At 41.9% G+C, this 533606-nt stretch overlaps 2 protein-coding genes, 1 long non-coding RNA gene, 1 other non-coding gene and 1 pseudogene across 17 annotated transcripts; 2 read left to right on the top strand and 3 right to left on the bottom strand.

Annotated features, from left to right (window-relative positions):
• Positions 1-37489: 37489 nt before the first annotated feature.
• TRNAS-GGA lies at positions 37490-37561 on the bottom strand. The gene has a single exon. It is a non-coding gene; the product is annotated as a tRNA-Ser (tRNA).
• Positions 37562-105820: 68259 nt separating this feature from the next.
• On the top strand, positions 105821-450605 carry CHN2 (chimerin 2). 2 transcript variants are annotated; one of them, XM_006055669.4, is made up of 13 exons: positions 105821-105936; positions 270039-270077; positions 279505-279560; positions 312188-312219; positions 316588-316701; positions 320347-320632; positions 404084-404161; positions 422345-422429; positions 427311-427484; positions 432006-432083; positions 434883-435020; positions 442106-442211; positions 448797-450605. In XM_006055669.4, the coding sequence occupies exons 1-13, from the start codon at positions 105888-105890 to the stop codon at positions 448966-448968; spliced, it is 1407 nt and encodes a 468-aa protein (XP_006055731.1). In that variant the 5' UTR covers positions 105821-105887; the 3' UTR covers positions 448969-450605. The 2 variants fall into 2 exon arrangements, with proteins under 2 accessions (XP_006055731.1, XP_044802635.1); XM_044946700.2 differs by lacking the exon at positions 105821-105936 and adding an exon at positions 205173-205194.
• Positions 450606-450910: 305 nt separating this feature from the next.
• On the bottom strand, positions 450911-459328 carry LOC123334742 (annotated as a pseudogene).
• Positions 459329-463297: 3969 nt separating this feature from the next.
• Positions 463298-472000, bottom strand: LOC112586503. Of its 10 annotated transcripts, none has more exons than XR_006552830.2 (6): positions 470830-472000; positions 470060-470702; positions 469247-469468; positions 467038-467125; positions 464799-464884; positions 463298-463774 (listed from the first exon to the last, which is right to left on the bottom strand). It is a non-coding gene; the product is annotated as an uncharacterized LOC112586503 (long non-coding RNA). The 10 variants fall into 10 exon arrangements; XR_006552832.2 differs by having other exon boundaries at positions 470545-470702; XR_006552826.2 differs by having other exon boundaries at positions 469247-470702.
• Positions 472001-472012: 12 nt separating this feature from the next.
• Positions 472013-475332, top strand: PRR15 (proline rich 15). Of its 4 annotated transcripts, none has more exons than XM_006055667.4 (2): positions 472013-472503; positions 474212-475332. In XM_006055667.4, the coding sequence occupies exon 2, from the start codon at positions 474350-474352 to the stop codon at positions 474728-474730; it is 381 nt and encodes a 126-aa protein (XP_006055729.1). In that variant the 5' UTR covers positions 472013-472503; positions 474212-474349; the 3' UTR covers positions 474731-475332. The 4 variants fall into 4 exon arrangements, with proteins under 4 accessions (XP_006055729.1, XP_006055728.1, XP_044802638.1 ...); XM_006055666.4 differs by having other exon boundaries at positions 472013-472511; XM_044946703.2 differs by lacking the exon at positions 472013-472503 and adding an exon at positions 473094-473203.
• Positions 475333-533606: the final 58274 nt, after the last annotated feature.

Raw genomic sequence — 533606 nt, 5'->3', positions numbered from 1 at the left:
GATCATGGCATCCCGCCCCATCAATTCATGGCAATTACATGGGGAAACAGTGACTTTACTTTGGGGGGCTCCAAAATCACTGCAGATGGTGACTGCAGCCATGAAATTAAAAGACACTTACTCCTTGGAAGGAAAGTTATGACCAACCTAGACAGCATATGAATAAACAGAGACATTACTTTGTCAACAAAGGTCCGTCTAGTCAAGGCTATGGTTTTTCCAGTAGTCGTGTATGGATGTTAGAGTTGAATTATAAAGAAAGCTGAGCGCTGAAGAATTCATGCTTTTTAACTGTGGTCCTGGAGAGCACTCTTGAGAGTCCCTTGGACTGCAAGGAGATACAACCAGTCCATCCTAAAGGAGATCAGTCCTGGGTGTTCATTGGAAGGACTGATGTTAAAGCTGAAACTCCAATACTTTGGCCCCCTGATGCCAAGAGCTGACTCATTTGAAAAGACCCTGATGCTGGGAAAGATTGAAGGCAGGAGGAGAAGGGGACGACAGAGGATGAGATGGTTGGATGGCATCACCGCCTCAATGAACATGACTTTGGGTAAACTCCAGGAGTTGGTGATGGACAGGGAGGCCTGGTGTGCTGTGGTTCATTGGGTCGCACAGAGTCAGACACAACTGAGCGACTGAACTGAACTGAACTGAATTGATACCCAGCATACTGCCCAGTGGTGGTGGTGGTGGTTTAGTCACTAAGTCGTGTCTAACTCTTTCCGACCCTCTGGACTGTAGGCTGCCAGGTTCTTCTGTCGATGGGGATTCTCCAGGCAAGAATAATGGAGTGGGTTGCCATTTTCTTCTCCAGGGAATCTTCCTGACCCAGGCATCAAGTCTGCATCTCTTGCATTTCCTGGCTTGGCAGGCAGATTCTTTACCACTGAGCCACCTGGGAAGCCCTGGGCCATATGGCCAAGGGCATAGTTTTGTATATATATTTAGGGCTTCCCTGGTGTCTCAAGCAGTAAAGAATCCGCCTGCAACGTGGGAGGCCTGGGTTCAATCCGTGGGTTGGGCAGATCCCCTGGAAAAGGAAATGGCAACCCACTCCAGTATTCTTGTCTAAGGAATCCCCATGGACATAGGAGCCTGACAAGCTACAGTTTATGGGGTCGCAAAGAGTCGACTTAGCACAGCACAGTGTACATACATTTAAGCTCTTTAAGCCTTCTGGGGACTCTTCCATTTGACCAAATATTCCCAAAGAGTCATAACAAAGAATCCACCCTCCTCAGTGACAATCAGCTCCCTTCACCGAGAGTCCGAACTGACTTTCTAATTTTATTTACAGAGAAGGTGTTCACTAACTTCATTCATTCGATGAACTGAGAAGCAGCAGGCAGGACCTGAGTCATATAGTCCATGCAAATGATAGCAACAAAACCCCAGAGAAGGTGCAGATTTATTTAAGAGATATGGCCAATGTAAATAAGGAAAGGCCACTGGCAGGGTGGGATGCTGGCAATGAGTTACTGGCAGTGGTCAACACCACCACCCTCAGTGACAGAGGTGTCTTTACTTCTTTCACTCAGCACTTTGTAGGGGTTGGCACTATGCTAAGAGAAGATCCTGGCAGAGCAGTGAGTGAAAAAGACAACTCCTTGCCCTCCTGAAGCTTACATTTCATGAAAAATACAGACAGTAAGTAAGTGAATAAACATAATGATTAAAGAGTGTGGAGATGAAATAGTGTTAGTATTAGTCACTCAGTTGTGTCTCACACTCTTTGTGACTGCATGGATTATAGCCTCCCAGGCTCCTCTGTCCATGGAATTCTCCAAACGAGAATACTGGAGCAGGCTGCCATTCCCTTCGCCAGGGGATCTTCCTGACCCACAGATCGAACCCGGTTCTCCTGCATTGCAGGCAGATTCTTTACTATCTAAGCCATCAAGAAGAGGAAATAAGGGTGATATCAAGACAGTGAGTGAGGGCTGACAAAGAGGTACTTCCTTTGGACACACAATCAGGGAAGTTCTCAGTGAGATCCTAAGAGCACAGCTGAGACTTGGGAGCCAAGAAGGATTCAGCCCCAAGGAGAGCCAGGAAATGATGCTGTAGATGGAAGAAAATGATAGAGAAGTCTTCAAGCCAAAGAAGAACCAAGTGGGAGAGCAGTGAGTATAGATGGCCTGGCCCTACATGAATCCTCGGGAGCAGTCTGAAAGAAGGCCCACTTGGTCTCCACAAGGCCAAGGCAGGATGTGACTGTGAGCCCTCACGTGATGTCATGGCTCATTTGATGTGTGATCAGTCATGTTTGGCCAGAAAGGATCCTACTGCTTCAGCCCAGAATGAAATCCTGCAACTCCTTCCTTAGCCCAGTCACACGGAGACATGTCACTTTTGCATTAGGAGTGGACTGGCGCATCTACCTGGATGATGTGAGAAGGCGGTAGGCAGAAGGCAAGAGAAACTCAAGGGGAGGGTGATCTGTGACCCACAGCCAAGAACCTGGAAGAAGAGCTGAGCTTGCAGGGTTCTAACCATGAGGAGAGCGGGGACAGAGAAATTTCAAAATCTACAGAGTCTTTGGGAGCTTTGGGAAGAGGCCAAGGGAGCAGGGATGGTCAGAACAGCCATGGGCTGGAGAGGAGCCTCCCTCGGAGGGGCCACCTGGGACCGAGTCTCCAGCGTTAAGGCATTAAATGAGATAACATTTACCAAGCCCTTGCAGCAAAACCTAATGCATGATAAAAGGACATTAAGCACGAATGATTAGTAAGGAAACAGGTAGAAAAGGTAGGAGCCCAGAGGCAAACTGGGCACTCGGGTCAGCAGGGCTGTAGTTCTAAGAGTCAGCAGAGTGTAACAGATAAAGTCTGTGAGCTCTTCTCTCAAACTGGATTCCAATCTGGGCTTTACTATCCACTAGCTGGGTGACTTTAGGTATGTTGGCTAAGCTCCTTGGGCCTCAGTTTCCCCACCTATGAAATGGGGATCAATCATGGTACGTATGCCACGTGGTGGCTGGGAGGACTAAATCCATTAATTTTCACAACGCCTAGTAAGTGGCATATAGTACATGTTCTTCAATGTTAGCTACTGCTGTAAGAAAGAAATACCAGGAATTTATAAGACAGTTTTCATGTAAACCATTTATTAATGGGAGAATAAGAAAAGTGGATTGCTTGCTGTTGTTTGCTCCTTTGGCCATCTTACCTGGTAAGTTTTTCACTAGTTAGTTCTCTTGACTAAAGTGTTGAAAATGTCCATAGAGAATTCAAGAGCAGCAGAAACTTATAAGCTAAAGCAAAAACAAATTAAAATCAAAGCCGGCCTTGTAAAACCACTGCGGGAGAGCAGTGTGGCCCAGGAATGGGTAGCCAAACAGGTGCTGGTTCTACTTGGCCACGTAATAGCTGTGTAATCCTGCCCTCAAATTCTTCCAGCCCTCTGCTTCCTCATCCATCAGAAGGTGATAATGCCCACCTCACAGGCTTGCCTGAGGACCCTGATGAGAAGATGTATCACAAAATGATATTGTCAACTCTGCTGTGCTGAATAAATGTAACTAGCTCTGCCCTAGCCTGCCTGGCCCCAACTGTGTGTTTTGTTTGAATAAGCGATTTTTTTTTTTTAATTTCCCCTCCAGTCCTCTATGGGATTAGCTAGTAGCTCAGATGGTAAAGAATCTGCCTGCAGTGCAGGAGGCCCTGGCTCCATCCCTGGGTCAGGAATATCCCCTGGAGAAGGGAATGGCAACCCATTCCAGTATTCTTACCTGGAGAATACCATGGACAGAGGAGCCTGGTGGGCTACAGTCCATGGGGGTCACAAAACACGACTTCTGATCCTCTAACTTGCTACTTAATACCACTCCCCAGGACCACCTTCAGCTTGTATTCACTCAGCAGTAGGAGAGTACAAGGAGTGGAGAGAGGATGGAATCTACATGGAAGTGGTTCCAGCCTCCAGTGTGTAAAATACTGTGAGTCCACCCATTCCTGTAGGCCTCCAGTCCCTCACTTCCTTCCTAATATGCATGCGTTTCTAGAAGCCCTGAAGAGCTACACACGAGCCAGTGGTTCTCAATCTTGACCACTCATTTAAAAAAAAACCAAAAAATATGGAAAGCTGTTTTTTTTTTTAAAAAAACTACTGCTTAGGCTCAAATCCCAAAGATTCCAATTCAACTGGTCCGGAGTGAGACAGGCATCTGTTTGTTTTAAAAGCTCCCAGGTGGTTAAATGTGCAGGCAGGGCTGAGAAGCTGTGAGGGTGATGGAGAGTTTTGCCCTCTCGGATGCCCTGGGCCCTCTACTCTCCACTCCACCCTCCCCTGCTTTTCATGTCTCTTCCTGTGACCTGGCATAGTGATGGGACCTCCAGGCTCTCAGAAAAATAGGCTGACCCTGAGAGGCCACACTACAAAGTCAAGTCTGGTACCTCGGTGCCAAACATCTTAATTATGCAACTTTGAAGCACAGGACACTGCATTCTTGGAATGCTTAAATAATAAGAGATCTGCATACACACCTCCAACCTCAGCTGACCCTGCTCCTCAAATTTACTTTCCTGAAGGAGGTGAATGAGCTCAACAATCTTTGAAGAAGCTCATTTTTTTAAAAAAGAAAATTCTACGCAAACATTGTCTTACTCTGATGTGCCAACCAAACTGTGAAGTAAATATTGCCCTTATCTGGAATGAAAGGCAAAAATCAGATGCTAGAAAAGAAAGGTTCATGTGTTCAATGCAAAAAGTCCAAGAGTCAGTTATCCCACAGCTTTCAGACTTTTTTACTATGATATGACATCACAAGGCTCCCCAGGTGGCTCAGTGGTAAAAAATCCAACTGCAATGCAGGAGATGTCAGAGAGGTGGGTTCAGTCCCTGGGTCAGGAAGATCCCTTGCAGGAGGGCATGGCAACTCACTCCAGTATTCTTGCCTGGAGAATCCTATGGACAGAGGAACCTGGTGGGCTACAGTCCATGAGGTTGCAAACAGTCAGACACGACTGAAGTGACTGAACACGCACACACACATGCATGACATCACATCATGACATACACAGTAATTATGTCAGTAATAATGACATAAAGTTATGCCATAGACATTATTATTATTATTATGTTCAAGAAGACACTGAGACACAGAGATGTTAAGTAATTTGCCCAAGGCCACACAGCTATAAAATAGCATAATTAGAATTCAGACCCTGGCAGTCTAACTCCTTAGGTGATATATTTAGCTCTCAATTGTGGGAACGAAGCCCTTCTCCCACCCCCTACCCCCATTTAGGAAAGAATAAAAGTAAATGATCTTAGTTTTCTGAATGTTGAGCTTTAAGCCAACTTTTTCACTCTCCTCTTGAGTGAACTCCGGGAGTTGGTGATAGACAGGGAGGCCTGGCGTGCTGCAGTTCATGGGGTCACAAAGAGTCGGACATGACTGAGCGACTGAACTGAACTGAACTGAACTGAAAAGTAAATGAAGACACCCTGAATAAAACTGCAAAACTCAGACTCGAATGAAGAAAGAAGCAACTGTTTTACTCCATTTATAGATTTAGGAAATGAAGGACTTTTAAAGTACTTATTATTCTGAAACTATAAAGAATGTATGAAACTAGAGAGTGTGTTTATTTTTGTCAAAAATTTAAAAAATTTTACTTAAAGTTTTTCATATCATAAAGAAAATACTTATTCTTACTTTTTTTCAAAGAGGGTATAAAAAATCCCCCTTGCCCCACCAATCCTATTCCCTACAGATGATCATTGGAGTATTTAGTCTTTCAGATTTTTCTCTATACCATTCCCCACCTCCTCACACATACATATGCACGTATCTCATAGATGTTACATGTTATGTACATAAGTACCTTTTTTCCCCCCAAAACTAGTCTTACATGACTTAGCAACTGAACAAAAACAGCAATATATAATATTCTATATTTGCTGCATTCACTTAACAGCATGTTGTGGAAATCTCTTCATATATCAGTACATATCATCATCTGGCTGAATAGTCTGACACCCTGAATTTGCCATGAAGTATTAATTCATTTAACATAGAACATCAACAGGTATTATTCTAGGGCTGGGGATGCAGGCCAGCTCCCACTCATGGACAGGAAGGATAGTTAATGAAGAACATGGACTGTGGCACCAGACTGCCAGGGTCTGAGTTCTAATTATGCTATTATATAGCTGTGTGACCTTGGGCAAGTTACTTAACTTCTCTGTGTCTCAGTGTCTTCTGCTTGAACATAAGCAGAACATAATAATAATATAAGCTTGAACATAATAATAAGCAAGGTCTATTGTACAGGACTGTTGTGCAGATTCGGAGTTAATATATGCCCAGCACTTGAACAGTACCTAGAGTATCTACTTAAGTGTTAGCTCTGGCTACTTTTCTGGTAAAGTGGGAAGACAGGTAATAAATAAGTAATTAAAGAAATGGGTAATATAAAAGGACAACAGGAAGATGTTAGACTGAATACTTAAAGGCAGCCTCTGGTGATGGGCTAACATTTGAAATGTGAATAATACCTTACAAAAAAGCATTTATATATTTAATTAAAAAGAAAAATATCTACCAATGACATATAGATCAGAGTAGTGTAGCAAGAACTGACGATCAAAAATAAGGGACAAGGAAATTTTAAATAAAAAAGAAGGGACAAAAGAATCCTAAATATTTACGTGAGAAGTCTCTTTAACAATAGAATCACAAATTGCCCTCTTCTTCGTGAACAGGAAATTATGGCTTTGCCTCAGAAGCCCTTTCAATTCTTCTGGTGACCCCTGGTGGCCAATTCATGAACTTGGACACTCTTTCCTCAGGGTTTGTTGCTAAAGGAAGAGCCCAGGAGGTAGTTCAGCAATTAATTTTTAGATCTCTACTGAAGAAAATTTCACAATCTCTCACATTAGCGCATTCAATTATTCATTCACTATGATGGTGAAAAAATACCCTAGGTCTTAACAGATTGTCATTTGAAGTATTAAAACTCATTTATTTAACATTCTGTACCTAAAGAGATTCTTCAAAAATACCCTGCTTCTTCCTCCTTGCTTCTAAGTGAGCATCAGTTCAGTTCAGTTCAGTCGCTCAGTTGTGTCCAACTCTTTGCAACCCCATGAATCGCAGCATGCCAGGCCCCTCTGTCCATCACCAACTTCCAGAGTCCACCCAAACCCATGTCCAACGAGTCGGTGATGCCATCCAACCATCTCATCCTCTGTCGTCCCCTTCTCCTCCTGCCCTCAATCTTTCCCAGCATCAGGGTCTTTTCAAGTGAGTCAGCTCTTCACATCAGGGGGCCAAAGTATTGGAGTTTCAGCTTCAACATCAGTCCTTCCAATGAACACCCAGGACTGATCTCCTTTAGGATGGAGTGATTGGATCTCCTTGCAGTCCAAGGGACTCTCAAGAGTCTTCTCCAACACCATAGTTCAAAAGCATAAATTCTTCAGCGCTTAGCTTTCTTCACAGTCCAACTCTCAAAGTGAGCATAGAGGACTCTATATGGAAACACTAATGAAATGAAACCCTCCTGCCCTACTGCTTCCCACATGAGTAGCATCCTCTTATACTTCGAGTCTTCCTTTTAACCCTGTTCCCCAACAAACCATACCCATCTTTCACTCCATCCTCCCGGGCCCTCCTCTACATCATGTGGTAGATAACCTTCTAAACTTACAAATTATTGAAGCAGTACGTTCATACATTGGGGCCGGGGATGCAGTAAACACTTGCAGATTTCAGTACTATATTGTAGACAGAGGACTCATTGGAGTAACCCTAGGGAATCTTAGGTACCCAATAAGTATTGGAGCAATCTGCCAATGCCGAGGCCTGGGGACATACTCTAGGCACTCCCTCTCTCCAGCCCCACAAAGGAACACCACACTCTGTAAGAGAAAACAGCAACCTAACCACTATAGACCCAAACCAATGGTACCGCTTAAAATAGGAAGTACAATTAGTAAATTAATTAAGGCTCCCTTCACACTTCTACATGCAGAGGCTGATCATTTGCTTGGTTTAAGTAATGTGTTCTGTTGTAATTGAAATCATTAGTACCCCATGTAACTGTCTTCAAAATTCCCCCAAGTAGGTTTGAATGGACTCCCATTTTGCCACACAGGTCCCAGTTCAGCTGATATTTCAGCTGCAACACTAATGATACTAATGAAGGCAGAGGTTTTTTATTTAAAGCAATTGGTTTTGTGACTAGAACTGTTAACTAGATACTTAATAACATTTTAATTATACACACATATTCCCAACACATAAAACAACTTACTTAAGACATTCAGTGCTTTTCAGGGGAATTTTACTCACAGTGGTTCATTTTGAACACTCTCTAAAAACTTCCTATACTATGATAGTTGCCACTGTACCATCATATGGACAATTAACTTTTTATAACTTTTTTCCATTCTGAAGCCTCCTCATATCACTTCCAAGTTCCCACTGACTCGCATCAAGCTTTGAATTGTCTCATTCATTTGAGCCAACTCACACCCACTACAATCTTTTTTACTTTTCTCCTTCCTAACCTTTCTACCTGGCTGTTATTTCTTCATGAGAAAGTTCTGGCTTCTCTGTTCATGCCTTCTTCCAAAATGCTGGACGTTAGAAGAATGGGGGAAGGGTGTTGGAGAAAAGGACTGACTTTCCTTTCTTGATGCACAGAAAAAAACAGCTGAAAAAGTTTACTTGTTTTTCCAATTAAAATTTCATTTCTCAAAGGCAATGAGGCATATCAAGGTTTCTGCAGAGCCTAAGCATACCTATGGATGGGATGTTCCATAATTTATCATTTTTAGCTACTTTCTTTTTGATTTGTCTCACTCACCTACCTTCTATTTTCCCAGATCCCTGATGCTACCAGTACATAGCCAAGAGAAGATAAACAGTGAATGTTTAAAGAAGACAAATGTCTGTGACCTCCACATCTTTACTGTATTATCGGTGTATTTGTAGCCATCAGTGGTAGACATATTTTAAGAGATTTGTCCAAATCACATCCCCTTCTCTAAGTCCATTCACCAACGGAAGCAGCCCATTAGCCATGTTAATTACCACATGACCCAGCACCTTCAGTCTTAGCTCATAGGACCAAGAAAGAAAACCTGACCCAAACTGGGCCAATCACACTCTGCCCCCAGGAGAAGTGCTAGTTAATCTCTGTTTACTGCATGGTCCAAGGACAGATAAACTAGGAAACTGTAGGGTAGCCATCTTCTATTAAATGCCTGTAGAAGCAAAGCAAGCTGATCTGCAATGAAGCATAAATGAGTAATTCACTGGTCTTAGCCGAATAAGATTGAGACAGAAATACCAGCTGCTGTGGATCCTGACAACTTTTCCATAACCACATAGTAAATTTTAACTCTTAAATTTTTCTGTTTTTCAAATATTTTTTTTTTTAACTTGAAAACACTGACCTTCAATACCGTTACAAGTCCTAGTGTTTGCTCCGGCCTCCATTAGCCATGTTCATCCAGTGCAGGACAAGTGTGGGGATATAATACCAGAGGGTCCTCTTCCCCACTGAGCCACTTCCTTGGTGTTGGCCAAATGCCAGCGTGTTGAGTAGGCTTCCTGTGTCCATATTTTAATGTAAACGGATATTCATTATAATGGAAGGATAAATATGTAAAGAGAACCATAAATATGTAAAGAGAACTCTAAAGGGTATCTGGGCTGAGGGACGAACTCATAAGGTGAGGTGTGGCCCTTCCAAGGCCACGGTCCAGATCTTGTTGGAGAAGCTATGGTTCCAGCCCTTTAAGGGGCTGAGAAATTCACTGAGGTGCCCAGGCAAAGCAGGCCAACAACTCCTGGGCAAGTCGGAAAGGCCTGCAGAACAGCAGGCTGTGGCTGGCAGGGGCCAGGAATGCAGAGGAAGTCAGGATGTTGGGAGGCTGTTTGCTTGAAGGGCACGGACAACCAGAAGTGCATGGTGTCCCTGCCAGGAAGGCTGCTGGAAGTGACCCTCTGGGAGGCAGGTGGTCCAGGCTGATGAGAGGATGCCAGAGAAAGTAAAAAGCCTAGGCTGTAGGAAGCCTGCTCACTGGTGAGACCTGTCTGTGAGGGCCACAGACAGGTGGTCACTGGGATGGAGTCCAGTCTATAAACTTGCTGAGGGTCTTCGTGGTCTGGGTGCCCAGCTAAGGCAGAGCACCACTGATTGTCCCTCCACATACACTGCTGACAGACTGGGCAGCAGGGCCAAGAGAAAGCAAAACGCAGAACAAGGGACCAAGAAGAGAAGTCAACTTCCTCCTGCAATGTCCCTCCAGCACCCTCTACTGACAAAGCTAAAAATCATGTTCGCTGAAAATTCAATACTTGTTAAGTTGGTCAGATATCATTTGAGCACAGGGAGTATGAGAAAATATGTCTGGAGATTACACTAGAGAAAGTACCCTGACCTTTAGTTCTCTCTTTCCAAATTCAAGTGAACTGACTGGCTGCACTGGAATCACTGTGGAACTTGTTAGAAACACTGATCCCTGGGCCCTCTCCAGACCAAACAAATCAGATCTCTGCTGGGAGGCGTCACATACTGAGCTGGAGGATCTGTCATATTTGTAAAGCTCCCAAGTTATGTCTGATGCGCAGTCGCAAGTTTGGCAGCTACTGCTCTGTGCCACTCTGTTACTGAAGCAGTCTAAACATCCAGAGGAGGAAGTGAACTGAGTGTATGCGAAGGCCCTGTGTCTGCACTCCCAGGGTCGGCTGTCTGCTGGCTTCCAGGGACCTTTGGGGACCTGCTCTCCTGCTGCCAGAGAGAATGTCTTTTGCTTTGGCCACAAGCATCAGAGTGGCTCATTGCCTCTGAACTGCAATGTGGATGCGTGGACCGTGTTCACCTAATCCCCCCCACTTGTGCTTTTCCTGGCATCCGGGTAAGCAGGGTCAGCACCTGCGGGACCCTGAGAGGGAGGGAGCATCTCAAATGTTGCCTCCAGGCACCTCCCATGCCTCACCCTATCCCAGCCTTGCTGACTCCTCAATATGATACTGACCTTTCTCCATCACCAGATAGTCAGATTCCAGGAACCCCAGTTATTCTTCTTGGCCTGAGGAACGAGGTAGGGACCCAAGTAAAGGGTGCTTAGCATGTATGTGCGCTCAGTCACTAATTCATGTCTGACTCTTTGCAATCCCATGGACTATAGGCCTCTGTCCACGGGATTCTCCAGACAAGAATACTGGAGTGGGTTTCCATTTCCTACTCCAGGGGACCTTCCCAACCCAGGGATTGAACCCGTGTGTCCTGCCTTTCCTACAGTGCAGGTGGATTCTTCATTGCTGAGCCACTGGGGCAGCCCAAAGGGGCTTAGACCCAACTCTAAACATCTCAGATGTTGACTCTATGGCAGGTGAATAATCTACAGGTTTTAGATAAATGCATCCCACAAATTACTCCTATATCTATAAGAAAAACTTAAATGCTGAATACTTTTTCTAATGAAAAGGATGCTAATTTCAAAAAATAATATATGATTTTTTACCTTCTTAAACATGAAAAATCCCAATTTCACTTTGCAGTTTCCTTTCCCAGTAACAATTAATCCACATTCTTGGCTGGCATCCGACTTCTTCCAATTTGGAATTGCTCCTTATCTCCTGCCTTCTTTAACCTCCCAAATTATGTCTGGTTTTGTTCTGTAGAGTATTTGTGTTAATACTAGGAAAAACTAGTAATGACAGTGATGATACTGATAATGAAATAATAATAGCAACTCTACTTATTAGATATCAAACACCATTCTGAGACTTTATCATATTATCTCATTTTCTCAAAACCATTGTTCAGCAGGTATTTTGAGCCTCATTTTAAAATAAGGAAACCAATGCTCAGAGAAGTTAAGAACATGCCTAAGGTCACATTTGGCATAAGGAGTGGAGCCAAGGTTTTATCCAAACCTGACTCAAGAGCCATACTTTTAACAATTGTAATTTATTGCCCTCCATGATTTGTTTTCTCACAATCAACCTGGGATGATCAACAGCAAATATTTCTCCAACAGAGATTTTCTTTTAAAATCTAATTCTGCCCAATTCTAGTTGGGAAACTTGGAGCTAATTATCTAATCTCTGCAATTCTCTTCCAACTGTAAAATGAAGATAGTAATTCCTTCCTCATGTGGTTTTCGTAAGGATTAAAGAAAAACGCACAATACTTATTAGCACATAGTCAACGTTCAATTAAGAGCAGCTATTATAATTGTTACATCTTTACTGGTTTCATTGTACTTTTTATTCTATGAAAAATGACTGTTCATTTCTCATTTTGATTGTGTCCCCCAACTGCACACCAATTTCAAGTTCTGGAACCCATTATTCATTGATTTGTATATAATCAGAGGGGAGACTCACAGAAATAACAGGAAACACAATTAATTTGAGAAACAGCAGTCCAAAAAATTACCCAGGGGCTATTACAAGTGTGCCATCCTTCCTGGGTCTCTTATTTTCTCTACCTTCAATTTTCGTAAGGGGTCATTTCTCTCCTCATGATCACATCAGCTGTTCCCCTGTGACAGGCAACAAACTATTATTTCTGCCAAATGAAAGGAACTCTCTCCCATCTCAGTGACCACTGCTTCTCCTTGTCGCATGCTTTATCTCCTTCACCCAAAATGGCCTGGTCCATAATGTGTAGCCTGACTGCTTCGACAGGAAAGGTTGCTTTGGGGCCTTGGAGACCTGGCTGTGTGTGTGGGCTCCCCTGAAGGAGGTCTTGGAACTATCTATCCCAGCTGCCATGTGGTGATAACCTGTCAACAGAACTGTCTTTTCATCTCTGTGCCTCTCTCCTGAAGCACAGTCTATCACTTCCAATAGAACACCATGTTCTTAAGCATCTTTCATGCTGCAGTGGCCTCAGTTTCAAGTCTTCTGGGATCATCTTAGAATCTGTTTAGGGCTACAATTCTGGGCCCCCAGAGAACATAATCTGGGGGTGCATAGGCAGGTCTTCTTTAACTAAAGGGGGGCCCCAACAGTCCAGTTATTTTACTGCAAGAGGTTTCAGTCCGGCAACTAGGAGTGAGTATAAACCCTAAGCCCTTTTCCCTGACCAGCTTTACAGTCCCAGAGCATCACCAGTCTCCTTGATAAAGCTGTCCACCTGCTTAGAGGCAACCTAAAGAGGAAAAGACTGAGTCTTCGTTTTGTTTTTGTTTGATCATGTCCCTGTTTTCACAAATCTGGATCATTACCAAAAAAAATGATGTCATGCAGAAATCAATGAGGAGCTCACTGGTATCATAACCAGCCACCAAAGCAGAAGAGAGAGTAAGAATCGGGTTTGGCAGGACTAGGGTGAGGGTGGAGAGACAGAGTGTATTGGATTTGGAGACCTGGCAGTGGCAGGATTAGGAGAGCTGACCCCAAAAGCTGCACTCACCTCCTCAGTCCCCCATTCTAGCCTTCATCCTAGGTAAGTGCATGGGATAACAGAACCATGTCCATCGAGGTTTGCCTGCTCTGGCTGTTTCTTTCTGGCAAAAGAAGTGTGGGTCACTTTGGGGTCAGGAACACTGAATCCAGGATAGTAGCCTGTAGGCTGAAACAATGATTTCTGAAGCATGGTCCACCTGCTAATCCTACAACTTGCTAGCCTCTCCTAGTTTATGAGTCAGAATCTCTGGGGAATTTGAAGATCATTCTTAAGTACAATAAAATAAAAGAACATATTGTGACTCACTAATCCAGGTACATTTTTCAAGTATCCATTTTGCACAGAATAATGGCCTTCAAAGATGTACACATCCAAATCCCTAGAACATGTGAATATGTTAATTCTTAAGAAGAATAAGGTTGTAGATGGAATTAAGGTTGTCATTCAACTGACATTAAAATAGGGAGATATATCCTGGATTATCCAGGTGGGTCCAAAGTTATCCCAGGGTCCTTATATGAAGAGAGAGGCAAAATACAAGAGTAGGGAAGGTGATGAATAAGGAGTTGGCCAAAGTGATGCAATGTTCAAAGTATTCAGCTCACTGATACGGGCTGTAAAGACAGGAAAAGGAGCCATCGATTCAAAGAATGCCAGCAGCTCTAGAAACTGCAAAAGACAAGGAAACCGATTCTCCCCTGTAGCCTCCAGAGGGACCGCAGCCCTGCCAACAACTTGACTTTAGGCCAGTGAGACCTGTATTGGACTTCTGATCTCTAGATCTGTGAAATAATAAATCTGTGTTGTTTTAGTGACTAAATTTGTACAATGGCAATTGAAAACTCATACAACTGCTATTCATGATAATGCCTGCATTTGCATATTATACAGATAGATATGATATCACAAACCATACAGTATGGTTTCTGAAAGGCATAAAGTTTAAGAGACTTCTAAGAACACAAGGAAATTTCCCACCTGTCAAAAATAGGTCATCTTTCTAAGCTTAATTTATACCAACTCCTCAATATCATTGTGCTGGATATTTGGATATTTTCTTGACCACTTCTGAAAATCCAGGCTCCACTTGGCTCCATGACATGGTAGGCAGACCTCAATGGGCCAGACTCCCTTGCCCTCTGGTTTTCAGTTGGGTTCCCCCAAGAGGGGTTCCAGCAGGAGTCTAGAGGACAGTCAAGTGCCAGCCTTGCACGTGTACACCCATGAGTTCAGTTTAATTCAGTCTCTCAGTCATGTCCAAATCTTTGTGACCCCATGGACTGCAGCACGCCAGGCTTCCCTTTCCATCACCAGCTCCTGGAACTTGCTCAAACTCATGTCCATCAAGTCAGTGATGCCATCCAACCATCTCATCCTCTGCCATCCCCTTCTCCTCCTGCCTTCAATCTTTCCCAGCATCAGGGTCTTTTCCAGTGAGTCAGTTCTTCACATCAGGTAGCCAAAGTATTTGAGCTTCAGCTTCAGCATCAGTCCTTCCAGTGAATATTTAGGACTGATTTCCTTTATGATTGACTGATTTGATCTCCTTGCAGTCCAAGAGACTCTCAAGAGTCTTTTCCAACACCACAGTTCAAAAGCATCAATTCTTAGGGGCTCACCCATGAAAGTGAGTCCTTAAATTTTGTGCTTTAGGAACCTTACTTGCCTCACCCTAGAGTACAATGAGGAAGAAATAAGAGGTCCAGGAGAGGCCTCCCAGAGTGGTGACAGCCTAAAAACTACTATGAGCCCCAGCCACGAAGAACCTGGAATTCCTCACCATTTCTTACATGCCTTCTCCACACCCCCCACACACCCACCTGATGAACAATCAGAGGCCATGGCTGAGAAAGCAGAAATGAAAAGTCAAGAAAACACAACCCCACAGTACCAAGAGAAGAAACTGTGTTTAAGCAATTTACGCAGTCATTACATATACAGTGCTGTTACATGCATATAATTTGCAAATTTTATGCAAAAATAAACACTACCCTCCACAGCGATAACTTTTTCTTTGTTTTCTCTGGCTTCTGAAGCAAACCCAATTTGGAAAATAAAAATAGAAAATTACCCTGTGGTGGGATAAGATTTATGTATTCATCTCAGTACCTCTTACAATAACCCCCAATAGTATCCATAAGCCTAAAGGGATTTGTCCATGCTGAAGCGCTGTGTGACCTTGAGTTGAGCTAAATACAGCTGGTAAAGTACAAGGATATATGTCTGCATGAATGTGAGGTGAAGATACCCCTCCTTGGAAGCCATCCTGGGTCACCAGTCCTTCCCAGCCCTCCCCTAATGTCCCACAGAGTGAGTTCAGTTCTCTCTCCTTTGTGTCCCCACAAAGTTCTACACAGTAAGTGGGTACTGGATTCACAAAGGAGTATAAGAACAATAATCAGTACAGTAAAATCCATAGACAGAGCAGTAAAGGCCTGACTAAATGCAGACAGGCTTAGACATGCATTACCTGTGAACTTCAGGAATCTCCCCACTCCCTGTCCTTCCTTGCTCCCCACCACCCATCCCTGCCCCCAAATATTTTTAGAATAAAGCAACAAAAAGATAGGAAGAAGATCGTGGCAGGAAGAGGATAGCAGCACCGATACTGTGAATAAGGTTGCAAGGAATTTAAAAGTTGGACCTCCCCCAGTAACATTTGTTTCCTGCACATAAACAGGAAGACTACATGGAATCACTGGCACTTATTTTTAGGAAAAAAAAATCTAAAAGATTAAAAATAAAACAAAAACACCCTTGGGTTGATTGTAGACCGACGTTTCCACCCGGAGCACACAGTCAGCTCTTGAGCACCAGGGTCCTGTGCGGGCACTGCTGCGGGCCTACCTTTGCCGGAAAGAACCAGAAGAAAATGTTGCTGTTGTAAGTCTTATTCACGGTGATGTAGCCGGAATAGCTCGTCAAATTCCATCCTGGGAAAGGAGGTACCAAACTCAACTGTCTCCCTAGTGGGGGAAAAATGTATAAGGATTAGACAAAAAGTAAACGTAGCACTGGCCATCTCCATCTTGGCCAGACTTCTCCCAGGGGCCAGGTCTGGAATCAGTGATCAGAAGGGCTACAGGGATTGCCATAAAGGTGCTTACTGCCCTGGCCAGGTCCACATATTCAACATTCACCTTTTAGCCAAGAAGAAAGTCAGCTATCCTCAACTCCACTCTAAAGTTAAATCAAGGTGTCACATTGGGCCACCTGGAAGCCAGGGCAGGATAAAGTCACCTAATTCCAAACGGTGGGGGTGAGGGGTGCAAGAGAAATAACATAGTGAATCATCTCTGAGCCTAGGACAGGCCTGAGTTCTCCATACTCTTCTGATGGTGAGAGCAAAGGGCCTGACACTTCCACTAAGGGAAATGAAGTGAGGCGTGTGGGGAGTGGGGATAACTAGGCACGGCTAGGGAGGGTGGGGAGAGGCAGGCAGTGGGACTGGGGGTGATCGTGAGGCTACCCAGAGGGAGCCAAACAGGGCAGGGGAGAGATGTGAAAGGCACAGGTCCCGGTTTTCTTATGGCAGCAAAAGGACAGGGAGGGAGAAAGAGGTAACACTCACATAGCTGAGGCTGCCCAGGAGTAAACAAAACTGATAGCACTAATACTGCGAAGGCCGATATAACAAGGGTTTTATATTATGTGGTATAATTATTACCTCCACTTTACAGATGAGAAAGCTAAAAGCATGGAGGGGTTAAGTAACTTGCCCAAGGTCACACAGCTAGTAAAAGAGGGCTAAACCCAGCACTCAGGCTGCAGAGATAGCTCCTGCCCCTACCCTGCTACAAGGCATCTCAGCTAGAGAGTCAGTCAGAAGGTGTAGGCAGCAGGGAGTGGAGGGGGAAGCAGTGAGTAAGAAAGGAGTGGAGAAGGGACAGTAAACAGGTAGGAAGCAGCGGGTGGTGGCAAAGTCTGGGTGAAGAGGAGACCTTTAGGGGGAACAAAGCAAGTGTCCCTGCTAAAAATGGATCATTCAAGAATAGCTACTTAAGTCTGGGACTTACTAAGTTGGAGACTGGTTAGTAGAGAGTAGATAAGGAAGCTCGATCCTATACACGTGCTACCAACTAGAGGTGCCTCCAGTGGGTTGCTGGAGCCCATGGGCCCTGGAATGCCGATTGACAGTGTCTCTTCCCAACTTGGTATTCAGTGACATCACTGTTAGCGTGTGTTAAGCCATGGTGTAAATGTGGATATTGATCTGCCCACCCTGGACTTCATATGAGGATCAAATGAAAGCATGCATGTGACCCCTGAGCACAGAGATGCACATAAAATTAGGGCTCGGGCAAAGAAAGGGGTGATTCTCATAAGCCCGTGGGCCACCCCAAGAATAGTCTAGAAGACTTTGCCTTTTTTGGACTCAGTGCAGTTGCCCCGGGAAAGATTAATTCAACCTCTTGATTCATAGAAGTTTGCAGACATGTTGGGCGTGGGGCATATGCTTAGTTGCCACTGGGTTTAGCGTTAGGTAGTGATTATAGATGGAGAAGGCAATGGCACCCCACTCCAGTACTCTTGCCAGGAAAATCCCATGGACGGAGGAGCCTGGTGGGCTGATGTTTATGGAGTCGCACAGAGTTGGACATGACTGAGCGACTTCACTTTCACTTTCTCTACCTCTTCCCCATTTTCTTCCCCATGAGATATATCCCTCCCAATCAAAAAAAAAGGCAAAGACAAAAGAAAGATATTACAGAAAAGGGAGATGTTAGGGGAAAATAATGTGTACCTGCCCATTCCCATTCCCCCACCATTCCCTCTTCCTGTCTTTGCTTCCACTCTCATGTAGCCCAAAGAAAAATCAACTCTTTAAAACAATTCTTTTGGCCATTTTTTTGGAGATATAATTGACATACAACATGATACTGGTTTCAGATGTACAACATGATTGAATATTCATACACTACATGTTCTGTAAAGATCACCACAGTAAGTCTAGTTAACATCCATCACCCCCTACAGCTACAATTTTTATTCTTGTGATGAGACTTTTAAGATTTACTCTCTTAGCAACTTTCAAATATGCAAGACAGTTTATTAACTCTTCTTACTATGACGTACATCCACAGCCCACATCCTATCTTTTGAAGTTGGAAGTTTGTACCTAAAACCCTTTTGAAATATTTTTCACAAAACTATTAACCTTCTCAAAATCCAACAGAGACCCTTCCAAAAAAAGGAGAGTAGAGAACTGAAGACTGAGGGGTTGGGAATGAGTGAGAAGTGAATCCCAGAGGAGTAAATGGGCATTCAAGAAAGACAGAGAAAAATGAGAAAGGTCAGAGCAGAATGAGAAGAAGAGAAAACATAATAGAAAGGAGCAGGAGGGAATGGACTTCGGGAGATGGGTGATTGAATCAATTTATCTCTCTTGAGACCAGCCCTACACGAGGTCCGCTGGCCTGCTCTGAAGATGACTCACATGCTTACTCAGTCCTCTCTTTCTGACCCTTTCTGAGCATCTTAAAGTTCTATCTCTGTTGCCTTGAACTGACGGGGGTATATTTTCTACCTTCCTTTCTAGATCAGGGGCTATTGGAAAGCAGGGAATTTGCCTTGCTTACCTTTGTACCCCCAGGGACACAGCATGCTGGTTGAAACACTTAAGACATCCAATACATATTTGTTAATGAATAAATGTGAATTAACGAACTGAAACATGACACACTGGCAATGCACTCGGACACACTCATTTCTACAAAAACCTCCAAAGGCAGGCGGGCCTTATTAAGATCTTAGGAAATTCAGAAAGACTTTTCTCTGGCCCACAAAGAAGTGTTTCGCCTTGTTTTGAATTTTAAATTTCCTCTAACTATACCACTGCTGCTGCTAAGTCGCTTCAGTCGTGTCCGACTCTGTGCGACCCCATAGACGGCAGCCCACCAGGCTCCCCCATCCCTGGGATTCTCCAGGCAAGAACACTGCCACAGTAAAATGATTAAAAGTTCTTTCAAATAAATTGATTTTTTTTTTTTTTTTGCATTTTCAAATGTCCCATTCATCCTTTCAGAATCTGTTAATAGAATGTGGAAAATAAACTCCCAAGATGTAGGAGTTTCTTTCTTCCTGGAACCATGACTCATAATACAAATGTTTGAAACAGTTGAAAAAAGGAAAAAGGTTTTCTTTGAAGCAGCTTCACTTCCTACATCTTACTGCGGTGACTGGTGCTTGTGATAATAACACTTCCAATCCAAAAAGATTGGACCACGACCAAAGAAGGGCTTGAACCAGCTAATCAGGCACTCCATATTTGCAAAGACTTGCAACATCATCTGGATGGACAGGATACTACCAGGCCATAATTTTTAATAAATTAAGGCCCAATAGCAAAATATTCTTTAAAGTTTATGAAAAGGCAGCCTTTGGAAATACACTAAAATTGCCCCCCATATTAATTTTATTCATTTTGTTTCAGAGAGTGACAGTTTATTCTAGCTGCAGAGAAAGCAAACACACAATTACAACTACGTAAAACTAAGCTAGTTAACTGGGAATTTAAAAGAAATTAAAATTTTCTGTGTCTTTTTGTGAACTACTGTTAATCTCAGAAATGTTTTGTTGTGATATTAAGACTCACGTCCCTAAGATTTCAACAGACTTGATGCACAAAAGGGATTCAGGGGAGTGAGCTGACCATCTGTCCAGAGCTTCCTGAACTTTCAGTAAAGCGAATAAATAAAATTTTATTTAATTATGTAGTCAGGGCTACATCTGAATACCCAGATGTACCAGATTTTGGATCAGCCATTTCAAATTCCATTCAAAGATTTCTGACTGTGTAACAGAACTTTAGAAAGTGGTATTACACCGGATTTAATATTTTAAATGTTGTCATTTATCAGATGGTGATCTAACAGGATTGGCACAAAAGGATAGAAGATAAAACTATTTCCCTTGAAATCTTTCCTTACTACCGTTAACATCCATAAGAGGGAAATGCTCATAGGCAAGAAATCCAGGAATGGGTGGGATGTGGATCTCGGGCAGATCTCTCTATATTCTCTGTACTTGGTTCTACCTGATGTACAATTCAAAGACACTTTCCCTTAATGCTGTTTAAGCTGTCTCCCTCTCTCAGGATGTGCAGGCTCTTTCTTACTTGTCCAAATCTTACCCTATATTTTCAAGTCTGGCCACATAGCACAGTGGTTCCTGCCTTGTGTTGTGGGTCAGCAGTGTGTGTGTGTGTGTGTACGCGCAGGTGTGCGTGCACGCGCAGGTGTGCGTGCACACGTGTGCACATGCTCAGTTGTGTCTGACTTTTTGCAACTCCATGGGCTATAGCCTGCCAGGCTCATCTGCCCACAGAATTTTCCAGGCAAGAATACTGAAGTAGATTGCCATTTCCTATTCCAGGGGAACTTCCTGACCCAGGAATCATGAGTCAGCAGAGATAGGTTTTAACGTCAGATCTGCCACTTACTAGCTTTACATAGCCCTGGGCAAGATACTTAATTTCTCTAGGCCTCAGTTTTCTCATCTATAAAATGGGAAAAATAACTATTCATTCTTCACTAGGGTTGCTCTAAGGATTAAAAGAGATAATGTGTGTAAAGCATAATTTCTGGAATATAGTTAGGTCTCAAATTCAAATTCTAAAAGTATTTATTGAGTGCCTATTACATACAGGCACTGTGACAGGAACAGGGGATATAATTACTACTAAATGTTAGCTATTTATTTCTTGCTACCACTGTTACTACTACTACTATTTTATACCTGGATTATGCCAACCAACAGGGATAGCTTTCTTCTAAAAATTTACAGCATATCTACCTCAAATGTAATCCTTTAGCACTTCAGCGTGCATTGCCTGATTCCTTCTTTCATGTGTGTGCATCTGGTTACTCCAGAAGAGGACAAGTTTTTTAAACAAAGGAAAATAAATTATAGTAGGCAAATTACAGAGCAGAAGGCAGAAAATTTGGATCTTGATCCCATCTCTGCTACTATTACCTGTGTCCTCTTGGGCAGTCATGTAAAATATTTGAGTCTCAAGCTCCTCATCTATGGATTGATAGGGTTTGGTGATGAGTATTTAACTCTGCTATGTGAATGAACATAATCTCAGTCAGCAGTACCCACTTATTAAAGAAGCTAAAAGCAATGCATATGACTCAATTGGGTAGATTTATATTAATGATAATTTGCCTCTTCATTTATGTCAAGTGACATCAGCCTATACCACTGGGCTGCCATATTTTCATGACTTTTCTACATCAAGCAAAATTGAGTCTTTTGAAAAAAGACTGCATTGCCTCATTATATTATCATTGACTATATTATCAAAGTTTTTCATTTTTTCTTACAAAAAAACATGATGAAACACAGAATCAATGCATATTTCAGGCAAAGATACATGAACAGAACCCAAATGCACCCATAAGAAGGGAAAATGTTTTGGCTTTAAATTTAAAAAAAAATGACAGTCTATTGACTATGAAATCTCTTTAAATGAAGAAAAGTTGCTTTATTTTAAACTTCCATACCCCACTCCAGTACTCTTGCCTGGAAAATCCCATGGACGGAGGAGCCTGGTAGGCTGCAGTCCATGGGGTCGCTAAGAGTCAGACACGACTGAGCGACTTTCCATTCACTTTTCACTTTCATGCATTGGAGAAGGAAATGGCAACCCACTCCAGTGTTCTTGCCTGGAGAATCCCAAGGACAGGGGAGCCTGGTGGGCTTCCGTCTATGGGGTCACACAGAGTCGGACACGACTGAAGTGACTTAGCAGTAGCAATACATAGTATATGCATTTATTTTTTATCTTTAAAATGATCATTTCCCTAAAATTTCTAGTTTCAGTTCCACATGTCCACGAAATCTACCAGCATATCAGCTTCACAAGCATTAAGTCTACCTTCCTACATGTGACTAGGGATAAAATCCAAAGCAAACACCAAGACCTCCATCTATGGATGCTCATCTCCAAGATATGCTCCACCAAGAGATGTCCCATCCCATCACCTTTCCCCTCTCTACTGGATCACTTTTGTTATTATCTCCTACCTTCTTAATGACCCTTCCTGACTCCATAACTCTCCTCAGCCACCACCCCATTTCTCTGCTTCCTTTCACACACAGCTCTTCAGGATAGCTGTCTATATACTATTTTATAGTTTAGGAGCATTGTGAGGTCCAGAAAGATTACATCATTTATCTTATACAGTGATTTCCCTAAGCATGAAGAAGCATTAAGAGTACAGGCAGGTCATAAATTTTAGACTCTGATGACACCAAATGACACTTTTTGTACTAGTATTAGGACAATCTCTAAATAAAAGCCACCAGCGAATACAGGTATATAGAGAACAACATACAGGTTACAATGAGTTTTCACATACATTTTTTAATGTGATATTTTTAACATCTCTGTGACTTGGGTGAATTGTTTTATCTCCATCTAATTAATGAGGAAAATGAGTCCTAAGACTCAGATAACTTCTCAGGCAAAGGGGCCAAGCACAATGTCTGTGAGCTTAGACTCTGGAATGAAGCTGTCTGGATGTAACCCTTGCATCTACCAGCTGGTGTCTGCATGACTGGCAAGTAACTTTATTTCTTTCTGCTTTAGTTATCTTCTGTGTAAAGAAGCTTAAATAGGTTGTTGAGATGCTTAAATGCTTTTATATCCAATGCTTGGAAGCAATAACTGACACAGAGTAAGTTCTAAGGTTATTATTAGCCCTATTAAATGACCAGGCTTCCCTGGTGGCTCAGAGGTTAAAGCGTCTGCCCGCAATGCAGGAGACCTGGGTTCGATCCCTGGGTTGGGAAGATCCCCTGGAGAAGGAAATGGCAACCCACTCCAGTATTCTTGCCTGGAGAATCCCATGGACGGAGGAGCCTGGTGGGCTACAGTCCACGGGGTCGCAAAGAGTCAGACATGACTAAGCGACTTCACTTTCACTTTCATGTAATATGAAAGTGACAGGTAATATACTAGTTTTATAAATAGATATGTGGAGACTCAACTACTAGTTAATCTGACCCTGATGAACTTTATTTTTAGCTCAAAACTCTGATACTATATGATATCAAATTGTTAATATATGAAATAAAACAATTGAGTAAAATATCATATTGTCTTTTGGATCCTATGAGACATCTGCTAAAGCAACAACTGTTGAAAGTATACAGTTTCAGTGGTTTCAGATTTAAGCTTACCTTTTTCAAGTTTCCCAGTTTCAATATAAGGAGTCAGAAATAACCGCTGTCCTGGGTCTCCTTTACGTGGACTGGAAACATGGCCTTTTCTGTACAAGGAGCGAAACAGCCCATCAGCACCAGGGCTGAGCACCAAGAAGACCAGCAAAAAAAGTGCCTTCCACATGGCACCAACCGTTCCCTCTGGGCCTAGAATGAAAACAATAACTTTCCACAAATGAATCCAAAGAGTAAATATTGACCAAACCCCTTTATGTTTTGCACCCCTAAATGAGTGCAAAACACTCATTTAGTCACTCAAAAAATACATGTAAAGCTCTTTGCTAAGTACCTTGCTGCTGCTGCTGCTAAGTTGATTCAGTCGTGTCCGACCCTGTGCGACCCCATAGACGGCAGCCCACCAGGCTCCCCCGTCCCTGGGATTCTCCAGGCAAGAACACTGGAGTGGGTTGCCATTTCCTTCTCCAATGCATGAAAGTGAAAAGTGAAAATGAAGTCGCTCAGTTGTGTCCGACTCTTCATAACCCCACGGACTGCAGCCTACCAGGCTCCTCCGTCCATGGGATTTTCCAGGCAAGAGTACTGGAGTGTGGTGCCATTGCCTTCTCTGGCTAAGTACCTTAGATAAAGCCTAAATCAGGTCAACCCAGCCCTTGCTCATCCTGAAATTAACAGTCTAATGGAATGCTATTTAAGTGATTGGCAATATAACTAGAGCAACAACTTCTATTTCTAAAACTGTGGTCTGGAAAATAAATTCTATGAAGGGTTACAGGAAGCATGAAGACAAAAGGGAGTTTAAACAAATCACAAAGTGAGTGGGAGGGACAGTCATCCACTCCAGGTAGAGGACTCAGAACATATTTCAGGACAGGAGAACCTAGGAAGGAAGGCCTTACCAAGGTAGAAGGTGAGTAAAAGGTGGGTGGAACTCAGTTAGGCAGGAGAAATGGGGTGGAAGTGCAAAGCTTGAGAAAAGGTAAGACCTGACTTGTCCATGGGTGTTTTGCAGGGAAATTTAAAATAATCAGAATAGATTTCTGGCCAGCTTTTTATCTCTTACAAATTACTAAACTTTGCATTCAAAAACAAAAAAGAAAGAAAAAAGAGACAGAAGATCCTACAACCATTTACAGGCCCTTACCCCTATAGCAAGATGACCAGTGAACTCAAAAGTTAGACCTCACACTTTATTAATACAAAGTTTTTCAAGGATCTTCTAACCTGATGTTTGCTTGATAATAATAACATAAAAATGTGTGGTGAATTCCCTAAACTTGTAAACATGTAAATTGTATTTACAATGGGTTTTTCCAATGTATTTTTAGCTGATCTGAACTTCCTGATAACTCAACCAGGAAAACAAGGGTTATCATCATCAATCTTAGACACGGAAAATTTGACTCAAAGGAGTACCTTATCTACAGACATCAAAGCAGAGAAATCAGAACTAGTACGCAGTCAGGGCTGGGCTGAGGGTAAGGTGAGTCTGATGTAGATGTAAAGTGGGACCTTATACTTTTTTTTAATTTTGAAATTTTGTCCATCAAGAATTTCTTTAAGTTAATTTTGATTTTTTTCATGTATTGCATTAAATATTACTTATCTTGATTACTGAGTTTTTTGGCAATCTTAGATTTTACATCCAAGGCAGGCGCCTCAATTGCTTCTGTTAATCCTGACTCTATTTAGTAATATGATTCTTGCACCAGTGCTATTAAATGACTCTGTACTACTGCCAGTCAAATACTCTGCTCACTCAAATTCTGGATGCAAGAGAAATATACAATATAGGCAAATACAATGCTTGCCCTGATGGTTCAGTGCCTTAATATACCAAGTCATTGAAATACCTTAAAAACATACAAGGTGTTGTAATCTATTAACCACATGCTAATCACAATCCAATTTAGCATAATAGGAAAATATTGGTTCTAGCAAGTTTAGAAAGGTTTTCAGCCACATTTCTCCAATAAGATAAAAGTTTATAATTATAATTTGATTGAATACATAACCTTTGTCAAGTCTTTCATGGTTAACTTAATAGAATTCCTCAGACATAATGTAAACAAACCCAACCAAATAGACCATGTACTTAAGAGTGGTTTTGTCTATTTACTATAATAAAGAACAAAATGACTTTAGAAACTGAAATTAGGTTCCCAAGAAGCCCAAGTATTATGACCACTATGGCACTGACAAAAGATTTTTTTTGAATTATAAGAACTTGTTATGCTAATGTTTTAATAAAAGCTACTTTCAAGGAATGCTTGAAGTCAACAATCTTACGCTCTAACTGGTTCATGGGGAAAAAAAAAATCTGTGGTATTAAAAACATATTGGAAGGAGCTCTTTCATTAAGAGGCTTTTTCCTGCAGGCAGAAACAAGGAACTAATCATACCATCTAATTTCTCATACCATCTAATTTCTCAATCATTCTGCTGTAAACATCCAGCTCCCTTTAATGGAAATCATTAATATTTAAATAACCAGGGTAGTTACAACTTCTTTTGTCAGCAAATGTTGACTCAAAGATGTTAAAGAAAGAAAGGTGAAATTGGTCTTGTTTTAACTGACATAAATCTAACACACAAAAGAAAGAGTTGGGTCAACTTAGGAGCCCTCATTAACATTTAATCAAAGAACTATTAGAGTCATGGTTTCCCATGTAGGTGAATTAAAAAAACAACATACTTCATTTCACTGTTTCATTTAATGGTCAGAGTTCCTGGACTGTGCTTAGCTGTCATCTCTCCTGATGAAAATGAAAGCCATATCATGAATGGAGTATTTTTTTCCTTCACATCTTTCACTAATGTATTTTGCCTATCCTAAATTAGCCAAAATCTTTTCATTTATTGAACTTTTATTGAGTCCTTTCTAAACTAATAAACTCTGTATTGGAAGTTATTGCCTGCAGAGTGAAAATTATTAACCCTACACTGTATTATGTATCTACTTGAAGTGATATGAAAACATTCGTGCTATTTCCAGTTAAAATACATCTTACTGAAGGATACAGGCAAACCGCTCCTCTTAATAAATGTTTGGAAACAGAATAAAATATATGCAAGTACAAAACAATATTGGCAGAATCAAATATGCTAAAGGTCAAAATCTGTGATTCACTACAATGGTCTTACTGCGTGTATGTGCTAAGTCACTTCAGTCGTGTTCGACTCTATGTGACCCTATGAACTATAGCCTGCCAGGCTCCTCTGTCCACGGGGATTCTCTAGGCAAGAATACTGACATGGGTTGCCATGCCCTCCTCCAGAAGATCTTCCCGACCCAGGGACCGAACCCACATCTCTTATGTTTCCTGCACTGGCAGGCAAGTTCTTTACCACTAGCGCCACCTGTGAAGCCCAAAACCTTCTTACTAAAAACCTTAAATATTACAACTGGAAATCATATGTATAAGATACAATTTTTTTATATCAACAAAGGTATTTATCACAGTATTATTTAGAATAATAAACTGTCAATAATGTAAATAATTTAAGTTACTGTATATCAAAAAATGGAATCATATACAGCAATTAAAATGACTCTACTGAGAATGTTTTATAAAATATACTAAAATATTAGGTAAAAAAAGCAAGATATTAAATTGGGTGTATAGTATATTGTCCTTATTTAATATTCATTAACAATTTCTAAATTTTCTACAATAATTAATCTTATAATTAGAAGAAAGTCATTTTTGATTTTGCTCTTTTATCAGTGAAGCAACTGGTAGGCATGGCTTGCTCCTTATTCCTTATTACTACCTGGTTATGACCTCTTGCGTTTCCTAGGAGTAAGAGTTCTGTTTGTTCTTTTAGAATAGGTTCTGCTCTCGCTAACATTCTGTGAAGATGTGTCCTGATCTCATACTGTCATAGAACCTCAGAGACTCAAAGTTTCTCTTTGTTGAATTAAAAGGCTCTGCATTAACATGAGATGCTGTTCTAATAATAATTACTCTGATTGCACTTATATCCAGTTCTGCCTGGAGTAGAGTCCATAACAAATGTGAATATAATTGGTTCTAAGCAAATAGCTGTTGAACTGATGGGTCTAAATAATGAATAATAATATGTTAGACATACAGGAGTAGTATATGTTCATAGGTCCAATCCCTTCATCTCACAGTCTAGACAACTGGAACTAGAGAATAAAATATGTTGTAAGCTGTTGAGCAGCAAAACCAAGACTCAAAGCCAGGATTCATTTATGGCCCTAAATCTAATCAGCTTTCCACTAGCCCATCTGTGGTTGTAATTATATATATTCAAATATTTTGACTCTTATTGTCTCAATAGATAGTAATGGTCTGCTACAGTCTAAATTCCTTTCATTAAATCTTTAAAGCATGTAGTACAAATAAATAAATAAAGAAATGAATAAACAGATACATGAACAAGTAAGTCTTTCCAGAGAAATTTGGGTTTTAGAAATGACTTGTACCAATCCAGGTTCTAACATGACTCATTCACTGAACCTTGGGTAGGACAATGACTTTTCTGGGTCCCAGTTAATATGTTAAAACCAATGGTTAGATCTCCAGGAACTGTGAGAGTCAGCTGTTCAATGCAGCTATTGTTCAAAATTAGAGTATAAAAGCTTTACCATTAAATGTTATATTAAAACATAAGTGATAAATACTCAAAACTCATCACTACTTAACTATTTTACCATGTTTACTATGTTTTCTATCATCTATGCTCTGGAGCTATATTTTTCATATTTATCTAGTTGAAAGATTATATAATGGTTTGCTACTGTGCATTTCTTTCCACCTTGGTGTTGAGTAACATCTCGTAGCTTGAAATCAGCCATGAAGGGAGTATTTATACCATAAAAACCAGCAAACAGCACAAATCAAGGCTTCCTTGGCCACCCTATCCCAGAGAACTCTGATATTCAACATTTATTACCTGCTCATGTGAGTCTCATGTTTCTTACTTGAAAACTGAGCTGGAAACTACTTTCCATCAACTCACATCCCAGTTCCAATGGAAATGATCAGAAGAGACAAAACGGGAAAATCCTGCCAAGCTGTCATCTGTGTGTAGAAGCAACCAGTTAATACGCTCAGATAGGCAAGGCTTTGAGAAAAGAAATCCGAGAAAGCTACCAGAAAATGTGTGTTCTACCAGTGAAAAGAAGAATTAGAAACAAAAACTCCAGAATGAGGACAAAGAGCAAACATGTTAAGTAGCCCTATGTCTTCTTCTCTCCTTCCCATTTTTGCATTTTACATTATGGGTTATTCCAAAGGATAAAAGTCGTTCATGTAATAAATGTCATAGCTGCAATTAAAATATTTATTTGGAGTCCTCTCACATATTTAATTGGAGAAGGCAATGGCACCCCACTTCAGTACTCTTGCCTGGAAAATCCCATGGGTGGAGGAGCCTGGTAGGTTGCAGTCCATGGGGTCGCTAAGAGTCAGATACGACTGAGCGACTTCACTTTCGCTCTTCACTTTCATGCATTGAAGAAGGAAATGGCAACCCACTCCAGTGTTCTTGCCTGGAGAATCCCAGGGACGGGGGAGCCTGGTGGGCTTCCATCTATGGGTTCTCACAGAGTCGGACACGACTAAAGCAACTTAGCAGCAGCAGCAGCACATATTTAACTGCCTTGAGTACCCCCAAAACAAGAAAAACATTACCCCAGACAAACAAACAAAAAACAGGACAACTAGTAACAGATGTTTCCATGAAATTTGCAATTAAAGAAAGGTACATAAAAGTGGTCCCCCTATTAAAAAGGATTCAGTCACCTCTCAAGATTATTCAGGCATATCCAAAGCATTTGAATCTTGAAGGGCTATTATGTGACCCTGAATTAAATACCAACCCAAATCCCAAATCTAGCTATTTTTTGCTAAGGATTTCCATTAAAACAAATGGCAAAAGAAAACCTTTATTTCAAAGGATACAGTATTCGCTTTCCTTGAAGCATCATTTTAATTTCTAAAATTGATATTTGAAGCACTGTTTCCCCAGAGAGGACATAGTACCTGACATACAAGGTGATGGGCAAGCTTTTGCTGAAGGGGCCCTGAGACTTACATGCCTATCTCCTTTCCACAGGCTCCCCCTCTGGCATCAGACAGTGGTGTCTAATCTTGCTAATTGAATTAGTCATCGCTATCTCTGCCACCATATCCTTGGGCTCGCAGGAAAGGGAGACAAACTCAAGTTATGTGGCAGGTAGTGAATGAAAAGAATCAGGAAGAGGAGGAAATAAAACTATCTGACACTGTAGTAGGGAGCTTTACTTTGAAATCTCATGCTAACCAGAAGGAAAATGTGAATGGAGGTAGGAAGCGAAAGTAGCCAATGTCCCAAAACGTTAATAATAGTTTTGAAACAGGAAGGCCCTGCCATGATCCAAGGCATCTTCATGATAATGATATCAGTAAAAGTCCCCAGTAATTAAATGTACTCCATGTATCAGAACTGTGATAACTACTTTATGTTTTTATTTCTAATCTTTATCAGATAAGTACTATTATCCCATTTTACAGATGAGAAATCGATCCTCAGAGAATTTAAGTTACTTGCCCAGATTCACACAGGTAGTAAGTAGTACAGCAAAGAATTGAGGCCAGTACCAATAAATTTTCAAAGACCATTCAATAATTCCAATATTACTAAAGTTGTGTTAATTTCTTAGTTGTGTCTGACTCTGTGACCCCATGGATTATAGCCCGTCAGGCTCCTCTGTCCATGGAATCTCCAGGCAAGAATACTGGAGTGGGTTGCCATTGCCTCCTCCAGAGGATCTTCCTGACCACCCAGGGATCAAACCTGGGTCTCCTGCATTGCAGGCAGATTCTTTACCATTTGAGCCACAAGGGAAGCCCATAATACTATTAACAGCATCTCCAAAATGAGCGATGTGCACCAGGATCTTATGTCCCTATTCAGGTGAGTTTGGAAATATCGTAAGAAAATAAACGTAAGAAAATAAAATTTTTGCCAGAAGGTAAATGAGGACAAGGGAACATTCTTCCCAAAGGTTTCAGAGGTAACAGGCCCCACCAACACAATGATTTTGGACTTTAGGCTGCAGAAGTCTAAAACAAATCTGTGATGAGTTAAGCCACCCAATTTGTGGTACTTTGCTATAGCACTGCTATAAAACTAATACATGGATAGGGACGACTGTGGAAGAAGCCAAGGTGGGATGAAGGAACAAATAGTAGAACTTAAACAGTTCTACTTTAAGTTAGTATTAAGCATCTGGGTGAAAATTCTGAGAAGTCAACAATAAAATGGGAAAGGGAAGATAAATGGATTTTACATTTAAGATATGTTTGGCATTCTGGCAAGCCAGGATTTCCTACAGAATCCTCTATAGAATACTGATTCAGCAAGATATTATTGGGTTTTACAAGGATAAAACTTTAGGACAATCTGGGCCAAACAAATTAAAATGGGCTTCCTGGTTATATAATGAACATTTCAGGGCCTCTCACTTGCTCATGGACAGCATGTGTTTTATTCATTTCATTTATATCTGTGTCACTCTTCTTAGAAAGGCCTTAAGTCTCAAGGTTTATATAAGACATACTCAGATGAGGAAACTTAATCTTAGGTTGACTAGTTTTTCAAGCCCTCAACTCAACCATTAAACAGTAAAAGCTCAAATTTGAAGCCAGACCTAGATGAGTCCAAAGTCCATATACTCTTCATATTGTTGTTGTTCAGTCGCTATGTCGTGTCCAACTCTTTGCAATCCCATGGACTGCAGCATGCCAGGCTTCCCTGTCCTTTACTATCTCCCAGAGTTTGCTGAAATTCATGTCCATTGATTTGGTGATGCCATTCAACCATCTCATCCTCTATCACTCCCTTCTCCTCCTGCCCTCAATCTTTCCCAGCATCAGAATCTTTTCCAATGAGTCATCTCTTCACATCAGATGGCCAAAGTATTGGAGCTTCAGCTTCAGCATCACTCCTTCCAATGAATATTCAGTGTTGATTTCATATATATCATTATGTAAATGACATAATACAACGAAATCTGCCTCCATGCAACTTTTGACAAAAAAGCAGAATTCTGAGTTAACTGGATTATCTTGGCATGCCACTGGCAAGATTTATAGGTCCTGAAATTGTGAGTGATTTAAGGGCATGTTTATTTGCAAAAAAGTGAAACTCATGCTCAGAAATTGCTTCAAAATTAATTTCTAGCTTCCTTCCACTTGGAAAATAATTTTAGGGGGATGGCTGAAGCCCTTAATCCTTTAAGACTCATGGCAAAAGAAATGTTTTCCACTGAGAAATTCTTTTTGCTGAAGTAAATGTACTCCTATTTTTTTAGAATGAACCTCCTTTTTGCTATCTATTATGAGTAAATTTTTCATTAAAAAATCAGGATACACCATGTGGCAAATACAAGGATAAAACTGGGTATAATGGATAAGAGTATTTTGTGTGAGGCTGGTCCTGGGAAATGTCATTACCTTAAGCCATCAGTTGTCACTAAGGTGACAAGAAACTAACTCCTCCTTGATTCCAAAAGAGACAATGTTGTCATTGGGAGCAATCCCCATGCAAGCACTTAGATCATTTCAATGCTTCCCTCATCTCTTCTGCACACATTATCTCATTGGATCCTCACCATCACTCTTTAAAGGAGTTAATGCAGCTCTTCAACAGAGACTCAGGTGGATGGAGCAAATTCCCAAGGAGTGACACTCTAGTCAGTAGCAGAGCTGGGACAGACCCCAAGTTCACTGGACTGGTCATTCATTTGATAAACAAATATATGTAAGCAATGGCACCCTACTCCAGTACTCTTGACTGGGGAATCCCATGGACGGAGGAGCCTGGTAGGCTGCAGTCCATGGGGTCGCTCAGAGTCGGACACGACTGAAGCGACTTAGCAGCAGCATGCACAGGACTCCAATGCAGGCACAGAAAACAAAAGAGACAAAGTGTCTGCCTTCATGAAGCTTCCCACATAAAGGAGACAAGAAAGAGGAAAGCTATTAAGAATATCAAAGCAGAGTAAAGGGTTAGAGAGGGATGGTGGGGGAGTGGTATTTTTAGGTCTGGTGATCAGGGGAGGTCCCTCTGAGGAGGTGACACATGAGAAGATCTGAAGGTACTGGAGAGTTTCAAGTGACTATCTAGAGAGAAGAGAGTTTCAGGCTGGAGAATGCTGCTGCTGCTAAGTCGCTTTAGTCGTGTCCAACTCTGTGCGACCCTATAGACAACAGCCCACCAGGCTCCCCCATCCCTGGGATTCTCCAGGCAAGAGTACTGGAGTGGGTTGCCATTTCCTTCTCCAATGCATGCACTCATGCTAAGTCACTTCAGTCATGTCTAACTCTGTGCGACCCTGTGGACAGAAGCCCACCAGGCTCCTCTGTCCACGGGATTCTCTAGGCAAGAATACTGAAGTGGGTTGCCATTTCCTTATCCAAGGCTGGAGAATAGTGATTGCAACGACCCCTTGACTAGAGAAATCAGGATAGAAGGCAGGATGGCGGCAGTGTGAGAGTGATGGGGAGGGTGGTACAAATGGGATCAGGTATCAGATCATGCAGGGTGTTGAAGGCCAACATGTATTTGGGGGGCTCACTTCTTCCCAGCTCTGATGTTTCCATCATTGGTAAGGCTGGCCTCTTGCCACCCTCTTGTTCATTCTGAGGAGGGTAGGATGAGAGGTAGAAAGATTTATCGGATAGATAAATGTGGATAAATTGGGCATGTTGGGCTCAGCTCTCCCAGTGTTTCCCCAGGAAATAGTGCTTTCTGTCTCCACACGTGGGCTGTGCATGTCTGTGCAAGTCTTCTCTAGTCTGGGCTTTAGTCCACTTGCCTAAAAGTAACAGCACCAACCCAACCCAGTCACTTTTAGGAAGAAAGGTAATATTTTACTCTCCACCTGCCTTGCTGTTTTGTCTTCTCAATTACCCCAGACCTCAGGCAACAGCAAAAAGTTTGCTATTTGGGGAGGCTCCTTCAGAAACTCCAACAGAATGGAATTTGGGCTTTATGCTAAGGGTAATGGGCTAGAATTTTTTCCCACTACACCCCCCTGTCTCTATTATTCTGCAAACATTTCATCATATATGTGATTGAAAAAAGAAGTGGTTACTAGTATCAGCTTCACTCACATATCCAGAATTTGAAGTACCCTACAGTTTGGCTTGCCCACACCAGCCTTGGAAAGTTATGAAAATGGATGGTGAAAAATTATTTCTAAAATCAAACCATCCAAAATATCTTCACACAGATAATAAAAGGGCAACAAAGTCACAACCAGACTATTCAGCAATAACAAAAGGATGCAGTTCTGAATCATCTCATTAAATATCAAGTGTGATAGCATCCCAAGTGGAGACAACAGAAAAAGCCCATAGACTTGTTCATCTGGTTCTTGAGCCATGGAAACACCCTCTATTACTGCTTCTTTAGCAACTACTGAAAACAAAACAAAACAATTTTCATTCTCTTATTTGCTGCATTCGGACTTGTCCACATCATCCTGCCAAAGTCATTAGTGATTTCCATGCTCCCCACTTCGCAAAAAAAAAAAAGTTTTGGCCATTATCTCAATTGACTTCTTTGACACATTGACATTACCCCTTTGGTAAATTCTAGAATGTTCTCCTTCATGGTTCCCTCTTCTTCTGTCTTCCTTTAAATACTGGGTTTGTCAGGAATCTATTCTTGGTCCACAGCTTATCTCACTCCACACACTCTCTCCATGGTGGTCTCATCACTTTGAGTAGCACTTTCTATTGACACCACTCAAAATAATAGTTCCTCTTGAAAGCTGTGGGCTCATCTATTCAACTGCCTGCTGAACACTTTCACCTGATGTCCCATGGGCATATTAAACTCAGCTTGTCAAAATGGAGCCTAATTTGTCTGCTAAAACAGTGAACTGAACACATTTGTTTCTGTTCCTTCATGAAACCCTGTTAAAGTGAAAAAGATACTTTTAAAGGTATAAATCCCATGCCCGCCCAAATAGAAAAAACAAAAGGAAATACAGCACATCAAATTTTGTTGTTAGATGGAGTGTGGGACTCACATGTACTAACATGTGTGTGTGCATGCATGTGTGCTTAGTATGTCCAATTCTTTGTGACCCCATGGACTGTAGCCCACCAGGCTCCTCTGTCCAGGGCATTTTCCAGGCATGAATACTGGAGTGGGTTGCCATTTCCTCCTCCAAGGGATCTTCCCGACCCAGGGATCAAACCCATGTCTCCTGTATCTTCTCCAATGCACGCAGATTCTTTACTACTGACCCACTGGGGAAGCCCTCACACATACACATTGCTAAACTTAAAACAGATAAACAACAAGAACCTACTGTATAGCACAGGGAACTCTGCTCCCTGTAATATCCTAAATGGGAAAAGAATTCGAACGAGAATAGACACGTTTATGTATAACCGAATCACTCTGGTGTACTCCTGAAACTGATTCAATATTGTTAATCAACTATGCTCCAAGATAGAATAAAAATTTTAAAAAGTGAACAAATCATTTGCAGATAATGAAACCAGAATACAAATGAGAAACAAGCTAATTAATTCACATTACAAACACAGAAAGGTTCAAAAATCGTACTAGATACAAAGAGGATAAAAGTGAGGCATGGGGCTGAAAACAGAGGAATTGATGAAACTCTATAACAGCAGGTAGAGCTTCAGATGCCCTTCCCCACTCCATCAGGGGAAAGAAGAGACTGAGTCTATAGAAAAATTATTCTTTAGGAAATTAAACTAGAGAAATTCTTGTATTGGGAATATGAAACAGAAAAAGTTGGGAATGAGGCACTCACTTGAAAACTAAGAGAAAGTCTACCTACTGACATACCCCAAACATGTCCCTTAACACTCAGCTTTGAGAAAACTGTCTCTGAAGCTCTCCATGTCTCCATCTCTCACCCTGTGCAGGAGACTGACGGATTCTTCTCTGGAATAAGTGAAGCATCTTAGAAAAAGGACCTATACATATGGACATGTGAGGTCCTCCAGTGAAAATTCTTGGACCCACCAATCAATTTCAGGGAATTTCTGAAAAATCCCTTCAACACAATGGGGCTTCCAACCACGAACTCAATTTCTCATACTTAATATAAACCAGACTGCAAAGAGCCTCTGGACATTGGAAGAAAGCCTCTAATTTGAAAAAGAAAGAAAGAAACTAACTGAAGGAAAAAAACTCAGGAAAAAACTGTAATGCATAGAACTGAATAGCTCTTCAAAAACAAAAAACATCTTTCAGGAGATAAGAAAAGACATTGCATTCATTAAACAATAGAATGTTATATGAAGAAGGAACAAACAGCAAGAATGTGGTCCTAAAAATTAAAACTAGGCCATAGTAATTTTAAAATTTTGATAAAAGAGTGGAACAGTAAAGTTAAAGAAATCTTGCGGAAAATACATCTAAAAGAGAAAACAGGACTTTAAAAAACAGGAGGAAAAAACAGTAAGAAAATTAAGAAATTGGTTCTGGAAGACCAATCTCTGACTAATGGAAGCTCTAGAAAAATAAGGCAGATAAAATTCAGGGTATGAAATTATTAAAGAAATAATACAAAAACATTTAGCAGAGGTATAGACATGATTTCCAGATTTAAAGGAATCATCAGGTTCTTGGATCAAGGAACAAAAAGACATAGAACAAATTCCAAAAATAAAGAGACTACAGCAAACTTGAGAGAAAAAAGAGAGAGGAAAAAACAGAGATAGTGTATAAAAAGAATCAAGAACAAAAATGGCACTGGACTAAACGGCAGCAATGGCATCTAAAAGACATTGTAGAAAAATGCCTTTAAAATGCTTAGAGGAAAATTATTTTCAAACTAGAATTGTATACTCAGCCAAGCTATCAAACAAAAATGATTATAAATTAAAGAAATATTCAAGTACACATAAAGTCTCAAAAAATTGACTCATATATCACTTCTCAGAAAGCTACCAACATATGTGTTCTACCAACACAAGAAAGTGAAACCCAAAGGGGGAAAACATGGGATCCCACCAACAGGGGGACTAACAAAGGAGAGGTCCCAAGAAGACAGCTATGCCTGAAGAAAACCAATGCACTGAAGCAGTGACACAGAAGAACCCAGGGAAGATCCTTAAGAAAAAAATAAAAATCAATAGACATTGATATGGTTCCATCCCTGGGTCGGGAAGTTCCCCTGGAGAAGGAAATGGCAACCTACTCTAGTATTCTTGCCTGGAGAATCCCATGGAGAGAGAATCTGGTGGGCTCCAGACCATGGAGTAGCAAAGAGTTGGACAGGACTGCATGACTAACACTTTCTCACACACACACACACATATATAAATGTATATATATGACTGATTACTTCATGAGTTTTGTCAAAAATGATATCTAAGGATATGATTATGTTCTCTCAGCAAACAGAAGTTCTGATAGTGGCATAGAAAACTAAACAATCTGAAAAGAGGCAATTATTAACTCAATGAAGAATATCAAATCATATGAGAAAGGCATTGTAATCAGTATACACTACTTAGCTCAGTAGTGAGCAATACTTATACAATCAGTATAGTAAACAGAAGATATGGATTATGGCAACAACAAAAAATTCTGTAACACTTTGAACAGGGCAGAGGGTAGGAAAGCTGGGGTATAATGTATGTTAGAATGCTAAATTCTGACTTGGCTTAGTAGGAGTTAATAGAAAATACCTCAGACTGATAAAAAGTGTAAGTCTAAAACCAATATATCAAGAAACAGACTAAGCACATTACTTAGAAATGTGAAGTTAAAGACTAGAAAGTGAAGTGAAGTCACTCAGTCGTGTCCAACTCTTTTCAACCCCATGCACTATAGCCTACCAGGCTCCTCCATGGGATTCTCCAGGCGAGAGTACTGGAGTTGGTTGCCATTTCCTTCTCCAGGGGATCTTCCCAACCTGGGGATTGAACCCAGGTCTCCTGAATTCCAGGCAGACGCTTTAACCTCTGAGCCACCAGGGAAGTCCCTAAAGACTAGAAGAAACAGGTAAAAGAGTATAGAAGGAGACCTCAGAGATAAGGGAAGGTTGGGGAGTGGTCAGAGAACTAAAATTTTTTTAATGAAAATTTTAATAAGACTTGGATTTTTTAACTTATGTAGGTGAATTATGCTGACAAACATCAAAATCAGAAAAAGGAAGAACAAATATTAGGGCAGAAATAAATGAAATAGAGACTTAGAAAAGATCACTGAAACTAGGAGCTGGATTTTTGAAAAGATAAATAAAATTGACACTTTTAGCCTGACTCATCAAAAAAAAAAGGGGGGGGGGGTCCAAATAAATAACATTTAAAATGAGAGAGGAAGACATTGCTGTCAATATCACAGAAATACAAATAATCATAAGAGAACACTATAGATAATTATATACCAACATATTGGTCAATCTAGAAGAAATGGATTGATTCCTAGAAACATACAATCTTCCAAGACTGAGTCAGGAAGAAAGAGAAAATCTGGACAGACCAATTACTAGTAATGACATTGACCAGTAATCAAAAGCCCCCCCATAAACAAAGGTCCAGGACAGATGACTTCACAGGAGAATTATAACAAACATTTATAGAAGACTTTATACCTATCCTTCTCAAACTATTCCAAAAAGTTAAAGTTCAGTTCAGTTCAGTCGCTCAGTCGTGTCTGATACTTTGTGACCCCATGAACCGCAGCACGCCAGGCCTCCCTGTCCATCACCAACTCCCGGAGTCCACCCAAACCCATGTCCATCGAGTCAGTGATTCCATCCAACCATCTCATCCTCTGTCGTCCCCTTCTCCTCCTGCCCTCAATCTTTCCCAGCATCAGGGTCTTTTCAAATGAGTCAGCTCTTCGCATCAGGTGAAGAGGAGAGAATATTTCCAAACTCATTCTATGAGGCTAGCATTACCCTGATACCAAAACCACTCTGTCAACAGGTACATCCTTGGGCAAATCAATTCACTTCTCTCTCTAGACTTCACTTCCTTCATTTGCAAATTATGGGGATTAGATGTACTATATAATTCCCAACATGCCCTCCTGTCTTAGAATTTCTAGGATTCTAAAAAGTAGCCAAGGATAGGGATAAAACTGCTGCAGGTTCTGAGTCACAGTGATGATTCCTGCAGGCTACCTCAATGGAAGAACTTTCATGTCTGTGTTGGGTGAACTTAACATTTGAGTGTCTGCAAGGCTGGAAAACGGTGAAAGGCTATTTTCTGGTCTATGCTACAAGACGTTTACATTTACCGAGCATAGAATTTTTTAAAAACCTATCACCAAATTCCAAATTAGTGGCTTCCAGTAAGTTTAGAAACAGAAGTCTCAGACTTTCTAGATACTAACATTTAGGTGTTGGGTTACAGTGAACTGCAGAAAGAATCTTGGTTTCATAGCAAGTGCTCTCGTCTCGCAGTTCTGAAAGTGCCTATGCAATAGTACAAGGGGTTCACTCTCCTCCAAGCCAAGTTAATTCTACAAACATTCCAGTACTCAGAGGAGGAGAAAAAAAAACCAAAACAGATTATTTCCAGTTGATTTCTTGATTGCTAATAACATTCTTTGAAGGAAATGGCAACCTACTCCAGTATTCTTGCCTGGGAAATCCCAAGGACAGAGGAGCCTGGAGGGCTACAGCACATGGGGTCGCCAAAAGAATAGGACATGACTTAGGACTAAACAACAACAATAACATTCTTCATCAAGAAACTTAGGCAGAAAATATTTCATTTTCAGAACTAACTATTACTGCCTTCCCCGTGTGTCAAATATAAACTCTACAAGGCTCCAGATGGGTTCATTTTTTTTTTTTCATTTTAATTTATTCTGTGTAGTTTAAAGTGAAAGTTAAACATCACACAGACAAACCACAGACACTTTAGATATAGTGTTGACCATCATTAGAACAGTAAAGGCGAATAATCAATTTACACAGACTCTTCATCTCTAATTTTACATCTCATTATACAAAGGTTAACTTTCTACAGTGTTTGTGGCCCACCTTGGGAGCTTACCCGCTTTACCCCAGTTAGGGCTTTCCCTGCAACAATCACATTCCTGGATCCTGCAAACGGGGAGGCCTCTTCACACTCTTTCTCCATACAAAGAGTTTTCTCCTGTTTAACAGAACTCAATGCATTAGGGATTTTTCTGGGCATAAACTAAAGCATAAAATACTTTGCTAAAACTTGTGGGGGTGTCAAAGATTAAAAAGGCATAGAACTTACCTTCAGGAAATGAAGGCAGGCATGCACAAAACCCAGTATCTGCAGGAAGACTGGTCGAATTCTGCAATAAGGGACAAGAAACATCATCTTCTACGCCACTACTCGGAGAAGGCAATGGCACCCCACTCCAGTACTTTTGCCTGGAAAATCCCATGGACGGAGGAGCCTGGTGGGCTGTAGTCCATGGGGTCGCTAGAGTCGGACACGACTGAGCGACTTCACTTTCACTTTTCACTTTCCTGCATTGGAGAAGGAAATGGCAACCGACTCCAGTGTTCTTGCCTGGAGAATCCCAGGGACGGGGAAGCCTGGTGGGCTGCTGTCTATGGGGTTGCACAGAGTCGGACACGACTGACTCGACTTAGCAGCAGCAGCAGCACGCCACTACTAATAAACACAAGGCTTACTCAACTCCTCACTGGCTGATTACCTCACTCCCAATGCCAATCCTATTGCTCACTGTGCCACTGGCTACTTCCAGTTTCAAGAACAAAGGATAAAGAGAACAAATAGACACATCAGAGTCAATTACAATAAATTGCAGAGTCAATATAAATTCTGCTGTAAGCCCTGTATCCTATCCCACCCTCTCTCCAAAGCCTCGGGATGGAAGGAAAGTAAGGAAAAAGGGGAACATGACTTTAGGTATGTAAGCAAGTGGGACAATGGGAAAACCAGAACACTGATGGAGTGAAACAAGCAAGTAAACAAATAAAAAAGAGTTTTTCTCTCTTAGCACTTCCCAGGTGGTGCTAGTAGTAAAGAATCTGCCTGCCAATGCAGGAGACATACGAGACATGGGTTTGAGCCCCCGGTTGGGAAGATCCTCTGGAGTAGGGTATGGCAAACCCCTCCAGTATTCTTGCCTGGAGAATCCCATGGGCAGAGGAGCCTGGGAGCCTACAGTCCATAGGGTTGCAAAGAGCCAGACAGGACCAAAGCAACTCAGCATAGCATAGAGGACTGAAGGTGTGATCTTCAGAAGAATTAGTAAAGTGATTGTTAAACTCAATCTTAGCAGGTGTGATTTCTGAGAAGGTTTGACTCTTCCTGCAGAGTTAAAGAAGTTGGGTGACACAGACAGCGAGAACAGACTGGTAGTCGCCAATAGAGAAGTGGGGTGGGGCTGGGATGGATTCAGAGTGTGGGAAACTATTACATACAGGATGCATAAACAAGGTCCTACTGTAGAGCACAGGGAACTATATTCAATATCCTAAGATAAACCATAATGGAAAAAAGTGTGTATATATATATAACTGGATCACTCGGCTGTACAGCAGAAATCTGCACAACAATGTAAATCAACTATATTTCAATGAAATACATTTAAAAAAAAAAGTTAAGTGAAAATAAGACAGTGCCAGAGGGCAGATACCCCACTAAAAATAACCAATTTTGATTTGAGCTTTCCTCTGAATTATCTACTAAACCAGAGGGGTGATAGGAAGGAACTCACATGTTCAAACACGTGATATAATGCCTGGCACACAGTCAGTCAGCATTTGGGGAGGTGATACAGTTCAATGGGTGGAACACAAAGAATTTAGACACAACTTCAAATGCGGCTCTGCAAAACTCTGTACCATTAGACAAAACACCTGCGTACTGAGTGGACCTACCCTACCACTCGCTGTTATGATGACAATGACACGTCCATACATAAATCCATACGCAATACTGCAGAGAGATGGAAGACAGTCCCTAACCACGGAATAGATGTTAATTAAACCTAATTTCCCTCGCTTGCTGCTGCTAAGTCGCTTCAGTCGTGTCCGACTCTGTGCGACCCCATAGACGGCAACCCACCAGGCTCCCCCGTCCCTGGGATTCTCCAGGCAAGAACACTGGAGTGGGCTGCCATTTCCTTCTCCAATGCAGGAAAGTGAAAAGGGAAAGTGAAGTTGCTCAGTCGTGCCCGACTCTTAGAGACCCCATGGACTGCAGCCTACCAGGCTCCTCCATCCATGGGATTTTCCACGCAAGAGTACTGGAGTGGGGTGCCATTGCCTTCTCGTTCCCTTGCTTAGTCAGTGGTAAATTATAATAAGATGGGTTTACAGAGCTGAGCATTTATTTATTCATCACATAGAGCACATACAAAAGTACTAATATAAAAAGGGAGAGGGAAGTTTTGGTTGCTAAACATTTGGATAAAGGCTTGGTGACCAGGCATTCAGAATACGTGTCCCACCTGAGGTTTCGTCTGGAAAGTATGACCACCATCATGACAGGCTGATATGGTTCCCAGATTAAGTAGGAGCTGCTTTGTGAAAAGATAGACAAATTCATTAGATTACCTAGATGCCTGGTATTCAGAAATGGCTTACATGGATAAAGCACTGTATACTCTAAAAGTCTTAGATAAAAAAGTATTTCACTTTCTCTCTTCCCTATCTTCTGTCACTTCATTCTCCACCCTCTTTTCACAGCCTTTCTCCACACCGTGCCTCCTGCAGTGGGAATAGGAAAGACATCACTCTACTTATATAGGTATGTTCTTTAGATTGACTGTTGTAAGCTGTCAAGGAGAACAGCGGCTACAACAACACTGTAGATAAAATCATCATTAAAATATTGAATACAAACTGATCATTGAACATCTCTATGTTTTTCTGTTCTAAGAATTCATATATAGTCAGATTTTCTTCAAGGTCTTGTCCTTTTTTCCTCCATCTGTACACTCTCATTCAACCATCCCCTGGATCACTAACTGCTAGTCCAGAATTTTGTTTTGTCCTAACCTTGCTACTGGGCTCCCCACTCTCAGCAGGGGATCCTCCACATGGGTACTCAATTGGTCCCTCAAACCCATGGAGTCTTATGACAAAACATTAACATCCCTCTTGAACTCCCCCCTCCTCTGACTTCCCGATTCTTAATGACACCCCCCATTCCAGTACTCTTGCCTAGAAAATCCCATGGATGGAGGAGCCTGGAAGGTTGCAGTCCATGGGGTCACTGAAGGTCGGACACGACTGAGTGACTTCACTTTCACTTTTTACTTTTATGCATTGGAGAAGGAAATGGCAACCCACTCCAGTGTTCTTGCCTGGAGAATCCCAGGGACGGTGGAGCCTGGTGGGCTGCTGTCTATGGGGTCGCACAGAGTCGGACACGACTGAAGTGACTTAGCAGCAGCAGCAATGACATCCAAGGCTCTAAAACCAAGTCCAAATGTCAAGTCACAGGCAAAGTCCCGTCTTTCTTCCTCTTTTTCACATTTGGTGTACAAGTCAACTTTCACTTGCCCTGAGGACTTATGTCAAGCCTCCTAACTTGTCTGTAAGACTTCAGGTCCTCTCCACACCAATTCAGCCTAACACTGATGCTTAAGGGAGCTTTCTAAAGTGCAGGACATTTCTCTCTTCAAATGCCTTCACTGGTCCCTAAATGCAACCAGAATAAAGTATAAACTTCCTGCCATGAAATTCAATGTCTCCCACAATGTGATTCTGGCATAACTTTGCAGGCCAAAGTGATATGACCCCTTCATAAACTGTATGTTCCCGCCAAATCAAGCCCTTATTTGTTCCCAGCTTTACTTTGCCTTCTATGTCTTTACAGGTAAGCATAGCTCTAGGCAAATAGGAGACATTAAATCAATATCAGTTGAAAGACAATAGAATCTAGGTGGGAGTATACAATACACTGTAAAATTCTCTCAACCTTTCTGAATGTTTGAAAACTTTCATAATCAGACATTGGGAAAAATATTAGTCCATGTAAGATGAAGGAATGAATCTCCTGGGAGCTGGGTTCTCCTCTCCAGATAACCATACAGGTACAAGAAGATATGCCAAAGGGTCTTTCTGACAGATGAGTAACAAAATATGGAGTTCCAAGAGGGAAAGGAGGAAGAGCTAGCCCTGGGATGCCTAAATAATTATTTTGGCCAGTAAACAAGACTAGCAATTTAAAGACTGCTACTAACTAGAATCAGAACACAGAGAAAAAGTTAGAAGATAAGACCTAAGGATACCAGAAAGATGTGATGCTAAGAATTTGCTTTTTCAGGTTAATGCATTTAAGGACATAGTGAGTTATTCCTCCCACCCCCATCTTGCTCTCAGATTCTAGGTTAAAGCAGTAAAAGTAGAGCATGTGGTTTCATTCAAGGCAGTACCTGCAATATTTCCAAGAGAGAGGAATCTCAATACTCTGGTTTTGGTTCAGTTATACCCAGCAGCATAGGTTTTATGTAGAAAGCATCTGATCACTCTCCTGTGAACTCAGTCTATTGTTTATATCTTTGAACTTGCAACTGCATAGCATGAAAATTCAAACCTTATTACTGATTTTGACCAATAAAGTATAGTTCTTAGCCCTCTTACAGCTTACCCCTCTCCCAAATCAATATAGATATTAACAATTTGTTCTTCTAGAGGCATCTTTCTAATTATGCATAACTGTATTCTTGCTTGGAGAATTCTATGGACAGAGGAGCCTGGGGGACCACAGTCCATAGGGTCGCAAAGAGTCAGATGCAACACTTTCACACACTTCCCTACTTCAGTTCTTTTAAAATGTTCTTAGTTCAGTCCCTGAAAATCCCACATCATTAAACCCCTAGGAATGTTAAATAAACATGTTTGCTCTTTAAAATGAACTATACTTCCTATTAAGAATGGGTCAGTACCTATTCAACTTGGATATTAGGAGAAAGATATAGGGGTGTCTGATGTTATCTGGGGCAGTAACTAAGTTCTTCCTCTCTTGCTGTCTTAATTCCACGCACAACAGGGTAATATTCAACACAATTTTCCCCTCCAACAAATCAAACATTTTCCAAAACAAAAAGTCATTAACCAAATACTGTCATGGTGTTTGCATCTTGTTCCCCACCCCCCCCCCCCAAGGGGAGTGAACTGATAAACCCAGGGGATTTCCCTTAACACTCTTCTAAGTCATTTGAACTGCCTGTCAGTCAAAGCTCCCTTATTTCTCAGGCTATAAATTAAGCCTAGTAGAACTCCACTGTAAATTAGTTTATAAATGGGATTCACATATATTGTGGAGCCACTTATGCCCATCCTAAAGAACCAACTCCTGTAAAAGAAGAATAAGACTGCTTCTTGCTAAGAACACTTGCATTACATTATAAAGGGTTTCCACTGGACTTAGATTAGCCTGGAGTACAAATATAGAAAGCCTAATCAGCTAAAGGGTTTTGACAACTTTTCAGACTTACTCATATGCTAACAAAGCCAGTGCGGTTCCTTTCCCAAAAGTGTTCCAATCCCTATTTTGAACAACTTTCTTAAAAGTATTTTTTCAAGTTAATCAAAGTCCCATTGGATTTTTTTCTCCTTAAATCTCTGTTCTTACTCATCCCACAACAACAAAAAAGAAAAAGTTTTCATTGCACATTTAAGGGGAAAGGACAAGTATCTTTCAAATGGAGAGACAGAAGCTCAGTAAGCATAAATAATTTGCTCAAGGTCACCACTTAGCCAAAGGCAATGCTAGGATTCAAATCCATACATATGCCAAAGTACTTTTTTTTTTTCCCCCAGGACATCAAGGAGATGTAAAAGGTACTGGATGCTTCCATTTCACACACATCTTACATGTCCCCCTGGCTCCTATGAATTCCCCTGCAAGGACCATATGCACTTGGCAGGGAGCTCTTTCCACCTGCCCCATGGCCTTGGTTTCCTCCTAGTTCTATATTCCAGGAAAAATAGCCTTTTCGTGTGCCTTCCTTCCTTCGCTCAAGCCAAGTCTCCTTTTGTGGGACACGCACTAATCGAAGGCATTTTCCACTTTCTTCCATAAGATCCATGAAATCATAACATCCCAAAGAGACTTGCTGAAGGAGGAGGGCGTGTCCCTCCCACCCCTCTTACTGAGAATGACTGAGGACCCCACAGCTTGGAGCTTCCCTGAAGCGCGCATGGCTTGGAAGAAGCCCAGGGGCGGTGTCTTCAAATTGCATTAATATCAGGAGCCTTCGGGGAGCGTGTTCCCCGCTGAGCGCACGCAAAGCAGAATTATCCAACTTGGAAACTACGAGCCAGCCAAGATCTCCCGACCCCATCTTACCCCACCGAGCTTTCTTCGTTTTCGGTGCCAAAGGCTGATGAGACCGCCCTCCCGGAGCCTGTGAGTCCCGGGGCTAGCGACCCCCGCAGAGCCGCGCACTTACTCAGGGCAGACGGTGCCAAAGGCTGATGAGACCGCCCTCCCGGAGCCTGTGAGTCCCGGGGCTAGCGACCCCCGCAGAGCCGCGCACTTACTCAGGGCAGACCGTGCTCCTCCCGGCTTCGGAGTGCACGGAGAACCGATCTCTCAGGGTTCCCGAGTCTGGAAGAAGTAAGGCGGCCTTCTCCCTCGCCCCTAGCAGTCCCGAGTGTCCTGTAGACCGCGAGTTTTTGAGTACCCCTCTCAGGAGGAGGAGACCCACGTGTCCTAGACCTAAGGAGCCAGAGGTACGTCCCCACCCATTTCTCCTCGCGACCTGGCCGCGCCCCATCAGCGTTTTTCCATCCTGAAAGAAGCCAACAATCTCAGCGTGAGATATTAACAATGAACCGAGGAAGATTGACCGTGCGGTGCAGCTCCATTTGATTTTTTTGTCCTTTGTGCGTTTTGATTTTCTCTCCCACCTTTTTGAAGCTGCTATCTTAGAATTTCCACAGTATTTTGAAATAATTTCCCCAAGCTGGTGCTTGCATTTTGTTGTTTGCATCTGGAAGCAGAGTGGTATTTTACTCCCCCTGTTTAAATGCCCAACATACATTCCTAGATAGTTATTCCACACGGTAGTAGCACTAATGTTGGGAGCGCACTGAGAACCAGCTCTGTGTCAAGTGCATTCTCTGCAGTACTGCATCGGAGTATTAGAGCAACTGGATGTACCCTGTGTTATAACTGTCCCCACTTTGCACTCAAGAAACAGAGACTTGGAGAGGTTAAGTAGCCCATTCAGGGCCATCCCTTTTAAGGGGCCTACCTGAGTAGGTAGTTTTAACAACCATTAGGTTCAGGCCATTGAGCCGGACGCTGGGGGAAAGACAGAGGCTTGTTTAAGAAAAAGAAACAACAGACCCACCATGTTGTCACTTGTGCTAAGCTCGTGTCACCAAACCAAGACTTAATACCTAACCTAGTTGCAAGTCCAACCTTCCCTCCCTTTTAACATACTCTCAACTAATCAGTCTGGAATTCCCTGGTCAGCCCCAGTGAAATAATTCACCTGGTAGACTCTTTTGTCCCCCCAAAGTAGGCAACCTTGCCTGAAATAATTCATTTTTTCATTTATGACTTCCTGTCCCTCCCTTTCTGTGCCTTTAAGAACCTTTGCTTTTCTGCAGCTTTTTGAGACTCCTTTCTTTTTATTAGATGGGATGCTGCCCAGTTCATGAATCCTTTAGTAAAGCCAATTAGATCTTTAAATCTACTCAGTTGAATTTTATTTTCTTAAGACTAAAAAGATAAGGAGATTGCAGGAGCACGGAGATAAGAAAAAATACAGAAGTGTCATCATTCCCATGTCCCCCACATGTCCCATGGTTCAGAAATGGCAATTATGAAAGCATCTTAGCCAAGCCACCTGACTTTGAATCCTCGCTCTGCTCTAGAGCTACGAACTCTGATCCATTGTTTTTAAAGATGGCCAAAACAAGGTCACCATGCTCCTTTGCAAGGTGACTTAGCCATTCCTCCCATCAAGAGGTGAAATATCTCTTCCCTCCCCTTGAATCAGAACTGGTTTTGGCACCTGTTTTGACCATTAGAATGTGGGCAAGTGCTGGTTCCTTCCTAGGATCAAAAGGCCTTGCAGTTTCTACTCTGAGACAGCCTCCTTGGGACCACCGTGACCAGAAGCTGGTATGGCCCCTGTAGAGTGAGAGGTCAGGTGCAGGAGAACGGAGGCATTTCAGGGACAAAAGCACCAACTGGGAGCTTGGTGAGAGAAGCCACTGGGACCTTCCAGCTCAGCCCACCCTCAGCAAGAATGCAGCTGCATGCATCAGCAGTGAAACAGCCCAGCCAGCCCACCAATTGGGAAAAAATTCACTGTTATTTTAAGTCACTTCAGTTTGGGGGAATTTGTTATGCAGCTAAGGGTAACTGTAGCATTAACTTTCGGATCTGGAACAAATTTCTTAATGTCACTGAGTCTCGGTTTTCTCATAAGTACGTATTTTATTGGGTTGTGGTGGGCACTAAATGTAATGTACCAGAGTATGTACTGAGGCCATCACTATGTGCCATCTTATGCTTTCGAACTGTGGTGTTGGAGAAGACTCTTGAGAGTCCCTTGGACTGCAAGGAAATCCAACCAGTCCATCCTAAAGGAGATCAGTCCTGAGTGTTCATTGAAAGGACTGATGTTGAAGCTGAAACTCCAATACTTTGGCCACCTGATGTGAAGAACTGACTCATTGGAAAAGACCCTGATGCTGGGAAAGATTGAGGGTGGGAGGAGAAGGGGATGACAGAGGATGAGATGGTTGGATGGCATCACTGACTCAATGGACATGAGTTTGTGTAAACTCCAGGAGTTGGTGATGGACAGGGAGGCCTGGCATGCTGCAGTCCATTGGGTCTCAAAGAGTCAGACACAACTGAACGACTGAATTGAACTAACACTATGTAAGGAACTAAATTCTACACACTTATATTTTTCTGGAGAAAAATTTCATTGGTGGGAAAAAAGTTATTTGTTTAAGACCAAGATCAGACCACCTTTAACAAACTATTAAATAAAATAGATTCAACCTTCCTACCTTGACAAATATGACTTTGTCGTGACCTGAAAGACCAGATTCAAACTCCTTGATGATCTGCACCTTCATTTGGTGATTCAGGAAGAGCTGTTTACATAGAGGTGCCTCTTGTTAAATACCTGATTGCTTGCATTGTAAGTCTGGGGAGCCCACCTAAATCAGCATCTCCTGAAGTGGGTTTAACTGAAGTGACCTATTGTCAGAACTAAGAAACTGGTTCAGCGAGATAGAACAGTCTACCAAGTGAACTTTTGGACTGTGAAACTTCTTGAGGAAGTTTCAAAGGCAAAACTGTAAGGAAGCCAGATTTGCCACCCTAAACTGTGTTTCTTTGGCAAGAGGATTATTTTAGGTTGATTGTCTTTAAGAAGCAGAAGACTCGGGAGGTCTTTTAAAAAAAAAAACTCTTCCTTAACCTGCCTAAAAGAATTTAGATCAGGGACCTGATCCAGAAAGAGCACCATCACCAGAGATATCTACAAAGAATACAGGTTAGGGGTGGTATAGAAACTGAGTAGGGCCTTAAGACCAAACATTTGCATAGCAAACATTTGTTTACCAAACATTTGTTTTCTTCTCCTTGTGAATTTCCTTTCCTTGTTTTGAGATCCCAAATTCCTACTCCCTTCTCCTTCTCTCTGACGGCATGTAACTCTTAAATTACCTAACTCGTCTATTCACCTCATTTTTCTTACGGGACCTCTGTCTGTACATAATTAAATTTGACTTTCTCCTATTAATCTGTCTTATGTCAGGTTAATTCTTACCAATCAGAAGAACCTAGAATGAATTTATTTTTTTCTTTTTCCAACAGTGACATTCACAGGTTCTGGAAGTTAGGATTCAAACATCTTTGGAAGGAGTGGCATTATTCAGCCTATTGTAGTCATAATGCAAATTATATTTTTTACTAGAAGATGTGGTCAAAATAGATTGAAAGCCACTGAACTGGAAGTCTTCTGAATTTTTCAAGTAAGCTGTATCACTTATTTTTTTTTTAATCATAAGTGTAATACATGATCCTTATACAACTATGAGGCTATATTAAAAGATCAGATAAAAATCCCATTGTGACTCCCTAGAGATAACCAAATGATATATTTTTGTCTAATTTTTATCTGTACAAACATATGTTTAAAACAAAATTGAAATCATACGGAGATACGTGTTCTTCTGTAGCAGTTAGCATATTATAACCCAATTATTTTCACACACTATTAATTCAAAAATATATTAATGGCTACATAATGTTCAATTATATGAGCATACTATGATTTAATCAACCATTTTCCAACATTTGGTCATTTGGTTTGCTTCCAATTTTTCCTTGCTATTAATTCACTAAAAATAATCCCCTGCAAAAGATGAGGGGAACTTCTGTAATAAATGACCACAAACTGGGTGCTTTAAAACAACAGAAATTTATTCTCTCACATTTCTGGAGAGGTCTAAAATCAAGACGTTGGGAGGTCAGCTTTCTCCTGAAGATCTGGGGGAGGATCCTTCCTTGCCTTCTCCAGCTCCCAGAAGTCCCTCGAATTTCTTCCCTGGAACTGCATCACTCCAGTCTCTGCTCCACATTTGCGTGGCTTTTTCTCTGTGTGTCTCATGTCTTCTCTTCTTTCTATGCAGACACAAGTCATGGGATTTAGGACCCACTGTAATCCAATATGACATCGTCTTAACTTGTTCCGTCTACTGTGCTTAATTGCTAAGGCGTGTCCAACTCTTTTGTGACCCCATGGACTGTAGCCCACCAGGCTCCTCTGCCCATGGGGTTTTCCGGGCAAGAATACTGCAGTGGGTTGCCATTTCCTCCTCCAGGGGATTTTCCCAGCCCAGGGATTGAACCTGAGTCTCCTGCATTGGCAGGTGGATTTTTTACTCAGCCACGAGGGAAGCCCGTTCCATCTACAGAGACCCTATTTCCAAATAAGGTTACATTCTGAGATTCTGGGTGGATATGAATTTTAAGGTGGGGGGCATTAGTCAACACACTACAGTCCCTGTGGAAAGGAGGGTACAACTTGGAAAGATACTTAGGTACATTGAGAGGATTTGGGGATGGCTCACCATGGCATGGGCAAAAAGGATGAATCTATACATTTTCATGAAATAATAATTTCCCTGTCTTTATTAACATCCATTCTGCAGTGATCTGCGGCTTCCGAAATGACCCATTTAGAGAACCCATGAGCAAATTCTGTTTGGAAACCACATTTCAATGGAGGAGATCATCTGTAGGCTGTGCGTGCATCCAGACTGCACAGGTATAACCAGCAATTAAATGGGAGAGAATTGGTGTGTTTCTTTCTTTAAGGACAAATGTATTCCTTTTCTATACTATTCACTGACTGGCTTATTTTGGCATAGCTGGTCAAATATTTCTAGTACTTTAAAGAGTATTTCTTTACATTTCTTTCCAAATGACCATACATGTAATCAACTTAACAGCTGAAAAAATCAAAATATATGACATGCAGAGGAGGATCAAACTGCTAGAAATAATATTTTTAACCCATTCCTTGTATCAAGAGTTCTCAAAGATGGGCAAAAGAGTGGCTTTGTAGAAAGATTGGTTAAGGCTTCTTCTCTGATTGACTTTTCTTCTTTTTTGTAATATGTATTTATTTGGTTCTGCCAGGTCTTGGTTGCAGCACTTGGGATGTTTGGTCTTAGCTGCATCATGCAAACTCTTAGTTTCAGCATGTGGGATATAGTTCCCTGATCAGGGATTGAACCTGGGCCCTGTGCATTGGGAGCATGGAGTTTTAGCTACTGTACCACCATGAGGGAAATGCTTTTCTATGCATCCAGATACAGTGGAAGACACTGGGGGAGAAGACACAATTCAGTATCTTTTAGCACAATCCAGAGGGAAGTCTCTCTGATTGGCTTTTCTGAGAGCAGCTTTAAATTGGCCAGTTGTTCGGTCCAGATGACTTCAGGCTTCTCCTGAGCCCTGTATTCTCTGTACCTGAACATCCTAGGGGAGGTTCTGGTTTGTTAAGCCCTGGTGGTTCAGAGCATGAGTTGGACCCTGGTTCAAATCTAGAACCTGCCATCTGGTGACCTCAACCAAGTTATTTAATCTCAGCTTTTTCTTTCATTCATGGTAAATAATAATATTAGCTATCTCACAGTGTTGTTAAGAGGGTGAAATGAGAGAGTGTCCATAAAGTGCTTGTCATATAGAATGGGCCCAAGAAACCGTAGCTATAGCAGTAGTGATGATGATACTCTGTGCGGCTCAGTCTGTGAGATTCCAGGCCTGTGACTGTCATGCTTTGACTCACCCTAGACACTGAGTTGCGTCATCTCACCCAGTGTCTCCCACTGTATCTGGACACATAGACAAGCATGTCCCTCACTGATCTGTGACCAGAGCTTTGCAGTCTTACTTTCCAACTAAGAAGACACAGAATAGCTCATTTCCACAACTCAAGCAGATAAATACAATTCCAGACATCTTGGCTTTCACATTTGTAGCTGCTGCTACCAAGATAAGGCAGACCTAGAAGGAATATCAGAGGAATTAGCCTTGTACAGAGCCATATCCCTGTTGGAAGTGGCTTTGTCTTTCCCTTCACTTGTCATGACTTCTGCCATTGCTCCTTTTAAGTATTGTTATGTATCTTCTATGGCGCCTCACGGCTTGAGAACACAGCTCGGAGGCAGCATCAGAAACAGAAACAGTCTACCCATTGTATTGCTGTTGTTGTTCAGTTGCTCGGTTGTGTCTGACTCTTTGCGACCCCATGAACTGCAGCACATCAGGCTTCCCTGTCCTTCGCTATCTCTCAGAGTTTGCTCAAACTCATGTGCTTTGAGTTGATGATGCCATCCAACCATTTCATCCTCTGTTGCCCTCTTGTCCTCTTGCCCTGAATCTTTCCCAGCATCAGTGAGTTGGCTCTTTGCATCAGGTGGCCAAAGTATTGGAGCTTCAGCTTCAGCATCGGCCCTTCCAATGAATATTCAGGGTTGATTTCCTTTAGGATTGACTGGTTTGATATTAACTTGCTCTATAAACATGTTGCTTCAGAAAAGAAGTCAAATGTGTCACATTCACACACTTGCAAAAAAAAAAAAAGTCATTGTGCTATGAGGAGAGGAGAGCAGAATGGATCCAGTGGAAGAGCCCCCACACCTGTTCTGCCATCAGCTTTGAGGAGTAGGCCTAAGTGGTGATGACCCAGCTGTAAGGCACAAATGCATGCCCCGATAAATTGATGGAAACAGTCTCCTTACAGTTAGTAAGGAAGGGCCACCTCCTAAAAACAGCAACATACTACAGACTCAGGGAACCTGAGGATAATTACATGGTAATTATTTATAATAAGTGCTTCCACTCTCAGCACGATTATCCCTCCCTGGATTGCCTGTCTCCTTGTGCCTGGGTTATATAGGGAAATAATGTCCAAATTAATCTATATCTTTTGTAAGTGAACCTATTCTCCTCTGATGATCCAGCTCCTTTTGGCAGCAGGTGTTAAATCTTTCTTACAAAAGGCATATTTTCAACATCCCTTCAGTTATAGAGAAAGCCAGCCAAACAAGACTTTGGTGGATTAAGGATGAATTATGGGATTAATATAGATTTGGCCACTAAGGACAGCAGAGCTGGCTCTGTGTAAAACTGTGAGAAATAATCACAGTGAAGCTTTGCAAGGACTCATGGGTTGCTGAACACTTTTCGTATATATCATCTCTTTAATTTGCACGTCAGCCCTGCAAGGTATATATTGATATTATGATGAACCTGCCAGCATGATCACTAAAATATCTGATTAAGGGCACAGCCTGGCTTATAGAGAAGATGGATGGGGATTTGAATCCCAGCTCAGCTGCTTATTAGCAGTGTGACCTTTGCTGTGTTAATTAACCTCCCTAAGCCTTCACTTTCTCATATATGGAAAGAGGAGAGCCCTACAGGGCTGATTTGAGGATTTACTAACTTGCACATAGAGCTAGTATGTGCAATGCCTGACCCATAGCAAGCAAGTCATTCATTTGCTGAAGGCAAATTTTACAAATGATAATCAGAGATCAAAGAAATCAAGTCAGTGAAATGGCATGTGGTGTCGCCTCTTTTTCTTTTATTCAGGTTTTCTTTTATTTTCCTTTATTATCAATAGTGATTTGTTCAGGCTCTCCTTACTAACAAAATATTGTGCCTATGATTAATTGCATGATTCAATGCAGAGATGACCCAGGAAAGTGACTCTCTACCTTTCTGGTTCTATAACCTCTTGAAGACTTCCAGGAATTTCAGGAACTAAGTGATATTATAGCCTTTCTCTCAACCCTGGTTTCCTCATCTGAAAGCGGCTGTTGTAACAGCTCATGGACACCTTCTGCCCTCACTACTGTGCTTACCCCAGAGGGTGGTAATGGATGACTAAGTGAACTAAGGAGTAAGAATGCACTGGGCTAATCAACTGTGCAGTGCATGTCATGGATGGCACAGTGATCACCCGTGTGATGTAAACTGCCTGAGCTTAATTGGTCATCCTCCACCCGACACAGAGATCTGTCAGCAAAAATGAAAAGAAGTGATCCCTTCTCCTTCTCGGAAGAACTCAACACTATATTATTAAAATCTGGGCTTCTCTGCCCCAGAATGGTCAGAAGAGTTAATACCCCACCTTGCCTCTTTCTGTGTACCCAGTTGTTCATTTCTCTCAGGAAATTCTGGACACAGACAACCAAACAAATCAAAATATAGTCACTCTTCATTCTTTGTGGATTCCATGTTTGCAAATTCACCTCCGTGGTTTAGAGAACAGGGCTCTCAGAATTCCTTGCCCAAAGTCTACAAGTCTGATTCCAAAGTCTGCATGCTAATCTTTTCTGGTTTTATGCTCCCTTTGGGAAATGTCAAAGAGCACTTACAGATCTTACAAGTATAAGATAAGGTGTCAAGGAGCTGGACAGGCTAAAAGGCTATCATGCAGTTTACTACCAAGTTCTAACAGAGAACTGTAAGAAAGGCATCTCAGAACTCTAAATTAAAGTCTCGTTTTACAGGTTGTTGTAAAGTTATATTTCTTAAGATAAAAAATATCTCAAATCAGAGGGAACAAAAAGTACCCATCACTGAACTAAGAAAGTATCTTGAGACCGAAAAACAAGATAGGAAGTTTCACATAATCAATGGATCAATTTATTATAGCATGAATTACATACAGAGTGGAACTAGACAGACAGCAGTATCCCGGATTGTACTGTAATTCTCTGTGCAGCTAAGGGGCCTTTGGGACATTTCTATACTTAAACTAGGATATTTGGCCTTGGAGTACAGAATGAAGAAGGACAAAGGTTAATAGAGTTGTGCCAAGACAATGCAAACACCCTCATAGCAAACACCCTCTTCCAACAACACAAGAGAAGACTCAACACATGGACATCACCAGATAGTCAACACCGAAAACAGATTGATTATATTCTTTGCAGCCGAATCTGAAGAAGCTCTATACAGTCAGCAAAAACAAGACCGGGAGCTGACTGTGGCTCAGATCATGAACTCCTTATTGCCAAATTCAGATTGAAATTGAAAAAAGTAGGGAAAACCACTAGACCATTCAGGTATGACCTAACTCAAATCCCTTAAAATTATACAGTGGAAGTGACAAATAGATTCAAGGTATTAGATCTGATAGTCAGAGTGCCTGATGAACTATGGTTGGAGGTTCGTAACACTGTACAGAAGACAGGGAGCAAGACCATCCCCATGGAAAAGAAATGCAAAAAAGCCAAATGGTTGTCTGAGGAGGCCTTACAAATAGCTGTGAAAAGAAGAGAAGCGAAAAGCAAAGGAGAAAAGGAAAGATATACCCATTTGAATGCAGAGTTCCAAAGAATAGCAAGGAGAGATAAGAAAGCCTTCCTCAGCGATCAATGCCAAGAAATAGAGGAAAACAATAGAACAGGAAAGACTAGAGATCTCTTCAAGAAAATTAGAGATACCAAGGGAACATCTCATGCAAAGATGGGCTCGATAAAGGACAGAAATGGTATGGACCTAACAGAAGTAGTAGATATTAAGAAGAGGTGGTAAGAATACTCAGAAGAACTATACAAAAAAGATCTTCATGACCCAGATAATCAAGATGGTGTGATCACTCACCTAGAGCCAGACATCCTGGAATGTGAAATCAAGTGGGCCTTAGGAAGCATAACTATGAACAAAGCTAGTGGAGGTGATGGAATTCCAGTTGAGCTATTTCAAATCCTAAAAGATGATGCTGTGAAAGTGCTGCACTCAATATGCCAGCAAATTTGGAAAACTCAGCAGTGGCCACAGGACTGGAAAAGGTCAGTTTTCATTCCAATCCCAAAGAAAGGCAATACCAATGAATGCTCAAACTACCACACAATTGCACTCATCTCACATGCTAGTAAAGTAATGCTCAAAATTCTCCAAGCCAGGCTTCAGCAATACGTGAACTGTGAACTTCCTGATGTTCAAGCTGGTTTTAGAAAAGGAAGAGGAACGAGCAATCAAGTTGCCAACATCTGCTGGATCATCGAAAAAACAAGAGAGTTCCAGAAAAACATCTATTTCTGCTTTATTGACTATGCCAAAGCCTCTGACTGTGTGGATAACAATAAAGCTGTGGAAAATTCTGAAAGAAATGGGAATACCAGACCACCTGACCTGCCTCTTGAGAAACCTATATGCAGGTCAGGAAGCAACAGTTAGAACTGGACGTGGGACAACAGACTGGTTCCAAGCAGGAAAAGGAGAACGTCAAGGCCATATATTGTCACCCTGCTTATTTAACTTATATGCAGAGTACATCATGAGAAATGCTGGGCTGGAAGAAGCACAAGCTGGAATCAAGATTGCCGGGAGAAACATCAATAACCTCAGATATGCAGATGACACCACCCTTATGGCAGAAAGTGAAGAACTGAAGAGCCTGTTGATGAAAGTGAAAGAGGAGAGTGAAAAAGTTGGCTTAAAGCTCAACATTCAGAAAACCAAGATCATGGCATTCGGTCCCATCACTTCATGGCAAAGATGGAAAAACAGTGGTAACAGTGGCAGACTTTATTTTGGGGGGCTCCAAAATCACATGCAGATGGTGACTGCAGCCATGAAATAAAAAGATGCTTACTCCTTGGAAGAAAAGTTATGACCAACTTAGACAGCATATTAAAAAGCAGAGACATTACTTTGCCAACAAAGGTCCATCTAGTCAAGGCTATGGTCTTTCCAGTAGTCATGTATGGATGTGAGAGTTGAACTATAAAGAAAGCTGAGTGCCGAAGAATTAATGCGTTTAAACTGTGGTGTTGGAGAAGACTCTTGAGAGTCCCTTGGACTGCAAGGAGATCCAACCAGTCCATCCTAAAGGAAATCAGTCCTGAATGTTCATTGGAAGGATTTATGTTGAAGCTGAAACTCCAATACTTTGCCCACCTGATGCCAAGAGCTGACTCATTTGAAAAGACCCTGATGCTGGGAAAGACTGAGGGCAGGAGGAGAAGGGGACTACAGAGGATGAGTTGGATGGTATCACCAACTCAATGGATATGAGTTTGAGTAGACTCCAGGAGTTGCTGATGGACAGGGAGACCTGGCGTGCTGCAGTCCATGGAGTTGCAAGGAGTCAGACATGACTGAGCGATTGAGCTGAACTGAAACTAGGATATGAGGGTATGTGCTCAGAGACAAGGAGTGTATTCCTAGGTCACAACTGTATCTGACCTATGACGGGTGACTAGTTTTGTGGGTGCCAGAAATGTGTCAGTATCATTGTTTGGGGACTAACAGAGCATAGAGGCCACCCACAACTAAATAACACTAAAAACTATCTATTAAGGGCAAAACCCTTGACAATAGAGAAGAGATTTACTACACAGTTACAGGCCTAGGTAGGGTTGGTGGAAGGACAGGAGGAACTGAACAAGCCCAAGATGGTGTTGGTTATGCTAACAGCCATACCGGAGGATAGAACGTATTTCATTTGTTACTTTGGTTGACAAGTTTTAAATACTTAGACATATGATACTTGGACCTCCATCTGTACTTTGGGCTTAGAAAGAAATGAACCTTTGTTGACTCAAATTACTAATATTTGGGGCCATCATAGCCTGGTTTATCTGGCTATTACATCAGCCTAGTGGGTTTCTCAGTTGTAGAATCTCTGTAGGTGTAACTGATCAGGTGAAAGAATGGCAGCATGGATGCCAGTGCAGGCTAAACCCAGCAAGGAGTGCTGAGAGCTTCTGAGAATGTGACTGTGTTCTGTGGTGAGGGCTGCCCTGGGGCATCTCTGTAATCTGTCTGGGGCAGGATGTTGACACATGGAGAAGGGGCACCAGTCAGCTTTACCGAGTAACCAACAGAACAAGGGCCAGAAAGACTGAATCCGGAGGATTCTATATTCTATATATTCTAATCCTTTCCCTTCTATATACAAGGAATAGCCACTAGCATGTTCTAAGGTCTAAGTGGGAGGAGGGTAAAGGGAGATTCCTCATCCCTCTTCCCTGTCCCTATAAACCAGTCATTTTTGGACATCTCTTTGAGTTCAGCAAGGGTGAGCTCAAACTGGATTCTTTTCCAACAATATAAAGACATAGGGCATTTCTTATACTCCAGGTGTGACCAATCAGTGCACATCTGACCAATATATAAAGCGCTATTATTATCGTTTAAACTTGGTTTATACAATTTCGGAGAAAACATTTTAACAGCCTAAATAAAAAAAACAATTATCAAAAAAAAAAAAATCTCTTTTCAAAGCTAGAAGGGAAGACAAAGACCCTCTGGTCCTTGAATATTAAAAGGTATTGCGCTCTAAAAGCAAAAACAAAAACAAAAAAAGGTGTTGAACCCTAAAAAAAACAAATGATATTGAGCGCTTACTATCAGTCAAAAACAATGCTTAATATATCACCCACATTATCTCATTTAGACCTCACACTAACCTTAAAAGGTAGGCATCATATTCTTGATTCTGTAACAGAATTAACTGCAGAACAGAGATATTCAATAATTCTTCCAAGGTCAAGTGTCAGAATCAAGATTCAAATTGAGGCCTATCTGATACTGTCTTTTCACATCTATGTCTAGTAGCCTCCATTCTGAAGCTTAAATAAATAATTGGATTATTTACTTCACCTGCTCTACTTCCCTATTTCTAAATCCTGTCCCTTTAGCAAAGTCACCAGCACACAGCCCTCCCTTATCTGGGACCAGAAAGTTAGTCTGGCTGGAGGGGACCAGTTGACTTCTTTTTTTTCTTGATGTTTGTGTTATGCTTTTTTCTTGTGTTAAAATTAGATGTATTAGTCTCTTCTTCGTGGTAAATTTCTTATAAGGTACAGAGCGGCTGGAGAGGACACTTCTTAAATACCCCCTGTTTGTGTTGAGACAGTATTAGGGCATCCTGTCAGGGTCTGAGCGCCAGGCAAGAAGCCATGAGGTGATGGGTCCAGAGGAGCCCACACGCGCTCCTACTGAGTGGATCAAGCATTCAGCCTTTGGCTGTTGGTTAGCAAAGTTACTTGTACATTTAACTTTGTTTTTTCCTCTTAAATCTAAGACGGGACAGGGTAGAACAGTGAAGTGTGATAAAATGGAGGAAAGTTTACATAAAAGGTTATTCCTAGACTTCAGACAGAGGCGCTTTGAAAATCATGCATGTACTTAGAATCGACATCAAGATCTTTTCTTTCCCTTACCCTACCACACTAGTCCATTTTCCCTCTGTAAAATCTCATGTGGCATGTCACCTTCCTTGCAAATCTTTTGCAAAGTAATCATATCTCTGTGTTAGGTTTCATGTTCTAAAAATGTCAAAACAAATCCAAATGATTAAATGCCATGGACTAAGCTTGTTATTTCTCTAAAATTGATATGAAAGATATATTTTAATTAGAAAATTATAAATGTAAGCCACTGTATCAGTAAACCACCTCCAAAATATGTATAAAGCTCTAACTGAAAAAAAAGTTCAATTCTGTGTAATGACAATGATCTTGCTAAATAACTAGCCACCTCTCATTTTATTTCATTTGGGTTGAAATTTTGCCCTGAGGCATTTAGAATAAGACATCTCTTAAAAATGTCATCTAGGAAAGAATCTTTGAATTTTTTCTCTGTCTATAAACTCTAATTAAATATGCATTTATTGATATGATTTTGACCATGGAGCTTTTTATTAGTATAGAAGTAACTATTACTTCGTGGCATACTTTACCCAAGGCACTCTGCTAAATGTTCAGATTTTTCGGTTCTGCATAGCTAAAGACAATATCCAAGTAGTCAGAGCTGTCTCTCAAAACTAACGCTTGTTTTATGCACCTGAGGATCTGTGTACCCTGAATTCTCAGGGTTAAAATCCTGTCACTGCCAGTCACCAATACATCTAATTTTAACGCAAGAAAAAACGTCTCGCCACCATCAAAAAAAAAGCTACCCTTTGAGGTTAATTTTCTTTTTCACGCATTTGTCCATCCTGCTCCCTCTTGGTGTCAGCAGGAAGTAATCTCACCTACGGAAAGGAAGCCGGTATCCTAGCCTATCCTAGCCATGCTGACAAATTGTAAGCAAATAATTGCTGAATTGTATCCCTTTTTATTTCCAAAAGAAGAATAATGAAGAGCTCTCTTTTTTTCCACTTAACATCCTAATCACCCACACCTACAATTTACATGGCGGCTACCCACACCTCTGCACAGGAAAAGGAAAAAAAAAATGGAATAATGAGACGTGACACCCCTCCCCCCACCCCACCACACCCATTGAAACCTGTCTCTAGTACATCCTTAATCAATCTGAAATTGCTGTGGGGACTATACAATCCTCCCCTAGTCAATGCACAGCCCCTGCTGGTTTAGGGAGCTACACAGCTTGTGGTAAACTGCTCTCCATTATTCGTCTATATTTAGAACTTCTCTAGAGAAATGGCATTATCTCAGTCACTAAGCTGAAAGCTGCTTAAAGTTAGTTTTTCACAGTTGTTTATTCACAGTCTGTTTCCACCCTTCATTCACCTTGCTTTAAAAAAAATACTCAGATTGATGCAGATCCACAGAACTGTAAACTATTGAAATACCACCTCCCGGAAAATTGACTATGATTTGCATTTTGCTAATGTTGGAGTAGGTCAAAATGTTATTTTTCCCTCTCTTCTCAATAATATTTCATTAAAGGTAAATGCTACTCCCTTCTACCAGTGAAAAGCCACTCAATGACCTGAATAAGATCTAGTGATAGGAAACTTATTTTCAGTAATACTGAACTCATTTTTCTGCCAGAACAAATTAGTCAGTAGCTATCGTGTATGTCACAGAGGTTTTCAAGAGGCACTTAGGAGGATGCTGAAAAAAAAATCCTTCTGTGTAGATTATTAGAAATGTCATGGTGCTAATGGAAAAACGCTGTGGTAATCTTTTTGTTTTACGTTTTCCTCCTAAACTACTCTTTCTCGTTTGCAATTCTGCTCCTAAAAGAGAAGATGTCTTTTGGAAAATGGTTCCAAAGAGAAGCAGAAAGGAAATTTTATAATTTATCCTGGGAAAAGGCAAGATAGAGGGGTAATCAGATAATGGAGGCAAATACACAACAGAGCTAATCATTTCTCTGAGTTCCCATATTCAGTGAAAACTGAGTAAGAAAAGGGAAGTGGGTGGGTTTAGAGGATGCTTACCTTAGAGCAGGATATGTTAGAAATAGGAGTTTCTATTTGAATGAATGAATGAATGACTATGATCAAGAACTATCTTAATGTTCTTTGGAATTTGAAGGAAAAGCAGTTTACAGCATACATATAACCTATTGGGAACCTTAGTTTCCACCATCTTGTAATAGGGCAAACAATTATTACTTTTATGGGCTATTGAGACGATTAAATATGTACTATGATATGACTATAGCCTGTCAGGCTCCTCTGTTCATGGAATTCTCCAGGCAAGAATACTGGAGTGCTTAGCCATTCCCTTCTCTGGGGGATCTTCTTGACCCAGGGATCAAACCTGGGCCTCCTGCATTGCAGGCAGTTTCTTTACTGTTTCAACCATCAGAGAGGCCTGGTGGGATAGCTAAATCATGAAAATTCAGGCAGTAAGTCTGATTTTTCTACATGATCCACTTTCTTATATGTAGTGTTAATTGTGTATTTGTACGGACAATTTATGCATTTCCTCCAACTCTCTGTTACAATTTGAGTTATTAGAAATGATTTGAGTTAACAGTTTAACATCCAAGTGTTCCCCAGGGTTTTGTTCATTCCTTTTGGCTTCTACTCAAACTTAAAAGAGATTATTAGAAGTAATGTTTGTGATTTCACCTTGTCTTAAATGTTTACAGATGCTTAACTCTTAGATACTTTTCGTATTCCAATAGGTTTAAACTCTAAGTATAAACATTCCTTTGGGGGTTTTCACTTTGTTCTGAAAGTGAAAACTATCAAAGGAAGGTAACTGAAGCCTGATTTCCAGATGAAATATCCTCCAGCAGTCAAAATATCCTATGCTGTTACTCCACTGGATAGTACACTTTACCCCAGGGAATGTTCTATAAAAGGAAATCAGAATCTTGCTGCCCAAATTAAGTGGGCTTCCCAGGTGGTGCAGTAGTGAAAGAATCTGCCTTCCAATGCAGGAGACATGGGTTTGATCCCTGGGTAGGGAAGATCCCCTAGTGAAGGAAATGGCAACCCACTCCAGTATTCTTGCCTGGAAAATTCCTTAGACAGAGAAGCTTGATGGGCTATATATAGTCCATGGGGTCTCAAAGAGTCAGGCACAACTGAACACACATACACACACACACACACACACACACAGTCATTAGATGGCTCTTTAGTATTTGTGAGTGTTGTTCTTCCGAGCTGCAGAGAGTAAGGACATCTTCCAGAGCAGGTGAGAAGAACCTGCTGCAGATTCCTGTAAGCAGGAGTGTGATTTATTCAGCAATCACAGAATTTAGACCTGAGACGGATTTAAGTATCATCCCCTTCAGCTCCCTCAATTTGTGGAAGAGGAAACTGAACAAAGAAGAGGTTAAATGATTTTTCCAGGATCCACAGCTGTTTGATTAAGACTGGGATTTGGCTCCCAAATCTATAGCACCCTGAAATCACAGAGCCCACTAGTCCTGAATGTAGGGTGAATTTCTCTAGATGCATGCACTTTGGATGGTGGAATTTGAAGACTCTCTGAGTTGATGGCTGCATCAGAAGGAATTAAAAAAAAAAAAAAACCTATTCTTTTTAAAAGATCCTAGTCCTAAGTCCTAATCGCTCAGTCGTGTCCGACTCTTTGCGACTCCATGGACTGTAGCCTAGCAGGCTCCTCTGTCCATGGGATTTTCCAGGCAAGAGTACTGGAGTGGATTGCCATTTCCTTCTCCAGGGGATCTTCCTGACCCAGGGGTCGAACCCGGGTCTCCCACATTGTAGACAGACGCTTTACCGTAAAAGTAGAGCATTTAAAATGGGTTTTATTTTGTAACATATCATGTACTATCATTGAATTGCTCCTGAATCTCATGGTGTTGTGATACACAATTAATCTGTGTTATGTATAAACAAACTGCTAATGATCACTACCATAAGACTAACAGTCTGGAAAGCAAGCAAGATAATTGGAAATTATAAATTCAAATCTTTTGAAAATGCAGTTTTGGCCAAAATAAATGTCTCCTTCAAAGAAGCATGCATATAGGCTCAGTCAAGTCCTATTCTTTGAGACTGTATGGACTGGCCCACTAGGTTCCTCTGTCCATGGAATTTTCTAGGCAAGAATACTGGAGGGGGTTGTCATTTCCTTTGTCAGGGGATTTTCCTGATCCAGGTATGGAACCCACATCTTCTGTGTCTCCTGCATTGCATATGGATTCTTTACCACTGAGCCACCAGGGAAGCCCCTTAAAAGAAGCAGAAGGTGGGAACTGTGCATAGCTTGATGAAACGATTATTTAGAGTCAAAGGATTTGGGAGCTGGAAGGGATCACACAGATCAATCAATCCAGCTCTTTGTTTTACAGAAAAGGACCCTGAGGCCCATTGAGTTTACCTAAAAAATAGTGACACAACTGGAAAGTGTAGGACTCACTCCAAAACAAGACTGTTCTTTTTTCCTACTTAACTGGAAAATCTCACTTAGAGAATATTAGGGTAGAATCATGATAGCTTCACAAATGTTTTCTAAATTTTGGTAGAATTTATAATTTATCCAAATCTTAAATACAGTACATTTGATTCAGCTTACTTTTCTTTTTTTTTTAATTTTATTTTATTTTTAAACTTTACATAATTGAATTAGTTTTGCCAAATATCAAAATGAATCCGCCACAGGTATACATGTGTTCCCCATCCTGAACCCTCCTCCCTCCTCCCTCCCCATACCATCCCTCTGGGTCATCCCAGTGCACCAGCCCCAAGCATCCAGTATCTTGCATCGAACCTGGACGGGCAACTCGTTTCATACGTGATATTATACATGTTTCAATGCCATTCTCCCAAATCTTCCCACCCTCTCCCTCTCCCACAGAGTCCATAAGACTTTTCAAGAACTAATCACTCCCATGATGTTGTCCAGATTACTGTTCTTACAAGCAAGCATGAACTGGAAATGACATATTAATGTGATAATAACAAGCAACAATAAAATCAAGGCAATTCATCTTTACTTAAACACAAGCACTGTATTTTGGTATTAAATGTGAAATGGCAAAAGATATGAAATCCACATCAGTGCACAAAATTGAGATGGACACACAGAGTTTCTCAACTTTGTTTCAAGGAGAAGCAGTGGCTCACTTGCCTGGCAAGTTGAGATCTCTCAGGGAAGGTTTGGGAACCCCGTAGTTCTAGAAGGCTGGAGGCAGGGAAGGTGCCAGTAACAAAGTCCCTCAGCAGAGTGGAGAAATGGAGTGAAAGTGAAAAGTGAAAGTGAAGTCGCTCAGTAGTGCCCGACTCTTTGCAACCCCATGGATAGTAGCCTGCACCAAGCTCCTCTGTCCATTGGATTTTCAAGGCAAGAGTACTGGAGTGGGTTGCCATTTCCTTCTCCAGGGAATCTTCCTGACCCAGGGATTGAACCCAGGTCCCTCACATTGTAGACAGATGCTTTACCATCTGAGCCACCAGGGAAGTCCATTAAACACAGTCTTCCCACAAGTTCTCTTGGCCCTCTTTCACCTCCTTGGAGAATTTGCTCAGTTCTCTCCTTCTCAGTGAGATGTCCTTGACCACCCTGTTGAACCCTTCTCATAGTGCCCACCCCAGGATTATTGACCCCTTTGACCCTGTTCTGTTTATTTTCCATAGCACTTATCTCCTGCCATCTTAATTCCCTTTGCTAACTGTAATTCACTCCTTATTATGCTAGAATATAAGTTCAAGGGAGTAGGACATGTTTTGTTGTTTTTGTTCAATAATGTATTGCAAGTACCCAGAACAGCACCTGATGTATAATATAGTCTCAGTAAATATTGTGGAAGGAATTAATGTGCTGTCCTAGAATGGCATTCTTTGAAAGGTTCCCACCTTTTTAAAATTTTATTTATTTATTTATTTTTGGCTGTGCTGGGTCTTTGTTGCTGTGTGTGGGCTTTCTCTAGTTGTGGCAAGGGCTGGTGCTACTCTTTGCTGCAGTATGTGGGCTTCTTGTTGTGGTGGCTTCTCTTGTTTCAGAGCTTGGGCTCTAGGCACACAGGCTTCGGTAGTCGTGACTTTCAGGCTCTAGAGCACAGGCTCCGTAGTTGTAGTGCATGGCATTAATTGCCCCACAGCATGTGGAATCTTCCCAGACCAGGGATCAAACCCGTGTCTCCTGCATCAACAGGTGGATTCTTAACCACTGGACCACCAGGGGAATCCAGTGCCCACCTTTTTCTTCTTCTCATTGGCAGTTACAGTCTTCTCCCTGGATATGCCCTGTCCATCAGCAACCAGTCATGGTGAAGAGCCAGGCTTCATTATTATCTTGCCCTCTTGAAAGATAAACATTGTGGCTTTTTTGGCTTTCTGATAATGATAGCTCACTTTTTTTAATATGAGTGTGATTTTTCAGCCCTTATAAATATTTCTACATGTTTAAATTCTACTCAATTTGCCACCTTCTAGATTCAGTTAACCTAAAATGTCCTGAGCACTCATGATGTGTGCACTTGGTGCCAGACGTTCAATGCTGAGAGCAGACATGAGTAGTACATTCTGGAATTTATTAGACTCCCTTAAAGATTCTCTACTTTGGCTACCTGATGCAAAGAACTGACTCATTTGAAAAGACCCTGATGCTAGGAAGGATTGAAGGTGAGAGGAGAAGGGGACGACAGAGGATGAGATGGCTGGATGGCATCATCGACTCAATGGACATGAGTTTGAGTAAACTCTGGGAGTTGGTGATGGACAGGGAGGCCTGGTGTGCTTCAGTCTGCAAAGACTGAGAACTGAACTGAACACGACTGGACATGACTGAGCAACTGAACTGAACTGAACTGAATTCCCTGATATTCCTCTGGTCAATTCTTTTGCATTTTTCTGGGGCAGACAAGGTTACTTGCTTCTCCATCAGTCATTCTCCTTCCTGTTTGCTGTCTCAATTTAGTTAGGGCAGGGCCACAATGTGCTAGGACTTGAGTCATGTTTGACCTTAGTCAGTCATGGCAATACATAACCTCTTTGCCAGTGACTGTTCTATAAGTGGCCATCCAACCCAATCCTGGTTAGTGAATGTTTAAAGTTCCATTATTAAAATAATAATAAGCTCATTATTCTAAAACAAATGTTACCAACACCTGATCAGTCCCTCCCTGATCACATTCCTTCCTTAATCCACTCGGAGGTTATATCTATCTTGATTTTGTGTTACATTCACTTCAGTTCAGTTGCTCAGTCATGTCAGACTCTGCAACCCTATGAACCGCAGCATGCCAGTCCTCCCTGTCCATCACCAACTCCCAGAGTCCACCCATACCCATGTCCATTGAGTCGGTGATGCCATCCAACCATCTCATTCTCTGTTGTCCCCTTCTCCTCCTGCCCTCAATCTTTCCCAGCATCAGGGTCTTTTCAAATGAGTCAGCCCTTCCCATCAGGTGGCCAAAGTATTGGAGTTTCAGCTTCAATATCAGTCCTTAAGGTGTATTTATTTATTGATTGATATATCCTTATTTATATTCCTAAAACATTGTATTATTTTTGATTATTTTAAGCCTTTCCCAAAACACCACAATTCTTGACCTTTATTTTTCACTCACTATGATGCTTTTGAACTGTGGTGTTGGAGAAGACTCTTGAGAGTCCCTTGGACTGCAAGGAGATCCAACCAGTCCATTCTGAAGGAGATCAGCTCTGGGATTTCTTTGGAAGGAATGATGCTAAAGCTGAAACTCCAGTACTTTGGCCAAAAGTACTGGAAAAGACTCTGATGCTGGGAGGGATTGGGGGCAGGAGGAGAAGGGGATGACAGAGGATGAGATGGCTGGATGGCATCACCGACTTGATGGACGTGAATCTGAGTGAACTCCAGGAGTTGGTGATGGACAGGGAGGCCTGGCGTGCTTCGATTCATAGGGTCACAAAGAGTTGGACACGACTGAGCAACTGATCTGATCTGATCTGATGATGTTTTTTCGATTCAACCAAATAAAAATGTATATCTTTTGTTCATTCATTTTCTATACTAAATGGTATCTCATAAAAAAATATTCCCCAAATGATCTGTTTTACAGTTTGTGGATGTGAGAGCTAGTTCCAGTTGGCTTTTTATTTGTTTGTTTATCAACAATGCTGCTGTAACCACGTTTTGATATCTCCCTTTCTAAGCACGTAGAAGGAAGAATTACGCTTCCTGACCCCTCGTGGTTGGGTGAGTTCAGTAACTTTTACTGAGCAATGAATCGTGAAAAGATGTGTGCCTTTTCCAGGCTGGAGCAATTAATTGCTAATGCAGATACCTCCCTGATTCTCCTTCTGGAAAAGAGACCTGCAACATTCAGGAAGTGACTGCTGTGTGACCTTGGGAACATGAGTGACTATGATGGATATGTCTCCCAGTTGACCTACAATGGGTAGCTAGTGTGTGTGAGATATAAAATTTTGTTAGTATAAGATTCTTGAGTGTTGGCAGCAATAATCTAACCCAGCCTATCATGATATAGCAAATATATCATTGTGGTTTTAATTTGCATTTTCCTGCTTACATGATGAGGCTAAACATCTTCTGGTATTTTGTTGGCCATTTTTTGGCCTCATAAATGCCTATTTATGGCTTTTCTATTTTTCAATTGATTTCTTTGTCTTTCTTTTATTGATTGATAGGAGTTCTTAAAACATTTTGGATTCTCGTCTTTTTGTTGGTTTTCTTTCAAATTTATTACCACAGTTTATGGGTTTTCTTTTAATCCTATGGTTCTCTTTTTTAAAAAAAAGAGTATTTTATTTTAGAAAATTTCCAACATATACAAAAGTGGAGAAATCAGTGTAATAAACCCACATGAAGCCATAATTCAGGTTTGTTATTGACTCAAGGCCAATCTTGCTTCATCAGTAATTGCTACTCATTCCCTTCACTGGTGGATTATTCTGAAGAAAATTCCAGACATCATATAATTCCATCTGTGTATCTCTGAAGAGAAAGATCTTTTTTTCTATTTGTAGACTCAGCTTTGTGTGAACTCTGTTCCCATCTCCCAACCTGCAGAGGCTTAAGGCATTTCCTCCTTCCCCTCAGACCGAAGTGGTGGGCTTCTGAGGAGCATTTGTGTTTCAGCCAACCAGGTGGCTTTCATCATCCTTTCCATTATATTGTGCTAAAGGCACTGCTGCTGCTAAGTCACTTCAGTCATGTCCGAGTCTGTGCGACCTCATAGACGGCAGCCCACCAGGCTCCCCCGTCCCTGGGATTCTCCAGGCAAGAACACTGGAGTGGGTTGCCATTTCCTTCTCCAGTGCGTCAAAGTGAAAAGTGAAAGCGAAGTCGCTCAATCGTGTCCGACTCTTAGCGACCCCATGGACTGCAGCCTACCATGCCATTGCCTTCTCCGCTAAAGGCACTAGAACTAATTTAGTTTAGTATATGCTCATATTGCTTGCGGAGAAGGCAATGGCACCCCACTCCAGTACTCTTGCCTGGAAAATCCCATGGATGGGGGAGCCTGGTAGGCTGCAGTCCATGGGGTCGCACAGAGTCAAACACAACTGAAGCCACTTAGCAACAGCAGCAGCAGCATGTTGCTTGAATATTTACTAGTAGGTGTGTTTTATGCTTGTATGTTTTTCACATGTGTATGTGTTTACCACTGGTTTAACTTATCAGCTTCTAGAATGCCTGAACTGTTCCTATTTGCCTTGTTTAAAATAATACCCAGTCCAATGTGATTCAGAATTAAATATAGAATAAATTATATTTGGTAAAAGTAGATATCCTAGTAATTGTTAGGATATCATGAGGAAAATGAACTCAAGTAATAGCTTAATTTTCATTGATTATTCTAATAGGTATAAGAAGAAATTTATTTCATATGGAACAAAATGTGGGATTTTTCCATTCTACTCATTTCAGTTTTCTTTTTTCCACACCTATTCTAGGTAGTCTATGCATTGTATCTTCAGCACTGTTGCTTTTTTAAAGAGGTGTGTGTGTGTTTGCATACTCAATAGTGTCCGACTCTGCAACCAGGACTGTAGCCTGCCAAGCTCCTTTGTCCATGGGATTTCCCCCACTAACTTCTCCAGGGGATCTTCCTGTGGCTCCTGCCTTGCAGGCAGATTCTTAACCCGCTGTACTTAACTGAAAATATGTGGTCCTACTATGGATAAAGGCACTATACTGATATTACCATTCAAGAAGAATCTAGAGAGAGCATTCTATCATTCGAACTCTTCCAATATATTGTCTAATCAAGTTGTTTCTTCTCAGTTATTCATACACAGTGTACTTTGTCTCCAGAGTTTAACAACTCCATTTGCATACCTCTAAAAAATAATGATTTAATAGTTATTTTAGCAGCACTCCATTAGTGATTTCTGTCTATATTTTTTTTTATAAATGTCCAAATACAATGATTTTCTGTTAATGAAAAAAATAAATACAACTGTTTTATTGCTGTTATATTATCTTTCAGTGTAAAAAGGAGGAAGAGCAGATTAAGTAGCTAACAGTATATCAAAGAGTAACTGAAAAGACTAGCACAGGATCACTGACTTTTCCTGCCTTTTCTCCTTTGGTTTCTGCCAATTCGTGTCCTTTGTAGGGCCATCAGTGCAATGCTGTCTCTTTTCCTCAGGGCTTGCTTGATATCTTTGATCCAAAAATGCCCCTCCTTTCCCTCTGACCGCTGCTTGTACAGTTGGCATGCCTATGGCTCTCCTTGCTTTTATTCCATGGTCATCTGACAGGGTTAAGAATTGTGCATCCCTTTGATCCTTGTATTTGACCTTCTTGATTAACCCAGTGCTCCCAGACTTCAGGCTGAAGCCCATGGTCTGGAATTGTGCTCTAAGGAGTCTCACAGAGAAGAGGGACTTCCTTGAGCTCTGGTTCTGATGTGCTTTCTTGGCCATTTTATGTTTAGCAATTGATGGCTAATGATACTAATGAAACTTGTCCTTTGTTTTAATATCTGACAAATTTCTTTCCAATCTTCATTACTAGAGCAACTCTAGGGAACAACGAATCTTTAAATGCAAGATTTTAATATGCCTTCTGTATAGTCAGAGTTATCCCAAGAAATAGAACCAATAGGATGTGTGTGTGTGTGCGCACGCATATGTGTGTGTGTGTGTGCTGCTCTTTGGGAGAAAAGCTATGACATACCTAGACAGCGTATTAAAAAGCAGAGACATCACTTTGCTGACAAAGGTCCCTATAGTCAAAGCTATGATTTTTCCAGTAGCTATTTATGGATGTGAGAGTTGGACCGTAAAGAAGGCTGAGCGCCTAATAATTGATACTTTTGAACTGTGGTGCTAGAGAAGACTCTTGAGAGTCCCTTGGACTGCAAGGAGATCAAACTAGTCAATCCTAAAGGAAATCGACCCTGAAAGCAGGAGGAGAAGGGGATGACAGAGAATGAGATGCTTGGGTGGCATCACTGACTCAATGGATATGAGTTTGATCAAACTCCAAGAGATGGTGAAGGTCAGGGAAGGCTGGTATGCTGCAGTCCATGGGGTCTTACAGAGTAGGATAGGACTGAGCGACTGAGAAACAACTCTCTCTCTCTCTCTCTCTCTCTCTCTCTCTCTCTCTATATATATATATATATATATATACAGACAGACACACACACACACAGGGAGGAGAGAGATTTATTATGAGAATTGGATCATACCATTATGGAGGCTGAGAAGCCCCACAAGCTCCCCTCAGCAAGTTGGAGATCCCAGAAAGCTGATGGTGTAATTTAAGTCAAGTCCAAAGGCCTGGGAACCAGTGAAGCCAACTGTAAATCCCAATCCAAAGGCAGGAGGTGAGATGAGGTGCTCTAGTTCAAGCAGTGAGGCAGTAAAAAAAGGGGCAAATTCCTCCTTCCTCCACCTTTTGTTCTATTCAGACCCACAACCCATTGAATGATGCCTAATTACATTGGGGAGGGCAAGATACTTTCCTGAGTCCACCAATTCAAATGCTAATCTCATTTGGAAACACCTCACAGAGCCAGAAACAATGTGTAATCTAGGCATCCAAAGGCCCACTCAAATTGATGCATAAAATTAATCATCACACCTTGCTTCATGCCAATGTTTCTTTTATCTGCATCCCTAATAAAACATTTGTTCTATTTGATCCTAGAGGTTTGCCCTTCCTTTAAATTAACTTGGATCCTGTGTTAGTCCCCCCATCCCCCACATTGTTCATATTTTCTCCAATGGTTCATCTGATGGCTCATTTAAGTAACTTGTACCTGACCCTACTTTATAAAGGCTTTTGCATATTTAGTGAATATTTTTATTTTATTTATTTTCTTGCCTGGAGAATCCCAGGGGCAGGGGAGCCTGGTGGCTGCCATCTCTGGGGTCGCACAGAGTCGGACACGACTGAAGCGACTTAGCAGCAGCAGCAGCAGAGCAATGTAACAGTTTTATTTTAAAATGTCAACATACAATATGTCAGAAATCACATCCTTTGAACTATTTAAGATGAAAAAGTTTTAGATATTATTTTTTCTTTTTTTTTAATTTAAATGTATTTATTTTAATTGGAGGCTAATTACTTTACAATATTGTATTGGTTTTGCCATACATCAACATGAATCCACCACGGGTGTACACACGTTCCCCATCCTGAACCCCCCTCCCACCTCCCTCCCCATACCATCGCTCTAGGTCATCCCCATGCACCAGCCCCAAGCATCCTGTATCCTGCATCGAACCAGGACTGGTGATTCGTTTCTTATATGATATTATACATGTTTCAATGCCATTCTCCCAAATCATCCCACCCTCTCCCTCTCCCACAGAGTCCAAAAGACTGTTCTATACATCTATGTCTCTTTTGCTGTCTCGCGTATAGGGTTATCGTTACCATCTTTCTAAATACCATATATATGCATTAGTATACTGTATTGGTGTTTTTCTTTCTGGCTTACTTCACTCTGTATAATAGGCTCCAGTTTCATCCACCTCATTAGAACTGATTCAAATGTATTCTTTTTAATGGCTGAGTAATACTCCATTGTGTATATGTACCACTGCTTTCTTATCCATTCATCTGCTGATGGACATCTAGGTTGCTTCCATGTCCTGGCTATTATAAACAGTGCTGCGATGAACATTGGGGTACACGTGTCTCTTTCAATTCCGGTTTCCTCAGTGTGTAAGCCCAGCAGTGGGATTGCTGGATCATAAGGCAGTTCTATTTCCAGTTTTTTAAGGAATCTCCACACTGTTCTCCATAGTGGCTGGACTAGTTTGCATTCCCACCAACAGTGTAAGAGGGTTCCCTTTTCTCCACACCCTCTCCAGCATTTTATTGCTTGTAGACTTTTGGATAGTAGCCATTCTGACTGGCATGAAATGGTACCTCATTGTGGTTTTGATTTGCATTTCTCTGATAATGAGTGATGTTGAGCATCTTTTCATGTGTTTGTTAGCCATCAGTATGTCTTCTTTGGAGAAATGTCTAGTTCTTTGGCCCATTTTTTGATTGGGTCATTTATTTTTCTGGAATTGAGCTGCAGGAGTTGCTTGTATATTTTTGAGACTAGTTGTTTGTCAGTTGCTTCATTTGCTATTATTTTCTCCCATTCTGAAGGCTGTCTTTCACCTTGCTTATAGTTTCCTTTGTTGTGCAGAAGCTTTTAATTTTAATAAGGTCCCATTTGTTTATTTTTGCTTTTATTTCCAATATTCTGGGAGGTGGGTCACAGAGTATCCTGCTGTGATTTATGTCGGAGAGTGTTTTGCCTATGTTCTCCTCTAGGAGTTTTATAGTTTCTGGTCTTATGTTTAGATCTTTAATCCATTTTGAGTTTATTTTTGTGTATGGTGTTAGAAAGTGTTCTAGTTTCATTCTTTTACAAGTGGTTGACCAGATTTCCCAGCACCACTTGTTAAAGAGATTGTCTTTTCTCCATTGTATATTCTTGCCTCCTTTGTCAAAGATAACGTGTCCATAGGTGCATGGATTTATCTCTGGGCTTTCTATTTTGTTCCATTGATTTATATTTCTGTCTTTGTGCCAGTACCATACTGTCTTGATGACTGTGGCTTTGTAGTAGAGCCTGAAGTCAGGCAGGTTGATTCCTCCAGTTCCATTCTTCTTTCTCAAGATCGCTTTGGCTATTCGAGGTTTTTTGTATTTCCATACAAATTGTGAAATTATTTGTTCTAGCTCTGTGAAAAATACTGTTGGTAGCTTGATAGGGATTGCATTGAATCTGTAGATTGCTTTGGGTAGTATACTCATGTTCACTATATTGATTCTTCTGATCCATGAACATGGTATATTTCTCCATCTATTAGTGTCCTCTTTGATTTCTTTCACCAGTGTTTTATAGTTTTCTATATATAGGTCTTTAGTTTCTTTAGGTAGATATATTCCTAAGTATTTTATTCTTTTTGTTGCAATGGTGAATGGAATTGTTTCCTTAATTTCTCTATTTTCTCATTATTAGTGTATAGGAATGCAAGGGATTTCTGTGTGTTGATTTTATATCCTGCAACTTTACTATATTCATTGATTAGCTCTAGTAATTTTCTGGTGGAGTCTTTAGGGTTTTCTATGTAGAGGATCATGTCATCTGCAAACAGTGAGTTTTATTTCTTTCTTTCCAATTTGGATTCCTTTTATTTCTTTTTCTGCTCTGATTGATGTGGCCAAAACTTCCAAAACTATGTTGAATAGTAGTGGTGAAAGTGGGCACCCTTGTCTTGTTCCTGACTTTAGGGGAAATGCTTTCAGTTTTTCACCATTCAAGATACTGTTTGCTGTGGGTTTGTCATATATAGCTTTTATTATGTTGAGGTATTTTCCTTCTATTCCTGCTTTCTGGAGAGTTTTTATCATAAATGGACGTTGAATTTTGTCAAAGGCTTTCTCTGCATTTATTGAGATAATCATATGGCTTTTATTTTTCAATTTGTTAATGTGGTGTATTACACTGATTGATTTGCAGATATCAAAGAATCTTTGCATCCCTGGAATAAAGCCCACTTGGTCATGGTGTATGATCTTTTTAATGTGTTGTTGGATTCTGATTGCTAGAATTTTGTTAAGGATTTTTGCATCTATGTTCATCAGTGATATTGGCCTGTAATTTTCTTTTTTTGTGGCATCTTTGTCAGGTTTTGGTATTAGGGTGATGGTGGCCTCATAGAATGAGTTTGGAAGTTTACCTTCCTCTGCAATTTTCTGGAAGAGTTTGAGTAAGATAGGTGTTATCTCTTCTCTAAATTTTTGGTAGAATTCAGCTGTGAAGCCATCTGGACCTGGGCTTTTGTTTGCTGGAAGATTTCTGATTACAGTTTCAATTTCCGTGTTTGTGATGGGTCTGTTAAGATTTTCTATTTCTTCCTGGTTCAGTTTTAGAAAGTTGTACTTTTATAAGAATTTGTCCATGTCTTCCAAGTTGTCCACTTTATTGGCATATAATGGCTGATAGTAGTCTCTTATGATCCTTTGTATTTCTGTGTTGTCTGTTGTGATCTCTCCATTTTCATTTCTAATTTTATTGATTTGATTTTTCTCCTTTTGTTTCTTGATGAGTCTGGCTAATGATTTGTCAATTTTATTTATCCTTTCAAAGAACCAGCTTTTGGCTTTGTTGATTTTTGCTATGGTCTCTTTTGTTTCTTTTGCATTTATTTCTGCCCTAATTTTTAAGATTTCTTTCCTTCTACTAACCCTGGGGTTCTTCATTTCTTCCTTTTCTAGTTGCTTTAGGTATAGAGTTAGGTTATTTATTTGACTTTTTTCTTGTTTCTTGAGGTATGCCTGTATTGCTATGAACTTTTCCCTTAGGACTGCTTTTACAGTGTCCCACAGGTTTTGGGTTGTTGTGTTTTCATTTTCATTCATTTCTATGCATATTTTGATTTCTTTTTTGATTTCTTCTGTGATTTGTTGGTTATTCAGCAGCGTGTTGTTCAGCCTCCATATGTTGGAATTTTTAATAGTTTTTCTCCTGTAATTGAGATCTAATCTTACTGCATTGTGGTCAGAAAAGATGCTTGGAATGATTTCTACTTTTTTTGAATTTACCAAGGCTAGATTTATGGCCCAGGATGGGATCTATCCTGGAGAAGGTTCCGTGTGCGCTTGAGAAAAAGGTGAAATTCATTGTTTTGGGGTGAAATGTCCTATAGATATCAATTAGGTCTAACTGGTCTATTGTATCATTTAAAGTTTGTGTTTCCTTGTTAATTTTCTGTTTAGTTGATCTATCCATAGGTGTGAGTGGAGTATTAAAGTCTCCCACTATTATTGTGTTATTGTTAATTTCCCTTTTCATACTTGTAAGCATTTGTCTTACATATTGCAGTGCCCCTATGTTGGGTGCATATGTATTTATAATTGTTATGTCTTCTTGGATTGATCCTTTGATCATTATGTAGTGACCTTCTTTGTCTTTTTTTCACAGCCTTTGTTTTAAAGTCTATTTTATCTAATATGAGTATTGCTACTCCTACTTTCTTTTGGTCTCTATTTGCGTGGAATATCTTTTTCCAGCCCTTCACTTTCAGTCTGTATGTGTCCCCTGTTTTGAGGTGGGTCTCTTGTAGACAACATATATAGGGGTCTTGTTTTTGTATCCATTCAGCCAGACTTTGTCTTTTGGTTGGGCATTCAACCCATTTACATTTAAGGTAATTATTGATAAGTATGATCCCGTTGCCATATACTTTATTGTTTTGGGTTTGAGTTTATACACCTTTTTTGTGTTTCCTGTTTAGAGACTATCCTTTAGCATTTGTTGGAGAGCTGATTTGGTGGTGCTGAATTCTCTCAGCTTTTGCTTGTCTGAAAAGCTTTTGATTTCTCCTTCATATTTGAATGAGATCCTTGCTGGGTACAGTAATCTGGGCTGTAGGTTATTTTCTTTCATCACTTTAAGTATGTCTTGTCATTCCCTCCTGGCCTGAAGAGTTTCTATTGAAAGATCAGCTGTTATCCTTATGGGAATCCCCTTGTGTGTTATTTGTTGTTTTTCCCTTGCTGCTTTTAATATTTGTCCTTTGTGTTTGATCTTTGTTAATTTGATTAATATGTGTCTTGGGGTGTTTCACCTTGGGTTTATCCTGTTTGGGACTCTCTGGGTTTCTTGGATGTGGGTGATTATTTCCTTCTCCATTTTAGGGACTTTTCAACTATTATCTCCTCAAGTATCTTCTCATGGTTTTTGTCTTCTTCTTCTGGGACTCCTATGATTTGAATGTTGGGGCATTTAATATTGTCCTGGAGGTCTCTGAGGTTGTCCTCATTTCTTTTAATTCATTTTTCTTTTTTCCTCTCTGATTCATTTATTTCCACCATTCTATCTTTTACTTCATTAATCCTATCTTCTGCCTCCATTATTCTACTATTTGTTCCCTCCAGAGTGTTTTTTATCTCATTTATTGCATTATTCATTATATATTGACTCTTTTTTATTTCTTCTGGGTCCTTGTTAAACCTTTCTTGCATCTTCTCAATCCTTGTCTCCAGGCTATTTATCTGTGATTCCATTTTGATTTCAAGATGTTGGATCATTTTCACTATCATTATTTGGAATTCTTTATCAGGTAGATTCCCTATCTCTTCCTCTTTTGTTTGGTTTGGTGGGCATTTATCCTGTTCCTTTACCTGCTGGGTATTCCTCTGTCTCTTCATCTTGTTTATATTGCTGAGTTTGGGGTGGCCTTTCTGTATTCTGGCAGTTTGTGGATTTCTCTTTATTGTGGAGTTTCCTCACTGTGGGTGGGGTTGTACAGGTGGCTTGTCAAGGTTTCCTGGTTAGGGAAGCTTGTGTCGGTGTTCTGGTGGGTGGAGCTGGATTTCTTCTCTCTGGAGTGCAATGAAGTGCCCAGTAATGAGTTATGAGATGTCAGTGGGTTTGGAGTAACTTTGGGCAGCCTGTATATTGAAGCTCAGAGCTGTGTTCCTGTGTTGCTGGAGAATTTGTGTGGTATGTCTTGCTCTGGAACTTGTTGGCCCTTGGGTGGTGCTTGGTTTCAGTGTAGGTATGGAGGCGTTTGATGAACTCCTGTAGATTAATGTTCCCTGGAGTCAGGAGTTCTCTGGTATTCTCAGGATTTGGACTTAAGACTCCTGCTTCTGGTTTTCAGTCTTATTTTTACAGTAGTCTCAAGACTTCTCCATCTATACAGCACCGTTGATAAAACATCTAGGTTAAAGATGAAAAGTTTCTCCACAGTGAGGGACACCCAGAGAGGTTCACAGAGTTACATGGAGAAGAGAAGAGGGAGGAGGGAGTTAGAGGTGACCTGAATAAGATGAGGTGGAATCAAAAGAGGAGAGAGCAAGCTAGCCACCAATCACTTCCTTATGTGTTCTCCACAGTTTGGACTTCTCAGAGATGTTCACAGAGTTATACAGAGAAGAGAAGAGGGAGGAAGGAGACAGAGGTGGCCAGGAGGATAAAGGGGGGAATGAAAAAGAGCGAGACAGATCCAGCCAGCAATCAGTTCCCTAAGTGTTCTCCACTGTCTGGAACACACAAAGAGATTCACAGAGTTAGGTAGAGAAGAGAGGAGGGAGGGAGGAGATAGAGGCAGCCTGGTGGAGAAAAAGGAAAGTCCAAAGAGGGAGAGAACAGTCAAGCCAGTAATCTCGCTCCCAAGTAAAAATGGGTACTGAAGATTGGGTTCTTAAAGGTACAAAATTGATAACAAATACCAAAAAGCAAAGATTAAAAATCTAGAGTAGAGGTTGGATTTTAAAAAATACAATATTAAACAAAAGAAAAAAAAGTCACAAAAATTATTAAAATATATATATATATGAAGTTTGCTTTAAAAAAGGGTCTTTTTTTGCAAAGTAATAGTACATTATAAAAATGAAAATTAAAGGAGTAATAGAGGACTTAAAAATTAAAAAAATTAAAAAAAAAGAATGATCGTAAAAATAGTAAAACTATATCTAGGACTTTTTCTGGTAGTGTTGTGGGCAGTGTGGGGTCAGTTCATTTTTTGATAGTTTTTTGGTCCGGCTTATATTTCTCAAGATTTATAGGCCCTTTCCTATGTAGTCGGTACTAACTACAGGGTTTTAATCTATTGCACCTGTCACTTCCAAGGCGGTTCCCTCTGTTTTAGCTTCTTCTGTTTGCTGATCTCTTTGGTGTCTGGTTTCCGCCCTGACATAAGGCGGGCGGTGGTGGACACTTTTTTAGGCTCACTTGTTCAGTCATGCTGTGGGGAGGGAGGGACGCTGCAAACAAATAACACTGGCGTGTGCTCACAGTATCTCAGCCACAGTGGGCCTGCCCCCGCTCACGGCGCTTGTGCCCTCCCTGCCCACACTGCTCAGGCTCTATGTTGCTCCGCCTGGAACTGTCCGAGGCCAGCCCTGGGCTGCATGCACCTCCGAGTTCTAAGTCACTCAGGTTCAGGCACTCAGGAAGTCCTCAGAGGCGCAGACTCAGTTGGGCCTGCGTTTTGTGCCCTTCCCAGATCCGAGCAGCTCAGGTGATGACGTGTTTGGCGAGTGCGGTCGCTGCAACTTATCACCTCTCCCGTCCCTGCCGCTCAGTTTTCTGGGTGTACAACTGGTGCACCTTCTCAGGTGGATGTTGACTGTCCAGAACCCCAAGAAGTCTTAGTTAGCAAAGAAGCCTGCTTGAAGTTTGGTGGATAATGTCTCTCTGGGGCTGCTATTGCCCCCTTCCAGCTCTGGCCGCCTGTCACTGGAGGGGGGATGGTCTGCAGCCGACTAGCTCTGTACAGTCCTTTGTTCTGTGAGCAGGCCAGGCGGTGTCTTAGGTTAGGGCTTTTCGCGTGGTAGCTATCCCACAGTCTGGTTTGCTAGCCCAAGTTAGTTCCCTCAGATTTCCCTCAGGTCATTCAGGCCTGGTCCTTACTCTAAGCAATGCAGCCCACACCTCCCTGCCCAGCCCCCACTTGCTAGTGGCGGGTGCAGGCGTCTGCGCTGCTTCTCCGCTGGGCGAGTTACCGTTGGGCACCTAATCTGTGGGTTTTAATTATTTATTTATTTTTCCTCCCAGTTATGTTGCCTTCTGTGGTTCCAAGGCTCACCACAGACTCGGCACTGAGAGTGTTTCCTGGTGTTTGCAAACTTCTCTCTTTTTAAGACTCCCTTCCCAGGACGGAGCTCCGTCCCTACCTCTTTTGTCTCTTTTTTTGTCTTTTATATTTTTTCCTACCTCCTTTCGAAGACAATGGGCTGCTTTTCTGGGTGCCTGATGTCCTCTGCCAGCATTCAGAAGTTGTTTTGTGGAATTTACTCAGCGTTTATATGTTCTTTTGATAAATTTGTGGGGGAGAAAGTGGTCTCCCCATCTTATTCCTCTGCCATCTTAGGACCGCCCCCTTTAGTGAATATTTTTAAGAATGACTGATCATTACATGACAAATGAATGTCTTCTAGTATCTTTGTTCCCAAGCTCCATGGAATCCTTCTGACTTTCTAACCTAACCTCAGGCAAAAACAACTTACAGTGCTCTGTAACTCAGCAGATCCATTTCTCTGACAGATACAAACTCACATTTCTCTTATTAAAAGTGACTGTTTACCAGGTGTGTCAATCAAGATGAAAGGTGCTGAACATAATGAACTGCCAGTTCGGTTCCCAGTTCTGACTTGATTGCAAAGCCCTGATGCTACTTACATATCCACTGCTCTTTAACAGGAAATAACGGGCACTGACAGCACCTCATAAGCTTCCCATCATGTTCTCTCTGCCACACTCCCAGAAACGAAAAAGCCCTTAGGAGCACCCAGGGGATTCACAGGTCTGTAAGAAAAGCAACCTGTTAATTGGGCTTGGTTATTCTGTGGGGATATCATCCAAAATAATATGTAGGTAATGGAATAACTTACAGCATTAGCCAGTTCAGAGTCCTCAGGCTGAGCTTGCCAGAAAGAGCACCACACCCTGAAATGAATTTACCCAGAATTCTCTTCAATTCGATCCTGAGTTTTTTATCAGAAGTCTTCTGTATACAGAGTATAAGGTCAGAGACTTTTAATATTTCTTTTATCTGTGAGCAGGGAAGACAAGCTCTAAAATCTATTTAATCAGATTCCACAAACTAAATATCTGCCAAGAGACAAACAATTCAGAACATAGAACTTGATGCAGCCAAATCCAGGCATGTGACATAATTAAGAAAACTACCAGTGTGTCTCCAAACAATGCAGATTTGTTTTTCCATATAAGCATATGCCAAAAAGGAATGGGCCTAATCTCAAGCCGTTACCAACTTAAAATGCTAATGTTGGTGTTTAAAAGTAGCCATTCCTGGTGGCTCAGAGAGTAAAGCATCTGCCTGCAATGCAGGAGACCAGGATTTGATTCCTGGGTTAGGAAGATCCCCTGGAGACAGAAATGGCAACCCACTCCAGTACCGCTGCCTGGAAAATCCCATGGATGGAGAAGCCTGGTAGGCTACAGTCCATGGGGTCGTAAAGAGTCGGACATGACTGAGCGACTTCACTTCACTTCACTTCATTCCTTGATTTGGAAAATATAAACATGGTTCCTTCTCTTACATGGCCTTTGTCTCTAGGGTATGTAGTGTGACAAATAGGAAAACAAGGAGGTTCTACAAACAGTGCAGAGTAAAAAACCTAGCTAGAATCTTTTCCAGTGTTAGTTAAGGGTTTTTTTTTTTTTTTAATTTTAGTTTTTCAGATACAGACATAATGGAGTGATAATCTTTTCACATATAATTTAAGGAGTACCAATGAAAGGAGGGCCAGTCCAAAATGCTTTCTCCATATCTGTATCACAGTGCCTGAAATATACTATGCACGCTTGGGAGCTAGAGTACCTCCCAAATTGTAGTCTCTAATGGTTTTGATGCTGAAAACTCAGCCTCTGTGCCCTGGTACCAAACCAAATCTGAGAGACAAGAGTTTTCCATGAAGTAGTAAAGGATAGTTTTATCGTTTTTCCAAGCAAAGGAGAACACAGTGGAAACCTGTCCCTCAAAATTGTGTGTCCCAACCCAGGAGGATTTAGTGAAGAGTTTTCTAACAGTGGTTCAAGGGAGGAGTTGCAAATAAGGATCAGGGTGTGTTCAGGGCCTATAGTCCTTTAATCTGGCTTCAGGTGGTCTCCTAATGAGCTTATCTGGTTCTTAAGGGTATCAAACCATAACCTTCTCTCTGGAATGAGGAATCCTTCATCAAGTAGTTTTTCTTTGATTCCTTGGGGATTTTATTTCTATCAGTTCAGTTCAGTCACTCAGTCCAGTCTGATTCTTTGCGACCCCATGGACTGCAGCATGCCAGGCTTCCCTGTCTATCACCAACTCCTGGAGCTTCCTCAAACTCATGTCCATTGGGTCGTGATGCCATCCAACCATCTCATCCTCTGTCATCCCAGTCTCCTCCTGCCTTCAATCTTTTCAGCATCAGGATCTCTTCCAATGAGTCAGTTCTTTGCATCAGTTGGCCAAAGTATTGGAGCCTGAGCTTCATATCAGTCCTTCCAGTGAATATTCAGGACTGATTTGGCCACAGTTCAAACATATTAATTCTTTGACTCTCAGCTTTCTTTATAGTCCAGTTCTCACATCCATACATGACTACTGGAAAAACTATAGCTTTGACTAGATGGACCTTTGTAGGAAAAGTAATGTCTCTGCTTTTTGATATGCTGTCTAGGTTTGTCATAGCTTTTCTTCCAAGGAGCAAGTGTCTTTTAATTTCATGGCTGCAATTACCATCTGCAGTGATAGAAGAACTCAAAGATAGTGTTCTGTGTATATCTTGAGGCAGAACCAGGACTGTGCACCAAGGCTTCACTTTTGTTTCTTGACTGCTTTTCCCTTCTTCCCTGACTAGCAGCTGTTGCAGTCTGCCCTTTGAAACTCAAGGAAGGTCATGGAGACTGGAGTCTATTCCCTAAAAACAAGAAATGGGGGACATGGAAAGGTTTCTGCATCCAGGAGCCCCACAGGCTTCAGTTTCAGTTTCAATGAGAAAGGTTAATTCATGAGAAAAGTCATCAACATTATTATCGTGTATAAGATTTTCCATGGTTTCCATGTCTCCTTTCAGTGTCCTAAGAGTTTGAGATTGGAGATGGGAATGGGGAGGACACATCTGAAACATGAGGTTTTCCTTGGGAAGGAAACTAATGTTTTGAGGCCTATTATGTTCCAGGAATTGTGCTTGAGGCCAACATGATTGAGTACACCCAGCAATACAGGGACACCCAGACTTTTGTACTTTCATGTTCCAAGCCTCTTGTAATGGAAGGGGAACACACTCAAACTTAAAGGCTCTTTTTTTTTTAAGTTAGATAACTGAAATGAAGACCTACAAGACCTTCTAGAACTAACACCCAAAAAAAAAAAAAAAAAAAGACATCTTTTTCATCACTGGGGACTAGAATGCAAAAGAAAGAAGTCAAGAGATACCTGGAGTAACAAGCAAGTTTGGCCTTGTAGTACAAAATGAGGCAGGGCAAAGGTTAACAGATTTTTGCCAAGAGAACACACTGGTCATAGCAAACATCCTCTTCCAACAACACAAGAGACCACTCTATGCATAGACATCACGAGATGGTCAACACTGAAATCAGATTGATTATATTCTTTGCACCGGAAGATGGAGAAGCTCTATACAGTCAGCAAAAATATGACTGGGAGCTGACTGTGGCTCAGATCATGAACTCCTTACTGCAAGATTCAGACTTAAATTGAAAAAAGTAGGGAAAACCACTAGATCATTCAGATATAACCTAAATCAAATCCCTTATGAATATACAGCAGAGGTGGTGAATAGATTCAAGAGATTTTGTCTGATAGAAAGAGTACCTGAAGAACTATGGAGATGGAGGGAAATGCTGGGCTGGATGAAGCACAAGTTGGAATCAAGACTGCCAGGAGAAATGTCAATAACCTCAGATAGACAAATGACACCACCCTTGTGACAGAAAGCAAAGAGGAACTATAGAGCTTCTTGATGAAGGTGAAAGAGGACAGTGAAAAAGCTGGCTTAAAACTCAACATTCAAAATCTAAGATAATGGCATTGGTCCCATCACTTCATGGCAAATAGATGGGGAAGCAATGGAAACAGTGACAGACTTTATTTTCTTGGGCTCCAGAATCTCTATGGATGGTGGCTGCAGTCATGAGATTAAAAGATGCTTGCTCCTTGGAAGAAAAACTATGACAAACCTAGACAGCATATTAAAAAGCAGAGACACTTTGCTGACAAAGGTCCATCTAGTAAAAGCTATGGTTTTTCCTGTAGTCATGTATGGATGTGAGAGTTGGACCATAAAGAAGGATGAGCTCCAAAGAATTCATGCTTTCGAACTGTGGTGTTAGATAGAGAAGGTTGTTGAGAGTCCTTTGGACAGCAAGGAGATCACACCAGTCAATCCTAAAGGACATCAACCCTGAATATTCATTGGAAGTACTAATACCGAATCTCCAATTAGTCCAAGGACTAATACCAAGCTCATTTGGCCACTTGATGAGAAGGCCAGCTCATTGGAAAAGACCCTGATGCTGGGAAAGATTGAAGGCAGGAGGAAAAGGCGATGACAGAGGATGAGACAGTTAGATGGCATTACCAACTCAATGTAGAAGAGTTTGAACAAGCTCTGGGAGATGGTGAAAGACAGGGAAGCCTGGTATGCAGCAGTCTGTGGGATTGCAAACAGTTGGACATGACTGAATGACTGAACTGAACTGAACTTAAAATTCTAGAGGTTATTTTCTTTCAGGTATAAATAGATCTGGGTGCTTGAGCTATGCTTTCAGAATCTTGTAGCTGTGTTTTCTTTGAGTTATCCTTGTGAGATCTCCACGTTTACAGGGCCTCTATTTGGTTTGTCATCTCAAGAGGAGAAGCATACTACCTCTCCCAACAACCCTATCAATCTCAAATGGAACTTAGAAGAGACTTGATTGGCTGTGCTTAGCCCTGTGTTCACCTCTGCAGTGGGGCTACCTGGACCATTAAAACAGCCATGAAGGCTCTGGAATACATGAGTAGAGTCAGAACAGAGTAAAGGATACAGTGGGTGATGAGAGACGTGAAAACAGGAGGCTGTGTTATTTTCCTAGTGCTGCTGTAAAAAATTACCATAAATCTAGTGGCTTTAAGGAACACAAGTATATTATTTCATAATTCTGTGGATCCTAAGTCTCACCAGGCTAAAAATCAAGGTTTCTATAGGGATGCGTTCTTTCTCAAGGCTTCTGGGAAGAGTCTGTTTCCTTGTTCATACAGGTGTTGGCAGAATTCACAAGTTGTATTCATAGGCCTGAGGTCCTCATTGCCTTGCTGGCTGTTGGTCATTCTGAGTGTCTAGAGGCTGCCTAGGTTTGCTGTCTCATGGCCTCTTTCTCATCTTCAGAGTCAGCAACAGTGGATCAAGTCCCTGTCTTGCTTTCAGTTTCTCCTTGCTCTTCTTCCCTTGGATTTCTCTGACCATGGCTGGCAAACAGTCTTTAAGTACAGTGTGTTAGTCACTCAGTCATGTCCGACCCTATACAACCCCATGGGTTGTAGCCCTCCAGGCTCCCCTGTCCATGGAATTCTCTAGGCAAGAATACTGGAGTGGGTAGCCATTCCCTTCTCCAGGGGGTCTTCCCCACCTAACCTGGGTCTCCAGCATGGACTCTACCTTCTGAGCCAGTACAATAGTCCTCCCTTTATTTGCAGTTCCACTTACCATGGTTGTTACTCAAGATCAAATAACAGTGAAAAATATTAAATGGAAAATTCCAGAAATAAACAATTCATAAGTTTTAAGTTGTACACCATTCTGAGTAGCATGATACAATCTTGAGCTGTCCAGCTCTGTCCTTCCCAGGATCTGAATCATCCCTTTGTCTGTGTATCCTGAAAGTCACTTAGTAACTGCCTCAGTTATCAGATCCACTGTTGCAGTTATCAGATTGACTGTCACAGTATCTCAGAGCTTGTGTTCAAAGCACTTTTATTTTACTTAGTAATTGCCCCAAAGTGCAAGAGTAGTGATGCTGGTAATTCAGATGTGCCAAAGAGAAGCTATACAGTACTTCCTTTAAGTGAAAAAGTAAAATCTCTCAAATTAATAAGGAAAGGAAAAATTGTATGCTGAGGTTGCTGAGATCTGTGGTAAGAACGAATCTTCATCCATGAAATTATAAAGAAGAAAAAAGAAATTTCTGCTAATTTTGCTGTTGAACCTCAAACTGCAAAGTTATGGCCACAGTCATAATTGGTTTATTTTATTATTGGTTATTGTTGCTAATCTCTTGCTGTGCCTATTGTATAAATTAAATGTTATCATAAGTATGTATGTATAGGACAAAACATGTATGTATAAGGTTCAGTGCTATCTCCAGTTTCAGGCATCTACTGAGGAGTCTTAGAATGTATCCCTGTGGAGCAGGGAGGAACTATTGTCCAATTCGATTAAACTGGACCCACTTGGAATCTAGGTTGGGCTTTCCAGGTGACACTAGTGGTAAAGAAGCTGCCTGCCAATGCAGGAGACAGAGAGGCAGGTTCGATCCCTAGGTCAGGAAGATCCCCTGGAGGAGGGCGTGGCAACCCACTCCAGTATTCTTGCCTGGAGAATCCCTTGGACAGAGGAGCCTGGAAGGCTACAGTCCATAGGGTTGCAAGAGTTGGACACGACTGAAATGACTGAGCATGCACATACAAAATCTAGGTTAATTTTAATATTATCTCACATCCACAAAGTTCCTTTGGCCATGTAAAGTAACTTATTCATATGTTCTAGGGATTAGAGTGAAGACATCTTTGTGGGGCCATTATTTGGCCTGCCCAAAAGGGGGTAGAGAAATGACAAAAACTATCAAACCCACCATTTTAAAGCAATGAAGTATGGTAATGAAGCTTTCAAGTACGCCCTCACATATAGATAGATAGTGAAGTCGCTCAGTCGTGTCCAACTCTTTGCAACCCCATGAACTGTAGCCCAGCAGGCTCCTCTGTCCATGGGATTCTCCAGGCAAGAATACTGGAGTGAGTTGCCATTTCCTTCTCCAGGAGATCTTCTCGACCCAGGGTTCGAACCCGGGTCTCCGGCATTGTAGGCAGACGCTTTACGGTCTGAGCCACCAGGGAAGTCGCCCTCACATATAGTTCCTACAAATGAAACTTAAGAGCTTGTTTGGAGGGAAGCCCTCAACTTCTATATTCTTGACAGTATAGAACAATCAGTTCTATCTGAAGAGGTTGTCCTCCTCAATTTAGCACTCAGTGTGCCCAGGGGAAAACTCACTGAATAACAAAGGAGGAAGAAGACAACCATCCAGCCAGCCAGATCAGCGAAATCAGATTGTAGGGCCTGATGGATCATGTTAACATACTGGGATACCATTACCTCCTGAATGGAACCCAAGAAGCATCTGCTGCTGCTGCTAAGTCGCTTCAGTCGTGTCCGACTCTGTGCGACCCCATAGAAGGCAGCCCACCAGGCTCCCCATCCCTGGGATTCTCCAGGCAAGAACACTGGAGTGGGTTGCCACCTCCTTCTCCAATGCATGAGAGTAAAAAGTGAAAGTGAAGTTGCTCAGTTGTGTCCGACTCTCAGCGACCCCATGGACTGCAGCCTACCAGGCTCCTCCATCCATGGGATTTTCCAGGCAAGAGTACTGGAGTGGGGTGCCATTGCCTTCTCCGAAGAAAAAGCATCTAGCTTTCCTATTTGGGGAATCATGCAGTGATTCAGTCCCTGAATAAAACGTCTTACTGTAGTAGGTCATCAAAACTCCGCATTATCTTCTCTCCAGGATCCAGTCCTACAGCCCTCTTGTTAGCATAGGTGCTGTAGGCATCTAAGCTGATTTCTGTTATCTTATTTGTTGTATCTAGTTGATCAACTTTCTGACCCAAGAATCCTCTGACTTCATGTAACCATCCATTCATCATTTGTCAAATTTAAAATATATATATAAATAAACTTTTGGATTCAGGAAAATCCTCAAAATCAATTTTCTTTCTCCTGTAGTTGGAAAATGAATTTTAAATTATTCATGTTAACATCTTCTAGATAAATTGAATTTTTAGAGTATGTAAGAAAAGCTTAGTAAAGTCAATCTTTTACATTAACGGATTCCATTTTTAAAATATTAATTGCACATTCAACCATTGCTTTTTGACTTGTGCAGCCTTCTAATCAACAATTTGGAGAACCATTCATCTTAATAAGGAAAAAAAATGAATTATTAACATTTTAACATTATGAAACACTTTTTTCCAACTTCTGTTTCTATCTATAGGACTTATTGTCTGGAGGAGATTATGTTATGTGTCACTAAAAATGCTGGATAAGTTAATTTTTTTAAAAGTCATCTTTTTAAATGCATGTCTGAGCTTATAGGAAAATAAGGGAAATCCTCTCAGGCCTGCAAAATAAGACAGCAGGAACCCAGAGAGGCAGTGAGCCCTGCAACTGACATTGCCATGAAGGCCTCTGCCGGGTGCTCCTGGCTTTGAGCTTGTCCTGACCATCAGCGGCCATGTAGTGATTCATCCTCCAAACCAGAGTACTTGGGAAGTGAAAGGTAGTGCTGTTAGGGGTAGAATGGGAATTCTGCTTCTGTTGGGGGTCTGGAAAGCTGTGAGAGTTTGTCACTCCCATCCTAACAACAGGAAAATGCTGAACGGCGTACAAAATCCATCTTAGCTTTCCTGAACCCATCAGAGGGCTGAGGTCACCAGCAATCAGGAAACTGAATCTCAAAGAATGAAAAGTCCCCCTCTAGGAGAGGCAATGCAAAGAAATAGAGGAAAACAACAGAATGGGAAAGACTAGAGACTCTTCAAGAAAATTAGAGATACCAAGGGAACATTTCATGCAAAGATGGGCTCTATAAAGGACAGAAGTGGTATGGACCTAACAAAAGCAGAAGATATTAAGAAGAGGTGGCAAGAATACACAGAAGAACTGTACAAAAAAGATCTTCACAACCAAGATAATCATGATGGTGTGATCACTCACCTAGAGCCAGACATCCTGGAATGTGAAGTCAAGTGGGCCATAGAAAGCATCACTATGAACAAAGCTAGTGGAGGTGATGGAATTCCAGTTGAGCTATTTCAAATCCTAAAAGATGATGCTGTGAAAGTGCTGCACTCAATATGCCAGCAAATTTGGAAAACTCAGCAGTGGCCACAAGACTGGAAAAGGTCAGTTTTCATTCCAATCCCAAAGAAAGGCAATGCCAAAGAATGCTCAAACTACTGCACAATTGCACTCATCTCACACGCTAGGCTTCTCCAAGCCAGGCTTCAGCAATACGTAAACCGTGAACTTCCAGATGTTCAAGCTGGTTTTAGAAAAGGAAGAGGAACCAGCAATCAAATTGCTAACATTCACTGGATCATCAAAAAAGCAAGAGAATTCCAGAAAAACATCTATTTCTGTTTTATTGACTATGTCAAAGCCTTTGACTGTGTGGATCACAATAAACTGTGGAAAATTCTGAAAGAGATGGGAATACCAGACCACCTGACCTACCTCTTGAGAAACCTCTATGCAGGTCAGGAAGCAACACTTAGAACTGGACATGGAACAACAGACTGGTTCCAAATAGGAAAAGGAGTACGTCAAGGCTGTATATTGTCATTCTGCTTATTTAACTTCTATTCAGAGTACGTCATGAGAAACGCTGGGCTGGAAGAAGCACAAGCTGGAATCAAGATTGCCGGGAGAAATATCAATAACCTCAGATATGCAGATGACACCACCCTTATGGCAGAAAATGAAGAGGAGCTAAAAAGCCTCTTGATGAAAGTGAAAGAGAGTGAAAAAGTTGGCTTAAAGCTCAACATTCAGAAAACGAAGATCATGGCATCTGGTCCCATCACTTCATAGGAAATAGATGGGGAAACAGTGGAAACAGTGTCAGACTTTACTTTTGGGGGCTCCAAAATCACTGTAGATGGTGACTGTAGCCATGAAATTAAAAGACGCTTACTCCTTGGAAGGAAGGTTATGACCAACCTGGATAGCATATTGAAAAGCAGAGACATTACTTTGCCAACAAAGGTCCATCTAGTCAAGGCTATGGTTTTTCCAGTAGTCATATATGGATGTGAGAGTTGGACTGTGAAGAAAGCTGAGCACCGAAGAATGGATGCTTTTGAACTGTGGTGTTGGAGAAGACTCTTGAGAGTCCCTTGGACTGCAAGGAGATCCAACGAGTCCATTCTGAAGGAGATCAGCCCTGGGATTTCTTTGGAAGGAATGATGCTAAAGCTGAAACTCCAGTACTTTGGCTATCTCATGCGAAGCGTTGACTCATTGGAAAAGACTCTGATGCTGGGAGGGATTGGGGGCAGGAGGAGAAGGGGGACGACGGAGGATGAGATGGCTGGATGGCATCACCGACTTGATGGACGTGAGTCTGAGTGAACTCTGGGAGTTGGTGATGGACAGGGAGGCCTGGCGTGCTGGAATTCATGGGGTCGCAAAGAGTCGGACACGACTGAGCAACTGAACTAACTAACTAACTAAGGAGAGGCAGGACACGTGGATTTTTTTTTTTTTTTTTAACCTCTAACAGTGCGTGGGAGGAAGAGGTGCCTGCCATAGCATGGGGAAGAAATTTAAACATTGAAAAAAAATTCCTAAAGGCAGAATAGGTACTACTATATCAGTTTAGAATAAATGGGGATCCCAGACACGTGGGGATTTGTGCCTACTCCCAAGCTCCTCTCCATGGTCTCCGCTGGGTGCTTTTGAGAAAGTTTTTGGGTAGGAGGTCGCTGTAGCTGTGCACTGATGCCCCTCTCATGGTCCATAACTATGCCTTGGCACATAGCAGGAGCTCAGTTATTATTTGTTGAATGACTCTTTGACATTAATCAATTCCACAACTTGAGGCAAAAAATGGTTACCTCGTTTCATGTTTAAGAATCAGATAATCTGGTCGGGACCCGCATCTGCCAGAGCTAACAAGAACCTCTACCCTCTTGGTCGTTGTTAAGTAGTCTCTTGACTCTTAGGGTTACAGAGGCCCCAGGGGTATCAAAAAGTTGAGACCATTCTCTAATCTGTGCTGACGCACTTCAGCCCTCGTGGTCCCTTTGAAAGCAGTGCTTTCATTTTATTTTTGCCGAGTCTGGGCATGAGGCTTCTTTGTGTTAAGTCATGCTGGTTCTGTCCCCTCACAGAACATTGTGTGACGGGGGGTGTGGGCTGCCATCCTTGAGAATCACCAGCCCCACTCCAAGTCATGAGGAAGTTTGCTGTCTTCACTCCCTAGAAAGATCCCATCTGTGCCTTCCCCTCTCTCCGCCCCCCAGCTCCAGCTTCTCAATCAGCCTGACTGGAGAAAGGATTCCTGAAGGTTCTGCTCAGAAATCTCAGGCTTAAATTTTATTAATACCATCTAAGAGTTATTTGACCACCTTTGGGCACTGGGGGACCCAGGAACCCAGGCTCAACATAAAGGCTTCCTGCAGTGGGAAGGGAGAATTCTCACCCTGATCCCATCTCCTTCAGCAACAAGAATAAGGCATTAATATGTCAATAGTTTATATGTGTCTTTTGTCAAATAAAATTATTATGATATATGTCATATATGTCAATAAAAATTCTCCTATTCTAAGTAGAGGGACCAGAAATAATTACTATGTATTCACTTCTCAAATGACAAAATACAAAATATTTATTATCTGTTCTGTATCCTAAGAATGCAAAGTACAGTTGAGAACAGGACATTTATTGGGACTATTTAGTGTTAATTATGTTTATTTTTTTCTTATACTAGACCTTCAGTGAATTAGTGCACATGAGGATATATTTATTATTTCCAGCAAATTAGCTTAGGTATACAAACCTATCACCATCATATTTTTAAAATATTAGAATAATTTACATTGTTAAGCATTTGATTGATCTGTTATTTGTCTTATACTTTTGATTTATTATTTCCCCCTAGAGATGGTAGAAACACCACTGAGAATAAGATGACCCTTCACCAATGATGTATATTATTTGATTTGCAAATATTCACATATTGTGGTGACATGTGTTACATTCTTAGTATTCGAAAATTGGTTCTTCCTGCAGTAGCTTCTTTTTTACTTAGAAAGGAAAATATCATTTCCCATCAAGCATTTTAGTACCCGAAACAAATTTTAAGTATTTAAAACGTGACAGAGGGTTAATACCATTGTTATAGAAAGAAGTCTGGTAGGTTAACACAAAGAAAGACTGAAATCTATAGTATATCAAGTTAAGGCAAATAGTGAGCCAAGAAAAATGTATTTGCACAAATGTGACCAAATTTTATTACAATTTCTATATGAGTTGTTACAAACCAATAAGAACACTGACATAGCAACAAAGGAGCGCTATCAGTTCAGTTCAGTCGCTCAGTCGTGTCTGACTCTTTGCAACCCCATGAACCTCAGCACGCCAGGCCTCCCTGTCCATCACCAACTCCTGGAGTTCGCTCAAACTCACGTCCATCGAGTCAGTGATGCCATCCAGCCATCCATCCTCATTCGTCCCCTTCTCCTCCTGCCCCCAATCCTTCCCAGCATCAGAGTCTTTTCCAATGAGTCAACTCTTCGCATGAGGTGGCCAAAGTACTGGAGTTTCAGCTTTAGCATCATTCCTTCCAAAGAACACCCAGGGCTGATCTCCTTTAGAATGGGCTGGTTGGATCTCCTTGCAGTCCAAGGGATCTCAAGAGTCTTCTCCAACACCACAGTTCAAAAGCATTCATTCTTCGGTGCTCAGCTTTCTTCACAGTCCAACTCACATCCATACATGACCACTGGAAAAACCATAGCCTTGACTAGATGGACCTTTGTTGGCAAAGTAATGTCTCTGCTTTTGAATATGCTATCTAGGTTGGTCATAACTTTCCTTCCAAGGAGTAAGCGTCTTTTAATTTCATGGCTGGAATCACCATCTGCAGTGATTTTGGAGCCCAAAAAATAAAGTCTGACACTGTTTCCACTGTTTCCCCATCTATTTCCCATATAATCCAATGTTAGAGTCCAGACTCTGGAGTTAGAACTAGGTTCAAATTCAAGTCCTATCACTTGCTGAGGAACCCTGGGCAAGATCCTTAACTTTCATGCACCTCTTAGCATTCTAATGTGGGATACAGAATTACTAAAAGTGATTGCTTCAATGTAATTGAGAAGAGTAAATGGGGCTTCCCAAGTGGTGATGGTGGTAAAGCCCTCAGCCAATGCAGGAGATGTAAGAGACCCAGATTCAATCCCTGAGTTGGGAAGATCCCCTGGAGGGGGGGCATAACAACCCACTCCAGTATTTTTGCCTGGAGAATCCCACGGACAGAGAAGTCTGGTGGGCTACAGGCCACCGGGTCGCAAAGAGAGGGACATCCCTGGATCAACGTAGCACTCATGCAAGATCATACATGCTCAACTCTTAGTGTGATTACTGGAACTCAGTAGTTATTGTGATATTGGCATGAATAAGCAACTTGCAAAAGAAGAAATACAAGTGACTAGTAAACAAGCAAAAATTTTAATCTCACTAGTAATCAAGAGATAAAAATTTAAACAGCAATGATACATCATTTTTTCCTAGCAAATTTGAAATGGTAAAATATGTTCTCATTTTTAGTTTTGATATGTATGTGATGAGTCCTGGAATGAATATAAATTGAGACAATCTTTCCAGAAGGAAATTTGGCAGTTTTTATTAATAGCTTTAAACATTCCTATCACCTTCGATGATGCTCAGCCATTGCTCTATTCCAACAGACTCATCTCACATTGTGGTCTAAATTTGCACTATTTATATAGAACACTCTGTGTCTGGTGCCCTCTAGAGTCATGCCTCTGGAGCCCCACCATTAACATGCTCAACTTACAGCAACCAGACTTAAGAAAATAAATAAGAAAGTTACCAACAGATTTATGTGCAAGGATTTTTATGCCACTATAATTCACAAAAAGCAAAACCTGAGAAATAATCTTAATTTTAATCTATAGAGGAATGATGAATTAGGTTATTGTAAACTCATTTAATGGAATTTTAGATAGCCATTAAAAATCACATTGACTATGTAATGACATGAAGAATATTCGTACACCTTTATTCCAAAACAAAAGGAGCTTTATTATTGTTTCTGATATCAAAATAAAATACAATCATTTTGAATGACACGATATAGAAAATTAAAATAGTCATAATAATTTCAACATACAAAGAGATAGCCATTTTTGATAAATGTCCTAAAAAGCATTTTATACATGTATATTCATATTCCTACATAAACTGCAGAGAGCAGACTGCTAAACTGCTAATCCCCACAGGAAGAAAAATACAACAAAAGTATTAACATACTTATTCATGCTGTTGGGAATATGGACAATTTGTCTTTTCTTTGATCTCTTTTTTTTACTTCTAACACATCTACAGTTAGCATGATTGCTTTATAAGAAAAACATTTTAAATAACAAATGCTGTAAATGACTTGATGTTTAGCTAACTTATAACTATTTCTTTTGGTGCTTTGAATGCAGAATGTAAAAAACATAGACATACTTCTTTTACAAAATGAGAAATAATGCTCATTAATCACTTTGCCGTCTTCCTCTTAATGAAGACATGCAAATGCATATGCAAACAAGCTGAACTTCTATTATGGGGCTATGACAGGATGCTCTGCAGAAGAGAAGGTAATGATAGAGCTTGAAAAATAGGACGGCAGAGGAAGGTTAGAGGTGGTGGAAGATTTCTATTCTGAATGCCTTAAAAGAATTGTATGAGCCTATAGTATTCTGTCTAGCAATAATAAAACGAGATCACAAACTGCATTAAGAGACAAAAGCTAGTCATTATGGTATGACACACAGAGTATAGCCAAATGGGGAAATGAAGACTCAGATCAAAATGAAGATGTATAAAGTTGCAGTTTTTTTCAGATTTCTCCCTGAGTCTTGCCAGATCATCATATTCAGCTACTTGACAAGTTCAGTCAAGATTACTCACGTATCAGTCAGTTTAGTCATTCAGTCATGTCCGACTTTTTACGAACCCATGGACTGCAGCTCACCAAGGCTTCCCTGTCCATCGCCAACTCCTGGAGCTTGCTCAAACTCATGTTCATCTAGTCATGATGCCATCCAACCATCTCATCCTCTGTCATCCCCCTTCCTCCTTCCTTCAATCTTTTCTAGCATCAAGGTCTTTTCCAAGGAGTCAGTTCTTCGCATCGGGAGGCCAAAATATTGGAGTTTCAGCTTCAGCATCAGTCCTTCCAATGAATATTTAGGACTGATTTCCTTTAGATTGACTGGTTGGATCTCCTTGCAGTTCAAGGGACTCTCAAGAGTCTTCTCCAACACCACAGTTAAAAGTATCAATTCTTCATCACTCAGCTTTCTTTATAGTCCAACTCTCACATCCATACATGACTACTAGAAAAACCATAGCTTTGACTAGATGAACCTTTGTTGACAAAGTAATGTCTCTGCTTTTTAATATGCTGTTTGGTCATAGCTTTTCTTCCAAGGAGCAAGTGTCTTTTAATTTCATGGCTGTGGTCACCATCTGCAGTGATTTTGGAACCCCAAAAAATAAAGTCTGACACTGTTTCCATTGTTTCCCCATCTTGTTTCCCCATCTGTTTGTCATGAAGTGATGGGACCGGATGCCATGATCTTAGTTTTCTAAATGTTGAATTTTAAGCCAACTTTTTCACTCTCCTCTTTCACTTTCATCAAGAGGCTCTTTATTTCTTCTTCGCTTTCCACCATAAGGGTGGTGTCATCTGCATATCTACTCATGTATAATCCTAGGATATTTTTACTCAGTATTACACGTTTGGATCAAAATGGAAAAAGTCAGTTCAACCTTTGCTCATTTTGTTTATACAACTCCATACACTCACATGTCTAGAAATACAGACTGAGTAAATTCTGTATCCCCCAACATCATTAGCATTCAATAGAAAAGCCTTTAATGCCAAAAGAGGTTATGAAACATTAAGGTTCTTGGTATAACTGTCCCAAAAAGAATTAGAGCTAGGCTTATAGAAGATTAAGTTCTTTGGACGGGGCAGAAGAGAATATCAGACAGCATCCAATAATGTTCGTTTTGCTCCTGCCCTTTTGTGTGGAAAATCAGAACAGCCTGCCTCCTTTAAATGGCTTGGGAAACCAGAACAAAGATTTTCAAATCAAGTCAGTTGGATTTTACAAACATTTTTCAAATTTCCAAAGTCAGTTGGATTTTACAAACATTTTTCAAATTCTGTTATAAGAAAGGTTCTTGGATTGGGGAAGAGAGATGAAAAATGGCAAAACATCATTGCTGCCCTCCAGAATCTTTCCATCACATGAACATGCCAGGTAGAAAGAAAACTGCAAATCATGGTGGAATTTTTTTAAGGGCTGAAACAGTGTTATAAACACAGGAAGTGGAGATTAAAGGACAGTTTCCCAGAAAGGTGCTGTGATCATTATTACAGTGATCGTAGTCCTTGTCACTCAGACCAGGCTCCATAGAATAGCATCTCCCAGGAGCTTGTGAGAGATGCAGACACTCAGACCCTCCTCCCTGCCCAGACCTCCTGAATCAGAATTTCTGAGGTGGGACCCAGTTTTAACAGCTCCGCAGGTAATGTTCATAGACTCTAAAGTCTGAGAGGCAGCATTGCTCTGAAGTATAGACCCTTGTTGGCGAAGGCAATGGCCCCCCTCTCCAGTACTCTTGCCTGGAAAATCCCATGGACGGAGGAGCCTGGTAGGCTGCAGTCCATGGGGTCGCTCAGAGTCAGATACGACTGAGCGACTTCACTTTCACTTTTCACTTTTATGCACTGGAGAAGGAAATGGCAACCCACTCCAGTGTTCTTGTCTGGAGAATCCCAGGGACAGGGGAGCCTGGTGGTCTGCTGTCTATGGGGTCACACAGAGTCGGACACCACTGAAGTGACTTAGCAGCAGTAGCAGCAGCATAGACCCTTGTGATGTAAGAGGCTATAATCCTTCCTGTTGTCCATTTAATAGCCCGCAATTTAAAAATCAATGATTATACAATCTCATTATAGAAACATTTGAAAATCTGGAGAAATACAAAAGGTGGAAAAATTGCCTTTGTGAATCATTAGTCAAAGTTCTCCAGATAAACAGAATTCATAGAAAACATATGTAAATATAAATATATATTTATGCCAAGCCAATTCCTTTATATATGGGGCTTTGTAGTTCCAGATCTTCAGTGAGCACACTGGAGACCCAGGAGAGCTGATGGTTTATTTCTAGTCCAAAGACTCTCAGGCTTAAGACCCAGAAAGAGCTGAGGCTCTGGGGACAAATTCTCTGTTACTTAGAGAAGAATCAACCTTTTGTTCTATTCAGGCCTTCAACTGATTAGATGAGGCCCATCCACACTAGGGAGGACAATCTGCTTTACTCAGTCTACTGTTTTGAATGTTAATTTCATCTAAAAACAGCCTCACAGAAACACCCAGAATAATTTTTGACCAAATGTCTGGGCATTGCATGAGTCAAGTTGACATACGAAATTAACCATCATACCTCAATTAACTGTTGTAAACATTTTGGTTTACCTTGTCACCTTTTCAGTTTCAACCCTGAGAAATGGGAGTGTACCTCAGTGAGGATAAATTCTTTGGGTATAAGAGTTAGCTAAAATACTTTCTGCCTCTCTGCTGTTGCCACATAAGAAGTGGAAGTCAGGTTCATTCACCTATGATACTACCTCTTTCTGTCCAAGTGGAGGATTTCGTTTTCATATATTCATAGCACATAAGAAGTTGAGGGGTTATATTTTTACCCAAAGCAATTTTTCTCACTGTGGCGTGAAGTATTTCTCTGGCATAAACATCACCCTTCAACCCCATCTGAGCTGAAAATCCCATCTCTAATCTTCTTTCTGATTGAGAAATGATAGAGTGGATTTGCTGGCAAACATCTGCCTCCCTGACAGCTGGTGGCCCTTGTGGGAGTGGCTCTAAGGTAAGAGCATATTGTCGATGTTTATTCATTGAGAAGTATATTTTAAAAATCACATCATGAACTAAAATTTGAAGAATTGCCCCCATGTTGATTGAGGAAAATTTATCCTAATGTTAGATCATATTCTGTTTTCTTTTATCACAATTGCTGGGGTCACATGGTCTTATAAAAGGTCTTGACAAAAACTTGATTCTCTCTTCTTCCTTTGGGACCAGAGACAGTCCTCAAAGAATCATTAAAGCAATATTTGCCCTTGCCACTCCCAGCTGACTCCTTTGACAATATGATATCGTTTCTAAAAATCTCATCTTTCCCATAAGTGGCTTAGCAGTACATTGGAATCACTAAAGAGTTATAAAAAAGAGTACTGATGTTTGGTTCCCACCCACAGAGATTTACGATTTTATTTCCTGGGGTGCAAGTTGGGGATTTCTGAAGCTTTCTAGGTGACTCTGACACTCAGCTGGAGTTGCAAGCCATCACCTTAGGGTCCTGTTACTCAAGGTGTGCTGATGTACCATCTGCATCACCTGGGAGCTTGTTAGACATACAGAATCAGAGCCCACCCCATACCTGCTGAACCTGAATCTGCATTTTAATGAAACTCCCAGGTAAGCTGTAGACATCTTCAGTGTTGCACAGCCCCATCCTATGTATTGGTATTAAAATCAATTAAAATTGGTATAAAATCCCTGGGTATTAAAATCAGCTTGGGCCGGGTGGGGGGGGAGGTGGCGGTGGTAGGGGAAACTCACTCAAGTGAAAACGGTTCTGCTTTAATGTCTTAGGTCCCACAAAGGTGATTGAATTTTAATAGGTATTCACAGCACTGTTTGATTAAGTCAGATTGTGAAAGTCCTTACTTGAAGCTAACACACAATTGTAGATTAACTATATTTGAATTAACATTTTCTTATTGAAAAAAAAATTAGTAAAACTTCTAATCATGAGACTTGTAGCATCTGAAAGCTGGGATGCGATGGAGTTTCTGATCAGGAGCACTTATAGTCCCCTGAAATCCCCCCACGTGGGTGAATGCTTTTGTATCCCTGCCACTATGCCTGTCCCTGCCCAGGCCCTTGGAGTCAGATCACAAGGTCACCCTGTGAGCTGTCCAGAACCTGGCCTTTGCAAAGGCCAGGACAATGGGACTATCAAGGTTCAAATAGGGATACACGAGTGCATAAAGCAAAGAAAATGTATTTTAAAGACTTCCTTTCTTACCTATGCAAAGGCTTGAACTGGAAAATGTTTACCAAAAAAAAAAAAAAAAAAAAAAAGGCAGAAAGACTCTTCAAACAAAAACTATGTGTTTGAAAAGAATTTTCATGTATTGTGAAAAGAATCAGCCAAAGCTGGGTTCAAATTGATGCCTATACGCATGATAAATGATGTACCCTCTCTAACTTTAGGTTTTCTTAACCAGATAAAGAGGAGATGATACTACCTACTACTAGGGTCGCCATTCGTCTTGATTAAGATGTGATAGCTTTTTGGCCTCAGTTTCCCCGGATGGAAAAGGGAGCTCGGGATTTTCGCTTCAGGATTGTTGTGAATATAGAGCAACGTGTACAGCACGGTCTTGGCGCGCATAAAGGATTATTCAGTGGAAGGTGATTTTCTGCATCACCAGTGGCAGGGAGTGCTCTGAGTGGTAATAAAAGGAGCAGCACGAGCAGTAGTAATGTTAGTTTTCTCTCCTTTTTCTTATAGGGGCCAGGTTTTGTTAGGAAAGTTAAGTAATCTGCCTACATTCTTACACTGAACCCTACTTTCAAATTCTACCAGGATTCTTATCCAGAGAGGCTGTGGGAAAATTTCTCAATGTGAGGCATTGCTATCTTGTATAGGGTATGTGTGTATATGTGTGTGTGTGTGTGCATGAGACAGAGAGAGACAGAAAAAAAAACTTGAGTAAACAGTTTAATATTATACATGCCACTCTCTGAAGATTCTGAAACACTCTCCTTCCAGCAAAATCACTGTCTCCAGAAACAACTACAGGTAAATTAATATTATTGGGCACTAAAATAATGCTGCATACACTAACATCAGTGCCTTTTACATAAAAATGAGAATAAGAAGAATTAAACCCCTTGTCCAGCGTTACCACATGATACACAACAGAACCAGGATTTGAACCTGGGTTAATCTCCAAAGTCCAGGCCTCTTTCACCTGTCTTACTATAATCTCACACAGGTGATTGAACATAGGCAGAGCTGAAAATGACTTTTGCCTCAGACACTATTCTTCCAGACTGCTCTGGAGAGTCAGTACACTGTATTTTGCTCTAAGGAGCAGACACCCAGAACTCCTAACTGGACTTCTGTGTGGTAGACGCTGCGTTATTTCTGTTGTTTTGTTTGGGCTTCACAAAATTGTTCACCCCATTTTTAAAAATTAGGAGATTAAGAAGTAACTTGCTGAAGGTCTCACAGTTAATAAATGACAATTAGGACTGAAATTCAGGTTAGTCTGACTCCACAGATACACATTAAACTTTTCCAGAATCATTGCATACCTCATTTTACAAAAAACCTGGAATATTTACAAAAGGCTAAATATGTTTTTTTATATCAGAAAATTGCCAGATATTGTATCTATTAGCTTTCTTCCAATGCTGACTTACCCTCCCTCCTTTAAAAAAAAAAAAAAAAGATTGTTCCATCTGTAGCTGCCACAGGGAATGAAATGAAAATATTGATTCAGAAATTTTCTGGAAGGTGAGGGCACAGAACATTTAGAGTACAGTATTTAAAAACAAAGCACAACAAAAAAAACCTTGCCCCCGCTAAAATGTTAATGCTCCAGGGAGGAGTGGAGGCATCATACTGTAGCACACCCCAGGGCAAGAATGTAGTTTTCCTCTTATCTTTCTTCCTAGGGCCTATCATACTCCCAGACACATAGTGAGTGCTTAGTAAACATCATTGAGTAAAATAATGAACGCACAAATGAATGAACAGTTAGCAGAGAACAAATCCATAGGATACTTTTGTGAAAGCAAATTTTGACAGTGAAAGAGCATCAAGCCAAACTTACTCCAGAAGACATGAAAAACAAACTCCGTACACACGTTTACCCAGAGCAGGCTTACAATTCTTTCCAGTTTAGTTTACAATAGATTTCTCTTCCGAAAAAGGCAATGGCACCCCACTTCAGTACTCTTGCCTGGAAAATCCCATGGCTGAAGGAGCCTGGTAGGCTGTAGTCCATGGGGTCGCTAAAAGCCGGACACGACTGAGCGACTTCCTTTTCACTTTTCACTTTCATGCATTGGAGAAGGAAATGGCAACCCACTCCAGTGTTCTTGCCTGGAGAATCCCAGGGACGGGGGAGCCTGGTGGGGTTCTGTCTGTGGGGTCGCACAGAGTCGGACACGACTGAAGTGACTTAGCAGCAGCAGCAGCAGATTTCTCTTCGGACATTGAGGGTAGAAAAGATTTTTGTTATCTTAAACGTCAGGGAACAAAACCAGAGAGGTGATCTGCAGAGGAAAGCATATTCAACAAATTTTGTAACTCTATCACTGAGTTTCTGAACTCTTGATTTTTTTTTTCTTTAGATAGTAAGAAAAGTCATTTCTCAATTTCTCTCTCAGTACCTCTCTCTCTTTCTTTCTCTTTTCCTCCCTTTGTCTCTCTCTCAAGTCAAAGAGGTTGTAGCTGACAGCCGTGTCATAAGTGTGCTTGGTACTCCCAAATTATGCAGCCAACAGGGAAGCTTAGAGTGATGCTCCTGAGTCCCTCCGCATCTGAGGAGATTTAGGAACACCTGTGCTTGCGGCGTGTGGCCACTAGGGGTCTCCCGCAGCAGGCAGTGTGAATTGGGAATTGGGTAGCCGAGGCGGCCTCCTTTGTCTGCACCCCAGGTGTGGACTCCTTTTGTTCAGAGGCTGGGCTGCTACCTGCGGCGTCTGAGCTTGCTGCTCTGTCACCCAACCTTGGGCTGCCGGCGCACTTCTTTGGAGGAAATGCAGTGTTTCTCAGCGTCTGTCTCTAGTTACACTTGACATTACCCCCGAGGAGCCAGTGTTTTCTCTTTAACAGGACTACGCTCTCATCTTTGTATTAGAAATACAGTTTAAACTACAAAGGAAAATATTTCTCACTACAACAAAGAGTATCTCTATGTTGAGAAATTGATGGCAAAAGGACCCATTTCCCATGTAGAGTATTTGCCATAAAATATTTAAAGCTAGTTGACAAATAGCTCCACTGTTCTCCAGTGAATGCTGGCCACTGGATTAATCTTGAAAGTCAGGAATATTTCATTCTGGGCTTATCACAGAGAAAAGGAATGACCTTCACAAACACCCCTGAGTGCCTGAAATATGGGAGCCCAGCCCCAGCCAAGGCAGCCACATTCACCCTGTGGTGTTTTCATGTCTGCTTTTCAACTTCAAAGGAACGAACAGTAAAGCAAAAATAAACAAATTACAGTAACATAAGAGCTACTCTGTAAACAATAAATTACATGAGTTGTAACAGCTGTGATGGGAGTGGGGGTAGGGATGGCAAACATTGGATCCATCAAAATTTGTTCTTGTTTTCACCGTTTTAGTTTCTCTTGTTCACAGTAAAAGTGTGTCCTTACACGTTCATCAGGTGCGTGTGTGTGTGTGTGTGTGCGCGCGTGTGTGTGTGTGCTCCAGATGCATCACTCATCACCGTGTTACTCAGTGGTCACAGCTGCTGATGTGAAAATTAATTGGTGTCCAGGAGAACCACTTGTTCCTTGGTTTACCGCCATATTCAACAGATATCCACTGAACACCTATTGTGTGTAAAATATGGTAAAGAATGCAAAGTCTGGCCAGAAAAGAAACCTACCCCCTAGGAAGCCTTTTAATAAAGTAGGGAGATCAAATATATTCCACAGTTGTGACCAAGGCAAGACAGAGCATCTGCCATTTGAGAGGTAGAGAGAAAAGACTATAGGAATTCAACAGAAGGAGAGCTGGTTTCTGACATGAGAATCAGGGACGATTCCCTAAGAAGAAACATTCTTCTTGAACCTTCAGGGTATGTAGGACGTCCAGCAGGGAGGGATGGGAAAAGGCCGGTGCTGGCAGCCCCAAGTGGTACAGGGTGTGATGTGGGGTTGCGTTTGTGAAGGGGACAACAGGAAATGTGTTTGGAAAGGGAAAGTGGGAAGGCTTTACATGCTAAACTAAGCATGTAAGCGAAGTTAAAACAAAATGGTAATAGACCACATTATCGACAAGACTCCTTTCATCCCATACGTATTTTACAATTTGAAGAAGGTAGACATGTCTTGAAAAACTGCTTGTCAAACAGACTTAAGATCTTTGCAGCACCAATATTCCCCCTTTACCAACAAACAGGCATTACCTAGAAATAATGCCATATAGACTGAATAAAATACACAGACGAATTATTGTTTCACTTAGAGAAATGCTTTGGAAGGTTCACAAACAGGTTCCTGGGCCTATTGAGGAGGGGGTTGGAAAGTTGTTTCAGCAACCTGCTGCTAATTTATTGATATTAAACATTTTTACAAGTAGCAGCAAGCCATTGGCCTCTGAATCTGAGAAAAACAATAGTGTTCATGCCTGCCGAGTTTTCTCCGTTGGCTCTGACTTTGACAATCCAAGTTATTGATCATCTTCCAGACTTTAGTTCTATATTTAGAGCTTTCCTTTTGTTCTTCAAAATAACATACTTCAGAATTTCCATCCATCTCCTACCATCAACTAAGCCTCCCCAGTCACCCCATTTCTACCCAGCAAGCACGTGTGTTGGTCTTGTATTCGTCTGACCTCTGGACCCAGTGGACAAAGCTCTTCTCCATCTTAGACTACGTTTGTGCAGCACAGGGTGGAGCCCTGGGGTGATGCCTTCACAACGGGTGTCCTGCTCTCCCTTCACCAGTCAACTGGAAGTAATAAAAATGACCTACTTCACAGAATCATGGTTGACTTTCTCTAACTAAGGACTGTAAGGGTCTTTGAGTGTAAATACTATCCTCCAAACTGCAGAAATAGAATCTGACATCCCTTTGTGAGACTTCTGAGTCACGAAACCTGTTGCATGTTGCTCAGTGTGGGACAAGAAAGATGCAAACCTTGGGCCAAAGATGAGGATTTCCCCTGGGAGAATAAGCCACTACTGATTAGTTCCCTCAGTTATCTCCAGATGCAATGGAGAAAGTACAAGTTGTTCAAATCATACATTCCATCTTTCAAGTAAACAATTTACTATCACTTACGGAGCACAGACTATTGGCCAGGTACTGTGGCTTTACATATCTCATTTAATCTTCACAACACCCTACGTTATCAGGAGTATGGTTGCAGGTGGAGAAACTGAAGCTCAGTGAATGTGAGTCATTCGCTTGAGGTCACATAGCTAGTAAGTGGCGGAACCAGAGTTTGAGTCCAGGAGTTGTCTCCTTCCACGCCCAGAGAGAGACAACCCTACTTAGGTGACATAGCCAAGTTAGACAGTCCACCAGCTAAAGATCTGGAGGGATACACAGATCACTAGTCAGAGAGGAAGATGATGCCTTTGATCAGAAGAACTCTGGAAAAAATAACTGGAAGTTATATTCTGATAGAGTGGTCAAGGTTTTGATGGACCATATGTCCTTGAAGGGCTCCACAGTAAACTGCATCAAGGTTGCATCACACAAAAAAGAAGAAAAATGGAAGAGGGGAGGGAGAGGGGGTGCTTGGGTCTCCTTATACCAGAGAGGGATGTTTCAAGTTCCATACACATGAGGGTCAGGAAGACTTAGTCCTGTGTGACTAGAGAGTGCTCAAGAGCTGTCAACTATTCAGCAAGCTGCCTTAATGGGAATGTCACTGGGATGGTATTCTGTTAGTGTTAGTTGCTCAGTCGTGTCCGACTCTTTGCGACCCCATGGACTGTAACCTACCAGGATCCTTTGTCCATGGGATTCTCCAGGAAAGAATACTGGAGTGGGTTGTCATTTCCTTCTCCAGGGTATCTTCCCTACCCAGGGATTGAACCTGGGTCTCCCACATTGTGGGCAGATTCTTTACTGTCTGAGCCATGAGGGAAGTCCATAAGAAAAAAAAACTGAGCTCTATTGGGAACATACACTGGGATGGTATCCTGGAGGGCATTTAAAAAAAAGTTTAAATCAACTGGAAAATGTTACATGGGTGCATGTTGTGATTATTCAACATTTATTCACCGTGTGTTAGGTGCTTGGTTGGGGTGGACCCCCTAGGACTGGCTGCTGTTCCTGTGTCACTCCTGATAATTTTTAATTGACTATGTCCTTTTAACTGTGTTTTTAAAAATTGAACTACTCCAATGTGAACACTTTCCACTTTGCTACATAATGAGAGTACTTTCATTCCTTTAATGTTTGCTTTTTCCTTTGATCTAACAATTTCTGTTCAAATTTCACAGTTTTCTGTGGCTTCAGGAATGAAAGAACTGATTACCCTGCTGGGAGCGTGAAATAGACTTTAAAAAATCGGCATGATATTTCCTCCCAGTGAAATTAATTTAGGTTTAAATACAGGGGTAAGGCACACACCCTGTGCCGGAGTCTCTTTCTCTCACACACCTAAGCAGTTGCTTAGCGCACAGCTGGACCTGCTGCCAAGTCTTAGGTCTTTTGTGAGGATCCTTTGCAAGACACAGGCTGAGAACCTTTCTGTTTGACTGCTGGCTTTGTGTGGGCCTGATGACATATCTGGAACGTCTCTTTCTTTGAAGGCCCATCTCAAAAGCCCAGTGGTCCCGTCGAGCAGTCCGGTAGTTGGGGTACTTAAGTGCAGCCCGACTGGCTTGCGGAGTGTTTTGAGGGTCTTTTAGGAAACGCACCCTCTTGCAGGGCAGGGATCCTCGGCTCCAGAGCAACAAAGGACAATTTGGAGGGGAGTGGAAGGAGCGCTCCACAGCCTCTCTGGCATCCCAGGCCCCCTTCTGCCTAGCATCCTGTCCTTAGTGACCCCGCCTTCATCCTCTGCATCCCACCCGGGCTGTCTCGCTGCTCCTTAGTCTGGCCGGGGGCGCCGCGACCCACCACCTTCCCCCCACGCCTCACTCGGGGAGCCCTCAAACCCTTGGAGCAGCGCTGCGCACCGCCTCCACGCTCGCCCCGCGCCCCGCCCGAGGCCTCTCTGGCACCTCTGGGTCCGGCTCCCCGGGCCAGTGTTCCCCCCGCCCAGCAGTCCATAGCCGCCTCCTCCAGCCCCCGTCGCAGGAGCTGTCAAGCTCGCAGCGGCTGAGCCAGCCCCGGAGCTCCCGCGTCTCCTCTCCTTCCTTTGTGTGCGCGCGAGAGGAGTTGGGGCGGAGGGAGAAGGGGGAGGTCGCTCTGTCTGTCTGTCTCCCTCTGCCTTTGCCCGGGCAGCTTGAAGTGCCGCTGGAGAGGCGGGAGCCCACGGGGAGGGTGCGGGTAGCTGGTGGAGGGACTCTGGGCCGCCCGGGAGCCCGGGTCCCAGCCGCGCGCTGCAAGCGCGGACCGCAGCCGAGGCTGGGCTGGAGGCACGATTCGTCCGCTCCGGCCGCCCCTCGGCCTCCCTCCGCTCCCACCTACCCCCGACACCCGGAGAACAGCGTGCGAAGGCGCCGAGAGGGACGGAAACCACAAATAAATAGCGGCGGCAGCAGCGCGTCATCTGGCGGAGCAGGAAGTGCAGGCAGAGTCCGGAGGCTGGTGCTTTCTGCGCGTCCCCCAGACTTTGCCATGGGCTGGGGGCCGCGGAGGCTGCGAGCGTCCGGGCCAGGGCAGCGGCGGCCGCGTCCGCTCCGGGGCTGAGCGAGAAGCGTCGCGCGGGGCGCACGGAGATGGCAGCGTCCAGCAACTCCAGCCTGTCCGGCTCCTCGGTGTCCTCTGGTGAGTTTCAGCCCATCGCGAGCGGCTGCCCCGCTGGGTCTCTCACCCCCTGCCCGCGCCCCGCACTCTGGGATGGAGAGAGCCTACCTGTGGCCGTTCTGCTCGCTCTCCCGGAGTGAGGGCAGGCGGCCGCTGTGACACTTGTTTGGCTGGCCGGCACCCTTGGGCGCCCACAGCACCTTCGCGCCTGGAGTCTGACAGCACAGAGGTGGGAGAGCGGGGGCGCCCTTGGTGTGCAGAAGTGGGGTGTTTGGGGATTTGTGGAGCAGTAGGCAAGAAGCGAGGCGAGCAGGGCGGGCTCGCACTTTCTAGCGCCGCTGAACCAGGGCTGGCGGGTCGGGGAAGGTGAGGGTGCCGCTGGGCGCCCCGACCCTCTGGCTGTGCGGTGCCCATTCCACTGGATGCCCAGATTCAAGGCAAGGGGGAGCAAACCCTCGCTCTTCGCATACTTCATTTTCTTTGTTTGTTTCAGAAATTAGCTCCGTGGAGACGCACGCTTGGTGTATGGACTTGAGATAGGGATAATACAGGGATTCTGTCATTCTGGTTCTGATTGAAGTTAGGGACCGGCGGTCAAGCCCAGCCTCTGACCATTTGCCCAGTTTCAAGTGTGCGTGCGTGTGTGTGTGTGTGTGTGTGTGTGTGTGTGTGTGTGTGATTTTCCTCTGTGGCCTCTTAGAATACATTTGGTAATTTTACTTTCCAGGCATACATTTTTTTTTTTTCTTTCAAGTGTGGCTGAGCGAAGGAAGGGCATCTTTCAGCTTCTCTATGGTTGATCAGCGGGTCTAATTGAAGAGAAGAAATCGCTAATGAATCTGAAGGAGTAGGAATCAATAGAAGCAGACCCTCTGGATTCTGAGTATGACAGGTTTCTAATCAGGATGATGCATTAGGTAGAATGCTTCTACCGCTCTGGTCATTGAAAACTTTAATGACAAACCCTAAAGGGATAGCTGACAAGACATTTACTGTAGTTTACAGTATTCAGGGGTCAAGAAGGTCTTGAAGTCCTAATGGAAATGCTCAATATATCAATATTGTATTAATTTCTATTGTGTGTCCGCTTTAAATTATTACTCCAAAAATTAAACTCAGAGAAAGAAACGTTCTATTGGAGGCATTGGACAGCAAGCCAGGCATTAAGGAACCCTATCTCTAGATGTGTGACTAATTAAATCATAAATGCAAGGTGATTTGACTAAGGTGCAGTTGCGACATGGAACAAGGTGATTACTTGAAAGTCATCTATTATCTTTTTTGGCAGGTTTTAGTTCCAGTGAAATAGCACTTCCTTTCTTGATCATTACCAACTGATGAAAAGCACAGTGTTGTTATGTGAATGAGGTAGTCGAAGTTTCTGGTAGTAGCAGCCAATGGGGCAGCACAGTCATATCTTATTAAGAGCAGCAACAAGTTGACCGCCTGTGGTTTTAATTCTGAGAACTCAGCAAATGCTACAGCTTATTTTTAGTATCCTCAAACCACTGATGCTGCTTTTCAATTCATTTTGGTTGACTAACATTGAATTTAAAATACAGTGATGTTGGCTTATGGTTAGCATATGGTTACCCCTCTTTGAAAATGGCCCACAAGATGAACTGGTGGGAGAGTGGTAATGAAGGGAAAGAAGACAAGAGAAAGGACAATAAGGCAGTATTATCATATGATTTACTGGTGTATAAATTACAGGTGCTGTGGCATCCGAATTTTCAGATCTTGATGAAATATCTCCTTAAGCTTAAGGACCCTTATTGAAAAACCTAACTCAGCCTTAGGAAGAATACATGGGTTTGAAGCAGCACAGTATAAGCTTTAGATGACGTTAATTGCTTTGAACATAGGATAGAGATGCATGTGAAGGTTCTATTATATTTTTTGCTTTAGTTACCACTGTTTTAAATCCTAATGAAAACAGAGAGATAACAGGAAAGCTGAGATTCAAAAAGTGGGCAGGGATATGTCATTTAATATGAATCAACCTAGCCCATGAGCTTATATTGGCTAATTCACCACTTAATCAGGCACTTTGTCTTGAAAAATATGAGAACCAGAATTCTGTTTTTAAGCACACTTACCATCATGTGGATCATGAATAATTCAGAAAATACAAGCAATTCACACCTGTGAGAAGTGTTGGGCAGGAAAGAATAGAGCTTGTTTGTGATGGCAGCTGGGTTCTCAGGCAAAGGTCAGAGTCTGAGAAAGAGGGCACTTCATCAGTCTATTAATCACCGTTTTTTCCATAGTAGGTGGACCTACTATGTGCCAGGCCTCAGGTTGGCCTTAGTCTCAGCTTCAAGGAGGTTAAGTGAGGAAAATAATTTAAGGATTCTTTAGAGCTTCCCTGGTGGCTCAGATGGTAGAGAATCTGCCTGCCATGGAGGAGACCCAGGTTCAGTCCTTCTTCAGGAAGATCTCCTGGAGAAGGAAATGGAAACCCACTCCAGTATTCTTGCCTGGAAAATCCCAAGGACAGAAGAGCCAGGCAGATTATGATGCATGGAGTCGCAAAGATTTGGACCCTACTAAGTGACTAACACACATACCCCTCTAGCTCTGAAGCTTTGTGATATTGTCCTTGAGTTTGGCTCCACCAGTGGATAAGTTGGGGTGTGTTATTTAACTTTTCCAAGCCTCAGTTTCCTCATCTAAGGCTAACAATAGGAACTATTTCATAAGAATGTCACAGAGATTAAATGAGGTAATGTGTATAGAGCATTTAGCATAGGGTGTGGCATTTAATGTTTGCTCAGTGTGAATAAAGTTTGTTCCTTGGAGGAAGGAAAAAATAAAAGCTTTCTCTGGCTCAGACTTTAGGTACAGAAGTAAGTCCAACACATATCAAATCTGCCTCTTGCATTGCATGTTAGATTTGGTCTTGAGGTTTGAGCTCCATTAAACAAGCATTTATTAAGTTTCTTTAGGCTTCAGGCATAATCCCAAGTGTTTGGAATAGAAAGATGAATCAAGACCCTTTCCCTCCCCATCCAGCAGCAGAGATGGACAAACAACCATCTATATTCTATTTTAAGAAAATGAGTTATGGGGAGGAGAGTACAGGGAGGAGACGGATGACCTCAGTTGTGAGGGGTCAGTAGGGGTGACTTATGACTTGGGCCTTGAAGGATGAGTGGGATGTTTTCAGGAAACAGAGAGCAGGAAAGGCATTTTAGGGAGAGGGATGCTCTTAGGCAAAGGCCTGGAGATAGGGAAGTTCATAGCCTAATTTTCAGCTCCCTTCTTAGGGCTATTCATCTGTTTTTTTTGGTGGTTCCTCTTCTCTGGACAGTTATGCTTATAGGCCCATCAGCAGGCTCAATCATGGAGCTGCCAGAGCACTCAAGGCTGCTGCTGTGGGAGGATTTCTTTCTGTTCAGGTAGCAGTGGGTTTGATGGTACAGCTCTCCACACCTCAGGATATATTTGAGCAACTGAGCACTAAGAAGGGAACAGTTGATTTTGTAGTCTCCAGCATATGGAGAGGTAAACTCGAATAGAATACCATGGGTAAACTTCTCTTAGAGGAATAGCTGTGGGAGGTTTATGTTTGGATGGATTTGTGTGAAGAGTAAAAATGTAACAGTTTATTCAGTATTAAGCTTAACATTATCTGATTTTCCTGTAAATGTGTTCTTACTTGCTATTGGTGGACCACATCACCTAAGCATCTCATTTATTCTACATTACCAGCTGGGACACAACAGATGAAATAATCAGGTTAAAATTAATTTTTAAATACATTTTCTGAGAACTCTTTAGAAATTTGCTTCTGGAATATTCAATTATGTATAAAAGAAATTGCTTTGCCTTTGTTTTAATGATAACTGCTGGTAATTAAATTTCACAATCACCTAGATTGGCAGGAAGGTTTGATTACCTTTATTATTTTAAATCGGGGGCGGGGGGTGGGGGGCGGTCGGAATCCCTATCCTTAAGCTTTTAATCTAGCCTGTGGTACTTGATTATATTCTGAAATAAACAATTGTTGATTTGAAAAATACTTTTCTTAATGATCTTGAATCAGATTTGCTTTTATAATTGAAATAAGAACTTTTTGCATATTACTTATGTGATCACCAAATGGATAATTTCACAGATGAAAGAAAAAAAAAAAATCAACCTTAGGTATACATATGTCCCCTCCCTCTTGAACCTCCCTCTCATCTACATCTCCACCCCACCCCTCTAGGTTGTTACAGAGACCCTGTATGTATACCTATGGCTGATTCATGTTGATGTTTGGAAGAAACCAACAAAATTCTATAAAGTAATTATCCTTTAACTAAAAAATAAATAAATTTAAAAAAAGAAGAAGAAAAATCAACTCAAGTAAAGTAATAGATAAAGAAACTTTGAGATGCTTTTCAGTAACTGAACAAGGTAAAAAATTAAATATCAAAAGGATTCTTGGGATAAGAAGTTAAGATTTTGAGAATATAAATGAACTGGATTATAGAAATGAAATTGACAGGGACTTTTGAAATTAAAATGCAAATATTAATAGAAAAAAGTAAAACTCAGTGTTATGTACAGTCTTTGAAACTTTAATTGGGAAAAGAACATTCCTGAATGGACTGAGGGATTTATTTTTCCAGATTCTTTACAACAGTAATTCGGGCCAAGGAAATAATGCCATTTTCTGTTGTCAAACTGGTGTTGATCTTAGAAATGATAAATAGGAATTTTCATTACTTGTTACTGACGACTCACAACCAGTGGCATATACAAATCTTTCACATTCCTAGATTCAGAAGGCAAAACCGAACTGTAATCATGCTGCCAAGACCTATATACGTGTAATTAGAAACTCCATGGATCTAATACTGTAAAACAGGATATCTTTGTTGAAACAGAGAAGTTCACATTGAGAAGTCTTCTACCTTTAAACTTCAGAAATATTCAATTATGTGTAAGCCAAATATCTCTACCTTTGTTTTAGTGTTAATTGCTGGTAATTTAATCTCAATTACCTAGAATGGCAGGAGGATTTGGTCACTTTTATTTTAAATTGTGCACAAAAAATTGCAATTTCAAAAACATTGCAAATTTGACAAAATTGCAAAGCTGAGAATTAATGCCCTGAGAGAAATCATTTACTGATGAAAGCTTTTGTTTTTCTGCTGTTTTTCTGGTGACCTTTCCACGCCTCATTTTAACTTACTAGATTCTCACTGTCCTCTGTGGTACCTGAGATGAAAGTGAAAGTGAAGCTGCTCAGTCGTGTCCGACTCTTTGTGACCCCATGGACTGTAGCTTACCACACTTCTCTGTCCATGGGATTTTCCAGGCAAGAGTACTGGGGTGGGTTGGCATTTCCTTCCCTAGAGGATCTTCCCAACCCAGGGATCGAACCTGGGTCTACCACATTGTAGGCAGATGCTTTACCAGGGAAATCAACCTGAGATGAACCCAGTGATATAGAATCTGAGAGGAAAGGCAGCTCTTCCTAGGCATAACAGCTTTTTTTGCAGTGTTTGACAAGGGCCCACTGATCTGTGTACTTTTGCTAAAATGCCAGATGCCTCCCCTGCTCCCACTAATCCCATGAAGAGTTCTGAATGACCTTCTCTTTGGGGGTCAGCTTTGGGGGGATGCAAACCCCCAGTGTTTTCCAGGCCAGTCTATGCAGGGTTTCACTGGGCAGTGTCCTTTGCGCTGCCACCTGGGGCTTGGCCAAGTGTCTGTCCTGCTGAGGGCCGTCTGCTGCCCCGCAGGGTGCCTGCGTTCACACAGTGGTGAAGATAACCGGACTTTGGGGTTGGAAAACCTGTACATGAGCAGTATCATCTTGGTATGGTTTGGGGAAGAGTTTTTGGCCAGAAGATCAAGATTCCTGCCAAGATAGTTAGATATAGAGAAGGCAAAAGGAAGCTAGTGATAGACCTAAGATTAATGGCACGCAGCTGTCACTCATCCATGATTTATCTTTTATGAATGTATTCACATTTCATGGCTCCTGAAATATGTCATTGAATTTTCAAAATGAATGGCTCCTTCCCTCCCTTCCTCCCTTCTTTGTTCTCTCTTTCTCCCTTTTTCTTTTCTCATCTGTTTTTATGTTGGTCAGATTGCTATTTAGAGATGTTTCAGAAATCCTGCCTTTGGTCTACTTTCCTGTTAATGGTTCCCGAATCCTCTGGGCACCTTGCTGCTTCTCTTTCCACTTTCTCAGTGGGGAAAGGAGCTGCTGTGCTGTTTTGCACATGGATTCTGGTCACAGGGTCAAGATGGACGTGTCCATCTGTGGTGCAGCTTCAGGGCTGTGACAGAGCTCACTCCTCGTGTGTCTCAAAGTTACTAACAAAAGCAGAGGTTTGTTTAAAGTCTCCATGGTTAGAGGAAACCCAGGTAGGAAGGTGCTGGACCCACACACAATCTGCTCTGCCAGGGCACTTAGGGTCTGAGTCTGAAGATGGAATGTGTGTACTGGGGAAGAGCCATTCACCAGATGATTGTGCAAATAACCTGCCTCTTCCTTCAGTTACTAGAAGTTGAACACCTTTGTGGGGACCGGTCTTCATATATAGTCTTTACAGTGTGGTCTTTACAGTGTGGCCTTGACAGCATGGCCTTGCTTCAACGGTCACCCATGTCACCCAGCTTCAGCCCATTCACAGAATCACCTTAGCAGTTTAAAGTGTTATCTTCAATCACCCAATGTCTGAGTTCCAACAGACATTCTCTAGAAAGGTGCTCAATTACTAACCTTGTTTAAAATGTCATCATCACCACAGGTCAGAGGGGACATTGTTATATTCCTGGAATTGAGATATGTATTACTCACATACTGTGCAGGCCGCCAGTCACCCCTTGTCCTGGTGGCCTGTGGAGGAGAATGCTTTGTTGAGGAAAGAGGCTGGATGCCACTGGGCTGGCAGAACTGCTAGGTCTGGAGAAACAATCTGCTCCCTTGAGCTGGAGAGAGATGCCACCTTCTGAAATGTGCCTTCATTAGATGCTGTAGGAAGAGCCCTAAACGTGGAATCAGAAGATTCTGGACATTTAAGCCTTTAGCTGGGGCACCTACCCTCTTAACCAAGGCTTTTAAATCCTGTCAGAACTGTTAAGCTCTTTACCAGGACTCTTAAACCATTAATCAAGGCCCTTGAACCCTTTACAAAGCTCCTAAACCCTTTACATAGGCACTTTGACCAGATATTTAACCAAACCAACCAGCTAGCTATGTGGCCTTTCGTGAAGTTAGCTCCTCTGAGCCTCACATGTCTCGCTGCAAACTGCAGTTGTGACAGCCTGTTGCCTGGAGTTGAGGTGAGCATCCCCAGAGGTGATAGAGCATCCCTTCCGCAGATCTGCTCGGCATGCCTGCTTATTAGAGGCCAAGTATTTCTCTTTCCTCTCTCTTTCCCTTAACATCTCTGAGCCCCAGTTCTCTTGGCTGTAAATCAGAGATAGCAATATCTGACGAACTTATCCCACAGGGTTGTCTTTGCTGACACCGTTTGGGAAAACGCTTAGTAAACTGTAAAAGCAACTGACATGACTGAGTGGCTGCTATGCATTGTTCTGTGTACATCATCTCCCGTATTTCTCTGAGGTAGACGTTATATCCCATTTTGTAAACAGAGAAATAGGTTCGGCGAGGGCACAGGGCTTGGATTTGAGGTAATAGGATTGAAGCAAAGTCTTGATCTAAAGAGTGTGCTCTTCCCTTTTGAAACATGAGGAACTGGTTTGTTTCTCTGTTCACAAAAGTTGCTGACATTAGAGTTTAAGGTCATGGTTGACAGAGCAAATACAGTTATATTCTTATGCTTTATTTAGTTGCCCTCAGTACTTATCCAGACCGTCACCTCAGTTTGACCAAAGCTCATTCTCATGAGTAATATGAACTGGGAGATGTTACCAAGTCAGTACTCTGTAGAGTGAACACCTAGGGAACTGGGCTTGTATCTGTACTTGAGAATAGTCTTGCAAGGTGAAGGGTATATTAGGTGTTCATTGTACTATTTTTGCAACTTTTCTAAAGGTTTGAAAATTTTCTCGATGCAAAAAAAAGGGGGCAAAAAAAGGAAAAGTGCTACTTAGCATTCAGTTGGTTTTCTTCACGGGCATTACAGAAGCATTGTTTTTGTGTGAGGATATAAGTCCTGTTATCTCATGATGATAACAGATTCTGTTATCATCCCAGATTCTGAATTGTCAGGCAGCAGAATATCTATTCCTTAGTTTATATCTTAAGTGAACATATAAAGAAGCTGAAATTACAGAAGGTGTTCAGATAGACCACACACAATTTCTGCCTGAGAATTGTGTTTTTTGGTTTTTTATTTTACCCCCTGAACTGGATTGACTTAACATTTCATTGTAGGTTTGGACCAAAGACAGACCTTGGTTGTTTAGAAGATTCTGGCATTTGTATAAGGAAGAATCAGGGTCTAAGTAACTCCAGGAACTGGCTGCCCAGTGCCACTTGGCTAGTTGGTGGTAGAGCTGAACTGTAGTATGGACCCATATTTCCAGAACATTCATTCTCCATCCTTCTTACTAGCTCATCCTAAAGAGTAGTATCATCCTTAAAGAATTTCTCGCAGACATTTTTTTAATCTGACTTTGTAAGGCCATTCTATGTAATTATTTTTTCCAAAAAGGAAATCATCAAGTGCTTTGTATTTTAAATGGGCCTTAGAACTCAAGGCTGTTGTGTGCATAGAGGCAGAGACTTAAGTGGTCTGATGTCTGCTTTAACTATGTATAGTTATGCTGTCCAATATGGTAACCACTAACCACATATAACTGTTTAAATTTTTTTAAAAATTCAGTTCCTCAGTTGTCCTAGGGACATTTCAGGTGCTCAGTAGTACATATGGCTAGTGGCTACCATATTAGACCGTGCAAAAATGGAACATTTTCACTTATATAGAAGATTCTGTTGGGCAGCGGTGTCAGTAGTTCTAAGACAGGGACCTTACTAATGTAAAATTAGTTACCTAGGGATAGAAAATTTGATAAAGTCTTCTTCCATTCTTGTGTTTGCTTCTTGTGCTGCTTTGGTTGTATTTTACTAATTTTGCAAAATTTTTTAAGTAATTTTTTCATAACTTTGAAGCAAGCTGTGGAATGACAGATGGAATATGATGTTGGGGAAAGTAATTAAAATGTTTGTAAACCTTACTAGTCCTGAAGTTTGATTTAAGCTTTTTTAAAAAATTGTCTGTTGTTTCCTTAATGGCAACTCCTTTTTGAAATAAACCCACAGTGAGTTGTAATTTCATCCTCAAAGAGGAAAAAATGCCTTTATCCAGAAGAAGTTTGGATCTTATAATTGTGTTTCTTCCCCCAAATCATAAAGAAAATAGGAAAACTGTGAATGTGTGGACTGAGGTTGCTAAGTGGCATATTTAAGATATGCTATTTAAAGGAGATTTTCTACCAACCTGACCCACAGTAAACCATTTGCCTAGAAGTATTTTGCTTCTGCAGAAGGCCCATACAGGGCAAAGAAAACACACTGATTTTTAGAAAATAAAGTTAGCTTTTGGAATTTATTTTAACTGGGGGGAAATGTATGCAAATAAGATGCAGGAACACGACAGCTCCTATGGAAAGGAAACTGCCGCCCTTCTTGAACTTCTGTTACCATCTTCAAGTTCAACCAAAAAATGGAAAGGTGGAGGGTTACCTTTAAAATGTCAAACAACTGTCAAGAAAGAGGTGGATATTGAGATTCGGCCACTAGATTCAGAAACCGTACTAGCCAGAGGCAGGTGGCATGCATGGCTTATTCTTTAAGGATATAACTCAGATCACAAATTTTGGGCAGTATGAATCACAGAATCACTTGGGTAATAACCTTATGTAGTTCTTTGCTCATCAGAAGCCCAGTACCTAGATTTCATCTTGTCCCATCACTGCCCTCTGTACCCTCAGTCCTGGCTGAGCACTGTCTTCTTCAAGAAGAGCAAACCTAGCCCTTTCTAGTTATTTCACATAATGCCACTCTAATGATGTAAAGTGCTTTTTCTTAAATAATTTTGCTTCTCAAGAATAAACCCAAGTGAGATCAATTAGGGGACAGCAAGTAAGCAGGAAGCAGGGAGCATGGTTTTGAGGGTAAATCTGAGGCATCTACTAGAGGGTGAGGGCTGCAACGCTACCTCTAAGGGACTGATTCTCCACCTAGACCTGCAGGATCCAATATGGCAGCCACCTGGGCTATAACCCCTTGAAATGTGGCTAGTCTGAGATGCTCTGCAAAAAAATACACATCAGAATTGAACAGTTTACCAAACAAAGAGAAAGTATGATGTCTTATGAATAACTTTGTTATATTGATTATATGTTGAAATGATAACATTTTTGGATATTAGGTTAAAGAAAATTTATTTTAAAAAATTAATTCTACCTGTTTATTGAAAATGTTTAATGTAGCTGCCAGGATATTTAAAACTACATATGTGGCTAATATTATATTTGAACCAGATAGTACTACTGGTCTGGACAACTTCAGTGGGAATGTTCTAGCCTTTTTCACAGAATCTACCATACAAAACCTGCTTATTGACTGATCAGAGGTTCTCACAGTTGCCATCCTGTCCACTTTCCAGGCCAGAAACATACCTTGCCTCCCCTGACGTTTAGTTCAACCCTGATTCTCAACGTCCTATTTTGGTTTAGTCTCAGACATTGAAAGGTGTCCTTCATTTTGCTGGGTCTGTACAGTGATTTTTGAAATGAAATGCTATTGAGAGGGACAGGTTGAGATTTTCATCCAATTCTTGTTTATATAGGTTTTGTGCTTTATTTTTTATTTTTGGTTTTTGCTTCACTATGATTCTAGACTTTACATATTTATTTGTGAGTTTTATGTATACCCCTCTTTCCAAAGAAAGCCATCAGTGTGATAAAGCTGTGAAGTTGAAAAGAGAAACTGAGAGAACAAGGAACACATTTTGTCTTGACCTGGAGCTTCTTGCCATGAGTATACATGTGTGTCTATATACACACACATACATAATGATGTCTGTGTGTGTGTGTGTGTGTGTGTGTGTGTGTGTGTGTGTACACAGAAAGCAGAAGTAGATTGGGTTTCAAACAAAAGTTATTTTCAACCAAATATATAAGTTAATATCCATGGAAATGAAAATTCAAACCTAGCATTACCTTTAGTAATGAAACAATTCACTTGGGATTTGGCTAATGATGTGCAAATATTAATACACATCATTTGGCTGCCTAATATTGATTTAAGTTGTTCATTCAAATTCATTTTATTACAGAAAAATGAGCCATTTTGTTTTACAGTGTTTGTCCCTGCAGAGAGTGAGATCGTAAAACCATGTTTATTAGGTAAATAATGCTCTTTTGCTGACTTTCTGATGCAAAAAGAACCTTATGATGACTCCTTCAGAAAGTTCTGTGAGCGCGTAAGGTTCTGGTTGGGGGCCTGGTTAATTCAAGCCAAGTGTCCTCTGCTTATCTCCCTCGTGATCAATATCTAGGGTTGAAGGTACTGTCAGTGACCTGGGCACAGAGGGTTTTGTTTACGTGTGATGTTCATATGCCTGAGGGTTGAACTTTGTCCATGCGAGAGCCCTATGTTTGTTTTAAGCAAACTAACCCACATGCTTTTTTTTTTTTTTTTAAAAAAGATCAAGTGTGAGTTCTTCTTTGGGAGGAAAAGCATTTGACAGGGGCTTTGTCAACTCTTTTGAAATAATATCAGATTCAGATTAGGAGCATAACCACAACAAATCCTTGGGAATTATGAGCGGAAGACATGATTTGGAACTAGACGATGTAATTTGTCATAAGAACATGATAATTGCCATAGTACTTATTTGGTTCTATATTCTAACCCCAGGAATAATAGTAAGGGGTATTTTGTAAAAATGCACATCGGTCTTTCAGGGAAGAGATGCCCTGCAGATATCTTATTTTTCATAAATAGCTGAGTGTAAATCTGTCATTTAGGAATTCATGTAAACATGTTCCTGAGAGCATATGTAGTTTTAGCTTGTGCCTCTTCTTATAGTAATGAGTTCCATCCATTTTCTGTTCCCAGAGTGGACTTGTATTTCTTTCTGTTGCTTTAAATGTAACTCTCTGAGGCTTATTTCTAATGTCTATTCTTGACTTCGTGAATAAAAGTGGGTTCATGTAAATCCTGAACTTCAAGGGTGCTGTGTCTTGTATCACGTGCCGTGAAGTTGAAGATTCAGCCCAAACACTAGCACCAATGGCCAAACAATAGCACCAATTAATGCTAACTTGAATTTCCATTTTCTCATCCATAAAATGGGCTAATATTACTTGTTGTAGAATCAAAAGGGAACATGTCTGTGAAAGAAACTTGAAAACTAAAAATTTGTGAACAAAATAGAAAAATCTCTGGTCTCTTGAAGTTCCCATTCTAATAGATGCTCCATTGATTGCTTTCCTGTGTGCTAAGTGATCACCCAGAATTCACGATCATCTAATATAACTGGAAAAATCTCTTCTAAATATATTATCTTGCTCTCTTCAAAAGCCTTTCAAAAACCTTGCAGCGTAATCCCACAAGTTTAGAGTTTCTCCACTCAGTGTCAGACTCCACTGTGCCTCCCATATACCTATAGACATTGTGAATTAGCCCAGACAAATCTCTTATCCAAAGGCATGCCACTGTTTATACTTAGCAGTCCAGAGGAGTGGCTCAGATAAAATTTGATGTAATAATCAGTATATGCAAATGAGTATCTGTAACAGACATGCAAGTTACAAAGCACAACAACGGTAACTCTCATTAAAAAAACAAAAAACTACCACTCAACTTTAGGAACATTTTATTCCCTTGCATCCTTCTGGTGCTCTTCTCCCTTCCCTCCTCTGTCTTCTTTCATTCCCTCCCTCCAAACTAACCACTACTTTGAATTTCCTGCTTTTTATTCCCTTAGTTTTCTTCCTTTAAATTATCTTACTCCATATCACTAAAATACATGCTCCATGATGGCAGATATTTTTTGTCTGTTCTGTTCAATCTGTCCCCAGTGTCTAGAACAGTGTCTGGCATGCAGTAGGCTGAGCAACTGAGTACACGTGCACACACTTAGGCACTCCATAAGTAGTTATTGAGTAAATGAATATGGCAGTGTCCCACGTCTATCAAAGGGATGCTGCTATAGTCCCTCCTTTATCTCTTGTATGTAAATCAGCTCTGTAAGTGATGTAAATTTCATCATAGTTTCATATTAGCTGCATGCCTTTAATGATTTTTAGAAAATTAGTATTTTTTTAAAGTGTTCATATAGATTATTTGCATTTAGTTGCAATAGGAGATGCCCAGCAAAATTACATGGACTTTTATGAACCAGGACTTCTTTTTAAACTTGATTTGTATTTCACAAGCACTTTTCAGGGCTGAACAGTGAACACTCAAGAAACATAAGTAGTGAAGCTTGAGTTCAGCAGGGAGACCTACAAAGAAATTTTTTTAAAGAATAAAATATACATGCTACCACAAAAATGAACCTTGATAATATTATATGAAGTGAAAGAATCGAGCTACAGAAGACCACATATTGGCTTGCCTGGCAGTTCAGCAGTAAAGAATCTGCCTGCCAATATAGGAGACATAGGTTAGATCCCTGATCTGGGAAGATCCCACATGCCGAGTAGCAGCTAAGCTAAGCCCCTGCGCCACAACTATTGAGCCTGTGCTCCAGAGCCTGGGAGCTGCAAATTACTGAGCCCACATGCCGTAACTACTGAAGCCTGCATGCGAGAGTCTGTGCTCCATAACACCAACACACAATGAGAAGCCAGCACACTGCACCTAGGGAGTAGCCCCCACTTGCTGCAACTAGAGAAAAGCCTGCAGCAGCAATGAAGACCCAGCACAGCCAAAATTAAGTAAATAAAAACTTGTTTTAATCGTATGTATTGTATGATTCCACTTATATGAAATCTCCAGAATAGGCAAATCATAGAGACGGAAAGTCGATTCGTTATTTCCTTTGGCTGGGCATGGGGATTGGAGGAGAACCAGAGCGACTGCTAATGGGTATGGGTTTCTTTGCAGGGTAATGAAGTTGTTCTAAAATTGATTGTGATAATGGTTGCACCTGTGTGTGATTACACGAAAAGTCACTGAATTGTACACTTTTAAAGAGGTGGATTGTAGGGTACATGAATTATATCTCAATAAACCCATCATTTTGAAAAGGCCAGAAAATGAATAGAATAGGCAAGAGAGGGTGAAAAGACCATAAAAAAACTTAAATATCGAGTCATTCCCAGATAGGATGCTTGTAATCGGATAGGAAACGTTCACTCTGTATTTACTGGTATCTTCAACAACACACGGAGATAGCCCTTTTCCCGTTTTCATTTACACATTCATCTTTTTCTGCTTCCAGTCCTCGATCTGAAAAAGTTCCACAAAATTGTGTTCTCTTTGGCTGGTTCACAGGGTCAGCTCTGCCTGCTCCGGCAGACACCTTCTTCCTCTGTGCCCCCTGGAGACCATGGTGTCCTTTCTCCTCTGGCTGAAAAATGAGGAACAGCAGCAGGTCTCTGCTGATGCTGGACAAAGCAATTAATGCGTTTCTCATGACTAGTTAATTGGATTTTTATGCAGCTTTTCAAGCCCAGGGCACAACTCTTGTGCCCTCCAATTGAAATGCAGGTCATCGGGGAACCAAGTTTCCCACGTTGCCTCTGTGTACGTGGTGCTGCTGAGTGTTACCAGCGCGGTGATGCTGCTGTTCCTCTCTCCCATGCCCCATTAGATGGATGCCTGTGCCAGTGTTTCCAAGGGTATCGTCTGTTGGCTCTTTTGTTGTTTCTAATCAAAGAGCTGACACCCTTTGATCATGTCAGATCACAGTATTGTACTGTAAATACTGCTAGGAAGACTAAAATACTACACAGGTACAGCTGTCTCAGATCATCTCACAGTGCTTACTTTCACACTGAACAAGTAAAGGAAAAAATGCGTTTGATCCGATTCACTCTAAAATATGAATATTACAAATATGAAGTTTTCTAGAACCACATATAGTTCAATACAGCAAATCCAATCAGTGAGCATTTTAAAAAGTCCTACTGGGTTTAAGTGCCAGGTTGTTGGAGAAATCCTCCTTTTCACCCAAGTTTAGAGACTCCTAGAGCAAGATAGACTTCCCGTCAGTTAGAGGAAGATCTCATGGGAGCTTGTGGGGCTAGAGACTGGTGTCTTTGGGGAGCGGAGTCCCTGGGTGGCCACTTTCATGGGCAGGCTTCACTCTCCAAAGGCATGTATGAGTGTATAGGACAACTGGTTCTCCTTTGTGGCCTGTCCTCTTTCTTCTCCCCAAGGGACAGCTCAGATGGGTCCCCACACAAAATTCAAATAAATAGCCATTCATGAGAGTACAGAGGCAAAGCAAATCCTGAAACTAAGTCTTCCCTAGTTCTTTCTTTTAAGGTCTGATTTGCAGTATTTTCTTGGCACCCAGAGGAGGAAGTGGGTGTGGGCTATAGTGGATTTGTTATTCTGTGTCCTCCCCTCAGGGAAATTTGGCTGCCCTGGGTACCCTGCAACAATGTGGGCAACGTATGTGCCTTGTGCTGGCCTCTGCAGCTGCCCTCATGTCTCACCCCAGGTGTGCATTTATACCTTGGTCCTCCAGCTTGCTAATATCACTGGCCAAGCTTTCTCTAACAAAAGACACACTGTCCCTGGGACATGCCATGCATGTGACTCTTCTCATGCTGACACCAACATGCCTAATGCATTCACACCTCCTCACTTCCTGACTAGACCATTCCAGGGTACGAGTATTGCATGGACTAGGATGCTTCTGCTGGAGAAGGCAATGGCACCCCACTCCAGCACTCTTGCCTGGAAAATCCCATGGATGGAGGAGCCTAGTAGGCTGCAGTCCATGGGGTCGCTAAGAGTCAGACATGACTGAGCGACTTCCCTTTTACTTTTCACTTTCATGCATTGGAGAAGGAGATGGCAACCCACTCCAATGTTCTTGCCTGGAGAATCCCAAGGACGGGGGAGCCTGGTGGGCTTCTGTCTCTGGGGTCGCACAGAGTTGGACACGACTGAAGCGACTTAGCAGCAGCAGCAGCAGCAGGATGCTTCTGCAGAAAATCCCCAAAGAAGTGGGAGGTCAGCATGATATACACTGTAACATCTGACTGAGTCTGCTTCTCTGTAGTTCTGTGAGCTCTCCCTCTTGGTGGATGGGCTTTGTCCTCAGCCTCACTCTCCCTTCTGTGTCAGGATGACAGCAGCAGTCCCTGGCTTCACATTTAGAAAGAGAAAAAGGGTAACATCTTCCTACTGGTTTGATGGAAAGTAAAAACACCTGTCTCAGAAGCATCCCTCCCAACAGCAGACTTTCCCTTGTCTCATTGGTCATAGTTGTGTCATATGCTCTCATATGAGCCAATCACTTGCAAGAATAGGATTTCATGGTGCACTCAGTCCAGTCATGACCCCCACTTCCTGGAACAGCCTCTCCTGGAAAAGTGAGGACAGCTGGATGGAACAGGTTTTTGTGAAGGAGGCTGGAGGAACCCAGGGTATCTGCCATAGGTATGTCATGAATGTCCTCAGCCCTTGAAATCTCCAAAGCCACCCAGAAATACTGAGAGTCCTAAGAAACCTGGCCTTTCCCAGGCAAAGGACTTAATTATAGTCTAGTTGAGAACCCATTAGTGAATCTATCCATTCTGTAATAATATTTCTCCCCTGAAAAAACATATATCTGCTTCCCTTCCAAGTTAAGGTGGCTGACAGCTTGTACTGATGCATTGTTTCACTTGTTAGTGTTTTCTGATTTGAAACATCTTACTTTATGGTTCTGAGCCATTCATTCAAAAAATGTATAGATTCTTCAGCTCTAATGAAAAGTAGGACAGTGAGGGTGGAAGGTTTTGAATCTCGACCGACTTTAACACCTCTGAGTCTGGTGTAAGTTGGAATTGTTATATTGGAAATTCAGGGAATAATAGTAGATGATTCAACCACTCCTGGTTGCTATGGTGAGGAATTTTTAAAGCTTTGATTTGTGAGAAATAGTGATCATTAGTAGCTCTTTGTTTTTAAAACAGAGAGCCCTGCAAATGGTAAAGGCTTGAGTGGAATAAATGACTGGCACCTAATTGGAGAAAGAATCTCAGGTTATTTCCAAAGAAATGAAAAACAGGCCGGGGCTTTTGGAGAGCAGATTCTTATATTTCATTTTTATGTCAGGCCAGAGTATGCAAAAATTATTGGATAAGGAGTCATGTGACTCCCATCTATGCTAGTTCTGCCTTGGCTTTTACTTTGCATATGGCCTGGGGACAATTACATTATCATTTTGTAACTTTTTGATGCTCATCTGTTGAATTATTAGGTCAGACCAGATCATCTCTGAAGGTCTTGAAAATTTTATGATTTTGTGACTCTGCTGATTTCCTCTTGCCAATTTTCAGTACTTTGGTGGTATGCCCAAACAGCCCTCCTTCCTCCCACACATACTTCACATAGCAGTTATCATTGGCCTCATTTGCTCCTGACACCAGTCTGTAAGATATGAAGAACTACTGGGTGCCTGTCCTGCAGTCAATTTTCAGTCCTCACTCCAGGTAAGCCCAGAGACATCTCAAATGTGCTATAGGGAAGTACTATACAAACCTTTGGGAATTTCTTACATCTAGAAATACACTTTGCATCATAACTCAGCACATACTGACACCATGCTAAGTATACATAATTCAGTGTATACTTATCAAGCATTTACTATGTTCTCGGTGTTAGAAATATTACAGTAGTGAACAAAAGGGACAAAAATTCTGGTGCTTATGTAGTTTCTGAATATGGAGAAATAGTAAACCAAAGAAATTATATGCACTCTGTATATTTACAAAATATATGCATCATTATTACATATAATTTATAATTTACATAATATATTAGAAGGTGATAAGTTCTATGCAGAAAAATAAAGCAGAAAGGGAGATAGGAAATATTGGGAGTTGAGGGGGGCTCTGATTATTAAATTGTATGGTCAAGGAAGGCCTTACTGAGAAGATGACATTGATGGTGAGGAAGCCAGCATGTAGATATCTGGAGGAAGAGCATTCCAGACAGAGGGACCAGAGTTACAGATACCCACCTGTGAGCATGTGCCTGGTATGTTCCAGGACCAGGAGTAGTGTCATGGATCTGGGGTAATAAGGGGTAAATAGGACTGAGCAGAAGGGGTGGGGGTGGGGAAGATCATGGTGGGCTGTGTAGACCATTGTAGGGACTTTTGGCTTTTACACTGAGATTAATCATCCCTTGTCTAGAAGAGTAACAGAGGACCCTGGCAGGCTACAGTCAGTCCATGGGATTGCAAAGAGTTGGATACAACTGAACACACACCCACACAAGAGTGACATGATCTGACTTGGGTTTTAACCAGGAACCATCCTGGCTGTTATATTGAGAGTAGACTAAACACAAACTCTTCATGTAGGTGTAAGCTGTGCTTACCCCTTCATGTATGACATGCTGTATTTTCTTTTCTATTGCATTTTAATTCATCTAAAAACTGATCAGTGCCCACAAATTGATTTTACTATAAGGTGTCAATGTGTAGTTTGAAAAACAGATTGCAAATTGGGTTAAAACCCCAAAGAACTGAGCTTCCTTGCTCAAGGCATGGTTGTGCTATACATGGCACCCTATGGAACCTTGTATTCATACTCAGTAATAGCTTTCACGGAACTTTTGTTCATTTTTTAACTTACATCGAATTTATGCATGCTAAGTTGCTTGATCAGTTCTTTGTGACCATATGGATTATAGCCCTCCAGGCCCCTCTGCCCATGGGATTCTTCAGGTAAGAATCCTGGAGTGGGTTGCCATGCCTTCCTCTGAGGATCTTCCCTATCCAAGGATTGAACCAGCATCTCTTACATCTCCTGCATTGGCAGGCGGGTTCTTTACCACTGGCACCACCTGGGAATCTGAACTGAATAACACTGTTTTATTAAATGCTGATTTAAGAGTTTCATTTTTCCTACATATTTAGCAGGCTTTTATTACCAATTTAGATTTTAAATAACATTTTTGTTGTTGAAGTATAGTTGATTTACGATATTGTGTTACTTTCAGATGTACAGCATAGTGATTCAGTTTTTTTCTGATTATATTCTATTACAGATCATTACAAGCTATCGAATATAGTTTCCTGTGCTATATGCTAAATCCTTGTTGCTTATCTATTTTTTGTATAGTGGTATGTATCTGTTAATCTCATGCTCCTATTTGTCCCTCCCCCACTCCCTCTCTCCTTTGAAAATGACTTTTTCTATAGATTATTTTAAATATACTTAAAGAGAAAAGTATAGTGAATCAACTTCAATAATTATAAACTCATGGCCAGTGTCATCTAAACTCACCTTCCACAGTTTGAATTACTTTGAAGCAGGTCTCAGGCCTGGTATTATTTCATCTGTAAATATTTTAGTTGTTATCTTAAAAGATAAAAACTCATTGCAAAACTATGCTGCATTAGTATTCACATGCAAGTGTATGCGTGTGCCCACACACACCAGCAATAATTCGCCCTGTGTAGTCTGATCAGCAGTGTCTCTTCATCCATCTCAGGAGGGAAATGCAAGTAACTTTCACGAGATGAAGCTGTGGTCATATTTTCTTGATGCTGAAGGTGGTGTTTCTGGACACTGCCAAGCCCCTGTTGAAGAAATACTTCCTTACTGTCAAAAACGAATCACTTCAATCCTGTTCCCCTTTTATACTTTCATTTCTTCTTGAGTGGGGCCTCCTTTTCTGTGACTTTTGACCAATCAATGGTAAGAGCCTAGAGAGGCAGTCCTGGGTCTTATGACCCTCGTACCACACAGTGACTTGACATGGTTTCCCACACACAGCAGCCGTCACACTTCTGTTAATGTTTTTACTTCCTGTTCTAAATTCAGAATTGGGGGAAGCCTCTCTTGGCCCTTTGACCCATCGCTCTGTTGGCCAAATATTTCAACATCATAAAAATCTGACTTGTCTATACAGATGGCTAATAAACACATGGAAAGATGCTCAACATCACTTATTATTAGAGAAATACAAACCAAAACTAGAGTCAGGTATCACCTCACACCAGTCAGAATGACCATCAACCAAAAAAAATTTACAAATAATAAATGCTGGAGAGGATATGGAGAAAAGGGAACCCTCTTGCACTGCTGGTGGAAATGTAAATTGATACAGCCACTATGGAGAGCAGTATGGAGATTCCTTAAAAAACTAGGAATAAAACTGCCACATGACCCAATCATATGGGTAGCAGCAGTAATCTCAATACAGGGCATATACCCTGAGAAAACCATAATTGAAAGAGACACATGTACCCCAATGTTCGTTGCACACTATTTACAAACGCTAGGACATGGAAGCAGCATACCTAGATAGATGTCCATCAACAAATGAATGGATAAAGAAGTTGGCTATTAATATATGTAAACAATGGAATATTACTAAGCCATATAATATTCAGTTTAGAGTGACCGAACTGAACTGAAGCCATATAAAGAACACATTTGAATCAGTCCTGATGCAGTGGATGAACCTGGAGCCTGTTATAGAGAGTGAAATAAGTCAGAAAGAGAAAAATGTTGTATATTAATGCGATGGTACTGATGAACCTATTTACAGGGCAGCAGTGGAGATGCAGACATATAGAACAGACTTGTGGACGCAGTGGGGGAAGGAGAGGGTGGGAGGAATCGAGAGAGTGGCCTGGAAACATGTACATTACCATATGTAAACTAGACAGCCAGTGGGAAATTCGCTGTATGATGCAGGAAGCTCAAACCAGTGCTCTGTGACATCCTAGAGGGGTTGGACAGGGTGGGAGGTGGGAGGGAGGCTCAAGAAAGGGGAGGGGAACATGTGTTTACCTATGGCTGACTCATGTTGATGTATGACTGAGACCACCAAAATACTGTAAAGCAATTATCCTCCTATTACAAATAAATAAATTAAAAAAAAAATCCGACTTGTCTAAGAAGCCTCACTTCTACCAGGATGGGAAGCTTTCTGTATCAGTATTGACACTGACAGGAGCCTTCAAGTTGATCTCTACTCTTACAGAGCACTTTTTGTCCCTTCTGTTCCTTGATCTCCTTATCCTCAGTAGGATGTGATGTTTATTTTCCTCTGGTAGCTCCCCTAATATCCACTAATTCGTTAATTAATTTGATATGGGTTACATTACTGGAAACTTGGTCATTTCTGAATGTATATAATAGTAATTTCATTGACGGGTAAGTAAATATTTGTATGTTTGAGTATATGGTGTGTACTAATCCAGTGCTGAGTATCCCTTATTTACCTAATTAATTACCCAAATTTTATATCTATAAAATTGGCAAGGGAAGTGGCCGTCCTCCAAGCCTTACTCTTTTCATCCTTGCTTTCTCCAACCTTTCTGCTTCTCTTTTCCATAAAAACTGAGTGCATACTCCTGCCAACCCCCATGTGTGGCTTTGGCAACACGAAGAGATGGAAAGCAGCCTCTTCGTAACATCTTGTTCAGAGTCTGTCCCCAGTGGATTGTCACTCCATAAAGGCAGGGGCCCTCAGGTCACCAGCTACTAGCAGAGGGCCATCCTCTAATGGCTTCTTAAGAACAGTTTTGCATGAATGGCTGAATGACTGGAAATATGCACCTCATCACAGAGGAGTTTACAGCCCAAGATTTGGTCAGGAATGCAAACTTGGTGCATCTTGGTAGAACTTACAAGGCCGTTATCAGTTATACTTGCAGTTGCAGTGAAACTCTTCCCTTAAATTGCTACCCTCCTGGCCACAGTCTTCTGAGTTGCTAGTACCCTCTTAAAGATGCCAGAAGTTTGACATGGTGATTCTTACATGCGGTGGCATGGGTGTGGCCTCTGGAACGACAAGCAAGAAGAAACAGGGGGAGGGCCCCACTTTCTCCACTGTCTGCCTCTGCTGCCCGTGTAGTTGTAGGAAGTTATAGCTGGATGAGACTTTTCTTCCCTGGGTCTGCAAATCTCATAGTCTTGGGAGGCCTCCCGGATGTCCTGATTATGGGTCTCGTTTAGCCTGAAGGCAGGCCGGTAGTTATAACTCCTTACCACAAGGAAAGCATTTTTTAAAACTAGCACACAAATCTGTTTTTTTCTTCTGAGTTACAATTTTATGTTTATGCTCTGCCAGGAGACATTTACTACTGGTTAAAGAGGAATTAAAAATACTTGTTGCTGTTTTTCCAGGGCAAGGATTTACTCTGGTGGAAAGTAATGTCATGTGTATGTGTGTGTGTATGTGTGTGTGTGAGAGAGAGAGAGAGAAAAAATGTCTGCATTTATGAGTGTACCAGGGTGTGTCTGTGAGTTGCTGTACGTGTGCACATGTGTGTGTCTTTGTCTGTCTAGGTTTATATTTGTGTGTCAGTGTATGTCTTTGTGGGATGTGGGGTATACATGTATGTCTTTGCATCATAAGGCAGAATCAGCACCCAGGGGAAAGAAAACTTTCAGAGGACCACAACCCATGGGATAAGTTTTCAGCTATTGTCTTTTTTTGTGGTTTTAAATTATTTGTTCCTCCTCTTGAAGTGACTGATTCAGAATATGAAAAACTTCTTTTAAAGAATGGAAAAAAAGATCTCATTTAACATTTTCATGGTTATATATAATTAATCTTATTGTGCAAACCAATTATTTTTAATCCCCAGGTGGAGCTTGTAACTCAGCCTAAATAATTCTCCAGGTATAATGAATGACAAGCCATAGAGGCAAATGTCAGAGAAGCCGCTATTTTGGGGGACTGGATCCTTATTTTAGTTGCTGAGAGAATCCTTGTAGATTCCCCTCAAAATTAAAAAAGCAAGAGGAAGAGGAAATTACAATTAACAGTCTTAAAATTCCAATTAATCCCTCAAATAGTGATTAATTTCCAGAGACATGGAGACGCTGCAGTATATCCGAGAGAAAGGAAAAGACAATTAGGATTGGGAAAATTGGTAGAGGACACTTGGGTAGGTGGAAATCCCACCAGGATTGAAGATTGCGCTAGGACCGAGATAATTGACAAGGTTGGATGCCTGCCAAAAACTATCTAGCGTTGACTCTTCTTAATGGGACAAATGTGCCCATTTGGAATCCCACAAACCATGTTTTCTAAAACAGTCTACTGTCTCTTTAGGGAAAACTTCAAATACAATCTGTTATCAAATTAGAGTGCTTTCTATGTCACCTTTTAGCTAGGTCATCATTTGGCTGAAATGTCGGTCCCCTGCCCTTCGTTGTGTTCACTGTATTCTTGGGGCTCCCCTCTCCCTAACAATCAGCATCTCAGTGAGTTACTTCAAATCTGTGTTGGTTTAAGATAGTAGATGTTTTACGTGTCTGAGACCACTGCTCTGGCCTGGAAATCACAAAACCAACTGATGCGTCAACTTTTTCCTCTAAAAGGTAAAATAACACCATTGCAATTTTGGGGTGCACATTATTGAGGACATGATAAATTGGAACAAAGAGAAAATGAGCGTGTTCTCATAGAGCTGGCTATACTTATCTTACTTTAGCATACAACTGCTAACTAAGTTCAAGTGGATTCAGTTTTAAGTCGTTTGGAATTTATTTGTATGTATTAATACCTAAAATTTTAATTATGTGGTAATGAATATGGTGTTATATTTTCATGGTAGCATGCTTTTGATCTGTTCCTTTTTTTCAGTCTACTAACAGTTCTTATTAAAAGGAAAAACTCTCTAGAGAATGAGGAATAAACATCGGAGTCCCTTAAACTTTTAAGTACATGCAGCACTTCACAGAAATAATGTTACTTGAAGTAACCATTTGTGGTCAGCTGAAAAACGTAACTTTCAGAGGGATTTGACCAACTATACTGACCTAGAAAACTAAATAAGCAGTTTGGAAACTCTGGTTTGTATGTATAATTATTTTTATATTATCTCAGGCTGTGTCTTGCAAAGAACAGACCACAGTAGTTATCTGACCTATGGCTCTAACCTTGTCTTTTTTTCAACACAGTAATTATGTAAGACTCAGCAGGTTTTTCACTAACTATATGCATGAGGGACATTCCTCAACTTCAGCAGCCCTCTCTATCCCAAGGCGGCTTAAGTGCTCTGTAATCTCTCAGTTTGAATGAAAAAGATACCTTAAATTGGGATCCGCGGTAACTTTTATAGACTCAGATGGCCATTAGGAAAATAAAAGCATTTGGCACTTTTATTAGCTAAAAACGCCTGGAAAGTTGTGATGTCTTAGCTATTTTTAATTAAAATAGAAAATTAATCTTTAAGATCAAAGGGTCCTAACAATGCCTTTCATTTGAATATAAATATTTAGTTGGGATATAGGTTACAGGATGTCTTTAAGGCCCTAAGGTCCTTTGGGTTTACTGTTTTTAATTCTGGTTCTTCCTTTAGTTGCTTGGAGTACAGAAAAATGATTTCCTTTAGATTGTATGCATGCTTCTAAGGATATCTGAATAAAAGATACATTTCTGATAATTTGCCATCTCAGCTTTATCTCTTGGGCAGCAGGCTGGAATGCAATAACTTAACCTGAATGTAAATGAACACAAGACGGTGTGTGTCTCTTCCTGGATTTGAAGGAATTGGCATTAAAGCAGTTTAATCAGGGTACCTTGAATGGGTTATCATCTTGATTAGCTAGAGTTGCAATTAGGAGATGTTGAACTTTCATTTAAAACATGAAAGTGACTGGTGGAGTTCAGCTATTAATAAAACTAGGCTTAACCTCTAGTTTTAACCCTCTAGTGTCTGTGCTTTATAGTAGGTTCTTGCTGATTATTTTATATATACTAGTGCATATATATTAATTCCAGTTTCTTCATTTATCCCTGTCGTCTGCCCCCTTTCCCCTTTGATAACCATAAATTTGTTTTCTAAGTCTGTGAGTCTGTTTCTGGTTTGTAAATAAGTTCATTTGTATTATTTTTTTAGGTTCTTCATGTAAGTGATATGATATTTGTCTTTGACTTCACCTAGTCTGATAATCTCTGTTGCTGCTACTGCTGCTAAGTCACTTCAGTCGCGTCCGACTCTGTGTGACCCCCATAGACGGCAGCCCACCAGGCTCCCCCATCCCTGGGATTCTCCAGGCAAGAACACTGGAGTGGGTTGCCATTTCCTTCTCCAATGCATGGAAGTGAAAAGTGAAAGTGAAGTCGCTCAGTCGTCTCCGACTGATAATCTCTAGGTCCATCTATATTGCTGCAAATGGCATTATTCGTTCTTTTTATGGCTGAGTAATATTGCATTGTATATGTTTATCACATCTTCTTTATTCAGCCTTCTGCTGATGGCCATTTAGGTTGCTTCTATGTCTTAGTTGTAGTGAACAGTGCTGCATTAAACACTGGGGGCGCATTTATCTTTTTGAATTAGAATTTTCTCCAGATATATGCCCAGTAGTGGGATTGCTGGATTGTATGGTAATTCTATTTTTAGTTTTTTAAGGAACCTCCACACTGTTCTTCATAGTTATTGTACCAATTTACATTTCCACCAACAGTAGGAAGGTTTTCTTTTCTCCATACCCTCCCCAGCATTTATTGTTTATAGATTTTTTTGATGATGGCCATTCTGACTGGTGTGAGGTGACACCTTATTGTAGTTTTGATTTGCATTTCTCTTATATGCCAGCAAATTTGGAAAACTCAGCAGTGGCCACAGGACTGGAAAAGGTCAGTTTTCATTCCAATCCCTAAAAAAGGCAATGCCAAAGAATGCTCAAACTACCACACAATTGCATTCATCTCACATGCTAGCAAAGTAATGCTCAAAATTCTCCAAGCCAGCCTTCAACAGTGTGTGAACCGTGAACTTCCAGATGTTCAAGCTGGATTTAGAAAAGGCAGAGGAATCAGAGATCAAATTGCCAACATCCATTGAATCATTGAAAAAGCAAGAGAGTTCCAAAAAAATGTATACTTCTGCTTTATTGACTATTCCAAAGCCTTTGACTGTGTGGAGCACAACAAACTGTGGAAAATTCTGAAAGAGATGAAAATACCAGACCACCTGACATGCCTCCTGAGAAATCTGTATGCAGGTAAAGAAGCAACAGTTAGAACTGGACATGGAACAACAGACTGGTTCCAAATCAGGAGAGTAGTACATCAAGGCTATATTTTGTCATCCTGCTTATTTAACTTCTATGCAAAGTACATCATGAGAGACTCTGGGCTGGATGAAGCACAAGCTGGAATCAAGATTGCCAGGAGAAATATCAATAACCTCAGATATGCACATGTTGCCACACTTATGGCATAAAGTGAAGAAAAACTAAAGAGCCTCTTGATGAACGTCAAAGAGGAAAGTGAAAAGGTTGGCTTAAAACTCAACATTCAGAAAACTAAGATCATGGCCTCTGGTCCTATCACTTCATGGCAAATAGATGGGGAAACAATGGAAACAGCAGCAGACTTTATTTTTGGGGGCTCCAAAATCACTGCAGATGGTGACTGCAGCCATGAAATTAATAGACACTTGCTCCTAGGAAGAAAAGTTATGACCAACCTAGACAGCATATTAAAAAGCAGAGACATTACTTTGCCAACAAAGGTTCATGTAATCAAAGCTATGGTTTTTCCAGTAGTCATGTATGGATGTGAGAGTTGGACTATAAAGAAAGCTGAGTGCCGAAGAATTGATGCTTTTGAACTGTGGTGTTGGAGAAGACTCTTGAGAGTCCTTGGACAGCAAGGATATCCAACCAGTTCATCCTAAAGGAGATCAATCCTGAATATTCATTGGAAGGACTGAAGTTGGAGCTGAAACTCCAATACTTTGGCCACCCGATGTGAAGAACTGACTCATTTGAAAAGACTCTGATGCTGGGAAAGATTGAAGGCAGGAGGCAGAGGGGACGACAGAGGATGAGATGGTTGGATGGCATCACCGACTCAATGGACAGGAGTTGGTGATGGACAGCGAGGCCTGGTGTGCTACAGTCTATGGGGTTGAAAAGGGTCGGACACGACTGAGTCACTGAATTGAACTGAATAAGTAGCAATGTTTAGCATCTTTTCATATGCTTTTTGGCCATCTGCCAGACTTTGAAAAAATTTCTATTTAGATTTTCTGCCCATTTTTTGATTGAATTGTCTGTTTTTTGACATAGAGTTATGTGAGCTTTTTGTGTATTTTGGAGATTAATCCCTTGTTGGTTTCTTTGTTTGCAAATATTTTCCATCAGTTTAGTCTTGCCTTTTGCTTAGAGCCTTCTCATATCACCCAGGTAGATATAGTCAATCTACTCAGGCCTTCCAATGAAACACTGATTTGTTATTATTGCCATTCCCCAAGTTAACCACTATTCTGATTTCTTACCATAGATTAATTTTGTTTGTTTTTTAAATTTATTTGTATAAAATCATACAATATGTACTTATATACTATTTTATTCTCAACATTACATCTTGAGATTCATCCATATATTATGCCTACCCATGGTACATTCTTTTTCACTTCTGTAGAATATTCCAATTCCTATATGTTTATCTCTATGTACTTATGTATTCTGCTATTGATGAATTCTTTGGTTGTTTCTAATTTGAGATTACTATAAAAAAACGCTGCTATGAATATTATTGTATGTGCACCTATGTATGTTATCTATTATGTATATACCTACATGTAGAATTATTAGGCTGTGAGGTATGTATGTATGTATGTTTTACAAGACACTGCCAAATAATTTTCTAAAATGGTTTTACTAGTTTATATTTCCATCCAGCAGTGTGTGAAAATTCCGTATCTAGTCCACTTTCATATCCCATTTCTTCTTGACTTAAATTTCTTTTGGAGATAATCAATTTGACTAGACTGTTAAAACCAGTGTAGTAGCAGAAGCAGCAAACAAACGTGATGGAAGAGACAGTACTAACTGATATTCCCAAGTCAGATCATCCTAAAGCCCACTTACTGAAAGAGAAACCATTAGGTGAAATTGCTGTACCATTTCAGAAGCCACTACCACTTAATCATTAACTTAATTCTTATTGTCCCCCAGAAATGTCCCAATGATGAAAAATTATGATTCTTGATTAAGTGACCCTCCTGTGAAAACAGTAAATAGTGCTGAAAAAGATAGTTTTAGGCTTAGTCAGATGCCACAGTTTTAATTAAGTTACATGTGTAAGTAAGTAATGTTACTAAGTTATGATGAGAAGAAATCTCACAGTACAAACATTTTTTTTCCTGTTTGTTGAAGGCACAAACTGGGTGTATTTTCTAAAACCCTGCTTTTCTTAAGGAGAAATCACAGGGGAGAAAATCAGAAGCCATTTCTGCTGTTCCTAACTTGGTGATCCTAGTCACTTAATATCTTTTGTCTCAGTTTCAAGTGTCTGCAAAAACTATGGAACATTATACCTTCTCTATTTACCAAAGGATTATTGTGAGAAGCAATTGAAATGCCTATAACAGCTAATCCATATGAGGATTTAAAGTCAACAAAGCATTTTCCACATATTCTCATTTCTATATTTAAAATAACCTTATGGTGGGTAAAATGCTATTCCAATGAAAGGTATGGTTTTTTCATACGATAAATCACATTTTTTCCTATGAAAATGTTATTTGTTGTACATCTTAGGTTGTAAGCAGAGCCCAGTACAGAGCAGTCTAGCAGTGCATTTGCTCATTCTCCTTTGCCTTAGTAGAAAGAAAGGAATGGAGAAGATGATTCATAATGAGTAAAACACAGATCATCTCCTGGAGATAGAAAATAAGGATAAAGGCAGATTTCCATTCAGGAGAATTTATTTGGGCTTTGGCAGTAATTTAAAATGCCTATTCCCTCTGTTGGCAATTTGTAGCCTGCTTGAGTTGACACCTCTGTTTTCAGTCACAGCCAGATTGCTTTTAGTTGCAGGGAATTGCTAAAGCCAGAGCTCCGAAACCCTGAATCTGAGCCCTTTTCAAATTCCTTATAGATTTAGAGCACATTGGAATAAAAATAGGATCTTCTTTCATGATTGTCATCACATACTTCACAAATTATTTAAATTAATCTACAAATTATCTAAATTAAGAGAGAGAAATAGGACCCAATTATAACATTGATTTGTTATATCTGGGCATGGCAAATTTAACCCAGAAAGATATGGTAGCTCTCAAATTAGGCAAACTTAAAGTATTTGTTGTGCTTTTATATATATATGAGATCTAAAAAAGACAATATTACAGACAGTGGTTGGTTGGTTAAGGTCAGTTAAATTCCCGTATCAGTTGATCCAAACCAGTGTATGTGTGTGTGTGTGTGTGTGTGTGTGTGCGCGCGCGTGCGCACATGACTTCTGACTGTTTATCTGTATGGAGATATGGACATATCTGTTTAGAACAAAATCTCCATTGAATCCCTTTGTGATACTGAGTTAAATTCTAGAGGACATTAGTGCTATAGTGTAGCATCTCTCTTGGTATCCTATCCATATCATGGAAAATCTAGTCAAGGAGTCCAGCAAAGATGGTAATCCTTACTACCTAATAAGGCAGGAGACTGAAACTGATCACTTGCTGTGAGCTCTTTGAGACCCGTTTTGAGAAATCACCATTAATCACACTGGGAAAGGCGACTTACTTAACATGGGGAACAGTTATAATTACTGAGTGGGTGTTACAGTCATTGAGCTTTTGTGTAGTTAAAACATTATTCTGAGACATGTCCTACAAGCCATGGGATTAGACCTTTATTAATAAAACTCCCCAAATGGTATTTGCAATGTGTCATTCCACTTGAGAAGATAAATAGGACAAAATTAAACTAACAGAAAGATTACTTATCTTATAATTAAGAACACTGTACAAGAATGAATTTCGAATTTATAGCAGATCCTGGGTTGACCAGGGAGACATATTAAATAATTTTCCTTTTTTAAAAAATATCTTTTGAGACATAAATTCTCTGTGGGGAAAAAACATAGAACAATGAGCTGTCTTTTCTCAATTGATTGCCTAGTGTTCCAAATGCTTTGAAAAATGAAGGGTAATTTAACATCTTAAAATGATCTTTTAGAAATCTACTATTATGAGTGGGGAAAAATGAACTAAAGTCCTAAAGTGTTTAGACTTTTGGGAAATTTCCATGATGTAAGCTTAGGTAAATCTGAAATAGTTCAGCCCGCAAAGCATGGTGGCATAAAATGCAAACATGAGTCACTGATTTTTATAGTCATCTAGAAAAGCAGCACATTTGGTGTGATTTTTTAAAAAAGAAAAATAGACAATATTTCCTGAAGTGAAGACAACTACTATATTTGTTTCTCCTTGGAATCTTCAAAGAACTTTATCCTGTTTATTTACAACGAAGCAGTGACCATGTGTATCAGCTTGAGTCTGTATTTTAATATCTTGGCTAAAATGTCATATGTTCTTAAGCAAACCAAAGTAGAGAGTTGAGCAATCTCTACTATTAAGGTAAAAAAAATCAACCATACTGTTTATCTCTGATATGAATTTTCACGTTTTCACTTAAATTATCCTGGGAATCATAAATTGGCTTATAACTTTCTCAATGTATACCCCCAAATAATTAACACATAGAATAAACTTTTATCATAAGCACAGAAAATAGATTTTGATGACCCGGTTTTTTCCTTGTTCCTCCTAAAATGAATTTCTTAAGCTTGTCTTTACTTTTCCCATCTACAAAGTGGAGAATATAAAAGGTTCCCTGAAGCTGTGATATATGTAAGGGCATCATGTTTTCGGAAGCAAGTTGGAATGTATAATTACACACAGTTCCTGGCATTCTGTGCTTATGAAAGGAGTAATAGCAGTTCCCTGATCTCGAGTCATTAGATCTGTGGGGAGAAGTAATGTGGTGCTGCCATTTGTTAGAATATTTTAGGGCTATACTACTTCACTGTTTGGTTTAGCATTACAACAGGCCACAACTGCTTTGGCAGAGTTAATCAGACTTGTTTCCCCCTGGCTCCCACTATAAGAGCATTCCACTGGCAGCAGGGAGCTTCTTGAAGGCGATGTCTTCATGCCTTGCTGGGTACCATAGCCCACATCAGGCCATCAGCTTTTCCATTTTCATACTTTTCTGACTTGGAATGATTTTCCTAACTCAGTGATCTCCTTTCTGCCATTAGCCACCTGCACTCCATTAAATTATCTGTTCCCTAGAGACAGAAGTGTTAAGTTCTTCAATAAGGGCTGTCCACTGTCCAGCATTACTCTCCCTTCGTGAAGCAAAGCTCCCAATTTCCTTATGGGTGACCCGTTTTTCCTAACTCTCTCATTCCATAAAAGTTCAGAGTGTCTGAGGGTGGCTTTTAACTCCAGCTTCACAGAAAAGAGCTTCAAGGGTTGGGTAGGAAAGGACTCAGGAGCCATCCACCATTTGCTCTGGCTTTTGCTTGCCAGATTTAAACTGTAGTCACCTTGCGATCATCCACAAGGGACCTGAGAGACAGCAGCCACCTTGGGGCAGAGCTGAGAGATGGAGAGGTGGGCCCGGCATCAGTGTCTGAACCTGAGTCCAGGTTGGCCTTCTGGTTCCCACAGCTTTTTTTTCTTTATCTCAAACCAGTTGGAACTGGGGCTTCTATCATCTGCCACTCTCAACAGAAATAGCCTTGAGTAATCCAAACCTGGTACCCATGGTCCAAGTTCAAGAGAATTTTACCCTTTTGTTTTATCCCAGGATAAAAGGGTACTTTAAAGTACAGAAAACTTATAAGTCATTGCTTCTAATTCGCAGAGAAGCTGACTTCAAAAATGTATATATGCATATATTTACACATACACAAACACAAGTATAGATATGTGTGTTACACCTTCATAATGTCCAGGTCAACTATTTAATTAAACTTGTTAAAGAAAAAAATAAGCTCCCCATTGGGCAATATCAGGAAATAAATACACCAAGGTAGAGAATTTGTTGTGATCAAAGTCCAAGACGGTTTGGCTGCAGGCACAGTAGCAAAGGGGGGTTGTTTGTCCCTCATGACCCCAGGTTTCAAGGAGGCCAATCCACCCACATAGCTCAGGGCAGGGTGCCAGATAAATGAGCCTCTGGCACTGGAGCCCCGTTCTCCTTCCTGAACTCTCGGTTCACGCCTATTCTTCCTTTCGTTCCCACTCTGTTCCAGTTTGGCCTGGTTTCCAGGCCTAGTGACATGCTTTCCTTTCTGGCCCATGGACTCAAGGATGGAGTCACTATCCAACTTTAACCCTTAAAGCTCTCTTTAACGCTTAACACTACTCGCTTGGTCTGACCAGCTCCTGGAACTCTTGACCTCCTCCCTGGGCTGGGGGTGCTGTTTCAGTCTTCTTAGCAAGAGAAAGGTGGGGAGAGGAAGAAAGTTGGGATGAAAGAGTAGCAGATAGAAAAAGGGCAAAGGTAGTATATTCCCATATATGTCTTTACCTTGTCTAAAAATACTCCCCGCTGGCAGAAAAGATGAAACTGAACATATGGCACATGTTTCTTAGTGCACCAGCTTGTAATATTATGCACTTGGATTACAAAGTCTGGATATTACAGCCATAAACATATATAAACATTTTTATGTTTTGCTTAAAAGGAAAAAAATCACCAATAATATATTTATCCTAATGAGTTGATTAACAAAATCAATTAACGATATTCCCAGGTTCTAGGCAGAGAATCCCTTGGATAGCAAGGAGATCAAACCAGTCAGTCCTAAAGGAAATCAGCCCTGAATATTCATTCATTGGAAGGACTGATGCTGAAGCTCTAATGCTTTGGCAACTTGATGCAAAGAGCCGACTCGTTGGAAAATACCCTGATGCTGGGAAAGGTTGAGGGCAGGAGGAGAAGGGAATGACAGAGGATGAGGTGATTGGATGGCATCACCTGTTCAAAGGACATGAGTTTGAGCAAGCTCCGGGATGTAGTGAAGGACAGGGAAGCCTGGCCCAAAGAGTTGGACACGCCTTAGCAACTGAACAGCAGCAAGATAGAGAGAATGTCACCCGCTTCAGTGACATAGTGCACAGCGGCAGTAGTGACGGTGATGTTTCTCATTGGTTTGATGGTCACTGTTTGCCACAGCTGTGTTTTCTAGGATAGAATCCTAGGACTGGAAGGAACCCTTAGATGAGGGATTGCAAAACTGTAGCCCCCTGACCAAATCCAGCTCCCCTGTTGTCGAGTTTTATTGGAACCCACCCATGCCCATCCACTTAAGTGTTGTCTGTGGCTCTTTTGCTTACCCTGGCAGAGGTGAGCGCTTGTGGCAGTGACTATAAGGTTGATAAAGCCTAACGTATTTGCTTTCTGGTGTTTTACAGAGAAAATTTGCTGACTTTGCTTTAGAAGGTAATTTAAATTCATTAGCCTACTTTCTGATGGGGTTTTTGTTGTATCAGAAAAGTGCCCAGTTAGTAATGATTCCTAGGGATGAAGATTGTGTTGTCTCATTGCTATACCAACTCTTCCTAACCAAAAATTCTTTGCAAAGATAACTTAACTAAAACCTTCATGACACAAGGTAGACCCAATTCCTCTTCTTTTGTCTGTTAGTTTTTCTTTTAGCTGCTCAATGAAAACTGTTCATATATTTAAAGAAACTGCCTAATTTTTGTCTCCCCCTCTCCTCCCAAAACCCACAGGATAAAATCTATCACTTTTAACGTTTCAAAATTTTGAATTTTTTTTTTCTTGTGGTTTGTTTACAAAAGCTTTTCCATTCTCCTTGATGACTTTTCTTTATTATACTGAGAACTGGACATTTTATTTTGATAATATTTACCTGTTACAAAGTGAATTCAGGTGTATAATCAATTTGCATCTCAAAATATCTTGGGAGGTCAGCTAGGGTTTTTACTATGCCCATTTTTCAGGTAAGGGACAGTCCACTATTTAAATATTGTCACTGTGTTATGCGGCCACAGCAAGCAGTGGAGGAGAATGTGGTTAAATTAGCAAAAATCCATCACCGGCAGGAGAAAATGTGTGTGTTTCTCAGGGAGGAAGATGTTCAATGGTGTCATCTTTCTGTCCAAAGGGGAATATTATCTACTTATCTTTTCTGTGTTACTAGAGCTTCCCTGTTTTATCTGTACTGTTTGTTCTGATGTGCTAAATTTAGTAGTCCAGTTTTCCCAAATTACTTGGATTTTGGAGTTTATCTTTGAAGATATTCTCTGCTGTCCTCTTTTCTCATCATCATTTGATGTTAACATGAAACTCTTCTTTGAGTCATTAATGAAAATATTAAGCAACAGAAACAAAGTGGTATCGCCTTAATAGTTACATATCGTTCTCAACCAAGCACAAAGATCGTGTAGGGGCACTGCTGTGGAAATATGAAAAAACAATCGTTACTGTACTTTGGGCGTGGTTATTTTCCAGCTTATTTACTTTAGCCTTTTAGATGTTTCTTTGGGGACCAAATTGTAGCTCTGGTTCTATCATCAGCACTTTAGATGATCGGTTGCAGTGTTTCAGGGAGAGATGTAGGCTGCTTCTTGAACATTCTGCATTTGTAGTTCAATTTAACAGTGTTTCCTATTTTGGTTGTATGTTGCCTGTTGTTCACCTTTTATCCTGGCAAACGATCATGATTCCTATACACACAGATCATCTTACTAATTAAGTTTCTCATTGTGTGGCTTCAGGTTATTGCAGTTTAAGTACTTATTTTTATTACCAATAATATTAGTCAATCATTTGAAGGCTAAACCACTTTTCTGTACACAAACAGCAGCAACTTTTCCCTTCAGCGTATTCGTTTCTGAATCATACAGTTCCTGGTGATTGTGTTAGGAGCAGGAAGGACCCACTTGGGTTATGAGACCCCAGGCTGGAACTAAGAGATGCCAGTGAGGACATTCATCCTTGGATTTGTAAACAGATTTGTAAAACTAGGGCATTTTATGAGGACATTTTGGGGAGAGAATAGATTCAGGACCTTGCTGTCATCTTTATAGTCAGAATTAGAGTGAGATGGGACTTTAAAATAGGAATTTCTCTTTTCTTACCCTTTCTTCCAGTCTTCCTTTAAAAGCTACTTAAAAAAAAATTTCCTTTGTATTTTCCTAACCTTCTCTCTGGTTTAGTGGCCAGCTCTTATTCTCATCTCACCAGAATTTCTTCTCATCCTTTTATGTGCACAGCCAGGAAGCCTTCCTAAATCACTCTCAGCATCACAGCTGCTTTCTCCCTTTGAGAAACAATATACTCTAGCTCTTCTTTTTTTTCCCCTGTAGAGTTACATTCAACAGATACAATTTCCATGTCTAAGAAGCAGTCACCCTTGAATTCTGCAGACTTAATTCCATTCTGGTAGCTTCAAACCTGCAAACAAAACGAGTGACCTGATACATATTTCCATTCAAGAACAGAGGTGCATTATGATTTTTTTGTAGTGTTGGGGTTTGGCTGAGGCCATCACTTTCCATCTGAGCTGACCATGTGTCCTTTTGTGTGCACTCACATGTTTTAGAGTTATCGAATGTCTGTTGAATGCAAGATGCCGTTACATTTTGCAGGCTTCTAACTGTTATTTATACTCCCCGTGAAAACTTCAGTTATTTTTATGACAAGCATTATTTTAGAGGGACAAAGGTGACAGTGGCTATTCATGGATGATTTTCCTTCAGTGGTCCTCACGCATCTATAACATGTAGCAGTCTTTATAACGTTTCTTATATGACTTCATTTCCATTGTCCTGTGTGTTTTTTTTGCTGGGAGGTTTATGTTATTTCTACAATTTATATTGTTTTTATTTGCCCAACTAGTGTCCTTTTCTTTAATTTTTCTCAGTGTTATATTAAAGAGCAAACTGGTCACAGAGGTTCAGAGCTTGGGTTCCAGAGTCTGTGTGCCTGTTTTTGAAACCCATCCTGCCATCAAAATAGTTGTGTGACCTGGGCAAGATATGTTGTCTCTTTGTGCCTCAATTTCATTTTCTCTAAAATGGTGTTAATAATACTACCTAACTCCTGGGGTGGTTGAGAGACTAAATGAGTTAAGTCATAATACGTGTTTCAGAAGAAGCCTGATATACGGTAAATGCTCAACAGTGGCAGCTATTATCATATTTATTGTTCTCTCCCAAAGAGTAAAAACTATTTGAAACATTGTTTTTCTTCAAAATCCCTTGCAAAACCTCATAATAAAAATGGATACTCAAGGAACGTGTTAAGTAACTGTGGCAGGCAGAATAAGGGTCCCTCAAAATGTCTACATCCTACTCTTTGTAACCTGTGAATGTGTTTACATTACATGACAAGGAAACTTGAGGTTTTGAAGATGGAATTCAGGTTGCTGTCAGCTGACTGGGATGGGGAGATTACCTGGATCTTCCCACTGGGCCCAGTGTATCACAAGGATCCTTTAAATATGGAAGAGGTAGACAAAGGAGTCGGTGGCAGAGGAATTTGAAGTACGAAAAACTCAGTGACCTATCGCTAGCCTTGAAGATGGAAGGGACCACCAGCGAAGGACTGCTGGGCAACCTCCAGAAGCTGGAAAGGGCAAGACAGTGCATTCTCTTTTCCCTTGAGCCTCCAGGAGGAACACATCTCTGACAATGCCTTGATTTTACCCCACCGAGACTGATTTTAGGCCTGAGAACAGTCATATAATAAATATATAATATAAATGTATAAAATGTATAATACATTTATGTTAAACAATCAAGTACGTGGTAGTTTTTTAAAGAACTAATAGAAAATTAATACACTGACCACTGACTGAATAAAAAGATGAATTTTTTGAGACAATGATACCAAAAAAAGATATCAATGTAAGAATTTGTCCTGTAAGAAGACATAATGGCTAGAAACATTTTTTAAAGCAGTGGATTTTACACATTCCTTGGTCAGAATCATTCCTTTAAAAAACAGCTCACATGCAGGTAAACATAAAGTTTTGCATAAAATTTAGTAAGGCCCACAGACCACATGGAAACCCTCCATTGACCCCAGGTTATAATCCTAGATTTGTTCAGAATTTGGTAAGACTCAGCCAATGACAAGTTTTTAATGATGACCTGGGAGCATTTGCTATTGGACTGTCAGAGTTGCCTGGTACTTTGCGGTTCTTCTGAATCGCTGAAGACTCTATAAATGCTAATTAAAGCTACAAGGTAATTTAGACGTTTGGACCATCTTTTCGGTAAAGTTGAAAGTTTAGAACCTTATTCTCTGTTTCTCAGTTTACTGTAGTAACGTTATCCCCAAGTCATATGATCCTTCTGTACTCATATTCTCCATTTTTAGAAAAGATTCATCATAGCTTAAGCAATTAAACTGCTGTTTTAAAAGGTGATTTGGATGCTACAGTAACATTTGTGTGGTGGTTACCTTTGGCTGTGCTTGTGCTTGATCACTCAGTCATGTCTGACTCTTCGCAACGCCACAGACTGTAGCCCACCAGGCTCCTCTGTCCATGGGGATTCTCCAGACAAGAGTACTGGAGTGGGTTGCCAAGCCCTCCTCCATGAGGAGGAGGTGAAAATAAAGCATACCTTTAGTATACCTTATTCCAAGGTTTTGTTTGTTTTGGAGCAGTCGTGAAAACATTTTTTGTTTGTATTATAGGAAGCACTGGAATTTATAGGAGATTGTATAGGTGTTCTGTGTGCTGGTATGGTTTCATTCATTCATTCAATAAGTTTTGATTCAAGACCAACTAAATTCCAGGTATGGTACTGGGAATGAGGGATGCCAATGATAAAGAAACTACATAGACTCTGTTCTTGAGTTTACAGTCTTCTTGTGAGCTTCATTAAAAGTAAAATACTCCTTGGAGGTATGGTTTAAATGTCACAGCCATTGTGAACTTTATAGTGAGTTGAGTTTACCAGATCTTGTCTAAAAAATAAGTTTTCACTGGAGGAGGAGAAGAGGTTAGAAGTGCAGTAAGAGTCAAAGGGGGAAAAGTAAGATTTCTGTAAGGAGATAAGAAAGAATGACAAGAGCGTCATGGAGTCAGTGAATAATCATTGTTGTTGTTGTTCAGTCACCAAGTTGTGTCCAATTCTTTGCAACCCCATGGACTGCAGCATGCCAGGCCTCCCTGTCCTTCACCATCTCCCAGAGTTTGCTCAAACTCATGTCCATTGAATTGGTGATGTCATCCAAACATTTCATCCTCTGCCACCCTCTTCTCCTTCTGCCTTCAGTCTTTCCCAGCATCAGGGTTTTTTTCCAATGAGTCAGCTCTTCACATCAGGTGGCCAAAATTATTGGAGTTTCATTTTCACCATCAGTCCTTCCAGTGAGTATTCAGAGTTGATTTTCTTTAGAATTGACTGGTTTGATCTTCCTGTCCAAGAAACTCTCAAGAGTCTTCTCCAACACCACAGTTTGAAAGCATCAATTCTTTCACTAATATTGGATTTCTCTTCCAGTGGATCCAAACTGTTCTTTAAAAGTTCTGGTAAAGACTGGGAAAGTGACAGAGAGGGTGTGGGATGGACACAGGTAGCTGATGTGACCCACTCAGACCTGGCTGGAAGCCCATCTTTGTGACTCATTGAAGACACAGGTTGCATTAGCAAGTCTGGCATTTCCCACAGGCTCTCCTGGACCTTGTCATGGCTGTTTGTAAGATTGAGCCTTTAAGATGATTGAGAGCTACCACAAAAGGAGCTGTGATTTCACGAACAACTTCACTCTCTCTGCTTTAGCTTGGTTGCTAGAACCAGAGCACGTAGAACATTCTCAACCATGATTTCCTGAAGGACTGGATGAGGGAGTGAGAGAAGAGACATGTATTCGTTTCCTGTTGCTGCTGTAACAAATTACCACAAATCCGGTGGCTTAAAACAACACACATTTGGTTTCTTACAGTTAGTTCTCGAGGGTTATCATTCTCACATGGGTTAGCAGAGCTGCATTTTGAAGGTTCCAGAGGGAAATCTATTTTCTTGCTTTTTTCAGTCTCTAGAGGTTTCCCCCACTCCTTGATTCCTGGTTCCACATCACTGTGGTGTCTGCTCCAGTTCTCATGTCTCTTTCTCTCCGTCACCCTCCTGACCCCTTCTTACAAGGACTCCTGTGATTATGTTGAACCTACCCTGGTAATCTAGGATAATCATCTCATCTCAGAATCCTTAACTTAATCACCTCTGCAAAGTCCCTTTGGGCATGGAAGGTAACATTTTCACAGGTTCCAGGGATTAGAAGGTGGGCATCTTGGGGCCATTATTCTGCCTACCACACAGTGTTGAGATGTTGGCACCCAACAGCCAAAATGTTTTGCTTAAGGCCTTGAAACCAAAACCTCAGCCCCATCCAATTTTGGAGCCAGACAAGCCTTTATAACCCCATTTTCCATTTCCCATTATAATGAACGTGATATGAAATGTTTTAATGTGAATAGAATTAGCAATGTCTTATCTCACGTTTGGCTCAGTGGGGAAAGTTGGTGGAAAACGGCAGATTTCCAGGCTATTTGCCTTGCCTTTGCAGGTCTGTAAATTCCTCATCAGATTCCAGACTGTTTCAGTAAGTCCTCATCCCATTGCTTTTTAGAGTGAACTTCACACTGTTTTTTTGGACAGACATGACAGACCTTTTCAGCACATGTTTTTCTAAAGCTGTTATGAAGATTTCAACTCTCTGTTCTCATAGTTAGGTGTCATCACGAAGCTTTGCTTTTTTTCCCCCGGATAACTCCAGAAGTCTGGTAGAAAAGAGAAGGGTGGGAGGCAGGGAATGAGCATTTGACTTGAATAAAGGCTATTGCCCAAAACCTCCCTGGGTTCCTTTCTGTCTAACATCTACCCTCCAGGCGAAAGCAGTGAGAAAAGCAGGTCTGAAGGCCAGGCCTGGAGGCCAGAGATCAGCTTTGAGCCAGGAGATTAGGTAATGGACCAGCAGCCTCAGGACCTGACAGAGGCCCCAAAGCTAGACAAGCAAAAGCTGCAAATAGGAGGACAAAGGAGAGGCTGAGTAAAGGGTGGTGCAGAGTGGACAGTCTTGTGCAGGAAACATTCTCTCTATGGTATCTTTTCTATATGATTCCAGGGGGCCAGAGCAAGATCTAGAAGGAGCAGGCCTGGGCTTTGTATTGCACAGCATTTTTTTTTTTTTAACTTTACAATATTGTATTGGTTTTGCCATATATCAACATGAATCTGCCACAGGTATACACGTGTTCCCCATCCTGAACCCTCCTCCCTCCCTGTACCATCCCTCTGGGTCGTCCCAGTGCACCAGCCCCAAGCATCCAGTATCGTGCATCGAACCTGGACTGGCGACTCGTTTCATATATGATATTATACATGTTTCAATGCCATTCTCCCAAATCATCCCACCCTCTCCCTCTCCCACAGAGCCCAAAAGACTGTTCTATACATCAGTGTCTCTGTTTATATGGTGTTTTAAGTTGCTGTTACTCCATCATTTGAATCTTTGTCACTTGCACTTTGACATCTCCCCTTTTTAAAACTAAAGCTAATATTAAAGGCCTAATATGTGTATTATCCTCAAATTTAATATTGTCAGGCAAACTAGTAAATAGCTTTTTCCACTGGGAATGATCATATGTAAGTATGATCTTAAGAATATAGAATATATATATATATACACACACATTTTATTTAACAGTTATTTATTGATCGTCCAATCTTGGTTGAATTATGTGCCAAGGATTCTTCTAGGCACTGATGATACAGTATTTAACAAACCACATCAAAATCTTGTCTTTGAGATGCTTATGTTCTACCTGGGAGTGACAGACTACAAACAAAAATAGGTTCAAGTTAGTGAAGGAGAAATAGACATGGACAGGGATGTAAAGTATTGAAGAGAGTTGAATCTGAGATCAGGTGATCAGAGAGGGCTTTCCTGAGATGGAGGCGTTTCTGTAAAGTCAGAAGGAATTGAGGGTGATGGCCAGTAGATATCAGAGGAAAAGAACGAACCAGACAGGGAAACAGCGAGTACAAAGACTCTGAGGTGGGCATATGCCTGGAGCTTCAAAGAACAGCAGAATGGCCATTGTGGCTGGAATAGAGTGAGCAAGGCAAGGAGGGTCGTAAGAGATGAAGGCGGTCTGTGAGTGGAGGGTGGTTCACAGATCTTGAAGCTCCTAGCAGGAGCTATGTTCATCTCATTGGCAGGTGCTGGGCAGAGCAATCATGCAACTTGACTTTTATTTTCACAAGATTGTTCTGACCTCTGTGTTGAGAAAGAATGGCAGGGTGCATGGGCAGAATTAATGGTAACATTAATGGGGCTATTTCAGTAATCTAGGAGAGAGGCAATGGCTTGGACTAGACTGATGGCAGTGGGGCTGGTGACACAGGGTTGAATTCCTGGGATGTTTTGAAGATAGAGCTAGACAGAATTTGCTGATGGACTAGACATGGGAATGAAAGAATGTGGAGTCAGGGGGGACAGCAAAGTTTTTGCCCTGAACAACTGGAAGAATGAATGGAAAAGATGGCAGGAAGAAGAGGCTTGGGGGAGACCATCACTGGTTTAATTTGGATATTCAATTTGATATACTCATTAGACATGTCAAATAGGCAGTTGGATTTATGGGTCTGGAACTCAGAAAAGAGATTCTAGCTGGAGATATGAATTTATATTTATACATACACACATACCATAAAGCCATCAACTCAGTCCCCACCATCACACTTCCTAAAAACCATTCATTCTAGTCTACACTTGTCACTGCTCTTCACTACAATACCTTTGCCTAAGTAATGAAGATGTTATAGAAAGCTCTTGACCTCTTGGTTCTGGACTTCTTCCCACATTCTGATCTGATTCTTCCAGTTCCCATCTCCTTCCATCAGAGCTTGTATTCTCTTGCTGAGCCTAGCCCCTGAGGTTGCAAGCTTAGTTACACTCCAGAGACATACACTCCAAACTCAGTGCCCAGGAGGTTAACACAACTGAGTGAGGTGAGAGTGTGATACACCTAACTATGGACAGCAGCACGATTCAGCTCCCACAAGGCACTTCTACCAGGGAGGGGAGCCCATTGTAGCCAGTTCTAAAAATCAAGACAGAAATCTGTGATTTTAAAAATGTTTTTAAACATTGGCAGCCAACTTACACATTTTGTTCAAGACTCTGTGGGCCAAGCAGAATATATCTGGGGACCAAATCTAGTCTACAGGCCGCCTGCCCATCAGTGAGGAGCCTGTTGGACAGGCTGCCTGGTTGGGTTTGGCTCCTGGACAAAACCACTTGGATTGTCCAGCTTGGTTTCCCGCAGTGCAGGCAGAGGGCATGAACTACGCACCCTTGGGAGGTTCCCAAGGAACCCTGTTCCCTGGGCCTGGCTCCTTAAGGGCCTGCTTTTCTGGAAAGGACAAGATACTTTCCCCAGCATGTCTCTGGAGAACATTTTATGGTCTGGTTTCCCTTCATCCTGTCTCTCCTGATGTTGTATCTCATTTCAAAACCAGAATGAGTATTGATCCGATCTCATAGGTGAGACAGGTAGAGAGTATTGAATCAGTTCCTCTGTCTGAAATACTTGATGGTAAAAAAAAAAAAAAAAAAGATTGCCAAATAGTAGCTGAATGACAATCTGAGAGAGAAAGTTAGTCTGAGGGCAGGTAGAAGAAACTATATATTTTTTCAACAATTATATATTGAATACTTGCTAGGTGCCAGGTTTTTTTTTTTTTTTTTTTTTTTTTTTTCACTATGTGCTGTGTGTACCAAAAAAATAAAATGCAGTCTGCTCCTAAGAGAGTCACAGCCTAGTAGAGGAGACACATATGAAAGGAAAAAAAAAAAAAAAAAAAACTGTAGCAGAGTGAGGAGAGTGGCAGGGCAGGAATGCCGCAGAGCAAAGACCAGGGATGGAGGGAGGGTCAAAAAGGCTTTTTGGAGGTAGTGAGGGCTGGGTCAAATTTTGAAAAATGAGAAGTCTATCAGGTAGACTACTAGGGGAAGGCATTCTAGAAAAATGACTAGCACATAGAAGGTTTCAGATGTATATTATAACATGAAGTTAAATAACTGTAGTCTTTGCAACAGCTTAAAGTGTGAAGGAAAGGGCAAAGCCCAGCATGAAATAGCAGGGTGAGAGAGAGTGCTAGAGACCAAGACCTGAAAGGCTTTGTCAAAGAGGAAGAAGGAAGACTTCCCTGGTGGTCCTGTGATTAAGAATCCACCTGCCGATGCAGGAGACGAGGGTTTGATCCCTGGTCAGGGAAGATTCCACATGCCGTGGGGCAGCTAAGCCCTGGAGCCACAACTACCGAGCCCGAGCCCACATGAGTCCGTGCTCCACAACCAGAGAAGCAATTGCAATGAGAAGAGTAGTCCCTGCTCCCCGAAACTGGAGGAAGCTCTCAAGTAGCAAGGAAGACTCAGTGCAGCCAAAAATAAATTAATTAATTAAAATTATTTTAAAAAGAGGAAGCGAGAGGATTTCAGTGTGTTCCCATCTTCACTAGAGGGCTGCTATGGCAAGCATAATCTTGGTTGAGAGGCAAGCAACTGAAAATTCCCTTTCTTCCTCCAAAATGTATGCCAAGAGGAGCACCACAATCAATCTGAAGCCACTTAGAAAGTTTGATGTAACCTTCATTAATTCCCTCAAGAACTGCCATTCATATAAGACATAGAACATAATATCAAACACTCACATGGTGTTTACTCTGTAAGACATTGTCTCAAGGGCTTTATGTATAATGCATTCCTGTAACTCACTGAATTCTCAAAACCACCCTACAATGTAGTAGGTCCCTGTGTAGTTAAGTGACTTGTCCAAGGTCCTATGGCCTGTAAGTGACAAAGCAGGAGTGGAACCCCGGCAGGCTACCTCTGCAGACCTTGCCCTTGACTGTTCTTTTATAATGTTTCTGTCTGTAACCTCGTGGTCTTTCTCGTCAGAGGCATTGGAAGGCAGGTAGCAAATGTCCAGCAACCAGAAATGGGGCTGTTGTGTTTGTATAAAACCATCTCTTTGGCATTGTTGGGAGTAACAGTTATAAATGTGAAAGGTCAGAGACCCTGCCTTCATTCAAAGGCAGTGGGAGCTGCACATTTACTTGTGGCTGCCTGCTGCAAACTGCTGACTTGGATGTCACCATGTTTATAAGAAATTGAGCAGCCCATGGCAGCATCTTCTAAGGCAGTCAGCAATCTGTTGGAAACAGAACAGGTTTCTCAGTATTTTAGATAATTTTCTGCAAGAACTCTGAAAGTGAAAGTGTTAGTCACTCAGTCATGTCTGATTCTTTGTGACCCCATGGACTGCAGCCCACCAGGCTTCTCTGTCCGTGGACTTCTCCAGGCAAGAATACTGGAGTGGGTTGCCATTCCCTTCTCCAGGCAAGAACTCTGGAGGGCTGAATTCAGGTGGGTAGACTCTTTAAATAGAGTAAGTACCCATTATGTTCAGAAAGAACTGCAGTTTCTCTTTGATGCATGTCGTGTGTTAGTTAAGAGCTGTCTTGGATAAAGAAAGGTAGAAATTTAAATGCTGAAATCCTGAAATGAGAGTCTTTGATTGTTGTTTGGAGAAATCTGTTGCAGTGACTTTCCTTCTTTAAAAAAAAAAAAAAAGCAAAGAATCAGATGGTATATTTCTATGAGGAAAGCAGTAATTGTGGTTCTCAGGGTGAATGCTAGTCTTTTTATAGCATGACAACTTTTTTTGGAAATAAATTTCAAACCTTCTATACATGTTAAAAGTATTCCCAGGTGGAGGGAAACAAATCTATTTCATTAATGCCTTCATTATTTACATAATCAAAAAAACAAGCATGGAAATTAATATCACTGAGAGAGATTTGTAAAAACAGACCTGTTTTGTGTCTTCTTTGAGATGGCTTCATTTTCTTAGAATTCCATTGTAATCTAATCAGTTAACAACTACATTTTTAAAATATGGCAATGGTAGGAAATTACCTTTCAGAAAGCATACCTTTTTTTCAGTGCCATGAAGAAAACACAAAAAGCAACCAAAAAAGCAGCCTTTTAAAAAATCGCTACTTCTGTTCTTATGTCTCATTTTTCATAGAAAAAAAAATCCCATTTCTGGCATTTTCCACCAATTTGAGATCATTGTAGTTCACCTAATGTAGGTGCATTTCACTTTGGGTCACAGGCATAATCCTGAGTTATATACAGATCAGAGTTTCCTAAGTTGAACCATTCAGTACACACTCAGCTAGAAAGAGCTCCTCACTTGAAAGGGGTTCTATAGGGACACCTTTTGGGAAATGAATAAAACACTTCAGATGAAAGTATCTCAATATCCCCATTTTTAAAATTCAGATTTCAATATACCAGTTTACCATAAAGCAGGCATGCTTGCATATATAAGTGACATTGTTTTACTTTGTGTATGTTATACACATTCTGAATTTGTGGATCTTAAAATACTCCAGAAATTGGCTTGCAAAATTTGGGCAGATAGGTGTTACCACTTGTTGGGTTGGAACAAATGACAACAGGGGGCCAAGATAAATTTTGCCAAGTCTCAAGACTGTCGAGGGAAGAAAATCCTAGTTCCCACATTTGTTGTCAGTGTGCCTGCCATTATATCTTTTCCATCTAAAATTACATAATTTAAATAAGTCTGAAGTTAATTGCAGTCCACTGCTATCACACATCTATTTTTAAACACCAAAAGTGCACCCACGTTGGACTGGACTACCAGGCAGAGTCTCAGCAGGATCTGAACATTCAGTGCCTCTTTTTTAGAAAGAAGTTGCCCTGAGTAACAGCACTCTGGATTGTTCTATTGTTAATGCTAAGGAGGGAACTTCCTGATTTTGCATTTTTATTTAGTGGTTTCTAAACTAAAAAGGAAATATTGAATGGTGCTTAATTTCAAGTCTATGGGTTATATATTATTTGCTTCTCCCACACCCACTTTCCCCTTTCCCTGCCATTTCATAAGTGGTGTGTTTACTTATTTATGCTCTGGTGCTCTAAATTCCGAGGCTGGGATTTCCCCTTCTCCTTCTTGGTTGTGATTTTAATGTAGAAGAGAAACTGCTGGGGAGAGAAGGTGGCAAAGAGAGCAGGGGTAGCCGTGGTTAACCATCCTCATTGGCTGAGGGCAAAACGTCTGAAGTTATGAAGGACACAGCTAACCTCCCAAATGAAGGGATGCCCCAACCAAGGGACTCCTGTAAAGTGAGTGAATCCTCCCCAGTCATTTCCATTATTCCCTGTAAGGATTTCAAAGCAGGCATGATAGTATTAAGGCAGCAGGGTTGAGCCCATGGGTTTTGTGTCCAGGAGCAGCGCAGCCTCCTGGCAGACTGGAAGGCTGTGTTGAAAGTGGTGAGGCTGGGTCTAGACTCAGTAGGAAAAGTGCCCTGGTCGATTAGAAATGTCTGCTTTGGGTGAGGGATAAGGAGGTGTCTTGCATATGACATATGTTGTCATCTCCCTGCAGTGGGTGTTCTAGCTCTGATTAATAATTAGGAAAACAGCATGTTCATCCCAATTCTGTCTCTAATGAGCAGTGTAACTTTGGGCAAGTTAACTTCCCTTGGACTCGCTTTCCTGGCCTTTCTGAGGGGAGTAGACTATATGAACCTTCCAGGTCTTAGAGTTTGTGAACCCAGGCCAGGTCACGTGTGCTGTCCATTGTTCATGAATTTTCATCTTGGCCTCTAGGTCTCTTTTCCAGTCTGACCTTGTACTACTTTTCAGGCAGTGTCTTCAGTTTTCTACACTTATGTTCCAGGCCAGTTATCCATGTTTTCTTCAACATGCTCCATACTTTACTGTTTTGATCTCTTTCCTTCAGTAATGTTGCTAAATGTCATGCCTCTTCCTTCCCCCTCTTCTTTGATTATCAAAACCCTGCTCATTTTCTAAGACCCCGAGCCTCATAGAACATTTTTTTCTCATGGGACCTTTAATATTCAACAACTTATTCCAACTGGCTTGCCTACATATCCTGCCTGAAATTCACAGAGGGCAGGATTTGTGTTTCATTCATTCACTTTACTGTCAAATCAGGCTAACAAATTGTAGTAAACATTTCTTTAGAGAGGGAAACAAAAACTAAGGAACAAGGATAGAGATAATGTGGCAAGCAGATTCATTTAAGTTAGTACTTGTTGAATTTGAGCAAAACAGGATGGCAGGTTCCTCAGTGGGGAGAAGAGAGGGTAAGAAATAGTCTGTTTTCAAGGAACTTGTGAATCAATTATCATCACCATCACCACCATAGCTTCTATTTATTTAATGCATATACTTTACCACATCCTTTACCTTTATCCTAAATTCTTAAAACAAACGTGCAAGGTGTTATCATCTCTAGTTTACTGATGAGGAAGCCAAGACCCAGAGAGTTTAAGGGACTTGCCCAAGGCCACATAGTTGGTAAGGGTATGACTGGCTTCAGCACTTCTGCTCATTATAATATAGCCTCTCTAGTGGGGAGCATATGATAAGGAGGGACAGTCCCTGGGAATACTCTGCTTTCTCATCTTCAGGCCTTTGCTCATACTCATCAGGCCACTTGGAACACTCTCCTTTTCCATAACTCTCAGCTTGTGAAAAGGTTTTCCATGCTTCAGATGTGTCTCAGATATCTCCCTCTTAAAGTGTTGCCTGCTTCCCTTTTCCAGCCGGGGCCCTGATAACGTGTGAATCTGTAAACATGTAAAACGAATGAATGCATTCATGCCAACTTCATCTCTTTTTTCATTATGAAGTTTCTAAGAACATCTCATGCAAAGTGAGGAGAGAATTCTTTTCCCTTCAACAAACATCTACTGAGTACTTGGCAGGACTTTGATAACATACAGAGGAAGACTCCCAGCATTAAAACAACTGTTCTCTGCTTTACAGGAGAAGAGGTTAGGGTGACACCCATGATGAGATCATCGTCTGGGATTTATGTTGCATGGAGAGAATTACTTCTTGCCTCGGGCAGAAGCAGAGAGGTTCCCAGACTTCTCTTGTCCTCTTTCTGGTCCTGATCCACACAGCCCAGAGGGCTGGGGATGGGGAGGGAGATGGGCACTGGGTTGGAGTGGACAGTCTCAGAAGGAACTGATTTGCTGAGAGTTGCACAACAGAATAGGTTTCTGGAGGCATGTCAGAGCTTCTTCCCTCCATCCAGGAGTGAAGGGTCAATGTAAGGCTGCTATTGGCATAGTTTGTATTCATTGATCTTCCTGCGAGTAAGTGGTGAGGTTAGTCTCTCTGTCTTCCACAGAGGCTCAGTTTTTTGAGCCAGTGCTCACAGTGCTATGGATCCAAAGGTTAATAAGGCATAACTGCAGCTGGGAAGCAGCTCACATAACTTCAGTCTCACGCATCATGTGTGGGTCATGATGGGTGTGCACCTAATACCTTTAGAGACTGGAGGAAAGAGCGATCTGTCATGCCTAGAGAGTGTAAGAGAAGAGTCCATGAAAGTGGCGATACCTTTGCCAGAACTTGAAAGATGGATGGGATTTGACCAGTCTCACAAGAGGTAAGGGAAGGACACTTCAGGAAGGGGGACCAGCAAGTGTGAAGAGAGCAGATTGGCATAGCTGGAGTGTGGGGAGTGCAGGACTGAGGTCCAATGAGAGCCACAAATTCTGGATCTTTTGTATCAGATATTGCTGCATGTGTACATGCTAAGTTGCTTCAGTTGTGCCTGTCTCTTTGCGACCCAGTGTACGGTAGCCCACCAGGCTCCTCTGTCCATGGGATTCTCCAGGCAAGAATACTGGAGTCGATGGCCGTGCCCTCCTCCAGGGGATCTTCCCAACCCAGGGATCTAACCCATGTCTCTTTTGTCTCCTGCACTGGCAGGCAGGTTCTTTACCACTAGTGCCACCTGGGAAGCCCATCAGATATAGCTGATATTTATGCAAATAGCACAGCCACCCAAAGATGCCTCTTCTCCCTGCTGCATCGAGCACCTAGGCCTGCTGTCGGTGCCTCCTCCCCCTTCATCATTTATGAAAGTGGCTGCCCAACACCCTCCAGAGAACAAGTGCCCATTTGTCCTGTGACCGCATGCTTCCCCGGCCTTCAACCCACGACCAGCCAGCCCCACTTCCTGAGCTCAGCTTGCCAGAAGGACGCAGGCTGCTCCGCTGTGCCACTGCGGGGGGTGCCATGCAGACAGACCACCCTGGTGGCTCAGCATTGTACAGGGGCCTAGAAGGGGCCAGAACTTGTTTGCCCCGCCCCCTTACAAAGATTGCCAGCCCCTGGGTTACAGAAAACAAAACAAAACAAACAAAAGCCGTACTGCCCCTGACCATGCATCGCAAGTCCTGACCTTTTACCAGCCAGTCTTAACCTTCATCATATCACAGGCTGATCCACTGAGACAGGAGCGCTGACAGATTTCTATTGTTTCCTTGGCCAGCCTTCCCTTTTCAGGGCTTTGCTCTCCAATGAAAAACAAAACAAAGCAAAATGAAACTCTAGCAAGCCCCCAGTCCTTCCCAACTCCTAATCCTCAGGTGGTCAGCTTTATGCTGTTTTGAATTTTGGTTTTGTTCTCGGTGTTTTGCTTTGTTTTTTTTTTGTTTGTTTGTTTGTTTTTTTAGTGGAGGCATTGTTTTTTTTTATAGAAAAAGCCTTACTGCATGGGGAGCCTTGGGTTTGTTCTGCCTTGTTCAAGTTCTGTGCCTGAGGAATTGATGCACCAGCCTGGGAGAGCAGAGCTAAGACCAGGCAGCTAGTGGGGCTGTTTGACTTGGGGGTGAAGGGTACCTGGGTGCCTGGGGCTTGGAACCCAGACCCTGTCTATTGCAGCCACGCACAGCCGTTGGGACTGACTTTGTTGCAGGTGATGGCAGGACATCTGGCTGGAGGAGAGGTCTGGAGGTGAGGTGAGGTCTGGAGGGTCTGGAGAGGCGATGCCAGAGCAGGCAGTAGTGATATCAGGAAGAAGCAACACCTGACATCTGACCCCAGACCTGAGCTCTGAATTGACCACCTAGAACACTGGGCCTCACCGTCAAACCTGCCTTCAGACTACTCACCTGCCAGTTTTTAGGTCTATTCTGCCTCCAGGTCATTAGCCAAAGCTTCTCCAATTGTCTCTAGCATCCATTTCTTCCTTTCCGCTTTTGTGGCCATGACTTTTCATATAGGCCCTATATCTCCTCTAGGTTACCATTATTGACCCAGTGATGAATTCATTCCCAGCCTGGAGTCTCTCCCCATCAGGTCTGCCTTTTGGAACACCACCAGTTGTCTTTACCTGAAACATGGCTCTGGTCATGTTACTCCCCTCCCTGCAGATCTTCAGGGGGTTCCCATCGAGTAAAGCTGCTATTTCGAGGCCTCAGTCAGCCTTGCCCCTCCTGCTACTTCCTGTCTCATTCTCTGTAAGGAATATGACCACTGCTCATACCCTGAACATTTCCTGTAGCTCCTCACTCTCATCACTTTGCCCAGGGAATTAACAGGAGAGTTTATTAACGGTTAAACATAGAGTTTTTGTAGGCCCCACATTGAGGGACACACGGCAGTAAATTGGGGCCTGGAATCAATGCTTCATGTTTAGAGCTCTGGCCCTGTGGCTCTGTGGATGGGCCAGCTTGGACAGCCAGCTCCTTGGCCACACCGTTCCCGTGTGCTGGTGTGTTCTCTCCCATCACCAGAATCTTGTCTGTTTTTCAGTGTCCAGATCAGACGTTACTTCCTCCTTGAAGCACTCTCTGAGACCAGCAGTCAAAAATGATTTCTTCTTCTACCCTGTGGGCTGGGCCTGTAACCTTTGTATTCTAAGCTATTTGTCTTTCACCTACTTGATTATAAGTTCCTTGGCTGTGGGAAGGGCATTTTATTCATCCATGTGTATCCAGCTTCCAGGAAACTAACTTAAATTTAATAGCTGCTCAGACGTGAAAGATAGTATGCAATTGAATAACCATGTAAAAATGTAAGGTTATTACATTTACTTACCTGCTCTTCTACACCTACCAAAAGAGAATGATACTGGCATGAATACCTGTAATTCACTCCTTTTAAAAAAACTTTTGGAAATGTGGATTTAAGCAAGTAGCATTTTTAGTTGTTAAGCTTTGTATAAGAATTGTTTTCTTCACTGTCTTGCCTAGTAAGAGAGGGTAAAGCTTCTGAGACTATCTGTATTGCCAAGACTTTGCTGACATATAACATAATGTATATGATTTGCTGGTTTGTCTGCAACCATTTTCCCTGTTACATTTGCTTTTGTTCACCAGCACAAACACCAATTAGTTCTGTTAACAGGCATAGTTTTATGGAATTCTCTGAGATGAAAAGAGTACATCAGGAGTCAGTTGTTTATAGCTGTTACAGCAACACCTTTATTGATATGTGTGCGTATTTTTCATATCCTTTTATCTGCATTGCAAAAATGAAATTATATATCCATTACCAAAATTAGATGGGAGATATATTGGATTAGAAATGCTTTCTTCCTAATCCTTAAAAGACTAAGAGGCTCTTCTTTGATAATTCTATAAGAGTTAAATTTCCTTTTTTTATTTTCGAATGTTACAGATAGGAGATTAACCTAGTTATGCTTCGCTTGTATAAGGAGCGCATGTCCCAGGAAACCAGGCAATACCAACAGAGATTTCTGATTCAGGAATGTACGAAAGATATGAGACTTGCATGAATTATAGCATGGCTCATTAAAGGATATAAAAGTACTTTGCAAGTAATTAAATATTTTAGGCTAGGGACTCTGATTTCCTGTTAAATCTTAAGATGCTTTCTGCTATAAAGATTCTTCCCTTTTTTTGCATGGCTGGAATTTATTTACAATTTAGTAAGATTTCTAATGCATGTTAATTATAGGCAAAGAGGGCAAGATTGAAAGAAAATACTAAAATTAACAAACCAACGTTGTTATGTATTTACTCTGCAGGATACCTTGTAAAGTACTGGGACTTAAAGTACTTGCCGCTGATAAGACCACTTTTTAGGGCTGTTGTAGAGCTGAGAGGTAGTAAAGCTCCTGGCATGGTGAGTGCTGAATAAGTGCCAGGTCGTGTTTTTTAGAAAGCTGTGTAACGTGTGCGGAACTTCAGAGAGAAAGAGTTAAAGCCGTCCAGACACATTAGTAATGTTTGAATAAACAGAGATTTCACTCTTTCTCTACTCAGTGTTTTAAGCTTCATATGGGGAAAAATGTGCCAGTATGTGTCAACTATGAATGTTTGTTTTCAGCTATGAACATGAAGCCAAACTTGGAATTAGGAAGATTTTCATCATAGAAACAGAGCTAATTATGTACAATTCAAGACAATATAAGATTTGGTGCGTGACACGTAAAAATTCAAGCAATTAAAATCAGGTGACGGTGGTTTGTTTGATTAGCTTTTTGAAGGTGCTTTAAATTTTACAACTCTCTCAAGAATCTTACAAAGAAGGCAATGGTAACCCACTCCAGTACTCTTGCCTGGGAAATCCCATAGACGGAGGAGCCTGGTAGGCTGCAGTCCATGAGGTTGTGAAGAGTCAGACACGACTGAGCGACTTCACTTTCACTTTTCATTTTCATGCATTGGAGAAGGAAATGGCAACCCACTCCAGTGTTCTTGCCTGGAGAATCCCAGGGATGGGGGAGCCTGGTGGGCTGCCATCTATGGGGTTGCACAGAGTCATACACGTCTGAAGCGACTTAGCAGCAGCAGCAGCAGCAAGAATCTTATGTATTGTACTTATGGGTTTAGACATAAATGCATTATCTTTAACCTCTAAAGAGCCTCAGAAAAGTCCTGAATCAAGGCCCTGCCACTGTTGTAGGTCAAATGGTTGCACCCTGCCCCAATTCATGTCCAACTGGAACCTCAGAATGTGAATTTATTTGGAAATATGTTCTTTGCAGATGTAAGTAGTAGTAAGATGAGGTCATGCTGGATGAGCATGGTTCTTAAGTCCAAAGTGACTCATATTCTTATAAGAAGAGTGGAAGATGCAGACAGCCAACAGAAAGAAAGCCTTGTGATGATGGAGACAGACATAGGAGTGATGCTGCCACAGCCAAGTTACGCCAGGGATTGCCCTCAGCCTCCAGGAGCTGGAAGAAGCAAAGGAAGATTTTAACCTAGAGCTCTCAGAGGGAGCAGAGACCTGTTGACACCTTAATTTCAAACTTCTGTCTTTCAGAACTGTGAAAGAAAAGTTCTCCTGCTCTAAGCCAGCCGGTTTGTGGTGCTGTTACGGCAGGCCAAGGAAACTAATAGAGCTCCATATCAGAGGTGCAGCTAAGTGCCCTGAAGTGCTATTTTCTGTCCTTAAGGTGGGCCTAGGAAAACCCACCACACAAGACCACATGAAGATTACACATGATAGTGTATGTACAAGTATTTGACACATGCTTTTTGTCTTAAATTCGGTTCTTATGCAGCAAACAGCTACCCCTTGTAGAGGGTGAGATTACAGTTTAGGGAGAGGGAGAACTATTTTCTATAGGATCACACAGAAATGTAAGTGACATCTTCTGGGCAGTCAATTTCCCTTTAAGGGAAAGATTTAAGATCCAGAGTGTGGAGTATAGTATATAAGTTATAAACTACACTTCAGTCCAAGTAACAGAAACCCAATTATAGTGGCTTAATCAAATAGGGATTAGCCAACAAGGCTCTCATATAATATGATGTCCAAGATTATGCCTCTGGATTAGGACAGAAGCTCCGGGGTGCCATCAAGGACCCAAGATCCTTCTCTCTTTCTGCTCTGCCATCCTTCCTTACATGTTCTTCATCCTTGCTACCTGAAGTCGATTGCCCTGCTTCCAGCTCACACAGTCATTCCAACAGGAAGAAGACTGTGTCAAGAAGGAAAGGACAGCCCATGTTAAGAAAGCAGAACTTCCAGAAATTCTCAATACACTTTAATTCTCATTGGCTAGAACTGGGTCTCATGAACTCCCCTAAATGTGAGGGTGTATGGAAAATTTAGCATTTAGCTGGGCTTAGTGCTGCTTTGAACAAAATAAACATTCTATTTGTAAGGAGGCATGGGATCATGGGGGTCTTCCCTGGTGGCTCAGCAGTAAAGAATCCAGCAACGGTGCAGGAGACACACGTTTGATCCCTGGGTTGGGAAGATCCCCTGGAGGAGGGCATGGTAACCCACTCCAGTACTCTTGCCTGGAAAATCCCACAGACAGAGGAGCCTGGTGGGCAACAGTCCATAGGGTTGCAAAGAGTTGGACACGACTGACGTGACTGAGCATGCACATGTGGATTGGGGATAACTAATTAGCAGAGTCAGCCATAAAAGTGATTCTGGAAGAGGTAAGAGGTTAGACTAGAGGATTCTTTCCAAGTGTGAATTTCAAAGATGCAGTTAAGCGATCATTTCCTACCCTCAAGGCATTTGCAGTTTATACTGGAGGCAGATTCTGGAGTCAGCTATGTGGAGTTCTAGCCCTGACTAGATATAATGATCCTGAATGTGGGAAAGTTATTTATCATCCCTAAGCCTTAATTCCTTCATCTGTAAAATAGGAATGATAATATCTACTTTATACTGTTATTTTGAGGATTATATGAATTAAATATTTAGTGTTAATTTGCTAAATAAATGTAGCTATTATTTTTCCACTAGAGAATGAGCTCCCTGAAGACAGGAATGATATCTGACATGATCACCTGGTAACTCAGTACCTAGAATGTAGTCACTGTTTAACAAATCTTTGTTAAGTGAATGAATGGATGAGAGCACCAGTCCTAATGCTAATATGTGCTAAGTTGCTTCAGTTGTATCTGACTCTTTGTGACCCCATGGAATGTAGCCCAACCAGCTCCCTGTCTATGGGATGACTCAGGCAAGAATACTGGAGTGGGTTGCCATTTCTTTCTTTAGGGGTTCTTCCCTACCCAGGGATCAAACCTGTGTCTCCTGCATTGCAGGCGGATTCTTTGCCACTGAGCCACCAATACAGCTGACCCTTGAACAACATGATTTTGAATTGTGCTAGTCCATTTATATGTGGATGTTTTTCAGTAGTAAATACTACAATACTGTATAACCTGTGGTTGGTTGAATCCATTGACGTATTTAGTAGAACCGTTTACACAGAGGGCAGACTATAAGTTATGCTTGGATGTTTCACCTTGCAGAAGGTCAACATCCCCTAACCCCTGTGTCATTCAAGGGTCAGCTGTGTAAAGACTACTCAAAATAACTGAGATTTGTCCTTTCTCAAGTGAGGTTTTGGTGCATGTAGAACACTCTACATTTGGTGTAAGGTAGTAACGCTCTACATTAAGGGAAAAGAATGAAAGTTTAAGCATAAGAAGTTGTTTTGATGAGTATTGTTAGTTGCAGACAATAGAAGCCACTCTAACAAATTAAAGCAGATAATGACTTATCCTAGGATATTAAGAACCTTAAAGAACCAGAACTCTTCTACCAATAGCTCCCTTGCCATCACTGCTCATACTCAACTCTGGTGTTGTCAGGTAGTGAATTGAAACTCTCTGCCAAAGCTGCCCCAGACAGATCACACACATCAGATCTGTAAGAAGGGCCGATCTCCCAGTACAGCCGCTGCTCTATATCTGCTCCTTCCAAATCTCTTGTGAATGTGTCTGCTGGTCAGAGTCTAGGTCACAGGCAGACCTGTAACTGCAAAGGAGACTGGAATTGTAGTTTTTAGCTGTCACTTCTGTAGTCCAAACAGGGTTTCTAAAAGGGGATTGTAAAGGGTGCTTAGCTAGCCAATGCTCAGTGTCTAGCACCAAAGTCTCTCTGTGCAGCTGGGTGCAGTTGTCCCACTAAGACTGCCTACAGGTCACGGGAGGGTATGGCCACTGGAGGAGGCTTTGGGAGACCAGAGGAACTTATTGAAGAGTTCAGGCCCATGTAGCCCAGAAGCCTGCAAGAGGCAGCTAAGAATGCATGATAGGATGCTGATAGGGGGTACACAGAGAGTCAGGAGAGGAGGAACACTGGGAGCAGTTGTCCCTGGGAATCTGTGGGTGGAACGTATGCAGAGGGAGACCTGTGCCTGTAGGCTCATGCTGGCAAGCTCACCTCACTGCCCAGCCACCCCCATTCATCCCCAAGCAGGGCTGACAAAGAAAGAGTAGCTGTGTAATGTGGCTCCCTGACCCAAACTTTATGACCCTCTAGCCAGTCCTAAGACACAGACGGTGGAAAGGAATAGATCAGAAGGCAAGGAGGAGCAGGAGCACCCTCCACACTGAAGAACATTTTATTAGGACTTTTCAGGCATGAGATTGGAAGGAGGGAGCAGAGTGATGTCTTAAAAAAACCAAAAAACTGATTGAAGATGTGATTTTTCCAGCCTTTCTCTTCTTTCTTCTTTCCTTTTGTCTTTTCAATTTGTGTCGTGTTTTATAGACTGTGTAACAGAGGTGGTGGGACCGCTGAGTAATTAGCTGGAATTGATCTTGTAGAGAATCAATGTGGCAATCTGATAATTCAAGTTCAGAAAGAATCTTTCACAGAGAAAAAGCCCCCAAAACAGCCATGATTTATCCTCTCTCGCTTTATTTATTTTTGTAGGCCTTGTGAAGGGTTTGGCTGATTTACTGACATCTTTTCTTCCTTTGCAGGCCACATCCACATCAGTCCTCCACTCAGGTATACATTCTGTAAGGATGCAATCTATCTATGCAACTTGCAGTATGTAAAAACCAGTTTCTAGAAACTGATTCAGTTTAATGCCATTAAATGCAATCAGAAGTTACCAAGCATCTTACTGGAACTCACTTCCAAATGTAACCTAATCCAATTTACCTTTCCTTTGGTATTTAAGTTCCTGACAGCCAGTGTGGATATTTCTCAGACACAGCAGTTTGGCTTGTAAATAGGTGCCTTTTCTTGCTTGCTGCTTCTTCATTTGTTTCCTGATAGCATCTTGGTATGATGTTAGAGTGAGCATTCACCACTGGATTATGGTCGATTCTAGACACAAAGATGCTGCCGTATCCTATATGATCCCTTGATTTCAGTGTCCCGGGTGTGTCAGATATTTGTGGGTACATGAATGAGACATAGCCCTGTTATCATGCCCCAGGCAACTTCTCACTCTATTTTAGAATCACAGTCATGTGATTGTGTGAGAACACTTTATCTCTAATAAACCTGGAGTTTAATGACTCTTTCCCATGTGATTTTAGTGTTTCTTTTTCAATTGAGAATTTTCTTTTTGAAGAAGAAAAAGTTTGCACATGAACATTCAAGAGGAGGGAAAAAGCCATTTCCTATTCTCTCAACTTGAACACAATTGCAATATTTTAACTCTCACTTTGCAGTTTTGAATGTATGCCTTGAGGTGATTTAATTATCTGCTTCTGATCTCATCACAGAGAAGTGGTGGAAGCCTTGGGGGTGGGGAACTTTTCATTCCCTAATATCTTCTGCTAGAAAGCTGGTGCTCATGGATCGTTTATTCAAGAAATTATTTTAAAACTCATTTTCTATTTCACATAAGTTAAAGCTGCATCAGACTGGTCTGGCAAGGCTGCTTGCTGCTCTTCGATGATCTTGTGAGACCTGGACACGTGAGCTCTGGGTTAGGGACTTGGATAGTTCTGGAGCCAATCCTGTAACATTTAAGGAGGAGTTGACATCCCCTTGAGCCAAATCTACCTGTAAGACCCTCCATTAACCAAAGATACTCTAATAATAAGGAGTTCTGGCTGCAAATCCCTTTTTTCACTGGGGAAATTCAAAGAAGTTAGTTGTGGTACTTTCTTGGAGTCAGAGCCATCCAGTTATAGGTGTGGGTTTTCCTTAAATACATCTTGAGTAAAAGCAATAGATTTCCTTCAGACCCTTTGGAGGTAAAGACTGGGACTGTCAACTCACCTTGCCTAAAACCTACTTGCTTTCCCAGACAGTCTAACCTGAAACTTAGACTCTCAGCCTTTGTCTACTCACTTGTCTTTGACCTCATCGTCTTTGACCATACCTGAGTATCATGAGCGATGACCAACAACCTGCCCTGAGCCCATTTGCTAGAAGTCTCTTAAGTGTGGTCCAGTCTAGCCCTGGTTTCCATTTGGCTTGGTTACATCACTGTGCCCTCTTTTATATGTATATTTAAATACCAGTTCAGTGGCCTCTTATCATTTCAAATAGAGTATGCATGAAGCTAACCTCATGTGCTGTCTCACAATTCAGCTCAGTGGTCCACACACCTTCTATATGTCAGTGGCAACAACTCTGCTGTCCTTGTCACCTCTGCTCCACTATTTCGACTGTTCCCTGTGCTTCACCATTGCTTCATCTTTTTTTTTTTTCCTTTCCAGTCTTCCATATTTCCATGCTATAATTGCTAAATTGTAGCAAAAATCTTCTAGACCCAAAAGTATTAGATCTGAAAGGGCACTTTTGCAACTAAACCAATATCATCAGTTCACAAATGAAGAAATGGCAGGTCCAGAGAGGTTACACACATTACTTTGTTTCAAACTAGGAGAGTCAAGCCTAGCATCCTTCCTCCTGGTTCCATATTCTTGCCACCCTGCCTGCCGATGTCCCGGTCCCCCTACCACCAGCCTCTTTCCCTGCATCCATTCTGTGCACTCAGCATTCACATTTATTTTCCTGAAATATTTCTTTCATCATCTCTCTCTCTTGTCCACAAAATTTTGGTGGTCCCTGTTGCTAGGACTATAAAAATTATCATTCAAACTGGGACACTTGAGAGTGAAAGAAATGCTAAGACAAACATAAACCAGGACATATGGTCATATTTCATGTAGCATAAATCATAAAGATCAGAATTTTCCCTCTGGAACTTAGGGTTTTCCATATTCAGGTCCCCATTGCATTTCTTAAAGAAAAAAATTATTTATTTATTTGACCACATGGCATATGGGACCTTAGTTTCCAGACCAGGGATTGAACCTGAGCCCCCTGCACTGGAAGCTCAGAGTCTTAACCAATGAGCTGCCAGGGAAGTCCCCCCAGTTATATTTTTATGCTTTGTCCTTAATAACTCTCGCAGCACTTTGCCCCAACCAATGTGCTCATCCTTCTTGGCATACTTCATGTATATTTCTGCTTTGGAACCATAACACTTTTCTCTGCTTACTAAGCTTCTTTGTGTTCTTTAAGGGCCTAGTTGGGTCCCTTTTTTTCCATAAACTCTTCTAAGTTAGTTACATCTCCTGAGGATGTCTAGCTCCTCTTAAATCATACACTTACTGTCTGTACTTCTAATCTAACACTTGCAAGTGATGAAATGAGGTGTTTTGACTTTTTTCCTCTGTAGTGAGGATGTAGTCTCTGATCAGCCTCAGTATAAATGTGTCTGTCTTAAAAGAGAGAGACCCAAAAAAATAACAAAAGTGGACAGAAGTTTCAAAATGGATGTAAGAACTTTATTGATGAATATGGAAAACTGTACAACCTCTACGATGGAGAATGTGGCCTTATGTAACCAAAGTTTAAATACACTCCCACTTCTTCCTGCACAAGTGTAGAATAACATATGCATAAGGTTATTGCTTGTGGCACCACTGTAATCCCAAAAGGTTGGAAGCAACTCAGTACCCAGCAGTAGGGAACTAGCTGAACAGACTATGATATAGCAATAGCATGCAGTAGAAGAGCTGTGGGGAAAAAAGAAGGAAGATGTCTGTGCATGAATATGGAAAGATGCCTAGGACACAGAAAGTACAAGGTACAGAAGAGTGGATATTATGTGCTATTATATTATGTTATGTATTATTATATTACCCTTTAAGTGCCTTTAAGTACTTTTAACATATAAGTAATTTATTACATGAAATTCTTTTATAAAATAGTATTCAGTGTGATTAATTTTGCTTTCCCTCATTGGCAGTATTTTTCATGTTTGGATTTGTGGAATTCTAACTGTCCAGGGAGGGACATCAGAGTTATGCTTTAGAAAGCTCTTTCTGCCACAAGTTAAGACACATTGGTACAAGAGGGGAAACCTGGAAAAAGGGTGACCTCCAGGTGTGATCGTGGTGCCCAGAACTCCCAACCTCCAGCCTTGAATGTTGCTCTGTCAGCTGGGTTTCTTTATAAGAAGTTCAGCCATTTGCTGGCTGTTTATCTCAGCGTGTGTGCATGCTTAGTTGCTAACTCATGCCCAACTCTTTGCGACCCCCTGGACTGTAGCCCGCAGGCTCCTCTGTCCATGGGAGTCTCCAGGCAAGAATACTGGAGTGGGTTGCTGTGCCCTCCTCCAGGGGATCTTCCTGCCCCAGGTATCAAACCTGCAACCTTTGCCTTTCCTGCATTGGCAGGCAACCACTGAACCAACTGGGAAGCTCAGCATTTCAATCTTATTGCCCTTGGCCTTAATTAAAGAGTTTTGAGTGTTTTTTTTTTCAGGTGAACATTTATTCAGAGGCATGAGTTTGCAGCCTGGTAATTTTGAGCACCAGACTTGTTTTATTTGCTGATGTATGTGGTGGTTTCTCTCAATAGCAGAGGGAGGGAGGAAACAGATCCTTTGTTCCACTCATCACGTTTCATTCTGACAGTGTAATTTACAGCTCTTTAAGAATGTCATTTAGAAATAACACCCAATTAATAAACCACTTTGCAATGATATTTTCTTTTCTTTCTAACACACTTTGAATCTTATGGGCGGGGGGAAGTTAGAATATGACTTTTTAACGCAGACATCTGAAATGACCCATTCTAATAGAAACTCTGTAGGCAATAATGATTCCTCTCTCCCAACCCCCACATCCAAGCAGTTATCAATCATAATAATAGATGTTCTTGATGAAATGTCTTCAGGAACGCTCTGTACAGTTGGGTTTTAACTTTTCTTCTGTTTTATGTGTCATCTCATATTATTTTCTTATGGGGAAGGAAACTGAGGCTCAGAGAGGTTTAATAGTTTGCTCGAGGTCACACAGCCCATGTAGCGACAGGCCTGAGGTTGAACTCAGATCCTCAGGCTGTGAAGCTGGTGTTTGCTCTGCTTACTGCCTCCCTAACTTGGCCAAGCCCTGGCATGTCTGCCTTTGCTGGTGTCTTTCACTCATTTCCAAACCCACTGAGAGAAGTTATGATCACCCTCATTACCTCTCACCTGGAGTACTGTGGCTTCCTCCCACAGAGCTCAGTCTCCAGGCTTTTTCTCTTATAACCTGGAGATCCTACTTACCGTCTGGAGCTCTGTCTCCCTGAAGGGCCACGAGTATCCTTCCTCCACTCAGTACACCTGCCCAAATATATGGTGATTTTTTTTTTCTTCAAAATATCAATCCTCAAAACCTATGATTTTGTTTTTGAGTCCTTAAAAGTCTTCCATTTTCACTAAAATGAAAATTCAGTTATTTACTTGGAAACACAAACATTGTTGGAGCAGACACATGAGCTTGAAATTACCTAAAATAAATACCAGTACTGGTGCTCATAGCGGTCAGCTAATGGAATGACTTTTAAAAGGAGGCAGATTTGTACGGCTTTAGTCATTTTTTGTAGGCTCTGCCCTCACATAAGTGCACATTAGATAGCATTGTACACAGGCCTTTTCAGGTTGCTTTAAAAAGCAGTAAAGTGATTTTCACTAATTTTGTGGTGCTCATGAATTCACATCCACAGACAATCAAATAAAAACCAGTCTTGTGTTACATAAATGTGGCTTTGTGGCTGGGATAAAATTTCCAGTGACAACATCGAACACAGATTCCGAAGTGCTTTGTCTCAAACTGTGGAAATGGATGTGAAGATAGTGCACTCCAGAAATATGTTAGACAATGCAAAAAGTGACTCTAATGATAATTAAGATGCTGCTGACAAAGATGTGTGTCAAGAGGTATTAAAATTGTTTCAAAAATATGGGAATGAAAAAGAGCAACATTTCTAAATATAGCATCTTATGCTATCTGTGACTGTGAATATGTAAATGTAAATAAATAAGTACTCAGAGGTCAAAGCATCTGCCTGCAATGCGGGAGATCTGGGTTTGATCCCTGGGTCAGGAAGATCCCCTGGAGAAGGAAATGGCAACCCACTCCAGTATTCTTGCCTGGAGAATCCCATGGACAGAAGAGCCTGGTAGGCTACAGTCCACGGGGTCGCAAAGAGTCGGGCACGACTGAGCAACTTCACTTTCTATTTCATCTTTAGCCTTGAAAGGTTACATATTTAAACTAACCAAAACCCTTTCCCCCATATTTTCTCATTGTAAAAACAGTTGCTTCATTTCCAGGGTCTCCTTATGGTCATGTCTCAGTACTGTACTACTCACAGAAAATCAGATATAGACCCTGCCCTCAGGACACCTATAACCCAGAAGAGAAGAGAAGTGTAATAATAGCTACTGACACAGAACCTCTCAAATTTAGTGGTATGAAATAGCAGCCATTTTATTAGGTTCACGGAATCTGTGGATTAGAAATTCCAGAAAAGCACAGAGGGGAAAACTTTGTTCTATCCCATGACGTTTGGGGTCTTAGCAGGGAAGACTTGAAGGCTCAGCTGGAATCATTTGGGCTGTCTTTACTCACTGGCATTGGGCTTCCTCACAGGATGGTGGCCTTATATTAGTCAGATTTCTTACATGACAGCTCGGAGCTCCAAGCACAAAAATTGCACTGGACAAAGTAGAACATGCATTGCCTTTTTCTGATCTGGTCTTTTCTGATGATGACTGCTCATTTGTTAATCCAGCCACAGTCTTGGTTATAAGCAAGTCAGAATTCTGACTGAATTCAGGGGACGGACTCTAGACCCCACCTCTTGTGGGATGAGTGTCAATATCACACTGTAGGAGATTGTGTAGGATGGGAAGTGTTGTCGTGCCAACTTTTGACAAAGCACAACTTGACCTAAAGAACTTTGCCAGGCCTATATATAACAGTAAGCAGAGACAGAAAACGTAGTGTAAGTTATATGACGTCAAAGAAAAGTTATTTATGGATGATGAGGCTTGGGCAAGGGAGAAAGGGTAGAATCTGAACATATGAAAAAGTAGTTATGGAAACCAGATATGGAATTAATACGAACTAGGCAACTGAATTCTTCTCCGGTAGCTCAGATGGTAAAGAATCTGCCTGCAATGCAGTAGACCTGGGTTCAATTCCTGGGTCAGGAAGATCCCCTGGAGAAAGGCATGGCAACCCACTCCAGCATTCTTGCCCGGAGAATTCCATGGACAGAGGAGCCTGGTGGGCTACAGTGCATGGGATTGCAAAGAGTTGGACATGACTGAGTGACTAATACTTTCTACTTTATAGGCAACTGAATGAAGCCACAGAGTTAGGGAGAGAGTTGACCGGATGCTTTGGAGTCTGGATGTCAGGAGAAGGGTGTGCCTCAGTGAAAAAAAAAGGAAACAGAGACAGATAAGTATATGTAGGAAGAAGGTCCAGCAGCTTCTCAGTAGCACTTACAGTGCCTGAAATCTTGCAACCTCAGTCTACCCCTCCCCACCCTGCATTCTGGCTTCTAAATCAACACTGCCTTGATACTCCAACATAGATACCTCTTTGTGGTTAATTCTAATGGCTGCTTCCATTGGGCTTTCTGCCCTCCTGTGGCATCTCCCTCCAGGCTTGTCTTCTAGCACAGCATGCTGCTCTACTCTTAAACCATCTACCGCTCCATCATTTGACCCATTCACAGCCTTTGACTCTGCACCACTGTCTTCTCTTGAAACTCTCCAATTTCTTGGCTTTAGTTGGTTCTCCTCCCACCTCTCTGGCTGTACCATCTCAGCCCCCTGGTCTAGCTCCTTTATCTCAGGCAACTCATTATTTGTTGTTGTTCCCCAGAGTTTCCTCCTTGTCTATTGTTCCACACTCAAGATTGCAAAGTGAGTTTCTAGTGGATCATGAACCCCTAAGTTGGGTTGTAAATTTTGTGAGCATGTGTGAGTAAGTGCACATATTTCTAGGAGGTGATCCATAGATACATTGAATTCTCAAAGTTGTCTCTGATATAAGGAAAAACAAAAGGCTGAGATCCACTTCTTTCTGCATATATGGTCCATGGCTTTATCTTCCTTAACTCTAGGATCCCTTGTGTGAGTCTATGTGTGACTCTCTTTCAGTCAGTTAGTTCAGTCGCTCAGTCGTGTCCGACTCTTTGCGACCCCATGAATCGCGGCACGCCAGGCCTCCCTGTCCATCACCAACTCCCAGAGTTCACTCAAACTCATGTCCATCGAGTCAGTGATGCCATCCAGCCATCTCATCCTCTGTCCTCCCTTTCTCCTCCTGCCCCCCCATCCCTCCCGGCATCAGAGTCTTTTCCAATGAGTCAACTCTTCCCATGAGGTGGCCAAAGTATTGGAGTTTCAGCTTTAGCATCAGTCCTTCCAAAGAACACCCAGGACTGATCTCCTTTAGGATGGACCGGTTGGATCTCTTTGCAGTCCAAAGGACTCTCAAGAGTCTTCTCCAACACCACAGTTCAAAAGCATCAATTCTTCGGCAGTCAGCTTTCTTCCCAGTCCAACTCTCACATCCATACATGACCACTGGAAAAACCATAGCCTTGACTAGACGGACCTTTGTTGGCAAAGTAATGTCTCTGCTTTTGAATATGCTATCTAGTGAGTCTCTTTGGGGAAGTTTAAAAAAATACTCATGATCAGGGCTCAACCTCAGACCAGTTGAATCCTGAGACTAGGGTCCAAAGTTTAATACATTTAAAATAAAGTGTTAACCCTGCTTTGTGCCACTCGTGAAGATAACCCGCATGGTTAATACTTAAAACTATTTTCTCTTTACTAGGCTAAGTAGACTTTAATGGATGCAGTTTTCAGTTTTGCAAAATGAAGAGTTTTGTGATGGATGGTGAGGATGGTTACATAAAAACAAATATGCTAAACTCCATTTTTATACATTTAAAATGGTTAAAATGGTACACCTTATGGTATATGTATTTTACCACAATTTTTTAAAATAACTATGCACGATACTGGATGCTTGGAGCTGGTGCACTGGGACGACCCAGAGGGATGGTATGGGGAGGGAGGAGGGAGGAGGGTTCAGGATGGGGAACACATGTATACCTGTGGCGGATTCATTTTGATATTTGGCAAAACTAATACAATTATGTAAAGTTTAAAAATAAAATAATTAAAAAAAATAAAAAAAATAAAAGATTTTAAAAAGACTGTTAGCCAAAAAAGTGCAACTAGATTTGGGTGAAATAGAATCATTGGCCTTTTAAAAAGAAATTTGTTGTTTCTTAATATAAATTCAGTCCATTGAGAAATGATTGTATTTATACTTGAGAGATGATGTCAAAATTATTTCTCTCAAATCACAGTGAAATCATGAGAGTAGAAAGTAGCTATTATGGAGAATTCCACAGAGGTAAAAGTCAGAAAAATGCCTGTTTCTGTCTGATTCAGTTAATGGTAATTAGACCATAACTTTTGGGCTTCCCTGGTAGCTCAGATGGTAAAGAATCTGCCTGCAATGCAGGAGACCTGGGTTCGATCCCTGGGTTGGGAAGATCCCCTGGAGGAGAGCATGGCAACCTACTTCATTATTCTTGCCTGGAGAATCCCCATGGACAGAGGAGCCTGGCAGGATACAGTCCATGGGGTTACAAAGAGTTGGACATGACTCAGTGACTAAGCACAACACAGACCATAACTTTGTTTTTCCTCCTTCAGTGTTTATCACCTAAACACAAAATTAAAATTACATATTTGATAAAAAAACACTTACAATGTAAGGACCAGCATGATTCCTGAAGATATACTTTCAGCTGAGGTTGATATATTATTAAAAAATGATCAAGAAATTACCTAGAGGAACTTTACTCCCTATGCTTTGTGTGGTGTAGTAGTTGAATTCGCAGAATCTGGAGCCAGAATATCTGGGTTTTCTTAAAAATAACTTAAAAAATATTTATTTATTTTTGGCTGTACTGAGTCTTCATTGCCCCAAGGGCGTCTCATCACAGTGGCTTCTCCTGTTGTAGAGTATGGGCTCTAGGGATGCTTGAGCTTCACCAGTTGTGGTTCCCGGGCTCTAGAGCACAGGCTCAGTAGCTGTGGCATGGCAGGTTGAGTTGCACCGAGACATATGGAATCTTCCTAGTCCAGGGACTAAACCATGTCCCATGCATCGTCCAGTGGATTCTTAACCACTGGACCACCAGGAAGTCCCAATGCCTGGGACTTAATCCAAACCCCACTGTCAGTTATTAGTGTGAAGTTAATTTAACTGGTTATGCCTGTTTCTCCACCTGTCATATTTGCCCCAACCTCATAGAATTTCAACTCCTGGGACGGAAAGATCCACTGGAGAAGGGTTAGGCTACCCACTCCAATATTCTAGGCTTCCCTGCCGGCTCAGATGGTAAAGAATCTGCCTGCAATGCCGGAGACCTGGGTTCGATCCCTGGGTCGGGAAGATCCCCTGGAGAATGAAATGGCAACCCACTCCAGTACTCTTGCCTGGAGAATCCCATGGATGGAGGAGCCTGGTGGGCTACAGTCCACGGGGCCGCAAAGAATCGGACACGACTGAGCGACTTCACTTTTACTTTTACTTTCATCACATTGAGTTTTAGGTGTTTCTGATTCAGCAAACATTTCCTGTGTGTTGACTATACATCACTGGAGAGAGTCACAAAAAATACCTTAAAACAGACTTTCCTTTGAGAACCTCAAAGACCCTCCCCTAATCCCAGCTCTTTGTACCCCGACCCTTCTCCTAATAGGTGTCGCAAATATATATTTTATCTGCATAGTCCACGATGCAGCCCCTATGTCTTCAGCTTCTCCTAACTCCACAGAACATTCATTTATTTACTGAGCTTCAGGTTTCTTGAGGGCTCCGACTGTGGAGTCTCCCTGCTTACCTGGGCACTCTTATTCTCCCACGTGGGAGAGCCCAATCCTTGGGTTGGGAAGATCCCCTGGAGAAGGAAATGGCAACCCACTCCAGTATTCTTCCCTGGGAAATCCAATGGACAGAGGAGCCTGGTGGGCTGCAGTCCATGGGGTCACAAAGGGTTGAACATGACTAAACACAACACAAAAACAACAACAAATATGTGCTATATAGTAAGTCTTGTTGCCCATCTATTTCTATAGAGGAGTTGTGTATGTGTTAATTCCATACTTGAAATTTGTCCCTCCTCCTCCTCTTTCCCCTTTGGTAATCATAATTCATTTTCTATGTTGTTTCTGTTTTGCCAAGAAGTTAATATATATTATTTTTTGTAGATGCCACATACAAGTGATATCATATAGTTGTCTTTCTGTGTCTGATTTCACTTAGTATGATAATCTCTAGGTCCATCCATGTTGCTGCAAATAGTAATATTTCATTTTTTTATGGCTGAGTAATATTTCATTGCATGCATGTACTTCATCTTCTTTATCCATTCATCTGTTGATGACATTTAGGTTGCTTCCCTGTCTTGGCTATTGTTAAGTAGTAGTGCTGTGAACATTGGGGTACGTGTATCTTTTTGAATTAGATTTTTTTGTCTTTTCTAGATATATTCCCAGGAGAGGGATTACTGGATCATATGGTGACTTTATTTTTAGCTTTTTAAGGAACCTCCAGACCTGTTTTCCGTGGTGGCGGTACCAATTTACATTCCCAACAAGAGTGTAGGAGGGTTCAAAAAGGCTTAAGTTTTGAGTCAACTCATGAAGTCTGTTTCAAATAGTAAAACTGTGACTGCAACATGAATGAAGTATCATCTCAAAAAGGCCTGATTTAGATGTTACACATACCACTGGCTGTGCGACATATTGCCCAAAAGACAGTGAATATGTGTTTGTCTTCTACAAAGTACAGTGCTGATACACTTACAGCCTGAGATCTCCAAGCAGGGTTTCCTAGGAAACTGGGCCACTGATAGGGCTATCTCACTGAGCACTCACTAGAAGGGGGACTCATCAAATATTTCCCTTTTCCCTAACTTCTCTCTCTTCCCTTCTCTATCCTTTAAGCCCTCTCCCACATTAAAAATATCTAAAGAATAGGTGATCCAATAAGATACTAAACAGGCAATATTATTAACTTTCACATCGAAAGAATATATTTGCTAAATCACAAATTGACCTTATTGTCTATCAGAGGGACCAACAAGGCAAGAGTTCTGAAACTATGCATTTTCTGGAAAAATCCATGACCAGTGATCCCAGTCATCTGTTATTCCATTGTGGGCCAAGACGATATGAGTTGAGTCAGGTGGAATCTAGTATTTATTGCCTATTTGTGTACAAGATAATTGTGCTCCATGCTTTAAAGGCCTTCTTTAGTGCTAACGAGCGCCTTCATAGTAGGAGTTTACCCATTTCACAGTTGAGAGAAGTAAGGTTTGGGGAGGACTGTAACTTACCCAGAGTTACCAAGTGAGGAAGAGTGGAGCAGGATTTTAAGCCCAATTCTTTCCACTCGAGCACATCTTCTGTATGAATGACAAGTCGGTTTTGAGCACTGTGCTTCCTTCCTCTTCCTCTCATCCCTTCCTATCCAAACTGCTGACCACACCACCACCAAGAACCAGATCCCCTTCCATAAGCCCCCATTTCTTCCAACCTTGACATTCTTCAAATCCAGCCTAGACCTCAATGATCAGAGTTGGAAAAACAGCAAGCTGACTGTACCTTCTGTCTTTCTAAAATGAGAAGCTAAAGTCATTTTCTGTTTTAAGTCCTGCCCGTCTCTTAATGGAAGGACTCAATAATAGGTCAAGTCCTTCCTTTCCCTTTGATGCTTTCCTGTTTGTCTCATGCCCCACTCACCCCTCAGCTCCAGGGGAGCTTGAAACTTTTGTGCTCATTTAGCATTTCTCACCAAGTGCCTTCTGCCCTCACTTGCAGTTCTCCGGGGCTGTCATCAGGATACATTTCCCTGTATCCCAAAATCTTTGGTATATTAGGCAGTAAATGTGTGTCTCTCAATGGTTTATAAAAGGATACGAAAAGCAAACAACCTTTCCCCAGGGATATGGATTCTAACACCCAGAACAAAACCCTGGTTCCCCTTTGAATTTCCTCTAGTTCTCCATGACTTGGGGAGGTCAGTGTGTCCCTGTTCTGGGAACCTGGTATTTGTCACCTGCATAAGCAGTCTGTGCACATGCTAAGTTGCTTTAGCCGTGTCAAACTCTTTGCTACCCTATGGACCGTAGCCTGCCAGGCTCCTCTGTCCATGGGATTCTCCAGACAAGAATACTGGAGTGGATGGCCATGCCCTCCTCCAGGGGATCTTCCCGACCCAGGGATCAAACCCATGTCTCTTACGTCTTCTGCATTGGCAGGTGAGTTCTTAACCACTAGCGCCACCTGGGAAGCCCAAAGCAGTTTAAGCTGAGTCAGATCACAGAATCCTCGCCATACCACAGGGCAAGAAGGAGCTTCAGAGCATTCTATCGATGTGTGCCAGGATCACCCTGCTGGTATTTTGGCTTATCTGTAATTTGGATGACTCTCTTTGAAGCAGGACAGTCAAATCAGCTTCCTGCTGATAATAGTAATCAGATTTTATAGCAAGGCCCCCAGGTAGGTAGGGCAAGTAGAAAAGCAGCCCAAGTCATTGATTTGTGCCCTGAAAGGTTCTTTTCCATTGAAGGCTGAATATTGTGTACAGAAACCTTTGTTTTCTCTATACCCAGCATTTTTCTCCTATGCATTTTATGAGACAGAAATCCTTTTGAGCATCTTCTTTATTTTATTTAGTTCATTAAAACTCTGAAATTAAGGTTTGGAAAACCAATTGCCATATTTAGTGTATGCAATCAGCTCAAAAGTGTCACCTATCTTAGATAACATAGGAAATATTATTTCATAGTGTGTTAACCATTTTTGGTGATATTTTTCATGTTGTTTGTATTTCATACCATTTAAAAAATAGTTTTTCCCTGTGTACCAACATTAGCTACAGGGTATGTTTTTCCAAATAAAAATTACTAACTATGCCATGCATTTTCTACTTCTCAATCTTTGCATTTAGAAAATGCTACCTACTCTCTAGGTGGCTTTGAAGCTAATAATAGACATGAGAATGCACGGATGCTTCTATACCAATCCCAAGGAAGGCTTTTCCAGATGTGGAATGCCAATGGGGAGTTGATCTGGCTTGGATAATTGACAGCTGCCAGCCTGTAATCTTTTGTGCTAAATTGGCGGTGGGGCCACAGAAGGCAACACAGCAGCTGGGCTTCTGGGATTCAAGTCCCTGCACGTGGCGTGGCTCCCCCTTCCCCACTCCCAGCCATCTGCAGGGACCCCACCCCCCAAAGCAGGATGCACTGCTCCTGGAAGGGAAGACAGCCTGTAACTTTTACCTGGTAGATAGGAGAAAACATCTTGATTCACTCAGCTGGGGTTAGCTTGTTATTGCATTGACTTCAGTGTTTTAAATTATTCAGAGACCAGTTCTTAAGATGAGTTGTTGCTGTTTAGTCACTCAGTCGTGTCTGACTCTTTTGCGACCCCATGGACTGTAGCCCGCCAGGCTCCTCTGTCCATGAGATTCCCAGGCAAGAATCCTGGAGTGGGTGGCCATCAGGTCCTGGTTTACCAAACAGGATAATCCCACCTGGCCTACATTAGCTTCACAGGCTCAGTCTGGGGATCAGAGGAGTTAATGTCAATGCTCTGTCCCCTGTCAAACCAAGTGAAATAGAATGCACAGATGGATCAAGAAGCAGAATCTGATAGGCGTGATCTTTGTCTTTCTAATTTTCTTCCTCTTCTGAATGACGGCCTCCACTGTAAAGGCTTCCTGATAATAATAATAACAGCTATCATTTGCTAAGCAATTTTTCATGCCAGGCATTGAGCTAGGTGCTTTACGGGCCTTATTTTATTTAATCCTCAGGATAACCTTGCCGATTAGTACTCATTCCTTCAGCTCACATATGACTGGGTTCTGGATCCATCCTCCTCCTCTAGACAAGCCCATGGACTTCTTTTAATCTGTTTAATAAGTGAAGAAGTTACGTTCTTTGTTTTCAATCTTGACACTTTTTTAGATGACACTTTTTAAGATGATTAAAAACTTTTATCAATAGTTGAATCACTTTTTGAATGTTTGAATGCATCATAAGGACAGAAAGCATGGTGTGTAATTGTGGTTACTAAGCAGAGAGAGAGGGAGAGAGGAAGAGGGAGGGAGAAGAAGAAAGAGACAGTGACAGAGAGAGAAGAGAGCAGAGAGTAGAGGTAGAGGGAGGGAGAGAGAATGTATGATGGAGACAAAAAGATGTAATTTGGTGTGCGTAATAGGAATAGTGATTTTCTAATAGTTTACATGCAGATAATCTGTGAAAGCATATAATTAATTAGTTAATGGGCTTTTGATGTTCACAGAGCTGGAGATTTGAAAGTACATGATCTTGATAATCTTCACAAAAGATTAGAAGATGCTTAAAGTAAGACAGTACCCAGGATTTCAAAACTTTGGTGAATGAGAAATGATTACAGTTGTGGGGAAGGAGGAGGAAGAGACAAGAGGAGGTAGAATAAAAAGGGCGATTACGATGAAAAATGGCTTGATAAAATCCTTTTGCGAACAACACTCCTTTCCATCATCTTCTTGTTCTTCGGGAATCCAGTGCATTTTACCTTTGGCTGTGGCAGGTCACTGCCTGATGCTGACGGCAGGCAGACAAGTTTGAGGAGCTGGCTGTTGTCTGCATTAGTGAAAGCCCTCTGGTTGTTTGCTTCTGGCCATGTTAAGTAAGCAGGTAATGATTAGGTTGCCCACTGTAACATAGAACTTCGTGATTCTAGAGCCTGCTTTAAAGATGAAGCATTTTGCAATTTTAGAATGTTCCAAGTCCCCTTCCATTTCTAAGATGCCCACCTGGCTGGGAGGCTCTCTAGCTGCATGCCTCCGAAGAGCTTCATGGGTGAATCCTGCCTGGGGACTGAGGATAACCAGGCCAGACAGGAGAGTTTTCCATTTGGTCAGAAGTCAGTGTCTGTCTGTCCAGGCCAACAATTGAATTTAAAGTTAGGAAATAACATGTAGAAAAAGGAAAGAGAGAGTGGTTTCTTCTGCAGAATCAATTCTTATATTTCAGATGTTGATTATCCAGTCTTGTGAATTATTTAGGGCTTCTGTTTCTCCGTTTTCTCTAGTGGCTTTGCTTTTTCTCCATGTGCAGTGTCTAGTAAACAGGCAAGATATGAGACATGAGTTAAAAACTCAAGTCTGATCCTTTTGCTGCTGATCTGAATCTCCACCACAGGTTTGTCCTGCTCCTGTAGGGCAGGGATGGAGCGTTTCTTAAGAATCTTTGCACTTCTCCCACCAGTACTTTATACCATGTCAGGGATTGTTTTTAGGTGGATATGACTGAAGTGAGTCATTTGCAGGAGAGAGAGAGATAGGGCTTTTGAGGTCCCTGGAACCTGCAGAGAACATGGCCCTGCCTGTGGCTTTAGCATCAGTCATATGGTTTTTCACGTATAGAGGGGGCCCTTGATCTGTATGGTACTTCCTGCCCCTCACCACAGGCCTGGGGCTCCCTCCCAGTCTCTGCAGTCCAGGCTCAAAACCCCGACCTCCCGGGTCTAGATGCAGCTCCCTCCCACTGTCAACCATAGAAGTGCATCTGTCTCCCCTGCCCCCTTCTGGCTTTTGTGGGTTGACAGCCCAGGCAGAAGTGACAGTCCTCATATGCTTGTGGACACCACCTGATTGAGAGCTCAGAGACTTGCCAGGGAGGATGAACAACTGGGACCTCCCCAGACCCGTGTCGTAGGCAGAAGAAAGACAAGTCAATGGTAAGGATTTGGGAGCAAGGCAGGTAATGAGGCTATGAGGGAGACAACCTGCACCCAAGACCCCAGAAAGTGGGGAGTCTGAGCCAGAGGCAGATGATTGACTGCTGAGCAGAGAGAGAAGGACTGCTTCCCCCAAGGGGATAAAAGTTATCAGATCAGTGATCCTAAGCAGTGGTTCTCCAGCTTTTGGGGCTCAGAATCTTGTCATTCTCTCAAAAACTGAGGGGCCCAAACACTTTTCTGTGGACTATAGCAATCAATATTCACCATACTCAAAATGAAAACTAAGAAATGTACAAAATAATTTGTCAATTTATTTCAAACAATGTGCCAGATGTATGTTAACATAAATTATTTTTCATCCTTAAATATACATTTTTTCTGAAAATAATTAAGGAGAATGATATCACTGTTTGACTTTGCTGTGAATCTCTGTAGTGTCTGGCCTAGTGGAATATTGTTGGATTCTCTTATCTGCTCATACGTCCAATCCAACGCCATATTCCATGTCAAGTATCTTCTGGAAAACCCACTGTACACTTGAGAAAGCATGAGAGTGAACAAGGCAAATAATGTCTTAGTGCTTTTATGAAAGTAGTTTTGACCTCTCAGATCCCAGGTCTTAAGGATATCCACGGGTTCCCCAGCCCATCCCTCGAGAACCACTTCCCTAGGCACCAGCTCCCAGAAACACACCTCCCTCTGTGTTTAGCATGTGGCCATCTTGCATGATGACATTTCTGCATTAGCAGAAAGTGGGTAATGGTGAGCCAAGTGGAAATTCGCTTTCAAGCTTTTGTCATTTAAACAGTGTCTGTGAACATTCCACAAAGCATCCCAGAGACAAGCTAGGATAAAATTGACAGTGAATGTCCCATTGGGCAGTCTGGCTCAGTTGCTCATTGACTGGCAAAAAAAGATAATCCAGAGTATGAGACAGTCTCTCTTCCACACTTTCCAAAATGAGAACCTCAAATGCATGAGCCCCCTTAGTCTGGGAAACACACATTTTTCCTCTTTACAGTTACTGCAAGCTTTATAAGAGAAGCAGCTGCTCCACAGCCTCTCTGAGCTTTGCGTTTCAGGGCCCTGGGGCAACTGAAATCTGCTTTCCAAGTGACCAATAACCGGGCAGTTTACCGACTCATCTGGTGTTTCCTGGGCAGCACAGATTTATCTCACTTAATTGCGACTCCCTTTTTCCTGCACTAATCAAGACAGTGACAGAGCTGTGACACCAGCAACATGAGCATGGATGGAAAGTGATGATTTATAAGGACTCTGATCTTGCTTTGCTCAGACCCAGACGTGGCCCACCATGGAAGGGCAGTGGACCCAGCCAGTCTGCAACTGACCTGCAGCTCAAAGAAAGGCTGTTAAAAGACAGAACAAGACAGGTTTTTATGTTCTTCTAAAGCAGGAACATCATTTCTAATGTGGCTAGGAAAATATTCAGCTTCATTCTCTCTCCTTTGGGAAAACTACATGCATCAGTGCTCTGGCCTCTCCGAAACTGGCAGCAGGATGGTCTCTGTAGACTTGGTTGCAATCACAGAATTGTGTAGTGAGAAGGAGAGTTAGAGATCATGCAGTGGGAAGGGCAGAAGTGTGTGTGTGTGTGTGTGAGTGTGTGTATGAGTGTGTGCAGTGTGTACACAAGGGAGGGAGGTGCAGGGTAGGGACAGTGTCACTGTAGCAGAGGCTCATGGGTCTTGTCTCTCTGTGTTCTCTACCAAACCTTGCTGTGAATTCAGGCACCACTAGGGAATTGAACTTACTCAGTTCCCATGATCTCTGAGATCTTCGTCACATTAGGGGATTACTTAATCTCGGTGTCTCAGTTTCCCCATCTATACAATGGGTATAACAATAGCATCGATTTCATAATGTGATTTTGAAAATTGAAAGATTGTATACCTAGATGCTTCTTAAAACAGTGTATAATACATAGGAAGCACAGAATAAATGTTAGTCGTCATCATTGTGTGTGCGTGCTCGGTTGTTCAGTCATCTCTGACTGTTTGCGACCCTATAAACCGTAGCCCCCCAGTCTCCTCTGCCCATGGGATTCTCCAGGCAAGAATACTGGAGTGGGTTGCCATTTCCTCCTCCAGGGGATCTTCCCAACCCAGGGATCAAACCCAAGTCTACTGAGTCTCCTGCATTGCAGGCATATCCTTTACCACTGAGCCTTTGGGGCATCATCATCTTATTACTATTATTATTATTTGATATCTCTGAAACTCAGTTTTCTCATCTGCAAAATTGGGTTGGTATGGGGATTCAGTTCAGTTCAGTTGCTCAGTCGTGTCCAACTCTTTGCGACCCCATGAATCGCAGCACGCCAGGCCTCCCTGTCCATCACCAACTCCCGGAGTTCACGGAAACTCACGTCCATCGAGTCAGTGATGCCATCCAGCCATCTCATCCTCTGTCGTCCCCTTCTCCTCCTGCCCCCAATCCCTCCCAGCATCAGAGTCTTTTCCAATGAGTCAACTCTTCGCATGAGGTGGCCAAAGTACTGGAGTTTCAGCTTTAGCATCATTCCTTCCAAAGAACACCCAGGGCTGATCTCCTTCAGAATGGACTGGTTGGATCTCCTTGCAGTCCAAGGGACTCTCAAGAGTATTCTCCAACACCACAGTTCAAAAGCATCAATTCTTTGGCGCTCAGCCTTCTTCACAGTCCAACTCTCACATCCATACATGACCACAGGAAAAACCATAGCCTTGACTAGATGGGCCTTTGTTGGCAAAGTAATGTCTCTGCTTTTCAATATGCTATCTAGGTTGGACATAACTTTCCTTCCAAGGAGTAAGCGTCTTTTAATTTCATGGCTGCAGTCACCATCTGCAGTGATTCTGGAGCCCAAAAAAATAAAGTCTGACACTGTTTCCACTGTTTCCCCATCTATTTACCATGAAGTGATGGGACCAGATGCCATGATCTTCGTTTTCTGAATGTTGAGCTTTAAGCCAACTTTTTCACTCTCCACTTTCACTTTCATCAAGGGGCTTTTGAGTTCCTCTTCACTTTCTGCCATAAGGGTGGTGTCATCTGCATATCTGAGGTTATTGATATTTCTCCCACCAATGAGAATATATGATCAAGTCTTGGCAAAGCTGTCAAGTGCCATTAAAAGTAATGCAGTCTACTTGGGGGCCAAGTTAATAGAACAATTGTTGAACCTGGGTGTTTTTCCATGAGTAAGACTCCAGTCCCGGAGGAGTGACGTGTGATTTTCCGCACTGTTTTGAAAGAGTAAGGCAGTTAATTTTGGTGAAGTGAATATATAGTAACAACCAGAAGAGAAACAGCAATATAATCGCAACTGGTAATAGCAGTTGTATTTATCTTGTGCCAGCATTGAGCTGAGTACATATAATATATTGTCTCACTTCTCACCATGGCCCCTTGAAAGAGGTGCTGTTATTACTCTTGGGTTGCAGATGAGAAAAGTGGAGTTGCTAGTTCACCCAGGGCCACTGAGGATCCCAGGCAGGTGGGGTCCCTAGTCAGCACCCTTACGCAGTGCAGGAGCGGGGTCAGATGTCCAGGAGGTGCTCAGGGACACATCCGAGTTTGAGCTCAGTGGACTAGTGTTGTGTTCTGAAGGTGAATTAGATCTTTTGTCCTCTTTAAATGAAAGATATAATGCTTTATCAGAACTATTTGGGGAGAGGAGCTGGCTGCTGCTTAGGTGAGTAAATCATTGACCAGACATAACCCAGGGGTGGAGCCAAGAATCCATCCTTTGGATGAAAGGAGATCAGATGCAAGTCTCTAAGAACTCTCCAAGAAGCAGCCAAGTGAGAGAGTACAGGGAGAAACCTGAAACAGAAATCCACAAGCAGGTTCTGAAGGGATCCTGAGGGCCTAGAAAAATGGTGCATGGGAAGATCCCCTCTGCCACGGAGCAACTGAACCTGTCTGCCACGACTACTGAGTGGTGCTGCTCCACAACAAGAGAAGCCAAGCCTATGATAAGCCCATGCATCACAACTAAAGAGTAGCCCCAGCTCACTGCAACTAGAGAAAAGCACATGCAGCAATGACGACCAACACAGCCAAAATAAATTAATTAAAAGTATTTGAAAAAAATTTTAAAAATTCTCCAAGTCTTCATAGGATGATTGTAAAGAATAAATAAGAGATTGCATATAAATAAATAAATCACCAGGCACTTAGCCCCAAATAAATGGAAGAAGCCATTAGTATCCTTGTTACCATTATAATTAGATCTTCTCACTGGCTAGTTCTTGGATTTTCCAGTTGTATTGAGGGGTTGTCCCTTAACCATGGCTTGACTCCCAGCTATTTTAGATCATCATATATGATGCCTATTTTTTGGACAGGACCCATGGATAGGGGCCTGGAATGGTGTTAAGCTACCCTCCCTTACGGGGCTTCCCTGGTGGCTCAGACAGTAAAGAATCTGCCTGCAATGCAGGATACATGAGTTTGATCCTTGGGTCAGAAAGATCCCCTAGAGAATGGAATGGCAACCCACTCCAGTATTCTTGCCTGGAGAATCCCATGGGCAGAGGAGCTTGGTGGGCGACAGTCCATGGGGTTACAAAAAGCTGGCCACAACTGAGCAACTAACAATTTCACCCTTCCTTACACAAGTATTACATTCAGGATAGTATTGGTCAGGCTTTTCTGAAACTGGCCATGAAGCTTGATCTTGTTCTACCCCAGGCTTTAAACCAATATGCAGGAAGAGATGGCTTATTGCAAACAGTCATGCCCCTGGCTCAGCTGATGAAGGTCATGGTTTACTGTTTCCTGAGTTGATGGATCTCCAAACCTTGCCAGGGCTCCCACGGAATCTGGACATGCCTTTAAGGAACCTCTCATTTTTACACCAGATGGGAGAGGTTACTAACTCTGAACAAGACCCAGACCTGTCTCTGAAATGCAGGACCACTCTCCCTGCTCATCGTAGGTCATTAGCTGAGCAAGCAGTCCCAGGAATTTTGCAGCGTGCATGCCTTTCCCTTATGAATTTAATGGTCAAGGACACATATTGTTGGAATATCTTTAGGAACCAGATAGTCTGCCCAAAAGAGAAGCCTCTGTGCATAGCAGGCCTGAGTCCTCCTTGTGTTCCCTGTGTATGAGTTTGGCAGAGTGCAGCAGACTGTTTTCAGACCAGACTGGCATAGAGGCAAGGCAGAGGTGGGTGGGAAGCAGGAGTTGGCACGGCAAGTGTCAGGTGCCTACCACAGCCCAATGTGCAGTCCCAGCAGCAGGTTTCAGGTTTTGGTATTTGTGGTCTCTAAAAAAGCTGTCACCAGCAGCTACCAGAGTCTTGCAGGGAGAGTCTGCTAGCATCCAAAATGTGATCCAGGACCCAAAATGGGCAGAATTTAGCCATGGTGTCTCTCAGGCTCTCCTGGACCAGGCCCCTCGGTGCAGGCCGGGTCATCACACATGCCCATGGCTTTCCCAGTAGCATCTTCAAGATGTTGCTCAGCTTCCAACATGAACCTCTCTCTCGTGCCACCCCGTGTGACAGCCTTGAGAATTTCTCCAGACTGACTCCAGTTGGAATCAGTCTCTCAGCCCAGCTCTCGCCCGTTCCCATTTTAGCTTCCTTTTATCACGTCACCTGCCAGGCTCAATGCTGAAAGCTCTATAGGTATTCTCCCCTTTAATCTCCGTCACTCTGTGAGGTAGGTGTTGTTATTATGCCCATTTTACAGATGGAGAAACTGACACGTTGAAGGGTTGAGCTGTCTAGGTTAGATAGCTGATAAGTGGCAGAGTGAGGATGCAGATTAGTCCTCTCTTCCCTAAAGCTCAAGCTCTGAACCATCCTTCCCTGTGTCTTATCCAACTGAGGTGGAATCCTAGCCTGTGTTCAGCTGCTTCTCAGAGTTGCTTCATTAGGCGGGACCAGTGATTTGCAACCTTGGTTGCACACTGAAGTCACCTGGGAAGCTTTAAAAAGTACTGATGCCTGGTTCTTGCCACCAGAGATTCTGATTTCGGTTGGTCTGAGGGATATCCTGGGCATTTTCTGGACCAAAAGTTGGCCAACTTTTTCTTCAGAGAACCAGCTTGCACATATTTTAGGCCTGGCAGGGCCATATGGTCCATGTCACAACTACTCAATTCTGCCTTCATAGAGCAAAAACAGCCATGGACAATACATGAGCAAATGAACATGGCTGTGTTCCAGTAAAACTTTATTTACAAAAACAGGTGGCTGGCCGGAATTGGCCCATGCACCACAGCTTGCCAGGGCTTAATCAAGTCAGGCAGTTCCTTAGTAGATTCTACCCATCACCAGTGAGATTAGAATTTATTTTTCTTCTGTGGGTGAGGTATCTATCTGTGGTGTGGTGTCTTCCCCCTCCCCACCCCAGGCACCCCCGTACCCTTCAATCCACTGCTTCCTTGTGGGGTTGGTGGTATCGGCCCAGTTTCTATGATTTGCCTCTTTTTTTCAAGGACCCGACTTCCCTCCAGGTCTGAAATCCTGACAGGAACCATCCCCATTTAGTGGGGCTCCTTTCTGTCTTGCTAGCCTTTCCCCATGAGGAGTTAAAATTGTCCCCCTTTGTCTTGGCTGGCAGCCAGGTCTGCTGTAATTAGGATTCGCTGGTTCTGCAGAGCTGCCACCTGTCTGACAGGAGGACTGCCCCTGTGAGCATGTTTTGCTTTCTGCCCCAGCACTCTGCGCCCCCAACCCGTTTCCCTACAGAGCCATCTCCTAGGGAGGTCTGGCTGTCCAAGCCCTCCTCACTCAGACCCCCACTTCCTTCCCTTTCCAATCGACCTTCCACGTCTGCCCTGTGCTTGTAGTTTGAGTAATAGCATCATTTTCGCCTGAGGAATTCAGTCTATCAATTAATTTTATTTCATGGAATATTAATAGAGTATTCCTGAAATTGTGGGTTGTGATTATTTACAAAGTCAAAAGGGCAACTGGAAAATGAAGCTGCTGAATCGCTTGTGGCAATCGGAGTTATGCCCCAACCCCCTAAAAATAGCCTGCTTTCCTTATCTTCCCTCATATGTCAGCTTGTCCTTGGTAATGGGGTGTAGAGACACCACAAAAATGCCAGACTGAATGGAAACTCTTAATATAGGTGACACCTAAGATAGTAACAGTTCATATACACAAAGTCTCTTTGTAAGTTAGTTGTTTAGACATCGAAATGCATTTGTTCCGCAAACATTTATGGAGACCGTAATTTGTTCCCTGTGACACAGGGGGTACAGGATAAGGCTCCCGTCCTCACGAGAGAGCCCATCACATAAACAAATAACTCTATAACCATATCAGATGTGCCATAAGGGAGGCGTGTACACAGCTCTGTGAGAGGAAAGGCTGGACTCAGTGCCTGAGGTTACAGGGAAAGCTTCTCCCAGGGGGTGAGAGGCAATTGTTTAAATAAAGTTCCCCACCAGGAACAGGAGGAAAGGCATTCCTGGGAGAGGCCCCAGTGTGTCAAGGCAGGAATGGGATGCGGTTATGTGCCTGTAGTGTGGTTCCTGGGGGAATGGTGGGAGCTGAGACTGGAAAGGGACAGGGGATGTATAAACCATTTTTGGCAGTTCCAACTTTAATGGGCAATATGGGCCCATACAGTACTTTTAAATAGAGAGATATAATGCTGGCCAGTTTCTGTTTTAGTAAGAGCTGCTGGTAAGCAGTGGGGATCCTGAATTGGGATGAGGGGAAAGAAATGAAGGAGGGGTTTCCTATTAAGAGCTGGTGTAGAAATGAAGAGATTCTCGACTAAGAACGTGAAGCTGGGATAGGAAGGAGCAGGAGAAGGTATGATTGTGCTCAAGAGATGTGATTGGATAATGAAGATGAGTGAGAAGTTCTTTATGGTTAAAAATATAGAAGAAAGAGTGGTGCTTCAGAGGGCTGGGGAGATTAAGGAGTTGAGTTTGAGACTTGTTGAGTTTCCATTAGTCTGTAGGTCATGTGGGCTGAAACTCAGGGAGGAAGATTGGAGGCAAAAATAATGCATGGCTGTGATTAAATCCGTGGCAGTGAATAAAGTAACCAGAGTGTGTGAGAGAGAAGAGAAGGAAAGGGAAGATAAGGGATGGGAAGAGAATAGGACAGGTCTGCAGCAGAATCTCAGGGAATGCCAGTATGTAAGGAATTGAGTGAAGGATATGCCAGCAAAGCAGACCTGCTTTCTGGACCAGTTATGAATTTGGCAGTGCTGAATTGAGCAGGGGGGCCTATTGACACCTGAGACTGAACCAACATGTACCACTGGATGAGCTTCAGGATGTCTTAAATACCTTGGAATTTGCCATTACTCCTACCATTAAGGATATAAAACTCCATTCACCTGCTCCTTCATTTACTAATTGAACAAATAGTCTGTTGAGTACACGACACTGGGTATAGGGTATAGATACAGGGTATAGTACTGGGCACTGGCTATAGATGTGGTTCCTATGATCTGTTGCTTATAGCTTAGCAGAGAAGACAGACGTTCAGAATAAACTTGGAGACAGACGTTTTCATGAAAACGACCTGTCATTTTTAGTTGTGTGATTGTGAGCAAGTCACTTACCTTCCTCAGTCTCAAGGTCTTCATTCAGAAAAAGTGGATGAGGATGTGTAGAAAAAGGAACGCTCCTACACTGTTGGTGGGAATGCAAATTGGTACAGCCACTATGGAGGACAGTATGGAAGTTCCTTAAAAAACTAAAACTAGAGTTACCACTCCAATATTCTTTCCTGGAGAATTCCATGGACAGAGGAGCCTGGCAGGCTACAGTCTGTGGGGTCACAAAGAGTTGGACACAACTGAGCGACTAACACTCTCACTTTGCCTTTTTTCAGAGTTACCATATAATCCAGCAGTTCCACTCCTGGGTGTATACCCACAGAAAACTAATTCAAAAAGTACACTACCCCAGTGTTCATAACAGCACAATTTAGAATAGCCAAGACATGGAAGCAACCTAAATATGAGTAGATAAAGATGGGGTACATACATACACACAGTGGAATATTACTTAGCCATAAAAAGAACTGTACTCAATATCTTGTAATAACCTATAATGGAAAAAATATGAAAAAAAAAATATATGTATATGTAAAATTGAATCACTTTGCTGTACACCTGAAACTAACACAACATTGTAAATTAACTTTAATTTACAATTTTTTTAAAAAAGTGGGTGTTAAGAACTAGAACAATACCTAAGGCATATATAGGGCTTATGTTTATAGCACCCTTACACATTTTATCTAATAAACTGAAAACCTTGATGCTTTAAAAAATTATATATGTTGAATAAGCTATGTATTCAGATGGTACAAAATTCATGAAAGGGTAAATAGTGAGTCTCCCTTTCATCCTGTCCCCAGTTTTCAATTTCTCTTCTCAGAGGACACTGGTGTTAAGTGTTTCCTTGTGTGCCCTTACAGGAGTGTCCTCTGCATGCACAACTTATCATTGTGTATGTGTGTGTGTGTGTGTGTGTGTGTGTCTGTCTGTTATGCAGTTATCTTCTTTCCTTTTTTCTTTCGTTCAAAACTGGTAGCATGCTATTCACTATTCTCTCTCTTGCTTTTTTCACATAACAAAGTATATCCATTCTACAGCAAAATTGTTACTTAAGTAACCGCCTAGTTTTGGACATCTAGGTCATTTCCAATACTCTGCTATTATAAACAGTGCTACCTCAGTTCCACATGTGCAAATATATCTATAGCATAAATCCCTAGGAACAGGATTGCTACATCAAAGAGAATGCATATTTATAATTTTGATGATGAAGAACAAATTTCTTTCCATCACGGTTCTACCAAGTTATGCTCTTATCAGCAAGCTCTCCCTTGGTTATGAGGATTATAAAGTAATATATTTAAACACCTTTGTGAGCTGAGGAGGGGGTCTGTATTTTTACAGGGTTCTCATCCCCCACCTTCCCTACACAGTTGCTCTTTGGCCTTCTATCAACATTGTGAAAAGCGACAGTTATACGTAAGGGGGCAATTCCTTACAGTTCTGTCCATCGGTGGCCTCTAGGAGATATTTATCAGTGGGGTGTCTTGATGTGGGAGATAATCCCTGCATCTGAATCATCCTTGAAGTGCAGATGATCTTGGGGCCAGTCCTGCTCCCTGGGCATAAGCTCCTGGGACACATCCCATGCTCTGGGCGAGTGTGTTGAATATCAGGACACCAACTGACAGCTTCTGTGGCTGGCCTGGGGTGGCTGGGTTGTTAGGGATGCTCCAGACTCACTCCTGCCTTCCTACATAAGCAGCCCAGAGACAGCGTGTTGACTCCCAGCGGCATGATAGAACAGGTCAGAACGGGAGCTATGACCTCAGCCGGTTTCGGTTAGCGCTGAAGATGTAACTGATAATGCATGTCAGCTCATTTGTCCATACAAGCCGTCTGTGTGGAACTGTGTTCATTACTACTGGTTCTTCTGTTTGTTTTGAAAACTCTGTTTCACGTTGGAGTTAGGTATCGGGAAAAAGAAAGGACACTAATTAAGTGAATCCATGGTAGTCTCTTACTGACTGTTAGTATTAGTCACTCAGTCATGTCCAACTCTTTGTGAATCCATGGACTGTAGCCTGCTAGGCTCCTCTGTCCATGGAATTCTCAAGGCAAGAATACTGGAGTGGGTAGCCATTTGCTTCTTCAGAGGATCTTCCCGACCCAGGGGTGAACCCGGATCTCCAACATTGTGGGCAGACTCTTTACCATCTGAGACACCAGGCAGCTCGTCAATTCAACTCAGAAAATGTCTACTGAGTACCTACTATGTGCAGAGCACAGAGATGCAATGTATTGTATTTTGAAATACTGCTGACAGCTCCGGCTGTGCTGGCTATTTGCGTTGACTTTGGCAGACTGAAATTGCTTTGCCTTTTCCCTTTGCTAGCCTCTCATTATAATTTTCATTGGCAAACTGGTTGTAAACCAGAGCTGATTCCCTTAGTGTAATTAGGAGGGTTCCTGCAACTTATTTTTGAAAATGAATTGTTATAAAGTGAATAATGTTTTAACTGTACTGGGGGATTTTCTATTAAAAAAAGGAAATTCTAAATTCTGATGGTGAATGGTTTTGAAAGGTGAAACATTATTTTCTGATTTATCTGTTTGGTAAAGGAGAAAATTTAACCTAAAGGGGAAATAAGTCAAAATTTAATAACTTCAGGAATCTAAAACAATAGCAAACACAAAAAAATATTTTGAAGATCTGATGAGTAGTGAATAATAACAAAAAAGATGACAAGACAGAATGCTAGCTGATCTGAAGCAAAGACATAGTCTTATTTGCTGGGCTAATAATAGCAGATCTTGTTGGTGTAAAAAAAATATGAGAATATGGAGAGAAGCAACAGAGAAAGAAGAGAAAGTTTGAAGGAAAAAAACCCACACACAGGGAGAAGAGGAAGAAGAATAGCAGGTGGTAGACACCCGAAGGGGCAGGGGAAATTAAACCCAAATAGTCAGAGTGACAGCAAAGAGGAGAGCTGGCCCGTTGGAGAGGAGACAGAAGCCACCTCTCCATGAAGCTGCAGGTCTGACCCACTTTAGCAGCTCCTGCCTGAGAGCACATTGGCCATAGGCTATCTGACTGCCATTGGGTCCAGTCCTTCCTAAGGATACCAAGTATTCTGCACAACGATACCTTATAAGTTTCCTTGGGTGAACCTGATGCCAGGTTGCTATTCTAAGTGCTTTATATATGAACTCATTTAACCTTCCTAGCAACCCCATGGGGAATCATTATCCCTACTTTATAGATGAAGTAACTGGGTCGCAGAGAGAGGCTGAGCAGCTTTCCCAAGATCACAAGCCATGAGTGGAAAAGCTACGTGTGATTGGTAGAATTCTGTGATGGCCCCCAAGATTCCCTTCTGTTAGTGCATAGTCCCTGGGAGTCCTCTCTCCTTCATTGTAGACAGGATTTGTAAACATGATGGGATTTCACTCTCTTGAATGAGTTCCATTGAATAGCAGGACGGAAGGGATTTTTGAAGATATAAGTAAGGTTTCTCCTGAATAGATTTTGAATTAATCAAGTGGAAGATTTTGCTGGATGGGCCTGACTTAATCAGGCAAAGCCTTTGTAAGAGGGTCCAACCTTTTCCTAAAGCAAAAGCATCTTCTGATGATCTCAAAGAAGCACACAGCCAGGTTGTGAAAGCCTGTGGTGGAAATCCATGGCAAGAACCAGTGAGTGGCCTTAGCAGCCGAGAGTGGTCCCTGGCCAGCAACTAGCCATGAAGTGAGGAGCTCAGTCATCAGCTTCAGGGACATGAGTTCCACCAGTTTGGAAGAAGACCCTGAGCTCACAAAGGAACACAGTCCAGCTGACACCTCAGTCTCAGTCTTGTGAGACCCTGGTCAGAGGACGCAGTTAAGCCCTGCTTACACTCCTGTTCTGCAGAGAGGGTGAACTGGAAAGGGCGTGTTGTTTGTTGTTCAAAGCACCAAGTTTGTATTCATTTGTTAAACAGCAGTGGAGAATGAATGCGCTGGAATTTGAACCCTGTGATTCTAGCTGCAGGCTCGCCTGTTTCCTGACTTCTCCGTCTGCCTCTTAGGAAAAGTCATATCTCAGAAATCACTGATTGCTCAAACTTCCAAGTTAAACAGGGACCTTTGAGATCATCCAGTCCTGTGGCTTAAAGCAGCCTTTCACAGCAGAAGCCTGTTGTGTGAACAGGTCAGGGGAACTTCTGTGCCTATAATGGGGTACAGGGGCAGGAAACTTGTACCCCAGTGGAGCCCCACTACCTCAACTGCTTCTGTCTGGTCTTCCTTGAGGCAGTTCTGAGGAACACAGTTTAAGAACCACTGGTCTGACCCAACAGTGCATCTGGTCTTTATACTTCCCTCGACCACATCCTCACCCTTGTCATCTGCTGACTTCTTTCTGTTTGAATGCCTCCCTAAAATTTTCTTTCCATCTAGGGACCATTCCTTTGGAAAGCTGTCTTTCTGTTGCATTAAAACTTGTTCTTCTAAAATTCCCATCATTAATTTAGGTGCAGCCACAGGTGATGCATGGGACAAATGGACCCCTTCTTTCTCAAGACGGATGATCATATCATTAAAGACAGCTCTGCTGTTTCACATAAGCCTTCTGTTTTCCAGGCAAAACATCTCCGTGTCCTCCTAGGCACTTCCAATTCCTTCATCATAATGGTCGCTTCTCTCCTGAACTTCAGTGTGCTTATGTCTCTCTTAGAGTAAGGTCAGGAACCAAGCACCGAACTCCTGGTGTGGTCTGCTTCACAAGAGCTACAGCTCACCTCACACCAGTCACAGTAAAATGTTCTATTTTCGTCAATGAAGCATCAGACCACACAGTAGCTTCTTGGCAACCACAGTGCAGAGTTGACTCATACCATGTGTAGTGTCAACCTTTTTCACAAAAGCTCCTTTTTCACACATGTGGCTGCTAAGGTGTAATAACTGACTTGTGTGTGTATGTTTTAAACCAAACACAGGCTTAATGTGCATTGCTCTTCTGTTTCATCAGGGATCTGGAATATATCTTGCTTGATCCTGATTAGGTCATCCAACAATATTACTCTTCTTCCCAGCATCACCTCAACTCTCAATTTGATCAGTATGCCATAAATATCCTCATTGGGGTTATTGACAGAATTTTGGAACTGAACAGAGCTGAGGTCATAGTCCTACAGCATCATACTGATGGTCTGCTCCCAGTGTTTGGGAATTTTCAACAGTTACCAATCCAACTCATTGTATCACCTACTGGCAGTCCTCCAGCTCATAAAGGTACCCTCAGAAATGTAATGAAACATTTCTTGAAGTGCAGGTACAGGGTGTTGAGTCTAGTTCTCTGACCTCCCAAACCAGGAGGTCACAGGAGCTTCTAGTGAGCACTCACAAGCCCCGTATAGCGTCTTTTCCAGGTGGTGTGCCTGACCACCAAACTTCCATCTGTATTTTGGTCCTTCTGAGATAAACAACGTTTCATCCCACAACTCTGTTCTCTCCCATTCTATTTGTTTCCACTCAGACTCGCATGAGGAAAGATATGGACTCTTGAAAAGATAACGGTGGATCTTGGGATGCCTAAAAATTGAGGCAAGGTTCATCTTTATTTCAGAGTAGGAGCTGATCCTAAGTTTCCATAAGTAGGGTAGTAGCTTTGGTAGGAAGATCAGGGCAAGCCGAGATGTGTGCAGTTAGAGGCAAGGTCTGCATGTGGGGATGGGGTGATGAGAGAGATGCGGCGGTGGGTAAGATGAGTGTGGTGCTGCGGTTTCCACAGAGCAGAAGTGCAAGCGTCTGCAGCATCAACCTTTTTCTTTTTTTTGGCCTGTCCTTTTGCACTTTGTCTAGCAACCATACTGTACATGATCACAGGGCAAGGTGAGAAGCAGACCAGCCTGCTAAATTTAGGGGAGGACATGGGCCTTGGCACCACTGGGCACAGCCTCTGATCCATGTAGGATCTTAGAGAGAATGATGAGTGCTGATCTCCACCTTAAAGTGAAGATTCACTGATTTTAAAATTCATTGAGGAATCATAAAACTGATACGGATGGGTTTGGTGGAGGTAGTCCATGATTATAAAATTAACTATTATTGTCCTGTCTTGGTTCATTTTGTCCATATACCTCTCTCCTTTATAAAAATGAAAGTTGCCACATTTCTCATAGGATGACTGTGATACCCAAAGACCAAGAGCTGCTATCAGATCATTGTAAAAGAAGTATTTTAATTATTGTGGTGAAATTTTACCATGTATCGTTCACTGTTGTTTTTACTACCCAGTATTTCAGTCGCCATCTCTGACAATTGTTGCAGTGTCTCTGGGGAGGAGATCTACTTCCCTCCTCTACCTTCTATCTAGATGTTTTTGCTGGGGTGGACTCCACATTCTGCTCCATGGGGCTGTGTGACTGGGTTCGTCTGGCCAATCAAAACAGCATTCTTCTGCAGATGGTGACTGCAACATGAAATTAAAAGACCCTTGCTCCTTGGAAGAAAAGTTATGACCAATCTAGACAGCATATTAAAAAGCAGAGACATTACTTTGCCAACAAAGGTCCATCTAGTCAAAGCTATGGCTTTTCCAGTAGTCGTGTACAGATGTTGGACTATAAAGAAAGCTGAGTGCCGAACAGTTGATGCTTTTGAACTGTGGTTTTGGAGAAGACTCTTGAGAGTCCCTTGGACTGCAAGGAGATCCAACCAGTCCTGAATATTCATTGGAAGTACTGATGTTGAAGCTGAAACCCCAATACTTTGGCCACCTGATGCAAAGAACCAACTCATTTTAAAAGACACTGATGCTGGGAAAGATTGGGGCTGGTGCACTGGGACGACCCAGAGAGATGGTATGGGGAGGGAGGAGGGAGGAGGGTTCAGGATGGGGAACACATGTATACCTGTGGCGGATTCATTTTGATATTTGGCAAAACTAATACAATTATGTAAAGTTTAAAAATAAAATAAAATTAAAATAAAATAAAATAAAAGACACTGATGCTGGGAAAGATTGAAGGCAGGAGGAGAAGGTGATGGCAGAGGATGAGATGGTTGGATGGCATCACCAACTCAATGGATCTGAGTTAGAGTAAACTCTGTGAGTTGGTGATGGACAGCGAGGCCTGGCATGCTGAAGTCCATTGAGTCTCAAAGAGTCAGACATGACTGAGTAACTGAATTGAATTGAACTGATGTTTGGCTCAAGTCAGTGAGATGCAGGGAGACTTTTCCTGGGACTTTTGGAAAAGAAGTCCCAGGAAAAGTTTCCAAAGAGACTTTTTTGCTGGACTTGGAATTGTCAGGTTTTGAGACTCAAGCTATTTTGGCAGTCTGCTTCTAGGAACAGAGAATCTCTAAGAGAATGGAACCACAGGGGAGGTTGAGTTGAAAGATAGAGACTATGGTGATGTGAGGAAGTGCTCATTATGTGAGGAGACACTGATTAAAATCTAGACCCTGAGGTCAAAATGTTTACATTTGAATTCCCTGGTGGCTCAGCAGTAAAGAATCCTCCTGCAATGCAGAAGCTGCAGGAGATGCAGGATTGCAGGATCGATCCCTGGGTTGGGAAGATCCCCTGAAGGAGGGCATGGCAACCCATTCCAGTGTTCTTGCCTGGAGAATCCCATGGACAGAAGAACCTGGTGGGCAATAGTCCATAGAGTGGCAAAGAGTTGGGCAGGACTGAAGTGACTTAGCAGGCACTCCATTTACTAGCAGGGTCCTTCATGACTCAGTGCCTATTTTCCTTATTTGTAAAATGGGAACACTTACAGAGTTGTCGTGAAAATTGGGTGAGTCAAGTGAGATACTGAGAAAGTACCCTGCATTTGGTATGGACCATACAGGTGTTTGTCACTATTTGAGCTCTGTGTTCAGCCACCTGAAATCAGACCCTCCTCTCGATTTTTCAGCTCTGAGAACAATGTAGTCGCTTTTTATAACTACCCATTTGGATTTTGGTTTTGGTCACTTAATCCATAACTAGTAGATTCAATGAAATCAAATTTTTATTCAACTTCAAGTTTTGTCCTCCTTGATGGGACTAAGATAAAAATAAAGCAAAGTCAGATATTCCTTTCCAGATTGTTACCCAGTGGTGAGTATGACCTCAGTTCAGTTCAGTTGCTCAGTTGTGTCCAACTCTTTGCGACCCCATGAATCGAAGCATGCCAGGCCTCCCTGGACCTCAGAAGAGCCTAATTCCTTCGCCTTCCCATGTTCTCAATTGCATTTGTTTGAAATTCACTTTTCAGAATTTCCTTTAAAAAATACTGTATGTCATGGTTATCTAAGAAAACTCAAAATATTGTCATCAGATTTTTCACAGCAAGAGTATGCTCTACCTTCTTTATCCCCAATTCATGAAATATTTTTAAATGTTGATATAAAAGAACACTCTGAATGTGTAAGAAGGTGGTTGGCTGGGGCCATGGGTGGGAAGGAATGGAGAACAAATCAGAAAACCTGGGGATTTACCTTGTTTTTAGCACCTACCTGGCTCCGAGGTCTTGGACACATTATTCTCCTCAGCTTCCTGGCCTGTAAAATAGGCAAGGCGATGCCTGAGATTCCTTCCTTATTGATTTTGAAATGTATGAAAACTTTCTTAAGCATCTTAAATAATATATTTAATTGTCGTTGAAATGATGAAAAGGAAATGAGAAAAATAGTAAATCTTAATGAGACCCACTCTGTATTTTGTGATGGCTACCTTAGAATTGGTAGTATATAGTTTAAGGTTTATTCATCTGGATCCGAGGGGTTTTGTTTCGTCTTGTCTTGTTTTTTTCCCTAATTTCTTCTGTCTAAAAATCCATGTGGTCATTTCCCTGAGCTCTGTGCATCCGTGGTAATCAAGCAGGATCTTGGCCATTTAGGCTGAGAATTGGAGCCGAGGCCCTGGGCCTCTGGTCCGCTTTAATGAGCAGGCGGCACACAGAGAGGAACAATAAGGTACCCGGAATAGCAAACAAATAGTAAACTAGAGAAAATGGAGACCAAGACAGGCAGACAAAGCAGATGAGGAGAATTAGTGGAGGGAGCTGGGAAGAGGGAAGCCAGAACTGTGTTAGCCTTCCTTTTTCTTAGACTGTAAAGCCAGGCCTGACGTGTCACGGGCACTCGGTGGATGTTTGTGGAGGGGGGAGGCGAGTGATGAATAGATGCAAGCATTTGGCTGCATGTGGACACACTGGCTCCTGCCAACTCAGCTAGCCCAGGGACAGCAGAGGAAGGAAACAACAAAAGAAGGCTCAGGATACCGACGTACCAATGCAAAATGCGTTTTCCACCGCAGAAGGGAAAATACCGTAAGAGGAGTTGAATGAGGAACAATGAGACATTTGAGCAAGCCCCTAAGTTGCAGACTAGCTCACACCAATGCATTTGTTCTTGAAATGTGGCGCTTATTTGCGAGGATTCATTTCATGCCTCACTATTTGGCTTTTAGGTTGGACTTAATTAAAAAAGCTGTAGCATCTTTGAGTCCAATTTCCTCTTTTCACATAGCATCTGTCCCTGACAGCTTGTGTGAGGCTCGACCACTTGTTGAGGCCCGGGCTAGAGGAGGAAGTGGCAGGGGAGAGGCGAGGTGGACAGACGCCTCTTGTTGGAGGTGGCACTCTCTGATGCCACGCGGCCCCGTCACGTGCTTCTGAGGCTTCTTGGTTTCAGCTCGGCAACAGATGTCTCCGAGAGGGGGATGCTGGCAACCTCACAAAGGCCAGCATGACTGAGGGTAGGCATGAGCGCACTAACAGTAGAACAAGGCACACATGCCTGTGCCCTCTGCTCAGAACCGAAAAACAGGCCAAACTCGCATAAGAGCAAATTCTAGAACTGAGCAGTGGGGGCGGATGGCAGAGTGAAGATGCTTATTTGGAATAAACAGTATCCTGAGGGGAAAAGCTCACTATTTCCGGAGGCAGGTATGCCCCCATGCTTTCTATGTTCAAATAAACGGCACAGAAGATAAAAGTCACTCCTGGGCTTGGCTTTCCTTAGATGTGGTCCTATTTTGCTTTGCAAAGTGTAGCTACCGCTTGGTACATTTACCTGGAGGTTTGGTTTGGAGTGTGACTGAGAAAGAGAACTGAAGCTTTCTCCCGTTAGATCTGTCATTCTCATTTATCAGGACAAGCCTATCAGTAAATCCAAACAAACCTATATCTCATTTTGGAACAAGTAATTGAGTTTGTCTTAAGCAAGCTCTTACAGATGGAGCATGCACTTAATCCACTTTCTGTTTGATGTTTTTAGTGCTGCTTTTATAGCAGTTTGTTTGAAGTTCAAGATATCAGGATTTAGGTCTTTGGAGACTTCATTCTTAATTTAAAGGAATCTTTGGAAACTGCTTGGGCCGTGTACTGAATCTTGTTCCTGAAATTAGCCAGAATTTCCCTAACTGTGCTTGTGCTATTTTACAGCATGAGGTCTGTTTGACCAAATGTATGCTGGATTCTTATTTTCTTCCTGGGGCTTTGCTTGCCTCCTACCCTCCCTCCCCCATGCTCTGGCTGTATTTTGTTGCTTTGTTGCAAAGGCGACCAACACTATGACGCATCCCACTTGAAGCTTATGGTTAAAGCCTCCTTCTCTGTGGTTCTGTGGGTCTTTGCATCTCTGCTGCACTCCTCATTTTCTGGCAGTTGGTGCCTGAAGAATCCAGTCGGCTTGATTGCTGAGCAGATTGTCACAGATCCATGGAAGAAGGCCATTACCAGGCCACATTAGGGCTTAAGCACTGCCTCAACCACATGTCTAGAAACCAAGTGAGGTCAGGAGCCACAGGGGGGCCTTTGGCCAGGCAGCCTTCTTGTAAGTCTGGAGTGCCACCATGGATAATGTTTAGTCACTTCTACTGACAGGTTTCCAATTACACAAGTAACAGAAGGATACTTACGGGAAAATTAGAACAAAGCACAGATGAGCAAAAAAAAAACCTCCCTGAAAATCCTTCATTTAGAAATAATCACATAACTCTTCTGATGCTTATGCTTCTAATCTCCTTCCATATGCATATATACATGTAAAAATGTATTTTCTTTTAACAAAAATATGATCAGACCATCCATATCAATTTTATTTCAAAATCCACCATGAACATATTTCCACATCTTTAAGTACTTGAAATCATTTTTAGTGACTCTAAGAGTTCAGTTGCATGGATGGGACTTTTTGTTTTTTAACCAGTCACCTATTGTTACACCTTTAGTAACAGTTTTTCTTTCTAATAAATCATGTCCTGATGAACATCCTTGCAGCTAAATGTTATTGCATCTTTAATTGTTTATTTAGTATTAAATTCTAGAAGGTTAGTGGTAAAAACCCACCACAATTCTCTTTTTTTAAATTTTTATTGCAGTATAGTTGATTTATAATGTGTTAGTTTCTGCTGTACAACAAGTGAATCAGTTACACATATACATATATTCACTGTTTTTTAGATTCTTTCCCCATATAGGTCATTAGAGTACTGAGAACAGTTCCCTGTGCTACAGAGTAGGTCCTTATTATTATCTATTTTAAATATAGGAGTATTTATAGGTCAATCCCAACCTCCCAATTTATTATTCACCCCCATTTCCCCCCTGATAACCATAAATTTGTTTTCTACATCTGTGATTTTGCTTCAGAAACCACTGTGAGTCTTATAGGAATCTATCTTATATGCCCTTTGTTGTTGTTGCTCTTGTCTGATTTTGCAACTCTGTGGACTGCAGCATGCCAGACTTCCCTGTCCTTCACTATCTCCTGGAGTTTGCTCAAACGCATGTCCATTGAATCAGTAACGTTAGGATAGCACAGAACATCTGAGTGACAACAAAAGTTAGCAGTTAATATTTCTCAAACAAAAGCTGAGTCAAGGAAAGAAGTGAAAAGGGTTTTCTGCTCTTTACTCTCTGGAAAGTTTTATGTGTATTATTTCCTGTTACAAATTTGAAGGAAAGGGGACTGGGTTCCTCATATATTTTCATTGTTCCAAGCCCTATATTAGAGGAAATATATTTAAAATAGGCCTCTTGAATGACCAGGAGTGGATGTTTTTATAATGACACTTTCACCTTGCAATGCAAATTTGTACATTCCAACTTTATCTGTGAGATTATCTGTAGCTATAAGTGGCAGAAGAAGAAGAGAAAGGGTAGTTGTGGAGAATTACTGTAAAATGCAGACTAATAGTGTTTCAGTGGAGAATAGAAAATACTTAGTGAGAATGGAGAGCTTTGAGTAACTTCACAATCCATTTATCAAAAGAGCTTATAATGGAACTCTCGTTTCAAGGGAGGTCAAACACTAATAAATATTGAGAAAAGAAAGTTAAAAGAACATCAAGTTAATATTTTACTATCCATTCTTTGATCTTGGAAAGCCTGAAATATTTTTCCACACTAATTCTGTGATTTATTGATTCACTCTTGACAATTGGCTTATTGGAACAGACACAGATGCCTTGCTTTTAACTACAGCTTCAATTTCTATAATGCTTTACAATGCCAATGGATTTTTATGTATTTACTGGAGTCACTTATTGATAATGTTCTGGAATAGTCTTTGTGAGTTAAAAACTGGATTGTTGTCAGTAATACTGCAGCTGACATGTTACTGATTTTTGGTTTAAATGCTGTAATAACTTCTCTTGGTTTTGTTGTATTGGTTTGGGAGTTAGTTAGTGTTAGTTGCTCAGTTGTGCCCAACTCTTTGCAACCCCATGGACTGCAGCCCACCAGGCTCTTCTGTCCACGGGATTTTCCAGGCAAGGACCCTGGAGTGGGTTGCCATTTCCTTCTCCAGGGGATCTTCCTGACTCAGGGATCGAACTTGGATCTCCTGCACTGCAGGCAGATTCCTCATCATCTGAGCTACGAGGTTTGGGAGGAAAAGAGTAAAACACCCTGGAGTTCATTAACTCATCCATATCTACCTAAATTCAAATACATTCAGAATCTTATCACGTTCTCACTTCAATTGTACAGTTCAGTTCAGTCACTCAGTATTGTCCGACTCTTTGCGACCCCATGAATCGCAGCACGCCAGGCCTCCCTGTCCATCACCATCTCCCTGTCTATCACCATCTCTCTCTAGTTCACTCAGACTCACATCCATCAAGTCAGTGATGCCATCCAGCCATCTCATCCTCTGTCGTCCCCTCCCCTCCCGCCCCCAATCCCTCCCAGCATCAGAGTCTTTTCCAATGAGTCAACTCTTCGCACGAGGTGGCCAAAGTACTGGAGTTTCAGCTTTAGCATCATTCCTTCCAAAGAACATCCAGGGCTGATCTCCTTCAGAATGGACTGGTTGGATCTCCTTGCAGTCCAAGGGACTCTCAAGAGTCTTCTCCAACACCACAGTTCAAAAGCATCAATTCTTCGGTGCTCAGCTTTCTTCACAGTCCAACTCTCACATCCATACATTACCACAGGAAAAACCTTAGCCTTGACTAGACAGACCTTTGTTGGCAAAGTAATGTCTGTGCTTTTGAATATGCTATCTAAGTTGGTCATAACTTTCCTTCCAAGGAGTAAGCATCTTTTAATTTCATGGCTGCAGTCACCATCTGCAGTGATTTTGGAGCCCCCAAAAATAAAGTCTGACACTGTTTCTGTTGTACAACCCTGTTCTATTTTTAAGTTTAGGCCTCACCCCAAGGCATGTGGGACCTTAGTTCTCTGACTCAGGACCAGGGGTTGAACCGCCACCTTCTGCTTTGGAAGGCAGTGTTAACCACTGGACTGCTGGGGGGAGTCCCTGGTCTATTTTTAAAACACCCATAAATATCTCATCTCTATCCTGAATTATTTTGATAATCACCCAACTGCCTACTCCACTGCCACCTTTGCCTCCCTTTGTTCTGCTCCCAGAAGCCAGAGGAGCTCCTAAAATGTGAGTCAGATCATATTGCAGCTCCTCCTCTCTCTGAGTCAGCACCTCAGCCCCTGCATGGCTCTCCCTAGTCTTCCTCTCTGACCATAGCCCCCATCTGCCCCCCAGCTATTCCACTGAGAAAATGACGCAGCTGGCTGGAGAGGATCTGCATAAGCCCCCGGTGCTCATCTGCACCCAAACCTTGGTGCCGGGTCCTCTGCATTCTCTTCTTTTCCAGACCAGAGGTTGTGCCTGTTGCTGGCTGTCATGCTCTTATTCACTAGACCCTGTCCTCTCCCACCCATTCCCCCTGCTCCTTCTGACAAGTCTCCCTTCTCTCTTCAGCATCGCCTGTGTTTCTCTTTATGGATTCATTCCTAACAGCCTATTAACAGCCTGTTATTGCTCTCGTTTAAAAAATAGGACCAAAAAAATGATCAATCAAACAAAAACAACCTTTCTCTTTTCTTTCTCTCTCCCTCCATCCCTCTCTCTTTCTTTTCTTTCTCCCCTTCCCCACCAACTTTATTTAGCCATAATTGACAAAGAATATTGTGTAACTTTTTGGCATACCATGTGATGGTTAGATATGCATATATATCATGAAATGATGACCACAAAAATGCTAGCTGACGCATCTCTCACCCTCAAATAGTTACCTTTTTTGGTGTGTGGTGAGAACATTTAAGATCTACTCCCTTAGCAAATTTCAGGTATGCAATACAGTATTATAACTGTAGTCACCGTGCTGTACATGGAATTTGGCTCTTTTAGATTCCACATAGAAATAGCATCATGTAGTATTTTTATTTCTCTGTCTGACTTATTTCACTTAACATATCTCTTTAATGTTTCATTCACATTGTCAAGAGTGGCAGGATTTCCTTTTATGTGACTGAACAATATTGTATCATATATATATATATCACATTTTCTTTATTTGTTCATCCCTGAGGGGCTCTTCCATTGTTTCTCTCTCATGACTATTTTTTGAATAATGCAGTGAACATGGGAGTGCAGGTATCTCTTCAAGATACTGATTTCATATCCTTCAGATATATACCCAGAAGTAGGATTGCTGAATCCTCTGGTGATTTAATTTTTAACTTTTTGAGGAACATCCATACTGTTTTCCATCACGGCTATACCAGTTCACATTCCCACCAACAGTGCATAATGAGTCCTTTTTCTCCACATCCTCCCCAACACCTGTTCTTTTGTCTTTTTGATAATAGCCACTCTGACAGGTGTGAGGTGATATTTCACTGTGGCTCTGACTTGTGTTTCCCTGGTGATTAGTGATCTGGAGGACTGTTTTATTTACCTGCTAGCCATTTGCATCTCTTGTTTGGAAAAGCGTCTTCTCAGGTTCTTTGCTCCCATATTTAAATCAAATTATTTGCCTTTTTGCTATTGTGCTGTATGTGTTCTTTATTTAAATAAAAAACAACCTTTCTTTCCTTTCCTCCTCCAATGATCACTCTATTTCTGTACTCCCTTCTCAGTAACTGCTCTGTTGTCCAGTCTTTTCCTCCCACTCACCCTTGAATTCCCTGAAGTCAGGCTTTTGCCCCCATCCCTCCACCTATTACCTTCTAGTTGGGGTCACCAACAGCCTCCACAGCATTAACTTCAAGAGTCCACTCTCCGTCCTTACTTGACCCAACTGCTCAGCCACACTTGTTAATATTGATCGCTCACTTCCTGTCCCGTGAAACATGTTTCTTCTCCTGGCTCCCACAGTCCCCACTCTACTAATCACCTCCCTGCCCTGGACTACTGACGGCTCTTACTTCTCGGTGCTCACGTTACTACTGTCACTCAGCTCCAGGCACACTGGCCTGTTTATGATTCCTCAGCCACGTCAGGTGTGTTTCAGGGCCTTTGCACTTGCTATCCCTTCTGCCACAGATGCTCTGCCATACCTGCGTGAGTCTCCACTTTTCTCCTCCTTCGGGCATTGGCTCGAATGTCCCCAGTGTCCCTGGGTCCTTTGCCTGCTGGCTCCGCAGCCAGTATCATCTAGTGCACTATTTTATGTACTTGCTTCATTGATTGTCTGTCTCCGCCCACTGGACTGTAAGCTCTGTGGGGGACTGGCTGTCTGTTGTGTTCTCTACCACATTCCCAATGCCTGGGAAGTCACCTGCCTGATAGGTGCCCAAGAAATGTTTGTCGAATGAATGATTAAAAACTGTTCTTGGTAAGTTAGTAATGTACTTGGAGAAATACTTCAGTAGAACCACTTGGATCTCATAGCTTACATTAATAGGAGTTTCAGATTCCTAGTTTTCTTTAAGTTATATGGCTTGGGAAAAACAAGGGTGTTTGGGGAGATGGAATGCCTTTCTTATTTTGCCAACCTTTCTGTATACATAGAAACACTTCCTCAGAATGTTACATTCCAAGTATATTTTTAAAGTCTGTCTTGTAAACACAAGAAGGTGCCATTTGGGGGCCAAACGGAATGACAGGGGCAGAATCAGAGAGAAGCGGCTGAGAACTGGCCTTAATGAGCCTTGTTTTGCTTCAGAAGCATAGTCTAAGTGCAGGTTAAGAGACTGCCGAAAATACAGCTGCCTGCCTGTCTTTCATGCCTCCTACCTAGGTCGGGCCTTCCCATTTAGTTCCTCTTCCCTACTCACATGAGCACATGGCACATGCCTTGAACAATCCCCTCCCTCTGCCTTTTCTCAAGTATTTCTTTCTTCAAAAATCCCTTCTCCTCTATTTCTGCTTACTGAAGCTCCTTTCCTGTCAAGGCCCAGAACAAACGCAGGCTTGTCCGTGTAGCTTTTCCAGATCCTTTCCTGTCAGCACAGACTCCCCCTGTGGACTGTGTTCCTTAGAGCAGCAAGCCACAGTGTGCCTCAGTTATGCTCTAAACAGATACACAGACACACACAGACAGACACACAGACACACACACCCTCAGGCATAGATATACATGCACGTACATAGGTATAGCACACACACACACACACAGAAATACAAACCAAATATAAGCACATTGAGGGCAGGGATTATGTTTTACTTTTCTGGAGTTTCCAACACACACAAAATGCCCTGGACAATGAAAGTATTCAATATAATCAGAAATATGATAAAATAGACACAAATCCTTTTTCAAAAGATGAAAGGTCATTCTTATAAATTCCCCCTTACTGATTATTTTCCTTTTCCTCTTGTTTTGTGTCTATTTAGATGTTCTGAAGAAAAGCCCCTTTCACCCCATGAAGTCCTCCTGTTTAGGCCAGGGCTTAACTGTGCACCTCGCCCAGCACCATGGGCGTGACCCCGGGCCCTTGAATGTATCCACAGATAGAGGCTGTTCTGTTGGCAAAGGAGGAAACAGGTTAAACAACTTCCAGAAGAATGTCCTGCAAGGCAGAGCTAAATTTCAACCTCACTGCTTCTCAGAAATGCTAGTCTGGTGGTCTAAGCATGATACTACACTGACACCAGGCCAGTTCTTCAATCAGAATCGACACAAGTGCCAATCTCAGAATTCAAGGAAGGTAAAACCAGTCATGGTTATTAAGGGTTATTGAGGCTTTTCTTGGGCTTCCCTGGTGGCTCAGATGGTAAGGAATCTGCCTACAATGCAGGAGACTCGGATTTGATCCCTGAGTTGGGAAGATCCCCTGGAGGAGGGAATGGCAACCCATTCCAGTTTTCTTGCCCGAAGAATTCCGTGGACAGAGGAACCTGTAGGCTACAGTCATGGGGTTGCAAAGAGTCAGACATGACTAAGCAACTAACACACACGACACCTTTTCTAGCAATACCTTCACCTGGTGACACAAGTGAATTCCAAGGTCATTGAGCCTACTTTCCCACCTCCTTTCCTGATATTTTGTGAGTAAGACTGGAAGAAGGGAGCACCTGAAAAGCAGATCATTGAATCATGCAGACCTGGCCTCCTCCGTGGCACTACTGCCTGTGCCAGCAGAAAGAATTAGGCAAATTAGACAAGGGCTGCAAGCCAGCAGGGTCCTGTGGGAGCCTCACTGATGTCTGAGACATTGGGCATTGGGTCCCAGAGGAGGGAAGGTCAGCTTGATCTTGGCTGGGCTGTCCGTGGGCACCATGTGCTGGAAATCGTCCATGTTGAAAAAACATATGTCAGCACTGAGAAACCCACAACTAACATCACTCCAAAAAAAAAAGGAAAGAGTATTCCTATTTCATCACCTTAAAAAAATCTAGTTATATCAAGTGTATTTTATTAAGCATAAGCTAAAATACTCTATTTTAGGAGTCCGATGCTGCTGAGTAAATAACTTGAATTTTGCCAAGTGCTGTGGAGTAAAGAAATCGACAGCCAGCTGCTGGGCACTCCAGCTGGGATGAAAGGTACTTCAAGAGAGCATTTGCCTAACAGACTCTGCTAGCTCTGGCCTGCCAGTATTTGCATGCTACAGGGCTGGGTCCCTCTCCATTGTATACTTATTTAAAAGTAGTACTTATCTAATGACTTACATACCCTCCATTAAAAAAGTGAAGGACAAAAGAGATGAAGTGGTCCAAATCAGTTTAGCAATCCAAGAGGCATAGTGGAAATCAGATATTTAATGAATGTTTTATGAATTGCTTTGTAGGGGTGCAGAGTAACTTGTAACAGTAAACACTCCTGGCAACACTTTGTGACCAGCCTGATTTTGTGCCCCAAGTTACCTAATGGTAACAGGATCCTGGCTGGAGGCGAAATTTGTGCTTGGGAGCAAGGTAAATCCAGGAAATGGCCAATTACTGACCCCTCTGGATTAAGAAGGGGAGTGTGTCCTAAAGAACATTGCTTACTCTAGTGATCCGTGGTGATTTCTGTTGTCATGAGAGAGCATGACATTTCATCTGTCGTCTTGTAGATCTCTTCATTTCATCTGTCATCTTGTAGATCATGCGTGTTTGTGTTGATCCATGTAAGTCAGGACATTCCTGAGCTCATAGTTAGTGCTGTCTGGAGACCATATCAAAGGGCCCGCCGTCCACAGGTTGAACTTCATTTTTCCAAGTGCTTTATGTTTTTCTAGCACTTTCACAAATTCCTGTCCACCCAATACAGGTTTTTCCTCTTGCTGGCCCTTTGCTTCATTTTGCTCATGTGTCAGATAAAGATGGAGATGTTACCTCTTCCAAAAGTCTTGAAATAAAAGATAATGGATCTGGAAACCACAAAATATATTTAGTGTACAATTTTATTATATTGTGTATAACTCAGAACGCTAACTTTTTATAAGAGTAATGCAGTTATGAAGCAGGGTTATTGATACTGCCTTGTATCCCATGATAATTCCTGTGTTTTCATTGGTCTTTTTAGGTAAGAGGCAGAGAGGACTGAGCTATAAGCACAAATAACTGATACCTGGGACAGAAAGTGACAAGCATTTTAAGAGACAAATTAATAACTCTTCATGAGAGCACAGATGAGAGCATCAGTGTCTAAGAAGGAGAAACAGGAAAGAGAAAAAAATAGCATGAATTGACAACTCGGAGGCAAGAATACAGAGGGACCCAGTGGGAGCAGATTTCATTAGAACTCTGGGCACCAGAGGGACAAGAGCACAAGTTAGATTAGGAAAAAAGATAGGGCTCAGATTACAGAAGGTCTTCCATGTTACATGGAGGAGTATGGACTTCAGGATAGAGGCAGTGGTGAGCAGTGATGAGAGAGACTGGAAGCAATACATCAAACAAAACTTGATGATGTCTCGGACAAGGACATTTCAGAGAGAATAGAGAGGACGGTGAGGCAAGAAATACCCTGCGTGGAGAAGAGACAGGAATGGACCATGAATGAAATATGAGAAACAAAGGTGATCTGGTGAGAGGAGGTGGGGGGAGGGGTCAGGAGGTTCATTGGAACATGTGGTGTCTCCCTGGTCCTTAGGCACTGGTTTCTGAGTAGACAACCTTGAGAAAATATTGCCCTTTTACATTCTTTCTCAATTTTGTGTGATGCTATTTTCTACTTTTAAGTATGCTCAAAAATAGCCAAAGATACAGCATTGTACTTTGAGCCAACAAAATAATACGATGAGTCAAACTGGTAGAGTTAATAAAAAAGAAAGCAGTGATTCATTTTTCAGGCTTGAAGAATTTCTCCTTTTCAAAAACACCAAAACAAGAAACTCTCAAGCAGATAAATTAGCAGGTGATTATTTGAATAACAAAAAGAATCTTTTCCAAAAGCTTTCCTTCAAGGATTCTTTAAATAGTATACTAGGACTTTGTCTTCACTCATTTAAAATGTCATTTATTTGTAGGTGTTTGATAAAACACAGGAACAAGCTTATCACATAAAGCATGATATCCCTTAGAGCTACATTTTAGCCTGTGCAATATTTTAAAAAATGCTTATTTATATATGTATGAAGTAGCCATCACATAAATACTCTAAGAAACTTAATGTGTATATTTTCGTTTTCTGTTAAATTAAAATTAAAGCTGTAATTTTTTATTAAACATATAAATGGCGAGAGTAAAATTTGCTAATTATTTTGATTACAGTCATTTGTAGTCTCCTAATAAATAGAGTCTAGAAGTTATTTGTGATTTTTTTTCTTAAAAGGCTTATAATAAGAAAAGCTTTTATAATGCCAGCTCTGTAAAACCCTAACAATAGCTTCCTTTTAAATCCTTAAAAGAGATAAATTTAACTGTTTTAGGCTTTTCTAGAAGTTCCTAGTTTTCTTCTAAAGAATGTTTTTTTAAAATTACTCTCTGTTATCCAAAAGACTTGAAAGGAAGGATTTGAACAAGTCATTTGTACGCCAGTGTTTATAGCAGCATCATTCACAATATCCAAAAGGCAGAAGCAGCCCAGTATCAGTGAGTGAATGAATAAACAAAATGGAACATTATGCACCTTTACAAAGGGTGGAATTCTGACACCTACTACAACAGGGATGAATCTTGAAGACGTTATGCTAAGTGAAATAACCCAGACACAAAAAAGACAAATACTGCATGATTCCACTCACAGAAGTACCTAGAGCAGTCAAATTCATAGAGACGGAAAGTAGAAAGATGATTGCCAGTGGCCAGAGGAAGTGGAAAAGGGAGTTAGTGTTTAATGGGCAGAGTTTTAGTTTGGGAAGATGAAAAAGTTCTGGAGATGGATGCTTGCATGGCAATATGAATTTACTTGGTATCACTGAACTATACACTTTTTCACTTTTTTGGTAAAGATGGTGAATTTGTTATGTATATTTAATCCCCCTAAAAATCCACAAGAACCTCTGCTAAACTGTAATTCTGTAGAAACTGTCTTAGAAATGGACAGCTGCTGCTAAGTCGCTTCAGTCGTGTCCGACTCTGTGCGACCCCATAGACGGCAGCCCACCAGGTTCCCCCGTCCCTAGGATGGACAGCAGCAGTGGCCAATCTGGAACCAGCTGGGTGTCCTTAGGGCTGTGGTCTTCCAGCCTTGATGGTTGGCCCTTCCTTGGGGGGTCCTCTGGCTTTGCCCCTGCTCTCCAAGAGGAAGTGCATCTCCTTGCTGTCATATGTTGATGTCGACCTCTGTTTCCTGGTTGACATTGACCTCTGTTTACAGGCAACCTTTCCTTAGAGCTATTGATGTGTTCACCTGTGTTCTCCACAACAAGGTGGCTTCAGGTCTACCTCTCTGTCAGTTACTTTCACGACACACTTCATTCATAGAGATCATTCTTTTCATTTTTCTCATTCTTGGGAGTCTGTGCCAGGCTTGCCTCCAAGTACATTATCCCTCTGGGGCCCCAAGGAATCATTCACCCGTGATATGTAGGGGCTTCAGGACCGATCTGGGGCTGCCTCAGTCATTTGCCCAGGCACACCATGCAGACATCTCCATGTGGCTCTTCTCCCTCCTCCTTCAATCTACTGGGACAGGTGGGGTAGTGCTCCCCGCCCTCATATTCCCCAACCCTACCTGAGGGTTCTTTTAGCCACTCCTCTCAGGGCTCTGCCTGAAGGTGGTTGGGGATTAGGGTTGCTTCTCAGGGCACCCCCCGACCCCAGCCTCTAATACCTTTCTACCAACCTCTACTGGTCTGCTAGCTTCCTGAGTCTATGAGACTTTATCAGAGCCTTTGCTTACTTGACACCATCTTTCCGAATCTTTAGCCCATGCCAGGACCCAGGGTTTAGAAACAGAAAAGGTTATCGATTGCTTTGTCTTCTGCCATTGTGCTATGTCATCCCTTCTCTCTAAAGTAATGAAAGCAGTGGTTGTAGCTGATTGAATGAACAAAGGTCACTGAGTACCAGGGCAGAACACAAAACAAACACACAGAGAGCCGTTGGGGTGCATGCTTCAAAATATTCTCCTGAGTCTAATGTTTCAACTCCACGGTTTAATAGAAGTTCAGGGAGAGCAGAGGACATAAATTAGTGAACCAAACCAAATTTGCAGATGACTAAACCTGATCCTTTGGTATCCCCAAGAGATTTATAGGATGTGAAGTGTAGCTGAGAGTTAAGAAACCAAAAGTGACTGAGGGAGCAAATGAATAAACACATTCAGAGAGTCTTAGCCAAGCTGTAATTGTAGAGAGAGATGATACCTCATAACCAAACTGCATTAAAAATTGTAAACTGTGATCAAGTGAATAATAACTGTCTTGCTTAAGCTGCTTTGGAAATCTAGATGTTCATATTTTAGGATAAAATGGAATATTCTTATATAGTGTTATGTGAAAATGGAACTATTTTGATTTCAGTGTTGGCTGGGTACCCAATAGAATAAATGTGCCATTTCAAAATTTGGGAAGGACGCACACACTCTGGTTTTGTGACCCTGACCCCTTCTCCACTGATGTGTCACAAGATGGAGAGTTAGCATTTCGGAGCAAACCATGTGCAATGCTCCAAATATCACCACCTCCAAAAAAGGCATGAAGTGTGCTTGCCTCTTTCTTCAGGCACAGAAACAGCAGCTTCCACTGGACCTCTTGCAGGGTTTAATAAGTGCCCTTTACATTTGGGGGGACACAGTGAACAAGAGGCCTGATCCACACCCAAGGGAAGGGAGCCTCTGGATGGATATCGGCAGCTGAGGAAGGAGCCCAGATGTACTTGTCTGAGTGCAGGATACCTCAGGTGTGAGATCCTCCTTGATGGCGGGGGAACCCATGAAGTCACTCCAGAAGAAGAATATTCTTTATTTTGTTTTATTTTATTATACTGGACTGAGTAAGTAAGAAAGTAAGTGTTAAGTCATTCAGTCATGTCTGACTTTTTGCAGTCTCAAGGACTGTAGCCCACCAGGCTCCTCTGTCCATGAAATTCTTTAGGCAAGAATACTGGAGTGAGGTGCTATTTTCTTCTTCGACACTGGACTCAACACATTAATAATTCCACTTCGTGTTGTGAAAGTTGAGTTGCTGACAAACTTCTTATTATCCAAAAGGCATCTGAAAGACATGGGGTTTGCCCTAAATATCTTTCGGGACAGGGAAGAGTTAACTTTACCAGGATAAATTTAAAGTTTGGACCATGGGAGACAAAAATAATGTTGCTTATAGCCCATGAATTTTGCATGTTCAAAATAGTACTTACATATATTAAGGTTTCAAAGAGGTATACAATGTCCATAGCCAACAAATATCTTTAAGTTCTTAGTATGTCAGGCAACCCTGTTAGATGCTGGGCTAGAAATTACATAGAAAGCACATTCCCATTCCTTTACCTGCTGTTCATATTCTACATGCTAAAAATCATAAAATAATTATTCAGCACCCAGCATTTCGATGGGGTTAGTTTTTTCCCTAACAGAGATAACTTTTTTTTTAGTTTTGACACTTACTCTGATTTATTACAAAGCTTGTGATTTGTAAGAAAAATTTGCATCTGTTAAAGCTTACAGACATGATACAATGAAAAATTGAGTCAATAGCGGGATAATTTTTAGAGATAAAGTAATCAAAGCAATTGTCGACTTAGCTATTTGGTTTACATTGCACAGAATGCAAAGTCTGGTAAAGTTTACTTGTGTAGAAAAAAACCACATGGGCTGCCCAGAAAGTAACTGCACACCCACGTTTTATTCTTCTGAATACAAAAGTACACCCACGCGGTGTGGATCTCTTTGCCTTCTCTCCCTCTTCTTCTTCCTCCCACTCCTCCTCCTCTTCTAATTCCCTTTCCCTCTCTCTCTTGATCCCTCCCTCTCTCCCTCTCCCTCTCTCTCTCCCTCTCTCACTCTCCCCCTTCTTCTTCTTCCCCTCTCCATCTCTTTCTCGCTCTCCCTCTCAATCTCTCTCTGTCTCCCTTTCTCTTTTTTCCCTTTTCTTTGAACCCCCTCACCCTCGCCACAGCTTATTAGTCACATACTTATTTGAATCTTATCTATGTGTTAGATTTCTGTATTTCATGTCTAGAATGCTCATATCTAGGAGGGGAAAATGCAGAATGACTGTCAAGCAAATATCTCAGAATGTTCCCAGTATTGTGATTTGCTTTTAATCCCGTTGTGAGGTAGGATTTTTGTCTAGAAGCTGGTATGTTCATTGATTAAGTAGCACACAGTGTGAGCCAAGAAATCTTTAGTCCCTAAACCAGCAGCATATTAAGCAGATCTGAAAGTATCGTATTGCTCTGTCAGTTTCCTGGGAGGGTGTTTCAAGCTTTAAAGTTGTAGTCAATGTAAACATTTCCTGAGAAGTTAATTATTAGCATCTCCTGAAAATGGAAGGACTGGCATCATGTAAAAGAAAGGAGAATGTTCAGATCAAGTAGCTTGTTTAATAAACAAGGAGGTGGATCCACAAAGCAAAAAGTGTAGAAGGAGGAATAGTGATGGGAAGACAAAGTCCCTCTATGATGTATCACTAATGAGAGTGCTGATTGCCAAGGCGATTTGCATCAGTGCAGGCACATAGCAGGAAAAGGAGATACGGAGAGCTACAAGAAAGGACAAAATGGTCCAGCAGATGTTTCATGAACTGCTGTATCTTTGACCAGTGACAAATTCACCCTTTAAAAGCAGAGGTCTATAACATCTAGTGTCCAAGGTGATTTTTTCAAAGGCTTTGTTTATTATTTAAATGTTGAGCAGACCACTTAATTCAGGATAACCAACAGGTTAGAATTGCTGCAGACTCCCTCCTGTCTCAGTAGCTTTGTTAGCATCTTTGAGGGATGACATGAGAATATAATCAGGTGAGCTCAAGGGGTATTGTTTTGGGTGATTTGCATTCTGCAGACTTCCCAGAACTTTCTGTCCTCTAGCACAATAACAAGCATATCCTCCAGAGGTATGAGTGTGTGTAATAATTACGCCTCTTCATTTTAGATGTGATTTGTTATGTCCAAGCCATTTTAGTGTTAAGAATGTAATATATTATGATGCCATTTTCAAGGGAGCTGCCCCAAGTCCCCATTTGGCCAACAATAGGAGAGGGATGTAAACAGATCCATCCTATCGATGTTCATGGTTTCCCCTTCAGCTAAATCCTTTGAACAGACCTAGGAAGTTGATATTTTAAAAGCCTAGTTTTCTATAATTCTAATGGCCCCCAACTCAGAATCATTTTAAATATTTTTTAGAGTTCTTCAACCTGCTATATACATTTTGAAAAGTCTAATTTAAAAATCTAAATGGAAATTGTTATCTGTACATAATTATATAATAAATTTGATTTGCTTTGGAAATAAAATCTTTTGAAACATTCAGACTGAGAAAAAATAATGAAATGCCAACCTTTGATTTACAAGATTGGTAACTACGGTTTAGTCCGGCTCAGTTTACAACTAGTGTTGTTGCTAATGTGGTGGACAGAATAACAGCCCTCCCCCAACGTCTAGAACCTCTGACTGTGTTGTTTCATGGCAAGGGGGAAGTAAGATTGAAGATGGAATTAGGGCTGCTGAGCAACTGACCTTGAGAAGGAAGATTATCCTGAATTATCAGGGTGGCCCAGTATAATCACAGGAGTCCTTTTAAGTGAAAGAGAGAAGTTGGAGAGTCGAGTCAGAGAGAGGTTTGAGGATGCTATGCTGTTATGAAGAGAGAGGAAGGGGCCAGAGCCAAAGAATGCAGACAGTTTCTTGAAGGTGGAAAAGGAAAGAAAAGGATTCTTCTCTAGAGCCTCCAGAAGAGGCCAAACCCAGCTAAAACCTTCATTTTGGCCCAGGAGACCTATGTTTTGAACTTCTGGCCTCCAGAACTATAAGGTAATAAATTTGTGTTGTTTTAAGTCATCAAGTTTGTGGCAATTTGTTATACCAGTGATGAGAAACAAATGCATTTAGTGTAGTATCTTTCTGGATTTTGTTCATTTACTTTTTAAAATTTATTTTTAGTAGAGGATAATTGCTTTACAATGTTATGTTGATTTTTACCACATAATAACGTGGATCAGTCATTTGTTGTTGTTCAGTTGCTAAGTCGTGTCCAACTCTTTCCAACCCCATGAACCACAGCACAGCAGGCTTCACTGAATCAGCCATAAGAATACTTATGTCCCCTCTCTCCTGAACTTCCCTCCCACCCCCTACCCCATCCCATCTCTCTAGGTCATCACAAAGTACCCGGTTGAGCTCCTGGTGTTATATAGCTTCTTTCCACAAGCTATCTATTTCACCTGTGATTATGTATATGTTTCAGTGCTATTTTGGTCATTTAGATAAAGCAGTTAACAGTATCTTCTGAGTACCATGGCATACAGATAACTGTGCAGGGAAGTTGTACAAGTATAGAGGAAGTAGGATAAATCCAGACTCCTTACCGTTGTCTCAGCATCTGCATCATCTGCCCCTCCTGCACTCCAGCCTTACCTTCTGCTCCTTCTCTGCAGTTCTGACTCCAGCACCTCCCGCTTTTGGTCAGCTCCTTAGACTTCCTGCCCTGGTGCTTGGTTCTTGGTTCTTGTTGCTTCCTCTGCCTTGAATGCCTTTTTCCAAATCTCCTTACAACTGATTTCTTTTCATCCTTCAGGCCTTAGTGTAACCTTTCCTGTGTTATCAGAACACTCTATCTTGTACAACTCCAGATCTCAGAGGCTTAAAACAATAACATTTATTTGTTCCTGGAGTCACAGCCCAGGGTACTTGATGTGTGTGGGAATCAGTGATAAGAATGGGAACTCCCATGGGACTTCCCTGGCAGTCCAGTGTTTAAGACTCTGCACTTCCATTGTAGGAGGCACAGATTTGATCCCTGGTTGGGGAACTAGGATCCTACATGCCACATGGGCAGCCAGAAAAAAAATATATATTAAAAAAAAAAAAGAACAGGGACTCCTTTGAGTTCCACATGGCCACTGAGCCTATCACACGTGCCCCTCTGACGCCTTGGTCTTCTTGGAATCCTCTGCAGGATCACCTTTCACCACTTTCACATGGTGAGAGATCAAAGACCTGTGGAGGATTATTCAGGCCAGGCCTGGAAGTGAGAAGTGTCGCTTGACCCAACCTAGATGCAAAGGGAGTGGGCAGTCTTCCTATGTGCCCAGATGGAAAACTTACCGCCTGAGTGACTAATTGCCTGGCTCTTCCCCTTCTCAGAGATGCTTCCTATAACATCCTAAGCAGGTCTGCCCTGTTAGTCTCATGATGATTCCTTATTTTCTCCACCATACTTTATCCTTAATAATTCATTTGCCTCTTTGTTAATTGTGTTCTTTCCACAAGCCCAGAGCTGTGTGAAGATAGAGATCGTTTGTTTTGTCACGACCATATGCACAGCACTTGGCAACACTGTGTCCTGCAGAATAGCTTACCAATCAATAATGGTTAATCAATGTGTGATGAATGGATGAGCCAATGACCCAATGAATGGATGAAGAGAAAACAGAGCCTTTATCTAGAAGATATCCACTATTGCAGCAAAGACAGAGTAATTTATGTTCTTTTATAATAATCAATTTTAAGAAGCCACCAAAATATTTGAATTGTATTGAGGAGGGCATGGCAACCCACTGCAGTATTCTTGCCTGGAGAATCCCCATGGTAAGAGGAGCTTGGCGGGCTTCAGTCCATGGGATTGTGAAGAGTTGGACATGACTGAGTGACTAAGCACAGCACAGCACAGACCTTGTACTAGAGTTCAGAAAAGTGTTTGGAATGACACTGCTCTTTTGGTGAAGTTCAGTTCTGCAGAGGAGCAGACAAGTGCTCTGTCTTTATTTTGGTTAATACTATCGCTATATTTCTGAGTGAGCTTCAGACCCTTCAGACACCCTCCTAATTCACTCCATCCCCACCCATCTCTAGTTGCAGAAGCCAAATCACTTACTCCTCCCCTCCTCTCCTCTGCCAGTATCCTCATAGTGGCCTAGGGGATGGAAGCATGCCATTTCAGATGACTGTGGTTTTCCTTTTTAAAATCTTTCTTCTCTTTTTCCTTCCTATTGTCCTTTCCTGACTTAGCATGCACCAGGAGAATATGACAGTCCAAGAGACAGAATGCCCAACCTAGGGCTTCCCTCTTGCAGTGTGATGCTATAGGCTCTAAGGAAGGATGCTATGGTGTGTTGGCTGCTTTGCTAGGAAGCCTGAGCTGTTGCCTGTCTCTTGGATGGGGACACAGGAAGTCCACCCTACCTTGCTCATTTGTGCTGCTCTGGCTCTGACATGGCTCCTGATTGCCCAGGCTTTATGGAAGGTAGCAGAGTGATGGGGCCAGAGTGCTGATTCCTGAAATCACTGGCTATGCAGGATGCTCCCTACTGTGGATGGGTTTCTCCCATCTCTCCTTTCATTTCCTCTCGTCCATGGGGCAGGTGTACGGCATTTCCGGGGTGGAGAACCAGGGACTTGTGGTTGGAGTCATTCCTGTGAAGAGTACAATGTGTATTTACTTCACTTTCCTCCCCTCACTTTGATGTTTTTGTACGAATGAAGTACATTAAAATAAACACGAAAGTCAAGGATGTGTCCAAAGATGTAGCAACAGAGATGATCAGGAAAAGGAAAAAAATGGAAAACAACTTAAATGTTCACATAAGGGAGTAGATAAAAAAGAATTATGGTATATCCATATAATGAGATACTAGAAAGTCATTAAAATTGATCCTTTAGAAGAGTATTAAATGACATGCAGTCATGTTCACATTTAATTTTTAAAAATCAGGCTATACAATAAGGGCCACCATGTGATCCCATTTTTTCCAGTTAAGTTTTTTTTTATTGTTTAATATATAAATAACAAAAAGAAGGAGGATTGAAATGGAGTGGCTATTGTGTAAATGTGATAATAGGTAAAATTTTATTTTATTCTTAGTACCCAGTGGTATTTTTAAAATTTTCTGTAATAAATACACATTTCTTTTGTAAAGGGACATAAACATCTAAAATGTGATTTTACAAATTAGATGGCTAAGTTCCCAAATGAACACTTGTTTCTAAAAAATGGGTATTGACAGAAGACTTAAAGAACAAGTCATTGAAGTGCAATGAAAAAGCCCAATAACTCTGCTTTCCTGCTGCTCCCCAGCCTCATCCTGGCCCCGCCTCTCACTTTCCCTCCCACCCATGCGCACTAAATGCTGAGGCCTGCTTGGCATCTGGAGTGGCTCCATCTCTGATCACCACGCCCTCCATCCCATTCCCACCACTGTGGCCTTAGTGTAGCCCTTTGTCATCTTCTGATGGGACTTGCCTCCAGGCCTTGGTTCACACTGTTATGCGTAATGCCACCCTATCCTGACAGCCTGGCCAAGGCGGACCCATCTCAGGAGACTCAAAGGCCACACATTCTCTGACGCTTCCTGACCATCTCCACTTCTGTTCCCAGACTTAACCCTCCTTTATGCCTCACTCTTTGTTCTGAACTCTCTTATGGAAGCTTTCAATCTCTGCTGCATTTCTTTCTTTAAAAAAAAAAAATGAACACTTTATTGAGGCATGATTAACATGGAAAAACTGTGCATGTTGGATGTATACAATTTTATGAGTTTGGGGATAAGGTAATGGCACCCCACTCCAGTACTCTTGCCTGGAAAATCCCATGGACGGAGGAGCCTGGTAGGCTGCAGACCATGGGGTCGCTAGGAGTCAGACACAACTGAGCGACTTCACTTTCACTTTTCACTTTCATGCATTGGAGAAGGAAATGGCAACCCACTCCAGTGTTCTTGCCTGGAGAATCCCAGGGACGGGGGAGCCTGGTGGGCTGCCGTCTCTGGGGTCGCACAGAGTCAGACATGACTGAAGCGACTTAGCAGCAGCAGCAGCAGCAGCATACAATCCCTGAAACCATTACCACCAAGGCCAGTGTCATATCCATCATCCCCCCAAAGTCTCCTCCCATCGCCTTATCATCATTATTATTATTACTTTCTATTGCCCTTCTTGACAGTTTGGATCAGGTATTTTATACTTCCCCTATGGTAATTTGTGTGATCCTTGCAACAAGTACAGGAGGGTCATAGCCCCACTTTACAAATGAGAAAACAGAGGCATAGAGGTTAAGTAACTTGTCCAAGGCACCACAGGTAGAAACTGACAAGCCTGGAGTCATCCTGAGGTAGTACAGCTCCAGCATCTCTACACTCAACAGATTTATGTCCTGCTGTTTCCCATATTTATGAGACCTTTCACATGTCTGTCTTCTTCCACCATGTAGGGGAGGAATCATGTTTTAAATGTATCTTCATTTTGTTTGATGCCAAGCCTGGGATGGTATAAAGCAATCTCATCGTAAATATTGACTCTTTATACAACGTGTTTATTGAGCCTTTGCCATATGCCAGGCATTGTTTTAAACACCTGAAATACATAAATAACAAAGCACATCAAGATTTCTGCCCTCGGTGGGAAGCAGAGCACTGACTTAGATTCTAGTAAAACTGTCAAGGGCAAGTTGGGTGAATGATTCATGTGTTATTTACATGACATTTTTACTTCTTCTGTATCCATGCTTCACTACATTACATTTTAAATTGAGGGTATAATTTGAGGCAATGACAGTGCTGGAAATCAATATAAATCCTTCCTTTGTCACATGAGAGCTCTGTAACTGATCAAGTGATAGAGATCTGCCGATGGTCACATGGTGTCTGCCTGATACATCTTGCTGCTTTGAAACTTTTTTTTTGAAAGTTCAGTACATATCTGAAAATCTCATCTTTTTCTCATTTCTTTATGTTCTTCTTTCCTGCTCACATGTTTTACTTTTTTCTGTTTTTCTCTCCTCAAAACCATCTCAAAGCCTCTTGTTGCTTCCTCCTGCACCCTCTTCCAGCCCCTTCTTACTTTACTTCTCCTTCTAACTTCCCAAATGTACATCTTTGAACAGTTGATCAAAACTCATGAAGAAAATATGATTTTCTCTTTCAAGAGGTTAGGCAAAAATGGCAAGGCATTGATCTGATCAAAATTTGTGTCATCAGCAACTATAGATTCATTTGGGTGCAGAAGAAAGAAGAAAGGCTAGCTCTAGAGGTCAGAATAATCTCATGAGGTAGACTTTATTTCTGTTTTATTAATAACAAACAGAGGGACTTCCCTGACTGTCCAGTGGTTAAAGTGGTTAAGACTCAGCGCTTCCAATGCAGGAGGCATGGGATTGATCCCTGGTCAGGGAACTAAGATCTTGAATGCCGAGTGGTGCAACCAAAAAATTAAAATAAAAAAGCAGAGATTCAAAAGGATTGTCTAAAGTCATGTGTTCGTGGGCTCAGTTGCTCACTAGTGTCTGACTCTTTGCGACCACATGGACTATAGCCCACCTGGCTCCTCTGTCCATGGAATTTTCCAGGCAAGAATACTAGAGTGGGTTGCCATTTCCTACTCCAGGGGGATCTTCCCAATTCAAGGATCAAACCCACATCTCCTGCATCCCCTGAATTGGCAGGCGGATTCTTGTCTTGAGTCACCAAGTAACAAAGATCATGGTAAGTTCTGCTATACTGTGTTGTTTACCACCTTATACAGAGGGGAGTTCTGATAAAAAATGTGTTTTTGCTGCCTAGGGGATGTATTTTTCTGGGGTCTCATGTATTAAAAATGAAATTGAGATATTAAGAAACTCAGACTATTCCCAAACAATGGCATTATTTTAAAACAAATGGAGCCTTACAGGAATAGAAATAACCTATTATACTTGCAAAGCACTAAGTTAAAAATGTACCACCAGAATATACTGTTTCTTCATTTTCCCTCTCTACACTCCAGCCTCCAGAATTGGAAATTACTCATTCTTTAGAGTATACATTAAATTCAGATGTTCATAGCGTGACCATAGAAAAGCCTCTGCACTTATCAATGGTTTTCCCTGTATCTTGAGCAATCACACAGCCCAGATTTCCAGAAAGTTATCTTTATCTTTCACAGATATCTTTATCTTTCACAAATCCTTTGTCAAGCTCTGTTCTAAAAATATGGTCAGTATTCCTGTATCTCTGTTAGTCCACTTGCAGTGGAACTTGAACATCCACTCCATCAGCTCACAGGTCACCAAAGACCTGCTCACCACCAAGGTCAGCGTTTTGCTCAGTCCTAGTGCTTTTCAGCTTTCCTGAGATATACGCAGTTGTTGGGTTAATGCTTGCTTTCAGGTTCCTCTCTTCTCCCAGGAACAAATCTTTACAGTTTAGGAAGGATTGGAGGAGAAATACCCAAGACCCTAGCCTCTTATTTGTGGATGCGAACCCAAACTGGAAGGATCCCCAGGAAACAGAGGGCCTATGGACTAATGAGAAAATGTTCACAAATCAGGGGGGGCAGATGATTTGCTGGTTGAGCTCCCGGAGATGTCAGCTCAGTCTCAGGGTAATGCCATTGCACCCGTGGACCCCACCGGAGGCTCCCTGTAGCACCCTACTGACTGCTAACGTGGGGCAGCACCTCATTTAAGTGACCAACACGCTCTGGGAAAGCAGCGGATTTAGAGAAGTGCTGTCCTGAGGACCATGATACTTGGCTAAGCCAGAAAGCAAAGATTAAGCTTCCTAAACACTCATTGATTCCCACAATGCTCCACTTAGGAAAATTTCTCCCGGGAACTCTTATTGGTACCTTGATTTTTCATCTCTCCCTCCTCTCCCTTCTGGCTCTTCATGACCATACTCTTACTTCCTCTAGGGCAGAGGGGGTCTTAAGGTAGTCCATGGAACATAACTCACTGTGGATGTTTACCATTTTTAGAAATTGTATTCAATGTAAAAGGTCCTCAAGATCACAGAATCTCAACATTCTGTCTGAGGAGGTGCCACTCCCTATTTGATTATAGAGTCTTTCTGTCCAGTGTCTTCTTGGAATCCTTCTTTTTTGTCTCCTGTTCAATATATAAACTTGAACTTGCCAGTGTATAAACTAACGTTAACATTAGCCTGGGACAATTCCACTTCTGGTCATATATCCAAAAGAATTAAAAGGAGGATCTCAAAGAGTTATCTGTATACCCATGTTCAGAGAAGCATTATTCACAATAGCCAAAAAGAGGAGACAGCCCAAGTGCCCATCAATGCATGAATGGATAAACAAAATGTGGTATATACATACAATGGAATGTTATTGAGACTGAAAAATGAATGAACTTCTGGCACATGCTACAACATGGATAAACCTTGAGGATATTATGCTAAGTGAAATAAGCCAGTCACCAAAACACAAATATTGTATGACTCCACTTATATAAGATGCCTAAAATAGTCTAATTCTCAAATACACAAAATGGAATGGAGATTGCTAGAGGCTGGGGAAACAGGGAAAGGAGGAATTGTTGTTTAATGGGTATAGAGTTTTAGTTTTGAAAGATAAAAAGAATTCTGGAGATGGGTTACACAACAGTGCAATGCACTTAATATTATTGAAATGTATGTTTATGAGTGGTTGAGATGGCAAATTTTATGGTATTTTGACACAATTAAAAATAAAATACAATTTTAAAAGTCCAGTGGCTCAGCAGGAAAGAATCTGCCTGAGATGGAGGAAACATGAGTTTAGTCCCTGGGTTGGGAAGATCCCCTGGAGAAGAAAGTGACAACCCACTCCAGTATTCTTCCCTGGGAAATCCCATGGACAGAGGAGCCTGGCAGGCTACAGGAGAAATATCCAAGACCCTAGCCTCTTATTTGAGAATGTGAACCCAAACTGGAAGAATCCCCAGGAAATAGAGGGCCTGTGGACTAGTGAGAAAATGTTCACAAAGCAAGTGGAGCAGATGATTTGCTGGTTGAGCTCATTTCAAAGAATCAGACACATTCATTTCAAAGAATCAGATGCATCTTAGTGACTAAAGAGCATCAAACCTAGGAAGATGAATTGGAAAGTTACACCACTACCACTAGCGATAGTAACAAAAATTCATATAATTCACTGTCAACTGATATTTCTTAGTAGTTACTCTATACGGTATACCTGAGCTGAGAGCCAAGAAGGGTATTAACATGAATACATGTTTCTTAACTCCAAGGAGATGCTGGTATGGTCCAGGAGATGAGACATGCACAGAGTATTTTTTTTAATTTGGCTGCCAGGTTTTAGTTGTGACACGCTGCATCTTCGGTCTTCACTGAGGCGCGCGGGACCTAGTTTCCTGACCAGGGATTGAACCCAGGCTCTCTACATTGGGGGCTTGGAGCCTTAGCTACTGGGCCACGAGGGAAGCCCCCAGAATATTAATTGAATGAATATTCCAAGATTGCAAGTTTACATTAGGTGCAGGGTAGAACATTTGAGGTCATCACCTACGGTGAACTGAAAAGAACAGGTGGGAGTCTAAAGCCAAATAGAAACAGTTTTTTAAAAAATTACCTGCACTTGTATTAAAGAATGAATTATTAAGTCTCTATGGCTCTTTATTTTTCTGAGTTTTTATAAACTGTTCTGAGATGGAATAATTCCAGGCCTCCCCTCTGTAAATTGTCACTTGATTAAACTGACATTGTGTGTTATATGGACAAGACAGCTCTAAGTATCAAACCCCTCAGAGGTTTTAAACACCAGCCTTCTCAATATAAAAGAGCCAACCTTCCTGTAATTTAGCACTCAATTGTGAAAATATTGTATGATTTCCTCAATTCTTATGAAATTATTTTTATCCCATTCTTAGAGAACAAAGCCATAGATTTATTTCGCCTTTTTTGACTACCTCAAAAACTATGCATGCTTCTAATTTAAGGATCTTCCCATAGACAAAGTGCTTTCCTTTGTGATGGGAAACCTGAAAGAGAGAATATGTCAAAACTGCTGGCCAGGCATGCTGATTTTGATCTGATCTATCTTTCTCAGCACTGGCAGGCCAACATAAAGATGGCAGTTTCCCTCCCGTATAATCCTAGGAAGCCGATTGCTGAATCCTAAGAGTCCTAACTTCAGGATGAAGGTGAAAGTAATTCCTTCAGGGAGTAATGTCTAGGTCCAGTCTGCAGAATTAAGCTGATAAGGGATGACATTGCATTAGGGGGTTACAATAATAGGATCACCTTAAATTAAGCTCCCTGAATGAATAAAATAAACCTATTACTCTGAACTTCACCTCAGCCTTGTAAAATGCCTGGCACATCAGAGGTTCTGGAAAAAAATGTCAAATAGATGACATGAAAAGGCAGTATTTTGATAGCACAGTAATATTTTTGAGGGTTATCATATATGATTCATTTTTCTTAATTTAACATATTTACTTACTTCTTACTTTGTGCTGGACACTATTCTAGGTGGTATAGCTGTGAAGAAAAGATAAAAGATCTTTGTCCTTAAGAATCTTACCTTCAAATTGAGGAGACAGATGATTTTTTTTAAAATTTTAATTATGAGAATGTCAAAGAAAAGAGATAAAGCAGGCAGGGATTTCTGAAACATAGTGGTGGGTGTTAAAATATTAGATAGGGTGGACCATACATGAATTATGAAATTTCTAAAAATTTGAACACATAAAAGATTACTATATTTAACACAATTTAATCAGTATGGCATCACTGACTCGATGGACGTGAGTCTGAGTGAACTCTGGAAGTTGTTGATGGACAGGGAGGCCTGGCGTGCTGCGATTCATGGGGTTGCAAAGAGTCAGACACGACTGAGCGACTGAACTGAACTGAACTGAATCAGTATAATGCAAAGACCATGTGTGGGGATAGGAGGAAACTGGGCTCCAGGCCTTGCTTTCATTCATGAGTAAGTTATTCACTCCTCTGGACTCAGTACACAGCTGTCAGATGTGCATTTTGGACATTTTCACTCCAAATCTCTTTCAGCTCTAAAATTCTGTAAGTATTAATGTTTCTTTAATAATGTAGAAGACCCTTCAGGATCTTTCAGTTCCCTGGAATTGTCAATATGAAAATCAATTACTATCAAACACATTTTATTGGTGCTTTCTGGTCATTTGGACTTTGGATAAATAGGAATACTTGCCATATATAGTTGTTGTTGTTCAGTTGCCCAGTTGTGTCCGACTCTTTGCAACCCCATGGACTGCAGCATGACAGGCCTCTCTGCCCCTCACCATCTCCCATCCAGTCATCTCATCCTCTGATGCCCTCTTCTCCTTCTGCCCTCAATCTTTCCCAGCATCAAGGACTTTTCATAATGAAATCAGGTTGCTGCGGTCTGAATGTTTATGTTCTGCCCAAATTCACATATTGGAATCCTAACACCAGTGTGATGGCATTAGGAGGTGGGGTCTTTGGAAAGTAATTAAGGTATGAGGGTAGAGCCCTTCTGAATGGGCCTAATGCCCTCAGAGGTCCCTAGCCCTTTCTGCCATGTGAGGATGTAATGAAATGTCTACAGCCCTCACCCAGCCAGGCTGGCACCCTGATCTGGGACTTCCAGCCTCCAGAATGGTGAGAAACAAATTTCTGTTCTTTATAAGCTATCCCATGGGTATTTTGTTATAGCTGCCAGAATGGCCTAAGGCTCAAGTATTATAAGCTGTCCACCAGTTATAAAACTGTCATATTTTTGTAATCTTTTTTTTTTCCTATAATTTCAGGTAAGGCGATTTGACTCCTTCCATTGAAATAAATATATAGAGAGAGCCATTTATGTAGAATGAGGTGATTGTAGTGCATTTTACTACAATTACTAGTGAAAAAACCCAGTTACAATCACATATTCACTATGACACCAATTTTATGACACAATTCAATATCCTTAGAAATTGTCAGAGGCGATGGAGTTATCCGAAATGCTGAGATTACCTGGTATAAACTAGCCTACAGCCTACTTGTTACAGGTCCGTGGCCTCTTTATGCTAAAAGTTGGTTTCTAGGCAAAGCTGCATGACTAGAGCTGCTGCCCTCAGTGTGGTATCTAACTTTACTGAACTCATACGAAGAAATGTGATTTTTGCCACAATGTTAAGATTACACTTTTAACTTGCCAAAACAAAGAGCTCAGCTTTCATGGAGTATAATATTCCTCTAGATAAACTTGGTATATTCTTCTGTCTCTCTCTCTCTCTCTTTTTTTTTTTTTTTTGATGTGTGTAGGCGTTTGATGGGTTAGGGAAGGTTGGGAAAAGTGGAGAATCACGTCGTCCCTGGAACTCTGTAAGCAATTATTTCCCCTGTTGATAAAAAGTGTTTTGTTGCTATAAAAAGGGGTGTAGGTAGCCCCAAAATAGGTTTTGATTTGGTCATTGTACTGGAGTTCTGGGAAAAGAGACTGTTCTTTTGAATTTCTAAACAATAATAATTTGTTTCAGACATTTGCACTGTTCATGATAAGTAGGACAACTTGATAAGAAAGCCTTGCATTGGCAGAGCATCTGTAGAAAAATCACAACACAGATAATGAGAATAGTTATGTTTAAATTAAATTAAGTGGGCACCAAGGGATAGGAATAAACAGGGAAGGAGGAAGTAATTGAAACAGCAAATAGTATGAGGCATAGAAATGGAAATGTGTGTAAACTCTGCAAATTTTAAAGTCATTTGGGTGCCATAAGCTACGTTATTAATTCCTCTGGAGTTTTGAATAGGTGCAGCTAATGAGTTAATGAAATGACCATGGAAAGAAATCAACACATGCACTAATATGGGGAAGAACTCTCTTAGCATATGCCACAATGGGACCAAAGGATATTTCCCAGATTCTTGCTACTCAAAGTATGGTCCGTGGACCAGCAGTATTTAGCATCCTGGGAGAGTGACAGAAATGCAGAACCTCAGGCCGATTCTAGACTGAGAATTCTAGACCTACTGAATCAGACTCTGCAGAATAAAGTTGCCAGGTGATATGTATGCACACTGAAGTTTAAGAAGCACTGCCCTAGAGTTGTTTTAACAGTTCATTCATTCATTCAGTAAACATTTTGGGGGAGCCCCTTCCATGTGCTAGAAATCAGAGTAGACAATAGGAATGCATGGTCCCTGCACTCAGGGAACACATAATTGGAGTGGGACAAATGAGATAAATTAAATTAAAAGTTAGGCTTTGTACTTGGCTCTGGGCTTGACAGGGCTTCCCTGGTGGCTCAGAGGGTAAAGCATCTGCCTACAATGCGGGAGACCTGGGTTTGACCCCTGGGTCAGGAAGATCTCCTGGAGAAGGCAATGGCACCCCACTCCAGTACTCTTGCCTGGAGAGTCCCATGGACAGAGGAGCCTGGTAAGCTACAGTCCATGGGGTCGCTGAGAGTTGGACATGACTGAGTGACTTCACTTTCACTTTTCACTTTCATGCATTGGAGAAGGAAATGGCAACCCACTCCAGTGTTCTTACCTGGAGAATCCCAGGGACGGGGGAGCCTGGTGGGCTGCCGTCTATGGGGTCACAACAGAGTCGGACACGACTGAAGCGACTTAGCAACACCAGGAGGTAAAAGAAAATGTGTTGAAACATTGAGTTTTGAGGCACCTGTGGAATCTGCAGGTGGAAATGTCTAATTAACTGGCAGTTGGAGTTGAGAGCAGGGGTCGGCAAACTGTGACTGCATAGACCAAACCCTGCCTCCTCTTTGTTTTTGCAAATAAAGTTTCATTGACCTATAGCCAGGCACATTGGTTTAAACATTGTTTATGGCTGCTTTCACCACCCTATGAGGGCAGAGTTGAGTAGGTGCCTCAGAGAGCAGATGCCAAGTGGCACCAAAGTCTAAAATATTTGGTCTCAAGCCTTTTACAGGAAAAGTTTGCTGAGTCCTGTTCTGGAGCACAGTGGAGAGGTCTGCATTAGAGACAGCCATGTGGAGTTCACAGCAGCCAAGAGCACAGATGAAGAGCACCGTAGGAGTTGTCAGTGATAAAAAAGGGGGCAGGATCAGAGCCCTGAGACAGACACTGCTTCGGGTGCTTTTTGTACTCAGGGTAGCTCCCCTGCCTTTCAAATTTTTTCTTTCTTTCTTTTTTGGTAACTTTTTTTAGCAGTTTTATTTGTGTGAGTATGTATATGTGTGTGTGTGGTGGGTGCCTCGGCACTTGAAAATGTATTAAGCAAAGTAACTTGCATTAGTTCAGTGACCTATCCTGTAGGTAATTTATGACCCTAATAATTCAGCAGATTCTATAAGGCAACAAATAATGCTTACCTTTCTATGAAAGCTGTGAACCAGTTAAGTGCTCAGTTGTGCCCGACTCTTTGTGATCTCAAGGACTGTAGCCTACAAGACTCATCCATCCATGGCATTTTTCAGGCAAGAGTACTGGAGTGGGTTGCCATTTCCTTCTCCAGGGGATATTCCCGACCCAGGGATCAAACCCAGGTCTCCCGCATTGCAGCAGATGCTTTACCGTCTGAGCCACCAGGGAAGCTATGAAAGCTGTAAGGAACATAATAGTTTGGGCCTAATAACGGAGAAGAATCTCATCATCTCATGAAATAGAAAGGAAAATTTTCATTTCCTTATAACTCTGTCTTGCCTGACTCCTGTGGTTGGCAGGGCTGTGCAGAGGTGCTCACAGCTCCTCCAAGGCCCCAGTTCTCTTAATCTGGTCCCCAAACCACGTGGCCACAAGCTGACATGTTGTCTGTGCTTCACCAGGCTATTATTCCTCACCGGATACACAGAAGTGTATCAGAGGGGAGCTATGAGGGCAAGCAGGATGCTGCTGGAGCCAGGAAGTAGTTCAGGGCATAAAAAGGGAACCGTGTGTGTGAAGTCTGCCAATGTAAAAGCCATTCAATGCCATGAACTCTTATGTACTGCTCAGGAGCTGTGCATGAAACATTTTCCATGGAATCACCGCAAACAGTCAAGGACTCAAGCCTCAGTTCTTAGCCCACCTTTATTAGATAAACAACACAGATTGGTTAAGTCCTGGACTCCGAGCAGAGGCTAAGTTGAGGCAAGGAGGAGAGAAAGGGCACAGGTGGCAGTCAGCCTAGCATCCTCCCATCGGTGCAGAAATCCTCTGATTATCTTTTTTTCACGCCAGAACGAAGGCAGTCCTTGTACTCCCAAGTGCCAGACATGGTGTATAGTTCCTTCACAGGCAGCCTCTAGTTTAGCATCCCCATGAACACAATTCTGGTATAACGGAGCTGCCAAAATTGTTGATTTCGTTTTGAGGTGTGTAAGGTGCTCACTTCTGAGAAGCCCCAGGAGTCTTTGGATAAATCTACAGTTACAGATTTCAGTTCTCCATTAGAGGTGCTGATTCCATCTCCATTTCCACAGAACGACTTTATTTTCAGCCTTTCTCTCCAGTCCTTATGAGGGCCCAAAGCCGTCTGTTCACAATATTGAGTATTGGGGTTTTCTTTCAAGGCCACAGTTCGTCTGGGCGTTTGTTTACTCTGGAACCGAGTGGTACCAAACTCTTCATCACATCTCGCTTTCTCAGGGTGAATGAGCCAGTGTTGAAATGTCCAGTTCCTTTGTGCAGCCTCTCCTCCCTCTGCTGCCCCTCCTTGGCCCTCCCCCAACCCCAGTCTTTCAGTTATTTCTGTATTTTTGTGACTCTCCACTAGAGGATAAAGTCGAGGATTGATGAGTGGAATGACAGGCATCAGTATTTAGTGAGGACCTGGGCTCATGAACCCTCCCTGGCCCCCGGGAGTAGGTCCTATTAAAGAGGAAGTAATGGAGATTTAGAGACATTAAGTCATTTCCCTAAAGTTACAGCCAGAAAGTGCTAGAACTGCATGAGAACCATACCTCCTGTGTCAGTGGGCTCTTCACCACCACACCCATCACCAAACCTTATACACTAGAGACTGGAGTCCCAGAGCCACCAAACTGCGGCTTCTGAATTTTGCACTTTTCGCCTCTGGAGAGATAGTTATTTGTCATTCCCCTTCCCTGTGGTCTAGATACACTGCTAATCAGGGTGACAGAACCCTGCCATTGTGCATAGCAAGGGCATCCTCCCAAAGGCTTGCCAGTGAGGCTTTGGGCTGGCAACCCATAGATCTGTGACTGTACCCTTTCCACAACTTTATTATAAAAAATTCTCTTTATTGAAAGAAGTAAAGTCAAATAAATATTAAAGAAACATCAAAACCAACAGAACAATTTCTAGGCTGTGACAACTTTCCTCGCTACCATCTAACAACCAGTGGGACTCCAGACTCTACTTGGGACGGCAATGGTAATGCTGGTTCCCGGGTGTAAACCTGTCACCCAGACTGTCCTGCCACACCTAGATATGCATTTCTTCGGGGGTCTTTCCTTCCTGAAGGGTCTCTTTCTCTTTCTTCTAGTCTCTCGGAGTTCCTTCTGGGCCTTGGAAGAGCTTGTTCTGTCCCACAGTCAGCATCTGGCCCTCTCCCTCCAGCCTCCTATGTGTCCCTCCTTTCTTTTGCTTCACACCCTGTTTGCAGGGGCGTGTCTGCTGCAACCAGAGAGACCACACTGGTCCCATCTTTACTTGTTCTCCAACACCAGAACGTAAATTACTTAAAATTAGACCCAATGCTGGGAGCAGTTAGGTAAATTTCTCCCTCATGGGAGAAAGTGACTGCTTTTAAAACTTATTTTAAAATGACGTTTCTTTATAACACCATTATCTCTTCTTCATAATGTTCATGGGGTTCTCAACAGTATGAAGAAGAGATAATGGTGAAAGAAAGTATGAAGAAAGGCAATGCCTGCAAAAGAATGCTCAAACTACCACACAACTGCACTCATCTCACACGCTAGCAAAGTAATGTGCAAAATTCTCCAAGCCAGGCTTCAACAGTACGTGAACCATGAACTTCCAGATGTTCAAGCTGGATTTAGAAAAGGCAGAGAAACCAGAGATTAAATTGCCAACATCCTTTGGATCATCAAAAAAACAAGAGAGTTCCAGAAAAACATCTGCTTTAGCTTTATTGACTATGCCAAAGCCTTTGACTGTGTGGAACACAACAAATTGTGGAAAATTCTGAAAGAGATGGGAATACCAGACCATCTGACCTGCCTCCTGAGAAATCTGTATGAAGGTCAAGAAACAATAGTTAGAACTAGACATGCAACACAGACTGGTTGGAAATCAGGAAAGGAGTACATCAAGGCTGTATATTGTCACCCTGCTTATTTAACTTATATGGAGTACATCATGAGAAATGCTGGGCTGGATGAAGCACGAGCTGGAATCAAGATTTCCAGGAGAAATATCAATAACCTCAGATATGCAGATGTTGCCACTCTTATGGCAGAAAGTGAAGAAGAACCAAAGAGCCTCTTGATGAAAGTGAAAGAGGAGAGTGAAAAAGTTGGCTTAAAACTCAACATTCAGAAAACTAAGATCATGGCATCTGGTCCCATCACTTCATGGCAAGTAGACAGGGAAACAGTGGAAAAAGTGACTGACTTTATTTTTCTGGGCTCCAAAATCACTGCAGATGGTGATTGCAGCCATGAAATTAAAAGATGTTTGCTCCTTGGAAGAAAAATTATGACCAACCTAGACAGCCTATTAAAAAGCAGAGACATTACTTTGCCAACAAAGGTCCATCTAGTCAAAGCTATGGTTTTTCCAGTAGTCATGTATGGATGTAAGAGTTGGACTATAAAGAAAGCTGAGCGCCAAAGAATTGATGCTTTTGAACTGTGGTGTTGGAGAAGACTCTTGAGAGTCCCTTGGACTGCAAGGAAGTCCAACCAGTCCATCCTAAGGGAAATCAGTCCTGAATATTCTTTGGAAGGACTGATGCGAAAGCTGGAACTCCAATAGTTTGGCGACCTGATGTGAAGAACTGACTCATTTGAAAAGACTCTGATGCTGGGAAAGATTGAAGGCGAGAGGAGAAGGGGACGACAGAGGTTGAGATGGTTGGATGGCATCACGGACTCAATGTTCATAAGTTTGAGTAAACTCCAGGAGTTGGTGATAGACAGGGAGGGCCTGGCTTTCTGCAGTCCATGGGGGTCACAAAGAGTCAGACATGACTGAACAACTAAACTGAACTGATCTCTTCTTCAGAGATCTTCAGCAATTCTGGTACAAAGCTTCCTTGGTGAAAATAATGGATGTGTATTAGAGAGAGGAGATTTCTGAATTATCTGTGCCTTTTCCTTATGCCTGCTTTCCTAATATTGCCCTCTGGTGTTGACAGCCTGAGATTTTAAGCCAGGTGATGAGAGAATAGTGTGGGTCTGATCACCGAGGTGAAGATTTGCTGTGTTCTGTGATCTGATCTGATGGTGCATATAGTGCAGGGCTAATGGAGGTTGACCTGGGAAGCACATGCCAGGGGCCTGACACTCATGGATTCACTGATCTGTTCCTCATAGACCTCCTGTGAGGGAGGAGGTGTGCTAAAAAGTTCCAGTTTTATGGATAAGGAAGCGGAGTACAGACCAGTGAACTGATTTGCCCAAAGTCACACCTCTCATGAATGGTAGAGATGGGGTTTGAACCTAGGCAATCTGGTTTCAGAGACTGTGCTCATATCCTCTCTTTTATCCTTCTGAGAATACACAGGGAGAAGGAAGACTTTGTCGTTGTTCAGTTGCTAAGTTGTGTCAGACTCTGCATCCCCATGGACTGCAGCACACCAGGCTTTCCTTCATTTTCTCCTGGAGTTTGCTCATATTCATGTCTGTCGAGTCAGTGATGCCATCCAACCATCTCATCCTCTGCTGCCCTCTTCTTCTAACATTACCTTTACAGATCTTATGGATTCATTGGAAACATTTGCCAATCTAATTTAAGACATACTGTGTTAAATACCACTCAGAAACACAGACTAGGGTGCTCTTAGGTCCTGGATATTTTCATGTGGTGTAAAAAGCTATTTTGGGAACTGCCTTCCATCCCAGAGAATTATCAGCCCCTCAGATAATTGAAGAAAATGAAGTAAAATGAGAAGAAGGGTCCTATCCAAGCCATTTTTCCTTGTCATTCACCACTAATCAGGGTCAAATGGCTTTTCTGTCACTGATTCCTAACAGCTCTGCCTCTCTCCCCCAGTGGGTTCCTGCTTTTCCTGCAACCAAACGTTGTTCCCTAATTACTGCTGCTTCTAAATGCATTGTAACAGAGACAGTGTCCTTCAGAAGGATAGAATGCAGCTCTGCCTTTAAAAAGATATTGCTAAAAAACAAGATCCCAAATACCAGGTTCCCATCAAGACAGAATAACCTTCCTCAAGTCTCCTCACACTTCTCTGGCTACAAAATGGGCAAAATCAAACTTGCTTCCTCTTGGTCCTTACCTGGTGGGAGTATTGTGAAGATAAAAGGCAGTAATTGGTATGAAAATGCCCTGAGCTCCATAGATGAAAAGCTCTGTATAATCACAGTATATTATTAGACTGGCTTTATTGGGATTTGGATACAGTTCTGTGGCTCATAGAAGTCAGTCTTTCAGCCAGTAGTAGGGAGTCCCCAAGGCTTTATTCCAGAAAGAGAGTGTTTATGGCAAATACGGTCAGGTTAGCATTATCCAGGTCACAGACAGCCTAGAGTTAGAGAATGGAGAGACTTCTATTTGGGAAGCTCTTTGGCCATTTGGCCAAACAGCTTGACTGGTTCCTGCAGTGGGGAACTCCCTATCTCCTGAAGTCACCACTGGAGACCGTTAGAAAGCACTTCCTTGGATTGGTGTCTGTTCTGTTTCTCTGCATTCCTGGACTTTGCAGAACATGTCCACGTCTGGCCCTTTAGCTGTTTGAACACATGCATCAGGCTCCCCCAGAGACATTGCTAGCCCAGCCTCCTTCAGCCACGTTTTGCTGATGAGGTTTTGAATCATCTCATTTTGCTCTTTCTCTTTCAGATATGTTTTAGTCCGTCCCTAACATAGTGTGGCCCCCAGAACCACGTGACACTCCAGAGAGTCTGACCGAAGCAGACGGCTACTTTGTCATCCTGTTTAGCACAGAGTTTGCTTAGTTACTCTACATTAGCTACTGATATTACACCAATTACAATCTTTACATCTATACATTGTACATACCCCTGCTAGGTTGTGTCTCCCCAATATTAGCAATGATTTTTTAAAATTCTTGGCCAAAAGTTACATTTATCCCTCTTAAATGAAATTTTAGTGAATTTGGTGCCAGCCTATTCAGATTTTTTTAAAAATCCCCATTTTACCATCTGACATGTTATCTATCCCTTACAGGTAGCAATCCAAGCTTCTGAGTCTTTATTCCAGAAAGGGTAAAGAACATACTTTATGCTTTTTTCAAATATAGTGACCTTTAATTAGATCTCCTACATGGATAATTTTGATTAAAACTGCTCTCATTTTTGGTTAAAATATTCATGAAAATATTGCCTAGGGTAAGGCCAAGAAATATTCTTATATCAACTAATTTGTTCCCTTTCTACATTTCAATCAGCAAATGATTTATCTGCCTAGTTGTACTGGTCCCTGTCCTCTGTTTTGTAACCTTGTCCAAAACTCTTTGCAAACAACCTTCTTGTCTGCTTCATTTGCTCTGATATGCCAATCTTTCTTAAAAGAAATGATTGGCATCACTGTGACTTGACTTGTTCTTAGTGAGACTGGATTGGCTTTTATGGCACCACCGTTACCAACTTCTTTTCCAATCCATCCCATTTTTAATTTCTGGGATCCATTTCCAGCTCCACCACCTATATCTTAGAGAATTTTCCTTCTCTCTCTTTAAAATAATCAAGGCATTTGCCTAATCCCTTGCTCTGGTCCCATTCTCATAGAGCATGTCTTCTTCCAAGGTCTCTGTCATCAGGGCTTCCATCGCATTTGCAGTCCAAGGTCTCCCTGGCAAGGAAGCCAGTGGCAACTGGGAGAGGGATTGTGCCTCTTTTTGAATGCATCAGCATCCCACCTTGGATGCCAGGCAGTTGCCTCAGGCCTTCTTTGATCTCCTTGGTTCTGAGCCTCACCAAATTCTTTAAAATGCTACTTTTAGTCTTTAAGTGACTCTTATTAAGATGCAAGCATCTCTTAGAATATCTCTTTGAAGGGTTATAAAGTTAACATCCTGTGCAGTTTCAGGGGCGGGGTAAGGGTGGGTTTTAAAGGAAGGCATCCTTAACTCCTCACTTATGGCTGGGCTAAAACATCAGACCTTCCTCAGTCATTTTACCTAGTGCCACTGAATGGAAAACATCCCAAGCCTGGTTCATTTTCGGAGAGCTGCTCCATTTCTGTACTGTTGGATAATATGCAATGATAATAATCATCATCATTAAATGAACTCTAATTCCACGTCAAACATTCAGTGCTTCAGTGGATTACATCCTTTTCAGTGGGTTACCTCAATGAACCCTTAAAATAAACTTAACAGGTAGTTGTTATTTCCCCCATTTTATAAATGTAGCAATGGAGGCATTAAGACTTGAGTGGAGTAAGACAATTTGATATGTATATATCAGAATCGAGGCTCTTAATCACCTTGTTACACAGCCTTGTTTCTGTCTATGGGATCTACTGAGTAAGATGGATGAGGAAGCTGAAGCGCAAGGCCAGTGGGATGGGGAAAGCAGAGCACCGAAGAATTGATGCTTTTGAACTGTGGTGCTGGAGAAGACTCTTGAGAGTCCCTTGGACTGCAAGGAGATCCAACCAGTCAATCCTAAAGGAGATCAGTCCTGGGTGTTCATTGGAAGGACTGATGATGAAGCTGAAACCCCAATATTATGGCCACCTGATGCAAAGAACTGACTCACTGGAAAAGACCCTGACTCTGGGAAAGATTGAGGGCAGGAGGAGAAGGGGATGACAGAGGATGAGGTGGTTAGATGACATCACTGACTCAATGGACATGAGTTTGAGCAAGCTCTGGGAATTGGTGATGGACAGGGAAGCCTGGCATGCTGCAGTCCATGGTGTCGCAAACAGTCGGACATGACTGAGCAACTTAACTGAGTGGGAATTGGGAGTGTCTCTGGTGGCTCAGAGGGTAAAATGTCTGCCTGCAATGCAGGAGACCTGGGTTCGATCCCTAGGTCAGGAAGATCCCCTGGAGAAGGAAATGGCAACCCACTCCAGTACTCTTGCCTGGAAAATGTCATGGACTGAGAAGCCTGGTAGGCTACAGTGCATGGGGTCGCAAAGAGTCGGACATGACTGAGCGACTTCACTTCACTTCATCTGCAAAGAAGAGCTGCAGAGAGGGTGAGGGTGGAATGGTTCAAGGTGTATGAGCAGGGACTGAGATGTGAGGTGGAATATCATTTCCACAGAAGTGAGTTCCTAGACCACCAGTGTCAGCATCACCCAAGAACTTCACCGAAATACAGATTCTCGGGCCCATCCCAGACCTTCTAAATCCAAAAAGCTGGAGATGGGGCTCGAAATCTGCTTGCTAATAAGCCGTCCAGAAGTTTCTGATGCATGCTGAGAATCACTGCTGTGGACCAACTTCTGAAGGTGGTGAAGCTTCTGGTTTTCTCACTGTTGGAATAAAAGTTGTAAATCAACACCAGTACTTATCTCTTTGATTTTTTTTTAGATGATGCTCCGCAAGATGTCTGCTTGGACTGAGAGACTAAGTATCATGTTCCTCCCCTACCTTCTGTCTGGTCTGTAACCTGAGGACCATTACTTAGCTCCAGATTCTTTGCCTGTAAAATGTGGTTAATGAAGCCTATTCCCTATTGGGGTAGCCAGAGAAATGTGTAATTAGCAGTTGCGAGGCACCTGGAGCCTAGAGGCACCTATAAATACTGTCAGATAATAACCGGTTTATGGCCTTAAATGCTGCCTGCAACTTGACGCATTTAACATTTCTTCTCTGAATTGTAAAGCTGAAAGTTAATTTAATAGTTTAGTATTTGTGCTTATTTTTTTATTCATTCTTTAGCCCTAAATCATGTGTATGTGTGTGTGTGTGTGTGCTTCCTTTAACCTTCCAGAGAAAATGCGTAAAAAAGAAAACATTTAAAAAATCAGGATCTTCTGAAAAATAACCTCTCAAAACATGATGCTGGATTGATTGGCAAACAGATTCTTTGATGATTTGGGCAGAAAGGTGAGAAACTGCAGGGGCAGAGATACTAATAGTTGGTGCCAGGGGGGATGCTGGTTCTTTGAGATTCCAAGCTGTGATTATTTTATAACAGTTTATCTTTTGATTTTTATGAACCTTTTCATGTCTGCTCCTCTTTCTAGCAGTAACCCTCCTTTTCCTATTCAGAATCCCAAAAGTCTGAATAATATTTTCTACATGATCATTCTTCATTCAACTGAGGCAAACCCTTCCTTTTTTAGGCAAGTCTGCTTGTCTTATGTATACACTCATTTTAGATTAGATTTATAAGGGTACAGCCTAGTTTGTTTTACTCTAGAATAAAGATTTTTTTCCCTCGCCTTCATCTTAAGCAAATGAATAACCAAAAAAAGACTCAGATGAAGACACAACAAAATCATTTCTTTTGAGAGGTTGACCAGGGCAGAAATTACATGGAGGATACAAATGTGAATAGATGAGCAAAGATAACACATATAAAAGAGGCTTTTATACCAACAGTGTGGTATGGAGAAAATGTTTTTAACTGCCAGATAACTGTAGTTTTTATTTTGGATGTTATAACTTTAATATTTGAGCATAATTACTGGGCAGAGAAAATACCTTCACCCTTTTATTATCGTATCCTGACATTTTAAATTATACACTCGCTATTCCTGAATTTTTAAAAAAAGAACATCGGAATGGGGATCATCAGGATCCTAAATCAACTCACTATTTTATAAAACAAGTCTCAAGTAAACAGGCTTGTATCTCCTCATGCCTTATGCTGGAGGTCAAATGCTCACAATAGCCTAAAATAACAAGTTGAGACATGTTTTCATAATTGGAAATAAGAAAGAAATTCAGCCATCTGCTAATGGAAAGAAAAGTTTTGCAATAAAGCTAACAGCTACTGTCATTTCTGAAGAAACATCTCTAAATTTTTCAGAAGACAGTAATGGTGCTTACGACAGCTAAAAATCATTCAGGGCACCATTAACTAATTATGAATTACCTGGGAAATCGTGTTTGCACTTAGAAAAGCCGAGTGGAATCCTTTTAGAAGTTGGTCTAACTTTACAACTGTCTGGGGTTATTCATTGCAGACTGGAGTGTTTCCTTTCAAGTCCAAATAAGTCCAAGTAAATTGGACAGCGGATTCCCTGTAAGGGAAAACAGGGAGGGAGAGAGACGGTGCCCTCCCTTTCCTTGAAAAGCACTAGCTGAACCCAGGAGTGGCTCCTGCTTCCCATGCGCTTCAGAACTCTCTGCCGAGCTCTTCAGTGAAATGAAATAGTAGCATGTCTGGCAAATGATGAGGCTTAACAGCAAGCAGAAAGGAAGAGTTTAACTCCTCCTCATCTTCCAACGCTGGCATTAAGCCTTCAGATAAGGCAAGAAAAATGGTTCACTGTTGGGACTGCCTGCCCCTCATAATAGAAAATGGCCCGGCCAGAGATATTTTCTCATTTTTCTGATCACCTATCTTCTTCGGGCCTGTCTTTTCTTATTGGGTGTAAATTATTTGTTTGCAACATTTCTGAGATTGCTCTAAGAAGATCAATAGAAATGTGGTGAGGAAAGAGAATATAATTTCACTGCCTTCACTTCTCTGAAAGCCGGGGGTTCTTGCAGTGTGCGTACTTCCTGCCCAGCTCGGTAATAATTAATGTAAAGAGTGTGTGTTTAATCTGCAGAAACTTATCAAGAAATAAGTGCTTTTAATCATTGTTTGGATGATCTCAAAGCATTTTAATATTACAGTGTTTAGTCGGCAAACCTCTGTCATAAACGAAACATGTTGTTTGATTGAGTTAGGTAATGTAAAGCTTCCTCTTATGATTTTTAAAATGAGAACTGATTCTTTTGAGAGAAAAAAAGAATGTTTTTCTTGAGGAATCTAGATTGATTCCTCTCTTTTCTGGCCTCTCAGAACTTTCAGTATCTGAACTATTCCTTTCTCATCTTTCAGTGTCTACTTTCATGTACTGTTAATTCTCTTTTTATGTCCTAACCCAGCCAGATTATAAACTCCTTGAAGGTAAGGATTATCTTTTATCTTTCTTTATTTCTTTATTTCTGAAAGTGCCTAAATCAGTAGGTTGTCAGGCAGCTGTAACAAGATTTTCTGTATTTCAGTTCAGTTCAGTCGCTCAGTCATATCCAACTCTTTGCGACCCTGTAGACTGTAGCACGCCAGGCTTCCCTGTCCATCACCAACTCCCAGAGCTTACTCAAACTCATGTCCATCGAGTTGGTGATGCCATCCAACCATCTCATCCTCTGTTGTCCCCTTCTCCTCCTGCCTTCAGTCTTCCCCAGCATCAGTGTCTTTTTCAATGAGTTAGTTCTTCGCATCAGGTGGCCACAGTATTGGAGTTTCAGCTTCATCATCAGTCCTTCCAATGAATATTCAGGACTGATTTCCTTTAGGATTGACTGGTTGGATCTCCTTGCAGTCCAAGGGACTCTGAAGAGTCTTCTCTAGCATCACAGTTCAAAAGCATCAGTTCTTCAGTGCTCAGCTTTCTTTATAGTCCAACCCTCACATTCATACATGACTACTAGAAAAATCATAGCTCTGACTAGACGGACCTTTGTTGGCAACATAATATCTCTGCTTTTAAATATGCTGTCATAGCTTTTCTTCCAAGGAGCAAGTGTCTTTTAATTTCATGGCTACAGTCACCATCTGCAGTGATTTTTGAGCCCCAAAAAATAAAGTCTCTCACTGTTTACATTGTTTCCCCATCTATTTGCCATGAAGTGATGGGACCAGATGCCATGGTCTTAGTTTTCTGAATGTTGAGTTTGAAGCCAATTTTTCACTCTCCTCTCTCACTTTCATCAAGAGGCTTTTAGTTCTTCTCCGCTTTCTGCCATAAGGGTGGTGTCATCTGCATATCTGAGGTTATTGATATTTCTCCCGGCAATCTTGATTCCAGCTCGTGCTTCATCCAACCCAGCATTTCTCATGATGTACTCTGCATATAAGTTAAATAAGCAGGTTGACAATATACAGCCTTAATGTACTCTTTTCCCGATTTCCAACCAGTCTGTTGTTCCATGTCTAGTTCTAACTGTTGCTTCTTGACCTGCATACAGATTTCTCAGGAGGCAGGTCAGATGGTCTGGTATTCCCATCTCTGTAAGAATTTTCCATAGTTTGTTGTGTTCCACACAGTCAAAGGCTTTGGCTTAGTCAATAAAGCAGAAGTAGATGTTTTTCTGGAACTCTCTTGCTTTTTTGATGATCCAACTGATGTTGGCAATTTGATCTCTGTTTCCTCTGCCTTTTCTAAATCCAGCTTGAACATCCGGAAGTTCATGGAAGTTCACATACTGTTGAAGCCTGGCGGAGAATTTTGCGCATTACTTTGCCAGCATGTGAGATGAGTGCATTGTGCAGTAGTTTGAGCATTCTTTGGCTTTACCTTTCTTTGGGATTGGAATGAAAACTGACCTTTTCCAGTCCTGTGGCCACTGCTGAGTTTTCCAAATTTGCTGGCATATTGAGTGCAGCACTTTCACAGCATCATCTTTTAGGATTTGGAATAGCTCAACTGGAATTCCATCACCTCCACTAGCTTTGTTCATAGTGATGCTTCCTAAGACCTACTTGACTTCGCATTGTCTAACCCATTTTGTCTCTGCCCAGGTCAACAAGCTACAACATGCTGTGCCAGTTCAACAAGGATATGTAAAACTACAGCCAACCATGGAAAATATCACTCACCCTTAGATGGCCACCACTATAAGGCTCAGGCTTGAGACTAGCAAGAGGGGGAGGCCCAATGCCCCTCGCCATCCCAGTTCAGCAGGAAGTAGCCAGAGAGACCTCGAAGCCCCTATTCCCAAAGAATTGGGCCTCCCATCTCTTGAGGGGGGAATGCTAGGTAGTTAGAATAGGAAAGGAGAAGGCAATGGCAACCCACTCCAGTACTCTTGCCTGGAAAATCCCATGGATGGAGAAGCCTGGTAGGCTGCAATCCATGGGGTCACTAAGAGTCAGGCATGACTGAGCGACTTCACTTTCACTTTTCATTTTCATGCATTGGAGAAGGAAATGGCAACCCACTCCAGTGTTCTTGCTTGGAGAATCCCAGGAATGGGGGAGCCTGGTGGGCTGCCATCTTTGGGGTCGCACAGAGTCAGACACGACTGAAACGACTTAGCAGCAGCAGAATAGGAAAAAGTAGTCCAGAGTGGTGGTGGCTAAAAGACAAAGAAGGGAAAAGCCCACGAAAATAGATCAAAGGAAGGTCAGAGGATGGAAGTGAGGCCCTCAGGTAAAATAAACAGCCCTCCTGGCTAGCTCGATTTACATAGGGCAGGCTCAGGGGAAGGAGAAAAAACATATACAGTGAGGAGCCACTGCTCAGGCTCCAGGTTGCTCTGTCTCACGCTGGTCAGAATGGCTGCTATCAAAAGGTCTACAAACAATAAATACTGGAAAGGATGCAGAGAAAAGGGAACCCTCTTACACTGCTGATGGGAATGCAAACTAGTACAGCTACTATGGGGAACGGTGTGGAGATTCCTTAAAAAACTGGAAATAGAACTGCCATATGACCCAGCAATCCCACTGCTGGGCATACACACTGAGGAAACCAGAATTGAAAGAGACACGTGTACCCCAATGTTCATCGCAGCACTGTTTATAATAGCCAGGACATGGAAGCAACCTAGATGTCCATCAGCAGATGAATGGATAAGAAAGCTGTGGTACATATACACAATGGAATATTACTCAGCTATTAAAAAGAATGCATTTGAATCAGTTCTAATGAGGTGGATGAAACTGGAGCCTATTATACAGAGTGAAGAGGTCAGAAAGAAAAACACCAATACAGTATATTAACGCATATATATGGAATTTAGAAAGATGGTAAGGATGACCCTATATGCGAGATGGCAAAAGAGACACAGAGATAAAGAACAGACTTTTGGACTCTGTGGGAGAAGGTGAAGGTGGGACGATTTGAGAGAATAGCATTGAAACATGTATATTACCATATGTGAAATAGATCACCAGTCCAGGTTTGATGCATGAGACAGGGTGCTCAGGGCTGGTGCACTGGATGACCCTGAGGGGTGGGATGGGGAGGGAGGTGGGAAGGGGTTACAGGATGGGGGACACATGTACACCCATGGCTGATTCATGTCAATGTATGGCAAAAACCACTACAAAACTGTAAAGTAATTAGCCTCCAATTAAAATAAATTAATTTTTTTTTAATGAGGAGCCAAAACTGAGTTGGGGTTAGGGGGTGCTTCTCTTCTCACCATGTCTTTTGGGTTGGCCCACCCTCACGTCTTGAGGATTTATTTTCCTTTACTTGCCAAATAAAACTGAACTGTAACACGGAGCTGTAACACTGGTCTGTATGTCACTTCAAATTTTTGTTGCAGTGAGACAGAACCAAGGAAATTACAGACTCCCCTGAAATACCACGTTTTATGATCGGACCCATTTTTTTAATTAAAATAGTGAAGTGTACCTTATTCTGTTTTAATATCACAAGGTCATCTTGAAATGTAGTGTGTTTGACAGTCTGTCTTCTAAAATGACCCTGGCCTTCCTCAGCACAGTGGTCTGCAATCCTGAGCTCTGGAGGTATAAGATTGTTTGGGTGTCACACCTAGTAAGTGTGATTTGAAACAGTGCCACTCCATTGAATGAACTTAATCACAGTGCATAGAGTCAGACTGATTAATTTCTGTGTGGGTGTAATTGACAATTGTACCAACTCTAAGAATCTTCCATGACTGGAGAACGTCAGAGAGAATGCCTTTCTTAGATGGATATTCATTTATTTATCATAATTCATAAAGGGTTAATGAAGTTGGCTTTTCTGAAACCTGTTTATAAAATTTTATTTTGGTCACTGATTGACATTCAAGAGACAAACTCATGTTCTTGGATGTTGTTTATATGTGTGTGCATTTCTGTGTGTATGAAAAACAAAGGAATTGAGTTAGTATCTAGAACATATCATTTAAATTCTTAGAAACCCCATAATTGCAGGTTTTGTGGCACACGTATCATATGAAGACAAGAAAAATAGCCCACTAAACTTGGAGGCCTTGCTTAGGCTCAGACTACATCACCAAGAGTAAATAGGGACATGTGGGTAATGTTGTTATCATTTTTATTTTTAGAAAAGCCCAGAGGGCAGATGAGAGCTTCTTTGCAAGGAGTGAGTTTAGAAGTGGTGTGTAGTATAGCATAGGAAGTTCATTACAGATGTGAAATTATGCAGTACGTAGCAAGGGTAAATGTTTATTCATATTCCAAATTTAACCTACTAACATTTAAATGCTGCAGTGAGGTTTCCTGTTTCAGCTTATGGGATTGAAAGTCTCCCTAGATTGTAACAAAGGCACAGCTGGGGAAACTTGAAGTATATCCAGGCCCCCTTCTCACCTTTGGACAACGTATTTGATTCCAGTTTATAAAAAGTGAGTCCAAATTCCCTATAAAATTAAATGACCTTCTTCCTCGTCAGGTCTTGTTTAGGGCTCTTTTTGCCTTTCCTTTGGTCTGGGGGGTGTTAAAGGGTCTCTGTTGGGTCCTGGCAGGGGAAGGAGGCACCCTCAGTTGGGTGTTGAACAGAAGTTAATGGTCAGATCAGATCAGTCGCTCAGCCGTGTCCGACTCTTTGCGACCCCATGAATCGTAGCACGCCAGGCCTCTCTGTCCAACACCAACTCCCGGAGTTCACTGAGACTCACGCCCATCAAGTCAGTGATGCCATCCAGCCATCTCATCCTCTGTCGTCCCCTTCTCCTCCTGCCCCCAATCCTTCCCAGCATCAGAGTCTTTTCCAATGAGTCAACTCTTAGCATGAGGTGGCCAAAGTACTGGAGTTTCAGCTTTAGCATCATTCCTTCCAAAGAAATCCCAGGGCTGATCTCCTTCAGAATGGACTGGTTGGATCTCCTTGCAGTCCAAGGGACTCTCAAGAGTCTTCTCCAACACCACAGTTCAAAACCATCAATTCTTCGGCACTCAGCCTTCTTCACAGTCCAACTCTCACATCCATACGTGACCACAGGAAAAACCATAGCCTTGACTAGACGGACCTTTGTTGGCAAAGTCATGTCTCTGCTTTTGAATATGCTATCTAGGTTGGTCATAACTTTCCTTCAAAGGAGTAAGCGTCTTTTAATTTCATGGCTGCAGTCACCATCTGCAGTGATTTTGGAGCCCAGAAAAATAAAGGCTGACACTGTTTCCACTGTTTCCCCATCTATTTCCCACAAAGTGATGGGACTGGATGCCATGATCTTCATTTTCTGAATGTTGAGCTTTAAGCCAACTTTTTCACTCTCCACTTGCACTTTCATCAAGAGGCTTTTTAGTTCCTCTTCACTTTCTGCCATAAGGGTGGTATCATCTGCATATCTGAGGTTATTGATATTTCTCCCGGGAATCTTGATTCCAGCTTGTGTTTCTTCTAGTCCAGCGTTTCTCATGATGTACTCTGCATAGAAGTTAAATAAACAGGGTGACAATATACAGCCTTGACGAACTCCTTTTCCTATTTGGAACCAGTCTGTTGTTCCATGTCCAGTTCTAACTGTTGCTTCCTGACCTGCATACAAATTTCTCAAGAGGCAGATCAGGTGGTCTGGTATTCCCATCTCTTTCAGAATTTTCCACAGTTTATTGTGATCCACACAGTCAAAGGCTTTGGCATAGTCAATAAAGCAGAAATAGATGTTTTTCTGAAACTCTCTTGCTTTTTCCATGATCCAGCGGATGTTGGCAATTTGATCTCTGGTTCCTCTGCCTTTTCTAAAACCAGGTTGAACATCAGGAAGTTCACGGTTCACATATTGCTGAAGCCTGGCTTGGAGAATTTTGAGCATTACTTTACTAGCGTGTGAGATGAGTGCAATTGTGTGGTAGTTTGAGCATTCTTTGGCATTGCCTTTCTTTGGGATTGGAATGAAAACTGACCTTTTCCAGTCCTCTGGCCACTGCTGAGTTTTCCAAATTTGCTGGCATATTGAGTGCAGCACTTTCACAGCATCATCTTTCAGGATTTAGAATAGCTCAACTGGAATTCCATCACCTCCACTAGCTTTGTTCATAGTGATGCTTTCTAAGGCCTACTTGACTTCACATTCCAGGATGTCTGGCTCTAGGTCAGTGATTGCACCATCGTGATTATCTGGGTCGTGAAGATCTTTTTTGTACAGCTCTTCTGTGTATTCTTGCCATCTCTTCTTAATATCTTCTGCTTCTGTTAGGTCCATACCATTTCTGTCCTTTATCGAGCCCATCTTTGCATGAAATTTTCCTTTGGTATCTCTGATTTTTTGACGAGATCTCTAGTCTTTCCCATTCTGTCGTTTTCCTCTATTTCTTTGCATTGATTGCTGAAGAAGGCTTTCTTATCTCTTCTTGCTACTTTTTTTTACTGAAGCATCAGTGGGCGAAGGGAACCAGAGATTCTGAAGTACCCAGGGCTTGCCAGCGGTGGGTAGCCATGAACACTCCCAGGTCTGAAAGGGAAACAGGAAGAAACTGTGTTACTACTGGAGCCTGGGGAGGGCTAGAGCCACAGGAGAGGAGCCTGGACCATGGTGGTCATGAGGGTCATCCACTGAAACACCAGAACAAAGAGAGAACAGGAAGAAATACCCCAGCAACTCTCTGCTCCCTCCTTCCCTTTCCTGCCCAAGGCTCCCATTGGCTGGACCTGATTGGAAGCCTGAGGCAAGGGAGCCTTAGGACTGTAGTTCTGCAATATTAATCTCCATACCACACATAGACACACATACACACACACAGACCCACACACTCACTGAGGAGACCCCTGGGAGAAGCAGAGACTACTCCTGTCAGAGAGTCAGTTGTTCCCTTCACACTCAGGATTACCAACACAGTCATTTTTCACTGGATTGGCTATGGGATGGAGATGCAAAGGATGGATGAAATCAGAATTCAGGTAGAGACCTGGCTTCTATGATCTGGAAAAAAAAATTAATAGTACAATATGACATATATCCACAAAAAGAAGAAAATAAGCAAACAGCCGTGTGGAGAGGTGGTTCTGAGCACCTGTCCTGGAGTGAAACTGTTCACATGTGACCCCAGCTTGGCCTCTTACCCATTGGGCTGTCTGGGGCCAGTTTCTCTCTGAGGCTCTTTTTGTACCTTTTATTTTTATTTATTTATTTTTTTAAATCTTTGGCTGCTCTGGGTCTTCGTTGTAGTGTATGAGCTTCTCTAGTTGCATTGTGCAGGCTCTCGAGTTGTGGTATGTGGGCTTCGTTGACCCCCTGGCATGTGGAATCTTAGTTCCCTGAACGGGGATCAAATCCATATCTCCTGTGTTGGAAGGTGGATTCTTAACTACTGGACCACCAGGGAAGTCTTTTTTTTTTTTGCCCATTTTAAAAGTAAGAATAATGATCATGCCTATCCATGGGTAGGCTGAAGTGTAAAGATAATTGTAAAATTCTTGGCTCGGGACATAGTCAGCAGGAAATACAACTGCTAGCTGCTAACCTGAATCACAGAGAGGAAGGCTCAGTCTTGGCAGTGGTCCTGTCCCGGAAGATGTCCTTCCTTCTACAGCAGGAATCAGATGTGGGTAAGGATGAGGCATGAGGTCTTTATGTTTATTAAGAGGGGAGTGTGAGCTGCTGTTGGCTGAGAAACACCCACTCTTTCCTCCCTCTTCAGCACTGAGTTGAAAGCTTTGTTTATCTCTCAGATGTTGGTAGTCTATGGGACTTAGAAGTAGGATTCAGAGAAAATGACGAAAGGATGGGCGTTAGGTTCGCACCAGATCAGGGCTGGGTGGGGTATGCAAAGCAACAGCAAAACGGGGGAGGCCCACCCGGACTGCATGAACACATTCTTCACCAGCCTCCCACACCTTGGGTGCTGGCCCACTCTCTTCTGAGCCCACAGCCTCTGTCACTTCATGTTGGAGTTTCTGTTAAAAGCATTCACAGTCCCTGCTCAGAGAAAATGACCACTCTTGGGAGAAGAGATGACAGAGTGAGTGAGAGACATACACACAGAGAATAGCAGATCAAGAAGAAGACACTGGGGTCTCTTGAGGAAAAGAGAATCCCCAAAAGAATCTAAAGATGTAGTTGGCCCTTTAAGCTAGCTGGCTTTCCCTTACATTTGTGTAATTTTAAAAATAAAAACTGGAAGCAAGTTGGATGAACATGAAAATACCGGCAGCTGTGGGAATTCGGGGCAAAATTCTGCTCTAAGAAATTATGGCATGGTTTCACATTCGACCGGCTCTGTTTTTTCCACTAGTATTTTTCTGGCTGATTTCTTCACCCCTGGACTTCTTTCTGGTTTTCCAATTTATGCACCTCATCCCACACCCTCCACCCCAGTCTCCCCAGCCCATGAATAAGCCCGTGGTTACAGAGGCAGCATCTTTTGTACCAGTAATCTCTGGATTTTCAGCAGTAATGGATAAGAGTCAGGGATGAGATGAGTGTGTGAGCTAGTGAGAAAAGACCAGATAATAAAAAATACACTGTGTTATGAGGTTGGCAGCCCTTGACATTTTGAAGATTACCTGGCCTTTGACAACCCATAGATCTGACCACCCTGCCATCGAAAAAGACTAAAATATATTTAAAAAGTCAGATGATAAATAAATTCAATCTCGTAATTACTAATTCACCACACAAGATGAGTGTAGAAAAATTCAGCTGATAGAATTGTGGCAATTTTACATCACAAAACTACAATGGTGAGGGACTAGAAACATTCTTCCTATAATTCTATTTTAAAAGAAATTCTGTTTAGAAAATGACCTTCAGATTCCATGCTTGTCATGTCTGTGTACCTTAGCTGTAAGAATTAGGGTCAAAGGACTAGACTGGGGGGAAAATGTCAAATGTGGAAAAACCCCTCTGGGTGTATTCAGGAAGCTCATGTCTTGGGGAAGACAACTGTGTACCCTTATTATTGATACCTTGAGTCATTGACTATGTGTAAGAGATAATTTATCAAATCAGTGGATACATTTAGAATATTTTTAGTGTAATAGCTTTGAAAATACTAGTGATATAAAATGCATTTAGAAAGCCATCTAGAATTCCATAGACAGTCTCAGTGGTGGTCAAGATCAAGTACGCCTTCTTTCCAGAACCTTCTATCCAGTGCATCAGTGCTCATGGAAGTGAAACAGTGGAGTCCGTCCGGCATCCTCTGTCACTCAGAGGGGGACTCGAGGAAAGCCTTTTACAGTGTAACAAATGAACTCGGAAAACAGAACCAACCCCTAAGCAGCTAAAGGTTGCATATGAAAAACCTACAAACAGCTGCTGCTGAAGGCTCAGCCTCTTGATCCAGCAAATTGTTACTGGTTTGGTATGTGTTCTCTTAGCACCCAGAGGAACACCCACTTCCTACCAGAGGGTAGGAAACCCTAAACAAGGGAAGCTCCCACCCAGTGCTTGGACTCCGACATTGAGACCAAGGACCTTTCAATCTTATTTAGACGCTCCAGATCTAATCATTTCTGGCTGCTTTCTATGCTTTTTCCTTTTCTCATTTTTGAGTTCTGACAGCCAGATCCTGGCCACACTAGTTATTGATTGGTATGTATCAGAGTTTGCATGTCAGGTAGGGCACACTGTACATCCTAGCTTAAGGATACTTGCCGTATGCTCCACTCTTCTTTTTAATCCCATCAGCCAGCTTGTGACTGGCCATGTGGACACTACAGGCAGTGAAGAGGACTTGTCTCGCTTGAACCTGGTCCTGGAAAGGCAGTACTAATGGCTGCAATAGACATTGTAAAGAAGGATCTGGGTTTTTCTTCCTCTCCTTTGATAGTGGTCATTCAGTTGATCAACTACACAAACAAGCATTTAATGAGCACCTGGTGTATAACAAAGCTCTTCTTTGGGAGGTGCTGAAGAGAATAAAGGTGCAGGGGAGCACTGAGGTCTGGGGGGACACTAGGGTGGCTTTCCACTGGATTCACACTGCACTTGCATTTCACCAGAAGCCACAGGGCACCCACTGGGAGTAATCATAGAGGGAGGTCTGCCCTGAGCAGCAAGGGTTAATAGGCCACATGCTTAGAAGAGAAGGTGAGGCAGCAGGTCACCCTGAAGGAATTTCCCTGTGACCCTCTCCTTACCCCTTGACAGGATGCAAGCAGTCCTTCCATTCATAGTCTGCTGGTCCGCCTTGTATCTGCCTATGCCTTCATTATAGGCAGGGAAAGATGGCTTTGTTAGGGCACAGACTCTGTGGAAATGATGAGCCACCTTTTGTGAGAAAACACTCCTTTATCAGAAACACTCAACGAACGAACAGGAAGTTTCCTTCCTTCTCAGAACTCTGCAAGGGAAACCAGTGTCCCCATCCTCCCTTTCACCCCCACCTTCCTTCTCTTCTCTATAATGCAGAGCCCTGCGAACTCCTACTTATCCTTCAGTGCCCAGCTCCAAAGCAGTGTCCTCTGTGCTGGTTTCCTCTTCTTTCCCACTCACCCCTGCCAGGGGCGTGACACTTGCACACACACACCCGCCACAGACACTATTCAAATATATTCCCTCTGGACGTGCGAACTGCCTGAAGGAAAGAATGTTCTTCCTCTGTGTGCGCAGCACCAACATGAGCTCAAGAACAGAATGACGGGTAAATGTTTATCTGCACAAATGATCTTTTATAACAGCACAGGTGTGTAAATACACTATTTCTCCTTATGCCAGTGCCATTAAACATAGATAAACAGAAGTCACAAGTACAAACATCTTCAGACAGGATAATGTTAAGGAAAGATTTGTTTTAACATTTGGTTTCTGATTCTGGTCATGGAGGCAGGAACTTTCACATACTGCGATTAGGAAGACAAATGTGCCACTGTGCAAACAGCAAGAGGATATGACCGTGCTGCCGGCACGCGGACAGCTGTCCCAAGTGTGGTGAAGACAGGCGGCACTAAATAACGGCGGGGGCTGGGGGCGCGTGGGGGGAGGTGTCTATTCTTCTTGCTCTGTTATGTAATGTAAATACTTTCTCTTCCAGCAATCATGGGGCCCGCCTGTTGTTTGTCTTATTCTTAACCCTTTAATTATAGACCTGCCAATGCTGTCATCCACCCTGCCACGGTAACAGGAAGGCTTTCCTTCCTGCGTACATTTGTTCGAGTGTGCGGCATCCAAGTGATAAAGACACGCGAATGCTGAGCTGACCCCTGGGCTTTAAATGAGCATCTTGCAGACTGTGAAGGGCTGCTCCGACTCTTGTTTCTCCTTCCTGTACCCTCGGTGGCGCTTCCTGTGCTGTTTCTGTTGCTTTGTGGTGTGGTGCATGAGATGTCTGAAGTGTTGCTGGTGTGCATGCTTGTGATCTTTAGAAAATATTTCTGTTAAGAAGTTATTTTTAAAGCAAGTGATAAGAAACCACAGAGCACTGAAACCCAGGAGGAGAGCAGCACTGGAGGCTCTGGTTTTCAGGAGGCTGCAAGGATCTGAGCCAAAGGCAGCCCCACCAGACAGCCGGGCTGGGCCTCATCTGTCTTTATTGTTTACAGTAATAGGTGAAGTTTAGGTTGGTTGTAGACGAAGACATGATTAATGCAACCTTAGTTCGGAATAAACAGATTTAACCTTGTGAAGCAAATGTGTTTAATGCTTGTGATAAAATAATAGGTTAGTCCTCCCAAGATGACCACTGGGTGTACAGAGTATAGTTTTTATGGAGTACTAAGAAGATGGCCAACTTTGGGTAGGGTGTGATCCCCTTGGATCCTCAGCTTCCATTATCTGTAAAATGGGATAGTACTACCCACCTCACAGCACTGTTTGAAGATCCTGTGTGATTACATATATTTGACGTTCCATGATGTACCAGGGCTCAATGGGAGAGGCAGATTTTCAGAGTTGGACAGACCTCAATTTGAATATTTAGTCCTGTTACCTATTAACTCTGTGACTCTGGGCAACCTCACTATTCCTCCGTTTACTCACCTGTAAAATGGGACTGATCATCCCTATTTTATAAGCTTGTTACGAGTATTAAATAAGACTGCACCTGAAACACCTAACAACATCATGTAATGAAAGCCTCTCAAGAAAGGTCAAAGTATTAGTGTCTATATTATGATATATGCCCCGAATGATCTTTTAGAAAGGAGGTGTTGCTTTAATTTTTATTTATACAAAATCTCTCATGTAGTTGGTCTTCTCTCAGTTGCTTTATTTTGCACCCTCAACTACTTTCTTTTCTTTTTTTGCACCCACCACACCACAAAGCAACAGAAGAGACACAGTCAACCTGAAATTACCTTAATTGATGATAGTTTTGCCTTCTTATAGAGGTTACTTAATGGCCAAGTCTCCCATGTCTTCTGACCTGCAGTCCTCAGCTCTCCTCCTCCTCAGACACAATTTTAACCCTGGCAGAATCTTTCAGAGCTATTCTGTGCTCTGCAAACACTGGGATGGCTGTGCCTCCCTTTTAAAACTTAACATCTTAGAGAGCCTTTCACATCAGCCACCTTATTCTTTTAGCACCTTCATAGTTTTCATAAACAGGCTTTCTTAAAATCGCTTGAAGAAATAATATAGCCAGTCATTATGTTGTAGAGACCACTTATAGGATGAATGAACAGCCTGCTGCTCTCATGTGTTGTGATTTTGTGGTGGGGGCTGGAGAAGATATCCAGCGGCCACATTGTATTACATGGATCTTTGCTTTTTTTTCTGCTCAGAGAGTAAGGAAGAAGTGAACATGATGCACTTTAGGAAAAAAATGTCTTAGATGAATCAAAAGTGCTAAAGCTATATATAGAGAGTGGGCTTCCCTGATAGCTCAGTTGATAAAGAATCCACCTGCAATGCAGGAGACCCCGGTTCTATTCCTGGGTCAGGAAGATCTGCTGGAGAAGGGATAGGTTACCCACTCGAGTATTGTTGGGCTTCCCTTGTGGCTCAGCTGGTAAAGAATCTGCCTGCAATGCAGGAGACCTGGGTTCAATCCCTGTTTTAGGAAGATTCCCCTGGAGAAGGGAAAGACTACTCACTCCAGTATTCTGGCCTGGAGAATTCCATAGACTGTATAGTCAATGGGGTCACAAAGAGTTGGACATGACTGAGCGACAAATACATAAGAGATTAAATAAAGTTATCCAATGAAATATGAGTAGATGAAAGCACTATCTCTTAATCTGTGTATTACTTTATACTTGGTTTTAAGTACATATGTATAACTGAATTAATGAATTAAATAGTAGTAGTAGAATCTCCATTTCCTTCTCCAATGCATGAAAGTGAAAAGTGAAAGTGAAGTCGCTCAGTCATGCCCGACTCTTAGCGACCCCACGGACTGCAGCCCACCAGGCTCCCCCGTCCATGGGATTTTCCATGCAAGAGTACTGGAGTGGGGTGCCATTGCCTTCTCCATAGCAGCAGCAGCAGCAGTAGAACCCCCATAGACAGAGGAATCTGGCGGGCTAATAAGTCCATGAGGGCTTCCCTCATAGCTCAGTTAGTAAAGAATAAGTCCATGGAGTCGGAAAGAGTTGGACACGACTGAGTGACTAAGCACAGCACACAGTAGATATCTGATAAATTCATTGATATGTCTAAAAGTTTATATATTCAAAAACTTTTTGTAGAGGATCTGCTCATTAAGAAAATGGAGGCTGCCTTCTGCTGGGGGAACCCCCAGTATTTAGCAGTTCTAAACAAACAGAAGCCAAGCAAAGTAAAGCAGGCAGAGGCTGAAGTGTCAGCTATATTACCAAGGGCAGGCTGGAGGGTGGCTGGCTAGGTGGACTTGCACGTCATTGAACCCCAGAATTACGTAGGCTTATCTGTCCCCCAGGTACTGTAGAAGGTAGCCCTTCACCTCCAGGTGAAGGGCTCCTAGGAGCTGGCACAAAGCCCAGAGTCAAATGGCATCCATCTCCCCCAGGACACAACATAGGCCCTGATAGAGCCCAGGAGGAGTTCACTTACTGAGCGTGTTTCACAGTACAGGGGTGGGGAAGCCTTCCCCACTAACTCTGTGTATTTGGGCATACAGCATACACTCTCTCTAATTCTCCTCACACATGTGAGGCTATTCAGTTATTCCATGGTGGGTGAAGGGTTCACTTGTTCCCTCATGGGGTGAAGGATGGCTGCACCAGGGCTACGGCATCAGCATGCTGCCTTTTCACCTCCAGGCCACCGTGGACCAGCTCTATGCAGAGAATACTCAGCAGTGGGGAGATTGCAGCTACTCCAGGACTCGGATAATTTCAGGAATTCTGGAGCCTCCCACCAGGAGATTGGGCATCCAGCCCATTTATTCCCTGTCCATCTGGGTTGGGGTTGGGCAAACAGGGGAAAATCACCCAGTGAGCTGAGAGTGGAGCTGGGGTGAGAAGCTCCCATAATTAACAAGAGCACAGTTTTCTGCCCTTCCTTGAGATGCCCATCATGAGAAATCTCTAAATTCTCCATGTTCCAGACTGGTTCTCTCCTTCACAGGTGACTGCCTAGCCACTGGGCCTCTGAAAGGCAGATTTCACTGCAGTCGATTCTGTTTCAGCTTGTAAAACCAACAATGACCTGGCAGACATGGCCAGAGCTGGCGGCTGCTGACATATCCATTCCTGACGTCACTTACTACAATTATATTAACCGTGCCAATTGGTGTGAACTGAACCAGTTGTGAAGAGTGGCGGTGTTAAACCAGAGGGCCCATTTGTTGCCAGACTGGTTGCTAATAAGCTGGGTCTAGGCATGGGCTTAATATTTCCATTGATAGTGAAACTGAGGAAGAATCACCCATAGAACCTGATCCATTGAGCACTCTTGAGGTAGAAGAGCAGCGGTGGACAGTGGGAGGAATAGACAGGAAGAAGGGAGAGAGGAAGGGAGGGGAGGAGAGGAGAAAGGAGAGAGAGAAGAGATTCCAGTTAGTGAGATTTCACTCTTTTAGGTCTTTTTAAAATGGCAGAAAATGGAATAATGTCCTAAGTATTCTTACTTCTCTAATGCTGCTTTCTACAATGTTCAAACCATGTTACATCACTGAGCAGAAGAGAAATAAGAAAAAACTGAAATTTTCACTTTAGCTTCTGCACTGCTGATTCCTCTATGGAACTAGGGTGATGGGGAAAAAAGTCAATTGTCTCTGAAGCAAAACAGACCAGGATTTGAATTCTTTTCCATGAACTGAGTGACTTTGGGGAAAATTACTTAATTTTTTGAGTCTCAGTTTCCTCATCACTAGGAGATAAAAATACTTACCTTGCAAGACCCCTCTATATGCTTCCTAAATTAGCACCCTGCACTTTGTCTATCATAACACTTTTCCTAGTTTATTGAAATTATTTTTTACAAAATGTTTGTTTGCTTTCATTGCTGGACTGAAGGCACTTTGGAATCAGGGACTGAGTTTCCCTTGCTCATGGGTATCTTTATCAAGCAGTGCAGTGCCTGGCACATAAGTATTTGCTGGAAGGATGGGTTAATTGACGGATGGATAAGTGGATAGAGGGGATGAGTGGATAGATGGTTGAATGTGGACAGATGACTCAAGAAAATCGTGAACATTAGATTTGATGTATTTAAGCTACCTACTCCCAAATCTAGAATCTACAGGTACTTAAAATTCCTTCCCACTCTCGGTAGAAGACCCCACTTCCTCTAAAGTTCCTCTTTTTGACTCTGAATATAATCTGGGCAAAAATCTTTCTTTCCTTGCCAGTAGCAACATTTCCAGGGCTATGATTTATGAGCTGTTCTCATGAGAATTTAGTCTGTCACTGCCACTACCACTGTGTATCTGAAGAGACACAAATACCCACAGTAAGCTCAAGACACACAAAGGGAAAAGTGGAAGTGAAAGTCGCTCAGTCTTGTCCAACTCTTTGGGACCCCATGGACTTCACAGTCCATGGAATTCTCCAGGCCAGAATACTGGAGTGGGTAGCCTTTCCCATCTCCAGGGATCTTCCAAACCCCAGGATCAAACCCAGGTCTCCCACATTGCAGGCAGATTCTTTACCAGCTGAGCCACAAGAGAAGCCCAAGAATACTGGAGTGGGTAGCCAATCCCTTCTCCAGCGGATCTTCCCGATCCAGGAATTGAACTGGGGTCTCTTGCATTGCAGGCAGATTCTTTACAAACTGAGCTATTAGGGAAGCCCCAAGACATACAAGGAAGATATTATTATAATAGGAGAAGAAAATGGCTTTTCTGAATGGCAAGAGTAGAGAGCTGGCTGAAGGTATCCCTAAGTTGTCTTCTCTAAGGAGAAGACATCTCCTTCAGGTCAAGAAGTAACTGAGTAGTGGGAGAGGGAATGGGGGAAGGGCAAGATAGGGGTAGGGGATTAAGAGGCGCAAACTATTATGTATAAAAATAAGCTATAAGGATATGTTGTACAACACAGGGAACATAGCCAGTATATAGCCATAGCTATAAGAACTATAGATGCATTGTAATCTTTAAAAATGTACAATTTTATGTTGTATACCTGTAACATATAATATTGTACATCAACTATATCATAGTGAAAATGCTAAGTCCTAACCACAGGACTACCAGGGAATCCCAAGAAAAGATTTTTAAAAGCCATTTTCTACTAAAAAAGAGAAGTAACTAAGTAAAATAGCCTCTCTTTCCTCTCCATTTTAACAGCACTTTTCAGTCTAACCTTTCTGTATAACACACCAGTTTCTACCTTATGCTTTGGTTGCATGCATATGTGACCAGGAGTCAGAAGCCCAGCAGGCAGTGCTTGTTGAATGAGTGAATGAGCTGATGTCTTTATTTCATCTCCTAATTGATTTCTTATGATTAGATTCTGTATCCTGCCTTTATAGCTCTATCAGTGCCTAGTGCAATATTTTGTGCCAAGTAGTCTGTAAGCTTTAGGTAAATATTTGTTGGATGAGTAAATGAATGCCCAAAAGGGCTTCTGGAGGAAAGCCAGGAAGACATTCCTCTGATGAAAAAAATTTGTAAGGAGGCAGGAGAATGCTGGAAGGGAGGATGTGGGGGGTGAGGATGGTGGGTGGGGAGAGAAGAGAGGCTTCCAGGCTGAGTGGAAGTTGTGGGTGTGGAGTTGTCTCTGAAGAAATAGCAGAGGAGGAAACGTGTGAATGTTAAAGGAGGAAATAGTCCACCAGGAAAGCAGCTCCATCATGCTGGGAGGAACTTAAATGTTGTAGAAACTCAGGAAGTAGGGAGAAGGCCCTGGAGGAAAGAGAGACCAGGGACATGGACAAGCGGTAATGACAGTGACATCCAAATTACAGCTCCTTTGTCTTGTATCTCTCATTTCTTCTTTCTTAAATGTTCCACCATGTACTCCTGTTATAAAAAATAGTTCAACTCTTTTTGCAAAACGAAAACAAAATAGTACACACTATAAAGAAAGCTGAGCACTGAGAATTGATGCTTTTGAACTGTGGTGTTGGAGAAGATTCTTGAGAGTCCCTGGAATGCAAGGAGATTTGACCAGTCAATCTTAAAGGAAATCAGTCCTGAATATTCATTGGAAGGACTGATGCTGAAGCTGAAACTCCAGTACTTTGGCCACCTGATGTGAAGAACCAACTCATTGGGAAAGATTGAAGGCAGGAGGAGAAGGGATGAGGATGAGATGGTTAGTTGGCATCACTGACATCGATGTCATCACATGGCATCAATGGACATGAGTTTGAGTAGCTCCAGGAGTTGGTGATGGACAGGGAAGCCTGGTGTGCTGCAGTCCATGGGGTTGCAAAGAGTCGGACACGACTGAGCAACTAAACTGAACTGAACTGAACATACTAGACACATACATCACATTTTTCTTCTTATGGCTTTAAGTCCCTCTCTCCTACTTCACCAAAAGAGACACCCCCAATAAAGTCAACATAAACAATTCTGTCTGACCACATACACAGAAAGTAACACCAGGACACACTACAAAACAGAAAGAGGTGTCATCTGCTCTGTGTCCAAAGGTTTCTTCTCCCTGTCTTGTGTGAGGTGAGTAGCCATCATTGAACATGCTGTGTGCCAAATCCCAACATAAGTTTGACGTATGTCGACGTATGTCAGGTCTCAGGAGAGATGGTGAATGTTTCTTTATCTCTCTTGATCACGGTCCCCCTTTATTGGAAAGATATTTTTGCCCCCATGTCACTGCCACACCTCTCAAAAATAGTTGTTCATACTCACAAGTTCAGTTTTCTCAACTTGCATTCACCCTCATCTTACTTAACTGTGGCTTCTGCCCACAGTCTTCTGCAAGGTCATATAAACTACTTGCTGCTGAAGCAGTGAGTCCTCCTCAGGCTTATCTCATGTGAACAGCTTCTGGTACATTTGACCACTTCTCCTTTTAAAAATCTTTTTTGTTACCTCATCTCATGCTTTCTCTCTTATCTCTTGGGTCTCTACTTACTCTCTGTTTCTTCTCAACCCTTAAATGTTGATGTTCCTGGAGATTTCTGTCAAAGGCCTTGTTCCATCAACTACTTTGGTGACTGCAGTCGCCATCTGTATGTTGGGGCTTCCGTTTCCAGATCTCTTGGCCAGCTCTCTCTTCTGAACTCCAGGCCCCTTAGATAGGCTCACTTGGCTGTCCCATACATGTCTCTTTCCAACAGGGAAAAGCCGTGTGCATCGCCATCTGCCAAACCTGCTTCTCCTCTGGTCTGCCCTATTTCTGCGAATGGCATCACTATCCATCCAGCTCCCTGTGCCAAAAACCATTCATCTTCTTCCATCAGAAGTCATTTCTCCTCCTCTCCTTCTCTGTTTACATCCACTTTATCACCAAGTCCTGTAGATTCTGTCTCCTCAGCATCTTCCAAACCCATTCCATTTTCTCCATCTCCACTGCCACCGTTAGAATTCCAACCATTAGTGTCCAGCCTGCTTAGGTTGTGACCCAGCTCCCTGATTGGTCCCCACCCTGCTTACCTCTCTCCCTCTCATCGTCTCTTCCTCCAGTTTGACTTCACACTGCAGTTGGAGTGATCTTTCTAAAATACAAACTGGTAGCTGCCTCCTGCTTGCTTATATTTCCCCTTCCTTCTAGAATAAGGGCAAGCCCTTAGCATGATTTTAAAAGCCCTTAATTATCTGGTCCCTGCTTGCCTCTTTAATTTTATCCCCAGCCTCTCTGAAACACATACACACACACACACACACACACACATATATTCTCTCTGTTTCAGTCAGGAGTCTGAACCACTGCTAGCTGTCAGGGCCATGTTCTGTCTTGCTTCTGGTCTTGACAGGCCACACCTTGGCTAACAGTCATGATCTATGAGCCCATTTGTTCACAAGGCACTGCTTGCCATGGGTGCTGTGAGTAGATATCTAGGTGATCGCATACCTCTTTGACTAGGCTTAATGTACTGGAAGTTACTTATGATTCTCTCAGTCTTGCTAGGTCTTGCTGTTTGACTCCACTTCTCTAGGAGTCCTGGACAGAGCTGCTCAAAGCCAGATATAACTGGCCCAGGCCCTATTCAGGCTTCTGATGTTTGGGAAGTTCTGCTAGATACTCCTCTTATATACTCTCTTGCTGTTGGGTTGCCTCCTTATTTCTTTGTATCCCTGTTTTGAGTCATGAAACAAATTTGCCTTTCACTTAACCAGTGCTTTATTGAGCACCTGCTATATCCTGGGATACCACAGTCAGGGCCATTCTGGTCAGGCCATTCCAGTCATGCTGTTGGTGCCCAGTCAAGGGGATGAGTGAAGGCAGAATGCAACCTGGGCTTCCCTTGCCAGGCCTGTGCTCTGACTCAGGGTTCTGTCTCCTGGAGGAAGCCTCTTCTTCACACACAGGTGTTGTCCAGTGGCCAAGTCATGCACCTGCCTGAAATGGGTGCCTTTTAAAAATTCATCAAAGGTGAGGGTTACTCAGGCATCAGAGAACAAGATACATGAGGTTCTTGCTCTCATAAGTAGGTCTGTCTAGGCTGGCCTATACTTTTGTCTCCAAATACAAACAAAGAAATACATAAGCACATAATTTTTAAAAATCTGATAATAAAGAGGCTCTGCCAAGAGTTAAAAAAAGGCATCCAAGAGACAACTTTGGGTTGAATGGTATAGAAGATGTCCCTGAGGAGCCAGAACATCTAAACTGAGATCCAAATAATAATGAAGCCGGCCATGTGAAAATCAGAGGAAAGAGAATGTATAACATCGCTAAGACTAGAATGATCTGGATGGATATTCAAGGATCAAAAGAGAGGCTGAAACAATAAGGTCCTTCTGTATAGCACAGGGAACTGTTTTCAATATCCTATGGTAAACCTTATTGAAAATGAATATTTTTTTAAAAAGTATATATATATATATATATATATATATGAAAGTATTAGTCACAATTGTGTCTGACTCTTTGGAACCGTATGAACTGTAGCCCACCAGGTTTCTCTGTCCATGGAATTCTGCAGGCACGAATACTGGAGTGGGTAGCCATTCTCTTCTCCAGGGAGTCTTCTGGTCCCAGAGATCAAACCTGGGTCTCCTGTATTGTAGGCAGATTTTTTTACCATCTGAGGCACCAGGGAAGCCTATGTATAACTAAATCACTTTGCTGTGCAGCAGTAACTAACACAGCACGGTAAATCAACTATACTTTGATACAAATGAAAAACAAAAGAAAGGCTGGAGTAGTGGGCAAGAGAGGAGACAGATGAGATGACCAGGGCAAGGGCCAGGGTCCAGATCACGCAGAGCATGAAGCCCTACCTGCCTTGTTCACAGAGGCATGCCCAGGGCTTGTCTCACTGTGTATATTCAATAAATACCTGTTGAAAAGGAGCGTCTCCTCCTGCCTCTGCATACGAAGGGGCCCTGAAGCTCCGTGTGGCCCTGGTGCCCTCTAGTGACCATAAACTCCAGCCCAGGGCCCTCAGTGGATGGCTTCATCATCTTCAGAAAATCTCAGCTTAGCCTTGGCCTTGGGGCCCAGCCTGTGGGCCCATCAATAATTTCCAGAATATATCTTATTAACCATTCTCTGCAAGTAGGGCTAAATCAGTTACAAAAATCCCTGAAACGAAAGGAACACATGCACACCAGGCCCTCATTCCTTACCACAGGCAGCATTTTTCAAAGCAAATACATGGATGTCTGATTTCTCTGGGGAATGCAAGGGGCCTGTGCAGGTGACAAGTGTTAGAACACATTTCTGTATATTCCTCAGCCAGTGTGACAGCAAGGAAGCTCCGTAGCAGCCTTGACATCTCAATGTTTGGTGGCAGTTAGGATGCTCTTCAGGTCATCCCACCGCTCAGCCGTGACACCATTGGCTGGAATGGCTTGACAAGACCATAGCCGCAGGCTGCATGCTTTGGCCCTTCACACACTTCCCAAGACCCAAGCTTGGGCACTGTGTGTGTCTGTGTGTGAAGGACATGTTGCAGCGTGTGCAGAAATATAGCATACTCCTTGGGCTGTGCTTGTTTGCTTTCATTTGGATCCCAACCCATTCTGGGCCCATTAAAATAATCACTCCACAAATTCTGAACTGTCATATCAGTGTGTAGCTGTCCCATGGCTGATTGAAAAACCTGTTCCCACCCAACTTCCTTGGAAAAAGTCCATGAACTGCAGCCCATTTGCAAATGTGTGCATCCATAAATCAAAAGTGACAGCAGAGACCTGGCTCTTCTGGGCAAGGGGATGGCAGAGGGAGGGACCCAGTTCTTCCACCCTCTACCTCCCAAATGATCCCCCTGATGCAATATAGGCAGCTTTGTCTGACATATTCTGAAGGGTGGGTCATCTCCAACCTCCTTGGTAGATCATTCTTGAAGTCGGTGAACCTTTCACTCCTCTTGTTTTCCAAAGCCCCTGCTTCTGTGTTTCTGTGAGTCTAGTCATCCTCCACTGAGCCAAGCAAAAGAGTCTGGCTCTCCTGGATGTTTACAGGTATTTCCTCTTTAGTTGTCACTTACCCAAGTGTAGCACATGGCATTCTCTAATTTTTCTTCATTAATCAGTCCCCAAATTCCTTTGCACTTGCTCCTCAAACCAACGTATTTCTGGAGCTGAAAATGCTTAGAAGAATATAACCTTCCAGCTGCAGTCACCAAAATGGGGGCGGGGGTAGCAAAAACGTGGGGGATTAGTGTGTTTTTGTCTTACTCCTCGGCCATATGTTTTCACAGGCTCATTCCCAGGAGCATTCTGTGCAGGTGTTTGCTTCTCTGCAAACACAGTTAATTTCATTTGTATATTTTTCTAATTGAGTCTCTTTTTTTGAGATATATGTTTTTATGTGGATCATTTTTGGTCTTTGTTGAATTTGTTACGCCATTACTTCTGTTTTAGGTTTTGGTTTTTTGGCCTCGACACATATGGGATCTTAGCTCCCCAACCAGGGAGCAAACCTGCCCCCCCCAGTATTGGAAGATGAAATCTTGACCACTGAACCACCAGGGAAGTCCCCCCTAGTTGAGTCTAAAGGCATCAAAAATTAAAATATATATTGATAACTGCCAGTGTTTGGTGAGGATTTGGAACAGTAGGCATTTTGTCACAAATGACCAAGAATTCTAATTGACACACCTTTTTGAAAGCCATTTTCACAATATCTTTGAAAATCAAAAATACACCCTTCAGCCAGAAATTCAACTTTCCAGAATCTAAACTATGCCTATAACCTATCATTGCAGCATTGTTTCAAAACATTGAAAATAACTCAAATATCCACCAGTTGGAAATGTTTACAGAAGTGAATTAAATGCATTTTGGTATTCTGGTACACAGATATAATGGAAGACCAAGCCTCGGCTTTTAAAAAGGAAACCATGATCTATATGTACTGACATGGAAAAAAATGCTTAAGAAAGATCAGTAAATGCAAAAACTGATTGCAGGATACTATATATGATATGCTGCATGCCAGCTTCTTCAGACATGTCCGACTCTTTGTGACCCTATGGACTGTAGCCCACCGGGCTCCTCTGTCCATGGGATTCCCCAGGCAAGAATACTGGAGTGGGTTGCTCTGTTCTCCTCGAGGGGATCGTCCCAACCCAGGGATCAAACTCGTGTCTCTATGTCTCCTGCATTGCAGGTGGATTCTTTACCCACTGAGCTACCTGGTAAGCCCATATATGATATGAGACCATTTCTATAAACTCTATTCTAGCCATTTACAGGACAAAATCTGGAAGGATTCACATAAGTCTATTTATGGTGCTTTTTTTCAGAGGTTAGGAACTTTCTAAAATAAACATTTTTTAAAATTGTTGGGGTTTTTCTGCTTTTCAACATGCTGTGTATTTTAGGAGACATATGAAATTATTTTTTGTCATGCTCTTGATCTAGAAAGATGACTTTTTAATGGCACTCTTAATTGCCCCTGGCATGTGTTGATTCCAGAATTCCCCATCTTCCCCCACAGTTCACAATGGCAGTTCTGTCTTTTCAGGGTTTAGTTACTTCGGCACATAAGGTTTTCTTAAGACTGTTTCTATTAACCTGTATCTCCAGGCCCTTTAAACCAACTTTTCTTTCCTTTGTTTCATATGTTCTAGTCTTTATAGATTATTTCATTTGTGTGGTGGTCTTACCTATTTTTGTAAGGTTTTGATAGTTTTCTAAGCATCTATATCTTTTTTCTCTTTCCCATCCCTCTTTAATGAGCATATTGTCAACTTGCTTAGAATTCCTCATTAACATTTATTTCACAGAATTTTTAAGAGAGCCAAGGGAATGGGGCTTAGTCTTTGAGAAGCCCTGATCTCTTTTCTTTTGTCTTCATCCTTAGCTCCTCCTGGACAAATACTGTTCATGCTGCATGTGTTATTATAGGAATTATTTTTTGTTAGGCCTTTTCACTTGTGCTTAATTTATTTAGAGAGCATGTTCAAAAAGAAAAACCACCTAGCAATTATTTCTCATACGTGTTAATTTTTGTACAAGCAATATGAACATAAAATTAGGAAATACAGGTGGACAAAAGAAGAGAAAATTAGAAATCCCCTGTGTTTTCACTACCAGGTGTAGCAACTGTTAACAGTTAGGTTTATAGTCTTATAAATAAAACATTTCTATGTATATAATTGATTTGGCCACCTGATACGAAGAACCAACTCATTGGAAAAGACCCTGATGCTGGGAAAGATTGAAGGTGGGAGGAGAAGGGAACAACAGAAGATGAGATGGTTGGACGGCATCACCAATGCAATGGACATGAGTTTGAGTAAGCTCCAGGAGTTGGTGACGGACAGGGAAGCCTGGTGTGCTACAGTCTATGGGGTCGCAAAGAGTCAGACATGACTGAGTGACTGAACTGAACTGATATCTATAATTACTTATATTTTTCTTAAAGTTGGATATTTATTAAATTATTCTGTGACCTCATTTGTTTAGTACATAGCATAGCATGAATATTTTTCTGTGTCATTAAGGAAAGATAATAATGTGAGCAAAGATAGAGTTTACTCAGTCCAGACAAACCATCCTATCTTTACAACATGCTGTATGTTGGATAGTATTATTACTGTCATTCTATAGACTTAAAAACTAAAGGACAGAGAGATGAGATAACTTGTGTAAGGTCACACAGCTAGTAAGTAACAGAGTTAGGGTTTTGAACCTTGTCTAGCTCTAGAGACCATGCTGTGGACCACAGACCTCTGACCAGCACCATCATTTCATCGCTATGGCATGTGGTAATTTATTTTACCACTCCTTTCTGGGTTATTAGATTCACCGCTGTACCCAAAGCAGCAGGGAACACTTTGTTCATATATTCATGTTTGTACACATGTTCAGTTTCTACCTTAGGCTGAATTGACATGAATAGAATTGCTGAGTACAAAAGGCTACATAGTTTTTAAAGTTGGATACCTATTTGTCAGAGTTTTTAAGCAATTTGTTTTTTAAGCCTCTCTGACCTTTTGAAAAATTTAACTGTCCATCTGGGTTCAATGATAGTTTTTTTTTTCTGAGAACAAGGAATTTTTTTGGTTCTACTTCCTCCTTCTGCATTATGTCTATTTCTCTAAAATGTTCAATAAAATGATACCCTTACTCAAAACATAATGGCTTTTGTTTTCAGTACTTCCTGTATCTTGCATCTCCTGGATTTAACTATTAGCTGTGTGCTCAGTTGCTTCAGTGATGTCTGACTCTTTGCAACTCAATGGACTGTAGCCTTCCAGGCTCCTCTGTCCATGGGATTCTCCAGGCAAGAATATTGGAGTGGGTTGCCATCCATTTCCATCTCCAGGGATCTTCCCAAGCCAGGGATCGAACCTGGGTCTCCTGCATTGCAGGTGGATTTCTTACTGACTGAGCCACAAGGGAAGCCCTATTAGATGGGGTATGTGTATTGATGGAATAATGTCCACAGTTGACTTGATATCAATTTTCTTTTTATTGTTTTTTAGTTTTATTTTATATTGGCATGTAGTTGACTTACAATGTTGTGTTAGTTTCACATGTACAGCAAAATGATTTAGTTATACAGATACATATATATAAGCTTCACAAGAATTGTAGGGTCAAATCTGTAATGTAATATACATATGTCCATTCTTTTCCAGGTTCTTTTCCAAATTGGTTATTACAGAGTACTGGGTAGAGTTCTCTGTCCTATACTGTCGGTTCCTGCCAGTTATCTATTTTATGTACAGTAGTATGTATATTAATTCATACTATGTATGTTAATTCCAGTATCCTAAAATTTATCCCTCCTCCCTCACCTTTCCCCTCTGTTAACTGTAAGCTTGTTTTCTAAGTAAGTCTGTGAGTCTGTTTCTGTTTTGTAAATAAGTGCATTTGTATCATTTTAATAGATTCCACATGTAAGTGATATCATATGATATTTGTCTTTTTCTGTCTGACTCATATGACTGCTTTTCTTTCTATTTTATTTTTTCTTCCGAGATTCACAAGAATTGCAGGATCAAGCCTGTTATATAATTTTTTTTTTCTTGCTGTCAGTTTATGTAAATTAGGGTGGATTTCCTGGCAAGGATGACAATGTGTCAGAGGCTGGAGGGCAGAGCTCCCTGCTCTAATCCCACCTCTTCCTCTGACTTATTTTATGACCTTGAGAAAGCCACTTCATCCTTCTCATTTCGTTTTCCTCATTTGCCAAATGAGGAAGGTGAACTCAATGACCTAGAAAACCTATTCCAGTTTTTTAAAAATATATAGTATCAGGCTATTTAAGAATATGGCAGATTTTTAAAAAATACTGTGTGAAATTGGGGCAAATGTGATGTTGGTGGGACAGTGTTGAAGGCAGCTAAAGATTTGTTTCAACAAATTAAAAATATTTTGTGCCTTGTTGCTTGACGAAAACCTCCTAACTGCACTTTAGTGGCTTGTGAAATGAATCTCTAAGACCCAGGTAATTATAGCTGCTCCACTGAAGCATGACAAATGGCCTCTCACTTTGGATTCTTTTATGAGAAAGAAAAACCTTCCATGACAACAGCACTGGAGCTTAATTACAGCCTCCAGATCTGGGGGCAAGAATACAGATAGTTACTGACTGTAGCCAAGGGAGAGGAGACATGAGCCTGAGTTTACCTGGGAAGAATCAGGACAGGGTGATGTAACCATGACAACACAAAAGCATTAGTGGGGCTTCATGGAGGACTTGCTATTTACCAGGCTCTGTCCCAGGAACTTTATATATATTAAATCATTTAATTGTCACGATAAACACAAGCAATCAGTTTTATGGTAGGTACATTTATTTTTTGGTTTAATAAAGATGAGTATTGGAGGCTCTTAAAAGAAGTTGGCTTAAAACTCAACATTCAGAAAACTAAGATCATGGCATCTGGTCCCATCACTTCATGGAAAGTAGATGGGGAAACAGTAGAAACAGTGACAGACTTTATTGTTTTGGGCTCCAAAATCGCTGCAGATGGTGACTGCAGCCATGAAATTAAAAGATGCTTGCTCCTTGGAAGAAAAGTTATGACCAACCTAGATAGCATATTCAAAAGCAGAGACCAACAAAGGCCCATCTAGTCCGAGCTATGATTTTTCCAGTAGTCACGTATGGATGTGAGAGTTGGAGTATAGAGAAAGCTGAGCACCAAAGAATTGATGCTTTTGAATTGTGGTGTTGGAGAAGACTCTTGAGAGTCACTTGGACTGCAAGGAGATCTAACCAGTCCATCCTAAAGGAAATCAGTCCTGAACATTCATTGGAAGGACTGATGCTGAAACTGAAACTCAAATACTTTGGCTACCTAATGCAAAGAACTGACTCATTTGAAAAGACCCTGATGCTGGGAAAGATTGAAGGCAGGAGGAGAAGGGGACGACAGAGGATGAGATGGTTGGATGGCATCACTGACTCAATGGACATGAGTTTGAGTAAACTCTGGGAGTTAGTTGTGGACAGGGAGGCCTGGCATGCTGCAGTCCATGGGGTCACAAAGAGTTGGAAACAACTGAGAGACAGAACTGAACTGAAAAGGAGTCGAGTAACCTGCTTCATGTCATTCAGCCAGTAGTTGTCAGAGGTACAGTCTGAGCCCCGAGAATTCATTCATTTATTTAGCACATGCTTTTTTAATGTCCATTATACGCCATGCAACCTTCTTAAGGGTCAGTGAGGCCTAAGTGAATGAGGCAAAATTCCTGCTTGTGTGGAGTTTAGCTAATACTGGGATGAGGCCAGAAATAACAAGCCAACAAATCAATAAATAATTTCTGATGATAATAAGTGCTATGAAGGAGAGTGGGAGGTGGGAGAAGGCTGTTTTACGTAAGATTGGCAAAGACGACCCCTGGGAGGTGAAATTTCAGTTGAACCCCACAAGATAGAGCAAGTCAGCCATGCAAAAGTCTGTTAGAGGAGAATTTTTACTTGGAGGGCCCACAGGAGCAAAGGCCAGGGGCCTTGCCTTGGCTTGGCTTGTTCTGGGAAAAGAGAGAAGACCAGTATGATTGGATAATACGTGAAACGCAGGGGAATGCCTGCAGTGGAGTGAAGAGGAGGGCAGGACTGGAGCCCACAGTATAATGTTTGTATGTATATGTGCTCAGTCACTCAGTCATGACAGACTCTTTGCGAGTCTATGGACTGTATAGCATGCCAGGCTCCTTTGTCTGTGGAATTCTCCAGGCAAGAATACTGGAGTAGGTTGCCATGCCCTCCTCCAGGGGATTTTCCTGACCCAGGGATCGAACCCACATCTCCTGTATCTCTTGCATTGCATGCGGATTCTTAACAGCTGAGCCATCACGGAAACCCATAATGTTTGTATTTTATTCCAAATGCAGATGAGAGACAATGGAGGATTTTTAAACAAGGCAGCATTATGATATCCAGTCTCTATGGACAGCTTTCTTCACCTCTATGTGACATTGCCAGCAAGGAGCAATCCAAAAGGGATTAAGTGTTTATGTGTAGGGAAGGCTAAATGCAAGTTTAAAGGATCAGTTCAGCTCAGTCGTGTCCGACTCTTTGCAACCCCATGAATTGCAGCACGCCAGGCCTCCCTGTCCATCCCCAACTCCCGGAGTTCACTCAAACTCATGTGCATCGAGTCGGTGATGCCATCCAGCCATCTCATCCTCTGTCGTCCCCTTTTCCTCCTGCCCCCAACCCCTCCCAGCATCAGAGTCTCTTCCAATGAGTCAACTCTTCGCTTGAGGTGGCCAAAGTATTGGAGTTTCAGCTTTAGCATCATTCCTTCCAAAGAACACCCAGGACTGATCTCCTTTAGAATGGACTGGTTGGATCTCCTTGCAGTCCAAGGGACTCTCAAGAGTCTTCTCCAACACCATAGTTCAAAAGCATCAATTCTTTGGCACTCAGCTTTCTTCACAGTCCAACTTTCACATCCATACATGACCACTGGAAAAACCATAGCCTTGACTAGACGGACCTTTGTTGGCAAAGTGATGTCTCTGCTTTTCAATATGCTATCTAGGTTTGTCATAACTTTCCTTCCAAGGAGTAAGCGTCTTTTAATTTCATGGCTGCAGTCACCATCTGCAGTGATTTTGGAGCCCAGAAAAATAAAGGCTGACACTGTTTCCACTGTTTCCCCATCAATTTCCCACAAAGTGATGGGACCGGATGCCATGATCTTCGTTTTCTGAATGTTGAGCTTTAAGCCAACTTTTTCACTCTCCTCTTTCACTTTCATCAAGAGGCTTTTTAGTTCCTCTTCACTTTCTGCCATAAGGGTGGTGTCATCTGCATATCTGAGGTTATTGATATTTCTCCCGACAATCTTGATTCCAGCTTGTGCTTCTTCCAGCCCAGCGTTTCTCATGATGTATTCTGCATATAAGTTAAATAAGCAGGGTGACAATATACAGCCTTGACAAACTCCTTTTCCTATTTGGAACCAATGTGTTGTTCTATGTCCAGTTCTAACTGTTGCTTCCTGACCTGCATATAAGTTTCTCAAGAGGCAGATCAGGTGGTCTGGTATTCCCATCTCTTGAAGACTTTTCCACAGTTTATTGTGATCCACACAGTCAAAGGCTTTGGCATAGTCAATAAAGCAGAAATAGATGTTTTTCTGAAACTCTCTTGCTTTTTCCATGATCCAGTGGATGTTGGCAATTTGATCCCTGGTTCCTCTGCCTTTTCTAAAACCAGGTTGAACATCTGGAACTTCACAGTTCATGTATTGCTGAAACCTGGCTTGGAGAATTTTGAGCATTACTTTACTAGCATGTGAGATGAGTGCAATTGTGCGGTAGTTTGAGCATTCTTTGGCATTGCCTTTCTTTGGGATTGGAATGAAAACTGACCTTTTCCAGTCCTGTGGCCACTGCTGAGTTTTCCAAATTTGCTGGCATATTGAGTGCAGCACTTTTACAGCATCATCTTTCAGGATTTGAAATAGCTCAACTGGAATTCCATCACCTCCACTAGCTTTGTTCATAGTGATGCTTTCTAAGGCCTACTTGACTTCACATTCCAGGATGTCTGGCTCTAGGTCAGTGATCACACCATTGTGATTATCTGGGTCATGAAGATCTTTTTTGTAGAGTTCTTCTGTGTATTCTTGCCACCTCTTCTTAATATCTTCTGCTTCTGTTGGGTCCATACCATTTCTGTCCTTTATCAAGCCCATCTTTGCATGAAATATTCCCTTGGTATCTCTAATTTTCTTGAAGAGATCTCTAGTCTTTCCCATTCTGTTGTTTTCTTCTATTTCTTTGCATTGATTGCTGAGGAAGGCTTTCTTATCTCTCTCCTTGCTATTCTTTGGAACTCTTCATTCAGATGCTTATATCTTTCCTTTTCTCCTCTGCTTTTCACTTCTGTTCTTTTCACAGCTATTTGTAAGACCTCCCCAGACAGCCATTTTGCTTTTTTGCATTTCTTTTCCATGGGGGTGGTCTTGATCCCTGTCTCCTGTACAATGTCATGAACCTGCGTCCATAGTTCATCAGGCACTCTATCTATCAGATCTAGGCCCTTAAATCTATTTCTCACTTCCACTGTATAATCATAAGGGATTTGATTTAGGTCATACCTGAATGGTCTAGTGGTTTTCCCTACTTTCTTCAATTTCAGTCTGAATTTGGCAATTAAAGGATAGGAGCCAATATTTCAGGTGAAAATTCTAGGTTTTTCACAGAGCAAGACTGAAATGAGCAGTGAGAGGCCATTTAATCCAAACTTCTAACTTCAGATAAGAAGCCCTTTAGGAGATCCAAGTTGAGTATCTGAAACCTGAATTAAGGACACTACTTATTTAGAGGGGAACTTCCCTCAGCATGTAGAAAGATACACTTTTCAGTTCTGAATATTCTTGACCACTTCTTGGTCTGGGGGTTCTACTTAGCTTATAGAGTAAATCTCATCTAAAATAATAAAGACATCTTTGGGTAGATGACATCTCAGGAATTCCTACTACTATGCAGTCTGGTGTATGTGTATGTGTGTGTATTGGCTCTATATCTTTGAAAAAGATTTTTGAAGGTGTCATCAGTGTTTTAACATATAGGACCTGGCTTTTCTGGTGAGGTAGTATTGTATGGATGGTTCTAGAATTTTGTTGTAAACTCAGCAATATGATTTATTTTATTTGAGAGTTCTTTATAAACAAACACCATATTAATCCATTAAAATTGGTCTGTGTTACATATAGGATGGGCTTCCCAGGTGGCTCAGTGGTAAAGAATCCGCCTGCAATGCAGAAGACATGGATTCAATCCCTGGGTCTACAAGATTCCCTGGAGAAGAAAATGACAACCCACTCCAGTGTTCTTGCCTGAAAAATCCTATGAACAGAGGAGCCAGGAGGGCTACAGTCCATGGGTCTTGAAAGAGTCAGATACGACGTAGCGACTAAGCAACAACACATAGGATGAAATTAATTGCTTGTTTAGGTTAAAAGCTCACTATTACATTGTCCACTTTGACTAAAGTATTAGGAGTTTCACTTTTTTTAGCAAACAAAGTTTGCATAACAACATAAACCATTATTAATACACTGTTTTGTGTGTGTGTCTATGTGGCTGATTATCCATAGAGAGGTTCCTGACTAGGTAAGCCTAACTATCCAGATGTTTTTGTATGAAACTGTCTTAGGAGGTGTTTAGTTGCCTCTGTGATAGGATGGGCCCCAGAGAGTAAGTAATTGTGAAAGAATTTCATTTAAGCTACACAACTGTGATTGAATAAGATTTGGGGGATTTTCACCACTCCAGTTTCTTTTTATGTATAGTAAGCATATTGGAGAAGGCAATGGCAACCCATTCCAGTACTCTTGCCTGGAAAATCCCATGGACGGAGGAGCCTGGTAGGCTGCAGTCCATGGAGTTGTTAAGAGTCGGACACGACTGAGCGACTTCACTTTCACTTTTCTCTTTCATGCATTGGAGAAGGAAATGGCAACCCACTCCAGTGTTCTTGCCTGGAGAATCCCAGGGACAGGGGAGCCTGGTGGGCTGCCGTCTCTGGGGTCGCACAGAGTCGCACACGACTGAAGCGACTTAGCAGCAGCAGCAGCAGCAGCAGCAGCAGCAGCAGCAGCAAGCATATTTGTTTTTTAGGAGGGGAAAATTTCTCAAACTGTCTTATTGCATGAGATTAGAAAGTTTCTATTCCTTTTCATAAAATTTTAGTATGTGACAGCAACAGAAGGACAGGGGCACGTTAGGCTGGGTGAATGATGCCGAACACGTGCAAGGTGGCAAAAACAGTTCCCTCATTGAAAAGAACTGAACTAAAAGAACTCTTCAAAGTTCCCCAGCTCAATATTCTGTGAGTCAGGGAATGGATTTTTCCCTCTGGCTGTTTAAGCTGGAGTATGTTTTACCAAGACCTTAGCTATGAGCTCAGGAGGACTCTAATAACTCCATCAGAATTATAAAATCAGCTGTCAGCCTTGGGATTGTTGAGCTGACTGAACAAGCAGATTTTCTCCCATTGTCTGCCTTCTAGTTTGATGAATAACAGTTTCGTCCTCTCCATTTTGTTGCAACTCTTTTCCTCTGACACTTCTGATTGCTGAGAGGTTTTCTGGAAATTTCCTAAGTCACACACTGGAGTAAATTCAAGGACATGATGAGATTCCAATTGAATCATCAGTGTCTCTGCTGTCAGACCTAGTATTTTAGGAGTTCAGTTGGCTGAGTGGTACAACTTCCCAGATTTAATATTACATACTTCCAATGTGCATCTTGCCCTCAAGTCTAAATAAATGGGCTAAAGGTCTGATTGGAATCTGTGAGATAAACTATATGTTTATTATGCCAAGTTAAGTAAATACTGTTTGAAAGGATTACTGGAGGGTACAATCAAGTTAATTGCTTTAAAAATCTTTTTTGATTTACTGGGCTCTATGAAAATGGTTAAGCAGTTGATTCGGTCATGGTAAGTGACCTGGACAAAGTGGTGTTGGGTCCACAAGGGTCGCCTTTCCCAATTCCTCCCTCTTGCCTGGAACTGTCCCGTAAATGAGCTGAGAGGACCCTTGGGACTGGAAGGCGAGGACTGCTGACAGTATTGTTCCCCCAGAGAAGACACATGTTGGCAGTTTGACATTCAAGCTGATGGATTGATTCCTTTTTTTTATTCTAGATGCTGAAGAATACCAGCCTCCAATATGGAAATCATACTGTGAGTATCTAAAATGAAAATCTCCTCAGAAGTCTTTAGCTGGCCTGCCTTTTGAACAGTTTTTGCTGTTGATTTAGTGCACACACAAACTCCCTCATCACAGCCCTGCAAATCCAAATTTCTTTTTCTACTAAGGGATATATTGGTCAGAGAAAATAGAAAGAGGCCTCTCCCCGGGAGAGGACCTATGAGAGCCAGCTGCCATGACTCACTTAGGAATGCTTAGGGGAAAAAAAAAAAGATGGATATTCTGACTCTGACTTTCTTCAGGGCACTCCTTGTCTCCTTTCCTTTCCTCTTTCCTTCCATCCTTCTTTCCTTTCTTCCTTTTTTTTCCACAGCTGGTCATCAAGGGTAAGTATGTTGACTTCCATGAATTATGTTCTTGACTGTTTATCCTATAGCTTAATATTGTATGACATTTACCACCAAAAAATTAACAGATAGGGAAGAATAATGTTTGGTCACTAACGGTGACTCCTTAGAAACAGGGTTCATTATCTGATCATCAGTCATCAATCTGACTCCCCTCATGAAGGCAGGCACTTGTCATTACCTCAGGCTCATTTTCTCTTTCCTTAGTATCACCTGCCTAAGTAATTCTCCAGTGAGAAAGGGGAGGGGTATGGTATGGGGAGACCCCAGGAGAACAGGCTCTTGTTCAAGCTCTGCTTCTAGACAATAGTGATAAGGAGAATTATTTCTGTCATTATTGATGTTGCCCTTGTTTCTTCTGACCATTGAGACCTGCCATGTTGCCAGCTACCATGCTAGGTCTGTGCCTGAATTCCCAAATCCCATCTTAGCCCTCAGCAATGGGTACCATTCTTATCCCCATTTCACACACAAAGGAACCACAGATCAAGGAGGTTCAGTAATTTGGCAAAGGTTTTACAGGAAGCGTTACTGGGGCATTCAGAGTGGAACCCAGAAACAAGCCTGACTCAGCCTGCAAGTTTTCAGGATTTTTTTCTTTCTATTTAAAATTGTATACATAAGTACGTAAAGTATATACATACACACAGACGCACACAGCATATACCCGTGTGTGTATGTATCTGTAACAAAAGCAAAACAAAGCTACATAAAAGACAAACATTAGAGAAATACATAAAGCTGAGAGTAAAAATCTCCCATAAACCACATACCATCCCCACCCCGTATTCCACTCCTCCCTTCCAATTGCTGACCACTGTCCATTTTGGAAAGCATATCCTTCCAAGTGTTTAAAATACACATGCCTGATATTAAGGCATTTTTGTGGTTGGTCCCTTCTGTGGAAAATGGGTTTATGCTGTACCCGATGTCCTTCAACTTGCTTGTTTCACTTCACAATTTGATCTTCCCACGTCAGCATATAGAGAGGCTCCTCGTTCTTTATTACATGAGTCTGTTCTTCCATCTGTGAAATAAAGGGGTTGTGCTGGGTCTCTAAGGGCCCTTCCAATCTAATGTTCTGCATTCTCATCTTCTATTTTAAAAGGCAGTGCTAATGACTAAGTAATTGGATGTTTTTGTTTGTTTGTTTCCTAATGGAGTGTGAAGTGCTCTGACAGTAAATCAACCAAATATGTGTAGTGAGAGGCATTGGGAGGGTGGCATGACTTACTGTTCCTTGCTCACCTTCTTGCACACAGCCTTGCATCCGTTAACTACCCAATAAACATTTGTTGAGTGAATGCCACCGCGGAGAGCTTTACTGGAGCAGAAGACAGCACTGGCTGAGTCATTTCGCTTTTCCAGGAGGCCTTGGGACACGCAGTGCACCTCGTAAAAACACGTTTATGTTCTAAGGAAGCCCAGAAAAGGTGCTATTTATTACGTGTTCATGCTATTAAATTTACCAGAGTGTATTGGTTTTGATTTTTAGGATCTAACCAAGTTGTGTGTGTGTGTGTGCGTGTGTATGTGTGTGTGTGTGTGTGTATACTTTGCTCTAGAATCATAAAAATTTAGATACACAGAAGGGACAGTTGAGGCCATTTAATACAAACCTAATGACATATATGAAGTTCCTCTTTATTATACTCAGCTAATAGTCATCCAGGCTCTATTTGAGAGTCTCCAGTGATTCAGAGGAGAAGGCAATGGCACCCCACTCCAGTACTCTTGCCTGGAAAATCCCATGGACGGAGGAGCCTGGTGGGCTGCAGTCCATGGGGTCGCTAGGAGTCGGACACGACTGAGCGACTTCACTTTCACTTTTCACTTTCGTGCATTGGAGAAGGAAATGGCAACCCACTCCAGTGTTCTTGCCTGGAGAATCCCAGGGACGGGGGAGCCTGGTGGGCTGCCGTCTATGGGGTCGCACAGAGTCGGACACAACTGAAGCACCTTAGCAGCAGCAGCAGCAGCAGCAGCAGCAGTGATTCAGAACTGCACCCTGCAGTTCTGAGGGGAGGATGCCATCAGCAGGGCCATCCACAACATCAAAAACACAGGTACTACTGAGAATTCTCTTTGGTTGTCCCGAATCCACTAATTCTTTGAGTTTCAATGTTAGACTACTTATAAGCTCATCTAACACTCATTGCCAACTCATGCTACTCCTTCTTATTGTCAAGTTTATCATCTACTCATTTGGTCTTTTAGCAAACATACATTATAAGCATTAGGAGAAGCACTAGGAATCAACAGTAGCTAAAAATGTGGTCCATGCTTTCCTCAAATTTACAGCCTAGAAAGAAAGACAGATGTAAACCAATTAATATGCAAATAGACTGAAGCAACAATATACTACTCCTCTCCCTCCTGGGATTACAGAAGACTTTCTAGAAGAGGATAAATCTGCATGTAGGTCTTAAAAGATAAATAAGAAGAAATTGAGGTCCTTCAAAACTTTATGAGGTCCATGTTAATATACAAATATGCTAAAACAATAGCATTTTCCATATCTGAAAATTCAATTAACCTATCAGAATATGAAATTTGTTTGGTTTTAAATAACCTATTGGTAAACGCCAAGTGTTTCTCTTTGGAATACTCACAAACCATCCTTTGAGAGATTAATTTTAGGTGTTGATTCAAACTCATTAACGTATCATTTATGGAATCTATAATTTTCCATCACACAATTAATTTTTGAACTCCAGTGATTATTTGGTACTTTGAAATTTCTCATACATTTGCTGGATGCTATTCATTTTTGCCTTATTATAGAACTTGATTTAAAAATTGATTGTTTACAGTGATTATAGAAGTATATAGGTGTGTCTTTTCTTTCATTTATCACCTATTGTTGGTTTTAATATTGAATTATTTGATACTAGATTCTTATTATGAAGCTTTTGTCCCAATTATAACATTATTCCTAAAGGAAAATGAATCTACTTCATAATGATCCACATTAAGAAGCTGTATGCTAATTGCAATGCTCTTTCATATAAATAACAGAATATTCCACTTAAACACATTGAATGACATAAGCAAAAAGTTGAGAGGCACTGGCTTTAGGCACGACTTGGTCCAGCAACTCAAAGACATTATTGGAGCCCAGTGCGTATGTCTTCCTTTCTTGGTTCTGCTTTCCTAGGTTTAGCTCTATGCTTAGTAGGCTTTTCTCTTTTAACCCCCAGAGAGCTACCATATTCTCATCCAAAAGCAACTAGCAAAGAGATAGTCTACTTCAAACAAAAGTATTAGAATTTGTTTCAGTCTGAGTCCCTTTGCTGTCCGCCTGAAACTATCACAACATTGTTAATCATCTGTAATCCAATACAAAATTCAGTTTTTTTAAAAAGAGAGACTATTGACACCCCAATTCAGCTTTGGTGTTAGAAGCAATTAAATTTTGTTTGGTAATTGCTTTCCTGGGTATTTGGGGCTTCCCTGGTGGCTCAGAGGGTAAAGCATCTGCCTGCAATGCAGGAAACCCAGGTTCGATTCCTGGGTCGGGAAGATCCCCTGGAGAAGGAAATAGCAACCCACTCCAGTATTCTTGCCTGGAAAATCCCATGGATGGAGAAGCCTGGTGGGCTACAGTCCATGGGGTCACAAAGAGTCGGACACAACTGAGCGACTTCACTCATTGACTCACTCACCGTTGTCAATGTGCCCAGGAGAGCAGTGCTTTCTATTAATCATAAAGTAAAAAATATTACCAAAAAAAAATTGTGTCTCAGCCCTATTTGATGTGAGTCCCCAACCCTGGCTACATGACTATGGTCAGAGAGTTGGGGTACACTAACTGCCCTAAACCAATCAGGGCACATGGCTGGAACTCAAGAGGGTTCACGCCCATGTAATCTCCATGACTGGAAACTTTGGAATATGGTTGGAGTGGGAAAGATGGAAATGGATGCCTAGAAGGCAACCAATGCATGTCTGATTTAAAATCAGCTCTCTTGATATTTTATATAAAGTAGATTGCTCATTCGTTCAACAAATGCATATTAAGTCTTTGCCTTAGACAAGACTGTGTGCTTTGATCTATGGGGCCACAAGGATGAAAACTCCATCTTGACTCAAAGAACAATGATGCTACATGCTTAAGTTCTTGCCTTTTCTGCTCCCCCATTTTTTTAGAAGCTAATGCTCTTACTTCCATAAGAATAATCTTGCCTCAAAGTATCATCTATCTACATGTAGTCCTTCATACTCAATACCATACCCCAAAACATTGGTGAAGTTACTGAGAAATATTTGGTTTCAATTAAAAAAAAAAAGACTATTTTCAAGTTTAATTTAAAAATAAAATAAAGCCACATTCTAAATTTTCAGCCAGAACTGTATGAACTGCATGCCCTAAGCAGACGAGTTTAAAAGCCAACCACCATGGGTATATTCTGAAAGATTTTATTGTTTAAGAGGCCAAGTGCCAATTAGGCAGCAGATGCCATGGCCAGCAGCTCTCCCCAGAGACTCCCCTGGGCAGCAGGTAAGGCAGTCACAGCTTGTGCCTGTTTTTCTAAAGAGAAGTGTAGAACCTCCAAATTCTGGTCCACAGACCCCCTGCATGAGAATTACCTGAGGAGAGTAGTTATAATAACTATTCCTCAGCCTGACCCCAGATTTCTGAATCAGAAGAGTGGAGAATCTGCAATTTATCACACCCCACAGCTGCTTCCCACGCACTTAGGCCTGAGACCCCCTGATTCAAGTCTCCACAGCCTCATCCTCAGATTTTTCAGTGTGCCATGGACAAGAGGAGAAAACTTCATCCCAAGCAAGACTGGACATTCGTTAGCAAGACAAAGCCTGCACACAGCAGCCTGGAGGTGGGATTGAACCAAGAGGCCATCGAAGCCCCCGCCATTGGTTACTCATATCCATGAGTTCTTTCCTATGAATACTGGGAAGTCATCGGCGAACAGGGTGGCACTGGCTCAGTGTCACAGCCAAGTGTCCAGGTTTGGCTCCTGGGTCCACATGCATTCCTAAGGGACTTGAGGCTGTTAGAGGACATTGCTGCAGGGTCTGTTAAGAGCTGATGGGTCTGGACTGGGCTTCGCATCACCCAGGCCACGGTTTTCACTTGGCATCCATGGGAAGATTGTGTTACCAGAGGATAAGCCAAGTTTTTGTTTTTTTTTTTTTAATTATTAATTTTTGGCTGCACTGGTCTTCATTGCTCCATGCAGTTTTCTCTAGTTGTGGCAAGCGGGGGCTGCTCTCTAGTTGCAGTGTGTGGGCGTGTCATGGAGGTGGCTTCTCTTGCTACAGATCACAACCTCTAGAGTTGTGGCACATGAGCTTAGTTGCCCCATGGCATGTGGAATTTTCCTGGACTAAGGATCAAACCTGTGTCCCTTGCATTGGCCAGGCAGATTCTTAACCACAGGACTACCAAGGGAGTCCTTTTTTCTTCAGTTTTCTTACTGAAGAAAAAAGGTTCTCTCAGTGAACTCTTGATTTCTCAATCTGCTTCAGACTTCTTGGGGAGCAGGGATTCCTCTTCTCTACCCCCAAGTTTCCTAGTGACCATCCCCTCACCCCAGTCAAATAGCCTATTCCAGTGCTCAGGATTCTCTTCTGTGTGTAAGGGCCCAGGGCGGGGAAGAGCCTGGGACTGATTTGAAACATTGCTGTAGAAGCAGATTCCATCTTCTTGCCCCTTAGTGCACAGAATCACCCAAGAAGTGACATTTATTACTGCATTCTGCTTGTGACGTGTGTTTGTTCAACAACAGCAAAAATTCAAGAAACTACATTTTCAAGATTACGTGACATGTTTCAGTTACATTAAATGGGCCTCATGGATGTTTGTTTTGTTACAGCCAGTCTTGAGAAGGAGGACAGGGACTGAAGCTGAGATAGAGTCTAAGGCCCTATTTTTTTTTTCCTATGGCTGCCATTGCAATTGGTTGTCATCTAATTATCTTTATAGAGACATAGAATCCAGATGGCTAACAGGCTTTGTCAGTTTCTGTTGCTTAGAACAGCACCAAGTAGATCTTGTAGCTCACTGAGAAATGGTGATTGATTTCTGATGTGTGCAGCCCAGGGACCAGCAAGGAGAGGTGGCATCTCTGGCTTGAGGAGTTTGCAGGGACCCCCCTCAAAGTTACTCCTGGCTGGAGTAGGACAAACGGCTGTTTCCATTTGTAAGACTGGTGAACAACCACACTTCTCTTTACTCAGAGAATCCCTAGAGTATACAGCTATAGGCTGTAGTTTGTTGACACAGGAGAGGAACTGTTCCTTACATTTCCTCTCCTGTAACCTCTATGACTGTTAACAGCATCTCAATTTTTCCATCTTTCCAGGCCCTTTCCTCCATTCCATTTGCAGTCAAACCCTGCCAATCCTCCTCGGCAATCAACTCCCTTCTCATCTGCATTTCCACCAGTGTTGTCCTGACTTACACTTTCAAGATCTCCTTTACATACAATGAAAATACTCTCATCTTTTGTTTCCCTGGGCTTCCCACATGGCATTGGGGTAAAGCATCCACCTGCCATTGCAAGAGATGCAAGAGACGTGGATTCGATCACTGGGTTGGGAAGATCCCCTGGAGTAGGAAATGGCAACCCACTCCATTATCCTAGCCTGGAGAGCCTGGTGGGCTACAGTCCATGGGGTCACAAAGAGTCAGACATGACTGAGCGACTAACACTCTCACTTTCACTTTACATGTGCCAAACCCGGTTCAAAGCACTGAGAATCCCACTGTGGACAGTCCCTGCCCGCAAAGAGCTTACTTAGTTAAGGGAGACAGCACTCAAAGTAGACAAATACAGTGTGTTGATGGTGATGAGGACTGTGAAGAAACATGAAATGGTGTAAATGGGAGCAGAGTGGGATGATGATGTGGAATTTTATCCAAGCTGAGCGTGTCAGGGAAGACCTGAATGAAGGAGTGGGGAGGGAGCCATCTAAACATCTTGGGAAAAAGCAGTCCAGGTGGATGGAGTAGCAAGTGCAAAGGCCCTGAGACACAGAAAAATAAACCAAGGCTTTGGAGTCAAAAGGATCCATTTTAGCTTGATGCCCTGGGGCAGATATTTCTCTTCTAGGCACTTATTTCTTCATATAAAATTGAGAATGATAATGATATGTTCTTTCTTCTGAGCTCTTGAGAGGATTCAATAAAACATTGTTCCTGGCATGTAACAGGCACTTGATATGCTGGTTCCCTTCTCTTCTCCCTTCCCCTCCGTTCATCCCCAAAGCCTCCAAGGTAATGCTGACTTGGTATCTATTTTATAGCCAGTGTTCAAATGTTTGCTGATATGAATTACAAAGGTACACATAGCTAAAAATGCTTCTCTCTTATAACAGCTGTACTTCCTTTTCTACTTTCAAGGGAGGCATTAAAAATGGTGTTCACAAAACCGTCCCAGCCATGCCCCCCACATATAACTGCTGGCTTCAAAGGGTGCTGGTGATAGGCAGATAAGAGGAGATAGAATTCTCTGGACATGGGTTCTATAATTGCTCGTGAGCTCTGTGATTCTAAGAGATGCCCCATTTGGTTCCCTTCACACTCATTAACAGCAAAACCCTGCTGAAAAGCAGCTAGTTGGTGTTGGGGTTGATCTGAGAGGAATAAAGGATTCCATGAAGGCTCTCTCATGATTTAAGGAGAGTGTGGACTCTACTGGGATTGTCAATAGAGTGTCCAAAACTGTTTCTCTATCTTTAGCCAATTCTTCCTCGTGATTCCTCCTGTACGAGAAGCCCTCTCTGACCTGTCCCTTACACGTGGCTACAGTTATTCTTAAGTGTCACAGACACCGTCATTAGTATGGGCAACCTAAGCTTAGAAATGGGATGAATTAAAACCATCTATGTGAGAGTCAGATGATTTCTTCTCTGTGAGGAAGCTGAGTGGCTACCCTTAATTAGGTAAGAAAATAACCATTTTGAGCTGAATGCTTTGGGGAGCCATGGATACAAAATAAGTTCCATCATTTCTACCTCTGTTTCCACATGACTATCTGTCTTTCAATTAAAATTTCTTTTTTTATTTTTAGACCTAAGAGTAAGCCAGAAATTTTCACTTCTCTTATTACATTTTCTAGAAAGACTTTATACAATTGTATTTTTAACCTTTTGTAGATGTATTTATGATATGATTCATAGATTTACTTAACATTAATTTTTCCCTCTTCATGACTCTGAAGATAACATCAAGTAGGTTCGTTTTCAGCTCCCATTTCCATGAAAGTAAAACTTTAAGGTACATACACAGCTTTTCCTCTTAAGAAAAGTAACCAAACTAGCTAAGTGGTAGAAAGCCACTCATCATAGTCTAATAAATCACAAATAATAGCCTGATAAATTATATTTCTGTATACAATTACCTGCTTTCCTCCATGCCCAAGCCGGAAAGTCTGTCTTTTATACAGGATATAAGACAGTTGTTATTATTTAAGATACTGAAGAGCCCAAGAAAAAGGAATGACAATGGTTGGAAAATAGTCAAGGAGCTAAGAATCCATGGTGATGGGCAGGGCAAAAATGGAACTCATGAAAAAAGAAATGACTTGGGGCTTCATTCACTCACAGAATCAATTGTATCTTTGTCTATAACTAACATCTCAGAGAATGCCACTTGTCTTCTAAGGCCATTCTTTCCCTGATATTCTCATCAGCATTGAGACGGAGGGATCCCATTATGTGATCTTACTACTTAGGTACTCACAAGTAGAATTTCATCTTTAAAATTGTCAAAAGAATTTTAGTCTTATCTAGTCTTCCAAGAAAGCTATAACATGAACAATGCCAGTAACAATTATGCAACTAAATTGTCCTTATGAGAATTTAAAAAAATCAATTTTGCCAGTTTATATTCATTGTGACTCATTTCCATATAAATGATCTGACTTTATTCTGTCTAAAAATGGGTATTTCCTTTGTTTTTTGGTTGAGAAATTTGCAGTTCTTGAAAGGTAGTTAGGTTGAGCTATTTGAAGCCATGTTGGTATGTGCTGGTTTTTTTTTTTTTTTTTTTTTAATTATAATTCTCTCTTTTTCTGTTTGGCAGTGTATCAGTTACAGCAAGAGGCCCCTCGTCCCAAGAGGATCATTTGTCCTGGGGAGGTCAGTACTCAGCTATTTCCAATACACCTCATTAAATATGATGAATGATCAGCACTGTGTTCATATTGGAGAGCCTTCAGAGTTACTGAAAGTTGATTTCTATTAATGTTTAAATGTCATCAGATTTAACATCTAAATAATCTATATTTTGAAATCAAGTGTTATTTGAAAAATACTAACTTGTAATCAGAAGTCTTAGATTTTTCACCACCGCAGAGGTAAATTAAGCATCTTTTTGTAAACTCCCCAAAATGTGTATTCTGTTTTTTCTTTGCTCCTGCAATTTGATACTTTTATCGCTTTTTTTATTATGAAATGCTTCCAGCAGAGAAAATGCAGAGAATGATAAATATCTGGACACTCTCAACACCCATATTTAGCAAACCCCTATGCTTTGTCATATTCAAAAAAAATCCCTATGAGAAGAGTGACTGGGTTTTTATTCTTGGAGATAAGTTTAAAAATATATTGACTCATAAAAATGCTTCCTAGCCATAGAACTTTCCTGGCCCGCTTTTACTTGTCAGTTCTCTTATCATCTGGATGCCAGCAAGATTGGAAAGGCAAAATGAAGGCTCTGTTTTCTGGTTTTATGCTGACCAGTTGCTTTAATAGCCAGACTAAAATCCTTCAAACAAAGGTCTATGGGTCCTTGCTTGGTTTTCTTAGTATGATTTTGCTTAAATACAGAGTAGCAAATTTCTTTTAAAGCTTCACATCTGCCTGATCAGGGGGGAAGACTCTTAATTCCAATAACCTTGAGAGTCATCCTTGACATCAGGACTTTCTGGCAGACTGACTAGATCTGTTTTTTTAATCTGTCTCAAAGACTTAGGTACATATGTACCCACAACCAGAGCCAACTTACTACCGTTTCATAAATGCTTCTATGGGAAGTCTTACTTCTGTGGAAAGGCACTGAAGTTCATCGAGTAGTCTGAATTTTAATAGAGTGAATATTCTCATCCCAGGAGTATCACTTGGGAGGAGAAAATATTTGATCTGAAAGGAAAAATTCAGAATGAGGTCAGATCTTTATTTGGTGGTATGGTCTTGTCTGTCACTTACCCTGCTGACTGATGTCCCTTGGTTTTTCAATAATATCCAAATAAGAGAAGATTGCGATAAATAACAAAATTTTTAATGAGAAGTTTTAATTAGAGTATTTTGGGTGGGCATTAAGAAACAAGTTATTAAAAATTCCTTCAGTCCTACCTTATACTTTATACTACTACGTTATAGTATACTTTATACTTAGTATTTTGCCATCAGAAAAAAATATAACCATGTATAGGGAGTTAGAGAACTTTCAATGTCTCTATGAAAAGAATGTTTGTGAAATTAGAATTCAACGGAAGTCTCTTCCTCACTCTCTCAGTTGCACCGACTCTTTGTGACCTTCAGGACTGTAGCCCACCAGGTTTCTCTGTCCATGGAATTCTCCAGGCAAGAATACTGGAATTGGTTGCTATGCCCTCCTCCAGGACATCTTCCTGACCCAGGGATTGAACCCTAGTCTTCCGTGTCTCCTGCATTGTAGGCAGATTCTTTACCCACTGAGCCATTGGGGAAGCGCACAGTCTCTTCCTAGAGTTATTAATAAAAAGTCTACTGGCAAAGTCTGGCACCAGAACTCATAACCCAAGGAGATAGTAAATGTTCATTTGTTCATTTATTTTATATATGTGTATTATATATAATATAGAGGGAGCCTACTCTGTTCTGACTTTCATCTAAGTGTTGGGAATACAGCAAAGAACTTGGCTATTGGTATCTTGAGATTTTATTAATTGCATGTAGTTAAAGGTATATTTAAGATACTATCTGTGTTGGGGGGTATAAAAGAGAGAAAGAAAGAGAGAATAGAAAGAAATAAAGAGTCCAAGCACTTCTTTGTTTCTCAAAATCTTGGAATCATGTCCATCATCCTGTAAGCCAGGTAGAAGGTTAGCAGTGGAGATGGGTGGATTCAGATTAGCTTCATGAAGGCTCTTCACAGAGTTCTGCTTAAACTCTTCAGATATCCAGTGGGCCGAGGGTCCACTGCCTGTTTCTTTAATGTCACACTTGCATCGGAAGGGAGTGCCCCAGAGGCCTTAGCAGAGCAGAACTGTGTGCCACGAGCCACCGCCATCTGCCGTGACTGAAGGATATGGCTCACATGCAGCCGTTTTCTTCCTTCTCTCTTGTCTTCTAAACTAAGCTTTTCACCTTTTAACATTTATCAATCTGATTCATTAATAAGTTATGTCTGGTGGATGCTGGATTCCTAGGTAACTTTGCCCCTAGGAATTCCGTATCTCGTTTCAGCCAGGAAACCTAACGCGAAATGGGCGTTCATCAGCTCTGTTTCCTCAGCAGGTGGCGCAGGGCCCATCCAGTCAGGCAGGTGTCGGGCGATAAAGGGCCGAAAGTGCTGGAGCGACAGGTGCTGCTGAGATGAGCGTCAGTGTAGCTTCAGGGCCCTTTGTCCCCCCGTGCAAATAATTCCTGCACACATTGCTCAGTCTCCCAGGACTTGGCCTCCTCCTAGTGAAGGCCCCTCTTGGATGCTGGTGAAGCCGTTGCTTCTGCTGCAGAGGATGTTTGAGCAGACAGCTCTGTGCCTTGTAGTACACCTGTGTGCTCAGGGGGCGTGCCTAATGAAGACAGAAAGCCTTTCAGCTTGAGTGTGTGGCCAGAGAGACTGAAGCTTTATTAACATATTTACATGAAGCCATAAAAGCTGTTTCTTTTGAAAACCCTTCTCCTGTCAGCCACCTTGTCCCTGGCATGCCACACTGTCCATGTTGCTCCAACACACTCCATCTCTTTTGTTCCTCTGATGACTAATAACCTCCCAGGCTGTGGGCCTCTCTCAGGTCTGGGTCCTCCCACTGAATGCGATAAATTCCACATTAGAGCACCAAGCGAGTCTGCAGTTACCAAGTCATGGAACACTGTTGTTCAAGGGTACAGACACAGGCCAACCTGACTTGCATGCTTGGTGGCTCTCAATGGATACTGACCACCTAGTGGACTTTATTGGAGAAGTAGCAGATCAAGGGTACAGACTGATTGATCAGGCGAAATCCAGTGAGCTTTGCAAACCCAGGAAGGGGAGCCTGGCTGCACAGTCACTTGAACTTGTCTGCAATCCTTGTTCTACCACTTTCTAGCTACTTGAGTTAGAGCCAAGCACCTACTCTCTCCAAGGGATTAGGTCTACCCCCAGGGCAATCAGCTACTTTGCAGGGTGTTTTAAGTGGGATCTATGCATCAAGCATCTAGAATGGTGCCTGCGCACTGTGAATACTCAGTGTTGACTCATGGCAGATTCAGAAATCTGTGAAGAGCAAGTTCTGAGAGAGTCATTAGGGACATAGAGCAAGGACAGTATTTGCTGGATGTGAAAGCAAGAAAGGCAGTGATCAAGAACGAAGCAAGGTGCCTGGGTCAGGGATTGAGCCTCAAGGTAAAAAGATACTGAGGATGAGGGACAGAGTACAAGCTGAACGACAGCTGTGGCACCAATTGAGTCGGGAAAGGTTAGTTACTGAAATAACAGTCCGTTGCTTTCTTGAGATTTATTGCAGTAAGTTAATATTTATTGAGCAGCCCAGCACCTGGCCTTCTCTGCCAGCATTTTCTGAGTGTTCCATGCCAAGAAATGCAAAACATCTTCCAGGATGCAAAATTTCACTTCCCCTTTCTGTCAGTTGTCAACCAGTCATCTCCTAAGCATTTATTAATTACCAAACGGGTACCTGGGTGGTCTGCCAGAAATTGTGCACAATATTGACTCTCAAATGTGTGTCTCTAGCTGAGACCTCTCCCGTGGGCTCCAAACACCTCACTCCATCTGCCTACTTGATCTTTTCAGGTAAATGTGCTACAGGTCATCTCTAGTCTAGTGTTCAAAGGAGAACTTTGAACAAGGACAAAGAATAACTTTGAACAAGAACAACTTTGTCCTTGGACCCCACTCCATTAAATGACACCTAACTTCAGAGACCTGAATTCCTGTTTTTCCCACATTCACCGTTTTCTCATAGCAAGCTTCGATTTTGCCTCCAAATATATTTGGCATTTGTCACCGTTCTCTGTTGCCAGGACTACCCTGTGGTTTGGCTCATCATCGTTTCTTACCTGGATTATTTTTTAAATCTATTCATTTGGCTGCACTGGGTCTAAGCTGCAGTATGCAGACTCTTAGTTGTGGCATGTAGGATGTAGTTCCCTGACCAGGGATCAAACCCCAGCCCACTGCATTGGGAGCACAGGGTCTAAGCTACTGGACCACCAGAGAAATCCCTCTTATCTGGATTATTGCCACTCAGCAGCCTCCAGTTTCATATCCCTGCTTCCACTGTTGGCACTCTTCCTGATACACAGACACACATAAACACACACACACACACACCATTCTTCAAACAGGAGCCCAAACCATCACTGTTAGATATAAATCCAATAGCTTCCCTTCACTCTTAAAAGGAAGACCTCGCCCTGCTTTTGAGCCCTGGTGTGGCTGCTGCCTTCCTCACAATCCTGTCTGTACCACGATTCTCTGAATGCACTGCCTTACCCCATTAGTTCTTGCTCCTATCCATCAAACAGGCCACAGTGCTCCTACCACAGGGCCTTTGCATTTGCCCTTTGCCTGAAATTCTTGTCCTTGAGTTTTCTACATGTCCAGATTTCAGATCAAATTTTACCTAATAACTGAAGCCCTTGTTGAACCCCTGAAAAATTAGTACCTACAGATCTTCTCTCTCATATCACCCTGTTTGTTTTGTTTATATAGTTAATACAATCTCTAATACACTTTTGATCATATTTAATTGTTTCCTTGTTGTCTGTACATCTTTCTCAGGAGAATACAAACACCAGGGACATCACTAGTCTTAATCATGGGTACTTCCCTAGTATTGAGCCCAGAGCCAAGCAGCAGTGGGCAGTCAGTAAATATATGGTAAAATGATGAAAAAAAGAGACTGCTATCTTAAGGAATTTTGAACTCTCAGACTGTTACTAATAGCATATCAGATTTACTCAATGCTGTTATTAGGGGAGTCAGTTGGACTTTTGGCTGCTGTTAACGTTCTTACGTAAGCACAGACTAATATTTTTTCCTGGAGCGTTCTAAATTTCTTTTTGACCTTTCCAAAAGGCCAAAATGTTAAGATTTACTTGTATGACTAAAGTCAAGTTCCTCAGAATTAAATGGAGACTACAAAGTATGCAGAAATTCTTTTGTGACTGTAAATGATTTGGTGTCTTGTGTCATTCTTTTTTGAAATTGCTGCAGTGAATATGGGATTCTAAAAGGCAATTTCAAAAAAGGGAAATAAATTACATACTATCATTTAAAATTGTTCTCCATTTTATGCAGCTTTACTCCCCCTCTCCCTTACCATAGAATAATCTATTTTGGAAAAAATATTTTAATGCAACAGTGAATTCTATAACTGAGGTTTCTAGCATTTATGATCAGAACCAGTTTTTTTTTTTTCTTGATTATCAGAAGTTAAGCCAAATACGGAGGATAGTGATCTATCTTAAAATTTTAGCAGTAATCCCTTATTTTACCTCCTAGTGATTTGTACTTACTTTTTAAATATTACCTTTTGTGCCCCTTCTCCTTTTCTGTGCATTTTCTCTAGTTTTTGGTGTTTGTAAATAGCTACCCATTTAATCTCTTCTACTTTATTTGTAAGAACTGTTGTTTTAAGCCTGCAAAAGCATTTCATTTTATCATTAAACTTTTTAAAATTTGATTCACCGTGCCTAGATTTCACAGTCTCACAATCTTGTCGCTTTAGGTATTTATCTTGTCCTGGGCATGTCTGAAATATCTTAACCAGCCGTATTGATTGGCTGTATCATTCTCAGCTAACTCTGCTGCTGCTACTGCTGAGTCGCTGCAGTCGTGTCCGACTCTGTGCGACCCCATAGACGGCAGCCCACCAGGCTCCCCCTTCCCTGGGATTCTCCAGGCAAGAACACTGGAGTGGGTTGCCATTTCCTTCTCCAATGCATGAAAGTGAAAAGTGAAAGTAAAGCTGCTCAGTCGTGTCCGACTTTTAGCGACCCCATGGACTGCAGCCCACCAGGCTCCTCCAGCCATGGGATTTTTCCAGGCAAGAGTACTGGAGTGGGGTGCCATTGCCTGCTCCACTCAACTAACTCAGTACATTTCAAATCACAGATTTAAAATAAACTCAGAGAGGTTTTCTAATATTCTACCATCCTCCCCACTTTCTTCTTCTATTCATTGAAAATAAGTGTTTTTGAGCAAATGTGCATCAGAGCGAACAAGAAAAGTCTACTGCTTCAAGACATCAAGATAAGCTATGTCTTTAATGTAATGAGATTGATTCTATAAGCCACAAACAAAAGCCAATCCCATTACCTTTTAATTGGCTTTATGTGTAGTAATCAGAAGGCTATTCCTTCCCTGATCAGAAATATTTCTCTTTTTTTCATCCTAGACTTTCTCCACCAGTCTCTTTTTCCATCCTTAATATTGACACAACCTAGAATAAAGGGCGCTTGCCATCATTATTCCTTTCAGACTTTCATCTCTCTCCCTAACACAGTAAGGCTTTTTGCTTGATGTGATTTTATCCTGAGCTAGACTTGCTTGGCTTGTAGACCCACTGTTGTAAAGGGGGAAAACCTTCTCATAAAACTAATGTTTAAAGATTTTTTAGACATATGAGTTTTATTGTTTTCTAAAGTTAGAACCAAGAGTTTTGCACTTCTTTAAATAAAAAGCTTCTTTTTTATTAGCAAGTGATGCTGTCTACCAAAATACATGACCTTCCTTCCAAATTTACTCTCTTTGGAATATTTTGAATTTCTTCTAATAGGGCATAGACTTTGCACATTTGCGCCTAGAAAATATTTATTCATTTCCAAGGTGATGGCGTGAGCAGAGGATAAGGGCTCTTGAGGACAAGCTGCTATAGAATTTAGAGGCTCAGGAGCTCTGAGTCGAGTGGACAGATGACTAAACTGGAGAGGGCTGCCAAGGAACATCCATGTAAGGTGGGTATGAACTGAGGCAAAAGTGGAAGGTTTTTTCCCTTAAAACAGAATAAGGAAAACAAAGGAGAGTTAACAGTGATTGATAATTTGTAACGTTTTTTAAGGAGTTACTTATTTTAGTCCTTCAGTCATGTCCAGCTCTTTTGCAAACCCATGGACTGTACTGGCCAGGCTTCTCTGTCCATGGGATTTCCCAGGCCAGAATACCGGAGTGGATTGCTGTTTCCTTCTCCAGGGGATCTTCCCAACCGAGGGGTCAAACCTGCACCTGCATTGCAGGCAGATTCTTCACTGCTGAGCCATCAGGGTAACCCTGAGAAGCTACTACTAGAGATGAGTGCATGCATGCTAAGTCACTTCATTTGTATATAACTCTACGACCCCATGAACTGTAGCCCACCAGGCTCCTCTGTCCATAGGATTCTCTGGGCAAGGATACTGGAGTGGGTTGCCATGTCCTCCTCCAGGAAATTTTCCCAACCCAGGGATTAAACACGCATTTCTTATATCTCCTTCATTGGCAGGCAGATTCTTTTACCACTAGCACCACCTAGGAAGCCCACATTGTGTAGTTAGTGCTTTGTTTTGTTTTTTATAAAGGAATAACTGACAGCATCATGGATTCTGTCATCTTCACTTAGTCTGTGATAGCTATAACCCAAGATACCATCACTCACAGATGGCGGCAGGAGAGGGGTGGTCCAGACTGAGGGCATGGTGGTTATGAGGTAATGCCCCCATACCAATAGCTGTCTAGATAGTATGTCTGCTGTGTGACTCAGAGGTCAGGCCCATCAAAATTTCAGGTGTGGCCAGGACCGTCTGGGATAGGTACATAGCACTGGATGCACAAGTGAGATTTTAAAGACATGCTTCACATTTGACTCATCTGGTTAAACATTAACTGAGAAATAATGCTCATAAAGGCAGTTACACTTTGCCCCGAGCAAGCCATGTTTCCTAGAGTAGTGTGGTCTGGCTAACCAAGCAGTGAGATGTTTGGAAAAAAAAAGAAAAACACACGGATGGCACTGTCTCGGACCGTGCAGATTTGACTGTGGCGACTATACGGGGTATTGCCTAATTATTTACTGCTGTCCATCTTTCCATAGAAATGAGTGCTAACACATATAAATGACTTACTGCACACCGAGCGCTGGGTTAAAGAGTTTCACATACATAATTTCTCATAACAGTGCCATGCGATTGTTATCTGTCTCATTTTACAAGAGGAAATCAGACAAAGAGCACAGGAAGGGCAGAGCCAGTCAGTCTCAGATGGTCCAAATCCAGGACTTGGCTTCTAACCCAGTGATTCTGAAAGTGTGGTCCCAAGACCAGCAGCAGCAGCAGCAGCACCAGGGAACCTGTCAGAAATGCAGATTCTTCTGGCCCACCCAGACCAACGGTCTGGGTCTTAACAAACCCTGCTGGTCATCCTGATGTTCGCTCAAGTGTGAGGACCGCTGCTGGAGCCATTGTTCTCACTTCCTCTACTTTCTTTTTTGTTTTTAATTGAAGTATAGTTGATTTATAATGTTGTGTTAGTTTCTGGAGTATAGCAAAGGTATTCCATTTTACAAATATGTAATACATATATTCTTTTTCAGAGTCTTTTCCATTATAGGTCATTAAAAGATATTGAATATAGTTCTTGTGCTATACAGTAAATCCTTGTTGTTTATCTGTTTTATATATAGTAGTGTGCCTCTGTTAATCCCAAGCTTCTAATTTATTCCTCCCTTGCTTTCCCCTTAGGTAACCATAGTTTTATTTCTATATCTGTGAGTCAGTTTCTGTTTTGTAAATAAGTTCATTTTTATCATTATTTTAGATTCCCTATATAAGTAATATCATACGGTATTTGTCTTTATCTTTTTGACTTACTTCACTTAGTATTTAATATGATCATCTCTAGGTCCCTCCATGTTGCTGCAGTGGCATCATTTCATTCTTTTTATGGCTAAGTACCTTCCATTTATGTATGTACCATATCTTCTTTATCCATTCATCTGTCAATAGACATTTAGGTTGTTCCCATGGGTTGGCTATTGTAAATAGTGCTGCCAGAAATATTGGGGTGTGTGCAATTTTTCAAATGAGTCACTCTCTCTACTTTCTGTTTCATGCTGCTTTCCCTGTACCCTGGAGTAGATAGAAGAATCAAGATGCTTTCTCTCCTGGTGACGTTTACTGTTTGCCCAGCACTGGACTAGACTTTTCATGAATTTCAAAGTCAGTGCCAAGTCACCCCATGGCTGCCTTTTCTTTTCTAGATGTACTTCCTCCTTGATGTTATTTTCCATTCGTTAAAAATATTTTGCCTTTGCCTCTCTTCTTTGCTATGTCTAGCTTTCCCATGCCCTCATATGTTGCAGGGGCCAAGTATGAATCTTTGTTAGGGGAATGGTCAGTGCTTAATTTAACCTGGTTTTCTACATCCACCACTCCTTTCCCAAAAAGCTATTCTCCTCAGTCTTATGTTTGTATGACTAATTAACAAAAATGTTCAAATTCAGTTCTAGTCAGGTGATTTGTACTTGTGTTCATCCATATTCAATATACATTCTTATGAACGCCAGTTCTTCTTTGATGTTTTCCTTACCTTGCTCAGCTCAGTTCAGTTGCTCAGTTGTGTCTGACTCTTTGCAACTCCATGACTACTGGAAGAACCATAGCTTTGACTAGATGAACCTTTGTTGACAAAGTAATGTCTCTGCTTTTTAATAGGCTGCCATAGCTTTTCTTCCAAGGAGCAAGCGTCTTTAATTTCATGGCTGCAATCACCATCTGCAGTGATTTTGGAGCCCCCAAAAATAAAGTCTCTCACTGTTTCCATTGTTTCCCCATCTATTTGCCATGAAGTGATGGGACCAGATGCCATGATCTTAGTTTTCTGACTGTTGAGCTTTAAGCCAACTTTTTCACTCTCCTCTTTCACCTTCAACAAGAGGCTCTTTAGTTCTTCTTCACTTTCTGCCATAAGGGTGGTGTCATCTGCATATCTGAAGTTATTGATATTTTTCCCGACAATCTTGATTCCAGCTTGTGCTTCATCCAACCCAGCGTTTCTCATGATGTACTCTGCATATAAGTTAAATAAGCAGGGTGACAATATACAACCTTGACGTACTCCTTTCCCTATTTGGAATGAGTCTGTTGTTCCATGTCCAGTTCTAACTGTTGTTTCTTGACCTTCATACAGACTTCTCAGGAGGGAGGTCAGGTGGTCTGATATTCCCATCTCTTTAAGAATTTTCCACAGTTTGTTGTGATCCACATAGTCAAAGGCTTTGTTGAAGGCTTACCTAGTAGATGTGTACAAATCCCAGCTAAATTTACTCTTCCTTTCAATGAACCTTTGAATTAATAAAAGTAGTAAATCCATTATCATTATGTCAGGAATACTTTGAAATATATTTCTGTTTTCCAAGTGCTAGTCACTTCACTCAGTGAATCAGCTGTGTGCTCATTGAGTAGCTCTCAATTCAGAATTGTAGGCAACTCATTTACCAGTGAAAGCCAGTCCAGTGCTGATGCTGTCTGGGCTGTGCCTCCTCGCCTCAGTCTACCACTCCTTTTGTTGTTCCCAGCTTGACTGGCACCATTGATAATCAATCATCTTTGGCTGTGTCCTCTGACAAGCCACAGTCTTGGAATTAGCTCTCAGTATGCCATATCTCCCTGTCTGGTTGGCAAGAACAGCCAGCTTTGCTTTCGTGATAGTATCTCTTTCTTCTTCCTGTTTACAGGGCCAGTGTCATCTCCCCATCTACTGTGGGAGGAAATTAAATATCCTTGGCACAGCCCCACAAAGGCACCCGGGTTACCATCCAGCACCTTGTGTCCTCCTAGGTAATTACACATCAATTGTTTGATGAATTGTTCTTGTATCTCCCTGGGTATTTCTACTGCGTCTATAATTACACTTTTCTGGTTGTCCCTTTGCTCTGCTGTGATCCTCCAAGTTCCATGACTTCTCCAAGACCATGTTTAATGATGGTGCAGCAGCACCTTTCAATTCAAGGATGCAGATCAGGTCCCTTAGGGTTTCAGTATTCTTTGATTGTTTAACAGTATAATTCAACCATTTGCTGTCTTCCTTCACTTTGATTTTTCAAGTTGGCATCAGTAGACCATAGATTAAAACTTAATGATTCTTTCCTCCCTGTGCAGTAAGAGGCAGCAGGACGTGAACACAAATAGATGCTTTGACCACCATTAAATAAAAAGGCCGTTTGAGGCATTGGCAAATGCCCTGAGTTTTGAACTAACTATAAGATGTCCTGAAAATGATTTTTGAGAATGGACTCCATTGTGTGTTAGTCTAGAATAGCCATTGGCAAACAATTGTCTGCCAGCTATTTATGTAAATAAAGTTTTATTAGAACACAACAATGCTCATTCCTTTATGTATTATCTATGACTGCTTTTATGCTTCCATGTTGAGTCCTGGAGACAGATTGTATGGTCCTCAAAGCCTAAAGTAGTTACTATCTTATTCTTGCCAGAAAAAGTTTCGTGACCCCTAGTCTTGTATTAGAAGTAACTTTGAAGAGTTAATACATGCAAAGCACTCAGAACAGTGACATTTATCCGTGGGAAGTATTGGTCTTTAATTTCTACCATTTCCCAAGCACCTGTATAAATGTTAGCCAGAAGAAGAACTTTAGTTCCGTAGTTTAGGATGGATTTGACCGCAAGCCATTATGAGAAACATTTTGACCTTCATGTTTAACACTTGTCTATTGGTGAAAGAAGCCCAGGTAGTTACAATAAGAAGTTGTTCTTTCACCTGCTTCCTCACGGCCACTTCTTCCCTGTTAAGAAACGGTAGCCTGTTTAAAAAGGTGGCCCAGCGCTCCATAAGCAGGAAATTTAAAAGGTGTGTACAATCTCTTTATTTGGGAACACCAAATAAACTGAACATGTAAACTAAGCTTACCTTCTTTAATTTCAGGCCCAAACCATTTGGGGGAAAGAGTGCTGTGTCTGCAACTTACTATGAAATACACCCCCCCACCAAATTTGGATTAGTGGATGGATATAGGGATGAATAAACAGATATACCATAAAGCATATATATATAGCACATATTATAGAATTTAAATAGTGTGTATATGGGTGTTGGCTGTTAACTTTTTTCAGCATTTCTGTCTATATGAAAATTTTCATAATTTTCATAATAAAATGTCAGAAAGAAAAACTACGTTTATTTGTGCAAGAAGAGCAATGTCCGGGCAAGCTCTGACCCAGGGAACAAAAACAATCTCTGGGGTATGCAGCCCTGAAAGGCAGGAGTGTGGCTCAATGTCAGAGCTGCTGGAAGCACCGTAAGCTCAAGAATTTTTAACATGGAATAATTTGTCAGAAAAAGAATTTGAAAGCAAGGACAAACATGAATAAAGCACTTTCACTCTTATTTATTATCATATTGGGAATTGTTTGGGGGAAATTTCAGAAGTGCTGTTTTTCAGAAGTGCTGAATTAAGTAATTTTTTTAAATAATTGAGAAAAGGCTTTTAGATTTTATGGCATCATCACCATAGAGCAAAATGAATACTGGACCTGAAAGCAACAGCTGGGTTTCGAATCTGCTGCTAGCCCTGGGTAGCCCTGGGAGCAGATTAACTTATCACTCCAAACCACAGCTTTCTCATCCATAAAAAGGAGCAAAGATATTAATACATAGTCCACCTTCCTGGTAGAATAATAAAGGTAGAAGCATTCTTAAAGCCATGAGGATGTCACCAGACAATGAGTTCTCAATGGAGCCAGTATCAGGCCCAAGGTGGGGGGTGGCTCTTGAGGGAGCACATAAAAATCTTTACTATTTCAATCTATGAAGCACAGATAAACATACAGAACAGAAGCAGATATACAGTCTATTTGTAGTACTGAAATTTTGCTGGGAAGGAATGATTAGGAAAGAAAAATATGTGTAAAAAAGCTTCAAAGGAAGGTTATAATACAAACAATATTGAGAATGTTTTGCCAAAGAATCTTTAATTTCTACCATCTCCTAAATTATGTTCCCTTTTTCTGCAGGTAGGTTAATTTTATCCATCAGTTTGAGCACATTCAGTTGAATACTTGGATTGAATACTTACATTTGAATTTTTTCTTTCTAGGAGAGAGTTAAAAAAAAATACTTCTGGGAAGAAGAATAAAACTGATGGACATTCTTTGTCTTTTCCAAAGTACATATAGTACCACTTAACCCAAATACCATTAGGCTTTGAAGGAAGGAATTTGCTAACAGGAATGAGGAATTAAATGAGCGTACTCACCCAATCTTTTTTGCCTCCTAGAAATTTATCAGCAGTGTTAGTTTTCCCTTGATTTAATTCAGTTCAATTGCATACTTCAAGCTCTTTGAGCCTAAGAGGTATGTGGAGAATTTAAAGAGAGTTCCAAGGAGAGTAATGAAGATGAATTAAGGATTGGAAAATAGGATCTGTTGGGAAAGATTCAAAGAACAAGGATTATTTAGTGTGAGGAAGAACAGGCAATCAGGTGGCTTCTAATAGTGGAAACCTGCTCCTTGGGAGAATATTCTCAGGTTCTTATCTGCCCTGAAGACCAAAGGAAGGAGAAGAGTGTATTTGAAGCAAAAGGGGCATGAGATTAGATATCAAGATAAAATATCTGTTCATGATGGAATCCTAGACTCTGACTCACCTTTATGGTATTTTTAAAAATAAAGTGCCTGTCTGTAGGAAGTTATCAGGAGAAGAAACAAGTAAACCCTTTACGTTTTATTTTCTTGCCTTGGTCGGAGGCTGGCCAGCCAACCTGGCCTGTGTGGCCTCCGTGGCATTCAACTTGTTGGGAGGAAAGTTATTATTCCTGGAGCTGTGGCTTCAGGATGGCAGAGTATGAGTACCAAGCCCCAGGTAAGAGAGCAGAGTTACAGCAATACACCCAATTGCTTTGTCCATACAAGCAGGGCTGAAAGTGGGTGTTGGGAGCCCACACGTAGAGCCAGGGAATCAGTGTCAGAGAAGAAGCAGCAAGGAAGAGTGGGTCAAAGTGAGCTGCTGGGAGGGTGATCTGGGCTAGTTAGAGGAGAGAAATGGCCATGGCTAGGCTTTGGGGGCTCTTCGAAGGCTTCTGTCAGAGTGGATCAAAATCCATGTAGAAGTCCTAGGAAGGTGTTCCATGTTTGGGAACATCGTTGGGAAAGTCATTGTTTCTCATCTTAGGTGTGTATCAGAATTTCCTGTGGAGCTTTGTTAACCTCACAGCCACCTTGGCTCCAGCCCTTGAGACTGGGATTTGATGGAAATATCACTTAGGATTCTGTTGTGAGCAACAGAATCAAAACTGGCTAAATTTAGAGGGAAAAAGTAGGAGGGGTGGTGAAGAAAATGATTGGAAAGATATGGAGAAATTCCCTGAATGGAAAAAAAGTGCTAAACAAGGGGCTTTGGGAAGGATCTGTGAATCAGGACATCTTCAGGGACCCAGGAAATAGGATGAATGCACCTCTGAGCAGTGAAGTGTGTAGTTGGGGTCCAAGCTCCAGGATATGATAGCCTGCTTTTATATCCTGCTTCTCTGTATTTCATTTTGCCCTTTGGAAATGGGTGTGATGGATTTTACCTATGGGGTAGTCATGAGCATTGAATGGGTTAATATACATGAAGAAAGTGCTTAGAACAATTCTTGGCACATAGTGAGTTCTTAATGCCTATTAGCAAATATTTTTGTTGTAGCTGTTAGGCTCTGCCATTCAAGTGAATCAACTCTAACCATTTCTCTTAACAGTTTCTCCTCAGCTTGCAAGGTCCAGGCTTAGAGCATCTGAGTAGCTTATGTTGGTTCACACATTCACCCCTTGGCCTGAGACTGTGCAGGAACTTGATTAGCAGAATCACTGACAACAAGTCATGGTTGTTCCTTGCTTTTCATTCTTTACTCTTTGGAGATTCAGAAAACTGGAAGGAGAGCTCGTTTTGTCCTATGGTGTCGAAGCATAAAGGACCAAGGTGTGAGCCATCAACACTGCCTATGTTGCCATGAAGACCCCTTTTGAAATTTCAGTGAGTCCAGAAAGGGAATGTAGGCCATTAGCAGAGCTGTCTTTCAAAAACTGTATTACTTCGATGGAAGCTGAGCTGTATATAAGATAGGCTGTTTGTTGCTAGGACAACAGAGGTGAGAAGACAGGAGCTCTTTCCCCAAGGAGCTCACATCTAGAGATTGCAAAGGCCAACCAACAATATCAGTCCTAACAAGATCATGGCCCTAACTCAGGCCTTTATAAAGTTTATAGAGAGGCTAGGAAACCATACCTAAACTGGTGTGAGTTAGCCAGGAAAGATTTCCCAAGATGGCAGCATCTTACCTCTTATTATTAAGATCAGTGCCAGGTTAAGGCATAGACAGGTTAACGAACAAGTATTAGAATTCCAGGCAGAGGAAACAACCCAACCAAAGAAAGGCTAAAGTCTATGAACAACCAAGGTGTGAAACTACAAGGCATTCTATATTAGGAACTTAAAGAATTGGGGGATGAGGATGTGGTGGAGCAAGAGTGTGTGTGCAAAGAACTGTTGAGTGAAAAAAAATCCACAACCTAAAAGTTGAGAATTATGTTTTACTCAGCAGACACACTGAGGACTTAAGTCCAAGAGACAGCCTCTCAGATAGCTCTAGGGACTGTTGTAAAGAAGTAAGGGAGGAGCCAGGATATATAGGATATATAGGAGTTTGGGGGGAAAAAAATGCCGAGAGTTGAAACATCAAAAGATTAAAGAAAAATTAGACATCTCAAGTTAATGAAGCTAGCACTTTTCCATGTATGGGAAGATGCAAGAGTCTGGGCTCAATGCAGTGTTTCCTTTGAGATGCACCTTAACTACCTAGGGCCAGTATCCTGTTTTTTCCATCCTGAATCTCTTCAGATTGTACCACAGTGGGGGTGGCTACAGTGGTTGATGGCCATCAGTTCAGTTCAGTAGCTCAGTTGTGTCCGACTCTTTGCAACTGCATGAACTGCAGCACGCCAGACCTCCCTGTCCATCACCAACACCTATGTCCATTGAGTCAGTGATACCATCCAACCATCTCATCCTCTGTCATCCCCTTCTCCTCCTGCTCTCAATCTTTCCCAGCATCAGAGTCTTTTCCAATGAGTCAGCTTTTCGCATGAGGTGGCCAAAGTATTGGAGTTTCAGCTTTAGCATCAGTCCTTCCAATGAACACCCAGGACTGATCTCCTTTAGGATGGACTGGTTGGATCTCCTTGCAGTCCAAGGGACTTTCAAGAGTCTTCTCCAACACCACAATTCAAGAGCATCAATTCTTCGGCGCTCAGCCTTCTTCACAGTCCAACTATCACATCCATACATGACCATAGGAAAAACCATAGCCTTGTCTAGACGAACCTTTGCTGGCAAAGTAATGTCTCTGCTTTTTAATATGCTGTCTAGGTTGGTCATAACTTTCCTTCCAAGGAGTAAGCGTCTTTTAATTTCATGGCTGCAGTCACCATCTGCAGTGATCTTGGAGCCCAGAAAAATAAAATCAGCCACTGTTTCCACTGTTTCCCCATCTATTTGCCATGAAGTGATGGGACCAGATGCCATGATCTTAGTTTTCTGACTGTTGAGCTTTAAGCCAACTTTTTCACTCTCTTCTTTCATTTTCATCAAGAGGCTTTTTAGTTCCTCTTCACTTTCTGCCATAAGGGTGGTGTCATCTGCATATCTGAGGTTTTTGATATTTCTCCTGGCAATCTTGATTCCAGCTTGTGCTTCCTCCAGCCCAGAGTAACATCCTTTGTTTACTGATGTGGCAGGTGACATTCTTTGTTCACAGGGACATATTCTAGATACACAAGCAAGACCATGTTAGGAAAATTCTGCATACTATTCATTTAATCATTCAATAAATATTTATTGAGCAACTACTGTATACCAGCTCTTTTATAGACTCTAGAACAGCAGTAACTAGTGAAGCACAAAAATCTCTGCCCTTGTGTAGTTTCTATTTGAATGGAAGAGATTGGCAAAAAGCACACAAGTAAAATATATAGTATCTCGGGTGATGATAAATGTAGTGGAAAAAAATGAACCAGAGCAGAGATATGGGTTATGCCAAGGAGAGGAGTTTCCACTTTTAAGTAGAATAGTCTGGGAAACCCAACTAAGTTGTTTTGACCACATGGCAGTGGAGAGCCAGTGAAGGCTTTGCAGTAACATGATGAGATTTACATCTTCTTCCTCACTGTGAAAGATAAATTGGAGGATGATTAACGTATGGGCAAGAAGACCTGTAAAAAGACAATTTCAGCAGTCCGGGTGGATAAATAGTACAGCGAACATGGGGAGAAAGCAGGAGCATTTAGAGAGCAGTTAAAGAACTACATCCAATGAACAGGACTTAATGACTTTGGGGTTGGGAAGGAGGAAGGAGGGGAAGTTTTGTTTCCAACCCAGAAGTCAGGGCAAAGTTTCAAAGCAACATGCTGTGAGGGGTGGAGACCCACAGAGTAAAGGATTTAAATATTAGTTCACATATATGTATCTCATGATGGATATTCTTGTTGTTCTGTTGTGCCTGACTCTTTGTGACCACATGAACAGCAGCATGCCAGGCTTCCCTGTTCTTCACAATCTCCTGGAGCTTGCTCAAACTCATGTCCATTGAGTCATGATGCCATCCAACCATCTCATCCTCTGTCACCCCCTTCTCCTCTTGTCCTTAATCTTTCCCAGCATCAGGGTCTTTTCCCTGATGCTCTTCTCATCAGGTGACCAAAGTATTGGAGTTTCAGCTTCAGCATCAGTCCTTCCAATGAATATTCAGGGTTGATTTCCTTTAGGATTGCCTGGTTTGATTTCCTTGCAGTCCAAGGGACTCTCAAGAATCTTCTCCAGCGCCACAGTTCAAAAGCATCAATTCTTCACCACTCAGCCTTCTGTATGGTCCAACTCTTAACATCCATAGCTTTGACTGGATAGACCTTTGTCGGCCAAGTGATGTCTCTGTTTTTTAATACACTGTCTAGGTTTGTCACAACTTTTCTTCCAAGGAGCAAGTGTCTTTTAATTTTATGGCTACAGTCACCATCCACAGTGATTTTGGAGCCCAAGAAAATAAAGTCTGCCACTGTTTCCATTTTTTCCCCATCTATTTGCCGTGAAGTGATGGGACCGGATGCCATGATCTTTGTTTTCTGAATGTTGAGTTTTAAGCCAGCCTTTTCACTTTGTACTTTCACCTTCATCAAGAGACTCTTCGGTCCTCTTCACTTTTTGCCATTAGGGTGGTGTCATCTGCATATATGAGTTTACTGATGTTTCTCCTGGCAATCTTGATTCCAGCCTGTGCTTCATCACATGATGTAGTCTTCACGTAAGTTAAATAATCAGGGTGACAATATACAGCCTTGACATACTCCTTTCCCAGTTTTGAATCAGTTCATTGTTCTGTGTCTGGTTCTAACTGTTGCTTCATGACCTGCATACAGGTTTCTCAGGAGGCAGGATATTCTTAAGTATGTCTTAAATTTTTTCTTTAGTGTTTTTCATATTTTTTATAACTTTTCCAAGGGTGGAGGGAGGTGGGTTCCCTTATTAATCTTATTGAGTTGTTAGTCTGTTTAGTTTTGCATTTATCTGAGCTATTTCCCTGAGTAGCTAGAGGTATTTCTGTCTTTTCTTAAAAGCTACTCTTATCAGTATTATCAAAAACAAGTACTCCCTCTTACCTTGGTTTTACTCCATTTTGTGTCTTTCAAGTATTTGTTGCTTATTTGCATTTTAGTTTAAAAAACTGTTTTAATAACCTTCCTTGGGAATACTCAAGTCCAGAGTTCTTTTAGTTTAAGGTAGCATTATAGATGTGTTGGGTGTGCCTGTGTCTTGTAGGATGCTTCCCACGATGCCTGGGCTCTCCACTCGCTGGACGCCAGTAGCATCCTCCTGCTAGTCCTGACAATCAAAATTGTCTCTAGATATGGCCAAATATCCCCCGGGGCATAAAAACACCTACCCCCCAGTTGAGAACCACTGGTCTAAGAAAAATCTTTTACCTTTTATTTGTTCTAATATTACCACTTGTTTTAAAAGGTAGCTCAGTGGTAAAGAATCTATCAATGCAGGAGATGTGGGTTCAATCCTTGAGTCAGGAAGATCCCCTGGATAAGGGAATGGCAACTCACTCCAGTATTCTTGCCTGGGAAATCCCATGGACAGAGGAGCCTGGCAGGCTACAGTCCATGGAGTCTCAAAGAGTCGAACACAACTGAGCAACTGAACACACGCACACATATTTTAAAACCATAATTCCTGGGAAAACATAGGGTAAAAAGGAAATAAGACAGAAAACAAGCCAAATGAATGGGAACTATTTTGATCCTGAGCATCCAACCTGGTATTGTGTGCATCTACGAGTTAGCAGAATGTTTATAGCAAGTTTCTAAGGAGCCTGACTTGTGGTTACTTACATAACTTAGCAAAACCATTGGTAATCTTTTAAGGAGGTTTATTACAGAAAGTCTGGCTGGTAGATTTTTTAATAATACACCCTAATCAAGACAGGAAGTAAAGCACCTCATTAGTGCCCCATAAAAATCCTGGAGAGTTTAAAGTAATTCCATGAGGAAAACTAAAGAAAAGAAAGGGAGATTTCAAGTTTACTCAATTTTCATTCTATACTATGTGATCTGACCACAGGATGTAAATTTCTTTTTTTAATTAGTTAATTGTTATTGAAGTTTAGTTGCTTTACAATGTGTTAGTTTCTGCTGTATAGCAAAGTGAATCAGCTGTACATGTACATATATTCCCTCTTTGTCCCCACAGAGCATTGAGTTCCCTGTGTTATACAGTAGGTTCTCATTAGTTATTTTATACATAGTCATAAATATATATATATATATATATATATGTCAATCCCAATCTCCCAATTCATTGCATTCCCTCTTTTCCCCTTTGGTGTCCATACATTTGTTCTCTCCATCTGTGTCTCTATTTCTGCTTTGCAAACAGGTTCATTTATACCATTTTTCTAGCTTCTACATACATGTGTTAATAAACAATATTTCTTTTTCTCTTTCTGACTTACTTCACTTTGTATGACTGTCTCTAAGTCCATCCACATCTCTGCAAATGGCACAGTTTTGTTCCTTTTTATGGCTGAGTAATGTTCCACTGTGTATATGTACCACATCTTCTTTATCCATTCATCTGTCAATGGACAGTTAGGTTGTTTCCATGTCCTGGCTATTGTAAATAGTGCTGCAATGAACACTGGAGTACAAGTATCTTTTGTAATTATGGTTGTCTGTGGGTATATGCCTAGGAGTAGGATTGCTGGGTCATATGGTAGTTCTATTTTTACTTTTTTAAGGAACCTCCATACTGTTTTCCATAGTGCCTGTATAAGTTAACATTCCCACCACCTTTGTAAAGGAGTTCCCTTTCCTCCACACCCTCTCCAGCATTTATTGTTTGTAGATTTTTTTGATGACGGCCATTCTGACTGGTATGAGGTGATACCTCATTGCAGTTTTGATTTGCATTTCTCTAATAATTAGTGATGTTGAGCATCTTCTCACAAAGAATATAAAATTTCAGTACCTGCATTTTATTTCTCTCCCTTTCATAGAGATCTTTGATTTCTAATTAGAAGGAAATTACCCAAATTTATTTTTTCCTGAATGAAGTTGCCCCAGTATCACCAGTACAAATCCCCCCATCAAAAACCTTTCTCCCACACTTGATCTGTACCTCAGAGAATCTAGTAGTCTAGCGGCCCTGTGTAGGAGGTTGCTAAATTGGGTTTTTAAATTATTTCTATTAAGCAAAAACTTAACACAGACCAGCTGCTGGGGGATTATAAAAGCTTTGGTGTTTTTTTTTTTTTCAATAATTGGAAACCTTGTTTACAGAGGGCTCACAATATTCTTTAAATGCCTTTGTGTTAAATATAAAAGAACTTGTGTTTATCTAGGCAATGATACTCTGACTGTAAAGCCAGCTCGTTTAAGGATTACGCTTCCTCTCTCACTATGCAGCTGTCACCCTACTGTTCTTTCAAGCTTTGCAAAATGCTGAAGATTCTTGCTTAAAATTAGAAGAGTGAATTGGAAAACAAAACAAGTAGTTTGGAATACATCTAATTCTAAATCCCACGGAAATCTTTGAGAGACCCAAAATGTCACTATATCTAGGCAAATTTATTCCAAGTTCTCATGTGTTAACTCATTGACAGAATTCAGTTCATTCCAAAGGAATTTAGGTGCTCAGTGCTGGCAAAAGAAAAATCAAGGACAACTCAGGTAATTTAGTCTGAAGCTAGACTGTAGAACTTTGCTAGTCAATGAAGGCGTCCACGTGGATTGTCATCTGCTCTGGAGAAGACGGGAAGTACAGTGGTTAAAGGTGTGTGTGCTGAGTCCTAAGCCACTTACTAGATCTGTGACCTCAAGCTAGTTGTTTAGGGACTCTCTGAAAAATAAGTGTGCTCACTTCCCTCACAGGGTTGTTTGGAGGCTTAAATGAGAAAATACATGAAACCCTAAGGACAGCTCCTGGCAAAGAGTTGTTATTCATTCATTCAGTCGTGTCTGAACTCCAAACAATCCTGGCAAAGAGTAGCCGTTCAATGAGGGTTAGCCTGTTACCATAATGTTCCAAGTCCCATTGTTTTTCATATGTATTATTTCATCTAACCTTTGGAACAGCCTTATTAAAATAGTATATTTTTATAACTCTAGTTTTATTGAAAATCGAGAGAAATGAGATGCAAAGAAGTTTAATAACCCACTCAGGGTCACACAGCAATTGAATTGACAGCAGGGCTCTGTGTTCATAATCTCTGTCTCATTCTGCAAACATTTAATGAGTACAGGCACCCTTTGCTCTCAGAACAATCACTCTCCGAATATTTGCTATAATGACTCACAAAAGCTTTTGGCCAAAATCAGTCTCCCAGTTAAAAAGCTGCTATCACAAGTTCTCCTATGTGGGACAGCTTCTTAAACTTCCACGTGTACATGACTCCCCTTCAAAATGCACATTCTGCATTTCTCACGGGCTCCAAGGTGATGCCAATGCTGCTGCTCCGCAGGTCATACTTTGAGCAGCAGGGAAGCTAGATGATGGAAGAGGGGCTCCTTCAGACCTCAGAGCCCTCCTGATTGGCCTCCTGTTTAAACATGCATGCTAAGTCGCTTCAGTCATGTCCAACCCCTGGCAACCCCATGGACTGTAGCCCACCAGGCTTCTCTGTCCATGGAGGTTCTCCAGATAAGAATCCTGGAGTTGGTTGCCATGTGTTCCTCCAGGGAATCTTCCCTACCCAAGGATCGAACCCATGTCTCCTGCGGCATCTGTAGGCAGATTCTTTACCACTGAGCCACGGGGGAAGCCCCCTTGATTACACATACTGAACATTATATTCATAACTCTCCCCACTTCTCCCCTGAAGGTTTAGTTCCTCAGTACTTGTTTAGGCCAGGTAGCTTGGGGCACTACCAACTCAGGTCTAATTTAGATAGTATCTTTCAAATCTGCAGTAGTATCTCATTGTTTATGATAGAATATGCTCAGTATAGAAGGATAGTAAAATTCCTGTTCCATTCAACCATGGACTGCACACAAACGTACCTAGTCATTACGTTAAGAAGTGTTAAACAATTTTATAATTAGTGTTTAAATATTTCATATTATGCAGAAATTCTTAAATTGTTATATATTTAAAGCATTTTAGTAATGTCTGGGACATTGATATTTTTGGATGTTTTACAAATGAATTATTATTTTTTCCATTTAAAACAGTAGGATATAGACTCTTGTTATTTGAAACTCTAGTGACCAACACATTTTTAGAAATGGATTAGGTTCAGATAACAAGAGGTGCCTGCATTCACTCTGTGCCAGACATCGGGTGGAATTCTAGGAATACAATGGTGACGAAGACAAAAATAGCTGCTTAAAAAAACTCACAGAATAGTTAGAGAAGAAACAAGCAAGTTAAGATTTAAAATATGGTAGGATGTCAAGTTTTTCAGCAGAGATAGGTAGAAGGAGCTTTAAGAGCATGGAAAATAATGGGCCTGCCTCTTTCTTTGGTACACAGGAGGCTCTTTCTGGATACCAATAATAGCTAATACCCATTGTATATCTAGGTACTCCAGGCACTGTTGCAAGCATGATGCGTGTATTTACTCATTTAATTATGAAAACAACTTAATGAAGCAGATACTTTTGTTACCATCTCCATTTTAAAGATGAGGAAACTGAGGTACAGAGAAGTTAGTAACCTGCTTATGAACACACTGATATGGCCTTAAAGCCAGGCAGTCTGAGTCTAGAGCCTGCCCTTCCAAGCATCTTGTGATCCACCTTTATTTTATTAAATAAAGTTCAGGATCTTAAAGGAAGAACATACCAAAAAATGATGGATGTGTTAGGGGTGCATTTATAGAACTGTAAATGATTTGCTTTGATTGGAGCCTGTGATGGTCATGGGCTGATGAGGCCATGAGGTGAGAACCTATGACACTTGCCCTGGCTTCACACATAGAGGAGCATATGCATGGATCCTGTGGACCGGGCTGGACAGAACCAAAACCATCTTCAGTAGTCACAGTGCTGGCACGAATTATGTATGAGCTATGATACACAGTTATGAAATAGTTTACCATATATTACATGAGTGTTGTCCCTTTCCAATCAGTCATCTTGGGAAGCTGTGCTTTTATTCCCCCAGCTTCGCATTGCTCAGAGTGCCCTGGGAATGCTTTTCTAAAGTACCTTTAGAACAAGTCATAGTGCACATCTTATTACTAGAAAACCATGCTTCATTTTTGTCTCATATGGATCTCCTAGTTGGGTCACTCACCCTAAATAGGGTAATTTAGTAAATACTAAATTTAGCTCTGAATAACTTTTGCCTGTTTGTTATAACAACATCTACTCTCAAATCCATTCTCAAAAAACAAACGTATGTTTCTATTTACCAGTGATTCTGAAACTTCAGTATATGCTTAAATATCATCCAGAGGGACTTCATTAAATAGCACATCAAAGCCCCACCTTCAGTATTTCTGATTCAGTTCTTCTTAAAAAGGGATCAGGAATCTGCAACCTTTAACATGCATCCTAAAATTTCTGTTTTGAATGACCAGACCACACTTGGAGAGATGAAGCTGTTAGGATATTCAAGAGAAAGGGTAACAATTCTTAAGGCCAGTTCCAGAAAAGGAATTCCAAATGTGTTCTGATCAACAGTGATGTCAGTGGCAAATACTGCCCTCCTAGGGGGACTATTATCCAGCTGTTGTTCAGTCAGTAAGTCACATCCAGCTCTTTACGACCCATGGACTTCAGCACACCAGACTCCTCTCTCCTCCACTGTCACCTGGAATTTGCTCAAATTCATGTCCATTGAATCGGTGATGTTATGCAACCATTCATCTTCTGCATCCCCTTCTCCTTCTGCCCTCAATCTTCCCAGCATCAGATCTTTTCCAATGAGTTGGCTCTTTACATCAGGTGGCCAAAGTATTGGAGCTTCAGCTTCAGCATCAGTCCTTCCAATGAATATTCAGGGTTGATTTCCTTTAGAATTGTCAGCTCTTCTTGGATCTCCTTGCTGTCCAAGGGACTCTCAAGAGTCTTCTCCAGCGCCAATTCTTTGGCATCCGAAGCATCAATTCTTTGGCGTTCAGCCATCATTATGGTCCTACTCTCACATCCGTAGATGACTACTGGAAAAACCATAGCTTTGACTAGACAGATTTTTGTCAGCAAGGAGATGTCTCTGCTTTTTAATACACTGTCTAGGTTTGTCATAGCTTTCCTTCCAAGGAGCAAGTGTCTTTTAATTTCATGGCTACAGTCACCAGCCACAGTGATTTTGGAGCCCAAGAAAATAAAATCTGTCACTGTTTCTACTTTTCCCCTTTCTATTTGCCATGAAGATGGGATCGGATGCCATGATCTTAGTTTTTAGAATGGTGAGTTTCAAGCTAGCTTTTACATCTCCTCTTTCACTCTCATCAAGATGCTCTTTAGCTCCTTTTCACTTTCTGCTGTTAGAGTGGTATCATACATATCTGAAGTTGTTGATATTTCTCCCAGCACTCTTGATTCCAGCTTATGATTCACCCAGACTGGTATTTCACATAATGTACTCTGCATAGAAGTTAAATAAGCAGGGTAACAATATATAGCCTTGTCATAGTCCTTTTCCAGCTGTGAACCAGTCCATTGGTCCATGCCCAGTTCTAACTGTTGCTTCTTATACAGGTTTCTCAGGAGACAGGGAAGGTGGTCTGGTTCCCCCATCTCTTTAAGAATTTTTAAGTTTGCTGTGATCCACAGAGTCAAAAACGTTGACTTTTTCACAGATTGAAAAAGTTGGCTTAAAACTCAACATTCAGAAAATGAAGATCATGGCATCTAGTCCCATCACTTCATGGGAAATAGATGGGGAAACAGTGGAAACAGTGTCAGACTTTATTTTTGGGGGCTCCAAAATCACTGCAGATGGTGACTGCAGCCATGAAATTAAAAGACTCTTACTCCTTGGAAGAAAAGTTATGACCAACCTAGATAGCATATTGAAAAGCAGAGACATTACTTTGCCAACAAAGTTCTGTCTAGTCAAGGCTATGGTTTTTCCAGTGGTCATGTATGGATGTGAGAGTTGGACTGTGAGGAAAGCTGAGCGCTGAAGAATTGATGCTTTTCAACTGTGGTGTTGGAGAAGACTCTTGAGAGTCCCTTGGACTGCAAGGAGATCCAACCAGTCCATTCTGAAGGAGATCAGCCCTGGGATTTCTTTGGAAGGAATGATGCTGAAACTCCAATACTTGGGCCACCTCATGCGAAGAGCTGACTCACTGGAAAAGACTCTGATGCTGCGAGGGATTGAAGCAGGAGGAGAAGGGGATGACAGAGGATGAGATGGCTGGATGGCATCACTGACTCGATGGACATGAGTCTGAGTGAACTCCAGGAGTAGGTGATGGACAGGGAGGCCTGGTGTGCTGCGATTCATGGGGTCGCAAAGAGTTGGACACGACTGAGCGACTGAACTGAACTGAACTAACAGAGTCAAAGGCTTTAATCTAGGCAATGAAGTAAAAGTATACGTTTTTTTGGAACTCCTTTACTTTCTCTATGATCTAACAAATGTTGGCAATTTGATTTCCGGTTGCTCTGCCTTTTCTGAACCCAGCTTGTACATCTGGAATTTCTCAGTTCATATGCTACTGAAGGCTAGCTTGAAGGATTTTGAGCATACCCTTGCTAGCATGTGAACTGAACACAATTGTACAGTAGTTGGAACATTTTTTGGCATTGCCCTCTGAGATTGGAATAAAAACTGACCTTTTCCAGTCTTGTAACCACTGCTAAGTTTTCCAAATTTGCTGACATATTGAGTGCAGCACTTTAACAGCATCATGAAATTATGAAATAATTTAGGATTGAAAAAGCTCAGCTGGAATTCTGTAACCTCCATTAGCTTTGTTCATAGTAATGCTTCCTAAGCCCCAGTTGACCTCACACTCCAGGATATCTGGCTCTAGGTGAGTGGCCACACCATCATGGTTATCCAGGTCATTAAGACCTTTTTTGTATAGTTCTTCTGTGCATTCTTGCCACCTCATCTTAATATCTTCTGCTTCTGTTAGGTCCTTGCCATTCTGTCCTTTTTCTCACTCATCCTTGTCAGAAATGTTCCCTTGATATCTCTAATTTTCTTGAAGAGATCTCTGGTCTTTCCCTTTCTGTTGTTTTCCTCTATCTCTTTGCATTGTTCATTTAAGAAAGGGAGGGAGGTGGAAGGGGGTACAGGATGGAGGGGACAAATGTATGCCTATGGCCAATTCATATTGATGTATGGCAAAACCATCACAATATTGTAAAGTAATTATCTTCCAATTAAAATAAATAAATTTAAAAAAAGAAGGCCTTCTTATCTCTCTGAAACTTATCTCTCTGAAACTCTGCCTTCAGTTGGGTATATCATTCCCTTTCTCCCTTGCCTTTTGCTTCTCTTCTTTCACAGCTATTTGTAAAGCCTCCTCAGATAACCACTTTGACTTCTTGCATTATTTTTTCCTTCGGGATGGTTTTGGTCACTGCTTCCTGCACAGTGTTACAAACTTCATCCATAGTTCTTCAGGCACTCTGTCTACCAGATATAATCCCTTGAGTCTGTTTGTCATTTCCACTGTATAATCATAAGGGATTTGATTTAGGTCATACCTGAATGATCTAGTGGTTCTCCATACTTTCTTTAATTTAAGCCTGAATTTTGCAATAAGGACCTCATGATCTGAGCCATAGTCAGCTCCAGCTTGTTTTTTACTGATTGTATAGCGCTTCTCCATCTTTGGCTGCAAAGAACATAATCAATCTGATTTCGGTATTGACTATCTGGTGATGTCCATGTGTAGAGTCGTCTCTTGTGTTGTTGGAACAGGGTGTTTGCTATGACCAGTGCATTCTCTTGACAAAACTCTGTTAGCCTTTGCCTTGCTTCATTTTGTTCTCCAAGGCCAAACTTGCCTATTACTCCAAGTATCTCTTAACTGCCTACTTTTGTGTTGCAGTCCCCTATGATAAAAATGATATCTTTTTTAGTGTGAGTTCTAGAAGAGGTTGTAGGTCTTCATAGAACCAGTCAACTTCAGCTTCTTCAGCATCAGTGGTTGGGGCATAGACTTGGTTTATTGTGATGTTGAATGATTTACCTTGGAAATGAACCGAGATCATTCTGTCATTTTACAGATTGCACTCAAGTACTGCATTTCAGACTCTTTTGTTGACTATAAGTGCTACTCCATTTCTTCTAAGGGATTCTTGCCCACAGTAGTAGATATAATGGTCATCTGAATTAAATTTGCTCATTTGCATGGATTTTGGGCTTCCCTAATAACTCAGTTGGTAAAGAATCCACCTGCAATGTAGGAGACCTGGGTTTGATCCCTGGGTTGGGAAGATCCCCTGGAAAAGGGAAAGACTACCCACTCCAGTATTCTGGCCTGGAGAATTCCATTGATGGTATAGTCCGTGGGGTCGCAAAGAGTCAGAGACGACTGAGCGACTTTCACTTCACATCGATTTTAGTTCAGTGATTCCTGCTACTGCTACTGCTAAGTCACTTCAGTCGTGTCCGACTCTGTGTGACCACATAGATGGCAGCCCACCAGGCTCACCCGTCCCTGGGATTCTCCAGGCAAGAACACTGGAGTAGGTTGCCATTTCCATCTCCAGTGCATGAAAGTGAAAAGTGAAAATGAAGTCGCTCAGTCCTGTCGGACTCTTAGCGACCCCATGGACTGCAGCCTACCAGGCTCCTCCATCCATAGGATTTTCCAGGCATGAGTACTGGAGTGGGGTGCCATGGCCTTCTCCTAAGATGTCGATATTCAATTTTTCCATCTCCTGCCTGTCTACATCCAATTTACCTTAATTCATGGACTTAACATTCCAGGTTCCTATGCAATATTGTTCTTTACAGCATCAGACTTTACTTTCACCACCAGACATATTCACAACTTTCTGCATTGGTCCAGCCTCTTCATTCTTTCTGGAGCTATTTGTAATTATCCTCTGCTATTCCCCAGTAGCATATTGGACACCTTCCAACCTGGGGGGCTCATCTTCCAGTGTCATATCTTTTTGCTTTCATACTATTCATGGGGTTCTCCTGGAAAGAATACTGGAGGGTTTTGCCATTTCTTCCTCCAGTGGACCATGTTTTGTCAGAACTCTTCATCATGACCCATCCATCTTGTGTGGCCCTGTACAGCATAACTCATAGTTTCTTGAGTTACACAAGCACTTTCGCCAGGATAAGGCTGTGATCCATGAAGGAGAGTCTCCTGTAGATGGTCCTTATTTAGAGAATGATGTTCAGTTATACTTATTTAAAAAGAAAAAAATCAGCCACCATTTTGCACAGTCACGCCACATAACCAAAGTCACTTGTGTCTTGGGGAGTACCCATTTCAGGAGTGTGTTTGCTCACTGGTTGGCTTAGTATCCTCCTTTTGCAAAGAGTGGTGCTCCTTTCAGAACCAGGTGGATCATGAAAGGATCCAGCATTGGAAGATGGAGCAAAATGCCCACAAATTATTACTTTTTTCCTAAGAAGGTTGGACTTCTTTCACTTCTGAAACTGGATCACTAAACCCCAGAGCCAGTCACACTCACAGTGACCAGCTTCACCAGTGTGATGGGCTGTCCAGCTTTAGCCGTTGTCCTGGCAGGCGACTTCCCTTCATGTTGGGATACGTAGTGTTTTTGTCCCTTCCTGAATTCATGTGACTACCTAAATTAGCCCTCCATTTTTCTCAAGTTTGCCTAATTTTAACGACATAATTCTCAATGAAAACGGAGGAATTTCAGAGCTGCTTTACTTATTATTTATCAATTGTCCTTTGTCTCGTTCACTGAAGAGAATCTCATACACCAGAAATTGAAATTCAATGCTATGGCTTCTTTAATAAAACAAATCTGTGTTTCACAGGTACATCATGATCCCATCAGTGTTTAATATGAAGCAGTGCCTGGGGCAGAGTGAGGCCCCTTTAAGGCAGTACTCGGTCACAAGGAGGACGTTACTGTAGTCAGATCCCTTGTCCCTCAGAGCCCTGATGTCAGCTGACTGTGTTTTGTCAGGGTCTGAGGATCCAAAATGATCCATCTTAAAAAATGTGGATATTCTATGATTTCTCTGGCATCATTTAACTTAAATTTATCTCTTGACTGCTCAAAAGTTCAGTGAGAGGCGGAGAGAAAGACTATGTTTAGATTCCTGTGAGCAAAAAGTTTAGGAAAAGGAAGAGGTGATTGTTACAGCTTTTTATCCCAGTCATTATTTCTCTCTTTAACACTAACGAGGACAGCTATATTTTCTTTATGAGCTACAGAGACAACACCAGGAAGAGAGATTGAATCAGATCACTATCAAAACAGCCGGGACAGTGGGAGCCGTGATTGGATGTCTGTCCACATTCTCTGTCTTCACTCTCTCTTACTTCCACCTTTCCTCTCCGCCATGTGTGGCTTTGCCAGATTTAGAAGGAAAAAAAAAGAAATGAAAACAGGGTATCTAGATAAATTTGAATTTCAGACAAATGAAGAATAGTATTTTAGTACACATTTTGTGCAATATTGGGTGCCTGTTCCATGATGGTATTCCACGTGGAGTCTCTCCCACACGATTCAGTGCTCTTGTTTTACTTTCTTGCAGTTTTCATATGCAGATTTGTTCTTCAGTTGGGTCAAAGGGTCCTTCAGGCAGGATCTTATCTGGTGTTTCTCAAGGCACCCTAGATATTGACTTCCCTATTTAGGGGCCTATGTTGGATTTTTCAAAAGTTACCTTCTACTGCAAGTACAGAACCCCCCTGAGCTCTTTATATATTTCCTCTCATATCTCTGAGGTCATTACTTCATGAACAATGACCAGGCTGAGCACAGAGCTCTGAGCATAAGTGTGCTGTGTATTTTTGAGTGATAGATGAACTGAAAGCAATTTGTTGTCTTAAGAGGCAATTAAATTAACTTACCTGCATGCCAGGAGTTAGTAGTAAGCTCTATCTGCCATGCTATCCATCTGGGAAGTTAGGTTAATTACTCTTCCCTTTTGGAAAGATAAGAGGATGGAGGAAGGGAATGAGGTTGGGAGCTATACCTAGTTTTGTAAACATATGTCCTAAGAGTAGGTAAGAACTGAGAAAGCTAATGTTGTTGCTAAGTCGCTTCAGTCGTGTCCAACTCTGTGCAACCCCAGAGACCGCAGCCCACCAGGCTCCGCCGTCCCTGGGATTCTCCAGGCAAGAACACTGGAGTGGGTTGCCATTTCCTTCTCCAATGCATGAAAGTGAAAAGTGAAAGGGAAGTCGCTCAGTCGTGCCGGACTCTTAGCGACCCCATGGACTGCAGCCCACCAGGCTCCTCCGTCCATGGAATTTTCCAGGCAAGAATACTGGAGTGGGGTGCCATCGCCTTCTCCAGAGAAAGCTAATAGAATGATGTAAATGACAAAATGTGCAACTCACATTCAAAAGCTTCCTAGTATGTGGAGTCATGGTACACATCAGATAACAAGGTGCCTTTTTACATACTTTGTGCTTCAATTAATGCTATTATTTAGATCATCCTTTGTAAGTGACACCTAGCAGGCTTCAAACCTTAAAGATTAAGAGTGATGAATGCCCTCTCTTGGTTCAGTGCTTTTCAAGTGTAAAATGCACAGAAGAGTGAACACATATTTAGACATGTCTAGATGATTAGTTTTATGCCAGCTAGGCTTGCCCAAGGCAGGCTTGTCAAGATGGTCCCCTGGCTCCCCCTTTTGAAACTTCCTCTAGTGCATAGCTCCCTACTGCCCATTTCAGTTTAGTTCAGTCGCTCAGTCATTTCTGACTCCTTGTGACCTCATGAACTGCAGCATGCCAGGCCCCCCTGTCCATCACCAACTCCCAGAGTTTACCCAAACTCATGTCCATTGAGTCGGTGATGCCATCCAATCATCTCATCCTCTTGTTGTCCCCTTCTCCTCCTGCCTTCAATCTTTCCCAGCATCAAGGTCTTTTCAAATGAGCCAGCTCTCCGCATCAGGTCCCCTGCATCATTTGAAGGGTAGAGGTAAGCTAGGAAACTGCCTTCAGATACCACCACTCTGTCCTGCTGAGAAAACTGCCCGTTTGACTATACACAGAAATGACTGTAAATGAAATAGCTGCCCAGCTCATATTCTACTTTAGCAAATAAACATGAACTTGCTGTTTATAAGCATCAATGAAAATCTATAACTTCTTGTAGCTCTACATATCCTCAGTGTCCCTGGAATCAGCCTAGAAGAATAAAAGCAGAATATGGGAATTCATATTAATTTCTCACCAACTCCAACACCTTTAACCTAAGAAAACAAAGTTCATACAAAAGTAGATTATCACATATATGTGGTAGAAATCCAGTGTGATTACCCCAAGGCTCAAGATATGATTGAAAAATCTTTTCTGGAATATTTATGCTTTTCAGTCAACTCATAAATCCTATCCTCCAAAGTTTATACCTCTGATGTCAAATGAATTTTAGCCCATTAGCCATTTGTTGAAAAAATGTTAGGATGTAGGTTTTATCTGTAAAGAGACCAAATTAAGCTTATTTTTTAATCCTGGTGTACACCCCATTTTTATTATAACCAAATAATGAAACAATTAGAGGAAGATTGAAATAAATATTTATGTTTTATTCATGCTAGAAGTACTTATTCTCTCCTTCAGGATGAAGCCTTGTAATACTGTTATCAATTCCTTAATATTAAAATAAGCCTCATTTTATTTCCTTTGAACATTTTTTTATTGGATGTTTGAGTTTGGGTGGGAATGAGCCTAATTATTAGAGAAATATGGCAATTCTAGATCATTTTTACTCAAGAAAGTTGAGTGTGTTGGTTAACTCCAGAATGTCTTAGGTCTCTGATTTGGGGAATAAAAACTGTAATAAAATTATTTCCAGGACTCTAGCTCTGTTTATTTGAATAGTAGTTTTATCTATCTGATTTGAATTCAAATGCATTATTAATGCTTTTTTTCTTTTTTAATATAGGTGGAAAACAGACCAAAATATTATGGAAGAGAGTATGTATTCTGCTATTCATTGTTTTAATAACATAATAAGAAGTCATTTTCATATGTCATTTAAATATTAAATATTAAAAATTTTCCAATATATAGTCTTCATCAAATATCCATTGTGCAAGAGTTTAATAATAAGGATAAATGCAATCAGATCCTTTTGTATTGAATTTTTCTTATAATATTCAGGTGTTTGCCTTTCACAAATGTGGGAGGATCACTATCTCCTGCTACATTCAGTTCTTTTCACAAAAGCAGCCACTGAGTGCCTGGAAGTATTTGAAACATAAGGCAGCATTTTCCATAGTTGTGGCTCTCTTAATCTTTCATCTCACTTTCTACCTCAATACCATATAAACAGCTCGAGTCAAAGACTGTAAACTGAGGCCGAGTTCCTGGCTTTCCCGCACCTCAGTAAGTGCAGCACTCAGGAAAGTCATCCCATTTCCTTGCAGTCTCATAAAACCAAAATGATGATTTCTCTTGATGTGGATCTATTAGCCAAATTACCTTAATACCATAATTATGATTTCCCCCATTTTCCTCTTAATTTCATCTCTTGTTTTACTTTCTGAGAAACCTACTGCAAAGCAAATATGCATTACCATAAAAACAACTAGCAGGCTGGGGCTGTGGCCTTGTGCACAGCTCACAGCAGGCAGAACTGCCCAGCACAGAGTCAGGGTAGTTACATAGTTCACTCTTCTTCCCACGTCCAACCTGGAGGCATTCAGAGGCAAAGTCTCTTTCAAGTCCACCGACCAAACTAAAACCTCCTTCCTCTATTCCCTGACCCATCAGAGCTTCACTCTTGTGATTAATGATGCTATTATTTGTCCCAGTTCAGCAGCTACTTCCTAATTGCCATGGCTGCATTTCTGAACCTTCCTACTGGGCCTTGAAAATTCAGCTACGGGTTCTGGAGTACCTGCCTGGACCATTGGCCTCCTCTCTTCCACCCCACATCCCTAACAGTCAACCTGGATATAAGATGACTTTTTTTTCTTTAGTATACTGTTTTGGATTTTACTCTAGAACAACACCAAAAATAAAGAATTAAAAAAGAAAATGAAAACCTAATATATACTTCTAAAATAGAACACTTTTGTACATGAATTCCAAAAGGAACTCTATTCATTGTCTTTTCCTTTTTTGCATAAAACTTTTATTGAATAACCTCCTAGTTCTCATCCTCAAACCCCCATCCACATAAACTGTATAGTGAGAGGAGACCAAAGAAACCACAAAAAAGAACATTTGCTGTTAGAGGGAAGTTAGCTTAAAAACTTCAGATTCTGTGTTTCCCTTTCTTTCTTTTTTTTTTTTTTTAATTTTATTTTATTTTTAAACCTGAAACACTGTATTAGTTTTGCTAAACATCAAAATGAATCTGCCACAGGTATACATACGCTCCCCATCCTGAACCCCCCTCCCTCCTCCCTCCCCACACCATTAAATTCCATTCAAAATATAAGATATGCTCTAGTCAGGAAACATTTGTACATATTTTTTTCTTAGAAAGAATCACAATAAAGTGTGGACAATGGGTATCATTAGTGAAAAGGGAATTTGTATTTTTCTACTGTTTATATTTTTATTTCTTTTGTGCCTTTTAATTTTCCCACTGTGGATAGGTATTACTTCAGTTTTTAAAAAGTTAAACGATACCTAATTTACTGGGGAAAATTAAAGCACAGGGATCGAACCCAAGTCTCCCGCATTGCGGGCAGATTCTTTACCAGCTGAGCTACAAGGGAAGCCCAAGAATACTGGAGTGAGTAGCCTATCCCTTCTTCAGTGGATCTTCCTGACCCAGGAATTGACCTAGGGTCTCCTGCATAGCAGGCGGACTCTTTACCAACTGCGCTATCAGGGAAGCCCGTATAGGAATTGACAATGTGGAAAATACCATAACCCACCATTAGAGAGAAGTATTGTTAACTTTTTTCCCTTCATCTCTTTCTTCCCAGTCTTTGTGCAGGCTTTCTTTTTGAAAAGTTGGGATCATTATATATATATATATATACATATATATATATATATATATATATATATATCTCTTTTAAATCTATCCCTAAAGGGGATGCTGAGCTGCACGCTGAGTCTTCAGGTGCACAAAATTGTTACTTCTTTCAAACAATTGAATTTATCTTAGTTTTTGACACTTGGCATCTGCTGCTGGCCATCCCTGAAACAAGGGAGTTTAAACGAAGCTGCTTCCTGGTTAGCCGCCTGTTGAGGATGCTCCTCCTCTCGTGGTTTTCGCCCTTATCCGCCCAGAGAGTGGTCTGGGCCTGGGGTGTCCGGTTTCTCTGCCCTCCTCTGTGTGTGTCTCTTCCTGCCATGGTCATCCCCCCAACCCCCCTGCCCGTCCGGTTGTATCCTGGACATCCCAAGCCTTTGTCTTGTGGCACCAGCTTCTGCCCTTTCTGACTCTGATGTGGGAAACTTTCCAGTGCCCTCTGCTCTTCTACCCTCCCCAGGTCTGTCTGTCTGTCTCTCTTTCTGTCTCTCTGTCTCTCTCTCACTGGCCTAGTAACTGCAGACTGCCCTCAGGTCCCTGTTCAGACCATCTGTCCAGTCTTCTCCAGCCCCACCTCTTGCTACAAACCAGGTCTCCAGTCTATGGGCATACCACCCTAAACGCGCCCAAGCTCGTCGTCAAAGGAGGCTTCTCCACCTCCCAACTCAGACCCACTGAGCCTGGGCTCTGGCCAGATTTCTCCCAATTTCCCTCCCAAATAACTGGGGACACTGTTCTCCTTTTGGGCAGTTTTGGGCAGGAGGATTACTCTTACATCACACAGTACGTTTATCCTCACCCCAGAAATGCACTGCTCCAAGACCTCCATGTGTGGGCTTTCAAGATTTAAAACCAAAATTTGAGAAGCCACAGCCCCTCTTTTTCCCAAGCTATCACTGCCCTAGACTTTTGAGAGTTGATTTGAGAACTCAAAGCCAGAACATTGGGACCTCGCTCCCCTAAGACTAAAGCTTCAGCTTGTAAGATCTAGCTGTACAGAATAGAAGGGAATTAGGACATAAAAATTGTGATACATGAACTTCCCTGGTGGCTCAGTGGTAAAGAATCTGCCTGCAATGCAGGAGGCACAGGATACTCGGGTTTGATCCCTGAGTTGGGAAGATCCCCTGGAAGAGGGCATGGCAACCCATTCCAGTATTCTTGCCTGGAGAATCCCATGGACAGAGGAGCCCGGCAGGCTATAATCCATAGGGTCACAAAGAGTTGGACACGACTGAAGCAACTTAGCATGCACCCATTGTGATAGGTATATTTTTTTTCCAAAAAATTATCCTGGTACATGTGTCCTGTAAATAATCTTTGCATTCCTGGGGAAAAACTTGTGTAGCTATTTCCCTTCCTTCCCTCTCCCTTCCAGGAAGGTAAAAGAGGATTATTTGTCCAGAAATTTTTTTCTCTAATTTATTCTTCCAAATTCTCTAAGATTGGGTAATCCTAGAAAGAGAATGTTGTTCCCTCTCCCAAGAGCCCAGGGCCCCTCGGTACCGACCTAACCCCGCAACTCAGCTCCCACCTTCCTCTGTAACACAGAATGATCAAATCTCTGAAAACAGGGTTGAGCCCCTGTTATTGTTTGAGGGTGACAGAGAGCCGACTGGTTGACTGTCCCTAACTGCTGTCCTGTTCTCTTCTCCCCTGGCATCACCATACACTCTCTAGGGCTCAGACATCCCTTCCAGAGTGAGGCAGTCTCTGGCTAAGCCTGAAATCCTACTGCATTTTCTACATGCATGTGTAGAATAGCAAGGGAAATAGCAAGGGAAAAAATAAACATTATCTTTTAAAACAGAAAAATAGGTACATTCTACACCACACATCCTTAAGGATTGCTCTCAAAATTTAAAGAAGTGGAAGACTGTTCATGACTGCTGGCTATTCTTTCCAGCGAATGAGCCTCTTAAATGAACAGCACCCCACACCTAAAGTAAGCAGGGTGATAATCAGTATGTGTTCATTTGCAATCAGAATAATACATAGTGAGCGGGGAGCTAAATTGGTAAATGCTCTTTTGTTATTCCCCACGGTTAAAAGAGGAGTTGTAACCTGGCTTTTGGTTCTGACTTTAATTTTCAGCTTGTGAGGAAAGACAATAGCAGAAAGCCTGGTGGACTTGGCCTTCTTCCTTTTGTTTTGCATGTTATCTGTTTGGGTGCATGCTGGGAGGTGGGTCCAAGCCCATCTGGAACTATACATTAGTCACTTCCTTCTTCATTAAGGTGAGGAGCCGTAAATTCCAGGTGGTCCCACCATGTTTTTTAACCAGCTCTTTGTGGTCCATACTTGGTGTATGGTCTGTTCAGAACAAAGATGCTCTTGTCTCTTCTCAGGTTCCATGGTATCATCTCCCGAGAGAAGGCAGATGAGCTTCTTGGAGGCGTAGAGGGTGCCTACATTCTTCGAGAAAGCCAGCGCCAGCCAGGATGCTACACGTTAGCACTAAGGTAAACTCGATTATCCAGTTGCAACTGCTTTGCAAGCATTTACTTATTTTTCCCCTTTTTTTTAATTGTGGTAAAATATACATAACATCCAGGGCTTTCATGGTGGCTCAGCTGATAAAGAATCCACCTGGTTTGATTCCTGTGTTGGGAAGATCCCCTGGAAAAGGGATAGGCTACCCACTCCAGTATTCTTGGACTTCCCTGGTGGCTCAGATGGTAAAGAATCCACCCACAATGCAGGAGACCTGGGTTCCATCCCTGAGTTGGGAAGATCCCCAGGAGGAGGGCATGACAACCCTCTCCAGTATTCTTGCCTGGAGAATCCCGGTGGACCACAGGAGCCTGGCAGGGTACGGTCCATGGAGTTGCAAAGAATTGGACATGACTGAATGACTAAGCACAAGCACATACATAACATGCAATGTATCATTTTAATTATCTATAAGTGTGCAATTCATGGCATTAAGTATATTCTCAATGTTGTGCAGCCATCTCCACTATCATCTCCCAGAACTTTTTCTTCATCCCAAATAAAAACTCCATTAATCAGTTGTTCCCCATTTCCCTCTAATTATTTTTTTTTATTTTCATGTCATTTACAAAGTGCCCAGCAGCATATTACAGGCTTACATGTGTCCTGGGTCACAGATGTTATCGGTTGATGGACTCCAAGGCTCTGTTTATGCATGCACAATATTCTTGGGAGAATTATCTGCAAATTTAGTGCTTCTAGAGCTGCTTCTGCCTGAAACATCAAGCCAGTGAATTAAGACATACCTCTGCCTCCTTTTTCTGCACAAATTCTGTGCTCAGTTGTGTCTGATTCTTTGCAACCCCATGGACTGTAGCCCGCCAGGTTCCTCTGTCCGTGGCATTTTCCAAACAAGAATACTGGAAAGGGTTGTTATCTCTTCCTCCAGGGGATATCTTCCCGACTCAGGGATCTAACCTGCGTCTTTCTGCATTAGCAGGCTTCTTTACCCACTGAGCCATCTAGAAAGCTTGCCTCACTTCAATTCAATTCAGTTCAGTTGCTCAGTCGTGTCTAACTCTTTGCGACCCCATGAATCGCAGCACGCCAGGCCTCCTTGTCCAACACCAACTCCCGGAGTTCACTCAAACTCATGTCCATCGAGTCGGTGATGCCATCCAGCCATCTCATCCTCTGTCGTCCCCTTTTCCTCCTGCCCCCAGTTCCTCCCAGCATCAGGGTCTTTTCCAATGAGTCAGCTCTTCGCATGAGGTGGCTAAAATATTGGCGTTTCAGCTTTAGCATCGGTCCTTCCAATGAACACCCAGGATGGATCTCCTTTAGGATGGACTGGTTGGATCTCCTTGCAGTCCAAGGGACTCTCAAGAGTCTTCTCCAACACCACAGTTCAAAAGCATCAATTCTTCGGCACTCAGCTTTCTTCACAGTCCAAGTCTTACATTCATACGTGACCACTGGAAAAACCGTAGCCTTGACTAGATGGACCTTTGTTGGCAAAGTAATGTCTCTGCTTTTCAATATGCTATCTAGGTTGGTCATAACTTTCCTTCCAAGGAGTAAGCGTCTTTTAATTTCATGGCTGCAGTCACCATCTGCAGTGATTTTGGAGCCCCAAAAAATAAAGTCTGACACTGTTTCCACTGTTTCCCCATCTATTTCCCATGAAGTGATTCAGTGCAGTTCAGTCACTCAGTCATGTCCGACTCTTTGCGACCCCATGAATCACAGCACGCCAGGCCTCCCTGTCCATCACCAACTCCCGGAGTTCACTCAAACTCACATCCATCGAGTCGGTGATGCCATCCAGCCATCTCATCCTCTGTCGTCCCCTTCTCCTCCTGCCCCCAGTTCCTCCCAGCATCAAGGTCTTTTTCAATGAGTCAACTCTTCGCATGAGGTAGCCAAAGTATTGGAGTTTCAGCTTTAGCATCAGTCCTTCCAGTGAATATTCAGGACTGATTTCCTTTAGGATGGACTGGTTGGACCTCCTTGCAGTCCAAGGGACTCTCAAGAGTCTTCTCCAACACCACAGTTCAAAAGCATCAATTCTTCGGCACTCAGCTTTCTTCACAGTCCAAGTCTCACATCCATACATGACCACAGGAAAAACCGTAGCCTTGACTAGATGGACCTTTGTTGGCAAAGTAATGTCTCTGCTTTTCAATATGCTATCTAGGTTGGTCATAACTTTCTTTCCAAGGAGTAAGCGTCTTTTAATTTCATGGCTGCAGTCACCATCTGCAGTGATTTTGGAGCCCCCCCCAAAAAAGTCTGACACTGTTTCCACTGTTTCCCCATCTATTTCCCATGAAGTGATGGGACCAGATGCCATGATCTTCATTTTCTGAATGTTGAGCTTTAAGCCAACTTTTTCACTCTCCACTTTCATCAAGAGGCTTTTTAGTTCCTCTTCACTTTCTGCCGTAAGGGTGGTGTCATCTGCATATCTGAGGTTATTGATATTTCTCCCAGCAATCTTGATTCCAGCTTGTGCAGCCCTTATCAAAAGTCTTCACCTCACATTGTGGGTGTGTGCCTGAACAAACATGCATTTGGTCCACTGGGTTCTCTCTGGAATCATATTGACCTATAGACCTCCCACTAGCGGTCATGACACTTCATGCTAGCAAGCCATCAGAACAGAGCTCTCATAAGCGCTTTACCATGAAATCACAGTATTAAAAATCATAGCACCCCAAAGGCATTGCCTTTACTGCACTTTCCTAACCTGCATCAAATATTTTATATCCTTCGATCCTCATGACAATCCTGCAAGGTTTGAGGAAAGTTTTCAATTTCAAAATCGGATTGTCTTCCAAAAGTTCATCTGTGAACTCTTTGGAATTAGGAAGCACTGTCTCTGTGGAAAAAAATGGTGTCAATGAAACACTTCCCAGGTCAACCCGCAAAGATGTGTTCAACCCACCATCTCGGTGTTGTGATTGTAGAACGATGCTTTCCCAGCTGCACTTGGGGATGTCATATCTTCAGTGATGTCATCATGAGGAAGCACTTCAAGAATAGCAAGTGCTCTAGGGATGCAAAGTTTTTTCTCAGCTTACCAGCATCCCCTGCAGCAGGAGCTGACAGTCCCAGTGGGGAACCCAGAAGGGGCTGTGAGCTGTAGGACCAAGACCACGAGGGGACAATCAGCACTTAAATGGGAGAACCCTAATGATTAAGTCTCTGTGATGCTGTCACTGATCCTCAAGCAAATTGTGCTGCACAGCTCCCCTGTTCCCCTTCTGCTGGACCAACTAGGGTGGAAGGCATGGGTGCTCTACTGATGATGGTCAAAGGTATAATAATAAAAGGACCCAAGGCCAGTGGTTATAACTTCCCATGCAGAGATAATTGCCTGGTAGAGGGGAGGGCGTGGAGGGGCATGGCTGGCTTCCATTAAGAAATTTTTAACGTATTTGTGAATCAGGCAGTACCCCATCTCTTCAAGTCTCAATTCCCTCAGCTGTGAAACAAGAATAATAATTGCACGTGTCTTGAAGGGTCTCCATGATAACCTAATGGGGGGAAATCATGTCAGGCCCTTAGCCCAGTGTCTGGCATTCAGTACAGATACCAGAAGTGTTAGCTGACACTGTCACCCACTGACCTGGTTTCTAAAACTCTTGTGATCTCTCCTTCCTCATGGGCAGGTTTGGAAATCAGACCTTAAACTACAGGCTCTTCTATGATGGAAAACACTTTGTGGGCGAGAAGAGGTTTGAATCAATTCATGATTTGGTCACAGATGGCTTGATAACACTGTACATAGAAACAAAAGCTTCAGAATACATCTCCAAAATGACAACAAACCCCATCTATGAACACATTGGATATGCCACTCTACTCAGAGAAAAAGTATCCAGAAGGCTAAGCAGGTCTAAAAACGAATCAAGAAAAGCCAGCGTCACAAATGAAGAGCACACACCCGTCGAAAAGGTAAGCCACGCGTGGGACGAAAACAGTCTCTCTGTTTCTAATCTATGCTGAAAACCCGGATGCTTAATTCAATATGTGATTTGCCAGACTGTTGCAGGAGACCAACACACTCCTATCCAAAAAACCTTCGAAATTTTGTGCTAAAAGAGACCTTGGAAATCTGATTTCAGTTCAACTCCCTCATTTTCCAGATGAGGACAGTGAGGTCAAAAAAGTCCGATGATTTGCCAGAACTCCTAAGTCAGAGCCAGGACTTCCACTAATAATTGTCTGTGAGTTTATTTGAAGTTTGAAAGAAAAAAAATCCTTTAAAAAATTAGTGTTTTATGATGAAAATGGTCACTTGTATTTTTAATTGCCATTTGCAGTGTCCCTGGCTCCATCTCCAGTTCTACCCAGCGGGCCAAATACATAGTATTTGTATTTGCTTCTCTTAGGACTTGATGACCATGTGTGATGCACAGGTCAGTGATCCCTCTTGAATGTGGTCTTACCTAGATAACAGATTTTATTGACAGATATAGGGGCATTAGCCGTGATGATGGCTATATCTCTAGGAGACTTGGAAAGATATAGTCATCATCACTGCTAATGCCCCCGTCTCTGGCTCTATCTCTGGGAGGCTTGTCCTTTGCCCCAGAGGAGGAGTTGTTGGGCCTCGTCGAGGATGAGACCCTCCCAAATGGGTGATGCTCAAGCTGGTGGCACTGTGGCCGGATGTGGCGAGGAGGGTCTGATTTTCCTCTCCAGTAAGTTGCTGTTTATGTGAAAGACGCCGCTGCAGTTTGCTAGCAGATTTTTTGGATGTGTCCCTTCAGGAACCATCTGCTTTGACTGGTCCTATCTGTTTTCCACTGAAACAAAGTGACAGCCAGCCATGCCAGTCAGCCCCCCTGTGTCTGTGCTGAGCCTAGCTTCTCAGGTGAGCCTGGACTGGGGCAGATAGAAAATGAGCGGGGTTGAGCAAGGCTCCTTCTGGTGTTTGCTAATCCTTAATTAAATCGGAACAGCCCCCCTCCTCCCCTTGTTGTCCAGTGTGAGCAAAAAGCAGAGGAACCTCAGGTTGACTGACCGGGCTTCAGCTTTGGCGACGGGGATGCACAGAAAGCACCGAGGGCAGGAGGAGAGCAGAGGATGGCAGGCGGGCCTGCTGGCAGACAGGGCGTGATCCTAATTGATTTGCTAATTGAGCTTTAGAGCCTAGGAGAACCTGCCTCAGAATCACGTCAGTTGAGCAGCTGGCCCATGAAAAAATCATTTGCCATTTTAATTTTATAACTCCAGAGTCTCCAAAGCACCTGTTTATTCTTTGGCAAATAATTGATTTGGGAAATGATAGGGTTCCTGATTGTTTACCTTTCAACAGAAGAGAGAGGACTTGTGTCCCAGCTTTCTGGGAGTTTGTTCCTGTCTAAACAAAAGCCGTTCCTTAGTCTGTTTGCAAAAATCTGTTCAGAAAGTAATTTAGAATAGAAAATCCAGAAGCCGACTTTCCCGGCCATGACAAATCAGAAGATGAATTGTAAAATAAATCTCTGAAGTGGTGTTTATATTTCTGAATTGGAGAGAAATGCCACCCAAAAGGCAATCTGTTACAACTGCAGACAACGCATTAGAACATTTCCAGGAGAAGAAGTGAATAGGAAGTGACTCTGGTGTATTTGGGATGAGAGTTTAGATCCTGGGTATTGGAATTGATATTCGTAGATTTTTGTCATCCCCCAAGAGGAAAGTTGGGTCACTAGGAACTGATATTTCTAGATGGTAGTCCCATAAGGAAGCTTACATGAAAAAATATGTCCTTTCTTGTAGGGCATTTTGTATTTATTTATTAAAATTAAATTTTAGAGAAAAATCAATCATCAGATTAACAATTACTTTGAGTGAGCCGCCCAGTACACTTTTACCTTTTTCAGGAAAAGGTAGATAAAGAAAGCATTGAAGGAGGAAGTCCAGACTCAGTGAAAGGTTTGATGGATGGGCAACGGTGGCGCCGATTTCTTGGACGTTAATGGTGCAGTGGTTGACTTTCCTGGAGGACACTCCCAGCACTGGGTCTGGTCATTTGCTGGGGGTCACTCATTTTGTTAGTGGATTGTGAAGTAACTTCATATGACTCCATCTGTTTCTTTCTGACCTTATTGACAAGTAGAATTATTAAAAGTCTCAGTCTTGCCAGAAATCCTATTTCCCTTAAGGGCAGGTCAGTGGACTGTTGCCATGGCGGCAGTGACTCAAAAAGAGGTGGCAGAAACTTGAATGGATTGACTGAGAAATGCCCGGGGCACCTGTCTGCTTCAGTAATGGCATGTCTTGAGGGTTTTAATGAGTGAAATGAGTAGGCTTCCTAATATTTCTCAAATCCAGACAGCCCAGCATTTCATTTTCCAGAGTACTTAAACTTCATCTGTCCACTTATTTTATTGATCATTTCCAAATGAATCCAGAGATATGTGTAAATCTGAGAATATTAACAATGTTAATTGGCAAAAAAGATATTACCTACCCTATCAAATTTGAGTGGTTTCCAGATTTACCTCCTGTCAAGGTGGTTAGCAGTGAACTTGATTTTAATAACTGGAGACGAGGCAGGGAAAGGAGAGGGTGCAAATGTAAAAACAAAAAAACACTGTGGTGGTTAGCCGACAGGGATCTGTTTCCCTTCTGATTCTTTAACTGATTTTTAAAACATTACTATATGTAAGTGCCACCATTTGGTGCATTTAATTAAAATGGTCATGCCCGGCATCATTTCTTTTATGAAATTAATTTCAGAAATTATTCCATAGATTGCTTGTTTACTGATCTCCAGTACCTGTGCTGTAAACAATGTAAGAGTAGCAACAGGATTCAACATCAGTTCAGACTTTTGCAGTTGGTAAACAGATTTCACGCATGTGAAATAATTTTCCACTTTATCCTCAGAGCAGCTTTGCCAGGTACATAGGACAGGAATGATTATCCCCATTTTATTGAAAAAGCCACAATGGCAGGACAAGGAATCAAACCCAGACTTGGTAACTCCAAGTTCAAAGCTTCTTAAATCTATGGAGCAGCTGGACCTCATTCTGTTCTTATTGCCTTAAGCAAAGACCTTTGCTTTTGACCATCCTGAGTCAATTGATGGTAAGAATCTCTTAATATTTACATGTGTTTTTGAAAATACACTGCTATTACTAGCTCTAATAAGTAAATTGTCTTGTAAAGAATTTTATTATTAGTGAAAGTTGCTCAGTCATGTCTGACTCTTTGCGACCCCATGGACTATATAGTCCATGGAATTCTCCAGGCCAGAATTCTGGAGTGGGTAGCCTTTCCCTTCTCCAAGGGATCTTCCCAACCCAGGTCTCCCACATTGCAGGCAGATTCTTTACCAGCTGAGCTACAAGGGAAGCCTTGTAAAGGATACCTGACTGAATCAAATATATGTGACAACCATATTTTCAATGAAAAATGAAAGTGAAATTGTTAGTCACTCAGTCATGTCTGACCCCATGGACTGTAACCCACCAGGCTCCACTGTCCATGTAATTCTCTAGGCAAGAATACTGGAATGGGTAGCCATTCCGTTCTCCAGGGCATCTTCCTGACCCAGGGATCGAACCTGAGTCTCCCTCATTACAGGCAGATTCTTTACCACCTGAGCCACCAGGGAAACCCCAATATTTTCAGTAACACATATTTATTAAGTAAAGTTACTTGCTGAGTTAAATTGTATTTATGTTTTACTGGAGAAAAATCATTTGTACTCTTGGTGTAATACAAGCACACTAAAGAATATAGTTTACCAGTTAATCATTTCCCTAATTTTTATAACAGCAAATGTCAGAAAATGATCTAAATGCCCATCAGTTGGGGATTACTTAGAATGAATTATGGTACACCCATATACAGGGCAGAGACGGCAATGGCACCCTACTCCAGTACTCTTGCCTGGAAAATCCCATGGACGGAGGAGCCTGGTAGGCTGCAGTCCACGGGGTCGCAAAGAGTCGGACACGACTGAGCGACTTCACTTTCACTTTTCACTTTCATGCATTGGAGAAGGAAATGGCAACCCACTCCAGTGTTCTTGCCTGGAGAATCCCAGGGACGGGGGAGCCTGGTGGGCTGCCGTCTATGGGGTCACACAGAGTTGGACACGACTGAAGCAGCAGCAGCAGCATATACAGGAATATCATGCAATCACAGAAAAGAAAGAGGATGTTCTCATATGGATTAATCTGAAAGTTAATTACTCAGGGTTATCAAATGCAAAAACAGATATAGTATGCATAGTATGGTTTTATTTACGTAAACCAGGAAAAAAGATTTTACATATTTTTTTTCTAGGAAAATTATAAAATACCCCCCAAAGGATGATGAGCTAGTATGAGGACTGCCAGTGGGGAGTGGGAAGGGGGCATCTAAGATATAAGGGTGGAAAGGAGACTCCTGCTACTATTTTGTACTCTTTGAATTTTGAACTGTGATAAATCCTATTCAGAAAATTAATTAAGAAAATAATGCATTATGTCCTAAATTCACATACATTAAAGCAAAGCCTGAGTAAAACATCCTCCATACTCATCGTGTTACCCCACCCCCACCCCCTGCCCCTGGATCCAGACTGTTTTCCCATCCCTTCTTACCGGTCCCCTTCCCCATCCGGTTAGCTGTTTCTTTTTTTTTCTTCTTCTTTTTTTTTTTTCTTTCATTTCTCTTTTGGCTTGTTAGTAAAGAGGCTGTAGTTAGCAGCCTTTCACTGAAGGTTGAAGACGGTAATTATAGCGTAGGACCTAAATCACGAAACAGAGTGTGGCGTGACTATGCCTGGAAATGGGCTGACTATTGCTTCCTCCCGACCTTGCCTCCTGCCCACCTACAGACCCCCTCAGCGGTGCTCCCCTGGGGCTCTTCCCAGCACCCCCCCAATTTTACATGCCTTTTCACCCCACCCCACCCTCCTTGCTCAAGCTGCCCCAGGCCAGCTCCCAGATTCCTCCCACTTTCCTAGGCAGCAAGGAAGGCTCTCTGGTTTCTGCTTGTCTTGCTGTGAAACTAGGAGAGTGGCCTTGTCTGGAGTGAAGGACTCTGAGCCCTCACCGTGAGGACCGGCACATCTCAGGCCACCAAGATGGTGTATCTCCCTCCGTGTTCTCTCTGCGCGGCTCCTGCTGCCCCTGAGCCGCTGGGGCATTGTGAGAAACTAGAGCCTGGAGGAGGAGGGTACTGGAGACCGCCTCGTGCATCCCCTTTGTTTTATACAAGAGGACACTGAGGCACCCAGCTCCTTGGTCTGGTGTATTTCAGGGACATCTAGAGGTCACAGAGGCTTGGATAGAGAAAAAAGAATGCTTTAAAATAACCTGCCCCTTAGATGTTCTCTTAAAGTTAAGCTCTTTGAGGAGCACAAGTCATATGTACAGGACTCCCAAGTGAATGAATGAAAAGTGAAAAATGAATTCAGAAGGCAGTCTTATATGTGTCAGGGCCCAGCAGGAAATAGAAGACAGATTCACTGGGGTTTTGAAGAGAAGTTGATTAACATGAGATCTTTCTCAAGGACTGGCAATGGCGGGAGCTGCTGAAGGGACTGGAGGAAGGGACTGGAGGAAGGCACTGGGGTTCCTGGAGCCTGATGAGAGCTGGAGAGGAGACTGCCACCAGAGGGGGCTGCCACAGAAGGTGGGGGCTGAGAGGGGCTCCTGTAGGGGGCGCTCCTATAAAAACAGAGCTCCCACAGGAAGGCGATAGAGAGACCCCTACAATCAAGCCAGGGTGTGAGCCTTGGGTGCTGCGCCACTCAAGAGGCAGGGGGCAGTGGAAGAAATACCTCATCTTCTCTCTCCTCCCGCCCTGCGATCTCCTGCCTGTATCTCTCAGTGGACAAACCCCACTGGAAGCTAGAGGACAAAGGAGCCAGGGATACAGTTAATCAGTTTCCCCACCACAGGCAAAAGCAGGACAGGATTGAATTTGATGCAAGGGATGTGGCAGAGAGTAACCAATACAACAGCAAGTGATGAATAGAATAAAATCTGTGCAAGCAGTGTGTTAACCTTGTTCGAATTCTATTAGAATGTTGGTTCACCAGGTTCAGAAACCATGATCGACATTAATGCAAGTTTGTGAGGTATCCCTTTATGTGGATGGGCTCCACCACTGCGCCCTTATGGAAGAGGTCTTGGTCCTGGAGGTTGGAGAGGCTTTGTGATTTTATCAAGGACAGTTGATTCAAGCATGGTGTCACCCATTGCCCTCCCGAAGCTTAGATGCTGCATCCGTATGCCAAAGAAAGAGCCTGCATTGTTCACGTATAAGGCATCCTGGGGCTGGAAAAGACGTTCATATGACAGACTCTGGAAAACCTGTAGAACTGCTCTGCAGGTGGTCCCTTGGAAATATAAAAGTGGCATAACCAGTCTTTTCTCGGGAGAAAGGATAAATGAAGATGAGCATAACTTAGCTAGTAAAAGTGACAGGTGCAGTAACGACTCTCATCATCCATCTTCCTCCTCGCACACACGGCATCATAAAATGGAATGCAATATAATGCTGTAAGAATGAATGGATTTGAACTTGGATTACATTTGCTCATGAAACCAGGTTTTACCAGAGTGTTATTTTAAATCAGAATCTCCTGACAGTGTGAAACTTATCGTGCAGTCTGAAAAAGAGCTGATTTGGCTAGGTCAGTGGTTCTCAAACCAGCTTCAAATTAGAATCACCCTGGGACCTTTTTTAGAAAAGACCCATGTTAACCCCTCCTGACTTAACTGAATTAAAGCCTCTACTGGTGAAGCTCAAGCCTATTTTTAAGGTTCTCCAGATGATTCTAAAGTTCTCAACCCCTGGTTAGATGAAAGGTCAGATGGGGAAGTAAAGGTTATCAGATACTTGGGGAAGCATTTTCTTTTAAGGACACCTGTCCCACTTTCTTTAATGCCTCTTCTTTTTCTGAGACTCTTTTTTGTTCTAATTTAGGCACTGGCATTCTTTCTCACCTCTACCTCTGCATAAAAAGTCCTCCATGTAAAAATTCTTAAGAGTAGACTCTGGCGGTTCTGGTTACTCAGTTTGGTTCAAAGGTTTGTGCATTGTTCCTTTTTCCCTGAGTCCTTTTCCCGGATTATTGGCTAAAATTTGAATGATGGGGAAAATTAAATGTAGGATGATTAAGAGAATTTAATGAAGAAACAAGGAAAAGTCAGTGTCTCTTCTTTAGGTGCTATGTGTGTGTACTTAGTCACGTCTGACTCTTTGTGACCCCATGGACTGTAGCCCACCAGGCTCCTCTGTCCATTGAATTTTTCAGATGAGAATGCTGGAATGGGTTGCCATTTCTCTCTTCAGGGGATCTGACCAACCCAGGGATTGAACCCAAGTCTCCTGTGTCTTCTGCATTACAGACAGATTCTTTACCCACTGAGCCATCAGGGAAGTCCTCTTTGGGGCTAGGAGGTGGTTTTCTTAAGACAAAGTTTATAGGACAAGGATTCTTATCTGCCCACTGGGGAGTTTTCAAAGATACCAATGCCTGGGACACACCCGCAGAAAACAGATTAAACTACTTAGGATAAGAGCTGAGCATCTGGAGTTTAGATTCTCTGGGCGATTCTGATATGCAGCTAAAGCTGAGAATCTCTGCTATAGAGGAATAACTAAAATTGAGTTACGTTGTTTGGTTCACTATCTTTTATCAGAGAGTTACTCTTTTTTTTTTTTCTTTTTACCATCCCCTCGCTATCAGTGGTCTCAAGATAAGAGATTTACAGGAACAAAAAGAAAAGTTATCCTAATATATTCAGTGTGTGTTAGAAGAAGATGGTTCCAACCCTCCTCATTCATCCCCATCCAGAATCTCTCTAGAAAAGAGCTCAATGCAATCCTTGTTGGAATATTGTCTATGCAAATAGTGCCATCTAGTGGCTCAGAAAAGAGTAACATGCTGGCTGCCATCTCAAAAGACCACACTTAAACAGATGTGGGAGTGATGAGCAAGAACAAATTTTTTGCAGTGAATCCACTGAATTGACCCGATTTCCTCAGGTTTTGTGGCATAAATCGGGCTATGCAATGGCTAGGGGGTATCTGTTTTGTGGTTCATGTTCATTCTTTGTGTAAGCAGATAGACAGTTCTGCCAGCCTGGGACACTTAGATGTACAAAAAGCCCCAGTGATCTTATTCACTGAGATTCTGGTCTAGAGACACTAGAAAAAATTTTTTAATTTGTTTATTTTTGGCTGCAGTGGGTGTTCATTGCTTTGTGCAGACTTTCTCTAGTTGTGGCCGTTAGGAGCTGCTCTCTAGTTGCAGTGTGCCGGCTTCTCATTGCAGTGACTTCTCTTGCCGCGGAGCACGGGTTCGAGATGCACAGGCTTCCGTAGTTGCAGCTCCGGGGCCCTAGGGCGTGGGCTCAGTAGCTGTGGTCTATGGGCTTAGTTGCTCCACAGCATGGACCAAGGATCAAACCTGTGTCCCCTGCATTGGCAAGCAGATTCCTATCCATTGTGCCACCAGGGAAGTCTAAGATGCTCAAACTTTTTGACCTCAGGGTCCTTTTGTACTTTTTAAATTACCGGGGACCCCAAAGAGTTTTTGTTTATGTGAGTTATATCTGCTGGTACTTTCTGCTTTCAAAAGTAAAACCGAGAAAAAAAATTAATTCTTTTCAACATCACGATAGTAAAGTCATTCTGTTTGCATAAATAACGTATTTTTGTGACAAATAACCCCATTCCCCAAAAAAGAAAATGAGAATATTGTACTTGTTTCACAATTTGTAAATCTCTTAAATGTCTGGCCTAACAGACAACATCTTGATTCTCACATCTGCTTCTGTGTTCAACTTGTGATTTATATTGCTTTGTCTGAACTATAGGAAGAAGCTCTGGCCTCGGACATATATGTCATTGGCAAAAGGAAGGATTTTTTTAACTTTTTATTTTGTATTGGCATATAGCCAATTAACAATGTTGTCATAGTTCCAGGTGGACCACAAAGGGACTCAGCCACACATATACATGTATGCATTCTCCCCCAAACTCCCCTCCCGTCCAGGCTGCCACATAACATTGAGCAAGAGTTCCATGTGCTATACAATAGGTCCTTGTTGGTTATCCATTTTAAATATAGCAGCGTGTACATTTGGGTTTTTTTACCTCTTTTTTTTTTTACAATAGAACAAAACAAGTGTAGTTTCTCAAAGGTTACTTGCAATGTCAGTCAGTTGAAACAGGCAATTAATAAAAATAGTTTTGACATTATGGGAACTCTGAGAGGATCACCCAAACATCAGTGGACCACACTTGGAGAACTGCTGCTCTGGGTAACCACTGGATGGACAAAAACACACCTTTTAAAGAAGTTTCTATTTGTACATCTCCAGAGAGGTATTTGGGAGGAATGATTGTTCCACTTGTATCCCCTTTGACTATGGGGGTGAAAGCTTCTGTTACCCGGGACTGTTGTCCACCCTGCAGGGAGACTGCTGAGTTTGCCCTGTTTACAACCTCTGAGTTCTTCCTAGGGGCCTTCCCTGGGGGTGGACAACAGAACTAATGCGGGGGCCTCTGTCACTTGGAAACAGCTTTCCAGGTAATTCTGGTGCATATTCCAACAAAGAACCAGCCACCTGCTCTTACTCCTTTCTCTGTACAGATGAGAAACTGAGGCCCACGTCTCAAGGTTACATGGTGACTTCAAGCACTGGTGGGACGAGACGCCACCTTGGGGAATCCCATTATTCTCCTTCCTTGGCCTGGTGCGGGGTGTCACCCTCTTTCTTACTCCTCTGGCCCCTCTCCTTCCACCAGCCGTGCATCCGTCTGGTCAGGACTTACCGGTCTCCCCACCTCTACTCCCACAGTGAGGAGCCGTCTTTTTTTTTTTTAACTTTACAATATTGTATTGGTTTTGCCATATATCAAAATGAATCCACCACAGGTATACCTGTGTTCCCCATCCTGAACCCTCCTCCCTCCTCCCTCCCCATACCATCCCTCTGGGTCGTCCCAGTGCACCAGCCCCAAGCATCCAGTATCGTGCATCAAACCTGGACTGGCGACTCGTTTCATATATGATATTATACATATTTCAATGCCATTCTCCCAAATCATCCCACCCTCTCCCTCTCCCACAGAGTCCATAAGACTGTTCTGTACATCAGTGTCTCTTTTGCTGTCTCGTACACAGGGTTATTGTTACCATCTTTCTAAATTCCATATATATGCGTTAGTATACTGTATTGGTGTTTTTCTTTCTGGCTTACTTCACTCTGTATAATAGGCTCCAGTTTCATCCACCTCATTAGAACTGATTCAAATGTATTCTTTTTAATGGCTGAGGAATACTCCATTGTGTATATGTACCACAGCTTTCTTATCCATTCATCTGCTGATGGACATCTAGGTTGCTTCCATGTCCTGGCTATTATAAACAGTGCTGCGATGAACATTGGGGTACTCGTGTCTCTTTCCCTTCTGGTTTCCTCAGTGTGAATGCCCAGCAGTGGGATTGCTGGGTCATAAGGCAGTTCTAGTTCCAGTTTTTTAAGGAATCTCCACACTGTTCTCCATAGTGAGGAGCCGTCATTTTTGCCACCTAGCACTGTGCACTGTCTTTTGGAAAACTGTGCCCCAAGCCAACTCCCCCGACGCCTGCAAGTCTCAGTTTAGGTGGGTGGTTTAAGGCTGATCCAAGGGGTCACATTTCCATGGCTTCTGTGGTTGGTTCAAGAGTGGGCATGCGACAACTCACATCCCATAAAACCAATAAACTTGCACCAAGAGTTCCCTGAAGAAGGCCCTTCTACCCTCTTTCTTCTGAGCTGGAGTCAACAGAAAGTAGAGACTGGGTGGCTGAAGCCTTCTAACCATCACTTAGAGCCAGAGAAAGTGGAGCCGGGAAGTGAGGTGAAAGAAACTGAGTCCCAACCAAGGGAATGTTTCCGCGGAGTTTAGGAGTCTGCTGTATTTGTAATCAGAAGCACTCTAACTCACACTGCCCCCACCCCCTCCTTCCACATGCTCATTCTGCACTCGCTGCTTGTTAGTGTTATCAAGAAAGCTCAGACAGTCACACTCAGGGTCCATTTTAATAGAATCATACTCACTATTCTTTCCCACGATGACATTAAATCAGAAAAAGGGGCATCTTGTGTTTACTGAAATGGGTAGGAATGTAGCACCTGGATTACCAGGTGGACATGAGAAATAACCCCCAAACCACCTCTGGGGTTCACCTCTCCTTCTCTTGGCCCCTGGCTCTGAAGAAGTGGATCTGTAGATTTCTTAATAAAGACATGCACTTAAATAAGATTATGGCAATCTGTTAAAGAGTCCTAGTGAACTCTGATGAACCAAATTGTTATCTGCTCATGGCTTTACCAGTAAACCTTTTTTTAACAGAATGGGAAGAAATGTGGCCCCATCTGTAGCATAGGATCTGGCCAAAGGGAGCCTCTATTGAATAGGAGACCTCCCAGGTTATCAGTAACACAGAGGATATGAATTGGAAACCTGCAGACCCTGAAGAAAGAAAGATTGAAATTCCAGTTGGAGTCTTTATGAATTAAAAGCTTAGCGTATAAGAATGCATAGGATTATTTCTAGACTAACCATGGAGAAAAAGAAGGATTTTTTCCTGGATAATTTCTACTGACAAATGGAAGTGAGATTGTCAGAGCTACCTCTTAGGTGATTTGTGTCTGTTGCCTCTGAAACAGGTTGCAGAACTGGCATTCCTCATTCCTCAACAATGAAATGTCTGGCTGGGTTTTATGACAACAGTTTATAAATGCCCTCATTGGTTTTGTCTCTCTTTACACATAATCACTTTGAAGTTTCCACAAAGTTAATAATTCACTTTGTACCTAGTCCCCATGTATGAAGCTAATGGTGTCTAACCATCAGAAGAATGAAGTTTACAAATACAGCTTTTATGGCTCTCATGTGATTCAGTGACTTAAACAATTATTAAGGAGTCAAATGGCTGTCTTATGTAACAGATTCTTCCTTAATACTCAAATTGAGAGTCAGAAATAAGATACAGAAAGATCCCCAACATCCTTTAACAGAGTAGGGCTAGTTATAATTTATCACAGTTTATATAAATCCCATGTAAAACAATTCATGATATAAAATAATTCTAATACTTGTAATCTTGAATGATTGTAGGAAATTTATACTTACCAGAAAAAAACTTTGAATTTATCAAGCATGGCATAGATTTTAATCCATTATAGAGCTATATGATTTCATTCAGCTTCATAACAGTCTTTAAGTTTTGAGTTCCTATGCTTTATCAATAAAAAAGAAAAAAAAATATATATATATAAACCCCTAGTTGGGAAGGCTCAGGGATAGCCTCTAGGTCATAACACTAGTAACTTAATTAGAATCTGGGTTGGCTGACTTCAAGGCTGCTGTCCTGTCTAGTCTACACACCGACAAGGTAAATTATCTTGCTTTGTGTCTAATCTGAAAACTGCTAAACAAAGCGCTATATTGGGAATTGTTTCCCTCTTTAGATACCAGTCCTCCTGTCTCTCTGTGGTATGATTCTAATCATCAGCTGCTCTGGACTAATTTGTTCTTAGGAAGAAATATGTCTGGCTAAGAGAGTTCCTTAAGAAGACAAGTGTTCATTACAGACAAATATACCTACCTCTGTGATTATTGAATGAAAATCCCTCTGTGTCTCTTTAGCCTGAAGCTCTATAAATTTTAAAATTATTCAGCAATGTTGTCAAGCTCAATATGTGGACCTCCCCTAAATCCCAAAGTGACAAGTATGAAATGCATGCTTCAGCAGCAAGCCAGCATCTCACACCTTCCAGCTGTGATGGAATAAATTGGAATGAGAGGAACTGAAGGCACAGTTACCCTCATGGATGTGAGGAAGTACTGCCTGACCCCGTCCCCCCAGCTTTGAAGCACTGCCTGAACTGTGGGGCTGTAAAATGAGATACATAGAGTTTTTAATTTACTGGATTCTTTCTTCCTCCAGTAAATTAAGTGTAAAAATCAACCAGGTAACAAGAAAAGGAAGAAACACTAGCATTTATTGAGCTTCTATCATGTACAAGGTGCTGGAGAGGGTGCTTTGGGTTTCTGCCCTCATAATGGCTCCAGGCAGGAAGAACTGGGGCGATTGAAGTAACTTATTCATGACCACAGGCTTCCTAGGTGGTGCTAGTGGTAAAAAACCCACCTGCCAATGCAGGAGATGTAAGAGACCCTGGTTCAATCTCTGGGTTGTGAAGATCTCCTGGAGGAGGGCATGGCAGCCCACTCCAGTACTTCTGCCTGGAGAATCCCATGGACAGAGGGGCCTGGTGGGCTACAGTCCATAGGGTCACAAAGAGTCAGTCACAGCTGAAGTGACTTGACACGCATGCACGCATGTATTCATGGCTACTCAGCTGGTGTGTGAGCCAGAACCCAACCCTTGGCTCTCTTGATGTGGAAGCCCCTTCAAGAGCTCCCTGCTACCTGAAAGTGAACTCTGGGGTGGTACACAGCGCCTGTGATGACTTTGTCCCCTTAGCCAGTCAGCCTGCACACGTCTTTGCCCTCATCTACTTCGTCTCCCCAGCCTGGTCCATGAGGTGAGCACATGTGAACCATTAACATGTCCTGAGCACACCAGCTGACGTCATGCCCCTCAGCCTTTACTGAGTTTCCTCCAACTTTCTACACTGCCACCTTACTCAGCCAGCCCCCGACCCTGACCCAGGGAACTCCACCTATCTTTGTGGATCAAGCTCAGGCATTTTCCTACCTACAAAGTTTCTTCCCATACCTCACCCAAGCCTTCCAGGACATGCTTTCCTTTGGCCACCTCACTATCACTTAGATATGACTCTGAATGTACTTAGTGCGCTGCACTGAAAAGTTTGCTTGTTTATTCATCCTTAATTATCTATAATCAATAACAAATAAATATTCACTGAGCACCTAACCTGTCAAACATTGTTCTTCTCAAGGCTGACAAATCACAATTACAACAGGATCACAAATGACATTAGCGCAGTAAGTGAGCCCCTGGGTCTTTGCTTAAAAAAAAAAAACCAAGGGAGAGGCTCTTGCTTCTCTGGAGTTGTTTTGTGTGTGTGTGTGGTGGGGGTGGGGTGGGTCAAGAAGGACGGGTCATGGTGGAGAGTTCTGACAGAATGTGGTCCATTGGAGAGGCGAATGGCAAACCACTTCAGTATTCTTGCCTTGAGAACCCCATGAACAGTATGAAAAGGCAAAATGATAGGATACTGAAAGAGGAACTCCCCAGGTCAGTAGGTGCCCAATATGCTACTGGAGATTAGTGGAGAAATAACTCCAGAAAGAATGAAAAGATGGAGCCAAAGCAAAAACAACACCCAGTTGTGGATGTGACTGGTGATAGAAGGAAGGTCCGATGCTGTGAAGAGCAGTATTGCATAGGACCTGGAATGTTAGGTCCATGAATCAAAGCAAATTGGAAGTGGTCAAACAGGAGATGGCAAGAGTGAACATCGACATTTTAGGAATCAGTGAACTAAAATGGACTGGAGAATGGGTGAATTTAGCTCAGATGACCATTATATCTACTACTGTGGGCAAGAATCCCTTAGAAGAAATGGAGTAGCAATCATAGTCAACAAAAGAGTCTGAAATGCAGTACTTGGATGCAATCTCAAAAATGACAGAATGATCTCTGTTTGTTTCCAAGGCAAACCATTCAATATCATGGTAATCCAAGTCTATGCTCTGACCAGTAATTCTGAAGAAGCTGAAGTTGAACAGTTCTATGAAGACCTACAAGACCTTCTAGAACTATCACCCAAAGAAAATGTCCTTTTCATTATAGGGGACTGGAATGTAAAAGTAGGAAGTCAAGAAACACCTGGAGTAACAGGCAAATCTGACCTTGGAGTACAGAATGAAGCAAGGCAAGGACTAATAGAGTTTTGCCAAGAGAACGCACTGGTCATAGCAAACACCCTCTTCCAACAACACAAGAGAAGACTGTACACATGGACATCACCAGATGGTCAATACTGAAATCAGATTGATTATATTCTTTGCAGCCAAATATGGAGAAGTTCTATACAGTCAGCAAAAATAAGACCAGGAGCTGACTGTTGTTCAGATCATGAACTCCTTATTGCCAAATTCAGACTTAAATTGAAGAATGTAGGGAAAACCACTAGACCATTCAGGTATGACCTAACTCAAATCCCTTATGATTATACAGTGGAAGTGACAAATAGATTTAAGGGATTAGATCTGATAGAGTGCCTGATGAACTATGGATGGAGGTTCATGACATTGTACAGGAGACAGGGATCAAGACCATCCCCAGAAAAAGAAATGCAAAAAAGCAAAATGGCTGTCTGAGGAAGCCTTACAAATAGCTCTGAAAAGAAGAGAAGTGAAAGGCAAAGGAGAAAAGGAAAGATATACCCATTTGAATGCAGAGTTCCAAAGCATAGCAAGGAGAGATAAGAAAGCCTTCCCCAGTGATCAGTGCAAAGAAATAGAGGAAAACAACAGAATGGGAAAGACTAGTAGAGATCTCTTCAAGAAAATTAGAGATACCAAGGGAATATTTCATGCAAAGATGGGCACAATAAAGGACAGAAATGGTATGGACCTAGCAGAAGCAGAAGACATTAAGAAGAGGTGGCAAGAATACACAGAAGAACTGTACAAAAAAGAGCTTCACGACCCAGATAATCATGATGGTGTAATCACTCACCTAGAGCCAGACATCCTGGAATGTGAAGTCAAGTGGACCTTAGGAAGCATCACTATGAACAAAGCTAGTGGAGGTGATGGAATTCCAGTTGAGCTATTTCAAATCCTGAAAGATGATGCTGTGAAAGTGCTGCACTCAATATGCCAGCAGATTTGGAAAACTCAGCAGTGACCACAGGACTGGAAAAGGTCAGTTTTCATTCCAATCCCCCAAAAAGGCATTGCCAAAGAATGCTCAAACTACCACACAATTGCACTCATCTTTCATGCTAGTAAAGTAATGCTCAAAATTCTCCAAGCCAGGCTTCAACAGTATGTGAACCATGAACTTCCAGATGTTCAAGCTGGTTTTAGAAAAGGCAGACGAACCAGAGATCAAATTGCCAACATCTGTTGGATTATCAAAAAAGCAAGAGAGTTCCAGAAAAACGTCTACTTCTGTTTTATCAACTATGCCAACGCCTTTGACTGTGTGGATCACAGCAGACTGTGGAAGTTCTTAAAGAGATGCGAATACCATACCACCTGACCTGCCTCTTAAGAAATTTGTATGCAGATCAGGAAGCAACAGTTAGAACTGGACTTCAAACAACAGACTGGTTCCAAATCAGGAAAGGAGTACATCAAGGCTGTATATTGTCACCCTGTTTATTTAACTTCTATGCAGAGTACATCATGAGAAACGCTGGACTGGATGAAGCACAAGCTGAAATCGAGATTTCTGGGAAAAACATGAATAACCTCAGATATGCAGATGACACCACACTTATGGGAGAAAGCAAAGAACTAAAGAGCCTCTTGATGAAAGTGAAAGAGGAGAGTGAAAAAGTTGGCTTAAAGCTCAACATTCAGAAAACGAAGATCATGGCATTTGGTCCCATCACTTCATGGGAAATAGATGGGGAAACAGTGGAAACAGTCAGTGTCCGACTTTATTTTTTTGGGCTCCAAAATCACTGCAGATGGTGACTGCAGCCATGAAATTAAAAGACGCTTACTCCTTGGAAGAAAAGTTATGAACAACCTAGACAGCATATTAAAAAGCAGAGACATTACTTTGCCAACAAAGGTCCATCTAGTCAAAGCTATGGTTTTTCCAGTAGTCATGCATGGATATGAGAGCTGAACTATAAAGAAAGCTGAGTGCCAAAGAATTGATGCTTTTGAACTGTGATGTTGGAGAAGACTCTTGAGAGTCCCTTGGACTGCAAGGAGATCCAACCAGTCCATCCTAAAGGAAATCAGTCCTGAATATTCATTGGAAGGACTGTAGTTGAAGCTGAAACTCCAATACTTTGGCCAGCTGATGCAAAGAGCTGACTCATTTGAAAAAACCCTGATGCTGGGAAAGATTGAAGGTGGGAAGAGAAGGGGATGACAGAGGATGAGATGTCTGGATGGCATCACTGACTGAATGGACGTGAGCTTGAGTAAACACGGGGTGATGGACAGGGAGGCCTGGTGTGCTGCAGTCCTTGGAGTCGCAAAGAGTCGGACATTACTGAATGACTGAACTGACCTGGGTGGGGGGCGGGTGCAAGGGCATGCTGTGCAGCATATGGGATCTTAGTTCCTCAACCAGAGCTCGAACCCTTGCTCTCCCTGCATTGGAAGCATGGAGTCTTAACTACTGGACCATCAGAGAAATCCCAAGACTCGTACTCTCTTAAGTGGATCTTTTGAGCAGCTCCAGCCTTGGTTTATGAGCTGATACACTTCCCTTTCTTTTTGTTCTAGTGCTGGTTTGGGTAGAATTTCTGTTTTATACAGTCAAAAGAGTTTTAATGGAATCACAAGGCAAGAGGCCCATGCCTGATAGAAAAGGATCTTCCAGAAAAGGGAGATGTGTGGGCAGAACCTGGTAACAGGGTTGTAAACAGCAGGCTCCCAGGAGACAAGAGGGTCAGGTAGGGGAGGGGAGACTGATGAGACGGGTGAGCTGGAGAAGGGTCATGGAGCCTTCAGAGATACAAGCTTTAGAAAGGTGAGTTGATGCCAGCACAGAAGGTGGACTGGATGGAGGGAGACGAGGGCAGTGTAGGAGGCAGATGCAGTAACACTTGCATCTACATTTTCAGTTTCAGAAGCCATGTTGTTGTTTAGTTGCTATGTCATGTCCAGCTGTTTGCAACCTCACTGAACTCTAGCCCTCCAGACTCCTCTGTCCATGGGATTTCCCAGGTAAGAATACTGGAGTGGGTTGCCATTTCCTTCTCCAGGGGATCTTCCTGTCCCACAGATCGAACCCGCATCTCCTGCATCTCCTGCATTGCCATTGGATCCTTTACAGCTGAGCCACCTGGAAAGCCCTCCCAGAAGCCACTAGTTGTTGGCAAACTTTTTAAAGTTCACCTTTTCCATTTTTTAAGTGATGACACTATTACTAAAGCTAGTTATCATCCTACTCTTCCCAGTTACAGAAAGTGCAAGTTTGGTGAGTGATTTTTCACAAGGTTTTCAATGTTGGGATGCAAGGGGAAGACTAGAAGCCCAGTGCTGCCCTTCTGTGCAGGAACTGGATCCCACTGAGCTGCATCAGCCCAGAGGGCTAATCTGTCCAGGACGTGACCTTCTCTTCCCCAAAGCCCTCTCTCAAGGTCCTTTAAAGAGACACTCAGAATAAGTGCCTGTTAAATTAATGTGTTTGTATTCTTCCCTCATCCCCTCCCACACCAATAAAGCAAGCAATCAATGCCTGCCTTTCTTAAAAAAGCTGTGGCCTTGAAAAATAATCAATGTTGAATTTGGTGAGAAAATAAAAATACTCATTAACTTGGACTTCACAAATCCTAACCTCTAACATCTACAAAAAAATTACCTACTAATTAAATAGTTTAGAGGATATTAAAATGTAAATGCTTATTATTTAAGAGAGCAAAGGTTTTCTTCCAATTTGATGAGTGTGTAACAGCTCAGAATGGGATAGTAAGAGGTCAGCAATGTTTCGGCTGCTAATCACATTTTCTCTAGTCCAGTGTTGCTCAAATTTTAGCATACATGAGAATAGTCTGCAATGTTTGTTTACACAGATTTTCAGACCCCCTCCATCACTGATGATGCAGTAGGTATGGGCTGAGGTCTGGCTTCCCAGAAAATGCAGAAACTGCTGATCCAGGGACCACACTTTGAAACCACAGATCTAGTCAGTAGAGTGTGTGTGTGAGCGCTAAATGGTTTCAGTCGTGTCTGACTCTGCGACCCTATGGACTGTAGCCCACCAGGCTCCTCTGTCCATGGGATTCTCCAGGCAAGAATACTGGAGAGGGTTGCCATGCCCTCCTCCAGGGCATCTTCCAGACCTAGGGATTGAACCATGTCTCTTTCATCTCCTGCATTGGCAGGTGGGTTCTTCACCACTAGCACCACCTGGGAAGCCCAGGCAGTAGAATAGGACTGTTATTAATTGTATAAGCTTACCCTGCTGCTGCTGCTGCTGCGTTGCTTCAGTTTGATAAGTAATATATATAATCATTATATATTACATATAGAATAAATATTCTTGATTGTATCTATTATTTATCAACTATTGTTTTCCATAGTTTCAGAATTAATAATACATACAAGTATTATATGTTGTTATATATTACATTAATATAATAATATAATTAATAATATATTAATATATAACAATATATTATTATATGTTGTTATTTATATATAATACACAAATATTATATGAAGAATATATTAACAGTATAGAATACAATATATGAAGAGTACATTTCTATATTATGTATCACATATATATTTATATATTATATATTAGACACATAATTATATCTATTATTAATAAACTATTAATATTTTCCCCTAGTTCCAGATAATGTAATATATCATGTATATTACATTATTATGTTATAAATCCTAGTATATACAATATATTATGTATAATATAACATTGTATATTATATGTTAATATATTTATATTGTAGATATAATGTAATTATTGCATATTATAATATGTACTGTGTGTATAATTGGGCTTCCCAGGTGGTGCAGTGGTAAAGAGTCTGCCTGCCAATGCAGGAGATGCAGGAGGTGCAGGTTTGATCCCTGGGTCAGGAAGATCCCCTGGAGGAGGAAATGGCAACCCACCCCAGTATTCTTGCCTGGAACATTCCACGGACAAAGGAGCCTGGCATGTTATAGTCCATGGGGTCCAAAAGATTGGACACAGCTGAGCAGCTGAACACACACATGTGTATAATTATGGGTGTGTGTGTGTATAAAATTCCCAGCATTTTTATACCTACTTTCCTAGAATATAAGCAAACTGCATCTCAGGTGTTCCCCTGAATAGTCAGTGCCTTATTTCCCACAAAGCTGATTCTCAACAGAGGCAAGGACCGTCGAACTCTCCTTGGGGCTCTCCCGAGCCCTCCTTTCCTGCCTTGTCCCCACCCCGTATGTCTCGCCTTCACCTTTTTTAGAGCCCAGCTGTGTGCTGCTGCGAGTTGTTTGAGGCTGGTCTCCCCTGCTAGTTAGGAGCCACTCATGGTCCAGGTCAATGTTTTACTCCGTTTTGTGCTCTCACGGGACTGACAGCCAAGGGACTTGTTCTTAAAAGATGATCAATGTTTGCTGAGAGGTGAAAGGAAGCAAGGAAGGGTAGAAGGAAGGAATTTTCCAAGTTGGCCATTTGTCTGTGAAACATTCTTACTGTAACTTTCAAAACTAGAGAAGATCCACTAGGTAGAAAACCTAGAATTTATTTAGGTTAAACCATATGAAACTGTTGATATTTGAGTTTTAACCACAAGAAGGGCAGTTTCATGTGGCTTAAACTAATATCTATTTAATAAGAGTGCTTTTGAACCATGATAAATATAAGACAGTAAGATGCTGGTGGACTGAAGACCTGAATTCTGAAGAGCCGCACAGGGTAATATCAGAGTAATAATACAGGTTTGGCACTAGGTGGCAGGTTTTTTAAATTTTCTAAGTGATAACTATTACTCCACGTGTGTGTGTGTGTGTGTGTGTGTTTGTGTGTGTGTGTGTGAATGTAAAAACGATATTCAGGGGCAGACATTTTGAGGGTTTGCTGGTTACTTGTTAGCTAGATAGTTTGAAATAAGCACCCCTGTTCTCTAGCCAGCCCCGTGTTCTGAACCTACCACCAGATTAACACTCAATATAGGAGAGCAGATGGATCCTATATCTTTCTTGTACTTTCAGCAAAGGTCAGCTGGGTTCCTTTCTCTTGCACAGGAATAATTCTGCCACAGCCAACTCTGTACTGCTGGGCTGTTCAGGAGATCCTCTGTCTATTCAAGGGCAGACCCCTTGCCTTCCTGCTTTGAAGCTATTTTACTGCCTCTGAGACAGGTCACCAGAGAGAAGAAGGCTCTGGAAGGACATGAAAATCAAAGTATAGCTGGTAATAGGTTTTGTGCACAGAGGAAGTTGAGGCCGTCAGTTTCAAATAACGAGCTTCATGTCGTCATACTCCTGTCACCCTAACCACACAGAAGAGAAGTGACTTTGGGGACACTAGAAGCTCCTAATGACCATGCCTCCTGCAGCTTTATTTCCTCCAGTGACTTACTTTGGCAGAGACATTTTTGCTCAGAAGATGAACCAAAAAGTCAGAAATAACTGTGGAAAAAGCTCAGAGGGGTGTATGGTTGCATACATGGTTAGCATGTATGCAAGCACCTACAAAGGCAGGTACTTGCCTGTGCAAGTCAAACACTTGGAAGGTGCTGGAGAATTCTCGGTCACCGAGGGGGTCTGATTCCTGGCCCCTGGTTTGTGTGAGAGCAGTCCTGGTCCTTACCATGGCCGCGTTAAAAAGAACACAGATCCTTGAAAATCAGCCAGCATTCTGATCTTTTCTTTCGGGGGGATGACCTAAAGGACTTTGGGAAAGTCAACAGCCTTTACAATTAAAACGCTGTCCGAGAGGCAGAGCACAGAACTTGCAGGCAAATGTTCGGTGACTGTTAACATGGTGACTACTGAACAGGGATGAAAATTTACTCCACGTGTGGACATAAAATTCCTCACTGTGACAGGAAAATGTGCAGAGTTCTCCTTTGAAGTATCTATACTCAATTTAAAAAATTTTTAATTGGAGGATAATTGCTTTACAATGTTGTATTGGTTTCTAACGTACAATAATGTGAATCAGCCAGTAAAGAATCTGAGATGGTAAAGAATCTAAGTAAATAAATATATATATACACACACACACATACATATATATATATATATATCCCCTCCCTATTAAGCCTCCCTCCCCACTGCACCCTCATCCCAGGCCTCTAGGTCATCACAGAGCTCCAGGCTGGGCTCTGTGTTATTTAGCAGCTTCCCACTAGCTATCTCTTTTACACATGGTAGTTAAATTTTAAGTCAGCAAATATTAAAGGTCAAAGTTCATATACTATCTGTAGTAGTTTCCCAAGTGAGGGATTTGTAAGTGTTTTTCTCTTTGAGGGATACATTTTGTTAGTTTTATTTTAAGCATGATTTTAACCCTTGCTGTTATTGATCCATTTTTAAAAGAATGATGGAGGTGCAGTTGAGAGCAGGGGCTGGGGAACCACACTGCCCTTTGGTCAGCTCTGTGGCCTGGGGCACATCATTTATCATCTTTCAGCCTGAGGGTCTTCTTAAGTAACCCAGTGTTGGTGAAGAATATTGTGGGACAGCAGCTGCCACCTGCCAGGTGAGCTATGAATTCCAGCCACTGGTATACTGCTGGTTTAGAAAGCGGTTCCAGAACCTTAGTAAAATATGGAGTTTTACTTTGAAGTGAAAGTTGCTCAGTCATGTCCAACTCTTTGTGACCCCATGGACTATACAGTCCATGGAATTCTCCAGGCCAGAATACTGGAGTGGGTAGCCTTTCCCTTCTCCAGGGGATCTTCCCAACCCAGGGATCGAACTGGAGTCCTTTAGTGAGTGATATTTCTTATGTGGTTCTGATCAAATTTTAAAGTCATTTCCATGTCTAATAGCCCATCTCTCTGGCTGTTGCTTTAATATGACTGTCTCTTCATTTCTAGAGGAATAGCCTCAGCTGATTTTCCTCCAATAATTAAAAAAAAAATACCAAGAGGGACATAAAGTTACTGATGTTTTCTTTCTTTTTTATATGTATTTATTTATTTGGCTGTGCCAGTTCTTAGTTAAAGCTTGAGGAACCTTCAGTCTTCGCTGTGGCATGGGGAATCTCTAGTTGCAGCATGTGGGATCTAATTCCCTGATCAGGAATCAAACCTGGGCCCCCTGCATTGAGAACATAGTGTTTTAGCCACCGGACCACTAGAGAAGTCCTCTGATGTTTTCAAAAAGGAATATTTATTTAGAAAAACCAAACTCATAGTAAATTGCTTGCTTTATACACATAAACCCCTGGGAATCATGTATGTTTCTATGAGATGTTAAGGCTATTATTACCTGTGGTCAAGTCATGTTTGTATTTTACAAAGATAAACAGGTTTCTTTTGTGCAGTACTTCTCAGTAGGGTCATATAAGAATCTCCATAAGGAATTAGGGATGAGTGGTTCCCACTGTATTTGTCCATCAAACCCTTTCAGTGCTGAGCATCCCTTCAGATTGATGTTCTGAGAACACACGTGGAAAAAGTGGGACCAAAAGAAATGGAAAATAGAGGGAAGGTTTCCTCGTTCAAGGATCTGCTTTGTAACTTGTACTGTTATGGTTCTTTTTATATATTTTTATATGATTTTTATATTTTTTATATATTTGCCTTGTTAATTCCACTTCCTCCTTCAGTCTGCTCCAGGCCATGTTCTTGAGTGTGCCTGTCCATATGAGGCCCTAGCATAAACATAATGGAAAAGACCTTGGGACTGAACTAAGAGCTCCAAGGGAACGCCTACGTTCTCTGAATCACAGGACTTCACAGGACTCACAGTGGAGAGAAGAGGGCAGTGACACTGGCATTGATTTCATGCTTATTAGATATCACTTCAGGGATGGCCCCGCTGTAAGAGTTATCTCACTTGATAATTGATTGGTGCTTGATGGCTCAGTGGGTAAAGACTCTGCCTGCAGTGCAGGAGATACAGGAGATGTGGGTTCAGTCCTTGGGTTGAGAAGATCCCCTGGAGGAGGGCATGACAACTCTCTCCAGTATTCTTGTCTGGAGAATCCGATGGACAGAGGAGCCTGGTGGGCTACAGTCCAAAGGGCTGCAAAGAGTCAGACGTCACTGACCGTGTTACTTAGCTTAGCTTATAATGTACCGCCCACTTTCCCAGCCCTGAGTGGGCTACTGGCAGAAGCCTTCTGCTGAAGAAAGGGGCTTTTGCCCAAAGCCACATCTTCCTTATTAGAGGCAGTCCACATCCAATGACCAGTTAACACAGAGGCATAAAATCTCAGCTCATTGCCCCAGTCCAGGACAACTCTCAGGACCAGCCGTGCTTCAGAACTCCCTGGGTTGGCTGAGGCCTTTGTCAAAATTGCATCATAGCAGCAACATCTCCCCTGCCCAGTCCTGCTTCCTTTCCTTCTCCTTAGGCATTGATTCTGAGAGTACCCCCTAATAAACTTCCTGCACCTTGTGCTCACCTTGGAGTCTGCTTCTCATGGAACTTGACCCACAATAATCTCACAGGGAGTATGAAATCTCCGGCTACAGACTAGAGGTGGACAGTAACCACTCTATCTTCTTTTTAACTTCCGTCTCAAGCTTCCTTGCTGCCTAATAGTGGTATCTTAGTCTTTGTCAGTTCAGGGATTCCCCTTCCCTCTTCTTCTGAGTTACACCCTTCCCATGGGACTTCAGGAGTTACCGCCTCTCTGTGCCAGCATCCATGAGACACTGTGTTCTATCCACTCCCTGGTTTCTGGTCCATACCCCATTTGCAGCTACCTGCTTCTTGGCTCAACCCCCAGGTCTCTCCCTTCTGGCCCCTTCTCAATGCCAGGTCCTTGTGTCTGCTCCATGGGAGAGGCCATTCTCTCACCTCTCACCCATGCTCAGCTACTTTGAGATACCATGAAACTGCTGAATCTTCTATTACAGACATAATTTCCTCACTTCAAAAAGAAAAAGTGCCATGTGGTTAACGTTCCATTGCTTAGCACTAAAGGTTCTGTTCAAAGTAAACCATTTAGAGTTGTGCAGAATGTCCTGAAGAAGCAATTATTTTTTGGTGTCCTTGGCTGTAAAAAGGCCATCACATATGTTCTCCTTCTGCAGGAATAGATTTTAAATTAGCTCCATGCAGTTGCCCATGTTCTGTTAGCATATATCTATTGAGCATCTTCCATTTGCTGAATGTTCTTTGAGACTCTGAGGACACAGTAGTAAACAAACACAGGAAAGGCCTCTGGTCTCAGAGGGTTTAGAATCTGCCTCCCTGGGCTTTCTTGGCAGGCATTTGGTCCCCACTAAGCCAAGACTTCTTCAGCAGTGATTTCAACATTGAGGGTGACCAGTGAGATGGCATTTGTCCCTGTTTCCCGTGTCATGGTTATGTGGGATCTCACACTCCGTGGCCCCCTCCCAAGGGGATATCAATGCTCCCTCTGCTCACTTGATTGTCACAACCGATGTCTCTGTAAGGAGTCAGCGGCTTACACAGAATATCTCCATGAATTGGCAGTACACAGGCCACATCTGGCTGACAGACGTGTTTTGACTGGTTTCCACATTGTTTTTAAAAAGTTCTAACTTTGGAGATTTTATAAACAAACTCACATTTATGTTTTCTTTTTAAAAAATTCAGAATATCTAGTAGTTTGATGTTTACAGCCTCACCAGGCTTCTCTGTCCATGGGATTCTCCGGGCAAGAACACTTGAATAGGTTGCCGTTTCCTCTTCCAAAGGGTCCTTCCTACCCAGGGATCAAACCTGCATCTCCTGCATTGGCAGGTGAATTTTTTACTACTTGAGCCACCTGGGAAACCCCTCATGTAGCAATAAACCTAGAAAGTTAGAAGCCACCCCAACTCCCATGGGGCAGATGCTTTGCAGTTCATTACAGTTAGGTCAACCAGCCAACTTCTCTCCTCTACTTTCCCTCCCTGGCCTCTGGAGGCCTATTCCTGCAGGATTTTATCTTTACATTAACCAAGACTAACAAAGCTGTTTCCTGGGCCTTATTGTATTGTCCTCACATAGTATAGTATTTCCCTGACTGTGCTTTGGCATAACGTTTTCCTACCCCATGGTGACTCAGATGGTAAAGAATCTACCTGCAGTGTAGGAGACCCTGGTTCAATCTCTGGGTCAGAAATATGCCTGAAGAAGGGAATGGCAACCCACTCCAGTATTCTTGCCTAGAGGAGTCCATGGACAGTGGAACCAGGTGGGCTATAGTCCATGGGGTCCCAAAGAGTCAACTGAGCAACTAACACTTTCACTTTTTTCCACCTTTATTAAGCAATTGTATAAAAAACAGTCATAGGACACTCCGTATTACTTGTGATGTGGTGCACCACATCATACACTTTATAACAACATCTGTGGCAGTCATTGGTGCTCTTCGTGAGATACTGGTTGTTCATGTCTTTTCTGGGCAATACTAGAATGCACAACTTGGTCCCCATGTGGTTGGGTGGATAGGAAATAATGCATAGGATTTGATCTGTGATGCAAATACATTATTTCCAGGCCCTGGCATGATCTGCCAGTGCAAGATCCTCCAGACATTTTCGTCCAGCTGTGACAACCAGGATGCACCCAAGATGATATCTGCTGTCAGCCTGTGTCCCAGAAAGAGGAGGCATGGAGCAGAGTCCCCAGCCAAACAACAGAGACTGTGTAGCATGAGTGAGAAATAGATCTTTGTTCACCCAAGTAACTGAGATTTGAGGAATTTTTTTTTAATTACTGCAACAGACCCTAGCTTATATTGAGTGATACAGTCCATAAAAGAGATTTCTCTTAGAGAACTAGAAATAATCTTCTTCTCAGAAACTAGTTTCCCTTATCTTAAGGACTGTAAGAATCTTCTTTAGCATCTAGGGGTCTCAAAATCATCTCTTACTGAAGTATAGGACCTTGTGATATTTGGTGGATATTCTAAATTTTCCCCTAACTCAATATTTTTTAAATGTCTTATCTTATTTTAAAGAGGCTTTTTTAAAAAGAAAGAGCAAGATATAAAAATAAACAAATAATTATATCCATAGAAAAGAAAGAAAGTGAAAAAAAGAAAAGTGAAGTCGCTCAGTTGTGTCCGACTCTTTGCGACCCCATGGACGGTAGCCTACCAGGATCCTCTGTCCATGGGATTTTCCAGGCAAGAGTACTGGAGTGGGTTGCTGAGGTTACTTTCAAATATATGTATGTGTCTGTTGGGAAAAAAAAAACTTTTAATCCCTTAAAAAATATAAAACCTGAGAATTTGCTACACACATTTTACAGGTTCTGTGGTGAGTGTGGTGTTTAATTCCAGGACTTTCTAAGATATAAAAGTAGATTGTGAGAGAGGTTAGTAGAGTACATGAAACATGTCACCTTAAAAAATTTCTTAGTGTTTCTGTAACTTATAATAGCAAACGATTATGAATTACTAGTTTTAAAGTTCCCAGTAGTAGATTGAAAATATTTATGAGGAAATATGTGGTTTGGGTTTCTTTTATTTATTTTTGTTTAGTGTGTAGCAAAACGTACTGATCCTTAGCAGAGACGGTCTTGCTTAAGCAAGTACCCTGGGACAGACACAATGTCTCTTGAGTTACCCTCTCTGTTAGTTTTGTACTGCTATGTAACAAATTGCCATACATTTAGCAGCTTAAAAGAACACTCATCAACTTACAATTCCATAAATCAGACATACAGGTGGATTCAGTCAAGTCCCTGTTAAGAGTGTTACAAGGCCCAAAACAGTGTGGACAGGTCAAGGCCCTGGGGAAAAATTCACTTCTAAGCATTCAAGTCGTTGGCTGAATTCAGATCCCTGAGCCTGTAGGTCTGAGATTCTCATTTCCTTGCTGGCTGTCAGGTACTCTGGTCTTGGCTCCTCAAGGCTATTACTTCTCACATGGTCCCTTCATCTTCACATCCAGCAGTTCAACACCCAGTCCTTCTCATACTTCAGATCTTCCAGACTTCTCCTTCTGCTGCAAGCCAAAGAAAATTTCTACTTTTAAAAGGCTCTCAGGATCATCCACCCAGATAATTTTCCCATCTTAAGATCAATTGATTAGTAGCCATAATTACAGCTGCAAAATCCCTTTTACCACATAACGTAATTTTGCGACTCACTGCCATGTAAAGAATCAGGTAAGTAACACCAAGTGGTAAGGTCATGGGGCCACCTAGAATTCTGCCTACCAGCCCCCCAAACCCCAACATTGTACCACTAATCTCCCAGAACCCTCAGGAACTCCTTTCCACCTATTTATTTCCACCAACCCTCATCTTTTCTGGAGAATCCAAAGCTAGTTGTTACCCATATATCTGTTTCAAGCAAGCAAGTCATTAGTGCAAGTACGTATTTCTTATTTATGTCTGCTTTGCTTGTCTGGAGTATAAGGTATAAGGTGGTGCTGGATAATATGGATAATATGTAGGAAAGGTGAGTAGGCAGTACGATGAAGTAACTGGGAACAAGAACTCCAGAACTAGACTTGTTTATTCACTGCACAACTTTGACTATTTCATTTCACCTCTGTGTGCCTCAGTTTCTTCATCTCTAAAATGGAGACTATAAAAGCAACTACTTCATAGGATTGTTGAAAAGATTGAATGAGTTAGTATGTATAAAGTACTTAAACAGTGCCTGGTATAGAGTTGCCACTATATAGGTTAATGTTTTAATTAGAATAATGGCAGCTGCTAAAACACAGAAATCCCCAAATCTTAGTGGCTTAATGCAATCAAAGGTCATTTCTCATTTGAAGCATAGTTTAATGGGGGTGTTTTTGGTGGATAGCCTTCCATGAGGTCATTCAGGAACCAAGACTCACTATATCCTGTTGTTTCATCTTCCTCTAAATCACTGGATCTCAGAGTACAATCCAAGGACCCTAAAGTCCCTGAGACCCTTTCAGACTAATTCCACAAGGCCCCCTTTTCTGGCTTTTCATCTGGAAAGGTTTGGATTTTTTTTTTTTCATATTCTTCAACCAACACAACATAACAGGTAGAATAAAAAAGCGTATGTGAAGGCTTCCCTGGTGGTCCAGTGGTTAATAATATGCCTTGCAATGCAAGGGACACTGGTTCGAGAAGATCCCACATGCCTTGGAGTAACTAAACCCATGTTCCACAACTATTGAGCCTGAGCTCTAGAGCCCATGAGCCACAACTACTGAACCTGCGTATTACAAATACTGAAGGCCACACACCTGGAGCCTGTGCTCTGCAACAAGAAGAGCCTCTGCAATGAGACGCCCGCGTACTGCAACTAGAGAATAGCCCCCCTCACCACAATTGGAGAAAGCCCATGTGAAGCAACAGAAGCCCACTATAGCCAAAAAATAATAATAATCAGCACATGTAAGAATCCAACTGTCTTCTAAGTTAAACATTAGAGTTTCAAAAAATGTGAAGTAATGCCGCTTTTGCCACTAGATATATTTTTTGTTTGGGCCAATAGGGTTGATTTTTATAAAAACATTATTTTATTAATAGTTAGGGATTATGGTGTTTATAATATTTATATTTTTATTTTTTTAACAAATAGGATTCTAAAATATTCTTGATAACTCCTAATAGATGTAACCCATAGAAACAAAAACATTTTGGGGTCCAAAAAAATGTTAGGAGTGTCAAGGGGTTCTGAAAACCAAAATTTGAGGATCCAGTGATACAGATGCTGGGAGACTCTTCCAATCCTCTGGCTGAGCAAACCCAGAGGATGGTGTCAGGAGGTTTTTATGGTCCTGGAAGCGGCACATGACCTCTGCTTACACTTTGCTAGCTGAAACTCAGGCACATGGCTGCACCAAACCAGAGGGAGCCTAAAGAACGTTGCAAGCTTTTGTTCAAGAGACTGTAGAAAAGGGTTTAGTCACCATCACAGTCTTTACTGTATTTGACCGTTGTCAAGGGTGGTTTGGTTTGGTTTGGTTTGGTTTTTGGTTGGTTGGTTTGTTTTACGCTACATGTGTATCACACATATCTTGTTTAGTATTTTCCAAGAGCAATAATATTTGGCTAAACATACTCAGACAACTTCAAAAAAATTTTAGGATTGTAACATAAGCCTACTTTTTGCCCTAGTAGTTTAGAAGTTGGCAGAGACTTATCTGAAATAGCAAAGCATTTAGCCAAAGAAGTAAAAGAAAAGATACCAGTCTTTTTTAGAACTAAACCCAACCAGGTGATTAAATGGTAAGAGTGAAATGTTCTATAAACATTTCTGATCCCTTTTAAAACCAACAGTGAGGGATAACTGGAGCTAGACTGAGAGGTTCTTTGTTTTGTTGTGGGTTTGATTTGGTTTTTGCTTTGATATTTTATACCACTCACAAAATCTGCTTTGTAAATTGAGAAATTGATAACCTCTGGCTACCTACAACATGAGTTAGCCTTCTGACACTTTAGGGAACAAAGCCTGAGTTACAGAGAGAGAGCAAGTCCCCTAGCTCAGGGTTCAGTTGCCTGGAGTTTGTGATTAAGTTCTGGAGCACTAAAACTTTGAGAGCAAGAGTTGAGTGGGTACTAGTATTTGTTGTTGTTTAGTCACTAAGTTGTGTCCAACTCTTTGTGACCCCATGGTCTGTAGCCCACCAGGTTCCTCTGTCCATGGGATTTCCCAGGCAAGAATACTGGAGTGGGTTGCCATTTCCTTCTCCAAGGGATCTTCCTGACCCATCCTGACCCAGGGATGGAACCCGCCTCTCCTGCTTGGCAGGTGGATTGTTTACCACTGAGCCACCTGGGAAGCCCCGGGTGCTAGTATAGGCTTACACAAAACTGTAAGGTGGAAATTTGATTTTTAAATTTGCTGTGACTAGAGTAAATTTAGATGTTCATATTATCTATTTGTGTGAAAATTTGTATGTAACAGTATGCTTTTGTGCTATATGTGGATTTTATCATATGGTAGAGACTCTTGTACAACTTGCACGTTGTATAATAATTTGTAGCTGTATCTTTGCTTTCATATGTTCTTTATGCTCTAGCTTATTGGAGGTATAAAACCTTGCTAAGGAACATCAGTACACCATTCCTAGGAAAAAGTCAATCTACTTATGAGTCTTCCCTTTGTGAAATCACTTCTATTGTGTTTCAAAGAGAAACAAGCTTTGCAGAGGATATAAAGTTTAGTATTTTCTTAGTGTTTAAAGGTCACAATCCTTTGTGAATAACAGAGTCTGGCTAACAGATTTTAATCTTCAGGGCATTTTTTTGTTTCCTTTACAGAGGCCAATGTAGGTGGTTTGAGGACAGTTTAGGGCAGGTGGTTTCATCATGTACCCAGGCTCTTTTATTCCCCCTCTGCCAACCCCCACCCCACCACCCCATGTATGGCCTTCCCTCTCAGTTTGGTCAGCCAGGACACAGCAAGATCATTGTTCCATCACAGGTATCACATGACACAAGGCAGCAAGGGAGGTGGTAGAACACCAGGACTGCTCCATTCCTCCCTTCACAGGAGAAAATTCTCTCCAGCAGAATTTTCATCATCTCACACTGACCAGCATGGGACCCAGGCCTTTTCCTAGGCCAGTCAATGACAAAAGGGAATAGGGAGCCGTAACTGGCTTAGACCAGTCTTGACCAGTTCTCTCTGGATCTGGGTATACTGTTGCCCAAACCAAATCAGGGTCGGGTTGGCAAATGAAAATAAAGGAAGAGTAGCTGTGAGCAAAGAATCAAGATGATTTGCCCCAGAGGATAACCAGTATAAGTGCTCCTTGTGTGTGGAACAAACACAACTCAGAGAGGATGAGCAGAGTACAGCCGCCCAGTTAAAATGCCTACAGGGGGACTTCCTGGTGGTCCAGTGGTTAAGACTCTGAGCTCCCAATGTAGGGGGCATGGGTTCAATCCCTGGTCAGGCTAAGATCCCATATGCCATGCTGCATGACCTAAATAAAGAAATAAATAAAATGCCTGCAGTTAGGGAAGTTTTCTCCTGCTACTGGACTAAAAATTCTGTCATGCCCCTGACTCGTCTAGTCACTTGCAGCTAGTAGAAAATTCTACCATCACTTTCGATCTCAAAGCACAATCTGGTTTTTTGTTTGTCTTTAATTTTTTTTTAAATGTTTATTTATTTATTTGGGCTTCCCTCATGGCTCAGTGGTAAAGAATCCTCCTGCCAATTCAGGAGACACTGGAGACACGAGTTCATTCTCTGGGTCAGGAAGATCCCCTGGAGGAGGAAATGCCTACCCACTCCAGTATTCTTGCCTGGGAAATCCCATGGACAGAAGAGCCTGGTGGGCTCCAGTCCATCAGGTCACAACAAGTCGGACACAATTAAGCGACTAAGCATGCACACATTTATTTATTTACTTGGCTGCACCAGATCTCAGTTGCAGCCTGCAGATTCTTTAATTTTCACCTGCAGTGGCCTGTGGGATCTAGTTCTCCAACCAGGGATCCAACTCAGGCCCCCTGCATTGGGACCTCGCAGTCTTAGCCACTGGACCTCCAGGGAAGTCCTGACAATCTGGTTTTCTTTCTTTTTTTTTTTTTAATCATACTTATGTATTTTTGTTGATTGATTGGAAGCATTTACTTGAATTTGTGTGTTAATCAAGTTTCTATTTTGAAATATCCCAATCAATGCATTTCAAGACCTTTTCTAATCCATTTGTTTAAGTCTCCAATCTGGTTTTAATAATTCGAATTCCCAGTCTTGAATCATACTAGAAAGTCGAAGTGTCTCTCCCCCAGCCCTGGCTGACAGAGAGGATGCCTACTGCATTGGAAGGACTGTGATCAGCTTGTTTCTTCCCCCACACTTGTTCCCCAGCTCACTGCCCACAGCGTAGGATGCAGAGATGGGGGAGAGCTCTTACTTGACTGGTATTATCATAGGAAGGCTTCACAATTGTGGGTTGTGGAAGTTGCCCCACTAGACCCTTCTGAATGCAGTTCTTATGAGGTGGGCATTACATAGGTGACCGTATAACTGATCTTCCAAACTAGACAGTAAAAGTGAGAGTGTAGGGGGTGAGGATGGAGGAATATTCATTTAACCAGACCAGTTGTCATGAACTGGAACCATCGACTGTCTGGAGCCATCAGGGAGAGTAGCCAAAGGTCCACCTTGGCAATGCGCCTGTGTCTGCAGTGGCCTCCTGCCCCCAGCCCCTGCTTTCCCAGCTTCCCCTTTCACCGAGAACTCTCCTTTCAAGTTCCTTTAACGTTCCAGATTATCCTAATGGCCTGAATTGGAAAGATTCCCTCTCCGCTCTGTGACCCATTCCTGGTCCGCAGGTAGCATTTACTTACAGTTGCCCAGAGTTGGATAGAAATGCTATTTCTTCCAAGATGCAGCCCATCAGTCTCACCCTGCAGGCCCACAGCCCCTAGGATCCATCTTGAGATTGTTCTGGTTGCCTCAGCATCAGTCAGATATACCTCCATTGCTGCAAGAGTCAGGGGTTTGGGACTTATAGCTGAGTCAGCCCAAACAGTCTCCTCTTGAATCCTTTCCCAGTGTTGAAGAACCTCCCATTTTCTTATCCTGCTCTGTGTTGGGAAGGAAGGGCGTCTTAGAGTTGAGAACTGGTTTTCACTGGTTCCTTTGACTCTCTGTCTTAATTCTGTATTAACTGCTAAGGACAAGCATTCAGCAATAACCTCTTGACCCAGAAGCATGAATGATGTGTTTTTCTGTAACATGCGATGTTCCTAAAGGCCACTGGAGTTCTGTAGCACTGCAGTCCCTCAGCGAATGGCCCCAGGCTAACTGGTATTCTAGTCAACTTCTGCTTGCTTCTCTTCCCCTTGTCAGCTGTGAACTCTAACCACCACATCTCTCTCCCTGTAAATTCATTGTCTCTAGTTTGCTGGCCAAAGAAAACCAGAAAGAAATGAAGTTTTTCAAGGTTAGCCAATTGAAAGATCCCGACTCAAAAATCTACATGTTACTCACCCACTATACCAGAGGTATAGGTGATCTCACTGCTCAGAACTGCCACCTCTTGTTTTTCCTTTGTGCTCTGAGCACATGAAACTCTTGGAACTCTAGCCACCAATGAATTGAGGCATAGGTACAACTTGAGGCCTTACCCAAAGCGCAACTAGGACAGCAAGAATTTCCCTGAAGTCCCTGTGTATACACACATACATTGATGAATTCATTCTGCTCTTGTATTGGGGAGCCAACCAGAGGAAGAGAGAAGGCTATCTGTGCGACTGTGGGTGTGGGAGTGTGGGTATGTGTCTGTACTGGAAGGAACCAACACTATTAGTAAATACATATGGAAATAGAATAGATTGAACTGTACCTGTCAATTAAACAGCCTGACATTTAACTAACATTTTTAAAGTGAAGATCAGAAGACCAAAAAATGTAAAATCATTTTATAATAGTCCCTGGAATATTCTGGATTAGCTATGCATCATGGGTTGTTATTGTTATTGTTTAGTTACTATGTTATAGCCGACTCTTTTGCAACCCCATGAGCTATTGTCTGCCAGGCTCCTTTGCCCATGGGATTTCCCAGACAAGGATACTGGAGTCAGTTGTCCTTCCCTTCTCCAGGGGATCTTCCTGACCCAGGGATCAAACCCACATCTCCTGCATTGGCAGGCAGATTCTTTACCACTGAGCCGTATGGAAAGCCTACATGCATCATGGGTAATCCTCATTTATTTCCTGTTATTGTTTTGTTCATGGAGTATTTTCAAGAGCTATCCCTGGTCTTTTGGAATGTAATTATGTTTTTCTCTTGAGCTATAATTTGGCTGCTTCAACCAGAAGGAAAAAAGGTTTGTGTGGAATCAGAGCTGACAATGGGGAGTCTGCAGCTCTGACATGCCTCGCATGTCATGACTCACAGCTCTGTGACTCCTGGTGCAGAAAAAGTCATTCCAGAACACGGTGACCAAAGAGAAGTGCAGTTCTTGCACAAAACTTTTCCATCAGAGGAACCAGCTCTTACTGGCAGAAGTGGCTTTTTTTAGTGCTCTTTCTTCTCTTCAGGGTTTATGCCAGAAAATATTTGTTCTGCACCTTCAGTGCTGAATGCACGCGCTGTAACACTGTGGGCATAGATTTCTTTTTTTCAGGTACACTTTGAGTGGCAAAAAGTGATGCACACACAAAGAAGTAAAATTCAGGGTATGGTTGACTTATGCTCTATGTGATTATCATGTTTAGAAGCCTAAGAGGAACCTTTGGGGTAGCAAGGAAAGACCTGCAGGGAGGAATGGGATTGAAAGATATGTGGAACTGGAATAATGAGACTGAAGGGAATTGGCAGGAATCAAAGTCATGGAGGTAGGAAGTTCCAGGTTATTTTCCTCGGTTGACTATATAAATGACCATCTGTACTAAGGGGAATATTAGATGTGCACCTAGACATTTTAAAGTTAAATGAGACATACTGAGTAAACCCAGCATTGCTGCTGCTGCTAAGTCGCTTCAGTCGTGTCCGACTCTGTGCGACCCCATAGACGGCAGCCCAGCAGGCTCCCCCGTCCCTGGGATTCTCCAGGCAAGAACACTGGAGTGGGTTGCCATTTCCTTCTCCAGTGCATAAAAGTGAAAAGTGAAAGTGAAGTTGCTCAATCGTGTCCGACTCCTAGCGACCGCACGGACTGCAGCCTACCAGGCTCCTCCGTCCCTGGGATTTTCCAGGCAAGAGTACTGGAGTGGGGTGCCATAAACCCAGCATGAGGGTCACCTGATAAAGAAGGAGCCTTACAGTTCTCTTCTAATCTCAACAACAAAAAGATAAACTGGATACCATGTCCTCCTGTGCAATGAGCATTGATTTATCACTGAGAATCTTCCTTCTTCTCTGCTTTTTTTCTTTTTTCAAATCTGGTATTGGTTTTCTTGATAAAATGAAAAGTGTATTAAGATAAATTAAGTGGTTAAGAATGCTATACCTGACCAGAAAAGTCTATGCAGTTTCACCTTCCTTTTTAAACATCTTCATTCTTGGTCCTGCATCATCACACCAGCCAGCTGTGTGTTACTCATGTGTTTCTGGTCATCTTGGTGACTTCTCTACATCCCAGTGGGTTACTGACTGTAACCCACATTTTCTGCCCTGGGAAATGCAAAAGCCTGTATTGGTTTCCCAGGACGACCATAACAAAACACTTGGGTGGTTTCAAAAAATAGAGATTTATTTTCTCAGTTCTGGAGGCTAGAAGTTCAAAGTCAAAGTATGTGTGAGGCTGTGCTCTCTCTGAAGGCTAGCTATAGGGAAGGTTCTTTCCTTGCTTCTTCCTAGATTCCGCTGGTTGCCAGCAACTCTTAGTGGAACATTAAGGCTTATAAGACACATCACTCCAATCTGTGCCACCATCTTCACACACGGCTCTCTCCCAGTGTATCTCTTTGTTCAAATTTCCCTCTTCTTCTGCTAAGGACACCAGTCATTGGGTTAAGGGCCCACCCTAATCCAGTGTGACCTTCTCTTAACTTGATTACATTTGCAAAGATCCTATTTCCAAAAAAGGTCACTAACACAGGTTAAAGGGGTGAACGTATCTTTTTTTGGTGGGGGACACAGTTCAATCCACAACAGACCTAAAGACACAATACTTGCCCTCGGGAAACTTGCCATTTACAGTATTCAGAAAAGATACAAGCAGAGCATCCATAATGAGAGAAAAACAAGAGTAATTGGTCAGTATATCCTATCCAGTCAGTTTTTTTAAAGGGCCAAATGAGGGAAAGCAAAAATCAGTGCTCGAGGAAAAGAGAGTGACATCCAATGTGTGGTCCAGGGACTACCAGCATCCTCATTGCATGGAAACAGGTTAGAAATGCAGATGGTCTGATTCCAGCCCAGACCTATAGAATTAGATACTCTGGGGTTAGGCCCAGCAGTCAGTATCTGAAGCCAGGTGACTGTCCTGCAGGCAGAGGATAAGAAACACTCATCCAGAAATTCAGAAATGTCACCTTCCTCAAAGCTGGAACGGATCAGACTTTGTGCAGCATCTCAAGGCTATGGTTTTTCCAGTGGTCATGTAAGGATGTGAGAGTTGGACTGTAAAGAAAGCTGAGCACCAAAGAATTGATGCTTTTGAACTGTGGTGTTGGAGAAGACTCCTGAGAGTCCCTTGGACTGAAAGCAGATCCAACCAGTCCATCCTAAAGGAGATCAGTCCTGGGTGTTCATTGGAAGGACTGATGCTGATGCTGAAACTCCAATACTGTGGCCACCTGATGTGAAGAGCTGACTCATTTGAAAAGACCCTGATGCTGAGAAAGATTGAGGGCAGGAGGAGAAGGGGATGACAGAGGATGAGATGGTTGGATGGCATCACCGACTCAATGGACATGAGTTTGGGTAAACTCTGGGAGTTGATGATGGACAGGGAGGCCTGGCATGATTCGGTTCATGGGGTCACAAAGAGTCGGACATGACTGAGTGACTGAACTGAACTGAAGGAAATCATTAAGCTGAGACAAAATACATGCACATTTCTCCATATCCTAACCTACTGGAAGAGCCTGCCACACTTTTTTTTTCATGCCTTGCATCATAGTGAGGGGTGAAAACTGGATTGGTTAGTTCTAGAATAGAGTTAATCAGCACAGCCTATTCACTAAGGTGCAGGATGAAGTGGTCCTCTCACTAGGTTCTGCTCGCCCTAAAGTTGTGACATCTGTACTGCGAGGTCAAAGGCAGTGTGCGTGCCAAGCCTTGGGCTGGAGAACGCTGAATACTGGAGCTGTGACCCTCTAGCCTTCATATTCCCACCAGTTCTGGGAATTTCCCGAAGGGGAAGATTTGGATTCAGTGGAAGATTCTACATCTCTAACCAGCAAGCAGAGATGCTAAAACTGCTGGGTCCCGGGATGCCCCTTCCCTGACCCTGTCTTTAAACAGCATGGCTAGACAGCATGTTAAGGACCTCACTATTTATCCACACTTTTAAAATGGGTTAATTAGCTTTTATACCACTATACTTATATTTGAAAACTCTGTTTGAAAACTAAATATTTGGACATTATGTTTAACATTGAACATGTTTAAACATTGATGAAAAAAAGCTATCATTTTTTAAACCATCCATGAGCATTTGTGAAGGTAGAGTTTTACCCCAGAGTTCCATTGTAGCTATATGCCAAATGAGAGAGGCCCCAGTGTCCCCTACTTGGCTCTCTGAAGAGCAGCCTGATGCTGGGGTGAATTAAGGCAGCCTTACCTTCTGACATTTAGTGGTATTTGGTCTCATGCACGCAGAAGTGTTGTGCCTGCTGACTCATCATGTGAAACAACAGGAGGAAGTATCCAAATTCTCCATAAATTATGAGGAACAACATTTGTCCCCAGAGTTGTTTAGTCAACTATATCTGTACAACCCAAGTTCCTAAGACTTCTGATTCTTTCTTTAATGCACAGGGGGAGAGTATTTGAGTAAACAACTTTATTTCAAGTGGATATGCAGTGAAATCGGTTCCTATGTATGTGTGTTAGTCACTTAGTCATGTCCAACTCTTTGTGACCCCATGGACTGTAGCCCACCAGTCTCCTCTGTCCATGGGATTCTCCAGCAAGAATACTGGAGTGGATTGCCATTTCCTTCTCCAGGGGATCTTCCTGGCCCAGGGACTGAACCCGAGTCTACTGAATTGCAGGCAGATTCTTTACCATCTGAGGTATAGGGAAGTCCCTATGTATGGGGCTCCCAATACGTTTAAAGTGAATTCCCAGGGTTTCAAACACTTTTTAAAGTATAGTTGCTATATAATATTATAGTTACAGGCATACAACAGAGTGATTCACAATCTTTAAAGCTTATACTCCATTTATAGTTATCATAAAATATTGGCTATATTTCCCATGTGGTAGGGTTTCAAATTTTTATATCCCAATTGCAGCTTTTTAAAGTAGAAAGTTCTTTACCGTCTGAGCCACAAGGGAAACCCTAAAGATAAAAAAGAGGATAGCATGCCTGAACAGGGACTTGAACCCTAGACCTTCAGATTAAAAGTCTGATGCTCTACCAACTGAACTCCTGTCTCCTGCTCTATTTCTTCCTAACATTTGCATATAAAGAAATATATACTTGTTCTATTTTTTTTAATTAATTTAAATTTAAAAATAATTTTTGTTTTTTATTTTCTTACCATATAATTTAAATATTACATTTTCATTGTATAAAATTAGAAAACATACATTTAAAAATCATTTGTTGTATATCCCTAACCTGGCCTTGCAGAGACATGTATTTTTATCTACCCAACACTTGCTGCTGCTGCTGCTAAGTCACTTCAGTCGTGTCCGACTCTGTGTGACCCCATAGACGGCAGCCCACCAGGGTCCCCCGTCCCTGGGATTCTCCAGGCAAGAACACTGGAGTGGGTTGCCATTTCCTTTTCCAATGCAGGAAAGTGAAAAGTTAAAGTGAAGACGCTCAGTCGTGTCCGACTCTTAGTGACCCCATGGACTGCAGCTTACCAGGGTCCTCCATCAATGGGATTTTCCAGGCAAGAGTACTGGAGTGGGGTTCCATTGCCTTCTCCAGGGGATCTTCCTGGCCCAGGGATTGAACCCGAGTCTACTACATTGCAGGCAGATTCTTTACCATCTGAGGTACAGAGAAGTTCCTATGTATGGGGCTCCCAATACGTTTAAAGTGAATTCCCAGGGTTTCAAACACTTTTTAAAGTATAGTTACTATATAATATTATAGTTACAGGCATACAACATAGTGATTCACAATCTTTAAAGCTTATACTCCATTTATAGTTATCATAAAATATTGACTATATTCCCCATGTGGTAGGGTTTCAAATTTTTATATCCCAATTGCAACTTTTTAAAGTAGAAAGTTCTTTACCATCTGAGCCACAAGGGAAACCCTAAAGATAAAAAAGAGGATAGCATGCCTGAACAGGGACTTGAACCCTAGACCTTCAGATTAAAAGTCTGAGGCTCTACAAACTGAACTCCTGTCCCCTGCCGTATTTCTTCCTAACATTTGCATATAAAGAAATATATACTTGTCCTATTTTTTAAATTAATTTAAATTTTAAAATAATTTTTGTTTTTTATTTTCTTACCATATAATTTAAATATTACATTTTCATTGTATAAAATTAGAAAACATACATTTAAAAATGATTTGTTGTATATCCTTAACCTAGCCTTGCAGAGACATGTATTGTTTTTATCTACCCAACACTTAAGCCATTTAAAACCATAATAGACCCCAATGGCTTCTTCCTGCTAAGGAGTTTAGCACAATCTCTCTGGGTAGATAACCTTTGTTTAGGAAAATATCTTGACAGGTCATTTATGAAATGGAAAGCTCCCAGGAAGGGGTTGGAAAAGAAAAAGGAAAAATGGAAAGCTACCTTTTTCTTTAAATGTTTCAGATTTATATGTATATAAAATTTATAGTAATAGTATACATAAAATTGTTTTGGATCATTTTATTTATATATATATATATATAGAGAGAGAGAGAGAGAGATAGCACAAGCTCCTGGATTGTTAAGGAGGTGAGGTCAGAACAAGAAGCTAGAGCTTTGTGAGGCCAATGAGAATGGTTCAGGAGCTTCAAAGAACACAGACTTTTGATAACCAATTTTGAGTGGTTTGCTAGGTGTTCCTTTAAAAACACTGTTCTTCCCATCCCTTACCCTGGATCCTTAATAAAATCTGCTATACACATACTTTCAGAGTGGAACATGGGGGAATAAAGGAAATGTGGTGATGGATAATATAGGACAACAGTGGGCAGAAAAGGGATAATCAGTGCAGATATAAAACAAATTGTAATTTTAGCAAAAACAGAGAATCAGATCCTGAGTGATAGAGAGACACACCCCACAACACCCCCTCTTCCCTGCTGCCCAGAAATATTTGAAGGGCCACTGAATCTCCTGCCGGTTGCAATAAATACCATTCAGATTCAAGAGATTCACTCCGCTTTACTTCGGTGCTAACAGTCAAGTAACCCTAACACTCGTTACCTGACAACTCAAGTCTGCTTTTTCTCTCATAACTATTTATTATGAACATTTTTCTAGATTACCAAGTAATCCTTAATAAAATCATTTCTAATCATTCTGCATAGCAATCCACTGAATGGATGCACTATGATTAATTTAACCACCCACTCTGGTTAGATGTTTCAGTTCTTTTTTTCTTCCATTTTAGAAACAACTCTGCAATGAAAATTCGTGTAGCTAAATCTGTGCAAATGGGTTTAACTATTTCTTGAAGTTAAAGTTCAGGTACCTACTTTACATTTTTGCACACAGATAAAAATGTATGGCCTATATAAGTTTACTTTCTTGCACTTTGTTTTTGTTTTTAATGACATTTATTTTGTGCTGGGTCTTCATTGCTGTGTGAGCTTTCCTCCAGTTGCAGAAAGCGGGCGCTCCTCTCCAGCAGCAGTGCATGCGCTTCTCACTGTGGTGGCTTCTCTTGTTGCCAAGCACGGCTTCAAAGGGCTTGGTCTTCAGTAGTTGTGGCACGCGGACTCAGCAGCTGCAGCTCCCAGGCTCTAGAGCACAGGCTCAATAGTTGTGGTGTCTGGGCCCCAGTGCTCTGCAGTGTGTGGGAATCCTCCCTGATCAGGGATTGAACCCGTGTCTCCTGCATTGGCAGGCAGATTCTTTACCACTGAGCCACCAGGAAAGCCCCTGAACAGTGTTTTGTAAACCTCTTTCCTCAAGTATTATCCCATCAAGATCATGTTTTTGTTTTGTTTTGCTTTGAGGAAATATCTTTACACTTTGCATCTTGCTTTGGGATCTAAGTTTTGCATCTAAAACTTTCTGTTTCAGATAACCATTACTGGTTGATTGAACAACCTTTATGGGGAGTAATAATAGAAACCGGCATTGTAGAAATTGTGCACAACTATTCAAAATGTCTATTGAGGGACTTACAGTCCAATGGTTAAGACTCCCTGAATCTAACGCATGGGGTATGGGTTCTGTCCCTGGTTGAGGAACTAAGACCCCACATGCCACATGGCATGGCTGAAAAAGAAAAATCTCTTGATTTGTTGCCCTCACCTCTTGGAAAGGAATAGATAGAGTTTTACTATAATTGCAGTTCTGTTAATCCCCTGACTGGCCTTGTTACCAGAGACACCTATTTTCCTGAAAGCAGAGAACTAATGAATGTGGCGTTTGCCTCATTCATCTATTATTGGGCATGAAAAGAACTAATATTTCTGAAGAACGTGTTACTAAGCATATCTGGGGGTTTGCCTGTATTGGATTTCAGTGTATGAAGAAAGAGACTTTCTTAGTTGTGCAGAAACTGAATAACAAGGAAGTCTTATATAGTGAGATTGTCACCATGAATACCGAGGGATCAAACCCTTCATTGCAGGCAGATTCTTTCCTGTCTGAGCACCAGGGAATTCCATGAATATCTACACATATGTAATGGCCATTGGAGTAGCACACTGGACATCAGACAACAAAGGACAGTGTCTGGAAACAAATGAGGGGAGCAGTGTGACTGCCCCAGCTTGCTACCTTAGCAAGTGCCCAGGCACTGTGTCAGGAGAGAAGTCCAGGCAGAACCCAGAGGACTGTGAGGTGAAGAGATGGAGCTGAGAGTCCAGGGGGACCAAAGCAGCTGGAGTTCACAGGACCGAGTGAGGAGGTGGGAGAACTGCACAAAAAGAGGCACCCAGAGATCTGGGTTCCTGCTGTGGGTCTCCTGACGTCGTCAGCAGATCTCAGTGCAGCAGAGTCAGCAGGAGCAGGGCCTGGGTGTGAGGAAACTAACCAAAGCCAGGGAGGAGCCAGGCAAAGGGTTAAAGGAAGCATTGCAGATGCCCATCCTGGGCCAAGAACAGTGGCTCTTTCCACCAGCCAGCCTTGAACATCTCATAATTCATGAGGCATTGAGTTGAGTCCTCAGGGCGTTGCTGCCTCAGGAGTGGGGCAAAACTAGCTCTAGACTGAGTCCCATGCCAGATCTGTCTAGCGAATCCTAAAAGCAAGGCACAAGAGGATTAAGCTGGTTTCAGGCAACTTAACAGTGTGCAAGAACAAAGCTGAAGAACATTCATAGGAATACTAAAAGACCCAGCACCCAACAAGGGAAAAATCAGAATATCTTTCATCCAGTGAAAAATCACAGATATGGGAAGAGACAGAAAAATACAACCTATAATGAGGAGACATATCAATTCAGAACTAACAGAGATGTTAAATGAGCAGACAGTGTCATTGAAATGGGCACTATAACTGTATTCAGACTGTATTCCATATATTCAAAGAGTTCATGATATGTATATAAAAGATCCAAATCAAACTTTTAGACATGAATACTACCATGCTTGAAATGAAAAATACACTAGATGGGATTATCAGCAGACCAGAAATGACAGAAGGAAAAACAGAGAAATTGAAGACAGAAATACAAGCTATCCAAAGAGGAATTTTTTTAATGAAAAAAGTTTCAGTGAGCTATGGGACAATTTCAGCTGGTATGATATAGTTGGAGTTCCCAAAGAGCTAAAAAGAAAGAAGGGACAGAAAAAAATCTTTGAAGAAATAATGGCCAGAAGTTTTCCAAATTTGATGAAAACTGTAAACTCAGGGATCCAAGAATCTCAACAAACGCCAAGCAAGCACCAAAATCTACCAAGATATAGCATAATCGAATGGATCAAAATCAGTGACAAGAGGGAGGGTCTGTCAAGCAACATGAAGAAACTTTCTGGGGTGATGGATGCAAATACATTCATTTTCTTAAATGTGGTGGTAGTTCTCCAGCTGTGCAATTATGTTTGATATGTGATGTCAGTGATAAGTGAAAATATTTCAAGTTGTATGCTTTGAATTTGTGCGATCTGTTATATGTCAGTTATATTACAAAAAAAAAGCTGATCAATTTTAAAAAGCAAACAAATAATAATTCAACTATGGCTTCAAATGAGAATGATGGGGAACTTTGTAAAAATACAAAGCAATGTCCTTAGAGGTTCTGGTTCACTTAGCCTGGGATGGGACCCAAGATCCATATTTTTTAAAACCTGGCAGACAGTTCTTATTGGCAAGCTTTTTTGAGAATCATTGCCAGCAGGAAATTTCAGAAACTTCCCCCATTAACCTGATCTAGAGGCTAATGACCTTTATTCTGAATAAGTAGCTTTATATTTCAGGGATGTGGCCACTTGACATACAATGTTAACATCTGAGTTCTGGGTTTCCTGTGTCTGCTCTTTTTCCTTATAGGCATACAATAAGGAAAACTTTTATAAAAGGATGGATTTTTGATACCTTTTTCCTTATTTTTTAAACTTTCTAGATTTGTTTTCCCCTCTTAGAACATTCACAGCTTCTGATATTCCCAGGACTTTGTGATAATCATGCTCAAATTGGGTCCTTTGGTTTCTAGCTCCAAGAAGTGACTTCTTAGCAGTACATTGTTGGTGTTGCAGGTCAGAGATGGTTTAGAGTTTAGAGAACTTCTAAACTCTAGCTTGAAGAGGCACATGGCAGCTTTATCCTCATTCTTTCATTAGTTTCTACCTTAGCATTTATGTGTCCTACTCTGTCACTTCCCAGACAGTCTACCCCAGGCTTTTAGATATAGTCCAGTCTCCCTAAAATATGCTGTAAAATTCTACATGAGCTAAGCCTGCCTGCCTCACCTCCTTACCTTCTTATTTCGAGCCACACTTATATGATGAATCACCCTCTAACTCACTTTCAACTCCTTGAAAATTCCATTCCCTTTGCCTGGAATACTCTCCTGGACTCATTCTACTGCATGGCTATCTCCTCATCCTTCAGAGAAGGCTCTGTGCTCCTAGAGCACATTACCTCCCCATCTTAGCAATTAATTATTAAATTATATATAATACATATTAATTATAACTATGCAGCATACAGTTATATTTTATTATATAATTATATTATGTGAATATAGAATTATATACATAATTATATTAAAATTGCTTGTTAACTTGTATTATCACTAACTTGACTGTAAACGCCTTGAGGACAGGAGCCAGTCCTAGCTTCCATCACAGGGCCTAGACTGGTGAGCTGTAAATCAGAAATGTAAGGATTGATAAAGGGCAGGGTGGCACCATTTACTTACAGTACATTTGTGATTTGCGAATCACCAGTTTAGGTCTAGGAAGTTACCATTGAAACTCAGCCATAAGAGCTTCCTACTATAAGAGAGACTTGATAACTTTGCAAAGTTAAGTTTTTTCTGTCCACTCAAGCTGAGCAGAATAAACCCAGAGGGGATAAATGAAATGATTTCCCATTTTTTTACACACAGAGAGAAGCAGACAACTAGAGAATCATAGGAAAAATGGAAGTCTCTAAAAAAATTAAGTTTTATTAGGATTATATAAACCCAATGAGTGTCAGAAAAATAGTCTATGTGTCAGGAAGCTCAATCTGGAGAGGAGATAACAGAAAGTAAATATGAAGTTGTACTTAAATCATCAGAAATAGTTAAACTTCTTATGGTGGGGAATAACTTAGAATCTGTCCTTTGTCCCTGGAACAGGAATAAATAAACTTTATTTTGTAAATAAAGCTTTATAGGAACACAGCCATTCCCATTTGTTGAGGAATAGACTTTTATTTCAGTGTTGACTAAAGCTATTGCCCTCCAGTGGCAGAGTTGAGTAGTCCCAACAGGACAGAGACTTTTGGCCTGCAAATCCTAAAATATTTACTCTTGACACCTAGCAGTGGCTGGCCCTCTGCCTGGGAATGAGTGATGCTGCTTACATTCATTCCAAGTCATTGATGGAGCTCTACTTTTGCATTGAGCACATGCCTGGCACATAGTTAATGCCAATAAATGTTGGCTGTGATTGGTAGTGTGGTGGCTGGGCACTGAGGAACAAACCCTGGGCTGTAGGCAAAGCTGTGGACCCTCTGCACAAAGCAGGAGCACAGATGTTCATGGCCTGTGGAACAGTTTGGGCAGCAAACAAAGAAAAAAAGACTACAGGTGGGTGGTAACCCAGTGTTTACGCTGCTCTAAAGAAAACCACTCTTGGGGAATATTTGTATCACTTCCTTTTCTCTACCTCCAGAAAAAAAAGGATGGAGGGCCAAACTCAGTCTGTGGTTAGTCAGTATTTCATTCCGAGTTTCATGAAGTGGCTTCTCGGATCTTCCCCAATGGACGTGGTAGAGGTTTCACAAGTCCAGGGTGTGTATTTTACTTTCACCGGATGGATATCTTTAAGGCAAATAGGCAGGTTCGTTTCATCTATTTGCAGGGCACACACATCATCATTCTCCTCACGAAGCTCCAAGTAACCCAAGAGAGAATGCTGCAGGAGGCGAGGAGTGAGTGGGTCCTTAGGATGTTGTGGTAGGTGGAGTAATGACACCAAAGATAGCCGGTTGATCCCTGGAGACTGCAAACTTTATTTGAAAAGGGATCTTTGAAGGTGTGCCTAAATTAAGGCTTTCAACGAAGAGCTCATCCTGGATTATTCAAATTAGTCTTTTTATAAAGCCACAAATGTCTTTATAAGAAAGAGGCAGAAGGAGATTTCACAGACAGGCACAGAGCAAAACTCAGTGTCAAGATGGAGCACCAAGAGAGTTGAAGATGATGAAGTAATGTAGCCAGAAGCCAAAGAACATCAGCAGACACCAGAAACTGGGAAAGGCAAGGAAGAGATTCTCTCCTGGAGCCTCCAGAAGGAGCATAGCCCTTGATTTTGGCCCAGAGAAACTGATTCCTGACTTCTGGCCTCCAGAACTGTGAGAGAATAAATGTGCATTGCTTTAAGCCACCAAGTTTGCAGTCATTTGTTACAGAGCCATAGAGAACTGATTTGATGAATACTGTGTGCATTGCTTTATTACTTTGTGTACAATGATAAACTAGAAAGAGACAGAGAAGCAAAAGGCCCCTCCACTTTTTCTCTATCCTTACAAGTAGGGACAGATATTATATAGTACTCATTACTGAACTGGGGACCATGGAGGTTGAAAGGAGAGTTAGGAGACTTGGAAAGGAAAACTCATTAAAGCTTTAGATAACTGGGAAAAGATACACGGCTCAGCCGTATCCTCGGTCTGCTTTATTTTTCTCCATAGCACATACCATCTATTAAATATATTTGCTTATTTGTTTAATGTCAATCTCTTCTTACATGAGGACATCATTTCTGACATAAAGTCAGAGACTGTTATATATTATATTCATTGTGTCTCCGGTGCTGAGAGCAGAAACTGGAACAAAATAGATCCTCCGTAAACAGTTACTCAACACATGAATGAAATCAAGGCAGGTAAGATTCAGGATTAACTGTAAGCTCGAAATTGTACTGGGACGCAAATTAATGCCCTGATTAAAGTGCAATATGTAGACAGATGTCTTTTTGAGGATCATTTGCTATCAGTCCAAGGTGAGATAAGTACAGTAATACAGAAGGCTCCAGAAGTACTTCTTAGTGCTTTTTAAAAATATCACTGATGGTTCAGGATGGGGAACATGTGTATACCCGTGGCGGATTCATGTTCATGTATGGCAAAACCAATACAATATTGTAAAGTAATTAGCCTCCAGTTAAAATAAATAAATTTAAGTTAAAAATAAATAAAAATATCACTGATGGAGAAAATAATATAGATGATAAAAAAACTCCTGTAAATTTGATGATGTTTTTCAATGAATTTGTATTTTTATTAATCACAACATATTTACTTACTTTTATTTTTCTAAGCATAGTTGATTTACATTACTGTGTTAGTTTCAGAAATATATTTTTTAATTCTTCATTATAGTTTATTATTATATAAGATATTGAATATAGTTCCCTGTTATTTTTGTTGTTGTTGTTGTTTAGTCACTAAATTGTGTCCGACTCTTTGTAACTCCATGAGCTATAGCCCTCTAGACTCCTCTGTCCATGGGATTTCCCAAGCAAGAATACTGGAGAAGGTTGCCATTTTCTTCTCCAGGGGATCTTCCAGAACCAGGGATCAAACCCACGTTTCCTGCTTGACAGGCAGATTCTTTACCACTGAGCCACCAGGGAAGCCCAGGATTTAAAATAGATAAATCCTTGTCATTTATCTATTTTATATATGGTAGTATGCATCTGTTAATCCCATACTCCCAATTAATCCTTCCCTCCTTCCCCTTTGGTAACTATAAGTTTGAATTTTCTATGTCTATGAGTCTGTTTCTATATTGTAAATAAGTTCCTTTGTACTATTTTTTAAGATTCCACATATAAGTGATATCATATGATATTTATCCTTCTCTGTCTGACTTACTTCACTTAGTTTGATAATCTGTAGTTCCATCCATGTTGATGCAAATGGCATTATTTCATTCTTTTTCATGGTTCATCATATTCCATTGTATATATATAACACAACTGCTTTATCCATTCATCTGTGGATGGGCACTTAGGTTGCTTCCATGTCCTGTCTGTTGTAAATAGTGCTACTATGAACATTGAGGTTCATGTATCTTTTTGAATTAGAGCTTTCATGTTTTCTGGGTATAGGTCCAAGAGTGGAATTGCTGCTTCATATGGTAACTTTGTTTGTTTTTTTTAAAAAAAAACTCCATACTGTTTACCATACTGACTGCACCAACATTTCCCTCATTTTAATATGGTCATAGATATAAGAGACAGATAACTGGGGTGGGGGCAGGGATTGCTATTTTTTTTCCAAATTAGGATAATTCTCCAACCACATAGAGTAAACATGAACCAGTAGGACTCCATAGCCTAAAGTGGCAAAGTTATAAACCAACCCAAATAAGGAAACCAGAGTGTGAAGCCATTCTGTGGTAATGACCTAATCAGCACCCGAGACAGACCCAAATCCAGGATTCTGACTTCTGAATCCCATCCCAGTGCTATTTCAGTGGCCACTAATGAGACATCTCCATGCACTTCCTAAAGGTTCTCTCCTAGGTAACCTCTCAGATCAGATCAGCCGCTCAGTTGTGTCTGACTCTTTGCGACCCCATGAATTGCAGCACGGCAGGCCTCCCTGTCCATCACCAATTCCCGGAGTTCACTGAGACTCACGTCCATCGAGTCAATGATGCCATCCAGCCATCTCATCCTCTGTCGTCCCCTTCTCCTCCTGCCCCCAATCCCTCCCAGCATCAGAGTCTTTTCCAATGAGTCAACTCTTCGCACGAGGTGGCCAAAGTACTGGAGTTTCAGCTTTAGCATCATTCCTTCCAAAGAAATCCCAGGGCTGATCTCCTTCAGAATGGACTGGTTGGATCTCCTTGCAGTCCAAGGGACTCTCAAGAGCCTTCTCCAACACCACAGTTCAAAAGCATCAATTCTTCGGTGCTCAGCCTTCTTCACAGTCCAACTCTCACAACCATACATGACCACAGGAAAAACCATAGCCTTGACTAGACGAACCTTTGTTGGCAAAGTAATGTCTCTGCTTTTGAATATGCTATCTAGGTTGGTCATAACTTTCCTTCCAAGGAGTAAGCGTCTTTTAATTTCATGGCTGCGGTCACCATCTGCAGTGATTTTGGAGCCCAGAAAAATAAAGTCTGACACTGTTTCCATTGTTTCTCCATCTATTTCCCATGAAGTGGTGGGACCGGATGCCATGATCTTTGTTTTCTGAATGTTGAACTTTAAGCCAACTTTTTCACTCTCCACTTTCACTTTCATCAAGAGGCTTTTGAGTTCCTCTTCACTTTCTGCCATAAGGGTGGTGTCATGTGCATATCTGAGGTTATTGATATTTCTCCCAGCAATCTTGATTCCAGTTTGTGTTTCTTCCAGTCCAGCGTTTCTCATGATGTACTCTGCATAGAAGTTAAATAAACAGGGTGACAAAGTGCTTATAAACCTGGCTAAAGGAAGAGGCCATGAGGGCCGCATCTCCGACGGAGGACAGAGGACCATTAGGACACACCTGGGTGCAAGCAGCTTCGTGGGCATGAAGCCTCACAGAGCCTGGTGCTTAGAAAGCCCTTGCTTGATCTAACATTCTTCCTTCATTAGAGATTCTTAATAATTTTTGAAAAAGAAGCACACATTTTCATTTTGCACTGGGCCCTGCGAATGATGTGGCCAGTCCTGTGCAGGCAGGACAGCTTGGATCTAACTGTATTTTATTCCTGGCTTGTTTCTAATTGCCTTCTGGGGATACAGCGTTCATTACTGTGCCTCAGGATTTGACAGTCCATTCGATCTGGGATGAGGAGACTTGGTACCAAGTTAGAGATGTGGGCCCAGAATGTGAGGAAGCACTTGCTCTTAGGGTTGTGCAGACACAGGGTCAGCACCTGCGAGTGAGTGCCCCTTATACCTTGCACCTCACTTGTCTCACCCAAGCCCCACTCTGCACCGCGCCTGCAGCATACCTGTACACTGCCCCGCATCTACCATACACTGGACCCTCCTGCTGCCTTTGTCTGTAGAGTGAGTGCCTCTACAGTCACTGAAGTTTCATCAGCCAGATCAGGTGGCATGCAGAAACCTACACTATTGACTTTTTCTTAGATTTTTTTTTTTCTGAAAATCTTCTTTATTTCTTCAGCGTTTGTTGAGGGAGAAATATATTTCCTCTTTCTCTGCAAGACTGACCATGCTGGCAAGTGAATGCTCTATTGTGTAAATGTAATTTGATATAAAGCTGAATTGTCAATACCATGAAACATTTTATAGGAAGGGTGAAAGAGTCCGTGGCACTAGTGGTCACATTCCTGTATCACCAGAGAGTGAGAGAGGCATGATGGGAAGACAGATAACCTTGGTTTTCATCCATCCTGAGACCCTTACATCCTTGCCGCATGACCCGGGGCAAGGCTTTGTGCCCTCTTAGCCTCTGTTTTCTCACCTATAAAATAGGGATAATAAAGTATCTGTCTCCCATGATTATTATGATGGGATGATAAATTGATACGTCTGAACATGCCTTGCAGATTAGAAAATGCTAGCTGGTTGTTGACACTATTACTCAGCTTTTGGAGGGCAGTGGTTTTACAGGATGGGTCCATTCTGAATTGCCATCTGCCACCCCCCAAAGTTAAGGGTGAATTTCACAACATCAAACAGTATGAGCTAGGCCTTGGAGTTGCTTTCTTGAAGGAAAAAAGAAACTTCCAAAGCCAGAGTCAGCCAGATAAGACGGAAAAGTCCTGCTGGGGCTATACGCTCTTCTACATGGATTTATGTTCCAAGGAAGAAGCCACCCCCACCCCCGTTTATCTCCCTTTTCATGGGGCAAGTGTGAAAGCAGTTTTGTTGGTGGGGAGATAATGAAGCTACTCTGGCACCAGACAGTCTGGATTTGGGTGTCAGCTGTTTGCAGGAATTATCAAGCTCTCAGCACTGGGGACCTTGGAACCCAAGTAACATTACCCTGGAGGGAGGACACGGCTTGTCCTAGGAGAAAGGAAGCTTGGGCACAGCCTCTGCGGCTGAGAGGGGGAGTTAGGATCCCACCCCCATGGCTCCTTAATCAGATCACCTAGGTTGAGCACCTCCCAGCATTTCCAGACATCCCTGCTCTGTCCGTCTCAGGAGCAAGGACATCAAGGACATCATGATAAAACCCCAGTGTTAAACTAGGTCACATCAGAGTGTTTTGGTGGTTGCTTAAGAATTGATAGATTGAGGTTCACCCGTCCTAAATCCAGATGCATCCGTTACTGAGGATTCTTTACAATTTTAAAAGATTCACTTGGACTTTATAAGTCTAAAATGCAGTTATAGTTGATTCCTTTAACCAGCCTTGTTCTTGCTTCTGTGTGATTGATGTTGAGAGCTTACCCACCCAAATGCTCCCCTGGCTCATCCTTTCCTCCCCGGCCTGAAATCCCACTTCTATAAATACCACAACAAGTACAGAACCCAGTAATGGGGACAGTGTGGGGGGAACCGCAGTAGACAAATAATCAAAACACAGTATCAGTTTTGCACCACATGCTCAGGAAAGCTTAGAGTGTCATGGATACTTCAAAAAAGAGATAATATTTGAACTGCATCATAAAGGCTAAGGTGGGCTTTCTAGGTGGTGCTAGTGGTAAACAACCCACCTGCCAATGCAGGAGAAGTTAGAGACACAGTTTCAATCCGTGGGTCAGGAAGATCCCCTGGAAGACGGCATGGCAACCTGCTCCAGGATTCTTGCCTGGAGAATCCCAGGGACAGAAGAGCCTGGTTGGCTACAGTGCATAGGTTCACAAAGGATATTGTACAACAAAGAAAGAAGAGAAAGGAATGGAAAGTAGAGAAAACAGAGAGAAAAGGTGTTGTACTTCAGATGAGCTGATAACTGTGAAGTGTTTAGAACAGTATGTGGTACATAGTATTTGTGCTTAGTCGCTCAGTTGTGTCCAACTCTTTGCAACCCCATGGACTGTAACCCACCAGGCTCCTGTCTCCATGGGGATTCTCCAGGCAAGAATACTGGAGTGGGTTGCCATGCCCTCCTCCAGGGGGTCTTCCCAAGCCGGGTCTCCCACATTGCAGGCAGATTCTTTACCCTCTGAGCCTCCAGGGAAGCCCATAGGAGGTACTCATTAAATAGTAACAGGACTAGCAGTTGCAGTTACATGTTCAATAGAATTCAGATACCCAGTGTGGCTCAAGTACAGAAAGGAAAGTTTTGGAAATGAAACTGGAGAGGTAATTTGAAATCTTTTTTTGTGTAGCTCCTTGAACAGTATGCTAAGGGAGATATTTTTATTTGTAGCACATTTTAGCAAACTAATCTATTTGCTTTGTCATTCATTGATAATTTTAGGTGTGTCAGTGGGGATGGTCATGGGTTATTATTGTTCAGTCTCCCAGTCGTATCCGCCTGATCACAACCCCATGAACTGGTTGTATTAACAAACAACCCCCAAATGTCAGTGACTTAAGGCATCAAACATTTATTTCTTACCCACATTCCATGCCCATCACAGTATTTGCCCAGTGCTATGCTTTTCTCTGACCTGCTGCTTCAAGCTTCTGCCCAAAAGTGATACCTATCACTATTTCCATTGCATTGGCCAAAGCAGCCACAAGGCCATGCCTAACTTCAGAGGGACCAGGGCAGTACAGTCCTACCACATGGTGATGGATGCCTAACTATGTATATTTATTAATACTCATAGAACTCTATGCTTAAAAGGAGGGGATTTTACCATATGTAAATTATATCCCAACAATTCTGATTTAAAAAAACACTTCAGTGCATTTTTTTAAACAGCCAGCTTTTAAAAGCTATGGAAATCATGATTCAGACAGCCACTTAAAATATTATTTGATCCCTAAAGAGTAATTTTATGGATCCTTTTTAAAAATCATAACTTGTGGTATGCTGATAAATGTCTAGCAACCGGAAATGTTTTCTCTCTGGGAGAAGGAGGGAATCCTGGTATTTGCCTATTTCCATGGTATAAATATCCCTACAATGGCTGATTTCAAGCTACCAATATGACATCACTGAATTGAGCTAGGAGGAGACACACACATGTTAAGCCAATCCCAGCATACCACTAGAAATATTAAAATATGCTATAATTTCACCGTACAATAAGCAGCAAGATAATGACTGTCTGCCCGATGTCCCAGGATTGTCTTGTACGAATTCCCAATTTGCTAGTAATGCAAAATTAGTAATAGTAATAATAATGCCAACCAGATACTGCAGTTATGAAAAAATAATATGGCAGTATCATACATGTAAAGCTAGATGGCGTCTTGGAGATTATCTAGTCACTTGACAGTTGAAGACGCTCAGAAATGGAAAAGCTGTGCCCGAAGTCACCCAGCCAACTGGTGGCAGAACCGGAACCAAAGCCCAGCTTTCCTGACTTCCTATTGAATGTCTGTGTGTGGTTTTCCCCACCAGTGCAGGAACCGTGGGATTCCAGTTTTTGAATGTGTACCATTGTTCCTAGTCCACATCCATCTTACAAGTATTGTTCTTAAAAGGTTGAGGCTTTCCGTTCAACCATGCCTGTGGTGAACAAGTGGCAGGGACCAGGGGGTGGGGAGGGGTGTCAGGTGTTACTTGATAGCTATTTGATCCAAACAATGCATTTTACCCTGGGAGAGCAGAGAATAACCTGGCACCTTATCTGAAGGCTGTGGTTCATCCCCAGTCCCAGCTGGAACCAGTCTGCATGGGCTCCCTATCCCTGTGCTGCCCACTTCGCAGCTCACCCCACCTTAAAGACATCAATGGCAGCTATATATTTAGAACCAGACCGCCAAGCATTTTCCCATCTCAACCAAACTTTGAAGTAGCTGAGAAGAGTCTTTGGGGAGAATGAGTCCATTCTACAAGTCTCAAGGTAGAGTCAAAACCAATCATAATAATAACTCTGCATAATCGTGACTGATTGGGGACCAGGCCAGACTTGTTCCCAAACATATCTCAAGCTTGCATGATTCTCTTGGGTCATATACTTCGAATGTCTTTTTCTTCTTTCTCAATCTAACAAATTATTGCTTTTCCTTCAGGGCCCATTTCAATGTCGTTTCTTGTTTATAAAGACTTTTCTGACCTTAATCTGACCTTGAATACTTCCCTAAGCTGCCTAGCAATAGATTTATATTGCTTCTTCTACTCTGTTCCTGGAACATTTTGTGTCTACTTTACTATGGCTCATATCACAGTGTTTTGTGATTATTTGTTCAGCTGTCTGTCTCCTCAGCCAGACTGAATATTTGCCCCTTGAAGTCAAGACCCATGTCTTACTTTGAGTTTTCTGAACCCACTATAATGCCTGGCCTAACCCGTGGTTGATACCAAAGAGAGAGATTGAGGCAAGAGGAATAGAGGGAAAGAGGGAGGAGCATTCTGGACCATTCTGGACTGAAAGCAAGCTCAGAGAAAAGTGAAGTCTTTTAATGCCCTGAGTTACCAGATAACTGTGTATGCCTCAGAGCAACAGGTCTCTGCCATATTGTTCAGGAGAGTCACCAAGGCATACTTGTTTAAAAGGGAGATTCCTGCCTCCCTCCTATACTCTTATTCCCATTTTTAAGGGCAGCAGGGAAGAGATCTATGTATTTACAAGCATTCCTGGAAATACACTACTCAAGCAGTCTGCAGGACACTTCTGAGAAGCATTGGTCAGACTGTTTCAGGAATGCAGACAAGAGCCAGCAGGGGAGTGCAGACTCAAGTCCAGTGTATCCAGCAGGCTATAGAGGGCACTCCACCACCTGCACCGATTCTCCAGAATCTCAGGGAACTGGAAGGTTCTAGGGGAGTCCACCCAGAACCCTTCCTAACTGGCTGAGGCCACGGTCACACAGAGAGACACTGGTAGATCTCTTGTACCTCTTGTTCCAGAATATGCAGCAGAGTTTTGGCATATTATGGACACATCTGAATGTTTCCAATTCTAGTCCGTTATTTGATTATCCTGGGCTGTGGGATAGCCACATAGGATCCTGGTACTAGCCATGGTCTGACTCAAGAACATGAGTTGTGACCCTGGGCTCCAAGACCTCCAGCAAAGCTACAGCTGCAGCCGGTGTCACTGTCAGAGCACTTCCCAGGCTGGCTGGGCCTCCTTCAGGTTGTCCTGCCCCAGCTCAGTCAAAGCGGTGTTCTCTAGTCAGGTCCTGTGCGTGTGCGCACACACCACACACACACACGGAGCTGCCATGCACACCATGCCAACAACAGCCTCTGTCTTTGAGGCTGAGCTGCAACAGGGCTGTCATCTCCTTGGAAAGGACCAGTTCCTGGTATCCTCAGCCTCTGAGCCCTTCAGGCATCTCGCACCCCTCCAGACCCCACCCTAGCCCACCTCAGAACTGAGCCCTAGAGCTAATCTGGCAGCTGCCAAGTGCTGCATGTCACACTCATTCACCTCACAGGGTACAGTTGTTTCCCAGAAGACGATCATTTCATATTCCCTCTCATTAAGTGACTATAATTATACTTACTTGGGGTGTAATTGATTTTAATTTTCACTCTGAGGTAGCATCAGGTTACAAGGAGAGTCTCTCGCCTTGGAGAACTCTCTCCCTTTATTTAGCATTTAAATGAGTATCCGGAGGGACACGTAAGAAGTAATTATAAGCAGAAACCAAGTGTGGAAAGGGCCAGCTTTGAAGTACTTTGACATCCTGACACACGGGTACATGGTTCCAGTTTGGTGCTGGGAAGTCAGCTGGGTGGCCCTGGGTGGCCCGGGGAGCATGACACCCTGACGTTGATGAATTGTGCAACTGTGCTGGGACCCAGCCTTTCCCTCAGTGCCGGCGTCATTCTCATGCACTGCTCGTCTATGACTCACAGCCTCTGTTTACGAATTAGCATGTATTTTTAAAAATCTTACACATTGCTCTACCTAAAGTTTACAAATAGTAGTAGTGCCACAATTTCAATTGCCTACTCTTTTTTTTTTTTAACAATTTTAGTGTCTTATATTCATAGATCCCTTGTTAATCTTTCAGAGACCAGGTCCCCATTATTATATGTCACAAAAGCAGTAGTGCTTAATTTCAAACTTTTCTAATGGAATGCAGATACAGTAATTTGTGATTCAGGGGCATTTGTTATATAATTGAAGCATAAATGTGAAAGAAAGTGTTAGTTGCTCAGTCGTGTCTGACTCTTTGTGACCCCATGGACTGTAGCCTGCCAGCCTCATCTGTCCATGGGCTTCTCCAGGCAAGAATACTGGAGTGCATAGCCCTTGCCTTCTCCAGGGGATCTTCCCAACCCAGAGATAGAATCCGTGTCTCCTGCGTTGCAGACAGATTCTTTACTATCTGAGCCACCAGGGAAGCCCATAATTGAAGCCTAAATCTCCCTTTATTTTCAGATGGTGAAAATTCGAGAAGTAGTGGGATGTATTAGTTCTATTTGAGTTTCTAAACTGTGAGCCAAGTTACACAAATAATTGGTTTACTAAAAGAATGCCACAGGAGCTGTGTAATACACACACACACACACACACACTTATTACAAATAGACCTAGAATTCTAATGTTAGCTGTCCCATCTCTGTTCTCCCGTGACTCCAATCTTATATAATTATCCTGGTTAGTTGGCTGACCACCAGCTTCTAACTTCACAAGAGCATCTGTATACCTACGGCCGGGAGTTAAGGTTTATTGAACATGTGAAGGTGGAAAGTGGTCCTGACTGAGACCTCGCTTGGGCAGAGAGAAAACCAAGGCCCAAATACATCAGATGATTTAGCCAAGATGACAGCAATTACAACAAAAAAATGAAACATGCAAAATACAAGTGCATGTGTAATGAGCAGGAGAATTTTTAATCAAATCAAAATGTTTTTTATCATATGTCTCTGATCAAAATTCTTAGTTTCCCTCAATCAGTTGGATATTAGAAAGGATGTGCTTTCAGTGTGGCAAAAACACCCAAGAAGATAAGACATTTGCTTTGGCCTTGCTGTTTGCCTATCTCAGTAGCAGAGTTCTTTGTGTAATGATCCAAGGGTGTGATGAAGTATCAGAATTCAGGAACCGACAGATGTAATGCCCGGAAGACACATTGGTGAAATTCAACCGGTTAAGAACTCTGTTGCCTTGAATTTGCCAGTGATTCTTTCACAAACAGTCTCCCCTGGTTTTGAATTAAGTTACACTAATACTAGGAGAGACCAGTGTCTTGTTCTCTTTCATGTAGTCTCAAGTTTTCTCAGAAATCCTCCGTCTCTCCTGTAGCCGTGCTCCTTGCCAGGAACATGGAAGATCGGGGGTTACAAATCTCCCCCTCTGAAGGCTGTGACGGGCTCACATTCACACATTTTGATTATTTTAAAAAATTTATTCTCAGCTATCTTTTCAAAGACTTGCAGGGTTAGGGGAAGAATTGTCATATTGCTCTCCTCCTGTGTTTTTAATCCTCACTTCTTTTTCACGTGGCACTAATTCTCCCTGTCTCACTCGACTTCACCTTATCTGGTTTCCCGTGTAATCTGGAATTTTTCTTTTTCCACTGAAAGAGGAAGGTAGCCCTAGAGAAGTCAGGGTGAGGTCATCCTGACTAATCCTCCTCCCCACACAGATCAAACTTGTCCAGCTCATCTCTCTTCCCAGTTGTTCATCAGGTGAGATCTCCATGGACTGGCCAGAGAGGCCCTAGTTGCCTTGGGACAGAAAAAAAAAAAATCTAAGTATGCAGTGGGAAAAGAAACAAAGAATTCCTTTCTGAGGTCAGGCAGCCAATTGCAGGAGCTGACCCAGCCTCACAGAACAGCCCACAGCAGCAGGTGGGAACCTCTGCTAGGATAGCTGTACACACTCACTGGCCAGGTGTGACATCAGCCTGCAGCCTAGGAGGGCTCCATCTCTCCCTCCTCCCCTGCCTGCCTGCCAGACTCCCAGGTATAAGAAAAGCAAGAACAAACCGCCAGCAAACTCACAAGTGGTATAGGAGAAGCCTCTAGGAGCTTGTGTGCACCACGCATTCGAAAGTCCTTAGATTTTACTGCTATCAGTAGAAACCAGGCAGCAGCAAGAGGAAGAGGCCAAGAGAAGAGGAACATAGAGGAGGAGGGAGAGGGGCCATCAACACATGAAATACAATCAACTGATCCATCTGCATCCAAACATCACCATCTGTCCTCTACCTCCTCCTCTGTGTCGCTAAGGCAAAGCACAGATGTCCTTCTTCTAAACCAGCAGCCACAACCTCACCACCATCCTTAGTGTTCTTTTGAAGCAAAATGTCTCTAGCGCATGCATATTGGAATCACCTGGGTATCTTGAAAAAAATATTGATACCTGGCTTCTGCCTCCATTCTGATTTAATTGATCTGGGGTGGCAAATAGACATCTGGATTTTTGAAGTTCCCCAGGCAATTGTAACGTGTAACAAAGTTTGGGAGCCACTGCATTATTAGCCAGACAGTTCCTGGAGCCCATGCCCCACACACCCTCAGAACAGATCTTGGTGATAGGCTCTACTTCCTCCAAGCTACACTTCACCCCTTTGTAACAATAGAAATTTGAGGGCAAATTCAGGTCCAGCCAATATTTATTGTGTACCCATTATATGCCATGCCTTGCACTGGTGCCTTCATATGTTTATCTTAACAACCCAGCTTGATGATGTTAGTTGTTTGGTTTGTTGGTTCATTGGTTGGTTGGTTGGTTGGATGGGTGGATGGATGAACGTATGGATGGGTGGATGGGTGGATAGGCTGCTGCTGCTAAGTCATGTCAGTAGTGTCTGACTCTGTATGACCCCATAGACGGCAGCCCAGCAGGCTCCCACCCCTGGGATTCTCCAGGCAAGAATACTGAAATGGGTTGGCATTTCCTTCTCCACTGCTTGAAAGTGAAAAGTGAAAGGGAAGTCGCTCAGTTGTGTCCAACTCTTCGCAACCCCATGGACTGTAGCCCACCAGGCTCCTCCATCCATGGGATTTCCCAGGCAAGAGTACTGGAGTGGGTTGCCACTGCTTTCTCTGGAGTGGATAGGAGAGGGGGGATATAACGTGTCTTAGAGTAGTGTCTGACATAAAAAATTTTAATTACATATTTATATTGTCCTGTCGCAAACACTAAAACAGTTGTGTCTATAAATTCCTACTCATTTAACCTGTTTTGATACCTGTCCTTGGAATAGTGTTTTTATGATTTTTTGTGCAGAGAAACTAAAATACAAATGCATTCTGAATAAAAGCTACCACCATTTGTAATACTACTGAGCATTAATCCTTTAAAGAAGACTTGCTGATTTGGCATAAACATGAATAAACAGATGTGCTTGGCCCCCTGGGACATTGGCTTATTCACTTTGGGAGTGGAAGGGACTTTCACAGGCCATGTTACCAAAACCTTGTTTTGGATACTATTGCTGGGAAACAAACCATTTTAAAACTTAATTGTGTAAATTATCTGTTGTGTTATATTTACAGGTTCAGTGGATCAGGACTATAACAGGGTATGGGGGGATCCTCTACTCCATGTGTCTGGCTTCACATTGGGGAAGAGTCAAAGGCCAGGGAGAGTGTGATGACTGGGGACTAGAATTGTCAGGAAACTCCTCTCTTCACATGTGTGGCCCCTGGGTTGAAATGACTTGAACACTAGACTTAGCAGGACTGTAAATCAGTGTCTCCATGAGTCCTCTCCACAAAATGTGTTTCCCTTAAACTTGGCAGCCTCAGTATAGCTGAACTTCTTCTAAGACAGCTCACAGTTCCAGTGTATAGGTTTCCATGGACAAGGCAGAAGCCACATTGCCTTTTATGACCCAGCTTCAGGAATCGTACCATGTTACCATCATATATTCTACCGGTTGAAGTAGACACAAGTCCATCCAGCTTTGCTGGAAGGGGACATCCAGCCCATATCTCGATAGGAAGAATGTTTTGTTTTTCATAGGAATTTTACAGCCATTGTTAAAATACTACACCCCCAATTCTTAGGAACTGAACCCTAGGTAGGACCCAACAGAAGGAAACCTTACCAACCCATTTCATCACCCTTTGTGCCTCATTTTTATTGACATGTATTATTCGTTTTTTTTGTGAAGGAAGAATTAGATCTCTAACCTCCCTTCCTACCTGAATGTGCTGGCAACATGGTGACAAAAATACTTTCCCTCCTTTGCTAAATTCATTGCTCATCTTGGATGATGTCAATTTTGAGAGAAGAACTCTTGGCACCAGCTTTCTGCTGGACCAACTGCAGGAGACCTTCCTATATCAGCAGCAGAACCCGTGTTAAAATGCCAAGGCCAAGCAGTTGAGCCCAGAGTGCTGGTTGGTAACCCAGCAAGGGTGCCCAGCACAGTGATAGCCCCCAAGCTTCTGCCTTCTCTGCACGTGCACTCCTTCTCCTTCTGACCTTGCCAGCCAGTTATTTTGTTTTGCCAACGTACCATGATTTTCTGGAAGAATTCAGGGCAGCAGATAAGTGGGCAGATTCCTGTGGATTCAGATCATTTAGGACACATTGTCTGGGGCTAAGATGCTGTTTCTTATCCATCAAGGAGCTCTGAAAATAAGGTCAGTGGATGCCCAGACCTTGCGTCAGAGCCCAGAGATCTTGGGACTTCAGACTAACTGGCACCAGTGAGCTGAGAGGTCAAGATGTGGAATGCTGGGTTCAGATGACACCCTGGGCTCTGTCCAGTAGGTCATCGTGGCAGCTTTAAGGGACCCATAGGAACCCATAGTGACATTGTGTCCCATTTTTGCTGGTGTACAAACCTTGGAGTGAGTCCCTAGAAGTGGTGCTTCCTGCCCTACCCACCAGGAACCCACACCCTGCAGTACACTTTAGCCATCAGCTATGGCCAGTCATCCTGGGCTTGCTTTGCCTCATATTGCACTGAATGACTCTCCACTTGGAAGGGAAATAACCACCTCCACTCCATGCAGCACTCACCTCATTCCCCAAGAGCCTGAAAGGCTCTTTCTGAGCGCCCAGGACCAAAGTGACCAGACATATTTTAATCCCCAAGGTCAATAAGTTCAGTTCAGTTCAGTTCAGTTCAGTTGCTCAGTCATGTCCGACTTTTTGCAACCCAATGGACTGCAGCACGCCAGGCCTCCCTGTCCATCACCAACTCCAAGAGCATACTCAAACTCATGTCCATTGAGTTGGTGATGCCATCCAACCATCTCATCCTCTGTTGTCCCCTTCTCCTCCCACCTTCAATCTTTCCCAACATCAGAATCTTTTCAAATGAGTCAGTTCTTCGCATCAGGTGACCAAAGATTTGGAGCTTCAGCATCAGTTCTTTCAATGAGTATCCAGGACTGATTTCCATTAGGATGAACTGGTTGGATATCCTTGCTGTCCAAGGGACTCTCAAGAGCCTTCTCCACCACCACAGTTCAAAAGTATCAATTCTTTGGTGCTCAGCTTTCTTTATAGTCCAACTCTCATATCCACGTGACTACTGGAAAAACCATAGCTTTAACTAGATGGACCTTTGTTGGCAAAGTAATGTCTCTGCTTTTTAATATGCTGTCTAGGTTGCTCATAGCTTTTCTTCCAAGGAGTAAGTGTATTTTAATTTCATAGCTGCAGCCATCATCTGCACTGATTTTGGAGCCCAAAACTCTAAAGTCTCTCACTGTTTCCATTGTTTCCCCATCTATTTGCCATGAAGTGGTGGAACCAGATGCCATGATCTTAGTTTTCTGAATGTTGAGTATTCACTTTCCTCTTTCACTTTCAAGAAGCTCTTTAGTTCTTTGCTTTCTCCCATAAGTGTGGTATCATCTGCATATCTGAGGTTATTGATATTTCTCCCGGCAATCTTGATTCCAGCTTGTGCTTCATCCAGCCTGGCATTTCTTATGATGTACTCTGCATATAAGTTAAATAAGCAGGGTAACAATATACAGCCTTGACGTACTCCTTTCCTGATTTGGAATCCATCTGTTGTTCCATGTCTAGTTCTAACTGTTGCTTCTTGACCTGATTACAGATTTCTCAGGAGGCAGGTGAGGTGGTCTGGTATTCCCATCTCTTGATGAATTCTCCACAGTTGTCTGTGATCCACACAGTCAAAAGCTTTGGCATAGTCAATAAAGCAGAAGTAGATGTTTCTCTGGAACTCTCTTGTTTTTTCGATGATCCAACGGATGTTGGCAATTTGATCTCTGGTTCCCCTACCTTTTCTTAATTGAGCTTGAACATCTGGAAGTTCACAGTTCACATACTGTTGAAGCCTGGCTTAGGGAATTTTGAGCATTACTTTCTAGCATGAAAGATGAGTGCCATTGTGTGGTAGTTTGAGTATTCTTTGGCATTGCCGTTCTTTGGGATTGGAATGAAAACTGACCTTTTCCAGTCCTGTGGCCACTGCTGAGTTTTCCAAATTTGGTGGCATATTGAGTGCAGCACTTTCACAGCATCATCTTTGAGGATTTGAAATAGCTCAAATGGAATTCTATCACCTCCACTAGCTTTATTCATAGTGATGCTCTTAAGGCCCACTTGACTTTGCATTCCAGGATGTCTGGCTCTAGGTGAGTGATCAAACCATCATGATTACCTGGGTCGTGAAGATTTTTTTTTAGTATAGCTCTTCTGTGTATTCTTGCCACCTCTTCTTAATATCTACTGCTTCTGTTAGGTCCATAACATATCTGTCCTTTATTGTGCCCATCTTTGCATGAAAAGTTCCCTTGGTATCTCTAATTTTCTTGAAGAGATCGCTAGTCTTTCCCATTCTATTGTTTTCCTCTATTTCTTTGCACTGATCACTGGGGAAGGCTTTCTTATCTCTCCTTGCTATTCTTTGGAACTCTGCATTCAAATGGGTATATCTTTCCTTTCCTCCTTTGCCTTTCACTTCTCTTCTTTTCATAGCTGTTTGTAAGGCCTCCTCAAACAACCATTTTGCCTTTTTGCATTTCTTTTTTTGGGAGATAGTCTTGATCCCTGTCTCCTGTACAATGTCACAAACGTCTGTCCATAGTTCATCAGGCACTCTATCAGATCTAATCCCTTGTTCCTATTTCTCATTTCCACTGTATAATCATAAGGGATTTGATTTAGGTCATACCTGAATGGTCTAGTGGTTTTCCCTACCTTCTTCAATTTAAGTCTGAATTTGGCAATAAGGAGTTCATGATCTGAGCCACAGTCAGCCCTGGTCTTATTTTTGCTGACTGTATAGAGCTTCTCCATCTTTGGCTGCAAAGAATATAATCAATCTGATTTCAGTATTGACCATCTGGTGATGTCCATGTGTACAGTCTTCTCTTGTGTCATTGGAAGAGGGTTCTATGACCAGTGCATTTTCTTGGCAAAACTCTATTAGTCTTTGCCCTGCTTCATTCTGTACTCCTAGGCCAGATTTGCCTGTTACTCCAGATATTTCTTCACTACATACTTTTGCATTCCAGTCCCCTATAATGAAAAGGACATCTATTTTGGGTGTTAGTTCTAGGAGGTCTTGTAGATCTTCATAGAACCAATCAACTTCAGCTTCTTCAGCATTATTGGTTGGGGCATAGACTTGGATTACTGTGATATTGAATGGTTTGCCTTGGAAATGAACAGAGATCATTCTTTCATTTTTGAGATTGCATCCAAGTACTGTATTTCAGACTCTTTTGTTGACTATGATGGCTATTCCATTTCTTCTAAGGGATTCTTGCCCACAGTAGTAAATATAATGGCTCTACATGGCATGGCTCTTAGTTTCATTGAGTTAGACAAGGCTGTGCTCCATGTGATCAGATTGGTTAGTTTTCTGTGATTGTGGTTTTCAGTCTGTCTGCCCTTTGATAGAGAAGATAAGAGGCTTATGCAAGCTTCCTGATGGAAGAGACTGACGGAGGGGGAAACTGGTCAGATGGGCAGGGCCATGGTCAGTAAACCTTTAATCCAATTTTCTGTTGAAGGGTGGGGCTGTTCCCTCCCTGTTATTTGACCTGAGGCCAAACTATAGTGGAAGTAGTGAAGATAATTGAGACCTCCTTTAAAAGGTCCCATGCAAGCACTGCTACACTCAGTGCCTCCAACCCTGCAGCAGGCCACCGCCAACCCATGCCTCTGCCAGAGACTCCTGGACACTCACGGGCAAGTCTGGGTCAGTCTCATGTGGGGTCACTGCTCCTTTCTCCTGGGTCCTGGTGCACACAAGGTTCTGTTTGTGCCCTCCAAGAGTCTGTTTCTCCAGTCCTGTATAAGTTCTGGTGGCTCTATGGTGGGTTAATGGTGATCTCCTCCAAGAGGGCTTATGCCATACCCAGGTCTACTGCACCCAGAGCCCCTGTTCCTGTGGCAGTCCACTGCTGAGCCACACCTCCTCAACACAGTTGATATCCAAACACAGTTCTGTCTCAGGCTTTGTGGGGGTCTCTGGGTCCTGGTGCACACAAAGTTTCTGTGGTGGGTATGGGGTTTGATTCTAAATGAGATTTTGCCCCTCCTACCATCTTGCTGGGGCTTCTCCTTTGCCAAGGTCAATAGAAGCTCCAATTTCTTCCTTCATTCTGTTTGTTTCTTTATAAATTCATATCCTAAAACACACCCCTCTTACCTTTGTTCCTCCTGATATCACCAAGATATTTCAGGAGGCAAACCTACTTTTGCAGCATTTACACATCTTCAATGTGTAAATGTGGGCTTCACTTGTGGCCCAGCTGATCCACCTGTAATGTGGGAGACTTGGGTTTGATCTCTGGGTTGGGAAGATCCCCTGGAGAAGGGAAAGGCTACTCACTCCAGTCTGGCCTGGAGAACTTCATGGACTGTATAGTCCATGCGGTCACAAAGAGTCAGACACAACTGAGTGACTTTCACCCACTCCCTCAGTGTGTAAATATAAACCCCCTGTGTGTTCCACTATATGCCTCAACTACCATCTGTGGCCAATATACTTAAGCTTTATGCTTAGCTCTCTATTGAATCTGCTTGAATTTAAATGACCATGTGGTTTTTAATTGTGGCAGGTGAGAAAAGATTTTTCTTCTCCATATCACGTCAAGTAAAGGCAGTCTTAGTTAAACTCAATTGTCAACACCTTCCTAAGATTAGGCCTTACTTTGAAAGCATCACCTGCATAACCGTTAAAGTTAATTTTGTCATTAAATTATGTATGCATACATGCATATAAAATGACGCCAGGCATGGATCTGAGCAATTTACAACTCGCAACTTAAATTGTACATTTAATCATCTGCAAAGAGCTACTGTTATTATATCCACACTTCACATTTGACGGAAAGAGGCGCAGTGGTTAAGTAACTTGGCATGAGGTTGCCCAGCTGGGAGGTGTTGAAGCAGGATTTGAACACAAACAACTTAGCTCCAGAGACTTATTCTGAATAAGGAATTCTTGGCAGACAAAAAACCTTCTCCATTTCTAGAGTTTGATTGCCATTTCTATGACCAAGGGGTTTGTAAGCACAAAGCATTTTCAACTGAAATAGCACAAGGCCAGTTACTGTGTTAGTTTCTTACACAATGTTTTAGGAGATGACTAGAAACCTTTGTTGTTGATAGAAATTAAAGACAGTACCATGTTTCATTTTTGTAATTAGAAGACTGAAGTGAAAAAAATTAAACTAGAAAACATTTTAATTATTTAAAATAGAAGCTCCTTGTTCCCAAATCGTTACTGAAATATTATAAAAACTAAAGTCTCATAGGTATATTATACATGTTAGGATGTAATTTTCTGGGTTTGAGTAAGTTTATTTAGAGAAAAATCTGTGTCATACAAGCTTGACATCTATTCCTTCTTTTAACTCCTGACTTTTACAAACAATAATATTTATGATATAAACTATTTTTATTTGAAAAATTTATTTCTTTTGGCTCAAGAGAGATTTCTCTTGGCTCTTCAGAGGTTTAACCTAAATCATGTTTTTACAGAAATAGTATTCTGTCTTGCATCTTGGAAAGATTTTGATTTATATCAAGAGATGCCTGCTGTATGGCACAGGGATCAAACCTGGGGTTCTGTGATAACCTAGAGGGGTGAGATGGGGTGGGAGGTGGGAGGGAGGGTCAAGAGGGAGGGGAAATGTGTATTCCTATAGCTGATTCATGTTGATATATGGCAGAAACCAATGCAATATTGTAAAGCAGTTATCCTCCAATTAAAAATAAATAAATTTTCCAAAGGAAAATTTCCATGCCATAAAATGGAAGGTATTAAGCCCCACAGAAGGCACATCCTTTCTTAATGCCTGCTAGAATAAGAGTTTTCTTTTCTAATAACATTACTTAACCACTTGTTTTGCACGTCTGAGTTTCTTTAAATATATTATAGTTGTGAGGTCCAGACCACAGAAAACTCTAATATTTTAGATTTGATTTCTAGTTATGTTTAAAACTTACCTAATTTTCCCTTTAAGGTAAAGGCCTCCTAGTACAAAACAAAACTGATGCAGACTGAGGGAAGAAAAGGTTTTTGTTTCTCTGTGGAAAGCATTTCCTTTTTTTTTTTTAATTTATTCCAATTATAAAGGTAATTAATTCAAGAAATTCTGAAAGATACAGAAAATATAGTCGTGGGGCTGTTTGCTTACAGTGATTTCCTATGCATTGGAATTTTAAAATGTATTTGTAAGCATAGTACATTTGTAATTTTGTGTGCTGCTTTATTCATGTAGTATCTTAGAATCATGTTGCTGTGCACTCCTTACAAATATCATTTTTGATTGTTGCATGAGCCTCATATTTAGTTATTTCCTAAGGTTAGGACATACACAATACATTCCAATTTAATATGAGAAATAATGCTTTCATGAATGTCTTTTGTATTTAGGATCATTTTCTTAAGATAGATTCTTAGAAATTGAATTGCAGAATCGTAAAACATATTAAAGAGAAGACTCTTGAGAGTCACTTGGACTGCAAGAAGATAAATCCAGTCAATGAAATCATTCTTGAATATTCATTGGAAGGATTGATGCTGAAGCTGAAGCTCCAATACTTTGGCCACCTGATGCGAAGAGCCGACTCATTGGAAAAGACCCTGATGGTGGGCAAAATTGAAGGCAGGAGGAGAGGATGAGATGGTTGGATGGCATCACTGACTCGATGGACATGAGTCTGAGCAAATTCAGGGAGATAGTGAGGGACAGGGAAGCTTGGCGTGCTGCAGTCTGTGGGGTCATGAAGAGCTGGACACAAGTTAGCAACTGAAAAATAACAACAGTATGACCGATAGAAGGAACTGATCGTGTGTTTAAATCCCACATGTTAGTTCTGCAAGCTTGAGCAGTGAAAGCCCTCTTACCTTCAGTTTCCTCATCTATAAAATGCAGGTAATAGTGTGTGTCACACAGCTGTCATGCAGATTAAATGAGTAATGTGCCTGGTGCAATGTGTGTCCAATAATTGTGAGGGTTATATTTTCCTATTTAGTTGCTGATGTGAATATATCTGTTAAGTTTTAAGCAGCAGTGAGCATGCGCACAGAAGCATGGCTTCACAAAAGAACATTATGAGTTCAAAGAATGGTCCTGGGTTCTGGGCCCTGAACAGATATGGAAGAGTGGGAAGTGGCAGGTGGAAGGTCAGGGTCATGGGTCACATCAAAGGTGCTTTTCAGTTCTCAACAGCTGTTACATTCACTACACAGAGGTGGACGACCCTCCCCCACCCAAAATTTGGCTTGATGTAGAGACCGATGGTTGGAGAAGGAAATGGCAACCCACTCCAGTATTCTTGCCTGGAGAATCCAAGGGACAGAGGAGCCTGTGGGCTGCTGTCTATGGGGTCGCACAGAGTCAGACACAACTGAAGCAACTTAGCAGCAGCAGCAGCAGCAGCAGAGACCAATGGTACCACATGCCCATCCAAGAGAATATGAAGTTTTTTACTCATACAAAGTAAGGCTTTCTGGGGAGAGCAAGTCTGAAAATGGCCTGAGAGAGCTGGGAGGCTTAGGGGTTTATGGTGCTTGGGGTGGGGCTGGAGGAGGTAGCCCCACCCACGGAGGCTCCTGTGGTTTTGAATCCCCACTGGCACGAGGCCTTCTGACTGACAGTCAAATCCCCAAATTGGAGTCAGAATCTTCATTGCACAGGCTGTGGTTTTATGATGGAAAAGGGAATCTCAGTGGCTTTCTTCCCTTCTTAAAAGAAAAAGCATTCCCTCTGGACCCCACCTCTCCTGGCCCCTTTGGTCAGCTCCCCCTTGCTCCCCAGTTCTCCAGTCCTGGCTCAACAACAATCTCTGGTCCCAATACTCTCCTCTTCCTTTTCTGTCTAAAGTATCTGCAGTCAGGTCTCCCCCACCACTCCCCAGAAACAGCTGTTGCCAAGGGGATCACTTGCTTGCCTAAAAGCTACTGAATCCTTGGTCCTTCCTCGGTCCCCATCACAACTGACCTGTCAGGGGCACTGGCCCCAGCTGGTCATCTTTTCCTGGGCTTTCAGGACATCAAATTTGCCTCCTCTTTCTCTTTGCCTAGTTCTGTCTCAATTTCCTGACCTCATAATTATTCGGGTAGCCCAGGGGTCAGTCATGGGGCCTCTGCTGTCCTCTGTCTCCACTTGCACTCTTGCTGTAAATCCATCTGATTACAATAACTCTCAGGGTGTGTCTCTTGCACCCACCTCTCCCTGGAACCCAGGTCTATATGTCCAGCCACCTACTCAGAGTTCCTACACCCCACACCAAGTTCTGCCCTTCCCCTGCACTCTACCTCTTTCATAGTCTTCCTCTCTCGTAATGAAAGCTTCATCTGTAGTTGCTCAGGGCTTGAACTGTGCCATTGTCCTGGAGCTCTTCTGTTACTGACCAGGGTTCTTGGCCTCCTTCATCAACAGAAACTGATCAGAGGGCAGACAGGAAATTCAGGCAAGGCTTTATTGGGGGCCCTGCTGTGGCAGAGGGGAGTGAGAAGCTTTAGCAGGTTGCCTTGCTGGGTTGCTCCCTGGGGCAAGGGGGCAAGCTGGTCTTTTGTATGGGGTGAGGGTAGGGGTGTGTCCAGAGGAGTGGCTTGGGTGGCTTGCCCATGCCTTTGGTGGCGCTGTGTGCGGGCGGCATGCACAGTGCCCTGCTTTTGCTCCTGGCTCTTCAGAAGTGGCAGTTGGGCTTTTGGCCGTTGTTGTATCTCGTTGTCCATAATTTGCCCCCAGTGCACACGCATGCAGTTATTTTAGCCCCTTACAGTTCCTCTCTGTTTTCTTTGCTCAAGGAGACATTTGTCCAGGTGCAAGCACTACAGCCGAGGGTCCCACTGTCTCACTTCCTCTTTCTTCTCTCTCACCTCGCATCCAACCTGTCAGCTGGTCCTGAGGGCTCCACCTTGAAACCATGTCCAGAAACCTGCCCCCACCCCACCACCACCCCTGTTCCCAGCCTGGACCGAACCACTGTCTTCTCTTTACCTGAATTTCCATAATAGCCTCAAACCGGCCTTCCTGCCTCCACCCTTGCCCTCCTAAGTCCTCCACACAACAGTCAGAGTGATGCTTTTTAAAGGTAATTCAGGTCATACCACACATCTGTTCAGAGCCCTGCAGTGACTGCTCGCGCCACTCAGAGTCAAAGCAGAAGTCTTTCCTCTCTCCCGCCAGGCCCTCACTTCTCGTGCATGCTGCTCTAGCCACTCTTGATGTTTGCTGTTTCCTAAACCCACCCTTGCTCCTGTCTCGGGGCCTTTACATTTGCTGTGCCCTCCGCCTGCAGCTCCTCCAGGTATCAGCGTGGCTCACCCGTCACCTCCTCCCAGGCTTTGCCCAAGTGCCACCTTCTCAGCAAAGCCTCCCCTGGCCATCCTGTTTTAAATGGCATCCTCACTCCCCATCACTCTCTGTCCTGTAGTTTCTTTGTGACACTTACCACTTTCTTGAATAATATCTAATGTATCTGTGAGCTGGGTTATTGTCTGGTCTCTAAGTGCAGGGATTTTTGTCGGTTGTTCACTGCTGTTTTCCACTGACCTAACACAGTGCCTGATATATGATTGATACTTCGTAAATATTTGCTGAAGGAAGAAAGGGAGGGAGGAAGAAAGAATGAGGGAGGAAAGGAGGGAATGAAGGGAGGGGGGAAGAAAGGAAGGAAAAAACTATATTTGAAACACATGATAGAATACGTTTATTGGGTTAAAACACAGCTAAGATCAAACTGGATGTGGTCATTTCACACTGAACTGCCCTCTGCAATATGCACATGTACACACTAGGATGACACAGTCTCTTCCCAGAGCTGGCCAGTGGCTGGTAGAAGTGTCTGCACCATCACACATGCCCTGACATTCCACTCAGGAAGGGGCTCCAGGGCTGTATTCTTGGCATAAGGCTGGTCTTCCCAACATACAGATAGGAGGTTCAGCTGCAGAATTCGAAAACCCCATCCACCTCTCGCACAGGAGGCCAGAACTCAGTTTAGATTCACATCTGGAATGTACAAGCATCCGTATTTCAGAACTTCTGAGTTGGTAAATATCCCCGGGAACTGTATTGCGCAGGATCCGCGGCACAGCTAGAATGGCCCTGGGGACTCTTGTGTGTGGGTGATTGCTCACTGTGAAAAGCACAGTAGGGGATTTGAGATCTTGTGTGTGTGTGAAATTTTGAAAAAATGTTTAATAGGTGTCTCTGTCATTTATAATATGGGACAGTTTGCATGCAGAAAACAGCTGGTTAATTTGGTTTTTCCCTTTCGGTAAAGATGCACCCTCATCCAAATGCTGACCAGAGGACCTGGTAGAAAAGCAGCCTGAGGCTCTGTCTGGCCCATTCTGCCCTGCAAACTGCCAGCCTGCAGTAGGGCCATGAGCCTTGTTAAGTTGCTTCAGTCATGTCCGACGCTGTGCGACCCTATAGACAGCAGTATAGCAAGAAAGTGCAATTCTGCAAACAGACAGCCTCTGGCTGAGATTTCTCAGGCTCAACTGAGTGAGCAACAGTGCCAGGGAGGGGGAAAGAGAGAAATACATTTGGGTTCTACTCTACTGTTGAGTGCCATAGCCAGAAACTGAGCATCTCTGACTTCTGTAATAAAATCCCTAAGTCAGTCATTTCGGATACCTACCTCCTTGGCGGGAGGTGGGAAGGTGCAAAGGAAGGAAACAACACAGAAAAGGACATTATAAACAGTGCTGCGATGAACATTGGGGTACAGGTGTCTCTTTCCCTTCTGGTTTCCTCAGTGTGTATGCCCAGCAGTGGGATTGCTGGATCATAAGGCAGTTCTATTTCGAGTTTTTTAAGGAATCTCCACACTGTTCTCCATAGTGGCTGGACTAGTTTGCATTCCCACCAACAGTGTAAGAGGGTTCCCTTTTCTCCACACCCTCTCCAGCATTTATTGCTTGTAGACTTTTGGATAGCAGCCATTCTGACTGGCGTGAAATGGTACCTCATAGTGGTTTTGATTTGCATTTCTCTGATAATGAGTGATGTTGAGCATCTTTTCATGTGTTTGTTAGCCATCTGTATGTCTCCTTTGGAGAAATGTCTATTTAGTTCTTTGGCCCATTTTTTTTGATTGGGTCATTTATTTTTCTGGAATTGAGCTGTATGAGTTGCTTGTATATTTTTGAGATTAGTTGTTTGTAAGTTGCTTCATTTGCTATTATTTTCTCCCATTCTGAAGGCTGCCTTTTCACCTTGCTAATAGTTTCCTTTGTTGTGCAGAAGCTTTTAAGTTTAATTAGGTCCCATTTGTTTATTTTTGCTTTTATTTCCAATATTTTGGGAGGTGGGTCATAGAGGATCCTGCTGTGATGTATGTCAGAAAGTGTTTTGCCTATGTTCTCCTCTAGGAGTTTTATAGTTTCTAGTCTTACATTTAGATCTTTAATCCATTTTGACTTTATTTTTGTGTATGGTGTTAGAAAATGCTCTAGTTTCATTCTTTTACAAGTGATTGACCAGTTTTCCCAGCACCACTTGTTAAAGAGATTGTCTTTAATCCATTGTATATTCTTGCCTCCTTTGTCAAAGATAAGGTGTCCATATGTGCGCAGATGAATGGATAAGAAAGCTATGGTACGTATACATAATGGAGTGTTACTCAGCCATTAAAAAGAATACATTTGAATCAGTTCTAATGAAGTGGATGAAACTGGAGCCTATTATACAGAGTGAAGTAAGCCAGAAAGAAAAACACCAATACAGTATACTAACGCATATATATGGAATTTAGAAAGATGGTAACAATAACCCTGTATACGAGACAGCAAAAGATACTGATGTATAGAACAGTCTTATGGACTCTGTGGGAGAGGGAGAGGGTGGGAAGATTTGGGAGAATGGCATTGAAACTTGTATAATATCATGTATGAAACGAGTCGCCAGTCCAGGTTCGATGCACGATACTGGATGCTTGGGGCTGGTGCACTGGGACGACCCAGAGGGATGGTATGGGGAAGGAGGAGGGAGGAGGGTTCAGGATGGGGAACACGTGTATACCTGTAGCGGATTCATTTCTATATTTGGCAAAACCAATACAGTATTGTAAAGTTTAAAAATAAAATAAAATTTAAAATATATATATATATAAAAGAGAGGAAAAAAAAGGACATTAAATACTGAATAAGAGAAAAGGGTCACATACAACCAAAAGGAAAATAGCTGGAGATGTAATAGTCGCTTCTGCCTTAAAACTTTCATTCCCTGTTTTGGGTCTGAGTTTTATAAAAGGTCACCTAAAGTGTTACAAGGCAGTTTTAGCAATGTGATCCCACAAATGCTCCGGTCTCTCAAAAATAACCCTGCTGTCTTCTCTGAAACTCAGCGTTTGAGAACTGTGACTCCCAGTTTTAAAGTTCTAGCATAAGAAAATGGGTTACTACTCTCTGACATAAACCTCTTTGTTTTTTCCTCTTTCAAAAACTGTGCACAAAAACAAAACACCAACAGCTACACGTGGAAATGTGTGAAACGCTTAACACAACCTGGAAGGTCTTTCTCTGTAACAGGGAGTGTCTTTTGCATCTACATCTAAGCAGACTGTGAGAAACAGCATTGGTGAGCCAAGATTGTTGACATCAACCTCAATAAAACAGGTAGAGAAACAACGTGGGAAGGACAGCGGTGTTAACGTTGCACAATCAGTGAACCCCCAGGAGCATCAGATTATTTATGTGCTTCCAAACAAGGTGGTTTTGGTCCATTTTGGAGACCCCACAGTCCTTCAGTTTGGGATGAACACTGTTGTGGATGAAGGAGATGAATTGTAGGACAGGCAGCAGTCCTCTGGCCTTTTTGGGTCTCTTGAATTGAGTGGCCATCTGTTCCTGGAGAACAATTGGAGCAGCAGCTGGGCATGTTGTGCCATCAAAGGCCCAGGACACAGCAGGTTTGGAGGTCACCAGGAGTTTTAGGAGTCAGCCAGGTCAGCCCTTGATACCTGATGCTTTGATAGATTTCAATAAAGCCAGGATTATTCCACTTTAAAATGAGCATTTGGCTGGAAAGATGGCAGGGTCCCACCCTGGTCTCTCTCATTTCTTTTGCTGTCATGGGAATGAGTTTGCAGTTTAGTCGTATCTTTTTGTTGTCTTTCTCCTCTTTCAGGACTGAAAACAAGCAAAGAATATAACAAACACTGACAGGCAGTTCTTAGGTAAAGCAACAGAGATTGGGCAGTGTGGGGATATGTTCAGAGTTCATAGGATCTAGCAGGCTGGGCTTAGGACTGTTGATAAACAAGCTATCCCTTGGGTTGTTGTTGCTGAGTTGCTAAGTCATGTCTGACTCTTTGGGACCCTACAAACCGTAGCATGCCAGGCTTACCTGTCCTTCACTACCTCCCAGAGTTTGCTCAAACTCATGCCTGTTGAGTCAATGATGCCACCCAACCATCTCATCCTCTGTTGTCCCTTTCTCTTGCCCTCTATCTTTCCCAGCATCAGGTCTTTTCCAGTGAGTCAACTCTGCGTCAGGTGGCCAAAGAACTGAAGCTTCAGCTTCAGCATCAGTCCTTTCAGTGAATATTTAGGGTTGAGTTCCTTTAGGATTGACTGGTTTGATCTGGTTTTATCATTCAGCAATTTGGGCTTTTTAACTCAGTATTTGTAGTGTTTTCACTTGCAATCAGAAATGCGAACCAGATGTAGGATGCCAGAGGAAAGACCACACTGAGAAGCTCTTAGCCCCTTGATCATCTGTCCTCTTTTAAGCATTCTCTCTCTCTTTCACACACACACACACACACACGGGTGTGTATTTTAAATACTGAAATAATAAGTAGTAAGCATACATTTAATAAACCAGTATCCAGCCATTAAAAATATGTATGTGACCCAGAGAGAGTGAAAAAAAGGAAAAAACAGATTTCTTACCAACCTTCTGGGCTGAATGAATGACTGCAGCGTTTTGCTGGGTGTCTTTGTATCTAGGCTGACTTTAATATTTTGTAACTTTAGGGAAATAACGTGCAGTCCAGACTCATTACTCAACCCCGGAACCTCAGACATATGTGTGGGAAGTACACTGATGGCCAAAGCAAAAAAAATAAGAGCAACTTTATAAAATTAGAAGTCATTTGGATGGAAGGCAAGAAAAATAGAAAAGACTGCAAAAAAAAAAAAAATGGGTTTATTTTGTGAAACGAAACTTTCATGAGAACTAGTGTTGGCCTCATGCTAGTCACTGAAGGTATACTGGGTAGAACAACTCAGGGGAGGGCCCATTTTAAAAGCTGGTAATAAATCCTCTAGGAACAGAGAGGAGGAAAGGAGCCCCAGGTCAGTCGTGAGCAGTTTCCAGTACTGATGGGCTGCAATGGTCAGGGATTTCCACGGGAAGAAAGTCAGGAGACCTGATCGTATTCCCCATTTCCATTAGGACCTTGGTTTTTGCATCTGTAAAATGAGAATAATAATGCCTGCTCTGCCTTCCTCATGTAATAGAGACGTTACTGAACCAAAGTTCCATTCACCCTCAAGCAGTAAAGCCCGTCTACTGACCCCAGGTTGCGGTGAAGGAAAGTGCAGCATTTGTTGTAAGGCGCCAGACAGATTCCAGTGCAGCTAATTCTCGAAAGGGTTCCAGGGAGGCATTTTTAAAGGCAAGGGGAGGGAGGGGAGCCACAGGGTATGTGATCAGCTGATGCACAGTCCTCTGATTGGTTGACGGTGAGGTAGCAGGGCAGCGTCATACGGGTTAGTAAGATCAGTCCTTACCTTCCAGCCAGTGTGGGGACCACATGCTTATGGCATCATGTAGTGAACTGCTTTCATTCGGGGGCTTCAGTATCTGCAAAATGACTCAGGAATGTGTGTTAGATACTACTATTGATGTACTTCTAGGAGGAACTGAAGATTCTATGACTGCCATATGGCTGATTTATTGTTTAAATTGTTACCAGTGCTCCTGGCCCAACTGCTATTTTTGTTTTTACATGTTCACATCATTAATTCCTCAGCCAGGGTTTTGTGGCTCAGGGGACGCCTTGAAGACTAGAGTTTTTCTACAACCAAGAGGCAGGCAGAGGACATGGATGGCAGGGTGTCTGTCTCAGGCCCCTAGGGGTCTGCTTGATTACAGAGATACCATATAATATAATGTAGACCACAAATATACAATGTTACTTTTAATATTCTGGTCCTGAATTTGGTTGTGACCCTTAGGACCTGGCCCTGGGGCAGAGTCCCCTGTTTCTAGTACCCCTTCTTGTGATACCAGAAATCTGATAGCTTGGTCAGAAGGAAACCCCAAAGGGCATGGCCCCTGGGTGTTATGTTAGAGACTCACAAGAGTGAATTGACTGGATGACTGGGTTTTGATGATGATAAACCTCTGCAGTGGTACTTTGACTTCAAGATATTTTATAGCTGTGAACATTCATTTAGCAAAATTTATCAAGCACCTACTTTGTGCCAGGTTTGAGGTATGACACTGGGGTCACTGCTTGTGACCCGAGCACACCCAGTATCTGATCTCATAAAGCTAGAAGTCTTGGTGGGGGGGGGGGGTGGTCATAGGTAATAATTTAAAAATCACACTGCTCGTTCATGGTTATATATTCTTAAGGTGGCCAGAAGAAAGGGTGGGAGGAGAGGCTGGAAGGGTGGCACCACACAGGCTCATAAAGGCCATGGTATGGATTTTTGCCTTTGAGAGTCTGTGGAGTTCTAAGCGGCATGATGTTGGGGTTGGGTGGGCATGAATAGAAACATTTTCACATTCTGTGTTTGAAAAGATATTGATTCCTATGGCAGGGGTGGTTTTCAATAGCATGTAATCCATTCATACTTCCATCTTCTCTGGTAATCCCCCTGAAGTGAAGTGCTTCAGATGAGTGCAGTGGTTTCCAATGGTAGGAGTACATTAGAATTCCCAGGGGGTAGTTTTTAAAGGTCCAGGCCCATCCCCAGAAATTTGGATATCATTGGTCTGAGTGTAGCCTGAACATGGCTTGTTTGTTCATTTGTGTTCCCCGGGTGATTCTAATGATCATGTAAGGTTGAGACCCACAGGTACAGAGAAAAGGATCCTCAAAGTGTGGTCCCTGGACCAGCAATATCAGCGTCACCTGGGAGCCTGTCAGGGATGCAGATTCTTCAGCCTGATCTCACATTGACTGAGCCAGAAAGCCTGGGGCCCAGCAGTCTGTGTTTGAACCAGACCTCCGTGGGTCCTGAGATCCCAGAAGTGTAAGAAGTGCTCACTGTCAAAGGTTCTAGGCAAGAGAAACTGGAGTTTGGATCTGGTTCTAGATCTAGTTGTGGAATAGCTCTCTTATTGGGGATGGGGCACAAATCATTAAACTTCCCTGACCCTCAGTCTCTGAAGCTGCAAAAAGAGCAGGTGGGATTAGATGAGCTCAAAGGTTACTTGTGATGTTAGGAATGTATCTTTTGTGTACACTAAAGCTAATAAATTTGAGGTCTTTATAATGTACTTTTTAAAATTTGCATTTTTATATAATGGAATCAGAACACAATCACTGTAGGAAGCTCAAAATATACAGGAAAGAATAAAGATGAAAATAAATGTCAATTAAAATTTCTCTACTTAGAACTGTTGCCTTATCACCAATATTTGGTATATTGAAGATATTTTGGTGTGTTTTTTGGTATTTTCTGCATGATTGAAGTCATACTATATTAGGTTTATGAGCCTACTTCTCATCTAACATTATATTAGGTGAGAATATCCCTTCTTCACTGAAAGTTATTTTAATCATCTTTATTAATATCTACCTAATATTCTATTGCATGTTTATACCATAATGTATTTAACCTTACCCCATCTTCAATGTTTAAGCCTTTTCTCATTTCTTATTATTCTTATGATATGTGTCTATCTATTAATTCTTTGTTTGAAGACCTCCTTAAGAGCATCCTAGAAATAGAATCATTGGATCAATGTACATGAGGCATTTGATACACTGACAGTGTTTTCCCCAGCAATGGGCCACTTATTACAAACAGGAGCATTCTGTTAGTGAGCTGTGCCCATGACATCCTCACCAGCATCAGTAATACTGATCTTCATTTCATATACTGCCATGAGGCAGCGGTAGTGTCTGTAACAGGGGTATAGCTTAGGCTTTCAGCCCCTTCGGGGGACTCAGACCCGAGATGGAAGTGAGTGGGGCCCCAGGAGGAGTAGGACTGGGATTGGAATAGGTGGGAAGAGACTGTCTTGGGACTGATGATGACATTTTCAAAAAGCCCTCCTTAAAATGTACCATAGAAATTTACTCGTGCCTATGGAAGAATAACAGATTGACGTAAATCAACTTTTCTAGAAATTGGTACTACAAAGGCAGAATGTTGTGGTCCCCAGAGGCCAAGATGCAGGTCTGCCTGAAGCCAGGTGGAGAAGGGACCTTTGATTACATGAGCTTCTGGGATCCCCATGTTTTTAAGATGCTTGATTACTAAAGCCCGAGCAGAGGGAAAGGCTTCCTGTTTCTCCCACCGCCCCTGAGCGTGTTCCATGCACATGCACCCCAGTGCACCTCGTTCCCCTTGTCCTCCTGCCCAGCACCCCGTTCTTCTTCCTTGTCTTCATCTGACAGACCCTCCACTGCCTTCTGGCTACTGACGCCTCCTTGGGTGCAAGATCCTCATCACGGAGACAAAGAGCAGTGAGAGGCCATACACAGAAAATAGAATCCCAGCCCTTATTTATAAAAAAGGAAAAGGGAAGTGGTGAGCTTATTTCACCGCTTATTTATAGCCCCACCTACTAACAGAAGTATCTTAAGTCGTGTCTGCTTCGGCAGAGGCCCCAGTGAGAACAAAAGTTTCCTCAGTGAAACCAGACCAGGCCACACCAGTCCTGGGAGTTGTTAACAAGTTAACTATGGGGAAGAGAGTAATTCTGGCATTTTAGCCTCTGAATATTTCAAAATGTGAACAATATTTGGATGAGAGGCAGTTTAGAGGGTGGTTAAAAGCATAGATTTAGTGTTACACCCAGAAGAACTGGCACAGGTATTCAAACAAAAAACCTTTTCAAGAATATTCTTAGCAGCAGTAGTCACAGTAGCCAAAAGGTGAAAACAGCCCACATGTACACCCCCTGGAGAATGGATAAATAATATGTGGACCATCCATAGTAATCCATACAATGGATTACTATTGAGCAATAAAAAGTAAGAAGTCAGACACAAAAGGCCAGAGATTGCATATTTCATTTATATAAAGTATTCAGAACAGGCAGATCCATAGAGAAAGCACATTAGTGGTTGCCAGAGGCTGGAGGGAGAAGGGAATGGTGAGTGACTGCTTAATTGGGTAAAAGGTTTCATTTTGAATGATGGAAATGTTCTGGAACTAGAGAGTGGTAATGCTTGCAGGACATTGTGAATGTATGTAATGCCACTGAATTGCTGAATTATACTTTTAAATTGTTAAAATGATAGATTTGCTGTTATGCTGATTTTATCGCAATAAAAAATAAACTGATTTTGGGGAACAAAAAACAACCAAAAAATAGACCTAGGCATTGTGCCTGGGTTCTAATCTCAGCTTTACCACTTATCAGCTGTGTGACCTTGAGCAAATCACTTAAATGCTCAGTTCCCATTTTCTCATCTGTAAAGTGGAGGTAATTATAACAGTACCTACCTCAGAGGGTTATAAAACTTAAGCCAATTTATACAAAGTGCTTAGAAGGGCCCAGGGGGCTCAGTGGTAAAGAATCTGCCTGCCAGTGCAGGAGATGTGGCTTCAACCCCTGGGTCGGGAAGATCCCCTGGAGAAACAAAATGCAATCCTTTCTTTTCTGGAGAATCCCATGGACAGAGAAGCCTGGAAGGCTACAGTCCATGGGATTACAAAGAGTCGGACATGACTGAGCAACTGAGCATGCACGCATGCAAAGTGCTTAGCATATTAAATACCTGACACAGAGAAAGTATGCTGTAAATGTTTGTTATTAATCTAACCCCTGTATTCTCAACTGGGGGCAGTTTTTTCTCAGAGGAGGAATGTGGCAGTCTGGAGACATTTGTGATATCACAGTTGGCGGGTGCGACTGGCATCTAGTGGGTAGTGCCAGGGATGCTGCTAAGCATTGTACAATACACAGGACAGCCCCCACAACAAAGAATTATCCAACCCCAAATTTCAGTGGTTCCAAGGTGGACAATAGGGATTGAACCCCCGGCCCCTGCATCGGAAGTGCAGCGTCTTGACCACCAGGGAAGCTGGACAATCCCTGATTTAAACAGAGATTGTAGGCACATGCACTTTCTCTTATGTATATATAAATGAAAATAGGTCAGATAGAAATTGCTGTCAGAAAAAGACGGCCAGCCTGTCTCTGTGTATTAGAGAACATGTGTTAGACTTTGTAGGGATATAGAAGAGACCCAGCCGTGGTCCTGGAGGAGCTTGGATAAGAACTCTATGTAGTGGGGCTGTTTAAGAGGCAAGTTTTTACAAAGTGACTTTTGTAAGCATTTTTCCTTTAATATGAGGGTGACCTGGGGTCATCCACACTTCTCAGAATAATGTTTGCTCAAATGCCAACCTTAACAGTTCCCTATAAAGATGCATCTTAAGTGAACAGTGTCTGTTTACATGCCTGAATGTATCTTGTGTTTGGGTAAATTCTATTGAACAAATATCTGAAAAAGAAATCCCTGTCACAAATAGAAATAAAAAGTACTTGTTAAGAGTAAAAGCACAGACATGAGAAAAATGTTAAAGCTTGTATTCAACCATTCACACACCAAAAGGTAAAGGAGACCCCTTTTGCCCACTTTCCATTTAAAGAGTTATTTTATTCAGATTCTAAAGCCATGTCGCCATATGATTAATCTAATTCGGATCACAGAATATGTGCTCACACAGAATGACTTGCTGTCAAAAGCTCTGTCTTGATTTGCTAGCTGGGAAATTTAGAGAAGAGACCCTTATTCTTCCTCTCTGGCTTTTTGCCTCTAGGCTAAGGACTAGAAGACTGTTAAAGGCATGCCAGACCTTCACTCAATCTCTGTGTGTGCCAGATGTCCTCTAGGATTGGGCAACAGGAAGGAGGGCTAAGGAATCTGGTGGAGACCATCAGGAGGGCAGACCCCTGGGGGTTTACACCCTTGGAAGCTAAAGCATGGTGATGGATGGGGCAAGAGACCCACTCCATGCAGCCACTTTTGCGCACCTTCCTCCATTATTCTGGTTTCCTACATGTATAGGTGCTTTCCGACAACTTATTTAACGCCTGCTAAAGGAATCTCTTGAGAGTCCCTTGGACTGCAAGGAGATCCAACCAGTCCATTCTGAAGGAGATTAGCCCTGGGATTTCTTTGGAAGGAATGATGCTAAAGCTGAAACTACAGTACTTTGGCCACCTCATGCGAAGAGTTGACTCATTGGAAAAGACTCTGATGCTGAGAGGGATTGGGGGCAGGAGGAAAAGGGAACAACAGAGGATGAGATGGCTGGATGGCATCACCGACTCAATGGACATGAGTCTGAGTGAACTCCGGGAGTTGGTGATGGACAGGGAGGCCTGGTGTGCTGCGATTCATGGGGTCACAAAGAGTCGGACACGACTGAGTGACTCAACTGAACTGAACTGAAAGGAATCTTATTAGACATTCTTGTAGAAGGAAAAAAAAGTGAACCAGACATAAAATGTATCACAGTGGATTCTCAATATGGAAGACTATAAGACCTGTTATAAGTCACTCTAAGAGAGAAAGTGATTAAGTGCAATAAGAAAAATCTGAGAAAAACACTATGGATTCTAAAGCAGTGTTTGCCTCCAGTGGGGAGTTTGGAGAAGTCTTTTTGGAGAGGGAGGTATTTGAGGTAGAATGTGAAGGTTGGTGAATATGTAGACATGGAAATGGTGCTAGAAAATGCTAAAAGACAGAGCAAGCTACCAAGGTGGCAAGTTAAATATGTCAGAGAAGAAGTTTTGTAGGATTTGTGGTGGAGAGTATAGGAAAATAGATAAGATGGATTAGGTTGAGATGAGCTCATGTAAAACCCACAATATAAGGATTCAGTCAAGCCAGGGGGAATCACTGACATTTCTGAGCAAAGGTGGAGTGGACTAAGAAGACTGTTGGGTAGCTGTGTGTAAGGTAGACTGGAGAGAGATCTAGGCTCTGAGTTATTGTGGGACAAGAATGGTAAGGAGGGCGCAGACTTGACCAATATTTCAGATAAAGCATTTGGCAAGACTCAGTGGACGACGCAGCACTGCACTGCCGACCTAGGTGCCAGGGTATGGGCTGCAAACACAGGTGCTGGGTGCAGATGTTTTGGGTTCTAGTCCTGGCTCTGCTGCCTAAGCTAGTTACATGGTTACATGTCCTTGAAATATCTCTTAATCTCCTCATCCGCAAAATGTATATTTTGCATATACATGAGCTGCAGATTAAATGAGTCGGTGCACTTAACACATTCTGAATCTTGTCTGGCTTAATAAGTTAATGTGTTCAAAAGCCCAATTTAAAAACTGATTGTTATTATTATCAGAAGTTAAAAGGAGGTGAAATGAGAGGCAGGACATCTGAACCAAGTTGGAATTTAATTGCCAGGAATAAAGAATTACACAAGGAAAAGACTGGTGTTTTGTTACTCTCCCCGTGGCTCCTTGGAAGGGCTGGAATGTGGGGCCACGTAGAGGATGGGATGAAACTCATGGACAGTCCCATCTGCATCATGGTCCAGCCATCCACGTTCTTGCTTTCCAGTTCCAAAAGCATTGATTTTATTGTCTGGCATTAGCTGCATTAAACTTTGCCAACAGATTAGGAGTACTCATTAAGAGATAATGATTTCCTCACTTCTATTAATGCAGAGACCTGGAACTAGAAAACCAGGATCCCGAGAGAGACCATCAAACAGATGATGCTTTTACAAGCCAGGAGGGCATTAGCTTGGATACTAACAGAATTAACTTGAAAATGTTTTATTTAAAAGAAAAAAAAAAACGATGATGTTTTAGTTAAGGAATACTGCCTTCTTTGTATGGGAGGGGTTGTTTGTGGTGGGTGGGGGAGTCCATGGGGGTATCCTGGGGCAAGACATCCTCTCTCTTATTTTAAACTTGTAACTGTAGATCCCAGAGCTGAAACGCTATATACAGTTCTTGTATGCCCCATTCAGTGGTCAGACTGTTCTAATTTAATGTAAGCATAAGAATAAAAATAAAGCTTTCAAGTGCTGGGACAGATTTTTTTTTTTTAAAGAGACGCAGGCTTTATCCCCTATATGATTAAACAGTCATTAGGGTTTAAAGGTTTAATCTGCTGGAATTCAGCCCAGAATGGGGTTCAGAGCCCCAGAATAATTGGATACAGCCTCAGGCTTTGAAGATCAGAGTTGGTTGGGGGTGCGTGTGTGTGTGTGTGTGTGTGTGTGTGAAATACGCTAGCAAGTATTTGAGGTCTCTCCTTTGCAGTGCGCTGTGGCAGGAGGAATAAAGCTGCCAGCCCCTGCCTCCTCCACTGATTCCTCAGGGGCTGACTGGATGCAGCTTCTGGGGGGTGCTGCGCTCATGAATGTGTGCTATTGTTCCAGGCACACGTCGGCCTTAAGAAATAACGCAGAACAAAACAGGCCTGTCCTTATTCAGACGCAGAGCCCTCTCCATCACTCAAACGGGCCCTTCCAGGTCACATGCCCCAGGCCTGCAGACAGAACGCAGCTGCCTCGAATCTGCTGCCTAACATTAGCCGCCGTTCAAAAAATCTGATGGCACTGCACTGCCCAGGCTCCGCAGAGGAAACCAGAAAGATCTGGGGTCCGGTCACTATGTTCTCCGAGGAACTGTGGCTGGAGAATGAGAAGAAGTGTGCTGTGGTTCGGAAGCCTAAGCCAGGCAGAAAACGCCAGGAGCTGCTGGCCGTGGCCTTGGGGGTGAAGGTGGGAATCAAAGGCGCCTTTCTCTGGCCCCCTCTCAAACTCTTTGCCTGTCCACAGATCTCCTCCCTGGTTCGAAGGGCCGCCCTCACACACAACGACAACCACTTCAACTATGAGAAGACACACAACTTTAAGGTAAGCGAACCTCTGCATCCTTTCTTCTGTTATAAAAGGGCAGGTGGAGAGCTCCAGGCCATGGTTTCTGTCTGGGCTTTGGTAAAGTCACGAGACGGCAGATTTTCTGCTTTCCACATTGAGTTACTTGCTCTGAATCAAATCAAATGGGAGATTTCAGAAAGCAGTTTGTTTGATGCTAATGCTCAGAAGCACCTCTATGTATGTTAACTGAGTTCTAATGAATTCGGCCCATTTCCACTCCACATTCCCATGTCCAGTGAAAGAAAAACAGAGCATGCCCAATCTTTGGCATTTAGAGGTCATCTGGTGAATATCAAGCGGTACTTTTCCACTCGGAGTAGCAGTAAAGAATACTGTTATCTGTGAGCAAGTGGAAACAGTTGCCCGTTTCACATTTTGTGTTTTGTCTTTTGTTTTCAGGGATGCTAACTCTTTGGGTTTATGTGTAGACAGCTGTGAGAGCAAATGATGACGGGAGATACCATCCAGTAGCTTTTGTTTGTGCTCAAGGTGCAGGGGGCGCCCTGGCAGCCTTGCCAAGCTCCTTCTGGTCCCAGCCTCGGTCTTGCTCACCAGACCAAACAAAAAGATAGGAAGAGCTGGCGGGGGGTTAAGTGGATTTTCCCATGTGTATTTATAAACTGGAAATACCACTATCTTCATTTCAGACTAGCACTTGGAGAAACGGCCGGCCGTCAGAAAATTATGGCCTGTTTCCTTTGCCCTGATGTGTTTTCCAAGAAGGGCTGGGAGGAGGTTCTGATGCCAAATTGCCTGGTTTGAGATGCCCTTGAGTGCAGGAGAGACAGGACAGAGCTAGAGGTTTTACACCAGCACAGGGGCTGACCGTGTGGAAGTTGGAGAGAATGGAGATGAAGGATCAAGGAAGAAGACACAGGAGCAGCTAAATGTAAATTGTATTCTTTTTTTAAAATTCTTTTTACTTTAGGGTCAGTAGCCCAAGAAACTTTTGGAACTGGAGAACCATTTGTCAGAAGTGACCAGGAAAACGTAGTTCATTCTGTTGCTTTCCTATCCTTCATACAGACAGATGTGTGTCAATTAAATATACATTTGTGTTTGTTTGGTCTGTTTGCCCTGCTTCTGTTTTTAGAAAGCAAGGAGCTCAGACATTTGCATGCTATAATTGAACTGAGGCATGGAGTTATCCAGCCCTCCGTATTTAGCATGAGAGTGAAGAATTGCATTAGATAGGTCCTTATCCATGCCAAGGCTCTTGTTATTTCTCCCACCATTGAGTAGTGACAATTCTAATTTGGGGCATCACTGAATAGTGACAGGTCTAATTTATGTTTTTCTCTTTTTCTGCTTTCCTATCCTTACCCTAATTAATTTTTTTTTAATTTTAAGAAAGTATTTTTCTGACTTCTGGCAGAAATTCCTGATCCTTTGCCTCCTGTATTTGTACTACCATGAATGGGAGGATGGATCTTGGACTTGCCTTTTTTTTTTTCCTCCCTCTTGAAAATTCTGATTCTTTTGGCTCTAAGATCCAGCTGGACTTTTGCCCTATTGCAATGTATGTTTGCCTGGAATAGCTTTCCTCTATAGATACTGTGTCTGAGTTTGTGTGAAGAACACACAAGTGTATTTAGTTGATTGGTACTTCATAATTAATTTCAGTCTTTTTTTCATCTTAGATCTCTGCATGGGACATAAAAACATTTAAACCAAAAGGATAGTTGAACCTTATCTTCTCAAGTAGTTCTGTTGCTAACATGATCTATGTTAATTATTACTGAAAAACACTGACAGCTTTTTAAATGTTTGTTTAAAAAGTCTGTATCTATTGACAATATCTTTTCTAACTTACTGCTATTGAGAGAAAAGAAAGCAGAGAACAGATGAGTTGTCAGAGGGGACTGCAAGCCAGACAGGACCGTTTCTCTTCCATGTTTTAAATAGACATCTTTGAGACATAGCAGACCCTTGAGTGCTGTGTCAGTTGATTGTGGCTTTCAATGGTACTGCTCGTGCCACTGTCCTTAAGAATGAGAGGCTGGGGCAGGATCGGGTGGCTCCCTCTGTCACTCCTGGCCCCTTTTATCCTCATTCAGCCCTCTCCTCACCGCCCCCCGCCACCCACAATCAACTTTAAGTGGGAACTCTGCATGGTCTTTAGAAGAACATTCTAAAAGTAGGTCCCTGATATAAATAGAGCAGTAAGGTTTTAGTAACATGACCTAACCAAAGAAAGAAAGTGCTTATCAAAGGCCCCTGACATCTGCCTGGAATCTGTTTTATATCTTAATTTTGCAGTAAGTTTTTATTTATATTCATTTCTAGTAGGCTTTGTTCTGAAACTGTCTTGATTTGTAAGTTGGGTTATTATTTGAGGATATTATGTGTCTGGCATAAAGTAAATATTTAAAAAGAACAAGCAAGCACATTCTCATCCTTATCAACAAATAAGCTTTGCTAGGCCCTGTCTGCACTCTCATCGAGAGGCCTCCTACCAGAGACATGAATCAGCCAGCAGATCTTGATGCCTCACTTTAGAGCAAGATTTTTTTTGCCCCCATCAGGACTATTCCCTGAATGAAAAGCCCTTTCCTCACTCTCCCCAGGAGCTTCATCCCAAGCAATGAATAGATAACCTATAATGAAAAAAATCACTTTGCCATACTCCTGAAACTAAGACATCTTTGTAAATCAACTGTACTTCAAATTTTAAAAAACAATGCAATAATTGCAATTTTTTTGTATTTTGGCCTTGCTATGTAACATCTTAGTTCCCCCATCAGGGATTGAACCCATCCCCCCTGCATTGGCAGCATGGAGTCTTCACCACTGTACCACCAGGGAAGTCTCAATAATAACAATTTTTAAAAACAGCAATGGCTAGAAACTCCTGACTTGGTTGAGGTCGGAACCCCTCCCACTCCCTTCTTTGAGAAGGCGCCCATCAGTGCTCCTGAGGGCATATCTACTGCCCTTGATTTCCAAACAAAGCGTGTCTGGGAAAAACTGAAATTCTGCTCTGGAAACAAAAGGCTTTGGAAGCAAATTAAAGTTGCTCCTCATTTCATGCAATAATTACATACTTTTCAACATGTATACAAATGCGCTTGTTGCTGGTTTAAATGTCAAATTCTTGGGATTACTTATACATTTTAGAAACTAAGAGTATTTGTTGGAGGAATGGTTAAATTAATAGGCTCCTCTCTACAATGAAAGCTGTCTGATAAACAGAGAAAGCATTCTGTTATTTAACATGTTTTATGTCTGCATCTCTGTTTATCTACTGGACTGAAAGAGGCACTCTCTAGTAGGTAGAATAGCTCTGTTTTAGAGGGTCTGCCCTAAGAACACCTTGTGGCTGAGCTCTGAAACCCTCAAGAATCCCTCAACCCCATCAGCCTGGATAACTGTCTTTCTTTTCCCACCTAGCGCAATAATGAGGTAGCTGTGGCCAGCTTGGTGCCACTGGCCACAACATGCTCTTTGGCAAGTAGCTTAATTCTCTGAGCTTCAGTTTCCTCATCTGTAAAATGGGAGTGCCGTAAGGTTTAAGATGCCTGAAACAGGGCACTCAAAGCTGGTGCACTGGGACAACCCTGAGGGATGGGATGGGAAGGGAACTGGGAAGGGTGTTCAGGATGGGGACACATGTACACCCATGGCTGATTCATGTCAATGTATGGCAAAAACCATCACAATATTGTAAAGTAATTAGCCTCCAATTAAAATAAATAAATAAAAAAGAATACTTGTAAATCACTGAAGGTCATTGGTACCCAGTAAGCTTGCCTTCTATTATTATTTTATTGTTCATCTTTTTGTGTCTCTCATCTTCCTTGCATTTTGGTGTGTAGCTGGCTCTGTATTTCTTATTTTCTACCTTCACTTCTTCTTGTCCCTCTTACTTTTTTTTTTACCATCTCTTTCTTCTTCCCTGGTTAACAAGATGTAATTAAAAACTGAAAGAGCAGTGCAAAGACATGAATCAGAACTTCAGAGTCAGAAATGAGCCAGGGGCGAACAGGGTGCAGGAAAGAGGGGATCCAGGAGACAGAAGTGCTCACTGCACATCTGGAGAGTCAGCTGGGGTGGGTTGGATGATCACAGACTGCCGATCCATGGTCCCTTTTTCTGCTCAGCTGGCTCGTGCTCTCAGCCTCCCAAGGCTGCATGTGTGTGCACATCACTCACTCCTTCTGAAAGCTCTCTCTGCCTAGGTCGCTTGAGGGACATCTTTTCTCCCTATATGGAATATGGATGGAGAGCAGAAATCCAAAAAGTTCTAAACATTGGAGAGCAGACCACCCCACCCCAATCTCACCTGCGTTCCCCACCCCTCCCCCAGTCCTGCCCATCCATCTGCCCTTCATTCCCTTCTGTCCCCTGTCCATCCCTTTCCTAGCCCTCTGCCAACTTTACTTTCATCCCTATCACCGAACACCAGCTGACATAGTACACGTGTATTGATGTGCTTTCCCCTTATCAGAGAGAAACACCTTCCTGGGTGGGGGCAAAGGGGTGGAGACAGAGATTTTGTCTGTTTTACTTTCTGTAGAAACCCCAGTGTCTTGATCAGGGCCTGGCCCAGAGTGGGCTGTCAGTGAATATGTGGAGAGCACGCGTAGCAGGCATCTCCCCACCCTGTTCGCCTAAGCTTGCACTTTCCTTCCTCACTTCCTGCCCCAGAGTTTGCTTTCATTCAGGGCTCATGTTAGTTGTGTTCCAGTCCTTTCAGGTGGTGGGCAGCAGTCCATGCCAGGATCACCACCTGTGCTGGGGAGCCAGAGGCCAGATCCAGGCATGTCAGGCCAGCTCCTCATGTGGTCAGAGGATCTGGCCGTGCCAGCTACCTGGGATCTTGCACATGTGCTCAGGTTTATTCTTGCTGTCCCAGCTTCCTGTGTGGTGCCTCTCAAAAGTGGCCTTGTCTGGATTTAAGTTAAACAGTTGCCCGCCTTACCCTTTTCTGTCCCCACAGACGAGGCTGCACCAGCAGCATCCTATGCCCGTGGTACACTGTGCGTATATGCGTGCTCAAGCAGCACACAGCTTCTAAACACACCTCCCACTCCTAAGACCCTGGGTGCCAGGACGAGAAGGTCAGGAGGCTGAGAGTGTGTCCTGGTGCCACGGCTGGGACACCCGTCTAGGATGTGGCAGCATCACCGCCTCCCTGTTTGGGTTTTTGGCTCCTTGATGGTTTCTCTCTCTGTCCTCAGTTTCCACATTTTCATCAGTGGAGTGATCATTTGCTTTGGAACTAGTCACTTTTGCTTCCCATATGCAAGCCCCACTTTTCCTCATCCTTGCTGACTCCATAAAATGTGCCAGCCCTCTCGCCCCAGTATTTTGCCTGCGCTGTGTTCTCTTGGGTGTGCGGCGGCCCTTCGACCGTCCTGGTCCCGCTTCTGTTGGATTTTGCACCTGCGCTTTGTCACAGGCAGACAGTGGCTTCAGAAACAGTTGTGAGTTTTGTTTCTTTTGTTTTATAATCAGAAAAGGCTGTTTTGGCAGAAACAAGTCTGGAAGGAACAATTCAAAGGGAAGGCAAGCTTCATCACCTTGAATGTAAAACAAGGAACTCAACATGAGACTTAATAAGTAGGCTTGGAAATACTAGACTTTATGAAGAAAATATGGCTTCTGCTCCAAGAGGGCTATGAAGCTGCATCATTTTAATCTACTTCCTAGGGCTTCCCTGATAGCTCAGTTGGTAAAGAATTCGCCTGCAATGCAGGAGACCCCGGTTCAATTCCTGGGTTGGGAAGATCCCCTGAAGAAGGGAAAGGCTACCTGCTCCAGTATTCTGGCCTGGAGAATTCCATGGACTGTGTAGTCCATGGGGTCACAAAAAGTTGACATGACTGAGCAACTTTTACTTTCAATCTACTTCCTACAATTGTCCGGCCGTTATAATTTTTAGAACCCCTGGATACCATCTTAAGTGAAATAGGCAAATCTCACACAGCCCCCAGGGACTGTTTAGAACTAGGCAAGGAGGAAGCAGGAACTAGGGATATACCTGGGCTCAGTGTCTCTGCCCCCTCCTTCCCTCCCTTCCTTCCTTTCTCTCCTTCTCCCTTCCCATCCCTTCATTGCTTTCTACTCTGGATATCAGCTTCATTATTCTCTCCCTGCACAAAAACATCTTAGTCTATATGGTCTGCACAGTATGGCTGATGATAACTCTCTGGTATATGTATTACAAAGACCAACCACAAAATCCCAATTCTAAATTTCCATAGAGAAATAATCAGACTAGCCTGACTTGGACCAAGTGTCTGCTTTGCTCAGGTAACTTTGGCCATGGAGGTCAAACCCCCCACCCCCATGTAAATACATGAATGCGGCTATAGGATGTCTGGAGGATGGGTGGTATCCAGGTTATATGTGAAAGAAAGGAATCCTTTCAGGTAGAGGGCCTGGAGGTGTCAGCTATAATCCTTTCCTCCTTGTTTTGAAGAATTCCACTTCAAGTTTCCTAACAAAGTCCAACTCTTTCCATTGGGTTCTACTTGAAGGAAGTCATAAAGCTGTCCTGAGCCTCGATGTTATTATTTAATATTATTATCTGACAGCCTAGGTGCTCTGCAGCACAAGTTAGCCTTGTCACCTATACTTTTGGTTCCATCTTTTGTGAAGTATACCCATTGCTGTTGTGCCATTTTGGAGCTATTAATATGACTAGCCTTCAGCGAACCTGCAAAGTAAATGAGGTTTGTGTCTGGCAAACTCTCCACCCTTTACCCCTGGATGAGTTCTTGCCTGCCTCCTGTTGTTCCTGTCTACCGAGTCACTTCATGGAACCACCCTGTTAAGACCTACCAGGCTTAGTTTCTAGATCTTAGCTTCTCCTTCCCCAGTTCATCACCAGGCTTTGCATTCTACAAATAGGCTACACATTATGATTCATTTGCAATAGCACCTGTCAAACCAACCTGATAGGTTGCATGGAAACCCTTTCTTCTGTGAGTCACCAAGATTTACTATTACTTTACAGGTAGTAGATGCTTGGTTTTAAAAGGGCTTGTTCTTGAAAATGACAGCTTATTTAATCTAGTAATCTGTTTTTATTTATTTTTTATTTTTTAAGTATATATTTTATTTTGAAGTCTTTATTGAATTTTTGTTACAATATTACTTCTGATTTATGTTTTGGATTTTTGGCTATGAGGCATGTGGTATTGAACCTGCACCCCTTGCATTGGAAGATGAAGTCTTAACCACTGGTCTACCAGGAAAGTGCCAGTAGTCATGTTTTAAATAGTCCTTTTGAGACCAGCAGCATAATGCCTTTTCCCAATGGAATTTCATTCATGGGATTTTGACCAAGTTGAGGAAAAAGTTTTTGGACAAGGTTCTCACATAGGTGAGTGCTCTCTCTGACTGGCAGAGTCTAACTTAAACCTTATCTTATACCTCCTTGACATGATTTTATGTAAATATTGGGATACTATCATTGTAAATCCTTTATAAACCAGCAGAGCCTGCTTCAAAGAAAATAGTCTTTGACAGCAAACCCAACAGAGACTCCTTGCTTAGGCCCCACACCAGGGAAGTGGCTTGGCCAAGATGTTCTACTATTTTAAATTATTTATTAACAAGTCTGGTCCATATAAAATGCTTGGTTGTTATTAATTTTACATTGAGTTTGTTTTATGCCAAGAACGTATCATTCAAAGAGACTATTCTAAATGACTAAATGTTCTAAGAAGAGGTAACTATTTAGACACTTTTTTTTTTTTTAATTCAGCAAATACAGACTGAGGGCCAAGTATGTGCCAGGCACTGCCAGGTATCAGAAAGATGGTGGTGATGTAAGAATGTGAGCTCTTTCTTTGCTAGGTGGTTCTCAAACAAGGCAGTGGTGCTCCCAGGGGACATCTGGCAGTGTCTGGAGACATTTCTCATTCTTATGACTGGAGTCTAGCAGAAGCCAGAGATGCTGCTAAACATCCTACAAGGGCCAGGACAGTCCCCACCACAAAGGGTTATTGGCCCCAATTTCAGCAGTGCCAAGGCTGAAAAAAACTTGCAATCAACAATGGGGGACCTGGTAGGCTTTGAGCAGAAAAGCCTCAAAGGATGTGGGTGCAGATGTCTTCATCAACCCGCGAGGAAGTCAGCAGGCACAAGGATATCTCACCATATCAATGGGGAGACTCCCCAAAAGCTTTGTGGCAACAATCAATGTTTTAGAATTGAAAATCCTGTTTTAAATGTATTAGAACAGCTGCTGAATGGGTGCATCTGGGGGCTCAGTGGTGGAGAAACCCAGCTGTCCCCCTGCATCTGCTCAACTAGCCTTGCAGGAAAACCAAGTCTTTGGTCACAGCCCCAGTGATTCCCCTTGGCTATTTTCCTGCATCTGAAAAGGTTCACTTCAAGGCCAGTATTTCATCTGATAGTGCAAGAAGGAAAAGTCCAAAGTTTCACCTATTTCTCATACAAGTTCAGTGTCACATGATGATTGGAAATGCAGTCGATTATAGGAAAAACCCTTGGCTGAGAGTGGGAGGCAAGTGCTGCTGACCATCTGGGTAACCATGGACAAGCTGCCTGTCCTCCAGCCCCAGGGACTGTGGGGCAAAAGCTCAACTAGAAGAGCCCCAGGTCCACAGACTTGTAGCCAGAAGTGACTTTAGTCTCCCAGCCCCCTCTTCTGTGCATATAAAGCAGTTAAGAAAAAACTGCCTTTGATCCATGAGTCCTTTTCAAATAAAAGTATAAGAATAAAGTTATAAGTAAGAAAAATGACAAACTGAGGTGACATGGTTTTAGTCTGTACCCACAACTCTCTATTAGGGTTCCTTTGTCCCCAAGAGCATATGTGGCACTATCTGGAGACATCTGTGGTTGGTCCAACTGAGGGGTTGCTACTGGCATCTGTTAGGTAAAGGCCAGGGATGCTGTTGACCACCCGACAGTACATGAAGACTTACCAGCCCCAAATGTCAGTAGAGCCAAGGTTGAGAGACCCTGATGTGTACTGATAAGGAAAAGCAAAATTTCTCAACTGTAGCACATCAAGCATAGCCCTTTCTGTTTCTTACGGTCTAGATCTGGGCTGAGCTGGTTATACACTTGGGCGGTGTCTACACTGACCCATCAAAACAGACTTGTTATAAAATCACCAGGGAATCCTGTTTTCCAGATTCAGCAGATATGAGGCAAATAACATCCTGCTCATTGAGAAAGAGCCAAGCTGGGGGATACTCACTAAACGCCTGAGATTTTTCTTGACAACTCTCCTTGCTCTTGTTTTTACTGGGTGGCTATTCCTGGGCTATTTGTCAAACAGACCTTATCTCCTATAATATCATCTTTTTCTGTTTGGTGTGGTTTTTGAATTCCAGGCAGACCAGGCCTAGTATAATAGTCTTGGACAGACATTCTTCCTGTCTGGGGTATTTTCTTCCTGTCTAGGGTATTTTAGTTACTGCCCTAAAGTTTGCAAAATATTCTTTTTTTTTTTTCTGAAAAGATATTCTTGAAAATCAATATCATTCAGAGAATGGAAAAAGCTGATCACTGACTTTTCAAGATATGGGACATTTCAATGGGAGAATAAAAATCATAATTCAATCCCAAATTAGAGGAGTCCAGAGCGCGTACTCTCAGCATTTACGTATAGCCTACTGTCTAGAGATTGTTCTTGTGAACCCAAAAGAAAACTGAACAATCTATCCGCCATGAAAATAAACAGCCCATCACAAAGAGGAAATTAGGCAGTGGGCCTAAAATAATGTTTAACTAACTTTACATTCCCTTCTGTCGCCATTTTGCTGATTTCTGGGGAATGTGTATTTGTGGGGACAATAAATAGAGCTATTTGCCATTCAGAAGTGCCTGCCTGCATTTGTTTGGCTGACGAAATGGGACAGAAGGCAGTGGGGGTACATCATTGATGGGAAAGGATGTTGTTGAATAATTATTTTTTAAACATGGCAAAAATTTTAGAAAATCTATGATTAGCGTGTCCTGGACTTCCTGAAGCATTCAGTCAACTAGTTTCCATCTTGTCAATGGACTGTAAACACTATATAATAGCTACTCTCCCAATTCCTAAATATTGCATTTTTATTTTTACCCTAAGGTGTGTAGTTATTTCCCATGTGATTTCTTCAACTACGGGAGGTGTTCCAGATAGGAATTTTTCACTCCCTTTTTTTTTCTTGCATGACCTACAAGAAAAGAATGCCTTTAAAAAGTCCAACTCACCTTCATTGGCCTTTAGTTGTGCTGTTTCCTCTTCCTGGAATGTTCTCCCCAAGTTATCTGCCTCCCCAGTCAACATCATCAGTGTCCCATCAGCCCAGTCTCATGAACTCCTATCCATCCTCCAAAACCCAATTCAAATATCATTTTCCCCAGCCTTCTCAGGAAGAATTTATTACTCTCGCATAGTATACTACCACAAGATACTTATATATGTTGCCTGATTATTCTTGTAGGTGAAATCCTTGGGTGCAGGAAGGTCTCTGTTCCTCTGATCTATTTTTACTTTGTATTTCTGAGGACTAGTACAGTACCAGGTTCAAAGTAGGCAATCAGCAGTGAAGTATCAAATAAATGAGTGAATAATGAGTGGGTGAATAGGTGGATGAACTGGGAAATAGTTCCTCTTTCTGACATCCTTCCCCTACTAATATGTAATGCCATTTCTGAGAAATACCAAGTCTCCATATATGTGTAATTTGGTTTCTGTCATTTCCTCTCTGTTCCACTGGTTTGTTTATACTGCATGATGCTGCATGGTCTTTTACTTTTTTTAACTATAGAAGTCTCGAAATATAGTTGAATATATTTTCTTACATTCTTTTACTTATTCAAAATTATGATGGCTATTTCTTTCTGTTCTATTCTTCCATGTGGGTTGTAAGGGTCATCTTGTCAATTTGGGGGAAAGCATTATGAAGACTTTGTTGAAACTTAATTGGATTTAAAGATTCATTTGGAAAATAATTGATATATTTATAGTATTGAGCATTGTCGTACATGAATATAGAATATCTCCTTACTTATGTAATTAATTTAATTATTATTATTTTAGATTATTCCTGATGCTGTGAATGGAGTCTTTTCATTTTTATGATTTAACAAAATGAGTAACTGCTGATATGTACTGATTTCTTGCTATTGCTCTTATATTAAGTAAACTTGATAGCTTTGTTCTTTCTTCCCATTACATATGGTGTATTTCTTTGTCTCGTTTTAGTACGCTGGCTAAAATTCAGCAGGATAATGCCCAAGAGAAGCTTTTATAGCATGCAGCCTTATCTTTCTGCTGACTCTTAAGGAAATTATTCTGATGTTTTATCTTTCAATGTGATCTTTGTCATGTACATATCATAGACATCTTTAATCAACCATTTTTAGAAGTTCCCTCTTTTCCTAGTATGCCAAGTGCTATTACTATGAACAGGTATTGAATTTTGTTAACTGTTGATATTCTAATTTTTAAAATGATTTTTTGTTTTCTCTCGCTTGTTATTCTTCTGAATTCTAATAATACATCAACTACATTAAATCCCTGAAATAAGCCCTCCCTTGGTCGTGACATTTAAACATAATGCTACATTCAGTAGGATTTTTAAAGGATTTTTACATTTATGTTCATAATTGAATAGATGTATAATTTTACTTTTATGTGTCATGCTTGTATGGTTTTTGAATCAAGATAAGCTTCATTAAGTGAACTGTGGAACTTTTTTTTTTTCCTCTGTAATAGTCTTGGCTAGAAATTGTTTTTTTAAAAGTTAGTTAAATCTAACAAGATTATTTGGAATCAGTGGCTATTAAATTATTTAATAGGTATAAGTGAATTTAGGTTTTTATATTATTTTGAGTCATTTTTGATAATTTATATTCTCTAATAAATTATCCGTTTCACATAGCTTTTAATTTTGTGGGTAGAAAGTTCTCAAGGTTTTGTTTTACATCATTACAGCATCGGCAATTATGTCCTCCCCTTTATTGTTTGTGCCTTTTATCTTGATCAACTCCCTAAGGTTTGGCTATTTTGTAAAACTTTAAAAAAATCACCTTTTAGTTTTTTTAATCCTTTTGAAAATTTTTCGTTCTATTTCATTATATTCTACAATAACTTTTTTGTTTCTTTGTTTTACTGTTTGACTCTTCCATGTCATTTTTTTCAACCTGTTTTTAAGTCCTCTGAAATTAGTCATCTTGTTATTGTTTTTATGGAGAGGCTTGATTATATTGGCCCATGTTTCCCAGTTTTCTTGCTTACTGTGGCTTCTCCAGTACTCTAGCCTGGAAAATCCCATGGACGGAGGAGCCTGGTGGGCTGCAGTCCATGGGGTCGCTGGGAGTCGGACACGACTGAGCGACTTCACTTTCACTTTTCACTTTCATGCATTGGAGGAGGAAATGGCAACCCACTCCAGTGTTCTTGCCTGGAAAATCCCAGGGACGGGGGAGCCTGGTGGGCTGCCGTCTATGGGGTCGCACAGAGTCGGGCATGACTGAAGCGACCTAGCAGCAGCAGTGGCTTCTTGAACCCTGTCCTTTCCCACTAGGTTCAATGTGCTTCTTACAGAATAATATAATCCCTGGGTATATCTTTGAGTGAGGATCTGTGAGTGGAAACTCTTGGCATTTGTCTGAAAATATCTTTATTTCACCCTTGCTTTTGAATGGTAATTGGCTGTGTATAGAAGTTAGGTTGACAATAATTTTCTCTGAGGACTTTGATGAAATGACTCTGTAATTTACTTTTCTCTTTTTGCTGAGGAGAATTCTGTTTTCATCCTAATTACTGTCCTTTCACAGGTAACCTGTTTTTGAGGATTTTGCTTGTTTAGTGTTCTGCACTTCCACTCTCATTTGTATAAGTCTAAATTATTTTTTATTCATCAGCTTTGAGACTCAGTTAGGTTTTTTTAACCTGAAGATTTTGTGTCTCTTAGGAATTCTGGAATGATCTCAACTGTTTCTCTTTTTGAATGTTGCTTATATATATGCCCTTAATCCTGTCATCTCTCAGCTTTTCAGGATCATCGCTCTTTTGCTTCTTTCCTTTCTGCATCTCCAATCTCTTCTACCTATCATATCAATCTCATTGACAAATTAATATATCCAAATGTCTCCCAAAGTCAAGTGGGCCTTAGGAAGCATCACTAAGAACAAAGCTAATGGAGATGATGGATTACCAGTTGAGCTATTTCAAATCCTATAAGATGATGCTGTGAAAGTGCTGCACTCAATATGCCAGCAAATTTGGAAAACTCAGCAGTGGCCAACAGGACTGGAAAAGGTCAGTTTTCATTCCAATCCCAAACAAAGGTAATGCCAAAGAATGCTCAAGCTACCACACGATTACACTCATCTCACACACTAGCGAAGTAATGCTCAAAATTCTCCAAGCCAGGCTTCAACAGTACATGAACCGTGAACTTCCGGATGTTCAAGCTGAATTTCGAAAAGGCAGAGGAACCAGAGATCAAATTGCCTACATCTGTTGGATCATAGAAAAAGCAAGAAAGTTCCAGAAAAACATTTACTTCTGCTTTATTGACTATGCCAAAGCCTTTGACTGTGGATCACAACAAACTGTGGAAAATTCTTAAAGAGTTGGGAATACCAGACCACCTCACCTGCCTCCTGAGAACTCTGTATGCAGGTCAAGAAGCAACAGTTAGAACTGGACATGGAACAACAGACTGGTTCCAAATTGGGAAAGGAGTATGTCAAGGCTGTATATTTGTTACCCTGCTTATTTAACATATGCAGAGTACATCATGAGAAATGCCGGACTGGATAAAGCACAAGCTGGAATCAAGATTGCTGGGAGAAATATCAATAACCTCAGATATGCAGATGACCCCACCCTTATGGCAGAAAGTGAAGAAGAACTAAAGCACCTCTTGATGAAAGTGAAAGAGGAGAGCGAAAATGTTGGCTTAAAACTCAACAGTCAGAAAATTAAGATCGTTGCATCTGGTCCCATCACTTCATGGCAAATAGATAGGGAACAATGGAAACAGTGAGAAACTTAATTTTGGGGTGCTCCAAAATCACTGCACATGGTGACTTCAGTGCTCCTTGGAAGAAAAGTTATGACCAACCTAGATAGCATATTAAAAAGCAGAGACATTACTTTGCCAACAAAGGTCTGTGTAGTCAAAGCTATGGTTTTTCCTGTAGTCATGTATGGATATGAGAGTTGGATTACAAAGAAAGCTGAGTACCAAAGAACAGATGCTTTTGAACTGTGGTGTTGGAGAAGACTCTTGAGAGTCCCTTGTCAGCAAGGAGATCTAACCAGTCTATCCTAAAGAAAATCAGTCCTGAATATTCATTGGTACTACTGATGCTGAAGCTGAAACTCAAATACTTTGGTGACCTGAGGCGAAGAACTGACTCTTTTGAAAAGACCCTGATGCTGGGAAAGATTGAAGGTGGAAGGTGAAAGAGACAACAGAGGATGAGATGGTTGGATGGCATCACTGACTCGATGGACATGAGTTTGAGTAAGCTCAGGGAATTAGTGATGGACAGGGAAGCCTGTTGTGCTGCAGTCCATGGGATTGCAAAGAGTTGGACATGACTGAGTGACTGAACTGAAAGTCTCCCATCTTTTATTTTTAAAAAGTCCTCCCAGGGCCCATTCCTTACCTCCCTGGAGCTCTCTTGCTGCTCTGCTGGACATCACAGCCAAACTTCTTGATGAATTTGCCTCTACACTTCTCTCCTTCCATGCCTCCCAGTTATCCTCCCAGTTCCCTCAAGAATGACTTCTGCCCTCAGTGATCCAGAGACTTCTTTTGTCAAGGTTGCCAGTGACTTCCATGTGTCTGAGTCACAGTTGAACCCCCAATTACTGGACCTCTTTCCTGCATTCAACCTGGAATTGGCCACTCCTTCCCTAAAACACGCTTCATCTCTTGACTTCTAAACCACTTTACTCTCTTGGTTCTCTCCAAATGCTGGTGCGCCAAGGGCTTGGGATTGGGCTCTATTTTCTTCATTTTCTACTATCTCTAAGAGGTTTTATTTTCCCTATTCACACAATTTTACATACCATATATTTGTCAAGGATGGCCAAATGTAGACCTCCTCCTCCTCCTGTGAGCTATTGAATTCGGTGTGAATTCCTGCTTAATTCTATCATTTGGAATCTCAGCAGCATTTAACCTTTCACTGGTCAAAACTGAAGGTTTTAATTTCTCCCAAAAGAGTGTCTTCCATATCTCAGCAAGTGGCATCACTATCTGCCTGCTTTCTAAAATGAGAATCTAGGAGTCATTCTTGATTACCCTCTCCTTCAAAGACCCACGTCTATTCTACAATCAAGTCCTTTAAATGCTAACTTCAAAACAGATCTCAAATCCATCCACTTCCCATCTCTACCTCTAACATCCTGGTCACGGCCTCTATCGTTCCTCAACTGAACACTACCACCTAGTTGCTGAATCGTTTCTACTATTAATACTCTCCCTTCCATTTTCAACACAGTGGTCAGAAAATCTTTTTTAAAAAAGTCATCGTCCTACTTGAAGTCCTCCAGGAACTTGCTGTTGTACTTGATCACAACCAAACCCACACTCGTTAATCAAGCCTTTGAGGTTCCTACTCTCAGCCTCATCCCAGACCCTCTCCCCCGCACTCTGGTGTTCTGGCCGCCCTGACCTTCTAACTCTTCAGTAACACCAAGCTTTTTTGCTCCTGTAGGGCCTCCATAGATTCCTTCTGCCAGAAATGCTCCCTTCAAAGCCCCCAGCAGACTGGCTTCTCTTCCTTCAAGCAATTTGAGGTCACCCTTTGAAAAGAGGACTTCCTGACTGTCTTGGATAACACGGAGGCCTTTCCTAAATCTCTCTAGTAGCAGCCTCATTTTTTCTTTTATAATCTTTTCCATGCCTTTTTTTTCTTTTCTTTCTTTTTGAGATATATTATTTTACATATTATTTTATCAACCTTGCAATTTCAACAGTATATGAGCAATCATCTTTGTTGCCTTAATTAACCAGCAGGAGTCCCTCACCTCCAGGATCTAATGTCTGATGATCTGAGGTGAAGCTGACATAATAATAATAGAAATAAAGTGCACAATAAGTGTAACACACTTAAGTCATCCTGGAACCATCCCCTGTGAGTCTGTGGAAACATTGTCTTCCACGAAACTGGTCCCTGGTGCCAAAAAGGACTGGTGCTTTAGAGCATCTCTACTAAAATATTAAGAAGCCTTTGATTGCTTAATTTGTAAACTGTTCCGCTTTCAGTAGGACACTTTCCTGAGGAATTGTTTTAGAACCACGTTTCATGTGAGTGGGCCTCTCGATGAATCGTGTGTTTTGGCTCCGAGAGAATGCAAGCGCTCCCTCAGATAGAGTCTCTGCATTCCAACAAGGGGTGCTTTGTCATATCTTGGTGTCATTTCCTTGCAGCACTATTCTCCATTTTAGTCAAAACAATTCTGAGAGGTTTTTCTTTTCCCCTATCATGTTTCAAAGCAGAAATAGTATAATGGGGGAGAGTTTGCATGTGATAAACTGCAATACCAAAAGACTATTATAACATAGTTTTATTGCATAAAACCATGGTCAGAAGTTTCTCTTTTTGATTGGCTAATTGATCACTTTCTCTGCCCTGACAAATCTGTAAGTGCCATTAGGAGGGAACCAAGTCTGTTTTGTCACTATATATACAACCAATTACTAGCATATGTAAATAAATGGAGATCTGCAAGTGATGCTCTTTTTTTCTGAAGTAGAGCTCTGATGAGCATCTTTGCAGATTGTGACTGTAGTTGTTATCTTGACTATATAGGCCTGTTCAGGCCTCCCAGTCTCTAAAAAAAATAATAATAATATTGTCTGCATGTCTTTTATTTGTTAATACAGGTTTAAAACTTTGAAAATCCTTATAGAAACCATACAGTCTCATGATATTTTAATTTTGTAAAAAATTCCAAACCTCTTCACGTTGATATATGTGCCCCCAGATAGACTGCCTGTGATGGTTTCTGGCTCAGCCACAGCTGCATTTGCTTTCAAGGCATCCCCTGACTCTGTTTCTTGATGCTTACTGGTGCCAGAGAACATATATTTTTGTTTTGTTCTGTTTTTGTTTTAAATCATGACTTAATATATAGTCCTGTCACAGGAGGTTGTACATAAATAATTAGAAATAAGACCATCTTTACATCATGATTTTTTCAAAATATTTAACAACTGAGTTGGGCATCAACCAGTGAGACTGACACTCTGGCCAATCAGAAGGAACTTTCAACTTACACACTCAGAAGCTACGCGGGGTGGCCTTCATTTTCAGAGTCAACTCCCTCCTTTGTTTTGTTTTGCTCTAACTACACCATGTGGCATGCGAGATCTTAGTTCCCTGACCAGGAATCGAATCTATGCCTCTTGCATTGCAAACACAGAGTCATAACCCCTGAACCACCAGGGAAGTCTCCTCTACCTTTTTTTTAAAAAACTTTTCTTGTTGTTGTTCAATTACTATGTTGTGTCTGACTCTGTGACCTCATGAACTGCAGCACACTAGGCTTCCCTGTCCTTCACTAACTCCTGGAGTTTGCTCAAACTCATGTCCATTGAGTCAGTGATGCCATCCGACCATCTTCTGGAAGCGAATTAAAGCCTTTGAACCTTGTAATTATCCTATGCATGCATGCGTGCTAAATCGCTTCTGACTCTTTGCAACCCTCTGGACTGGACGGTAGCCTGCCAGGCTCCTCTGTCCGTGGAATTTTCCAGGCAAGAATACTGGAGTAGGTTGCCATTTCCTACTTCACTGGATAGGACAACTTTGGTCAAAAGGCCACAGTAACTGCGTCCTGCCTTCCAGAATTTGCTGAACTAAATGCAGGTTATAGGGACTGGCTCAGGCTATCTTCCGTTTATCCATGTAGTTCTTTTTTAGGGGTAGTGAGTGTCTCGTTCCTTTGCTGATGGCATGGCCCTGTAATTTTACCATTTCTCCACATTCCTTTTTGGCTCTAGCTTAGGGCATGAGGCTCAGTGGAGAATTTTCAGAAATCAAAGTGCATCTGTTTTCTCCAGGTCTGTTGCAACTCAACATCACTGGAAAGAAAAAGCCCAGTGAGGGATGCTTACTCCCACACAGGCATTTGTTTCTTGGTGTCATTCATGTCCAAGGCCACCTGCCTCCAAGTGACTGCATTTTCTGACACTTCTTCGTTTTGGCTTACAGGTCCACACGTTCCGAGGCCCGCACTGGTGTGAATATTGTGCCAACTTCATGTGGGGGCTCATTGCCCAAGGGGTCCGGTGCTCAGGTAGGCATGGAACTTCCTTTCTCCTTTTCCATTTACAGAAAGTGTCATCGTGGTTTCATGGAGGACATCTTTTCAGAGCTTGGAAATAGGCTCAGATTAGCTCAAAAGTCTAGCTTTCTGGAAGACTCAAGTCATCTCTGTGCTTAATGGAGAAACTGTTCTAGGTGTTTGCTAGAATGATAAGGAATATCTCACATTTATGCAAGAAAAGAAAAAAAAATCCAAGCAAGTCTATTTTCTTAGGCATCTACCTGCCACCCAAAATAGGTAGTTGTCCTTAAAAGAAAAAGAAACTTGATTCCAATGGAGTTGCATAGGTAGAAAAGTCACAGTCCTTTCCCATCCCTGCTTTACTACAAAAAGCGGGGCATAAAAATAATAATATAAGTGAACAATTACTCCATACCAAGCACTGAGCTAACACTTTCTATTCATCGTATCATTTAGTCTTACCAACAAACCTTGTGTGATCAGTTGTTCAGTCGTGTCCAGCTCTTTGCAACAAACCCCATGGACTTTAGCCCCAAACTTTGGGGGAGATGCAATTATTCTCCCCATTAAATAGATGAAGAAACTGAGCTTTATTGATAACTGTTCATTGCCCTTGGCCACACAGTAAGTGGTAGAACTTTGATTTGACTCCAGAGCCCAGGTCCAGTATTTTTCTGCCATCAAATTAGCAGTGAAAATACACACGTTGATTGCATGTCACATATTTTCAAAGTACTTTGAAACCCTAGGTGTTTTTCCACTTAGAACTGGATGCATACACCCATTGCTAAGTGTGCACAACACATCTTATTAAGATATACCTAACAACACAGAAAAGAATTGCCAAATTAATGTGTAACTGGGCTTCCTAATTCATCATGCCAGGCTTTTTCTGGCAAACACTTCTGGCTAGGAGCAAGAACAGCCTCCTGTGATATATTGCTTGGGTTTCCACTGATAGCTTAACTGATTTGTTTCTTGCTCGAGTATGATTTTAAAGAAACAATTTGTGTGAAGCATTTAAAATAAAATAAGTGGGCTCCAAAATCACTGCAGATGGTGATTGCAGCCATGAAATTAAAAGACGCTTACTGCTTGGAAGGTAAGTTATGACCAACCTAGATAGCATATTCAAAAGCAGAGACGTTACTTTGCCAACAAAGGTCCGTCTAGTCAAGGCTATGATTTTTCCAGTGGTCATGTATGGATGTGAGAGTTGAACTGTGAAGAAAGCTGAGCGCCGAAGAATTGATGGTTTTGAACTGTGGTGTTGGAGAAGAGTCTTGAGAGTCTCTTGGACTGTAAGGAGATCCAACCAGTCCATTCTAAAGGAGATCAGCCCTGGGATTTCTTTGGAAGAGATGATGCTAAAGCTGAAACTCCAATACTTTGGCCACCTCATGCGAAGAGTTGACTCATTGGAAAAGACTCTGATGCTGGGAGGGATTGGGGGCAGGAGGAGAAGGGGACGACAGAGGATGAAATGGCTGGATGGTGTCACCAACTCGATGGACATGAGTTTGGGTGAACTCTGGGAGTTGGTAATGGACATGGAGGCCTAGCGTGCTGCGATTCATGGGGTCGCAAAGAGTTGGACACGACTGAGCGACTGAACTGAACTGAATGACATTACATTAATATAATCTATTTCCCACACTTGAACTTACTTACAAAACAGAAACAGACTCACAGACATAGAAAACAAACTTATGGTTACCAGAGGGGAGAGGCGGGAGCAGAGGGATAAAGTAGGAATTTGGGAGTAACATTACACATTTCTATATATAAAATAAGCAACAAGGACCTACTGTATAGCACAGGGAACTCCACTCAGTATTCTGTAATAACCTCTATGGGAAAAGAATCTGGAAAAGATATATATATATATATATATATTTATTTATTTATTCTGGAAAAAATATCTGAATCACTTTGCTATATACCTGAAACTAACACATTATAAATCAGCTATACTTCAATAAAAATTTTAAAAATTAAAATTAAAAAAGATGATGTATTTCCCCATGCTGCCCATTTTGGTTCTCAAGATCATGGGACTTTAAATCCTTCCTCTGCCTGAAAAGGGCTATTTCGGCTTCTATATAGATGCAGCAGTCACTGGTGGTGGTACCTGGATGGGTCCAGGAGCACTCATATAAGTCAGCTACTCTACCCCTCCCCACCCCAGGTCTACGAGGCAAGCAGGAAACACAAGTTTGGAGACAGACTCTCCAGAAGTGTTCAAGAGACCCGGATTACCATGAAAAGCTTAGTCATCAAGAGTTACAGAGTATCTTACAGCTCAACCACTGAGCAAAGTGTTCAAATTATCTGCTTTACTCAGTGTTCATTAATTCAACCTTTTTAGATTATACCCACCAAAAATATCCCTAATTGCTTGTATTATCCAATTTCAGCAGGAAATTGGTCCAAAGTCAATATTATGAGAACAAAACTCTGGAATTCAGATTAGCTGTGAACAGCAACTTTCTCTGGGATAAGAGGGTTTGGATTTTTTTTTTTAATAAAACATATTCTAAGGCTATGTTACTATTCTCCAATGACCACGGCTTAACCTCATACTTCCTCCGAGCAGCAGGAAAACTGAAAACTGACCATTAAATGTTTGGTAGATCCATCATTGCCTCTCAATATTTTACATATTTCAAATGTTTTAAAAATTAACTAGACTTTATAGCGTATAGAATTGTATTGGTTTGCAAAAATTGAGTATTTCTACATTTGTTATAAAACATCTTTATTTTAATAAAATATAAGTATTTAATTCTACATAAAAACACTGTCATTTCAGACCTTAAAATGAAGTTTGTAAAGAAATTAAAACTAGAATTATCATATAATCCAGCAGTTCCACTTCTGGGTATATACCCAAAAGAAGTGAAAGGATTGAACAAATATTTGTACACCCATATTGATAACAACATTGTTTATGATAGCCAAAAGGTTGAAACAACCCAAGTACCCATCAGTGGATGAGCAGATAGACAAAATGTGGTACATATGTACAGTGGAATAGTATTCAGCCTTAAATGCAATGTTCTTCAGGAAATTGTGTCATGAACTATGATATGAATGAACCTTCAGGACATTGTACTGAGTGAAATGAGGCAGTCACAAAAGGACAAATACTGTATGATTCCACTTATATGAGATATCTAAAGTAGTCAGATTGATGGATGCAGAAGGAAGAATATGGTTGACAGGCTCACGAGGAAGAAGGCCCCAGGAGTTATTGTTTCATGGGTGCAGAGTTTCTGTTTTGAAAGATAAAAAAGGTTTGGAGATAGTGATGTTTGTACATAGGGGAAAGGTACTTAATGCCACTGAACTGTATACTTAAATGGTTAAAATGGTGACCTTTATGTATATTTTACCATAATTTTTTAAAATGAAATACAGTTGTTTAATTGGCAAAAAAAAAATGTTTTAAATGAAATTTGTAAGAATTCACAGTTAGTAAAAATGACTAATGAAATCACTTAAAAGTGGCTAGGCGGGCGTCCTTGTATTTTCTATCACCATATTTGCTGTTTCTTCTATTTGACTCTCACGTAGCACTCCCCACACTTTAGACTTTACATATATTAACTTATTTGATCTTCATGATAACCCTAGGAATAGATGCTATCATTATGCAAACAAGAAAACCAGCCAATTCTATTTAGTTCAGTTCACCAATATTTATATTCAGTAGATCAAATGTTGTTGACATTTACTTGAGCTTTGTTAAATTTGTCATGTTGATAAAGCTAAGATAATTAGAAGTGGTTTTGTTTTTAAAAAGGGATAGACAGAGAGAACTCACCCAGTAAAACATGACATGAAAAGCATATAATGACAAAAATCATTTATTGATGATTTCGCAAAAGTTTATATCCTCTCGAATCCTTGGTGTGGTTAAGTGCTTTTTTAAAAACAGCGACATTATAATATTATCATGTGTTTATAATATGTCTATAAAATATAAAAATGATTTTATTATTATGCTTTACACCTATGAAAACAACATTAGAAGGTATTTTGAATAGACACCAAGTCAACTTTGAACATCTTCAGCATTAAATTTTTATTTTCCAGAATGTAGACTGTGCCTTGTTATTGTTAGAGAAATTCCATCAGTGGATACCAACTGCTAATAAGGCTTTTAATATGTGCATTGAACTTAAAAGCACCTTTTCCGCTTTGGATCTTGATATGAGATTTATAAATAATTGCTCTCATCATCACATTACGTGGCATTGTTCTAAATTGCAAACTCTTGAGTCCTCCCACCAGTGTCCAGTTAGACAGTATTTCCACTCACAGGTGTCAAAATAAGGCAAGTAGAAAGGACAATGGCCTACTCAAACTGCCCAGCAAAGAAGACAGGAGTGGAAAGTATGGGCCATTCTCCAAGAAGGCAGAAGAGTATGCCAATGGTCATGGGGGTCTCAGACCAAAGATGAGAGATTCCTACAGACAGTGTAATCATGTCTTCCGCAAAAGGAGTGTCACAAAGTCAAGGGAGACACCCTAGCAGAAGTCCTCGGTGCCCTTTGTGGGAGATGATTTGCTCTTGGAATCTAAACCCAAAAGCCCTCAAACAGACCCAAAGTTTCCAGTCCCAGAAGGGAAAAAAACATGCAAACAACCTAATTACCAAAACTGTCTCTGTGAGATGTCTCTTTTCTTCTCAATAAGAGAAGGCTTATTGAGAAAAATGGAATTATTTAAGTTTCATGAGTACAGATAGATTTCATACTCATCTGTGGACAGCACCACCTCTAAGTGGCATGGATGTTCCAGAGAGATACAACAAGCCCTGGGGGTGTTTTCCTTTTACTTTTACAAAACAGCCAGGCAAGACTAAAGTGGCTTCTCTTTTCACAGACTGTGGATTGAACGTACACAAGCAGTGTTCCAAGCACGTTCCCAATGACTGCCAGCCTGATCTCAAGAGGATCAAGAAGGTGTACTGCTGTGACCTCACAACACTTGTGAAGGCTCACAACACACAGAGACCCATGGTGGTAGACATCTGCATTCGGGAAATTGAAGCAAGAGGTTTGGAAAAAACTCCTTATTATAGTGACTTTCTTTTTAGTGTTGTCAAGGAGCCTTTATTCTTATAATTGTTAAATTGACTCTCCACTATTGATCTCAGGGAAATGGTCTGCGTGCACAAACACACACACATACACACACACACAAACTAAATCCAACCAATGACATCAATTTCTGTTTCACATAAAAACCATGCATGCATGCATTTAATACATGCTTGCCAAGCATTCATTATGTACTACACACTGGGGACATAAAAGTTATAGTTCATGCCTTTAAGAAATTCATAGGATAGTATACAGAATCAGGGGTGCAAATAAATAAATCTATACATGCATACGTGCATGTGTGCTAAGTAAATGCTGTGAGTACGTGTATTCAAAATACCATGGAGTCACAAAGAAGGACATTTTAATCTTATCTGAGGAGAGTTCAGAAAGGGTTTATGGCAGAGGTGAGGTCTAAATCAAGTCTTTTAAAATGCTTCTTTTAAAAAAAGTTAAAAAGTTATTGGTCAACACATGTATTTTCTACCACATAGAAATTTATTCCTAGTATTGATTCTGTTTATTTCAAAGAGGAAAGCTAAAGATTGAAAGATTTGTCCACCAAAAACTGACAATACAAGGAAGATGGGAACATTTCAAAGAAAAGATTCTTTATATTATGCTTGAGCCATCTTTCCTTTATTTGAGCTTTGTTTGGCCACTTTTCAGTATCAAAATGTTCAGTGATATGGTGGTTATAGTGTAGTGGAGAGAATTTGGATTGTTGGATGTAATTTGGGTAATTGGAGAGGCTTTTACAAGGGTTGCCATGGATGTACCCTACTATAGCTGGTACCCTTGTTGTGTCCAAATTGGCTTACTATATGCTACAGGTATTTATGCATTTGCCAACTATCCCATTCTTTCCAAAACAAAAGATGATATTATAACTTGTTTTCCCAAACCTTTTAGGGATAGGAAATGATTCCCTCTTCCATGCAGGATGAAAACTATAGCTAATCTGTTCCCTTAAGACTCGCTCATTTCATCTCAGATTGTAAGAAACGCCTCCTGCCTTTTGTCTGCTGGGTCTGTTAGAGTTGAGTAGGGGCTTTGGGATCTGGTGAGTTCTTGATGCAGGGCTGAGGTGGGTACAAGTTGAGGAGATGCCCTGACTCTGGATGAGTGGCTTGGAAGAGCAGCCCTGGGTACTGCCGTTTTGAGGGTTCTGCTACCCCAGAGGGTCAGATAATCAGCCTCTCCAGAGCTTACCACCAGGACCTGCACTTCTCTGAAGAAGCTGGGATCATCCCATGGTGATCCTCATCAGAGACTGCCAACAGCTGGAGGCAAGTGACTACCACATCTGATGGCTAATGTGTCCACAGAAAGCACAGCACTAAGCATGTCTAGTATAAGAGCTAGAATAGCACAAGTTAGGAATCTGTGCTAGGAGTCACAGCAAAGGGACTGGAGCTACAGGCATTAGGGTCCCATGCATGTGAGCAGAAACCAGAGAATGGGCTGGAAGAAATTCATGTGACGCTTCCATTTCCAGTTTCACCACTGGAGCATCTTATCCCATCTTCAATCCATAGTCAATTTCTTATTGTTCTCCAGATGCCTTTATGGCCATTTGTTTCTGCATAATGTGGCAGAGTGAAAAGATCATGAACTTGAAGTTAGATTCCCAACCATTTCTCATATCAGCTACAGTATGACCTTGGGCAAGTTACTTACTCCATTTGAATATCTGTCTCCTCATCTTCAAAGTGAACAGATCAGTTGTAGCTCATAAGGTGATTGATTCATGCTTCCATGATGGCTCAGATGGTAAAGAGTCTGCCTGCAATGCGGGAGACCTAGGTTTGATCCCTGGGTTGGGAAGCTTCCTTGGAGAAGGGAATGGCAACTCACTCCTGTATTCTTGCCTGGAGAATTCCACAGTCAGAGGAGCCTGGCAGACTACTGTCCATGATGTTTCAAGGAGTCAGACACAACTGAGTGACTAACACTTTCACTTTCTTTTCTTTCATCTTCAAAGTGAACAGAATCACTTGTACCTCATAAGGTGTTGATCCAGATAACCAGCCCAGTACAGGGCCCAACATATAAGACTCAAGTGTGTTATTTCTTTTTTACCTGATATGACCCGATCCTTTAACTCCACCTCCAAATCTGTGTGTCTGACCAATGTACTTAACCCAGATGCTTTCATGCTATCACAGAGACCCCAACTAATAGTGACATCAACAACATGAAAACCTCTCTCTCTCCAGCAGCAGTCCAGGGCTGGTGGGGCAGCTGCCCAGAGGCAGGAATTCAGGCCCCCAGCTCGTTACCCCATCATCTCTAAGTGCTGCCCTCCTCTCTATGGTCCCAGATGGTTATCACCATCTCATCTCACTCTGGCCAAGAGCAAAAGGGCATGCCCTTCAAGTCCACAGGCAGCACTGTACACATCACCTCTGCTCTCTTCACATTGGCCAGGATTTTATGGCCTCTTCAATGGGTGTTGTTCTAAAAAACCAAAGGTTTCTTCACATAAGAGGAAAGGAGAATTAATATTGGAAGGGAGGTGGCAGCCTCTGCTAACTCTGGCAAAGTCCAGCCCATCCCTCATGACTTCCTCCATTTATTTATTTATTTATTTATTGTTACTGTGGACCATTTCTATCATCTTTATTGACTTTGTTACAATATTGCTTCTGTTTTATGTTCTGGTTTTTTGGCCACGAGACATGCGGGATCTCAGCTCCCTGACCAGAGATAGAACCCACACCCCCCGCATTGGAAGGCGGAGTCTTAACCACTGGACTGCCAGGGAAGTCCCATGACTTCCTTAAAGGCAGTTCCTCAGTAAGACCTTCCCTGTAGCTTCTTCTATCAAAAGGCAGGGTTACTGCCCACTGCACTGTGCTCCCAAGTGCCACTGTGTACTCACCTCTGTTGCAGGGTGGGTTACAACTGGACCAAGGCATGCTTAATGCACCACCAACTAGAACCAAGTCTCATCTATGGGCCAGTTCAGTTGATCACTAGTGGCACCCTAGACAACTGTCCTGAGACAAATTCTGAATCTGAGTGGGGCTCAGTAGGAGAGAGAGCTGAGGTCCATGAAGAGTGTCTCTGATGGCCAGAGGAGAGAGGAGGGGCAGTCTCTGTGCCATGCATTTGCTGTCTCTGATGCAGACCTAATGTTGCTTTTGTTCAGTTCCTAAGACCCCATGGACTTCAACAGGCCAGGCTCCTCTGTCCCTACTATCTCCCAGAGTTTGCTCAATTTCCTGTCCATTGAGTCAGTGATGCTATCTAAACATTTCATCCTCTGCCACCCTCTTCTGCTTTTGCATTCAATCTTTCCCAGCATTGGGGTCTTTTTCCAAAGAGTCAGCTCTTTGCATCAGGTGGCCAAAGTATTGGAGCTTTAGCAGATCCAGTGCCAACTTTTATATATGGCGGACAGTATACATGATAAACAGAAATGTACTTTAGTTACATTGCTTGACAGACTGTACTGCAGCAGCAGTAGAAACTTTTTATTTGCTTATTATGACTGTAGCTATAGTTTGATAGCAGCTGGTTTTTGATATACAAGGTCTGAAATCTTATCCTCTGTCCTTTCTGATACTTTGAAATATCCTAACAAATCAATAAGGTCCAGGAACTGCACCCACATCTTTTTCTTACCCTAAATATGCAGTGATCAAGTCTCCAGACTCATTCATTAGAATTTTACTTTCCTGCATCTATTTGTATAATCATTTATTTGAAGGTATACCATTTAAATCAATCATATGTAGTTAAACATTTAACATACTGTCATTATTATGATAAACACATAGGCTATAAAATTTGGATAGTTCTTGTAAAATCAGGATAAGATGTACCATACATATGCACTCTTGTGTACCGAGCACCGTGCTACCTACACTATGGCATATGGATTGAGATGATGCTGGGGAGAAAATAGTTTGCTGAAGTGAAGTCTCATCCACTGTCAGATGAACAAAGGAAGCAGGACATCATGACTGATGAGAATCTTAACCTTGGGTTCACTCTGCAGAGCCAGGCAGGAGGAAGACCAGATCCCGAGGTCTCCACTGCCACACAATCAATGAAGACCGATGCACAGAAACTGAGATGGACATTTCAAGTTCTGATGTGATAATGTGTAATATATAAGAGCGTGCTTGTGTGCATTTGTTTCCCAGTCACTCAGTTGTATCTGACTCTTTGTAACCCCATGGACTGTTGCCTGCCAGGCTCCTCCGTCCATGGAATTTCCCAGGCAAGAACACTGGAGTAGGTTGCCATTTCCTTCTTCATGGGATCTTCCTGACCCAGGGATCAAACCCGTGTCTCCTGCATTGGCAGGCAGATTCTTTACCACTGAGTCACCAGGGAAGCCCCTAATAAGAGCACTGACTACATTTGCTCATTTCCTGATAGCATGCAGTGTAGATAGGAAATTATATTCATTTTTAGGTGCTTTAGGAAGCTACAGTTAAAATATATCTCCTTTTTTTTACAGGATTAAAGTCAGAAGGCCTTTATAGAGTCTCTGGGTTCACAGAACACATCGAAGATGTCAAAATGGCATTTGACAGAGGTAGGCTTGCCCTTTGCATGTATGTGTGTTAGTTGCTCAACTGTGTCTGACTGTTCATGGACAGACCCCATGGACTGTAGCCCACCAGGCTCCTCTGTCCATGGGATTTCCTAGGCAAGAATACTGGAATGGGTAGCTGTTCCCTTCTCCAGGAGATCTTCCCAACCCAGGGACATAACCTGGGTCTCCTGCATTGCAGGCAGATTCTTTACCATCTGAGCCACCAAGGAAGCCCCAGACTTGCATGTTATTGAGTGCTAAATGACTTATCCTTAGCATCTTCTCTTTTGGAACCAGTTTTATTCATAATGGAAATGGGGTTTTAGAGCTACTAAGAGCTGTTCTTTAGGAAGCCAGGAAGTAATGTTTTGTAATCCATAGTTCTCTCATAGTTCTCTGATTCTCTGGGGGAAGTGTTTTTTAAAAAGTCATGGACAGTTCACCACATGGAGAAGTGAGTTTAAAATACTACTTGAATAATCAGACAGCCTTTGGTCCCATTAAGCTTCTTGACTTTGTTGCCCAACATTTAAGATCTGTCACATGGCACCATGGCACATGGTACCTTCTGCATCCTCTACCTCAGATCCCATTTATTCTTCTCCTTCTCCCAGAGATCCAAAGAGGAGAGCATAGTGATGGGGGTACCCCTGGCACTAAACTAGGGGAAGTTTAGGAGGTGACTCCTTTTCTTCTTGATGACTGTGCCATACTGTCCTCCAGGCCATATTCTCGCTTAGGCCAGATATCATGAGCTAACTAGGGAACTCATTAAAAATACAGATCAGCAGGGCCCACCCTGGGAACTCATTCAGGAAGCTGAGTGAGCCTAAGAATCTGTATTTCCTTTGAATGATCCAAATAATTCTGATACAGCCAATCAGAGATGGAACCTCTGGCCCACTAGATAGGTCCTCTGCTCTGTAGAATAGTAGATGAGGTCTTTGATGATCTATCTGCATGCTCATAGCCACAGCCTCCTCTCTATAGACTTTGTACCCTAGCAATACTGAAGTATTCCCCACCTCTCTTCATGAACAAGCACCTGGGGTCACCTTGCTCTCTCCATCTAGAATGTTTTCACAATTCTGCTTGGCAAACACCTAATTGTTTTATCAATGTCAGCTTAAGTCTTCCCTTTTCATGACTGTTCCCTGACCACCCCACACTGACCTAAGAATTCCATTTCCTTTTCCTCTGTCCCCGTCCATGTTTCCACATTTCTCCAGCAGAGCTGTCTTCCCATTTCCTTGCAGTTGTTGAGCTTCATGCCCGACTTCCAATCTAACCAGAGTTATTTGAACAAAAGTACCATTGGCCTTCTGTATCTGCAGGTTCCATGTTGGTAGACTCAACCAATTGTGGATCAAAAATATGTTTTTTAATTCCAGAAAGTTCCAAAAAGCAACACTTGAATTTGCCACAAGCTGGCAACTATTTATGTAGCATTAACATTGCATTAATATTATTTACATAGCATTTACATTGTATTAGGTATTATACATAATTGGAGAAGTCAATGGCACCCCACTCCAGTACTCTTGCCTGGAAAATCCCATGGACAGAGGAGCCTGGCGGGCTGCCATCCATGGGGTCGCTAAGAGTCGGATACGACTGAGTGACTTCACTTTCACTTTTCATTTTCATGCATTGGAGAAGGAAATGGCAACCCACTCCAGAGTTCTTGCCTGGAGAGACCCAGGGACGGGGGAGCCTGGTGGGCTGCCGTCTATGGGGTCACACAGAGTCGGACACGACTGAAGCGACTTAGCAGCAGCAGCAGAGATGATTTAAAGTATACAGGAGAATATACATAGGTTATATGCACATAGTAAGCCATTTTATATAAGGAACTTGAGCATCCACGGATTTTGGTACCCATGCAGTGGGGAGTCCTAGAACCAATCTCCCATGGATACTGAGGGACAAATTTATGTCTTTTCTTCTTTAATTCCCTAGGGCTTAACAGTGCCTGGCCTATGGTAGGTTCTCAGTAATTGTTTGTTAAATACATAAATAATGCGATCAGATGGCCTATCTGCTACACTCTTACTGTTTTCTGTACATTAAGAGCTTTTTAATCCTCAGAACCAAATTCGCTGAGACATTTGTTCTTTCTTTCAATTCTCTATAAAAAAGATAATGCTAATAGTCCCTATATGATTGAAAAAATTTTATAGATTGTGACAGTTAAATTGGACTGATATCTACTAATGGTAAAAACAGTCAAAATATGTCTTCAGAAAGATTGCAAAAAATAGTAAGAAATATAACATTACCTACACATGAGGGAAGGTTTAAGTTTCCCACATTAAAGTCTTAGGGATTAAGGAAGGAATAATCAAGTGAAAAGAAACTTTGGTAAGCCTGAAAGAAACACTAAAATCTGAGTATATTCAACTTATTTTATGTATGTGATCTTCAAATCCAAAGAATACTATATGAGATTCTTGATTTTATAACTTCAAATTAGATTGTTATCCTATTATAAGCTTTGTGTCTAGAATATAAATTACTGTGCTAGACTTCTATTTAGCAAATTACCAGGGGCTGGCACCCAAAGAACTATTTTAAGTCTATTTCACTACATTTTTGGCTCTACTTACCCTCAGACCCAAAATCCCTCTTACCAAACTTCTCTTTGTTACTTCCTGCATCTCCATGTTATTAGATGCCAAGAGAGTCAGCTGAGACTTGTAAGGGAGCATTCATTGTCGCATCTTTTTTTTCTTTCTGGGCACGGTTTAACTTGGTGAAATAAGATCCTAATTAGGAACTGGATCACTGATTGTTTTTCAGATGGTGAAAAGGCAGATATATCTGCCAACATCTATCCAGACATAAACATCATCACTGGAGCCCTTAAACTGTATTTCAGAGACTTACCCATTCCTGTCATCACCTATGATACGTATTCCAAATTTATAGAAGCAGCGAGTAAGTATTGAGTACTAATTGTTTAATGGCACCAAATTTTTAAATGTGATGCTTTTGACTTCAAGAAAATGAAAACTCAGAACCTGATTAAATTATGGCATGAGGACTTGCTTTGCCAAGTGAGGGCACAACAGTACAGTTAGTAGAAACCCAGACATAGTGCACTAGCTGAGTGGAACCAGTGATAAGCCAATTCTACTTGGCTGATGCTGGGGACCAGGCAGTTCTGCCTCTCCCCACTGTTTCTTCTATGCTGGAAACCAACACAGACTTACTCTGTTATATGTTGAAAGTGAAATGCAGAAGTAAGCAATCAGATATTCTTCAGTGAGGGCTGTTTAGATTAACTACTTTCATCTATTAAGCAGAATCCCCTTGCTAATTGATTAAAGTCATACCCCAAGTTAGGGCACATTGATGCTGTTCAAAATTAGTAACAGGCCAAGAAGATCCTGTATCAAATACTATCCTAGGAACTCTCACCGATATCTCCTTTTTTAACCTTTTCATCTAGCTGATGAGGCAAATATTGTAATCCCATTTTACAGAGGAGGTAAACTAAGCTTAGGGAGCTGGGCTCATGGGTCCAGAAATGGAGCACTAGCATTAGTCTTCCATCGGCCCAGAGCTGCTCCTTCAGGGTCTGGCCCTTGGGTCAATGCTGTCAGATGAGAGGACCTGTGCGTGTCTGTGTGTGTGTGTTGGGGGTAGGGGGAGTTGCATTACACTTTCTCCAGGACTGTAGTGAGGAAGGGGAGATTCAGGTGCTAGAATGCATGACACAGAAGTCAAGCACATTGTGGTCAGAAAAGATGCTTGGAATGATTTCAATTTTTTTGAATTTACCAAGGCTAGCTTTATGGCCCAGGATGTGATCTATCCTGGAGAAGGTTCCATGTGCGCTTGAGAAGAAGGTGAAATTCATTGTTTTGGGATGAAATGTCCTATAGATATCAATTAGGTCTAACTGGTCTATTGTATCGTTTAAAGTTTGTGTTTCCTTGTTAATTTTCTGTTTAGTTGATCTATCCATAGGTGTGAGTGGGGTATTAAAGTCTCCCACTATTATTGTGTTATTGTTAATTTCTCCTTTCATACTTGTTAGCATTTGTCTTACATACTGCGGTGCTCCCGTGTTTGGGTGCATATATATTTATAATTGTTATATCTTCTTCTTGGATTGATCCTTTGATCATTATGTAGTGACCATCTTTGTCTCTTTTCACAGTCTTTGTTTTAAAGTCTATTTTATCTGATATGAGTATTGCTACTCCTGCTTTCTTTTGGTCCCTATTTGCATGGAAAATCTTTTTCCAGCCCTTCACTTTCAGTCTGTATGTGTCCCCTGTTTTGAGGTGGGTCTCTTGTAGACAACATATGTAGGGGTCTTGTTTTTGTATCCATTCAGCCAGTCTTTGTCTTTTGGTTGGGGCATTCAACCCATTTACGTTTAAGGTAATTATTGATAAGTATGACCCCGTTGCCATTTACTTTATTGTTTTGGGTTCGAATTTATACACCATTTTTGTGTTTCCTGTCTAGAGAATATCCTTTAGTATTTGTTGGAGAGCTGGTTTGGTGGTGCAGAATTCTCTCAGCTTTTGCTTGTCTGAAAAGCTTTTGATTTCTCCTTCATACTTGAATGAGATCCTTGCTGGGTACAATAATCTGGGCTGTAGGTTATTTTCTTTCATCATTTTAAGTATGTCTTGCCATTCCCTCCTGGCTTGAAGAGTTTCTATTGAAAGATCAGCTGTTATCCTTATGGGAATTCCCTTGTGTGTTATTTGTTGTTTTTCCCTTGCTGCTTTTAATATTTGTTCTTTGTGTTTGATCTTTGTTAATTTGATTACTATGTGTCTTGGGGTGTTTCGCCTTGGGTTTATCCTGTTTGGGACTCTCTGGGTTTCTTGGACTTGGGTGATTATTTCCTTCCCCATTTTAGGGAAGTTTTCAACTATTATCTCCTCAAGTATTTTCTCATGGTCTTTCTTTTTGTCTTCTTCTTCTGGGATCCCTATGATTCGAATGTTGTAGCGTTTAATATTGTCCTGGAGGTCTCTGAGATTGTCCTCATTTCTTTTAATTCGTTTTTCTTTTATCCTCTCTGATTCATTTATTTCTACCATTCTATCTTCTAATTCACTAATCCTATCTTCTGCCTCTGTTATTCTACTATTTGTTGCCTCCAGAGTGTTTTTAATTTCACTTATTGCATTATTCATTATATATTGACTCTTTTTTATTTCTTCTAAGTCCTTGTTAAACCTTTCTTGCATCTTCTCAATCCTTGCCTCCAGGCTATTTATCTGTGATTCCATTTTAATTTCAAGATTTTGGATCAATTTCACTATCATTATTCGGAATTCTTTATCAGGTAGATTCCCTATCTCTTCCTCTTTTGTTTGGTTTGGTGGGCATTTATCCTGTTCCTTTATCTGCTGGGTATTCCTCTGTCTCTTCATCTTGTTTAAATTGCTGAGTTTGGGGTGTCCTTTCTGTATTCTGGCAGTTTGTGGAGTTCTCTTTATTGTGGCGTTTCCTCTCTGTGTGTGGGTTTGTACAGGTGGCTTGTCAAGGTTTCCTGGTTAGGGAAGCTTGTGTCGATGTTCTGGTGGATGGAGCTGTATTTCTTCTCTCTCCTTTCGAAGAGTTGGGCTGCTTTTCTGGGTGCCTGATGTCCTCTGCCGGCATTCAGAAGTTGTTTTGTGGAATTTACTCGACATTTAAATGCTCTTTTGATGAATTTGTGGGGGAGAAAGTGTTCTCCCCGTCCTACTCCTCCGCCATCTTGGCTCCTCCCTCTCCAGGACAGACTTTAAAACAAAGGCTGCCAAATCAATTAGCTCTGAGAATGGGCGGCGCTGGCGTGCTGGGCCCATACCCGGCCTGCCTGTGATGCATCTGCACCGAGGACTTAGTTGAGTCTAAGATTCCAAGCATCTTTTCTGACCACAATGCAGTAAGATTAGATCTCAATTACAGGAGAAAAACTATTAAAAAATCCAACATACGGAGGCTGAACAACACGCTGCTGAATAACCAACAAATCACAGAAGAAATCAAAAAAGAAATCAAAATTTGCATAGAAACGAATGAAAATGAAAACACAACAACCCAAAACCTGTGGGACACGGTAAAAGCAGTCCTAAGGGGAAAGTTCATAGCAATACAGGCACACCTCAAGAAACAAGAAAAAAGTCAAATAAATAACCTAACTCTACACCTAAAGCAACTAGAAAAGGAAGAAATGAAGAACCCCAGGGTTAGTAGAAGGAAAGAAATCTTAAAAATTAGAGCAGAAATAAATGCAAAAGAAACAAAAGAGACCATAGCAAAAATCAACAAAACCAAAAGCTGGTTCTTTGAAAGGATAAATAAAATTGACAAACCATTAGCCAGACTCATCAAGAAACAAAGGGAGAAAAATCAAATCAATAAAATTAGAAATGAAAATGGAGAGATCACAACAGACAACACAGAAATACAAAGGATCATAAGAGACTACTATCAACAATTATATGCCAATAAAATGGACAACGAGGAAGAAATGGACAAATTCTTAGAAAAGTACAACTTTCCAAAACTCGATCAGGAAGAAATAGAAAATCTTAACAGACCCATCACAAGCACGGAAATTGAAACTGTAATCAAAAATCTTCCAGCAAACAAAAGCCCAGGTCCAGACGGCTTCACAACTGAATTCTACCAAAAATTTAGAGAAGAGCTAACACCTATCCTGCTCAAACTCTTCCAGAAAATTGCAGAGGATGGTAAACTTCCCAACTCATTCTATGAGGCCACCATCACCCTAATACCAAAACCTGACAAAGATGCCACAAAAAAAGAAAACTACAGGCCAATATCACTGATGAACATAGATGCAAAAATCCTTAACAAAATTCTAGCAATCAGAATCCAACAACACATTAAAAAGATCATACACCATGACCAAGTGGGCTTTATCCCAGGGATGCAAGGAGTCTTCAATATCCACAAATCAATCAATGTAATACACCACATTAACAAATTGAAAAATAAAAACCATATGATTATCTCAATAGATGCAGAGAAAGCCTTTGACAAAATTCAACATCCATTTATGATCAAAACTCTCCAGAAAGCAGGAATAGAAGGAACATACCTCAACATAATCAAAGCTATATATGACAAACCCACAGCAAACATTATCCTCAACGGTGAAAAATTGAAAGCATTTCCTCTAAAGTCAGGAACAAGACAAGGGTGCCCACTTTCACCATTACTATTCAACATAGTTTTGGAAGTTTTGGCCACAGCAATCAGAACAGAAAAAGAAATAAAAGGAATACAAATTGGAAAAGAAGAAGTAAAGCTCTCACTGTTTGCAGATGACATGATCCTCTACATAGAAAACCCTAAAGACTCCACCAGAAAATTACTAGAACTAATCAATGACTATAGTAAAGTTGCAGGATATAAAATCAACACACAGAAATCCCTTGCATTCCTATACACTAATAATGAGAAAACAGAAAGAGAAATTAAGGAAACAATTCCATTCACCATTGCAACGGAAAGAATAAAATACTTAGGAATATATCTACCTAAAGAATCTAAAGACCTATATATAGAAAACTATAAAACACTGGTGAAAGAAATCAAAGAGGACACTAACAGATGGAGAAATATACCATGTTCATGGATTGGAAGAATCAATATAGTGAAAATGAGTATATTACCCAAAGCAATCTATAGATTCAATGCAATCCCTATCAAGCTACCAACAGCATTCTTCACAGAGCTAGAACAAATAATTTCACAATTTGTATGGAAAAACAAAAAACCTCGAATAGCCAAAGCGATCTTGAGAAAGAAGAATGGAACTGGAGGAATCAACCTACCTGACTTCAGGCTCTACTACAAAGCCACAGTCATCAAGACAGTATGGTACTGGCACAAAGACAGAAATATAGATCAATGGAACAAAATAGAAAGCCCAGAGATAAATCCACGCACATATGGACACCTTATCTTCGACAAAGGAGGCAAGAATATACAATGGATTAAAGACAATCTCTTTAACAAGTAGTGCTGGGAACTCTGGTCAACCACTTGTAAAAGAATGAAACTAGAACACTTTCTAACACCATACACAAAAATAAACTCAAAATGGATTAAAGATCTAAATGTAAGACCAGAAACTATAAAACTCCTAGAGGAGAACATAGGCAAAACACTCTCTGACATACATCACAGCAGGATCCTCTATGACCCACCTCCCAGAATATTGGAAATAAAAGCAAAAATAAACAAATGGGACCTAATTAACCTTAAAAGCTTCTGCACATCAAAAGAAACTATTAGCAAGGTGAAAAGACAGCCTTCAGAATGGGAGAAGATAATAGCAAATGAAGCAACTGACAAACAACTAATCTCGAGAATATACAAGCAACTCCTACAGCTCAACTCCAGAAAAATAAATGACCCAATCAAAAAATGGGCCAAAGAACTAAATAGACATTTCTCCAAAGAAGACATACAGATGGCTAACAAACACATGAAAAGATGCTCAACATCACTCATTATCAGAGAAATGCAAATCAAAACCACTATGAGATACCATTTCACACCAGTCAGAATGGCTGCGATCCAAAAGTCTACAAGTAATAAATGCTGGAGAGGGTGTGGAGAAAAGGGAACCCTCTTACACTGTTGGTGGGAATGCAAACTAGTACAGCCACTATGGAGAACAGTGTGGAGATTCCTTAAAAAACTGGAAATAGACATGCCTTATGATCCAGCAATCCCACTGCTGGGCATACACACTGAGGAAACCAGAAGGGAAAGAGACACGAGTACCCCAATGTTCATTGCAGCACTGTTTATAATAGCCAGGACATGGAAGCAACCTAGATGTCCATCAGCAGATGAATGGATAAGAAAGCTGTGGTACATATACACAATGGAGTATTATTCAGCCATTAAAAAGAATACATTTGAATCAGTTCTAATGAGGTGGATGAAACTGGAGCCTATTATCCAGAGTGAAGTAAGCCAGAAAGAAAAACACCAATACAGTATACTAACGCATATATATGGAATTTAGAAAGATGGTAACAATAACCCTGTGTACAAGACAGCAAAAGAGACACCGATGTATAGAACAGTCTTATGGACTCTGTGGGAGAGGGAGAGGGTGGGAAGATTTGGGAGAATGGCATAAAAAAAAAAAAAAAAAAAAAAGAAGTCAAGCACACTTTGAGGAAGTTTTTATTAAAAACTATAATCTTTAAAGGTATATGTTGCTAAATATAGTAACAAGATACCTAATGGGGAGAAACGTAGGCAGACTGGAATCGCTCAGGGTGTAATTTCCAGATGAGCTGTGGCTATACTCCCTGGTCAGAGCATTCTTTCCTGGATCCCAGTGGTCCACTGGGGAAGCTTCTGACAGCAGGTACCCTCTGCCCCAGGAGGAATGACCAGGAGAGCTTTCTTTGAATGGCTGCCAATACCTATCAGAGTCCTGAAAACAGAAGCATGCATGCTTCCTCCCATTGTTAACGTGCCTACTATCTACTTCCTAACCTGGACAGCACCCTGGGCTTCACCATGCCAACATTGTGACAAAAAGTGCCAACAGTGCACCCTGAATTGGCTGGCTCACCTGCCAGTGCCCTTGCATTATAAAGTGGATTCAGTTATGCCTGCCAAGAAAAGATTTGGTAGACAATTTCAAGAGAAAGCTCCCAAGTGTGGTCCAGTCTAAATTAAAGCTGGTCATAGTTTCTAGCAAATCCAGTGTTCAGAAGATGGGCAAAGCACAGTCTGTGCATGTGCCACCAGTAAGTATCTACAAGGCTGCAGATTCCTGGAGGGCAGCCTCCTGCCATGCAGCCAGTGGACATTCAATACGCATGTGGCTCCCAGCCTCAAACCCTTTCTGGAATAAGACAAGACATGAATAAATGGATCACTTTAAATGAAATATTATTAGACATCCCCTTCACCTGTAGCCTGAACAAACCAAACTTCTTATAGTTTCTCTGAAAACTTTAATGTTTCAGCACTGCACTGATATTCATTATGTGTGATCTTCACAGAAATCTCCAATGCGGATGAGAGGCTGGAAGCGGTCCATGAAGTGCTGATGCTGCTTCCTCCTGCCCACTATGAGACCCTCCGATACCTGATGATCCACCTCAAGAAGTAAGCTGACACCTCCTTGGCGCCGCCTCCGCACACTCTATCTGCCCTGCACAGTTGATGCATTAGGAAAAGTGCACAACCTCCCCAACCCACTGAGTGGACAGATCCTCCTTTTAAGTGAATTAGAGGTCAGCCCACTGATAACCCTAGACACTCACTCTGTGTCTAGGAGATAGCAGAAGCTGCTTCCCGCACTTTAGATGTGTCCTGTCTCTGAGGCTGGTACTGTTAGGAGCCTCACGTTACAGGTAATACTTCTGAAGCTTAGGGACATGACACAACTGATGCAGAGAGGCGAGGTAAAGCCAGGATGGAAACCCAGTTTGACCCATAGCCCCTAATCTGTTTTAACCATGTGTCTAGGCTGCCCCTGAGTCTGCACCCTCCTCCCACAAAGCCTTGAACTCTGTGTTCTGTCCCTCCTCCTTTTGCTCACCCTAAACCCAGACTCCTGAGCTGCCTTCTTTCTGGGCAAGCAGATTTCCACCCTGATTTCTTGTTTCATCTGATGTATTAATTATCTGTCGTGTGTGTGTGCTCAGTCATGTCCAAATCTCTCCAACCCCATGGACAGCCCACCAGGCTCCTCTGTCCATAGGATTCTCCAGGCAAGAATACTGGAATGGGTTGTCATTTCCTCCCACTGACTGACAGATTGCTTGAAACTGTAAGTGTTTATTATTGCATAGTCTCTGTGGACAGGAATCCAGGTGGCTTTTGCTGGGTGCCTTTGGGTCAAGGTTAATAATGAGGCTGCAACCAAACTGACAGCCAGGCTGCAAGGCTCGAGTAGGAAAGCGTCCACTTCCAAGCTCACTCACATGGTCTTTGGCAGGATTCAGTTCCTCAGAGGCGACTAGCCTGCAGGTGTCATTTGCCAACTGTTCTCAGAACAGGAGCCCTGTTTCCTGTCATATGGATCTTCCCATAGGCAGCTCCCCACATGGCAGCTGGCTTCTCTTACAGCAAGCAAGCAAGGCACCCACGACGGAAGACAGCCTTTCTGTAACCTAATCTCAGAAGCCATACCCCACTGCTCTTGCTATTACTCTATGTGTTGGAAGCAAGTCACTAGGTCTAGCCTATGGTCTAGGGCAGCAGTCACCAGCCTGTTTGGCACGAGGGACCAGTTTCGCTGAAGACAGTATTTCCATGGACCAGGGTTTGGGGGATGGTTTGGGAATGAGTCAAGCAGATTACATTTATTGTGTACTTTATTTCTATTGGTCTTCTCTGATAGCTCAATTGTTAAAGAATCTGCCTGCAATGCAGGTGAGCCCAGTTTGATTCCTGGGTCAGGAAGATCCATTGGAGAAGGGATATAGGCCACCCACTCCAGTATTCTTGGACTTCCCTTGTGGCTCAGCTGGTAAAAAATCCACCTACAATGCCAGAGACTTGGGTTCGATCCCTGGGTTGGGAAGATCCCCTGGAGAAGGGAAAGGCTACCCACTTCAGTATTCTGGCCTGAAGAATTCCAGGGACTGTATAGTCCATGGGGTCACAAAGAGTCGGACATTACTGGGCAACTTTCACTTATTTCTATTATTATTACATCAGCTCCACCTCAGATCATCAAGCATTATTAGATCCTGGAGGTCAGGGACCCCTGCTCTCGGGGAAGGAGTTACAGAAGGGTATGGATTCCAGAAGACAGAGCTCACTTGGGGGCCTTCTCAGAGGCTGCCTGCCACAGGGGCTACACACTGGGTTATTTGTGTGAGGGCATGTGAGACAGAGATGGCTGTTTACAGTACACTGGAGTCTCTGGTTCCAGACTCTTTTACCTAAACCACAGATCTCTTTCCTTCACTGTACTTGTGAGGTCAATATATTGGTCTTTGAGATGTTGACAGGATCAGGGTACTTACGTGTGCCTTCCTCTGTGTTTTGGGGGGATATACAGTAGCAGCCCATTTTTAGATAAAATAAACCAAAAAACATCTATACTGACCAATTTACAGATCAGTTCAGTAAATGAAAGGAAACAAGTTGATAAAACTATAGAAATGCTTAATGCATTGAGGTTTTAATTTTTCTACCTTTAAAACATATAAATACTCTTGTTCATATTCAAGGTGATCAGAAATGTAACAGTTATCTTAGAGTCTCATTTTGATTAATTTATTGAAGAATACAAGTAAATTTTGGATAAAAAATAGGCTTGAATGTCAGTCTTCCTTTTAATTAGCTATAAGTTATTTCTTTCAGTGTCCAATTGTGATACTTTGAAAGGCAAAGTTAAAAAATGCTGACACATCCCAGTTGAGTCTTAAATGCCAATTATTTAGTATTTTTACTATGGAGGGGTTGCTATCTATCTTGTCTGGTCAGGTGTGGTGGCTGACTTGATGGACAACTATGAGTAGTTTGAAAATGAAGAAAATCCTCTTTCTTACCTCCCTCTTAACTTTGCAATGTGAAGGTAACACAAGCTGAGTTGACCTTTCTAAAATAATGCTAGATGGCTAGTCTTAGGAAGGTCAGTTCAGCTTCATTACCTTCACAGTGCAAAGTTAAGATGGCAACCTACTCCAGTATTCTTGCCTGGAGAATCTCATGGACAGAGGAGCCTGGACAGCTATAGTCCATGGGGTTGCAAAGAGTGGGACACGACTGAAGCAACTTGGCATGCACACACGCACAGCTAGGCTTAATTAGCTTTAAGAGAATAAACACAAAGAGATAGCTCTCAGTAAAAAACTTAAACATATGTCAATCCTATTTTGCTCTTCTTTGAAGAATGTACTCCCTTTTAGATCTATTGTGAACATCCTAAAACCTTAATTCCTTAAAGCAAGAATCTGAGAGATCATAATTTTATTCTACTTAGGAAGGTGTTAAGCCAACTTTGGAATTTGAACTTCATGTTTAAAGGCTTTGCAGTTCTTACCTGGGTGTTTTTAAAATAATTTTATTGGAGTATAGTTGATTTCTGTTTTGTTACTTTCTGCTGTATGGCAAAGTGAATCAGTTATACATAAGCTGATATCCACTCTTTCATAGATTCTTTTCCCATATAGGCCATTACAGAGTGCTGAATAGATTTCCCTCTGCTATACAGTAGGTCCTTATTATTTGTCTATTTTATATATAGTACTATGTGTATGTCAAGCCCAATCTCCCAGTTTATCCCTCCCTACCCCCATTTCCCCCAGGTAACTGTAAATTTTGTTTTCTACATCTGTGACCCTGTTTTGTAAATAAGTTCATTTGTGCTTTTTTTTTTAAGATCCCATATATAAGTGATATCATATGGTATTTGTCTTTCTCTGACTTACTCAATATGACAGTCTCTAGGTCCATCCTTGTTTCTTCAAGCGGCGTTATTTCATTCCCTTTTACAGATGAATAATATTCCATTAGGATCCCTGGTGGCTCAGACAGTAAAGAATCTGCCTGCAATGCGGAAGACCCAGGTTCAGTCCCTGGGTTGGGAAGATCCCCTGGAGAAGGGAATGGCAACATATACACATATTCCATTGTGTATATGTACCACATCTCCTTTATCCTCTGTTATGGGTATTTAGGTTGCTTCCATGTCTTGGCGGTTGTAAATAGTGCTACAGTGAACACTGGCGTGCATTTATCTTTTCAAATTAGAGTTTTCTTCAGCTATATGCCCAAGAGTGGGACTCCTGGGTCATATGGTAGTTCTATATTTGTTTTTTAAGGAAACTCCATACTGTTCTCCACAATGGTTGTACCAATTTACAATTCCATCAATAGTGTAGGAGGATTCCCTTTTCTCCACACCCTCTCCAGCATTTTTTGTTTCTAGATTTTTTGATCATAGCCATCTGACTGGTGTGAGATGATACCTCACTATACTTTTGATTTGCATTTCTCTAATGATTAGTCATGAGTATTTTCAGTTCTAATAACAATTACTGCTCCAGACCTCATCCTGTGGGAACTAAAAATAATGTCTGTGTTCCCACTTGGACACATTCCAGCCATTCTCTTGTCCCATGACAATGCCTTGACCTTTCTCCTTGGGCAGCAGCCCTGCCAGCAGGCAGGGAATCTACCCTTGGCTTCCTGGTTTGCCAGCATACAGACCAGTGGACAGCAAGAAGAGGGAAATGAAGAAAAGCATACAAGCCTCCAGCATACAGACCTGTGGGGACAACAAGATGAGGGAAGTGAAGACAAGCATACAAGCCTCCAGCATATAGACCAGTAGAAAGCGAGGAGGAGGATAAAGACAGTCACACAAGCATCCAGACAGTGGACAGCAAGAAGAGGGAAATGAAGACAGTCATACAAGTCTAGACTAAATCTGTATACATCATGGGCCACCTAATAATCTTTACTGCCCCTTCAAGTCAATATTCCTTCAATGAGAGTTCCATGTTTATTTAGAAAGAGGACTGATTTTATAGTGTTCAAAAGTGTGCCTATACCAGATTCACTTAGTAGTTCACTTCTGTGGGCTGAAGACAATGTCAATAATCTAAAAAATTAATCTGAAAATTTAGTTCAGTTCAGTCGCTCAGTCATGTCTGACTTTTTGTGACCCCACGGACTGCACATGCCAGGCTTCCCTGTCCATCACCAACTTCCAGAGCTTGCTCAAACTCATATCCATCGAATCGGTGATGCCATCCAATCATCTCATCCTCTGTTGTCCCCTTCTCCTCCTGCCTTCAATCGTGCCCAGCATCAGGGTCTTTTCTAATGAGTCAGTTCCTAGCATCAGGTGACCAAAGTATTGAAAGTTTCAGCTTCAGCATCAATCCTTCCAATGACTATTCAGGACTGATTGCCTTTAGGATTGACTGGTTCAATCTCCTTGCAGTCCAAAGGACTCTCAAAAGTCAACACCACAGTTCAAAAGCGTCAATTCTTCAGTGCTCAGCTTTCTTTATAGTCCAACTCTCATATCCATACACGACTACTGGAAAAACCATAGCTTTGACTAGACAGACCTTTGTTGGCAAAGTGATGTCTCTGCTTTTGAATATGCTGACTACACTTGTCATTGCTTTCCTTCCCAGGAGCAAGCGTCTTTTAATTTCATGGCTGCACTCACCATCTGCAGTGATTTTGGAGCCCAAAAAAATAAAGTCTGTCGCTGTTTCCATTGTTTGGCCATCTATTTGCCCTGAAGTGATGGGACCAGATGCCATGATCTTAGTTTTCTGAATGTTGAGTTTTAAGCCAGCTTTTTCACTCTCCTCTTTCACTTTCATCAAGAGCCTTTTTAGTTCTTCTTTAGTTTCTGCCATAATGGTGGTGTCACCTGTATACCTGAGGTTATTGGTATTTCTCCTGGCAATCTTGATTCCAGCTTGTGCTTCATCCAGCCTGGCATTTCACATGATGTACTCTGCATATAAGTTAAATAAACAGGGTGACAATATATAGCCTTGACATACTCCTTTCCCGATTTGGGACAAGTCTGTTGTTCCATGTCCAGTTCTAACTGTTGCTTCTTGAACTGGATACAGATTTCTCAGGAGGCAGGTAAGGTGGTCTGGTATTCCCATCTCTTTCAGAATTTTCCACAGTTTGTTGTGATCCAGTCACAGTCAAAGGCTTTGGCATAGATGATAAAGCAGAAGTAGATGTTTTTCTGGAAATCTCTTGCTTTTTCTATGATTCAACAGATGTGGGCAATTTGATCTCTGGTTCCTCTGCCTTTTCTAAATCCAGCTTGAACATCTGAAAATTCATGGTTCACATACTGTTGAAGCCTGGCTTGGAGAATTTTGAGCATTACTTTACTAGCATGTAAGATGAGTGCAGTTATGCAGTAGTTTGAACATTCTTCAGCATTGCCTTTCTTTGGAATTGGAATGAAAACTGACCTTTTCCATTCCTGTGGCCACTGCTGAGTTTTCCAAATTTGCTGGCATATTGAGTGCAGCACTTTCACAGCATCATCTTTTAGGATTTGAAATAGCTCAACTGGAATTCCATCACCTCCACTAGCTTTGTTCATATTGATGCTTCCAAAGGCCCACTTGACTTCACATTCCAGGATGTCTGGGTCTAGTCCAGTGATCACACCATTGTGGTTATCTGGGTCATGAAGATCTTTTTTGTATGTTCTTCTGTGTATGCTTGCCACCTCTTCTTAATATTTTCTGCTTCTGTTAGATTCAAGGGATTAGATATGATAGAGTATCTGAAGAACCATGGATGGAGGTTCGTGACATTGTACAGGAGGCAGTGATCAAGACCATCCCCAAGAAAAAGAAATGCAAAAAGGCAAAATGGTTGTATGAGGAGGCCTTACAAATAGCTGAGAAAAGGAGAGAAGCTAAAGGCAAAGGAGAAAAGGAAAGATAGAAGAATCTGAATGCAGAGTTCCAAAGAATAGCTAGGAGAGATAAGAAAGCCTTCCTCAGTGATCAATGCAAAGAAATAAAGGGAAACAATAGAATGGGAAAGACTAGAGATCTCTTCAAGAAAATCCAAAAATTACCTTTTAAAAAATACTTCTCTATAATTCCAGTCCTCAATTTTCTTTTGCAAATTCCGAAACCAGAGAAGCTCTCAGGGGCCTATGTTCATAATCAGTACACAAATCCACCCTTGACTCTGTATAACGTCTCTCTGTGTATGTTTGTCTTGCAGGGTGACTATGAATGAAAAGGACAATTTCATGAATGCTGAAAATCTGGGGATCGTGTTTGGGCCCACCCTGATGAGACCTCCTGAGGACAGCACCCTCACCACCCTCCATGACATGCGGTACCAAAAGCTGATTGTGCAGATCTTAATAGAAAATGAAGACGTTTTGTTTTAATTCACCAGGGAAATGAGTTGAGTGGCCCCAGCCCCATCTAAGTTGATAAGGCTAAAGAAATAAAAACATCTCTTGCACTTGATTTGTTTTCCAAACAAGTGATGGAATTTCCTGGACCACAGTGGATTGCCAGGTTGGCTACTGTGTCTCATAGACACTGGCCCTTCCACGGGAGAACAGCAAGGATGAGGGCGAGAAAAAGTCCTCACCTCGGGTCTTTGCCGTGCCTCGTATGTCTGTCTGTTTTGTTGGAAGAGTGATTAATAAATCTTTCTTTAACTTATTAAAAAAACAGTGTAGACCTTTAAACTTCTGTCTTATCAGTAATAAAAGGGAACTTAATTCATAGAGGTACTTGATACAGTTATACATTTTCCACTTACAAAAAGAAGACAATTCTATATGTTAAATGTTAAATGAAACTTATATTGTAAGATGTATTTTTATTTTAGCTGCAAGAATGTTACTTTATTTTAGCAAATAGAACTCAATGCAGTGCATTGATTATTACCCTGTATACCTTGTCCTGCCTTCTCGCTGTGATCCCTGAAAAAGTTTCCCATGAATGCAGTATTATCTTGACATACCTCTGTCCTTATCAGTGCTTTGCAGTGAAATTTCACCTCCCACCTCTGTCCCTGCTTTTAATAGTTTTTGCTGTTGAGCACTGGCATTTTGCTATCGTGCAGTATATGTTTATAGCAATTGTAGGATGGTCTGTCACATCTACAATTTTCTTTCCATAGAAATTTTGTGAAATCCCAAAGTATGTTTCAGAATTGGTCATAGTTCTTCCATATCATGTGTATACATCACAGAACACGCAGAACGTGGTCATTTTACATAAAACGATTTGGAAACACTGGTTATATCTAGGCCACGTAAAAAGCGCTTTTCCTCTTCATTTCAGGCCAGCACTCTGAATTCATTGGTTAATGGCAAGTCGCATTTTCACCATATGTCTGTATTTCTGAAAAGTGAAACCTGCAGAGTCATTGTTGATTTTTTTCGTTTTTGTTTTATAAACAAGCCTATTTTTTAAAGAATGAATAAGTTTGGTTTTTATGAATATGTGTACCTCCTTGATCAAAGTAGCTCTAATGGATAATTTAATATGATTTGATGACTATAGTTCTATCTTATTGGTTCTATGTATCTTATCATGAGCTTTCAACACCAAGATTTCTATATTTTGTAACATAGGTAAAATATTTAAAATGTCAAAAAACTGTAAACCTAAATTTGTTTTTCTTAAACCTAACTACAATGTCTTTCCTCTGATTATCTGAGATGATTCATGTTGCTACTCAGCAGTCTTGTTTTGGAGTGACCAGAAGAGAATTACCGTGTTAAGTGAGCTGAGGGGAGAGGTCAGTGCAGTCTTCATTCTGGAAGTCCTCAAGGGCCGTGTGAAAGGACTTCGCTGGCACTCGGGGGTCAGGATGCTTCTGCTTGGTCCCTGTTAGCATCCTTCCTCCCAGCTGTACAGGTGTTTGTTGTAGCTTATGTACTTCTTGATACTGTCAAAAAATTATCTGGAAATGGTTTTATTTTGTGAAGTGAACAATACTTTGTAATTTATGATAGTGTAAATGGAAGGAAAAAAGCATTAAATGTATTAAATTCTCTGTCTATCATTTGGGAAGACATGAAAGAAATTGCTGTTGAGGGCTAGAGGGAAAGAATATTCACAACACTGCTCCCACATGGATTTTAGGCAATAAAATGTCTATCATCGCCAAAGCACAATAAGAAAAGAAAGATCCCACGGAGTCTTCACCTCTGGTCCCACCCCCCTCCTCCAGTTTCCTCCTGGGGAGCCTGCCTGCGATTAGGGTTCCAATACTCTAGCTTCCCTTTCTGTAAGACCCACTGTGTTTATGTCCTTCGTTGAGTTACGTGGTCTTTAGAGCAGATCACCCTAGGCTGCCTGCAGGAGGGCAGAACAAATGGAGTCAGAAAGACTCACGTTTGAGTAGCAGAAAGTGAAAGTATTAGTCGCTCAGTTGTGTTCAACTCTTTGCAACCCCATGGACTGTAGCCCACCAGGCTCCTCTGTCCATGGGATTCTGCAGGCAAGAAAACGAGTGGGTTGCCATTCCCTTCTCCAGGGGATCTTCCCGACCCAGGGATCAAACCTGGGTCTTCCGTATTGCAGGCAAGTTCTTTACTGTCTGAGCCGCCAAGGACCTATTATTGGCTGCATATGACCTTGGGAATGAGTTTGCTCCTCTAAAAAACTGGGGAAAATATTCTGATTGGGTTTTAAGAATGATGACTTAGGCGAGGAAAGGATATAACATGAGGTGGAAAAGAAGACACATGAGAGAAAAGGATTTGTCCCAGGTTAAATCCAAGTCCAAGTAATCATAAGGGGTATTATTGTAACAGGGCTCTAATGTATAATGAGGGTCATTTGACTCCTTTTCTTGAATGTGATTGCAACACTTGATCCCCTCTACCTTGCTTTAGTCTGAAGCCTGCTCACTCATGTCTATCTTCCCCACCATCTGGCAGCCTGACGTGGCTCCTCTTACCTGGCTTGAAATTCCTGCCCTTGGAATAACTCTAGTACTTAGACCTGAAAGGAGGCAGTGTTGTTTCCAGAACCCACTGTTAAACTGTCCACAGGTGGGTTGTAAGAGGTGGGGCAGAGACAGGGTGGGTAGAGGAAGACCTTTTCCTTTCTCCCATTAACAAAAATGGGCACCTGGTCTCCAAGCTTGGAAGGGAGCTGGTGCAGGATTTCGAGAGCAGCAGCCTGGAAGGAACAAGAGAAAAGAGATTTGAGGAGTTGAGGAAAGTAACATAGTACACAGGAGTGCTACCTGGGCCGTCCTGCCTGCAACTGAAGACCCAACTCAGGTAGCTTACAAGTTCCCAAGATCTACCAATCCCCAAATCCATAGTCAATATTTTGATTTTAAAAATGTGATATTCATTAATTTTCAACGAATACTTATCAAGCACTTATTAACAGGCCAGACACTGAATACTGGCAATGAAAAGGTTTACGTCACTTGCTGTGCTTAGTCGCTGTCATGTCTGACTCTTTGTGACCACATGGACTGTAGCCCACCAGGCTCCTCTGTCCATGAGGATTCTCCAGGCAAGAATACTGGAGTAGATTGCTATGCTCTCCTTCAGGGGATTTCCCCTCCCCGGGGATCAAACACAGGTCTCCCGCATTACAGGCAGATTCTTTACCACTGAGCCACCTGGGAAGCCCAAGAACACTGGAGTGGGTAGCCTATCCCTTCTCCAGGGGAACTTCCGACCCAGGAATCAAACCAGGGTCTCCTGCATTGGAAGCGGATTCTTTACCAGCTGAACTACCCGGGAAGCCCTTATGTCACTTGGAAGAATTAAATAATAGGTTTAGTTTGGCTGGACCGAGAAAGCTGGTCATGTAAAGGATTTTAGACTCTAACATAAACAAGTCTGGTGCTACTGTTTTTTGTTTTTTTTTTTAATTAACTTAGTTTTGGAGTAGTCTTATATTTACAGAAGAGTTGCAAGGCTACTGCAGAGGGTCCCTGTGCCCTCTTCACCCACTCCCCTAATGTTAACATCTTACATAACCACAGTAAACTAAGAAACCAACATTAGTACATTACTATTAACTGAACTCCAGGCTTTATTCAGGTTTTATGAGTTTTCCACTAATGTCCTTTTTCTGTTCCAGGATGTAATCTAGGTCACCACATTGCATTTAGCATTAATGGGTTTTAAGAAACAAATGACACAATTGGGCTTACATTTTTAAAAGATCACTTACTTGACTTTGGATCCATCAGAGAATATGTGGGCAGATGAATGTAGAGAGGCTAGACACAGGGAGTCACTCAGATGTTGTCATTTAGAGGACTAAGGTGATATAGCCTGGATGAAGTGGTAGCAAAGCAGAGATAAATAGAACTGAGTTAATTTAGGAGACAGAGTTGTAGAAGTTTGGTTATAGATTGGATTAAAGAACCAAGAAGGGGGCTTCCTTGGTGGCTCAGAGGTAAAGAATCAGTCTGCCAATGCAGGAGACGGGTTTGATCCCTGATCTGGGAAGATCCCACGTGCTGCACAGCAACTAAGCCTGTGCTCTAGAGCCCAGGAGCCGCAGCTACTGAGCCCACGTGCCCTAGAGCCTGTGCTCTGCAACACGAGGAGCCGGGCAATGAGAAGCCCACCCACCACAACTAGAGAGTAGCCCCTGTCCTACCACAGAAAAGCCTGCAGAGCAACGACGACCTCGCCCACCCAAATAAATAAAAATTATATACATAAAAAATAAAAGGATCAAGGATGACTCCCGCATTGCTTAATTTGACAACTGGATAATATTTCTTGAAATGAACACAAGGAGAGCTGGGGGTTTCTTGAGGAGGGTGCAAAAAGTAAGGAAGATGGTGAGCTCCAGAGAGATACCTATGAAATTTCCAGGCAGATATTTCATGAGCAATTGCATGCACAGACCCAAGCTGGAGATGGGGACTTGGGCGAGACACCAGAGATAATAATTGGAACTGTGGGATTGAATAAGAGTGCCCAGGGACGCAGAACAGAGAAATGCAGGAGAGGCCCGAGTCAAAGTTCTCTAGAGCAGCAGTCCCCAACCTTTTTGGCACCAGGTACTGGTTTCGTGGAAGACAATTTTTCTACCAACATGGATGGGGGAGGGTGGGAATGGTTTCAGAATGAGTCAAGCAGATTACATTTATTGTGTACTCTGTTTCTGTTTTTATATCAGCTCCATCTCAGAACATCAAGTAATAGATCTCAGAGGTTGGGGATCCCTGCTCTAGAGTGCCAGCATTCACCCGAGGGGATGAGAAGGAGGAGAGGGCAAATGAAGTTCATTTTGATGTAATAAAAGAAGAAGGTCTCACGAGTATGGTTCAGAAAGACGCTTTGTCTTCAGGTTCATTTCACAAGGTCCTAGTCCATTTTGTTGTTCCACTTCGATGTATTTTGCCTCACACAAGCACCATGTTAGACCTCGTGCTGGGAGGGGTTTACTTCATTATGTATGTGTGTGCTAAGTCGCTTCAGTTATGCCTGATTCTTTTCGACCCTATAGACTGTAGCCCGCCAGGCTCCTCTGTCCATGGGATTCTGCAGGCAAGAACACTGGAGTGGATTGCTGTGCCCTCCTCCAGGGGATCTTCCTGACCTAGGGATGAAACCCACATCCCCTGCATTGGCAGGCGGATTCTTTGCCACTAGTGCCACCTGGGAAGCCCTTACTTCAATAGATGCTTCGTAAATGCAGATAAGCTGGGGTCATTTTTTTCCTGAGTTGAAATGATATTATCATACTCCAGGACCTCCTTCCCTGCCTTCTACTGCTGTTTGTACACACTTCTAAACCAGCAGTTATCACAAAGTACTTCAATTGTGTATCCATCTGTCCCCCACCGAAGTACAAACTCTGTGGGATCAAGAATGGTGAATACCAACCACATGCCGGTCGGGCACACTCCTGGCCATCCTGCAAGTCTCAACTCAATGTTTACTCTCTGCTGAGATTTTCCCTGGCTTCCCCAGGCAGAGTACATGGGGGCCAGCCATAAACAGTAATACATGAAAGCACAGAAATTTCAGAGAACTTAGAACTGGGTTTAACCAGAACATGAAATGTGAGGGAAGAGGAAGGGGAATGAGATGAAACAAGCAGGTCTGTGCCAGGGAATAAGGAACCTTGTGAGTCAAGTACATGTCCAGTGACATGTCGAGGACAGTACAGAGGATGTAAGACTAGAGACTCAGAAGCTGTAACACCAGGAAGATGTTATAGGCAACGACAAACCAAACTTGGCTCCCAGCGGAAGGGATGTGGTGAAGAGTCAGGATAAGAAAGAGATTTAGGATGAGGTCAGGACTTACTGATTTGATGCCAGGATTAAAAAGGAAATAGTCACAAGTGTCATCCCTGTTTCTGGTCTTTAAAATTAAGTTAATATTTAGGAAGAAAAGAGACTATGGGGAGGAAAGCAGGATTATTAGCAGGGGAAAATCATGGGTTCAGTTTGCAGAATGCATTGTGGAACCAATGGTTCACCCATGTAAAAATGTCTAGAAAATGGTTGAACCTATGGTTTTGGAGCTCAAGAGAGAGGGATGAGCTGGTAGATTAAGACCTGATCAGACTGCATCACCAGCTGAAATTAAAAAAGACCAGTAATAGGTCCCCAGGTGGCACTAGCAGTAAAGAACCCATCTGCCAATGCAGGAGACATAAGAGATATGAGTTTGATCCCTGGGTTGGGAAGATCCTCTTGAGGAGGAAATGGCAACAAAACCACACCAGGATTCTTGCCTGGAGAATCCCATGGACAGAGGAGCCTGGCAGGCTACATTCCATGGGGTCACAAGAGTTGGACACAATTGAAGTGACGTAGCACATATAATAGGTCCCTGAGGAAGAATTAAATCTAAGGAGCAGGCAAAGTTAGACAACTTTGCAAGGAAGGCCAGGCATGGGCAGAGGAAAAGGCAATCAGGAATATAAGAAGAAAGCAGAGAAAGACAGAATGTCAGGTTTGGAGAGGCCATGGGGGTCAGATGCTGCTACAAGATAAGGTGATGAGTCCCCTTTGGATATGGCAACTAAGGATCCCATAACTTAATGGGAGCTTTTCAGTGAGGATGGTGGTGGTGCAGGGTAAAAAGGTGGTACAACTAAAAAAGTGTTTGTCAGAGAAATTTCATATCCACGTCTTCTTAAATGCAAAAAACATAAACGTTATTTAAGGTCCTACTCTGGAGAAAAAACTACCCCCATAATCTTGCAATAACTGATTAGGCAAATTTTCTTTATTCCAGCTTAGATTTTCTTACAGAGATAATTTCCCACACAAATAAGAGTTAAAATCAGTGTTTTAATATTTTTGAAAAATCAGAAGTTAAAGACATCAAGTATTCCTTTTGCAGTGTTTTTATTTATCCTTGTAGATATGCAATTATCATAATTTACAGGACTTTTTTGTATTTAATTGGACTATAAAAAAAACTGTGCAGTTTATACCATAAAATCCTGTCCCTAAGAAATTAGGGTCCTCAGTAACAGAGAGATAAGGAAGCTCAAAAGGGTTCATGTTCAGGAACCTCTTATAACTAAAGACAGCAGAGCACAATCTGCTATTTGTGAAAATGAGACTTCATAAGAATATCTTTCAAATGTTCACTATTGCAAAAGAGAATGCCTATCAAAATGCCATTGTTTATTCTATATAAAACATCCCTTCTACCCCCTCAAAAGATTTTTGCTTTAAGATAGAGAAAAAGACATATCCCTAGGATATGACACTTTGTGAAAATTATCTCAATACAAGATCCAAAGACATCCATAATTGTCCTTACTCACAATTACTTGTCTGTACCAGGTACAATTTTCCAAACCTCACCACTGATGAGCCTATTCCAAAGCAGAATTCAGCAATACAAAAGACACAGGCTAAAACAGTCCTCAGAATTATACTTTAAAATAGGCATATTCACAAGATTAACATACAGAAAGCAATTGTATTTCTTATACCAACAATGAACTATCAGGGAGTATAAAGAAAATACCTTTTAAAATTGCACTCCCCAAAATAAAACATTTAGGAAATAAACCTGACCAAGGAGGTGAAAGACTTATAGATTGAGAACTATAAAACATTAACAAAGGAAACTGAAGATGATTCAAAGAAATGGAAAGCTATCCCATGCTTTGGGATTGCAAGAATTAATACTGTTAAAATGGCCATATTAACCAAAGCAATCTACAGGCAATGTGATCCCTATCAAATTATGCATGACATTTTTCACATAACTAGAACATTCATATGGAACCATAAAAGACCCAGGATTGCCAAAGTAATTCTTAAGGAAAAGAACAAAGCAGAAAGCATAACCTCCCAGACTTCCAACAATAGTACAAAGCTACTGTAATCAAAACAGTGTGGTATTGGCATTAAAAACAGACATATGGATCAGTGGAACAGAAGAGAGAGACCAGAAACAAACCCACACACCTACAGTCAATTACTCTTTAACAGAGAGGGCAAGAAGATACAATGGGGAAAAAAAAAATCTCTTCAGCAAGTCGTGTTGGGAAAGTTGGACAGTCACATGTAAACCAATTAAGTTAGAACACATCCTCTCATCATATACAAAAATAAGCTCAAAATGCCTTAAAGACTTAAACATAAAACATGACACCATAAAATTCCTAGAAGAGAACATAGGCAAAACATTCTCTGACATAAATTGTACCAATGATATAAACTGACTGACCTTAGGAGGCTAGGTCAGTCTCCTAAGGCAATAGAAATAAAAACAGAAACAAACAAATGGGACCTAATCAAACTTACAAGCTTCTACACAGCACAAGAAACCATAAACAAAATGAAAACACAACCTACAGAATGGGGGAAAATATTTGCAAGTGATGCAACCAGCAAGGGCTTAATTTCCAAAATATACAAACAGCTCAAACAACTCAACAACAACAACAACAAAAACAACCCAATCAAAAGGGCAAAAGCCCTAAATAAGACATTTCCCCAAAAAAGAAATATAGATGGGCAATAGACACATGTAATGATGGTCAACATCGCTAATTATTAGAGAAATGCAAATCAAAATTATAATAAGGTACCATCTCACTGGTCAGAATGGACATCCAAAGTCTACAAATAACAAATGCTGGAGAGGGTATGGAGAAAAAGGAACCCTCCTACATTGTTGGTAGCAATGTAAATTTGTACAAGCATTATGGAAAACAATACGGAGGTTCCTTTAAAAACTAAATATAGAACTACCATATGATCCAGTAATCCCACTTCTGGGCATGTACTGAGAGAAAACCATAATTCAAGAAGATATAAGCATCCCAGTGTTCACTGCAGCACTGTTTGCAATAGCCAAAACATGGAAGCAACTCAAATGTCCATTGACAGAGAAGGGGATAAAGATGATGTGCTACATATACACAATGGAATATTACTCAGCCATAAAAAGAATGAAATAAAACCATTTGTAGCAACATGAATGAACCTAGAGATTATCATACTACATGAAGTTAGAGAAAGACAAAAACCATACGTGATATCACATGTATGTGGAATCTAAAATATGACATAAATGAACCTATCTATGAAACCAAAACCGAAGCACAGACATAGAGAACAGGCTGGTGGTTGCCAAGGTGGAGGGGGTTGGGGGAGCGATGGACTGGGAGATTGGGTATAACAGATGTAAACTTTTACATATCAAATGGATAAACAACAAGGTCCTATATAGCACAGAGAACTATCTTCAATATCCTATGACAAACCATAATGAAAAGAATATTAAAAAAGAATATATATGTACACACAAGTATATACATGTATATACATATATGTGTATGTAACTGAATTGCTTTGCTGTGCAGCAGAAATTAACACATTATAAATCAACTATATTTCAGTTAAAAAAACAAGGATGGAAAAGAAAAGAGTGGCCACCATTGCACACAGAACCCAGGATTTTTTTCCCCTTTTTTACCCACCAGGAGCTTAAATACTGGTGACATGGGAGCTGATATTACTAATACATATACAATATTATTAATAGCCCTCACTACTTGGGGAGGAAAATCCAAATTTCTCTGTAAAAAAAAACTTTCTCAAGTTCAACGAAAGGGAACACGGCAACACAGTAGCAAACACAGTGGATAAACATGCACCACCACAGAGGTGAGGAAAAATCAGGCCATTGAACAACCTCACCTGTTTTCCCTTGTTCTTCATGAAGAATTCTTTCTGCTCTCTGATACAGGTAAGCCAAGTCCAAGGCACAAACTAATGGAAAAATATATGTTATACCCCCAGTCATAAGTGTGACCTCAAGTGTTGTGTGACCAACAAAACCCAACAAAACTTCAACCTTAGAATATGGCCATCCCATGAGGCTTATGGTTACTGTACTTCCATTTCTAGCCATGCTAAGTTGGAGCCCAAACACCGAGTTTAATTCTCTGCCTTTAAACCAATTCACAGCATATGTATTCTGAGCAAGTGCTAAGGACTCCTCACCAGTCCCAAACGCAAACTTTCCAAACTCCATCAGCCAAAAAGCATGAAATAGTCCACCCAGAGCAAAATAACCTGCCAAATGCAAGTAAAGCAACTAAAAATAACGGCTCCCTATCATATTCCAAATACTCAGTGGATCAAAAAGCCACCAAAGAAACACAAAACTACGTTGGGTCAGTAATACCAGGCATACAGCAGCATGAACTTTGTGGTGCTCACCCGCATATTCTGTTTAGCCTGAGTCGGAGGGCAGCAGGATTATCACAGCCAAAAATGCTGCTGAAGCCAAGGACGTACATCAGAAACAGCACCGAGAGCCAGGGTGCCAGGCCAATGGGGACGCCGAGGGCTGGCAGCACCCTGGGGGGTGGCAGGGGTAGTGGGGCCGCCTGGCAGTGGCGCCCTCGTTTCCTCCTCTTCCTTCTGCTCCCTAGGTCAGTAGGAGATGTAGAAGTGACCTGCAACTCCGAGAGGAAGCCACCATGCTCACATGACCATGGTCGCTCATGTGAGGACGCCTCATTACGCATTCAACAAGCCCTCCAGGTGATCCCAGTGTCTGCATTAGAGCAGAACGCGTTTAGCGCAATCAGGGTTTCACCTAAACTGGGAATTAATCCATTCTCTCCAAGGTGTTTGGATACCTGAAGAAACTTGGAAATTAGTAACAAAGAAGGGAAAATAGCTTTGTAGCATTGGGAAGGTTGTTCAGACTTTCAGAGGCTGAATAAGACCCTGCACAGCCATAGTCTAAGGTCCCCATAGGCTTCTCTCCTCCATAACCACAGAACCAACTTAATCCCTAAAATGACACTGTCCAGCCTGTAAGCTTCATGAAAGCGGGAATCTGGTCTAGGCCGAGCATACAGTAGGCACTCAAACATTTTCTAAATTAATACCATAATCCTTCTACAAATACTCAAATGCCCAGTAATATTTCAGTTTCGTGGAGGAGGGGATGATGGCAGAAGCAGAAGAATCTGAAAATGCACACTGACTCTTGTCCACCATTTAGAGTTCTATCCAATGTCCGAACACTTAAGTTATTGAAGCTTTCTGGGAACTAGTTATCCATTTCTCAGCTAATCTTTACCATATTCTTTCTCCTTCTATCCAGAAGGAATGATTAAGTCTCAAAATAATTCAGTTTGGAGAGTCTGAAGATCTAAGTCTCTAGTTCAATTGCCTTTTGTATGTGTGTGTGTGTTCAATCCTCAGTCCTCTCCGACCCTTTGTGACCCCATAGACTATAGCCCGCCAGGCTCCTCTATCCATGAGGATTCTCCAGGCAAGAATACTGGAGTAGATTGCCATGCCTTCCTCTAGGGGACCTCCCCAACCCAGGGATCGAACCTGTGTCTTTCACACCTCCTGAATTGGCAGGCGAATTCTTTACCACTGAGCCACCTGGGAAGCCCCCAGTTGCCTGTTACACAAGTCAATTACAGGTTACAACCCCCTTGTTTCAATCCTGGCCCTTAACACTTTCTGATAGTGTAATTGAGGGGAAGTTACTCTACTTCTTAAACCTCAGTTTCCTTGTCATTATCATGAACTTGTATTGTTACTGATTCCATGGAGCAACTGTGAGGCTTAAGATAATCTGCATACAGCCCTCAGTATAGTATTGGGGGCACAGAGTAGGACAAATGTTTGCCTAAAAACTCAACAGCTGGAGGAGACTTTTATGAGAAGGCTTACACCATTAGTATCCTTCACAGCTGTGAGACATCATCACTCACTGTTGCCTAGAAAATTAGAGAGTTACATAAATTTTAGCAGTTTACTGCCCAATGAGTTTTTAAAACCAAGCCACAACCTGCCTGTGCTGTGATATGGTGGAAAGGTTCATGGGAGCCCTACAATAGCACTGCATTTATTTTTTTTCATTTATTTATTTTAATTGGAGGCTAATTACTTTACAGTTTTGTAGTGGTTTTTGCCATACATTGACAAGAATCAGCCATGGGTGTACATGTGTTCCCCATCCTGAACCCCCCTCTCACCTCCCTCCCCATCCCATCCCTCAGGGTCATCCCAGTGCACCAGCCCTGAGCACCCTGTCTCATGCGTCAAACCTGGACTGGAGATCTATTTCACATATGATAATGTACATGTTTCAATGCTATTCTCTCAAATCATCCCACCTTTGCCTTCTCCCACAGAGTCCAAAAGTCTGTTCTTTACATCTATTTCTCTTTTGCTGTCTCACAAATAGGGTCATCATTACCATCTTTCTAAATTCCATATATACACGTTAATATAGTGTATTGGTGTTTTTCTTTCTGACTTACTTCACTCTGTATAATAGGCTCCAGTTTCATCCACCTCATTAGAACTGATTCAAATGCATTCTTTTTAATGGCTGAGTAATATTCCATTGTGTATATGTACCACAGCTTTCTTATCCATTCGTCTGCTGATGGACATCTAGGTTTCTTCCATGTCCTGGCTATTGTAAACCGTGCTGCAATGAACATTGGGATACACGTGTCTCTTTCAATTCTGGTTTTCTCGGTATGTATGCCCAGCAGTGAGATTGCTGGGTCATATGGCAATTCTATTTCCAGTTTTTTAAGGAATCTCCACACTGTTCCCTATAGTGGCTGTACTAGTTTGCATTCCCACCAACAGTATAAGAGGGTTCCCTTTTCTCCGCACCCTCTCCAGCATTTATTGTTTGTAGACTTTTGGATCGCACCCATTCTGACTGGCGTGAGATGGTACCTCATTGTGGTTTTGATTTGCATTTCTCTGATAATGAATGATGTTGAGCATCTTTTCATGGAGCACTGGATTTAGAGCCACAAGACCCGGCTCAGTCGCAGATCAAGGCTTCCAACATTTCTGAGCCTCCGTTTTCTCCCCTTTGAAACTTAAAAATTAGTGCCTGTTTGTCTCTCTGACCCAGCAACCTCATGGGTCATCACTGAGGCCGGATGGCGTGGGAACAGGTGTGGAGGTGCTGTGATACACCATCACGCCTACAGGCCCAGCTTCAGCACCTGTGCTCCCCACAGGGCGCTCTCCCTGGAGCCCCACCAGCCGCACTGAGACTTCGGGTCTCTGCTTGCTTGGTTTCTCATTTGCAGGCACAGTTGACCACGCCCTTCTTCTCAAACCCCCTCTCTCTGGGCTGCTGTGACCCCACCTCACCCCCAACAGCCCAGAGACAGGTCAGTCCCTACAGAAGCAGGAGGAGGTGTCCAGGAGGGATATTTTTAGGAAAAACAAAATGGAACATATATATGTATTGATATGACAGCGCTTGTAGGAAAGTGTACCAAGAAACCATTGGAAGGTGCAGAAAATATTAGAAATAGGACCCAAAACAAGCAGATTGAAAGGACTGAGGTGGAGGGAGAGTGGACAAGGAGAGGTCATTATTAACTTTAGAAAAAGACAAAAAGTTGGAAAGCAAATATAATGATCTGTGTATTATAATGCTTAGCCTGAACAATATCTACAAAGGCACAATAATATCAAAATGGAATAGTCAATTAAACAAAAGCTGTAATATGACCCTACTGGGATCTGTGAGAAGGGAAGCAGAAGGCATGATGCTATAAGAGAACAAAATCCTCAAATGTCATAATAGGAAATTAATAGAGGTCAAATATGGATTAAGCAAAAGAGAGAATAATACACATATTATTTGGAAATACAGAGATGTGCATGTGCCACGAATAAAAAGCCAAAATTGTTGAAAGTGGTTGGGGAAGAGAACTAAGAGAAGAAATAAGGTAAGAAATCCATGTGGGGACTTCCCCGGTGGTCCAGTGGTTGAGACTTTGTTTTCTAAGGCATGGGGTGCAGGTCTGATCCCTGGTCAAGGAACTAAGATCCCACATGCCTCACAGCCAAAAAAAAAAACATAAAACAGAAGCAATATTGTAACAAATTCAATAAAGACTTTGAAAAATGGTCCACATCAAAAAAGAAAAAGAAACCCCTGTTAGTTACTATAATCACTTTAATAACATTTGACTTTTGAACTTGGTGTGCAATATATTCAGTTCAGTTCAGTTCAGTCACTCAGTCGTGTCTGACTCTTTGCAACCCCATGAACCACAGCATGCCAGGCCTCCCTGTCCCATCACCAACTCCCGGAGTCCACCCAAGCCCATGTCCATCGAGTCAGTGATGCCATCCAACCATCTCATCCTCCGTCGTCCCCTTCTCCTCCTGCCCTCAATCTTTCCCAGCACCAGGGTCTTTTCCAATGAGTCAGCTCTTCACATCAGGTGGCCAAAGTATTGGAGTTTCAGCCTCCACATCAGTCCTTCCAAAGAACACCCAGGACTGATCTCCTTTAGGATGGACTGGTTGGATTTCCTTGCAGTCCAAGGGACTCTCAAGAGTCTTCTCCAGTATTACTTTAATAAAATAAAAACTAATTTCTGGAAACAATAGTGCTATGTCTGCATAGCAGAGCCATGATCCTCCTGTTGTTTCCCTCTTCTGGGTCTGATTCAGTGGTGTGGGTTGTATACTAAGATTCCAGGAACTAATGGGGCAGCACACATTAAACATATTCCTTGGCTTGTGCCTCAGTCACAGTTCAGTAGGGGCTTTACTGCTAAGGATTCTGCCTTGTGATTTGCTAATCCTTTTCTGGTAACATTGCTTTCAAGCTTAACGGAGCACACTTCCTCCTTTCACAACAGGTAACACACTTGCAGAGCTGAAAGGATGAACAGCATTCTTACAGAAAACTTCTGCTTGGTTTGATTTAATCATTAGGTATCTTTCTGAAAAAAAAGTTTCAGAGCAAATTGTTGCCTATGAAATACTCTCCAGTAAGTTTTAACATGATATTCTTCGGGGGAGTGGGGTGGAAACAACGGGCCCCAACCAACAATAATGACAGTGAATTTTAAGACTCTCTACTCATTATTTTCCAAAAGCACTTGGAAGTGATTGACTTCTAGAGTCTGTTCACAGTGCTTTCCTACACAGCCAATGAAAGAAGTTAGTCAAGGAGAAACTAACATTTCCTGAGTGCCTATTACATGTGCTGGGGACTTAATAAATGTATTGTCTCAGGCAAAGGAGAAGATGGGATGAATTGAGAGAGTACCATTGACATATGTAACTACCAGGTGTAAAAAAGATCACTAGTGGGAAGCTGCAATACAACCCAGGGAGCCCTGTGACATTCTGTGACGACCTAGAGCAGTGGGATGGGGCAGGGAAGCTCATGAGGGAAGAGATATGTACATACTTACGGCTGATTCGTGTTGCTGTACGGCAGAAACCAACACAACTTTGTAAAGCAATCATCCTCCAATTAAGAATCAATTAAAAATTTTTTTTAATATATTGTCTTCTTCAATCTTGGCAACCATCCAGAGAAGTAGGTACTATTATCCCCACTTTACATTTAAGGAAACCAGAGCCTAAAGATATTAAGTAATTTCCCCAAAGCCACACAGCTCGTAATTCAAACCAACCATCAAGTCTTTACACAAGAAATGTATATAATTACAATTCCCAGTGTTAGTTTAAGCTTTGAGTGCTCTGTGACTCCATAGGGCTTTAATATGCAAGCAACCACATATGATTTAGCATTGTTCTAAGTGGGAAACTTAGAAGATGATGATGTAATTCGAATGTTTTCAGTATGACTACCTCTTTTGATATAATAGCCTTGATACCAACAAACACTTATTGATGGAATGATTAACTAAATGGCAATATGAGATTCAAATAGAAATATAAGAAGAACACTGTATTAAGGAAAGAGTAATTGAAACTGAGTCAAAATAATTGTACCTCTTATGCTCTTGTGACCTTGAACAAACTGCTTCAACTTTCTAAGATAAAACTGTAGAACTTATAATCTCTCTCTCAGGGTTGCTCTGCCATTAAAAAAAAAAAGTGGGAAGAACAGTAACCACTTTTGGATAAACACATAGCAAAGTGAAAGCCCAGAGTAAGCATTTAAAATCTGAAGCGGTTTCCCCCACTATGTAACTTAAATTACATCAAATAGGTGAACCTGAATGTTCTGAAGAGTGAACAGTGTGAGATTTAGCTGTGTTGGCACTGAGCAGAAAGCTGAGTCCCAAAACTTTGATGCACCTTTTCTAACAGCCTGTGACAGAAAAGCAGCGATTTCTTATGGACTTCTGACTCAGACAGTAAAGAACTTGCTTACAGTGTAGGAGACCTGGGTTTGATCCCTGGGTCAGGAAGATCCCCTGGAGACAGGAATGGCTACTGACTCCAGTATTCTTGCCTGGAGAATCCTATGGACAGAAGAACCTGGTGGGCTGCAGTCTATGGGATCACAAAGAATCAGACACGACTGAGCAACTAGAACTTTCACTTTCAAGTTTGACACTGGCTTTGAAGCAGGTGAGGAAACCAAGATTCCCTCCCTGCATCATGTTACCCTCCCATCAGATATCCACCTCATGCCTGTACGCATGTGACCTAATGAGCTGACGCATCAACAAAGCACAAAAGAGAAAATAAAATCTAAATAAAATAAAATGGAGCATAACCAAATCGACTCTTTGAAAAGGGAAATGAACAACCACAGATAGCAAATCACCTTTTACAGGATCTAGTTTACCCTGGCCCTGACCTGGATCCAGGTGACCAGACAGAGAACATTCACACGACTTTTATTTACATCAGTGATTTTCTGATAAACACTAAAGTGGCATTATCTTTGTTTCCTGAGAGAGTCAGGATGTGCTGTGGAACCGTGTTCTGAAATGTCATGTCCTCTAAATCATTCATTTATTCCCCAAGTACAATATTTAATAAAATATCAGCTGCCATCCTCTGGTATTACACTGTTCTGCCCAATCCACACCTTACCCCCTACCTCATCTCCTTCAATGTGTATTGCAACATGATAGTACTCTTCCAGTTTTAAGGAAAACACAAAAATGTATCAGGTAATTTGGCATACCTACTGTTTTCACTCCTCAGAATTAAAGAAAATCAGGCTTTTCCTTTTTTTATATAACTTTTTAAAATTAATTAATTTGGTTTCATTGGGTCTTAGTTGCGGCAGACACGGACTTTGGTGCATCAGGCAGGACATTTCACTGCGGCACAGACCCTAGCTGTGGCATACTGGCTCACTTGCTTCACGGCATGTAGGATCTTAGTTCCCAAACCAGGGAGCAAACCCATGTCCCTGCGTGGCAAGATGGATTCTTTACTACTGGACCACCAGGGAAGTCCTCAAATCAGGCTATTCTTAAGAATAACAACCAATTAAAACTTTATTTCACTGCCACTTTTAAAACACTTCTTTTTACAAGTCAGTCATATTATAACCAAGAAAGCATTCCTATTTATGCATTGGATGGTCACACATTCAACAATATTAAAAATTATTATTGTCAGGCAGATGCCAAGTCCTAAAGACTCATAGTAACCTGTTCTAGTAGTCCCCAGATGGCGCTAGTAGCAAAGAACCCACCTGCTAATATGGGAGATGTAAGAGACATGAGTCCCATCCCTGGGTTGGAACGATCCCCTGGAGGAGGGCACAGCAATCCACTCCAGTAATCCTTGCCTGGAGAATCCCTTGGACAAGGGAGCCTGATGGGTTCCAGTCCATGGGGTCACAAGGACACAAATGAAGCAACTTAGCACACACGCATGCCAAGTGCTCACGGAGAGGCATAGCACAGTGCTAAGTCAGTCTCTGGATGCTGAAGCCAGTTTTCCTGGGGTCAGATGCTGACTCTAGTACTTACTGGCTGCGTGGCCTTGGACAAGTGACTTAAGTTCTTAGTGTCTCAGTTACCTCATCTATAATAATAATAGTGCCTGTTTCATAAAGGCTTTTAGGAAGATTAAATAACTTAGTATTTATAGAGCAATTAGAACTATACCTAGCACCTAGAAAGTGTTCTGTAAATGATCACTAAACACACTGGAACTCATTTTCTAGTGAGGGAGTCAGACAATAAATAAATATCAAAATTACAGTCGAGTCATGGGGACAAACACCAAGCAAACAATTTACGATAAAATGAAAACACACCCAGTCCTGTCAGTAGCATGCCAGGTTATTTGGCTGAATTCTCCTGTTGGAAACAATTGGGCACCAAACCAATTGTTTTGGTTTCCTCCTGAAGGAAAAGGGACAGAATTTTAAGTGAGTGTAGGGCTCATCCAAAAAAGAGCAATTAATAGAACATCCTTCCCTTGATAAGCATTGGCCCGCAAAGGGTTTGGGCAATCCAGAAGTAAACTATGCTCATCCCCCCTCAACAGATCTTCATGGAAAGTTAAGCTAATTTGGAGCAGAAAAGATCTGGGGAGGGTAGGGAGGCTTGTCCCAGATGTGACTATAGGCTAACAGTCTCTTTTTCTGGCTATCCCAAAACATGACTTATACTAAGCCATGAACTTTAGTATACAGTGGCCCCTAAGATTTTGAAAAGAATTTCTAGAAAAAGTGACTTTTGATTAGGTCTTAAATTTTCCTACAAATAATTTTTTAAGGAAAATGAGGGGCATACAATAATATCCAAGAATACTAAGGAACCAGATTCAGAAAAGAGGAGGCTTGGAGAGTTGGGAAGAGTCAGCTGGTGATGGCTGAATTTCAGAGAGAGGGTGAATTGTACAGACTAGCCTTACTTAGGTCAAGTGTGAAACTGACATGATTATAATATTCTGGGACTATAATTTTTATACTTCTAGATATGCATTCATGTTAACCTGACGGCACAGGATGAGATGCTATGAACAGTGGGTTCCACCATCAGGCATGGGTGCAATGTCCTCTCTTTAAAAGTTTACACACTAAATCCAACAAAACTGATGTGAATACACAGAAACAAGAAAAGAAATATTAAATTACCAGTACATGGATAACTATAAAGGAAAAGGCCATGGGAGCAGTGAATCCAATTTTCAAAGAATGGAAAAGTCCATAAAAGAAAGGGATGGTGGAAGGGGGAAGGGAGGGAAAGGAAGGGAAGGGAAGAGAGAAGGTGAATGGAGAAAATGTGAAAATAGGGGGCAAAAAGAGTAAAAGGACTAACACCCAAACATCGACCATGGTCATTCCTGGGTGAAGAGAATGTAAATGATCCATATTTTCTTCATTCTGATTAGCTGTGTGTCTTATGTTTTCTCATCACATGTTTTCCTTGCCCTAGTTGCCACCATAAATGCTTTAAAGAGACAGCAATTTCTCAGCCTCTGATGCAATGCCAGATTTACTAAAATTGCAAATGCCAGGTTTAAATTCTAAAGTTTCTCTTTTAACTTCTAGTAAGCAAACCTTGCTCTCTAGAAATTTATTTTCTGTTGTCTTTTAGTGTAATCATTTATTGCACTTTAAGGCCACCTGAGAAATAAACAATATAATTTTTTTAAAAAAAAGAAACTGTCTTTTCTCAAACCATCAACATATTTCTGAAAAATTAAAAATGACAAGAAAAAAATATTATGAAGAAATGTAAGTACTGCCCAATCTAAGCATATTTCAATTGAAGGTCACAACTACTCACTGGGTAGATAAATCAACTTTTAAATGTATCTACACTGTATTCATGACTTACCAATGTAGAGGTTTAGGACCACCCCTGCCATGTTCTCTTTATCGAAACAAACAGCAGGATTCCTAGATCAATACTTACATAATAAAACCATATTTGTTTAACATTAACTCTCTTTTCTTGTTATTTTTGCATGGGATTGGTTATGAAAATTTTTATAAATTTAAACAATTCTAGATTCAAAAATGGAGGAAAATAAGTTTTAATGGTTTTGATTTAAAACTCTGTCTTTAAAAGTCAAACTACCATGATATCTCAGATAGTCTGGTTCACCTCATCTTTTGGATTTACCCAGCATTTTGGATTTACCCAGGTTTGTACACATACCTTTATCTTCTCATTTCCTTAAGTCCAAGCCTTTTCAATGAAAGTGCCTTCTTTTGCAGATGCATCCCCCACCTCTAAAAACCTCCCCATTACTTAAACATTTCACTAAATCATTCTTCCAGGAAGAACTGTTCAGACTGATCAGGAAAAAATGTGACAACACTACCTGTTTGCCTTTTGAAAAATATCTCTTTTTTTTCTATAATCTACTAGATTATATCAAGGAGGAATGTTTTGGGCTGCAAGGAACAGAAAACTGTGGTTGTAAAGTGTGGTTAAATCATAGGAATCCATATTATCTCACTGAATTAGTAGTCAGGAGATAGATCATTCCAGCGCTCGTCAGGGGCTCACCTGTATCACAGAAAATACTTGTTCTATTTGTCCCACTCCCACGTCGTCCCTTAGTATGCCGGGCTTTATTCCCATGTCTGCTGCCTCACTGAGAGACGGCAGCTGCACTCTCACGCTGTGCTGCAACTCAAGAATCAAGGATACTCCAAAAGATGTTTTTCTGTCAGAAGGCTCTGTCCTCCATTCAGGAAGGAGCATTTCCAGAAGTCTTCCTTATAGCCCCTGAAGTCAGAACTGAATCATGTGTGTGCTCCTAGTTACAAGAAGTCTGTAAAAGTATCTCTTCTTTAAGCCTCTAATTAAACTCAGGCTCCTCTTTTGTATGAACTGAATGAAAGAGTGTCCTGTTGATTTTACCTCCTAAATCTCTTTGGCATAAATCTCATTTTCCTTAGTGGTAAAAGAATCTGCCTGCCAATGCAGGAGACACAGGAGATGATCCCCTGGAGGAGGAAATGGCAACCCACTCCAGTATTCTTACCTGGAGAATTCAATGGACAGAGGAGCCTGGTGGGCTACAGTCCATGGGGTTGTAAAGAGTGGGACATGACTAGAGGGATTGAGCATGCACACATTCTCCTCACCATCCACACTTCCAGCACTCTCCCACCAGCCATCAAAATATCCCACCTGAAGTACTCCAACAGTTCCTACCTGGTTTTCCCATAGCCCCATCTTGTCCCCTCTTCCATCTACTCTGTACAGCTTCAGTGATATTTTAAATGCAGATCTTACCATGTTACTTTCCCTTTGATGAATTATGTTCAAAAAGCCTACAAGTGACAAGGTCCTGAATGGTCTGCTCACACCCACCTTTCTAGCTTTGTCTCTTGCAGTGCTTCGCTCACTTTGCACTCAGGTCACACTGGCCTCTTCACTCCTTAAAAATCCTAAGCTCCTTCACAGCTCACAGTTTTTGTGTGTGCTCTTCCCTCTGCCTGGAGTGATCACCCATTCTCCATCTCCCTAGTTCCTTCTACGTCATTTCTTCTTAGTTCTCAGGTCTCCATTTTAATGTTTTTACTGCACTCAAGGGTTATGTGCAAAGTGTTATCAAACCAATGAAACATAGAAATATTCCAAAAGTTGTTAAACACAAATGGGAGTGATGTAAGAAGAGACTGAAATTTTTAAATTTCAGCAGCTGGATGTTGATCTATTAAGAAAATGCTGGCCCTCTGTTCAGTCGTGCTAGATGAGGAGCCATTTGGCAGGACTCATTTTCTTTTCCTAAATGTTTTTTTTTTTTTTCCCCTTCACCCATTTGATCAACAAACAACGTAGCAACCCAGCTCTACCACTTTCCAGCAGCGAGGGTTCCTCAGACTGTGCCTTCCTCCTTGGTGCAGTGTCTTCTCTGTAACAGAATGGGACTATGACAACTTGTCCTGTCCTCCTCTCACAGTTGGTGGCTTATCTTTGTTCCATTCTGGTGATGTGATTGTAAGTTTTCTCTCTAAAATTAATTCCAATAAATATATGAAAATACATCACTTTCAAATACATGCTGCTGTGGTTATCATTTTAAAAATCCAAGAATGCTAAACTAAGAAGTTAAAAATATAAAGTATTTGTATTTTTACCTTATTTCATAAATTGAAACCATCTATAAGAATTTCTATTAATTCCAAATTTTAAGTTATGGAATACCTAGGTATCATGTCTTCCACTACTTTCACCCCTTCGGCAAGTCCTCAGAACCAACATGCTGGGATGTCAGTTGCTTCAGTCCTTCAGAAAAGTTACACACTGAGCTTAGGGAGCAGCAAAACAGTTCTTTGAAAAAGAAATGCATCCTGGAAGATGAAGCCGGTTGCACCTCTGCCTTTATTAGTGAAAATTCCCTATGTCAAAGCCCTTCTGTCCAGGTAACAAAAACCACTCATTTGTTCCTAGGAACAAAAGTCTCCTGAAACTTGACCGGCAATGGGCAGGTTCACTTACTTCAATTCCAGCTCTGGGCTGGATTTGTACTCCTCGAGTGCAGTGACGGTCCACGGACTTCCAGACCCGAGAAAAGGTAATTCCCATGCTCACTAAGTCGTGCTAAGAGCCCGACACTGAGGGCCAAGCTCTGGTATAAGGTGCCGATAAAACCCCCGGGAGCCGGAGTCAGATCTCCGGGGTACAAATACAGCTCTACCTGGTACCAGCCGTGTAACCTTGGGCAACCGTTTACCTTTCACAGCTAAGTTCTCCTCGCCTGTCAACTGAGGATAATCATAGTTCTTACCTCCTAGGGTTGCTGGGAGGAGGAGTAAATGAGTTAATCCACAGAAAGCGCTTGGAACAGCGCCTGGCTAGCACATAACGAACTTGTTAATGTTACAGCCTTTCAACCCAGGGCGCCTGCAGCTCTGCAATCTTTTGCCTGGTTATGGAACGGCTCCTGAGAATTACAAAACTTGAGATTCCAGGAGCTGAGTGGCCACAGCCGGGGAACTGGAGAGTAAAAGAAAAAAGAAATTGGGGAAGGGGCAGAGGGAGAACTGCGACGACTTTTGTCCACCAGCGCCCACCTGCAGCCTTGATCGCCCGGCCTCCGTTTTTTCTTCCAGGAGTCCGGCTCCGGAGCGGCGCACACGGAGCCTTTCTCCAATCAGACACCCCAAGGCTGGCGCCACGTATGCGACCTGGTCCAATCTCGTCCCTGGAGGGCGGGAACGTGAACTTTCTACCTGCACCTGTGGCTGCAGTGGCCGCCTCCTGAGTTCTTTTTTTTTTTTTTTTTTTCCCTTCCCGCCGCCCCGGAGTTCTGGTTTCCAGAATCACTTGGAGAATAACCAGCAGGTGGGCAGATGTCTTCTCCCCCGCTGGACCGACGCGGTAGGTCGGTTCAATGCATCATAGTGAGCAGTTAAGTTTCCATCTTCCGGCTGCTCCCGGGCGGTGCTACCAGGGAAAAGGGACGCGTCCGAGAATGAAAGACTACTAGGCGGGAGAGCTTGCCTGACCATTCACCTGGGGCAGTGAGCCTGGCACCCACTCACCGCGGGGCCCTCTAGCTGGATCCAACCACACTTGGAGCTCCGGGATACTGTCGCCGCTGCGCCAGGAAATCGGAGGCGCCAGGGGAGACCAGCCGCAGCAATCGGCTTAGCTGGACTGCAGCGATTTCGGCTGGCACACCTTTCAGAAAGAAGCCCGACCTCTCCAAGACCGCACAGAGGAACGCCGCGCCCCGACTTCCAGATTAACCCAAGCGCACGCGCTCCCGACTTTGCCCGGAAAGAGAGGTGCGGAGCCACGGGGTCCAGGTGAGCAGGTGAGCGATGGGGTGATTCTCCGTCCTCCAAGACAGAGCTTATTCCGGGGTGTCACCCTGGGGACCTCCCCCAAGCTCCCGAGAAGTTGTTAGAAGCAGGCGCTCTGCGTAATTTGCGATCTTTTCCTTGAGCAATACGTGCATAGCCTTTCTGTGCATACAAAGTTGATTGTGGAGAAGACAGCGTAGGATAGAAGGCAGAAAGCAGCATCAGAACAGCCACCACTATCACCATCACCACCATCAGTGAACAACTTGAGGGTGCTTTTCCGATCTATAAAGTGGAGGGAGAATGGATGTTTGCAAACCCATTGCAAACTGTGCCAGAGGGTGTGGGTGCCTTCAGCAGGGAAAGAACTTTTGGCTATTTTTTTCTTCTATTGTTTTCAAGTCGCAGCCCGAGTGTGCCCTCGGGGAGTCTTGGGGAGGAGCCGGTGCCAAGGTCTCCCCGCTCAGCCGAGGCCGCGGCGGCCTCTGGCATAGGCGTTCGGGTTCTCTCTCTCCCAGCGGTTTGGGGAGGAGAATTTCTAACCACAAACACCGCCGAAGTTTCGCTCTCCAGCGCCGGCGAATCCCAGGAGCGTCGCGCGCGTGGGATGGGAAGGAGCCCAGTGGAAACCTGGAAATGAGCCGCGGCGCCAGCGAATCCTACTCATTCGTGGAGTTGGTGCGGTGTAGACCCAACACAGAAAGTGGGCAGAGAAGTCTCTCTTCTGATATTCGCACCTTAAGTGCTAGTAACACTTTTCGCCTTTTCGTTTCGCTGAGTGCTGTTTTAAAAGCTGGGAGGAGGGCAGATTGGAGTTCCGTTGTGCGCCCTCTCCTTTGGAGGAGGGAATTGCGCAAGGAAAAGAACAGAAGCCTTTAATTTGAACTAAAAATCCCGAGTTGAGTTGCGTAGTACACACAGACTCGGTGCATATTTTAATACAGAACTAAGGAAAGAGGTACTTGGGCTCATCTCAACTGCCGACCGGGGGTGGCTTCAAAGAGACGCAAGATTGGTCTTTGGAGAATAAAAGGAAGAGTAGGGCGGCGGTTTTCAAGGGAAGTCTAGACATGCTTCTCTGAAAGTCACAAGGCAGACGTTTTGTCAAAAGCAGAATTTAAAAGAAACAAAACACCACGAGCTTGTCTCTCACTCTTGCTGGTCTGTAAATCCCCAGCCCCCGCCCCCGAAAAATGACATCGAAAAAGGATCCCGGGACGAAAGTCTAGGGAGCAAAAACCTTTGAGGGAAATTTCGGAACTGTCTGCGGTCTACTGTTCGTGCCCACGTACAGCGGGGAAGCGCTTGCGTCCGGGCGCCCTCCTCCCACGTGTCGTTCTGGACCGGGTGGGTCACCTTTGGGCGTCGTTTACAATGGGGCAGACTGACAGGACGGGCCCTTTTCCCTCTGGGGCCTGGTTAATCCAGAAGCCCCGGCACCCACCCCTGGGTGGCCCTCGAGCGCAGACCACTGCCCTATCCTGGAAGCCGGGGAGCGCCAAGACTCTGTCTCCAGACCAGAAGGCGGCGCCGGGGAGGCGGTTCGTCCGCCTGCGCTCTGGGGGGCGCGGCGAGGCGCTCTGAAAGCCCGTGGCTGCGGACCATCGGACCCCAGCCGATCCTGTGCCCGCTGGAGCACTGGAGAGGAAGTGGGACTGGGGCGCACGTGACTTCTACAAGCCCAGTAACCAAGTTTTGTTTTCTTCCCCAGCACAAGCCGCTGGCCTCTGCTCCCAGCCCGCAGCCCGCTCGCGAGAGGCCGGGGCAGGGTCGGGTGGACCCGAGAGCAGCTGCTGCCGCCGAGGCCCTTCCCCGCGCCCCGCGCCCAGCGCCCCTCGGCCGGCCTGCCATGGCCGACGGCAGCGGCACCGGCAGCTCGGGCTCCTGGTGGAATTCGCTAACGAACAGCAGGAAGAAAAACAAGGAGGCCGCCGGGGGTGCGCAGCCGCCAGCCCAGCCTGCCCCCGGGGAACCCGCGCCGCCCGTCCAGGACTGGACGAGCAGTTCCCGGGAGAATCAGCACCCCAGTCTCCTCGGGGGCGCCGGCGAGCCCCACAAGCTAGACAAGTTGGGCGGGGAAAAATCGGGCAACAGCCGCCGAAATTTGAAGATCTCGCGCTCAGGGCGCTTTAAGGAGAAGAGAAAAGTGCGCGCCACTCTGCTCCCCGAGGGAGTCAGGGCCTCGGAGGAAGCGATCTTCCCTGGTGACCCCCACGACGACAAGCAATAGCCCGAGAGCTCCAGGACTCTCTTCCCATCACACCTCCTCAGCCCCCAGTTCTAACCCCGAGAATTCTGACCCTCCCTGTACGTGGAGTCTCATCCCACCAAATTCAGAATATTCGCACCAGGCCTCCAGATTTTATTGTCCTGGAAACTGAAGTGACAGTTGAGTGTTCCGGTAGTTCACGACTCAAGGATGCTTTAAATATTTATTCGTGGTAAGAGAAGATACCACAGAGGAACCTGGTATAATTTTTTTTTTTTTCCGAAAAACTTCCGTGGCTTTTGCATCCCCCATGGAAATGAGAAGGGTACTTCTCTAAGAGACCTTAACTCAACTGAAACTGTGCAGCCTTCCAACAAGGTTGGCATGCTCTGATTCTGGACTTGCTATTGGGAAGCAAATCCCAGTGCTATCTTTAATGAGAAATAAAAGAAATGCACTTTGGGAGTATTTCTTCAGGCTTATACCTTAAGTGAAGGGATGGCAGAGAGCAGGAATCATTCTTAAGTAGAAGCGTTTTAAATAAGGCAAGATTGCTTTTAATGTTGACCTGCTAAACTGTACTGCCTATTTTAGTGAGGACTATTAAAACTGTTGCACTGTAAGACTTAAGGTGACTTTTGTATTTTTTTCCATTGCAAGACTGAAACCCATCATACTTAAAAGCAGGCATGCAAAGCCCAAAGTGACAGAGTTAATCATTTGCCACATAACCTGACAGCTCCTCTCAAAAAACTGCAGAGAGGAGAACACGTCTAGAAACTACCAACACCCAAATTGGAATCAGTTAGCTGAAGATTCCTATTTATCAACCAGATTGGAGGAAAAGAGGGAGAGGTGTCAACTCATTATTCCTAAATTTTCTTTTTTACTTCAGTGTATCTTCATAAGGTAGAATAAGTCACCATGCTAATAACAGCTCTTTTAAGTATGTTATTAACCTGACTCACAATTATCTAAAAATACTTATTCAAACAGGTGGACTGAACTCTAAGTTTTTGCAGAGCCAGCTTTTTTCCCCACTGACTTTGCTTTAAAAGCTAATTTCTTCATTCTAAAGTATGCATTTATCTAGGTGCAAAGCCTTAAAGATCTACCAACTTGAAGATTTTTAACAAAAATCTACCTGTTTGCTTTTGTTACAAACTTTAAGTAAAAGAGTAAATGAAAACCACTTGCTTCCAGCAAATTATAAGAGCCTTATTGTAGTTAAGATCCCCTGGGACATTTTCCCACCACAATTCAGCTCATTTATAAACATCTAGAAATGCATGGGGGCTTCCCAGGTGACTCAGTGGTAAAGAATCTGCCTACCAGTGCAGGAGGCACTGGAGACAGGATTTGATCCCTGGGTTGGGAAGATCTCCTGAAGGAGAGAATGGCAACCCACTCCAGTTTTCTTGCTGGAAAATCCCATGGACATAGAAACGTAGGGGGCTATAGTCCATGGGGTTGTAAAGAGTCGGGCACAACTGAGCATGCACACCCCCCCAAGAAATGCATAGCAGGAAAATTATAATGATCAAAGTGTATATGTAACTATATACATAATGTGGATAATGAGAGACAAGAGCTTAATTGGATCTTTTGAATTTACTATATATAGTTTTTTGTTCTCTCAAATTCATAACTTATAAAATAACAAAGCATGTCGATTGTCTAAAGAGATTTAACAAAGAAACTTGATGAAAATGGCTTAAATGGATTTAAATTAGTGAATCAAGCTTGGATATCAGTAAAGTCATAGAGTATACCATTTGATACATGAGCACATAAATAAAAACTTACTCCTAAAGAAACTGTTTTCATGGGGATTATGAACGCCTCACCTTCTTAAAAGAGAGTTTGTGAGGCGGTTTTCTTTTTTTTTAATCATGAAGTTTTTTTGGTTTTATATTTGGTACATGACCAAAGTCTCATCAGGGTGAGCTTTCTGAATGAGGAGGATATTACAACAATTTTAAGTGGGCTTACCTAGTGGCTTAGATGGTAAAAAGTGCCCGAAACGCAGGAGACCTGGGTTGGATCCCTTGGTCAGGAGGAGTCCCCTGGGGGAAAAAATGGCTAAGCACTCCAGTATTCTTGCCTAGAAAATCCTATGGATGGACGAGCCTGGCGGGCTATACCCCATGGCATTGCAAAGAGTCGGACACAACTGAGCGACTAACACACACATACACACATCTACAGCCTCTAGACTTTAATGAAGATGAGGGAGTCAGGATCTTGGACTCATAGGAGTTCATTGTAAGGGAGGAGATTGGGGGCTGACCAGCATTGGGAGTGCACAGAGCAGAAGCTGTCAAATCAGGCTTTGAAACACCTTCATAAAATATTTTAATTTCTGTAAGTAATCAAAATTAGAGCGGATAACTACCCAAAATGCTTTTCCCCTCCTAAGAAGACCAATAGATTAGATCTGTACCCATTTATAAAATTAAGCTGGCCATTGTATACTTTTAAAATCTTATACTAACTCTTTCATCCACAGTTTTAATGTTTTAAAGAACTTTTTTTTTCTTAAAAATTCCTTTAATTCACAAAACATTGGCATTTTCCCAGGTTCTGTGTCTAGCTTTGGATCCCACCCAAGTCTATAATTGCCACAGATAATCAATATCAGACATATAGCAGTGGAACTTATTAACAGAACATCTTTCCCCACAGTTCTGAAAGAATTTAAAACCATGCTAATGGCAGTTATGACAATGAGTGCAAAGTACAATCGGCAGTTGAGGTTTGTAATTACATAGTTTTAAAGCAGTCCTAATTATGCAGTGGAAGGAATTCACTGATTTAATCCCAACTCAGAGAAATCAGAAACCAAGCAAAATTGGTGAGATACAAAGATCATGAGTAAGATGAGATAATTTGACAAAGTGCATGTGCTTTGCAGATGATTAATTACATTCCCATAACGTATATACAGATTTTGAAAATGTATAAATTTCAAGATATTTTATATTAAATAAAGGGAAAATGTTAAATTTGGAGTTAATTAGGTTAGAGACTTTTGTTCTCTTAAAGCCCTTTACAAATGAAATTTCACTCACAAATTTGGAAAAAAAATTCTCATGCCATGCTTTCAAATTATGTGGAAAAAAGGGACAATAATCTAGCAGTGTGTTTGCTAAATATTTTCATGACCACGATAATTATTAACATATACACAAGGTAGTTTGGGCCCCCGTGACTGCCCTTGCAGTCAGTGGCCAAGCTGTAACTCATATTACAGGTCATTGAATGTCCTTTTATGTCCGTGCTTCTGTTGTTCATCCCATTGTGACTTGCATTTCAAAAGCAGAGACTCTGTTTTGTATAAACTTAGGACATTCTGGTTTATCTAACACTTAGAAATAATTTTTTCTGCTTTGAATTGTAATGCAAACCCAGAATGCTGATATTGCTGAGTCCTTAGAAGGGAACTAAAAACTTAATGAACAGGAAGTTTGAAGGCTGAAGCTTTGTCAGAAATAGTTCTCCTGAGATACACCGAAGAAAATTTGGGTGGTTTAAAATAAATAAATAATAAAAATGGGCAGAAATAATTTCAAATAAAAGGCTAACTGGAGGGACTTTTTGGTGGTCCAGTGGCTAAGACTCCCTCCTCCCAATGCCTAGGTTCGATCCTGGGTCAGGGAATAAGATCCCACAGGCCACAGCTAAGAGTTCGAATGCCATGACTAAAAGATTCCACATGCCACAACTAAGACCCAGCACAGGCACACAATAAATAAATAATTTTTTTTAAGGTGAACCAGAAAGGAATAAGAGGGGAAAGTGGGGCAGTTAATATCCAGTGATCACAAGGCACCTTTTATGAGGAAAAGAGATAGAGAATATTACTTTTCTTTAGCTGAGAAGAGTCACCAGACCAGAAACAAACACAAAAAGCTGGCTTAATAATGCAAGGGTAAGTAATCTTTAAAAACTCTATTTTATCTGTGGAGCATTTTATGATAATTACACAGAAATGGAAGAGATTCTTGAGATAAGCATGAGTTATTATCTCCACGGTAAGTGGAGAATGAGACTAGAGATATTTTATACCCTTGGGTATCAGTGTAATAAGTGTCTTAGAGTAGAAATAAGTGTGCAGCCCAGAGCAAACTTTGTCATCGATAAGCCTGCTGTCCCATCACAGCTTTGTTCTTCTCACTTGTTTTCTATTTCTCTAGCCCCATTCACCTTGCCTCGGAGCCACGGCAAGTACATTCCTATCAGGCTCAGAGATGTGGAAGATGGATTGCTGGGAGGTACAGGGCCCTCCCCCAGCCTCCTGCAGGCATGGCATGTCAACAACCAGTTTGTTGAAGGATGGCCCTACACATGGGATGAAAAGCATTTATGGTGAGAGAAGATTATCATTTAGGTGACAAGGTTCTAAGAAAACTTCACAGGTCTTGCCCTAGCAGAGGACAGATGACCACTGTACAGATGTGGTAGTAACATGCGTGCATGCTAAATTGCTTCAGTCATGTCTGACTCTCTGTGACCCTATGGACTATAGCCAACCAGGCTTATCTGTCCATGGATTCCCTAGACAAGAATACTGGAGTGGGTTGCCATGTCATCCTCCAGGGGATCTTCCAGACCCAGGGATGGAACCCATGTCTCTTACGTCTCCTGCATTGGCAGGCAAGTTCTTTACCACTAGAGCCATCCGGGAAGCCCAGTAGTAGCTATAAACCATGATAAATAACAAAGACAAAGGATATCAGTGATACTTCCAGGTATTCAAAACAAGGAATTCAGCCATTCTTCCAAACCAAATTGTGCTGCAGATGACAAAGTGATGGATTTGTAATTATCATATCAGAGTTGCTGACATAACCTCATGCAATTAAAAAAAAAAAATGGAGTGTCTTTATTGCTGACCTGTGTAATAAGACTGCTTACCCACAAGACAAAAGTTTCTGGCCCTTAAACTAGAAAGATTCATGTTGGAGAAGATGAAGATTCCTACCTATCCCTGAAAGGAACTGCTGATTGACCTGCTGGTTGAGTAAGGAATATGGGCCCATCTGGGACCTCCTTGTGGTTTTTGAAAGGATATCCCTTGAGTTACAAGTACCCTAGATTATTCTTTTGTTTTTCTAGTGGCAGTTAACAAGCATGTGGTTCAGATGGTAAAGAATCCACCTGCAATGCAGGAGACCTGGGTTTGATCCCCAGGTTGGGAAGATCCCCTGGAGGAGGGCATGACAACCCACTCCAGTATTCTTGCCTGGAGAATCCCCATGGGCAGAGGAGCCTGGAGGGCTACAGTCCATGGGGTTGAAAAGAGTCGGACATGACTGAGTGACTAAACACAGTGCACAAAGTCGGCAGCAAAGAGCGCCTGCAAAATCTTCCAAACACCTGATTGTAATTCCCTCTTTCACTTGCTCTTAGACGAGTCTTTGATGAGCTGCTGTCAGTTTGCTCTTCTGTAAAATGATGAGATGGAGTCTATATTCTCACTTTAAAACTCTCTTTTGCTGGTGCTGAGTCACGTCAGTCGTGTCCGACTCTGTGCGACCCCACAGACGGCAGCCCACCAGGCTCCCCCGTCCCTGGGATTCTCCAGGCAAGAACACTGGAGTGGGTTGCCATTTCCTTCTCCAATGCATGAAAGTGAAAAGTGAAAGTGAAGCCACTCAGTCGTGTCCGACTCTTAGCGACCCTATGGACTGCAGCCTACCAGGCTCCTCCATCCATGGGATTTTCCAGGCAAGAGTATTGGAGTGGGGTGCCATTGCTTTCTCCAAACTCTCTTTTAGGAGCCTGCTATTTTGAGCAACAGGCTGTAAAAGCAAACTTATACAGTGGTCTTTGTTTACTATGAAACACAAAGGCACCAGCTTTCTGGCACTGATGGTCAGGAGGGGAGCTGGGAGGGAGGTAGAGAGGTATAAATTGCAATAAAGCTACCACATTATCATATGCCGCTGTCACCACACTGTCATCTGGCCCAACGATCAGAATAATTCTACTGTGTAGGAGCATGAAGCCTCATCATTCATTGGGGAAAAAAAACAAACAGCTGAAAGTGAAAGTCGTTCAGTCATGTCTGACTCTTTGTGACCCCATGAACTATAACCCACCAGGCTTCTCTGTTCGTGGAATTCTCTAGACAAGAATACTGGAGTGGGTAGCCATTCCCTTCTCTAGGGAATCTTCCCAACCCAGATATTGAACCCGGGTCTCCTGCATTGCAGGCAGATTCTTTATCATCTGAGCCATCAGCAAAGCCTCTAATCATCGTTCATGCTTAGAACCAAATTGCAGCAAGGCTATCTAGTTATAGATATTATCCAAAATGGGTGTTTTCACAGCTACTATCTCATGTGTTCCTCATAACTAGCCCTCAGTGTCCGCCAGTCCTGCCCATCTACCTGATTCTGTACTCTTGTTTAAACTCATCTTTTTCCATTCGCGTTGGATAAGGTCAAACTCCTTCACTAGCGCTGTCACCCCTACCCAGCCATTCTGTGTTATTGACAGTTTCTGAGAGTGGCTATTCCTTGTCATGCCAGGCTTCCGTCTGTCCTGTTGTTTCTGCTTGGCATATTCTTTTCCCACTACCTGCCTGGCAAAGCCTCAGTCAACCTTTAAGATCCAAGAGTTCCTTCCCATGTAACTGTTATGGTTCTCCTTCACTCTGTTGGAAAACACCTATGAGTAGTACATTTAAGTCTGTGTTCCCACCCCCACTGACCAGATTATATGCATGTGTCTCATTGCCCTTCAAGTCAAGGAACTCAGGGAAATTAAAGGGCAACGTCCATTCTTTACGTCCTTTCGTTAACTCCCGGCTAATCTACAAGGACCCAGGCCCTCCAGGTAGCACGTGCAGCTAGCATGTAGTTCTTGGTAGTGCCATAATCTTTTTTCCTCTAGGAAAGCAGGCTGTGTTTGGCTGCTGGTGAAATTTGGGGGGTTATGAATCTGTAAGAGTCTTTTCAAGAGAGAGAAATTACACAGTGTATGTGAACAGGGAGTGTTTACTATACAGAACAATTTCCATGATAGGGACTAGCATAAGAAGGGATTGACTGGTAAGAAGTAACAGGGACCTAGACTTCCCTGGTGGTCCAGTGGTTAAGATTCCATGCTCCCAATGCACTGGGCCTGGGTTCAATCTCTGGTCATGGAAGATCCCACATACTGTGTGGCACAGCTTCCCCTTTACCCACTCCCCCCACAAAAAGAAAGAAGTAACAGGAACTCAAAAGAACACTGGAATACTCTAAGTGGCAAGCCACTACTCCAGAGCTGAGATGAAGTGCTCAAGGATGAACCCCTCTTCCCTCCAAACCCCTATACCTTGTTGGAAGGGACATGGCTGGGACCTACTAGTAGGCAGAGAAGTCACACCAATGAAACTTGCTGGAAATCCACCTACTAGAACTGGTTTCTATGAGCCAACTGGCACTAAAGCAGTAATCACTAAATTCTTTGAATAGCATGGGTAAAAATATAAGTGATATCACTGTGTTAACACAGAATATGACAAAATTGGTATTTCTGTAGGCTGGGCTACATTTATTTCAAGAGGGCAATTCCTTGCCTATAAAGTGCCCATGAAAGGCTTCCCAGGTGGCCCTAGTAGTAAAGAACCCGCCTGCCAATGCAGGAGAAAGAAGAGACTCAGGTTTGATCCCTGGGTCAGGAGGATCCCCTGGAGGAGGGCATGGCAACACACTCCAGTATTTTTGCCTGGAGAATCCCCATAGATAGAAGACCCTAGAGGGCTACCAGTTCATAGGGTCGCAAAGAGTCGGACACGACTGAAGTGACTTAGCACACACACATGCAGGCAAAGTGCCTGTGAGAGTGAGAAAAAAATTGCTACTTCCTCTGGGTGGACTTTGGCCCAATCACACTCCGTGGCAGCTACCCTGGTCCAGTAAACAACCTACACAGGCTTATACAGCAGCTGTGAATCCATGAACAGATGGAACTATGCTCTGAAGGTGATGGGCTTGGGTAAAGGACAGGCCTGCCTGACTGAAGGGAAACCCGGGTTCTAGACCCACTTTTCAAACCAGTAACTGTGTGGTCTCAGGCAAATCACTTAATTGCTCTGGGCTTTCATTTTCTTATCTGTAAAATAAGAAGTTCAGATACTTCAAGTTCAAAACTTCTGTTCCTATAGTGTCTGTGTAAGAGAAGTGGTGTTTACTTTTATATTCAAAACAGACCAGATCTCCGATTACATGCAACAAATTTTAAAGTAGGATTGCAATCAACATTGTGTCCCTTACCATTGACATGATGTTTTTCTGGCCTGTGATCAGATCTATCAATACCAGATCTTCCAGCTAACTGAAATTCCTCCTTTGCATGTGTGCACGCATGCTCAGTCGCTTCAGTTGTGTCCCACTCTTTGCAACCCCATGGAATATAGCCTACCAGGCTCCTCTGTCCATGGGGATTCTCTAGGCAAGAATACTAGCGTGGGTTTCCATGGCCTCCTCCAGGGGATCTTCCCTACCTAGGGATCAAACCCGAGACACCTGTGTCTCCTGCATTGTCAGGTGGATTCTTTACCACTAATGCCACTTGGGAAGCCTGCCTCCTCTGCATATATGTTATAAATAGACATATAATTCCTACTGTTCCTTCCAGTTTTAACAGTGACATTGGTTGCTTCAATAAGAGCCTCCAAGATAGAGTTAGATCCTCTCATCTGTGTCCCCGCTGAGGACACACAGTCCCATCCCAAGGACAGTATGTTCACCATCTCCACCACCAGATGGGAAACTCTTAAAAGGGAGGGACTCTGATTTATGCTGGCCCTGCTGCGGCCAGCACGGTGCTTAGCACATGGTACTCATTAAATATTTGTTAAGCCAATGAGAACCTGAATCAAGCTTCTTGCTGGAGAAGTGAAATAATATAGTAGTTAAGACAGTGGATTCTGAAGTCAGATGAGTTAGATTTAAATTCTAGCTTTTCTATTTACTGTTTGTGCACCTATGTGAGTTATACAACCTGCCATGCTTTAATTTTTGGTGTTGTTATTTGTTTTGTTTTGTTTTTTAAGCCCACTATTGAGTTATAATTGGTATATAACATTGTGTTAGTTTAAGGTGGACAATACAATGATTCAGTAGATTTATATATTGTTAAATGGTCACCACAATAACTTTAGTTAACATTTACCATCTCACATAGTTGCAATATTTTCCTGTGATGAGAACTTTTAAGATCTGCTCTCTTAGCAATTTCTAAATATACAGTGTGGTGTTACCTACAGTCACCATTCTGTACATTACAGCCCCAGGACTTACTCATCTTACCTTTTTGACTACCTTCATCCATTTTCCTCACCCTCTGTGGCAACTACCAATCTATTCTATCTATCGATTCTACCAATCTATTCAGTTTGTTTTAGATTTCACCTAGAGAAGAGAATGACAACCCACTCCAGTATTTTTGCCTGATAACTCCCATGGACAGAGGAGCCTGGCAGGCTACAGTCCATGGGTTTGCGAGTCAGACATGACTTAGTGACTAAACGACAACAATGATAAGTGGATTATAGTATTTGTCTTTCTGTGTGATTTACTTTACATTCTTTACCTTCAAGAATGATGGAACCCAATTCATTGATTCGTTTTAAAAGTTGCATGGGAAGTATACAGAACTGACCTCCTTATATAGGAAACTCTTAATAAACATTAGCCTACTAATTATTATCACCAATATTCAATTCGACTCATGTAACATTTATGGAGGGAAGTTGGAAGGTAAAATGCGTCTTGTCCCAGGTTGTTCATAACTTTAAAGAAGACAACTGGAGAAGTTTAAAAGTTCAAAGCCTTTCCTATAATTTTATAAATCCAAAAGTGCTCATACCAACTCACTCTGTCAGCTGATCATAATCTGAAATAGCAGTCAGTTTTAGAATGATTTACATAGAAGACTCACAGATGTAAGGTCCCTTCCTTGTCTGGAAAGAGCAGTTGTTCCCACTCTTCAACTACTGTCATTGTATACTCTTCCAAGTTATGATTTTATTTTTGCTGATATTTTCCTTTTCATATTGTTAATAGAGATTGATTATAAATCCTTTAGAAAATACTTAATAAAACTTTCTTATAAGCACTTCTGGGTGTATTTTCTTCCAATAAGTTTTAGTGCATGTCTTATAGGTGTGAGTTTGTGTATGTGTTTAAAAATCCTGAGACAAAGTTTTATTTTAAATTTTTCCCCATTTGCAGCCACTTACTATCACTGACCCATATTAATAAGTCTGAATAGTACAGAATAGGTAAAGAATGGTGGAGAACAAGGGGTTACCACTGATCTAAAATGATTTTGTCATAATAGCTATGTTCCTTTTGAGTTCAGCCCCTAAGAAGCCTCTCTGCATTGCTTAACCCCGTTGACCAATGTCCTACCTGCAATGTTTCTATCAGTGGCTATGACTCAACCTGCTCCCGAATTTCTTCTCACACCCTTGCTGTTCTTCCTTCAATATTCTTAAATCATTCAGGCCAGAAAACTAGAACTCATCCTTGGTTCTTCGTTCTTCCTAACTCATTGGCTCTCTTTATCCAATCGATTGGTCTGTTCTGTATTTTCAGTAAACTCTTTCAAATCTGTCCACCTCTCTCCATTTCCCCCACCACAAACAGAATCTAAGGCACATTTTTTCTCCCCTGGCCCAGCCCAGCAGCCTGCTCTCTGGTCATCTCTCTGTATCCTCTCCTGCTCCCTACTGTAATTTGTTCCCCAACCCACTACTGAACTGAACTCTGTAAAAAGTAAGATTTCAAAACTTTTTAAGCTAGAAAGCTAATCAAGTATCTCCTTCCCCTGGTTAACTTTCTGTGATGTATGATGAAGCAATACTTTCCAGATAGAATCCTAAACCATTAAAAGTGCTTTAAGATTTTAAGTTTATTAGATCCTATTTGTTTTTATCTTTCTCACTCTAGGAAGTGGATCAAAAAAGATACCGCTGCAATGTACATCAAAAACTGTTCTGTTTTTCTCTAAGAGTTTTATAGTATCTGGCCTTACATTTAGGTCTTTGATCCATTTTGAGTTTATTTTTTATGTATGGTATTAGGGTGTATTCTATTTTTATTCTTTTACATGTAGTTTTCCCAGCACCATTTAATGAAAAAACTGTCTTTTCTCTATTGATATTCTTCCCTCCTTTGTCATAGATTTATTGACCATAGGTACATGGCTTTATTTTTTTTTTTTTATTATAGTTGATTTAAAATGTTGTGTTAGTTTCCAGTGTATAGCAAAGTGATTCAGTAATACATATACAAATACTCTTTTTTTTTTCAGATTCTTTTCTTATATATGTTATCACAGAATATTGAAGAGAGTTCCCTATGCTATATACAAGGGCCTTGCTGGCAATCTATCTTAAATCTAATAGTGTGTGTGTGTTAATCCAAAGCTCCTGATTTATCCCTCCCCCACATTTCTCCTTTGGTATCTATAAATTTGTTTCCAGTATCTATAAGTCTGTTTCTGTTTTGTAAATAAGTTCATTTACATCTGTTGTTAAAGTAGATTCCACATATGAAAAAATAAATAAATAAAAGTGTTTTAATCATCCTGCTCCAGAAATGAAGAGGATGAGCCAAAGTAGAAACAACACCCAGTTGTGGATGTGTCTTGTGGTTAAAGTAAAGTCTGATGCTGTAAAGAACAATATTGCATAGGAACCATGAATCAAGGTAAATTGGAAGTAGTCAAACAGGAGATGGCAAGACTGAACATTGATATTTTAGGAATCAGTAAATTAAAATGGACCGGTATGGGCAAATTTAATTCAGATGACCATTATATCTACTACTGGTGGGCAAGAATGCCTTAGAAGAAATGCAGTAGCCCTTATAGTCAACGAAGCAGTCCATAATGAAGTACTGGAGTGCAATCTCAAAAATGACACAATGGTCTTGGTTTGTTTCCAAGGCAAACCATTTAGTATCACAGTAATCCAAGTCTGTGCCCCAACCACTAATGCTGAAGAAATTGAAGTTGAATGGTTTTACAAATACATACAAAACCTTCTAGAACTAACACCAAGAAAAGATGTCCTTTTCATCATAGGCAACTGGAATGCAAAAGTAAGAAGTCACGGGATAACCTGGATTAACAGGCAAGTTTGGCCTTGGAGTACAATATGAACCAGGGCAAAGGCTAATAGAGTTTTGTCAAAAGAATGCAGTGGCCATAGCAAACATTCTCTTCTAACAACACAAGAGATGACTCAACACATAAATCACCATATGGTCAATACTGAATCCAGATTGATTATATTGTTTTCAGCCAAAGATAAAGAAGCTCTTTACAGTCAGCAAAAACAAGACCGGGAGCTGACTGTGGTTCAGATCATGAACATCTTATTTCAAAATGCAGACTTAAATTGAAGAAAGTAGGGAAAAGTGAAAGCCAGTAGGCCATTCAGGTATGACCTAAATCAAATTCCTTACTATTATACAGTGGAAGTGACAAATAGATTCAAGGGATTAGATTTGATAGAGTGCCTGGGGAACTATGGATGGAGGTTCGTAACATTGTACAGAAAGTGAAGTGAAAGTCTCTCAGTCATGTCCAGCTCTTTGTGACCCCATGGACTACACACTCCATGGAATTCTCCAGGCCAAAATACTGGAGTACGTAGCCATTCCTTTCTCCAGGAAATCTTGCCAACCCAGGGGTTGAACCCAGGTCTCCCGCATTGCAGGTGGATTCTTTACCATCTGAGACACCAGGGAAGACCAAAGCTTTTTTTCCCAAGAAAAAGAAATGCAAAAAGGCAAAATGGTTGTCTAAGGAGGCCTTACAAATAGCTGAGAAAAGAAGAGAAGCAAAAAGCAAAGGAGAAAAGGAAAGATATGCCCATCTGAATGCAGAGTTCCAAAGAATAGCAAGGAAAGATAAGAAAGACTTTCTAAGTAATCAATGCAAAGAAATAGAGGGAAACAATAAAATGGGAATGACTAGAGATCTCTTCAAGAATATCAGAGATACCAAGGGAACATTTCAAGCAAAGATAGGCACAATAAAGGACAGATATTTATGGACCTAACAGAAGCAAAAGATATTAAGAGGTGGCAAGAATACACAGAAGAACTATATTTAAAAAGTATTAATGACTCAGATAACCACGATGGTGTGATCACTCACCTAGAGCCAGACATCCTTGAGGGCAAAGTCAAGTGGGCCTCACTATGAACAAAGCTAGTGGAGGTGATGGAATTCCACTGAGATATTTCAAATCCTAAAAGATGATGCTATTAAAGTGCTGCATTCAATATGCCAGCAAATTTGGAAAACTCAGCAGTGGCCACAGGACTGGAAAAGGTCAGTTTTCATTCCAATCCCAAAGAAAGGCAATGCCAAAGAATGCTCAAACTACCTCATAATTGCACTCATTTCACATGCTAGCAAGGTAATGCTTAAAATCCTTCAAGCTAGGCTTCAATAGGATGTGAACCAAGAACTTTCAGATGTACAAGCTGGATTTAGAAAAGGCAGATGAACCAGAGATCAAATTGTCAACATCAGCTGGATCATAGAAAAAGCAAGAGAATTCCAGAAAAACATCTACTTCTACTTCATCAACAATGCTAAAGCTTTTGACTGTGTGGATCACAACAAACAGTGGAATATTCTTAAAGAGATGGGAATACCAGACCACCTTACCTGTCTCCTGAGAAACCTGTATGGGGGTCAAGAAGCAACAGTTAGAATGGGACAGGAAACAACAGACTGGTTCCAAAGTGGGAAAGGAGTTCGTGAAGGCTGTATATTATCACCCTACTTATTTAACTTATATGCAGTGTACATCAAGCAAAATGGCAGGCTGGATAAACCACAAGCTGGAATCAAGATTGCCAGGAGAAATATCAACAACCTCAGATATGCAGATGACACCACCCTAATGGCAGAAAGTGAAGAGGAACTAAAAGCCTCTTGATGAAGGTGAAAGAGGAGAGTGGAAAAAGCTGGCTTAAAACTCAACATTCAAAAAACTAAGATCCTGGCATCCAGTCCCATCACTTCATGGTAAACAGATGAGGAAACAATAGCAACAGAAACAGATTTTATTTTCTTGGGCTCCAAAATCACTGTTGACCATGACTGCAGCCATGAAATGAAAAGATGCTTGCTCCTTGGAAGAAAAGCTATGACAAACCTAGACAGCGTATTAAAAAGCAGAGACATTACTTTGCCAAGAAAGATCTGTATAGTCAAAGCTATGGCTTTTCCAGTAATCATTATGGATGTGAGAGCTAGACAATAAAAAAGGCTGAGTGTCCAAGAATCAATACCTTCAAAATGTGGTGCTGGAGAAGACTCTACAGAATCCCTTGAACAGCAAGGAGATTAAACCAGTCAATCATAAAGGAAATAAACCCTGAATATTCATTGGAAGGACTGATGCTGAAGCTGAAACTCCAATACTTTGGCCACCTGATATGAAGAACTGCCTCATTGGAAAAGACCCAAATGCTGGAAAAGATTGAAGACAGGAGAATGAAGACACAGGATGAGATGCTTGGATGGCATCACCCACTCAATGGACATGAGTTTGAGAGATTGTGAAGGACAGGGAAGCCTGGTGTGTTGCAGTCCATGGTGTTGCAAAGAGTCGGACATGACTGAGCAACTAGACAGCAAAATCACCTTGCTGGGTCCATCCTCTGCCCACTTCCCCAGCTCTCTCTCTCCCTGCCATCCCTTCAAACACTCTCCATTCCAAGAAAGCAGGCTCATTTCAATGCATTGACCACCATCCTCTCTTCTCCCTCCAGGTCTTACCATACGTTCTCCCCTCTGCCTTGGGATCAGGTTTTCCAAGGTCTCAAGAGCTTGATGAGCCTCTTTAGTTAGACTCTTTCTTTGCAGACTTTTGGTGCTTTTGAGGCTATTTCTGCTGCTTGAACAGCCACATGGAATGGAACTGGAGTGGAAGACTACCTTCTCTACCTCAGATTTCCTTGTGAATAAATGCAGGTGGCGAATATCACGTCATGGTGTTTTGCTTGAACTAACCGGGAGTTGGTGATGGACAGGGAGGCCTGGCGTGCTGCGGTTCATGGGGTCGCAAAGAGTTGGACATGACTGAGCAACTGAACTGAACTGAACTGAACCACATATAAAAGCATATCTCTTAGAGATAAACTGCATAGCCCAGGGAAGCCTTAGGTAATATCAGCTGTCTTTATTCATACTCCTGAGTGATGGGTTGAGACTGGCCTGAAGGAAATATTTCAGCAGTTTCCTTTAAACACTCTCTGGAATGTGGAGGCTCCATTTCCTAGGAGAAAGCCAAGAGGTGTGTGTTTTGGAAAACTAGGATTATGTTCTTATTTCAAAAATTCAATCATGGGAGACATCTTGGAGATGGAGAAAAGGAGAGAACCACAGGTCCAGGGATGACAAATAAAAATAATTGGATTCTGTGTTGTCATCTATATGTTTAAGAACATACCTTGGACCTGGGGTTAGATAATGCATGCATTTAAAGTGTTGCCAGATCCCCCAAAAGGGAGATAAAATCAGGAAGTGAAGAGGGCAGTTAGCTTAGTGGGGAAATGCAATGGGAAGTTTCAGGAACGCCTAGGGAATGGCTTAGGGTATTTATGGAGATACCACACTGTCAACAATAAAACCTCTAAAGCCCTGGGAGGCACCATCCTCCCTGCATTTCTGATCCTAGATATGGTGGAAGACTAGGAAGCAGCTTCATCCTGATGATTCACACGCTTTCCTCAACTTGTCCACTGCTGTATTATTGCACATGGGGACTTTACACGAGAAAACTTTTGCAGAGGTGATGATGGTGGAAAATCAAGGCAACCTTAGGTAACTCATTGTCAGTTCCATGGAATATGTCAACACCTATGGGCCTTGACACACTACTTTTAGAAAGAAATCTCTCAGTCTGAGTTTGCTGAAGCATGTGTTTTGATTGAAGGTGGTTGTTCACATCTTCATCCTTGGACATATTCTAAGGTTCTTTTACGCTGAAGCCAATTCTCAGGAATTGGAAATGTAACCTAGTGAGGGTTCCAATAGACTTGAGTTTTAAAAGAAAGCTCCCTGTCACCCCTCTGTTGATTGTAATGAGAATGTGGGGACTTGTAGATGCCCCTGACTCTGACATAGCCAAGGCTACAGGCACTAGGAATTTTTTGGAGTGAAGAAGATCACTTTTTCCAGTCTACAGGGGCATAGAGCTATGGTTTTGAGGAATGAAAGGTAGAATTTTTCCCATTGCAATTTTTAATTGTGGGGACACTTAGCTGTCTTATAGCTGTAACGTAATATTTAATTTGGGGGCTAGATAACTTTAGCACAAATCCACACTTACTGAGTACATAGTACAAGGGCTTTAGGGCAAAAAATAAAGTAGATACAGATATTTTAGTTCTTCACATACTTCATAAATTTAAACCTTGACTGTGTCCTTCATTTTTTATTGATTTATCAATTTATTGAACCAAGTTTTGTTGAGTTCATTCATTCTTTTGTTTATTCAGTGTGCCAGTTAGGTACCAGGTAATGAACTGAACTGCAGATGTAGGAGAAAGTACGATCTTAACTTACATCTACTTATAATCTTACTGCAATATGGTGTAACACAACAATGACAGTTTAGAGACTAATATTGGATCATTCAGGAACCATTCAAGACGTTTTGATGAATTAATTACATTGTGAGTAACCTGAAGGTGTTAAACGTGCTCCCAAACTGACAAATCAGGCCCTTTGTTTCTGGAGCAGCATACCTGCCTACTCGAGTGAACACATAGGAGAGACCACCAGCAGAGTATGAGGTGCTGCCTCTAAACTCCTCATGTTTGCAGGCTACCAGAGCCTGAAGCTGCTTTTGCTAGGAGCAGGGATACCCCTGGAGGTCCAAGAGTCATGCCAAACTCACTTCTTCTCTTCAGCAAGAGAAAAACTGTTCCTTTATCCTCTCAACCCTTTGACTTTTCAAGTACATAGATCCACTTCCCCAGAACCACTATGCCTCCATCACAGAATCAGAGCACCAAGTCTGTTCTTTCCGATGAAAGATGGATGAAATGTGCTATGCTGCATACTTTAACCTGTTCGCAGCTGGAGCAAAATCACCAACTGGCCGGACTACATTTCGACAGAATCGCCTCTCTTCATCACAACTGTCCGTAGGATTTCTGCTTGTAGTTCTGCGCGAGGACAGGAGATGATCTGCAAAGAAAGTGTCCATCTAAAGAGGCTCATCAAGCTCTTGAGACCTTGGAAAACCTGATCTCCAAGGCAGAGGGGAGAACGTATGGTAAGACCTGGAGGGAGAAGAGAGGATGGTGGTCAATGCATTGAAATGAGCCTGCTTTTTTGGAATGGAGAGTGTTTGAAGGGATGGCAGGGAGAGCGAGAGAGCTGGAGAAGTGGGCAGACGGTGGAGCACCACCAGCAGGGTGATTAAAGCACTTTTATTTATTTTTTCATACATGGAATCTGATGTAATAATATATACAAATGAACATACAAAACAGAAACAGACCTACAGATACTTATGTGCAGAAAGGTTTGTGAACCTGCACACATTCTTTAGGACTCATGGACAGGTTTTTCAATGAGAAAAGAGTTCAATGCGATAGCCATACATGTTCCTTCCTGGGGGGCTGCCTCCTTGACTCAGCAGCCTTGTCTTTCCCTCCGTCTCTCAGGGAAATGGTGAGCATGGGTGACCACATTCACTAAATCCAACCTGATTTGCATCCTTCTTTTCTACTATTCATCTAGCCTCAAACTTCCTGTTCCTGAACATTTTGAGTGGGATACTCATTCAAATATTTATTTTCAGACTTTTCTAGCAATGAGAATGCAGTTTTGCTTTCCTAAACCATCCTCTCTGGTTAATTACAAGAATTATAGGACTTCAAAAAGGACAAAAATAAATACACAAAATTTTCTAAGAAAGAGTTATAGAACTTCACTCATTACTCAACAAATTTTACTGACTCCTTGAGAACAATGTATGATCCAGACACATCTCTACAACCATATCACCTGGTACTTAAGAAATACCCACAACCACTACAAAATGCAGCAGGCAGCATATCACAGTTAACACTGCTTTGTTGTTGCTATTGTTGTTGAGTCGCTAAGTTGTGTCTGACTCTGCAACACCATGGACTGTAGCATTACAGGGCTCTATAGCTGAGGAAGTACTGTCATCTAGGCACTTCCCTGGTGATCCAGTGGCTAAGACTCCATGCTCCCAATGCAAGAAGCCAGGGTTCAATCCCTGGTCATGAAGCTGGATCTCACATGCCGAAACTAAGACCCAGCGCAGCCAAATAAATAAATATTTTTTTAAAATGTTAAATCTATTTCCTAACCCTTTGTCTTTGGGCTCATTTCTAGTGTCTTGCTTTGGCCAACAGAATGTGATAGAAGTGATATTGGGCTTCCCAGGAGGCTCAGGGGTAAAGAACCCACCTGCCAATGCAGGAGACTCAGGAGATGCAGGTTTGATCCCTGGGGTCAAGAAGCTCCCCTGGAGGAGGAAATGGCAACCCACTCCAGTGTTTTTGCCTGAAGAATCCCATGGACAGAGAGGATCCTGGTGGGCTCCAGCCATGGGGTCACCCCAATCTTGACTTAGCAACGGAGCACATGTAAGAGGTGGTATTATGCCAACTCCAAGCATATTAGTCCACTCAGGCTGTCATAACAAAGCACCACACACTGGGTGGCTTCAGCAACAGGAATTTATTTGCTCACAGTTCTGGAGGCTAGAAGTTCAAGATCAAGGTGCTGTCCAGTTTGCTGTGTGGTGATACCTCTCTTCCTGGCTTGCAGACCTTCTCATCTTATTCTCACACAGCCTTTCCTCTGTGCTTGTGAATAGAGAGAGAGATCTCTGATGTCTTACAAGGACACTGGTCCTAGTAGATTAAGGCCCTACCCTTATGACTTTATGACTTTATTCTTTATTACTTCCTTATAGGCCCTATCCCCAAATATAGTCACATTGGTAACTGGGGCTTCAAAATATGAATTTGAGGGGGGACACAATCCACAGCTCCAAGACTAGGTCCCAGGGAGCCTTGTGAGCTTTGATTGTCTCTCAGAAATTGTCTACAACTTAAGACAAGCCCAGGCTAGTCAACTGGAGAGAAGAGATTTCAAGGAGCAGGGATAAGCTGTCTCTCTGAGACTACCAGAGACCAACTGCAGAAGCAGGAGATGGCCTAGATGAGACAAAACCACCTAGCTAAGCCAGATCAAATGGTGACCTGCAGAACTGTGGGCAAAATTAATTGCTTTAAGCCATTACATTTTGGATGGTGTGTTGGGCAGCAAAAGCTAAGTAATGTCACAGATATTACTCTGATTCCCATTTTGTTGATGAGAAATGGTATCTCAAATCAAGTGATCGCTCAAGGTTCTATGGTTCAGTTCAGTTCAGTTCAGTCACTCAGTCGTGTCCGACTCTTTGCGACCCCATGAATCGGAGTACGCCAGGCCTCCCTGTCCATCACCAACTCCCGGAGTTCACCCAAACTCACGTCCATCGAGTCAGTGATGCCATCCAGCCATCTCATCCTCTGTCATCCCCTTCTCTTCCTGCCCCCAATCCCTCCCAGCATCAGGGTCTTTTCCAATGAGTCAACTCTTCGCATAAGGTGGCCAAAGTACTGGAATTTCAGCTTTAGCATCATTCCTTCCAAAGAAAGCCCAGGGCTCATCTCCTTCAGAAGGGACTGGTTGGATCTCTTTGCAGTCCAAGGGACTCTCAAGAGTCTTCTCCAACACCACAGTTCAAAAGCATCAATTCTTTGGCACTCAGCTTTCTTCACAGTTCAACTCTCACATCCATACATGACCGCTGGAAAAACCATAGCCTTGACTAGACAGACCTTTGTTGGCAAAGTAGTGTCTCTGCTTTTCAATACGCTATCTATGGTTAGTGAGTACTAAAACACTGCATCTTCTGAATTCAAATCTTAGCTTTCTCCATTGTCCTCTGATTTTACACCAGAAATGATGGACTTGGAGTCCATAGATATAAACACATTGATGTAAGCCAATTTATGATCCTTTTCCTGGCTGGACTTTAGAGTGGATGAGTGTGTATGAGTATGTGTGCCTGTGTGTACATGTACCTGCATTTCCTCTGAAGGGTACAGACCCAGGATATATCAGGTATTTTATTCCAAATGAATAGTTTCACTGGCTGTGATGGATCCAGGCCCTACATACTTATGTCAGCGTGACTAGACTAGCCTCTGGGTAAAAATGAGAATGAGCTTCAATATGCTCCTGCTGTGGACCTCAAAGAGAATATTTCTGAAACCCTTTCTTAAAATGCTGAATAGAGGTCAGAAAGAAATTAAAGCTGCAGAGAAACCCTCACTGAAATGGAAGATGATTGCTATTTGAGAAGAATGAAAGAAAGGGCCAAAAAGAGAGGCTTGAGTCATGAGACACCCCCTACCCCCCTCATAAGGACTTCCCAGGTACCTGTTTTAACAGTCATATCTCTCAGTCTGCTATTGCAAAATCTCAGGCTTATTTCCAGTATTTTGCTCTTTAAGATAAAGCTATATAGATATTTTGTATACAGACCATTTTGCACCTGAGTAAATTTTTTTGTAAAGTCAAATCTTTGAAGTAGGCATTCTGGATCAAACAATATATCCTTCACATTCTTACAGGTAAATTTTAGAGATATTGTCAAATTGCCACTGTCAGAGTTGTGTCGATTTATACTTCCCTGCTGGCTCAGAAGGTAAAGCGTCTGCCTACAATGCGGGAGACCTGGGTTCAATCCCTGGGTTGGGAAGATCTCCTGGAGAAGGAACTGGGAACCCACTCCAGTATTCTTACCTGGAAAATCCCATGGAGAGAGGAACCTGGTTATGCTACAGTCCATGGGGTCACAAAGAGTCGGACATGACTGAGCAACTTCACTAACTCAGCAATGAGTAAGAATGACTCTCTCCATAGCCTCACCAAGAGAATATTACCAAACTTTTGGATTTTAACTATAAAATAGATAAGAAAAAGTATATATTGAAAGTAGTTTTAGTTTGCATTTCTTTTCTTATAAATAAACTTAAGCATCTTTTGGAACATTTAATTTCTATGTCTTTTATATGAACTCTCTGTTCACATCCTTTATCCATTTTTCTATTATGTTATTAGTTTGTTCTTTAATCATGAGATATATGCTAGTCTTGACTAACCAGATTGTTCTCAATTACATTTTACATGACATTATTGAACTATTGTGTTCTTTGACTTTCTTGTGTTATATTTTATATGTAGGGTTTAGGGAGAGGAGACATTGTACATTTCCTACCACACTGTTGATTCTCTAAGTACAGGACTCATGAATTGCATTTACTTCTTACTTGCTCTATTCCAGTATGAGTCCAAGTAATAATTCATCATTAGTAACTACTTGGCTTACTGAATGTAGTTACCCTACCCTACAGCCCTTAGAGGGTCAAAGCCCTGCCAACGCCTTGATTTCAGACTTTCGGCCTCCGGAATAAATCTGTGTTGTTTTAAGCGACCAAGTAGATGGTAGTTTGTTATGGCAGCCACCAGAAACTAACAGCCCTTCACACCTTTTGTCTTGTCTCTGCCAAGTTCCCTAAATACATGCTATTCAGCTGACTGATTGTGAGAAGAAAGGGAGTAATGAAGGAGATACAGAAGCACAAGAGAGGAGGTAATATACGGGGTTGGGTGTCAGGGTGGAGGATGAAAAGAGAAGAGAGAGGGAAAGGAGGAAAAGAGAAAGAAAAAAATGAAATAAGAAAAAAAAGAAGAAGAAAAAGAGGTAAGGGTGGGTTGGCATCTGCTCAGACATTTGACCTTTTTCTTGGTCCTCATCTTTCTCCACCTGGTGTCCCTTCTACTCTCCCTCAGCCTCTCCCAGCCCCTCAGGCATTCGGCCTCAGTAAGCAAGTTCCTTTTTATACTCTTTACATTTTTTGTCCTGTCCCATGTTTCTGGTTTCCAATCTGCAGGCACCAGTGGGCGGGCTAGAAGCCTGAGCAGACACATGTTCACCCAGAAAGCTCCCCTCCACCATCCATCCCATCAGTCGCCCTTAGCCATTCCAGCATCTGGGGTCTGGGGCATCCCGGGTCTCCAGGCACGACATTCCAAATCTACAAGCACCCACTTGGAATGCTTCTGAGGTCACAGCAGCCCACTCTTTCTGTCGCCCACAACACAAGTGAGGGAAACAAAGGAAGTAACCCAGAATGGCCAAGCGGGCCCTCTGAAAAATTCCAAAGGCGGGAAGAAGGTTGTGATTAACATGCCATATATCTTCTGGGTTTGACTATAGTGCTTTGGACTTCCCTGGTGGTTTAGTGGTAAAGAATCCTTCTGCTAATGCAGGAGACACAGGAGATGTGGGTTCAATCCCTGGGTTGGGAAGATCCCCTAGAGGAGGAAATGACAACCCACTCCAGTATTCTTGCCTAGGAAACCCCATAGACAGAGGAGCCTTGTGGGCTAAAGTCCATGGGGTTGCAAAGAGTTGGACAAGACTGAGAATGCACACACAGTACTTTATAGACATCTCTGTACTGCCTCTAGTGCTCGCCAGCAGTTGTGTTCCTCTAAAGGATCTCATGGTTTGTAAACTCCTCACCCTCTGGCCTGGAAAATCCCATGGATGGAGGAGCCTGGTAGGCTGCAGTCTATGGGGTCGCTGAGGGTCAGACACGACTGACCGACTTCACTTTCACTTTTCACTTTCATGCATTGGAGAAGGAAATGGCAACCCACTCCAGTGTTCTTGCCTGGAGAATCCCAGGGACGGGGGAGCCTGGTGGGTTAGTCCATGGGGTCACAAAATAGTCGGACATGACTTAGCTACTAAATAATAATAAAGGTTTGCTTTATGGCGCAGAGTATTGTCTTTTTTTGGCAAATGTTCTGTGTACACTTAAAAAGAATGTGTGTTCTCCTGTTGTTAGGTAGAAAGGTAGAGTCTGAAAATGAAAATATTTCAGTTCAATCAAGTTGCTTGAGAGTGTTATTTATGATTTCTATCATTTTTATGATTTTTCTGTGTATAGTTACTCTTGAACAACATGGGGGTTAGAGTCACTGACACCCCACTGAGTAAAAATCTGAGTACTGCTATCTCTGCCTCAAAAAAACAAAAGAATTGATAAATGACTCACCCAACGGCAGGAAGCCCAAACAGTTCAGACAGAATCAGGACTCAAACCCTAGTTTTTTTGATTCCATATTGTGATCTCTTACTGAATGCAAACTTTCCCCCACACTTAGTTAATTTAAAGATCTTTAAAATGAAAATACAGGTACTGTATTTTAGCTTCCCCAGACTCATGTCCATTGAGTCGGTGATACCAACACAATTCAAACCTGTGTTGTTCAAAGTTCATTATCTGTCCCTCCCTACCAGGATGCAAGTGCCCTAAGTACAGGACTTTGTCTTCAGTTCAGTTCAGTTCAGTCACTCAGTCGTGTCTGACTCTTTGCGACCCCATGAATCGCAGCACACCAGGCCTCCCTGTCCATCACCAACTCCCGAGTTCACCCAAACTCATGTCCATCGAGTTGGTGATGCCATCCAGCCATCTTATTCTCTGTCATCCCCTTCTCCTCCTGCCCCCAATCCCTCCCAGCATCAGGGTCTTTTCCAATGAGTCAACTCTTCGCATGAGGTGGCCAAAGTATTGGAGTTTCAGCTTTAGCATCAGTCCTTCCAAAGAAATCCCAGGACTGATCTCCTTTAGGATGGACTGGTTGGACCTCCTTGCAGTCCAAGGGACTCTCAAGAGTCTTCTCCAACACCACAGTTCAAAAGCATCAATTCTTCAGCACTCAGCTTTCTTCACAATCCAACTCTCACATCCATACATGACCACTGGAAAAACCATACCCTTGATTAAATGGACCTTTGTTGGCAAAGTAATGTCTCTGCTTTTGAATATACTATCTAGGTTGGTCATAACTTTCCTTCCAAGGAGTAAGTGTCTTTTAATTTCATGGCTGCAATCACCATCTGCAGTGATTTTGGAGCCCCAAAAAATAAAATCTGACACTGTTTCCACTGTTTCCCCATCTATTTCCCATGAAGTGATGGGACCAGATGCCATGATCTTAGTTTTCTGAATGTTGAGCTTTAAGCCAACTTTTTCACTCTCCTCTTTGATTTTCATCAACAGGCTTTTTATCCTGAGTGTCTTCGTGCCTGATCTGACTCATAGTAAGTATGTGGTAAATAGATGGTGGATGAAAGATGTAGCAAAAAAAACACATTCTTTTGTATACTTTAAAGAAGTTAATTTGCAATAATAGACTTTTGAAATATCCAAGAGTACATGAAGGATTTTGAGATCATCTAATCTTGGGGTTATCAATCTTTTTTTTCTCTGAGTATATCTGAAGGAGACGGAAAAAGCCAAAGTTATAGATCTCAACTGGAAGGGATGCCTTTGCTGGCAGGAATGTCATAGTAAGAGGGAGGAGAAGGATCTATGTAGAGTCTGTGGTTTGAGGAACCCTTCCAGGTGATAGCTTTTCTCAGGATACATGTTTGTTCATTCTCTCCTTTTCTAAGCTCCTTCCACTCCTACTTCCAAAGCCTCTTTGAAAAATACCAATCTGGTCCACCTCCTTCCTTTTAAAGACAGTAACTCAGGAAGATTAATAATTTTCCCAGAGTCAAGAAGTGAGTGGAACAGCTGAATTAGAAACCAGTATCCTGACACTGTCATATAGGTTTAAATAAGAAGCACTAAGTCCAAACTGTCAAAATCCATATCTCTAGAGAAGAGTTTTGCACAAAGATTTGAGGAGTGTAGAAAAAGCATGCTTAGCAGAATTTGGAGTTTACACTGTCATGGGCTCAAATTCTGCTGTGTGATCTTGAACAAGTTATTAATTTTATTCCATTTCACTTCCTCATATGTAATTTCTGGATTTACTTGAATATTCAATAGCCACCTAAAACTCAGCCCATCAAAAGTAAGTACTCTCTTTTCCCCTACTCCAAAACCTGCTCCCACTGCTTTGTTCCTAATTTCATTAAATGTCAACTGCATCTCCCCAAAATCTTCCTCCTTAATCTCCCTCCTTTGAGACCTATCAAATCTACATCCTAAATGTTTCCCAATTCAAATCACATTTTATTCATTCACATTATCTCTCTGCTAGTGTTAATCATTTTTTGGTTTCTTTTGTTTTTGCCAAATGACTGCAAGCTTTCTAACTCATTTTATTGCCAATGGTCTTGCCTGCTCCCGTCATTCATCTACATATTTCAGTTCCTCAGTGTGGCTTTCATGGCAGCTCAAACTTTCCTCCCAAGCTTGTGCTTTATTTTGTCCATGTTCGTACTCAGAGCTCCTGCAATACTGAAAATTTTTCAGTCCTTGTGGAAACACCATGCATATTCCACCCTCTGGATATTTCTTCAGCTCATTTTTCTTCTGGGAATACTGTTGAATTTTTTGTGTGTGTATGTGTGTGGTCAGTTCATCTCTTTGTATCTGTTTTGATGTCAATTCATTCACAGAGTCTTGTGTGACACATACCTTCTCTTTATGCCTCAATAAAATCTGGGTTAGACATCCCTCCAGTGTGCTTCTATACACACATACTTCTCCCACACAGCCCTCACCACATTATCATAACTGTTGATCTGTTTACACCTCTTCACTAATCTTAAACTCTGAAGGTCAGGGATTGTGCCTCCCATGTACACTATTATATCTTAGGTGCCTCACAGGTAGTGGCACATAAGGGCTACTTAACAAATGATATCTTTGTCATTATCATCATTATCATCATCATCATGACTAAATAAAGTTGTGATTTACATAAAATGCTAAGCATAATGTCTGCTTGATAGCAACACATAGTAATTTTAATTATTTAATATTCTTATTTTCTTCACCAAAATTTAATATTTCTGAGCACATATACTATAATAAAACTCAAAGCAAAACACAATTCCATCTCTTTGGCATTTTATTGTAAGATAACATGTAATAAAAATATAAATATTTACTATACATGTATACATGGATGTACATGTATACATGGATTTCCCGTCAAATTCAGTGATGTTCTTGAGGATGAGCAAAAACATGACTGGAAGTTCTCGCACTCTTTTGATTCATATAATAAAGGTCAAATATTGCTCTATGCAATTATGTAAAGTTTAAAAATAAAATAAAATTAAAAAAATTAAAAAATTAAAAAAATAAAAAATAAAAAATTCTTACTGTAAACAAATCATTTAAACTTTAACTACTCCTTGATGATACCAAGAAAAAAAACATTCTTAGTTGATAAACAGATTGTAATAGGCATTCTTATCTTTCCTAATTCTCTAACTTTGAACACAGTATTGAATGGCAAAGGTCTTACAATAAGAATTGTCCCCTCTTCTATAAAGTTGGGAGAGGCAAGTTAATTATGATTAAGTTTTAAGATAATACAAGATCACTAAGGGACTCAACTTAAAATACTGACTAGCCAAAGCAGAAAAAGATTAGCTTAATCATTTAGCAAAATTTCATTTTCTTTGGACTAATTCTAGAAATATACTTAAGACAAATAATTTTCTTTCAGTGGGAATTAAAACGTGAAAGAAATATTAATTTTCCCTCTGGGTAGATTCTGGGAGGAATGTAGATTTTAGATTCACAGTGAGTGCCACAGTTTTGGGGTTTTTTTTTTCCTAGTTAGCAAAATTAAAAGATAAGGGAATTCCCTGGTAGTCCAGCGGTTAGAGCACTGCGCTCTCACTGTCAAGGGCCTGGGTTTGATCCGTAGACTGAGAAATAAAACCCACAAGCTGTACAGTGCAACTAAAAAAAAATTAAAATGTCATAAAACTCTACTTCTATATAAAACTTAGTTTATTTCACAACAAACATTGCACATTGAATATTAACAAAAATTTTGTTTTTTATTAGTTCAATTCCATGAAGTAAAGTTACATGGCATGTGGTCTTGATCTTCCATACCTGGCATTCTAAGTAATTAAAATATTTCTACAGTGAAATCTCAACCTCTGTATTTCAAGATTTACAGGAAAACATTATTTATCAAAAACTTATATTTCTAGGTATATCCCAATATAATAAACTGTAAGTTAAGAAAAGTTTGAAAAGAACAGAACAGATGACTTAGGGACAGAAGTTATTTTTTATTACCAAAATTCTCTACTAAAAGATTTGCCAAAAATATTATTGAATTCAGAACTACCATGGTGTTTATAGATGTAGAGAAGATGAAAGGGAGGAGTTCCCAAAATGGCAATAATGAAGCTCCAAATTGAAGATTAATTTACAAACAAACAAAAATGACTTGACTTTATAATGTATGCTAATAGGATAATCTGATTTGCTTTTTCAGTTTTTGATTTGTATAGGAGATAGTATAAAATCTAATAAAAGGAAACACAATGCTTTACATAGAAGATTGTTTATTTAGAAGATTTTGCACCTTAAAAATAAACAAACAAAAAAACATTTAGTCATGGTTAAACTATCAGTTCAGTTTAGTTGCTCAGTCGTGTCCGACTCTTTGCGACCCCATGAACTGCAGCACGCCAGGCCTCCCTGTCCATCACCATCTCCCGGAGTTCACCCAAACTCATGTCCATCGAGTTGGTGATGCCATCCAGCCATCTCATCCTCTGTCGTCCCCTTCTCCTCTTGCCCCCAATCCCTCCCAGCATCAGGGTCTTTTCCAAAGAGTCAACTCTTCACATGAGGTAGCCAAAGTATTGGAGTTTCAGCTTTAGCATCATTCCTTCCAAAGAACACCCAGGGCTGATCTCCTTCAGAATGGACTGGTTGGATCTCCTTGCAGTCCAAGGGACTCTCAAGAGTCTTCTCCAACACCACAGTTCAAAAGCATCATTCTTTGGTGCTCAGCTTTCTTCACAATTCAACCCTCACATCCATACATGACCACTGGAAAAACCATAGCCTCGACTAGACGGACCTTTGTAGGCAAAGTGATGTCTCTGCTTTTCAATATGCTATCTAGGTTGGTCATAACTTTCCTTCCAAGGAGTAAGCATCTTCCAGTTTCATGGCTGCAGTCACCATCTGCAGTGATTCTGGAGCCCAAAAAAATAAAGTCTGACACTGTTTCCACTGTTTCCCCATCTATTTCCCATGAAGTGATGGGACCAGATGCCATGATCTTCGTTTCTGAATGTTGAGCTTTAAGCCAACTTTTTCACTCTCTTCTTTCACTTTCATCAAGAGGCTTTTTAAATATAAACAGATACTAAATGCTAGCTAAACTGATACATAGAAATGTCATGATGTTGATTACTCTAATAGTTTATTTCTACCTTATCTTGTTTTACAAAGAGTGTTGAATAGCTTATAAAAATAACACAAACAATAAAATATCTAGACACCCAGAGCAAAAGAAATCATAGTCTTATAGTAATTACTTAATAAACATTTTCTGATTTTATTTGATAATTATTAAAAAAAAAAAAAAAGGTTGTAATCTGTAATCTTCAGTGGGGGAGATGCAAGGGTAGCCAGTGGGTCATGGGGTAGCTGCTTTGAATGAGAGGTAACAGGGTTTTTTGTTTTTTTGGGTTTTTTTGGCTGCACCATGGAGCAGGCCCGATCTTAGTTCCCTGACCAGGGATTGAACCCACAACCCCTGCATTAGGAACATGAAGTCTTAACAAATGGACCATGAGGGAAGTCCACTCTGGTTCCTAAAATATCTCTAGAACTCAGCTTGCCACATACAATTTTCTCATGGCAAAATAGAAACTGTTGTTTTTCAGTTGCTAAGTCCCATACCACTCTTTGTGACCCCATAGACTGCTGTATCCAGGCTTCCCTATTCTTCACTATCTCTCGGAGTTTGCTTAAACTCATGTCTATTGCGTCAGTAATGCTAACCATCTCATCCTCTACTGCCCTCTTCTCCTTTTGCCTTCAACCTTTCCCAGCATTAGGGTCTTTTCCAATGAAAAGACCAGGCTCTTCGCATCAGGTGGCCAAAGTATTGAAGCTTCAGCTTCAGCATCAGTTCTTTCAATGAATATTCTGGGTTGATTTCCTTTATGATTGACTGGTTTGATCTCCTTGCAGTCCGAGGGACTCTCAAGAGTCTTCTCTAGCACCATAGTTTGAAAACATCAAATCTCTGGGGCTTAGCCTTCCTTATGGACCAACTCTCACATTTGTACATGAGTGAGTGAGTGAGTGAGTGATAGTCACTCATTCGTGTCTGACTCTTTGAGACACTATGGACTATAGCCTGCCAGGTTTCTCTGTCCATGGAATTCTCCAGGCAAGAATATTGGAGTGGGTGGCCCTTTCCTTCTCCAATTCATACATGACTACTAGAAAAACCACAGCTTTGACTATATGGACCTTTGTTAGCAAAGTGATATCTCTGCTTTTTAATATGCTGTCTAGGTTTGTCATAGTTTTCCTTCCAAGGATCAAGCATCTTCTAATTTCATGGCTGTAGTCACCATCTGCAGTGATTTGGGAGCCCAAGAAAATAAAATCATTATTTCCACTTTTTCCCCATCTATATGCCATGAAGTGATGGGGCTGAGTGCCATGATCTTAGTTTTCTGAACGTTGAGTTTTAAGCTAGAATTTTTCACTCTTGTCTTTCACCCTCATCAAGAGACTCTTTAATTCCTCTCCACTTTCTGACATTAGAGTGGCAAAATATAAATTAGATTTATACCTTTGAGTTAAATAGAAAACCACTTCCCTTTAGTGCTGGCATTTCCTTTTCTCATTACTTAAAATGTTAAGCATATTTTAAAAGAGTAAGATATCAAATTATTAACCTACTCTGAGCACCAAATTTTTATCAAACTCTGGGCTTGTACACATCTTGGTTTGGCTTAAAGATGGGGACCATATCTTGCTTTCAACATGCTACTACAAGATAATAGGAGCCCAATAATATGTACTGGATGTGTAAATTAACAACTTAATAGTACTTTCTATCTCTGAGAATGATGTGGAAAAAAACTAACACATTCTTCAGCCAATTAGGACTGGATGGGACTATTGTCAGATTTAATATGATGTGTTATACTCATTAATTTCCATTTTCAGGCTCTAAAGCACAATAAAAGTCATTCTAATGACAATGTGATCTGGAAAACCTCAAGACTATCTTGAATAGTCCAGGTAGAAGCATAGGGTCCAGGAACTTTTCACCTACAAGAGACTCCAAAGGATATTTTGTTCAACTTCAACCTTTTCAGATAAGGAAATTCAGGTCTAGTTGAGTCACTTGCCTAGATGACATAGGTAATTAACATTATGGATGAAAATAATACCCTGATTCTCAGTCTAAGACTCTTTCCACTATACAGGTTGCTTCTCTTTTTTAAAAAAAAATAATAATTTTTCTCTATTTATTTTTGACTGTCCTGGATCTCTGTTGCGCGCAGGCTTTTTTCTAGTTGTGGTGAGCCAGGGGCTCTTCTCTAGTTGTGGCGTGCAGGTTTCTCACTGCGGTGGCTTCTCTTGACAAGCACCGGCTCTACGGTGCATAGGCTTCCAAAGTTGCAGAATGTGGGCTCAGCAGTAGAAGCTCCTAGGCTCTAGAGCCCAGGCTGGATAGTTGTGGCATGCTGACTCAGTTGTTCTTCATCATGTGGGATCTTCCTGGACTGGAAGTCAAACCTGTGTCTCCTGCACTGGCAGGCAGATTCTTTACCACTGAACCACCAGGGAAGCCCAGGTTGCTTTTTCTAAATCAGTTATGGAAATGATCAAATAAGGAACAAAATTTTTGCCTTATGTTTTTAACCATTTTTTTTTTTTAGTTGATTTCTTTCCTAAATCAAGATATGTTGAAACGACCTAGTCAAACATGGAGAGCAGGAAGATGCTGGGAAGTCCCTGGAAGGCAGTGGTGCAGAGAGGTAAATGTACCAGAACTGTCTTGCTCCACTCTCTGTGGTAGCTGGGAAAGGAGTGGACTCGGGAGGATTCAGGTCTGACTTTCGCAAAAGGGTAGCACCCAGCTCTAGCAGGATCTGACTCAGTTTGAGTGGCTGTTTGACGTTATTGGCTATGTTGACATGGCCAAAGAGACCGGAACAGAATATTATGTCCAAAAGTTCATTTATCAACTTGATAACAAACTCTTGGATAGATTTCTGGAGGGAAAATGTTGCTTGGAATGCAGTCATATTCCAAGTTAAGTGTTTTTGCAATAACATTCACAAACTATTACGGCACCCACATACACCCACTCTTCCAAGCAGTAGTTAAGCAACGTTATTACACTGGTGCAATTAAATGATCGCTGGTCAAAAATATTGCTAAACAAAAGATGAATTGTAGGATCTTTAAGCCCTAATTTTAAAAACATACTTTTTAAAGATTTCATTTATTTATTTTTGACCGCACTGGGTCTTTGTTGCTGCATGGGCTTTTTCTAGTCGTGGTGAGTGGGGGCTACTCCCTAGTTGTGGTGCTTGGGCTTCTCATTGCGGGGGCGTCTCTTGTGGATCACAGGCTTGTTGCTCCAAGGCATGTGGGATCTTCCCAGACTAGGGATTGAACCATGTCTTCTGCGCTGGCAGGCAGATTCTTTACCACTGAGCCACCAGGGAAGCTCCTTAAAAACATACTTTTTGAATGGTAATAGTTTTTTCTAAGTATCTTTTATCACTGAGTAACAATTATAATTGCAGGGCCTCAGTGAATTAGGATGCTACACAAATACACACATGCATATATGCCAGTACACACCATGTCTATAAACATACAGTTGATTCGTAGAGTTATTTATGGCGCTTATGCCCTGTAAAGTTGCCACAAACACTGAACTGGCAAATATTGAACCACTGATTCTAAGGGAAATATAGAGTTAGATCCTGTGAGTCTCTTGTTACAATGCTTAAATCAACTGATCAATACATAATCTTATTCTATGTGTTTGCGTTTAAAGACCCCTTATTTAATATATACTGTTGTTTTGGTAAATTTTATTTTTCAGTATATATACTTCAGTATAGATGAACTCATGGCCAACAACAGTATAAGTCATGCCTGAATGACTTAATACACATCTAACAAGTATTTTCTCCAAAACGCACATCATAGCCTTCTATGCTCAAGAATACATTTGGAGGCCATTTGAACCAGCGAAATCACCAACAAACAGCACACGTATTTGAATAACATGATATAGACTATGTAAAGGACATTTGCTTATAGTATGAGAGCTGAAACAGGAAGGTAAAGAGTCACTTTGACCTCAGCTGAGAAAGAGCACATCAGGCAACTCAAGTTTTCTACCACTCCGTGCCTGTCTGCAAGTGACACCAAGGTGCCCTGAGTGTAAATTTGGAGGGTTACAAATAAACTTTATCAAGTGGGAAAATTCACAAGTATGGATTCTGTGAGTAATGAGGACTGACTAAGCATATATCCTGTGTGCGTACATGTGTCTGTGTGTTCACATGGGCGTTTCTCTGGTGACCAGATAAGTCTGGGCCAGTGTTGTTGGCAACTGTGACTATTTGCAGTCACAGTGTCATTTCTAAAATGTAACATGAGCATGTGATTCCTTCACAGCAGGTTGACTGTGTAGGTCCCCCTGTGTTTTGGGGGTGTTTAGATAGTTACAATGTTTCCACTCTTACTCCTGCACCTCTTATTCCTTAGAACTGTACCTTTCAGTTCAGTTCAGTTCAGTCGCTCAGTCGTGTCCGACTCTTTGTGACCCCATGAATCGCAGCACACCAGGCCTCCCTGTCCATCACCAACTCCTGGAGTTCACTCAAACTCATGTCCATCGAGTTGGTGATGCCATCCAGCCATCTCATCCTCTGTCATCCCCTTCTCCTCCTGCCCCCAATCCCTCCCAGCATCAGAGTCTTTTCCAATGAGTCAGCTCTTCACAGGAGGTGGCCAAAGTACTGGAGTTTCAGCTTCAGCATCAGTTCTTCCAATGAACACCCTGGAGTGATCTCCTTTAGGATGGACTGGTTGGATCTGCTTGCAGTCCAAGGGACTCTCAAGAGTCTTCTCCAACACCACAGTTCAAAAGCATCAATTCTTCGGCACTCAGCCTTCTTCACAGTCCAACTGTCACATCCATATGTGACCACAGGAAAAACCATAGCCTTGACTAGACAGACCTTTGTTGGCAAAGTAATGTCTCTGCTTTTTAATATGCTATGTAGGTTGGTCATAACTTTCCTTCCAAGGAGTAAGCGTCTTTTAATTTCATGGCTGCAGTCACCATCTGCAGTGATTTTGGAGCCCCCAAAAATTAAGTCTGACACTGTTTCCACTGTTTCCCCATCTATTTCCCATGAAATGATGGGACCGGATGCCATGATCTTCGTTTTCTGAATGTTGAGCTTTAAGCCAACTTTTTCACTCTCCTCTTTCACCTTCATCAAGAGGCTCTTTAGTTCTTCTTCACTTTCTGCCATAAGGGTGGTGTCATCTGCATATCTGAGGTTATTGATATTTCTCCCGGCAATCTTGATTCCAGCTCGTGCTTCTTCCAGCCCAGCATTTCTCATGATGTACTCTGCATATAAGTTAAATAAGCAGGGTGACAAAATACAGCCTTGACGCACTCCTTTTCCTATTTGGAACCAGTCTGTTGTTCCATGTCCAGTTCTAACTGTTGCTTCCTGACCTGCATATAGGTTTCTCAAGAGGTACGTCAGGTGGTCTGGTATTCCCATCTCTTTCAGAATTTCCCACAGTTTATTGTGATCCACACAGTCAAAGGCTTTGGCATAGTCAATAAAGCAAAAATAGATGTTTTTCTGGAACTCTCTTGCTTTTTCCATGATCCAGCGGATGTTGGTAATTTGATCTCTGGTTCCTCTGCCTTTTCTAAAACCAGCATGAACATCCAGAAGTTTATGGTTCACGTATTGCTGAACCCTGGCTTGGAGAATTTTAAACATTACTTTACTAGCGTGTGAGATGAGTGCAATTGTGCAGTAGTTTGAGCATTCTTTCACATTTCCTTTCTTTGGGATTGGAATGAAAACTGACCTTTTACAGTCCTGTGGCCACTGCTGAGTTTTCCAAATTTGCTGGCATATTGAGTGCAGCACTTTCACAGCATCATCTTTCAGGATGTGAAATAGCTCAACTGGAATTCTATCACCTCCACTAGCTTTGTTCGTAGTGATCTTTACTTGAGCCTTTTTCTCTTTGCTAAGCGTGAAAGAAGATAATACCAGAGTTCCTATTCTTTGAAGGTAGAAAGAAATCTGAAACTTAAAATCTGCTCTATCTTTCTGGAGTTGGGAAGAGTACAAGCCTACAGCTTTTCCCTGGTCAAGAGTTACCAGGGCCTTTTGTTTTACTTGGCATAAATCCATGTAAAGAGGGAAGGGTCTACGGGCTAGATCTGTTTATTTTCTGTGTGGTATTCATCTGTGAAATGAGAATAATAATGCCCACGTCCTGCTGGTGTTGTAAAAAATAGACATGATGTATGTTTAGTACTTTGCATTTTGTTCTCATTATCACTAACAAGAGCAATAAAAATCATACCCATACTAAACATGGAGAACATCGCAAATTCAGCTCCAAACGGGATTCAAAGGCAATTTAACAAAATAAACATCTCCCTCAGTCACTGTATGGTTATTGTATGTCCCTATAAACCTTGTTATGATAAGCTTGAGCCTATGGCAGGACTACTCTCTCCAACACACTTGCGTGCCAATCATTCTGGGCTATCAAAGCCATGAGTTCTTCCAAGAGCATTAATTGTCACACCACCCTCTGAAGAGCTCTAGTGGTCAAGGTCCATGTAAATGATTCCACCAAAGACAGCTGATCTTAGCTTAAGGCCAAGCAAAGGGACGTTTAGTGCTGGTGAGGTTTCTTCTCTGCCCCTTCTGTCTGTCCTTCACTCTTTTGGTTTTGCTGTACCACTTGCACCCCTAACCTCCCCTCTCAGCTACTCCATCTGCTATTACTAAAGCATAAAGAACAGAAAATTTTGAGACTAAGGAGTACGATAGGAAAAGAAGGCTGCCTGAAAAGAGGAAAAAATCAGAAAAGAAATCTATATACTAGACATATGTTAATAGATATTTCATATTTAATATATGCATAAAAGACAAAGAGAAATCCAAACATTTGCTCTAAACATTTATCAGAAAACAAAAGAAGGGTAAAATTATTTGAAATAAATATTTTCCTATGCAAAAAGCATGGGGGTTGTCCACAAAGTTTCCAGCAGTCTTGCACAGTAATGAGTTTCCTATCACTTGAGATAATCAGAAAAGACCAGAGCCGACTTGTCAAGTGCCTGGCGGTGAGTGTTGGCTCCTGTCTCACTGACTGTCATCATCATGCAGCATCTGTGGTGTGGCAGTCCCTGTGGGAAGCATGCGGTCTTTGCTTTTGAGGAACTCATTGTCTGGAGGCATCACTTAGATGACAGGATTAGAATTAGGGATTTCATTAGGGACTGCCAGTTTCTATAATTCTGTATCTTTACTTTCAGTACTGACACTTAGCAGGTGTGTGAGTGCTGAGTTACTCAGTTGTGTCTAACTCTTTGCGACCCCATAGACTAGCCCGCCAAGCTCCAGCAGCACCTGTAGCTCACCGCATCCCACCTAGTAAGCTAGTAAGACCCTATTTGCTATTAAAAATATTGAAATATTTCCATACCTGTTGATAAACAGCCAACGTGCACCTTACCACGTGCTCCCTTCCCCCAGGAGCCCTGAATCTCTTCAGGATCCAGCACTAAAGAGTTAACATCTATGGGGAGCACATGTACACCTGTGGCAGATTCATGTCAGTGTATGGCAAAACCAATACAATATTGCAAAGTAATTCACCTCCAATTAAAATAAATAAAGTTATATTTTTAAAAAAAGGAGTTAATATCTGCCCCAGGAAGGGGACTCTAGGATGTGTCTCCACTCTAACAGCTAGAGTCACCAATTGCTAAGTAGTTTTAACATTCCATATTACTGTCTTGCAAACTTGATAAAGACTTCGCAAATTAAACAATAATAAGATATTATTTTCACCTATAAATTGTAAAACATTTAAAACACTTGATAATTTCTCATGTTAGTGAGGTCATAGAGAAAGAAACATTCTCAAAAACAAGATAGAAGTGTAAATTAGTGTAGTATCTTCTAAGGGCATTATGGCAACTGCAGTATGGTTTATAATACAGAAAATTTAAAACCCAGATGTCCATTAATAGAGTACTAAAGGAAATCAGTCCTAGGTGTTCATTGGAAGGACTGATGCTGAAGCTGAAACTCCAATACTTTGGCCACCTCATGCAAAGAGCTGACTCATTGGAAAAGACCCTGATGCTGGGAGGGATTGGGGGCAGAAGGAGAAGGGGACGACAGAGGATGAAATGGCTGGATGGCATCACCAACTCGATGGACATGAGTTTGGAGTAGACTCCGAGAGTTGGTGATAGACAGGGAGGCCTGGTGTGCTGCAATTCATGGGGTCGCAAAGAGTCGAACACGACTGAGCAACTGAACTGAACCGTATTAGGAAAATTATAGTGCATTAATAAAAAAAATCTATGGAGTATTTAGAAAAAATGAGATAGATTATATACATGGTGACACAGAGAGATATCCAGAATATATTGATATATTATAAAGTTAAAAATTAAAAGGATAAAGTAAAATACTTTGTACTCTCTATATGGACTCTATTTAGTGTAGGAGACTAATCAGTTTCTGAGAAGTAGCTGAGTTCAGCTGGTTATGCATGTCCTTACAGCCCTGCCCTTAAGGGAGCTCCAACTCTTATGTTCTACCCTGGCAACTGCTTTCCCTGCTCCTCACATACCTTGAAATGATTCCAGGTACAGTGAATATAATCATAGGTCCATTCTTCCAGTCTAAGTTGTTCATGATGATCTTCATGATGTCAAAAGTTCCTACAATCACGAATTGCCCGTTAATCTTTATCCCCTGTTTCCTTGACTGTTCTCATGAAAGTATCTTGAGGTTTTGGGCTCCCCAGGTGTCTCAATGGTGAAGAATCTGCCTGTAATGCAAGAAACTTGAGCTCAATCTCTGGGTGGGGAAGATCCCCTGGAAAAAGAAATGGCAACCCACTCCAGTATTCTTGCCTGTGAAATCCCATGGACAGAGGAGCCTGGAGGGCTATAGTCCATGGGGTAGCAAAAGTAATTGGATACAACTTAGCAGCTAAACAACAACACTGTGCATTCTATTCTCCCTGCAGCCAAAGGGTACCACAGTTAAAATCCAGGTTTGGTATCCACACAGGTAGATAGGTATTTAAAATGTGGGAATTTTCCATACCACCAAGCAATTTTCTCATACCAGCTGAGTGTCCTACCATTCAATACTCCCTCCCTGGAGGCAGCATCAGAGCCCACAGGTGAAAGGTTCAGTCCTACAAGACGGCCCCTCCTCTCTTCAGATGCCAATTACAGGTCCAGTTTATCTGCTTCTGACCAGCCAGCAGTATCAGAGGTTCCAAGGCCCCATCTTTGGGTTTGATTAATTAGTTAGAGTGGCTTACAGAACTCAGAGAAGCATTTTACTTACTAGATTACTGGTTTACTATAAAAGGAACTCAGGAACAACCAGATGGAAGAGATAAATAGGGCAAGTTATGGGGACAGGGCCCGGAGAACATGCTTGCTCCAGGAGTGCTACTCTCTCCAGATCTTCCCCCGTCCACCAACCCAGAAGCTCTCCAAATCTGTCCTTTTGGGTTCTTGTGGAAGCCTCACTACATAGGCGTGATTGTTGAAATCGTTAGCCATTAGTTAGTGGATTCACTCTCCAGTCCCTCTCCCTTTTCTGGAGGTTGGAGGTAGGGGGTGGGGGACAGGGGCTGAAAGCTCCAACACTCTAATCCTGTGACTGATCCCTTTGGTAACCAGCCTTAGTGCTTAGGTTACCTAAGGGTTTTCCAAAAGTGGCCTCCTTAACATAACCAAGACATCTTGCTCACTCTCCTCACTTCGGAAATGTCGGGGGCTTTAGAAACTCTGTGCCAGGAATCACAATGAAGACTATAGATAGATATTTCTTATTATAAATCACAGTATCAAAAGGTGTTAATCAAATGGATCTATAAGCTGTGATAAAGGTTTGAAGGAAAGTAAGGGTGTTTTGAGAGCTCACTGGTGAAAGAGATTGGGTGTACACGCTAAGCCACTTCAGTTGTGTCTGGCTCTTTTCAACCCTATGAACTATAGCTCACCAGGCTCCTCTGTCCGTGGGATTCTCCAGACAGGAATACTGGAGTGGGTTGCCATGCCCTCCTCCAGGGGATCTTCGTGACCCAGGGATCAAACCCACGTCTCTTAGGTCTCCATCATTAGCAGGTGGGTTCTTTACTATTAGCACCAGAAATGGGGAGAGGGAGTCTTTATCTGTAGGCCTTCAACTGATTGGATGAGGCCCATTTATATTATGAAGAGCAATCTGCTTTACTCAAAGTGTATGGATTTAAATGATAATTCCATCCAAAAAAAAACCCTCCACAGAAACATCTATGAAATTTAACCAATATATGGATGTCATGGCCTAGCTAAATTGACACATAAAACTAACCATCAAAGTCTCTATAATTCAAAACACTGCCATTGTGGATTTGGACTTTTCAAAAATAAGCCCTTCTTCTCTGCATTTATGGAGAATTTTTTATATCAGAAGATTGTTTTCCCAATTATGAGTTATTGCTTTCATTCTCACTGATCTTTCTTTATCACTTAGAAACACCCATAACTCCTTAATTAGACCTCTTCACACTAACCTTTGTATGTATCATTCTCACCTCAAAGCTTTCATATCAATTTTACTTTTTCTCTTCATTCTTACTGTTTAAAGCTTTCTCTTTCAGTTACTGGTTTGATTTTCTATCTTTGAATTCTGCTCTTTTCTGCCTTAAAGAGATTTTTAATTTAAAAAAAAATTTGTTTAAATATAACCTTTTTTTAATCCTAACCAATTGAGCCTTTTATTTCTTCCATGCCTCACTGTCCATGCCTTCCCACATCTCTTTCACAGGGACCCTGTCAAGTCATTTTCTGGAATTTTCTCCTGTTTCTTGTTTATTGTTTTCAAAGCAAGTCTGATTCAAAGATGATTCACCAAAAACTTGCCCCCTTTCTTTTTGCTGCAATGTGCTTCCATACGCCCCATTTTTCACACTCGTTTATCTTTGAGCCATAAGAGATCTATTCAAGTCCAATCTTTACCAGTGGTCAGTATGGAGATTAACAATGGCCTTGCTCTGTGTCACTGAGGATACAGGATGAAAGCCACAGCTCCTGCCCAGTTTCTCACACTCTGTATTATACATATTTATCTTGCGTAACACTTCCCGATCTCTGGCTACCTGGCATTGTCCTGACCCTTACCGTTCATCTTACAAGGTAATTAAAACCTATATGACTGAGAGATGGCTGCCTGAGTCTCCCCCCTGGTAAAGAGTGGTTTTCTGAGTTGAAGGGCAAAGAGTAGGGATCTGACTTGAAGTGCTTTCCTGCTTCATTTTTCACAGCTGATTTGCCACCTCAGATAACACAGCTCCAAAGCCTTGTAGTTAGTCCATATTTTAGCCATTCTGGCAATGCTGAGATTAGGAGGCTTACTTTGAGTTGTTTCCTAGGTTTTAATGGGTAATGGAGCCAGAGTGCATCATAAACTTTCAGGCATTTTAAAATCAATATCTCTTTTCCTTTGTTTTGAGACAGGACTGTTATCTGATTTTATTATGTCTGTCCTGGACCCTTCCAGCACTTTAAGAATGCCTTGCCATCCATGGAGTTGACAGTCATAGATTAAATATTAGTTTTCTTCAGCTTTTCTTCAATTATCTCAATACTACCTGACACACAGAAATGTGTCATTTACCCGGGGCACAGATTTGAATTGCTGGCTGCCAGCCTGGTGTGGGGGAGTAAGGAACACAGCTACTGAACAACTGGGTCACTCCCCAGCACTCACATCCCCCTGGGGCTTTGTTGTCTGCTACTTGCTAATGTATATCTGGCAGCACTGCTGGAATGAGTTTTTAAAACTGTATTTCTTTGTGGGGAGGAAAAAACTTATTAAGTAAGAAAGAAAATTTTTCACAATAGTTGAAATAGCCAATGATATGAAGTATGCTAAGATAATATGTAAAGGAAACATGATGAACCAGGGAGGGGGGGTGGCGGTGGGGGGTGGGGGGGGAAGGCACCTGCATAAGCATCTTTGTCTACAAGTCACATTCCCTTGGGGCTTTGTTGTCTGCCACAGGGACAGACAGCCCTATGTTGTTAAATCATAGGGTGGTAAAGAGTCAGAAACGACTGAGCAACTGAGCATATCCTACTTAATTATGGGGGAAAAAATCTGTAATGGGGACTCCATTTTACATCTCGGCCCAGTAACAGTTGAATAAAAATGTAGTGCTTCCGAACAGTAAAGCTGGTCCCTTGCAGACTATTTTTCACTGGACTGACAGAACTGAAAAGGCTAACTCCCAGTGAAGACCACACCTGAGGGGCTCAGGCAGACACAGAGCAACGGCCTTCACGAACTGCATCCAACCGCTGACTCACAAGACAGATGTTTAGAATTAAGGAACTGGGAGCAAATTCACAGTGTCTCAGAGCCATTTCTTTTTATAGACGAGAATACTCAGGGACAGAAACATTAGAGAGCTTGTTCAAGGCCACAAGATGGTTAGCCAAAGAGCTAAGACAAGAAGTCAGGCCTCCTGACCCTCATCAGGGCTTATCCCACAGCAACACGTTCACAGTTATAAAAAGGAAACTTTTGCTTTGTTCTACCTTTGACATTTTCATAAAATCTTTGTGTCAAACTAGCAACTAATAACTTACTTCCTCTTTGCTTTAGTGAGACAGATTCTACTAGGACTGTCTTCCAACCTCAGGAAAAGTCTGTGGAAAGCAATATAAATTGCATGAACTATTTAAAGTGAGATATGGGTAGAAGAAAAAGAAATTTGGTACAAAGCTCTGAAAAGGAACACGGGCCTAGAGCAGCACTCAGGGTGAGTCAGAGGGCGCGGCGAGAAAGCAGAAACAGAAAACTGATAATCAGCCAGCCAGCCAGCCAAAATGAACGCCATACAATCTCCATTCTTCTTGCTCAGGGACAAAGGCTAATAGGCATCTGGTGCTCGGAGGCTGGTATTTCATCCTATGTAAGGAAGAGGTCAGGAACAGAAGGGCTCAGAGCCCAGTGCGGAGAACGGCTGCCCTTCCTCCACTTCATCACTGCAGCAGCCTCAGAAATGGCCACCTCGCCACTTTTATCAACCGCAGGCAGGGATTTGTCGGTGGTCAGTATCTCCCTATGTCTTACATGGGCAAAGTCCAAGCTCTTTAGCCAGCACCTAAGCCCTGCAGTCTTCCAGACCTCAGCCTGGCTGGCTGATCTGTTTTCCTCTCCAGGAATTCTCATTCGATTGTTCGGCTATCTCAGCGGGCCCCCATGTGTGCATTATCCATTCCTACTTTCACTCCCTTTGCCTAAAATTCTCATCTCTTCCCCTCCCGGTTTCCCTGCCCTTCCTAAATCTTTATGAGGAGGGACTTTCCTTGAGCATCCTAGTACACCATGTTAGTGATTCCTGGGCTGCGGTGGCTGGTGAAGATGGATGATTTGCACTGAGCTCCCCTATGCCAGGCACTGTGCTGAGTGCTTCCTCCTGGATTATCTCATCAATCTACACAACCATCCTGTGTGATAAGCATTGATTTCTTGGTGGCAAGTGAGAGAAACTCCAACTCAAGCTGGATTCATACATGGAAAGTTACTATCTCACTTAAACGGGAAAGAGATGGCTCCAACTGATTCAGGCATTGTGGTATCCACGTGCCAGCTAAACATGTATTTTTCATGGGAAGCATGGCTACTTAGCACGCAGCGGTTGTGAAGCAAATCTGCTTCTGTCTGGGGCTTTGCTGGGCACTCTTGCCACGAGGCAGCAGTTCTTCCTGCTCTTCTGGTGTGTGTGCCAGCTTCCACTAACTCACTGTTTTCATAGTTCTTGAGTCAGTTTTTATCACAGTGTATAATTTCTTGTGTCTGCTTTGCAAATTGCCTTTCAAAATCAATGGTAAACTGAACTCTACAAGAAAGCATGCAAATGAATTCACATGTTCATGGGCTGGTATATTCATCAAGGCTCCTTTTGTAATATTGCAGAAATGCAAAGTAGTTGTCTTATGTTATAATCATTGTAACACTCATAGGTCTGTGTCAGGCACTGGAGTGGCTGTCTTTTACATTATTTCATCTCCTCTACACCTGCTTTATGAGGCATGAAGATAACTTGGCTACACTTAGATGAAGAAACTGACGTCTGTAGAGATCAAGTCAATTATCCAAGGCCACTGGGCCAAATTCAACCCAAACTGCCTTCCGGTTCCTTAACAAACAATTTAGAAAATGCTTTATTGACAACTAAGCAGGTTTTAGCAACAATAAACATGCGCTAAAACCACAGCATTGAAGGGAAGATAAAGGCGAAGGAACAAAGCCCGTTGATTAATCACTGGCACAGGGGGGCATGTTCCCCCCCAGTCTCAGGAGAATATGTGCTTCATGCTCTTAGACAGGGTCAGTTCTATTAATGAGATGGCCGCTATGGCATCACACTCTCAAAGTGGCAAGTTCACAGCTTGGCTCCTTTTTTGTTTTTCCCATCTTGGGGACCACACAGCACATGCTCAACCCCTCCTCCCCCCACTCCCTCCTCCAGCACGGAGGAGGTGAAATCAGCAAAAGTGGTCTCAGTGGCTTATATCTTTATCTTGGCTTGAATGGTTGCTGTCTCTTTCTTCCATATCCAACTGCAGCCCCCGATTGAGACCTGAAGGATGGGATATGGGCAAAGGCCAGGTGGTGTCCCACCTCTGTAGTCCTGTTTGTCATGTTTTTGAGAAACAGGACTCTAAGAGTCATCTGAGAGGCCCTCTTGCTCAGGGCATGATTCCCCCACCCCCAGCATCCTAAAAGGGATCATTTAACCCCAGCCTACCTCCTCCCGGTGACAGACAGTTCATTGTCTTGAAGAATTAACCTTAAGCCCCAAACATCTCTTGCCCTATGAACAGCTTCTCCTTCAGAATTAGCAGAGTAAAAACAATAGATGGGTATCTGCCCTCACACTCCAAACCTCCTAGTAACCCTAATCTGTGTTCTCACTTATCCCACCTCTGCAACTCAGGGAGGAGAAGATATCTCTGAGTTGAAAAGTAACTGGGCGTGGAGTCAGTCTTGGGCCAGGAGTGTACAGCTCAGTGTTTAGAGCTGAACGAGTACCTTAGCCTGCTCCCTGGACACAGCCTTCAAAGCCTCTTGGTTTTCAAAGGAAAGGAGGCATCTCTTGGCTTCACAGCATGAGAAATTAAAATAAGCCCTCCCTTTTTTAGTCAAATGTGAATTCACTTCCTCTTTCCTTCTCCCAGGCTCTTATTCTGTCCTTTGCCTCTCTCTCTCCATCTCTCTCTCAACCTTTCCTTTTATGCTTTTCTTTCACTCTCCTTGTCTCTCTTTCATCTTCTTTCTACCTCTCTCTTTCTATGGACTAGATTCCATACTACAGGTCTAGGTTTAGTTTGTGCCTGGTTAATAGAGTAATATCAGTCCCAATAATTTAATCCCTCAATAACCGGGTTTAGATCAGGAAGAGCAGAACCTGGTGACAGGATCACCAACAATTAAGTAAATGTTGGGGAAATGTAAAGAAGTGTTAGTTGCTCAGTCGTGTTTGACTCTTTGCAACCCCCACCCCGGACTGTAGCTCACCAAGGCTCCTCTGTCCATGGAATTCTCCAGGCAAGAATACTGGAGTGGGTTGCCTTTCCCTTCTCCAGGGGATATTCCCAATCCAGGGACTGAACCCAAGTCTCCTGCACTGCAGGCCGATTCTTTACCATCTGAGCCACTGGGGAAGCCCAAAACTGGAGTGGGTAACCAGTCCCTTCTCCAGGGGATCTTCCCGACCCAGGAACTGAACCCATGTCTCCTGCACTGCAGAAGGAAGCCCAGGAGAGAAGATGGGGTGGTGGTCAGTTCTGATGCTTTTATTACTAGGTGGTGGATGAAGACGTCTCCAAATAGTGCCATCTAGTGGTCAGTTGGAGTAAGATCTGCAACCCAGAGCTCTTGCCTGTGTCAAACGCCAATCCGGGAAGGGAAAGTAAAAGTCGTCTTCACTCACTATGCCGCAGGTACTCTGCCAAGCAAGATGCTATTTGTCATTCTTTTGTTTAATTCTCACAACCACCTTGTGCCGTAGGTGTTACAATCTCTCTGAGTGAGGCCCCAAGCAATCAAGCACCACATGGGGCTGGGATCCAGACACCAAAGCCAACGTCTTTTCTGTAACACACCAAGGCAATTATAAGATTTACACACCAGAATTTAGTAGGGGCAATATGGCTGTTTCATGATTTTAAGTAGACTTTTTAGCTTAAAGATTTTTTTTCCATTTAGATTTTAGATTTTCAGATTTAGTCGATTTTTAATTTGGAAGAGGAAGATTTCATAAATTTAAGGATGAACAGTAGGCACATTTTAGATATGTGGCTTTCCATTTCCATAAAACTTGTAGAGTTTATAAGATCCATTTCTGTTTATAATAAAGGCACGCTGCTGCTGCTGCTGCTAAGTTGCTTCAGTCATGTCCGACTCTGTGCGACCCCAGAGACGGCAGCTTACCAGGCTCCCCCGTCTCTGGGATTCTCTAGGCAAGAACACTGGAGTGGGTTGTCATTTCCTTTTCCAATGCATGAAGGTGAAAAGTGAAAGTGAAGTCACTCAGTCGTGTCCGACTCCTAGCGACCCCATGGACTGCAGCCTACCAGGCTCCTCTGTCCATGGGCTTTTCCAGGCAAGAGTACTGGAGTGGAGTGCCATTGCCTTCTCCGATAATAAAGGCATACATCACCTAATTCTTGAGTTTTCAAGACAGAGGAGTGTTTACATTTCTGTTCTCAGAATTGTGTTCTTTTTTTTTTTTTTTTTTTTTTCATCAACGGTGAAAGAATGTACTATCTCCACCATCATGTTCAATTAAATGCCAACTTTTACCACAAAATAACCAATTTTCTCTGCTACAGAAAAAAAGATTGGAGGTTTTTGAAGAAATCTCATTAAGCTTATCATATTGAAACAGCAAAAAGTCTCTCTCATGTAAATCCACACAAACAAAACTAGAGGCCACCTCAGAAGACCACTCACCCCATGAGCCAATGGAGTCCAGGATCACAGTGGTCACTAAACTGAACCAAGATACACTGCTCCTGGGGACCAGTCTGACCATAAGACACTTCCTAGTTGCTGTCATGGTCTCTCCATGGCCTTTGCCTCCCAGGGTCTGTCTCTCCATAGCTGCCTGGAGAAGCTGAGTTCTGTGCAGCTGCCAAAAAGAGTGATGCTTACAGGCCTAGCCCTGGGGAGACAGCAGAAATTGTTGTTTCTTCCCCCAACACTGAGGCAAGCCCTGCTGGGCCCCAAGACATATTCACCACTATACCTTCTCCCACTGAGAGGGAGGAGGAGTCTTCCTCATTGCCTTACATCCAAAAAGTGCAGCATTAGAGCTCACTGCTTTACTTGGAAGACAGATTTGCTGTTGTATATGTGAAAAAATCCTTGTAGATGAAGTTCTTTGGGGCTCTAAGTTTTTTGGGACTCTTTACCTGAGTGAGGAGAAGGGTCTTGGAGAGAACTTTGGCATGTCATTCAATGGAGGTTATTGAGTAGTTTAGTTTTTTTTTTTTCTAAATCTGTGTGAAATTTAGTCCTGATTTAGTAATAATCCCACAATGCCTCGCTTCAGACTAAGTATGAGATTTGAAACAAAGCCCTGCAATACCTCAGTAGGGTATCAGACAGAAAGCAAACACAATAATGCAACTGACTCATGAAGTCCACACGGAAGTCTTGGCGGGAATGAGCATAAAGAAAATGTCTCACACCTCCTCCAGTCGCCCAGGCAATGTGCGCTGAGTGTCTGTCTTGAGGCATCATTGAGACAGGTGTGTCTACCTGGATACCTGGTGCAGCAGCAGTTGGAGGGGAGCCCTTGCGCCACTCTGGGTAAACCCTCCACATTCAGAAAAGGCAGAAAGAGAGGAAAAGGAGAAGCAAGAGGAGAACAAAAGCCCACAGCATGCATCTTTCCAGAGCCACTTGAGGAAGAGACAGTTCCCATGAGCGAGCATGTTTGCAGCAGCCCCCAGAAGGGCCCCAGCACCTAGTTACACAGTAAAGAGTCAGGCTGGCCAAGAGTCTCTATGGGGACTAGGCTGTCTCTGGTTTTACAGGCTGACTGGCCAAGCCTGGCCTCTGGGGACCATGGGGGGCAGCCATGTAATCCAGCGCCTGCTGTCCTGGCCTTGCTTTGTTCTCTCTGTGCGCTGACACTCTCTCCCAGGCTGCGGGATGGACAGCCCGTAAAGGCCGTGAGAAATTCTCCCAGGAGCAGGACTTGGGTTTCCAGCTAAACTGTCAATGCCCTGAAACCTTGGTGGGAGTGTGGAGTATAGGCCTTGAAGGAGAGCGAAGAGGGGAGAACACAATCCTGAAGCTGGCCGAAGAGAAGCTTCTGTGCTTTGCCATCTGTTTTCTTCCCATCAATAAGAATTCCTTTCCCCTTTCATTTGCTTTGTCCAAATCGAGGACAGATGCTGCCCTGAAGTGGTGCACCTGGAAATGAGAACTTTTCTTTTCTCTTTTTTTCTTCCCACGCCCCCAACAATTGACAAGAAAGGGTGGCTTCAAGCTTTGTAAAGGGTCATAGAAACCCAAAGTTGACTGTAAGTCAGAGAAAACAAAAGACAAGAGAAGAAGTTAAATAGAGAGAGAGAGAGTTTTCTCCAAGGGTCAGAAGACATGGATTATTTACATTTCAGTACTGGCTTTAGCCACATAGAAAATAAAACAAGAATAAGGGGGCACATTTTATTCCACCTGTGTCTCCTTTGTGCACTAAATCCCAAGCAGCTCTTCCATCAGAATCTTAATATTTCCAAACTAGAAGAGATCTCAGAGATCATCTCTTTGAATCTTTCAGTTTCAGGATATAAAAGAAAATGAAGCCAGTGAATTGAATCCCTTGTCCCAGGCTGGGCAGCTTTTCCATGATGCCCACAGTTCAATGGGACACTCCTTGAGTTGCACCAATCCACAGCTGAATGGTTCAGTGTGGCAGTGACAATGGGCTTGAACTCCTAAAGAGACCACTTTCTGCATTTTGATACAGGCAAAGGGAAGAAGGGAGGGGATGGGCCTTTCACCACCAGCTCTTTTACTGAATAGCAGAACATCATGGGAATCTGCCTGCACTTTTGTAATAGAATCGTATTATTTTACACAGCACTGTATCCAGTGCCAACAGAGGCACAAAAAGGAAAGAGGCAGCATCCTGTGGTTTGTAGACTCCTCTGTGGAAGAGAAGAGACTAGCACCACTGTCTCCATCATCTGACCTTGGGGAAGCTGCCAACATTTCTGCCCTCAGTTTCCTTATCTGTAAAATGAGGCCATTGGAATTCCTACTTGGGCATTATTTCTTTAAATTGACATTTATCCAGGACAGGGCATTATATTTGTTACATAAGTACTAAACATTTTCTCTTGATGTCATCACTTTTATCAGTGTTGTAATGCCTGTTTTTAATTTCTGTGATCAATATAGTCTTGTTGAATGAAAGAATGAATTCTTCTTCTTTTTTTTTTTTTTTTTTTTTTTTTAGCGCTCCCTGACCAGGGACTGAACCTGTACTCCCTATACTAGAAACACGGAGTCTTAACCACTGGACCACCAGAGAACTCCTAAGAATTAATAAACCAACTCATTACAAATTGCATGCGATTGTTTGCTTTTAGTGAATTTGAATGTAACTAGTATTCTGTTTTCAGTGTTTCCTCACAGGAAAATTTGGCTTACAACAAAAAATAAAATGCTAAGTGTGCTCAGCTGTGTTTGACTCTTTGTGACCCCATGGTCTATAGCCTGCCAGGCTCCTCTGTCCATGGGATTCTCCAGGCAAGAATACTGGAATGGGTTGCCATTTCCTCCTCTAGGGGATCTTCCCTACCCAAGGATTGAACTCGTGTCTACTGCATCTCCTGCAATGCAGGTGGATCCTTTACAACTGAGTCATTTATTCTACATCTTGAGAGTGGCAATAGGTTTACAAGTATATGTGGTTTAAAAAAAAAATTCATGAACAGAAACCTAAATTAAGTAGAATCAAGAGACCAGAAGGGGGAGTTCTCATGCCCTACAAAGAAAGCCAAACCAAGGGGAAAGAGAAAGACTTCCTCATCTTGCCTGGAAAGCGCTCAACCAATGAGGGACTGTATAGCTCAGTCAAAGAAAAGGCATGGGCTTTGATTACTCTACCCTCTCCCAACCTCCTTTCCCCCTCTTTAATAGAGGTCTCCTCTCCATTTTTTTGCCGTGAACTTGCTCATGGCTAGTCAGGGTGGCAGACCCCAAATTGCAATTCTTTGTGAATTCCAAATAAACCCATTTTTGCTGCAGAAATAACTGGCAGTCTATCTGTTTTATGTCAACAATTTATTTGTCAAAACTCATAAAGCTGAAGAATAAAAAGAGTGAGTTTTACTGTATGTAAAGTAGATCTCAATAAGCTTGAATTTAAAAATGGGGCATTTGGGAGAATTCCCTGGTGGTCTAGCAGTTTGGTCTCTGCACATTCACTGCTGAGAGCCCAGGTTCAATTCCTAGTTGGGGAACTAAAATTCCCACAAGCTGCTTAGGAAAAAAAAAGAAAGAAAGAAAAAGATTTTTAAAAGGGGGCACTTGAGGGAGGGGAGAAACTATGGTTGAAAGGAGTTATTTTTAAAAACTGGCTCCTGCCTAACACTGATGGTGGTGTCTGTTGCCCTGGAGAGGGATACACCAGTCTGTTTCCTTCCTTATGTGGTAGGAAGTAGATATAGGAGGGCTTCCCAGGTGGCGCTAGTGGTAAAGAACCCGTCTGCCAATGCAGGTAGATATAAGAGATGCTGGTTCCATCCCTGGGTCAGGAAGATCCCCTGGAGAAGGAAATGGCAACCCACTCTAGTATTCTTGTCTGGAGAATCTCATGGACAGAGGAGCCTGGCGGGCTACAGTCCATAGGGTTGCCCAGAGTTGGACACAACTGAAGCGACTTAGCACACAGCACAGGAGGTAGCTGTGCTCATGGCAGCATTAAGATTTTGTGAGCCCCTTTCTCCATTTAAAAACAATCTTGAAGATGATATTTTATGATTGTGTTGACATAACTTTTTAAAAAGTTTCTTGTGGGGCTTTAAGTGGCACAACACCTAGGCACTATGACTAATGGAAAAGTGGACGTGATCCGAGCCTGCCAGAAAGGCAAATCAGGCTAATCATTTCCTAAGTGAACAACTAGGAGTAGGAAAGAATGCACCCAGTTCCTAGTGCTAGCACTGATTTTCCAACAAGTTTCAAACAAGCCAGTTAACCTCTCTGGGTTGCAGTCCTCCAGTGTGATCCCTTTTGCGGAGTAACTTTAATATATCAACCACTCACTTAAAAATTAGTCTTTTTTCTCTTTCTTGGACTCCTGGAGGTGAAGTAAAATGTGTTGATCCCACTTCTGGAGGTTTTATGACATATTCATCACCTTGGGAGGAGAGGTCGAAACTTTTACCAACAAATAGAAAAAGAATATTTCTCATCAAAAGAGTTCTATAACCTCAACAACTATAAGAGTTGAAAAAATATCTGGCTTTCTCCTTTGTATAACAACCCCATGCTTCTCTATGGTCTTTCTGATCCTGAGTTTTGTACTAGATGTTTCTTCTGTAACCTGAGTGTCCCAGGGCGCACAGGTCCAGGCGGACAATTGAGAGGGTGTGACCTACTCTTACAATAGCAGCAACCATATCTCTGATTGGAGATTCTCTCCTCCCTGTCCCCAGCAGAATCACTAGTACTCCAGCTCTTCTCCCTAAATCCATCTTTTCTCTGAGAAGGGTCCAGGGGGAGGTCACCCTGTCCACGGGTGTCTCACTAGTGAAGATTTCCTTTCTAGGGCTGGTGGCACCCATATGTGTTCTGTTCTGATAACTATAAAGGGGAGAAGGCTCATTGTCTGTTGACTGAGACTAATATCTAAAGAGATAAGTGCAGTCCATGTGCTAAGGGCTATACCACATCTGGAACAAAGCAATGATGGGAGTTTAAGGGAGAAGGAGATAATGGTCTGGGGGCCTCTGGAAGACTGACTAGGGTGGTCAGGTCATTGAATGGCCCTCATTCAAAATGATAAATGGAAAAAGTCACCCCAGCCTGTAGTTCTCGATCCTAGTTAAACCATTAAAACCTTCTGGGGAGTTTGGGGGGGCGGGGAACAATAGAAGCTAGATGTCCCAAGTTTCTGATTTAATTGGCCTGAATTGAGTCCCAGACAAGGACATTTAAAAAATGTTCCCCAGGAAAGGTTAAAATGTGGTGCTGGATTAGTGCTGAAGATATTAGTATGAATTTATGTTTACTTTAGTATATATACAGATAAACAAATAATTTAATATAAATATGTATGTATTCTTCGGTTGGTATGAAAATATTTCCTAGTTCTGTCCACTGAGAGGGCCTAGAGACAAAGATACCCTCGTAATAATGAACACACTTAACTCCAGGTCTTAGTTTCTAGACGCCAGTCTCCAATAAAAAGAAACAGGGCTCCCTGCTGAAAGGACATTTTCTCAGGCCTGAAGCAGGGAAAATATAAGACGACCTTGGAACATCTTTGTACTGTCAGAAAATAAGGAAGAGTTGTTTAAAAGAAAGATGGGTGTGGGGCTTAGGGGAGCTCATCACAAGGACATAGGGGCTAGCCTGAAACAACTACCAGCGGCCAAAATTGGAAAAATTTGAGTAACAAAATAAACAAGGGGAGTTACTGGACTATAAAGCAAAACGTAACATAATTATCCATGAGTTCACATTGATAAATAACAATTAAACAACTAAATAATTAAATAAATGAGGGGTGGGGTAGAATCTTCCTTACAAAAAATTCTCCAAATAAAAGATGTAGAAGAAATACAAGAAATAGAAAAGCACCTGTAGAACACCACCAGTAATAATTGCTGTAAGCAACATCCACAGATAAATGTCAAAATCAGCAGGCAAAAATTTAAGGAAAAATAAGATACTTTCATAACTCCGAAGTATATCCTTCAAAATATTTATTTCATGTATGTCCACATTTTTTAAAAACATGCTTCTCCCTCTAAAAGGTGAAGTTAATGTTCTTCCTTTTGAGTGTGGACTGAACTTAGTGACTTACTAATGCCTTGGACTGCAAGGAGATCCAACCAGTCCATCCTAAAGGAGATCCATCCTGGGTGTTCATTGGAAGGACTGATGCTGAAGCTGAAACTCCAGTACTTTGGCCACCTCATGTGAAGAGTTGACTCATTGGAAAAGACCCTGATGCTGGGAGGGACTGGGGGCAGGAGGAAAAGGAGACGACAGAGAATGAGATGGCTGGATGGCGTCCGGGAGTTGGTGATGGACAGGGAGGCCTGGCGTGCTGCGATTCATGGGATCGCAAAGAGTAGGACACGACTGAGCGACTGAACTGAACTGAACTGTAAAAGAAAGAGGGCAGAAACTCAGTCAAATAGAGCGGGGAGACCAGTAGGGGGAGCTCCCACACCCTGCAAGGATTGCAGAGCCCAACAGGAAGAAAAAACACTTTCCTGGCAAGGCCTGGGCCAGTGAAAAGCCACGGACTGTTTTACTGTCCCAATTTTCTCTTGCTCCCTATAAAAGCATTCTTCTTCCTTTGCCAGGCACGAACTTTCACATGGTGCAGACCCAAAATTGTGATGCTCAGCTGATTCTGAATAATCCCATGTTTGCTGGACAAATATCTGGCAGGCTGTTTCAGTTCAACACTGTGAATCAAGATAAACAGTAGCTTTCCAGTAGAGAAACCTAGCAGACACCCCCTGACCAACAGATCAAGGTTAACATCACCGGAAATAAGTCCTGTCGTTATCACATGTACCCTAGATATAAAGCAACAGAAGGGCACTCAGCCTCCATGGCTTTCTACACCACGCCTCCCGCCCCGGGAAAACCCATAGCACCAGTTCAATCATGAGAAAACATTAGACAACCAGCGAGACGTTGTACCAAATACCTGAACAGTGTGAAGATCCTGGAAAACAAAGACAGAGATTTTCACAGATTGACGGGAACTAAGGAGACAGTCAAGTAAACACGATACAATAAAAGTTTTGATATCTTGGGGGATTTCTCTGGTGGTCCGCTGGTTAAGAATTTTTCTTGCAGTGCAAGGGACACGGATTGAATCCCTGGTCTGGGAAGATCCCACATGCCGAGGGGCAACTCAGCCCCTGTGCCACAACTACTGAGCCCGTGTACCTCGAGTCTGCGCTCTGCAGTAAGGGAAGCCGCTGCAACGAAAAGCCCACACACCACAGCTAGAGAGTAGCCAACACGCAGCAAAGGAATAAATAATTTTTTTTTTAAGTATTGTTATGTTGAGGACAGGGGTATCTCGCTGCCCAGCAGCCTTCTTAACTCAAAACTCAGTACTTATTTTCATACTTATCATTTATCTCGTTTGAATCAACCCTTTAGAGAGGGACTTCATACTTGCTGACCCATTGATTATGCTAATGAATTTGTAATGTATGTAATATGTGTAAAGCATCTTACAGTGTTTTGCTACACAATTCATTAGCTTGGGTTTGCTTTTTTTTTTTAACCCTAGTATTTTTGCTGAAAAGATAAGTACATTTTAATTCTTCCAACCATGGTAACTCAAGGCTAATTATAGCAAAGGGGAAAAAAGAGAAGGTTTTCAAATCAAAATAATATGCTTTATTTCCCATGGCCCTCTCTTATCATCCCCCCAAAACTCTTCACCATAAACTTTCCTAACACTTTACTTTCTGTGGAAAAAAATGCGAGCTCTGTTTTAATGCAGATCTAATTTGTTGTATGTCTTCAATAACTGTACATTCTAGAATATGTAGCCAAAAATAACCCATTGGCAGCAGGCTTTAGCATCCTCTCCCCAGGATCTCCTGTACATTGTGGCCACTTGTATTCCTTAGTGAATTAATCTTTTAATGGAATTTCTTCTGCACTACTTAGCAAACTAGTCCCACTAAGCTCTACCCCACCCTCTATAAGTAGAGAAAAATATGTTTTAAGGCATTTCTGGAAAGTCTACTCTAACATGCTCTTTAGCCACAAACAAGCCTCTGAAGCGGCATGCCCTTTGCACTGCTGAGTCTGGGTTTGCACACGTAATACTGGAGCCTCAATTTACCAACTGTGAAAGTGTTAGTCCCTCAGTCATGTCTGACTCTTTGCAACCCCATGGATTGTAGCCTGCCAGGTTCCTCTGTCCATAGGATTCTCCAGGCAAGAATACTGGAATGGGTAGCCATTCCCTTTTCCAGGGGATCTTCCTGACCCAGAGGTTGAAGAACCCAGGTCTCCCACACTGCACGTGGATTCTTCACTGTCTGAGCCACTAGGGAAGTCTGTACCTGACTGTGCTATGACTCAAATCTGCCTTAGCAAGGGGCAGAAAAGAAAACAGCTAATAGGCTGTCCTGACATCTCAGATCAATGCTATATTTCCTTCTTCCTTCCACCAAATGTTAAGAAACTTAGCTAAGTCAGGAAAATCACTTCCACTGCTCCCTCTGGCAGTATGTTCTATCCTCCATGGCTCCTAATTAGGGTTCAATTGATTTTTTTTCCTACTTTGGCTTGAAGTGCATCGCTGTGGCTCCAATCACCCCACCTGCATAAGTATCACTTCTGTTTCTGAGTCTGGTTGTTCATCCACACATTATTGCTTAGTTCAACCAAGGTCAATCCAAGCACTGCTTGAGAGGCCAGAGATGAAGCTAACAGACGTGTGATTTCGAGACCATTGGGCACACTGGAGCCCAATTAGGAGTTCTCTTTTAAAAGTAGATACTGTGTTTATTTTCCATTATTCAGGAAAGAAAGGAAATTCAAAGTGCTTCTGAAACATAAAGCAGACATCACTGTTGGCATTAGAAGTAAAATCACAAAATGCTGTAGAAGTAGACTTGCACAGTTTTCATTTTTTTGATCCAAGGGAAGTTTTGAATTAAATCCTGTTTTTCTGGTTAGTGACAATTTTTCAGATTCTATTTGAAATCATGGACATTTTCCTATGAAAGGCTTGGAGCAGTCCTGCTCAAAGGATGGTCCACAAATTGAGGCTTCTCCATGACAAGATATGTTCAGAAATTGTGGGCGATGTCCACTGCTAGCAAGGCCGTGAGACTCTCAGACATTGCTGCTCAGAGTGCAAAATAGTCTGGACACATTAGATACAGTTCAACGTCTTCTTATAAAGTTGAGACACTTTGTACCCTTACCATAACACCCAGCAGTCCTACTCTGAGGTAATTGCTAAAGAGAAATAGCATCTATGTCCACACAAAGACTAGTATATAGCAGCATTATTTACAACAGCCGGAAATTGGAGACAACCCAAATTTCAGCCAGGAAGTGAATAAACAAATTGTGATATATTCATATTACAGACTATTATACAGCAAGAAAAAATGAATGAAGTAAGATACACAACCACATGGATGAGTTTCAAAAACATTATTTTAGATGAAAGAAGTCAGACACAAAAGGACACATACTTTATGATTCCATTTATGTGAAGTTCTACTAAAGGTAAACCTATACTGACGGAAAGCAGACTCATGGTTGTCTGGGGATCAGAGTGAAGGGAGTCTACTAAAAATAGACGAGAGGGAACATTTTGGAATGATGGAATTGTTCCATCTGATTTCAGTGGAAATTACACGACTATAAACAGTCATACAGAGTCATCAAATACACATTTAAAGTGAGTGAATTGTATTGAAGTGGTTTAAAAGGAAAGAAAGATATCATTGGATCCCAAGAGGGGAACACTTTGGGCTATAACTAATAAGCCTAAGGTGGAGTGTTTCTTATTTTATGTTAATCTCAGTGATTTCTGAGAGTCCTCTATTACAGGGGCAGGCAGACAGGACTAACACTCACCTTTCGGTCACTTTGTATCATGTCAGCTGCTGAGGCAGAAGCATCACTAGACCTAGGGTCAAATCTCTGCAATAATATGTTGCGTGTATCTTCAGATCCAGCCTTGAGAGTGTGGGCCACTTCTCCTGAACACAAAATGTCATTCTTACTTTAACCTTTATTTTGTGTTTTCCTTTTTCCTAGCACCTCAAAGAATAGCATCAACAGCTTAATGTTTACATCAATGAATCAAGGCTGTTTCCATAGCAACACCTCTAATTCTCTGGAACTGCAATTTTATGTCAACTTACTATTAACAGAAGACAAAGCAAAAGAAACCAGACAGAACAGAGAAACCTTAACACCCAAGACTGACAAGCAGAACAAGGAGGAGGGGAAGTAAATATGTCATTTGCAAGGTTTTTAATGCTTAGTGAGCTATGATGTTTAACAGTTAACCATTTCATGCTTAGCTTCAGGTAATGATTTCACAGGACTAAACACTCTTTGAGTTAAAATAGCCTTGAAAGCCATCTGGCACCTTTTATTTTAAAGTCTAAGAAACTTGATTCCAGAAAAGGTAAGGGATTTAATTAAAGTCACTGAGCTGATAAGGTGCAGAGCCAAGACCAGGGTGCAGGTTAGATTTGAAGCTTGGGGGCTCTTTTTCTCACCATATAGTACTGTCTCTGTTATGATGTGATTTCTTTTGTGTTATGATTCCTACTCATCTTGTGTGAAAATTACAGGATAGAACATGGAACACTGACTGCTTCAAAATTGGGAAAGTAGTACAACAAAGCTATATCTGCTTATTTAACTTATATGCAGAGTGCAGGCATGCTCAGTCACTCAGTCCTGTGCGACTCTTTGTGATCCCATGGATTGTAGCCCACCATGCTCCTCTGTCCATGGGACCCTCCAGGCAAGACTACTGGAGCTGGTTGACATTTCCTCCTCCAGGGAATACTCCTGACCCAGGGATGGAACCAGAGTCTCCTATGTCTCCTGCATTGCAGGCAGATTCTTTACCACTGAGCCATCTGGGAAGCCCTGTAGGCAGAGTACATCATGTGAAAGGCTGAGCTGGATGAATCACAAGCTGGAATCAAGATAGCCAGGAGAAATATCAACAACCTCAAATATGCAGATGATACCACTCTAATGAAAGAAAAGTGAAGTGGAACTAAAGAGCCTCTTGATGAGGGTGAAAGAGGAGAGTGAAAAAACTGGCTTAAAACTCAACATTCAAAAAACTAAGATCAGGGCATCCAGTCCCATCACTTCATGGCAAATAAATGAGGAAAAAGTGGAAGCAGTAACAGATTTTATTTTCTTGGGCTCCAAAATCACTGTGGACAGTGAGTGCAGCCATAAATTTAAACTTTCCTTGGAAGGAAAGCTATGACAAACCTAGACAGCATATTAAAAGCAGAGACATCACTTTGCCCACAAAGGTCCATATAGTCAAAGCGAGGAGGAAATGTCAACCAGCTCCAGTAGTCTTGCCTGGAGAGTCCCATGGACAGAAGAGCATGGTGGGCTACAACCCATGGGATCACAAAGAGTCGCACAGGACTGAGTGACTGAGCATGCCTGTGCTCTGCATATAAGTTAAATAAGCAGATATAGTTTTGTCATACTACTTTCCCAATTTTGAAGCAGTCAGTGTCATGTACGGATATGGCAGTTGGACCATAAAGAAGGCTGAATGTCAAAGAATTGATGCTCTTAAAATGTGGAACTGGAGAAGACTCTTGAGAGTCCCTTGGACAGCAAGGAGATCAAACCTAAAGGAAATCAACCCTGAATATTCACTGGAAGGACTGATGCTGATTGCTGAAGCTCCAGTACTTTGGCCACCTGATGTGAAGAGCTGACTCAGTGGAAAAGACAGATGCTGGGAAAGATTAAAGGCAAAAGGAGAAGGGGGAGGCAGAGGATGAAATGATTAGATAGCATCACCAATTCAATGGCAGTTACAGAAGTACAAGATAAACTGGTATGCCCTGTTGTTTAAGGATCTCCAGGACATACTGTAGAGTTAAAAAAAAATTATTAGTTTTTGTGTATGTGGTATGATGCTATTTACAGACAGAAAGGAGAGCAACCATAAAACAATTAACAAAATTGTATGGGTAGATAATTCAGCAACTAGAGTGATTGTGAAGAAACCTCATATGGAAATGTACAAAGGAAATGGTCAGCATGAATTGCTAGGCTTTTGATCCCCTCAGGCAGGTGAAGGATATAAAAAGAGGTCAGAGTGATGAGAAGATAATTCATAAGATTTCTTTGGGTGAGATTTCCATGGGAGGGGAGAATCCTTGTTACTTTCTACTCAGGGCCAAGGAAAGGGGTTCCAGTGGAAAGCCTAGTGCGTGGTTTCTGATGTTGAGGATGGGGGACTGAATGGGTGGGGTTTGAGTTCCACTAAGGAGATCTAATGGGTGGACTATGGCTGATTAAGTGCTGTCTGTGGGAGCTGAAGAGTGCTAAGGCCTTGAGAAACCCCCCTCTGTCAACAGGAGGGAGTAAAGGATGGATGAGGGCATCTTGGTGCCAGGACAGCCATGTAGGACAGAGACTCTTTGAGTCCTGTCCACATATCCCATCCACTGGGGTGAGGGTCCCAGTTGCAGGAGTCTATGTTAGTTGGACTGCTGAGAACCCCAGTTGGAGCAGGCAGCTCAGGAGAGCAAACACATCGCATGCCCCAGAATGGGAGTACTTCCAAAGCTGGGAATGTCTGAACCAAGGTGTACTCCTTTCTCAGGGCTGCTGTAACAAAGTGCCACAAACCTACAAAGTCCTGAGTTCTACAGTGAGCCAACAGTGATAGAGAATCGTGAGAACGCAAAGGTAAGTCTAGAAGCCATAACATAGAGCCAGAGAACCTGCAGGCTATGGAAATGAAAGCAAGAATGAATTCATGGAAAAGATGGACGTTTCTAGGCTAACATCTGGGACAGTGGTACCACCCATGTCTTTATTTAGTTTGCCCAGATGGGGCAAGTATGGTTGGGCAGTCAGGATCTGAGACCAGTCCATTTCAGTACATGGTTTAGTACAGAATGCCAAACAAACGCACTCTATTTCCTTGGGTCATTGCTACCGTGGAACTGTTCAAGAGCGTTCATTGGTCTGCCCTCCCCCACCCCTTACTACCATCTCTAGGAATAAGCAGAGCTGGGGGTAAAAGTCAGTGCCTTTACCTTTCCTATAAGCTCGGGAATGAATGAAGCCATCTCCTCCTGCCCACACGATGAGCTATTCCTGATGGGGAAACTGTGACCTCTTCCCTATGGATTTGTGCACCAGGAGAAGGATTTACTTTATTTCGTTAAGAGTTTGGAAGAAATGCTCTTAATCATATACCGTGTGGTTATACAATGTTCCTGTTTCCTCAGTTTCATCTGCATCACAGTTACCGCTGAAACAATAAAATCAGATTGAAAGATGTACCAACATGGCTTTCTACAGATAAAAACCTTCAGCGTATTTGAAGAGGCAGAGGCGTCACTTATTTAAACGTAAAGCTACTTTTAATATAATTTTATTTTTAGTTATAGATGGCAGCCAGATAAGCCTAAGAGCCTTTTAACATGGTTGTTTTTTTTTTTTTTTCCCATGAAAGAAAGTGGTTTTTTCCCATGAAAGAAAGTGAAAGTCACTCAGTCTTGTTTGACTCTTTGCGACCCCATGGACTGATAGTCCATGGAATTCTCCAGGCCAGAATACTGGAGTGGGTAGTCTTTCTCTTCGCCAGAGGATCTTCCCAACCCAGGG

The sequence above is a fragment of the Bubalus bubalis genome, chromosome 8, assembly GCF_019923935.1.
Source record: "Bubalus bubalis isolate 160015118507 breed Murrah chromosome 8, NDDB_SH_1, whole genome shotgun sequence".
NCBI classification, from domain to species: Eukaryota; Metazoa; Chordata; class Mammalia; order Artiodactyla; family Bovidae; genus Bubalus; species Bubalus bubalis.
This window is presented reverse-complemented; position numbering and strand designations above follow the sequence as displayed.

Coding starts and splice junctions, on each gene's coding strand:
- CHN2 (XM_006055669.4), top strand. CDS start 105,888: ATGGCAGCGTCCAGCAACTCCAGCCTGTCCGGCTCCTCGGTGTCCTCT. Junction 105,937..270,038: donor CGGCTCCTCGGTGTCCTCTG/GTGAGTTTCAGC, acceptor TTTTTATTCTAG/ATGCTGAAGAATACCAGCCT. Junction 279,561..312,187: donor GGATCATTTGTCCTGGGGAG/GTCAGTACTCAG, acceptor TTTTTAATATAG/GTGGAAAACAGACCAAAATA.
- PRR15 (XM_006055667.4), top strand. CDS start 474,350: ATGGCCGACGGCAGCGGCACCGGCAGCTCGGGCTCCTGGTGGAATTCG.